The following is a 409,700-nucleotide window of genomic DNA, read 5'->3' on the forward strand; positions in this document are numbered from 1 at the left end:
GTGCCCCAGGAGACAGACTCCCTCCCCACCCCCGCACCCCACCCCAGACAGGTGGGGGAGTCCAGAAGACAGCAGGGACATAAGACAGGTTTCTTCCACAGGGTCATTGACTTGAATGGACTACACTCTGCTTCACGTGGATTCGAAGAAAATGGAAGGGATATTCAGGAAGCATTTGCCTTCTGTCCTAACCTCCAGCCTTCGTTCACAGAGATTCTTCTTGGTTTAATTTCCTTTCTGCTACCAGCCCCCGTTTTATTGCTTGCAGTGTTTTAAGGTAGATTCCGGTGTAAGTAATTTCTGGGATTCTTTTGGTTGCAAGTAACAGAAAGCCAGCTCAAACTGGCTCTGACAATGAGGGCGTTGTTGGCTCAGGTGACAGAAGTCAGGCCCGTCTTCCTCCCCCAGCTCCCTTTCCTCCAGGCCAGCTAGATGCAGCGCACGCTTACATCCTTCCAGCCCTAGGACTGACATCCATTGACCTGCATGGAGTCACGGGCCAACATGGAGCTGGGTGGGTGCAGGGCAAGAGCTGTTGCTCGTCTGAAGGGAGTGGAATGACCAGGACCAGGGGAATGGTGGGTGGAGGCTGGCCGGAGAAAACAGGGTCTCATCACTCTGGGAGGGGAATTAGCCTGGGGAGAATTCTCCTGGGCTGTCTGCTCCCATCAGCCACAAGACAGTAGAGAAAGGAGAGGGGCCTCACCAGAAAATCTTCCATGGCCCTGAGCCCCGCCCCACCCTCTAGAAGGCCCTGCTCCTGACTGCCCTCCTCCTGCCCAACGGGACGCTCACATTTGGTAGCAGCTGAGGCAGGAGACCCACTCAGCCTGGCCTGCCTGATTTGGGCTAATTGCTTTGCAGCCTCACCTCTGGCCTGCACCCTCCAGCTGACAGCTGGGCAGGAGGTGAACAGTTAGGAGGGAAGCCATCAGTAAGAAGTGTGCTCACAGAGCACCTGGGGCGAGTGAAAATAAGCGCATTGAGCCCAATAGCACTGAGAAACGCGGGGCTGATGGCAGGTGCAGAGCAGGACTGGCGAGGGGGTCGCACCTGGGCCTGGAGAACCGCAGCGAGAAAGTCCGCCCCCTACCGGGCGGCTTCCCCCAGCCACCAGCCTGCCGAGGTGCCCAGCGCTGGGTGCTCACCCCTTCAGCTTCAAGGAGGAGGTCAGAGCCTCGGGCCAGGAGACCACCAGTGTCCTCTCAGGCCTTTCTTAGGTGGGAGGCCTTTCAGATGGCAGCAGTGTCTGGGCAGGGCTGAGTACCACAGGTGAGGACCTAGAGCCTGAGCAGTGCCCAGGGCCAGGGGGTGGGCTGGGTGCCAAGGCAGCCCCAGTGCCACTCCTGGGAGTCAGGAGGGCCTGCTTGTCTCGGTACCTTTACCAACCCCACCTCCTTCCCTTCCCCTGGACTCTGAGAGTTCGTCGGGTGCTGTGGGACCTAGTGACTTGCCTGGAGGTTGGTGGTCAGTGCCGCGGGGGTTGTTTAGACTTGGGGTCAGGCCCATCCCTCTCCTAGACCCGTAAGAAGCCATTGTCATGATGGAGAGCCTTTGCTTTTCCCGCCTGCTCTGCAGGGACTAGCAAGAGGGCCAGGACCAGCCAGAACACTCAGCCCCCAGCACCCCAAGCCCACTGCTCTCACCCGGACCAGGGTGTTGTTCTTCCTGCACTACTTGGGGTCGGGGAGCGGCTTTCTATAAATGAGCAGCTCATCAGGAATCACTGAGAAAGCAGATGGGCTGGAATCTGCCCGCTGCCGGTTTCCCGTCACTTCTTACTGCCGGTCCTCACCTCCACAGGCCGAGCGACGAGGGAGGTGTGTAGCCATGGCGACCCACAGCATCCCACTTCTGAACCTGAGGTCCCCCTGCCCCATGCACCGGTGATGGGGCCTCGCGCACACAGGGTGCGGAGCAGGGGTCGGAGGCAAGAATCTGACCACGTGGTGCTGCGGACACTGACCCCGGGTCAGCTGACCCCAGCATGGGTGGCCCCGGAGAAAAAGGCTAGAAGCAGGGAGAATCAAAGTGCATCTCTTCATCAACTTATTTTTAGTTGCGTTATGTAAGTGGTTTCATTTCAACGTCACGTAGGGAGGGGGGGGTCTCAGATTTAATTACAGGATGACAGCCTCTGCTTTTCAAGCAAGCTGTTCTCCTGGCAAGGCAGGCACAAGGATTTGTGAATTTCTGCTAAACAGAAGGAGCCCTTTCTGAGGTGACCGCAGAACTTTGAAGGGTTTTCACCACCATCTCTCTCTCTGACCAGCCCAACCCGGTTTCTGCTGAGCTTGGCCTAAGGGGGTGGCGATGTGTCTCAGATCACAGGGAAATTTCGTGCCTGTCAAGGGAGCTGTTTCTCCACCGCCCCCCTCCTCCTGGCAGCCTCCCCGTCTCTCTAAGAGAAGAATCCACCCAATCAGAACTCCTCTTCCTTTTCTCCTTCCTGGATTAGAGCACTTGTAATCAGTAACCAGAAAGTTCCAGAGCAGGAGAGAGCGGAGGCATGGGCACTGTCTCATCTTCCCCATCCTCTCTGGCCACTGCTGCCTCTTCCTTCCACGCCAGGTGCTCTGGGCGACCGGCCCGGGCAGGGTCACTGGGCAGAACTGTCCGACTTGTGTCCAGAGTACTGTCTTTTTGGTCCTCGGCCCACATTCTTCACACTGTCGGCGTTGTCAGCAAGAAGGCATGGGGGTGCCTGGAGCCAGAAGCTCCGGGGTGGGGGGAGGCCTGTGTCCTGCTGTCAGGAAGGTAACCTCAGCGGCTTCTAGCACACTGTGGCTTTGTCCAGCATGAGGCAGGGCCACGTTGCCTGCCACAGGGCGAAGCCTGGCGTCTACCTGGGGCTGCTGCTGACGGCATGACCACCGACTTGGGGAGCCAGTACCCGGGGCCAGTTGCTGGGACAGCAGCAGTGTGACGGCCATGGGGGCCTGGGTAGATTCCAGGCGGGCAAGGTACCTGAGCAGGGTGTTGGGAGAGCCGAGGTGTAGGTGGCAGAAAAAGCACCGAGAACTGACCCGGCCCACGGCGAGCCCTCGGTGTGTCTTAGAGATTGTCATCGTCAGTGGTTAGACAGGACCTTCCAGAGAGCACCCGAGTGCCCGTGGGAAAGCACGTGAGAAGCTGCCCTTTACAGCGGCTGCTCCAGGAGACCCCCAGCTTCGGTGTGGGCTGCGCGGCGACTTCCAGAGAGCACAGGTGCCAGGAAGACGTTGACAAGCACACCTCAGCCAGGCCAGCCAGGCCACACGTGCAGGGTGAGCCACGGGGACCGTACGTGGCCTTGACGTGCTGAGAAAGGCACTTCGCTGTACTCTTCCTCCCCAAACCTATCACCCCAGGCTTATCATGAGAGGAACATCACCAATCCCAGCAGAGGGACAGTCTGCAGATCCCTGCCCAGCACATCATCTGAGCCAGGGAAGCCTGAGACCATCCTGGCCAAGAGGAGCCCGAGAAGACATGATGACTAAATGTCACCTGGGGTCCGGGACGGGTCCTGAAGCAGTAGAAAGACACGAGGTAAAAACTAAGAAAACCTGAATAAAGTCCAGACTCTAGTTAACAACAGTGATTCCATGTTGGTCCTTTAATTGTAGCAAACACATCACAGCAATGTGAGATGTTGACAATAGGGGAGACTGTTGGGTGTGGGCTATCTTTGCAGTAATTTTGTAAATGTAAACAGTCCTAAAATGTAAAGTTTACTAAAGGGGGGGGCACCCATGACCTTGGCACAAGCCTTCATTTGGCCTGGGGGTCTGAAGGAGGGCACCTGCACCTCACCCCAGAGTCTGGTGCCTGTAGGTTCAGTAGGCAGAGCAGTGGCCCTGTCCCCACAGGGTGCCCCGGGCCCGCTCTGCCACGTGTCTTCTGTGCAGGAGGCTGGCACGGGGGGCGTGGGCCCAGCTGATGGCCGATCTCCTGCCACCCAGATGCGGCTCTTAGCTCCCTCCTCCCCAGGCTTTTACTTAGATGTGCTCTTCCCTCAAAACCTGCTCCCCCTTGAGCTGAACATGGTTCAGAGGCTTTCATCTCTCTGATCAAAATGTTGGCTGCAGATGGCACGGGCTTCACCCTGTGCCTCCAGGGATCAGTGACATTGCCCTCTTTGCCCTCGCAGGACCTCTGAGCCGGGCCCCGCCTGAGAGGCGGGGACGCCTATCTGCCCGGCCATGGGCACCGCCTGGACCAGCAGGGCCCTCTGCCCTCTCCGAGATGAAGGAGTGTGGCTCCCATGCCCTTCCTGGTTTAGCTTCAACCCTCTTAGCAAGGCAGCTTAGAAAGTTCCCAGAGCTTCCCTACTGGCCAGGCCCAGGAGGGGCCAACAGGGGCTTCCACTGAGGGTGGAGGGGCCAGAGGAGGTGCCACCCTGTCACCGGGCTGGGTGGGGAGAGGTTCGCCAGCAGCGGGCCCTCTTACATAATCCGGCGCATCGGCGTGACTCCAGGTGCCTGTGGGAGGCAGCGTGGGGGTGAGCGCAGGGGCGAGGACGAGTCTCAGCTTCACTCGGTGTTTCTCCCCCTCTTATTACATTTCAGCGTCATCCTGCGTCTGCCAGCTCGGTCACCCACTCGCTTGTTCGAATATATTAACTGACAATGCAGATTTAGATAACTTGGGCAGGTGATGAGGCCTTGGGCAGAGCCCCCTGTACCTGGGCCTCCTGTACTGGCCCAGGTGAGGCAGGAGGGCTGGGTCAGAGGAAGGACGCCAAGGCAAGCTGCCTGCTTGGGCCTTGTGTCCAGAGCTGGACGGGGCGGGCTGGGAAGGGCAGCCCAAGCTCAGGGGCCAGGTCTGGGCTGGGTTGGGTGGGGAGGGGGAGCCGAAGGCAGGCAGCCGAGGAGCCCACCCAAACACCCCCCCCACCCCCATCTCGGGCACACTCACCACCTTATGTGCAAACCCAGCTTGCGACAGGGTTCTGTGAGCGGGGAGACCGCAAACTAAGGAAGCCAGCGTCGGCCCTCGTGCAAGCCCCTGGGTCAAAAGAACACGGCATTTTGGGTCAGGAGGCCAGAGGTGAGCGACTCGAAGGGCCCAGGGGCTGAGTGCTGTGTGCCCAGGCCGGCCACTGCAGGCACACCGGCTCGGTGGTCACTCGGCTTCAGGGGAAAGATGAGGAAAGACGCTGGCTTCGCCCTCAATGTAATTACTTCCTTTACCCCTGAAATGCCATTTTTTCTTATCACTCTGCCTCTTAAATGACCTAAATTGCCTTGAAAGTGATCTCAAAGGTATGTTTGGAGCGGAGAGGAGGAAATCTGTTCTTTGGAACGTGAACTTAGAGGACACTCCAGGAAACAAGCCTGGATGTCCCGGCAGAGAGGGCAGACCTGTACCTGCAGCGCCGGCTCCTGGTGCTGCTAGCGAGGCCCAGGCTCTGCCTCGCGTGCGCAGATGGCTTCCCTGCCCAGGCTGCTGCTTCTAATTTCAGCTGCTGGGGGCTCCGCACTCTCTCTCTCTCTCTTTTTAAATTCCATGTTTATTTAAAGCCAGACTAGAAAATGTCTTCAGCCCTGAAATCTGACTTTCTCCTTTTGCTGCAGGTCCTAAAACCCCACCTAGGGTCCCACAGCTCCCGAACGGGGAGCTTTGAGGCCGACTCGCGTGGGTCTGTGGGTCAACTTGACGGTGGGACAGACGCTCCCCACCCCCACCCCCGGTTGTCCAGCACGGTGGCATTTGGACAACTGGAGGATGTTTTCCTATCAGGGCAGTCTCGTGTGGTGTCGACACAGCCAGAACACGGAGAGCTCCGCCCGCGCCCCCCTGACGTCCTCGGTTCCCAAATGCACGAGAAGCAGTGTACGGGTCTCGGGAGAGGCGAGCACATCCGCCTTGGTGCCAGGTGTTCCCAGGAGATGGGGGTCTGGAGCCACCCGCCTATCGTCTCCTTGTCTAGGCCCTACGGCAGCTGGGCCTGCCTGGTCCAGGTGTGTCCCCTGGAGGTGGGGAGGGACCAGATGGGCAGTTCCTGCGCACTGGGCAGCAGCTGCTGGCCTGCAGTGTGGGCTTCTCTCCCACCTCTGTTCTTTCTGGCACTCAGGTCTCCCCGTTTCTCTTGTATTTGGGAACCAAGGGTATTGAGGGGACTCTCCGTGTTCTGACTATGTGGACACCAAACGAGACTGCTCTCATAGGAAGACATCGGCCCACTGTCCACCTGTGGGTTTGTGCAGTGTGGGACAGCCAATGCTGGATGGCCACTGTGGCCATCAGACGCCGATGCTGGACAGCGGGGGCTCTGTCCCACAGGCGAGGTGACCCACGGACCCAGCCCAAGTGGTGGTGGGCGCTCAGGAAACATGAGGTCCCGTCCCTTTGAGTAGCACGTAACCACCCGCACCTGCTTCTGTGGCTCACCCCAGAACGTGCTAGAAGGACTGTGATGACACTGGATAGTGAGAAGGCAAAACTGGCTGAGGGGCCAGGCTGGGCTCCACGGGCCTGGGGGTGCTGGCTGGACCCCTGTGTGGGACCGAGTTTATTTGTCTGACCACGAGCTCCTGCAGCAAGTGGCAGGAAGCCTGAGAGCAGAGGGGCTGGGGTCTTTGGAGAATCTGCGACGCCCCGAGTCCAGTCTGTAGTGAAAGCAAACCCCAGGCCCCAGAACCACCCAGATGCCTGGGCAGGTCCCCCCAGGAGGCCCCACGGTGGTCCAGCGAAGACTGGGCTGAATTGATGCCGGCTGCAGGGACACGGTGGGGCACCCCTTTCTGTCCAGAACCAGGCAGCTGTCTGAACAGTACTCAAACTGCTGCCCGAGCTGTCAAAGCCTCAGGAAGCATGGAGTGGTTTGGAATTTCTTCACTGACAGGTCCGGTCAGAAAGTAGTAGGATTTTGAAAAAAATTATTTTAGTGTCAAGCTTGAGAATATCATTTGCCCCGTTAGGCTCTTTTTTCCCCTCAAAAATTGGAAGAGACAGACATCTTTGTAGAGGTTCATGGAAAACCTTAGCTGTTGACTAGCTGTCCAAACAAAAAGAAGATTCCATCCATGGGGGAAAAACAATTTAAACAGATCCAGGTGACCTTTAACCCCCAGTCCAACCAGACACTGGCTCCACGTGACCTTTGCAGTGTCGCTCTGTTGCTGGCAGAAACGAGGCCCCTGTGGAGATCTGGCAGCTCAGCCCCTGGAATCTGCTGTTAATTCTCACCCAGATTTTGAGATTTTCTCTGCGGCCGCAGGAGCCAATAGAGTCCTTTCTGCAGCCTCAGGTCTTGGGTTTTCAGAACCCCTGGGGCTGGTGGTGTTGGATTCGGTTGTAATTTTCCTTCATTCCTTGGCTCATAGATTTCCCACCAGGAAAACCCCAGAGACCTTGATTCCACCTCAGGAAAAATCAAAGCCAAGCCTCCCCACCAGGCACAGGCTCCCTGCTGGAAAGTGGTGGGCTTGCTGTGCAGCCCTCCCGGAAAGCTGAGGTGGTGGCTTGCAACTGGTTCCGGGCAGGTGGGGTCTCATGGGGTGTCAGCTGCAGGAGCACGGCACTGTGGTGTTTTGCGGGACAGACTCCAGCCTTCAGGCTCCCAGTGCAGCGTCTGGAGCTCGGCCTCCCGAGTTGGGCAGAGAGGACTGAGGTTGCGGCCGTGCTCGTGCTGATGACGAGCTCTGCCCTGAGGGAGATGTGATCCCGGCATCTCAGCTTCTGGTCTTCAGAGGACGTGGGGTGCTGGTGTTGCTGGTAGGCAGGGACTCCACATGGGGAGCCTCCGCTGCCACCTGGTGGACAGCATGGAAAGGTGACGGGACGTGTGGCAGGCGCAGAGAGTGGTGGCCCCAGGCCAGAGGAGGACACCCCGGTGGATGGGCTGCAGGGAGCAGAGCGGTGGAGACAGGGAAGGGGCCACCTGGCCTAGGGTGGCGGTGTCCATGCTTGCCCCTGAAACTGGGCAGTCAGCAGGTGGCTGTCAGGGCACTGGCTTTGGGGACCAGAACTCTCCTAAGATGCATCTTCAGGAGGGGAGTACCACCCTGCCAGGACCCAGCAGGGATGAAAAGATAGTGCATGGGAGAGGCCGCCTGGAACCTCCAGAGGGAACGTGGGGATTGTGCGGACCCCCGGCCACTTACGCTCTATGAGAAAATTGCTCCCTGTGATGTGTATTTTCAAAGGGTCCTATGACATCTTTTTTTTTTCAAAATTGAGATAAAAGTTACATAACAGAAAATTAACCATTTTAAAGTATACAATTCTGTCCACTTTAGTGGCGTTTTGTGCATTCACAATGTTGTGTAGCCACTAACTCTATTTAGTCCTGAAACACTTTCATCACCCGAAGGGAAACCCCGTGCCGTGCCCATTAACAGTTAGGTCTCGTTGCTCCCTCCCCCAGCCACTGGCCTGTCTCTGTGGTCACTTCACATCAGTGGAATCATACGAGGTGTGATCTTTCGTGCCTGGCATTTTTCGCTCAGCGTCTGAGGAGCATCCATGCTGTCTCATGTGCCAATGCTTCATCCTTCCTCAGGGCTGAGTAAACATTCCAGTGTGGGGAGGACCACATTTTGTTCATCCATTCATTGGTGGTGGGTATTTGGTTGTTACCACCTCTAGGTGACTGTGAATAGTGCTGCTATGAACAGTCAAGGACAATTTTGGTTTGAACACCTGTTTTCAGTTTACTCTAGGAGTGAATTGCTGGGTCACATGGTAGTTTCATGTTTAGTTTTTGAGGAGCCACTGAGCTGTCTTCCTAGCGGCTGCACCCTTGAGCACTCCCACCAGCACAAGGGTTCCACTCCCTCCATATCCTCACCAACACTTGTTATTTTCTGTCTTTTTGTTCTGTTTTAATTCTAGCCATCTTAGTTGGGTGCAATCTTATTGTGGTTTTAACTTCCCCAATGCCTAACTGAATGTCTTTTCATGTATATGGCATCCTTTTTATTTAATTAATTAATTTATTATTTATTTTTGGCTGCGTTGGGTCTTTGCTACTGTGCTTGGGTTTTCTCTAGTTGTGGCGAGTGGGGGCTACTCTTTGCTGTGGTGCGCAGGCTTCTCATTGCGGTGGCTTCTCTTGTTCTGGAGCACGGGCTCTAGGCGCGCAGGCTTCAGTAGTTGTGGTTTGTGAGCTCTAGAGCGCAGGCTCAGTAGTTGTAGAGCACGGGCTTAGTTGCTCCGCAGCATGTGGGATCTTCCTGGACAAGGGATCAAACCCGTGTCTCCTGCACTGGCAGGTGGATTCCTAACCACTGCACCACCAGTGAAGTCCAGCACCCTTTTTAAAAGGAACCAGAATTCTGTAGAATTTCAGTACCTTTCCTTGAGAACTCCATCAGGGGAGTGAGCCTGGGATACTCCATGGAGGCCAACCAGCCTGTACCTGGGCCTCCTCTCACAGGCTTCTGACCAAAACTTGGCTTCCCCAGCTGAACGAGGGGCTCCCTGGACCCAGTTCAGCTGCATCTTCCAGCCTAGCAGAGTTCTAGAAGCAGCAAGGACCACCAAAACTACTTCTATGAGTTGAGCAATTCCTGTGTGCCTTTAAGTTGAAGCCCGTGGTCTGATGAGAGTGGTGTGTGGACTGGGGGTTCCCGAGCAGACCGGGCATCTGAGATGTGTGTTAAGAAGGCCCTACAGGGCTTCCCGGGTGGTGCAGTGGTTGAGAGTCCACCTGCCGATGCAGGGTACGCGGGTTTGTGCCCCGGTCCGGGAAGATCCCACATGCTGTGGAGCGGCTGGGCCCGTGAGCCATGGCCGCTGAGCCTGCGCGTCCGGAGCCTGTGCTCCGCAACGGGAGAGGCCACAGCAGTGAGAGGCCCGCGTACCTCAAAAAAAAAAAAAAGAAAAGGGCCCTACGGCCCCCACCCTTGGCCATGCGGAGTGAGTGGAAGTCCTGACCTGCTGCCTTGGGTGGGAGCCCAGACTGTCTGAGATCCTGGCAGGATTGTGCTGCCAGGTGGTGGCCCGGAGCCAGGGAGCCGGGCTCAGCAACCCCCCAAGGCCTCTGACCACCAGCCCACAGGACAGGCGGGGCGGGACGGGCATCCATTAGCCTCATCGCGCTGAGGCACCGGCTGGGAGGGGCTTTCCCAAGGCCACGCGGCTGGCCACGGGGAGTCAGAGCCACCCCACCTAGGGCATGGGCAGCTGCATCTGCTGGCCCTGGTGGGTGAGAGCCTCAGAGACTCCAGCAGAAATGGGCTTTGTTGAAAGATCAGGTAGATTACTGGGTTTCCAGGAAAGCTGGAGAGCCACCTGAGCCAGGCCTGGCCCAAGGACCACCTGGTCCATCAAGCAGGCCCAGCTGGCCCTGCGAACCTGACCCGGGGGCTGCTGCTGTCGCCGCCACCTCTGCCCACTGCACTCCCACAGCTGGCACCTCGGCTCCCCCTGCCTCCCAGCCCCCTCCCATCCTCTGGTGGCCGTCTCCACAAACTCCCCACACTGAGGGGCGCCCGACCTGAGAGGGGGAATCTGACACCCGCTGTGCCAACTACTGACTCATGGCGCCCTCACTCACCTGCCCTGACCCTACACCATACACAGCTCCCAAGATCACACCTGGGGACACACACATCGTACTCATGCAGATGGTTTTAACTCTGGAAACCCCCAGAGGCCCTGTCCTCCCTCAGTAAGCCCCAGTCTTCCTCAGGGTGCTAATCAAGGGAGCCCGAGCCTGAAGGTTTCCTGTGAAGGGCTGCCAGTATCGACAGGCCTAAGAATCAAGTTAATTTCTCAAAACAAGCACAAGAAACGGTTGCAGACTGAGGCACCCGAGGGCCCCAGAGCAGCAGGAACTGACCGTGACTATTTCCTCCACGGGCCACACCAGGTGCCTCTCCACAGCTCACAATGTCGATTCAACTGAGGCCCTCATTTGCTGATGAGGAAACTGGCCCCAGGAAGGAACTGCCCTGGGGAGTGGGGCTGACCAAGACCCCAGGCAGGGAGTCAAGAGGCTGCCTCACCTGCTCCCCTGGGACCACAGAGTGAGCCTGGTGCAGGGCCCCTGCCTGCAGGCCCGCCCGTCACTCACCCCGGCTCCTGGTAGAGCTCAGTTCCCCCCTTTAAACTCAGATGGCTCCACAGTATGTATTTCCTGCCCAGACCTCTTCCTTGGGCTCCAGCTCTGACCACCAACCCAGAATCCCCTCTGTCAGTCCCCCTTTGGGGACCAAGTCCAGGTCCTGTCCCACCACGGCTTCTCCACCTTGGGTGAGTTTCTCTTGCTTTACCTGTCCCCCGCCCCGCCCCCAAGCCCCTCAGCTTTGTGCTCCTAATTCTCCAATCCGCCCCTCCACCCTAGACCCAGGCACTGGTCCCTCCCCTGATCCCCGCATTCTTCTGCCCCATACAAACCAGTCCCTACACTGCAGCCCCGCGAGGCTCTCAGATGTAGCCCTGACCCCATCCCCTGTGGTGCTGCAGTGCCATCCCACAGCACCACAGGGATGAGGATGAGATCCTCGAGCAGCCCCTGCACTCCCACCTCACTGCCTCCTCCCCCCAGGGCCGTGAGAGTGACCTTGGACGCCTGTGTGGTCCTCTGTCCTTGGCCTCCTTACACCAGGCTGCTCACAAGCTCCCCCAGAGAGCAGGCACACAGGAGAGGGGGCAGGGAAGGGGGCCTATGACCTATGTAGGACAGACTCAGCCGCAATGGGGACCCTCACCCCCACCCCTGGCAGGCAGTTAATGTCCTCTGGCCACTTATGGTCACAAGAACAGCTTCATTTATCAGGTGAAATATCGAGACGCAGACTAACTTGCCCAGGATGAAGTGACTTGTCCTCAGACCTGCTTGGACAGGGAAGCTTGGGGTTTGCAGACTCTTAAACGTTTGTTTATATAGATTCCGATTCTCCATCTTTTAATCTACTTTCTCCACTGTTTCCTCTATTTAGAAAAACGTTCTGGTTCCAGATCTTTCAGAGTTCTCACCTGCTACACCACTGCCGAGAGAACCTGTGGACCTGCTGCCACTGATGGGTTTTTCCTCTTGGTTGTCAGTCATTTGGCCCTCTGAATGCATGCTGGTGTCAAGTATTAAAGATGGTGGGAGCAACGGATCAGGGGTCAGCTAATTAGAGCCCAAGGGTCAGATACCTGTTTTTGTAAATAAAGTTTTATTGTAACACAGCCATGCCCATTTGTTTACACAGCATCTCCATGGAGACAGTAGAGTTCAGTAGTCAGAGACCATACCTCCTGACATTTACTATCTGGCTCTTTAAGGAAAAGTTTGGCAACTCCTCCTCTAGATGATGATGTGTTCCAGCAGGTAAGAATCAACCTTTTCCTCCATAAGAAGGCTGACCACCTTAACCCAACCAGGACGGAGCTGCACTTGGGGTGGTTTATGGTTTTGGTAAGTCCATCTGCTTCTCCTTCCAGGGGTTGGTCCTCCAGGACATTAACCAGAAAGCCCGGGGTGAACACCGGCGCCTCCCTTGGTGGGTCTTTGTGTCCTCAGCACTGAAGGATGGTAGACAACTTTCCAGAGGTTCTCACATTAGCTCTTTAACTAGCATCCTCATATGTTCCTAAATTTGTCAAAGTCTTGAAGGAAAGATCGGCCCCCAAGTCTCCATTCTTCTCATGATTAGATGCCCCTCAAATCTCCAGGTCTGTCACTAAACCCAGCATAATCCAACGCTTGGCAAGCACTGCCTACAGATGGTCAGCTCATCTTTTTGTTGTTCTGCCCCCTGTTCATTTCCATTGCTGCTGCAGTTCTCTGATACATTTAAAGAGATGATTTATATATTTTGTCTAGCTTCTCTAGTTCTTAGCGGGAGCACTGATCTGCCACACACTGTCCCATCCTGCTTGGGAAGTCTGTTTCCCGTGTTTAAATTTTTAATTTCAGTTTCCAGTTGTTCACTGCTAGGAAACAGAAATACGTATTGAATTTTGCATATTTGCATTCTGTCATCTTGCTAAATGTACTGATTAGTTCTAGTAGATTTCTTATAGATTCCTTTGGGATTTTGTACATATGTAGTCTTGTCATCCACAAATAGAAACAGTTTTGTTTCTTCCTTCCCAACATGTGTGCGTTTTCTTTTTCTTGGTTATTATGCTGACTAGGACTTCCAATGTGATGTTGAATAGAAGTGGTAAGAGTAGTCATCTTTGCCTTGTTCCCAATCTTATGGGGAAAGCATGCAGCCTTTCACCATGAAGTGTGGTGTTAGCTATAGGGTTTTTGTAAATGGCTTTTAAAAAAATATTTATTTAATTTATTTATTTGGCTGTGCCGGGTCTTAGTTGCGGCACGTGGGATCTTCTTTGCCATGTGTGGGATCTTCTTTGCGGCATGCGGGATCTTTAGTTGCAGCATGTGGGATCTTTTATTTGCGGCATGTGGGATCTAGTTCCCTGACCAGGGATTGAACCTGGGCCCCCTGCATTGGGAGCGTGGAGTCTTAGCCACTGGACCACCAGAGAAGTCCCTGTAAATGACTTTTATAATGTTAAAGAAATTCTCTTTTACTCCTACTTTGCTAAGAGTTTTTAAAATGCTTTTCTGGTATCTGTTGAGATATCATAAGGTTTTTCTTCTTTAGTCTGTTGATATGGTGAAATATATTAATAGTTGAAGGTTGAGCCTACCTTGCATTTCCAGGATAAACCCCATGTGATTTATCCTGTAAAAAACAGGTTATTCCAGGACAAAGACCCCTGTTTATATATTGCTGGATTCAATCTGCTAATATTTTGTTGAGGATTTTGCATCTATGTTCATGAGGGATAGTAGTCTTCAGGTTTCTTGTGATGACCTCATGTGATTTGGTATCAGGGTAATGCTCAGGTTGACCATATCCTTAATGACTTCCTGCTGTCTCTCACTTACTGAAGGAGGGGTGTCTAATTTCTAAGAGACTATTTGTCCTTTAATTGTCAGTTTTTGCTTTCTGTATGTTGAAGTTCTACTGTTAGGCAAATACACATTTAGGATTATTATGCCTTCTTTTATTATTATGTAATTATCTCTGTATGATATTAATATACCACTTCAGATTTCCTTTGATTAGTGTTTCCATGGTATATTTTCCCCATTTCTCTACATTTAACCTATCCCTGTCTTCCTATTTAAAGTGGGTTTCTTGGGGCTTCCCTGGTGGTGCAGTGGTTAAGAATCCGCCTGCCACTGCAGGGGACACAGGTTTGAGCCCTGGTCTGGGAAGATGCCACATGCTGTGGAGCAACTAAGCCCGTGTACCACAACTACTGAGCCTGCATGCCTAGAGCCTGTGCTCCGCAACAAGACAAGCCACCACAACGAGAAGCCCACGCACCGCAATGAGGAGTAGCCCTCGCTCGCCACAACTAGAGAAAGCCCACACACAGCAACAAAGACCCAACGCAGCAAAATAAATAAATAAAATAATTTTAAAAAATAAAGTGGGTTTCTTGTAGACAGCATATAGTGTTTTTTTTAAAATTCCAATTTGACTGTCTCTGCCTTTAGTTGGTGTGTTCAGACCATTTACATTTAATGTAATTATTAAAGTAGTTGAAATTCGGTCTCCCATTTTATTGTTTTCTATTTGTCTCCTCTGGTCCCCTTTTCTGCCACCTTCTGGATTATTTGAGAATCTTTTGAGTATTCCACTTTAACTTACCTACTGACTTTTAGGCTGTATCTCTATTCTTTTAATGGTCACACTAGGGATTTTGATATATACATTCCTATCCTTTCACAGTTTATTTAGTTAGTGTTATACCATTTCAACTAAAATGTGGAGGCCTTACCCCCATGTAAGTTCCTCTACCTTCCCCATTTGTGTTATAGTTGCCACACCTATTACATTTACATATGTTGAAAATCCCACCAGGCAACATTATAATTTTTGCTTTCAACAGTCATACATACTTTTTAAACCTTAAAAGGAAAATTTATCTTTTTAATTTACCCATATATTTACCATTTCTGTTGTTCTTCCTTCATTTTCCATCTGGTGTCATTTCCCTGCAGCCTGAATAATTTCCTTCAGTAGTTCTTTTAGAGCAGGACTACACAGTGAATTCTCTTAGTTTTCCTTCATCTAAGAATGTCTTTAATTTCCCTTCATTCCTGAAGCATATTTTTGCCAGATATTGACTCTGGGTTGACAGTTCTATTCTCTGGTACTTTAAATTTATTTATTTATTTTAGGCTGCATTGGGTCTTTGTTGCTGTGTGTGGACTTTTCTCTAGTTGCGTCGAGTGGGGGCTACTCTTTGTTGCGGTGTGCGGGCTTCTCATTGTGGTGGCTTCTCTTGTTGTGGAGCACGGGCTCCAGGCATGCGGGCTTCAGTAGTTGTGGCATGCAGGCTCAGTAGTTGTGGCACATGGGCTTAGTTGCTCTGCGGCATGTGGAATCTTCCCAGACCAGGGCCTGAACCCATGTCCCCTGTACTGGCAGGCAGATTCTTAACCACTGCGCCACCAGGGAAGTCCTTCAGTACTTTAAAGACACTGTTTCACTATCTTCTAGCCTCTGTGGTTTCTGATGAGAAATCTGTAGTCATTCACATTGTTGTTCCTCTGCATGTAATGTTTCATTTTTATCTATCAGTTTTTAAGATTTTTTCTTTGCCTTTGATTTTTAGCAGTTTAATTATGATATGTCTGGGCATGTTTTTCTTTGAATTTATCCTGTTTGGGGACCCAAGCTTTTTGAATCTCTAAATTGATATCCTTCACCAATGTGGGAAATTTTCATCCATTATTTCTTCAAATGTTTTTTCTGCTGTAATCTCTTTCTCTTCTCCTGGGATTTTAAAAACACATGTTAGTCCTTTTGATATTGTCCCACAAGTTCCTGAGGCTCAGGCTCCCCCTCACTCCACCCCACCCCAATCTTTTCTCTTTCTCGGTTCTACCTATTATTTGAGTAATTTCTGTTGCTCTATCTTCAAGTTCACTGAGTCTTTCCTCGGTCATCTCCTTTCTGCTGTTGAGCATGTTCAGTACTTTTTTAGATTTCTGGCACTTTATTTTTCAGTTCTGAAGTTTCCATTTTGTTCATTGACACAGTTTCTCCTTTTCAGCTGAGAACGTCTACCTTTGCATCTGTTACAGGTATGTTTGACCTTACCTTATATGATGCAGTCACAATAACCACTTTAAGGTTTCTGTCTGATGATTCTACCACCTGGATCATCTCAGAGCTGGCATCTGTTCATCGTCTCTCTCCTTGCATAATTTGGGGTTGTAAATTGGACATTTTGACTGTTGTGTAGACTCTGGGTCTGGAGAATGTTGTTCTGTCTCAGCAGCCCATCAACCTGGTTAGCTCAGACCACAAGCCCCACTTGCCTTCAGTGGCCAGTGGTTCCAGTCTAAGTTCAGTTATCAAAAGCTTTTTGTGCTGCTTTGGGTCTGTCCTGCGCATGTATAACTTGGAGGTGAGCCCAAGACTTCTGCTGGTTTATCTAGAGCACAGGTCCCTTTCTCCAACTCTCTCCTCTCCAGGACCCTTGCACTTTCCAGAACTCAGCTCCTCTGGTAGAGTTCCTCTTGCCAGAAAGACAGAGTTCTATCAGAATTTTTGTTTGGTGTTGCTGTGTGGTCCTGCAACTGAGGCCGCCCACGGCAAAAAGAAAAGAGAAAATAAAATGGGAACTCCTCCCCACATGGGTCACAGCAGCAAGTCTGAACTTGCCTCCACAATCCACCTGCTTTGGTTCACTTTGCAGAGTCCTTAGGGAGCTCCTTTTTTTTTTTCCCTTGAGTTTTCAGTTGTAACAGTGACAGAGATGGGCTGAAGTGGGCTTATGCTACCATAACAGAGCCAGACACTCCATATATTACTTTAAAATGGAAGAAAAATAATCTGGAGATGATGCAGTTAATCCCAAACAATTGATTTGTAGAATTTCTACTTTGTTTGAGGTTTCAGCTTTACCTATTATTCAGAACTTCACTACGTCCAAGTTCCCTTGCTGGCTGTGTGCCACATAAGTCAGAATTAAAGTGTGTTTCTGGGCATAGAGGGAACATACCTCAACATAATAAAGGCCATGTATAACAAACCCACAGCTAACATTACATCAATAGTGAAAAGATGAAAGAATTTCCTCTAAGATCAGAAACAAGACAAAGACACCCACTCTTGCTACTTTTATTCAACATAGTATTGGAAGTCCTAGTCACAACAATCAGAGAAGAAAAAGAAATAAAAGGAATCCAAATTGGAAAGGAAGAAGTAAAACTGTCACTGTTTACAGATGACATGATACTATACACAGAAAATTCTAAAGATGCCACCAGAAAACTACTAGAGTTCATCAATGAATTCGGTAGTTGCAGGATACAAAATTAATATACAGAAATCTTTTGCATTTCTATACACTACCAACAAAATATCAGAAAGAGAAATTAAGGAAATAATCCCATTTACCATCACATCAAAAAGAATAAAATACCTAGGAATAAACCTACCTAAGGAGGCAAGAGACCTGTACTGTGAAAACTATAAGACACCGATGAAAGAAAATGAAGATAACACCAACAGATGGAAAGATATACCATGTTCTTGGATTGGAAGAATCAATATTGTTAAAATGACCATACTATCCAAGGCAAACTATAGATTCAATGCAAAACCTATCAAATTACCAATGGCATTTTTCACAGAACTAGAACAAATAATTTTAAAATTTGTATGGAAACACAAAAGACCCCAAATAGCCAAAACAATCTGGAGAAAGAAGAACAGAGCTGGAGGAATCACACTCCCTAACTTCAGACTATAAAAGCTACAGTAATCAAAACAGTATGGTACTGGCACAAAAACAGATATATAGATCAATGGAACAGGATAGAAAGTCCAGGAATAAACCCACACACCTATGGTCAATTAATCTATGACAAAGGAGGCAAAAATATACAATGGAGAAAAGACAGTCTCTTCAATAAGTTGTGCTGGGAAAACTGGAAAGCTACTTACAAAAGATTGAAATTAGAACATTCTCTAACACCATATACAAAAATAAACTCAAAATGGATTAAAGACCTAAATATAAGACTGAATACTATAAAACTCCTAGAGGAAAACATAGGCAGGACACTCTTTGACATAAATCAAAGCAATAATTTTTTGGAACCGTCTCCTAGAGTAATGGAAATTAAAGCAGAAATAAACAAATGGGACCTAATTAAACTTAAAAGCTTTTGCACAGTAAAGGAAACCATAAACAAAATGAAAAGACAACCTGTGGAATGGGAGAAAATATTTGCAAACGATGTGACTGATAAGGGATTAATTTCTAAAATATACAAACAGCTCATACAGCTCAATATCAAGAAAACTAATACCCCAATCAAAAAATGGGCAGAAGACTTAAACAGACATTTTTCAAAAGAAGACATACAGATGGCCAACAGGCACATGAAAAGATGCTCAGTATTGCTAATTATTTGAGAAATGCAAATCAAAACTACAATGAGGTTTCACCACACACCAGAATGGCCATCATCAAAAAAGTCTACAAATAAATGCTGGAGAGGGGTGGTAAAAAGGAAACCCTCCTACACTGTTGGTGGGAATGTAACTTGGTGCAGCCACTATGAAGAACTTGATGGAGGTTCTTTAAGAAACTGAAAATAGAGTTACCATATGGTCCAGCAATCCCACTCCTGGGCATATATCCGGAAAAGACAAAAACTCTAATTCAAAAAGATACATGCACCTTAATGTACACAGCAGCACTATTTACAATAGCCAAAATATGGAAGCAACCTAAGTGTTCACTGACAGACAGATAAATGGATAAGATGTGGTGTGTGTATATATATATATATACACACACACACACACACACACACACACACACACACACATACACACACAATGGAATATTACTCAGCCATAAAAAAATAATGAAATACTGCCATTTGCAGCAACATGTATGAACCTAGAGATTATCATATTAAGTAAGTCAAAGACAAATATCATATGATATCACTTATATGTGGAATCTAAAAAATAATACAAATGAACTTATTTACCAAAGAGAAACAGATTCACAGACACAGAAAACAAACTTATGGTTACCAAAGAGGAAAGTGGTGGCCGTGGGGAATAAATTAGGAGCTTGGGATTAACATATACACACTACTATATATAAAATAGATAAACACAAGGTCCTACTGTATAGCATGGGAAACTATACTCAATATTTTGTAATAACCTATAATGGAAAAGACTCTGAAAAAGAATATATCTATCTATATTTCTATATATATCTCTATATATATCTGAATCACTTTGCTGGATACCTGAAATGAACACGACATTGTAAATCAACTATACATCAATTAAAAAAAAAAGTGTGTTTGCTTCCCCTCACTTCCCTTCATGCCAGTACACTGAGGGTAGGCAAAGCAACAGATGCACAGGATAAGCCACAGGTCACCTCCTCCACATGAGGCTGTTCAGTCGGTAGTACAGGCACGAGATGTGCCTCAGTGGGTCAGACGAACGGTCTGTGGGAAAATGGGTTTCCTCTGGGATATCACCCTTGATAAGGAAATGCCCACTTCCCCTTGTATAGACGAATGTGTTCTTATGGCTTCTTTAAATCTACAGCTAAACTTAGGTTAAATGCTACTGATTTGGAACTAATGTAAAGAAACTGAGACGGGTATATTTTTATATTATTTATTAAAAAATAAGTGGAGTAAGAAATAAGTGGAGTAAGCAAGACTACAAGGGGGAAACTACAGTACTAAGGCAATACTGTATTTAAGAACGTATTGTTTTTTAAACACACGAGGAGAACAATATATAAAGACACACAGAGACCCTCTCTCGCTCTGCAGACGTCACCGGGGAATGACAGGTTCTGCCTGAGGTATTAGACGGCTGCAATCTGCCTGTTTAGCCAGTGAGCACTTTGGAAATGTCGATCATCGTGAATCGAACACAGCTGTGGGGGTACCTATTATATGAGCACATCAGCACTCAGGAGGCTGGGACAGCACAGCAAACACGTCAGACCCGTCTCTGCCCTTCTCCGTGGCACTGTTTGCTGAAGCAGAACATTCAGAACCTAGCCTTTTATTGCTGACGCAGGGGCAGCACTGTAAACGTAAGCTGGTGAGGGGACTGCAGCATCCCACTAAGAGGATATTCTATTGGTGAAGCCTAAGGTTCCATTGAGGATTTAGCAGCTGCACCCACAGTTCACCTGCAGAGTTTGCAAGCAAAATTCCCAGACCTTCAAATACATCGCTACCAAACAAGGCTTTAACCTATAAACCCATACACTGGCGGCCTTTATGGGACTTAACACGTCCTTTGTTAACACATTTGTCTGGGGGCTTTGGTTACCACTGGGGCCATCATCTTGAGTGTTACCCACTCTCTTGCTGCCCCTCTCAGCTTGGAATCACAGCATGGGAGATCTTCTCCCTCTGCTGCTGCAGAGCCACTGGCCAGTTCCTGCCTGGCAGCAAACCCACCCACGATGATGCCATTATCAAGCTCACATTTCACGACGGAATCCACGGGAACATCTCAAAGACTGACAAGTGCAGCTTGAAGACCGGGTGGGCCAGGCGTGACCTGGCCTGTCAGCCCCACCCCACCCTGCTCAAAAAGAAAAGTAGAAGAAAGGAGAAAGGTAGGAAGGGATGAATGGGAAAGGAAAAAGAAATGAGCTGGATTTTGTTCAAAAACTTGTAAGGACTTGTTCTTCCTGTTTTTAGTATTTTAGGGGTGGGAGTGGAATAGAAACATATAAAATGAAGATATCCATTTCTAGTCAACCCTGCCCTGGAGGTCTCCGCCAGGGAAATTAGGCAAGGAAATGAACTAAAACACATCCAGTTTGGAAAGAAGTAAAACTATCTCTATTTGCATGTGATATGATCTTGCCTATAGAAAATCCTAAGGGTTGCACTAAAAACCTACTAGAACTAATACACAAGTTCAGCATGGTTGAAGGATACAAGATCAACATACAAAAATCAATTTTATTTTTATACACTTGCAGTGAATAATCTGAAATTGAAATTAAGAAAAAAACTCCATTTACAATAGCATCAAAAAGAAGAAAATACTTAACAATAAAGTTAACAAAAGAAGTATAAAACTTACACTCTGAAAACTATAAAACATTGTTGAAAGGAATTAATGAATAAATGAAAAGACACTTGTGTTCATGGATCATAAGACTTAATATTGCTATGATGGCAGCACTCCCCAAATTCATCTATGGATCCAACAAAATCCCCATCAAAATCTCACCTGGCTTCGTTCCAGAAATTAACAAGCTGATCCTAAAATTCATATGGAAATTCAAGAGACCCAGAATAGCAAACACAACCGTGAAAAAGAACAAAGTTAGAGGATTCACACTTCCTGATTTCAAAACTTACTACAAAGCTACAATAAGGATATAAGGATAGACATATAAATGGGGTAGGATTGAGAGTCTGCAAATAAACTCTCACATTTGGTCAACTGATATTTGACAAAGGTGCCAAGGATTCAATGGAGGAAATAACTGTCTTTTCAAATGGTACTAGAATGATTGGAAAAGAATTAATCAGTAAGCTTCCACATTAATGAAAGTTGACCACAGTTATACCCGAATAAACAGAAACCAACTCTAGCCGTGGAGCAACTAAGCCCATGCGCCACAACTACTGAGCCTGCGCTCTAGAGCCTGTGAGCCACAACTGCTGAGCCCGTGTGCCACAACTACTGAAGCCTGTGCACCTAGAGCCCATGCTCCGCAACGAGAGAAGCCACCGTGATGAGAAGCACGGGTGCTGCAATGAAGACTAGCCCCCGCTCGCAGCAACTAGAGAAAGCCCACGCACAGCAACGAAGACTCAACGCAGCCAAAAATAAAGAAATGCAAAATAAATTTATTAAAAAAAAAGAAACCAACTCTAAAAAAAAAAAAGAAACCAACTCTTAAAAAAAAAATCCACGTGCAAAACAATGAATTGGACCACCAACCTAACATCATATAGAAAAATTAACTCGAAATGGATGAAAGACCTAAATGTAAGCGCTAAACTATAAAACTCTTAAAAAAGCCCCATAGAAATAAATCTTCATGACCTTGGATTAGGTAATGGTATCTTAGATATGACACCAAAAGCACAAGCAACAAAAGAAAAAATAAACTGGACTTCATCAAAATTAAAGAACACTTGTGTTTCAAAGGAAATTATTAAAAATGTGAAAGGACCAACCCACAGAATGGGAGAAAATTTTTGCAAATCTTATATCTGATCAGAGTCTAATATCAAGGATATATAAAGAAGACTTGCAACTCAATAATAAAAAGACAACCCAATTAAAATGAGTAAAAGATCTAAACAGACATTTCTCCCAAGAAGATGTACAAATGGCCACTAAGCATAAGAAAAGATGCTCAACATCATTAGTCATTAGGAAAATGCAAATCAAAACCACAATGAGATAACTCCTACTAGGATGGCTATAATGAAAAAGATATGAAATAGCTAGTGCTGGGCAGGCTGTGGACAAAGTGGAGCCCTCACACCTGCTTCTGGGGATGAAAGATGGTGCAGCCATTGAGGAAAACATGCAGCACTTCCTCCAATGGCCAAACGTTAAGAGTCACTGCATGACCCAGAGTGGAACTCACTCTGGGTTTATACCCAAGAGAAATGAAAACTTGTCTACACAAAAACGTGTACAGAAAGAAGCATTATTCATAAAAGTGAATAAGTGGAAAAAACGCAAATGTCCATCAGGTGATGAACAGATAAAATGTGGTCCATCTACACAATGGAACATTATTCAACCATAAAAAGGAATGAAGTACTGACACACACTCCAACATGGGTAAACCTCAAAAACATCACACTAAGTAAAAGAGGCCAGACACTAAAGGTCATTCATTGTGTGACTCCATGTGTATGAATGTCCAGAATGGGCAAATCCATAGAGACAGAAAGCAGACTAGTGGCTGCCAGGGACTGTGGGGAGGGGAGATGAGGGCACTGGCGAGAGGGTACAGGGTTTCCTTAGGGATGATGGGACTGTTCTAAAATTGATTGTGGTGACGGTTGCACAACTCTGAGAACATAATAAAAATGACTGAACTGCACAATCAATGAAGCTTTTACCAAAAAACCCACAAAAACGAAGTGAAGATCACTCTTCGGGTGTCAGAGCGCCGCCAAGCACCTTGCATCCACAGTTCAGCTTCCACGGTCCTCATTCCCTGTGCTCTTACTCTTTTGAGTTCGTTTCAGAACTTCTGCTTCTTAAGCAAGGTTTACTTACTCCATAAGCCAGATCAGAGGCCAGTGTCGCTCATGACCCTTAAATGCCTTCCCTACACTAGCCCGTGCCTGCCTCAGGAAAGAACACACCTTCCTTCCTTCCAAGACCAGTCCTCAGACTCCTCAGGAACAAGATCACAAGTAGCGAGAGCAGCCCTGGAGGACGCCACAGCCCCCAGCCTGAGACCTGGTCCTTGGGGAGGGCGGGGCACCAGGGATGAGATGGGGTTGTGTGCAGGGTCACTCAGGAAAGCTGGGCGGAGAGGGGGCAGATGACTAAGGAAGAAACATCTGGAGTTTCCCATTTTCTCACTGAGACCCCCAGACACAGGGCCGCAAGGATGCTAGGGATCGTTGAAAGGGTGGAGCACATGCCAAGGTGGCAGCTGTCCTGGCCAAGGGGTGCAGGTGTCCACTGGGGAGGCCCCAGGCTGGGTGTCTTGGCTCACGCAGTCAAGGCTCTGACTGGGGCCATGAGGCCAGCTCCACCTGCTGACCTGCTGCCCCCACCCCAGTGGCCGAGCACCTGCAGAGATGGAAGGGGTGGTGGGGTCTCCTGCAGAGTTTGGGGATGTGGCCAGTGACCTGGCTCTGGGCCTCTCCTGGGAAGGCAAAGCTCCCGTGTTGTCATGACAACGCCCCACTTGACATCACCAGGTTCTCCCCATGGGCAGGTGGGGGTCACCAGGAGACCCCATGGGGCAGCAGTGGGTAGGGGGGAGGGCAAACACCTCCCCAGGGCAGGGCACACAATGCAACCAGGACACGGCCCCCACCCTGTCTGGGCACCTCCCATTCTGTCTCCCCTACCCTGTCCCAGTAGTACCCCCACCTAATCCTGGGTGCCCTCTTCCCCCAACTCCCCATCCCCTGCTTCTCTACTTTCCACGCTGCTTGTACCACAAATGTGCCTCCAGCCAAACGGTCCTGGTCCCTGGGTCCTTTTCTCTACTGTCCCGGTCTATCCCTTCTGGATGCCAGGCTTGCCAGCTTCCCAGGAAGTCCTCTCTGTGGTCAGAAGGCCCCCATGGCTCCCTCTTACACCCCTCTCACCCACCAGGCACAGCTGCTACTAGGCCCTCTGCAGGTGGCTCACTGCGGCCTCTCCTTTTCCTCCAAGCCCCCCACCAGGCCCCCACTGATCTTGGGCAGGATGCCAGCTCTGCTCCCAGATTTTGTACTTAACTGTGACTGGTTTGTGATCGTCATGAGTTCTATGCCCCCCAGATTAGGAGGTCAGGTCAGGCTCACACAGCTGGTATTTTAAGACCGGGGCTCAGCGCTGGGCAGGAAGATGTGAGTCTCATCCTGGCTGCATGGGCTCCCCCTGCCCCAACACACACACAGGGGGCCTATGAGCCAGGTGACCTCCAAGGCCGGAGCCCAGGAGTCAGCTCTAGGTCAGCTGGGTTTCAGAGTACGGCCTCCCTAGGTCCAGGGATGAACTTTTACAAAGAAAAAGGCATGTTGGTTGGTACGTGAAATCTCACTTGTTGACGGCGAGAGGATGAGGCTCCCCTCCCCAACTCTTGGGTTGTTCCACACGAGGGTATCCCTTGCCCAGGTCAGGAGGAGGCTGGTCATGACCTTCCCGTCCTGGGAACGGGTGTATCCCAGGGAGCTGGGCCACACACACCCGTGGGCAGGTTCTCCAAGCGCTCACCAGGGCCGGCGGTTGGTGCCCCACAGCCCACCACACAGCTCCCAGTGGTGAAACCGTTTAAGAGACGAGGCAGGGCACTGCCATGGGCAGCTTCCCAGGCCGCCCCAAGCTCTGGGTCCTGGGAGGCAGAGGGAAAGGGGAGGTGTCCACCCAGCTTGTGGGGTCCGGAGAGGCTGCCCCTCCCTCCCCCGGCCTGGGACCCACTGCTGCAGAGGGACGGGTCACTCACAGGCAGGAGAGGCAGGACCTCCTTCCCCTCCTCAATCACAACTGCCCCTAGGACTGGGGTGGGGCCCAGCAGCCAGAGTGGCGCTGGCAAGGTCGGCTTCTGGCAAAATCCCCCGCATCAGCTGGCACAGAGCCCCCTCCTGGCTGAGGTGCGCATGCACCTGGTAAGGGTGCTTTCACACAAAGCAAGACTGTCCGCTGAAAGCCTGGGTTTCTAGCTCCTCTTGAAGAACTCCAGACCTGGCAACTTGGCCACAGCCCACCATACCCTCTGGGTGGAGGGTGTGGAGGCCCCCCTCAGGTGGGACACCCACTTGTCTGTCCTTGCTGTTGCCTGCTCGCTCCCTGGGGCATCTGGCTTCCTACCTAGACATCAGGACTCCAAACCAGACCCCCACACCCCAGAGGCACCAAACTACACGCCCTCCCAGCCACCAGCCACGGGAGTCACACAAAACCCCTTGAAAAATGAGAAACCACCAGCACCCCTTCTAAGGGAGGTGGGGCCAGAGTACCACCCTGCACCTTGCTGCAGGCAGGTGCCCACAGGTGACTGCCTTCCACCCACAGCCGGGCAGGGCTAGAACCTCACTGGCTCCTGAGGCCCCAGCCCGTGTGGCACTGACCAGCCAGGTGCCAAGTGCCCCGGGAGGGTCAGGGGACTGTGTTCCAGGGACCTGAGGGAGGAACCACACCAACCCGCCCTTCCACGGCCCCCAGTCCACAAGGCAGCAGGCTGTGTGGGTGTCAACTTTAATAGGGGGCTGGCCTGTCTGGGGGGCTAAGAGGGTCCCCCTTGTCTTCCTGTTGGGAGTGAAATCTCAGGGAGATTGTCTAATTCCAAAACGAACCGTGAACTAGGGAAGTCACTTCCATCCTTCCCAGTCTCTACTTGGCTGCTAACAGCTCGAAGCTGGCAGCTCGGGTACCCGCAGCCACACCGGCCGGCTATCCTGGAATGTCCGTCAGCAGGACTGGGCCTCTGTACGGCCCCAGGAGTGATGGGGTGGGCAGACCTCCTAGAGTCATCAAAATCCAGCAGGGACGCACCCCTCCTAGTCCACCACCCACAAACGCCGACGTGGAAGCAGAGAGGTTACCACCCCCAAGTCTACATGGAAACTGGGCACGTCCGGGAGCCAGGCCAAGGGAGGGCCCCCTTAACCAAAGCCCTGCCAGCTAATGGGAGCAGCAGGAAGAAGGGAAAGGGAAGGGTGGGGAGGCCAGGTCTGATGTGCCTTCCACAGAAGACAGGGTGGCGGAGACACTGGCCCGTGGAGCCGCGCGACCTGGGACGGGAGGTGTGACCAGCACCAGGAGCGTTGGGCCTGGCCATGGCCCAGGGGAACCACAGCTGCAGAAGCTGCGTCTGGCTGGAGAGTTTGAATGTTGCCATTTAATCCAGAAACGAGAGCAGGACAGCAGCGCCACGGAAACGCTCCGTAGTCATCCCGATCAGGAGCCCTGTGTGTGCTGTGCTGCTCCGTCAGCTCCCGGCCCACCTGGCCCGGCGCCAGCCTCCTGGGAGCCCGGCCAGGGCCGGACACGCACCCAAACTCTGTGGGCCCCAGTCCTCTGGAATCCCCGTGAGTCCCACACAAGTTACGAGGCTGCCACCACTTCCGCCTGTCGGGGCCTGGCCTTGACGGGGACTTTCTCTGTGGAGGAAACATAGAGATGGCTGTCGCGTACAGAAGACCCCAGAGGCGGGAACTTCCCGAAAAGGACAAGAGGCAGCAAGGAGCCAGGTCAGGGCTTTGCGCTCTGGGAAGAACGGGCACAGCTCTGAGAAAGGCGAGTTACACACAGAAGCCGGGAGGGATGACAAACAGCAGGCACTGGGCACAAGCACTCAGGACGTGCACCCGTAACCCACGGACCCCAGAAAGGAGGCCAAGCAGCAGCAAGGGAGCAGAGAGAACTGAGGAGGAATCGCGGAAGACGAGTCCGGGCGGATAGAGAATTTCTGAAGGCGTGTTATGCGATGCCGCGGGGAAGGTCGTCCCAGGGACGTTTAGTGGACGGCTGGTCCTGGGCTGGACCCAGAAGAGCCTGCACAGCTCAACTGGCCCTTTCCCGACTCTAACTTTGGGATTCGCCTCTCTGAACGGGGTCTGGCTCTTACAAGGTTACCGAAACTGCTCAGAAGCCTGGGCTCAACCCCAGGGCGAGGCCCGCACTCCGCCTGAGCTGGTGCCAGCGAGCACGCCCACCAAGCAGTGGGGTTGGGGCCTGACCCTCACCAGGCAGGAAGGGCAGGGCCCAGAGGCCAGGATATTTTGCTTTGCTCTAGAACGCACGGTTCTCCAAAGGACATAACGAGGAGGGTACCTGGGATCTTTTCAGGAAGGGGCTCTGAAGGAACCTCTGGCAGCTCTATCTGTTCCTGCAAGAAACAGAGGATAAAGGCTGTGAGATACAATCACCTTGTCCTTCTCTTGGAGAGAACAGCATCCTGTTCACTTACGCTCTCAGCGGCATTTACATAGGACACAAATCCTCCAGCACGCAAGCCCAGGGTGCATCCTCCCTGGCTTCTGGCATCTCTGCAACTCATATCACCGGGGGCACAGTGACCACAAAAGGTGGCTGCTTCCAACGGCCCAGAGCCTGAGGGGCTCCCAACCCAAAGTTCCATTCTGAGTCTGAGACAAGGGCTTTGAAACAGGCACCCATGCAGGTCAGGGGTCCCAGTGGCGCCTCTGCCTCAGGTGGTGGTACCTGGGTGCACCTGCTGTTCCAGCGAGTGCTGGTCTACCTCTCGGGCCTTGGGAGGAAGTAGTTCAGCAGGCAGGTGCACACAGGGCCCCCAGGCAGCGAGCAGCAGTGCTAAGGACCTGCTTGCCTGGCCTGGTCTATGGCTGGGGGTGGCAGGCTGGTGGGCACGGTGTGAATTCGGCTTGCTTAGGCAGGGGCCCACAGAGATGGAGACGCCCTCCAACAGGGAGCAAACACAGACTCAGGGCCTGAAGTGATGGCTGGCTGGTTAGAGGCCTCTGGGCCAACACATGGAGGCCCTGTGTGTGACAGCGAGTGACCGGCCACAAGAGGGAAAAAGCCCCCATTTGATCTAAAACCCACACACTGCCCACTGGGGAGGAAAGGGCTGAGGGAGCTAGGAGGGTCGGCATTCCGCTCTGTCCTGGCACCTGGTTCACTCTGAGGCCTGCAACACCTGGGTGGACAACCTGCAAAATGTTCTTTCCAGGCCAGTCCTGCCCTGCAGCCAGCCAGGTGGATGGGGAGAAGGGACCTCAGTTTAGCACAAATGCCAGTTGTTTTAGGGAAGAAAACCAGCTGCAGAACCAGGGCTGTGTGCTCAAGTGAAACCTGACAGTCGCTCGCCGAGGCCAGTGAGCAGAGCCCTCCTGGGGGGGTCCCTACACCTGGGCCTGTGTCAGTGCCAGGGGTCCTGTTACCTGAGTGATTGCGTCCAGCTCCTCCAGGATGGCATCTTCGTCCTCCTGAGTGAAGCTTCCTGCCAACAGCTCATCTATTTGCTGCAAAAGGAGGAGCAGAGGTGAGGAGCATGGCTGGGCTGGGGTGGGGGAAAGGTGGGCTCTTGTGGAGGAAGGAGGCAGCCCCAGCTTAAGGCTCCTCTCACTCGAAAGAAGGAAGGCAGCCCCCACGTGGTGCGGGAAGGCCTGGCCCTCGAGGGTGGCGCAGGACATTCAGCGAGTTGGCCACTGTCCTTGCTGGCTGCCAGATGGCGGGCCCCGTGGTGCGGCAACACCTACCCGCTGGTACTCCACAGCCTCCTGCGTCTCGTCCAGTATCCGCTCCACCTCTTCTATGGACATCACCTGATCGGTTACAAGTTTTTGAGCCTTGTCAGTGAAGCACGTAACAGAACCCCCTACACGAAGGCCACCTGCATTGGCAGGGCGCACGGCCTAGCCCCTCTGTTCCTGTTTAAATGAAGCCACGCCAAGCGGGATATAACACATCTTTGGTTATTTCTGTCCCAGGCAGGGCCCGTCCACAGAGGCATGGAGCTGTCAGACAGTCTTTTCAGAAGCCTCAACTGACCTCCTTGGACTCTTGCTGGCCCTCTGGCACCCAAATCAACCCTAGCGGCAGTCAGAAGTATAACAATTTTTCTCTGGCTGGGTGACTTGATTTCTTTTGGGTTCAAAGCGGCACCTTTGCTTGACTGGTCACCATCACATTGGACAGTCAGAAAGGCAGTGTAACCTCAGCTCTCTGCCCAGCCCCACTGCCATCCACTCATCAGGAATGAGACGGGGTGGGGGCCGGGGCACGCCATCTCTGCGCCTCACCTCTCCTTTCACCATCCACCTCTGTGCTGTTTCTTGAAATGAAGGTGTGTTCACCTCCTCCGGGAAGTCCTCCAGATTAGTTCACCCCCCCCCCACTAAAACCAGACTGTTCCTCTAGTCACTTTAGCATCTCTGGACACGGTACAATTTTTTTTTGTACCACTAGACTGTCACCCTCTCCCATCACCCTCTCCCGGTAGTGACTGGCTTTCCCTCATGCCCAAAGGCCTGCGTGCAGGTGTGGCCTCAGGGACTAACCCTCTCCTTGTTCCACTGGCTGCCCTTCCTCTCTTTCCCCAGTCCTGCAAGACTTACCTGGTGCATCTTATTCAGACACTCATTTCCAAACTGCAGCCCCTCGATCACCTTCATTTCAATCTGGGTGAACTCAATACTCTGGACCTGAGGAAGAAACCCATGTGGTCAGGGGCCCACCTTCTCTGCCGCCTCATGCAGACCCATGGAAGGGAGTTAGGATCACACTATCACTGACAAAGACTGCTGGGCCTCAGAGCAAACTGTCTCTGCCTTCCTCCTCCTTCTATCCTTTCCCGCTGCCCTGACCAACACTTGGGCAGAACTGAGAGGGCGTGGGAGGAACCGCAAAGTAGACTGCTTATAACCAGCAGCTCTGTTAGCAAAAGAGCAGAACTAGAGCTCTGGGTCCTGAAACTGGATCATTTCGGGAGCCTCCTGCAGATCCCAACACCTCTTCAGTCACTGGGGCAGACTCCCCGCCCACTCCACCACCCATAAGCGGCCTAGTCCCCCAGCCACCATCCTGCAAGAGCCAACCTGCTGCAGCCCCTTAAGACGGTCAGGCTCCCATCAAAGATTCTCCTCCACCTCCAGGCCTGACCCATTCCATAGCCGCGGGCTAAGAGGTCCAGGAGAGGAAAATGATAGGTTTCAGTCCTCTGAGGGGACTCTGGTGCCTACATGGTCCATGGCCCACACCCCCCGACCCCTACTAGGCCTACCATGGTCTCCAGGCTGGTGATCTGGTTTTCTGTTTTGTCCAGGAGCTGCTCCCGGTATCGCTTCTTCTTGAGCAGCAGCTTGGCCCGTCTGCAGAGGGAACCCAAGCAGTGACCCAGCAGCCATGGCCATCAGCTGCCCTGGCCTGGCACTGACCAGCCTCCTGGCCTACCCCACCTCTGCTCTAGGCCGATGGGGGACAGAACCCATCTCCCGAAGACCGGCCCCCAGCCCCACTCACTCCTTCCTGCCGTCGCGCAGGAGCTGCCGGGCAATCTCCCGCTCCCGCTCCAGCTGCTGGGTGATCCTCTTCTGGTACTGCTTCAGCTTATCCCGCTGCTGCTTCAGTTGCTGCCGGAAAAGCAGGCCTTGTGTTGACACCAAGCCCCCTCAGGGCACGCTGGACACTCACCGGGCTACCCGGTGTCCAGAAGAGCCAGTACAGAGGTTGCTGGGGTCACTGAAGGGCCCCCCACAGGCCAGGCTGCCCCAACTGTCACCAATGGAAGCACATCCTCTGAAACTGAGTTCTCCATGAGGACAAGTTTGTCCCCCAGCGCAAGTGGGGCACTATCTGGAGACATCCCTGGCTGTCACACTGGGGATGCCACTGGCATCTAGGAGGTGGAGGCCAGGGATGCAGCTCAATATCCTACAAATCTCCCCCACCCCAGACAGAGAGCCAGTCCTAATGTCCTCAGCACCGGGGTGGAGGGCATGCTCTCACCGCCGTCATGGCGCGGCATCGCCATCAGCGAGGAGTGTGAGCGCTGGTCAGGGAGTGTGGCCAGCACCTCCAAGGTGAAGAGACGACGCAGAAGTCGCTGGTGACAGTCACCCGAGTGCCACCATCCCAGCCCAGCCATGGCTGGAGACTGGGGCCTTCCCTCCCAGCTTCACTCCTCTATGGACTTCAGCCATTTGCCATCAGCTCCCCTGCTCTTGACACTTATCACCATACGTGAGTGGACAACAGATGGTGCACTGAGGTGAGAGGTTCACGTGACCGTGCCAATCACCTAGGACCCCAGTGTCCCAAAAAGGATGCAAGGCCATTTTCAAGCCTTAGTCTCTCTTTCCCTATTTTAAGCCATTTACATTTCTTCCAGATTTCATCATTTCAGGTAACGCTACAGTGAGCACCTGCAAGCACAAGGCACTTCTCAGATAGAAGATTATGTCTTCAGGGTCGGTTATGGGGAGTGAGTTAACTGGGTCAAAGGTGTGCACCTCTTTAAAACTCAACATGATGAAAAATTAGCCCCCAGTGTAGACGTGGTCAGTCTGTCTCAAGCGGCCGCTCCCCAGTTCCCTCCACAGCTCCATTCTCTTTAGAGGCCGTCTGCCCCAGCGCAACCCATGGCCGGTGGGTCAGGCTCAGCGACAGCCGCACGTCCTGTCCCTGCTGCCGTGAGAGGCGCCCGCCTTCCCACCCCGTGACCAGCCTGCCCGCTGACAAGGTACAACCAGGAAACAGTGAAACGCGGGCACCGCCTCCCGAGACCCGAGGCACAGCTCAGTCGCCGCACTGGGACCGCCTACACCCGCAGCGACCGGATTCGCTCAGACTCGCTGGGAACCGGACCCGGACACGCTCCCCACCGGGAGCCCACCGCTCACCGCCCCAGACGGGCTCTGGGGCTGCGGCCCCGGCGTGGGGCTGGGCGGCCGGAGGGGCCGAAGCCCGTGGCGAGAGCGGAAACGCAGCCGGTAGCCGCCGTGCCTCGGTTTCCCCGCCCGGCCCAGGTGTCCCCGGCTCGCGTCCACCCGCCTGCGGGGCCCGGCGTCTTACCAGGATGGCCTTGTCCTGCTCCGTGACCCGGCTCTGCTGCTTCTTACGGCCGAACAGGTTGCCCATGGCGGCCGGCGCGGCCCGGCCCGCGCCCCGCCGCCCAGCCCGGTCGGCTCCGCACGTTGCGGCCACCGTAGTTCGGACCCAACCCACCCCCGCTACGGCGGCCGCGCGGGGCCAAGCGCCGCAGAACGCGGAACGCGGCTGTCCGCAGACGGAGGCCCCGCCCCGAGAAGCGGCCGGGGTTCTGGGGCCCTGGATCGCGTGGTTCACGTGCATTTCCAGAATGCCTCACCTGCGCGGACTTCAAGACTAAAAGTTCCATCTCCCACTACGGTGGGACCCTCGCAGGGTGACAGCGTGTACCGTCTCCCGGGCGGTCAGAAATCTTGTTCACAAGTCACTGCGCCGCTGGCTCGGACCACAAAATGCTGCGTTTAGTGATGTTACAACCCTGGGCGTCAGAGTGTCCGCTGAACCGCGCCCTGCGCAGCATGCTGCACCCGCTCTGTCCTTCGGGCCGGTGACTCGTCCCCGGAGGAGCCCACCTTCTGGTTTCGTGGGCCCGGGCAGAAGCCCCTACGGGGCATCGGGGATATAGGGCGGGGCGCCACGTACATCTGCAGCCTTGGCTCCCACCCGTGTGTCCTGGCTGGGGTGGGGGTCATAGGATGGCACCCAGCCCTGTTTGGTCTCCCCAACTGATCCCGCAGCCCAGTCTGCATGGGCCCCGCCACCTTTCTAGCAGCCTAGCAGCTCCTGAGCGGTGGGGTCATGATAAGATGAGGCGTCCCATGGCATGAGTCCAGCGCTCACCCCTTTCTGTGAAATGAACTCCTTGATCAGAAGCAGTGCTGCGAGGACACCACGATGGGGCTCTCAGTCCACAACAGTGCCGCTGGCAGAAGCCCCCTGGGTGAGGGGGGAGGCAAATCTGTATCCAGAGTGTCTGTTCCCGTGAGGACACGTCACTGCGCCCTGAGGGAAGAGTCCTGATTAGCTAATCTGCTGTTTGGCAGCTGGCTGGTCCCACAGGTAATAATGCCATCTGGGGGGCTCAGTGCTCTTGACCCACTGGGCCCTCAGCAGCGGTGGCCAGGTGAGCCTCAGTGAGGGGCAGTCCATGTAACTGAGCCCCGTAGAGCCTCCATCCCTGCCCACATGGTCACTTTGTCCATAGGCCCATTGACCGAGCGCTGGGGGCCTTGGAAAAGCCGTTGGCTCATGTCCAGAGATTGTGCACTGCATCCACCTGGCCATGGAGAGCCTCCTGGGCAGAGGGTGCTCTTTTGTGAGCCTTCCCTGGGACACAAATGTGTTGTGTCCACTCTGAGAAGTCCATCCACATCTCTCCCCCAGACTTCCTGTGACCAATCTTCCAGGTGCTGTTTCTTCCAAGTCCCTGCCCGTTCAGTCAAACCTTAGCAGCTGCCTGTGATTCAATACAGATGTAACTTCTTGCCATCCCTCACTGCACACATACAGGCACGACTCCGAGATACTGAGGGTTCTGATCCAGACCACTGCAATAAAGCAAATATTGCAATATTTCACAGGAATTTCTTGCTCTCCCAGTGCATATAAAAGTTATGTTTTATGCTATACTGTAGTCTATTAAATGTGCAATAGCATTATGTCTGAAAAAAAGATGTACATACCTTTATGTACATACATTAATTTTTTTATACCTTAATTTAAAATGCTTTATTACCCCCAGTCCATCAAGAGAGACATTGGAAGAGAGAAATTGTGTTCTATGGCAGGATCCCCAGGGGCACCTGTCTTGAAATACTCAGAGGTCTTTTTGTATAACTGAATCGCTGAGTTGTCCACCTGAAACTAACACGATATTATAAATCAACTATACTCTTTTTTCCATTTTTTTTATTACATTTGGACCTTTAAGAAACATATACCATCAGTCATACCACTATTCAGTAAAAATCTATTTTAGTTTTTAGAATTAGAAAATAAGACTCAAAAGTATGAAAACCACATGGGCATATATAGTAAGTGCTCAACAAATGTTGGCTTTTATTATTATCAGGTGATCATGGGATTGACTTTCACTAATTTGCTCTTGAGTTATAAGCTGCTGTTGACCCAGGGATAGTTTCTAAGAAGACCAAGTTCCTGCCACTCCAAGGAATATAAGGGAAATACAACTTCCCTTTAGTGCAGTCTACCCCAAAGATGGACTGGATAAAGCCCCAAAGAGCTTTATCCAGACTACTATGTGAGATCCTTCAGGTGATTTTAGATGGTGTGCAGACCTTTTAAATAATGTTCTTTAAAATACTATGTATTTAAGGGGCTTCCCTGGTGGCGCAGTGGTTGAGAGTCTGCCTGCCGATGCAGGGGACACGGGTTCGTGCCCCGGTCTAGGAAGATCCCACATGCCACAGAGTGGCTGGGCCCGTGAGCCATGGCCGCGGAGCCTGTGCGTCCAGAGTCTGTGCTCTGTAACGGGAGAGGCCACAACAGTGAGAGGCCCGCGTACAACAACAACAACAACAACAAAAAAAGAAAATACTATGTATTTAAGAATAAACATAACTGGTAAAATATCTATGTTTAAATATATTTTTATGACAAAAGACAACAGTTTTGCATTTATGCTGATATAAAGTTTCCTTTTAAAATAAATTATTAAAGTGTAATAAGTAAGTTGATTCAGAGAAAGCTGTTAAGTAATCATAGTAGAGGTGGTACCCAGAAACAGTAAAAATTGAGGAGGTGGTATGCAAATGATTGCTCCTTGAGAAGTGCTGTGTGATGAAGCGAACCTGCCTGCTCCCCATTCTGCTACATATGAAAATATTAACACTCATTTTATGCAGTTTACATATATCACACAGTTATAAAATTTTCGTACTGGACAAGACCATGAGATCATCACAGAACAACCCTCCTTGTTTTAGTTAGGTGGATTCTGAGGTCTAGAGATGCTGTGCCTTGATTAAGTGCAGTATGTTCTGGAGGAACTGGGATTTCACCCTGTTAGAGAAAACATTCATATTTTCTGGTGGTCTAGACCCCGAGTAGAAAAGGAATTTAAATTAAGGTATAAAAAATGCTTTATTGGGGCTTCCCTGGTGGCGCAGTGGCTGAGAGTCCACCTGCCGATGCAAGGGACACGGGTTCGTGCCCCAGTCCAGGAGGATCCCACATGCCGCGGAGCGGCTGGGCCCGTGAGCCATCGACGCTGGGCCTGCGCGTCCGGAGCCTGTGCTCTGCAGCGGGAGAGGCCACAGCAGTGAGGCCCGCGTACCGCAAAAAAAAAAAAAAAAAAAAAAAGCTTTATTGCTGGGACTTCCCTGGCAGTCCAGTGGTTAGGACTTTACCTTCCAATGCAGGGGGTGTAGGTTCGATTCCTGGTTGGGGAGCTGGGATCCCTCATGCCTTGCGGCCAAAAAACCAAAACATAAAACAGAAGCAATATTGTAACAAATTCAATAAAGACTTTAAAAATGATTCACATCAAAAAAATCTTTAAAAAAATGCTTTACTGCTTAAAAAAATGCTGAAACAGGGAACTCCCTGGTGGTTCAGTAGTTAGGACTCCATGCTTTCACTGCTGAGGACCCGGGTTCAATCCCTGGTTGGGTAACTAAGATCCCATAAGCTGTGCAGTGCAGCCCAAAAAAAAAAAAAAAAGGGGGGCCAAAACAATTACAATACAGGTGTACCTCGTTTTATTTCACTTAACAGATATTGCATTTTTTAACAATTGAAGGTTCATGACAACCTTGTATTGAGCAAGTCTATTGGCACCATTTTTCCAACAGCATTTGCTCACCTCCTGTCTCTGTGTCATGTTTTGCTAATTCTCACAATATTTCGAACTTTTTCATTATTATATTTGTTATGGTGATCAGTGGTCTTTGATGTTACTACTATGACTCGCTGAAGGCTCAGACGATGGTTAACATTTTTCATTTTATTTTTTTTGAAATTTTTTGCCAATTGGGTCTTTTAAAAAAAATATTTATTTAGGCTGCACCGGGTCTTAGTTGTGGCATGCAGGATCTATTTCCCCCACCAGGGATCGAACTCGGGCCCCCTGCACTGGGAGCGGAGTCCTAACCACTGGACCACCAGGGAAGTCCCTTGGGTTTGCTGCTTTTTCAGTGACCTGCCCACCTTAGCTCTGGGCCTTGACCCACCGGGTTCCCAGGAGAAATCAGGGACCCTGTTTTGATGGCAGCACCTCTACCGTCATGCCTGGCCTGCAGACTTTGGAGGGCTTTTCAAGAACCCGAGGTCCTCACCAAGGGCTTTCTTGGGGCCTCTGTCCAGTGTGTGTGCTTCGGGGCCACGAGGGGCTCAAGGAGCGGGTTGCATCTGATAAATTCATGTCAAGTCCTTGTCTGCCCCAGCCCTTGTAGTCTTTCCTCTGTATTATACCAAGAAATTCCTGGCACCTTAGCTGGGCCATGTTAAGTCCAAGTTTCCAGCAACAAAGGAGCTTCTCACAGACGCAAGCAAACAGTGGGGCCCGAGTCTCAGGTGCCCATACTCTGTCCAGCTCCCTGGGGGTAGGCTGCCACGGGCACCTGTGAGGGACGCCCCCGCAAGACTCTCCAGTGTGAGTCAGCAATATCTTGGTATTCTTGGGGCGTGAAGCAGGTAGCTGCTTCGGTGGGGTCTTCACGAGTGGGGGCGGGACGGCTGCCTCAGACAGGGAGCAGGGTTGCTTCTGCTGGGAGGCAAGGCTCAACGGATTATGGGGGTGTCACGATCAGTCCACTCAGCTCTCTCCATCTGACTCTTTCACACTTAAAGCTCTGACCTGGTGAGGCTGAGAATTCAATTTACATTGTAATCCTACAACCCACAGGATAAAACTTGGGGAATGATCTCCAGACACAACAGTCTTGCTACAAGAAACAAGATTTTCTTTTATAGTAGTCCTACACATTTTCTGCTTTTCTGACTCTACCTTGAACAGAGAATTTAAAGCCCCTTGCTTGTCATTTAAAAAAAAGGAAATCTTCCCAGTGTGGTCAGAAATCACCAGCCCACCCCACAGTCCTGATTTCCCCCAGGGTGTTGCTTTGCAGCTGCTTGGGCTCCCAGAACCTGGCTTTCAGGAAACACTTCCTTCCAGGTCATCACACAAAAGTGTGTGGCTGCAGCATGTCTCCACCACCCGCGTCCAATTTGCCACAGACTGTGTTAGTCTCCCTGCTGCCATGACAAATTACCACGGGCTGGGCCACTCAGACAACAGAAACTTATTGTCTCAGAGTCTGCAGGTTGGAAGTCTGAGATCAAGGTGTCGGCAGGGCCGGCTCCCTCTGAGGCTGTGAGGGGGACTCTGTCCCAGCTTCTCTCCCAGCTTCTGGTGGTTTGCCAGCAAGGCCTGGCATGTGGAAGCATCACCTGGCCTCTGCCTCCATCTTCACGTAGCCTCCTATCTGTGTCCAGATTTCCCCTTTTCATAAGGACTCCAGTCATGTTGGATCAGGGCCGACCTGAATGACTTCCTTTTAACTTGATCACCTCTGTAGAGACCGTCTCCCTAAATAAGGGCATATTCTGAGCTATTGGGGGTTAGGACTCCAACACCTGAATTTTGGGGGGACACAGTTCAGTCCATAACACAATAATGAGATCATCGCTGCGTACAACCAGTTTTGGGTTTCCGTCTTCGAAGGTCTCTGTCCTGGACTGACTTCTGGCACTAACTATGCATCATGGAATCCTCTGTAAACAGGCATCTCTCTGGGAATTTCAAGCAGGAAGATGTTTATTACAGAGATCCAGCCCTTCAAAACCAGGGTTTCAGGAATGAAGGTCAGGGGTCCCATCACTGGATCCTGGGGGCGTGGGAGCTTTCGTAGACTCGAAAGGAAAGGCTCGGCACAGTGACCCCCTGCCTCACAACCACACCTGCCAAGGCCCCAGCTGGCCGCCCCTACACCTCTTCCACCACCCACAGCTCAGATGGAACACTTAGTACCAGAGGAAATTAACCTGGAATCCTGATGGGAGGCCTTCCAGGGAAGGTACAACGGGATGGCCCTTACCTGACTCGCAGACTGGGGCAAGCAGGCAGAGTGCAAGTGCGGCCGCGCGGGCCGGTTTGCTCACAGGTGTAGCTGACAGGGCCTTGCGGGCCGGGGTGGCGGGCCAAGGAGCACATGGCAGGACTTGAACCTCCACCAACTGAGGCCGCCTTGGGTGACCAGCGCGGGAGGCCATCCGGGATCTCCTGCCCCTCATCGTTCCTCGGCCTTCATCCTCCATCCACCTTCTCTGCCCACCTCTCAGCCTCCGCTGGTTGCCCACCTTCCCAGGCCTCCAGGTTTCACTCCCAGACAAGGGCTCTGATTGGTTCTCTCCAGGCCAATCAGCTGTGGCCTTGCGGGCGTCATGCCTTCACCTCAGCCAATCCGCAGATGGGTGGGCGGGTGCTCGCGGGCAGAGAGGAGGGAATTTCCTCCAAAATAGGCGCTCTTCGAGGCCACGAAACGCCAGCGATTCTGGGACAAGCCCAACATGAGAATGTTGGTCATGCCGATGCCTGGTCGGGCCAGGACACCCCAGGGAGGACGAGCTGGGGGGCTGGCCGGGGGTGAACGTGCAGCATGTTAAAAACTGTCAGGGTCCTGGTCAGGGGTCCCCAGGGTCAGGGGTCCTGGGGGGTCAGACTAAGGAGGTGGTGGGTGACAGCAACAGAGAACGCGGGGTGAGCCAAGGAATCTTTTGGAAGAAGTCGGAAGAATCCAGGCCAAGTCCCAGACATTGGGTATGAGCCCAGGAAATAGTGCTGAAGACACAGATGAGGTGTTGGCGGGACCAGCTGCATGGACGCTACGTGGGCACAGAGGATGGGGCAGCCCCGGGTGCGGGCCGGTGGGAGTTCCCAGGTGGGCGTCCTGGGAGGGGGGACGTCCTGGGGAAGGGCGGAGCTCAGAGAGGCCGCGGGGAGAGGGGCTGCAGGGGAAGGCCCTGCCTGCTGGTGACCCTCGAGGGACCCATGAGTGGGGACGCTGGGCCGCAGCGGGTCAAGGGTTGAGACACATCTTTTGGGGGCTTGAGAGCAGAAGAAACGCGGGGCCTCGGGGAGGGGTGCAGGGCCGCAGGGGCGTCCACCTTCCTTCCTGGAAGTGTAGCGCAGGACGCTCAGCCGGGCTGCGGGAGGGCAAAGGCTAGCCCCGCAGCGGCCACGCGGTGGCGCTGCAGGACAGCCGGGCGGCCGCGGGACAACACCAGGGCCTGGGATGTGGGCCGGCTCCCCGCAAGGCGGTACGGATACCCGTCCCCCAGCACTCCGCATCCCAGCACTGGGCACCTCAGCACTCCCACACCTAGAACCCCGCACCTCGCACCCCACACCGGGCACCCACCCCCGGACACAGGCCATCTGATACCCCAGCACCTGGCACTCCTCACCTCGGCATCTCGGACACTGTGCCCCGTGGGGAGAGCACCCCACATCCCAGCACCCTGCACCTGTCCCAACACACCAGCCACCTGGCACCCCAGCATCTGGCATCCCACACCCAGCATCGTAGCGCCCTGGCATCCCTGCACTACAGCACCCAGCACCAAGAGGCAGCGACCCCTGCAGGCCTTTCAGGAAGGTGGGTCCAAGAAGAACAGATGGGGTTGGGGGAGGATCTGCCATGGGTCTGCCCTAGCTGGGAGAAGCTGGGAGAAGCCACGTCCTTTGAGGTGTTCTGCAGATACTGAAACCCCCACCAGGTGGAAGAAGTTAACTGTATGCTGCCCACAAGCATGGAGACCCCAGAACGAACGATTGGAACCAGAAGGTTGATGATGTTTACTCCCAATTACCTCACCTCCAACCAATCAGAAGAATGTTCACGTGCTGATCACCCCCTGCCCCCCCCACCCCCGCCCCGTCTTTAAAAACGTTTCCCTGAAAGCCTTCAGGGAGTTTGGGCCTTTTAAGCACTAGCTGTCTGGACTCCTTGCTTAGTGCCTACAATCAGTGCTGCGCTCCTTCACCACAACCTGGTGTCAATAGACTGGCTTTACTGTGTGTGGGCAACAGAGCCAAGTTTAGTTCCATAACACATCTTCTTTGGAGAAATGTCTGTTCAAGTCCTTTGCCCAGTTTTGAATTGAGTTGTTTGTTTTTCAGTTGGTGAGTTGTGAGAGCTCTTTATGCGTTCTGGATATTAAACCCTTATCAGATATATGATTTGCAAATATTTTCTCTGTAGGTTATTTTCTTTCACATTCTTTTTTTTTTCACATTCTTGATGCATGAAATTGTTACACTTATATGAAGTCCAGTTTATCTGGTTTTTGTGTTGTGCTTCTGGTGTAAAATCTAAGAATCCATTGCCAAACCCAAGGTCATGAAAATTTACCCCCATGTTTTTTTCTTAGGAGTTTTATAGTTTTAGCTCCTATATTTACGTCATTGATCCATTGTGAGTTAGTTTTCGAATATGGTGTGAGGTAAGGGCCCACCTTTTGTGTGTGAATATTCAGTTGTCCCAGCACCATTTATTAAAGGACTATTCTTTCCCCAGTGAATGGCTTTGTCACCCTTTTTGAGAACCAGTTGCCTGTAGGGAACTCCACGTGGTTCTGCCTGGGCTTTGGTGATGCTCGTTGCTGGCGGCTGCCACCTTCCCTGTGGAACTAGGGCTGCTGTCTAGTGTGGCCGGGCTCTCTCACAGCACAGCCCCCAGGCCACTGCTCCTGCAGGGCAGGGCATAGTGGGTGCTGGTGACAAGCTCTGGACCGGGCCCCTCCCTCCTCACCCCAGTCCCTCCCCCGCAGTTGGGGGGGGGCCTCTCTGGGAGCTCCCCTGTCTTGTCTCCTGTGTGGAGAGGCACTGGGCAGGCTCTGCTGGACCAGACCCTGTGCCCCCCGGGTGTCTGCCCCACACTCAGGCAGTGGCTTGTCCCCTCAGCTCCTCTTTCATGGCCTCTCCTCCTTCACACAGCAGCAACGTCTGGGTCGGTGTATCGGATGCCTCACCCGGATTTCTGATCCTCAGCCACTTGTCCCAGCTGCACACTTTCAGGCCGTGTGGACGTGGGGCTGCGGCTTCCTGTGCTGGCCCCTGGCTCCCTCCCTGCACATCAGCCCTGGGGACCAGGGGGGCTGGCGGGTGGGTGGGTGTCTCAGGATGTGCCTGCTGGCTGGGGAGAGGGGTGGGGACATGAAGCCCACCTCCCACCATCGGAAAAAGTCCCGGCCCCACCAGGTGGAGGCAAAGGAGACCTTTGCTCCAAGACGCAGATCCAGGGGCTGCAATCAACCTGCCAGAGTGTCTCTTCCACCTGATGCTGCTGAGGAGAAATTGGTGGAAACCAACTAGCTCAGGGGCTGACAACAGCCCAATTCGATCTCTCCCCGAAGCCCCATCCTGACCCTCGAGGCCGGGCCACCTGCTGGGACCACAGGGCTTGGGAGGGGTCTCTGCTCTCCCCACCCAGCCTGGGTCTCCCACATCCTCCCCCACTTGCTTCTGGTCCTATGAGACTCGGCCTCAGAGCCACCTTGTCCGTGCCTGCACCCCATGCTTTTGCCAGAGTCCCTGTCCCCACCCACCAAGCGCCACTGTCCCCCCTGTCCAGCACATGGCAGGGGCTGTGCTGAATTGGCCCCTCCAGACGGGGCGCTGGGGCAGGGCTGCAGGGAGTTAGGGGGGTTCAGACTTCAGCCTGAGTTTAGAGGACACAACTGGGCACATACCAGCTGCCATCCTCTCTCTGGTCCCCCTCTTCCTTCACCTGTTCTGGTCGTACCCCATCTTCACCTGCCCCAGGCTGTGAGGCACTGGCCACTTTTTGGGGCACATGGGCCTCCAACGAGCTTGTGCAACTGAACCTGAGAAACAGAACAAACTTGAGAGGTCAACCCCTCTGACCCCTTCCCAGAGGAGCACCTGCAGAAATTCCAGGAACAAGATAGTGGCCGGCCAGCCTCATGGCACCCCCAGCCCTTGTCTGTAATCACCTTCTCCCAAACTCCCTCTGCCGGCCCCACATCCTGAGACTGGAATCACCACCGCCCGCCTGCACGCGCATGTGTGTCTGCGTGTCGGCCGTGGGGAACACGTCTTTGCCGGGAATTCTTGGCCCCTCCTGTGTGTGGAAGCACAGCGTCAGCACCGGCAGGAGGACCAGGCTGTGGCCACGTCTCAGGTGGTCCTGTGCCGAAAGCTGCTGAGCCAGGAGGGACCTTCCTGGTTCCAAGTGACCCACAGAGCAGAGCCTTGCTGAGCTGGATGACCTCATGAGACGCCACTTCCCTGCCCACTCTCTCCTCGGCTGGATGGCTGTCTCTGCACAGCTGCCCCATACAGTCGTCCCTAGCTCCTGGCCTGCAGGCCGACACTGGTCATTTGGTGCAGCTGGGCTCTCTTTTCTGGCCCTTCACCGCGGCTGTGCGGCCGAGTGGAGGGTGTGGGCCTGGGCCTGGCCTGGCGCCCTCCTGTGGTAGCTCCTTCCACGTGCCCATCTTTCATTTTTATGAGCACTTGATTTGTACTCAAGTGCTGGTGACAGAATAACTGATGCTAATGGGAAAAATATTACTCTCTCCACTGAAGCGTGTCGGGTGCAGCTGAGTAAATGCTGGGTATCCTTCTTGTTTAAAACAAACCATAATTTAATTCAGGAGTTCCAGCTGCTCAGACCCTGGGTTTCTATGGCAACAGCTCCCCTCCCCACCTTGGAGCAGGCGCTGTGCTGGGGAATCCACCCACTTCCCGGCAGCCTCCCTCATGCGCCAGGCCTGGGGGCCTCCCCAGGGATGTGGGGGCAGCTGGCCCTGCACGGATGGCTCTGGAGAGCAGGGGCCATGGCCTGATGCCCTTTTCCCAGTCCTCTCCTGGCACTGAGAACAGGGATTGACGTCTTCCTTCCCATCTCAGAGTCCATCCACCTCCTCTTGGCCAGCCCCCGCCCCTCGGCCTTTGGGGGCTCTGCTTGGTGGGGGACTTGTAGACAGAGAGAGTGGTCAGCAGAATGAAGTCTCCCAAAGGGGCCCACATCCTAATCCTGGGAGCTGGGACCTTGTTAGGTCACGTGACAAAAGGGATTAAGGTTGCCAATCGGTGACTCGTGTGGGGAGAGTCGTGGATTATCCTGTGGGGCCATGTCATCACAGAGTCCTTGAAAGAGTGAGGGGGCAGAGTCTGAGTCAGAGTGATGCCCTATGAGAAAGACTTCACCAGCACCGCCGGCTCTGAAGGAGGAGGAAGGGGCCACAAGCCAAGGGATGAGGGCAGATTCTAGAAGCTGGAAAAGGGGGAAGAGGGATTCTCCTCTGGAAGCTGCGGAAGGAACCTTGCTGACTCCTGGTTTTAGGTCCAGCGTGGGGCTCTCCAGGATCGGGAGGGTAAGTCTGTCCTGGCTAACACGTTTGGAGTGATTTACTACAGCAGTCATGGGGGCTGACATGGGGGCTTCACTGGTCTGGGACCAGGGGCCGGGTGGCCCGCCTCCTTCCCAAGTCCTGGCCCCTTTCTTCCCCCTGTGCCCCCGGCAACTCAGTCCCTTGTCACAGCCTACCTGGTCTCCCCTGGGGCCCGCCCCTTGCCCTTGGTCAGGTCGGCCCCGTCTAGCCCAGTGAACCCCGTTCACTTCCGGTCGCCCCTTCAGCCCCACTGTACATGGCTGGTACCCGATGCCACCTGCCTCCCCGCCCACCACAACCCCTTTGCAGAGCGAAGGTCTTTCTCCGGGCCTTGAGGTCAGGATGCCTGGCTGGGATGCAGGTTCCTGCCACCACCCAATGGGTGTGGCTTTGGGTGAGTTACTTAACGCCTGGGCCCCATTTCCTGTCACGGGGGCAGCAAGAGCCGGTGCCCAAGCCGTCTCCAGTGGGACCCACATCTCAGTGGGACCCCTGAGATGTGAGGTGTGCTTGAGGGGCTGGGACCCCACGGGCCTGTTGACCGCATCTGTGGGAACATCCCCACCCAACCTCAGGAAGTGTCTAGGGATGGCAAGGCCTGCGGAGCCACAGGGTCCCGTCTAGAATCAGGAGCCATTTGGAGCAGGGGGGCCCTGCAGGAGATGACGTTCCAGCCCCCAAAGGGGGGACGACCCTGGACCACCAGGTGGGCCTGAGGAGTCACGCGCTGACAGTGGAAGACCTTTTAGGCTGGGGTCAGAGGGGATGCTGGCTGAGGGTGGAGTTGCGGTCCCCGAGCCATGGGATGGGCGTGGGAAGGCAGATGCCCAGAATAGAGCGGACGCAGCCTCCTGGCCTCTAAGTGCAGGTGGTAAATAAAAGAGACACAAGAAGTGGCAGCAGGAGTCCCTCTGGGAGCCTGGGCTCACAGGTAGAGTGGGGTGACCCCACATTTAAAAGGCACCCCAAGTGCCTTTTCTTGGACCAACTGTCCAAGCCACAGGGCTGGGGCTGTGCCTAAGGGGAACGAGGGCCGAGAACCACCTGCTTGGTGCCTGGAGTCCCCGAGGGCACAGAGGACTTGCCTTAAAAGACAGAGCCTCCAGCCAACCCTCTGCATATTTATCTTTTATTAACAGTTTATCGCTCTTACTCTCGTATTACAATTCCATGTTTCATCAAAGTCTTTCAATTCTCATTTTGGTAAAATAAATAGAGATAAATGAACCCTTAGGTCACACTCTCTCGAGACTCTGTAACTTCATGATTGAATTTTCGCATCAGACCTGTGAAGACAGCCCCTCTGCGGGGCCTCTGCACTTGGCCAGGGGATGGTTTTGTCTCAAAACAAACAGAACCGCATATGAGCTCAAAATCTGGAGTGGAACCGCTCCGTGAATTGGCTGTGGGTAGTCAACTCTGCATCTGTGGGTGGAGCTCAGCTTCTGGAAGGTTCCCAAGTCGCCGTCTGGAGCGCCGGGTGGAGGTGACCGGCTGTGTGCGGGGGAGCTGAGCTTTCTGCGGTATCCCCGACCCCACGCTGCTCGCTTGCCCAGAACATGGCGGACGCTGTCCTGGAACTTTCTCAGGGGAGCAGGCATGGCCTATGGGCTGCAGAAGGGCTGTTCCCCTTGCCCAGCCCTGCGCCCCGCCAAGCCCACCCACATCCACAGCATGGCTCTCCCTCACATTCTCACTATTATTGGCCTCTTATTGGCAGAAGTAGCTAAGCCAGCTCATCCCTCTATTTCTGAATAATCCTGATTCCCAAGGAAAATGGAAAAAATGCTTTTCAAAATATCATTGTGGCTGCGTCTCGTGTTCCAGGTGTGGCTGCTCAGCGCGCCGTCCCAGACGCGTGTGCATGGACATATGTGAAGCTGCTGCCCTCCCGGGAGCTCTCCCGTGTCCCTCGCAAGCATGAGCTGCACCCCTTTGTGTGGGGACAGAGGGCTGGGGTGGCACCGTTCACCCCGATACTCTTGGGGCTTGGTGGCCCCTCCATGTGTGCTCGTGTGATGCGTGTGGGGTGCAGGTGGGGAGGCCACGGTTCCCACACCTGCTGGGGAAGAGCAGCACTTGAGAGAAACAAGCTCTGTGGCCCACGGGACCTGTCTCTCCTTCCAAACCAGGGCCCCTCTTGCTGACAGACCTGCAGCAAGAACAGCTGACACTCAGACGGAAGTCCTGCCTGAGGGGAGGGTGGCTGTGTGGGGAGGGGCACGCTCGGCCTCGCCGTTTGGCCGGATGGGCCCGGGGTGAGGACCCAGTGGGTGGCAGGCCGCCTCCATCTGTCCTTCACTCCATCTCAAGCTCATCCAGTGCGCTCAGACCATCCCCAGGAGGACTTCCGGGGGTGGGGGGGAGGGGGCACGGCGCGCAGCCCCGGGAGGCTGGCTTCCGTCTGGAGCCTTTGTGGACTAATGCATCACTCGGAAAACAAAACAAGTGTTTCCCCCTTAAAAACCTCAGAAGAAAACAGGACGGGAAGGGGACTGGGATGTACAGCTACTGTGTCCTCAGGCCAGGAGCTGTGTTTCATCAGAGCAGCAACCATCACACCGAGGACTCCAGCAGAGCCCCCTTCTCTGGGCTCCTGGGCGTGACAGCGAAGACAGACAGACAGTGCGGGCCCTCTCGAGCCCTCAGCAGCCAGGTCAGGCAGGTGCTCAGGGCAGTGCGGTGGGTCCACTATGTACATGGCGGCCTGTGGGGAGGGGCCGCTATCTGACGCGCTTCTCCACCGAGTACACGGAGATGTAGTAGTCGTTGCTGCCCACGGCCAGGTGAGGCTGCAGGAGGGAGCAGAGAGCAGGCAGTGAGCATCCAGGGGGGTGCCGGCTGGGCCTTGATACCCCAACTCCGCCCACGAGGCAGGCGCGGGAACGAGGGCCCATCGGCTGCGGCTTCTGCAGAGATGCATCATCTCCTCCCTGTCACAGGGAATCCGCACACTCCCCATGCCTCCCACACTTGTTTTTTCAGGATGGCCTCCCAGGGACAGCTCTGGGAGACTGATGTCGTGCGTTTAGGCAGAGAGCCACACGCCGGGCTCCCAGGGAGCCTCACGCTGCACGAAGGCAGGTTGGCAGAATCCTAATTTAAAACACAGCAGCCCCCAACCACACGGCCGACTGTAACGAAGGATGGAGCTGTCAGCCGGGTCACAGGGGTCTGGGCTGCTCCTACCCCAGTGGGCTTTACAGGGGGAGGTTTCTCCAGGACTGGGGTCTGTGTAGGGGCCGAAGGGGTCAGAAAGGGCGGGGCTACTTCACATCTGCTTTGATTGACAGGGAATTTGGTGCTGCTTCTACAGTGAGTGCAGTCTGGGGGCTACGGCCCCTGGAGACCCTGGGCCACACTGTGGTGTGGGGAGGGGCCTGGCTGCAGCACCCCTCCTGCTGCTGCTGCTAGCCTCCCGCCCGCCCTCCTCGCCTCCCGCGGGGACACAGACCCAGTGCGGGTGGAAAGCCAGGCAGCTGATGGCGCCGACTCGCTGGCCCATGAAGCCGTCGTAGTACTTGATGTGGTTGATCAGATCTCCGCTGCCATTGTAGATGGCGGTGAACTGGTTCATGGAGCCACTGCACACGAGAAGGCCTGGCAGTCAGCGTGGGGAGGCGGGCGTGTCCACAAGGAGATGGGGCTCCTCTCTGGTCACCCCCACGAGAGGACTTGGGCCTCAAGGGCCGGGAGGCCAGGCAGGTGAGGAGCAGCAAAGGGGCCGCACACTCAGTCCCTCCACCCAGCTCTCCTCCACAGGTGTGGGGGCGGGCAGTAGTGCCTGCTGTTTACACAGGGCCCTGGGAGTTGGTCAGGCAGGGCGGGGAGAGAGAAGAGGGCCGGCACCTACCACGCGATCAGGTTTGCCTGGGGGTGGATGTCAAGGGCCGTCAGCCCCTTAATGATCTGCAGGACGTTCACGGACTCCGGCATCCGAGGGTCGAAGAAGCGCACGTCCCCGTTGACGCTGCCAAGAGGGTGTTGTGGTGACGCTGGGCGGGCCTACCGGCCCCAGGACGGGCCATGTGTGGTCAGGGGCCGTCCACACGTGCAGCTCAAGGCCATGGTTCCCTGGACCCTCAGAGTGTCCAGGGAGGCCCCTGGATGGCACATGGACCCACCCCACCGACCCTGGCAGCCAGGCCTGCCGCCGAGCCCCTTGGACCCCTCCCCAGAGCCAGAAAGGGCCCAGCTGCCGAGGCACGAAGCAGCGGTGAGCAAAGACACAGGGGAGGCTGTGAGTTATTCATTTCCGGCCAGAGATTAGATTTTGTGCAGCTGGGGATGCGGCGACGGGCGGGAGGTGAGGACAGTTGGCCACCTCTTCCCTGCCCTGGGCCTGGCGGACATCGTTTTGAGAGCTATGTTCTGTTTTCACGTTACAAACAAGGGAAGAGCATCTCTTTGAAGAAATGGTGGCTTTGTGACAGTAAATTCATTTTCTGTCCCTTTAATGGGCAAATAAATATGCGCTGCTCTCAGCACAGGATCTACCGGCAGCAGGAATGGACTTATGGGCAGACAACGGGTCCGCACAGTGATACTGGCACAGGCCAGGCAGATGCCGCTGTTGCGGGGAGGCTTTCGCAGCTGCCCTGCCACCCCGTCCCCTGCCGCTGCAAGTCACCCACAGGCAAAGTTCTCCAGTGGGAGGACCTGCTGTCCCCACCCTTGTGCCGGCTCTGACCTTTCTGGCCTGTCCCAGAGCAGAAGTTAATTACGACCCTGAAATGCCATCATTTCCCAGCTGTTTAAATACCAAGGACATATTTTAGATGGAGGGAAAATAATGTTTTTACAGCAAAATGTCTCATGAATATTCCATGCTCATTACCTGACGCTCATGATGTGGCCCTCAGGGTGCTTCTGGAGGTAGGCCTTCACCACCCAGGCCGTGTGCTCCCGGTATGTCATGACGCGGCTGGAGGGGAGGAAGGTGGGGTCAGGGCCCGGTGACAACTGTGGGTGTCCCTGATGCTCCGAGGCATCAGGATGGGAGGCAGGGTGGACTTCGTTTTGAGCAGAGGGAACAGAGCATTTATTTAAAGCGTCCGGGGTCCGCCGGTGCTGCGAGGTCTGCCCTCACCCTCTTGTGTTCACTGTGACTGAACCCCCCAGGTACGCCCCTCCCTGGGGGCCTCCCAAACACCTTGGGCCACGCTGGGACCTCCGGAGGCAGGGTGGCTGTCATGCCCTCCCGGGGCCTGGGCACCGCCAGCCCCCCTACCAGGACTTCACACTGGCATCTCCCTGTGGGTTTGAGGGTCAAGACCAAGAACCCCAGACTCTAAGGCTGTCGAAATGGAGGGACACAGGGGCTTTCCTGGAGGCCTGGTGAGGGTCTTTGACAGGGAGTACGGGACTGGGATGCGTGTGCTGGGGAGGTGGGGGCAGAGTGTGACATCTGGGAAGGCATCCAGGACTCAGGTCACACCCAGCACACATAAGTCTCGGTGCCTGGGGATGCACAGGAGACCCCACGTCTCTGTCCTCAGACCTTGGGCCGAAGAGGGGGCTCTGGAGACCCCAGCCCCTCCCTCACGGCCGTTCTGTGACCCTCAGGTCTTCTTGGGTTGGTTTGCCAGTTAACTGCCTGCCTAGAGAGGCTTCTTAAAATAACAGTTTGACTGAGATTTGATTCACATACTGTAAGACTCTCCCTTTAAAAGCACATATTCAGTGACTTTCGCACATCCTTACAGCTATGCGCCCATCACACATCTAATTTTAGAACATTTTCATCACCCCAAAAAGAAACCCTGCTCCCCCACCTCCACGATGGCTGCTTTTGGTGGGTAGTGTGGGCTTTCAGTGGGCACCCTCCCATAGAGACCCGCAGGGAACATGCAAGCCAGGGGCTGCCTGGGCCCACTCACCATCCAAGCCTCAGGCCCAAATTCCCGCCACAGTCTGGCTGACGCCTCTGCTGCCTGCCTGAGTCCTGCACTGACTCCCCCGACTGCTCCTGGCCCTGCAACCTCACAGCTGCACTCTCTTCCGGCTGGGGTCACTGATGGTGCTCGCCTGCTCTCAGGCCCAGCTCAGTCCTGTCCCCTCGTCCCCTCCCACGAGGGCTCCTTTAGCTCCTGTGGCTGCACATGGGCCCACCTGCTGCTTCCCATTCAAAGGCCAGGCCTGTTTTCAGGGACAAGGTGGGTGTTCAGTAAACATCACCCGGGAGCCCGCGACGGCTGGGCCTGGGTTCTAGCGTTGCTCTGCCATTTACCATCCGTGTGTGACTGGCGTCTGGACCTCCACGCTCACCGGCTCACACAGGGCACGGCGCTGGGCCCCACCTGGGCCTCAGCCCAGGGCTGAGGGGCAGTGCCCAGAAAAGCCGTGACAATGCATGTGGCCCAGCGCTGCACAGCACCCACGCGTGTCCCTGACGCCATCTTCTTGGCTATTCTTGAGTTCAACCCGGGAGGCGGTAGCCTTCTCTATGTTCAGGTGGGAATGGAGCCCAGGAGGGCAGCGCCTTGCTGGGACCCCCCGACCCCCAAACCTGTGTTCCAAACAGCCCATCCACGGCTGGTGGGAAGCCGTGCTCCTCCACACGCTGGGGGATGTGGCTCTGCGGGGAGTGCCCAGCTGGCTCTGGGGGCTGGCTCTGTCTGGCAGAGGGAGGGGAAGGCGTAGCCCAATTACCATTCGCTGAGCGCCATCCTCCTGTCGTAGACGCGGATGGAGCCGTCGCCGAGCCCAGCCACGATGAGGGAGCGGTGGGAGTCGCAGGACAGGCTCGTCACGCAGCTGTCGGCGCCTGTGGGGATGTCCTAGGGCCGACACAGACCCCGTGAGGCACCCTGGCATCAGGCCCCCCACCCCACCCCCACTAGCTGCTGGATCCCTTTTACAGCCACCGTGGGTGCGTTTGTCACCCTGGCGTGGAGCTGCTGCCTTTCTCTCCACCGGGGAAGCTGTCAAGGCCTGAGGAGCTGGGCCCCAGAGGGAGTCAGGCTCCATCTGCTTTAGTGACAGCCCGGGCACCCGAGGCCCGCAGCCAGGAAGGCAGGGCAGCAAACACCTCTGCGCCCATTAAACTTTCCAAAGTCTCCCTCTCTCTTAAGAAGGAAGACGAAACATATATCGGCAGGAGGAATCGTCGTCGGCTCCCTCTTAAAACTCCTAATTAGTTCAGGGAAGGGTCTAGGGGGAGTCCTGCCGCCCATAAACCATCTCCTCGCCTCTCCTCCTGGCAGCTGTAAACGCTGGAGAAGGGAAGGAGGCGTGATAAATGCGCGGCAGGAAAGAGCAGGAAACAGGAAATGGGCCCCCAGACGGGGAAAAGTGCTTTTCCAATCAGAAAAGTTTTTGCTGCTCTCAGGCACACACAAGGAAGAAATCCAACACGGATGGAAACCAAATCATCGTATCCCTTTAAAAGGTGGGAGGCAGCCTGACTTGGCCCCGCTTCCCCTGCCCCCCTACCCCGAAGACACCACCTGCTCAGAGTACTTGCGGCGGGGTGGGGTGGGGGCGCTCAAGGACCCTCATTCTCAGCCCTCGACCTCGAGGGCAATCGGAGCTGGGAAGGACGGCAGGGTCTGCGCCCACTGGCCCGCCTTGCCCCCAGGGAGGCCCCATGAGGGACGGTGTGCTTACCTGCACCTTCATCTCACGATCCGTGTCCCAGATCCGGACGATACGCACATCTCCCGAGCTCATGAGGAGCCCGGTCTCCTGTTCCCAGTCCACCACCATCCCAGCTCCTGGAGAGACACAGACGGGCACCGGTGTCACCGAGGGAGCCTGTTCTGGGCAACAGCTCAAGCAGTCGGTGCCAACCCATAGGGTGGGTCCCCAACCTCATGCAAGCTTGAGGTCGGGGTGACAATTCAGAGCCTTCTCTATATCTCTGCTGTACCCAGGCATCTACCAGAGAGACAGCAGGATCTTAGGACCGTTTGTCCAAGATGCCCACCTTCCAGGACACCTGGGCATGATCGGCAGGTCTGGAGACTTTAGAATGGGTGTCACAGGCACAGAGATGTGAGTCTCCTGGGTCCCGCAGTCCCCTGGGGGTGAACAGCTTTGCAGCTGCCCCTCACGGAGGCAGGGGGCTGACCACAGACGGTCAGTGGTGAATGAATCGAGGACTGCCCTTCCCTACACTGGACTGGGCGGGGGGGCGAATGCCTTCAGCATCCCTAAGGGCAGCACTGACCTCACAGGAGGGACTATAAGATTTAAGATGTTTAATTATAATATTTCAAACACACAGAAAAAACACAACAGAAACCCCTGTACCCACCACCCAGATCTAAGAGCTGCTAATATCTTATCATTTTTGCTCTTTTTTTTGTTCTTGAAGTGAAATTTAAGACAGTGAAAGCCTCACTTGCCTGTCCTGTCCGCAGACAAATCACCCACAGGCCTTGGGCGCCCTCCTAGGCTGGCCCCCGTGCACTCCCCTGTAGGGGCACGTGTCCAAAACCATGAACCACATCTCCCACATTTCAAAAACGTCGCCAATTTCAAATGGGGGTATATTTTCCAGCAATTTGCGTTTTTCCAGTAAGGTTACATTTTGAGGGTTTATCCAACCCAACGGATGCAGATCTGGTTAATTAGTACCGAACTTCTGGGTAACACGCCTTTGGAGAACGAGCCCATCACTTCCACGATTCCCTGCCTGTAAACCACACCACACTGACGTTTCCACACGCCCTTGCACAAGGAAGTGGCAGCACCGGGAAGGGGACATATCCCTGTGCGTCCCACCTCCCCAGGCGAGGCCGTTTCACTCCCAGAGTGGATGCTGGTCTGCAGTCTCATCAGAAATGGACACAAGGTGTGATTTCCCCAAATCCTGGTCGATGTTGGTGTGTGTAGCCTGTATGTTTTAATATACATTCTGACACTGATGGTTTAACTCATATATTGCAAATATCCTCTCCTATTCTGTCACTGACATTATAACTTTGTTTATGTCTTCTTTTGGTCATACTGAAGTCTGAAGTGAAGTCATCATGCTTTTTTATACATTTGTCTCTGCTTTTTGTGGCAGCAGCTCCTGTGTTTGCCTCTATGGTTTCCCCTTCTCTCTGTGGGTGCCCACTTTTCTCCTGACTTCCTGAGTTGGACAATGTGACCTTCACTTGTTCTTTTCTGATATGCCCCTTTCAGGCTATGGAGTTCCCGCCAAGTGCCCGATCTCTCTCCCGAACTCGACTCTCATCTGTATGTGTCACTTCAGGTTCCTGCTTGGATCTGAGCCCCTCAACCCTCACTCCAGAGACCCCCCATGGCTTCCCATTCTGCCCTGGCCCCTGCAAGGTTCGAGCTCCAAAAGTGACCAGGCTGGTCCTCTTAACTGACAGTGGGCCCTGTGCCTGGAACGCCCCTCTCCTGACGTCCATGCAGCCCCTCCAAATCGTGCTCATTCACCTCCTCGACCATGTGAGGCTACGACTCACCCTGTTTCGTCTTCTACCTGTTCCAGATGTGTCACCTGGCACACCCCTTCCCGTCCTCCCTGTTTTGCTGGCGGCTGCCATGTCTACCCCGCAGAATGTCAGCTCCACACAACAAATGGACGAGCCTTTGTTTCACCTTTTAGAATGCAGTCTCCCCACTGCAACGCCCCTGACCCCAGGCAGGAGAATACACCCTAATGTGCCAGAAAGGCATCTACTGGTGACAAGGCTGCAGGCGAGGCCTCTCACCTATCACCACGATCAGAACTGGTAGGGGAGAGGGCAGGGCATGTGGCCCCCACTTCTGTCCGGGACAGCCCAGTCACACTGTGACCAGTCAGCCCACAAGCAGAGCATGAAACCACGCCACCTGCTTCCCCTCACCATGTGCCCGGCGTTCATGGTGTGAATGAATCGCAGAGGACGCGCCCACCCACGACCTGACTTGGGGTGCCAGGTCACTGCAGAGGCTCACAGACTCCTGTATCCATGGACCACTGATGGGGTGGCCTGTGTTCTCGGGCATCCTTAACTGCACTTGGAGCTCTGTGTCAGCCCCGTGGGGCTTTCAGGAGCCGTGTAATTAAGGAGTGGTCCTCCGATGAGAGCATGTGGCCAGGTGACATCTGGGATGCTCTGGGGTCACGGGAACAAGCTGGGGAGGGTCTGGGGGGACCACAGAAGGACTGGGAGGGGGGTCTCAGCCCCATGCCCATGCAGGAAGCAGAGAGGAGGCCGCGGCCACTCCCAATGGGGTAAGAAGCCTGACCTGGCCTCCAAATGAAGTGGTGGTGGCTTCCTTCTTGCTGAGTCTCCTTCATGATGGATTCAGAGCCAGTGGGGGCCCGCCCTGCATTAGTGCCCACCCAAGTGACCTCATTTCAACTGAATCCTTCTCTCAAATACAGTCACCCTCTGAGTGCTGGGGCCGAGGACTCCACCATGTGAATTTGGGGAGACACAGCTCCCACACAGGGCCCCAGCGTCTCCATCTGCACTGGAGGCTCTGGAAGGTGTGCCCATGTGGCCGTCAGAGGACCTGGGGACGTGCATCACGTGAGCTCTGAGTCCTGTTTTAAATCTAGATTCTCTGATGCGGACCAAATGCTGGTTTAAACCAGTTGTAAAGCATGGTGAAGCCAGCAGAGACAAGAAACATGTTTCCTAAGGTCTTCCCAAGTCCTGTACACGCCGGGGAGGCAGGCGTCCTATGTATACAGACAAATCTGGGCGAGGCCGCTTCCTTAGCTCTACCAGACTGTTTGCGGAAGCTGTGTCACCTAAGACAGTAAGCTCCTATCCGTGGAAGAGTCTCAGATCAACGTGAAAACTGCTGGGATAAAAACAACAGTCTGCTTGCACCCTGACCGACCTCCTGCGCCTGCCGACCCTCACCTCATTCTCCTGTAGGTCTGGGGTCCTGGCCCGTCCTCCTGCCCAGAACAGAACGCAAACACTGGCCTTCTCACTCGAGACCTTTCCCAACCAAGCCTGTGTCTCGACCTCCAGACACAGCGGAGGAGAGATGATCTGACTCATCACGAGTTGGTAAAAGATGATAAAAAGGGTGACGCTCTTCCTTGACGTGTTGAGCACAAGGAACAAAATTGATGGCTATGATTTAAGTAAAACTCATAAGACAGGAACATTGTGACTTTGAACCAGAGTGAAGATTCCAATCACTTCGTTCCTGGGGAGCACGGTCTCAGCAGTGTCTCCTCCTTCCCCATCCCCAGAAAAGTGGCAGCTGTGGGCAGAGCCTGTGCCCCTCCTCCCTCCCCCGGGCCTCCTTGGCCTTTTTTTTCTTTGGCAGCAGGCAGGCTGCTCTGGGCTCCCCCCAGGAGGGCCCCTCCTCCCTGTCGACGCTGCCGCCTCGACATGGAGAGTGCTCGACTGATGGAGGCTCCGCGCGTGCTGCAGCCTCTCCCCCACTGGGCGAACTCCAGCATCCTGAGTGCCTGAGATCACGGTCCATCCATCTCACTGCCTGGGGCCAGGGGTGGTGGGCGGCCCCCAAAAGGATGCAGAGATTCCCGTCTGACTTTATCCTGGATATGAGCTCTGCTCACATGTTCCCATCCAAAAGCTGGCCGTGAAAAAGAGGGAATTTCTTCATTAAAATATAGACGTATGGCACAGGGATGGCTGTAGACTAGGAAGCTGGAACGTGTAAGTCAGGGACCAGACAGAACCCTAGGCCCAGCAGACAGTGAAAAGAAGAAACACGTTGTTTCAGAGGCTTGGGTCCCTGTGATGTCCATGATCAGCCCTCCAGGCTCAGAGGCCAGTCCAGACTGACCTCTAAGGACCCTGTCGTCTGGAATGGACCTCTGAGAACCCAACATGGGGATCTGACCTCTGAGGACATGTCATGTAGACCTGATCCCTAAGGACCCATCAGCCCCAACCTGAAACGCCCTTAGGAGCTATGGTTCTGGAACTCCAAGGAGGAGGGGCCAGCCCCTGCCCAACCAGGCATGTGTGAGAACCTCAGACCTGTGGGATGGCGACCTCCATTCCCTCCCCAGGGATGCAGACGCAATGCCTCCCCACGGGATCAGGCCTCCCTCAGGGCCCATGAACACCTCCTGGACAGCCGGCAGGTTCAGAGACACGGGACAGGGCTGGCAACAGAAAACTGGGCTCCTCGGGAGCAAATGATTTCACCTAAACTTCCATTTCTCACCTGGGAGGTGGACCAGAACACGTGGCAGCTGCTTAGGGTCAGAGGAGACAGGGTGGGGCACACGCCTCCTGGGAGAGGAGGGAGCCGTCGTTCCCCACGGCCAGTGCCCCGTCCTGCGTGGGCCCATGGGGGCTGCCACCCGGCCCCGCGTCCTGCCTCCTGCACTGAGAGGGCTTCCTGCTCACCAGGTCCTGCTAATTTTAGACTCTGGATGTGTTTGTGACCCCGGAGGAGGAGTAAGGCTGGGAGGGGAGGGCAGCCGTGACTCCCCCCGCCAGCCACCCCTGTGCTCTGCCGTCGGTGCCCTGCTTGCTGCCCAGATGATCCAGGCAACGAATACTAACAGCTGCCCCAAGGCCCAAGGTTTACGTCCAGTTCACACACACACCGGTGCTGGACGACCTGTTCCCTGCCCTTCGGGGTGGCTGCTGCCCCCGGGCAGCTGACAACCAGGGGACGGGGCTGCCCTCCTCTGGCCGCCCCAGGTCCTGACCGTGAAAGGTGTCCCCTGGCTCCTCTTCAGGATTTCAGGGCAAGTGACCCTGTCATTCCTCTGAGAACCCAGGAGGCTCTTTCTGAGAGAAATCCTTCCTGTTACAACCACCGCCATCACTGCTGGCGGGAAGCAAAGGAGTGAAGATTGAGTCAGTCTCGGGTTTTCTCTTTTCTCTTTTTCCTTCCTTTTGAACTTTTTACTAAAAGGGTCCTTTGTGAAATACGAAACTGTGAGTTTGTACATCTGTAAGGACATCTTGTTCTCAGCCTCCCGGGACCTGCTTCTCTACCCACTCCAGTTCTGATGGCACGAGGGACCCCGTCAGACCCATAGCCACATATGCCTTCCTGCAGGGAACCCTTGTTTAGGGAGCGACTAAAGAGAGACCAGAACAGAAAGTTCACCAGAAGGCTGGTCATACTCTAAACTCAGATGCTGCAAATTAAAGGTCAAGAACTCTACCTGCTGCCTGGATTCATAAGGCTCCATCTCTTTACAATTTACCTGACTAGTGAGCTTAGGAGAGAAAAGGGCTCGTTTTGAGCAGGCATATGGGTTTGCTAACCCAGTGTTACCATGTGTATCCACAGTCAGTTGCATATAGGTGTTTTAGTAACTATCAAACTTGTATATGGATTTTCAGACGGAAACAGATGCTTTAAGAGACTTTGCATTAAATTCTGAAAAAGATTCTTTTTTGAAAAATTTGGTGGGAACGCAAATCTCAATCTGGAGCGACTTTTCTGTCCTGATGGAGTCGTGAGATGTGCCTCCTCCCTGCGAGCCTGCGGAGCTGCGCCATCCTCACTCCAGCAGGCTTGGATCTGGACTGTTTTCCATTCCCAGGCTGTTGTGAAGGTGGCCTGGAACAGAGAACTGAATTGTCCTTGAGCCAGCCCAAGAGTGACTGAGGCCACCAAGGAGGCCGGGAGGTGCGACCATGAGGCCTCGGCTCCCAGGGAGAGTCCTGTCTATGGCTTTCGTTAAGATTTCTTCCCAGAGCCTCACACAGTCAACCTCATTCATCCCATGAGATCTCAGTGCTCAGCTGGTGATGATTTTTTGTATTGGAGGAGACTGTGCAGATGGAACGAATAAGAAAAACCACAGCCCTGATCCTCTGCTGCCTGAAGAGCACAGCGGGCTAGCGAGCGTCCTCAGGCAAAGCAGAGGAGCCGGCTCCCACCCCTGGCACTCACAGATAAGGGAGAAAGCACTCACCTCCCTGCTTACTGCGGTCAAGAAAGATTGAGACCTTTCGGGCCAGACCTGCGAGGAAACAGGGATTATGGGATGGATGCAAGGGAAAGCAGGCCAGCCAGAGCCAAATCAGCCAAAATCACACAAACCACAAACAGGGGAGCAGCCGAGAAGGAAACAGGAGGGAGGGGCAGACGGTGGCCCAGGCCACGGCTGCAGTGGGAAAAAAGGGCCAAATGTACCTCTGAACGTGAAAACCCAATTATCAGGGGTTTTGGCTAAAAAGACTCTCTTTCTAGACAGGAAATTGGAAGCGCTATGACTTGGGGGAAACATGACCCGACACGGCGTGGGCACTTCCAGTGAGTGGAGGTTAGTGGCCGGATGTGCACACAGTGCAGCCCAACCAGCAGGAGCTGACCCACTGGCCACGCCCGGAGGAGGCAGACACTTCCGTTTAGGTCCTTAGAGTGAGGACAGCTCTTCATTCATGGGGCCCAGCGGTCAGTGAGGAGGCCTCTGGGGGGTGGGAAGTGTGCTTCCATCTGGGTGTCTGTGGGCGCCGTGGCCCAAGGACGGGCGGTCCCACCACCGGTTCTATTTCAGAGCACGGCTCGCTCAGTTCCGGGGATGGCCGTGAACCCAGACTGACTTCAGTTCTCCTGACAGCGGGGTACCCCATGAGGGGAGTGTCCCCAGGATAACTGCACATGCATGCACAGGAGCGTGTTCATGTGTGCACATGCATGCATGCATGCCCATGCCTGTGTGCACATGTACACACGGGAGCCAGGGGCATGCTAAGATGATGCGGAGACCCTGCACATTTCACATGACTTCCGAAAAGCAGGGGTAGGGCTCCCGCAAGAAACAGTCTCTTTAGTCACAAACCACGGAATCAAATCTTTGCTAACAAGCTGCTACGACAGCGACTTGGCGAGCAGATTCTGAGCTGGAGAGCGCGCAGGAGAACCTCACAGGCAGACTTTTCTAACTGTTCAGGGAGTGCCAAGTCCTCCCTCCCACGTGCCCTACACAGCAGCATTCACAAATGAGACCCCCTACGCCCTCTGTAGCTGAAGGACACGGTGGGCCAGGCCTCATGGGGTACACAGCTGTGCAGGATCCCCCGTCACAGGCGCGTGGAGGAGCTGATGACCGCAGCCCCCCCGAGGGTGCCTCTTCCCCCCCCCACAGCTCGTGGCTGCCTGGGACCTGAGACCAGGCGGAGGACCTCATTGCGGAGCACAGGGAGCTTCACGTGCCTGGGGGGGCGGTAATCTGGAGCAGGGAGCGGGGGCTGCTGCTTCTGCCCGACAAGGTCCCGGGGGAACACAGCCAGAACTCTGAAGCTGTGGGGGTCCCCCCAGACACTGACAAGCAACTGCTGTGGAAGCTGCTAGCTCTCCCCACAGGGTCCCAGCCCACAGCTCTGTAACTGTCAAGTCAGAGGCCAAGGCGGGTGAAGAAAAAGAAACAAGGTGCTGATGGGCAAAAGGCAACGAGAAGTTGGCACAGGGGTCAGAATTCCACCAGACCTGCCCCTCGGTTACTGAGCTTGAACTCCTGAAATAGAAATTACAATCGGGGGTCTCTCCAGCCCTGCTGGGGCTGTGATCCCCGTGCTGCAGAGGGAAGCTGTGGAGACTGAAGGATGTGGGGCCCGGAGAGGCTCCCCGGTTCTCAGTGTGCCCCTTCTGGGCCCTGCAGCACACAAGCCCTTCCTGTCTTGATCCTTTAGAGCAGTCAGCCTCCCAGGCTCACCACCCCTTCCACCTTCCATCCCCCTGAAAGAACAAGGAAATAATGTCTTCCTTTTTGCTAAGCCCACAGCTGCCTGGTCAAAAGGCAGGGGACAGACCAAATGAACTCTGGCTTAGCCGCCGAGGAGTGCTGCGTGCCTGCCCAAAGCCCCCCTCACCCCACCTGCCGATAAAGACCTGGAGGTAAGACCCCCACCAGCTTCCTGACCCCTCAGCAACAGTGCCTCTCCTGGAGGGCTTTCTGAAACCCAGGAAAGGGAGAGGGTCCAGCAGGAAGGAGTCTGTAGCAAACATGTCTACAGCAGTGGAACCACTCTCAAGTTAGGGCTGCAGTGCACACCTGGGCCAGGAGCAGCTCACACAGGTGACATCTGGGGGAGACAAGTGCAGGGGAGCCCTGAGACTGTACTGCTGTCACCTCAGCCTCCTTTCCTCCCAGCTAGACTCTTTGCCCCCCTCCCAAACTGCATGCTGTCCACCCTTGCTTTCACCTTCACTAGAGCAAAGGCAAGTGGCATCGCGGGTAAAAAACCACAGACACATCATTTGGGGGTGGCAGGTATTTGGGGGCGGCAGGTAGGTAGGCCGCTGCAAGAGGAATAAACTAGACAACAGTGTATCCACTGGGCTGCCAGTGGGCTCCCCACTTTCTCATCCTCTGGCCCTGCCGGGAGGCTGACCCTGCTCTCGACCAGCCCCTGCCTTCCCTGCACAGGGGTCTGCAGAACGGCGGGAGCCTGGGGTGTGTCCCGTCCTGCTGGACGGCAGCAGGAAGCTAAGGACTGAAAACCACGATTCAACTCGTCCAGCGTGTCCCGCAGTGAAACAAACCTGTGAGCGTGAGCACCTGAGAGCCACGGGGAGGCCGTCAGCCACCTGCTCTGCTGCAGCCAGCAGCACTGAGGCGGGCCTGAGGTGGGGCTGGGGGCTGAGCGGGTGGGAGGCAGGGGTGCTGCAGGGCAGGGATCAGGCTTTTGCTCCAATGTTGGAAAAAGCAAGAGAGAGACAGAGGGACCTGTGACGGCAGCTGTCATCCACGTTAGCCCAGGACTGGGCCCAGAGGGGCCTGGGCAACAAGAAAACGGCTGTGTTGGGTCCTGTGGAGGTGGGTATGCATGACCATTTTGTTCCTGAAGAAAATGTAAAAACATGGCTATTTTAAAAATTAACACATACGGAAGTGTCTGCCGTGGAGCCAGCTGTGCCCCCAGGGGTCGGCGTCTCCCTAGGACAAGTGCTCTGACGGAGGAGACAGAAGCAGCCATGGAGGCACCTATCGGCCACGCGAGGACATGCGAAGACCCCAGGCCAGCAGGGGGCCGACAGCAAGCCGCTCCCGCCTCCATCTGGCAGCGGCTCTGCGACCACACTGGAGGGCGGCTCCGGCTGAGGGTGTCCCTGGAAATCCAGACCCGCGGCCGCATTAATGCTGTGTGAACAGCGAGCGCGGGGCTGAGAGGTGCAGACCTCCTGACAATGGGCTGGACCCAGAGACCGGAAGGCGGTGCTGGTGTCTCTCACCCTGGGCGTGGGGCAGCCATGCACACCGACAGGCAGCACGCACAGCAGTGGCCGGTGGGTGCTGCAGCCGCGCCTCTGTCAGCCCAGGGCAGGCAGGCAGCGCACTGGCCTCCCCCGTAGGACCAGACACAACTGGGGCGCCTGCTGTGTGCTCATCACCGAGAGGCGACTAACTCGGGCACGAGGGGCACAGAATGCAGCCCCAGGCCCTGCCGCGGCCACGCTCTCACAAGCAACACGAGCTTCCAGCCAAGGACGGGGGCTGTGGGCTGGTCAGAGCTCGGCAGGACTTCCACCCGCGAGCAGAGTCTCCCAAGGTGGAGGCTGGCTGGGTCGTTACTTGGGGAGTCTGAGTGGACTGAGCGCCTGCAGGACCCCAGGGAGCACCCACCTCGGGTGGTGGGCAGCATGTCGGAGAGCCCCTGCCAGGCCGTCACCATTTCTGGATTCTTTTCCAAATCAGCAAAGTTCTTCCAGACTCTGATGGCACCGTCATCTTGGGGAGACAAGAGAGGATATTCAAATGCAGGCCTGGCTGCTCTGGGAAGGGGAGGAGGACCCTCCCCCAGAGGCACAGGAGGACAAAGGCTGCCCAGCCCAAGGGACAGATGGGTCTCTCGTCTGGTGAGGAGCCTATCAGAGGCAGAGTGAGGCCTGTTCTGGCCTGACCTTGGGCTTCAGGGCTGTGCCTCCGCCTCAGCATTCCCGATCCCCGTCGAGGGGATCACCTGCCAAGAAGAGGCAGTCTCAAGGGGACGGTGCTCAGGGCCTCTCTCGCCCCACCTCCCCTCACACGAGACTCAGGAAATGGGCGGGTTGTTCCTCCTGCCTCTCCAGGCTCAGAACGGGGCAGAGGCCCCAGTGTTCTCTGGCAGATGGGCAGCCAGGTGGGCCTGAGTGTGTGGGTCCACCACCTGGCTGTCTGTCCGTCTGTCCTTCCTTCCTTCCTCCTGGTGTTGCTTGCCCCCAGGACCCTGCTCTCTGGCCTCACTAGCCCTTCACACGAGGCCCTCAAGGATGACCTTGCCTCAAGCTGCAGAGGGAGGATGAGGTCATCTGGGGACACACTGGGAAACACTTGCCTGATCTCTGCTGAGAAGTGAAGCCTCGTGCTGCACCTCCACTGGGACCCGACTCCTGAAGGGCCCTGGGTTCCTCTGCTGTGTCTCTGCGTCCGGGGAATCACCCTCTCTGCCTCCTCTTTGGCGCTCAGAGAGGCTCGGTGTGATCTGTCCTCAAACCCCCAACTGACCCTACTGGCTGCCCGCACCACTCTGGGTTTTCGTCCTCCCCCTCCCTGCCTGATGTCTGCCAGGGGGCTGGCTTTGGACCGGGGCTGGACTTTATTTTCCTGGGGAGGGCTGCCAGCAGGACCTCTCCCCATGGGTGTGCCTTTAATGATGGAGGCCTCCACTTGGGAGCGGTTAGTCCCCTTTGCCAGAAGAAACAATCGAGGTCACAGGAAGCTTTGTGCCAATTCGTGCTGGGGTCTTGCATCTGTCCCCCACCACCTCTGCATTGGGGTTTAGGTCCCCACCACACAAACCCCACTCACCTGTGGCTGTGAGCAGGAGTGAGCAGTCCTGGCCATTCAGATACTCCATGGCCGTGACCCTCGTGTACCGAGGGTTTCCGTTGTGGAAATAATCCAGCTTCTCCCCTTTCTCCCAGTCCCAAAAACTTCAGGGAATAAGAGAGGAATAAGGCTAGTGATCAGAGAAATACAAAAGCCACAAGGAAATACCACCTTACACCCACCAGGTCGGCCACCAGCAAAAACACAGAAAGGGACAAATGTTGTCAGGGATGTGGAGAAACTGGAATGCTGTGCCCTGCTGGTGGGAACATAAAATGGTGTAGCTGCCATGCGAAACAAGAGTGGTTCTTCAAGATAACTAAACACAGAACTACCGTTTGGCCAGGATTCTACCTCTGGGTATACACTGTGCACCCAGGTTATATCAGTGTCACTCACAACAGCCAAAGGGTGAAAGCAACCCAAATGCTCATCAATGGAGGAAGGATGTAACAAAATGTGGTCCATACACATGGACTATTATTCTGTCTTAAAAGGGAAGGAAGTTCTGACACCTGCTTTGTTAAGTGAAATAATCCAGTCAAAAAAAGGACAAATACTAGATGATTCCACTTATATGAGGTTCCTGGAATAGACAAATTCATAGAGACAGGAAATAGAGTGTGGGGTGCTGGGCCTGGGAAGTGGGGAGGGGGAGTCAGTGTTTCATGGGGACAGAGTTTCAGTTTAGGGTGATGAAAAAGTCCTGGAGATGGACAGTGGTGATGGCTGCACAACAAGGTGAATGTGCTTAATGCCACTGAACTGCACACTTAAAAACGGAGAAGACAGTAAATTTTACGTTATGTATAAAAAAAGGAGAGGAATAAGAAACATGTAAGAATTCTATCCATTTTGGGTTTCCCCGGTGGCGCAGTGGTTGAGAATCTGCCTGCCAATGCAGGGACACGGATTCGATCTCTGGCCCGGGAAGATCCCACATGCCGTGGAGCAACTAAGCTCGTGTGCCACAACTACTGAGCCTGTGCTCAGAGCCTGTGAGCCACAACTACTGAGCCCACGTGCTGCAACTACTGAAGCCCGCGCGCCTAGAGCCCGTGTTCCACAATGAGGGAAGCCACTGCAATGAGAAGCAGCCCGTGCACCACAACGAAGAGTAGCCCCCTCTCGCCGCAACTAGAGAAGGCCCGTGTGCAGCAATGAAGACCCAACACAGCCCCCAAAAAAAAAAAATTATATCCATTTTATCAGCTACAAAAAGAATCGCGTCCATGGCTCTCTCCCATCAAGTGAGCGCTTTCTCAGTGACATAAGGGCAATGGTCACTATGAATTAACACGGCGTCTTGTTACTGACACTTTCCCTTCACACACTTGCTGCCCTTGCACACAAGCGGGTTCCTCACATGTCCTGTCACTGTGGGATCCTGATGAGCCCCTGTGCACTGGTCTCTGTTCACTGCACAGGAATGGCCCCATCTTCGTACCAGAAGCTCCCGTCCCGGCCCACACATAACCGTGCTCAGGCCTCTGGAACACCCGTGGTAACGTGGCCAAGTGCAACCCTGGGAGGGCGCGGGCAACACCAGGAGGAGGGACGTCTCTCTGCAAGTTTTCCAGCCCCCCCTCCCCCCCTGAAACAGCCCAAAGGCCCGGGCTGAGGAGCTTCCACACCAGGAGGGTGCAGGGGCATCCTGCCCACACCCCCCAGGGGCTACCTGTTCTCCAGCTGAAAGGCCAGCCCTGCAAGTGCCCCACGTACCAGATGCTGTCTTTGTCAGCGACGGCCACACACGGCGTAAAGGGGTGAAACTTGACCACGGAGGGGACACCAGGGTTCCTGTTCAGAAATATCTGGTCGTCCAGCCTTGTGATACCTGCCAAGGGAAACACACGACTATGGGTCTCAATTTGCAGCAAATGTCAATGATGTATTTTACCAAGGCCGACACCAGTCCCTAATGTTTGGGGACCTGGAGGGGCCCAGAGGAAAGCAGGGGTTACAGCGCAGGGGTGGGCTCCTGACAGCAGGGCCCTGCCTCTGCTTGTACATGGCTAGCATTCGATATATAATTGCGACAACCCATCAGCAATACTCAGATCAGTGCACACTGGTTAAGGTTTTAGGAAAAGAGCACCAAAGATTTTGGAATAAAGCTCAGTAAGGCTGAGATTCGTAACTGAGACCCAAGGCTGAAGCCTCGGTTTGGCCATCGCTGTCTGCAATCCAGCCAAGGATGTGAACGGGGATTTGTTCACCAGGCCCCAATACAGCCACTTGGGAAAAAACCCTCGTGGCCCTGAAGGAGCTTTAGAAGAACAACGAAAAGAGGATAAAACTGCTAAGAGCATCCGACAGGTTCACACACATTTCTGGAGAATGACACAGGCTTATGCAGAGGAGCCAGGCATGGTGGCCCCTCTTCCCTGCACGTCGTAGAGGGTGAGCAGCCCTCGTGACACTCAGGCCCCGGAGTCACCCCCTCCTCAGTGGCTGGACGCAAGTCTTGGGTGACACAGAGGAGCTGCTCATGCTTTGTGAACCTGGCGCCGGCCGGGCGAGCTACTGTCACCCACAATTTCAGTCCTTTTCCGCCTCCCTTTGCTAAAACAACTAACACAGAAAACCACTCAACAATCAAGACAGGGTTAAACTAACAGGCAAACAGGTCCCAGAGGGTTTAACTGTTGCCCAGAGGTGCCTTCCCCCACAGCCATGGGTTCCCCAGGACAGAGGCGTGATTTGACCCAGGAAAGATGAGGGGATACCCAGGTCCTGAGTCACTGCAGGTGTTCTGCAGACATGCAGAGATCCATGTATGATGGCAAAGTCATGGTGTCATGGGGGGTGGCCGGAGGGGTCATGGATAGAGAAGGCAGCATTAACTTTCCCAGCTCGTATTCCGGGGCCTCGCTGACTTGTCCGGTGACTTTGCTCGGCCCGCAGGTGTGATTTCCGTACTTCTACCGTTCACAGCCTTCCCAGCACACCGCTGGCCTCAGATAAAACTACAACTTCATGAGGAGTCCAGGCTCTGAGTGCGGCAGGTAGCGGAGGAGGCTGTGGACTCACTAGCGGCCCTGTCCTCCCTGCCCACGTCCACCGGCAGTGATGCTCCCGTCAGCAAGCTCACTTGCTAAGGTTTTCAGCGGCTCAGCAGTTCCTCTCGGTGTGTGTCTGACAAGCAGACCTCTTTTTTCCCACAAAGACTGGAAAAGAGAACCCCTGACCCTAATTTACAGAGATACTTTTTTTCTTTTTTGTCTGGAAAACCTAGTTGTTTCTCGAGTGGCTGGCTCTAATTTCACCCCGTTCAGATGTCCGACTGCACGCAGCAGACTAGCTCCCAGGTTGCGCCCGTGGGTACAGAGAAACCAATTTGTTCTGCTGTCCCCGTCCATAGGCCTGGGGTTCTAAAGAACCACCAACTTCCAAGAAAATAGGCCCTTGACCCCAAAATGCGGAGAGCTTCTATCACGCTGGGCGGCTCGCTCTCTCCTGGAGAAAGCTGCAGACTCTCCATTCCACATCCCCAGAGGCTTTACATCCAGCTGCGACAGTGCTTTCATAGAGGCGAGTTACAAACAACCAAGATTGGTTTTAGCAGAAGTGACCGCACATTAATGAAACGTGACCCGAGCATCTCATGGAGAGCACTGTGAACACATGCCGAAGTGCTTCCGAAACAGCACTGCTTCTGGAAGTGCTCAGTGGGCCAAGGAGTGCGATGGGCCTGGGCAGGCGAGCCAGGGACGAGACCCCGACTCCAGGCTGCCTGCAGGCAGGGACGGTCTCATGGGTTCTCACCCTCAACTTTAAAAAGTAACCGGTAATAATCAAGAGAATTTGACAGGACAGGGAGGCAAGGTCACGACAATAATTCAACAGAAGCGTTAAGAGCCTGCTTATCTACTCTGTGCGGTACCTGGGCAGGGTCAGTCCACCGCCCAAAGCTGGCCCAGCAATGAGGGCTCAGGCAGAGCCAAAAGACCAGCCCACGCCCTGTGCACTCACAGCTGTGGGACTGGGTCGGTTCCCGGGCCAGTGGGGGCTGTACTGCTGGGAGAGGGAGAGGAGAGAGGCTCGTCTCTGGGGGATGGTGAGGGCCCCAGTACTCTGTCCCTGTTCTGATCACAGGGTGGAGGCCCTCAGCTGCCCCCTCCCACCCTGCTTCAGTGCCTGGGGGGCTGCTGCAGCCAAGATGAGGAGGACCCGCGGCCCAGCAGCCCTCCCTGTGGCAGCCACTTGTCCACGGTGCTCACTGCCACTTCACCGGGGGGTGGGGCTGGGGGGCATGCAAAGTGGGCGGTTTGGGCATCTGTTGGCAAATTTAGTAAAAGGTTTGGTCAAAATGTGACTGATACACAGCTTTGGGTGATAGAGAGCAATTATTTGGGGGCCTGGTGGGGTCCAGGTAAACACAGCCAGGGCCTGGTGTTTGTCTTCTGTCCCCATGGGGAGGACACAGGCCCACTCCGCCGTGGACCCCAGGGCCTGCGGAGGGCTTGCTCCTTCCTCTCTGCAAACGACAAAAGGCAGAAGACACAATTGCCCAGAAGCTGCCAGTCAAGACAGGAGCTTCCCTGGACGACGATCCCAGAGAGCTTCCAAGTCTCCCTGAGGGCAAAGGCACAGAGTCTCCCGGGACCAGGCTTTGTCAGGCAGGCGGATGGTGCCCCCACCTTGGCACTCCTCCCTCCCTCGAGCATCTCTGCCAGTCTCACTTCTCCTCTGCACAACGGCGGGTGGGCGCCTGCTCAACGACCGCGGTGGCCCCTGGGGACACTGCTTACCCTTCTGGATGAGCTGCTGCGCCTGCTTCCTGACGCGGGTGTTTCGCAGAAACCGCCACTCCCGCTCCTTGCGGATCTGACTCTCCAGGTCATGCTCTTCCGGGATCTTCAACAATAAAAAAACAATTATTTCCAGATAAGAGGATTCGTCCTCCGCAGGTGCTAAAGAATCTGGGTTCTCTGGTCAGCCCAGTGTCCAGTGCCCTACCGCAGGCTAGAGCAGAGCATTACAGTCAGAGGTTGGTCACTGGATCCCCGAAGCAGCTTCCCTCTCTATGCTGGGAGTGCCGCTCACTGCTGCCCGCTGGGCTTAGAGGCTCTGAGACCTGGGACCGGGTGGGGGGAGGGCTGGCCGGCGCGGGGACACGGAGTGGAGACTTAGGAAACCCCTGCCCCCACGACGGCCCAATGGTGGAAGCCAGAAGTCTCGCACTCTGACAGGGCAGCAGGGGGGCTGGTTTCAAAGCAGACAGATTTTGAGGGGAGATTCAGGGATTAGGGCTGGGTGTTTTCCGAAGGAGGGGACACAAAGGGCCCTGCTGTGCCAGACACTAAATTTGCTCCTTCTTGCCCTTAAATGCAAAATCGGAAAAAGATGGGCTGTGCTCAGAGACTTTTGCTTTTATTCTTTGATGCCAAAGGGAACAGAGGCATCTGGTTAGAAGATGAACGAGCTCATGAGAAGTGACAGAGGACAGCAGCCAGGGCACGGCTACCCCGTGACAGCTGCGAGAGGCAGGCTGGGCCTGAGGGTGGGATCTTCTCTGGGAGTTCCTGCCCGCCCCACTCCACCTAATGCAGCAGAGGGTGAAGCTGGCATCGGATTCCGCATAGGTGGAGACTGAGGAAGGAGCTTCGACCCTTCTGCCCTCCCTAATCGGCTTTCAAGAGACGGAGTTTATCTGCACGTGGAGTATGTGGATGCTGCGGAACAGTCCCCTTTCCTGGATAAGGGCCCTTCTCGCTTCATGGCTGGCGTGTGTGCATGGCGTGGGTGCCTGTGGGCTACGGATGGGTGTGCCTAGGAGAGGGCCACACTTAGCAAATAATGAGTTATGATTTAAGTCTACTTTATTCATAACAATCACTTGTCATGCAAAAAAGATGTATCTCCTAAATCACATAGTCAATCTGGCTAACTCTGGTTCCCTGCTTGAAAACTCAGAGTTGTAAAATCCCAAAATACAAAAGGAATCGAGTAAACTAGGAAAAACCCTTCTTCCACTTAGCTGAGTTAACCAGCCTTGTACTCAGCCAGGCAACACCACACAGGCAGAAGGAGCCCATATTCATCCTGGGGAAAGCATCAGGATGAAGGACAGTGAACGTGGTCAGGTGCACGTGCCCGTGTGTAAGTGTGGCTGAGAAATGAGGTGACGTCTACACGGAGAGGAGTTCAGCTCACGTTTTAGGCAGTTATTACATGAAATGGTCATGGAGCACTTTCGTGTCTTCTCCTAGAATGCTCTGTGTTATCTCTGATCACAAATGAACAACCCCAAACCTCACCTTGTCCCTGTGTACAGGTGCTGAGGCCTCTGTGTTCCAGCATTTCACTGCTACACTCCTTATTTTCTCTTAAATATCACAAAACTATACCCAGCAAAACAGCAAAGATATCCTGACACAGAGACAACCAAAGAAAAGTCACCCAGAGCCTCCAGAGCACAGTTAGTGCTGTAGACATAACCCCACAAAGGTACTTGGGATAGACGGCGGGTTTTTACCAGTTGGTTTTGTTTCATGACAATCCAGAGATTATTTGAAAACAAATAACAAATAACCAATAACGTAGAACAATAATAAGAAAACCCCACATGAAAAGACTGAGACTGCACCTGAATAAATCTCTCGTTTCTGCGGGAATATATTAGAGGAAGGGTCTAGACAAGCAGGAAGGGAGTGGGACAGGCAGGCATGAAGTTCTGGACTGTACTCCCCATGGTGGGGGCAGGTGGGAGGAAGGAAGGGGGACGGGAGGCAGCTGCGCATGGGAGTGTGGCCACACGTGCCTTGGGGACACAGACAGGCTGACCTCCACGGCACAGCCGGGCATCACTGCCCTGGGCTGAATCCTAAGCAGCAGAGCGTGGCGCTCCCGGGAGCAGTCCCACGGGCATACAGGCTCTGCTGAGCTCAGAGAAGGACTTGCAGAACTGAACTGAACTAAACCGCAGCCCAGGAACCAGTGCACGCATCGTCTTGGGGATAATTGCCATGAAGTACTAGGACAAGCAGGGGCGGAGAGCAGTGGGACAGTGTGGGAGGCGAGGGTGGAGTGAGACGAGGAGAGGACAAGAGAGCAGAAGAGGCCATGAGAAGCAGCCGGCTTTGGCTGGCCGGGATGGACAAGGATGTACGGAGGGACCAGACAGACGATTTCCCACTCAGCCTTTCTTAATCATCTGCTCATGTGCTCCTCCCCTCCCCCATGGCTCTGCAGGCTGAACAAAAGCTTCTGACTAAACAAAAGCCCAGACCCACACTGTGCTGCGCTTTCCTCTAAGCAGAGCTGGAGGGACGTGGGTGTGGGAAATAGTGTTACATGATTAGGATCACGACACTCCTCGAATTCCTAACACCTCCTGGCTTTTCCTCAAACAGAAACCAATTACGGTGCTGAAGCCTCCTGAAGCCTCCTGAGGAGCTGGCGGCTGACAGCTGGTGAGGGTGTCCCCCTCGCTCCTCGCCTGTCACTGGGGCAGGCTGGGCTTGGGAACAAAGGAAGACCAGAGGGTCTGCAGAAGCCTGAGGGCGGGCATTTCCACGTGGAGCAGGTTCTCATATGATGAATTTGTGAATCACAGGGCTGGGTCTTACCCTCAATGCCTCTGAATTTAAAGAGGTTCAAGTGCACGGGATAAAATTCATGACAGGCACGTGACTATCATGATTGCAGTATGACCCCTGGGGAAGGCTCATGATGTCAATGCTAAATTCTCAGACACCGAGCTCCCTGGGTTCCCACCAGAAACAAAGCCGAGTTCTGTGGCAGGACAGAGTACCTCTGCGCTTGCCTCTCACCTCGTTTAATAACAAACACCCTCCCCAAACAATGACGGGGGTCAGCAGTACCAGGAGGGTGTGCACTGGCTGCGGGCTGACCCGGCTCAACCCGCCACCTCTGGGCACGACATCTAAGGGGTGAAGACCACTGACTGCCAAGGAAAAAGCTCTGAAGTGCAGATCAGAGTTCACTGCAGGTACTGATACACAACTACGGGCATTTTCATCATCAGGCCACACTTCTCGTAAAGCATCAGGGTGACCGAGATACAGTTCACATGCATTAAATTTCACCCTTTTGGGCACAGTATGTAACCACCACCACAGTGAGCATGTTGAACAGTCCCCCACACCTCAAACTGCCACGTGCCCTCTGTAGTCAAGCCCTCCCCCCAGCCCCAGCCCAACACTCTGCCCTCTGTTCTCTGTCCCTGCAGCTTTGTTTCGCCTTTTCCAGTGGTGGCTGTGGGTCTGCATCTGAGTGAAACACGTGAACATGTAAGTAGAGGTCCCCACAAACCGCAGCCCTCGCCTGCGGAGCCTCCCCCCGCGGTCAGCTGACGTGCGCTGCTGGAGGGCACCTGCACTCTGAGTCTGAGTACCCGGTGCTGAGGAAAGGAAAGCAAATTCTTAGGGAAAAGTCAAGTTCATTTCTAAGTTTAAGAGAAACATGTTTTGGATTACCTATGCCACTTCTCCCCACAGGTAGATGACTGAGAACAGGCATCCCTGGAGACTTCAAGGACAGCCACTCAGCACCCCACCAAGTAGCTTCCGAGAATTACAGTCACTGCCGTTTCAGTGAGATGGCAGACCAACCACCTAGAGTCCAAGTCACTTGACCGCACTTGCCTTAAGCAGGAGACTGTATCAACGAAACTGAACTTCCATTACTATTAGACTAAACCCCCTTAACTTTCAAGCAGATGGTATGTACCACAGATCTAAAGGACAACTCGCTACCTACAGCACCAGTGATGAACTGTCTCCTGGGACAAATTCTGGTGTTTGCCTACTCCCTCCTTCCTTAGCCAGAGGAGCCCGAGATGTCCTGTCTGCAGGCGGACAGGTCAGCAGGAGCAGGCCGACCCTGGCGTGGACAACACACTTGGTTGACTGTAACAGGCCTCAATGATCTCTTGGGGTCATTTCTTTATTTTTTATTATTTTTAAAAATTTATTTTTGGCTGTGTTGGGTCTTCGTTTCTGCATGTGGGCTTTCTCTAGTTGCAGCGAGTGGGGGCTACTCTTCGTTGCGGTGCATGGGCTTCTCATGGTGGTGGCTTCTCTTGTTGAGGAGCACGGACTCTAGGCGCACGGGCTTCAGTAGTTGTGGCACGCAGGCTCAGCAGTTGTGGCGCACGGGCTTAGTTGCTCTGCAGCATGTGGGATCTTCCCAGACCAGGGCTCGAACCCTTGTCCCCTGCATTGGCAGGCAAATTCTTAACCACTGCGCCACCAGGAAAGTCCCGGGGTCATTTCTTTAATATATTTTTTTCCTGATTATAAAGGTACTTCGTGCTAAGTGTAGAAAGTATGGCCATCCTGTGGCCAGTTTACGTCCTGCTTTTTTTTCCCTTTTAAAAAAATTTTATCATGAGCATTTTCTTATGTTACTAATTTCAAAGCTTTATTTTTTAATAGCTCCAATAATATCGTATCAAATACTTCATCCTTTTTTAACCATTCCCCTCCTGTTGGACATTTCCGTGGATCCTAGTTTTCGCTACTGAGAGGGTGCTTCTTTTTAGCAACGGGGCTTGATAAATGAGAACTCTATCACCTGCCTCAGGCACTGACAACCGTTATTCTGTGTTGTAACTGACAAAAATCAGTATCACTACAGGGAAACAGGAAGGCCAGAGAAAAGTTGTAATAGAGTCCAAATACTCTGCCTGGAAATTACTTGGTTATGTAGCTTGATATACAAGTGAGAATAAACTGCAGTTTTCAATTTTCCATTACCTATGAGGGAAGAGGAAGGTGATTTTGTAAGAACGTGCTTTAGATCAGCAAGTCTAAAATGAACCCCTGCAGCACTCCCTGCAGAAAGACGGGCACGAAGATTCAGCTCTGACAGCACTGCCCTGTCTCACCCTGGCACCCTGAATGTGTGGCCTGAGTCTGTAGCAAGAGGACACACGTCACGTCATCAAACCTGGAAGGCAGTGTCCTGGAATAAGCCAGATTACCGCAGTCAGCTAGCTTAGTCCAACAGTCCCCAAAGCCAGAAGCGGCCCAAGTGTGGCCTGGGGACCACCTGGATGACCTTGCTAATCAAGACAAAATGGCACATTTTATACTGGCAAGCTCGGAAAAGGCAGGTAAGTGAGGTCTGTTTCTTTTACTGTTTTTTACCTGTTAATACCAGCTACCATGACAGCAATCTGGCGTCCCCTCAACAGCCACCCTCGGTGGGACAGGAGGCCAGTGGGCACAGCAGGGCCCTGTGCAGCCAGCACCTGCCCCGGGCCACGGCTCAGGGCAGGGCCTGCGCAACTGCACCTGGGCTGCTAGGAGTCACAGCATGTGGCCCCCGAGGGTCACAGTGAGCAAACCAGTGAGGATCAGACCTTGAGCTCAGAGCAGAGGGGTTCAGACGCCCAGGCCTGAGGCCGGGGCTCTGGAGTCCTGTGTGCGTTTGCTGAGGAGATGGGGGCAGTGCATGCCAGGGGATTCTGGCTTTAAACCCAGAGAGCTGCTGACACACCACTACCTTCATGACAGGCTGGGCGAAGTACCGCGCGCTCCAGTCGCAGAACCCTGTCTGCATTGTGGCCGAAATGAAACTTTTGTGCCCGGCAGCATCATCCGGGTCGTCAGTGGTCTTCGGGGCATTTGGAAAGGAGGAGGGGAGGAGAAGACAGAAACAGAGTTAGTCACGTCACCCCCGAACTTCTTTGTGAGCTCGAGACAGTCCATCCCTGGAACCAAGGCACAGGGGTCAGGCTTCTGAGGGCAATATCTCCGTGGTCCCCTCACTTCTGCGTCCTGGTGCCCAAGGAACCCCGACTGTCAGACAGGGCTCTGAGTCTGCGCTCAGAGGTCGAGCATCCCCCAGGGCTGGCTGAGGTGGCCTGGGCTGCAGAGTCCCTGACACTTGCCATCGGTGCTGAGTCAGCAGCCCCACGAGGACTTTGTTGCTTGGTCCCAGGGCCGCCACTCCCACCAGGCCAGTCATACACATAGGACCTTGGCCTACCCTCTGGCTCCTGGATAAGAGCACAGTAGAGCTTGGGCCAACTGGGACTTCTAAGCATTAAAACTTAAAACACGTGGCTCTGCTCACTGGGACAATGGTTCAGTTTGTTCCCCGCTGCAGAACCAATGGGGGCCAGGATGGCAGAGCAGGGGTTTGCCTCACTGCACGTGGTCAGGCATGAGAAGTGCCTCACAGAGCAGCCCCCGCTACCCAGGGAGACACGCTGGGTGGAAAATCCCACAGATGGGGTCAGCAATAAGGTCTTACCTCCCGCCTGACAGGGGAACCGCAGCCACCTGCCGCCACCTCGCGGCTCTGCTGGGCCAGGACCCACGGATCATGGTCCAGCCACTCCTGCCTGGCTGCCCCATGTAGGGTCCAGCCGGAAGGCTAAACATGGCACCTGGCGTTGTGGCCGTTTTTGTTCCTCAGCCATCGAGGCGAGGGAAGCAGGCAGCTCCAAAGCCAGGTGGGCGGGGCCGGTGGCAGGTGTGGACACCTGTCCATCCCCAACACCTGCATCTAGTTCCAAAGTCAGGGTGCAGGCTGCTGTGACCTTCCTGTTAAATTGCCGGTCACTGGTGAGCTGAGACGTGTCCTTGGCGCATTCAGAACACCCTCGCTATACCGTTTGTGCTTGGCCGGGACAGCAGCAAGCAGTCTGGACAAGACACGAGGCCCCAGCTTTTGTGTCCACCTGTTATGTGTTCTCACAACCCTGACAAACAAGGACGCCAATTCCTCCCTCTCCTGAACGGCCTCGTTTAACTTAGCGGCTGAGACCACACCCACCTACGGGGCATAGTTGAATGTTGATGGAAAAAGCAAACAACCTGTCAGAACAAGCGCTTCTGTGGAGCAGCTGCCACGTTTAGTGGAGACAAATGCTATTGACTGAGAAGGGAAAAAGCCAATCAGCCCATGTGCTGCTTGTTACATGGAAGCTGCCAAGAGTGAACCCAGAACAAGGGGCTGCAGGAGGAAGAGGGACACCCTGCAGTATCTGCCCAGACGTGGGGGCAGGAGCCCAGAGCCGTCGGTGGCTCACGGCTTTCTGCACCCGGGCCGAGGCCACATGCACCCCGTCGCCCGAGGTGGTGCCTCTCCTCTCAGGAGCGAACGTCCCAGCACCCAAGCCCATTAGAGTTAGTGTTTAAAACCACATCCGTACCTGGTCTGGGCCCTTGTCGAACATCTTCCGTGTCCGGGGGAACTGGTGGGAGTGGGGTGTGTACTGCACGGCCACAGGGCCTGTGGTGCCTGGCCGGCCTGCAGGCAGGTCTCGGCTGACCGGCTGCTTGGCCACGTCGTTGGTCAGGCTGGAGCTGCTTGCACTGGATGTTGGCGGGGAGCCTCTGCCGTCGGGAAAAAAGAAACACTGTGTTTTACCCAGAACACACTCCTTTGAAACCGAACCCTAAGCAACTTCCCCTGGTACTGCCCACTCCCAGATCCTGCGAATGGGCCCAGGGTCACCAGCTCGGACCACCCTCAATCGCATGGCTTGTCAACGTGACTTCCAAACCTGAGCTGCTGATGCTGAATTAATGACCCCTTCTAGCTTCTGCCTGCAGGTTCTAAGAACCATCTTCCCCTGAAAACCAATGCAGCCGGAGGCAAACTCAGTCAGGACTTTGAGTAGGCTCCAGGAGGGTGCAGGGCACGTCTACTCCCCTGAGATCCAGTGCACAGCTCTGTGAACACTGATTAAGTGGAGGGTTCCACCCTGCTGGTCACTCACTGGAAGACACGGACCCTCTCTGATAAAATTCTGAATGGAGTCAGGTTCAGGTCAACTTTTGCTGTCACAATTGTGCAGATAAAGGTAGGAAAGGATTCTAGGAGGGGCTCAGATGAGAAGATGTCGGGGTGTGAGAGAGAGCCTGCAGGCTGGAGAGGGAGGGGGAGGCGGGGGGAGGCCGTGCTGGGAACCTCCCCAGACCCCGGAAGGCAGCTGCCCACACTCACCCCGCCTGGTGGATGTGGATGCCCTTGTTGGTGGGGCTGGCGGGTGCCGACTGAGTGAGGGAAGAGGTGGTGAGGATGCGCTGAGGCCGGGCGTTCACTGTGGCCTGAAGGAACAAAGGGACAAGTGAGGTGGGTGGTCACTGTGACAACCTGAGGCTACAAGACAAGCACAGGTTGGTGGCTGCTTTTGAGTGGCTTCCAAATCACAGAAAAAGGCTTTTGGCTGAGGAAATCTCATAGGAATGGAAGGTTCCAGTTAAAATTTTCCCCGCAAATGTCACCCGCTAGATAAAATGATATTCTGTTGCTTTTCTGGAAAGTATTCACCTGGTTCAGTGAGGCTCCAAGGACGCCCCCCGCCCCGAAACGCTGTCACAAAACTGCACTGGGACTAATGAGGAGTGGGGGGTCTGGAAGTTGGGGAGAAGGCTCTCCAGGCTCCCTCTCATGGCAGGAGCTCCCCTGGAGGGAGCAGCTTCCTGGGCAGAGCTGGCACTTGGGAAGGAGCCCGCCTAGGCTCAGCCTCGGTTGTTCGTTGTCATGTTTCGGCACAGGCTCAAAACAGCACCTTGGGTGCAGCATTTTGTGAATGGAGACAAGACCCAGGTCTGTGCACTTCCTCCCATGATCACGTGCAGGTTTGGTATTTTACCCAGCAGAGGGTCTGTGCCAGCCTGGGCTGGCAGTCAGGAGGGAAGCAGCTTTGTTGTGATTTTTTTAAATGGTGGAGGAGACAATAAGCAAACAGGGGTGTCACTGCGTAGCTCCTGGTGGACCCACTGACGCCAAGTTCTTTCCTGGATCTCTGTTCTGAGTGCTGGACAGCTGGATGGGCCTGCTGGATCTGGACATCCAGGGTGAAAGGACCAGAAAGGGGCTGATGCTGTGGAGGGGGTACCACTCTGGCAGGAAGAGAACAGGAATGGCGGCTGTTGGCCACCACTTGCCCAAGTGTGGCTGGTGCCAGGCTCAGTTCTCGAAGATTGGGTGTCACCCAGCGAGATGGGCGGAGCCTCGACCTTCATGGGGTGACGCTCCAGGGGAACCCTGGACTGGCTACTTACAGAAGACCCTCAAATTCTGGCTTATTCTCTCAGCAGTTAGGAAGGCCATACCTCTATTCAGCTGGCAGGTAGAAAATTACAGAATACAAAACCACCAACATAATACCAATGTGTCCCAGATAATCCTTCACTTTGAAATGCAAACAGCAAGAACTGAATCATAACCAGCCTATAAAAACTTTTTTATTTTTTGAATTATAAAAGTTGTATTGTTTGTGTTTGTTTTGCTTTGCTATTTAAGTTATTTGGCCTCCACACACACGCAACCCCAACAAAGCCTGAGAGCCAAATGATCCCTTAAGAGGTCTAAAAGGAGAAAAGAAATTTAAGCTAAGAAACTATAAACCGAATATGTGTCTCCTCAAAATTTCTAGAAAATCAGTGGGAGAGAGAGACAGAGGAGAGACAGAAAACTTTGGGGTTGAAATGCAGACTTCGGTTGAATCCACGACCTTTCAAAGTTTCCCTGAGCACAGAGGCTCTGCCACTGCCTGAGCTGGAGCCCACGGTGCTGATCTCCCCTGAGACCCCCACCCCGACTGCTCCCCTCCAAGGAGGCTCCAAAGGGGAAGAAGCGCGTGGGCCTGGGGTGACTAACTCTGCTTCCTTGCTCTTCCCTGGGGGTGGAGGTGGCACAGCCCTGGCTTGTTCTGTCTCAGCCTCGAGGGCAAAGAAGACAGCCGTGATTTTTTAATGCAGTTCACGCTGACGGCTGCTGCACACAGCTCTAGTTTTGCATCCGTTCTGGAAATCCTGAGAGGTGGGCATGTCACTGGTTGGGGAGGCCCCATGACTGGTGATCGATCCTAGGGTTTCAGGCTTAGATGAAGCTTCTTTGCCTAACGTTTCCTATTTGTGCAACAAACATTCACTGCAGCAGTGCTGCAGTGGTGAGCATGAGTGGGGGGTGGCCACGCAGACCCGCCTGTCCGTGGGATTGGTGTGGATGGAGGCTGCTCCGGGAGCAGGTGGCGAGCAGGTTGTGGGAGATGCCCTCCAGGAAGGCCCCTTTCTGTGCTGGTTCCAGTCGCCGTTTCACACAGAGAGCACACCGCCAGGAAAGGGTAACGGAGAAACACCGGTGTGCTTGCTGGATGTCAGGCTTGGGCTGTATATGGAGGAGGATGGAGCGTGGGTCTGAGAGACCCCAGGACCTCACCGCGAGCCCCATCCACTGCAAGCACACTTGCCCATTGTTCTCACGGTGTCAACACCCTGTCATTCTCCCTCCATGACGCTGCACTGGAGTCACTGGACCAGCAGACACGCTTTGATGATGGCCTGAGGTGAGTTCCCTTCCCAACAAGTGTTGAGTCCAGAAGAGGAAGGGCAGCAGTGGGAGGTCATAATTAGGGCTACAAGCCAACTTTTTAGAGAGTGGCAAACACCCTGTTAGTAGGATTCTAGGTCAGATGTACCCTCTTAGCCCAGTGCAAACATAGAAACGATTTGCAGGGACACTCACACAGCCCCACCTGTGCTCCCCGCCCCCATGCAGTTAATGGGGGTGGTCGCTGTAACGGGAGCCTGGGGCCGCAATAAGACACCCCCTCTGTCTCCCGCTCCCAGCGCTTTCTTACTCTGCAGATCTTCCACTAGAACACGTCACCTCACAGGGATGCAGGAAAGCGTGATCCAGTGCAGAGAAAACACCCTACAGAGGTGATGAGGACAGCGAGTTTCCCAACTGGATCTCGACACAGTCAGGGTTTAGGATACCAACGGAGGCTTTTGGCTGCTCTCTCTTGGGGGATGGAGTATTTCAGAAAAGTCCCTGTTAACTGTATACCAAAGATCTGGATTCATGTGGGAGGAGGTAATTCCCCAAAGGATCGTCTACAGTTAATTCTGGGCTAAGCATGAGGCAGAGCCTCTGGTTGCTGGAGCACTGAGAATGGACACCTATGAAAGCACATGACTCTATTTATCTAAAGAGTAATTTTTCTGTAAACCACACTTCCTAGATAAATAATATAAACTTTCCTTTTGGACTCTAAGTCCCAGGTAGAATTCACTTAAAGCAACGGTGGTGACTGTGATGAATTAGCTGGCACTTGGGAGAGCCGCTCTCCTGGGTGCCTGGGTGCCCTCAATCCTCGGCCTCGCGGGAGGGGAACTCGCATCAGTGAGGCCAGGACCGGGCAGAGCAGGGAGGCTCCATTTTCACAGACGAGGAGGACGACACCCGCTCGAGTCCGCTGTGCCTTTCTCCAGGACCTCCTTCCTTTTCCTCTGTTTCTTTCCCCAAGACTGTACTTCCTCCCTCCCTTGGTCACAGGCCCTAATATGTTGTAACAAACATATATTTTAGAAAAGTTTAATTTTTGAATCAATCTTATTCTTAGTTGAAAAAGCAGATGATTAGACTATTTCTTAGTTTTGTATTACGAATGAAAAAGTTAACTTAATTCACTGGCCTCTTTTCTATAGACACTGAGAAGACTCCATACTCCCTGAGGATGGAGCAGCACTCAGGTGCCTTTGTGGCGAGTCATGCAGTAGGATGATGAAGAAAGTGGGCGAGGGGCTCACTGGGCGCAAGGGGAGGTCAGAGTGGAATAAACTACCCGATAGTCCCGGGTTGGCCAACAGTAATGCCTAGCACTTCAGCCATGAGGCTGGCAGTGTTCACAGGCAGGAAGTGCAGCGAACACTGTGTACCTAGGAGTCTCTGCTTCCAGAGAGAGTCACACGTGTGACCAGAGGCTGGGGTTAAACCCAGAATGTGCTCCTGAATTATCCTCATTGCTTCTTTAAGGAGGAAGAGGAAGCTGACTGCTACAACAGTTTAAGACTGGGTACACGATGAGGCTGTGTTATTACTACTTGTGATGCTACCAGAAGCTGAAGTAGCAGCCACAGACAATGAGATGATTCAATCATCCAGGAAAAGACAGAACTTCACCAGTGAAGAATAACGTCGGTGGGGGAATTGAACACCACATAAATATGGTGCCAACAGGAGGCCAGGTGCTGCAGGAGGTTGGGCTACGTGGGAGGCCAACCCCAGTGAGGCGGCAGCAAATAGGAGGGCTTGATAACCAGTTTGGAAAAAAATAACAGACCAGGAGGGAAGCTATGAGTAAGCCACGTACCTTCAGGCAAGTGGCAGCCTGAGGACGACCCCTCGTTAGTGTTAGGGTCAGATGAGGATAGAGACACGCCAGGTAAACTGTGACACGTGACAATATTTCCCTGTACTTTTCCTGTAACTTGTCTGCAAGCCTAAAATTTAATCAAAAAGTTATGAAAATCTTTAAAAATGCTATAACGAATGACTTCTTTGTGGCATTCATTATTGTTCCATTCATGAAAGATTAACTGCATGTAAACTGTCCAACTTCCATAAACAGCTGGAAAACAGAAAAAAAAAAAGAAACAGCTTTTTTCGGACATTGGGCACTGGGTACTGCTGAGAGAAGGGGAATCACTGCCCAGCTCCTGGCCTGCAGTCAGTTTCCTGCAGACCCGGCTGTGGTGGGGGAAGGGTATCCAGACAGAGCTCAGCAGTGCAGCTAGCAGAGGGGACCAATCGGAGTGACATGGAAGCCTAGGTGGCTAGAATCTGCAGGGCAGAGAGGATAGGGCTTCCAGGGTCTGCAGGGGAGGCCCCTCAAATCTGCTTGGGGGAGGCGTGAAAACCCATGAGGGTGGGGAAAGAACCACTGAAAGGCCAAATAATTCCCAGAGCTCACAAAAAGAACTGGGAGAGTTTACAGTCCCTAAAGAAGAAAGGACTAAAATCAATGACCTAAGCTTCCATCTTAAGAAACTAGAATCAGAAGAGCAAATTAAACTGAGAGTAAGCAGAAGAAATGAAGCAATATATATAAAAGCAGGTATCAATAAAACACAGAATGAAACACAAGAGAGAAACACAGCTGACTCTTAGACAACGTGAGTTTGAACTGCACGGGTCCACTTATACACATGTTTTTCAATAAACACACACTGCAGTACTACAGAATTCAGGGTTGTGGAGACATGAATGGGAAAGGCTGATTTTTGACTGCGGGGGGTCAGGGTTGGTGTCCCTAACCCCTGTGTTGTTCAGAGGTCAATTGTACTAATGAAACCAAAAGCTGGTTCTTTGAAGAGGTACCTTTAGCCAGAAATAGTCATGAATAAGAGAAGTTGTATGTTACTGGTGCCAGGAATGAAAGAGAGGACATCACTACGGGTCACACAGATGTCCTTACCTAATTTTCTGCTGCCCTGATGTGGGTGTGCAGAAGCAGTGACACATGCCCCACCTGAAGCTACATGCACATGGAATTTAGCCTATATTGTGAATCTCTGGATTCAAAACGCTCGTTCAAAGTTTCTAAACCTAAACCATGCGTAGACCTGAACATGACTGGAGTTCTCTGCTTGAATATTCATGATTGAAAACCAGGGTCCTGAGAGCTTCACAAAGAACGCCCTTCACACGTACCTTGTAGGCAATGCTGTTGAGTACTTTCATAGCCAAATCGGAAACATCTGGATAGGGATCCGCAGCCAGATGTAGCAAGACTCTCCAAATTTGAGTGTAAACACTATTGAATGAAACTCCTAGGAAAGAGAAATGGGAGCTGTTTTAACAACAAGGAGCTGCCGCTGCATGCTGGGGCAGCTTCTGGGGTAGCTCCCTCTTCTGAAGACCTAACCATGCATCAGGGGTGGACACTTAGAAGAGCTAGGGTTACAGGAAGCTCCGGTTTTGTTATCTGATAAGGGGCCCAGAGATTCAGAAATCCCAGGTGGTGAACAGGCTTGATCACACAATTTCACCTCCTGTGGCTGGATCTTTCTAGAAGGAAAAGTTAGAAAAGGGCAGGACTTCCTTTCAGGCCTTGGCTGCCTGGAGAGTACTATCCAGCACTGGATTTAACGCCTAGATTTCTAGGAGCTGTCATGGCCCACCCGAGTGGAGAATGTTGGCTGAGTCCCCGTCCACACCTCCCTCTGCATTCATGGCCTGCTCTGGTCTCGGTGACTCACTGAGTCTTCTGCCCACGCTCCCCAGGACCTCCCCAGGCATCCAGCACCTCCCGAGTGTGCTCTCCACATTAGGGCCTGCCGAGTGCCTGGGTGCCAAGGCAGATGAGACGGAACATAAACACAGATGGGGTAAATCGTGGATCCGAAGGAAAGGTAAGGAACTTTTTTTTTTTTTTTTTTTGCGGTATGCGGGCCTCTCACTGTTGTGGCCTCTCCTGTTGCGGAGCACAGGCTCCGGACACGCAGGCTCAGTGGCCATGGCTCACGGACCCAGCTGCTCCGCGGCATGTGGGATCCTCCTAGACTGGGTCATGAACCCGTGTCCCCTGCATCGGCAGGCGGACTCTCAACCACTGTGCCACCAGGGAAGCCCAGGGAAGGAACATTTATGAGGGATGGGAGGCCACCCCCAGGGAAGGCGGCTCAGTCCTATTTAACCTCACCGTCCTAGCTGCAGGCATCACCCCAGGCTTTACAGAGGAGGACAGCAAGGCCTAGCATCCAAAGGATGAAGAGTTTGAATGCACGTGGCCGAATGAGGAGGCCGCCATATACCACTGCATCCTTTTTATTTGGGGGAAGCTGGACAATTGGTTTGTTGAAAAGCAAGTGCTTGTTCAACGACAGACAGGGAGTAACAGAGGATTTCGAACAAGCTGTGATCTCATGCCATCTGACCAGCCAGCCCCTAGTTAACAAAGTCCCTCTAATTATGAAGAATTTAAGCACAAGAAGGGCCACTGGAGGACAGTGTTTCCTGATGGACACCATTGTTCAAAGGGTTTTATACAACATTCAAATCACAGAAGAGGGATTTGACGAAGGTTTAGAGTAAAGGTCAGCTTCTCTTGTGTGTCCTACGTCGATGCTTACGGACAAGTCCTAGCTCACTGCACCCGACACCCTCTCATTTGTAACAGGAGGCGACAGGGTCCCAGCCCCCTTTCCACAGGGACTGTGGTGCCTACGTTTGCAGGGCCTGCCCGCTGCACGCCTGCCTGTTCACAGGGTGATGGAGCTGGAGGAGGCCAACCCCTCAATCGCATGTGGCGTGGCCGCACTCCCCAGGGGACCACCACACATAAAATACCTCCCAGTGAGCGTTCACAAAACTCCCGTCGCCTTATCCTTCCACCCTAGTTCTGGGAAGAGGAGCTGACAGCTGCTGCGGCCTCTAAATAATTCTGCAGGAGCACAGCTGCCTGCACAGGGCAACCTCCGAGAGGCGGGGCCTGGAATGCACCTCCCGCCACCAAGGGCGAAGAGTGTTCTATGGTCAGAGCAACGCCCCATCAGGTACTCATTTGGCATGCGTGCATCAGCACCAGTTTGAGCACCTACTGTGTGCGAGGAAAGTCACTCTCGAAAGCTCGTGGCCCACAGGAATCAGGAGGGCACATCCAGGGACTTGGGTCTAGTATAAATTTGGACCTTCGTTTGGTGAGTAACGTCAGGCAGACGCACTCTTGCACAGAGGGGACCATGAGCTAGGGAACAGTCCACATGGAAACACACACCTGTCCTCCCTGCTGTCCTCTGCCCTACTCAGTGTAGAAACACAACAAAAACCTCTTGACTCTCAAATGCTATGGCTCATGACAGCTGCCCAGATTTACAAATTCTCAGGGCTGTTTGTCAAGGCAGTCGGAATCTCTTCGGGGAAATTTCCTAGAAGCTGCTTTCCTGTCCTAGCAGATCGGCTGCCATAGGAACCTGCTGCGGTGAAGGGCCACCAGGCCACTGCTATTTCTTGTCTCCCCAGAGGAGGAGGGTGGGAGAAGCCGCTCCACACTCACTCTGCAGACGGTCCCGATTCATGACGCACGGGGGAACGAGGCAAAGCACGTTCATGGACGTGGCTCACTCAGACGGGAGAACTGGCCCCACGGATGGGACGTTCCTACAAAGACCCCACACAGTCACCACAGCCACTGGGCAAAATTCTCTCCCCTCCGTTGTTTCTGAGCTCAGAGTGATCAGGGCAGCAGCCGACCTGTGTGACAAGAGGGCTGTGAAGGGCACAGTAAATCTGCTTGACTACAGATGACGGACCCGTGGTAACAGGTCCGTGGGGAAGTGGGGGGAACAGTGGGGGCCAAGGGGCCTCCTTACTAGGGTGATGGTCCAGGGCAGATATCTGAGCACACAAGGGCCTTAATCAAGGCACCTTTGGTATAAACGTGAGGAAGGGGTGCAGCGTGGCACTGTGCAATGAGGAAGGGGTACTGTTCACTTTACAAAATCTCAGTTTTTATTACTATTGTTGACTCTCTTGCAGAAGATTTCGACTTTGATATCACTCTGCTTGTGATTCAACAGGGAATTTTTAAAAATCTAATTTTTGTAGTGTCCTTGACCACAGTGAATGGTATACGATTTACTTGTGAAAACACAGAACAGGGACCTGGAATTGCTGTCTCCACGTCACTGCTCTCCTGGGGCTGGCCACCACCCCCCAGCCTCTCTGTTCTGTGAACTGTCCTGGTTTTACATCTGCTGTCTCCAAATCGGAACGTTCTGAATCTGTGCAGCACAGAGCTCGGGCCTCTGGAACGACGAGAACGCGGGTGTAGCCCCCGTGGGGATGGGGGGTACTGCTGGGCTGAGCCAGCTCAGACAGGGTGCCGTGTCTGGCACTTGCCGAAGTCCCCATAAGCGCTGAGAGCCTATTTTCATGTCTAGACTAAAAGTAATAAAAGATCATAACTAATGGTTTTAGAATTTATTTTTCAGAGCAATGGCCACAACTTTCTAAATAGCACTGGACTCAGGAAAATTTCCTCAGAGCTTTGTGGTCAACTCTGGGCCCCAGAGTCCCCGGGGGCTGGCAAGGCAGCTTGGAGAAGGAAGGTGGAGCCCCCTGGAGGCAGGAGCTGTCACTTGTGACCTGTTGCCTGGGTCTCAGGGGTCACCAACCCTGACGCTCTATTGCATGATGCGGGCCCGGGCGCCTCCCTGGGAATCAGCTCCCAGGGCCTGGGGCTTCTGCATTTCCCCTCTTGGTGACCCTGACTCTGAGCCCCTCTGGGAGGGTCCTAATCACGTCCTCCCTCGCCTACTGGACAGAGCCCTGGCTGGACTGGGAGGTGTGTTTGTACAACCCTTTCAAGGGGCTCCCCTGTGTCTCACCTGGGGGACAAGGTAAGACAAAAGCACCAGGGCCCCCCCTTCCCCACTCTTTGCACTCCCACCTCTGGACATCAGGAATGGGGTGAGGCTCAGAGAGGGAGGGAGGGAGGGAATGAGGGGCAGGATGGTGACGGGTGGACAGGTGAGGGACAGAAGGGCAGGTGATGGAGGGAGGAGAGGCTGCCTGCTACACACAAGAGCAAGAAATAGCAGCTTTACCAAACCTGTTGATCAAGATGGCAACTTCACGGCCCGATGTGATGCCGCAGGTTTAGTGTGCAACACGAAGGCGTCTGATGGGTCAGGGAGGGCCTCCTGAGACGCCGCAGAATGCCAGCGTGGAGAGGAATGGGCGAGCACTGCTGTGTGGAGAGGCGGGTGCGGGAATGTGGGATAAAGGCAGAGGTGTCCAGGCCTCATTCGGGGGCCAGTGGCCAGCCTGGGGTGGTGGGCACAGTGGGCGGAGCTATGGTGAAGGCCAGGCTGCTCTCAGAAGGAAGGTCTTGAGTGTCAGCCACAGCTTGGACTTTACAGGAAACGAGTTTCTGCAAAGGCATCAGCCAGACAGTGGTCCGTGCAGAGCTGATGTTGGGGGGATCTGCTCTGGACAGGTGGTGGGGTGTGAGAGCCAAGGCCAAGTCCTGGGGTGGGGGGCCCGGAAATGGAAAGAACTGACTGGGGACACACATGGAGGTCAGGCCAAATGGCTGAGTGGGTGAGAAACATGCGGAGGGAGACATCAAAGAAGATTCCAAAAGGTGGTGACAGAGCTGGGTCCCAGTGCAGATTCACAGACATTGGGCAGATATGCTTAGGCACATGGAGAAATGCGTGATCAGGTTTTGCCCCTGTGAGGGGACAGCACCTCGCTCAGCAGGTGAGACCTCGAGTGCTTTAGAGACAGTGGGGATGGAGGGGGAGCCTTGGAGGGGCTAGTTTTCTGGGAGAAGATGGCAATGAATGGATGTCCTAGGTTGCCATGGTTTTGAAAACCTCTTTTGCAATATTCAAAGAGGCTAGAGATTGCTGTTCTTTAGTTGAAATGAAAGAAAAAATTGACTTTAAACAGGCGAATGCTGCAAGTAATGGGATTCGGTGTAGGTTATGAATTTTAAACACTTATGTAAGCACCGCGGTTTCCAGGTGGACGCGCGCACTCAGGTGCACAGCTACTTTGTCTCCTTAACGCTCCTTCCAGCTCCGGCTCATTGTGAAACTTTCCCACTGAAGTTTTCAAAGATATGAACCACATACAGATGAAATTCAGTTTTCTCCAGTAAAAAAAATGTTCAGGAGTCAGGTTTTGTGTGAAGGAAGGAATCAGTGATGTGGCTCTCAAGTCCCTGGAGGACATGGAAGGCGGCAGGGGTGGGAGGTGCGGGCTGTACCCTGCAATCTCATGTGGCGTCAAAGAAACACCGATTTTTCACCCCTTACATCCCCAATCCAGGGCCAAGGACAAAAAGATCCCCCTTTCTGGGTCATATTGCTGGGGGTGGGGCATGGTGACCAGCTCTGGACTCTACAGTCCATTCAGACCTTTATGGGCCCCAGACAGACTCGTCTTGTGGAATGAGAGTCCTGAGTCCTTTCTAGGGCCAACAGAGGGCCAGTCTTGAGGCTCATGGGTACCGCTGGCAAGCACGTTTAGACTGCCCTCCCCCTTCAGATCACAAAAACGGCAAGTCAGAAATATCTAATACTGTCACGTGATGCCAAGAGAGTGTGAGCTCTAAGGTAGAGGGATTATCATGGAAACAAGCAAACAACCAAGAACTGAATGTTAATGAAAAATAGTACCAACGAAATAGGAGGGTAACTAATACTGTAAATGATTGCAGGAGTGGGAACACAGGAGTCCAATGAACACGTGAGCTCAACCTCATCATAATCGAGGGACATACAAATTAAGACCACGAGGAGTCGGTTCGCTCACATCAGACGGGGTAGCCTGACCAGAACAGGAGTGAGCAGGGCCACGGGAGCTTGTCCTCCTTGGAACAGAGCCCTTTGTGGTCAATCTCCCTCCACGTGGAGCTGTCAGACCCCACGTGTGTCAGGCTGCAGTGTGTCTGCTGCGGCCCACACCCGTGCACATTATGGGGGTGCCTGCTGTGTACCAGGCACGGGGTGTGGGGGTCTGTGGCAGGAGACAGGACAAAGTTCCTGCACTCGTGGCTCTGACCCCCTGAGCAAAGATAGAACCGAGCTGAATAAATGAGATCCTGCATCATAAGTCTGCTGGGGAAAAGTTCTCAGGACAAAAGCAAACCGAGAGGGAGAGACTCAGAGCGACTGCAGAAGGCTATTCTGGATTGGGGTGGGAGGAGCCTGGAAGACTTCTTTTAAGGTGACTCTGGAGCAGGACTGTGATTGGACTGAGGAGCAGCCTGTGAGGTGTCTGGAGGCGGAACCCTGAAGCCAAGGGGAGGAGCCAAGGAACCCAGGAGCCCAGCACTGCCAGGTACAAGGGGGAGGGCAGGAGGTGGAGCTGGGGCCAAATCCTGAATTCGCTTTTTAAAAAATGAGAAAAGGGCTTCCCTGGTGGCGCAGTGGTTGAGAGTCTGCCTGCCGATGCAGGGGACGCAGGTTCGTGCCACGGTCCGGGAAGATCCCACATGCCACGGAGCGGCTGGGCCCGTGAGCCATGGCCGCTGAGCCTGCGCTCCGTGACGGGAGAGGCCACAACAGTGAGAGGCCCGCGTACCGCAAAAAAAAAAAAAAAAAAAGAGAAAAAAGAAAATGAGAAAAGAAGGAAAAATCAGAGCAAGGCTACTGTCCGGTAACAGGAGAATGGACAAGTGAATTGCAGCAGATCATGAAAGGGTGTGAACAAGACTCAGGTGACCAGTGTGGACACACAGCCCTCTGGGCAGAGTGAGGACACAGGATGTGTGGCGCCATTCACATGACATTTAAACCCTGGGAAAGGGCGCGAGTCCATGGGGATCCACAGCCAGAGAGTAAGTGTGCAGGGATCCTGAGCAGGGAACCAGGAGGGGCTCTGGGCGCTTTAACTCTATCTGTAACTCCTTAAGTTGGGAACAAAACACACACGGGGAGGTGTGTCACATTAGTCTACGTTTTTATGCATCTACAGCATTTCCTAGTATTATGTAAAGCCTCAGATGAGGCCTGGTAAAGCACCAGGGTGCCAAGAACAAGCGCAGAGGGGCTGTCTGGTTGAGTCCTATGTGTGTTACCGGTGACACAGGGTCGATATGGTTGGTCATGCAGCAAGGACATGCGGTGAATTCCCACCGCTCAGCGAGCCCAGCAGCAGAACCAGGGGCTCACCACTCAAGGCAGAACACGAGACGACGCTGACCCTTCACTCAAATTTCAATTTCCAGGCAGCCAAGTGTGAAACTGCTGGACTGGCTGAAGGCGAAAGCACACAGGGGGCCCTGGATGGGGGTGATGGGGGGTTCCAGCCAGGGAACTTGAGAAGGGAAGGGCTGTCTGCGCCCCTGGAGCAGGGCTCTGACCTTGGACCTCATACACGCATTCTCTGGGGGACCCTGGGCACCACTGGAGGCCACTCTGCCTACTGGATGCTGGGAGCCCCCTTGTGCCCTGGCCGTGACACACCAAATGTCTCCTGGGGGCAGAACTCCCCTGCTCTGCAGCACTGGGAGTTCTGCAGCCTTTCCAAGCGACAAGGCCGGCTCGCCCAGATGGCCTGGATCAGACCAGCAACCAAGGGCGGGGGGTTCCTGCTGCCACAGCAAGACGCTCCTCACCTCCTCCTACCCCGTTCACTTTACTCTCCCACTGAGCGTGTCCCAGCACCGTCCACTTGGGCGGGAACCCATGGGTGCTGAGGGAACAGGTGGAGACGTGGAGGGGTGGGACTCACCGATGAGGGAGTTGAGGGAGGAGTAGGAGCTGACTCGGCGCATCTTGTCGATGGTCTCAAAGGACAGGATGTACTCCTCGTTCTCGGGGCTGCCCAGGGTGCTGCTGGCGCTGCTGCTGGTGCTCAGGTTCCCAGGGGAGAAGGCCACCGAGCCGCCGGCTGGTGGGGCATCGCCACGGGCAGAGCGTCAGTTAGCACACCCACGCCCGCCTCCCCTGGGGCTGGGCTGCTGGGCACGGGGTAGGGGGGTGCTGCGGGGCTCAGGAGCGGCTGTGCCCAGCGGTGCTGCAGGATCATCACTGGCCACCCCGGGGGGTTGACCCACGACTTCTGCTCACGCCCAGGCGAGCAGATGGCAGGAGGGGGCAGGGGCACATCTAATAAAAGGTCCCGGAAGATGACCCACAACCACCCGACTCGAGCACCCAGCCTCTGGGGTCTTACATTCTTCTGTCAGACTCAGATTTTGCAAAGATTTGTTCAAGCTTCTAGCCGTGGTGACGGCGCGGATGTTTCCGTAGGAGCTCACGGAGCGCAGTCTGGGGGTGCAGGGGCTGTCCCGCACGGGGGTCAGACTCCCACCCTCTGGTAGGAGAGAAGGAGAGAGAAGAGTTAATGGTGGGCTCAGGTGGGAGGCGGCCAGACGGCAGGTGACAGTGGCTTTTACCTGGATGATGTGATGCTACAACAGGGCCCTTCTGCTCAGCAGGGTCTCTGACACATGTATGTTGGGGTACAAAGCTGGACAAGGTCCTGACTGGGGTGAGGGGAGCATGGGAGCAGATGACCATGACCCACGCTTGGCGTTTTGTGAGAGTTCAACTACAGAGGCCCACATGGTTCTCCAAGAACCATACCAGGTGCTCTGGGACTTGCTTGCGGCCACTGCCCAGAGTAGCACCAGGATGGCCACCTCCTGGCTCAGCCCCCCGCCTTCCCACTCACCAATCCCACCCTGCCCAGGCCCGCCAGCCGTTTCCCTTCCCCGATGTACTAAACGCAGCAATGGTCTCATGGCTGATCACAAGCCCTCTTTCCTGAAGACACAGCTGTCTGAGGGAGGGGGCAGCTCAAGATGATGAAATATAAATTCGGTAAAAAGGACAAATGTGAGACGAGCAGCTGCCTGACGTGACACTGACATGAGGACTCATCAGGGGAAGAAAGAGAATGTGCCTTCCTATAGTCCCTATGGCAGCACTTTGTACCCTCCAAGATTTCCATGCTTTGATTTCCAAAAAGGGTAAAAAGGAAAGAAAACAGTCAGAGGGTCAGTGTGGCCCCCTTTCCTGCCCTTTCTATTCTGGGAAGATGGGAATTGCAGATATCTGAGTGGCCCTGACTTGACACATGGGCTCAGGACCTAGCAGAACGAGGGGCCTGCTGACAGTCCTGACCAGGGTCCCCTGGGCCAGCGAGCTGCATGGGCTCCACTCAGTGCCGTACCCCTGGTGGCTGTACCTGTGGTGGCTGGAGAGGGCAGTGGGTAGTTCTTCTCCTCTTCCATGAACTGCAGGGCCACGGTGCAGAAATTGCTTTCGTATTGAACGACAAGGTGACTCAGAGCCACCACCAGTTCCTGCCGGGAGGAGAAAGGACAGTGACACTGACTTGGGGCTGGGAGACAACTCAGAGTAGCAGTGAGATGTACATGTTGGCGCTGAGTGCTTGAGCCACTGTGGGGGGCGGTGGGACAGACAGCACTCGGCGCCAAGACAGGGGCTGCGCCCTCAACGCAGCACTCTTGAGCCCCCGGCGTGAGCAGAAACCTCTGAACAAGCCATGTGGTCAAGATCAGGGCCTCCGAGGGATGCCCCGGACACCCGGCAGAGAGACTGCTGACCACTAGGTGTGAGAGGGGGGCCTTGTAGGGATGCAGGCTGAGGACACCCCAGAGCGGGATGGGGAAGAGCCCTCACGGCTTCCCATGGTCAACACCGTGGAGAGCTACCTGAACCCTGGGCATTAAGGCAGGATACCCCGGACAGTGTAGCACGCTCTTCTACTAAATGTGAAATTTTCAAAGATAGATTACTTTCCAGCCCCCAAAAGGGTAACAGGAAAGTTCTACATGACTTCAGGCCAGTTGCCTCAGTGCAAGGAGAAGAATACAATTTACCTCTTTTGGGGCAGTTGGTGCTATGACCTGAGTACCTGGAGATCCTAAAAGTGACGGGAAATAAAACTGGATGTCGGTTTGCACTACTTTTCCCATCACTATTCAAATGGTTTCCACAACTTTATTTTACTTTTTAGAAAAATACTTAGCAGAAGACCAAGGTCTGAGAGCCCCTTCTTGTTCCGTGAATCCCCCAGACCCCCAGGGCCAGGAGAGCTGTGCCGAGGTGCTGATAAGCTGGGCTCGGATGGGGCCCCCGGGTCCTCTCTTCAGCCGCCCCCTTCTCTCCTGAGAGGGTCTCTCCCACCTCAGCCTTACATACTCCTTGGCCTCCCCAGCACATGTGTGGGTTTTACTCCCAAACCTAACTTTTCAGGTCCCATCTCTGAGTTCCAGGCTGGCCCTTCCAACCACTGACCATGTGTGTCCACCAAGTGCTCTCCAAACCCCAGCTCGACCTGCCCAGGACCTGCTGCCCACCCCTTTCTGTTCAGCCCTTGCTGGGGACCCTCGGCTTGTGCCAGGAGCAGAAATCTCTGGTGGCTTCAGTTAGACCCTTGAATCATCCTGACCCATCTCTCTCTCTGGCGATCCGGATGCCCACCCAGTGGGTCCTCTAGTCTAACAGGCGCTGAGTAACAGGCTGTCGAGGGACTGCCCGCCGGCCCCTCCCAGCGAAGATGAAGCCTGAGCCGTCTTCAAAAAGCACAGGTTTTCCCTTCACTCTGAACTGGTGAAAGGGCTCAGCTGGACCTGAAGCAGATTCCCAGGTCTCAGACCGTTTGATCCAGGGACGGCTGTGAGGACAGGAGGCTGAGTGCAAGGCCCACATCAAGCAGCCGTGGGTCAAGCCCCTCCTGCTGGGCGGCAGCCATGGGCTCCAGCCCTCGGAGGTCTGCAGGCATGTCTGGCTGGGGCGCAGGCCGGGCATGAGGCTCGAGTTATTCTCAGACCTTGGAAGCAGATCAGCACGGCGACTCGAGCCCCTCCAGCCAGCAGCCTCACTCCCTTTCCCGGCAGAGTGGTCCCACCACCTCCACACTCCAGCCGCCTGCTCACATTCGGACCAAGCAGGCCTCCCGCTCTGGGCTTTGGCACCTGCTGCCCCCTCGGTCTGGAAAGGCCGATGCCTTGCCCCGGGCTCCCGACTCTCTACCTTCACTCCCGACCTTCCTTCGGAGCAGGTCACCACCTGCCACATCACACCCTGGTCTGCCCCATCTCCAAGTACAAGTTCTGGAGGCCTGGTGACCTAGGGCCTGGCACACTGGCAGCGCTTAATAAGTATCTGCTGAATGAATGAAGCCTCTTCCCTTCAGATACACTATAATTTTTAACAAATGGTTTGATGTTTTAGGTGAGTTGTCGTCAGGATTCAGGGACATTACGCCTGGGCACACACATGGCCCGAGGCGAGTCGGCTAATGCTCCTCTGTGGTCGCCTGGAAGGCTGGACCACACGCGTTCCCAGGTCTTTCCCCAGGGCCATCCCCACTCCACGTTTTCAACAATGAATTACTGGCTAACATTTGTTTTTGGCCCATGGCCATGGAGGATCAAACTCAGCTCCCAGGACGACAGAGCAGCGTTCTGGGGAAGGGAGCACATCTGCTCCGCCTGGATGCCCTCTGGGCTCGCCTGCGGGAGAAGGCGCCCCAGCCCTGGCAGCTCATCCTGACCCGTCGTCTCCACCTGAGACGTCCTGGGCATCAATGGGGAAACACCCTCTGACACCGTTCATCAGTTTTGGCTGGAGTCAGATGTGTGTTAAGGGAGGAGGATGCCGGGTACTGCTCCTCTGTGTCTGCGGTTACTAAATAAATAAATGTAAACTAGAGATAAAGGATTCAAATGTGTCCCGCTTTCCTTGCTAAGGTAGACGGCACCAAGTAAGCTGCAGACAAGGGTCGCGGGGCTGGACTGGTCAGCCCTTGAGAACGGTGGGGTGACAACAGGATCGGGGGCGGTCACAAACCTGCTTCCCTGGCCTGGCCCTTCTTGATGAGGTGTGGGCAGCTTGCTGACTGGATGGACAGTCTGGATCGTGTACTTCCTGGACAAGCTCAAGTTCAAAATAATTTGGGAGGTTGACATGAATTTACTGACTCTTGATTTTATCAAGTAAACTCCTTAAACAGGTCAGCAAGCAAAAACCTTCCATCTCTGTCATTATCGCCTCCCCCAGGAAAGGATGCTTTCATCGTTCAGGAGTCAACAGAGGCAATCTTTTTTTTTTTTTTGCGGTACGCGGGCCTCTCACTGTTGTGGCCTCTCCCGTTCTGGAGCACAGGTTCCGGACGCGCAGGCTCAGCGTCCATGGCTCACGGGCCCAGCAGCTCTGTGGCACGTGGGATCTTCCTGGACCGGGGCACGAACCTGTGTCCCCTGCATCGGCAGGCGGACTCTCAACCACTGCGCCACCAGGGAAGCCCAAGGCAATCTTTTTTATATTGAATACATGTGACTTTACGAAACCCTGCCACAATACCCTGACTCTTCTCATTTTGCCACGAGCTGGAGACACCAGCAGTTGGTTACAGCTGGGACTTCTTAAGCCTTAGCTAAGGTCAGCTCGTGGAGTGCAGTGCCCAGGGCCGAGTCCTGTTTCATACCCTCAGGTGCCCTAACGCTGGGTCTCCTGGGCCAGCAGGCTGGGCCTGTGTTCCTCAGAGCACCATGTGCCACAACTGTCACCACGTGCTCTGGACAAAGACGGGAAAAGCAAGCTGCCAACAGCATTAGGATTCCGTGAAGAGAAGGAAGGCTCAGCCTCTGAGCTGGTGTCACTCACCCTATTAAAGCCTGGGTCCTCTCTCCAACCCAAGGGCCTCAGTCTCCCTGAACCTCCGTGTTGCCCATGTTTCCATGGCAAACATAGCCCCCTTGACTTATTTAACAGACCTGCATTGCTGTCCATCTCCCCATTAGAGAGTAAAAGCCCTGGAGGCAGTGATGGTCCCGAGGCCTGACACAGGACCTGGGACGTGGCAGACGCTCAGATGTGTTGAGAGAAGAACACGGTTACAGAAGGTGCGCTCCTGCCCACTCCCAGACTCTCCCCCACTGCCCTCCCGCCAGCTCCACGCTCCAGCGCACACAGGATGGGCAGCCCCGGGCACACCATGGTCTTTTGTGCTCCTGGACCTCTGCACATGCTCCTGCCTCACTTGCTCTCCCCGTCCCTTACCCATCCCTCACAACCCAGGCACGAGCTCCCCTCCTCCCCCTATGGGCCCAGAGCCCCTGACCTGGGCTGGCCTTTGGGGTGCTGCTCATTTACAAGGGCTTCAGTACAATTCCTGGTTCTGTGCCTGCCTCTCCACCTGGACCCTGTACCTCTCAAAGGCAGGATGCCTGCTGCTCCACGCGCCGAGCCTGGTGTGCAGAGGCAGATGTGAGCTGAGCCCGAGTGCTGGGCGAGCGAAGCAGGCCCCTTCTCAGCACCCCTGTCTGTGGACGTGCTGACCCCAGGCAAGGCCAACATCAAGTGCCCACAGGAATGACCTGGCTACACCCGAGCATCCCAGTGTCTGTGGAAGGGACAGCTAGTGGATTGGGGCTGGGAACGTCAGGGCACCTGGGACATGCTCGAGAGGGCGGTAGTCCCCGTGTTCCTGATGACCTAGCGACCATTCTGATACTGGAGACTCAGATGGACATTCTTTCTATTTTTATTAACATTCTTTTTAAGTTTTTTTGGGAAAGAACTGAAACACAGCTTTCCTTTCTTTAAAAGGAATCTTAACAGACAATTCAGGATACTACTGATGTGCTGCTTTGGTCACTGACATCCACATACAGGCAATTTGACTCGGGCAAAAGAAGACTGACTCAAGGAAGCCAGATTCAGACAGATGCTAATGATGAGAACCCAAAATAAAAAAGTAAGGGCTGTGAAAAGGCACCTCCAGGATCATTCCACATTGTTAACATTTCTCTAGATAACCTGGCCTGTTAGCAACTGGGTTCACGGCCCTCTGAGGGAACTCAAGATGAAATGAGTCCTTCCTGGCTAATGTGAACTTGCTCTGACAACGTCCCTGCCACCAAGTCAGTGGGGTCTGCTCTCCAAACAAATACCCTTCAAAACCACACCCGCCTCTGACAAACCCAACCTCCCTTCCCTGGCACAGGGATCTCAGACATGCCGAGAAGCAGCCCGGCACCTCTAGGTGATGAGAGGTGACTCAAGGTCACACACAGAACGACGCTGCCCTCCTGGTCCTAGAACAGTCTCTGCTCCCAGGGCAGGGCTCCAAGGCCACCCCAAAATGCGGCCAGCAGACATTAGGGTTCCCCCCCACGGCCCTTTTTGGCTGGGGGAGGGGGAGGGTTGACCGTTCTGGGCCAACTTTTGACAGGGGTGTGAGATCTTGGACGGAAACTGTGGTACTTTTACATCGAAACAGACAAGTAAAAGTTTCAACTGCAAAGAACTGCTCCATTCATTCGCTGACAAACATGGGGGCAGGGAGGGCAATACACTAAACAAACCTTTCCGTCTGTCTGTGGGTGGCTACTGCTCTTTTGAATCTCCTGATGTGTGTAAGTGTTGCTCCCAGGCAGGAAGGAGCCTATTATACAAGCTGCCAGAAGACGCAGCCTGTTAAATGCCTTTAAATGAAGCAAACACACAAGTATCTGGTGAAGAAACTGTTTTGGAGAGAATTAAACAAACATTTAAAGCCTGCTCTCAGCAGGATGCACACCGGTGTGGCGGGGACTGAGTGCTCGCTGCTGTGGTCGGGTCAGGGTCATGGCTCAACCTGGGCGCCAGGGAAGCCCGGCCTGGAGGCGCTCGGTGCTGCCTGGGGGAGGGGCCACGCACCTTCCGGACCACGGGGCTGCCGTCGTTGATGAGCTGGGCCAGCATCATGGCCACATTGTGGTCGATGGTGGTGGAGTGGTCCGTCCTCTCTGCGGAGTTGCCCACAAATGTGCCGAGGGCAAAGACTGCTGCGCAGCGCACCTGCAGGTGGGACAGGGGGCAGTCACCCAGCGGCCGGCTGTTTGGCTCTAGCCGGGGCCCCTGGAGCCGACCTGACGCAGCCCGGTCTCGTCCACGGTCCTCTTGGCCCAGCTCCACTCGTGTAGACGAGCAGGAGCAGGGAAACAAGAGGTAAGTGGCGGCCCCGCCTGGGGGCCAGGTGACAGGCTGTGCAGGCATCAGAGACCACACCAGGCACCAGGGAACCCACAGAGGGGGACGCAGGGGTCTGGGGCCGGGGCTGGGCCTCTCTGGCTGTGTGGTCTCCAGGCATACCTTGACCTCAGTTAGCCTGAAGTGGCCATGGGTGTGGACTCACCTCAGGGATGGGGTCGGAGAGAAGGCTGCAGAGCTTCTCGTGAGCGCTGTCCCTCACCCCGCACCACCGGGCCGAGTCAAAGTTCTGCCAGATCCGGCCCAGGCAGATGGCCACCCACTGGCGCAGCAGGGGGTGGGGATCGTTGAGCTGCTCCAGGCAGATGGCGATCAGGTTTCCCTGGAGGCAGGCTTCCTGCGAGAAGGCAGGCAACACACGGCATCACCCTGACCACTGAGGAGGGAGGGGTGCCGGGCTGGACCCCAGCTCCCAGCGTTTCTCAGGGAAATGTTGCTTAATCACATTGCAAGATGGCCTCAATTTTCCTCATTTTTTTTTTTTTTCTGGCTGTGCTGCACGGCATGTGGGATCTTAGTTCCCGGACCAGGGATCGAACCTGTGCTTCCTGCAGTGGAAGCACAGATTTTTAACCACTGGACCGCTGGGGAAGTCCCTCAATTTTCCTCATTTTAAATCCCACCAATATCAATTCACCCTGGCTAAACAAAGGGTCCGGACCCCACTCCTCCCATGGAGCCCCTTGGGTTGGTGTGATCCTGCAACACCCCGTCTTCTGAGGTCACTGTTTCATCAGACATTCAGAACAGTTCTGCTGGCCCCCAAATACTGGAGCTCGGGGCTGTGCCTCTGCAATCCACAGGGAGGCCCTGCAAGGGTGGGGACATGACGTGACACTCACCTGCCCCGTGTTATAGCTGTTAACGATCACAGCCAGAATGAAGGCTGTCATGGTCCTGTGCTCAGCCTGGAAAACAGAAATCACCTGCTAGTTTGCACTTTTTTCATGGTGGAAACTCATCACTCCCAAGCACTAGAGTTATCCTTCCAGAATCTTTATGATTATGCTTGGTGTGTAATTAAAGTAATGGGAGCCAGCTTTATTGTCTTTTGAGTCCACAAAAAGGAAGAGCACTTTTAAGAGGGTCTGACAGTTTTGTGTTGGCCTCTCAGAGGACAGATGGGTCCCTGACGTCTGATGCTGCAGGAGGGGCATGGGCCTCTCTGATTCTGCTCCATCAGAGGCCGCCCTGTCCTGCCCAAGTCTATGGAAGCAAATCACCCTGGTCGTAAAACGACTGACCACAGTCCCTAACTTGGCTTCATTATCCCTTCCTCGTGGTCTTCTAGTGGACGGATCGATTCTCATTTTCTCCTCTCCTCTGTGCCTCTACTGACTCAGAGATCAGTGTTATGTTAACTATTAGTGGTACCTAGTCATTCTTTAGAGAATGAATAAAGTTAGTCATTTCCTGTGTCTCCCTTGGATTCCCAACACTCCTCCTCACGTGTCAGCCCCTCACGTGAGTGACTGTTTTTACTTATTCTTACAGCTGATGCTGATTTAGATACATGACAAGTTTGCAGATGTCTGCTTTCCGATGCTTCCTGCATCCTACTGTCCCCTGGGCTCCATCTCCTCCTGAAGTGCGGTCCTCCTGGCTGCCTGGGTGGGGTCAGCGCATGGGAAGCCATCGGTCCTGAGATGTGCTGGCTTTGCCCTCTCCCTGACTGACACCGGGGCAGGCACAGGGTCCCGGGGTGACGGTTCCCCCTGTGCTGTGAGGGCCTCTCCTCAGTCTTCCACCCGTTACTCTGGTGACTGCTGTCCAGATCTTTGCAACAGTCTTCCTTTTTGTCCTGGTTACTTTCAAGATTTTTCCTCTTGCCTTTGACATTCTCTACTTTCATTACGATAAATCTTTGTGGGGATTTGTTTTTATTTAACCTTCTCAAGACTAATTGTGCTTTATAAACCTGAAAACTCATTTCTTCCTCAAATCTGGAAAATTCTCCGCTAGACCAGTTGGATCGTGTGTCCCCCCCACCGCCTCACCTGCCCCCACCATCTCCCTCTGGCCTGTGTTGGATGCAGCAAGCCCTCTCAGCCCCTCCGTCACGTCTCCGCTTTGCTTCATCTCATGTGATTTCTCTACGGATTCCTTTACCTGTTGTGTCGATTCTGCTGTTTAATTCATCTACGGAGCTTTAAATGACAGTGACTGTCTTTCATTACAGGTTCTTTTTTCCCCCCCAAATCTGCCTATTTATTAAAAGACTCTAGTTGGTCATTTTTTGAGGAGGAGTAAAAAGGACAGAATACATTGTTCTCTTATAATAGTCACAAAAGTACTTATGAGGAAACATAAGAGTTTATTTTTGGATGTAATTAAAACAAATTGTTTATTCACTAATTTTAAACATACTTATTTGTATTGATTGTCAGTCTTTTTCAGAGAATCCTATTAGTTTCAATTCTTGGGGAGCCAACCCTCTTACACGCCAGCTCTGCTTATGTCCCTTGAACATGGGTTAGGAGCAGGCCAGCGCTCCTGTCATGAGTCTCAGTACCCTGGCTTCGTAGGTGTCCCTGCAGAAACGTTCAGCCTTTGCCGCTTCCAGGCAGGCCCTGGAGATTTCATGTTCCTCTCTTAGCTGGAGGCTCCCCCCGCAACGGGGGGTTTCTGTTTCTCACGGGGGCCTTTCCTGACTTTCCGTCCAGACGTGGACAGACAGGACCAGCTCTTCTTGTCCTTGTCTGGTGAGTGGGCGGCTCGCCCCACAGGACCGTGTCCTCCATGCAGACTTGGGGCTGCACGCGCGTGGAGCGCCAGGGTCACTGTGAGGTCTGCCTGTGAGTCCCACCGTGCCCCTCCTCTGACATTGGTTTTTGGCATTTGGGGATTTCCTTTCCTTTCTTTCACATCTATGTCCTCAAATCTTCAATGTGTTTGTAGTTGAAGTGGGGCCCACTTGTGCTGGCTTTGCTCACCACTTTACTGCATTTTATCAGCTTAGATGTCTTATTTGTTTGATTTGTATCTTACCCTGAAGAACAGGGAAGTGATTATTTCCAACATTTGTATAAAGTCTAAACTTTAACTGCCTATGATAATGTTTAAAAACCACACTTCAGTTAAAACACACAAGTTCTACTTACCTTTCATAACAATCCTGTTTTTGACGTTTTCTGTATTTTGAAAAATGTGTTTGTTTTTTTATTATTGTCATTTAGTTCAGAAAACCAACTAGAGGGTGAATTTACACACAAAAGTTCCTTTACACAACCAAAGCCACCTAAGACTGTGTGAACAAGCTGTTAGACTTAATTAAACATTCTGATAAAAATAAGTTATATTAAGTAATTATTTAGGGTGTCTATTTTGTTCTTTTTACTATGCTAGGAGTTAGAGGTAGGGAACATAGAAATTAATTAAAAAACACTTATAGGAAGTTATTCTATATGCTATTTATGGATTACTAATTTTTAAACAACTTAATACAATAAAATATATTTAAAATTTAAACTTTCAATCTCTTCTTTCCACCTTCCCGCCCCCCTCCCCAGCTTTCCTTCCTGATTGAGAAGGTGCAACAGCCTCCTGTCATGTCCAGAACCTGCACTGGGCAAAGGAACTGCCATATTATGGATGTACAAGTACTCATTGATCTAACTTGGCTGACAGGGTGTGAGGCAGAGTGGATTCTACTTCACTACAAAGATGTGCTCAGAAAATGGACTCACTGTAAATCAAAATACAGCCTGTGTGTCAAGTTTCACTGTAACTCTTTACTCAGGGAAGCAGCTACTGAAATAATATGACGGGAAGCAAAGGGCACCGTCTGAGTGAGGCAGAGCCGGGGTGAAAGCGGACCCCCTCCCGCCACCCTGCCGGCCCCTCTGCGTGGAGTAACCTTCCCCAGAGTCCCCGGGAGACGCGTCACCAGAGCTGGTCCTTACTGGCATGTACGGATCTGCCAAGACCGAGAGGAAGTACTTGTGGCCGTTGTCCTTCACCAGGTCAGCTTGGCACGACTGGGGAGAGAGAGACACAGGAGAAACAGTGAGTGCAATTCCGGGAAGGGACTTCTTTTTCTTCTTGGGATGTGTGAACAAACGAATGTGCAATGAATATTTTATGCCTTAATCATTTTCTCCTCTCAAGTCCAATTTTCATCTGAAAAAATAATTCCGACGGCTGTGTGGAGACACATTTTTCCTTGGCTGTGGGAAAAGGGCTGGCATCTCACACACTCTCAGAAGTGCAGCAGCTCCAAGGCGTTCTCGAAACCACCTTCTGGGTACCTGCTGAATGGGGGCGCCCTGGCTGCTGGATGGCTCCTTTGGAGACCGTCTGCATCCTGCAGCCTCCGCACACGTCCTCCCTCCCGTGTCAGCCCGGGGCCCACGTGCCTCTCCTTGCGCCTTTCAAGCTGGGACGTGCCCTGGATCAATACCCAGAAAAACTGCTTTGTGATTTAGGGTAACATGTCCACAGGGAGACATTGAATTCCATCAGCTCCCAGCATGCTCCACTCTAGGGGAAAAAGGCCATTCAAGAAGAGAGAACCGGAATTTTAAGATCTGAGTTTCTGAGAATAAAAGGAGAAAGTTATGCACTGCAATACATCTCTACCTCTGCAGGGCACCGCTGGCTCAGGGGCACGCCCTGTGTGAAGCCCTCTCAGGGGCAGGGCGATTTTGCAGACGGAACCTGCTGTTTACTGCAGCCCGGAGCCCTGACCCCCTCTCTCCCACGCTGGCCCACTTCTCAGGGTGCTTTGATAATGAGGTGTTTCTTCCTCACATCAATAAACTAATAAGGTGGCGACTGGACTCAGCTGTTTAAGTGGTAATTGAGCGAGATGGAGGGGGTGGTCAGGAAGCAGGGGCACCAGGGGCTCGGGTTAGCAGGATAATAATCCCCAAGAGCCAGGGAAGCCAATAAAGCATGCAGCTTTCAAGTCGCTCCCATAAGGGATGCCTCACTTTGAATGAAGGTTTTGACAAATGGACTACAAGGCATCAGCGTGATGCCCTCTGCAGAGACTCGTCCAGAAGGGGCTGGGAGGGAGCACTCATTTGGTGCCTGTAGTGCAGTGCCCGTGTCCAGGGACAAGGCTTAGGCGCCTGCATCTAAGAATGAAGCCAATGTCCTTTGATTTGAAACCAGAGATTCCACAAGTCAAATCCAGGCCCACACATTTACAGCTAAGCTCATAGCACATGTCTCATCATAGAGTAAACGACGTGTCACTAAGTCATATCCTGCTAATTCGGAAGCTGAGGCACCTGTGGGAGTATGTGAAGCTATAACTTTAATACGTCTTCAGTATCGGAAACGGCAATTATCTTGTCCATGTTGAAAGACCTCTGTCTAGACGAGGCTGCCATGCAGGTGGGAACCACAATAATGCTCTCTGGTCCTGTCCATCCTCACTCTCAGGTCTCAGCAGGTGTCCTTTATGAACTGGTTTAGAAGAATCACCCCATCAGCCATCCCAGCCCTGTCCGCGACCGGGGAGCCAGGGACTTGCAGGGCTCTGACTTCTGAGGATGCTGGGACACAGGCCACCAGGCACCTGCTTGCCCTCTTGACTTGGCCAATTGCCTCCTTATAAGGAAGAGAAAACAGTCCTTGAAACTACAAAGGCCCAGAAATGCAGGCCACAGATGCAGTGCACACACAGGCCAGTGGAAAGCTCCCAGAGAGATGCAGGGCTCTGGCAGCCCAGACTCCTCCACACAGCCGCTTTCCAAGGGTCCCCTCTTGTGTCTGCTTTCCCCCAGATCAAGCTACAGATTTGACATATTAAGGCCGGGGTAGAAAGAGGGGGGAGGCGAGGAAGAGCACGACTATGAAATGGTGTTTCCTAAGCAAGCCCCTCCCCCACTACACACCCAACAGCTCTGATGCTTCTGTCTCAGGGATTTCATGGAATTATATTTTTAACATGGGGAAAAGGGAGGGAGGCAAGGAAGAGAAGAAAAGCAGAAGGGGAAGCAAGCACATAGTTCCTTGTGGCAGCAGCTGAAGATGCAGTTTGCAAGCAGATCCCTCTCAGGAGGGGGCAGAGACCAGGACAAGTCCGACCAGAGACCCTGGCTTCTGCAAGGGTAAGTTCACCGGGGGAGGGCAGGTGCTCCCCCTCGGAATATTCTGGCAAAGGATGCTGTGGGGGAGAGCCCACCTTCATTCTCCTTAATGCAGACTATAAAGTCTGTTTCCTGGGGAGCGGGAAGACACAAACTGAGCACAGACCAACAGACCACCAGGCATGATGCATCAAATGAGGCGCAATCGGCAGGACAGTCCTGAGCAGTGTCGCCAGTGGACGCAGCCACTCATGTTCTGATGTGAATATGGAGAAAATCACACAGAGGGAGGGTCCTGTTTCCTGTCCTCGGGTCGCAGAGTTCACTCCTCGGGATGAGGAAAGGATGCCGGAGAGGTAAGCCGGGTTCACACAAGAGACAGCGACACCGGAGTGCACCTTGACCCACTGCTACCAGAACATTAGAATCGTCTGGAGACAGATGTAGGACTATGCTGGTCTGTTTATACATCCAGAGTTTTAACAACGGCACGTGGCCATAAAACTAGTGGCGCCTGAGAAAATAATCCCCGAGCAGGGATTCTGCTCACTGCTCACAAGAGCTCACTGTCCTTCACAAACCCAAAAGCACAGTCACAGGCAGTTAAAGACGCACGTCCCTCTGCACGCTTCAAAGCCTCGGCACAACGGCCTTCCCACTTGCCAAGTGTAGCAAGATAGTTAAATACGTACAGGTTTTCATTTTCCAACAAATGGTTTATTACTTTAAATATTCTCGTCAGATGCTCTTGTGTTGAAGGTAAACTTCAGAATGAATAGACACCGTGAATGCTGAAATAACTGATATCAGTGGGAAAATCACTGGGATACATGAATGCTTTTATGCCGTCCATCTACTTTTCTGTATGTGTTCTAAAATTTGTAAATGCAGGGACTTCCCTGGTGACCCAGAGGTTAGGACTTGGTGCTTTCACTGTCGTGGGCCCGGGTTCAATCCCTGGTCGGGGAACTAAGATACCACAAGCTGCTTGGTGCAGCCAAAACAGAACAAAATTTGTAAATGTATTTCAAGGCTCAAAATCAAAATGCTACAGAAAGGTATAGATTGAGAAGCTTTCGTCCATCCCCTGTCCCTGTAAGGGGTGGCGGAGTCAGTATGATCATATCTTAAATGTAGAAAATGTGACATCTGGATACAAAATGAAAATTAATATTAAATTAGATGGGGGTTTTAAAAAAAATCTCTTCCACTGCTATATGTAATCTCTTTACTAGTTTCTTATTTATTCTCCACACATCCAAACTGTGGTTGCCCTTCTATAAAACTTCCGAGACCTGGTCGTGTGGGCTACGGTCTCTGGCTGAGTAGCCCCTGCCCACCTCTCCCAACCCCAAATGGAATCAGCACTGCAGAGCTAGTGAGTCAGCACAGCCTGACAATTAATCACGCGGCCCTTCAGCCTCTGGATTGCCCTCAGTGACGGACTGATGCACCGGGAAGTCCCCTGCAGCCTGAGTCACCGCACCCATTCATCCTGCGAAAGTGTGATCTGTCACCTCCCTGGCAGCACCCAGTCCAATCTGCCTGTGTGGGGCCGAGTGGCCTGTGTGGGGAGGGCAGGTGAAAGCCTCCTGCATCCTCCTTCAGCTTTTCACTTCACTCTTGGCAAGTACAGGCATTTGAACAACTGCCTCCCTCCATCCCTCCTGCCAGCCAGCCAGACAGACACATACATACCCAGCCGCAACCTGGCCTGTCATCATCATCAATGTGCACGTCTAGCAGGGCCTGGCCTCCTCCCAGGCGGGTGGTCCTGGAGGCTAAACCAGTGTTGGGACAGGCAGACCTGTCTGGACGTGGCAGGGGTGAGGTCTCTGCTTTGCTAGCCCACAGTTTTCCAGGGACCCCAGGAGGGTGGATCTGAACCTCTCTCCAGAGTAAAACCCACTCCCAGCACTTCTGAAAAGCAGCCACCTCATTTAACCAGAATGACGGCTAAGAAGAGGCCATTCTACACAACAGTTCTATTTTACCAAAAAATAAAAACAACACCCGGAATCACTCACACAGCACAGCCTTGCTGACTACAGCTTCTGGGTAAACATGGGTCTCTGCAAACTGTGTTCTCCAACGCTGTGATTTTGTTTTGTGTTCTAAAACCTATAGTTTAGAAATTAAATGGACCATCAATGCAATTAAGTTATTTACATTAAAATGAGGAGGTGGGAAGTGCCCACAGCAAGGCAGACTTTGGGTGGGAGTTTCACAGGAAGCCAGGCCTGGCTGCCACTCAACACTGTGTGACTGACAAGACAGTTCGTGGTGATAGCGAATCAGTCCCTTTGTCCATTTGCAGGTAGTTGCAAGATGGGACAGCTGGACAGTTGGCTCAATAGGGGGCAAACTGAGAGAAGGAATATTAGAAAGTCCCAGAAATGCAAAACAAAACAATTCCAATACTAAGCCTTATAAAATCAGACTCAATGAATAATAAATAAAAGAAATTAAAAGAATGAGATTCATGGGACTTCTCTGGTGGCGCAGTGGTTAAGAATCTGCGTGCCAATGCTAGGGATGCGGGTTCCAGCCCTGGTCTGGGAAGATCCCACATGCCATGGAGCAACTAAACCCGTGTGCCAAAACTATTGAGCCTGCGCCCTAGAGCCTGCGAGCCACAACTACTGAGCTCATGTGCCACAACTACTGAAGCCTGTGCGCCTAGAGCCCGTGCTCCGCAACGAGAGAAGCCACCACCATGAGAAGCCTGAACACCACAAGGAAGAGTAGCCCCTGCTTGCTGAAAAGAGAGAAAGCCCACGCACAGCAACGAAGACCCAATGCAGCCAAAAATAAATAAAAACAAATAAATAAATTTATTAAAAAATGAGATTCAGTTTTTAAACAGATCATGAAGGTGAATAAAGGAACAGTGGTCAACAACAGACATAAAGCAGGTCATGCAAAAAAAAAAAAAAAACAAAAAACTCAGCGCATCGATGGCACCCCAAAGAGAACAGGATGGAAAGGGGAGAAAGAGGAACTTCCCAGCAGTGTCACTTGACAGACACACCTCAGCCAGGTGACCAAGGGACACCTCAACCAGGTGACCAAGAGCCCAGCCACAGTGAGGAGTCATGTTGAGAGTATGGACCCTGATGCCTGATGGGATGTGATGAGAAGGGCACTTTTCCTCTGTGGTCTCCCTCCCCCAAACCCACAAGCCCAGACTAACAACGAGAAAAACATCAGACAAACCAGCAGAGGGACAGTCTGCACATCCCTGCCCAGGCCTCCTCTAAACCGTCGGGGTCATTCAAATCAGGAAAGTCTGAGAGACCGTCCGGTCAAGAGCAGGCAGAGGAGATGTGATGACTGCCATGTGGGGTCCGAGAGAGGTCCTGGAGCAACAGCAGGGCATGAGGTTAAAACTGAGGAAAGCTGAATAGTGTAGACTTTAGTTAATGACAATGTATCAACATCGACTCCTTAGTTGTAAAAAATGTACCATGTTTTGCTGTTGTTGTTGTTGTTTTTGTTTTTGCGGTACGTGGGCCTCTCACTGTTGTGGCCTCTCCCGTTGCGGAGCACAGGCTCCGGACGTGCAGGCTCAGCGGCCATGGCTCACGGCCCAGCCGCTCCGCGGCATGTGGGATCTTCCCGGACCGGGGCACGAACCCGTGTCCCCTGCATCAGCAGGTGGACTCTCAACCACTGCGCCACCAGGGAAGCCCTGTTGTTGTTTTTTTAATGGAACAGCTTCTTTTATTTCTTTTTCACACTGAATTCCAAGTCCTCGGGCTTATCTAAAAATACAGAATTTCAGTGAAAAGTAGACTTTTGGTACTCCTTTTAAACTGTTAGTCATTAGAAAGGAAGTTACAGTGGAATAATCAAAGGTGAATAATCAAAAAATGGGAATTTCATCGATGAATGGACTGCATATGCCCCGCTGTGGTATGGTATATAGAAGGGCTCTGAGTTTTGAATGAAGATGGGAATTCTTACCCAGATCTGATCACCAGTCAGCAGAGTGAACTTGGGAGAGTTGCTCATCCTTCTCTGATCCATGCTTTCCATCTTCTCCTGGAAATTCCAAGGCTTCTTTACAAATAAGGGACATTTTTGTTGTCCCAGAGAATCCATGGTAGGGGATCGTAGATGATCCCTTCCTTCCTTCCTGCTAGTGTTGGAGGGTCCCCTGGGAGGCAGGGGGCAGCTATGGCTCACTATGGAGACAGGGATACTGGCAGTGGCAGCTCTGGCAACTGCTCATTGGCATGGGCCCTATAGGAGGCCGCCACTTTCTTACCAAGCTGTACCATGTTAATGTAAGGTATTGACAACAGGGGAAACTGGGTGTGGGACATACGGGAACTCTATTTACTATTGTCTTACGTTTTCTGTAAATATAAAATTATGATTAAAAAAATATCTTATTAAAATGGAAACTGTTTAGAACAAGGCATTCAGGACACAAACTCCCAGCACAGGAGGTACGTTTGCCCCGGGTTGTCATAGGACCAGCCCCATGGGCTGCCCTGCCTTCCGTGATTGGACCATTAAGAAAGCAGGTTCCAGGGGCTTCCCTGGTGGCGCAGTGGTTAAGAATCCGCTTGCCAGTGCAGGGTACATGGGTTCCAGCCCTGGTCTGGGAAGATCCCACGTGCCGTGGAGCAACTAAGCCTGTGTGCTGCAACTATTGAGCCTGTGCTCTAGAGCCTGCGAGCCACAACTACTGAAGCTCACATGCCTAGAGCCCGTGCTCTGCAACGAGAAGACACCGCGATGAGAAGCCTGTGCACCACAACGAAAGTAACCCCCGCTCGCCGCAACTAGAGAAAGCCCACGTGCAGCAACAAAGACCCAACACAGCCCAAAATAAATAAATAAACTAATTAATTAAAAAAAAAAGAAAGCAGGTTCTGGATGGCAGATCCTCTGGCCCACCTGATCACACTCCAATTTGGGTGATGTGAATCATATTTGGATGGGAGAGGAAGTTAACCCTGCTCACTTTTTCAACTGTGAGCTGGCAGCGGGGTGGGGGGGAAAGGGGGGATACAAGTGCAGGAAGAGAGGCTGTGAACGTCAGAGTCAGTGAGCTGGGATAAAATCACTATGCAGAGAAAACAGCAGAAGTTTTGAGACTGAGAAGGAGAACTAGCACAGATGTGGGGAGGACGGGGGGGGCTACAGAAATTAAACTCCACTAATCTCTGATCTGCTTTTCACTGACACAATGTGTTCCTTCTTGGGACTGGGATAGCTGGCACACACAGTGAAGCTCTTTGTGTCCCCACATCTGGATGTACTTCCTCTATACTGACACACAATGTTTTTCCAAATTCAGTGACACTGTGCCCTTGGAATCCCCTGGTGGCACTATAAATAAAACTTTATCAGCTGTAACTAGGGACGGTCTGCCTGAATTACATATTAGCTGTGTCTATGAAAAAACCTCTATTAACTGGAACCTAGCTTATAGAAATCTCTAACTGTCTCCTCTCTCTTTTTTTTATAAATGTATTTATTTATTTTATTTTTGTCTGCGTTGGGTCTTCGTTGCTGCTCGCGGGCTTTCTCTGGTTGCGGCGAGGGGGAGCTACTCTTCATTGCAGTGCGTGGGCTTCTCACTATGGTGGCTTCCCTCGTTGTGGAGCACGGGCTCTAGGGCGCGGGTTTCAGTAGTTGCGGCATGCAGGCTCAGTAGTTGTGGCTCGTGGGCTCTAGAGTGCAGGCTCAGCATTGGCAGGTGGATTCTTAACAACTGAGCCGCCAGGGAAGTCCCTCCCCTCTCTTAATCTTGTTAATTAGCAGAGAAACAAATGATAACAAACAACTTAAGGTATTTATTAAAAGACAACCACCGCCATCCTCCCAGAGTAGGGTAGATTTTGCCACATTCTCTGGACTCTCTCATCTACGTGTAATGTTGCTTTTGATGGCTGATTCCATCACACAACCTGAAGGACAGTTAATAAAAAATATTCTGCTGCATTTGCTTCTCCCTTTCCTTTCCCCTGTATTTTTCTGCACTTTTTGAAAGCTGCAGATAGCATGACATTTTGCCTGGAAATTTTCTTAAGAAAAAGGACATTATCTTACATAACCACAAAACCATGATCACACTCAAGAAATTTAACATTGATACAATATTATTATCTGATATTCAGTCCTTATTCAAATTTCTCCCAATTGTTCAAATAATGTCCTTTATAGCCTTTGGTTTTTGATCCAGGATCCAGTCAGAACCTGCCCTTAGTTGTCATGCAACATTAGTCTTAATCTGGAACAATTTTCCCCACATTTTTTGGTCTTTCTTGAATTGAATATCTAGATAGGACAATTACAGTTTTTTTGTGGACTATTCTACAATTTGAATTTTTTAACAGCTCTATTCAGGTATAAGTGATATACAAAAACCTGCACATATTTAAACTATATAATTTGACAATATTGGATGTATGTTTACACCTGTGAAGCCATGCCTACAAGCAAGGTAATTAAGCTATCTCCTGAAAAGTTTCCTTATGCCCTTTGGAATCCTTCCTCCTATTCCACTAATCTGCTTTCTGTGGCTATAGTTTGCATTTTCTAGAATTTTGTTTAAATGGAATAATACAACATGTATCCTTTTACACAGCATAATTATTTGGGGATTGGTTTACCCTTTTTTATTGCTGAGTAGTATTCCATTGTATGGGTAAATCACCATTTGCTTATTCATCCACCTGTTGATGGACATTCAGGCTATGTCCAGTTTTTGGCTGTTACAAATAAATCTGCTATAAACATTCATGTAGAAGTTTTTGTCTGGACATATGCTTTCATTTCTCTTGGGTGACTATCTATGAGTAAGATGACTGGATTCGATGGTTGAGTATGTATGTTAATCTTTATAAAAAACTGTGAAGAAACCTCCCAGGGTGGTTGTGCCATTTGCATTCCGAACACAATTTATGAGAGTTTCAGTTCCTCCAAATCCCAGCCCACACTTGATACTATCAGTCTTTTTCATTTCAGACATTCTGATAGGTATGTGGTGGTATCTGACTGCGGTTTTAACTTTGTATTTCTCTGGTGATGAATGATGTTCAGCACCTTTTCATGTGCTTATCTGCCATCATACTTCTTTAATGAAGTGTATGTTCAAAGCTTTTGCCCATTTTTTTGGTTTGCGTGTTTCTTTTCATATAGAATTTTGAGAGTGCTTTACATATTCTCATTTCAAGTTTTTAATCAAATTAATGATTCACAAATATTTTCCCATTTTGAATTAATTTTTGTCATGGTACATGGTGTAGATTGCGGTTCACTTTTGCAGATGGATGTCCAATGGCCCCAGCACCACATGTTGAAAAGACTATCTCTAACTCCACTGAGTTGAACTGTCTTTGTAACTTCAAAAATTAGTCGTCCGTATATGTGTGAGTCTATTTCTTGACTTTCTATTCTGTTCCATTGATATTTTGCACATTTTGATGCCACTTCTACAGTCTTAATTGCTGTAGATTTATGATAAGCCTTGAAATCAGGTAGTAGTTGTCCTTTAAATTTTTTTTTTTAAGTTGTTTTGGCTATTCTAGGTCCTTTGCTTTTCCATATGGATTTTAAGATCAGGACCCATGATAATTGAATATCTCTCCATTTATTAGATTTTCTCTAATTTCTCTTACCAATAGTTTGTAGTTTTCAGTGTATGTCTTGCATATCTTTGCCAGAATTTATCCCTAAGTATTTCATATTTTTGATACCATTGTAAATGTTCTTAACAGTTTGTATAAATTGGTTAATAGTGTATATAAATAAGACTCATTTTGGGGTATTGATCTTATAATTTGCAATGTTACTAAGGTCACTTATTAGTTCTAGTATTTGTTTGTTTGTAGATTCAGTCAGATTTTCTACACAGAGAATTGTGCTGTTTGAAAATAAAGACAGTTATACATCTTTCTCTCCAAACTGGATGTTTTTTTTCTTGCCTCATTGAACTACCTAGAACTTCCAGCAAAACTTGGAAGAGAAGTGATGAGGGCAGATGCCCTGGTTTTGCTCCTGATCTTAGTGTTCAGACTTTTACCACTAGGTGTGATGTTGGCTGTAGCATTTTTTGTAGATGCTATTCTTCATGCTGATGAAGTTCCCTTATTGGTTTTCTGAGAGGTGTTTTTTTTAAAATCAGGAATAGATTTTAGTTTTTGTCAAATGCTTTCTTTCTGTCTATTGAGATAATAATATGGGTTTTCTTCTGCTAATATGATAAATTACATTGGTTTTTCAATCTTTAAAAACTTTACATTCCTGAAATAAGTCCTTCAAGGTCATGATGTACTATCCTTTTTATATATTGTTGAATTTGATTTGCTAAATTTTGGTTTACAATTTTTGCATCTATCTTCACCAAGGACACTGGTCTGTAGTTTTCTTGTCTGGTTTTTGGTATCAGGGCAAAGCAAGTATCATAGGATGATATGGGAAGGTGCTTGTTTGCCATCCGTATATTTCTTCATTAACATTTGGGCAGAATTCACCAGTGAAGCCATCTGGACCTGGAGCTTTCTTTGCAGGAAAGTTTTTAACCACAAATACAATTTTAAAAATTGATACAGTGCTATTCAGATTATATATCTTCTTAAGTGAGCAGCTTGTGTCATTCAAAGAATTAATTTCATCAAAGTTATCAAAAGCTTGGGCATCAAGTTGTCTATAAATTCCCTCACTACCCCTTCAGTGTCTCCAGAACCTTCAGTGATGCCACTTCTCTCATTCCTGATTTGGGGTTTTGTGTCTTCTGTTTCCTTATCAGTCTGAGCAGTTATTGATCTGCTCAAAGAACCAGCCTTTGGTTGAGTGGATTTTCTCTACTGCTTTTCTGTTCTCTTTTGCATTGATCTCCACTGTGATCTTTATTATTTCCTTTCTCCTACCTACTTTGGGTTTAATCTGCTTTTCTTTTACTAACATCTTCAGGTTGAAGCTGAAGTCAGTGATTTGAAACCTTTCTTCTTCTTCTTTTTTAATAGGGGAATTAACATTTATTTATTTATTTGGTTGCACCGGGTCTTAGTTGCGGCAGGCAGGCTCCTTAGTTGTGGCACATGGGCTCCTTAGTTGCAGCATGCTTGCGGGAACTAGTTCCCTGACCGGGGATCGAACCCAGGCCCCCTGCACTGGGAGTGTGGAGTCTTAACCACTATGCCACCAGGGAAGTCCCTGAAACCTTTCTTTATTACCTTTACAGGACTACAAGTAATTATAATCTTCCATATTTATCATTTAAAAAATTATGTTCACGAGAAGTTCTTCCCTTGAAAGATTCTGGAATAATTTTTATGACACAGAATTGTGTATTATTCCCTGTGTCTGCCTAAAAGAGTATGTGAAAAATATCAGAAGAAAGATTAGATCTGTCTAAAGTCATATCTGCACAGGACCAAGAAAGGTAGATATTTGATCTTTATGTAATTAATATGATTAGTGAAGATAACCCATATTTTTCCTGGCTATGTATCACATTGTACCTTGTGTTTTTGCCTAAATGTTGTCTTTCTTCTTTTCTATTGTATGCATTTAGTTCTAGAAGTTTCCCTCTCAGCACTGCTCAGCTGTGTCCCACAGGTTTTGATATGTTGTATATTCATTTTTATTCAGTTTAAGGTACTTTTTACTTCCCTTGAGACCTCCTTTTTGAAAAAAATTATTTTAAAAAGTTTTATTTCATTATTTTACATATTAATATAAATGTTTATATGATTATAAATATTTATAATTATATACAAATTATACTAAAGTATATAAATATCAATTACGTTATAAAATATACATAAATATTCTCCCAGATTTACTGAGGTATAATTAACAAAAATGTATATATTTAAGGTGTAAAATGTCATGGTTAAAGTATGTATTGTGAAATGATTATCACAATAGAGTTAATACATCCATCACCTCACATAGTTACCTTCTTTTTTCTTAGAGTGAGAAGAGCACTTAAAATCTACTCTCTTACCAACTTTCAAGTATACAATACAGTATTGTTAACTAGTCACCATGCTGTACATTAGATCCCCAGAACTTATTTATCTTATAGCTGGAAGTTTGTCCTCTTTGACAAATATCTTCTCATTTCCCCCACTCCCCAGCCCCTGACAAAAACCATTCTACTCTGTTTCTACGAGTTGACTTTTTAAGATTCCACAAATGAATGAGATCATACATTTGTCTTTCTCTTGTCTGGCTTATTTCACTTAGCACAATGTCCTCCAGGTTCAACCATGTTGTCATGAATGGCAGGATCTCCCCCTCCTTTTTATGGCTAAATAATATTCCACTGTGTGTGTGTTTGTGTGTGACATTTTCTTTATTCATTCATCTGATGATGGACACTTAGGTTGTTTCCACATCTTGGCTATTGTGAATAATGCTACAACTAACTTGGGTGTGCAGGTATCTCTTTGAGATACTACCGACTTCATTTCCTTTGGATATATACCCATTAGTGAGATTGCTGGATTGTATGGTAGTTCCATTTTTAAATTTTTGAGAACGTCCATGTTATTTTCCATAGTGGCAGCACCAATTTACATTCATACCAAAAGTGCACAAGCGTTCCACACCCTTATTTTCTCCACACCCTTGCCAGAACTTGTTATCTCTTGTCTTTTTGACAACAGTCATTCTGACAGGTATGAGGTGATACCTCATTGTGGTTTTGATTTTCATTTCCCTGATGATTAGTGATGTTGAGCACTTTTTCATGTGCCCTTTGGCCAGCTGTATGTCTTCTTTGGAAAAATGTCTATTCAGGTCCTTTGACCATTTTTTAATCAGGTTTTTTCTTTTTGAATTGCAAGCGTTCCTTATAGTAGTATATTTTGGATATTAACCCCATATCAGATAGATGTTTGTAAATATTTTCTTCCATTCTGAAGGTTGTTTTTTCATTTTGTTGACTGTTTGTTATGCAGAAGATTTTAGTTTGATGCAGTCCCACTTATTTTATACATACTTATAATTATAAATATGATTTTACATATTTATGCTGCTTATACATTTATTTATATAACATTTATACTTTAATATTGTTTTATTTTATACAATATTATTTATTAAACTTTTATAATTAAAATATTTTAATCATTTATTTAAAAGTATGCAGTTTAGTTTCCAAGTGTTGTTGATTTTCCTATTACCTTTTTTTTTTTTTTTTTTGTGGTACACGGGCCTCTCACTGTTGTGGCCTCTCCTGTTGCGGAGTGCAGGCTCAGTGGCCATGGCTCACGGGCCCAGCCGCTCTGCGGCATGTGGGATCTTCCCGGACCGGGGCACGAACCCGTATCCCCTGCATCGGCAGGCGGACTCTCAACCACTGTGCCACCAGGGAAGCCCTTACCTCTTTTTAAAAAAAAAAATTTTTTTTTTGCCCTATTACCTCTTTTGATTTTGCATTTGATTCCACTGTGGTTGTAGAATATGCTGTGTAAGATTCCAGTTCTTTTAAATGTGTCATGGTTTGTTCTACGACGCAGGATGAGGTCCATCTTGGTGTACGTCCCTGGCATTTGGAAAGAACATGTAGTTTACAGTTGTGTGGAGTTTCGTCCAGCAGGTGGATGGTGTTGTTCAAGTGTCTGAGAGAACCTCCCTGGTTCCCCGTCTACTCGTTGTCATTTACTGAGAAGAGAGTGCTGGATTCTCCAGGTGTAATTATGGATTACCTATTTCCCCTTGCAGTTCCACCAGTTCTCATTTTATGTGTTTTGAAATACTGTTATTAGGTGAATAAACATTTAGACTGTTCTATTCTCACGATGGGTAGACTCCTTTAGTGTCAGGAAACACCTCTGTGTCTCTGGTAATATTCTCTGCCCTGAAACCTACTTTGATATATTAACGGGGGCATTGCTGCCTTCTTTTGCTTAGTGGTAGCATGATATGTTTTTACTTTTAATCTATTTGTGTCTTCACACTGAAAGTGCATTTCTTTTAGGCTCATATAATTTGTTCTTTTTTTCTTTTAAATCCAATCTGACACTCTCTGCTTTTTAATTGGGTATTTAGACTATCTACATTGTGATTATTGATATGGTTATGCTTAAACCTATTACCTTATGTTTGTGGTATTTATCTCATCTATTCTTTGTTCCCTTTCCCTCCTTTTCTTCTTTCTTTTGTGTTGCTTGTATATACTTATGATTTCATGTTATCTCCTTTGTTAGCTAATTGGCTATAGTAAAAAAAATTTTTAGTGATAACTTTAAGGTTTACAGACTACATTTTATCACAGTTCACCTTCAGGTGATATTATATCACTTCAATAAAGTGAAGAGAAACTAACAATAGTATTTCCTCAATTTCTCTCTTCCCAACCTTTTTGTTACTGTTAGCATACATTTTGCTTTTACATATGCTATAGACTCCACAGTACACTGTTATTACTTTTTGTTTAAACAGTCAATTATCTTTTAAAGAGATTTAAATAACAAGGAAAATAAACCCCATACATTTAACAGTGGAGCATTCTTTCCTGGTGCTTTTCACCATATGGTGTACATGCATGTTTCCTCCAGGTATTATTTTCCTTTGCCCAAAGGGTTTTCTCTAACATTGCTTATACTGTGGATCTATGAGTGATGAATTCTTTCAGTTTTATATGTCTTAAACAGTCTTTATTTTGCCTCCATTTTTTAGAGATATTTTCACTGGGTACAGAATTCTACGTTGATGGTTTTTCTTCCAGGACTTTAGAGATGCAGCCCCACTGTCTTCCTCTGGTCACTGTTTCTGACAAGTGATCTGCTGTCATCCTTATCTTTGCTTCTTTGTTCCTTTTCTTATTGTCTGAGTTTTTTAACTTGCTGTTAAAAAACAGCAACTTGCTTATATTCTGAGTTTTTTAACTTGCTGTTTTTTAAGCAATTTGATTATCAGGTGCCCTGGTGTAGTTTTCTTCATGTTTCTTGTGTTTGGGGTTTGTTGAACTTCCTGGATCTGCGGGTTTATAGTTTTCATCAAATCTGAAAATATCTTAGCCATTATTTCTTCAAATATTTTTTCTGCCATCCCCCGTTAGGGGCCCCCAGTACCCATATATTCGGTCACTTGCAGTTGTCCCACAACTCAAAGATGTTCCTTTAGTTTTATAAAAGTTTCTTTTCTCACTGTGCTTCATTTTGGAGTTTTTATTACTATGTCTTTAAGTTCACTAATTTTTCTTCTGCAACATTTAATCGGTTGTTAATCCCATCTAGTATACTTTTCATGTCACGTATCATAGTTTTCATTTCTAGAAGTTTGAGTTGGGTCCTTTTAATATTTTCCATGTCTCAGTGGAGCTTTTTTATATGGAACAGACTTCTAATGACCATTTTAATGTCCTTGTCTGCTAATTCTAACATCTGTGAGAGTTCAGAATAAGTTTCAGTGGACTCATTTTCTTTTTCTCCTCATTATGGATCATATTTTCCTCCTTCTTCACATGTCTGGTAATTTTTGCTTGGTAGCAGTAAGTGTAGAGTAACATGGTGTATGGGTGATTTAAAAAGAGATCCTCTGGGACCAGATCTCTTGGAGATTATCAGGGCACTGAGACGACAGGAAAGGGCTTTCCTAATGTGCTGTTATTAGATTTCCTTGTCCCGAGGCACGCTTTCTCTGTACATCAGTGCCCCCACAGTGCACACTGCCCCTTCAGTCAAATGGCACATGATCCTTCTGAGCCTGTAGCTCTTTCTGGAGTTCCCCTCCTTGCTTCCTCCAAGACTGAGCCTACCTTCTCTAAGCCTGAGGTAATTCCTGTGCCTCAATCAGTTTGAAAACAGGGGCCCCCCGCCCGCAGACAAAAAGAAAATCCAGGCCCTCCCCACCCCGACCCCGTGACCAAGGAGCACTTAGGCTCCAGGCTGGAGTGCCCCGTGTGCAAGGACGACTACGGGTTGGGCGAGTGCGTGCGGCAGCTGCCCTGAAACCACCTCTTCCACGACAGCTGCATAATGCCCTGGCTGGAGAGCTGCCCCATCTGCCAAAAAAGCCTCACAGGTCAGAACACGGCCACCGACCACCACCCCCCACCCCCGGGCCTGGCGGTGGTGAGCTTCTCCTCCTCCTTGTCCTCCTCCTTCAGCTCGCCCGGTAATGAGAACCCAGCCAGCAGCTCCTGAGCATCCTGGCCGGCCCCCAGGGCGAGCACTGGGCCGCGGGCCAGGACTGCGGACTCTGCGGCCCCCTGCACCCCTCACGCCCATGGACTGCGGTGCCACCGGGTCTGCCGCGGTGGAGGCTTGGAGGACCTGCCCCTCCCGGCTGCGGACGGAGCCCGGCCTCCCCAGGGCGGGGCGTCTGACTCCCTTCCCGTTTGTATCCGACCTCACCCTCTACGTGTTCGACGGCGGGAAGGTTTTTATAATTTTAAATTATTACTGCTTTGAAATAAATGGACGTTTGAGCTCAAAAAAAAAATCAGGTAATTCTCTGAATCCTTTAGGAGCCCCTCACATAATGACACATAGTGTGTGCTCAACATATGCTTGTGGGATAAAGAGGGGGCCCAAGACTCATCCCTTAGCTGGGAGTACAGCCTGAGTGGGGCCCACACCTTCTTAACTCTTGGGGAAGTGCCCTGAGGGTGGGAAGCTCCGCAGCCCAGGGACAGCTGAGTGTGTTCGAGTGCTGGGACGCCTCGCCTCGTCTGTGCCTCTGTGCAGGTTCCTTCATCCCAAGGTGGGCGTCCCTGTCACAAACAACATGCCTTCTGATCCTCATGGTGGCCACATCAAGGACTCACTCTGGGAGCTCTGAGCTTTGCGGGAGGCACATACCATATGAGTACGCGGAGGCCAGATGCCAGGAGGGGAGGGGAGGAACAACTCCTCAGAAACACACGGAACTTTAATCTCTTGGAAACTCAGGCCAGGGTGATCATGAAAAGGAAGGATGAAGTAAATGATGCTGTCTCAATCGGAAATACTAAAAAATGTCTCTCAGTGGGATGATTGCCCTTAAATAAACAGGTGCTACAAGCTGGTTAAGGAACTAATTCAGAGGATGGTCCCAGCGCCTGCACTTACAAGAACATTGCAGGCTAGGACATTTCCAGCTGGGCCCAGGAACAGCTCCTCAAGTGTTATTAAATGTGTAATTCCTCCAGCATCGAGCAGACAGTGAACGCAGGCCCTGAGATGGCCTTAGAGCAGGTGTAATGGAGGAGCACTGCAGCATCTGTGCTGTCGACGAGCTCTCCCATATTGGGCTCCAGAGATAAACAGACCCCTGGAGACAAATGTGACCAAGAGGCAGTTTCAAACCAGATTACGATGATTAACTGCAAATTCCATGAGAATTCAGCAGCAAAGTGCAGTTCTGAAGGGTCATCTACCTTCATGTAAAGAAAAAAAATTAAAGCAGAAATAGCCACTCCAAAGACTAAATATAAAGACATTCTCTATTTCCAGGTACTAAAAGCTACTAAAAATCCTGATGAGTACAAGAATCACAGTTGGCTGAAGGTGTTGCTACTGTAGCACTGGTGGCCCCGGGGAGCAGGCCTGGGTGGCCGATTGCCACCCCTCATCTCTTAGGGGAAATCTTTTCTGTCCCTCCCCTTCATTGGGCTTCGCGTCATGGTAGTCTCTCCATTTTATGCATCCAGAACCTTTGCACATGGTCCTTAATGGCCAGGTACCAAGAGCAGTGCCAGTGAATTTCTAAACATGTGATACAGATGACAAAGGTATTGAAGTAGGAGAGAACCAAGGAAGGTTCTGAAATAACTTCCCCAGAAAAGCCCTCTTGTTTATGTAGCTTGGCTTTTCAATTAAATTTGACAAAGGGCAAAGTAGAAATGACCAAAAGGTACAGTTTCCTGAGCCACAAGACCAGGCTTTCCGATCAGCAACAAAAGGCTTTAGTGTAGCAGAGACGGGCTGGGTAGAAATGAGGTTCTACCGCTACTCCCTTCACTCTAAAATTTCCAAAACTGCTTTATACACCGTAGTTCTGATCTCTGTAACCATACTGCAGGCAGTGTTATTACCACAGTTATTACCACTGGAGCAAAGAGGGTCACGTGAGTGGGTTCGGGCAGCAGCGTGCAGGACTGATGCACGAAGGCGGTAGGGACAGGATCAGGTGGCCGGATCTGCCTGACGCATTTGTCACCTCCAGGCCCACCGGTGCTAGGGAGTGGAAGCCCTGTGGGTGTGTGAGCTGAAAAGAGCCCCAGGTAAGCGGGCGGCCTGCAGGGCTATCTCAATGGCGCAGGGGTCCTGGACAGGAAGGAGGGGCTGACACTCTGAGCTGAGGTCCCCCACTCTCTCCTTTTACCCCTTGCAGAGCAGAGAATGGTCTCTCCCTTTGCATGGTGATGCCCTTGCTTCCTGCCCTCCTTCTCTGTGGCTCTGCTGATCCCCCTTTCCTGTGGGTGGAAAGGGCTCCACTCAGCTCACAGCAAATTGTTACAGGTTTGCTATGGGCTCCTGGGCAGCTCCTTAAATGAGCATTTTCTTATCTGCAGATAATCTATAAAACCACACTTATAGCATGGAGTTGATGCAAGAACTAAGAAAATCTTCACACAAGAGCCCCTGCCACGGGGTGTCACCCAGATACACACATGTGTGCACACGCACATGTACACAGCGAGCGGGTCAAAGTCCAATTAGATGTATGGCTGTTTCTCTGCTGATTCTTTTCTCCCAACTAGAGACCATTTAAGTCACCATTCCTTCAAAACAAGCAAGCAAACCCAACCACTGATGCCAACTCGTCTCCCCACTTACAAACCCCTCAAGCAAGCTGAGGGCCGCACCCCGTCCTTCCTCCCCAGAGCCCCCATTTCTGCCTCCCTCCCCACACACTTCTGAAGCCTGACTGCCAAGTGCAGCAGCCTCTTTGAGGGTCTCTGTCCCGCTCCCAGTGCTCTCCCTTGTTCCGGAGCCTCCTTCTTCATGTTCTGTTATCAGACTTCCCACCCTTCCCCTCTCTGACAACCTCCTTCTACCCTCCCTTCTCTGTCCCCCGAAGAGCAGACCCCGAAGCTCAGCCCTCAGCCCGCTGGGCCTTCGTGTCACATTTCCCCTCAAGGACTTGCCTGCCATCGTCATCGGGTAGACGAGGGCCCTAGTCTCCACCTCCCAGGCCACGAGGCCCCATCACCAGTGGTCCCCTGAGCACTCCCCTCACCACGCCTCCCCGCTCGGCGCCCCTTTGTCACTGACACAGCCGGCCCACTCCCCACACAGGTTCAAACTCGAGAACCGTTTGTTCTCCACACCTGCCTGGCCCTCCTGTTAGCTGTGCGTCCCCTACCCTGGCCCTTCCTGTCCAGCAGCCCCCACCTTCTGGCCACCCTCACCCCTCCCTCTGGGCATGAATTCCTGCAGCAGAGGCCTCGGTGGCCCCCTGCCACCTGGGTTAACATTATAATCTCCTTTACACTGAGGCACACAAATGCAGCCCTGCCCACAAGATTTCTCGACTTTTTGAAGAGTCACCCTCATGCCAGGCATGTGTGCGGATTCGGCCTCATAGCAGAGGGTTTTGTCCCCAGTAGACAGTGTCGTGGGCAGGGACGGCTGAGCTCTGCGACACCTATGGCCTTCAGCACAGTTCTGAGTACAGGGCCTTGCCTAGGACTTCGAGCAGTGGCCATGTGACTGCAGACCCACAGGCACGAGGACAGGGGTGGGGAGGTGCCTACTGGGAGCAGAGCTGGAGACGTGGTATGGGCTGGGCTGTCATGGCTGAGAAGTGACCGCTAGTGCCGCGGCCTGAGCCTTACAGGTGACAGCCTGGGCCTCCACGGGACTGTTCCCAGGGTCAGGGTTGGGGAGGGAAAACACTGGCTGGAGACAGGAGACTGATGGGGTGAGGTAGGGCCGAGCGTCAAGAAGGAAGCGGGCAGGGTCATTCGCCGGCTGGAGGGGTGGTTGTGGGTGAGGAGGGGGCAGAGCACAAGAGACAACAGGTGAGCCGAGGGCCAGCGTGACAGACCAGGACTGGGCCCAGGGGAAGCACAGCCTTTCCTGGGAGGGAGGGAGGCCATGGAGGGCGTGAGGCCAGGAGGAGGGAGAATGGACGGTGGGGCCGGGCCCCCCACCCTACTCTCAGCAGCTCTCCTGTGGTGGGGGGGGACAGACATTACTCACACTGTCCACGGCGAGGATCTTGGCCCAGATGAAGACAAGGAGAGGCCGCAGCTCCCTGGCTGAGCTCTGGAGCAGCTTCAGCACGTAGGGGAAAATACCCACAGACAAGGCCTGCGAGAGAGAGCACGTCAGCCCCGCGCCGGAGGGAGCAGAGCGCATGGCATCCTCAGCACTAACGGAGCTGCATGGGGAAGGGTCGTGCCTCCCTCACCTCCAGTCCTTCTCCTGGAAGCGACCCAGGCCTGCCTGCTTGGGCTGCATGAGCTCACGCAGCTAAGAGACATGCCAGGCCTCCACCTGAGTCTACCTGTGGTGAGCTACATACGGCCTCCCTGCTGGCACCTGGGAGTATAAGAGGGCTAGCAAGGACTGCTCGTGCATTCTTCCTAATTTTTAGGTTTTCCCTCTTCTCCTTCATGTTGAACTATCAATTATGACTCTTGGTTGACAATATACAATGAAAAAACTTAAATATACATCAATGGAGATAAAATAATATGCTGAACTCCCATGTGCCCATCACTTGGCTTCAACGCCGTCAACTGAAAGGGCGCGGCATCCTGGCTGGCCCTACCCACCGTCCTTTCCTGAATGTTCTGAAGCACGTCTTAGGTATCACATTGTGTCATCTGTAAACACTTAAGTGTTTATCTCTAAAAAATAAGGTCTCTTTTATGAAAACATGACCACATACCACTACCACACCTAAAAAAATGAACAATTACAATTATTGTTTTTTTTTTGGCTGCGCTGCACCGCATGTGGGATCTTAGTCCCCTAACCAGGGATCGAACCTGCGCCCCCTGCATTGGAAGCAAAGAGTCTTAACCACTGGACTGCCAGGGAAGTCTCAACAATTATTCTTTAATAACATAAAATATTCAGTTCATGTAAAATTTCTAATTGTTTCATGAATATTAATTTTTCAAATTTTAACTTTCAAACTTTCATTTGCAAATAGAGCCCTATAAGGTCCAGACCCTGCACCTGGTGGTGGATCTCCTGAATCCCCTTTTATCTCTAGGTCCCTCCTGATCTCTTTCCCTGGTGATTTATGTGTTGAAAAAATGGATCACTTTTGACTCTATTTTTGTCAGTGTTTTGAATGGCTGTTTCCATTCTCCTGTGAATAGAATGATAGAAAAGCGTTTCAGAGTTGTGCCTAAAACCACAGCGAAAGGACGGCGAGTGAGGCTTCGCAGGCTTCTCCTAGGAGAACACACGCCGCGTGTGGCCGGGGACTCAGCCCAGAGGCTGCCAGCTTCTTGGCCTGGCAGGGGTGAGCCCCTCCTTAGAGTGTCCCTAAAGGACACTTTCTGTCCTGCAAAGGTGAAGCCTAACAGCGGATGGGAAAGGGCCGCCCAACAATGTGACAATGAAGGTGCAAAAAGCGAGGTCCATGGGAGCTTGCGGGCTTAACGGCCACCCCCACAGTCATCCTTGGCCGCATGGCCAAGGTCCCTTGATTTGTCAGACGGTGACGTGGAGTCTCGTGCCCCCCACTGCGGACACAGGAAGCACGCACCAGGCTCACCGCCCAGGGACCCAGGTCCAGAAATCTTCCCAGCAGGTCCAGGGCTCTCAGCCGGTGCACTTGGCTCAGCAGCACCTGGAAGGGAGAAGAGGCGGTGTCACCGCAACACCCCTTGCCCCGCAACACGGAGCCAGGATGAGCATCCCCAGGGGCTGTTCTCCCAGGTCAGCAGGTGCCCCTTTCTCTATGGCTCATGCTTTACACAGGCTGGGAATGCTCCATTTCTTCATGAACAGGTAAACTATGTGTATGCTGTAGGAACTAATAGAACAGACACTTTATAACCTCATTTAAGAAAATATCCACTGATGACACTGGTCTATCCACTTCCAGACACTGTTTTCTATGTACAACGTCCCGTTTGTTCTAAATTCGATAAGATACTATTGTGTTTCTCATCTCCTTTCTGACTAAATGATACACCCTCACTCTCACTCCACATAGCTAGATACGTCTGACCATTATGGCTGCCAACGGCAGCACTGAACTTTTCTGTAAATGTGCATAATTCATTTAAACAATCTCCCCATTGCTAGATACTTAAATTATTATCAAATTTTTGCTATTGTAAACAATGCTGTGATAAAAATTCTACCAGGTAGATCTCTGCACATTTACGTTTTTTTCCCCTTCCCCTAGGATAAACTGGAGAAGTAAAATTACAGGGTCAGAGCATACACACTTATATCACCAGATTGCCCTCCAGCTGAACCAACTTGCCCACCAAGCCTTGGCTGAATACCGGGCACCAGGACATGTTTGCTCTGGTGCTCACGGGCTACTTGGCCTTGGGAAAATAACTTCTCTGAACCTTAATTTCCTAATTCATAACACAAGACCCACCCACAAGAGTTCTATTAAATATCAAATTAAAAGCTACCAGCAAAATATTAGCCTACGTTACACTATTATTTCCCAACATGATAGGTAATAATAAAATGCTCTTTTAATCTGAATTTCTTTGATTACAAGTGAGGTTAAATATTTTTTCATAGGTTAATAGGCTATTTCTCTAGTAAACTGGCCATGCATGTCCTTATTTTCCTACTTAAATGTCTGGCTTTTTCTTTTTGATATGAAAGGATTCTTTGTAAATTAAAAACAGCGACCTCTGCCACGTATTTTTTTCTTTCTTCCTGTGTTATATCAAAGCTTTAAACTTTAATGGAGTCATTTATATTGAGTTTTCCCTCACGATATTTACCCAGAGGTCACATGAACAGAGCACTTACTGTGTGCGGGTGCGGTGCTGGGTGCAACTGGGAACAGCAGGGCCCCTCCCATCACCACCTGGCCCAGACACAGACATTCTGCAGCCACACTGCAATAACCATCGAACAGACAACTGGGGGCCACTCCCTACTCTGGGGGTCTGAAAGCTCTCCCTCCCAGTGGGTGACGTGTGGGGTTCCTCGGTTCCAGGCAGAGGGGCTGGGAAAGTGTGGGCCTTCCCCAAGGAAGGGCAGGTGGCCAGTCTAATGGGGGAGGCTCCAGAACCAGCCAGACCTGCAGACCAAGCTAAGGGCTTCAGCTTTTCCTAAGAAGAGCAGCAGAGGGACCCATCCAATGTGCTTGCTGAGGGCAATAGGCTGGCAGGAAGATGGATGGAGGGGTGGGATGGGTGGACTTGACCGTGGCCATGACCGATGGGGAGAAACAGACTCCAAGACAGCTGGCGGGCATGACCGACAAAGCCTGCTGGAGGAGGGGGAATAGGGGTCAGGGAAAGGAGCCGCTGAAAGAGAAGATTTGGAATGAGGCAAGAGGAAAGAACAGATGGACGGACCAGCCAGCCTGGGGTGGTCTGCAAGGGAGAAGCTGGGTAGAGAGACCAGCGAGGGAGGTGGGAGAGAAGGCGGGGAGGTTTTAACTGTGTACCTGCTCCCGGGAGGTGAGGATCAGTAGTGGGACTCGTGAAGAGGACCCTCTGGCTGCAGGGATGTGGACCGTGGTGTCGGGACTGAACAGGGGTGAGGAAATGGCGCAGCCAGAGCAGTGGTTCAAGGGGCTACCCTCTGAGGGGTGAATACAGGTTGGAGGGAGGAGGGTGGGGAGCAGGGAGGGTCAGCAGGTGGGGGACAGAGGAGGTGGCAGGAGATGCTGGAGGGAGTGGAAAGTGGGGAGGGTCCCGGCAGCACGAGGCTCCTGAGGAGGGGTTCCTGGGTGGAGGGGGGAGGCTGGGGAGCTTCCCCAGGTGGATGTGCGGCCCATGGCTGCAGAGGAGGCGAGAGCGTGTGTTCCCAGCCTGCGGACAGCCCAGGGGTCAGGGAAGCGGAGGTGGCTGGGTTCAGCTGCTGGAATGTCATTTCCCACTGGTTTGGAGCCTGTTTCCACATCGCTATTTCGAGACGGATGATCGAGTGGTTCATTTTATGTTTGGAGAAGTTGAGGTTCTCCAAACAAGAAGCTGGGAGAGGTTATGTGGGGCTGCTCACGGGGCCTATTTGAACGGGCCCTGATCCCTTTCCCATGTTTAACTCATGGGTTATCTCGTGCCACTGCAGCGGAAAGACAGATCTGGAGGGCAAGGTTAGATGGCTGAAAGGCATGGGCTTTGGAGTCAAGCTGACGTGACTATCTCACTTCCTCACAGTGTGGCTTAAATCACAACCTCTGGACACTTCAGTTTCCTCATCAAGAAGAGGAGAGATAACATGTGACTTGGGCTTATTTTCAGAATCAAATGAGATGCAGCCTGTCTGGTACAACGCGGTCTGGTATGAGGGGTGTGATGAATGTTAGTCTCGGTGTCAGCATCCAGCTACAGGATGTCTCCATCTCTCAGAAGTGATTTGATTGACTATTTATTTATTTATTGCCGTGCTGTGTGGCTTGTGAGATCTTAGTTCCACCACCAGGGATTGAACCTGGGCCCTGGCAGTGAAAGCGCCAAGTCCTAACCACTGGACCACCAAGGAATTCCCTATTTTTTAAACATCTTTATTGGGGTATAATTGCTTTACAATGGTGTGTTAGTTTCTGCTTTATAACAAAGTGAATCAGTTATACAGATACATAGGTTCCCATATCTCTTCCCTCTTGCGTCTCCCTCCCTCCCACCCTCCCTATCCCACCCCTCTAGGTGGTCACAAGCCACCAAGCTGATCTCCCTGTGCTATGCGGCTGCTTCCCACTAGCTATCGATTTTACGTTTGGTAGTGTATATATGTCCATGCCACTGTCTCACTTTGTCACAGCTTCCCTTTCCCCCTCCCCATATCCTCAAGTCCATTCTCTAGTAGGTCTGTGTCTTTATTCCCGTCTTACCCCTAGGTTCTTCTTGACCTTTTTTTTTTTTCCCTTAGATTCCATATATATGTGTTAGCATACGGTATTTGTTTTTCCCTATTTGTTTTTAAAGAAAACGGAACTGCCGGAGGTTCAAGTCTCTAGAGATCCAGGGCGAGCAGAACCTTCCATTTACTAGGTTTGTGAAAGCAGGTGTAATTCCTCAAAAATCAAAGACATCAAACACATCTAACACTTGTAAAGATTCTATTTACTGATTCCCTTTGTTATTTAAAACACTGTCAACGTGAATAAAGCTCTGTGTTTTCAAGTAAATAGCAGAGCACTTTGCAGTGGAAGAAATGGCAACTTGGGCCAAGAAACCTAACCACGCGTAGTTCGCATTGTTTGTTTCTCATGTGCACTGACCAGCAGTAAGAGGTCTCCATTACAACGTTATTTACAGATGGCAAAAGTAAAAGGGAAACCATCACCATCACTACTGCAATGCGATCTTTCCTGACTCTGTTGTCCGTGTTGACGAAACACACATTAAAGCATCAACAGACAGCCCACTTGTCTCAGAGACTCAAGACCCTCAGCAATGCAGGGTTTTGTGCTGTGGGTATTGATGTTTCACTGGAAAATAAACAGCATCAATAACAAGTCCTAGGGAAAATGTCAAGTACTGGTTTTTCTAAACGTTACTGCTTCCTGTGATTCCTTCTGTTGATTTACATTTTAAAAATATTGAGGCCCAACATAAATTAAAATTACTTTTTTAAAAAAGGACTGGCTTTTGTTTGTTTGTATTTGTACTTAAAAAAAAAAAAATTCCTGTTTCAGTGTGCCTCAGGCCCCGGGGAAATTACAGAGATAAACGTTGGTGAACTAAATGAGTTACTGGGATTTCTTTCTGTCTGTGGCAACCCAAACTGAAGATTAATAATGGAGATACAAATACCCAAACTAAAACAGAGCTGCTAGGGCAACAACCTTTCATTTGCTTTGTGCACAAAAACGCACCCAGGCTTCTGCGCTGAGACTGCTGGATAGAGCCACTTCTTAAAAACCAGATTCTCAAGCTCCAGTCCTGGCCTGGTGGACCCAGGAATCTGATGATCAGAGATTCCGGAGCCACCGATGAATATAATACGTGCAATAATAACATCCCAGTTATTATCCTGATGCCATCTAATAATAATCCTGTACTTTCAGACCAAAATTTCTATTTGTAAATAAAATGATGGCATGAAAGCAAACAGGGTTTCCTAATGAAATGCCCACACTGACTTGTAGTATCTGTATAAAGGTACTAACATGGAATCCTGTAAAATTTCTCTCTTCCCTCTCTTTTTCCACAACATTGATTCCTCCTTCTCTGCCTGGGGCTTCTTTGCACATGGGCCACTGAGGGAGTACAGACGGTAATGCTGAGTCCAGGCAGGGCCACCAGACCAGGAGACCACAGGGCCAGGCCTTGCAGTGTGGCAGGGCTCAAGAATCTTCCTTCCCGTCCTTTCTGTTGATTTGTATTTTTAAAAGGTGAAAAAGGACATCAGGACTGGTCAGGAAAAGCGTACGTTCACGCTTACATCTACACGAGAGGCTGCAGATCAGCCCAAGGAGACAGTTCATTTTACCCCAATGATCCTCAGTTAATGCCTCTGAGCTTTCGGAGGGAGAAAACGCTCTCTGGCAGTGGAAAAAGTAGCAGGGATTGGAAAAGCTGTGACGTCTCTGTATTAAAATTCTTTTTCCCTTCAGCAACACTTCCTGACTCGCCAAGGCACTGGGGATAATTTATGGATAATGGGGCCCAGGTTCTGGTAAAATAACTGAATTAATGAGAAAGAAGCCAACACCGCAGGCTACCCCAAATGAAGCAAGCTCTCCTTTGCATTGTGTTGGGTTTTCTTGTTAAGTACAGGTTCCTGCACTGATCCAGGTGGGACACAGCCCAGACAGATCCCCCATCAGAATGATGAGGAACCTATGGTTTCGTTCGTCTGAAAGATCGCACAGAAGATGCCCCTTTCTTTTCTTTCAGAGTCATTCCCTCATTTTGGCATCAGGAAGTTGGGTCTTCTCTTTCCCTGAAGGCGTGTGGGTTATAAATGGGACATTAAAGAAAAAGTCAATAGGAGGCCATTTACAACAGGATTGTTTGCCAGGCAGGATTCAGTGCTGGGCATTGTGCCCCTGCTTGGAAAGGACCAATTTTATCTATCACATTATTGAAATAATAGGAAGGTCAGTGGAGGCTGGCCACAGTCTCCTCTCATGAAAATTCGGATGACCCTAGGAGCTGGGGAGCACAGCAACCAACCGGTTACTGCTGTCCCATAGCCCCGTCAGCCTTCCACTCGCTGCATGAGAACTCGTGGGCTCCTGCCAAATGGCGAGTTTTCTTTGTTGTGTTATCGTTGCTTTTCATTTTTTTTTGTTTTGAAAATTTGTTTATTGCTCACCTTGCAAACTCAAGATAGTCAAACTAATCTAGAAACACACATGAGGAATACTAATAATTTCTGCATTCTTTTCACAATGTCAGAAAATAAGCAGTCATAAGACAGAAAAAGCACCAAAATATCTCCAGGGAAGGATCCTGACCAACACCCTGTGCCCACGTAATTATCAAGCCACGAGGACAAGGCTGTGTGGTGGCATTTCCACAACTGCACAAACTGCTCTCACTGCTCTGCTGCCTGGGTCCCGGCACACAGTCCTGAGCCAGATGAGACCGCAGTTCTGTCGTAGGCACCTTCCCAGCCCACCATGCGGTCAGCACAGAGCAGGAGAGCAGACCATGCAGGGAGGGGGCCCGCCACGCTCCAGGTGGGACAGGGATCAGCCATTCACCTATTTTTCAAACTGTCCTTGGCGGCGGGAGCCGCTCAGAGAGCGCGTTGGGCCCAGTGAAGATGAATGGTACTTCTGCGAGACGTGGTCAGCAGCATGGTGAGAAAGTGGGGCCCTCCTGGGGGGAGGCAAGGCCTCGTCCTCAGGCAGGTGAGGCAAAGCAACCTAATCAGCTTTCTGAGGGGAAGGTGATGGTCTTCCCAGCCAGCTCTCAGAATTTAAGACCCCACTTCCTAACTGGACATGCAGCCCCTCCTGCTGCGGGCACGGCCCTTCCCACAACCGTCCACAGTTCTCACCCAAGTCCAACTGCCTCATCCCCACTGCACACAATCTCTTCCAGGGCCTAAAGTGAATTATTAGGCCTTGGTGTCTACACTGACAGTGGTTTTACATCTCATTTGACACTGTCTCAGAGCAAAACAGCTTTGCTTATGTCATGACCTGGTCCCTACACCTGCCCCATAAATATACATTAACTGAAACAAAAGTTCTGTGAAAACTTCCTAAACTTCCTGCCTGTGACGAAGTTTGGTATTTTGCCATCTCATTACCCAAAACTTAGCTGGGTGAGACCCACAGAACTGATCTCCCAAATCACTCGTGGGGCACCAGGTGCCGCGTGAGCACTGACACAGGCCACACGGGTGACTGCGCTTGACGGCACAGCCAGAGAGTGCAACAGCCCACAGCTACCGCGGGGCACAGCCCCCTGGAAGTGAGCAACCCACAGGTGCTGGGAGCGGTGCCATGACCTACGTGTGTAATTTGCTCAGGCTCTCCCATTTTCTCTGCAGTTGATTTGCATCTCATGTCCTTCCAAAGAGAAGGGGCACTGATGCCAGAGCTGTGCTGGAACGGAGCTTGCTGGCAGCAGCAATGGGGGGAGAGGGGAGGGCAGCTGACGACAGCCCAGATCAGTGTTTAATTGGGGGGGGAGAGGCTTCAGTGACTTCACCAGGCGAGCCCAGGAGACAAGGAGGCATTAACTCCAAAGCAGGAGGGCTGTCACACACCAGCACACTCAGCCCCAATAAACTAGTTCCCTCCTGGGCGGCTGCGGGGTTTTCTAGCTCCTTCATCAATCTGGCTCACCTGGAGACACTCACCTGTAAGACAATGGGAAGCTGCTCAGGTGGGTTCCTGTTCTCCACGCCCATCGTGAGCCACACCTGGAAGGCGGTCAGCTGCTCAGCAAAGAAGGGGCTGTGCTGTGGGACGAGCAGAGGGTTAGTCAGGGGCTCTCCTTCTTCACCCGGCTCTGCCTTTACACGCCACCCCCACCATCGATTCAGCCGTGTGTCTTTGTGAGGCCCTGACTCCACTCGGCCACCACCATCCAGGCGAGGGGACACAGGGCTGGGCCATACCAGAGGAGGTGGTGAGACATGGTCAGACCAGGACGTTTCATACGGCAGAGCCAGAGGCTGCAAGGACAGACTGGGTGTGGGTAAGAGAGGGTTGCAGTAAGGTTAATGCCGGGGCTTGGGCCTAAACACCCGGAAGCAGGGTCCCAAGACCTGAGGCAGGAAGACTGAAAGAGGAGCACGTTTGGGAGGAGCACGTGGGGAACTCAGCTTGGACACACTGAGTTTAAGGTGCCTACTGGACACCCGACCGAGACATCTGGGGGATGATGGCCCACGTGAGCCCGCAGTCCAGGAGAGGGGTCTGGGCTGGAGAGACAGATCTAGTTTAAAGTTAAGTGAGAAACAGAGGGGACCCTGGGCTGAGCCCTGGAGCCCCCAAGAGCGAGAGGCCAAGGAGGTGGAGACACAAGGGTAAGGCCAGCAGAGGGGGATCAGGAGTGGGTGGTGGCCAGGTTGCCAGGGAGGAGTTTAGGGGGAGGACATGGTCGGCACCTTCCATGACTGTACAGGGTCAGGCAGGACCAAGGTCCAGAGCAGATGGTGACAAGGAGGGCCCTGGAGACCATTAAGGATGTAACAGGAGGGCCCTGGTAGTGGGCAGAAGCACAACCGGACTGGGTTCAAACAGAAGAAAAGATGATTCAGAGGCTCAAGAATAGACAGTTCTTTGCAGGAATCTGGCTGCAAAGGGGAAGGAGAGACATGGGGAGGTGGGGGCGGGAAAGCGGATGGGGTCACGTGACTAGGAATTTCTTTTTAAAGGTGGGAGAATAAGGGCGTATTTGTAAGAGGGGGAAACTGCTGATGAAGGAGGGAGGTGCTGGGCTAGGGCCTTGGCGAGTGGACGCCTGGCGCACAGGTTGGGGGTAGCACTGCTGGGAGCAGGAGATGCAACACAGCTGGGCCAGGATGCAGGACAAAGGCCAATGTGGCAGGACTTACAGAGGATCCCTCTATCGCTCCTGTCTCTCAGCGAGGTGGGAAAAGGAGGTGCTGTGGATGGAGGGAAGAGGGAGCGGAGAGGCGACGGGAAGGAAGGAGATGCGTCCGGGCAGCCTGCCAGGCAGCGTTTAAGGCACCTGGAGGGTCGTGACCGCAGCAGGTCACAGTGGGCTTCCCCAGCTTGGCAGTGGGGGTGCGGAGGGTGGCTTGTCCTCGCGCAGGCACTGCGGAGGGGATGCCTTTAGTGGAGATGACGAGGACGAGGGAAACTGCAGAAGTAGCGGCTCAGGTAGGAGGGGGCCCAGGCTGTCAGAAGGAGGTCCGGGAACTAAGAGACCAAGCAGTAGGACTGCTGGGTTTTCTGTCTTACATAGGCATTTCCACTTAATACCCAGCTCTGCTGTCCCTGAGCTCCAGACAGAAAGAATTCCAAATCTCTGCCTCCAGCCCACTCCTCTCTGTCGCACTCTGTCTCCCCAGGGGGAAAGCGGGTGTCTGTGTAAGGAAGGGTGGGTGGGAAGGCAGGGATGCGGGCTGCAACCCCAGGTTCCTGCACGTGTGGAAGTGTGCGCATAGAGGACTTCAAACCGTGGGCACGGCTCCAGCAGAGCTGTGAGCCAGACCAGGTGTGTTCCCACCGCACCCTCCACAGAGGGGCCTGGTGGTCAGAGCCATGGTGCGTGCCCTTGTAAAGAAGTCAGTGTTGCATGAGAATTCAGCAGAGGACTTTCACACTTAGGAATGCGTGTTCTTGCAAAGTCAGTGTACGTGAAGTTAATCAAATTTGGAGGGCAACTTGGGGATTGGGATGGAGGCCCCAAAGTGATTTTCCTGTTTTTAAGTGTGAGTTATTCACAAATTGGTTTAAAAACAATAATCTTGTTAAATGCTCCCTCCCCAGCTGTACTGAGTGAGGGGGACCTTCAGGCTGGGAGGGGAAGCCGGGAAACTCAGATAATTCCACCTCCCCCCATTTCCTTCACTTAATTTTGCCTTATGGATGCAAACACGCTGCTCATTGCTGAAGAAGCTGCTCAGTCCCGAATGACAAACATTCCTGATCTTTTCACCTAAAGCTGACAAAGAGAGAAAAGCCTTTGGCCATCGAAGTATGCTGTGAGGTTTGTCATGCTTCTTAAAGCCACGGGGAAGATGACAGATCAGATCAGCACCCCACCATAAGTGTGGTTCAGCGTTTTAAGTAACACTTCACAGAACAGCTCAAGAGTTGCCCCATGAGTGCCTGAGATTATTCACAGAGTTGATGTTTTGGGCCAAATCTTCATGATTACCTCCCGGAAATACCGTGTAGATTCTTGGGGGGGAAGAAGCAGAATCCAGGATGAGTGTTCTGGAGGAGAGCTCACAGATCGTGGGCAGAGGCTCTGAGTCATGTGGCCATGTGGCCTGGGCCTCCTGGGACGATTCTGATGCCAGGTGGTCAACCCTGTGGTTAGCCCATGTGTCAGACGGGCTGGGGGGTCTGAAAACAGGCGCCAAGCGCGAAGGACTAAGAGCAGAAAGGCCAGCTCTGGGCACAAAGAGCCACGCCTGACCCTGGGGCCAATCCACCGTGACTTGTGAGGTCACTGGGGGGAGGGAGGAGAGCTAGTTCATCTCAACACACTCCTACTCTTCTCACCTGCCATCCCCAGTCCAAACACACTTATGTCGGCTGTTTCACAGTAAGTGAAGATTTCTTAAACGGATACCAAAAGCCCTAACCATAAAAGAAAAAACATTGGTAAACTGGATATGGTAAAACAAGAAACTTTTGTTCATCAAGTAAAAACATTAAAAAAGTGAAAATCAAGTCTGCAGAATGAAGATATTCACAATGTGTGACAAAGGATTTGTATTCAGAATATAAATAGAACCACTACAAATCGATAAGAAACATAACGCAAAAGAAGGATCACATGGCTTGAACAGGCAATTTATAAAAGAGGATATTCAAAAAGCCAATAAAAACACGAAACAGGGCTCAACTCTATTAACCATCGGGGAAATACAAGATAAATCTCAATGAAATACCTTTACATAATGAACCAGAATAGCCAAAATGAAAAAACAAAAGGTGGAAAACATCCAGTATTGATGAGGACATGGGACAACTAAAACTCTCATACATCGTGGGAAGGACTGGAAATTGACTCACAGCCACTTTGGAAAACTGTCCGGCAGTTTGTACTGAAACTGAAAATATGCACACCTGGTGACCAGAAATCCCACTCCTCGTGTGCACACCTGACATTAACACACCAGAACACGAGGAATTCGCGGTACCTGGCCACACCCACCCACTCGCCTCAAGCACAAAATTTAAGGGGGCACCAAAAAACATAGTAATTCAGATAAAAAAAACCTTAATGCAATATTTAAGAAAATAAAAATTAATATAAAAATCTATAATGAACAAAATATCAAAATTTCATAGAAAGACAGGTCCAGCATGACTGATTTCTCCGTCTCAGGCTCCAGCGTCTCGGCTGGGCAGTGGCCAGCACAGTTCGTGAGGTCCATGGGATAGACCAGGACCTTTGGGGTTTCCACAATGTGATAGGAGTGAGCTGCAAGTGAATGGAGCAAACTTGGCATTGAGTGGAGGCAGCCAGACACAAGGATTCTATTTACCCAAGTACCAACCCCTCAGGGCAGCACACACCCTGGCGGAGGTGGTGGCCAGAGCAGGAGGGGCATCGGGGGACCGCTGATGTTCTAAATGGGTGCTGGTTACGCGAGTGCGCTCAACTTGTAAATTCACCAAGCTGCACGTTACGATGCCTGCAATCTTCTATGTGTATGTCATGCTTCCAAAAGAATGAAAACTAAATAAAACAGCTAGCGTGTGGCCTCCACCAGCTATCCCTCCCAGTGACAATTTGGTGAGATTATTCCCAGAGGCAGAATCCTGAATCTAGTAGATGAGAAATGAAGCTGAAGACGCTTGAAAGGAGGCCTGGCACTGGAGGGAGGGGTGAGGACAGAACCGTGGGGCTTTATCTGAGAGGTGTGCAGCTCTGACCCCTTGACGGTACAAAGGAAAACCAGGCACACAGCACAAAAAAGCATGAGTTGAACGAGGTTCCCGAACACATGTTTGTGGTGACAGGCCCTGTCCCTGTGGAGGTGGATCGTGTGAGGAGCTGGAGGCCAGGACTGTTCCCCACGGAGACTTGTCCCTGCCTCAGGGTTTAGGGTCTCCCAGGCAATGCCAAACATATAGGCGAGAGCCAAGTGAAGGCCCTGCCGGCGCCCACTTCAGGGTTCAAGACGCAAGGCCGGCTTCGACTCCCTTGTAAGTGCGTTAAAGGAAAGGTGGGTGGAGAGCGGCGAGCTGCTGGAGCAGGCACCGCAAGTGCTGGTGGAGAACCCAGCAGTGGGCACACGGGTGCTCGATGCAGAGTTCTTCCAACTTTGCTGTAGGTTTGAAAATGTTCATAATAAAATGGGAAAAAAATTCAAGCAATGAAGGAGGAAAGATAAGATAGAGAGGGAGGGCCTCATAGCCCAGTTACCCCAGTCTCGGGGGGAATCGAAATCACCTGAGTTAACACACATGCATACAACCCTCCCCCTCCGTCACAGACATACACGCACGTATACACATGTACACGGACACACACCCCACAGAGAACACACACACTCATACCCCATAGATATACGCAGGCACACAAATATATATGCACATACACCCCCCACAGAAATACATATGTGTACACACACACACACACACACGCACCCAGGCCCCTGACTCAGTAAGGTTGAAAGCTTCCCTTTCAATCTTACTGATGTGATGTGCACTGAAAGTTAAAAACCTCTGCAGTGAGACGTGGGTGCCTCTGGCTGCAGTCAGGGCTTTGTGAATACACCAAGGGCCAGGAACCCTTGTGTCCAGCATGTACCACGTACCAGGCTCTGTCCTCCAGTCCTCACATGCTCCTTGAATTGGATACAACTATAGTTCCCGTTTTAAAACAAGGAAACTGAGGCACCGGGGGGCTAAGCTGCCCACTGTGGTCTCTCCAATGGCGCCCAGAGACGACGGTGTGGGGAGAAAAGGCCAGTGACTCCGATCTCCAAGCCCCACCCTCCAACCCGTCCCCTCAGTGGACAGCTTGGAGCCACCTGCTTCCTCCCGGCTCCCCCCACCACTCCCCCAGTCCTGAACACCTGCCCGGTCCCTTGGAGGGTCAGATGGGGGATCTAATTGTGCTCTAACTTGATGGGTGGCTTTTCTCTTTTCTCAATGGTTACTTGAGGGAAGGGACCGGGTCTCACCCACGTGCACCCAGACGTGGTGTCTGACGCACAGTAAACGCTCATCAAATGAACAAATCTTGAATGAAAACAGGAGGGGCTGTATGTGCAGGGGATGCAACAGGGGGTTCTTGGTGAGCTGATGTAACGACCCCCGGCGGGGTGGGGGGGAGAGTCGATTTGCCTGCCTCAGGAGCCACAAGTGAAACGACATTAACTCGAGGATGACCAGACCACCACCTAGGAAAGTACATGGGGACCAGACATCCCCTCGGGGCCAAGCCTCAGCCTTAGAGGCTTCATCTGGCCACTGGGCAGCAGGGCCGCAAGTCTAGAGCATCTGTTCGTGGTAAAAAGGCTGAGAACCTGGGATCAGGGAGTGCACATCAAGAAAAGCAGACCTATGACAGCAACACTGTAGAGAAGACGTTTTTAAGAGCTGACCATTTTATAATCTAACTTTAACCCCTGGTTGGTGCAATCTTTTAAGCTTCTGGATAATGCATCTTCTCCCAGGTGGGTGAGGGCTGTCTCTGACACCCGACCAGGGGCTCTGCAGACCAGGTGGCCAGAGAAGCAGATGCCGTAGTGGACCACGCAGGATGCCCTGGGAGGACTCACCCGAAATGCCGTGCCTTCTTCGATGATGGTCGGCAGCTGGGAGAGACAAATGTCGACAGCCAGGTCCCAGGCCTGCCTGGGGAGAGCAGAGAGGAACCCAAAAAGCATTACTGACGGGCTCACCCAGAGGGACCCAACAGCAGAGCAGCCTGTGGGTGGCTGAGTCGGGGCAGAGCCGCTGGTGAAGGGCACAGGAGGTGAGGAACTCTCAGCTAGCTAAAGCCATTTTGTTTATGACAGTTTTTCTCTTCAAATTGAAAGGAGAAAAAGCTCAGGAAAAATAAAGAGACTTGTCCACTTTCTAATGCAGTTTCTTTCCCCAACTTGAGCCCACCTAGCGCGGCAGCCTGCCCATGCTGATGGCAGCTGGGGTACTGGGTGACCGGACCATGGCAGCATCACACACAAACCTGCCATGAAAAGCCATGGTCAGGCCAAGGCGCTTCACCAGAGATGGGCCAGGTGGGGCTGGGAGAAAGGGTCCGCCTCGGCCCACCCCCTGCCAGGCCCCTGCACCCCTCTGTGGGTGGTCGGCACCTGTGCCCAACACAAACCACTTGGGACAAGACAGGTGGTGCTCTGTATGCTGGGGATGCAGCAGCCTCTTTGATGAGTAGTCCTGGCCACCTTCTCCAACTTCTTGTGGCGCCGGACCCAGCTCTGCACGCTTACAAGATGTGCAAGACAAGGTGGTGCCGACTGGGTCATGGTGTCACCTTCCCAGGGTCAGTTTCACCACCTGTGAGGCAGGCTAAAGATAGTGTCTCCCACACAGGGTCCCATGAAGGCCTCGGAGGGTGGCTGACACGGAGGGACACACACAGAGGCCTACTATTTCCTGGCAACGTTTAACACCGATTCTAAACTGGACACAAACGATCCTCTTACTTTCTCTGTGGTCCCAGATTCAAGTGCGGATTCCCAAGGATATAACGATTTTCTAACTCTGACCCCCCTTTCTTTTAGAAACGTGCTCCTCGTGGAAAGAAAGTGATGGTCAGAACAAGGGGTTTAGTTTCTGGTATTGCAATCTCTTCCCAGCGCAATTTCCTGACACACTCAAGGATTCCATGTTAGGTTTATTTAGACTAATAACTGCCTGTTTGTGTGCAAGAGGCACCTATTCATGGGTCTTAATAAAGGATCAAAACAAGAATGAAAAATGAAAACATGCAGAAAAACAGTAAAAATGTAAGATGAACAAAAGAGTAGAGAACTCGTTTTCATTTTTCAAATATGTGGAATATATTTTTTTTTTCCCAGACTGGCCCCTTCTGCACAAGCACGCCCTTCCCCCACCAATCTAATTAAGAGGCAATCAGGAGATAATCAAAAGTTCCTCAAAGTGCGGGCAATAAATAGCTCCCATATGCTCAGTAAGTGCCCAGACTGCAGGCAAAATGGTTATTCTGCAGCATTGAGGGAGACACTTACTCTCTGTTAAGGCAGAAGTCAAGTCAGTTATTGCAATTAAGCTCTATAAAGATTCCTTGAACTTAATCAAATAAAAAGTTTTAACTTCAAGAGTTAGAAGAAAGTGTGTACCAGTTGGGGGGAGGTGATGTGGGCAGAGGGGGTCCAGGGCAGCTGGTGGTCTTGCTACAGCTGCTACACAGTGGGCACCCCGAAACTGCACCTTCTGTAAAGCTGGCTTCTGTGCCCTCTTTCAGAACCATCTCCTCAAAATCACGAGGCAAGAAGAATTCTAACCCATTAAAGACGTCCCTACTGGGGTGTCCTAGACAGAGTATCAGAGGAACTAGGCTGCCCTAGCGAGACCTACTGGGGCGGCCTCAGTCCTTTCCGAGGAGTGAAACAAAACCTGACGCAGCTGCAGCGGGGCCTGGGCGCAAATCTTGAGTGTGGCCCACTGGGCCTGCCGGCTCCCCAGGGCTGGCCCCCCACCTGGGTCCAATCACTCAGTGGGGTTGAGTCCCCACCAGCCGCACTCGTCTGTGCCAGAAAAGCAGCTCAGAGGAGACTGCTGGCTTGAAAGGAAGCCCCGGAGGAGGGATCCGCCTGTTGTCACCGGGACCAAGGCAGGGCCATGACTGGAGGGGCACAGCTGTCTAATTGAGAGGGGACAAGGGACTCCGTTCAAGGCACCGAGGAGGACAGGAGGAAAGCAGAGGACGTGGGAGAACACCTAAGATCTACTGGACACCGAGTGGCCAAACAGACTGCCAGCCAGCAGTGAGGCTGCGGCAAGCCCCAGGCTGAGGCCGGCAGAGAGCAGCAGGCTGGCACCGGGCTAGCCAGCCTCCCTCTGGGGCCTGTGGTCATTGATTCTCTACAAAAGGAAAGGGTCAGGTTGGGGACCTCAGAGTTCCCATCAAGCCCTAGATCACATGGCAGCCTTTTCAGCAGCACAACGGTACCCTCTGCTGAGCATTTACTCAAGTTGGTTAAAAGTGGCTACATTTTCTAGGGTAAAATCAAAACAAACTTGGAGTCTTAATTTGGGATTCTCACTAAGGGAAAGTGGGAAAGCAAGTCCTGTAAAACCTTGAGCCATGGCACCCAGGCGAGCATGGAACTTGGGAGGTGTCCGCGTTCACACTTCCCACAGCCCCTGTGACCAGCCGCACAGGCTGCGCCCCCAGGGAGGGAGGATCCCGGGCCTCCCCACCCCGAGGCGCAGACCAGCCGGGCTCTGAGCCGTGGGCTGCCGATGAATCACGGCCTGGAGAACGTGCCATCCAGGCAAGAGCTCGGGTTTTCAGGAAACGGGCCTAAGATGGCAGGCACCCAAGGAGTGGGCTGGGAGGACAGCCTTCCAAGAGCGCCCGGCTCCATCTGCACCGATCAGTCAGCCAGCCAGGCTCGCTCGATGGGAAGGAACGCACAGGTTATTACCATGGAGAAATGCAAGGTTTCAGGACCTGCTGAAATTGAAAGTGAAGGCAAACGGCTCCCTGGTGGCTTTGCATCAAAAATTAAACAGAAGCCGGGTGCTGAGCATTTCATCATTGGCACCCCTGCCTGAAGCAAAGTGTGAACGTGTATGACTTTGTGTTTTAACCTCAATTTTTGTTAGGCTTTGTTCCCTTCCTCCCCCTGCTGAAAATTCAACCTCTCCATCACCACCCAAGGAATATAGTAACTAGATGGCAAATTATTTATTCCAAATGCTCTTTCCGACTACCTTGGCTGTGCACTCCCTGGGGATGTACAAACTTTCGTCTATTTACAAGGAGGGAGAAAGAGCTATGGGCATTGTTGTTGAGTGTTTCAGCACCCGAAGGAGCTCTGCTGAAAGCCCACGGCAACGCTTCACTGGCAAGGAGCCCATGCGGCGCCTCAGACCTCAGGGGCAGCTGGCAAACCTGAGTGCAGGCGAGCATGACCTTCCAGGTTTCCGGGCCTCACATTCTCCTGCCTTTGCATCTGAGCCCACTGCCTGTTCCCTCCGCTCTCCCACCTCCCCTAAGGCCAGGACTTTGAGCAGGACACCTGCCACCCAGGACAGAGACCACATCCCCAGCCTCCCTAGACCAGGCACCACACACGGCTGCGGGGAAGAGCAGAGATCCGTGTCCCTCCTGTGAGCCACTCAGCCACACAGGAAAGAGGAACAAATCCCCATTTGTAAAGCCATTGGATCTGGTGTTACCAACTGATATTCCAACCACTACCTCTAACTACCCCCAGAGGAGGAGGGAAAACATATGGCAGTCTTTCCATCTTAACCAAGTCAGTGGCCCTCAATGTGGCTGCATGCCCTATACAGCTGCCTGACCCAGTGTTTACACCAAGTATTTCTGGTCTCTGACTTGGCATGAGACAATTCTGCATGATGTCATAAAGAAATAAACATTGTCACTCACCCTGAGTGGTTTTCTCCTCCCTAGATCTACAACATGGTAGCACGGTCCAATCAGAGGGCCATGTTAAATGTGGCAGCTGGACACAATACCAGGACCCCACATGGTCCGACCCTGAGTCTGTGTCTGCAGTGACACGAGGAGGATTGGGTGTGCAAGGGCGTGACGCCCACCTGGAAACGCACAATGTGTCCAGGCTGGGTCGCCAGTGCTTGATACTCAATAAATACTCAGGCATGATTTCATACCTTTTTAAAACGGCTTTTTATGTTCTTTACAAGGCCTCCCAATGCCCTGTGCATAGTGAGTATGCAACTACTTGTTAAATTAAATTATCCCTGCAACTGTTGTTTCAGTAACAATCCCATTTGGTTTGCTGTACGTTTGCTGTACAGTAACAAATATGGGACGAGTCTAATGCATGTGAATGATTTCCAACTCAGGATTTTAATGAGCTCTTTCTACAACATTTAAAAAATACCAAATGAGATCAAATGCAGGTACTAAACCTCAGGGAATTCTACTAGTTACATTTTTTTTAATGCAAAGAAGCACACAATGATTCTTCTGTCTCCAGCTTTGCATTTTTGACAAGGGAGACTTCAACCTGAATAACTTAATTTTAAAAAATAGCTTTTAGTGTTTCAAAGGCTTAAAACATCTGCACGTAGATTTTTAATTACAAAAGTAGTATCTACCAACTTTTTTTATTTATTTTTTTGCGGTACATGGGCCTCTCACTGTTGTGGTCTCTCCCGTTGCAGAGCACAGGCTCCGGACACACAGGCTCAGCGGCTATGGCTCACGGGCCCAGCCACTCCGCGGCATGTGGGATCTTCCTGAACCAGGGTGCGAACCCGTGTCCCCTGCATCGGCAGGCGGACTCTCAACCACTGCGCCACCAGGGAAGCCCTCTACCAACTTTTAAAAGGGAGCATTCTCATTCCAATCCTCCTATCCTGGTATTAGCACCATTAGCATCTTGTTATAATTTTATCCAGCCCTTTTCCCATGCATAATATAGAGGTAATTATACTGCTGATACAGTCTGGTGTTCTGTTTTTGTCATTTAACATATATTTTGTATAATAATAAATAATCTTCACAAAGTTTTAAGATGGCTTACATTTTTTCAAATATATGTATCTCAATTACATCCCCATTCTGTTAGGTACTGGGATTCTCCCCGGTTTCCCCTTTTATAGGTAATATTCTGACAAACGGCATTCTTTTTCAAAGCCTCTCTGACTGTCTCACCAGTCCCGTTCCTTGGTTCTTCCTCAGCAACCTGCTTAGTCCCTCTCCTGAGCTGGAATGGGTGGATGCAAAGTGGACAGGGCAGCAGGGGCTGGAGTGACGCGGGAGATGTCAGGGTCCAACAATGCCGGCTGGGAACGTGCTGGTCCAGGCTGGGTCAGGGGTCAGGCCGCCTCCCTGTCCAGGGTTGTGATCCCCAGAGCCCTCCCTCACAGCATCCTAATGCTGACCCCCACCTCTGAGTCCGCTTCCCACAGAACCCAACGTGCAACAACCAGGATTCGCCTAAAAGGGAGCGGAGAGGGTATCAGGCCACAGACAGTGACCTTTGCAGGATGGAGGACCATGCAGGCTGAGGGACTAGATTGTACTCAAGTCTTCAGGGTGCATATCAGCTGCAGAGGGGCCCTGGAATGCGCAGGGAGGTTGGAACCAGGGAAGTAGAAAGACCCCAAGGGTGCATGTATGACTGCTAGCAATTCCATGCGCCCCGGGATACCCGGGAGGCTTTCCACATGTTCATCTGGGCCTCTGTGGGTTGCTGTGTTAGCTCACGTTTCTCTGTACAACAAATAAATACAAATGAGGATTTGTTTTATGAGATTCATGGAGAGCTAAACTTGCAGGCAAGAGGGCCATATTCCTAGTTTTAGAGGAGGGCATGGAAAGGTATCAGTAACAGAGACGGGAGGGATTATGAGACACTGCTGTTAGACTTTGGACCTTATATTAAACAGCACTTATACAAATCCCAGAATTCAGAAATGTTCTAAGAGGCCAATACTAGAGAAGGATCTGTGGCATGATGAAGAGAGATAGGTGTGACTGTTCCGCACCAGCCATCTCTGCGTGCTTCCTCCCTGGGTCCCCTTCTCCTGCTGTCATCTTCCCTGTCTGTTCTGTCTGCTCTCTGCTCAGGCTGTGCTCCTTACTCTCTTCTCCGGGACAACACGTTGTTTTTTACTCTTTGCAGCTGAGCACATCTTAGAGGAGGCAGTTTTATATCCAGAGAAACATGCACAAGAAGGAAGACTGCCCCACGGACTTGTTGGTGGGGTGGGCAGATGGAGGGAAGGACTAAAAGCTGGCGCCTCGCGTCCACCCTGTATTTCTTCCTCCTGGGGGGAACTGCTTGGCCAGTGGCCCCAGTCACCCAGGAGGCCATTCACACTGGGCAGCTGGTGTGATGCCCATTTCCTGTGGCTTAACTAGTTTTCCATCCATGACTAGTCGCAGCACTGAACCTGTTCAGCTCTTTTTTCTTTCCTTTTTAATAATAAATGTTTTATAAAAACCTGGTGCAGAAAAAATAGAATTTAAGGCATCACTTTACTTAAAGGATAAGGCTGTTTTAGGATCTCCTTCTTCAGAAATGTGGGTTTTCTTTCTAATTACTTATCCTAAGCATTAGAGAGGCTTTTCAACCCCACCTCCCCAGTTCTAATCTTCATGGAGTGAAGGAAACTGCGTCTGCTGTCCTGCCAGTCTGTTCACACAGGATCTAAACTGCTGCACAGAGACTCTTCGTGCGGTCTACTCCTATTTCTCTGTTTCTCCAGTTTATTCCATAAGCTCTTCCAAAGGGTATGGATGAGGCATGTTTTAACTTGATTTCTGATTATAGTCTGGTGCTTGGCCAGCATAGTGCATCTTGATTTATCTCACAGATAAGAATGTTAACTCTTGATTTTCCTTGAGTGGATGAGAGCAGGTGAGTTTACCACCTCCTTCTTAGTTCTCTGGGTTTACAGAGTCGGGGGAAAGTGGTCATGCACATATTAAAAAAAAAAAAATCACTATTCTTTTTAAGTATTTTGTATTAGGATTTCTCTCTGGATGTGACTAAGACACATTTTCCTTTGTTACCGCCCCATTTTAGTACTTCCTCACATTCTGCTTGTGTCACAAAAGCAAGGAAACAGGAAGAAACCAAACACCTTCAGATATAATGTCTAGATTCAAAACAATTTCCATTATTATTGCTGTTATCATACTGTACTTACTACTAGCAGTAGTGTAAAGAGCAGTAATCCAGTTTTTTTTTTTTAATATTTATTTATCTATTTGGCCATGCCGGGTCTTAGTTTGGAATCTTCGTTGCAGCATGTGGGATCTTTAGTTACGGCATGTGGGCTCTTAGTTGCAGCATGCGGGATCTAGTTCCCTGACCAGGGATTGAACCCAGGCCCCCTGCATTGGAAGCATAGAGTCTTAACCATTGGACCACCAGGGAAGTCCCAGTAATCCAGTTTTGAAGGAAATGTATAATCAACATACAAAGTATCATAAAGATCACACTCGTGCGTGTGTGTGTGTGACAGCATGTGTATATGTGTGCAATAAGCATGCAAATTAAGTGGTCACGAACCCAACAGTTTTAATTCTCTGGAGCAATCTTGGATACACTTCATGAATTCAGCTGGCAGCTTCTTTCCTCAATACAAATCCCTACAGAGTCAGAAACTCACCCGCAGGCCCTCTCCGCCCCGAGCTATGAACTGCAGGGCCTCTGTAGGCACTGGTCCCGCTCAGCCCTGGATGACCCTTAGAGGCACCTGCACTTCTGCAGGGGACTTAGGCAGAGCTGAGGGTCGACCTTGTTAACTCGTGTACACCACTCAGGCCTCCACGTTTGGAGCCCCGTCTTCCTATTTTGTTCAAATAATTCCCTTACACTTGGACTATCACAGAAACGGGAAAACCATGCTCCTTAGAGAATCTGATGCTGGTCTGGGGAGAGACACTTACCACATGGCGTGCATGTACGTGGGGGGCAGGCGTGGGCTGCTGACGGGGGTGCAGTTATATGACCTCATGATCCTTTCCGCCAATAAAAAATTTCGAAACAGACTAGCCACCAATAGGTCCTGTCTGAAGAGCTTTTGGAAGAGATCTGAGGGCAGAGAAAAGATAAAAAGGTGACTTCATTGACTCACGTCCAGCATTTAAAGCCAAATATACAAATTTACTATCCTTCTACCAGAAGTTGCAACAAGCAGGTTGGAACTGACATGCACATTCTCCACTGGCAGCACCTACATGACACACGTAATGTGAACAAACAGCAGAACCCAACCAACTGGTCACAGAAAAACATAAACGTGTCTTATACTATAGTAGTAATTTGGGTTTTAAGAAATATGGATGGTGTGTGACTCTGAAGGCAGATGAGCCCTGAGTCTGCCCCGAAAACACTAAGGACCCGAGCAGATACCACTCTGAACTAGCCCTGCAGCACTGCTCTCGACCTGATGCGCGATTCACTTCATCCTCTCAGAACCTTTGGGGTCCCTGCCTTCTCCCGCCCACATCCTCAGGTTTCTTCACTGAGGGGAACTCAGTCCTCCCATTTGACTTCTCTCACATCCCAGCGCCAGAGTCTCCTGACTCCGGGGCAGCAGCCTTCCCACCAGTCCACAGCTGGGCAGCCTCACCCCGAGGAAGCACGTTCCATGCAATGGTGTCCGTGATGGCCGTGAAGATCCAGTTCAGCTCGCCCAGGGGGGTCCTCCTGTCGTTCAGCCGCCCGGGAATCCTAGGAAACACAAAACAGTCACGGAGACGGAAACAGGTGACAGAGGCAGGAGGAGGTGGGAAGAGAAGGGGTGAGGGGACGACGACGCGTCAGAAGGGGCTTGGGGGGCGACTTGGCCATGCCAGGAGGACCTCCTTGCCTTGCTGTGATCTTTGAGACTCCTGTACGTCTAACCTCACATCTTAAAACTCAGCCTCCACTTCACTTTCTTCCCTTCCCCATCTGCACAGGAGCAGCGGGTGGGCCCCTCTGGCACCCCCGTGACAGCAGGCACAGAGCTCTGCCGACCAGGCAGGCCCCCGGGGCCCTGGAGCCCCCCACAGCCTTGCTCTCAGCCTCCAAGTGGACGGGCCCCACACCCTAATCAAGACACTCCTGTCAGGCAGGACACGGGTCACCTCCCAGAAGCTGAGGGCAACGGGAAGACCTCTGTGGGCCCAGCTCTTCACCACACAATCATTCACCTGTTCAACATCAAAACAGACCTAGTCAGGCCTAGATTCCACCTCTTAAATTCACACGTAGTCCTGGGCGCAGCATCGCTGGACTGAAAATGCCAGCGGTGAGGATGTGAGAGGTGGGCCAGCAGCATCACAGGCCTCCCAGTGGGGCGTGTGAGGGGAGCTGGGCTTGCTTCCCCGCCCCCTGTGGGGAAATTCGAGCACAGGAAGAAAAAACACAACAGACAACTGGGCGACACTCTTTTGAGTGGTGCTCCATTTGTGGCCACTCACATACGACGCCTTTGGGTGTATCAGCTGGCACAATCCTTCTGGAAAGGACAGACACATGAAGGACAGAAAACATCTGTATCCTTTCCTCAGTTAAGTCTGCTCCCAAGAATCAATCTTGAACCAGAAACGAAGAATGTGGAAACAAGGTATGTTTTGCAGTGTTTTATTTATAACAGTGAAAAGTCAGAAACTACCTATGTGACCAATAATAGAGAAATGATTAATTATGGAACAACCACAATGAAATAACTACAAGCTATTAAACTGTTGTTTATGAGTATTTTAATGATATGGGGAAAAGACTGCTTTGTAACATTAAGTAAAGAAGTGGGACAAATATCGTGCCGTCATAATTACACAGAACACATACAAGGAGAGCCGATCAGGAGGAAAGCCCCGCAGTGAGGCAGTGGCGACACTCTCCTCGTCTTCACATCGGCACGCAGTCAGCATTGGATGCCACTCCTCTGCCCACTCACCTGCCTCTCGCCCTGACAGCTGGTGGTGACAGGACAGTGTTCTTGGAAGAAGGAGGGTCTGCTGAGGTCTATTTCCAAACCTGGACCAAGCGCATCATGGGTGTGTGCAGTGCCCCTTAAGTCAGGTGAAGCAACACAGCCCCAGCTGGCTCCTTGGGGTTTGACCCTTGGGAAAGGCCGCTGCGTCCCCAGCAGTGAGGAGCTGCCCTGCTGCCGGCACTGTGGCCGAGCCATCGGAGGGAACAGAGGCCACTCCTTGTCAGGTGGAGGTCAGTGTGCATTTAGGTGTGTTTTTTAAATCCTCATCTTGTGACAATCGCTGGCAGATAAATGCAAAACTAAGACTCCCACTATGATCTCCTGAAAATTCTACTGATGTCTTTCACTAAAGCTCATCATGAAACCACAAACCAAGCCATCTGCCCGACTGATTTCAGACAGACCTGGGAACCATTCAAAGTGATCAATCAACCAATCATTGCAAGACCCATCTGCATTCGGCAGCCTGGGATGACAAAGGTGGAAGTGAGTCCCACTTCCCTCCCTTTTCATGTCATTTAGAATTAAGTCACTTCAAAAAAAAATAAAGAAAGAAGTAAGTCACTTCAGAAACTACTTGTTTCCGTTTTCCTTTCTGTAATTGATCCTAAGGACGTCAAAACCCAACCCGCTCTGGAAGCTGTCTGGGTCAGCGATGCAGGGCCACGAAGAAAGGCACAGCACAGAGTGTCAAGCCCAGGACACATTTCATTACACAAGTTTCTTTCACCTACCCCTCCCCCCAATTTCATTAATAATCAAGGTGGTTCTTTTAAAATTTAAACCCACAGTGTTAATCAAGGACTAACTTTTATGTGAAAAGCACAAAAGGCTATAGTTTAGGAACAGATCATGGAACTGGGAGATGAGAAAAACGAACTCTAGTCCCAGCAGTGCATGTCTGGGTAACTTCTGGTGTCTTGTTTCTCTGCTCTGAGTCACCCAGGTTAACCTCATATGCAAAATGGAGATCAAAATAAAGTGGATAGCACTTCCAAAGGAGATGCAGCAGAGAGCCAGCAGACACTTCCTTGGAAAATGCATGCCACCTCCTCAAACTCCTCATCACCGCTGTCTGCCGTTGGATTTATTCTCACCTCCTCCGACATCTGGGTTCACCCACAGCTTCCAGCACTGCCCACTGTGTGGAGCCTGACTGCAGCAACGGCGACTCTGCTTCTGGATCTTACAAGATGACCCAACCTGCCTTCACCCCTTGCTTGCTGTCTTCACAGCTCAAATTTAACATGTCTAAAACCAAGCTCATCCTCATTACTGCCATCTTCTTCTCCCCTGTAGCATGTGTCCTCACTCCAAGAGTCCCCGTGGATTCTCTTCCATCAGAGCTCGAACCCTCAGAGACAGGGCCCACTCATCTCTTCCCCAAGTGTAGCTCGTGTTTCCTGCTTCTTGCAAGGCACCTCTTCCACTGCCTTTTGGTAACCACTCCCACTGCAAAGGTATCCTCAATGGCCTCCTTGATCCAATTCATACTAGGCCGGGTGACAGCCCCCGGTATACCTTTGTTCAAAAATCTACAGGGTTCTCTGCTTACTGCTGCAGTGGTTTCAAATAGTTCCCTCTATTTCAACAAAATCTCACTTGGAATAAAGGAAAGCAGAGTTCCTATGGCTGGAGGGGTGAGGGCTGGGAGCCACCAGCTTCCCAGTGGCCCACACCTCCCCAGATGGGCCACCGCGAGGCCTCCAAGGAGCAAGGGCGAAAACTCTGCCAATGGACTTAGGTAGAAAGTTTCCACTTGGCTTCAAAGCCATCACCTTGACACAATAAACTTTGAAACTAGTTCCCTCTGTTTGGGTCCATTACCTCGCAGTTGGACAAAAATATCAAACTCAGTCTCCTCTCATTTGCCCACTTGGAACAGCCTCCCACGTGTCTTGGGCTGGTTCTGGCTCAGTCTTCACAAGCGAAGCCCAACTTCCCTGTCCATGAAGATGTCTTGACCACAGCAGCCTTTGCTCAGGTCCTTTTCAACTGCATCTCACTTGGGATTTCTTTGGCAGCCCACCAATTGCTTACTTTTCTTTTTATTTATTCAGTGTTGCTCCATGCATGTTAATTATCTGTGTAACTAGGTAATAAATTCCTTGTAGGCAATGACTTACTTTCCTCGATGTAAATCAGTCTCTTCACAGATTCTGGCGGAGTGCTGAGCACATGCACGAGCTCACAGCCCACACATCTGACTCACGTTACTTCCCTACTTAAGAACATTTGCTCCCACTTGGCCAGCAGCTCCCTGAACCCCGTGTGGTGGAGTGACTGACATGGAGGGGCACCGCCCAGACCCCCCAAGAGGGACTGGCTGCTCAGCAGGAGGAGTATGTTCGGGTACACCGTCCAGCTGGGAGACGAGCCCGTCTCAGCTGTCAGGTTGGCCTCAGCTGATGATCCCCAGGGCAGAGGTGCAGGGCCTCCACAGGCGGCCCATGCTCTGCAGCTCAGCATCATGGCCGCTGCTTCTTCGCCTCCCTCCCGTGCTTCTCCCCAATACGCTTGTGTCCCTTGTCTCTGTGTCTGCCCCCATCAACCAGCCAGCACCGTGGTCTGGGGTAGGTGTCTCACCCTGCCTGTCCTCACCTCCATTCGTTACTTTGTGTCTCCCCAGCTTCCTCTCTCGCCAACACGCCGATGTCTAGCTACACAGAACTTGTCCTCCTCAAACAGCTCACATGCCTCCAGACCTGCGCAGACGCCCTCCTGCCTCCCTGGCCCAGTGGTCCCTCCAGGCTTTCAGGTTCTGCTCTGAGGCCCCCACAGAATTCCGCAGATGACAGCTGGTGCCCAGGCTACATCTCCCACTAGGCTCGGGGCTCTTGGATGGCAGGCCCACGTGCTTCCTCGTGCTAACCCAGTGTTCACACATAGCATCTAATGCATAACAGATACATATTTGATGAGTGAGTGGATGGATTCTAGCTGCATGATCACAGCTCTGTGTAAATAAAATGCTAAATGAAAAACTATGGTTTCCAAGAAAATGACACAAACTCACTAAAAATACTCAAGTGATAAGAAGATAACACAAATCATCCCAAATTTCACCATCTAAGAACCAGTAGAAACATTTTGGTGACCAATTCTCCAGATATCTCTTTATGTACAAAATCAAATAATTTTAAATGCACTGAAATAACCATATGAAAAGACATGCTACATTTTTGTTAAAAACATCCACAGGGCTTCCCTGGTGGTGCAGTGGTTGAGAATCCGCCTGCCAATTCAGGGGACACGGGTTCGAGCCCTGGTCTGGTAAGATCCCACATGCCGCAGAGCAACTGGGCCCGTGAGCCACAACTACAGAGCTTGCGCGTCTGGAGCCTGTGCTCCGCAACGAGAGGCCACGACAGTGAAGAGGCCCGCGCACCGTGATGAAGAGTGGCCCCCGCTCGCCACAACTAGAGAAAGCCCTTGCACAGAAATGAAGACCCAGCACAGCCAAAAATAAATAAATAAATATTTAAAAAAAACCATCCACCAATACACTTAGGAAAAAAGTCTGGGAAGGTCTGCACCAAAGTAGTAACAACGATTATCTTGGCATGGTAGAGATTATGGATGATTTTAATTCTTTTTGCTTATCTGTATTTAATAATATACATGCTGAAAACACACTACTTGCATAATAAAGAAAAATAAAACTTTTTTTTAATAAGAGGGAAGCCAAGCAAATTTACCCGAAAAGGGAAAACATTTGAAAATTTCATGTTTTATGAATTTACATTATCTCATATTCAGTTCAAATAAAGGAGGATGCACTTTTACTTTGTCTGCTTTAAATGGCTTTATGAAAATGATGGTGCAGAGAACTTTGGGCTAATTCATTTACTTAATGCAAATAATTCATTACTTAGAAATGCTCTGTGACTAAGAAAATGGGGAGGTGAACCCAGCAATTAAAAAAAAATTCATTCATTCATTCATTTATTTATATTTTAGCTGTGCCAGGTCTTAGTTGCAGCAAGCGGGATCTTTGTTGTGGCATGTGGGATCTTTTTTTAGTTGCTGCATGCGGACTCTTAGTTGCGGCATGCAAACTCTTAGTTGCGGCATGCCATGTGGGATCTAGTTCCCCAAAGAGGGATCGAACCCCAGGCCCCCTGCATTGGGAGCATGGAGTCTTACCCACTGGACCACCAGGGAAATCCTCAGCAATTTTTTAAAAAAATAATTCTTTTGAATATCCAGGTCTGTATGTACTGGTTAGATATTTGGTTAGACAAAGACAGATAACGAGATCAGGGTTCTCAACCTGTGGGGTAAGGGACAGTGCTCATGATGTCACCAAAAGGAGTCCCTGAATATGTATGCAGGTACATTTTCTCAATCAGTTAATGCTATACTGAAATCAGATGTGTGTGCGCGCAGACACACACAATCTCAATCATTCTAAAAATTCAGCTGAGTAGGAAAAGAAAACTACTTGACATAAATGAAGGTTGGGAACTTCTGCCCTAGATAGTACATTTTGGGACATATTTCTTCATATGCTGACATTCTGCTGAACCGGACCAAGCCACATCTCTGTAAGACTTCTTTCTAATGTCTCTTTATTTAAAATTGTGTACAATTCAACACTAATATTATCTGTATTTCCTATTACACAATGGCTTTTTTCTAGCCATTCACAGATTTCAAGTGATGATCATCCAAGTCCATTTCAGTGTGTATGGAACCTGCAGTTTATAAAGTGTGATATGGTTTGTTTGCAGCCTGAATGGTTTGCAGTTTTACAGAGGAGTCCCCCTTTAACTGGACTGCAGGACTACGTCTGAGTAGTCAGGAGGAAGAAAATGAGAAACACGCAGTGAGAAAGCCTGGTTGGAAATGTAGCCACACTTGTTTAAATGCAGAAAGCCTGTGGATGATGCACTCAGCTCTCAACACTCACCCAGAGACACTCAACTGTGCAGCCACTGGGATGCTATCTTAGTGCTGAGTCAGCCAGGCCCTAAATTACATCTGCAAAGCCTGGGGTGCACGGTTCAATTACTCTCTTAGGGTTTAGAAGACCTCCTGGCAATGGCAGGTGAGGTGACTCAGACCATTCTCCCACTGAGAACAACCAGAAAGGCTGTGTGTGTGTGTGTGTGTGTGTGTGTGTGTGTGTGTGTGTGTGTGTGTGTGTGTGTGTGTGTGTGTGTGTGTGTGTGTGTGTGTGTGTCTTTTTGAAGGCAACGGAAGGCTGGCAAGGTTGTGGGGAATCGTGGGGCCAAAACCTGAGAAAGAAAAGCCCCAGGCTTGAGCCGGCACCTGGGGCTCCATTTGTCCCAGAGGTACCTGGCAACTCTGAGAGGCAGAGAGCCTAAGCTGAGCTTGGTGGACTCACAGGCTGGAGAACAAAAACTGAGGGCCCACCAAGGAGATGGAGCTCAGGTAAAACCCCCAGTCTTGGAGCTGGGTGCAAAGGATGAACTAGAAATAACACAAACCTCACAGCCTCAAATCATCCCAGATTTCTGTACAATTTCCATTTTCAATTTGCAACATTCAGTAAAAAATAACCAAGCATTTATAATAAATATAAATGGAATATAATCGATAATTTTGAATCACTACATTGTACACCTGAAAATAATATAATATTGTAAATCAACTATATCTCAAAAAAACTCCAAACAAAAAAACAAACAAAACACCCCCAGGCATTTCTAGGTTTAAAACCAAGAAAAACAACTGACAAGAGAAAGAGATGGACAGAGGATTCAGATAATGGCAATATCAGACACCAACTTCAAAATAATTTTACTTAATATGTTCGTGGAGTTAATGCACAGGATGAAAAACTCTGGTAGAGAACTGGAAACTATAAAATAAACTCTGGAAATCCGGGAACCTCAAGAACTTAACAATACACTATATTAAATTTAAAAACTCAATAGATGGGCTGAACAGCAGATCAGACAACATTGAAGACAGAAATGGAAGACAGGTCAGAAAAAAAATACTCAAAATTAAGCAAAAGAGACAAGAGATTGGGACATAAGAAAAAAAATACAATAAGAAAGAGTGGATATTGTGAAAAGACCTAACATGCACATACTGGCATCCCCAAAAGAGAAAATGGAATAGAAGCAATATTCAAAAACACAATGGCTCAGGGACTTCCCTGGTAGTCCAGTGGCTGGGCTCCACACTCCCAATGCAGGGGGCCTGGGTTCGATCCCTGGTTGGGGAACAAGATCCTGCATGCATGCCGCAACTAAAAGTCCCCATGACGCAACTAGGAGTCCACATGCCGCAACTAAAGATCCTGCATGCCGCAACGAAGATCCCGCAAGCCTCAACTAAGCCCTGGCACAGCCTAAATAAATAAATAAATATTTAAATAAATAAAAGAAAAGCATTTAAATAATGCAAGAAAAGAGTCACTCTTTAAAAAAAAATACAATGGCTCAGAATTTTCTACAACTGATGAAAGACATCAAGGCACAGTGTCTTAGTGAGCTCAGGCTGTCGTAACAAAATACCATAGACTGGGTGGCTTAACCAACTGAAATTTATTTCCTCACAGTTCTGGAGACTACAAGTCCAAGATCAGGGTGCCAGCATGGTCAGGTTCTGGTGAGGACGCTCTTCCTGGGGGCCATAATTCAGTCTATAGCATTCAGGTTGAAGAAATGCCATAGTCATAAATCAGGACAAACACAAATAATGCCCACATAGGTACATCAAAATAAAACCGCCAAAATCCAAGACAAAGAGAACTTCCTAAAAACAGAGGAAAAAATGCATATAGCTTTCAAGGGAACATGTATTAGTAAGGGTCTCGTCAGGAGACAAAAACCATACCAGTAAATTAAGCAGAGATATTAAGCAGTATATTAAGCATTTAATATTAACTGCTTTAACTAAAATATGGAGATTAACTAACTACTAAGAAGGACAAAAAGAACTCTAAAAAAGACAGGATTGGTATCTGTAGGGAGCAGCTACTACCTCTTCAGCTCAGGGAGTACACCCAAAGAAGGAGGAAATTTGGAAGAGGCCCCACCCAAGGCTACGACTTAGATCTTGCTGGAGAGGGTGTCGCTGCACCCCACTGGATTATAGAGAAAATCATTATCCCTCAGAATACAGGTGCATAAATCTTTAATAAAACATTAGTAAGTCAAATCCAGCAGTATATCAAAGGGTAATACACCATGATCAAATGAGGTTTATCACAGGAATGCAAGGTTTGTTTAAATTAACATTTGAACATCAATAATGTAATGAAACTATTAACAGAACAAAGGAGAATAAATTATTATCTTAATAGATGTAGAAAAAGCATTTGATAAATTTCAACAGCTGTTCATGATAAAAACTCTCAGGAAACTACTATATACAGAAGACAACTTCCTCAACCTGATAAAGGATATCTATGAAAAATTCACAGCTCACATTACCCTTAGTGATATAAGATAAAATGTTTTCCCCTAACTGATCCTTAATTAGGATCACAGCTTGGAGGCTCAGTTTCATCACTTCTATTTAACTTTGTAGTGGAGGCATTAGCCAGTGCAATAAAGTAAGAAAAAGGAATTAAAGACATAAAGATATGAAAGGAAGAAGTAAAATTGTATTTCTTTGCAGATGACACAATTACATACATAGAAGATCTTAAGGCATCTATAAAACAGGTATCAGAACTAATTAGTGAGTTTAGCATAGTTAGAAAAATGAGGCTAGTATACAAAAATCAAATGCACTTCTACATGCTATCATTGAACAATTTAAAAACTGAAATTAATTTAACAAACTATTTGCAAAATATACACAGCTCAAACTACAAAGCATCAAGACAACTAAGTCAGTATGTGATAATGATCATGGTAGATGAACCCACTTAGTGCTACAGAAACACCACGAATAAACATCTAAATTAGATTGAGGACTCCAAGAACTAGAAAAGGGTAGAAGGGAATATACCACAGTTAAAAACACAAGTTTGCAGCTATAAAGTTTGGGTTTGGTTCTTGAACTTTTACTTACTATTGTATGACTCTACTTCTTTTATGCTCCATCCCTTGAAAATGCCAATAAGGACCCACTTTTTTTTTTTTTTTTTTTGTGGTATGCGGGCCTCTCACTGCTGTGGCATCTCCCGTTGTGGAGCACAGACTCCGGACGTGCAGGCTCAGCGGCCATGGCTCACGGGCCCAGGCGCTCCGCGGCATGTGGGATCTTCCTGGACTGGGGCACGAACCCGTGTCCCCTGCATCGGCAGGCAGACTCTCAACCACTGCGCCATCAGGGAAGCCCAGGACCCACTTTTTTGGATTAAGTTAAATGAGATGATGTATGTGAAGCACAATGGCTGATATATAGTAGGTACTCAGGTAGATGCACATACAGCTCTAATAATAAACTGACTCTCAAGGAAGGTCCCTTGTCAGGGAACTAAGATCCCACAAGCTGTGCAGTGAGGCCAAAGAAAAAAAGAAAAGAAAGAACTGTTGGGAGGATACCCAGTGAACTACAACAAGAGTGTTCAGTAATGATGGTGATACAGGTGAAATGCCTCAATGTCCAGCAGATGCCTGCAGCTCTGTCACTTCTCTGCGGTACTTAAAATTCCAGAAACTAAATACAACAGTCAGCAACAAAAGAGGAAGATCTGGTCCAGCATCACTACATGATGGGGGTTAATGTCCTCCTGGGCATGTGACATGCACTGTTGACTGAAAGCTTCTCTCTGGACACCCAATCCTGATCTCACTGACCAGACCTCTGACCAGAACTAGGCAGAGGCCTGAGGATCTCTCCTGCTCTCACACAGTGACCTCGAAGCACCTGTCTCTGACTTCCTCGTTGTAAGATGTATCCCCTCGGAATCCCCTTGAACAGCTCTGACCACTCCCCTCAACAGAGAACTTCACTTTATACTGCATTTGTCACAGTCAGAGATGTTTGATGCCATTTGATGAATTCATGGGATTAAAATTAAAAGTAAACAACAACAACAAACTACAAAGTATTGCTGCAGTAAATTTTTAAAAGACTTAACTGGGGAGACACACCACGCTAATGGATCAGAAGACTCAGTATTGTTAAGACGAGAATTCTCCTCAAATTGGTCTACACATGCAACGCAATCACAGTACAAATCCCAGCAGGCTTGTTAGAAACTGATGAGCTGATTCTAAAATTGACATGGAAATGCAAGGAGCTAGAACAGCCAAAACCATTTTGAAAGGGAACAGATTTCCAGTGAAGCTACAATGATCAAGATAGTGTGGTTCTGGCATAAGGACAGACATAGAGATCTATGTCATAGGACAAAGCAAAAGGACTACACAATTATATTCAAATGATTTCTGTCAAAGGTACCAAAGTAGTTTAATGGGAAAAAGACTTTATTTCCATGATGGTGTGGGAACAAATGTACATCCATACAGAAAAAACTGACCCTTGACTCACTGCACGTCACGTATAAAAGTTAACTTGAAGCAGATCATAAACTTAAACATAAAAGTTAAAACCATAACAGTTTTAGGAGAAAATCTTCACTACCCTGGGGTACACAAAGATTTCTTAGGTGGGACACAAAAGTATAAAGCATAAAAGAAAAAACTATTAGGTCAGATTTTATCCAAATGAAAAACTCCTGGTCTTTAGGAGATTGCTGTGAAAATGAAAACAAAAGTCAGACTGACCAAAAATACTCACAAGATGTAGATCTGACAATGACTTATATCCAAAATATGTAAAGGACTCTTGAAGACAAACAACACAATTAAAAAGTTGGCAAGAGACATGAATATACATTTTATTAAAGAATATAAATTAATGGCCAATAGCACACGAAGAGCCACTTAGCACCATTAGTCACTAGGCAAATGCAAGTTAAAGCCACAGGACACAGCATCACACACCCATTAGACAGCTAAGATTAAAGAGACTAAGAACACCAAGTATCAACGTGGATGCAGAACCTCTGACCACTCACACATGACTGGGGCGAATGCTGAGCTGGGAAGTTTCTGATAAAGTTAAACATACACCTGCCATACCACCCAGCCATTCCATTCTTCAGACACAAAAGAATACAGTATCATCTTCTATTTATCTGAAGCTCTAGAAAAGATAAATCTAATGTATGAGAAAAAGCAGACCAATGGTTGTTTGGGCCTGGGGGCTAGGATGGGGGATTAACTGGGATGAGGTACAAGGGAACTTTTAGGACATATTTTGAGTGTGATGGTGGTCCCATGGGTGTATAAAGCTGCCAAGACTCATCAAACTATATACTTAAAGTGAGGTCATTTTATTGAATGCAAGCTACACTTCAACAATGCCAATTTAAAAATGTAAAAACAGGGGCTTCCCTGGTGGCGCAGTGGTTAAGAATCTGCCTGCCAATGCTGGGGACATGGGTTTGAGCCCTGGTCTGGGAAGATCCCACATGCCGCGGAGCAACTAAGCCTGTGAGCCACAACTACTGAGACTGCGAGCCACAACTACTGAGCCTGCACTCTAGAGCGTGCAAGCCACAACTACCGAGCTTGCGCATCACAACTACTGAAGCCCACGCACCTAGAACCTGTGCTGCACAACAAGAGATGCCACCGCAATGAGAAGCCCGCACACTGCAACAAAGAGTAGCCCCCACTCGCCACAACTAGAGAAAGCCTGCGCGCAGCAGCAAAGACCCAACGCAGCCAAAAATAAATAAATAATTTTTTTAAAAAGTAAAAACAAATGAAGGTGAAATTACAGCGTTTTCAAACAATAAAAATATAACTTTTCACTGGCAAACCTGCACTAAATGAAATAAAGAAAAAAAATGATCTCAGATGGAAGCTCTGAGGTGCAGGAAGGAATGAAAGACAATAGAAGATGTAAATACGTGGGTAAAAGTAAGTATTAACTCTGTAGAATATTAATAATGTTTATGGAAATGATAATATATGGAGAGTTAAAATATATGACAGTAATTGTATACAACTAAGGAAGTGAGTAAACGAAGTTAATTGTTCTAAGGTCCTTGCATCACCTGGAAAGTGGTAAAAGTACTAATTTATATTAGACTTTAGTAAGTCAGGGGTTGCTAAAACTATGGCCCTCGGGCCAAATCCAGCCAGCAGCCTATTTTTTGTATGGCCTGAAAGCTAATAACAAGCCTTATAATTTTAAAGGGCTGTAACAGAAGATAAAGAAGAATAAACAACAGAGACTTTATGTGGCTCACAGAGGCTTAAGTGTTCACTGCCTGGCCTTTAACAGAAAGCACAAGGAGACCATGGCTCTGGGTAGCCACTCGAGTGTAGGAAAAGAACACATAGTTAACAAGCCAAAAGAAGGGGAGGAAGGGTAGTAAAACTGTTAATCAATCCAAAATATGGCAATGCAGGAGAAAAAAAGGAAGGTGTAAAAAAGAAATGGGGGACAAAACAAAAAAGAAACAGGGTGGCAGATTTAAACTCAAATATGTCAATTATTATATCAACTATAAAAAAACTTGATACTTCAATTAAAGTCACCAGTTTTGGGGACGTCCCTGGTGGCTCAGTGGTTAAGAATCCACCTGACAATTCAGGGGACACGGGTTCGAGCCCTGGTCCGGGAAGATCTCACATGCCGTGTAGTAACTAAGCCCATGCGCCACAACTACTGAGCCTGTGCTCTAGAGCCTGTGTGCCACAACTACTGAGCCCAAATGCCACAACTACTGAAGCCTGCGTGCATAGAGCCCGTGCTCTGTAACAAGAAAAGCCACCGCAATGAGAAGCCCGCGCACCGCAACGAAGAGTAGCCCCCGCTAGCTGCAACTAGAGGAAGCCCTTGTGCATCAACAAAGACCCAACACAGCCAAAAATAAATAAATAAATTTATAAAAAATAAAATAAAAAATTTTTAGTCTGGATTTATAAACAGAACAAAAGTCAACTACATCCTGCTAAAAACAGATACACTTTAAATATATAAAGCTATAGAAATATATATAAAGATACCTGCTTAAATATATATAAAATTATTTATATATCATACATAAAATTATGTACACACACATTATGTGTATACATATGAAAAGACACACTCTACAAACACTAACCAAATGATAGCTGTATGGGTACACTACTATCCTACAAAGTGGACTCTATGGCAAAGGCATTACCAGAGATGAAGAGTGACATTTCTTGGTGACAAAAGGTTCAATTCATTCTACCAGGAAGGGGAAATCAGTCATGGCTAATGTGTCCTTCTGCAGTTCTGAAGGACAAAGCATGTGGTCAAAATGGGAATGGGCTTTTAATTTAAAGTAAAATGACAATAAATTTTCAAAATTACTTCTTGAACAATAAGAGAAGAGGAAGTTGAGGTATATGTATCAGCAATCATTTAATTAAAAATGTGGCAGGTTATAGGAAACCATAACATGGCATTAGGCTGAGGGCACAACAGGCATTCAGGATGCTGGAAGAAATTTTCACATACTGAGGTATGGGTAAGTCATTCTGGCTTATACATGATTTGGCCTGAAGTTTATGTTAACTAGAACAGCCTGTCTTATGGCCTGTTTATCATACATTGTACAACTGCTTTAACCACTAAAGAAAAGAATGCAATATCCAGGGAATTCCCTAGGGGTCCAGTGGTTAGGCCTTGGCACTTTCATTGCTGGGGCCCCAGGTTCAAGCCCTGCTCGGGGAACTAAGATTCTGTAAGCTATGTGGCACGGCCAAAAAAAAAAAAAAAAAAAAAAAATGCAGAGTATCCAGAAGAATGTCCACTTGAAAACAGGGATAAATGCCTCCCTTCCTATGACACCCATGCTAGTTCTCCTTCAAAGATAAGTTCCCTTCTCAGATGCCAAGGTCATGCTGATTTGCAGTGTAGCTGTTAATCTGTCTCTTTTGAAACCTTGAAGGGATGTACCTCTGTCATGTTTGGTATATATTCTTTGTTCTGACAGGATATAAAACTGTGCTAAAAACCATGCTTCTCTAGAGCAGCTCCTCAGAGCTACTGAGAGGCTGTCCTGGACTATAGCCCTCAGTTTGGCTCAAATAAAACTCTCTTCTATCCCTTATTATAGATTGCTTATTGATTATTTGCGTCAACAGGGACTACCAATAGGAAAAGATGAGCTACATATTAAGAGCACTGACAACTCGAGGTTGGACCATTAGGGAGCCAGTATGTCCAGGTCCTTAGGGAACATAAGAGGCTTTCAGACTTTTTTGATCACAACTCCTAGTAAGGAATGCGTTTTGCATGGTGACCTGATAATACACAATCATACGTAAATATACACATTCAAACAATAGGGCCAGAGAGCATTCATGTTGCTAGAAAAACAAGGATATTTTCTAACCTTTTCTCTTTTTTTTTAATGCAAGGCTGTGACCCACCAAACTGATTTTACAGTTACTAATAAACTATGACCTGCAGTTTAAAAAAATGTTGACTTAAATGAAGCTCTTGTTAATTTCTCCTGGAAGATATTGGCTATCAAAATAGTTTGATGGTGAACAAAGCACCTGAGAGATGTGAGAGATTAGAAAATTACATAATTCTACCTCTGAATAAGCTGACTGATATTTTTCAAAAGCCACACAGGAAGCTTGTTTCCTAATGATTTTTAAAAAATCTGTACTGAGCCTTTATTTTATTTTATTTATTTTTTAAAATTTTTTTTTACATGGGCCTCTCACTGTTGTGGCCTCTCCTGTTGCAGAGCACAGGCTCCGGATGTACTGAGCCTTTAAATCGAATGGTTTATGTGTGCAGCACTGCTGTTCTTCACATCCCTTTCCTTCTGCCTTTAACAGCTCCCACAGAACAGAAGTCTGCCAATCTTTACTTGTGAAGCAAATGTAAAAAAATGTATCTTAAAATCCTGGGGGCAAAGGAGTGATGATTTCCAAGGCTCAGTGGTGAGCAGGAGTTAAAACAACACTGAAGATAATCTCCCTTTTACTGAATTTATTACAGAATGATAAACTATTGTCCATTCCCGGAGCCAGCCAACAACAGCACCAGTACTGGCACGAGTCCCTCTGGAGACTGAGAACAAAAACCAGAGAGACACGGGGTCAAAGAGAGGGAAGGAGCAGTTTCCCACATGCTTATTCAACATGTTTACCACACAATGAAAATAGGTTCTTTTCTATTAAATAGTACAGAAATAAATCTGAACCTAAGATTATTTTTTAAGCATTCCCTGAAAAAACCTGATTTTCTTTGGCCTTCCTGGTGTCAAGGCTGATCTTCAGACAGACCCTTTACTGAGAGCTACAGGCCCAGGAGCCAAGCAGAAGTCTCCTCCAAGCAGAGTTATCTGAAAAGCTGCTAAAAAGCCTGTAACATTCGGAAAAGGCAGCTTCTAAAATGAGGGGAAGAGGTGAAATCCAGACGAGCAAGGAGCACTTCCCTCCTGAGATGCTCCCCTACCTTCAGGCTGTGCTCTCCAGGCGTCCCCCCTTGAATGTACTGAAGCACCCTCACAGGGAGCTTCTCTGTAAAGAAGGTGGGAGGAGGGGAGGGTGAGGGTGGGGCTGGTGGAGGGCGGAGCTGGCCTGCTCAGCAGCAGACTTGGATGTAATGCCTCCAAGTGTTTCATAGAGACTGATCCTAACTCCACACCTCGTGCAGAGTAGGACTGCCGGCAGCCTTGCTGGAAATTCTGTCTCTTCCTGTCAATTTGTTAAAACACCACAGAAACAATAGTTTCCAAATACAATCAGGTTGTGTTTGCTGTTCTTGATCTTCCGGGATAATTTTCCTCTGAGGTTTTCCTGGCAGGGCTGCATTAAACAGACATGAGTGCTCCTCTTCCTCCCAGGTACCTGGTGCCCCGGAGACCAGACACCTAGACTCATGAAACTCATGCCACCTCCCTTGTAAGACCTTTCCTGATATGTCCCCAACCAAAATGAACCCTTCCTCCCTCTCAACATCCACACATGAACTTGCAGGATGTTAAGGGATCCTTCAGTTTACTCGCAGCATGGAGATAAGGGGGTGGAATCAGAGAGGCCTGCGTGTGAACCCTCCAGGCTCTGCCACTTCTCACTGTGTGACTCTGGGCACGTTACCTAACCTCTCTGCGACTCAGTCACATCATCTGTACCACCCAGCCCCACAGGAACTAGAAAAGTGGAATAAGTTAACACCTAACAAGTTCGCACAAAACCTGGTACATCGTAAGGGCTCAGAATTTATAGCTGCTTCTATTTATTTGCTACAAAACCCCCACAAGTTCTAAAACAAATCAAATCAGAAATTTTGGAAGTGCACAAATAAACTCAACCCCTAAGTTTAATATAACAAACATGATAATTTTATGAGCAACCTAAGTTACATGTAGCACATTTTCACTTTTGTAACTTGTAAAGAGCCTTTGGGAAAATAATCCCAAATTATATATCTGAGAAGAACTCATATCCAAGATATATAAAGACCTCTTACAATTCAATAATCAGAAGACAGGGCTTCCCTGGTGGCGCAGTGGTTGAGAGTCCGCCTGCTGATGCAGGGGACACTGGTTCGTGCCCCGGTCCGGGACGATCCCACATGCCGCGAAGCGGCTAGGCCCGTGAGCCATGGCCGCTGAGCCTGCGCATCCGGAGCCTGTGCTCCGCAACCGGAGAGGCCACAACATTGAGAGGTCTGTGTACCGCAAAAAAAAAAAAAAAAAAAAAGAAAAAAAAGACAAACCCCTCAAATGTCCTAATTGAATATATAAGTGATACTACAAAACCCACTTTATTTTCAAAATGTCATGTTTTCTGCATTGACCCAACAATGAGGCAGGCGGGAGAGAATCGTTTGTTGTTGAGCTACTTAATTTTGCTACACTAAAATTCTACTTTTTTTTTTTTTTCTTTTTTCTGGCTGTGCCATACAGCTTGCAGGATATTAGTTCCTGGGATTTCCCCAAATTCTACTTTTTAGTAGATGTAAAATTTTCTCTCTTCCCATTTTTCCTTTCTTTCCCTTAATAAACCAGTAGTTTTTTTCCACTTGGAAGTAATCTATTTCTTGGTTTTCCTGGCATCCGCAAAACTCATGCTGCCTGGGTCGGAGGGGCCTTACACATCGTCTCCAGTACAGCCACCCTCCTGGTTCACCTCGCCCCTCACAGCCCTTACTCTGCCTGGTGTGCGCTCCCTGCTACTCAATTCGTCTCGGGTTCTGACCACCGGGCGGTTCTTCGGGATACCAAGACCGCTTTCGCTGAAGCTCCCGCCCAGCAGCTCTGACGCTAGCACTTCTTGGTACCAGACAGATACATGTAATTCACCTGAATCTCATGAGTTTTCCATTATCTAAAACAGTTACCTGTCATTCCAGAGCCTTCTCTGCTCCAGGCTAAACATCCCAGTTCCTTAAAGTGCTTCTCACATGGCCGCCTACTCCATGTCCCACCCCATCCCCTCAGGGTCTATCACCTCCCTTCTCTAGATTTTTCTATTTTTGGAGCAGTCATTTCGAAGAGTTGACCCAAATTAAATTCAGTTTACTAAAATACTGACTTTTTCCACAGGGGCTAGTGTTCTATCAAATTTTCCAAATCCCATACTTATACATGTGATTTCTGGGGACCACTGTGAGATCTATATACACAATTCCGATCATCTGCATTTAGCTACTCAGCCTGTCAAGACCTTTTTATATTCTAGTATTGGGTTCACCTCAAAGTTTTCTTAATATGAGCAAATTTTTAGTTTAGCTCTCATTACTTCTAATAAAGTATCGTTACTGTTGAACTGAATTTCTGAAAACTTTCTGCATCATTTTGCTCTACTTTCTATGGTTAATTATTAAACGCATGCTTGTTGTAGCAGAAGAATGGTGCCATCATAAAGATCATGCAATGGTGAGGCAAGTTGTTGGTGCTGTCACATCTAAACTGACTCCTGCTATACCTGGAATAGGAGGAGGAGCATTCTGGCTGTGATCCCAGTGGTAAAAAGCAAAGCTTTACAGCTCTAAGATATGCTACATGGCACACCAAATTGATCTGGGCCATCATTAATGGAAGTAATCTTACAGATCTCGCAAAAGGACCAGCTGACCGCCTTCTTCCAGTAAGATGAGGGACAACCCTTCCTGTGGCTTTCCAGTTGTACCCATTCTCCATCTTGCAAACAGAGCGCATCCATCAGGCTTTGTACTACCACTCCCTTTGGTGGAAAGCTGCAGCTAACAGACTTACAGAGCAAAGCATGGCCGGTGTTCCTTGCCACTGATCCAAATACTGCCTCCTCTGTGAAGCCCAGCCCGTGGGTCCTCCTCCATGGAGTTGGCCCCAGAATCTCCAGCTTGCCGAGGGCTCTCTCCTCTCTGGACAACTATCCACTCACAGGCATTCACTGACTGCCCACTACACGCTGTCCACACAGGAGAGGAGGCCAACCAACCTCTTACCAACCTCTTACTGAGCGTCCAGTCCAATCTCAGCTCCAAGAGGCTTGCAGCCTAGTGAGCTCAGGCCTTCCTTGTTAATGGTTCTACAGATATGAACCTGAGCCCCCGATCAGTTTTTACTGATCAGTTTTTACTGATCAAGACACCCTGATCAGTGTGTCTTGAGGACACACCATCTCATACACTGTTAGTCTTCTCCCATCATCACCCCCTAGCAACTGGTGTGGTACACACCACCGGCACTCCAACACTTGCCAGTGGCTGGCATGGAAGCGTAAACGTCACTGCATACCCGTACAGCAACCCAGCAACTATAGTTGGAAACAATCTGGCTCCATCCCCTATTTAGGTACTAACCAAGCTACTAAGTGCTCAGCTTTACCGTGTGAAGTAGTGATCTGAGTCAGACTTGAGAGGCCACTGTGAACCCTCTAAGTGCATTAATTCTAAATACCAGGCCTACGAATGCCCTTCCAGGGTGGCACTTGGAGCACACCAAACTTGTGCCCAACTCAGTCTGCGAGGGTCCCGGTTGGGATGCTGTCCCCCACCTCGTGTGGCTGGCTCCTTCTGGCCAGGTGGATCGCCCTCCAGGAGATAGGCCTTCCTGGCTGCTCCATCAGAGAAGCACCAGTAACTATGTTATGGCTCCATCTAGCACACTTTGTAATTTCATATTTTTAAATTTATGTTTTCATGTTTCCTTCTCCTGATAAGAATGCAAGGGCACACACCAACTCTTTGCTGAATGAATGAATGAACAGTCCAAGAAAGAGATGCCTGGTTCCTAGGTGCATCTAAGCTTAGAATCTCAGATGCCCCTCTCAAAAGTAGGCATCTCACGTGTGACTCATTGGCTTCTAGTTCAGAAGACGCGCTCAGATCAGTGTGGGTGAGTGCTGTCTCTGGAAAGAAAACCCGGCACAATGACCAGGCGGTTTGGCGGATGGAGCAGGCAGGAGCTGGCTTTGCCACTTACAAGTGACTGAGCAAGACACTCAACCTCCTCTCGTCTTGGTTTCCAGGGTCTGAGATGGAGATGGTGCCAATAGTCACTCCCTGGACTGGTGTGTGGACCAAAGAGCCAATGCACCTCCGACAGCTTGGGCTCACCAAGGCCTGTGCCAACACGGGTGACAGTGCGGCTCTGAGTCCTGTATTGAGGGACAGGTCTAGGGACCACAGCTTAGTGTAACTGCCCCCCACCGCAACATAATGAAGCAGCGCCCACTGCTGGGCTGTAAGGGAGAGGATCGTGTTGCAGAGCTGGACTTGAACAAGCTCTCAGAGACAGGTTAACAAGAAGTAGACTAAGAAAGGAGGGAAGCAGTGCCAGCTTCAATAGGGACAGAAATGGGATGAGGCACTGACTCAGCCTTATCTTCTCCGTCACAGGCCTGCTGCAATAAGCGTCCCCGGAGGCACCAGCAAGACTCAGGAGACAATGTCACCACAAGGAAGGCCAATCTGAGAGTAACTGGTAGGCACGCGCTGGGCCCCCAGTAGCCTTCCCCTCTCACCCCCTGACGCCTGCCTTCGATTAAGAAAAGCCGCCTGCACTGCCATCTGCATCCCCAGATCTCACGGATTCAGCATCCATTAGAGACCCACAGACACATTTTCTTCAGGACACCAGGGGGGCGCTGAGGGCACCAGGCGCCAGGAGATGAAATGAGTGCCGCAGATGTTTAAACGCCCTGAGCGGCCCTGTGCAGCCTTTGCTTGGATGACAAAAGGCCAGGATTTGGTCCCACTGAGAAGGAAACAGACTCTCTCTGCACTGTGAGCAGGTGCCCCACGGAGGCCTCGGGAACCTCTCATGCTCCCCGGGCAGCTCATCCATGGCTTCCTCCCAGACAAGCCTCCTTCACGCTGGCTGCTCAGCAGAGGCCAGAGAGACCGTAAGGGGTGTGGGGACCCACCCTCCTTCCCCTTCCGACCTGATCAGGATCAGAGCGCAGAAAAGCCCGGTCCCGCCCAGTCACTCTCTCTGGTGGTGGCACTCCAAGACCAGGCTGATTGATGCCTGCTTGTGGGGCTGGGGAGGATCTGTGACTCTGTTCCACCTCAGTGTTCCCATATTTCCGCCAATTACTCACATTCTCTCCACTGCACCATCTCTTGGGGTTTTGTTTTCCCCACTTCATTTCCAAATTAGCTTCCAGTGAATCATTACTCTTCTTCTCAGCGACTGGCAGGCGTTAATGAATTACTGATTTTCACCTTCAACCAGCCAATACAATATATTTATGTTGGAAAGAAAGGTACTTTTTGAATCAAGACTGGTATCTTTTGACAGTTTTCCTTTGAAACATAATACATGTGTACAATTACAGCTTGACAGCAGAGTAAGTTCTAATCACAGCTACCGAGCAGCAGCCATCAGCCCTGGACTTCTCTGCCCACGCCAGCCCCATGGGACGCCGCTTCCCCTCCTGCCACGATGCTGGAACAGGTCACTCGGCAAGGCCCGGGCAGTCAGACACTGGGCTGGCTACTTGCCTGCTGGCGCCTCGGTTTCCCCGTCTTTGGAATGTGGACAATAATAGCACCTCCCTTCGAAAGGCTCTAGGGAGGACTAGAGAGTTAATATAAGTAATGCACTTAACACGGTACCTGGCACATAGCAGGTGCCCAATGAACGTCACCTATTATTCTTCCTAATTCTCAACTAAAGAATCATGGGTTACCCTGTATTCTCAAGCCACAATTCATGTATGTTTTTACCTCTTCCTCACTGTATCCACAGGACTCAGATGAGACCAGGATTCTTTTTTTTTTTAATTAATTTACTTTATTTATTTTTGGCTGTGTTGGGTCTTTGTTGCTGCGCATAGGCTTTTTCTAGTTGCGGCGAGTGGGGGCTACTCTTCGTTGTGGTGTGCGGGCTTCTCATTGCGGTGGCTTCTCTTGTTGTGGAGCATGGGCTCTAGGCGCACGGGCTTCAGTAGTTATGGCACGTGGGCTCAGTGGTTGTGGCTCGCGGGCTCCAGAGTGCAGGCTCAGTAGCTGTGGCGCATGGGCTTAGTTGCTCCGTGGCACGTGGGATCTTCCCGGACCAGGGCTTGAACCTGTGTCCCCTGCATTGGCAGGCAGATTCTTAACCACTGCGCAACCAGGGAAGCCCAAGACCAGGATGCTTAAGATGGAGACTGCAGCTAAGTTAAAACGTTCAAGGTTTCAACCGAAAATCAAGCTCCAAATCCAGGCTCAGCTTCAGCCACTGCTCCTGGACTAAACAGGGGCTAAACTGCTATTCAAGGTTCTGAGGAAGCAGGACACAGCAATTCACTTTATTCAAGACAGTGGATTGTTAGTTATTTAAAATATGCTGTTTACACAATAGATGTTAATTATGAATAATTTTTTGGTGCGCTCTGCGCCTCCAGTGATCAGAATATCACCTAACAGCCTCATGGAATAGCTTCCACGTCTTTCTGATTCCCGGGACCTTTCTGAGTATCCTAATATTTCTAGCACGGTTTAAGCGTTTCATTACTTTGTTTCAGGGCTGAAAAATGTCCCTTAATTTCCAAGCATGGATCTTATTGCCAGTCTCTCAAAGGATTCAGAATATTGTCAGAATATAAATATGTACCGCAGTGGCAACATGCCTATTTATCAGGCTGCTGGGTTCGCTTAGATAATTAGAAATCGGGAGATTTCTCAGAGAAGGTTCACTATAATTTACTTCTAGACACAGCAGCTTAATTAGAAAACAAATTCCTTGCCTAGCTTTAAAGATTGCTAAATAATTACAACACACACGCCGCCCATGTATTCTCTTTGATCTTGTGCTGAGACTCTAAACAACACATTTTGCACATCTGACAAAGGTGGCCGAGACTGGGAAGGGGTTAATCCTTGATATCCTGCGGAACCTTATGCTGAGCTGCTGCACAGAGGCAGCTGTTTGAAACAAACCACATTTATCAAAGAATTACCATGCAGCGAATCTGAAGTGTGAAACTTTTCAATCAATTTCTCCAGTGATGGCAAAGAGGAGGGCGATGACAGGATCGGGCTGCATTTCTGACTGTCTACTGGGAGTAAGGGAAGGTGCTGGAAGATGGCTGGAAAGGCAGGTCACGCAGGTGAAGCCTGGCGCCACCCTCAAGTCCCCATGCCTGACGCTCCCGACCCCGAGGCTCCCGGGCGCTCCTTGGATGGGGTCGCCTGCCATGCAGCGTGCAGGGCAGGTTTCCCTCACCAGCTCACGCTGACATTAAGAGCCGGCGCCGGTCCTAACAAGCTGTGGCCCTGGAAACCTGGGTGTGCACAGAGCCACACACAGGGGAAGAAGTGGCAGCTCGGGTCACGTGTCTGCCATCCCGGTCCACACACGACAGGCCTCGGCATGGCCACTCGCCAGGCTGTGCCAGGACCATCCTTCACACATGCAGAGCAGGCACCCGGGAAGGGAAGGGGTGGGCAGAGGACCGGATAGACATTATTCTTATTTTCTGCAGGTCATTAAACTTGAAGGAAACAAAACCCAACAACACAGGCCAGTGCCCTTCCTGTTTTGTTTCATCTCTGTATTGTGACTTGTCACCCCAGTCAGGTGGTAGGGTGATCAGGGACACCTTCACACTTAGGGGTGACGGAGAGGTTCTCAAGTTTAAGATTTTCCATGTGGTGAGCTGAAACCAGAGTCACACTGGATGCAAAATGCCTTAAAACGCTCGTGAGGGCTTCCCTGGTGGCGCAGTGGTTGAGAGTCCGCCTGCTGATGCAGGGGACACGGGTTCGTGCCCCGGTCCGGGAAGATCCCACATGCCGCGGAGCGGCTAGGCCCATGAGCCATGGCCGCTGAGCCTGCGTGTCCGGAGCCTGTGCTCCGCAACGGGAGAGACCACAGCAGTGAGAGGCCCGCGTACCGAAAAAAAAAAAAATGCTCGTGAAACCAGCAACATGTCAGTGGAAGCCCCATCATCGCTGTTGATATGTCTCCAGGAGCTCCCTGACATGGGTTTATCCACACCATCCACACAGCCCACGCCATCCACACACGGATACTTTCCATGCAGGAATACTTTCTTAGGTGCTTCCTTGCTGATAGAGTTTCTTCCTCTCCCCCACCAATCGACAGTGCTTAGGATTTTGTTAGGAATAAAGAACTGCTGAAGAATAAATGAAATGGGACCAAGGGATTGAGCAAAAAAGCCAATTTCTGTTTGGTCCTATAATTGTAAGTAAGCACAAGTTATCCTGCCAATTAACCTGGACCCACAAACGAGCTGCACTGGAAGCCCATGTGAAGGTCTCACTTTGCCCCCTGAAGGCTCAGCTTGCTCAGTCACGCTGCCAAGAGGGTGGGGTGAACCTCCCTGGGAGAAGCATCCACGATTCTCCGCTGAACACTCCCTGCACCTCTTCTGGTGAGTCACAGCCACGTCCCAAAGGCGGGCTGGCTTGTGCAGAGGAGGGGCATCCAGTGGACAAAGGGCACTTGATATGGTGAGAATGGCCATCCAAGGAGAGGACTGCCGACAAGACGGAGGAAAAGGGTAAATCAGCCTGGACAGCCTGGCCCAGAGCAGCAGTTCAGGCACTCAGCATGGCAAGGATTCATAAGTAAGGAATCACCTCACAAGACAGTTCCCGAGTGGACCTGCTTCACCGACGTGCAGGTAAACATCACGACGAGTTATGACCCTGACGGAACCCCAAGCAGCCCCAGCGCAGCGAGTGGAGACCAAACACAGCCCCAGAGAGGTGGATGCCAAGAGATCGCTATATCCAAGAGCTGCATATGTTGACCAGAAATCTCCAGAAAATGATGATAAAATAGGTGAAAGATAATGAGACACTGTCCCCAGGAATGTTCTCTGAATACAGAAACCTCAGCAGCCTGGAAGACTCTACTGAACACAGACGTGCTGCATTTCTCTCTAGCCTTGTAACTGCAAAATCACATCTGCTTCTTGAAATTTTTTCTTCTTACAGACTGTAAGCACAGTTGGGGAAAAAAATCTAAAAATTAAAAAAACAGAATAGCATTTTAAATGGAAAAGTCTCTCAAGTAAGCTACAGAAATTAAGAACTTGTATCTACTCAGAAATAGATCTCACGGTTCTAGTGGCTGGGTATCTTAAGGAGCTGCACATCTGGATTTCTACTAGCGCCATATAACTAAAGTTTGGAGTTTGTCCTGGCATAAAAAATAAACATAATTCAACCCCACACATTCACTCTAACCTTGGCCAGGCTACGAGGGGAGCAAGCCACGTGGCACCTCCAACTGAAAACGATGATGTGTGTGCATCTCAACTGAACTATACTTTTGCTAAGTTGTATTCAGAGAACGATGACTCAGGCCCAAATCAATGTACTTTGAAAAGTTATTCACAATAAAAACTCGAGGTTTCTAAAATGTCTTCTTCTTACTCTCTTTTTGTCACCACCATCACAAACCCACCCAAATGAAGCTCCATCTGGGGGGAAAAGTGTGGTTCATTCTGGATGCTTGTAGCCTGTCCCAACTAATCTGGACAACACGCTTTTCTAAAATGCAAACCCCTCTGGAATGGGAATGATCTCTCTTTTTTTTTTTTTTTAAAGAAGATGTTGGGGGTAGGAGTTTATTAATTTATTTTTGCTGTGTTGGGTCTTCGTTTCTGTGCGAGGGCTTTCTCCAGCCGCGGCAAGCGGGGGCCACTCTTCATCGTGGTGCGCGGGCCTCTCACTATCGCGGCCTCTCTTGCTGCAGAGCACAGGCTTCAGGCGCGCAGGCTCAGTAGTTGTGACTCACGGGCCTAGTTGCTCCGCGGCATGTGGGATCTTCCCAGGCCAGGGCTCGAACCCAAGTCCCCTGCATTAGCAGGCAGATTCTCAACCACTGCGCCACCAGGGAAGCCCCGGGAATGATCTCTTTTTAAATTGCATAGCTAGCTGGACTTTGGGTACACAATCTTCCAGAAGTTGTGTGGCAGCATTCCCCTGATGGTGGACAGGGCCGGTGTATGAAAGACACTTTCCCCCTTCAGTCTTTATCAGAAATCCGAATGGCTTCAGAAATGCAAAGTAGTATTAACCATTATCCCCACTGCAGCTCGGCGGAAAGTGGTAAAACAACAGAAGTATTTGTGGGTTGACGCCCACAGAGTCGACAGTACCACATGCTCCTCAGTCCGACCTGTATGACAGGGACAGATGTCGGGGTGACAGGGGTGTGCCCAGCGAGTGTGACTCCTGAGGGTGAGGCCAGGACCCCAGCCACGTCTGTCCATCTGCAGTCTTTCCACCACATCCCCTTCCTCGCCTCCATTCCCACTCAGGATGCTATTAATGATGTTTTTCTTTTTAAATTAAAACACACAGACTCCCAGTCTTTTAGCATTTCACCAGCGTTGTAGTATCACCTGGCACAGGAGATGGGGAGATGGAGAAAAGAGGACCCTGTGAAACAACCTTCATAGGCCAAAGTGTAGACTCACCAGCTGAGAAAGTCACTTAGCCCTGGGGTCTTGACCCCTGAGGGGTCAACACTGGGTGTTTCCAGGAACACTGGTGGCTGCAAACTCTGAAGTCCTGATTTAGGAAAATTGTGCTTGATGAAAAATACTAAAATCTTATTATATAAGGGTATTTGCTTCTATATTTCAATCCTCATTAGCCAGTTTAAGTAGTAAGAATAAAGGTTTCTCCCCAAGAAACAATGGAGCACATTTCATGGTAGAAAGGCCACTCCCCTCTCAAATTCTGTTCTCCATTTCCTCTGGTCCCCGCTTCCCTGGTTCAGGTGTTTCTGCTATGACTTCCTTTAGTCATTCTGACCTGTATCTCTTACAGGGTATCTTATTTCCCCCACATTCTATATTAATCCTATTTTTGAAGTTGTCGTATAGTTCATTGGTTTGGGGTATGCGGCGCTATGATTTTAGCATGTGTAGGTTTGTGGAACCAGCACCACACTCAGGATAGTGAACATTCCATCACTTTCATAGCCTCTCTCTATAGTCCTGTTCTCTGACCCTGCAGTTCTGTCTCTTCCTGAATGCCACATGAATAGAACCAGATCTGTGTCACCTTTCACTCCATGAAGGACCTCTGGGACCCTTCGTGGCTGTGGACCCAGGGGCCTCCCTTCCCCCTGGAGGTGGTGCTCCTCTGTACAGATGTACCACAGCCTGTTTATCCATTCACCCCCAGGACATTCTGGTTGTTCCTAGGTTTGGATGGTGATGAACAAAGCTACTATAAACATGCTTGTACAGGACTTTGTATGAATCTAAGTCTTCATTCCTCTAGGTTAAACCCCTGGGACTGGGACTGCGGGGACATATGGTAAGGTATGTTTTTTGTTTTGCTTTGTTTTGTTTTTGCGGTACGTGGGCCTCTCACTGCTGTGGCCTCTCCCGTTGCGGAGCACAGGCTCTGGACGCGCAGGCTCAGCGGCCATGGCTCACGGGCCTAGCCGCTCCGCGGCATGTGGGATCTTCCCGGATCGGGGCATGAACCCGTGTCCCCTGCATCGGCAGGCGGACTCTCAACCACTGCGCCACCAGGGAAGCCCGGTAAGGTATGTTTAAAGTGACAAGAAGCCACGCACTTCTCCAGGGTGGCTGCACCGCTCTGCCTTTGCACAGCAACGTGCGGGAGTCCTGCCATCCCAGTTCTCACCGCACTCGGTACCGCCAGCCTTTTTTTGTTTCAGTCATTCTAATACGTGTGCAATGGTGTCTTGCTGCGGTTTTAATTTACATTTCCCTAACAGTTAATGATTTTGAACATCTTCTCATGTGCTTATTGGCCAACCTTAAATCCTCTTTGGTAAAGTGTCTCTCGTCCATTTTAAAATTTGGTTTTTTTTGTTGTTTTTTTTCCCCTTAATTTTGAGTTTTGAGATATCTTCATATATTCTGGATACAAGTCCTTTGTCAGGTATGTGATTTGCAAATATTTTCCCCAAGTTTGTAGCTTATCTTTTCTCTCTCTTAGCAGTGTCTTACAGAGTAAACAGTTTAAATTTTGATGAAGTCCAATTTGCCAATTCTTTTCTTTTGTGGATCAGGCTTAGGGTGTCAAGTTGCTGTGCACACTGTAAGTCTGAGAAAGTGACAGGATAGGAGCTGGCTGTCTAGACACCAAAGTCTGGAAAAGGGAGGGCCTGTGTATGGGAAAGACCACAGAGAGACGTCCAGAGACCTGGCCGCCAGGCGGGCCTGACACCGCCAGGCGGGAAATGTCACCGAGGAAGCTGAACCAAACCAAAGCCAGGTTCCTCTTCAGTAATATCACAGGGTTTAACTAAATAACCTAAAAAAATATATTTTTAAGTTATGTGATTTTTAACAGCTCTTTTTAGTCTGGAGAACTCGGAACACGTGACACTGTTTGTCTGGGCCCACCTGCACCATACGAGCACAGCACAGTCAGGGACGGTCACAACCATGCTGAGTGACCAGGAGGGTACACCACCCAGCATGTGAGACAGGGTCTGGGCTGCGTTCATGCTTCAAGCCGCCCCACCCAGTGGGAGAGGGAGACAACCCAGCCCTGCTCACAAAATATTTAAACAGAACAAGAACCGTCTGAACTGGTCACCAGACGTCACCTCGCTAGGAAAGAATGTAACTTTATTGAAGTTTTAATGGATAACGGTTTATTTGAGAATTACATGTCTATGGAGATCTGTGGTACAGGTAACAGAGGCTCTGTCACTCAGAAATGGAGAGGAGTAAAGACCCACAGACACAGCACAGCAGTGCTGGTGAACGAACTCTGACGGGATGGCTTCCAAACTCTGAAATCTCATCAGGGAATTGAACCAAACAGGCCGGATAACCAGGCAGATCTAGCATTTTCTTATTTTCTAACTTCTCTCCGTGTGATGTCTCTCGATGGTTGCCTTGTTTGTCCAGCACTTGTAAATGGTTTTCTTGGTTTCAGCCCACCTTGGAGGTGAAGCTGGCTTAGAATGGGGAGGAGCAGCTCCCCTGAGTGGCAGGGTGTTGAGCCTTCTGTCTCTAGAAGAGAGCTGTGCGAGCGTGACCAGGACAAGGCAATCGTGGAGCCCAGTTAAAAAAGCACTCAGCGCCTGGCCACCTGGCCCTCTGCTTCCCGACTGCAGTGACCCTTGGTGCACCGGGCTGCCCAGCACAGACAGGACTGGGGACACGAGGCTGCAACACGTTCTCCCCACCACCTGACACCAGATTGCACCAGCACTCGGATTTGGAGAAAACCAGCAGCTGCACATGCCCAGAGCAGCACAGTTTCGAATAGGAGCAAGAGTCACTGGTGTGCCTTACACTACATATGGGGGTTGGGTGGGGGCACACGGAGAGCCAGACCTCCGCCCTCCCTGACCCTTGCGAATGTGACACACTGAAGTCTACGGTCCCTGCTCTGACCGAGCTAGCACAACCAGCTCCCCGAACACAGCTCCGCTGCTGGTCCCAATCCCGACCTCAAGTTCCCGCTGCTTCCCACCCAGCCTGCAGTGCCAATCTATCAGCGCATCCTCTGGCCCTGCCTCAGCCAGCACTGCCTTTCCAGCAATGGCTTCAAAGTCTCCTCAACTGTGGGTCAGTGGTAACCAAGACCCAGATGTGGGCTGGTCAATGGTAACCAAGAATCAGCTGTGGGCTGGGCAGTGGTAACCAAGACCCACTCTGAGCAGAGGGGACCACCAGGTCTTCCCATTTGTCCTGCTGGCACTGATCAATGTTACACTAATTCTTTCTTGTCACAATATCCCATTTTGCTTGCGGACAAAAGCATCTTGAAGCAAACAGATGCAGTGACCAGTCACATGATTTCCTTAAACGTTTATCCAAAATTTAATGGAAGAAATTATACTTGAACCGTTTGCAGGTATCCTAATTGTATTTTGTTGATTCTTTCTTTTAAATTTATTTGTACCTATGTTTTCCATGTCTATATTCTTATAAAAAAAAATTAAACAAGATGGAAAAAAATCAGTCCCTAACACTGCTCCTCCCTGCTTCTTGCTCCAAATTCCACTTTCCTACCCAGAGTGAAGTGTAACTATTTCATTTCATGCCTTGTTGATAGGTACACACACACACACACACACACACACACACACACACACACACACACACACACACACACAGTTATGCACGGTTTCAAACATGTGCTCGGCAGCCCACCATGGGTGTTGGTCTTTAACAACATGTCCAACAGGCCACTCCCTGTCAGTTCAAGGGTAGCCACCACATCCTCTGTATTTGCCCATGAGAATGCACATGACTGAGTGAACTGTGCCCTTACAGTGGGTGTTCAGGCATAATATTTTTGTGTATTTCCCCTGACACACAGGCAAGTTGTTTTCCAGGAGAGAAAACTAGAAGATTTGCTTTTCCTACCTAATGTAATTAAAATCAGGCTTTAGCTGTTTTAGCACAAGATTTTGTATATCAAGACTTTGGAAACAATTTGCATGTTAATTCTAGAAGAAACGGGGTTTGGAACAGAAGCATTAGGAACTACCTAGGTGAATCAGGATGAATGAAATGAACACGCAAACAAATAAAAAATGCAGGTCAAGTTTAGAGCTGTGAGATGGTGTACTGACCCAAAGAGGCTCACGACAGGAGCAGACAAGCCAGCCCTGTGACCTGGGAGGACAAGGAGAGGCCGAGCAACCGCAGCACATCATGAAGGACCCCTCCTGCAGGGACCACTGCATCTGCCCTGAGGTAGAATGTAAAACTGGGGGTGGGGGGATGGAAGGTTGCAGAACGTGAAAGGGAACATTGAAGAACATCGGGAAGATGCTAAGCTGTGATCTGACGTTTGCAGCTGGGGAGCAGAGTGATGATCTCTATGTGCAGAGTGATGGATCTGCATGGCAGTGACCTGTATGTGAAGTGATTGGTCTGTATGTGTAACAATATGTTTTTACTTTGGCTCAGTGTTGGAAGTATTTTTAAATGTTCAAAATGATTCAGCTTTTATTCTTTTCATTTTAATATGGCCCCAAATTTAGCTGTGTTCTATGTAACAATCACAAACATGGCCTTAATCAGAGAACAAAAGAACACACCCACATGAAAGGGAAACAACCTGTGCGGACAGGAAGTACTTCTGAGAACCAAGAGTGAAAAAAGGAGACTCCCCTCACACCAGAAGCCACAATAGTTTAAAAATCTGACTTACTTTTCTATCAAATCCAGTGTGACTCCAGGCACCAGACTAACGCATTTCTGCATGCAAAACCTGCAGAGAAAGAAAAGAAAGTGAATCACAGCAATAGGATATTTAACAAGAGAGTGCAACAGTCCCACAGAAAAAGCAAAGAGAGAAAGGTGAGGATGGGGATTGCCACGGTGAAAAAGTAAACCCTGTTTTTCTTAATTCTGTCAGCTTTTAGGTTTATGAAGAAAATCTCCCTGCAGCCTCTCAAAGGGGCAGGAACACCGAGCTGCAACCACAGGTCTTCAGTGGAAGGAGAGAAACAAGTCTATGGGATGGCGGGGCAGAGCCCCCACTGTGGCAGGGGCTGGGGGCATGTGCGCACAAGATTCCACAGGACAGGAAGGTTCCACCTAGATGATGAACAGGCTCCACTTTTCTATTTTTCCTTCTTAGGCAAGTAAGCTGGGGAGAGTGATGGAAGAATCAGCGAACCACCCCCAGGTACACAAAAGAAATTCGTGAGAGAAGACAAAAGTGAATTCAATTATATCATTTTAATTATCATAAAATCATAGGAGTCAGAGCTGCGAGACTTAATCTTCACTGCAGAGCCATCCTGGAGAGCTAGGGTGGGACTGTCCAGGCTTCACCTAATTTGTACGCACCAACAAGAGGTCTCGGACCATCTCTTTCTTCCTGTCAGGGCTATTGCCACGCAGCAGGACAGAATCAATGGTAGCATGGAGTGAAGAGGCAACTTAGTATCAGTCGCAGGAGAAGTGTAAAACATTTAATTCATCGGCTTTAAAAATTAAGAACAAATAATGCCCTCCATAAAAACAGCATCAGGCACACAGCAAATACACCCACAAAATGCATTTTAGTATCACTAGTGGATGTGAGAAGTGGAGGAAGGTCAGCGAATACCAGTGGGCTCAAGGGAGGGGACGAGTACAAGGAACCGGCCACATTCAGGACACACGGAGTGAGACGTGTACGGTGGGTGGGTGGAGGTGGGGGAGAAAGACAAGGAGACAGAGAGAGACCCAGAGGCTGGAAGACGACAGACAAGGCCGTGAAGACGGCGTCTGGTGGGCCACTGGCTCCCAACACGTAGCCCTCCGGCGGGGGGAGGGTGGGGGTAGGGGAAGAGGGGACTCTGTGCACCCTGCCCCGTCAGGCTCATGGCCTCGGGGAGCAACGCCTCGCTCAGCCAGCAGAGGAAGTTATCTTCCTGGCTGTGGCTGCGCCGGTCGGTGCTCTCTATTCACGGAGCAGAAGAAACATAAATGAGGGCTGTGTTTGCCCTACACAGACAGAGGCCCCTCCCACCGGCACAAACGGCTGGGCTGACCAGCTGCTCCACCGGGCCAGTCAGTTCCTCCAGACAAATCCTTCTGTTTACTCCTCTGGCGGAGAACTCGGCCCGTCCGCTCCCGCGCATCACCGCAACCGCCGAACCAGCCCACATGCAGCTCTGACAGCGGCTCCATGTGAATCAGGATCTCTCCGTGGATAGAAATGGTCTACAGGAAACACATTTTCCAGTCCAATTCTGAGGCCTATGCAAACAGGGCTGCACTGTCATCTTTCTCTCTGTAACGCACTTACTGACTGGACCTCTGCCTTCCCATAATGATAGCCTGTGCCAGACTAATCCTTTCGTCAATAACAACAATAAGCTCTGGACAAAATATAAAAAACAACCACTTGAAAGCACCAAAGAGCAAACAAATACAGGCAGAAAGGGAAGCCATGACCCTTAAAAGAAGAATAACAAGGTCTGCCTTAACCAGCTTTTCCCAGGCGTGCTCCCCAATTCACACAGCGCCGGGGACACCGCTCAACGGAAAGGAGATCAGAACCCCAGGCTGCCAGGAGTTTCAGGGGAAGTCTTAGAAAGGAGGAGTCAAATTCTGCGAGCAAGCTTTCCTAGGACCCTGGGCTGAGCCCGGCACTGCACAGGCATGGGCCCAGACCCCGAGGAGCCCCGGGGACACCAGAGCTGAAGTGCTGAACACAATGGGCAGAGGTTTCCACAGTTGCTCACTAGCAGACATGCATGCAGATGGGGACAGCCAGTGCCACGTTAGGGGGCTATCAACACCTGGGGCTTTCCACTGACACCCTGTGGGGTGGTGCCTCAGTTACAACCATGGTCCAGGATTCAGATTCTCACTCCAGAACTAGGAGCAAAATCAAAGGAGGCCAGTCCTACAGCTAAGAGACCTCAATCAATTAAACCATCTACAAGAAGAGAGCTAAATACTCCTCAGAGGAAGATAACAGAATCCAGACTTTCTCAGTGTCTCATCCACAATGGAAAGTATTCTACCTAAAATCAAGAGAAAAACTGTTAATAAAACCAGATTCATTGCTGGCCACATTTTGGAATTAGACTTTAAAATTATAAAAATAATTATTAACTGGGAAATAAGTATTATGATAAATCTGCTGAAAATACAAAGTTCCATTAAGTAGGAAATTAAAAATAGGGCCATGATGCAACTTTAAAATATCTATGATATGGTTATATGCATTAAGAGCAGCATGGATAAACCAGTGACTGACAAGCCACAAATTGTACATCAGCCAATATTTATTCCTTCGCACCAGGCAAAATCAGAGGCAATAAAAATGGCTTGACAATCCCACAAAATTGGATATTAGTAATTATGACAATAAACACAACAGCTGGCAGTCGGTTAGTGCTTACTCTTGGTGCTAGAGCTCTCATCAACAGGCTCTGGCCACTTTTGAATCTTCTTTGTCCAACTTGCCCTTTCCGAACTTCGAGTGAACAGTTACACAGCACCAGACCACTGCTTACTGCCTGCCTGCTGACCCTCCAGGCCAGGGTTTCTCAGCTGTGCACTAAGGACTCCTGGGGCCAGATCATTCTTTGCTGTAAGGGCAGCATCCTAGCCTCGACCCACAGGATGCCAGCAGCACCACACCCCAGTTGTGACAACCAAACATGTCTCCTGACACTGCCTAATGTCCCTGGGGGGCAGAGTCACCCCACTGAGGCCACAGCCCTAGGCCAGGCCCCAGTGTCTCTCACATTTTCCAGAACAGTCTCTGCTTCCACTCTTGCCTGTGCTTCCTATTCCTCTCCCAGGAATTCTCTACCCAGCAGGCAAAGCAACCCTTTTAAGAGGAAATGCTGTGATAAGTCATTTCATCTTGACCCTCCAGAGGCTTCCTGCCATGAAGGATGAAATGCAGGGTGCTTGCCTAGCCTCCCAAGGCCCTGCCCTGGGCTTCCAGTCACTGCTCTAACTTCACTTCCTCACTCTCATTCTGCTTACCCAGCTCCATTCACCCTGACACACTTCCTGCTCCTTCAACACGCCAGGTACAGCCCCACCTCAGGGCCTTTGCGCTTGCTGTTCCCTCAGCCTGCAACACTCTTGCCCCAGATAACTGGAAGGTTTACTCCTTTTATTTGGACTTCTTCTACCTTCCCTGACCAGCCTAAGGAAAACAACACCTTCATTCTCTACCTGCATACCCTGCTTTTTAAAAATAACATTTCTTGCTACCTTATTATATATTTGTTATTGCTTGTCTTTATCATAGAAGATAAGCTCAATGAGTACAAGGACTTCTCTTATTTTGTTCATCAGTGTGCCCCCAGTACTTAGAAGGGTGCCTTAATATATAGTTTTGATAATCCATAAATGTGTCAACAAGTGAATACGGTATAAGATTAATTTCTAATATTTCACATATATCTTTTTTTTCCTGTTGCTCTTGAAAGTGAGTGGCTTCAAGATTTTTATGCAGAACAAATTAATTAACGTTAAAAAAACTCAACTGTGTAACCTTGTACACTATCATATAACTGTTGGATGCTATTGTTTCTGAGAATGGAAATACATTAATTTTTTTTCTAATTAGAAAACTCCCCACATATTTACCATAAAAAATTAAAAGTACAGAAAATTACAAGTAAAAATTACCCCCAAACCTAAGATAACCATTAACATTTTCACATTTACCTCTTAGAGAAAATTGAATCATGCTGATTTATTTTGTTCTAGGAGTCACAGTCACTGGAACATCCCAAACAATACAGATGTGTGTAATGGAAAATTAAGAGTCTGTCCTGCTGCCCCATTCCACTGCTGACCACTGCTGACTGCTCCTCTGCATCCAGAATGTGCCCAGCACACGTGCACAACCAGTATCTACCCTTGGGTTTTGTTCAGTTTTTTTTCTTACCACAAGAGAATTTGCCATACACACCACAGCTGTGGTTTTTTTTTTTTTAAACATTTGTTTTCCAGCATTTTCCAACATTCAACAAAGTTGAAAGAATTTTAGAGTAAGTTCCTGCATCCCACCACCTAGGTTCCACCATCAGAATTTGACTGCATTTGCTTTATCACATCTCTGCCTCTCCGTCCATTAATCCATCTCATTTTTGGTGCGACAGAGGATATGGTACACTTGCCTTTAAATTCTTCAGCACACATACTGAGATCTCAGTATCTGTTTATTGTTTTTGTCTTTTGATGTAAGATTACATACAATGAAGTACACACATCTTAATTGTTCGTTCACCAGGTTCTGACAATTGCACATGCCCGTGTACCCAAGCTCCTACAGGGACCACTACCAACATCCCAGGGAGTTTTCTCTCACCCTTTCTCGGCCAATTCCTACTTCTTCCCATTGCGCCCAGAGGCAAAAACACTGCTCTGATTTTTCTACTTATTTTCGTTCCTCTGTTCTAGAGTTTCACATACATGGACTCATCAAGTATGTACTTTTGTATAAGGCCTCTTCCAGTCAGCATAATGTTTTGGATGTTTATCCATGTTTTTGTTTGTATCATGAATTTATTCTGTTTTGTTGCTGACTGGTATTCCATTATATGAAAAGACTGTAGTTTATACATTCTGTTCTGTAACTTGTCCTTGTGTATCATGGACAATATAAAAGCTGATGCATAGAACATTACCTTTTTCATGAACATAAGTGTGCTGTCCTCAGGATGCATTCGTAGCAATGGAACTGCCTGACGAATGGGTACACATATTGAATGACCACTCATCTGATGCTCTCCAGAGGGAAGTGCCATTTACTGTCTCATCAAGGCTGAATATACCCACTTTTTAACTTCTGGAAAATACTGGGTTTATCAAAATAAAAGAAAAACAAACCCTCTGTTCTACTGATAGGTGAGAAATGACACATCATTGGAATTTCTTTGATTATTATTGAGGTTAAATGCCAGCTAATAATTTTTCCAGTTCTTTGTATTTTTCTTTTGCTTGTTTCCTGTTTATGCCCTTCTTGTCTTATTGAGTTTAAAAGTGCTTTATACATTAACGGAACCAACAGTGGTTTTGTTATATATTACACAATTTTTCTCAATTTATAATTTTAAGTTTTGTTTTTTGTTTTCTTTGCCATACAAAACTTAAAATTGGTGTTTAATAAAATCTATCACTTCCTTTATAGCTCTTTAAGTCTCCTGACAGTTTTTCCAGTACTTTTGTGAGTTTCCTTTTTTACATTTAAATCCTCGGTATATTTGGAGTTTATTTTTTCAGGTAAGAGGTAAGGATTAAAAAAATTCAAATGGTTAGCCATGTGCCCCATACAGTATTGAGTAATTCATTCTTTTTCCAAATGATAAATTCTTATACAGCAGATTCTGTTTCTGGAATGCTCTACTCTGTTCCATGGCCTCAAATGTCTGCTCTTACTCCACCTGAAACTTCAAAATGCATTTTAATAACAAGTAGGACAAATTTTCTTTCACACATTTTTTCAAAAAATTCTCATGGGACTTCTCAAACATTTATCCTTCTACTTGACCTTTAAAATTACTTTATCAATATGTGACAAATTTATGGTTTAATTTAAGGAGAATTTATATCCTTAATCTTCTGGCTCTCACCATGTAATAATAATGTGGTCAATCCCTCCATTTATTCAAATATCCTTTCGTATCAATCAGTAAAGTTTTATGGAATTTTCTATACATACATCCAATACACTCTTAGCTTGTTTATGTGTTTTTTTTTTTTTTGGCTGTGTTGGGTCTTTGTTGCTGCACGCGGGCTTTTTTCTGGTTGTGGTGAATGGGGGCTACTCTTCGTTGTGGTGCGTGGGCTTCTCATTGTGGTGGCTTCTCTTGTTGTGGAGCACAGGCTCTATGTGCATGGGCTTCAGTAGTTGTGGCACACGGGCTCAGTAGTTGTGGCTCGCAGGCTCTAGAGCGCAGGCTCAGTAGTTGTGGCGCACGCGCTTCCTTGCTCCGCGGCATGTGGGATCTTCCCAGATTAGGGCTCGAACCCATGTCTCCTACACTGGCAGGCAGATTCTTAACCACTTTGCCACCAGGGAAGCCCCTTGTTTACGTTTTGTCATTGTTACTGCTGCTACTATGAATCAGATTTACTTTCCTTCCCAACATTTCCTTACTGGCTATTTTTAATATATAAAAAGGGTAACAATTTAAAGGAAATTATTGTGAAGTATACCATATACTTATGGTATACTACTTATGTATATAAGATACAGATGTGAGTTTAAGGAACAATAAAGTAAATATAAGCACCACACAGATTAAGAAATAGCACATTACAAAATCTAAAAGGCCCCATGTGTCCCTGCCATGGTGTCTGCTCCTGCTCCCTCCCCAGAGGTAGCCTGTACTTTTAGGGTATTGATTTGAGTCACTTAGCATCAGTGCATGATGATAGCTGCTAGTTTAGAAGGTTTCTCTTATGTAAAAGTTTATTCTTCTCTTACTATACGGCAGGATTCTAAATGCTAATATTTCATTTTGAACTCATCTGCAGTGTGTGTCTGTGTATGCATATGTGTGTGCCTCTGTGTTTGTGCGTATGTGTCTGTGTATGTGTATACACACTGCATTCGTCAGGCTTGGTACCTCAGTCATGGTAACTTTATGAAGAGAATGAGAAAGCTTACGTCAATACTTGTTGAAATATGGCTTATGCTTACATACTATTTTATTACCATTTGTTTTATTCCATATTTCAAGGATAATCATCTATATGTTGAATCTTCATTGTTTTATTTTTCTTGTTTCTCATTAGTTTTTACTGCTTTCTGTTTCCTGTACTCCTGACCAATTTTAAGGTCACAAACTTCAGAATTAAATTTGATTTCTTAAACTTTCTCTTTGCTAGTTCTCTTTTCATCTTGATGTACTGTTTTGTCAATCTCAATATTTATTCATTTTTTTTTCAGAGACCATTTTTCTGTAATTTCATTGAGGATACAAAGCATATGCTGTCTCCTTTCTGGAGCCCCTTGTAACCACACCTGAGTTTATGCTGATGAGGTGACTCAGGGTGGGGGCTGGTCACCAGACAGACCAACACTGGATAACAGCAGGGAACTTTCAGCCCCATGCTGACCTCCAGCCTCTGACCTCAGGAGGGAAGGGGGCTGGAGACTGAGCTCTAAAAAGAATCTTGAACAAAGAGATTCGGAGAGCTCCCGAATTGAGCTCCAGGTTGGCACTTTGTGGAGGGGGTGTGCCCTCCACTCTCTCCCACATGCAGGTGACCCTCCCCTCCAGTGAGAAAGAGGGGCTTCCCCAGTAGTCTTGCTCTCAGCACTCCCTGTGCAGGTCTAGTCTGCACCTGGGTCAGAGCTGGGAGACACAGGGCAGGAAAAGACACGCAGAACTGATCCCCACTATGAGTGTTATTCACGGTTTGATTTCAGTCCCCAAGGTGCCGCTCACTTTCTGGAGTCCTCGGGGTAGCTGCGTTCTGAGCAGAGGCTGTACTGAGTGTGGCTGAGTCCTTCTTATGGGCCGACACTGGGGTCTCCACGGATGGAGATGCCACGGAAGCTTCACAGATCAGACTACTTTAACCAAGTCCTTCTGAACATGAAGCGCACTGCCAGAGATGTCAGGCTTTTAAAGGAATTTTGGGAAACAGCTCAAAGTGGCAATACACTGTTAAAATAAGACAAGCAAATTCTGTGACATTTCATTTAATGTAGCAGGTTAAAAAAACAAAGAAACCCACATGAAATAGTGTGCCAATCATCTGGTATTTGTAACTAAATTAAAAAGCATGCCATGTGTATTATTAGGGGAAAAAAAGTAGAAGAAGAGACTTTTGTAATTTACAATCTTTAAATAGCTACCACTTTTAAATGCACAGAACGGCTCACTCTCCTCAGGAGCTTCTAGACCAGTAACCAGGACAAGACACAAATGAGGTTCAGGAGCCAGCTGTCTCAGTTGCCCTCTAATGCTTCAGAGGCAAGCATCTGAATGATGGTCGGAATGAGCCTATCCTGTCTGTCTTGTTCCCAGGGCCAGAGCCTGGAAGACGTCCCAGGGGTCCCTTAAGTACCTGCCCAGTGAAAGCAGAAAGAACTTTCAAGGGAACAGTGCTAACTCTGCAAGGGTGCTGTCATTTTGGTTCAGAAGAGGTTAAAAGGTCAAAACAATTGTCATAAGGAAAATGTCTTTTAGAAAATGCATATTTAAGTATTGGAGGGTAAATATCATAATTTCTGTAATTTACTAAAAATAGCCATAAGAAGAAAATGATAGAGCAAGTAACAAATGTAAGATTTGGGTCATGAGTACCACGGGGTTTGTTTTATTATTCTCTTGACTGTTTTGTTAGAATGGCTGAAAACTGTCCTGCAATGAAAAGTAAACAGAGAGAAAGAGAGGTCAAAGCAGATGTTCCTACGTTGATGAGTCAACGTCAGGAAAACACTCCAGGGAAAGATCTAATTTCTCAAAACCTGAGCAGTTTGTTTCTGTTTTTGAAGAATGTCAAGATGTAAAGAGGGGCTCCCAGCCCCTCCCAGCCCAGCTCATCTCCATGGTCATTAAGAGTCGGTCCTGACAGCAAAGCCCCTGTACTGATCTGCAAAAGCAGAAAACCAACACTCTCTCCTAAAAGTGCAGCTCTCTTCCACAGAGGTGACACTCACGACCCCCAACCACAGGAGAGACGCAGAACACACAACAAGCTTCCATGGAGTTCTTCCAAACTTTCCGGACCCTGTTTCCATGGAATTCACCTGATAAAGAAGTTAGAATCCAGCTTGTCCAGGACAGCCTCCTCAGTCTGATTCAAATCTTAAGGTGTAATTTTACCTGATAAACTGAAAACAAGGACTGTGTTTACACTGCCTACTGACAAAGCTGAGGAGTGAACACATACAAACCTGCCTGGAGGGAGTCAGCAGTCAGGAAGGGGCGGCCAGAGAAAACAAGAATTTCACACGGAACACACAGAACCCCAATTCTCTCACCCAGGGAACCTCCCTGTGAGTCCTGCTGCACAGTTCTGATTTAGTAGGCGTCTTCATGCGCTGGCAGTGCTGAGGAATGGTTGAGAGGTGGTGGTGGAGGCTGCTGTCCCCTGGGAACCGAAGTTCTCTAGTATAAAGGGAAAACAGGGCCAAATGGCTGAAGGGAGTGTTTCCCAGTAAACACACCTGTTTACTCACTCTCACACACAGCAGCTGGGCCCTCATCTGTCCTTGTCTAGGATATAGGATGGCCTCATGGCAGACCCAGAAAGTTAAATTTATGTAAAAATTAAGTGATTCTTTTAAACTAAAGAGCCGAACACCACTTAAATTACAATCTTCCACCGTATTTATTCCTACTATATTTTTCTTGCTGCCTGATGTGCCCTTTCTGTATTAAGAAGCTATGTCCTTGACCCCCAATCTTTCCTCTACATCCAAAAGTTCACTCTGGGGGTCAATTCATGCCTGTGTGCACAAGGATGGAGGAAATACAGGTGAACCGAGGCCACCCCTGCCCCAGTGAATGAGGAGGGAAGGTGCTGCAGCACCAAATTCCATACCACTTACCATTCAAGTGACAACTTCAAAAGAGCTGACCCTATTTAAAAACATAAGCCCATGATACGCTGAGAGCAGCAGTGCTCGTGAGCTACACAGCGATCTGCGTGGATCATTTTAGAATCAGTCAGTCCCTATTACAGGGGACTGAAGCTGATGTCACTGCAGAACTCAGAAGTCCTGGCGCGTCTGGTGGCCCCAAGCCAAGCCCTGATTCTTCTCCAGATACAAGTGAGAGAAGAAATCGGCTGGAAGGAATTTTAAGCAGGATGGGAGACCAAGATGAGCTGTGCAGTGTCACGCTCCTTCCATGATCAAAAGATACAAATAAACCCCTCCAGCGAGTTACAGACACTTTACTGGAATAACGCAGATGTTCATTTCTCTTCTTTCCTATGTAACCAGTAGACTTCTCCCTGCAAGGAGACTCCTGAAAGCCGGAGGTTGGCTTAGAAATTCAGTCAGCAGTTAATTCAGTGTTGTGCACGCCTGGTCAGTTCAGACTCGGTCACCAGGTTCCCATCGCGTGTGAGGCCACACTCCAACCCCGGAGAGAAGGGGAGCTTCTCAGCTGCAGCTCACCTCCCGCCTGCCAATAGCACGGCAAAACCCATGCTTTAAAACAGCCACAAGGGGCTTCCCTGGTGGTGCAGTGGTTGAGAGTCCGCCTGCCGACGCAAGGGACACGGGTTCGTGCCCCGGTCCGGGAAGATCCCACATGCCGCGGAGCGGCTGGGCCCGTGAGCCATGGCCGCTGAGCCTGTGCTCCTTAACGGGAGAGGCCACAACAGTGAGAGGCCCGCGTAACACACACACACACACACAAAAAAAAGCAGCCACAAGAAGGAGTCTCTGTAATAAGCCCCAGGTGTTTTAAACGTGGGAAGTTCTTCCCGTTAAAAAAATTCGCATTCTCTGACTCAGTTTCCAGGTTGAACTCCTAAATGACTCCTGGGAAGAAGAACACAACATGGAAAAGAGGCAATGGGTTTGGCGTTTTAGGGCAGAAGCTGTGAGCCGAGCTATGACTCCACCATCTGCTGGTCCTCCCGGCAGCATCTCCAGGGATTCCAGGAAGATTAAGATAGGGACAATGTCATTTATGAAGTACCTTCTGTGTTCAGACAGCTTCTTTGTTTGCTATTATTATTTCTAATTCAGGGGAGAGAGCTGAGGTTCAGAAGGTTCTGAAACTACCCAGCCAGTTACGTGGCCAAGCATGAGAGCACACCTCTGCAGCCACGTGCCACAACATTCACACGGGGGCTAAGGCCACCGGACCCAAACTCAAAAATGATGTACCACTGTGCTCCTCTAGACAATTCAATGCATCGTCTCAAACTCAAGCAGTGAAAGCAGGAAGAAAAGAGGGAACAAGTAGTAAGATGAAAGCCTATAAAGAGAGACTCCTCCAGCTGTGAGGGGGAGGCCACAGGTGGAGTGGGAGCCACCAGGCAGGGTGAGTGGTCCAGCCATTGGCTCAGGAGAGAACTGACAGAAGTAGCTGCACATCCCTGTCTAACAGGTAAAATAGAGGCAACAGAGAAGTAGCTTAAACAGCAAACAAATGAGAAATGTGCACATCTCAGGTCCAGGTTTGGTCCAACCTGTGCTCATTAACAAAGGCCAACAGCCTTGCAGGAATACTATAGTCAAGTCTCTCCTTCCTGCCTGGACCACGGCTGGCATGCCAGCCGCCCAAGTCTAGTCTCGGGCTGCAGTCTATGCAGTTGTCTTCCTCGGGATTTAAATCTTCCTGCTTTTTAGGTCTCATATTTAAGGTTGGACTGACTTTGTACCCCCCACCCCCATCCTCTCCTGTTCCTTCTAACACCTAAGCTCTCCCTACATGCTTTTCTGCACTCATGTCTCCACTTATACTGAAGGAAAAGAAAACACCCAAATATGTTTCTGAACATTAATAGCACCGATATGATTCTAATTCTTGTAAGACATTTGTCAATTAAGTACCCCGATAAGTACCAGATATTCCAGCTGCTTTATGAACCGTGAGTCTGTGCCCATTAACTTAGAGGCAGGTGGACATGATGATAACATTGCTGGTCTGAGGACCGTGCAGGGAACAAGCAGAGGCACCAGGCCAAAGCAAGTTTCCTCTGCAGACCAGAGCCTGGCAACGCCAGGTCAGGTGCAGGGAAGGAAGCCCAGACATTTCATTGGCTTCTCCGTGCTCTCATGGTATTGAATCTACCAGAAAAACAGTTCCCAGGGGGCGGGGGTGAGGAGGAGCTCTGCTGAGAAACTGAGCCAATTCCTGGTATTCTGGCAGCAAATGAGCGAATTCAGGTTGATTTTCCAATTATCTTTTAAATGTAAATTGTGTTCCTTACAACGTCTGATACACAATCTGTCCTTGGACTCCCAAGCCAGGCAGGAAGCTTGGAAATCACACCACGAGGGTGTTCACTGAGTCATGCTTGCTGACTTTACCTGCTTGTACTCCTGGACTCTGGTTTAGGTGTCAGGTCAGTGACCTTGGGACATTACCCTCCACTGAGATTCTTCCAAACCTGCCCTCACGGCTTCAAGAAGCAGATGAACCCCACTGCTAGGAAAGGGGCAGCCTCAGCCTGCCTCAATTGCTTCCTCTCTAAAAGATACCTACCTTCCAGTCTACAAATGTTTGCCTATTAAAAACAAGAACACTAAAAAAGCAACTAACTTAAAGCCAACAACCTCTTTCCTTAAGTCGTCCATTTTCCCCTCAAAAGAGCAACTGATCCTCTGCCCCTTTACCCCTCACTTCCTTAACATAGTTTATGCCTGTGTTGCCTCCCCTTTCTCAGGGTAGCCCTGTGCCTTCTGGCTGCCACTCCAGTGGCTCTAGAACTGCCCGAGGTGACTGAGGACTTCCTAACTGTCAACTTCAAGGCCTCTCCCAATCCTCAACCCTGAAGGGTCCTCAGAGGGATGTGGGGGTCTGGCTGCCCTCTCCACTCTGCCCCTCCGATCACTCCCTCCGGCCAACTTCCTTCCTACATTAGGACTCGCAGAACCTGGTGCTGTGTTCTTGGCCTTCCTCTCGGCTTACATTCTCTATGAGTAACCTCAACTGCATCCAAACCATGGTGACGGACCCCAGTGAAACAACTCCCCTGGGACGAGCTTTCCTCTCATCTCACGCACCTGTTCAAGCCTCACGTGCTGTGCTCAAAACAAAGTGACAACAACCACAGACCCTCCACCAGACAGCAAAGAACCCGCCCGCCCCACCCGACAGAGTCCAGCTCCCGCCTCTTCCTTCCCTCCAGGCCCTCAGATCTCCTCCACCTGGAAAGCAACCTCTCCATTCCAGTCCCATTTGTTTACCTCCGTCTTTCTTTTTGGTTTTGGTTTTTTTTTTTTTTTTTTTTTTTAGTAGGAGGGGGTTATCAGAAGGCCCTGAAACACCTTTATGAGTCACATCCACAAATCCTGCTGCCCTCCACTGGGGCGGTGGGTGGGGCTGGGGAGAGGCCAGCTGGGAGCACCCAGGTGTCCTGAGCTCGCCCACGCCCACCAGAGGGCCACTGCTATGGCCGCCTCCAGGTCTCGCCCACCTGGGGAAGCTGCCCTGTCGGGTGTGGGTCTGCGTCTCCGTGTGCCCATTTCCAGCAGCACTCGAGTTACTCTATTACTAATCCACGTACACGTCTCCCGAATCAGCCATCACACTCCTGGAGGGGAGAGATCAACCCATCTCACTGGCTCTGGAGATGGGACCCCAGACCCAGCACCATACCCCTGGAACAAGGTCCTACGGAACAGCCCACCTTCAAGCTGCACATCCACGGCTCCACCCTCTTCCCACTTCATGGTCACCTGCCCCCCCTCAGTCCTCAGGGCCCCTGCCACACTGGACGCTCTGCCATCGCCCAGACGTGGCCTGGCGGTGACTGTGCTCAGGTGCCTCTTCCTCCTCACTTGAGCCAGACTTTACTCGTCACAGGAGGTCAGGACCAATGACCCCCCCAGAAATGCTGGCTGCCTCCACGGCGAGCAGAGGAATGTCCTCATCCTCTTCTCCAACCCCAAGAGCAGCATGGATAAAAAGTGTCTCTTTAGCAGACTTTGTCTCACAGATCTTTATAATTTTAGTACTTATAATAAGGCTGACTGAACAGAACAGAACACATGTTCAAAAGAAGTTATTTCACAAGTCCATTCAGTCTCAGGATAAGCAAACAAGCTGTTCTGATGACCATGGTGACAACAGTTAACACTAGAACGAGGTTTAACGCCCAGTCTCAGTGCCTTAACATGGCCTCTGCATCCAGCTTAAACGCTCAGAATAAAGTGTGTAAAATAAAGAAGTAAAAAAAACAAAGAGGAGGCTGACATCTCGTGGCTTAATTTACACTATTTTAGACACTGATGGGGTCACTATGCTACCATCTGCATGGGTTTTACGTGGTCACACTGTTCTGGTATTCAAAACGTGATGTTGTTTAAGAGGGACCATCAATTTCATCATTCCAGCAAAGTAAAAAGAGAATGAAATTGGTTCATGCAATACACCGCCTAGTTCAGCACCAATCAAAGGATTGCTTTTTTATGTCCATAAGGGTCATGAAAGTGTGCTGTCAAGTATGCAGCTGTATACATTAACAGTCTCTGAAGCAATGTGATTTACTGTTACTGATTTTGCATCCTTAGGCACACAAATCAGATTAGAAGTCAAAGTACCGTTAAAATGCCCAGAAGTTTAAGGAGAAGATACAAATAAGCAAATAAATAGTTATCAGGTAATCATTTTATAAAAAGTGATATAATTAGTTGCTCTGCACGTATGATTTCAAACAGGGATTAAAACTAATTTGGAACATAGTGATGATGGTATCAAAGCAGCAGAGGACAAATGACTTTGCTTCCACTGGCCGACGATCATGAGGAGGACCGGGAGGAAGGGAGGGAGGCCGGCTGGCGGGGGCAGAACACTATTTTATAAGCATCATTTCACCCAAAGTTGACTTCCTGTAACTATATTAATAACTCGGTGGCTGTAAGAGTCCCACTGTGAGCTGAACTGCATATAATCTTTATTCTCTTCTGAACACTCCTGTTATGTTAAAAGAACATTCTGTTCACGCTTGCTCCCCTCGAGTCTTCCACACACATTACATACTGATTCGTTCAAACTCTCACCAAAGACTCTTGGACTCACTGAACTGCCTAGTGAGATCCGTCTGAGATAATACATTCCACGTACTCTTGTTAGGTAAACACTGGAGGAGAAAGGAGAATGTGAGCCAACAGCAAATTACTAGAAGATAAATAAACCCAAACGTGAACAATAATAAAAAGGTAAGCTGCCCTTTAAAAAAAAATTCACTTAATACTTTTTCTCAGGGAAATAAGATGATTCTCAAAAGGCCCTATGTGCCTAAAATTTGGTCAAATTGGTCAATATTTAGACAGTAACTCTGTAAACATTATATTTCTTAGCTTTTTACCATTATTGATTACACTGAGCCTTGGGACAACACTGACACCTGATATTTAAAAGAAATAAAAGGAGACATGATTTTAAAATCCTGGTATCTTGCAAAGGGTGGTCTGTCTAGTCCGTTTCATATATGTGACTTTCTAAGATGTTAGGTGTCCAGAAGGCTGCTCACAGTCCCGAGTTAGTGGAACACATCATCATCGTGTATGAGCCTTCTCTTTTGTTTTGCCGTTTTCTTCCCTACATCCCCAGCCTGTCTCAATACCCCATAGGCACTCACATCTATTTAATGTATGCTCTTCCATATTTCAAGTATATGTGCAAACTTGTTTATACTATATTTTTTGCATTTAATTTACAAAACAGTATCATTTTTTCACCCAATATTATGCATTTTAAAACATTTAAATCAACTTTAATGAGGTACAATTTGCATAGAATAAAATGCACCCATTTCAGATTATAATTTGAAGTATTTGACAAATGTGTTATGTCTGTGCAACCAACCACCACAATTCCCACACAGGACATTTCCACCCCCCAGAAGCGCTGTCCATCTCATCCCTGTTTCTGGCTCCAGCAAGCCCAGATCTGCTTTCTCTTGTTGTAGTTCACTCTGAGAACTTCACAAAATGATAAACTATGTACTCTTTTGTGCTTATCTTCTTTTCAAGCAGTGACTCATTCATGTTATATTGATAGCTTGTTCCTTTTTATTGGTAAGCAGTAACAGACTAAGTGTATGTCCCAAAATTTGGTCCATTCACCCATGGATGAACATCTCTCTGGACTGTTTCCAGGTTTTGGACACCATGAACACAGCTATGACCATTCATTGCACATTTTAGTGTGGACACATGTTTTCATTCCTCCTTGGTAAATACATAGAATAGGTGAGTTGTATGCTATGAGTATATTTAAAGTTATTAAAAATGGCTAAACTGTTTTCTAAAGTGGCTGTACTATTTTCATCCCCACAGCAATGTATGAGCGTTCCAGTTACTCCACATTCTGGCCAACACACGAGCACCTTTTGTGGGTCTGTCGGTTCTTCCTCTCTCTTTTTGTCAAGTGTCTATTCCAATCATTTGGCCATTTATTTAAAATTTGGGTTGTCTTCTTATGATCGAGTTTTTACAGTTCTTTATATATTCTAGATACAGTTCTTTATATATTCTCAGATACATGTATTGTAAATCTTTTCAACTAGTTTGTGGCTTGTCTTTTTATTTTCTTAACAGTGTCTATCAAAGAACAGATGTCTTTATTTTGATGAACCTCAATATATCAATTTTTAATGATTTATGCTATTTGTGTTACATGTAAGAAATCATGAACATTTTCTCCTATGTTTTCATCTATAAGTTTTATAGTTTTTTTATATATAGAAGATCAGAAATTAATTTTTCTGCTTTGTGTAAAATAACGGCTGGGGTTTTGATTTTATTTTTGTTTTTCCCGAATGGATAGCCAGTTGTTCCAGCACCATTTGTTGAAAAGACAGTCCCTTCTCCACTGAATTATCTGGTACCTCTGTCCAAAATCAATTGATCATATATGTGGGGGTCTAATTCTGCTCCATACTCCATATTCTGTTCCATTAATCTACATGGCTATCCTTATACCAATACCACAGTCTTGATTACTGTAGCTTTACATTAAATCTTTTTTTTCCCAAAATTTTAATAGCCACTTCAAGTTCCCGTTTCATGAGTTGTTTGTTCACACACATTTCTTTCTTTTTTTTTTTTAACATCTTTATTGGAGTGTAATTGCTTTACATTGTTGTGTTAGTTGCTGCTGTATAACAAAGTGAATCAGCTATATGTATACATTAAATCTTGAAATGAACCACACGCCTGTTTCCCAAAATTGTTTTGGCTAGACTCTTCGCATTTCTATATAAACTTTAAAATCAACATCAATTTCCAAAAAAAAAAAAAAGGTGTAATTTTGACTGGGATATTGCACTGCATCTATAGATCAACCTGGGTAGAATAAAAGTTTTAAAATATTGAGTCTTCTACTCCATAAGCACAGTATAATTCTTCATTTATTTAGGTCTTTCTCTCTGCAATGTTTCATAGTTTTTGTGCACAGATCTTGCATATATTTTGTTACATTCACTCCCAAGTATTCCAGAATTTTGATGCCATAGCTAATAGTATATATTTTTAAAAATTTTCAATTTCCAACTATTAGTTTTTACTTTATAGAAATGTAGCTGATTTGGGGGTATTGATCTTATATCTTGGAGCCTTGCTAAAATGCATTAGTTCCAGTGACTTTTTCGTAGACTTCTCATGATTTTCTACGTAGATAATCATGTTGTCTGTGAAGAGATTTTTACTTATTTGCCAGTCTGCATGCCATTTTATTCTTTTCTAGCTTATTGCACTGACTATGACTTCCAGTACAACGTCGAAAGGAACGGTGAGAGTAAACATCTTTGCCTTGTTTCCAGTCTTCTGGGGAAAGTGTCTTTCATCATTTCAACTACAATGTTAGCTGTAAGTTTTTCTTAGACGCCTTTTATGAGCTTGAGAATGTTCTCTTCTATTTGCAGTTTGCTGAATCAGTTTGTCATAAAACCGTGCTGAATTTTGTCATATTCTTTTTATGCATCTATTAAAATAATCATATAGGTTTTCCCCTTTATTCTGCTAATGTAATGAATTACACTGATTGATTTTCATGTTAAGCCTTGCATTTCTGAGATAAGCCTTACTTGATCATAATACTTTATCTTCTCTCTATATGGTTGGGCTTCATTTGCTAATATTTTGTTAAGAATTTTTATACCTGTTGGAACTTCCCTGGTGGTCCAGTGGTTAAGACTCTGTGCTTCCACTGCAGGTGGAGAAGGTTTGATCCCTGGTCGGGGAGCTAACATCCTGCATGTTGTGCGGCAAGGCCAAAAATTTTTAAAAAATTGTCTTAAACAAATAAAATAAAGAAAAACAAAGAATTTTTATACCGGTGTTCATGAGAGATCTTGACCTGTAGCTTTTTTCCCCCCCTTGCAGAGTCTTTGTCTGACTTTGATTTTTAAGATAAAGTCAGCCTATTAAAATGGGATGGGAAATGTTCCCCTTCCTGTATTTTCTGAAAGAGTTTGTATAAGTGTTGGTATTATTTCTTTCTTAAATGTTGCTAGAATTCATTAGCAAAGATATCTGGGCTTGCAGTTCTCTTTCTGAGGCTTTTAACTAGGGAATTCAGTTTCTTTATGAGATATAAACTATCCATATTTTCTTTTTCTTTTTGTGTCAGGTTTAGTATTCTGTTTTTCACGAAATTCATCCAGTTCACCTAAGACATAGAATTTATTGGCACCAAGTCCTTCATACTTAAAAGGATTCCATTACTATCCTTTTAATGTCTGTTGGATCTGTGGTGATGCTCCCTCATTTCTGAAATAGGGGATTTATATCTTCTTTCTGTTTTTCTTGACCATTCTAGTTAGAGTTTAAAATTTTTATTGAACTTTTCAAAAACTTTCATCTATTTTCATGGGTTTTGTATATTTCTCTGATACATTTTCTATTTCGTTTATTTTTGCTGTTTTCTTATTCCTTTCTTCTACATACTTAGGGTTTGATGTGCTTCTCTTTTTCTGGTCTTATGGAGAAAGCTTAGACCATAAATTTTAGACTTTCCTAATTAAAATCTATAAACACCATTACAATTTTGAGATTATTTTTGGTACGTGTAAACCGAGTTCAGTAATTTTACCTCTTACAAACATGATATTTTACCCATGATCCCTAGTGATAAACCCTGAGTCAGTTATTTCACAAACAGTGCAATGAGAAAGGTTATAGCACACACCTTGACGTGGGCTTTTCTAAGCATTTCTATGTACACTAAGAAAGAAAAAGTGCTTCCAACTAAACAGGCACATTATTTTTCAAAAGATGGTACTGGGTCTCAGATATGTTCAGATGTGAAAATGTACATCCTAGAATCAATGAAATATGAAAGATGATCCATAATGCACAGAGATAATTACAAATATTGTATCTTGTCTTACTGATGACCAGGACTTCTAATACTAAAGTAGTGCCAGAGAGAACCCTTGCTTTACTCCCAATGTCAAAGGGAGGGCATCTCAAGTTTCTCCACTAAGCATATTGCTGAAAAGCCCTGTACAGCCTTTACCAAGTTAAGTAAATGCCCATGACTCCACTTAAATATGCTGGATTAAACATGCACATGGATCTCAACTCCCTCCAAAGAGGAAGAAAAAGAGTAAGACACGGACAAAGAGTACCAGGGAGAAAATACAGCAAATGGGAGAAGCCAATCATCACACAGACAGTCTCAAGTGTCAGCGCTGGGGTCAGGACAGGGTTTGAATCCTGGCTCTACCAGTCACAACCATGCAGCCTCAATCCCCTCCTCCTGAAAGCAGGGCTGAAGGCAGGCCATGCCACACAGGCTTCCTGCAGGGGCTGAATGGGTTAATTCATGTAATGGCACAGCATAATGCTCAACAAGATCGAGCTACTTTTATTACCATAATTTAAAATTTCAACCAATTAAGAGGTGGGCAAGTTGTGGTGACTAAGCAGAGAGAGAATGGAAGCCTTAAACCTCAAAGGGGTAAAGCCAAAAAGAAGTAAGCACCCTCATAATGCAGAATCTCAGAAAGAATGAATACTGAGGTACTGGACTCACTTGAAGGAGGAGCTAAGGATGAGAGTGCTGGTCCAGAATTTATATAAAGAGTGATAGAGCCCTAGGGCTGCTCCTCATTGCTGGGAGAATTCTGGAGAAACTACCCAGAGGTACTCTGGATGTGGAGACACTATGAACAGCTCAGGACTGCCTTCATCTTCAGGACTACCTTTCTTCATATTCCTTTTTGTTTACTGCATTTCCCCCCGGGCTCCTTAAGGTGAACATTTGAGTTTCCTTTTATTTTTTAATCTTCGTTTTCTGCTTTAGCTACATCCCACAGACATGAAAAGTTGTGCTCTCACTGTTACTCAGCTTTGAGTATTTCATAATTTTTTAAAAGTATTTCCTCTTTAAGGAGTTTATTTTTTAAGAGTAAGATTTTTAGTTTTCAGGCATTTTAAAAGCTAACCTTTCATTATTGAGCTCCAACTCTATTGTATGGTGGTCTGAGAATAGAGTTTATATGGTATCAATTCTTTGGGATTATTAAAGCTTCCTTTGGAACCTGGTACACAGGTTTTTTGTTTGTTTGTTTGTTTGTTAGCTGTGAATGGTTCACCTATGCTCAAAAGTAATGTGTATTCTGTGCTTGTTGGGTACATGGTCCTATATGCCTATATTAGACCTAGCTAATTAGTCCTGCTATTAAAATCTAAACTATTTTTCTTACTTTTTATGTACTTGGTCTCAGTACCTATGTTCCTGGTGTATCCGTTTCTACCCAGAGTCCTTTTGGTTCCCATCTTACATATTTCAAGGCCATATTGTTTGATGCATAGAGAGCCATGATCAGTGTATCTTCTTGATCGTCTGCTCTTTTCACCACAATAAAAGTTTTCTTTGTCCTTTCAATATTTTTTAATCTCAGATTTTTCTTTGATGCATATTAAAATTGTCACTCAGCTTTCTTTTGGTTTCCATATTTCTCCTCTTTCATCCTTTGATTTTCAACCTTTCAAATATTTTGTTTTAAACATGTATCCTGTGATACATGCTATATCATGATGATTTTTATCCAACATGAGAATCACTGTCCTTTGAGCGGTGAATTCAACTCACTAACAATTAAATAATCACTTACATTTCAAAATTTATTTCAGCCATCTTATTTCACATTTTCTATTTACCATGCTTTTCTTGTTTCTTTTTCTACCTTCTTTTGGAGAGAAGAAATCCTCTCTCCTCCTGTGTCTTTTGGTGGTTACCTCTAACATAGTGAGGCCTAAACCTAGACTTATTTTTCATGATCAATATCTCAGATATTCAAACTTTAATTCTATCTTTCTGGTCTCTCATTCTTTCCATCTCTACTTCTTTGGTGGGAATTAATCAACCCAGCCTTCCAGCTCTCTAATTTGCCGTTTGGTTATACCCATAACGTTGCCTTTCAATCCACCTCCTAAATTCTTTACTTCGTCAATTGTATTTTTCATGATCCATACCTCCAACTAATCTTTCTTATTTCTTCTTCCTATTTCCAATATTCTCTCTTATCACTTTGGGTATGTTTATCCTCACTCTGAATTATTTTTCTGTAGTGTAGTGCTTCTGATTTTTACAGGTGTAGCTTTTTCTACAAAGGAGAGGTGGTACACCTTCTTTCTTTCCTTCTTTCCCTCCTTCCCTCCTTCCTTCCTTCCTTCCTTCATTCATTCCAAGCCCCAGATACAGCAAGGCAAGCTGCACTGTCCAGGGCAATGATGGAAAGAGTGATGTGCACACCAGAGGGCCCACCCTCGGCCTTCCCTCAGCTGCACCTTCTGGTCCTCACCTGTTCCACTCCCCACCCCAACAGTCTCAACCATCCCCAAGGGCTCCACACCGTTTCTGACTTGTTGAGTGGACTACTGCAGGACCCATCAATCTTACTCCCCTGTGGCAGCCCAAGGACTGGGCTCAGGGGAGGGAGTCAGCAGCCTGTGCCATTCTGTCTGGTTCAGTTCATTTCTTAGCAGCATAAATCAGGTTTCCGCATGTCAACTTTTTTTTAAAGGAGCTCTATTATAATACATTATGATATTTATCTCAATTGCGTGTATGTCAGAGACAGGAACACTGAGAGTACATTGTCTAGTTTGGGGAGAAAAAATAGTTTCCTCAGAGTGGGCACATGACAAATTACATAACCTGAAAGACTGAAAATTACCCTGAAACTGTCCTGGGGTTTATGGAGCAGGACCAGATAACAGTTATGACCACATTGTGAGGGCCTCCAGATAAGAAAACCGTTTAAATAAATCTCAAATTAAGTTTACTACCACCAAGGTTTATGACGCAAAGTGTGACATTACTACAAAGTAAACTGGTAAGACAATTTCATTCACTAATGTGTCTAGATCACCTGCCTTCAAACATAAGATACTTCATTTTAATTCAGTTTTTACAAGAAACTGAAAAAGATCACAAACAGAAAGCACTGATTAAATGCATAGGCAGAAAGTCTGCTCTCTAGCAGAGAAGTTGTATTTTAGAAAACTGTACAGAGAATAAATGGTTAACCCCAGTAACAAACACCAGCAGGAATTTATGTTTCCAAAAGTAATTCTGACTGATTCTTGGTTGAGTCTTCAAGACAAAACACAAAGCAAATGCCAGAAGTGTCACAAAATGCAAAGCAAGCATCTGCAGTGAGACAAGCAGGACACAGCGCGGGGCCCAGCCGGATGGACGATGCAGGGTCTCACAGTGCAGCTGCAGGGCGGGGTGTCTCTGCAGCTGCCTCTCTATCTGGGCAAAGATGAAGACAAGGCTTTCCGTGCTGGCAAATTTTCGGTAATACTATGCCATTAACATTTAAACTCCTTGAGATTACTCAATTTAATTGAAATGAAGGAAACATGTTTCTTGACCTCTATTCAATCCAAAATGATGCTGACATTTTCATTAACAGACAATATAACTGCATGACACACAATGCAATGGGCATCAATCTATTTTGCAGCAAGTCCCACAGCAAATTAAGTACCAATGAGTTATAATTTCAGTAGCACACAAATATATCCATAATAAATTTAAGATGGTATTCTGCCACTCAATCTAGTAAGTAGAAAACAGCCTAAGGAAAAAAACATATTTTGGATTCTTATCCTATATTGATGTATATGGTGAGTAAGGAAATCACTTACAGGGAGAGTAATGTAATTGCTCACTTCAGAATTACTAAAATTATCAGTTTCTGAAAATAAGATTGAGGCAAAAATGAAACAAAAATCAGAGAATGATGTCTTCCAACAACTACTTCATCATCAAATAAGATTTATAAGCATACTTGCCAGCAAATATATGTACACATATTTTGTACATATAAAGTAAGGCTATATTCGGTTTACAAGGTATATAACTTTCTTTAGCAACTGTGCCTTACATGAGTGCAGTTTTGTTAAAACCATCCTCTTAGTTATACAGGAACCTTCCCGAGCAAAGGTTTTTCCTAGGTTATTTATTGTTTGGGTTCACTGACCAACAGGTAAGTTTAGCAGTCATTTGAAGGTAAAAGCCTGGCTCCATTCTCGAAAGCAGGGGATGGCAAACTATGGTTCCCAGGTCACATGTGGCCTATTGCCTGTTTTTGTAAATAAAGTTTTATTGGAACACAGTCATGCTCATTTGTTTACATACTTTCTATGGCTCTTTCATGCTATGACAACAGAGCTGGGACCCTCAGGCTCACAAAGCCTAAAGTATTTACTATCTGGCCCTTCACAGAAAAAGCCCATGGACCCCTATTCTAGAGCTACTCTGAGCTTACCTGAATCATAAAACCTAAAGCCCTATACTTGGTTGAATAACACAGAACATCAGTACAGTGAAATATTATGCAATCACTACAAATAACATTTACTAAGAGTTTCTAATGGTCAAGGATAAATAAGTTTGTTATGCTAAGGTTTAAGTATATGAAATTGTAAATTTAGTCTAATTACATCAATGCAAACATGTACATACACAAAAAAAAGACTGACTTTTTAACCAAAAAGTTAACACTAATTGTGGTAATGGTGGTAAAATCTTGGACAATTTTTTCCTTCTTTTTACTTTTTAGTAAATTTTCTAAAAGAATGTATATCCCATTTTTCACTGGAAAATATTAAACTGACTTTTAAATTAAAAAAAAGAAACTTAACCCTAAAAATATAAGTATTAATACTATCTGGCAAACTGTCTCCTCTCTTCATGTATAAAAAGGCTGGTGCCTTTTTTTTTTTTTTTAAAACTCAGCTGTTACAAAGAAGTACAGAATTCCCTTGACAGTTCTTCCCATGAATATGGTTTACTGCCATTCACAGGCTAAGGACACTCAGTGAAATGTCATGTTCGATCTAATTTCAATCCCTCAGTATGCAGAAAGTGGTTAATTGTAAAAGATCCACCCATCTGGGACTCTGCTTAATCACTCCAGGCAGTGCTTATCTGACGACCATCATCCACAACCGTGATGTACTGACCTCAAAGTCCATTCTCTGGTAACTGTATTAGTTTGATTTTTCACTGTGCTTCCTACTAAATGCTTACTTTAAAAAAATTTAATTATATATTAACTCCCAAAAGGATTTCGGGTAGGTACCAAGACAATGCATCGCATCATGGTGGACTGAAAGCCTACTGCCTGACCCCTGACCAGAGGGCAGGGACCCACCGCTGCCAGTGAAGGGACGCCACATCCTTCTGACCCCTGGTGGAGGATGACAGGGCCGGAGACACGGGGGAGAAACAGATTAAACTCACTGCGCTGGCAGCAGAGTGTGGAGTGGCATGGGCAGGAGGCCCCGTCTGTGCTCTTCCTGCTTCTTCCCTCGCCAGTCCACCCCTCCACTCACAGCCCCTTCAGGTGTAGCACCCAGCCCGGGGTCCCGGAGCACAGCTGGTGTGCACCGTCAGTTCCAGAGTCGGGGTGCACAGGTGCAGTAAGGGCAGGAAATCCACAGGGAGGGGCAGGAAAATGAGTGGGAATGAGGCCTGTTGCACCGCAGATTCTGGGGTGTGTCTGTGGGCCCTCCCACCGAGGGGTCTACGGCCATTTCCACCTTCCTGCTTTAGTTTGGATCCTGATCTCACTGCTGTGATAAAGGCCTCATTTGACCAAGGTCTCCCCATCCTTACATGGATTATTTTCCTTAAACACTATTCTTAAGTCATTTCCCCACATAAACACCTTCCCCCACCAGTCCTAGAAGCCAAGGTCCTTGGCCCAACATCAAGGCGGCCCACCCTTTGATGCCGGCCCACACTCCGACCTCACCTCACCCCTCTGGACGATGTCCTCTCTCTACTGACCCACTCTCGCTACTCAGGGATGGTTTCTTGCACTGGGGGCCACCTGCCTGTGGTGCTCTCTGCTCCCCTTCAAATCCCACCATCTGCCCAGACCCTGACTCAACTTTCCTCTCCTCCGAGAAGCCCTCCCTGATGCCCTTGGCCCTTAGGGATTTCTCTGTTCTCTGGAAACACAAATAGCCCTTGGTGCCACAGATCCATTTAGTCCTTGCTCATACATTGCCTGAAATGTTCAGATTTCTTTGCCTGGCATGAAGCACCCATTTAGATAATGAATTTTCAGGTCACATCTTGTCTCCTCAACGAGACCGTAAATTTTTCAGGACAATATGCTTCTTTGTATCACCTATAGTGCTTACCCATGGGCTTACACAGTTGGTATTTAGTAAATTATTTCTTGGACGATGAATAAAATGAACAATTTCCTGAGTCATCTGAATCAGAGATCTTTCTGAGGTCACATTAAATGGCACCATAAACCTTTTCTAACAGCAATCACAGAGTACAGAGAGTTAAATAGAAAAACTCACTTATAAATGAAAGAACAAAAAGCCCTACAGTCAAGGGCAGCGCAGCCACGAAGAAAGGAGTGATGCTCAGAGGCAGTGTGGGTGTGGCTGCCGTGCAGCCTCAGCCTCACCCCGAGGTTGGGTCCCCACTCCCCTCCCTTCCCATCAGCCCTAGCCTCTCAGATCCTTCGAGCTTTCTCCAGTTCTGAAGAATGTGTCCGCATCACCTTCAGGTATTTCCAGCTCTGCCACGTTCCCCTTCTCTCTCCATGGGGGAGCTTCCATCTCCCCCGTGTCTCCTGCTCTTCTTCTGTTTTCTGTCTCTCTCCTCCTGCTGCCTTCCCCAGCGCCTAGCCCCTCGCTGTAATCTCCCAACGTGCTAAGTCAGACTGCAGCCACCCCTCCCGCTAGGAATCCCGTCCACTGTGTCCTTTGTTTCAAACACCATAGTCCTCTCACCTGTATCTCTATGTGGTTCTTTTCAACATCCCCAGGTCGTAGTCTCACTCTGTTACCAGCCAGCATCTTCCTCCCTTCACCTCCCATCACGTGCACTGTGCTTCATGACAACAGTCCTGCCTCGCACGATGACTAGCTCATCTCTCTCCCCTGGAGTCTGCTTTTGCCACGTGTGCTATGCTTTGTGGGGTGCAGTGGGGAATGACCCCGGTCAGGCCCTGTATGAGTTGGCTGAGTCGGGGGGTGAGCTTGGCAGCTGGGGGACACCTCCTCCACTAGCTCCTTAGGGATCAGGCATGTTAGAAGAGGCCTCTCCCTGGGGGGATCCACAGCCGGGATTTGGGAGGGCTGGGGTGGGAGGTGGATGCCCTCACTCAGGTGCCGTGGGTCAACCTGATGCTGCTACAGAGGTGAAGCTACAAGTCCAAGTTCTCATCCAACCAGCAGCTCAAGGCAACCACAGGACCCCCAACCCAGGCTGTAGTCACCCGAGGGGCCTCCCGAGGGATTGAGTACTGTGTCGTTGCCCCCAGAGTCCTTGCTTGTCTCCCCACTTTCTCCAGGGCTGTGGGGGAGGAAGCAGGACCCTGTGCCTCTGCGCTGTTAGGACACCCCGGCAGGAAACGGAGGAAGGCGCCTCCACAGAGTCCAGTGAACCCACGCGGCTGCACCGTCCCGCCTGTGCCTCACCAAGAGCTACTTACCTCCATGTATATGGGTTCCAGCAAAATATAAAAGGGAAAAGTAGATGTTAAAAGAGAGCAAGACGGTCTAGGGGAGAAAACTGGATTTGGAGACAAGAAGCACACACATTCCATTGTGAGTCCTGCCAGTGATGGAGGGTCTTAAATGCAGGTCCTACTGTCTTGGAATATTCCACACATTTCCTCAGTCATATTCGCAAGAGCTCTCAACTTCTCAAAAGAGTGGCGGTAGGAAAAAAAATCATTATTATTATTATTGTTTACTGCTGGGAATAAACTGAAAGATTCTACTTCAACTCAAGCAAAGAATTCTATAACTAATGAAGGCTTTTCTTTTTTCAAAAGAAAGTCCACTTTCCAGCATGACCCACATTGGTACTATCTGAGGGCACAGCCACAGTTAGCCACGAAATGGAGAGGGTGCTCCTGGAAGCCACACACGCACCTGATCCGGGGGACAGCGCATCCTGAACCCCAAGAGGAAAACCCCAGCATCCACCTGGGTTCCTGAGCTCACACCTGTAACTTGGTCCAAAAGACCCAGGTAGATTCCTTGGGTCCCTGCAGCAAACCCCAAGGGGGTTGCTGGGAGTCGAGGTGGGCGCCACTTACCAGCGCAGGGCGATTTTGATGGGGGTGGTGAGGCATGACGTGAATAGGTCGGCTGGAAGGTCGGGGATCATGGGCAGGAGCTCGTTGGCCTCACAGGCTGCCAGCTGAATGCAGTTCTTCATGGATGGGGGCAAAGGCATCTGGGCCAGTGGGTGGTTTGGGTTAATAGCAGCGACCTGCAGGGGGACAGGAAGGAAGAGAGCAGCTTAACTGTCACGCACAACTGGAGACTGAGCCGGAAATGTGACACGAAGGAAAGGACCCATCAACCGAGGCTTAAAGCTTGGGGGTTCCTGGCCAAGTCCTCTGGAGAGAGGCCCAGCTGCTAGATCCTCTCCTGGGGTCGACCACAAGCTCCAGCCCCAAATCACTTTTTAAGGACTCCTGGGTTATAAACGCCAGGGGGCGGGGCTCCATGAAGACCAGGGGCTGGGGTTTCAGGTGATGATGGCATTGAGGAGGACAGATGGGGCAGGAAGGGATAATTTTAATCACTGACGGCTGCTCGTTTGTTTCCCAACTTGAAAAGAATGTTTATGTGTCTCGGGTTTTGCTCCTTACTAATAATCCCCTATGTCTGCATGATTGTGTCTCTTTCACACTGGCTATTATTTCATTTGCTTTTTACAACATCCCCATGAGGTAAGTCTTCTTTCCAATTTTAAAAACCTTCTACAATGAGGAAACAGAGACCCCAAGAAATGACGTGAACTGCCGGTCACCGGGCGAGTCCTAGTCATGAGTACGGGAAGCTGGTCCTGGCCTGAGGGCCGTTTTCCACTCCCTCATCCCATCCGGACCCTCCTGAATCTATACCACACACCTGTGACACTAACATGAGTGCTCTGCAGGGTCTTTTCCAAACAGCAGTCTCGGGTGAACTTTGTAAGTTAAATACACACAAAGCTGTGTTCACTCATATATACCTAACATTGATTACGACATGTAAAGTGTTGTCATTATTAATGCTGATAAAACCTTCTCAAATGGAAGGCAGTAAAAGCAGTACTTCTATTAATAACCTCTTCAGATTATTAATAGAAGGAATAGTAAATCCAGAATACAAATCAAATTCTAGTATACTTAATACTAAATAAAAACTGCAATTTCTAGAGGAAGGGGTTTTTTATTGTGGCAAAATATACATAATATAAAAGTTACCATCTTACCCATTTTATTTGTACGGTCAGTGGCGTTAGGTACACTCACATTGTACAACCATCAGCAGAGTGGGTTTTTTAAAGCACAGAGAAAAGGGAAGGCAGAATCACTTTTAATCCTTTCCTTGGCTCCAGCTCTACAATCTAAAATAGCACCAGTGAAGCAACCTGCTCCACACAGGAAATTAGTTTCCAGGTCTGCTGTGACAACACGCTAGGAAAGATGTCGGGTCTGGGTGCCGTGTGGGTCTGCGGCTTATCAGACCTGAGTCATGCGGAAAGACGCAGAGGCTGCAGATGTGTCAGAGCCAGGGGAGCCTGCCGGAAGTGGTCTCGACTTGTGTGCTCTGTGGAAGTGCGTTCTCCCCAGCCCAGGAGGGAGGATGACATCGGCAATGGGTCAGGCTCCGGGAGGGGAACAGAGTGCACAGCCTTCAACGGTGAAAGGGGCATTGGAGAGGTGGCCTGGGACTGAAGCCAATGCACATGCTTCTTGCAAGCCTTACCACAACTGCGCACAGACGTGATGATTACAGGAAACAATGTAGGAAGAAACAATCATTTATGTAAAACCAAGATTCAATATTCTTAAATGTTGGTGTGGGTTACTAGTTTTAACTTCTCTGTCTATAATCTGCTTCCACAGTAAATTTACTTTCTGAGAAGCGAAGAGTAGTCCTCTGTAGTCCTCTGGCTACAGCCCCCAAATGCTGCAGCCCTTCCATCTTTGCTGTTGCCTGTCACTGAGCTTCTACAGCCTCAGGCTCTCAGAAGTGAAGCAGTGTGTCACACCAAGGCCACCTTTCTCCCAAGCCGGCCTTAGACACAGGCCCCCAGGGGGAGGCGGGGGTGGGGTGGGTTCCCATGCCCTGGCAGCCACGTGGGGTGCTCGGTGGGTTAAGGGCATTTCTGCTGATGTCAGGACGTCTGTGCCCTGTCCTCTGTGGAGGCAGCGCTCCCGTAGCCCTGACACAGCCGGGTGGTGCTGTCAGGTAGCGATCTGCTCAGTGCCTCTGTGTTAGGTCTGCCTCGGGCTGCACCTTGTGGTCCACGAGCATTTGGCCCAGAGCCTTGCAAAGTACCTGAGGCAGAGGAGGCACAAGGAGACAGGGAGACGATGCAGGAACATCTTCATCCCAAGTAAGTCCACTAGAAACTAAATTTCCCAATTCACAGTGATCATTGATAGAAACCTCTATTTCTTAAGCCCCTTGCAGTATGCTGATGTATAAACTGGCAGAAAGCATTAAATGTGGCTGCAGATAATCTGAAGTGTGGTAACACACAATAATAGTCCCCTCAGACTCATATGGGACCTGTTGTCACCACTGGGCACATGACAGCTCTGCGCTGGGGTTAATTAGAATCAGTAACATTTTTAAAAAATGACATTCAAGACAAACAATTCCACCAACGATTCATTTTTCAAGCTGCTAACCCAGGAATACAAAAAAACAAAACAAAACAAAACCCAACAGATGAGCTACTTCCAATATATTGTTTTGGTTTTGTATTTATCTAAGATATTGACCTTTTAATTGAAATTAGTCTTTGGAAACAGCTTGTATGTAAACCTAACTACCAGTGATTCAGAGGACTTTTCAAAGGCACCCAGGCTGAGAAGAGAACAGGTCCAGCTGGGAGCCACCACTCACCCTGAAGGGCACACCCCAGATGCACTTTTACCCAAAGGGGCTTCTCCTGGAGAACCTAGAGGCTCAAACACCAGGAAAACTTTAATCATTAAAAGCTCACTAGAGGGCTTCCCTGGTGGCGCAGTGGTTGAGAGTCCACCTGCCGATGCAGGGGACACGGGTTCGTGCCCTGGTCCAGGAGGATCCCACATGCTGCGGAGCGGCTGGGCCCGTAAGCCATGGCCGCTGAGCCTGCGCGTCCGGAGTCTGTGCTCCGCAACGGGAGAGGCCGCAACAGTGAGAGGCCCGCATACCGCAAAAAAAAAAAAAAAAAAAAGCTCACTAGAGCCTTCTGGAGGATTTGGGAAGGATCCAGAAAAATCTTCAGATGTGATACACAGCAACCAGATCCAAGAAAGACATCTGCTACCTCTTCCACACGTGTGGATAACGTGGCACTCATGCACTCAGAGCTCATGGGAAGGCTGGCCAAGCAGCTCACACAGGCCCGGAACCACCCGCTCCAGAAGCACGGCTGGAGGTGAGTGGGGGTTGCAGCGGGAGCACCTACACCTCTCATTTTCTAAATGAAACTCTGCCATTGTGCCGCTTCTGTTCTCCATATACATATACAAGACATCTTGATAAAGAGATGAAGGCAATAATAATTTATTTCAGAGGAGTCTTTACCAAGAGACTTTCTGAAAATAACATCTACTTGGTAATAATTCCAGTTCTAGCTTAAAGCAATTTTTATTCTCAATTCAATAACACCTACTTACAGTGGACATTTTTACAAAGTTCAGAGAGAGACTGAGATCTGTAAAGGAATCAGGTATTGCTTACCCAGCTCAAATCAAAGTTGTTAATGGAGCATCTATCATGCGACAGATACTGTACTAAAAATAGCAGATACAAAGTGGCAGTAGTAATTTTTAATATATAATTTATATAATTCTATATATATCAAATATTAAATAGTAATTTAAAAAGAAGTGGTACCTATTGCTGGGAACTATGAAATCTAGGCCAAGAGAGCAGGAGTCGTCTTTGTTGGAGGAAGACTTGTAATCATACCGAGAACCACCCCCCCAATATTTCCCCTATAGGGCGGCTAAAGAACATGATTATCCTGAGAGTTTGCCTAAATGGACCGTCCACTATTTTAAAGCCATTTAGTTGTTAGCAATCATTTTCTAAAATGCTCTAGAATCATTCTATAACTCAGTAAAGATGATTAATTAGAAATTATAACCAAATTTCTCCACTATTACTCTTAGATAACTAAAAAAAAGGAGATACTAAAAAATTCCACAATCCTTTACATCAAGAAGAGAATTTCCATTGGGGGCTACTGTGAATAATGCTGCTGTGAACATCTGTGTACAGGTTTTTGTGTGGACACATCAAGTCTCCTGGGTATAAACATAGGAGTGGAACTGCTGGGTCGTCTGCAGCTCCAAGTTTAACATTTGAGGAACTGCCAGACTGTTTTCCAAGGTGGCTGCACCATTTTACCTTCCCACTAGCACTGTGTGACGGTTCAAATTCCTCTACATCCTGGCCAGGACATGTAATTATCTATCTTTTTTATTCTACCCATCCTAGTGGATGTGAAGTGCACCTCAGTGTAGTTTTGATTTGTTTCCCTAGTGACTGATGATGTCCTTTTCTTACCTTATTGTGCTGGCTAGAACTTCCGGTACTATGTTGAGTAAGAATGGTGAGAATGGACAGCCTTGCCTTGTTCCCGACCTTAGGGGGAAAACGTGGTCTCTTACCATTAAGGATGATGACAGCTGTAGGTTTACAGATGTTCTTTATCAAGCTGAAGAAGCTCCCCTCTAGCCCTCATTTGCTAAGAGGTGGTTTGTTAGGTTTTTTTTAATCATGAAAAGGTGATGGATTTTGTCAAAAGCTTTGTGTCAACTGATATGATCATATGATCGTTCTTCTTTAGTCTGTTGGTATGATGGATTACATCAATTGATTTTTTTGAATATTAAGCCAGACTTGCATACCTGGAATAAATCTCAGTCGTAGAACATAATTCTTTTTATGGATTGCTAGACCTGATTTGCTATTATTTTGTTGAGGACTTTTGCATCTAAGTTTGTGAGAGATAGAAGTCTGCAGCTTTTTTTTTCTTTTGTAATGTGTATCCATTTTGGCATCAGGGTAATAATGACCTCATAAAATGAATTGGGAAGTGTTTCCTCCCTGTTCTATTTTCTGGAAGAGACCGTAAAACTGGTGTTAATTCTTTAAATATTTGGTAGAATTCTCTAGTGAAACTAGCTGAGTCTGGAGATTTCCTTTCAGGAACTTTTAAATTACAAATTTAATTTCTTGACCACTCACATTATCTATTTCATCTTGGGTGGATTTGGTAGTTTGTGGTTTTAGAGGAATTGGTCCATTTCTTTGAAGTTGTCAAATTTATGAATGTAAAGTTGTTCATGTTATTCCCTTATTATTCTTTCAATGGCTGTACGATCCTGAATCTTCTCCTTCTATGTTTGTTAGTCTTGCTAGAGATTTATCCATTTTATTGATTATTCCTGAGAATCAGCTTTTTGTTTCATGGAGTTTTCTCTTTTTCTGTTTTACATTTCAATGATTTCTGTTCTTATCATCATTTTCTTTCTTCTGATTGCTTTGGGGTTATTTTGCTCTCCTTTTCTAGTTTCTTGAGGTAGTGCTATGGTCTGAATGTTTGTGTTCCCCCAAAATTCACATGTTGAAATCCTAACCCTCAAAGGTGATAGTACTAGAAGGTGGGGCCTTTGGGTGGTGATTAATGCATGAGGGTGAAGCCCTCCTGAATGGGATTAGTGTCCTTACAAAAGCAGCCTGAGAGCTCTCTGACCCCTTCTACCATGTGAGGACACAGCGAGAAGGCCTGGCCATAAACTAGGAAAAGGGCCCTCACCTGATCAAGCTGCACTGTGATCTTGGACTGTCCAGCCTCCAGAACTGAGAGGAATAACTTTCTGTTGTTTAGAAGCTACCCAGTCTGTAGTATTTTGTTACAGTAGCCCAAATTGATTAATACAGGGAGGAACTTATAATTTGATACTTTTCCTATTTTCTAGCATAAGGATCTAGTGCTATAAATTTCCCTTTCAATTGCTTTAGCTGCATCTTTTTTTTTTTTTTAATTTTTGGCTGCGTTGGGTCTTTGTTAGTGCACGCGGGCTTTCTCTAGTTGCGGTGAGCAGGAGCTACTCTTTGTTGTGGTGCGCGGGCTTCTCATTGCAGTGGCTTCTCTTGTTGCAGAGCATGGGCTCTAGAGCACAGGCTCAGTAGTTGTGGCACACGGGCTTAGTTGCTCCACGGCATGTGGGATCTTCCCGGACCAGGGATCGAACCCATGTCCCCTGCAATGGCAAGTGAATTCTTAACCACTGCACCACCAGGGAAGTCCTAGCTGCATCTTATCAGTACTGACATGTCGTACATTCATTTTCCTTTTTTTTCTATTTATTTTTTAATTGAAGTGTAGTTGATATACAACATCGTATTCATTTCTGCTATACAGCAAAGTGACTCAGTTATACATATATATAAACATTTTTTTCTTATATTCTTTTTGACTATGGTTTATCATAGGATATTGAATATAGTTCCCTGTGCTATACAGTAGGACCTTGTTGTTTATCCATTCTATATATAATAGCTTACATCTGCTAACCCCAACCTCCTACGCCATCCCTCCCCCTTCCCCCTCCCCCTTAGCAACCACAAGTCTGTTCCGTATGTCCATGAGTCTGTTTCTGTTTCGTAGATAGGTTCATTTGTGTCATATTTTAGATTCCACATATAAGTGACATCATACGGTATTTATCTTTCTCTTTCTGACTTACTTCACTTAGTATGGTAATCTCTAGTTGCATCTATGTTGCTGCAAATGGCATTATTTCCTTCGTTTTTATGGCTGAGTAGTATTCCATTGTATGTATATACCATATCTTCTTTATCCATTCATCTGTCGATGGACATTTAGGTTGCTTCCATGTCTTGGCTATTGTGAATAGTGCTGCTATGAACATAGGGGTACATGTATCTTTTTCAATTATAGTTTTTCTGGATATACGCCCAGGAGTGGAACTGCTGGATCATATGGTAATTCTATTTTTAGTTTTCTGATGTACATTCATTTTCATTCAGTTAATGTATTTTCTTTAATTTCCCTTGAGACTTCTAACCCATCAATTACGTGTTCTTTTTTTTTCTGAGATTTTTCTGTTGTCTTTTTATCGCTGACTTCTAGTTGATTCTACCATGGTCAAAGAGCACACTTGTGTGGTTTCACTTATTTAAAATATGTTGAGGTTTGCTTTATGACCCAGGATATGATATATCTTGATGGATGCTCTATGGACACTTGTGTATTTTGCTGCTGCTGTTGGTTGGAGTGTTCAGTTACTATCAATTAGATCTTTATGATTGACATTCAACAAATATAACTGTTTCATCTTCAAAAAAAGATAGCTTAATTTCCTTTTTCCCAGTCTGTATACCTTCTGTTTTTTTCCCTTGCCATATTGCAAAAGTCTTATTGTATAATGTTGAGGAGGACTAGTGAGAACTAATATCTTTTCCTTGCTTCTGACCCCAGTGTTAAGAAAAACCACTTACCTTCTTGTCCCTCCCCTCAAGTGGGTTGGTAACTTCCCACCTGCCCTTCTCCCCATGCATGGCTCTGTGATCACCCAGTTTAGTGCTGCCATTTTTCTGGTTGCCACCAGAAACACCATGGTCTGTGCTACCACAGATCCTTTGTGAGAGAACATCGGGCCATTACCTCCATAGCCTCTGGCTGATGGAGGAGAGGTCCTCCTGTGATAGCAAGCAGGACCATGCAGATGGGTCCTGCTGGGAACCACAGTACCCTCACGATATCCCAGGGTGTTGGTCATGATCTGGGGTCCAGGACATTAAGCAATTTCTGGCATATTTTAAAATAGACGAAATTAGGAAAAAAAATTAAATTCTAAGACTTAACTTGAGGAAGCTCCCAGTTTTATGATGGCTGCAAAAAGTATACTATATTCATGGATTTGGGTGAATAATTTTTACTTTGTTTCTTTTTACATTTCATACAAATCAACCAAAGATTAAACATATTCAGTGAATCATAGATACATCTAAGGAAGACAACTAAAGGTAGTTTATTCAAATGTACAGTTATTTATGAGACCAAATCCATAAATAATTACTAAGCAACTACTTCATATGAAGCATCCTTGATAGGTTTACATAATAGACTTAAATACAGCTGACAATGCCAATAGAAGAGATACTGCAAGACAATACATAATTAATTGTCAAATTAACTGCATAAAAATTTGCTATATGAGGTCAGCTGAGAAAGATTTCAGGCTCAGGGAAGTAGAATTTTAGTTATACCCTGAAAGTTGACTGTATTAATAATACAATTTGCTTGTCTGTGGATTTCATTTAATCTACAGACAAGAGATGAGAGTTCCTGAATTTTTAATGCAGCAAAATCACTTTTCTTTCACCCAAAGCTTTCAAATTCCAGGACTAGGAATAGTAAAAGGTGCCAACAGAAAAAAACTGGATCTCCTGGTACAAACTGCAGAAGGGATTGTTCACAGGTGCATAGTAGCAAAGACTCTGGAGACTGCTTATGTACCATCCTCTGTTGCACAGGCTGATGACTGGACTAAAAGTAAAAAGTGCTCTGCAAACCACAAAGGGTCGCACAAATAAAAGGCGGTAGTAGGTAGTGTCCATCAGCTAAGGCCGTCAGGTGTTCTGGCCTCCCCTGATGCTGCCTCTCCATCTTGCACGGCCCCCTCCTCTCTCACCAGCTCTCAGTGGCGGTAAGGGTCCTGATCTTCTAGAGGCTGCTTTTCTCATCAGCGTGTTTCTGTGACCCCTTCCACTTTCTGGTTAGCACGTCAGCTCCCAGAGCACTCGGAGGACCAGCCTCCCATTCCACTCTTCATTTCCATCATGGCTTTATTTTCTCCAGCCGGGTGCTCTGGGTGGCTGTGTGCAGCCCAATGAAAGGGATTTCTGCTGTATTTGTTTACAGGTTTACCCCCACTTACTCTCCTATAAACAGTGGAAATGGTAGCATTTCTCCTTAAATTACAAATGTGTGTGTGCTGTGGAGGGAGTGTTTCAACTACATAATAGGTTTCTTATTGATATTTGTTTTGAAAATATTCACTTTTACGAATTGTTACAGCTTGCTATATAGCTTGCTATACATAGAGTATAAGGTACAGAGGGGTGAACTTGGCCTGCCTTTATTAAAGAAAAGGGCATGGACCTGCACAGAGTGTGTGCAGAGAAGCAAGCGGGGAAGGTGGTTCACCGCTGAAGCCGGGGGTGGCGCAGCAGGATGGCGAAGCTCCCCTGAAGACCTACCATCAGGACAGCCCCCTGCTCGCCCTTGTGCCCGAAGCCAGGTGTCCTGCAACCACCACAGCCACCCCTCCCCAGGAAGCACGTGGTGGTATTCTTCTTTAAAGAGAGTTACTGATGTGTCTGGGGAAAACTAGGGTGGCTAGTGTCGTCACCGGCTCCCAGAGGTAGAATGCTCTCCGCACTGTGAGCAAGGGTGCCCCAGGAAGCCACCTGCCTTCCCCGCCATGGGCACACAGCAACAATGGGTAGCTTCCCTTCAAATTAATATCATTTAAAAAGTAAAGAGAAAATAAATAAGATTATCACATAACAGACTTCCTGTTTCCCTACTACCTACAAATGGTAACTATGAAGCTATAGAAGAGAAAGAATGGAGACATGAAAAAAATTATAACGTGAAAGCTAGAGACGGACAAGCCTGAGCTCCGTGTAGAATCAGCACCGTGGACCCCTGTTTTGTAGCGTGAACACCCCGACAGCAAGTCCACGGAGAATGTTCACAAATTCACACACACAAACTCCATTTAGTAAGCAGTCATCCAAGACACACACCTTTCTAAAGATAACCTTAGAATTAACATGTGATATTCAAAAATCACAGACAGACATTGTAACACTACAAATATTAACCTTAACACAGAGCGTCGACTTCTGTTGGGTTGGCCAAAAGCTTCGTTTGGGTTTTTCCATAAGATGTTACGGAAAAACCCAAACAAACTTTTTGGTCAGCCCAATATTTTCGAATTCCACAGACATCCACACAACGTGCTATCTACAACAGTAGCAAAGGAACCACAGGTTTCCAAATATGAATTCTCTAGTTCTATGGGATGCACATTTGACATTTTTTGAAGAAACCTGAAGATTTTGATGTTAGTCATTTTTGTTACAATTAGTTTAAACACTTGGCATAAAATTTAGCCACACTGATGAATACATGAGAATAATGTGTCATAAATATCAAGTCGAATACAGGATTTCAAACGGAAAATAGGGTGGTTAAGTCACTGCGAATCCAGTGATGCTGCAGGACCAAGCCTGTTTCTGTGAAAATGAGTATCCGCTGGACAAGGTCCTGAGCTGCTGGATGCTACTGCTGGAGCCAGCAGGAGTGGGTCACACAAGGAAGTTTACAGATTGTCAGATCAAAACATGATTCGCGGAACTGCCCTGGCGGTCCAGTGGTTAAGACTCCTTGCTTCCACTGCAGGGGGCATGGGTTCAATCCCTGGTCAGGGGACTAAGAACCTGCACGCCACGCGGTGCAGCCAAAAAAAAAAAAACAAAAAAAACAAAACAAAAAACAAAACAAAACATGATTCATTTGGAGGCATCATGAGAAAAGCCTTGCCAAGTACAAACAGGCAGTAAGAGGAGAGAATGGTGCCACCAGAGTGATGGCCTGAACCTCAACAACAGACTCCCTCAAAGCATGTCGACCATCCTTGGGGGAAGAAATTGTCCCACCACCGCTGTGGCTGCCACCGAGAAACTATCTGGGCTCCCATCCTACACCAACGAGGACGATCGTGCTGAGGATCAAGTCTTACTGGGATACAGCTCAGCCCCATCAGTCTCTGTAAAAGAAAGGCAATCCTGTTCCCACCACCAGACACCAACTCACCTCCCTGCCTCCAAAGAAAGAGAGGAAAAGGCCGAGATTTGACCCCTGCTTCATTGCTGTCTTCAGTGAAGAGAAGAATCATAACTGCCCATGGGAAATATCCAATGGAAGTAGAACTAATGGATAAAACTTAATAAAGACTATTTCAAAGAGAATCCACTGAAGATTTAGTCTCCTCTTCTAGTTACAAAGATTTTATAACCAAGATAAAAGCTGTTGCAAAAAAAAAAAAAGAAATCTGAATTCTCTCTTTCTCTCTCAACATATATACCGTGTACTGTGGATATAAATACTCCTTCTCTGGCTTTTATCATGAATTCTTGGTTATGGCTACAACAAGGCCACCTTCTCATCTATCGCAAGAAGTAAGGGTGATATAGTTTAGTGAAAACAGCCTAAAATTCCATACCCAAACTGTCCATAATGCATGTGGACAAAATGAAGACAATAACACATGCAATATAGCTGACACTCACTGTCAGACAGACCAGTACTCATCCCAACTCCACTCCCTTTTGCCACCCCCCGCCCCAACTATGAGGGGCGGGGCACATCGCATATGACCCAGCTTTAGCTAATGAGACATAAGGGTCTCATATCTGCACTTGCTTTCCTAACAAGAGAGACAAATGTGATAGCTCTGCCCTGTCCCCACCTCATCCAGGCTCAACGTGGAAGAATGTACTGTAACCATCAAGATAAAACATCAGAGTGTAGAGATTAAAAACAGCCTGGGTCCCTAATGGTACTGCTGAATAATTAAATCATTTGCCTCAGAGATCTTAGCAAAAATGACAAACTGTTACTTGTTTAGAAAGCAATAGTGAGATTTTTCATTACTTTCAGCTAAAAGCAGTCCAAATGCAAACACTTAAAGCCTGAGAAAAATTACTCCCATACATCAGTTCTTGGGTTGTTATTTGAGGATTTGCCCTAGCAGAACAAAGGAGAAAACTGAGAAAGAGACAGAGGTGGGATCTAGAAAACAGTGGATGCTTCCAGGAGAGTGATAAGGAGAAATCCCAGGATGACAGCTTTGGAGCAGGCCCATTTAGAACAGCTGATTGAAGCAGGCAGTGGAGAGCTGGGAAAGAAGAAACTTTGGGAAGATGTATATTCTGAGATTCAATACTACCCTTGCAAATTTAGGAACTGAGGAAACGTTAAAGATCTAATTCAATAAGAAAAGAGAAAATCTTCAGGAAAATCAAAGAAACAAAAACTGTTATAAAAATGGAAAGCATAGCACCCTATTTAGCCATTCAATGAACAATATTTACATGGTCATAATCAGGGAGTTGAAGTTTAATATTTGTCATATTTTAGAATCAACTCATACACAAAGCATGGGGACTTAATTATGGTCAGAGACTAGAGAATAATCATAAAAGTGCAGATGACAGAGTTGGAAAGGTCCAGAGGTAAAAGAAAGTCCAAGGAAGCTAAGAACCTAAAGCCAGAGGATAGTACTGATTACTGACGAAACTAGAAATAAAAACGTCAGGGTATTATTTCAAATTGCAAAGGTTACAAAGTATAGGGAATCCAAATGTAGTGACACAACTAAATTGCAGTGGGGAAACAGGAGGGGGCAGTTAGTGACTCACCCTCTTCAATTTCTCTTTAGAATTCACAATTTAATACAAACAACAAATATGACTTAAAACATGTAACATGTCTCTTTACTATCAAAGTTCTATATAATTTCTCCAATTCTTTAAATAGAATTTACTAATGGCAACTCTGTTTTTGGTTTATACAGTAGCAGAAAGCCTGATAATCTAAAATTTATGAATCAAGCAGTAGTAGTATAAGCATATTATTTACATTTATAGAGATACTCATAGAGGAACTAGAAATATAAACAGTTAAAATAGGTTCCCTATAGTAGCAGAGTCTTGGCCAAGGAGGTGTGGGCCAGGGCATATTTCATTCATTATAAACCCTTGGTACTATTTAATTTTTAAAATCATGGCATATACTAATTTAGTAAAAATAAAAGTATTTATCTTAGGGCTTCCCTGGTGGCGCAGTGGTTGAGAGTCCGCCTGCTGATGCAGGGGACACGGGTTCGTGCCCCGGTCTGGGAGGATCCCACATGCCGCGGAGTGGCTGGGCCTGTGAGCCATGGCCGCTGAGCCTGCGCATCTGGAGCCTATGCTCCACAACGGAAGAGGTCACAACAGTGAGAGGTCCACGTACCGCACACACACACACACACACACAAAATTTATCTTAAAAAAAAAACATGGAAAGCAGAGAGAACTGAAGACTTTCCTTAGTTTTCAAATTACAAAGCAATATGACACAAGGAAAAATGTAGAGACCATTACTGAGGGACAGACATGCATTTTTCCTGGCTATGATGAAGTTTCAATTGTGTGCAATAATTTATGCCATGCTTTCATGGAGGCATCTTCTACTTCACCTGCAGTATTCCTTTGAGATGGAAGTCCAAGAATATGAAAGCTGATAACCCTCTCTTAAAATTTATGCCACTCATATTTGTGTTAATGTTTATTACTTGGAGGCTTTCTGGTCCAGGTAACTATTTTCTTGCATTATATTTAATCATTTTTACCCTCTTTATTTTTTAAACTCTGGCACAAACCATTTTACCCGCCAGTTTTTTTCAGTTTCATGTTATCATCTACCCAATAAAAGTGTTAAAATGTATCATAAATTTACAAAGAATCTGGCCAACTGCAGACAGGGAAAGAATTTTTTAAAAGAATAAACCTAAGAGGCCACACAGGATTGCTGTTTCTACAGCAGATAAAAATAATAACTAACATGAACATTAAGATATTAGCTGGGAGCCAATTTTATCATTTTAATTTCCGCTGTTGATGCAAGAGACCAGCTGAACAACAGCCAATAATAGTAAGTGTAATGGAAAACCGTAAGACTTATCTGCACTGTAATTAAGAAAAGAATGAAGATAAAAGTCAGAGCTAATTATAAAACATATGGTATAACTTTACATTGCCATCTATTTGCCACTTCAGATAACATATTTTTCATTTATTCTCCTCCATTAGGAATTAGTCAATTAAACATTTCCCTCCTCACCCCAAAAAGATGCATGGAAAACTTTTTTGTCGCATTCAATGAAATGAACAGTTTCTTAGGCTGATTAATCCTTGGCAACATACAGAGAACATTTACAGAACCGACAGAGCAGATACTCCAAGTGCTAGAGCATAAGAGGGAAATGCTTGTCTTCTGCTGAGAAGGGTGGGAGAGGGACTATATTTAACATGTTTTTTTTGTTTTTTGTTTTTTTTTGAAGTACACGGGCCTCTCACTACTGTGGCCTCTCCCGTTGCGGAGCACAGGCTCCGGACGCGCAGGCTCAGTGGCCATGGCTCACGGGCCCAGCCGCTGCGCAGCATGTGGGATCTTTCCGGACCGGGGTACTAACCCCGTGTCCCCTGCATGGGCAGGCGGACTCTCAACCACTGTGCCACCAGCGAAGCCCTATTTAACATGTTTTAATTAACAAAGGCGGATGTATTGGTCTTTCCTTAATCACCCTGAAGCTCATAAGTTGGGGATAAATATCAGGCTGGATTCTTTGGCATTTTTATTTACACATTTTAAATGGAAAACAAAAAAAATATTTTTTCAAGATTTATTACTTGATGCGAGGAAAAGCAATTACCTCTTGGTGCTTTGAGTTTTTAGCACTCATAAGATAACCTATCCCTTGGATAAACTTAGATGAAATGCCTAAAAGCAAGGTAAAAATTTAATGATATAAAACTTGACCTTTCCCTTCTCTTATTCTAGAATGCAAATAATAATAATAACAATAACAACTTGTGGCACTGGGATAAAGGGTAATTTATCAGTCACTCTGGTGCAAAGTTCTGCATAAGGGCTTAATTTATAAACATTTTAATTTATAAAATATTTATAAATTAACTGTATGACATGTTAAGTTCTCCCAAGTAGAATTTCAAATTTTATTGCTGATTATTTCAGCAATATCCTCTGATGAAATGTGAAAAACATAACAATACATTAAAATTGGATAGACCCAAAAAGGCTTGAGGAAACATGTACTCAGTGCCATTTCTGTTCCTGAATTGAGAATTTCCTGCACTGCAACCAGTTGGAATTCATGACCCCCTGGAGGCTGCAGAATATTTTATTCTCACTCTTGTGCAGGCCATAGGATGGAGGCCTCTTAACTGAAAGTGCCTCTTCAGTTTCTCTTTAGAAGTCACTGTTTAATTCAAACATCAAATATTAATTAAAACAACCAAGTAAAACGTTTCTTCACGATCAGAGCACTACACAGGCCCTCCAGTTCTTTAAATGGAAGGCACCAACGGCAGCTGTAGCTGTTTTGTTTTCTGTATTTAGCGTAGTAGGGGTTTTTTCCAACACAAAAGACAAAAAAATGAGGGCAATAACTAAGATGCGGGTGGAACTGAAGACTGTGCCCAGACAGGGGTCCATTTCTCCGAAAATAAATGTGTCTGCTTTATTTTCACATTTATCTCGAAGGCAGAGCCCACTGAAGCACAATTCAACTATTAATTTTATCGCTTAATTAAAATTCGGATTAAAAATGATGCTGGGTAAAACGAGGTGTAAAAATAAGCCCAAGAGCTTGTCCTGAGTCCTTTCCAAGTTCTTTGTCGTGGACCCCACCACCTTGCGCTGAGCACTCTGAGCCTGCCCCACCCAAAGAAACAAAACCACAGCTCCAGGCCAATAGTCCCCCATGGCCACCCCCACCGCCCAGTGTGTTCAGGGCCTCACCTCCAGCTCCTGCTCCCTCTGCAGGGCAAACTGTTTGAAGGACTTGACAATGAGACCAGCGTTGGAGCAGTCGTAGACGAATATGGAGGGGCTGCCCATCCATGTCTGCAGGTCATATATAGACAGGGGGATGTACTGAGTGTAGTTCTGGAAAAGAAAACAGTGCATGTTTGTGACTCACACATGGCGAACTCTGCCTGCTCACCAGCACCTGCACCTCCAAGAGGGTCCCATGCATGGGGCCCGCTGCACAGAGCGTTCCTGAGCTGCCATCTCTACCCACTGTGAACAGCAGCAAACTAACCTCCCCACCATCTGCCCACACGCTGTTTCATCAGGTAGAACCGGGCGGTGGCACAGTTCAATCCCGAGCTCCTCTCCTCCCCTGTTCAGTTCTTGCTGCCCCCTGGGAGCGCACTCACTCCACTGAGGGATTTCTCTCCACGTGTCCCACAACGAGGCCTTCACACCCACCCTTCCTCTCCCACCCTCTTGCAGCCAAACCACAGCTTTCTCTTATGAATCCCAAGGCTACGCATGCTACTTCACACCATTCCTGCTCACCCTTTACTCCGTAACTTCTCTGGGCTTATACAGCAGAACACGCTCCTCGATTATAAAGAAGATGAGCTCAGAAAAGTTGATCGGGTCCTCAAATGTGCATGTTTTTCCCTCTTGCCCCTTTAATTTCAGAGCTACCCATAAGCACTTTATCCTCTAGATGATTTAGATCACATTGAAGGAGTACAAATAGATTTGGCTCCATAATTTTTTTTTTCAAATCACAGAACAATAACATATTAGCATGAATCTGCTAAGTGAAATATTTTTCTGGACACACTGTACTCTTCAGTACTTGAAAACACTCCAGCTATTACTGGTAAACATAGAGAGGAATGGTCCTCATCTCACCAGAGAAATGACTAAAATCCTCACTCAAAGGTAACATTTTTCTTTTTTTTTTTTTTTTTTGCGGTACGCGGGCCTCTCACTGTTGTGGCCTCTCCCATTGCGGAGCACAGGCTCCGGACGCTCAGGCTCAGCAGCCATGGCCCACGGGCCCAGCCGCTCCGCGGCATGTGGGATCTTTGCAGACCGGGGCACGAACCTGTGTCCCCTGCAACAGCAGGCGGACTCTCAACCACTGCACCACCAGGGAAGCCCCAAAGGTAACATTTTTACGCAATTCTTCTGCATAGAACGCCATCACTTATTTATCCTTCCTCAGGCACCAATAGTTTAAGTAGTGACACTCTAGCAGAAATCAATTCTGTGCACTTACAGTAAAGGTGACTGTGTTTCCTCAAAGCTAAGCCACAAACATTGCCTCTGGTATTGCCAAGAGGATTGTTTCTAATGCAAAGGGGAAAAGGAACAGAAGACAGAAAGACCAAACCAGGCCTGGAGAAGACTGTCATCAAGGTGGTGGCGGCAGAGGCCTTCTTGATATGCACACACATCACCAGATGCAAGTCCCATCCCAGACGGGGAGGATGTGCCGACAGCACAGGTGTGGTGGGGCTGCAGACATCTCTACCACGAGGGGACCACCCTCTGCTTACGCTGTGCCATTTCACCTTGCTAAACTGCCATCACCTGGTGTCTTGTTCTTCGTCACTGCACGAGTAAGAGAACACTTGGATATGCTCTAAGTAAACTCTCACAGAAGGATTCTAAAGACAGCAGTTCTTCCCTAATGAATCTATAAAGGCAGTGCCCAATCAAAATACCATCAGGGGTTTCCTTAATGGAATCTGACAAGCTGATTCTAAAGTTAATGCTGAAGAGAAAGGTATAAGAATAGCACAACACAAAAAAAATTGTAAGGAAGGAATAATGAGTGAGGACTCACGCTAGCAGATATTAAATACACTATAAATCTATGGTAATTACAGGATGGTACTGGGGAAGGCGAGACAAACAAATCAACAGGAGGGAAAGCCCAGGAACAGAGCCACATATATAACTGTAATGAAGGTGGCATTTTAACTCAGCGAAGAAAGAATGAACAATTCAACAAGTGATACTTGTAAAATCCAAATAACCATTCAATATTGCCATCTGAGATTCCACACACAATCAGGACAGATTTTAAAAATAAATACAAAAGCAGAATAAAAGATTTAAAAATTTATTTTGGTGTAAGAAAGACCTTCTTAAACATATAGAACCTAGAAACGTTAAAGAAAAATAGAGCAATGTAAAAATTATATAATTCTGATAAAAACACATACCTGTGACAAGCAATTTAAGAATAAAGTAGGTACAACATATGTGACATAGACTTTATATTTAGAATGTGTGTGTGTATATAAGCTTCTGCTGCAGATCAACAAAGACAAGACAACAAAAACAATATACAATAGGCAAAAGCTTCACACAGGCAATTCACGGAAGAAACATGAATGATCAACAACTATGAAAGTTTCACGCTCTCGATTAATCATGGAAATGCAAATTACAATGAGAATCATCCATCTACCTATCTTCATCCAGCAAACTGGAAAGAAGTTTTAAGTATGAATAATACCCCATGCTGACCACAATGTTCAACAGGGTGCTGGCTTATCGTTGGTGCGAGTATAAATTGAGGAAGCTATTTTTGGAAGGCAATTTGGGTGGTTCTTAAAATTTTTACTGTACATACCTTTGACTTCTAGGCGTCCATCCTATAGAAATACTTGCATTTGTACAGAAATGTACATACAAGGATGTATAATACTTTCACTGGTAAAAACCTGTAAGCTGTCTACATGCTACTGTGGAAAAGACTGCCAGTCTAACATCTATTTTTCCCCTCTTCATCCTCAATGCAAGTTTAGCTGAGCACAGTTCCCAGTTTCCTTTGCAGCTAAGTCTGATCTTGCAGCCCAATTCTGGCCAATGGGACATGATCAGAAATGTGTCTAAATTATAAGTGCTGCCCTCTTTCCCTTCCCGGGAGGAGTGAACATGGCAGAAGACATAAGCAGGGGGACAACAGAGCTGTGTGATGGAAGGGGCCTGGGCCCCATGTCATGACGATGCCACAGCAGTCCCAGACGGCCCACAGGGACTATCACAACCAATCTTGGATCCTAATATATCCAATATGAAGAGATCATTAAGCAAAGGGGGCCCATACACCCACGTTATGGAACACCATGCAAGGTTATTTATATGCACTGACATGGAGAGATGTCAGAGGCTTGTCATGATTTTAAAAATGCAAGTCTTAGAATCTCACATATAATATCCTGTTTTGTGTGTAAAGCAACACATGCCCAGCACTTAAGCTGAATGAAATGAGGACTCAGCAGAAACGTGCTGAGTGAAAGGTCCTATAAATGGTGCTGAAAGAAGAACACAGGACTGCTAAGGACTGCATTCTCTGACTGGGGAGGTGACAGGGGTGTGGGGTGGTAAGAAAGTGTCATATCTATTTCTTTTAAAACTTCTGTTCTCTTGGAACCTTTTAGAATAGAAATTACTTGTATTTTTTTAAAAGACAAAATGCACACAACTATTAAAAGGAGGAAGGAAAAGGGTAAGCTCCAGGGTTCACTATAACATACTTTACGTTCAGTCAGTGTTTCATAATGAGCAGGCATTACATGTTATCTGCACAAGTAAAAAGGCTTCAGCACATGCTGCATTGGACAGAGCAGGACACAAGTCAGCGCCTCCCTGGGCCCAGCAGGGAAGAGCGCTCCTCTCCGGCCCTCTGCCCAGCAGCATCCCTCCCCTTGTTCACCTGCAGCCCCCATGCTATGGGGGAGAAAAGGGCCAAAAGGAACCCTTTAATTAGGCAGGGACACCCTTACACTGAGAGGAGAAAGGATTTTAGCACCAGCCTGGGAAATCATCACATTTTTATATGCCAGCCACACTCTGCTGTTTATCTGCTTCCCACAAGGTTCTAGCTCAGTGAGGAGCGGCCGAATATGGCTGGGGCAGTTCTGACCCCATTCCTGCCACCACATCATCCAAGTGACTGCTGGAAAAGGGCGATGCTGTCATCTTTGCTGCCTTCTAGGTACAGCCCCAGAAGGCCCCAAAGGCAGCAAAGCAGCACGCAATAAAATATATTTTAACTGTGTTTTGAGGTCTGGCCTTTTGAACTAAAATGTAATTTTTATATTTCCCCCAAATCAAAAGTTACTTTCTAAATTTCTGAGATACAAAGGTAATTAATGGTGACTCATTAAAATAATAAAGCACTAATCCATCAGGAAACTCGTTAAGGGTTTTCCCTTTCATTCCCTGTGCCACTGGCTGCCACGGAAATGGTTCAAGTGGAGTTGTCAGCCACCCAGTCCCACTGGAGGGCAGAAGCACCTCCATTTTCTAATGCTTGTCCAAGGGGCAGCATACAAGGAGCTTTCGGAATTGGTCTTTAGCCTCATGATTTTTAGTTGTGAGAGGGTCTGGCACCTAATACCGTCCACAGGGATGCTCAGCCACAGAAAATGGCTTGGACCCACACCTCCACACAGATGGGCTGCATGGTGGGTGGCAGCCTCTGAGCAGCAAGGGCCTCTGTGGCTGAAGTGCAGACACCCCCAGCACTGTGGACGTTTGAGGCTGGTCAGTCAGTGTGGGGCTCATCCCGGGCACTGCATCAGGCTTGGCAGCAGCCCTGCCAACAGCACTTCCCCCTCTCTGCCCAGTTGTGACAACCAAAAAGGTCTCTGGACACTGCCAAACGCACCCTGAGGGGGAACCTCCCCTGGTGAGAACCAAAGCCTTTGAGGAGAGATGATTTCATTTAAAGCAGTAGCTGTATATCTGTAGTTTAGTAAGCCCGTGAAACTTGGAAGTCTGTTTTCCTTAGGGATACAAAATCAACTCTATTAAACCATATGGAGGAAAATGGCCTTTGAGAACGAATCCTTATTGGAACACGAGCAGGTGGATCTCATTTCCCATCTCAGAAGGATCCTGGGGAGTTTGTCAAGCTTCGGGCCAGAATCACAGTCCTGCAAACCTGCAAAGGGAGGCCTGCAGGATGACAGCCCTGGTGCTGCAGCGAGTGAACAGAACAGAAACAACACCTGAAGTGCAACTGTTTCCACCCCGTGCAATTATCCCTGTGTCTTCTAGGCTGAACCAACCTACGCAAGCTGGAGAAGTCGAAGTCCCCCACGCACTGAAGGCTCCCAGAAACACTCCACAGCCTTTCAGGCAATGGTTTGGTTTCTCCCCCCACCAAAAACTATGAGCACAGAGAATTCCTAATCAAAGCGTCTTTCCTTTCTCTTGAAAAAACATACTCAAGGCCATGTTTTCATTTCCAACATAGAAATAGGTTTTAAATAATTTATTCATTACACTCTACTTTATCTGTCAGGTTATATTAAACATCAAAAAAAAAAAGCCACATGCTTCATCAGACTGTCATCACAGCTGAGTCAACCACAGAGGCAGCCAAGCACTGAGCCCTGGGACAGGAGCTCGGAGGAAGGGCACTTTGTTCTCCAGGTAAAGCCGGCGACCTCCTAGGAAGCAACTCTCCATCTCCGAGCAGATTCTAAGTTCAGACAGTCCCTGACTCCCGATGGTTCAACTTATAATCTTTGATTTTACATGGTGCAAAGCAACACACATTCAGTAGAAACCATACTTTGAATGTTGTTCTTTCCCAGGCTAGCGATATGCGGTCTGATCCTCTCTCATGATGCTGGGCAGTGGCAGCGAGCACAGCCCCCAGTCAGCCCGAAATCACGAGGGTGAACAATTGATACACTTACAACCATCCTGTACCCAGACAACTGTTCTGTTTTTCACTGTCAGTATAGTATTCAATAAAAATTACATGAGACAGTCAACACTTTATTATAAAATAGTCTCTGTGTTAGATGATTCCACCCAACTGCAGGCTAACGTAAGTGTTCTGAGCATGTCTGAGGTAGGCGAGGCTCAGCTATGATGTTTGGTAGGTTAGGTGTAGCACAGGTGTTTTCAGCTTTTGGTATTTTCAACCATGATGGGTTTATGGGGCATAACCCCACTGTAAGTTTAGGAAGGTCTGTACATCTTCTGCCAAAGAGCTCAGAATGTGAGTCAGAAGTCTTAGCCATAGTAAAATGGCATCCTCCTAAGGGCTTTCCGGTAAAGCCCCCAAGGATGCATGCTTCCTCTGACCTCACAGACAGGAACCACAGGCATATCTGGATGTGTCATCCTGGCTTTCCCTGGACAGTAAGGGCGTCTGCATACAGCTGTCCTCCGAGGAGAGCAGAGGAGCATGGGTAAGCAGAAGATTCATCTTCCTTCTGAAGGAACCGGTATTGGGAGGTGATGGCCCAGAGATGTTAGGTATGGGGCAATGGTACTTGTGAACCAAACACTGCAGGGTTTAAGTCACAAGCAAACTCCTAGTCCCTTAAAATCCTTAAGGCTGAAGGTTTATTGGCTTTGCTGATACTTTCTCTGCCTTTCCTTTACTACAGTTCAATAATTGTTTACCTTATGAGTAATGCTAAATAAATGTTATTTAAATAATAGAATTTATTGGTTTGGAAAAACTGTGCATCACTATCAAATAGATGCCTCTTATTCTGATTTAGTATATAGTTCATTACTGAGTCTGTTGAAAGATGGATCATAAAGGTTTTTAAATGTGCTATTATCAAAAAGATGTATTTGTGATTTTTTAAAAGCAATATTTGTGCCAGACCACATTTAACATTTGTTGTAATTGTTACTCTATCCATATTGAGAATACAGCAGTTGTCCCCCTCTCCAAAAAAAGCTGTTAATTTTATTGTAAACTTGACCTTTCTAGCATTTTTGTGTTTGCTTGCAATAGCTGAAGACCATCAGTAAAAATTCTCTTTCTTCAGGAGAAGTGATAGAAAACTTTGGGCTATCTCTTTATAAGAGCTTTAAAGTTTTTAAAAAATATTGTTTTCTTGATGCTGAGACATAAAACCTTAGACCATACCTTAACTGACTTCTCAGATGTCCTATATTTGAAAACCAGATTTATGGAGGAAGGATTCTCAAATGAGAGTGCATCAGAATGGCCTAGAGGGCTCGTTAAAATGCAGATACCTGGGCCCCTCCCCAGAATAGACTTCCATAAGTCTTGGGTGGGGTCTGATAATCTGCATGTATTATAAATTCCAAGAATACTGCTGCTACTGGTCTGGGACCTGTACTTTGAGAACCCCTGGTGCAAACAGTGCAAATGTTGATGGAAACAGAAAACATTCACTTTCCAGTTTTGGTGTAAACTGTACTTCCCATGCATCATGAAGAACACTTCCCTTTTTCCATCTATGATTTAACACTTTACATATAGTGATCACGAAACACTTTGATGATAAGAGGATACTTACATAAAAATATCCATTTATCCATGAGTCCACATGTAAGAAGGTTTTTAACTGTGAATTCAATTTCTTTGATTGATCTAGGGCTATTCAGAGTTTCTATTTCATTTTGGGTCGCTTTCAGAAAGCTGTATTTTAAAAGGCATTTTCCATCTAATTTAAGTTATTAAATGTATTGGTATAACATTATTAACATTCCCTATCTTTTCAATGTCTACAGGATATGTGGCGATATCCCCTTTCATTCCTAAATGTTGATTGTATCTTCTTTTTTCTTGCTACCTAGCCAAAGACTTGTTAATTTTACAGATGTTTTCCAAAAACCAAATTTTAGCTCTAACTTTCTCTACCACCTGTTCTCTATTTTACTGATTTGTGCTCTTTATTACTTCTTCCTTCTACTTCCCTTGAGTTTACGTTGCTCAACATTTCCTAGTTTCTTAAGGTAGATATTTAGATTTTTATTTTAAGCTTTTCTTCCCTTCTGTATAAGGATTTAATAAAGCTATACATTTTTATACAAGCACTGCTTTAGCTGTATCCTACACATTTTAACAAGTCGTCTTTTCATTATTGTTTAGTTTGAATTATTTTTATTATCCCTTGTGATACCTTTTTTCATACATGTGTCATTTAATTTCCAAATATTTGAGGATTTTCCAGCTAGCCTACAATTTCAGATTCTGTGGCCAGAGAATAGACTCTGAATGATTTCAATCCTTCAAACTTTATTATGACATTTCTGTAACCCAGCACAGGCCTTTCTTGGTGAGTGGTCCACCTGCCCGGGACCATGTGCGTTCTGTGGGCATTGGGTGCAGTGTTCTGTTAACTGAATCGGAGTGATTGATAGTCTTTTTTTTTTTTTGCGGTATGTGGGCCTCTCACTGCTGTGGCCTCTCCCACTGCGGAGCACTGGCTCCAGACGCGCAGGCTCAGCGGCCATGGCCCACGGGCCCAGCCGCTCCGTGGCATGTGGGATCTTCCCGGACCAGGACACAAACCCGTGTCCTCTGCATCGGCAGGTGGACTCTCAACCACTGCGCCACCAGGGAAGCCCTGATAGTCTTTTATAATAGTAACTGATTTTTTTTTTAATTAGAAAAATATAATATACCATGACTGGAGTTTTCCTTGTGAGAAAGTTTTTAATTATCAATTTTATCTTCAATTTTAACACCCGTTTTAACCTATCAATAACTGCCAGATGGTTACTCAAATATCCAACTAGGATTATGGATGTGTTTCTTTCTCTCATTGGCCCTCGTAATCTTGCTTTATGTATCTTTAACTCTCCTATTAGCCGTCTACATATTCAGGGCAGTTATGTCTTCCTGATGACCTGACTTGTCTGTCATTGTGAAACGTCTCTCTTCATCTGTGACAAAACTCCTTGTCTTGAAGTCTATTTTCTAATTAGTAATATGTCCACTCCAGCTCTCTTTCAACTAGTATTTCATGATATACCTTTTTACATTTAACTTTTATGTGTCTTTGTATTTAAAGTGCATCTCTTGCTGACAGCACAAAGTTTGATTTTGCTTTTTATCCAGTCTGATACAAACTCATGAAAAAAACAAAGAATGGGGGACATTTTAGAGGATAACTGGTCTGGACTCTCCAAAAAGTCAGTGCCCACTCTTCAGAGAATGGAAACACAAGTAACAGAATGGGAGGAAATATTTTAAAAACGAATTTCTGATAAAGGACTTGTACCCGAATATTAAAAGAACTCTTAAAACTGAGTAAGAAAACAAATAACCCTATTTAAAAGTGGGCAAAAGATATGGAAACCCCACCAAAGAAAATATATAGATGGCAAATAAGCATATGAAAAGATGCTCAACATCGTATGTCATTAAGGAATTGCAAATTAAAATGCGATACCACTATGCACCTAATTAGAATGGCTAAAATCCAAAACACCACCAACAACAAATGCTGAGGAAGATGTGGAGCAACAAGAACTCCCATTCGTTGCTGGTGGGAATGCAACCGACAGAGCCACTTTGGAACAGAGTTTGGCAATTTCTTAGAAAGCTAAACATACCAGCTGGTCTAGCAATGGCTCTCTTAGGTACTTACCCAAATGAGAAGAAATCATGTCTATACAAAAATCTGCACAAAAGTTTAGAACAGCATTATTCACAATTGCCAAAAACTGGAAGCAACCAAGATGTCCTTCACTAGTGGAATGTTTTTCAGCGGTAAAAAGAAAATGAGCTATCTAGACATGAAGAAACCTTGAATGCATAAGCCTAATTGAAAAAAAGCCAGTTTTAAAACACTATATACTATATGATTCTAACTATATGACACTATGGGAAAGGTAAAACTATACAGTGAAAATATCAGTGGTTGCCAAGGGTTGGGGAAGACAGGCAGAGAGGGAGATATAGGTGGAACACAGGATTTTTAGGGTAGTGAAACTATCCAGTATACTATAATGGTGTATACATGACATTATGTATTTGGCAAAACCCACAGAACTGTACAAAATGAAGAATAAACCCTAGTATAAACTATGGACTCTAGTTAGTAATAATGTATCAATACTGGATCATCAATTGTAACAAATATACCACACCGAGGCAAGATGTAGGCCAGGTAGGGAGTGAGAATACAACTGACCCTTGAACAACACGCGTTTGAACTACACAGCTCTACTTATAAGCAGATTTTTTTCCCACTAAATACATACAGGACTACATGATCCTCAGTGGGTTTGATCTGGGGATTTGGAACTGTGAATAAAATGGGCCAACTAAGTGACTTGAGCATCCACAGATTTTGGTAACTGCAGTGGGTCCCGGAACCATTCCCTTGTGGAGACCAAGGGACGACTGTTATGTGGAAATTCTGTACTTTTTAATTTTCCTAAAAACTAAAACTGCTGTAAAAAAAAATAATGCCTATTTTTTTTAAAAAAGACTGACATGTAACTATGATAACTTACTACAAGAAGACAATAAAATAACCTCACTAAAAAAAATGTCAATAAAGAAAAATAGGCAAAGAGCAATCTCTTTTTCTATATATCCGAGGAGACTGAGAAAGATGACTAACAGTTCAATGCAATGCACGAACCTGGGCTGGATCCTGAATGCAAAACCAAATCAACAAACATAAAATGCTTACTAACACACATTTTTGAGGCAGTGGGAAATTTTGATTATGGACTTCGTATTAAACAATATTATAGAGTTGATGTTAAATTTCTTGAGCAATTTAAGGGTATTATAGTTATGTACTAAAGTGTCCTTGTTTTTAGTGTCATGATATCTGTAACTTTCAAATGGCTAAGGTAAAAAATATTTATCTATACAGAGGTATAAAGCAAATGTGGCAAAGTGTTAACTGATGAATATAGATGAAAAGTATAAAAGTATTCATTCTATTGTTCTTTCAATCCTTCTGGAGGAGGGAAAGTTAAATGTTGATTCTTTGAAAAGACTAATGAAATATACAGAAACCTCTGGTAAGAGTGATCAACAAGAAAAGAGAAAGAAGGTATCCAGTAACAATATCAAAAATGAATGAAGAAACATCACTAACCCAGACTCTGATAAATTAATAAGGAAATATGAGTCACGTTTTGTCAACAAATTTGAAAATTTAGCTGAAATGGACAAATTCCTACAAAAGTAAGTTAGCAAACCTGTCTCAAGAAGAAACAGAACATCTGGATAGCCCTTTAGCAATGAAGGAAACTAAATAGGTAGTCAAAGATCTCTCCACATACAAAATACCAGCCCGACAGCTTGATTTGTAAGCTTCACCCAATATTCAGACAACATGTACTTCAAATCTCACAAAAACAATCCCTGTGTATCTAAGTGGAGCACTCCCTCAACTTATTTTCTGAGGCCACAGTTACACTGATTATCCAAAGACAACAAGAGAAAGAAATATTCCAAGCCAGTCTCACTCATGAACACCGATGTAAAAATACTAAACACAATACCAACAACAGAATTAACCCCTGTATGAAACACATAATTGATAAAGGCACACTAGGTTATCCCACAAAGGAAAGGTATATTTAATATTAGAAAATCATATACCTTTCAATGCATTTCCAGTTTAAAGAAGAAAAATCATACCGTCATCTAACACACACACACATAATGGCTTGGGGAAAAGCAACATCTATTCATGATTTGAAAAAATAAACTAGGAATAGAAGGGCACTTTTTTAATCCGATAAGGGGTTTTCTTATTTTTTATTCTTTTTACAAATATCTATAGCAAACATCATACACTGACGCACAGGAGGCACCCCCTTCGAAATGAGGGGTGAGATAAGGACATGCAGTCACCACTCCACGCTCTGTGAGGCGTTGGAGGCACAGTAAGATATGAACAGTAAACACAAGACGGGAAGGAAAGAAATAAAACTGCCACGATTTGCACACCACGTGGTAGTCTGTTAAGAAAGTTTTAAAATATGTACAAATCATTAGAATCAATGAGAGAATAGCAAAATTAGTAGACATAAAATAAATGTACAAAAATCAACTGCCTTGCCATATACCCTGATAAAAACTTGCAAAATATATTTTTTATAGCAAACGTTTTTAACAACATCAAAAAATATAAAGTATCGGGCTTCCCTGTTGGTGCAGTGGTTAAGAATCTGCCTGCCAATGCAGGGGACACGGGTTCGAGCCCTGGTCTGGGAAGATCCCACATGCCGTGGAGCAACTAAGCCCGTGGGCCACAACTACTGAGCGTGCGCTCTAGAGCCCACGTGCCACAACTACTGAAGCCCGCAAGCCTAGAACCTGTGCTCCGCAACAAGAGAAGCCACCGCAGTGAGAAGCCTGCGCACTGCAATGAAGAGTAGCCCCCGCTTGCCGCAACTAGAGAAAGCCTGCGCACGGCAACGAAGACCCAACACAGCCCCCCCCAAAAATATATATATAAACCTTTATGAAATTATAAAATACTACTGATAAACGCTTAAAAGAGCATAGTTTGGAAACTCAACAATATAAAGATGTTGAGTCTCCCCCCATTAATCCACTGATTGGCAAGTTGATTTAATATTTTCATGGAAGATCAAAGGACCAAAAAGAACAAAGGAGGGAAACTTGCCTTCCCAAATGTCAAGAATCATTGAAAACCTATACTCATTAAAATAGTTTACGGGGGCTTCCCTGGTAGTGCAGTGATTAGGAATCTGCCTGCCAACGCAGGGGACACGGGTTTGAGCCCTTGTCCACTACTGAGACGGCTGGTGGTTCATGACATCATATTTCTTTTTTCTTTTTTTAAGAAGATGTTGGGAGTAGGAGTTTATTAATTAATTAATTTATTTTTGCTGTGTTGGGTCTTCGTTTCTGTGCGAGGGCTTTCTCTAGTTGTGGCAAGCGGGGGCCACACTTCATCGCGGTGCGCGGGCCTCTCACTATCGCGGTCTCTCTTGTTGCAGAGCACAGGCTCCAGACGTGCAGGCTCAGTAGTTGTGGCTCACGGGCCTAGTTGCTCTGCGGCATGTGGGATCCTCCCAGACCAGGGCTCGAACCCGTGTCCCCTGCATTAGCAGGCAGATTCTCAACCACTGTGCCACCAGGGAAGCCCGACATCATATTTCTTTTAATTCTACTTCTTTTATAACTACAGTTTTGAATCTATATAATAATAAAAATGATTAAAATCAAGTTGGTATCTAGGTACATACAACTACTGAGCCCGCATGCCTGGAGCCCGTGCTCCGCAACAAGAGAAGCCACTGCTCACTGCAACTAGAGAAAGCCCTCGTGCAGCAACGAAGACACAACACAGCCAAAAATTTAAAAAAATAATAAATTTATTAAGAAAAAAAAAGTTTACGGGCACAGAGGGAGACCCATGGAACAGAACAGAGAGCTCAGAAACATACACACTCACTAAGGAAACTTGACGAGTCCAAAGCTGGCATTAAATGATAATGGTATCCATTTGAAAAAAAAAAAAAGAAAAAAGAATTTGAACCCCTACCTAACAGTATGTGTAAAAATCAGTTCCAGGTAGATTAAAGACCCAAATTAATAGACAAAAATACACTTTTGAAAGAACACATAGTGGAATACTTCTGTAACCTTGGCATAAGGAAAGTCTTCTTAAAGAAGATACAAAATGCCCACATCCTAAGGGAAGACTGAACAGTGACCACTTCAAAATAAAGAACTCCTGGGCTTCCCTGGTGGCACAGTGGTTGAGAGTCCGCCTGCCGATGCAGGGGACCTGGGTTTGTGCCCTGGTCCGGGGGGATACCGCGTGCCGCAGAGCGGCTGGGCCCATGGGCCATGGCCGCTGGGCCTGTGCGTCCGGAGCCTGTGCTCCGCAACGGGAGAGGCCACAGCAGTGAGAGGCCCGCGTACAGCAAAAAAAAAATAATAAATAAAAAAATAAAGAACTCCTGTCTACTAAGGGACAACACAAGAGAACAGAAGCAAACAGACAAACCAAAAAACCAAGCCATAAACTCAGGGACATTTGCAATTAACAAAAATGGTAAAGTGTTACTGTCTAGAATATAAAGAATTCCTTCAATAAGAAATAAGAAAAAGACACAACCCAAGTGAAAAACAGGAAACAGCACTGCAAGAGGGGAAGCCTATGTGGCTGACCCAGAAACCAGAGGGCACCAGTCTCACAGTTATTGGGGTGACTGGACTGCACCACCACGCAGTGTTCCACCCCCCCCACCCCCCCAGTGTTGGGAAGACATGAGTAATGGAAACACACAGGCAGTTTAGAACTGTACAAAGACGGGACCAACCCAATGTCTGTGTACACAGGAGGCACTGGGAGGGCCACCAGCGGGGCTGAGGGAGGAAGCACAGCCACAGCAGTCGGGGGATGACCCTCAGCACATAACTGAGCAGGAATGACCCCAATCCCGTCAACTAGAAAACACCCAACCCCCGTGTGTCTGGAGAGCCCCCAACGATGGGGAAGCTATAAAAAGCATGGTACCGATCAACTCAGCACTCAGGGGCCAGTCACCTGGGAGGGTGGGGTAGGGGTGAGAGTGAGGAGGGCATGCAGGGACCCTGTAGGCTCATTTTCTGAACTGGCTGGTGGACGGCTGGTGGTTCATGACATCATATTTCTTTTAATTCTACTTCTTTTATAACTACAGTTTTGAATCTATATAATAATAAAAATGATTAAAATCAAGTTGGTATCTAGGTACATACAAGGCAGAGAGGGCACTATCCTGAGGGAGGAGCTGGGTCCAGGCCTCTTCTCCACTCTGTCTCCTCTAGGTCCCTGACTGTCCCGTCTGCCTACCTGTTGGCCACCTGTGGAAGAGTGGACGTCCCCTGAGAGTTCACTATGTGAGTGGTGTGTTGGGTACTTTAATCCTTCACTATGAAGGAGCTTCCACAATAAGGAACAGAGATCTAGGAAGTCTTCTCATTTGTCCATGTCCTGGGGCTAACAAGTGGTGAGGCTGAAGTCAGAACTCAGGTGTGATGAGCTCCTGTCCTGGTTCATGTGTTCCAGTGTGTAAGGAGCTGCCAGGTGGGCTGAATGCTCACACCTACAGGCACCACCTCTCGGAGGATGTGATAAGAGCCTGCAGCACAGGACCCAGGATGGTGGGAAGGGGTGTCGTTTACCCCTCACTTTCATTTACAGTCTTTAAAATATATATATATATATATATTTTTTTTTTTTGGCTGAGCAGGGTCTTAGTTGTGGCACGTAGGATCTTCGTTGCTACGTGTGGGATCTTTCAGTTGTGGCATGTGGGCTCTTAGTCGCAGCACGTGGGATCTAGTTCCCTGACTAGGGATGAACCTGGGCCCCCTGCACTGGGAGCATGGAGTCCCAACCACTGGACCACCAGGGAATTCCCTTTTTTAAAAAAAATTTTTTTTTTAATTTATTTATTTGGCTCTGCCAGGTCTTAGCTGCAGCACAAGGGATCTTCATTGCTGCATGTGGGATCCTTAGTTGCGGCATGCGAACTCTTAGTTGCGGCACCTGGGATAGTTCCCTGACCAGGGATTGAATCTGGGGCCCCTGCATTGGGCGCATGGAGTCTTAGCCACTGGACCACCAGGGAAGTCCCTCATCTACAGTCTTTTGATTAAGGGACTGTAGGAGGCTGGCTACACTGACCTTGGAGAGAGCAGAGCTGAAGCCCTGTCTGCAGACTTGCTTCGTATTAGCTCTTTGGAATACTTATACCATTTTATCTTCTAGGAACATGAGTGATTCTCAAAGGAAGATCCCCAGACCTCATGACTTCCCTAGATAGCCACTTCATTAACATGTTTCGCAAAAGAAACAACTCCCTGTGCCTGACTATTTTTCAACTTTTATCACTGAAATACAAAAGATCCCCAGGACTTCCCTGGCAGTCCAGTGGTTAAGACTCTGCGCTTCTACTGCAGGGGGCACAGGTTCAATCCCTGGTCAGGGAACTAAGATCCCACATGCAAGGCCAAATAAAGAAAGAAAGAAAGAATCCCCAAACTTCCACCAGATAACTGGCCCAAGTCCCTATTCAATCTTCCTGCATTTGGGTTTGTGGAAACGGATTAGCCATCAATGGTTCCACAGAAGCTACAGGGGAATAGGACCTGTGGCCAACCAGCAAAACTTACAGATTTTCTTGTAAAAAGAGAAACAAATTCAGTTCACAGGAACCTTTTATGGCATGCCCACCTTGTTGAAGACCCAAATCTCGCCGTTCACAGTGGGCCTGGGCACCCCATGCCCATTGTAGTGGAAGAGGACCCGCTCCTCCTTGGCATTTCGACGTAAAGACGTGCAAAGCTTCTTCACTTCATCCACAGTTGGATCGAGGCTCTGCTTGTACCGCGCCTGTTGCAGGAGAAAAAATTAAGAAACTTATCATGGATTCATGGGAATACCTAGAATTAAAACTCCATCCTGGGGCTTCCCTGATGGCACAGTGGTTAGGAATCCGCCTGCCAATGCAGGGGACAGAGGTTCGAGCCCTGGTCTGGGAAGATCCCACATGCTGCGGAGCAACTAAGCCCATGTGCCACAACTGCTGAGCCTGTGCTCTAGAGCCCATGAGCCACAACTACTGAGCCCACGTGCCACAACTACTGAAGCCCACATGCCTAGAGCCCGTATTCCACACCAAGAGAAGCCACCGCAATGAGAAGCCCGCACACCGCAACGAAGACTAGCCCTGCTCACTGCAACTAGAGAAAGCCTGTGCACAGCAACGAAGACCCAACGCAGCCAAAAATAAATTAATAAATTAAAAAAACAAAACAAAACAACTCCATCCTTTACTCCAAGTCTGCATTTAATGGACCCTGCACAAGTGACCTCAAATTTCTCTATCTATAAACTGGGATGATGACTACTTCACAGGGTGGTTGTAAACATTCATTTACTCAACAAATATTTATTGAGAACTACTGTGAAGATCTCATGAGATTAATAAGTAATGCCTGCCACATGGTAACACTAGTAAAAGGTAGCATCCCTGTGATATCAAAAGTATTTCTTAGAAGCATTGAATCTGTTTGGAAAAACTGTCTGGAACATGGAAGAGAATTTGCTTAAACACAGGAAGCTATAATATATATGGTAGCAAGGGAGAATAGTTTCAAAAACACAACAAAGTAAGGAAGCAAACTGCCCCTCTCTTGCTTAGTCATATTCGCCCTGCTTACCCCCTCCCACTACTCCTGCCTGGACCCTTGCTGATGAACATAAAGGATTCACTGAATTAGCAGGACCTAAAGTAAACACACAGAAATCAACAGCCTTTATATATATATACATAAACAACAGATGGTTAAAATCATAAGGAACCCCCACTTCTAAAGCAACAAAGAAGATTGAACTTAACAAGAAATATACAAAACCCTGACAAGGAAATTTTGTAAAACTCTCCTGGAAAACAGAAGGAGGCTTGAACAAATGGGAGATGCTCCCTGCCTGGGTAGGATGCACCCACATTCTTAAGACATCAGTTCTCCCCAGGTTAAGAGTTCACACGTTCCCAATAAATATAACAAGCAGCTATTTTGCGGAGCTTGACAAGCTGCTACTGAAGTTCGCGTGGAAAATAAATATGCCAGAACAGCCAGGAAAACACTGAAAGGAGAGCTATGAGGGGTCCTGCCCCCCGACACTCCAACCTCCTCTGGGCCTCTCTAAGTAAAAGGTGAGGGTCGAGGCCCAGAGAGACCAGCAGGCCAGGGAGCTACTACAGAGTCCAGAATTAGGTCCAAACACATTTCCTGGCTTTTTGGAGAACAGTGTTCACACAGTCATAATGTTACGAACACTGATTTTATTTCATTAGAAACTGTGCAAACTTCAAGAGTGTGGTGAGGACGCTGAGGCTGGGTGAGGGGTACACGTGGTCATCAGAAGAGTCTCTCCACTTTATATTCATTTCCTTTTGTTTGCTTTCAAAGAACTTTCAATGGTAAATTCCCAATAAAAAAGAACTGAAAGTGTAAATTTATAACCGTACTAGATGGTCGCGTGGAAATGATGTGTATAAAACCACTAAAGCCAAACCAGGAAGTCAATAAAAACACCCCAAGTTGATAAATCAGTAAAAAGCAGCATACACATATTGTTCTAAAATATGGGCATATCTGCCCAAAAAACACAGCTAAAAGGGTTTACCTCTAGGTAGGGATTATGTTCTGACTTTCAAAACATAATGTGTATGTTTGTTATTTTGATAAAGTTCTCAAACTTTGTTTAAAATGTTAAATTTAAAACAAAAAAACCCCAACCCAGTGCCATGATATCACTTGAAGAAAACAGTGGTGAGAACAAGAAACATGAACGGCGAGGAAACTATGTTTGAAGCATCACGGCTCCCGCTGTGGGCCTGCCACCTGGCGCAGGGCTCAGCACACAGTGATGGGTGCTGCTCAGGAAGCATCCGCTGAAGTTGTTTCAAAAGAAGAGCAGGGAGGTGGAGGGAGCAGAGATGGAAAGCAGACACATAGGCCTGAGGATGACCTGCGGCCTATGTTTAAGAGAGGCGTCCTGAGGCTTCCCTAGGGGCACAGTGGTTGAGAGTCCGCCTGCCGATGCAGGGGACACGGGTTCGTGCCCTGGTCTGGGAAGATCCCACATGCCGTGGAGCGGCTGGGCCCGTGAGCCATGGCCGCTGAGCCTGCGTGTCCAGAGCCTGTGCTCCGCAATGCGAGAGGCCAGAACAGTGAGAGGCTTGCGTACCACAAAAAAAAAAAAAAAAAAGAGAGGCGTCCTGACCTTTCAGAGGAAAATGAAGAGCTACACGGGAGGAAACTACAGGAAAATGTGGCTCACCTCGCAGAGCATTAGTTCCTCCATGTTTGAGATATGACATTTGGTTTCACCTAATTAAATACGTGCTAATAATGCAATTTCTGACAGTAGAAAATCCTGGTGAAATACTGCATCGTGTGTTCTGAGAGTGTTGGGGGCACAAACACAGAAGCTTCAGGATGATGAAACTCAGAACAAAGTTCTTCCAGATTCCCCCAATTTTTTCCAACTGTAAGTAAACTGATACAAGGATAGCAACCCTATTCCACTGCAGGACAATTTTAGGACCCTGCCCTGAGGTGGCAGGTTAGGGTCCAGCAAAGTGGTCTCTCCCTGTGTTTCTTCCATAAGGTCCAGAATGCTATTTGTAAAATAAAACTGTGTCACAAAGGAGACTAGAGAAAGCCAACACATAATGCGATGTTTTCAAATTCATTCTCATTGAGGCAATGTGCATTAATCGGACACTGACAGAGGGGCTGCGCATTACCCATGCTACCAGAGCAGGGCTGGCCCCAAGAGAGACGGGGTCTGTGTGGATGTGGGGGCTGAGGACATGGGGCACTCAGGGGCATGGAGCCTGTGCCCGGCCTGGGGAGGCAGCCGTGGCACCTGCTCCCTCCGGCCAGGTGGGCATCTCAGCCTGTGTTGGCTCACCTAAACCACATGTTCTGGGAGCACCAGTTCAACATCTAGCTCTTGTGCAGGATTCCTTCTTGGTCCCCTTTGGCAGGAATAATCTTTTCTGTCTCTAAACTAACTTATACTCTTTGTCATGTGTTCCTGTGAAGCTGTCTAAGCTCCATGGACACTGTAAACCCCATGAGGGCAGACACGGATTATAGTTTCATGTGTGCCTTTCAGTACCCAGCTCTGTTTTTATATTCTTCCCATGGCCTCACAACACGCTCAGTTATTAGCAAACAGTTGCTGAGTGACTATCAAACTTTTACTGACACTGATTACAATAATCTGTAATGAAACAAACCAAAATGATGAATCCTATCTGACACTGAAGTGACACAAGTGAATTTCAGCACAAAATTAGAAAGTGTATATGTAAAAACTGTTGTGTCTAGGAGGTTGGTACTTAGATGTTCAATAATTCTTCTACTTTGCTATATGGAATTCTGCATATTAAACAGTTAAGAAAAGGATAGAGGAGGGAATTTCCTGGCAGTCCAGTGGTTAGGACTCCGAGCTTCCACTGCCAGGGGCCAGGTTTGATCCCTGGTCGGGGAATTAAGATCCTGTGACCCCCCCACCAAAAAAAAAAGGATGCAGGAAAACATTCCTGACTCATCACCAATAAACTACTTATTTGTGCTCTGGGTTGGACAGAAACAGGGCACTGAGCCTTAACGCTCTACACAACTAAATTTTGGCTAATCCCATAAAACTAGATGAGAGTAGTTGATAAATGAAAATCTAGTTCTGGGGGCAAAGACGGAAACCTTTTACTAAGATGTCATGACTTTGGACATGTGTTCCAGAACCACATCCACATCAGCACAATGAGAAAAGTCAGAGAGTCCCCGGCCCAAAAACACCTGCCGGAGCATAGGACCCAGGTAAACTACTATTTCAGCCCAAATCCCTCAGCCACTGTGACATGACCTGCATAAATCTAGAATTTAGATTTTTCTGTGAATCAGAGCTGCTGGAATGGCCAAACTAGGCAGCAAATCACATCCCACCTTGGTAGACACGTTGACCTCGGCCTTTATGTAAATTAAAATAAATACCTATGCTTTTTTGATACATGTGTTTTTTAAAAGACATCCTGGCTGGGTAGGTAGAAATAACCAGAAGAATTCAGAAGACCATTTTATCACCAGGAGCTTCAATGACAAGGCCCAAGGGCTGAAGGGAAGTGTGAGTGTAAGCATTACCAAGTCTCACTGGGCTGTGCTGGAGTGGAGGGAGATGCTAGGAAATATCGGACGTGTATTTTCCCTACTCCCAGGAAGGCTTCCAGGTGGCTCATAGAGGGAGCAGCAAAACAGCAAAGAGGGAAAGGCTGAATCGCAAAATAATTTTAATGCGTGCCAAAAGGAGTTCTGAATTTGTTACTTATTTTCCCTGTGAGCACAAAAGAAATGAAAGCATTTTTATTTACTACCAAGAGCAGTAACAGGGAATCATACTGGAAAGGAACTCAGTTCAAATGAGATTAATGGCTTTCGAGCTGTCTCCCCTCCGAGGGGGCTCTGGGGGGCCAGCTCTGAGCATGTGGGGCTGCTCAAGGGTTAGGACAACAGTACGTGAGACAGAAACTGCTCCCCTCCCAAACCAAAACATTTCCACAAAGGTGTGAGAAAACCAACTTAAATCAAACGGTTCCATTAGAAGAAATGAGGGAAGGGGCCTCCTTCCCACGCATTCAGAGGGCACCCCGGGAGAGCCGTGTGGGGATGTGCCCTTTCTTCCCCGCCACAGTGATGACCAGGAGCAGTAGGGTGGTGGGGAACTTCTAGAGAGTGCAGGGTCTGTGCCTGGTGAGGTAAGGGCAGGAGGCAATGGTGAGGGGAACCACCCCTCTTGCACCCACCTCTCCTGCTATGCGGGTACGAAAGCACTGACTGATCGTCAATAACTTTCAAATCACAGCCGGTTTTATCAGACAACGTGAAGAAAACAGCAAATAAATCTTCAGTGTATATGTGTTTATTCCCCTGCCCATACTTACTTCCGGAAATTTCCTGCCATCAGTAAGTGTAACAGTGATCACTGTTGGTAAGCAGCACAGCCCGCTTTGCGTGCCCCCTTCGTCACCACTCACAACTCTACTGAGTAAGAGTGGCCGTGGCGCGGGAGCCCGATGCCCCTGCAGCTGCCTTTACGAGCTGGTCCCGCAGGAGCCTCCTGCAGCCTCCCGTGCAGGGTGGAGAGTGGACTGCCTCGGGTCCATGGCCTGGCTCGGCCGAGGCCAAGGGGCACCAGAGTCACACACAGGCACCCTCCCACCCCTCCTCTGGGAGGCCTGTGCCCACCATGCCGCCTGGAGCTGGCGGAGGCCCCCTCCTTTCACACAAAAGCCACGTCACCCAAAGGACCCATTTTCAGAGTTAGAAGGCCTCTCAAGTCAGAAGTTGCAGGGACACGGGAGAAAATACCATGCAGAACTGCCAGAGAGCAGGGCGGCGAGCAGGGAGATGACCAAAGACCACAAGCTGAACCCTAGGGATTGGGGAGCCCCTCATTTTGTGACCTGCCCCACGGAGTGGAGTTCTTGCTCCTGGGGCTAAGGAAACCTGGCATACAGTTGTGAAGAAGTCACTCAAAGACAAAGCGCCCCAAAATATGAACAAGCCGCGCCGCACAGCATCTCCCAGGCTGGCAGGGCTCACTGGGTGCCCATGTGCTGCGAGGCACTTATCCCGCGAGGCGACGGTACTTCCTGCTCTGTCTGGGCCCCACATTTCACTGCTGCTGCCCAGCTTCCCTCAGGCCCGCCCCTCTGCACTGCTATCCAGCTAGGATTTGTGAAATCTCAGCTCCGCTGAAAGATCATTCGCTGTCCCCCAAGGTTAGTCCTAAACAGGAGAGTTGTTCTTCCAAACCACACACAAGGTCAAGGGGCTGACATTACTCGGAGATGTCAATAAAGTTAGGGATTCGCTATTTCTGACCTTGGCTCCATCAAGGTCTTCTCCTGTGGGATGCAAAAAATGATTTAGCCTCATTTTCTTACCTATCACACAGAAAGGACACATTAATGGACCAGCATGAAAGGCACTACAGATATTAATAATAAGCCTCCTGGGGTTTTATGGGAATTAATTAATATTTTTAAGGGCTTTGAAATGAGAAGCACTAAATTAAATGTCACCACACCATGTTAAGGTTTTGTTTCAAAACTAGAATGCCCGGGATAATGGCTTTGTGGCTGGAGGGACTGCTGTGGCACAGGAAGCATCTCACCATTTGGGAGACCTGTGACAAGTGTAGCTGGGTGTACTGAATGACAACGCAAGTCTCTAAAATACTGCCTCTTGTGCTGGGCACTGCTACTATAAGTCCAAATCTCAAGATGTAATAAAAAAACAAGCATGGAAGTTTCGGGGGATGCGAGAGAGGAAGAAAACAGAAGAATGAACAACGGGACGAAGGGTCAAAGGAAGACTGGCCCTGGGCTTAATGAAAGGGAATGGGGCTCCAGGTTTCATTTCCTTCCAGGATGGTCTCCTGCTGACTCTACATGCTAATAAGGCCTAAGCAGTGCTGTTGCAGACTCCGCCTTCCCTGTGGATGTGGCCCCTCCTCGTGCACATTCCAGAGGTTAGAAGGTGTGGTGGCAAGAGGGGCTCTGCTCCATGTGGTCCAGTTGGCAGCGGTGGCCCTTCTCGGTCTGGTGAAGCCACACAGAACGCTGCTGTTGTGCTGCAGGAGAGTAATGGCAGCGCCTGGGGGAGGAGCTGGGGTCTCTGCTTGGTGGGTCTTCTCATGACAGAATCCCGTAACGAGGAAACCTGTGCTGCAGCAGCGGCACTGCCTGTGCTTCTTTGGGGTTTCTAGTAAAGATTACTGCACATTACTCGACTAGGAATGTGAGTATGAATAATGCTATTTCCATCCTTCTACGGCAATGAGCAACACCTCAAGTTCAGATCCAAGAAACAGAAATGCCTGAGAGATTTTCTCAGAACTGTCCAGGAGGAAAAAACATAATGTTAGACTTTGGGCCAATTCTGCCTTTGGTCTGGGGTCTTGCAAGCATTTCACCCCATCCTTCTCCTTCCCAAGTAGGAAGCAAGGGCTTCCAGGGAACTGCTGGGTAGGAGGAGGAAGGTCAGGTCTGCTCAAAGGACACCTGTCTTAGGTGGTGGTCCCATGTAAGAAAGCTCCAGGCCCCTGGAAGTTCAAGAGCTTTACACCACCATCGCTCACAAAACACTTATTGTTGCTACAGCCCTTTGCATCCCCACTATCATTACCTAGGCCAAGCTGCTGCCATCACCACCACCAACACCATCGTTGTCATCATCACCATCACCACTACCGTCATCATTTTCATCACCGCCAAGACGGATACCATCACTACCATCACCATCGTCACCTCACCCCCTCCCTTCCTCTCATCTTCCCTCTGTCCTCCCCTCTCCCCCTCTTTTTCCTCCTCCTTCTCCACCCCTCTCTCCTCCTCTTCCCTCCCCTTTGTCCACCCCTCTCCTCCTCCCTCAGACTGCTCTGACTGCTGTCTCTCACCTCTTCCCTGGTCCATCCTCCTCCATTAATCCTCAGATGTGGCCATGACTCAGCTTCCCTTCTTTTCTCACACTACATGCGCCTCCTGGACGGCACCTCTGAACAAATCCATGGCCGAATTCCTCGTCATGCTCCACACATGCCCACCCTCTGGGCTCCCTACCATAATCACTGGCATCAGCCTATACTGAGTCACCCAGACCACACTCCCCAGGCCTGTCCTTTGTGCTGCTCTCCTTCTCACCTCCCCTTCATCGAGAACTTGTTCAGTGGACCTAACACGTGGCTGTACCACCTCTACCTTTATCAGGGGTCAAACACGCCCCAACTATCCCCAGGCCTCCAGACCATCATCTCCAAGTCTCTCCATTCGGTCACAGACTTCCCTCTCAAATACACAGCAATCAGGCCACCTGCCCTCTAAAAACGAGTCCTCAATGGGGGTGTCTGCTGCTCCCAAGACAGCATCACCATGCCTGAGCACAGCACAGCCACCTCGGCTGCATCACCCTCACAGCCCTCCGCTCAGCCACCGTGTCATTTCCAGGGGTCCTGAGCAAGCTGTGCCCTTTCACAGACCTCAGAGCTACTCTGTTGTTAGGAAGGACACAGGGCGAAGTGTTGTGTAGCACAAACACGCTGTCCAGTCCATTTGCAAGTTCTATTTTCTGTTTAAATGTTTTCACTAGGGACATCCCTGGTGGCACAGTGGTTAAGAATCCGCCTACCAATGCAGGGGACACAGGTTCGAGCCCTGGGCTGGGAAGATCCCACATGCCGCCGAGCAACTAAGCACGTGCACCACAACTACTGAGCCTATGCTCTAGAGCCCGCGAGCCACAACTACTGAGACCCCGTGCCACAACTACTGAAGCTCGCGCACCTAGAGCCTGTGCTCTGCAACAAGAGAAGCCACCACAATGAGAAGCTCGTGCAGCGCAACAAAGAGTAGTCCCCACTCGCCACAACTAGAGAAAGCCCGCACGCAGCAACGAAGACCCAACACAGCCAATAAATAAATTAATTAATTAAAAAAAATGTTTTCACTATTTCATAGTAAGATACTATCTTGTATAATTTTTTCCCAGTGTTATCATTATAAGACTGTTCCCCTTCCCCAAATCTCTTAATTAAAGAACAAACAAAAAACAACTACTGCTTATCTTATAAGCTGAAATGGAACACTTGAGTCCTTGAAGTATAAACAGGAGGCAGGAGCCTCCTATAAACAGGTGTTCAGTCTATAAACCTGCCCAAGAATCTACTTGGCCCAAAAGGAACTCACAGACACTGTGCTGGCTCTCAGCATCACACCTATAGAAACAGTTGCAGTTTTCATCTAAAATAAAACCAGATCCTTCCCAAACTCATCACCGAAATTTGGATCTTGAACAAATCAAAACCATCTCACCAAAGAAGAAGGGAGCCCAGAGCCCTTCTGCAGAGCAGAAGCAGGGCCCACACCCCACCCCGGCTGGCCGGCCTGCAGGCCTCGCCTTGGCTTTCATGCTCTGCATTTGCACCTGTGCAGCCTGAGTCTGGTCACTCAGCACAGGTAGAACTGAGTTTACTTGTTTTTCAGAAAGAAAGGGGGTGACCCTTAGAAGAAGTCTAGAAACACAGAATTTTCTGATCACTTTCCAATTGGTTCCAACCTTTTCATATTATTTTGGAATTTTAGGGCACATTCAGAGATAGAATGCATAAGCCATAATACTGACCTCTTAGGAGGACCTTGGCTCTGAGAGTGGCTGACAGATAAGGGCCATTCCACCTGCCTGGGTCATCACTACAGTAAGAGGCTCACGACATGTGGTCTGCAGAGAGATCTGACCTGACTTAGATTCATGTTTGCTTCAACAATCCAGGGCCCCCCTTTGACCATTAAGTAGTAATTTATTTTCTGTCTTCTAAGAATCCCTCCTCTTGACTCACAGTCTTCAAGGCTCCAGCACAGACTGTTCTAGCGATCTGCTCCACCCACTTCACAGTTCTAGCTGAGCAGCAGACACAAACATTTTCAGGTATCCCACCGCCCATGCCCCCGCCAAGATGTGCCAAGGGCAGTGGTGTCTCAAAGGAGGCTCTGACTGGGTTAAGAAGTGAATGAACCGCCTCACTGCGGCCCACCCTAAAAGCAAGTTCCAGTCCATTTCTGGGGCTGACAGGAATGCCGCTGGCCGTCAATGCTGTATCACACCTCCAGGGAGAGACAGGCTGCAAGCAAACCAAGTTTCAGTAAAGCCCCCCCAGGAAGTTCAGGAGTCCTCCTGGCCACCTCCCCTCTACTCCCTCCGTATCCATGACAGCCCTGTGGTGGCTTCATTCCCCTTGGGTGCAGTCTCCGTTGTGCCTCTGTCCCTCCCCCCTCGACACTAGAGGTGAGCCACACAGGAGTCAGATGTGCCCACTGGTGAGTCCCTCCCCTCTACAAGAACTGGGGTCCCCAAGATGGAGGGCTTGGGTTCAGCCCCAGAACAGTGATTTACAGCCATTCAACATGGGAAAGCTCACGAACCAAACCCAACCTCCATTTCCTCCTTTGTAAAACAACTAAAATACTACTGCCCCTGACTACTGCGCAGGCTGTGGGGACCACGTGAGAAAGTATGTGTCATTAAACTGAAGGGAGGACGAGGATGGAGATTGGCGCCCACACTGCACTTTTGATGTGCCAGCCACCTGACCTTCACAACCATCATGCAAAGTAGGCGTTGTCATTGTCCCTGTCTTTCAGATAGGGAGGGGAGGCACAGAGAGGTACAGTAACTACCACAAGGTCACACAGCGGGTGTGTGGCAGGGCCCATTTCAAAGCCAGGCAGCCTGAGGACATCCATGGAGACCCGGAGACTAATGGTGAGCTTTCTTGTGTTGTTGCAAACTGGGGACAAGCAGGGAGTAGAAAGACAGAAGGACCATCTCTGACCATCCTCATGTGCTGGCATCCCTTCTTGCTTCAATATGACCTCTGGGCTCTGACACCACACTAACAGAAAGCCCTTCCTCTCAAGAGGGGCTGATACCCTGAGCACCTGCCTTGACTGAGCAGCAAAGCTGAGAACTGCTTAGGAGACTTAGAATAGCCTAAGTCACTCACTGCTACTGATTTTTCCAAACAATTCCACATCAACACTGAAAAAACCCACTCCGTCCTGACATTACTGTTGGACTACCTCCAAGCAAGATCAATAACTGCTAGTGACCTGGAACACTCAATATTTATTAACTTGCCTGGCGAGCAGAGAAGGAGAACATTCAAACTGTAATAAGTTGTATGCAGGAGACAGAGGGAGTGGGAGAGGGGAGACTGGACCCCAGTCACTAGGACCAGAACATTCAGTGGACACAGGAATATGGGCATTCCAGACCTGCAATCGTGCTCTGAGCCACTGCCACAGTTGCAGAGAACTTCTGGAAACAGCTCATATATGTTATCTTCAACAGTAACAAAATGAACAAGGGAATAACTAAATACCTGGCAGTGTGAGGAGGAAATAGGTGTTGTTAAATGGTTGCCAAACCAGGCAAGCACAAGCAGTCTGCTGGGGTGTGCCCACCAACGCAAATCAAGCTGGAATTCATTCAAAGAAACAGCCATCAAATTGACTCATGGGAAGATGTCCCTGCCTTATACCTCCTACCACCAGAGTTCACTCTGAGTCAAGCCCCAAATAGGGCTGTGCCAGGGCCCAGGAGCCAACGGGAGGGTCGAACTGTCAGAGTCTATCTCCAACTGGTCTATGGCTACAAACTCAAATCTTTAATTGCCATAGAGGCATTCTTGCTAATGCAATGTACTTACTTTTCAAAGAAATTTCTTACTTCTTATTAGATTTCTTTTAATATTCAAGATGATCCTCTCTGTAGGGGTTAGTCTGATTTCGGCATGGAGCCTCAGAAATCTGGGGGTGATAGGACGGGATGTGCTGCTGGCTCCGAGGCAGCTCCGGAGGACGCTGGTGACCTCTGAGCAGGGCCCCAGCCTCCACACTCAACGTTGAAGGAGTCCACCTTCCAGGTTCGGGCTCATCTGCTCCACGGGATGTTTTCTAGACTACTAGTTTGGGTAATTTCATTGCCCCATGGCAAAATGCCCTGGCTTCTTTCCGCTTACCCAACAGTACAACCTGACTTCCACCCTGTGTGGAAAGAGAGCGGCTGTGCCTGTAGTGCCCAGGTCACGGCACAACAGGAGCTCTCAGGGCCAGCAAAGCGTGTAAGAAATGGTGAACACTAGCATTGAAGGGCTACCATACAAGGTCAAAGTAACTCCTGGTGTTTTCAACACATATCTTCCCAATAAGAACAGTTTTACATGAAATTTGTAACATCACTGCCTCTCTTTCCTTTATGCATTATTCAATAACAATTCTTCTTTCCTTCCTCCCTTAATTTGCAAAAGAGGCAGGAGAGAACTAGAAGAGCTGGTTTAGTATTCAAAGTCCAAAAATAGAAGCTATAGCTTCTAGATGGGGTCTGAATCCACTTTTGAAATAAAGGGCTCATATGGTCTCTGCAGACATGCTAAGAATCTCCCCTCAGTGGTCCTGAGAAATGTTGTTCTCATCAGGGAGCAATTCTGTCCCCTGGGGCACATTTGGTCTGGAGATAGGCTTGGTTGGCACAATGGAGGGTGGGAGGGGTAGTTCTACTGGCATCTGATAGGTAAATGCCAGGGAAGCTGCTAAACATCCTACAACTATCCTCACAGCATGTGGGGACATTATCGCCACAAAGGTAAATTATCTGGATCAAAATGTCAATAGTGCTGGGTTTAAGAAAGCCTGCTTTGCAGGAAAATAATGAAGCTTTGATTCTAATGAAGATACATTGATTCTAATCTAATAAAGTGAAAAAAAGCAAGGTGGAAAAAAATGTGTATAATATACTACCATTTATCCAAGAAAGAGGGCAACAAATGTGTGTATAAATATACATATATTTATATATGCATATACTGTTCAAATGTTTAAATGGTTACCTTCTACTGGAAGAAGTCCACTCATTATTTTGCAATCAGGTAAATAAAAGAAAATAAGTATTCATATTGGCTTTCCTATATGAACTATATCTCAAGATACCCAAATAACAGATGAGAGGAAGTTTCTCTTCATAGAGATATACCAGTTAACAGACAAAGAGGTATAATAGAATTATAGCACAACCTTTTTACAACCTCTAACGGATGGATCCAGGTACTGATCATCAATGGCTGCTAACTTAACAGAGAGAAGACAACCAATCATTATACACATCCTAAAGGAAGTACACATTACCACCTATGGAATGTTGTGCCCCCAAACACCCCCTCCAATTGGAGGAATCTGGTCAAACCTGGGGGGTGAGGGAAGGATCGGCAAAATCCAGACCTCAAGGAATTCTATAAGGCACATGACCTGGTTTCTCCCTTTTTTTTTTTTTTTTGCGGTACGCAGGCCTCTCACTATTGTGGCCTCTCCCGTTGCAGGGCACAGGGTCTGGACGCGCAGGCTCAGTGGCCATGGCTCATGGGCCCAGCCGCTCCGCGGCATGTGGGATCTTCCCGGACCGGGGCACGAACCCGTGTCCCCTGCATCGGCAGGCAGACTCTCAACCACTGCACCACCAGGGAAGCCCTGGTTTCTCCAACCAAAAAATTACAGTAAGAAACAAGAAACAGAGAGATGGATGATTGGAACAGGATGGGGGTGGGGACTGACTTTTAGATTAATTTTATGGATTAATAAGGTAGATCAATCAATCACAATGTAGTCACCTTATTTATGTCCTGATTCAAATAAAAAAACTGTGTGTGTGTGTGTGTGTGTAGTTTTTTAAAGTCATAATTACCTTTGAGATACACTGAAATATTTACAGATGAAATTATATGATGCCTGGGATTTGCTTCAAAATAAGCCAAGGGAGTGGGTGGGAAAGGGGAGTGGGTGGTGGCATAGATCAAAGAGGACTGGGAAAAAGTTGGTAACTACTGAAGACAGATGATTGGGAGATGTGGAAATTTCCCACAACAAAAAGTTTTAAAATTAACAAATGAATAAGCCACAGAAACAAAGAGACAAACAGCATTTTAAAATGTTTCCATGATTAAAATGGAACTGCCCTAGAATTGTTTTGACACATAACTTAATGTCAGAATTGGCTATTTTTGATTAAAATTTGCTTACATGAAGCATTTTGGCCAGACACTTAAAGAAGGTATCCAGATAGGTGAAAAACTTAAATGTGTTTTTAGCACAGGTAAGATATACATACAAATAATCTGAAAGATGAACACATCTGCGGAAAAAAAAGTTTCATAAACGTAACACAGATATTGGTATGTCTCAGAAACTACTCTCGTGTTTTCTACATAATAAGAAAGTATAGTAATGGTGTAAGATATAGTCAGCTTACTCTGAACTAGGAAATCCGTCTCCGATTAAGTGTTGATTTTTTCACCGAGGGTCACATTCCCCAGCTGACCCACGAATGCAGTTTTGTGCAGCCAATGCCTCTAACGGGGTTGACAAAGCACTCCGGACACGTCATCTCCTCTGCCTGCATTAGAAAAGCACTCAAGAGTCCTGCACTGGAGGCTAGACTCAGGGAGGAGTGTGCCCCATCCTGCTCATTAGAGGCCGGCACGGCCTGGGGAACACAGGACAATGGGGGCACAGGGACCGCTGCCCCGGCCAGGCAGTCTGTGGTTTCTGTGAGTAAATAACTGAGTGACCATTGTGCAAGCTGAGGCCTGCTGTGGTGTCTCTAGGAGCAGCACTGCCGTGGGGTTCATCTGCTCACTGGCCTCTGCTGTTTGGGAGCGAGAGGAGTATTGACTGGCCTGGGAAGGTAATCCTACTCACTTTAAAGGGTGAAATAAAGACCACAAAACGTGATAATCAGATAAATATTTATGAAGACTCTAAGTAACATTTTTAGGCAAAGTCTTGTCCAGAATCAGAAATGCCACTTGCTAGTACTTCTCTTGCAATCCCTCAGAACTGCAGTGGCTAGCTGCTGTTTTGCTTAACAGGCCACGACGGGGGCAGCTCCACACCAAGAGGGGCCTCTGTATGCATCAGGAAGCCAACTCACCCGCCAGGGCTCAGGGCTGGGGAGCAGAGACTGGGCTTCAGCATCACTTTCCCAGTCAGGCTGCAGCCCTGAGCTGGCAAAAGACCACATTCTTGCCACTGCCCTAGAGATACATCTAGTCTCAGGAACAGGAACAAAGAAACTAATAAAAAACTAATAAAGGGCTTCCCTGGTGGTGCAGTGGTTGAGAGTCCGCCTGCCAATGCGGGGGACATGGGTTCGTGCCCCGGTCTGGGAGGATCCCACATGCCGCGGAGCGGTGGGGCCCGTGGGCCATGGCCGCTGAGCCTGCGCGTCCAGCACCTGTGCTCCGCAACGGGAGAGGCCACAACAGCGAGAGGCCCGCGTACCGCAAAAACAAACAAAAAAAAACTAATAAAAAAGGATGGGCAGGGAGTCATCTCTTACTCTCTCCAGCAGAGCACACCTTGTACCACCAGAGAGGCTGCTGGGGAGGAAGGAATATTTCTCTACCCTTCTAGGTCCTTCTGGCTGGTCTCAGAATTAAATTGACATGAGACATTAACAGGAGAAACTCAAACAAAAGTTTAATAGCACAATATACATGGGAGAGACCCAGGAAAACTGGGTAACTCACCAAAATAGCTGAAGCTCTCAGCTTAAAGCCCTCACCTCACTTTACCATCTTCAGCTAAAGATAAGAGAGGATGTTGGTGTAGTGGTCAGAACTTAGAAGGGGAGGAAGGCAATTCACATGGAGATGGAAAAGTAAATGTTCGGTAAACAAATGTTTGCTGGGCCCTTGAGACAAGAGACAATGGACACAGAGAGGAATTTTAACAGACAGACTTTGATGGGTTCCTGGTTCACACTCTAGCTATCTATGGGGGTGGCTTCCTTCCTCTAACAGGTCCTCTATCTCCATTCTTTAAGTTCAGGGGAAGGTCTAAGTTTCTTCCTGAGTCTTTTGGGCATCGATTGTTTTCAGTTTAAAATAATCCGCCTGCCAAAGAGACATTTGGGGGTGGCAAATTTTGTTCCCACACAAGGCTGAATGTTTCCGGGCATCAAGCCCGAGCAGGGAGACCTGAGGGCAAGCCAGCTGGAAGGCATCTGGAACAGTGTTCTCACATACAAAGAGAATGGTTGTTCCTCCTTCTTTCTCCCTTTGAACACAATTACATGGATGTGATGTTTGGAGCTCCAACAGCCATCTTGTAATCATGAGAGCAAAGTCAAGAAAACACAGAATCCTCCAGAATCCTGACAATACTAAACCATATACATAACCAGTCCTAGAACCATTTACCTTCAGACTTCACAATAAACTTATATTTGTCGAACCAGAGAAAAAGTACGTATAAAGACTGAGAGGATGAACTCTGGGGACAGAGAGAAGCCCAGCTCATACTAGCTTTGTGATCTTGGCAGATTATTTAACTTCTCCATGCCTCCACTTCATCTGTAAAATGGAAGGGCGGGGGGTGGGGGAAAGAGGGAGCTCACAGTTTTTGTGAAGATTAAATGAGTTAATACATAAAAGTTCTTAGGGCTTCCCTGGTGGCGCAGTGGTTGAGAGTCCGCCTGCCAATGCAGGGGACACGCGTTCGTGCCCCGGTCCGGGAAGATCCCACATGCCGCGGAGCGGCTAGGCCCGTGAGCCATGGCCGCTGAGCCTGCGCGTCCGGAGCCGGTGCTCCGCAACGGGAGAGGCCATAACACTGAGAGGCCCGCGTACCGCCAAAAAAAAAAAAAAAAATTCTTAGAATAGTGCCTGGCACACACCACCTACTATGTGAATGGTTACTAATATTACTTGTAAACAGGAGCATCCGAACTAATCAATTTCCTCCTCCCAGCCCAACACAGGGTCCTCACCCCTGAGTCCTCCTTTTATGCTCTGCCCCCTAAACCCCCCATTCCTAAAGTATTCTGACTACTTTTCTGCAGATGCCTGGTTCTGCAGGCAACCAGTCCTGACTCCCTTCCTGTCATTCCCAGCGCCCCCATCCCTGCCCACTCCGGCACACTCCATGTGAGCTGTCTCCTCCAAATTGGTGCCTCCTCCTGACTCCCTATTCCTTTGCATTTCTCCCAACACTGAACACACTGACTCACACATACTGCACAGCCACTTAATATGAAATATACGTAAGTGAATGAATATATGTCAGTAAAATCCTACAACTTTCCATAAAATTAAAACTTTCAAATATGTAATGGTTACAACCAATAGACTAATGAAGAATGAAAACATAGTAAATCTGACCTAGACTCCCTGTCTGTTCAATTTAACCAGTATTTACTGAGCCCGAAGCTTGAAGCTCTGGGCACTGGGCTGCAGGGCAGTGAAACAAACGCCATAGAATGGGAAGCCTCAGGAAGTGATGTGAAGTCAGCCACAGCCTGTGAGGTGGAGGCCACCAGGCACTCACAGGGCAACAGCTGCAATGGATGCTGGGGGCACCGAAGATGGTGCAAACACACCATTTCTGAGGTTCAGAATTTACTGCTAACCTCACTTTGTTTCACATTTTTAAACTTAAACATTACACTGTGAAGCTATCACTTCATTCCAGTGAATAAATACTCCAGAACAGGAAGCAGTCAGAAATAATCAACATAAACCATGCAGACTCTTTTCATTTCCCTTTTCTAAACCAATGACAATTCTGTGGCTTGCTGTGGCCCTCATTTTACACAATTCTTCACAGGTGCAAAAAAGAACAACATCCAGTGTGAGACACACAGATGAGCATCCACCAAGTGGAGTAAGTGCTGGCACAGGGGGCCGGGGCCGGGGGTGTCTGGCCTGTGGTGGCCCCTCACCTGCGGAAACAGAGCTGTTGCCCCCATGGAAACAGGCCACGAGCTGCCCACGGGGATGCATTTTAGTTATGGAAGACCTGGATAAACAGGTTGCACTCCTTGTTACTGACTTGAAAAAACAAGAGCTGGCCTTCAGCTCTAGTAAGAACTGATAGATTCAATAAGCTACATGATTTTCACCTTCACAGCCTCCACTTTAAAGGCTCCCATTAAAATAAATCACATGCAAGATTTAAAATAAGTTACATTTAAGGGTCCAAATCAGCATGGCTCAGAATCCCCTGGCTAGGCTGGGGAGCTCACCACCTATCCTCGTATACATCTAATTCTTTCTATTCAGCCAAGTGCCTGAGACATGTGGCCTCATTAACAGAGAATCATTCTTTCCAACCTTCCCAGGAGGAAGACTTTCCAGAAGACTGACTCACTGCAGAGAAATCTGAATTATGCAAATGATTCAGGAAGGAAGACCTAGGAGTAGAGTCCCTTTTCTCTTCATTTTGTGAAGCATAAACATGCCACAATTACAAGAGGGGAGAGCCACGTGGGATGAGAAGGAATAAGTCTGTTACCTAAACTGCAAACTGGGAACTGCTCCCAGGGCTGCTGTGGAGAGGATGTGAGTTTGTGCTGTGAGAGCTGCACCTGGGGTCGGGACACAAGCTCTCAGTGACACTACTAAGCCATGGACCCCCCCCTCCCCCGCCCACCCACACACCCAGTTCTTCATCTCAGGGACACAGAATCTCAGAATTAAGCAGTGCTGGATGGCTCAGGTGGCTGGACAGAGTTGGGAGGTTTGACTCCTTCTATGAAAGTGTCCTGCCGACATCCACCCTCTCTGGGCACAGGACGACCCCGCCCTCATCAAAGGCCACCATCACACTGCCAACTGGAACATCCTTCCACATGAAGACAATGTGCTCCTCATAGGGAATCTCTGCTCTGCTCTCCGGGATGACTCTGATTTATCTTATCCTCACTGCTAGAAGGGATTCAGCAGTCAGAGGCAGCTGGGAATTTATGGGGTGTAGCGGCTATCACTGATGAAGTTATGGAAAATTATGGAAATAAAAAATATTTTATGAGAAAAATGGACAAAAGATTTGAAAAGACAATTCACAGCTAAAGACAAGGAAATGGCCCATAAATATTCAAAATTGTTCAACTTCACTTATAATAAAAATGAGAGAACACTGCTCACCTAGCAGACTGCACACATTGGCATACATTAGAAAGCACCACAGAGTACTCTGCAGATCAGGTGCTTTTACATATTGCTGGTGGGAATGTAAAATGGTACACGATCCTTAGGCAGAGGGATCTGACAATAACCCCAAAAACCTTATATATGGATTATTTTTGACCCAGTGATACTATTATTACGAATTTACCTTAAAGATACACCCTTAACTATACAAAACACATCTGAACGAGGTTATTCAATGCAGTATTGTTTGTAATTGCAAAATATTACAATCATAATGGCATCTGCAGGAGACTGAAGAAAACAATGGTACATTCACATAGTAGAGTGCGACAGAGTTCTAAAACACAATGCGAAAGCTTCCTAGAAACTGATATGGGGTGATTTCCAGGATACACTGGGAAGTAGAAAAAAGCCAGGAAAGGAGTATATGTAGTATAACACCTTTTGTATAAAAAAGAAAAGGGAAGAAGAAGATAAACATGTATCTCCTTATTTTAAAAAAGAAACCTAAGAAATATAAACCTGAAACTAATGAAATTCATCACCTACAGCAGGGAGATGGGAATGGCTGTAGGGAGATGGGAATGGCTGTGGGGAGATGACGCTACTCTGAGTATACAACTTCTTATATTATTTTGACTTGTGGGATTATGTTAATATTTCTTGAGTGTGTTGTAGGACTAACCCACTGAGTAAATACATGGAGAATAATGGGAGCCAAGAACAGTGAGCACACCAGAGCCTGTATTCTGGTTTCCAAACACCACTCTCCAGTAAAAAGAACCGGGCTCCTTGGAGACATGGCTAACTCCACGGCTCAAGAGGGGAGGGACAATATGAGCCTGGTACATACATCCTGTGGTGTCAGAAAGCAAGTAAGTGGCCAACACCATCTTAATCAATGATCAAACTTAGCATCACCAATAATGGGACAAATGTACAGCAAGTTTCCTGTCGAGCCTGAGACGGTGACAGCATCATGTCTGCTGTACTCCTGCCACAAATGCTCACCCTGACTCTAATCATAAGAAAATGGGAGGAAAATGCAAATCAAGGATTAGAGGAGCACTGGCCTGCACTTGTCAAGAACAGCCCGGAGGTGGGGGGGGTGGGGGGGGAGTGAGGGGAAGGAAGGGTGAGCGTGAGGTGGGGGTGGAGCTCAGATGGGGGTGGGGATTTAGGACATTCCTGGAACAACTGCCAAAATTTGATTACGAAACAAATTAAATCATAGTATTGAATCAATGTTACATTTCCTAATTTTGATAAATGTACTGTGGTTACGAAGGAGAAAGTCCTTGTTGCTATAAACTGCACACTAACGTATTTATGGGTAAGGGGATATGATGCTTGCAAATGACTCTCGAATGGTTCAGGAAATATATATATATATATATTTTAATACATTTGGGGCATGAATGATAAAGAAGACAGATCAATGTGATAATTCAAAGTACTGTTTATTTCTTAACAGTGCTCCAAAAGAGGGGCGCTCCATGGGGACATGACTATTCTGTCAGTGCCCTATCCCAGCCCCTAGAAGTGCCAGGGACACAGCAGGTGTGCAATAAATTTTTGTTTTGTACATGAATAATGAATATATATGAAAAATAAATGAACAAACAAAGCAAATACCCATTTCCTTCCAGAGAAAACATACATTTCCTACCAGGGTGTCCGGGCTCCCGCCGCAGCAGGTGAGGGTGGGAGCTGCATGTGCACTGGGGCTGGGATGTGCACTGACTGAGGGGAGAAGAGCTCTCCATCAGCGCCCCGGACAAAAAGTGATGACAGCCTAAAGGCAGTGAGAGGCTGTGGGGACTAAACGGAGAGGAGAGAGATTTAGGAGATGGAATCCACAGGACTTGATAATGGACCAGATGTGGACTAAATGATAGAAGCCAAGCGTGACCCCAAGTTTCCAGGCCTGGGCAGCTGAGAGGACAGTAACTGTGCAGAGAGGAAATATAAGAGGAGGGGCAGATGCAGATTAAACAAAGCACACTTATTCTGGACATTTACCAACATCTCACATGAGGCCTAATTCAGAAGCACATGTTAAAGTCACATCCCTCTAGATCACTGCTCCTTGCCTGTGCTAACGACACATGTGGCAAAGTTCACTGGCCTGCCAGAGGTTTACTTGTCCAGAAGGACCCTCTGTGGCCTTACCGCCCTCCATAATTACAGGCAGGAAGGTGACACACCCAGGGGACCAGCTGACAATGCTGAACGAGAGGCATTCTAGTCCACGCTAAGAACACAGAGGTATCCGATTTTTTTTTCTTCCGTAAGTCACAGAGTGGTAATAAAACTGAGCTTTCATCAACTGTAGTCATATTAATTGTGTCTGTACGTGAAAAGCAAGATTTCTTCATATCCCACTTGTGTCAGTGTCCTGTGGCTGCTCTAACAAATCACCACAAAGCTGGTGGCTTAAAACAACAGAAATTTATTCTCTCGCAGCTGTGGAGGCCAGAAACCCCAAATCATCATGTCGACAGAATTGCGCTCCCTCAAAGGCTCTGGGGACGAGTCCTCCCCTTGCCTCTTTCAGTTCCCGGTGGTGGCTGGCGCGCCCAAGCATCCTGAACGTGTGGCCACATCACACCCATCTCTGCCTCCATTTTCACATGACCTCATCCTCTGTGTCTGCCTCAAAGCTCCCCAGCCTGTCTCTTATCAGGATACATGTGACTGCATTTAGGGACCCCCGGAGATCCAGGATAAGCTCTTCCTCTCAAGATCCTTGACTTAATCACATCTTTAGTCACATAAAGTAATATTGACTATTTTGCCGTATAAGGTAATATTCACAGGTTCTGAGGATTAGGATGTGGTATAAGTCTTTTGGGGGACCACAATTCAGCCTACCACATATTTTAAACGAGTAATGGGATTACGTCACATTTAATACAGGAAGATCCCATATCACTGACCAATATTTTAATAAACTGACATGGTAATAGACAAATTCATTCTTCTTCGTTGTTCATATAACAGGAAAGAAGATCATAACTACAATAAAATTTTTCTTTATTATCTAACTACTCAACCAAATATTTCATGAAAATGAGTAAAATAAAGTTTAATCTCATAAAGGTATAACAAACTTCCAGGGTATTGGTATTTATAACTAAAAATGTTAATACATACACATAAAATTGGTTTTCAACACTGGATATTATCAGCTTTCCCTTCTATATGTGCCAGCCACACTCTGACAGCCTGTTTTTAATTGGATGTTGTTGAAATAGACTTAACTACGGTGTTGGATTAACTGTCACCTGTCTGGGGATCACACTGCAGTGTAAAACAACCACATAAAACACATACACTCCAGCCAGCAGCATGAAAAACTGAGCAAAATCTGCACTGAGCAACTTGAAACCTTCAGGCCTAGATAAAAACGCTGACAATGGGACTCCCCCGGTGGCGCAGTGGTTAAGAATCTGCCTGCCAATGCAGGAGACATGGGTTTGATCCCTGGGCTGGTAAGATCCCACGTGCCGCGGAGCAACTAAGCCCGTGCACCACAACTACTGAGCCTGCGCTCTAGTCTGCAAGCCACAGCTACTGAAGCCTGTGCGCCTAGAGCCCCTGCTCCACAACAAAAACAAGCCACCATGATAAGAAGCACGCACACCGCAACGAAGAGTAGCCCCCACTCGCCACAACTAGAGAAAGCCCGCATGCTGCAATGAAGACCCAACACAGCCATAAGTAAATAAATAAATTTATTTAAAAAAACAAAAAAACGGACATTTCCGCAAGCACAGTTATTCTGCTTTTTATTTAGTTTGAGACAACTCTTAAAGGTGTTCTTTTCCTAAGATATCGATCTGAATCAAAAAAATAAAAGGAGTTACTCCACTGCTAGCGTTTAAGAGACCATGTTTTACTGACACTTAACCGACCTTCCACAGAGCTCGTGACACCACTATAAAGACCCTGCTCTCTGAGAGCCGCAATCAGTACACCTGCAATCAGGCCACCTACCCCAACACGCCCACACTCGCATCAACGCATGGCTATTGGCATTGGAAACAAGCTGTTCTCTCCGTTACCTCGTCCTGTTTTGCAATATCTGAGAGGGAAATTATGGCGAAAAACAAATGCCAGCTAGACACGAGAAACACATACTTCTAACCCCATTTGTTGAGTTTAGAGGGGTTCTATCTCACTATACACAGTAATAGCTGTGCTGAGCAAGGCAGAGGATTCACCCATCAAATACTTAGGAGGCCACAACCTTAGGATCTGCACAGAAGCCAACTCAGGAGGACGGGTAGCAGGGGTACTGTTAGGATACCGACCTACAGGAGAGGGGGTGTCACGTGAACCCTGCTGGGTCACAGTACTGCCATGCTTGGTATTCCCTATCATTCACCAAAGGGAGCTCCACCTGGAATTACCGTGGGATTTCACGGGAATCAAACTTGTTTCTCACTGAGAAAAGGGGACCCCGACTGCCATGGCGGGCAGGAAATCACGACTGAGCCTTGGGAAAGAATGGGCATTTAGAGGAGAGGAAGGAAGAAGACTGAGAAATAGAGGCTGAAAGACAAAGCCAGGAACTCAACACAGAAGCTCCTACCCCAGAGAACATCTTGATTTCTCCAGTACGAGAGCTCCAGGGAAGAAAGAAGGCCGAGTTTTGAGACAAGCACTGCAGTAGAAACATTTCATGGAAAGTCTGAAACACAGAGTTGGCGTTTGGGCAAAGACTCGCCTGGAAGTGGAGAGCGGGGCACGCACATCTGTAAGTCCTTCAGTGGATGAAGCCGCACTACAAGGTGAAGAACAGGAGACACAAAACGACCACTACGCTCCCAGGTCCTGAGTCTAACCAAGAACACTTGGAGGTGTTTAACTCTATGACAGGGACCATCTTACCTCCTTCCCTCTCTCCGGAGCTCTGGGAAAACAATGTAGACAGACTGGCACCAGCTTTCTTCCTTACCGTTAACCCCTCAATATGCTGGAAAAGGGGGTTAGTAAAGTAAGGTCAGGTAACTGATGAGATCTGGGTAAACTTGATGCAGAACTGAGTGATTCCAAATGTGATGAGCTTCAAAATAGAAATACTAATTCTGAAGACACTTCAACTCCTCATAAACCAATTATGATTCTCTTTTTCAAACTCTGCCTTTTTCAAAACAGGATTTAAGTAAGTTATTTTCACCATAGCAAAAATTAATCATTTGCAGCTCAAAATTTAGGCTAAGAGACACAAATGAAAGAAATCCTTAAGTTTAAATGCATTCAAGTAGTTCTATAAAGGTATTCTACTATTCCTGAGCCATAATCTGAGGAAAAAGTAAACAAAAACTTATAGCAACATCATTAATTACCACCCCCCATCAATCTTAACTCAGGTAAGAGTAAAGAAAAGAAAGTCATATGTTGAGTGGGCCTTTCCTTACTGATGTGTGGCTCGTGGTGGTGGACCTCAGGGTCAGCTGTGACTCTTCACACGGGAAATATGTCCCTACAGTTTCTTTCCCATCATTAATTCTCAAGACATCAAACTTTCATCCAGAGGAAAGAAAGGAGAAGAGGAATAATCACTGGGGGACACTATGAATAATCAGGAAAAGAAGAGGCCATTTCTCCTGAAGTGAGAGAGAAAAATGCGTGGGAGATGACAGTTACTGCTGGAAAAGCAATAAAAAGAAATTGCCCCACCAGATGGAGCAGTAAAAACCACTGCCTGGGAAGCGAAGAAGCAGAGGGCTGCAGTGACACAGGCAAGTAGAAAATATCTGCGGAAGGCTCCAGTCCATACGGATGAGAAGTCACTGAACAGATGACAGGCTCGATCCACGGTGACTAAATCCACAGTTCTGGAACCCCAGCCCATGGTTCGCTCCACCCTCTTTGTGCATTTTTTTTTTTATGTGTACGTATTTTGAGTTAGAAAACATGAATGGGTGACTGGTCTACTACGTGTCAGGCATCGTACAAAGCACAACTATAAGCAGACATAATTCCTGTTCTTTCGTTTTTTCTTTTTCTTTTGAAATAAGTTTAGACACTCAGAAACACTGAAAAACTAGCACAGAATTCCCATCTAGCCTTATCCCAGCATCCCCTAAGGCTAGCATCTTACATAACGACAGTGCAATTACTGAAAGCAGAAAATTTGCCCTGGCACAATACTATTAGCATGTCTATAGACCTTACTTGAACTTCACCAGCCGGTGAAGGGTGAAGTCACCGTGGCTGCTTCCTGTTTGGGAGTCAACACAGGACCCACATAACACACGGCCCTCAGATCTCCTTTGTCTCCTCTAATCTGTGACAGGTCCCCAGTCTCTGGCCATCATGAACTTCACAGATTTGAAAAACACCAGGCAGTTATTTTGTAGCCTCTTCCTCAGTTTGGGGTTCTCTGATGTGTGTCCCCTTGGTGCATAATCAGGTGGGCCAAAATGTCTTGTTATCAGTGATGAGAACTCTGAACATTTGATTAAGTAAAGCCAAATTTCTATAGTGAAAAGTTGCTATTTTCCCCTTTGTAATTAATAAGTATCTTCTGGGGAGAGACTTCAAGACCTTTCAACTATATCTCAACATTCCTTCCAAGACTAATTCTGGCATCTGTCAGTGATTCCTGCCTGTAAACAAACAAGGCTGCCCTGAATGACCTTGTGCACAGTTTTTCTATTTTGGAGGTGCATCTTCAGGGTCAATCCCTAGAAGTGGAATCTAGGCCACAAGGTGAATACAAGTGTAATTGTATTCAGAGTTGCCAAACTCCCCTCCAGAGTGAGGTGACAATTTGCACTCCCACCAGCAATGAGGAGGGGGCCTGTCTCCCCACTGCCTTGCCAACAGAATGTGTTGTCATCCTTTTTAATTTTCACCAGTTTGATAAGTGAAGAATGACATCTCAGTGTAATTTCACTTTGCATTTCTCCAAGTATGAGCTTCAGTGCTTTTTCGTATTTTAGGGCCAATTTTCATATCTTTTATATGTGTGTGGATTATCCGTTTATCTCTTCTTCCTGCTCTGTATCACATTTTTGATTCCTTGATATTTAGCAGTTGCTTGTACATTATGGACACTAGCCCTGTGCCTGTGGTTTATGTGTTATTTCCCCCCAGTTTGTAATTAGAAAGCCTTTCGCTACACTGAGATAAGAGGAACTCACCCAGGTTTCCTACCAGTGTTTGCATGGTTTCACTTTTTACATTTACATCCCTGGCCCATTTGTAGCTTATTCTTCTATATGGTGTGAAGTATGGATCTAGTTTTATCTTTTTCCAAACAGGTACCCAGTTGCCCCAGCACCATTTATTTAAATGTCCATCTTTGCTGCAGTTGAGATGTCATATTTATGATATACTACGTTTCCATTTGTACCTGGATGATTTTAATTGTACTGTCAATGATTTTAATTCTATGCCCCTGGTCTATCTGTCTCTTGGTGAGCCAGCAGAATGCTGTTTTAATTACAGAAGCTTTTTAGGATGTTCTCATGCCTGACAGGGCCAGTCACCCCTGGTGGATTTTAATTTTCAATGTTTTCCTGGCTATTCTTCATGATTGTTTTCCCATATAAACTTTAACATCAACTTGTATAACTTCATTTTTTTTAAGTGTTGGTATCTTTACTGGGATTTCATGAAATTCATCAATGAACTAGGGAGAATAGAAACCTTTATAAATCCAAGTCACGCCCATCCAGAAGGGGACGCCTCCCAATGCGCTCAAGTCATCTTCCGTGGTTTTCAGGGGAGTGTTAAGTTTACCTCAGAGAGTTTCATACATATCTTCTTTACTTCTACAACTCTGCTGTGGCCCGCCACAGACAATATACAAACAAATGGGTATGGCTAAATTCCAATAAAATTTTATTTGCAAGAAAGGCAATAGGCCTGGGGGCCTTAGTTTGGTGACCCCTGCTTTCGTGAATGTTTTGTTGGTGAGAGGAAAAGTTATGTGAGTGCCAATTTTTTGGTTCTCTTTTATTTACAGGGCCCTAAATTTTCCCCTTTTGCTTCTCCCTCCCTTTTTGCCTTCTCCTGCAGACTCTTAGCCATCCTTTTAAGCCCACAACCTATAATCCATGCTCTACTTTACCTGACCGCTTGTTACAGTGCTCTCAGACTCAGAGGGTTCTTGGCCTTCTGGGTAGTGGTTTCCAATCACCCTCAGGCCCTGCTCTGAGCTCCCTTCTTCTCATTTTCCAGCAGGTGTTCCTGGCCTGCCTTTGCAGAGCCTGTCGGGGGGCAAGAGTAGGGAGGGGATACTAGAGATTATATGTTGAGATTTGAGTTTCTCTTTACTTTCAAGTTTGGGCATATCATGTCTTTATGCTGAGGGCACAGTTTTTATATAGTTTAATTTTCCCCTTCTTATTTTGCTACATTGTTTTGGAGGAAATATTTGGAGACAGCGATGTAAGACACAACCACTGTCATCAGCTATGGGAAGTCTCCATTCCTTGTTTTCTTGAAGCCTAGAGACCAGTGAGCAATACTGATATCAATACTAAAATTAAGATGATGATGATAACAACAATAACAACAACATATATCTTACAGTATAGACATCTTATGGAGTAAAATAACATCACTTGGGAGAACAAAGGGGCGGGCATCTTTCCTAGGGTTTGTTTTGTTATTATTTTTTAAGATGCTAATGATTAAGGATTCAGGGAAGGCTCCCGAACAAAATGACATCAAAGATGAGACCTGAAGCATGAATAGAGTTCAGTGGGCACAGGAAGAGAAAACTTGGCAGCACCAGGCAGGGGGAAGGTCAAGCGCACTAGTTGCTGAAAGTTGGCTGGAGTCGGTGTGGGACGCAAGGGCTGCAGCTGCAGTGAGAGCAGGTACTAGATCAAAGTGACTTTTTAGCCCAGTTGAAGAGTTTTAGACTTTGTACTGGGGTCAATGAAAAGCCATTAAAATGCTTTAAGCAGGCCAAGATCCCTCTGAAATGAAACCCATAATGTTCCCAGAGTGGAGAATAAGTGCCAAGTTCAGGAATTACTGCACAATTTTAGGGTTACACCTTCTTTATTGCACTTCAAAAACACAAAGAAAAGTCATGATAGTTTGAAAAGCACAGAATTACTAAGTATCTCTAAGAGCATGGTGTTAAAGGCAAGTATTAAGATGACAGCTAAGAGGGCCTCCCTGGTGGTGCAGTGGTTAAGAATCTGCCTGCTGGGCTCCCCTGGTGGCGCAGTGGTTGAGAGTCCGCCTGCCGATGCAGGGGACACGGGTTCGTGCCCCGGTCCGGGAAGATCCCACATGCCATGGAGCGGCTGGGCCCGTGAGCCATGGCCACTGAGCCTGCATGTCCGGAGCCTGTGCTCTGCAACGGGAGAGGCCACAACAGGGAGAGGCCCGCATACCGAAAAAAAAAAAAAAAAGAATCTGCCTGCCAATGCAGGGGACACGGGTTCGAGCCCTGGTCTGGAAAGATCCCACATGCCATGGAGCAGCTAAGCCCACGTGCCACTACTGAAGCCCGTGCGTCTAGAGACCATGCTCCACAACAAAAAAAGCCACCGCAATGAGAAGCCCGCGCACTGCAACGAAGAGTAGCCCCCGCTCGCTGCAACTAGAGAAAGCCCTTGCACAGCAACGAAGACCCAACACAGCCTAAAATAAATAAATAAATAAATAAATAAATAAATAAAAAGATGACAGCTAAGAGAGAAAGAGGTATATTTATTGCTAACGGTAAGAAAATGCTTATTTTCTTATCACAATTAGAGCTTCTCACAACTAACTCCTGTCACAATAAACAAGCAAAAGAAGAACACATACGAAACAACATCTTCTTCCCTGACACCCAGGGGCAGCCTCTGACCACGCCAGGCCTGCAGACATCAGACTCCGGCTCTGGTTGTTGGAACCTAAGCCTGTTGTCTTTTTATTGCTTTCGGGTTTCAAGGTCTACCTTAAGCTGATTATTAAAATAAAAACCTTTCTACAGTGTCGGCTGTAATTAAATAACACGAAGTGGTGTTATGTAGAGACCACGAGCCTGTAAACCCAGACATCCGGTCCTGGTTCTGTGCTTCCCAAGGTGAGCCTGCCACCTTCCCGGGCCTCCAATCTTCACAGGACACACGAGGAGACTAAGCCAGAGGCCCTCCGAGGCCCTGGTTCCAGTAGTCACGCAGGTGCCCAAGGACTGACAACGGCCCCCCGCACATGCTACCCTGCATTTAGTTGCACTTACCTAGCTAACTCTCTGCCCCCAAATTCTACTTTACTCAAACTTCCCACTGCTACCTGCCAAGCCCCCACATACTCACTGGCACAGGGTCAGTGAATGGACGTTCCAGCAGGCAGCACCTAACATGGTCATGGCATGGGGACAACCTTTGCTACTCCAACTGCCCTCTTCAGGCTTCAAGTCAAAGATGACTAGGGGCCTTGGTCTCCGGTGATCCTAGGGCGCCGTGATGTCTGTCGCTTGTCCTTATATAACAAGAAGAGCTGTGGGGTTTTTGACACGCTGGCCATTTTCTCTTTCTCTTGATACTGTTTCCCATGGTTTAAATCAAAGCTGGAGGTGATTCCATCTCCGCAGTGACTCACTTCCCTCAGAAATGTTTCAGTTTAATCAAATTGCATTCACCACTCATCTGTGCTTAACCACTTCTTATCTTCTGGAACTTTCTATGCCAACAAAGTAGAAGCAGGCCGTTATGCATTCACATAAATTGTGAAAATGGCTATCCTTGATAACAGAGGCTCAGTTACCTTTTCTATTTCTTTCAGAACTGTTAGGTTGTGCCATTCAGACTCGTGATTTAGTGCAATTCACGTTCTCGAAAACATTTTATCATATGGCTCAATGTTAAGGTTAGGACCTGGAACTGTTATGTCACTGGAAGAAACAAGCAAGGAAATGACATCTGCAACAACACAAAGACCCCAGATGAGAAAATGTCCAGCAACGTGGTGGACCTGGGTTCCTAAGCTCCTCTCTCGCCACAAACGATAGGAAAGGCTTGGAGTGGGGAAGCAGATGGGCAGATGGGGGGACACCTTCTTAAAAACAGGGATGAGCTGGTATGAAAGTGAAGAATACTCTGACCGTACACTGAAGTTGGGAACCCAACTGTGAACAGAGGCAGAAGCAGGATCTCACCTCAATGGCGACTGCCAAGCCTGGCGCTGGAGTGTGGGTGTTTGCAGCCACAAGTGGCCTGAGGACAGGAGACAATGCCCAAGGCCCAGGTCAGCTGGGGAGTCCAAGAGATGTCCCTTCAGAAAGGTGTGCCTGCAGAGGACTACAGACTCAGAGTAAAATTTATCCAAAGTAAAACCACCCCACAAAGCAGCTGCACAGAAAATGATCTGTCTCTAACCCTGGGAACAAGTAGAGAGGGAGAAAAAGCACATTTTCAATGCAGCTCAACTTCCTAATGTTCTTGTTCCTCAAATGTAATCTGAATCTAATCCTGGGAGAGTTATGAGACAGATCAGATTGACAGGCAGTCCATAGAACAGCCAGCCTGAACTTTTCGAAGTTGTCAACATCTGCCATATGATCTAGCAACCCCATTCCTGGGCATATATTTGGAGAAAACTCTAATTCAAAAAGATACGTGTACCCCTATGTTCACAGCAGCACTATGTACAATAGCCAAGACATGGAAGCAACCTAAATGTCCATCGACAGATGAATGGATAAAGAAGATGTGGCACATATACACAATGGAATACTACTCAGCCATAAGAAACAATGAAATAATGCCATTTGCAGCAACATGGATGCAACTAGAGATTATCATACTAAGTGAACTAAATCAGATAAACACAAATATCATATGCTATTGCTTATATGTATAATCTAAAATACTTCACAAATGAACTTATTCACAAAACAGAAACAGACTCACAGACATAGAAAACAAACTTATGGTTACCACAGGGGAAAGGGGGTGAGGGAAGGATAAATTAGGACTTTGGGATTAGCAGATACAAACCACTATATATAAAATAGATAAATAGAATCTAAAAAAGAGTGGATATATGTATATGTATAACAGATTCACTTTGCTATACACCTGAAACTAATACAACATTGTAAATCAACTATACCCCAATACAAATTTTTTAAAAATTCAACATTCTAAACAAACAAAAAGATAAATAACAAGGTGCTACTGTTAGGACAGGGAACTACATTCAATATCCTGTAATAACCCATAAAGGAAAAGAATACAAAAAGGAACATGTATATATATGTATAACTGAATCACTTTGCTGTACACTTGAAACTAACACAACAGTGTAAATCAACTATACTTCAATAAAAGTTTTTTTTAAAAAGGGGGAACCCCCACACACACACACATACACAAAAATGTAGGAAAAGTCTGTAGAACAGAGTGAGAAGGTCCAACACAGTTTTAATAAGATTCATATAGAAGAGGGAATAGGACACAAGCAATATTTGAATAGGTAAATGGCTATGAAATTATCAGAAATTATGAAAGATGCCAATATCTAAATTTTAGATACCCACTGAATCTCCAGTAGAATGACTAGAAAGAAATTTACACTAAACATGTAATAAAGAATCCGCAGAGCCCTAAGCAAAGAGAAGCTCTCAAAGCAGACAGGGAGAGGAGACAGACCACTCTACAGGAGAAGCAGTTAGACTGACTTCCCAAAAGCAATACTAGAAAACAAAAAATGTGGAATCACAGCTTCAATGTACTGAGAGAAAATAAGTGTCAGACAACTCTATACCCAGTACTTTCTAGAATAAGAGTACATAAAAATACATTAGGATGACAGAAACTAAGAAAGTTCATCCCAAAAGAGATAATATAGACAAGGAAATTCTAAAGGATGAGCTTCAGACAAGAGAAAAATGATAATCATGGGAAGTCTGAGATGCAAAGGAATTGGCAAATTTCTGGAATATAAATATAAATAAACACTAAATGTATATAAAAATAATAATACAATTCAGGCTGTCTCCTTTAAAAAGGCCTAGAAAAAAATGGCCAATGCAGTATCAGTGAATATCTCCAGCTCTGAGATTATGGTATTGAAATACAAATTTCTAACCTAAGGAAACCAAAATTTATTGGAAAAATGGGACAGGAAATGTACAAGATGAACATACCATCTTGTCACACCCAAGAGCAAGGAAGCTCTACAGGAGCATGACAGACAAGGACATGTCAAAATGACTTGGCAACCAAGCCAACTAGAAGAGGCCCCTACTAGATAAGGATGGGACAACTTGAGCTTCAATAAAAATCAAAAGTGCAATGAATTAAAAAGCATCAAATATGTTTAAACCTGTAAGTTTATAATGACACTAAAAAAAGTATCGGTGGCTCCTAATAAACCATGCCTTCCTGTATTCATGTCCTCTGAGCTCCCCTCACACACTAACCCTCATCTGTGTGACTTCCTTAACCAATGGGGCATTAGCAAGTGTGTGTGATGCAAACAGAGGCACAGCCAGCAGAGGGGAGCTTGTCCTTTAGAATGCTCCCTCCTCAATGCCCGAGCAAATAAAAAGGTTAGCTACCACTGGAAGGAACACTGGGGTGGGCTTGGAGGGTGGGGGGTGAGAGATGAACTGCCAGCCCATGCCATTCTACCACCTCAGCTGATGCACCAGACGTATAAGTGATGTCCTCTTGGACTTCCAGCCCCAGTCAAGCCTCCAGATGGTGACAGGAACATGAATGACCTCTGGAGAAACCAGCAGAAGAACTGCCAGTGGCCCAGCCCAAACTGCACAACTGTGAGCAAATAAATGCTTATTGTTTTAAGCCACTAGGTTCTAGGGCTCTTGGTCGCAGAAGCCACGGAAAACGGAAAGAAACACCTTTGTAATTCACTATCCAAAGAAAAAAGTTGGGTTGTTCTTAGCATTTATGTGGAGCCAAAGTAGCAGAATTAACAAATTAACAGAAAACTCTAAAGCACAATATTCTACTCCTGACTACACTGGCAGTCTCCTAGCTCTTGGAAAAAAAGGCTAGGACTGTCCTATATTTATTGTTTATTATTTGGAACTGATTGCCCATAGGTGGTAGTCTTCTATAACAGTTGCCTTACCTATGTCTCACCTTTAGCAACGATGACATAGGCTGGCAACCCCAGTATTTGGCCAGTTCAGCAGTAAATCATATAAATTGCAAACCCCATGTTTTTTAAGAGGAAATGGAAAAATAAATAGTAATTCTAAATTCGCTCCCTTGGTAAATTATGTCATTTTTAAGTTTCAAATAACAAAATGAGACCCAGAACCATGAGTACATAGACAGCAACCCAGCAGCCAGGAAAGGAACAAAGCCAGAAGCCGACAAGCAGACCCAGAGATAAACCTTTGAAAATTAAAGAAAAAAGACTAACAGGGCAAAAGCAACAATCTACCCTCCTTCCCCCAAATGGAGAAAGACAAGCTAGTATAAGATATGTTCCTAATTGCCAGGCAGCTTCTCTTCCTGCACCTCCTCCTCCTAGAGTTGTTGGCTTGTCCCTGAAGCCCCAGCCTACAGGACGCAGGGACGAGCGGGGCTCTCTGAAGAGAGGGCCAGAGGGCCCACAGGGTCACGGCCCCTAACCTACAACTACATGTTGTCTAGATGTGGTCTAGAACTCAGAACTGTTGCATTTTAGAAAGATAATAATGGTGAATAAACAAACATAAATATTTCTGTGGACAAACCTACAGACAGTCATATTAATTGGCTTTTTTTCCCTTTAATTCTGTAAATAGCCTCATGTCATTCAGGTCTGATTTTGGTACCAAATATGTAAAACTTCAGCACCAAATATGGAAAAAGTTTCAGAACTTCTGAATTTCTGAAGTTACTTTTTGACAGCTCCTTCTTAAATCTCTGGGAAAACCAAACAAAATATTAATGAGAAAGATTAATACCTTTTACATATAAAAGGTATGAATAAAAATACTAATAGCTAATGTTTAGTGAGTGCCTTTTATATATATTATGTCTTCAGTGTTTGTAGCAGCCCCGCGGTGAACACTGTCTTCATTTTACAGATGTGCAAAATGAGGTAGAAGGAGGAAAAGCACTTGCACAGGGCCTGGCTGCTGGTGAGAGGCAGAGTTGGCCCTGAGCTGTCACCCCACCCACCCTACTGACTCCCAGGAAACCCTAATATTTCAGGGGGCTGCTCCAAGCGCCGCTCCTGACCATCCATCTAAGAAGGTCTAGTATTTATTCATCTCATCTAGGAATATTCTATTAGCCCCTTAGCAATCTCTTTCCGTAAGAATTTTTCTCAGAAATGCTAATAAAGAGATGAAGCTAAAACTCAAGGGAATTTTCCCAAATTTGCAATATATAAAAAACGACTACAGGCAATAAATAATCTTGATCGGCCTAAATCAGAGAAATGTAAAAAGAAAAGGTCCCCTTAGCAGCAAAGACAGTTTTCTCAAATGTGGCACCAGTTTCCACGTTGTGCCAGAGACTGCTGTGAATCGTCCCAAATCTCCCCCATTTCTCACAGCTTGGCTCTTCCCCTTCTACAGCCTTCGGGCTCGGGTCCTAGTTAGAAGCATAACTGGTCACCTAGGTATTTGACCTCCAGGCTCTCTGGGCACCATCACCAGGACAAGTCATCCTCATATTCTCAATGCACCTTTGATCACAACCTGAGATACGTCAGACTTAGAATCAATTCAGAAGGATTAACAAACAATCCAATATGCAAAACCATTCTCTTCTTGGCATGGGGGCAAGACTTTAGGTAATAAGCATCAGCCAGGATGGTGCTTATGCCAGATGCTGCAGGTTTTCTCCAATATCTGCTCCACACTTTTCCTGAATAACAGAACCCCTATTTTTTTTATGTGGGCACAGGGCTACCCAAACAGTTTTCCCAGTCTCCCAGTGAGAGTGGTAAGTGTAACTTTTAAGAAACATCCGAAAGGTATAGAGAGGGGGCCTTCTTCCCTACATATTCCTTCCTGTATGGTGAAATGCGTATGTCATGACTGGAACTCTAGCAGTCATCTTGGACAATGAGGTGACAGAAAGGGTAGAGTCCTAGTTAGGTGCCAAGGACCCTGATATTGTAGAGCCCCTAAGAGCCCTGAATGGCTACTTCTGGATAATCTTCATGTGAGGGAACTTCAATTTTATTTACACTACTGTTATTTTTTCCCCCCTGTAATTCTTAACCAAATTGAATCCTAATACAGAGAGATGTTAAGGTGACAATCATGAAGGGAGTATGCAGGTCACGACTCCTTCCCTTCAGTCTCTGAGTCTGAGCAGATTTTTTAGTCAAGTAAGTATCTGCTTAAAAACCTATTTTGTGACGTCAGTCCTTTTTTCTTCAAAGATAAGTCCATGTATTAAACATCGTATTTTAAAAAGGAGCAATGGATTCAATGTACAATGGAATTAATTACTAGAACGTAGCCAGGGGGATGTAAGGCTACGGCAGCTACTGTGAAATTGAGCCTACAGTTAAGTGTTAGTGACAACAACTGCCTCCTTCACAAGCTCCGTGCTCACTTCGTGCACAAAGTACGGCACGCACATTACACTTCTTCCCCATACTGTTTACAGGGTACCGCCCACTACCTCACACAAAGCTGCTTCTCTTCCCATTCTTTTAAGGACTTTTGAAAATATCCCTTTATAATTTCATCAAGCCCCCTTCTCCACCCGATTCTTAAGCATCTTTTCTAAAGGAATCCTAAGCTATTGGAAATCACTACAAACATCAGCTGGTCATTGCAGTATTTCACTCAGCACTGTTGACACAGGCCAAGTAGATACGTCGTCAGGAGAAGAGAAAAAAAACCAATAATTAGTGAGCGCTCTGATTTACCCAGGAAGCCTCAGCAGAAACACACACACACTCACCCCCGTAAGTGTGATTATCAGGAACGAGGCAGAGGGACAAAGGCCCTCGCCACAGCCTGGGGCTCCGGTGGAGAGCTGGAGCGACACCAGGCAGACAGGAGAGGATGCAGGTCACAGCAGCACTAAAAGGAAGGAATCAAACTGGCAGAGGGTGAGACTAGAGAAAGGACCATGTACTTTGGACTCTGAAAAATGAAGAAAGAACAGGGGAAAGAAACTCAGGAGATGGCAGGGCAGAGTGAAATCCCAGGCCCCACTCCAGGGCCAGGCGGCAGGAGCACAAGGCCTGCCGGGGTGGCAGGGGCTCTGGTCTGCACAGGGGCACGAGCTCGGGCTCCTCGCGGCCCGGCAGGATCTGCGCCTCTGATGGAGAAGACCCTCGTGGCTACAGAGAAGGGTTATGCCTTAAGAGTGACCAGAAACGTGTAAGGAAAAGGGGGAGGGGGGAAAGCCAGCTAATCCAGGTTAAAGGTCAAGATGAGGATTAAGCACATTCAACAACGACTAATGAACACTTCCTATGTGCTGGGCCCTATGCCAGGAGTTAGGACACATCTATTATCAAAGCAGAATGTTCTTGCCTTCCTGGAGCTCACAGTCTGATGCAGAGAACCAGACACCAAACATAATAAATACCAAAACTGTACAGTGAGTCAAAACCACAGAGACAGGGTTTCCCTGGTGGCGCAGTGGTTGGGAGTCCGCCTGCTGATGCAGGGGATGCGGGTTCGTGCCCCGGTCCGGGGGGATCCCACATGCCGCAGAGCGGCTGGGTCCGTGAGCCATGGCCGTTGAGCCTGTGCGTCTGGAGCCTGTGCTCTGCAGCGGGAGGGGCCACAACAGTGAGAGGCCCACGTACCGGAAAAAAAAAAAACAACAAAACAGAGACAGACAGTAGAACGGTGGGTGTCAGGGGCTGGGGAGTTAGTGTTTAATGGGCACAGAGTTTTACAAGACGAAAAGAGTTCTGGAGATGGATGGCAGTGATGGTGGCACCACAATAAGATGTACTTAATATCAATGAACTGTACACTTAAAAATGGTTAAGATGATAAAGTTTATGTTATATATATATTTTACCATAATAAAAAAAACAGGGTGGAAAATTGCCCAGCATGTTAGAGGTGACAGGTGCTACAGAGAAAAAGAGGGAACAAGCAGAACAGGATAGAGAACCAGTCACTGTTAGGCGTTCTTCCAGTGGGACCCTGAAATCCAGTGGTGGCAGCAAAGTTCTGGACGGACTGAAGGTGTCAGAGGTTGGAAACAGTTAAATCTAATGGGCAAAGTTGGCAAGAAACTGAGTCCTACATTAAAGACCTAGAGCTACACTAGGAGGTCGGGTGGGAATGGAGAGGAAGGGGCAGATTACAGAGACACTGGAAAGGAACTGCAGGACCTGGTGGCTAAGTGGACAATGGTCAAAAGAACAGCGATGCTTTAAAGGAGACGTTCCATGTTTTCTAGGCTGAAAGATAACAAGAATGATCCTTGCTCACAATGAGCAACAAATCAAGAAATCTGGGTTCCAGTCCTGAGTTGACTCAACTGGCAGGCACTTGTCCATCCAGGCTGCATGCCCTATCAGGTGAGGGTGACAGCTTTAAAGGGTTATGAGAGCCCTTCTGGATCTAACGCACCCAATTCTAGGATGAATTCCAATCGGACATGATGAATCTGGAGACAGTGAAGTGAAGTGATGTTACAGACTGTCACAGACAAACAACCTGGGAGAGACAAGAGGTCAGGCCTGGAGAGGGGCCCAGAAACCACAGCTGTGGTGACTGGTGAGAAAAACAGATCAATTCTCTAAATTAGTGTCAGATCAATGAGGGGAGGGGAGGGAAGGGGGGAGGGGAGGGGAGGGGGGAGGGGAGGGAGGGGAGGGAGGGGAGGGGAGGGAGGGGAGGGGAGGGATGGGAGGGGGAGGGGAGGGGAGGGAGGAGAGGGGGAGGGGAGGGGGAGGGGAGGGGAGGGGAGGGGAGGGGAGGGGGAGGGGAGGGGAGGGGAGGGGAGGGGGGAGGGGAGGGGAGGGGGAGGGGAGGGGAGGGGGAGGGGAGGGGGGTGGGGGAGGGGAGGGGAGGGGGAGGGGAGGGGAGGGGGAGGGGAGGGGAGGGGTAGGGGAGGAGGGGAGGGGGAGGGGAGGGGAGGGGAGGGGAGGGGAGGGGGGGAGGGGAGGGGAGGGGAGGGGAGGGGAGGGGGGAGGGGAGGGAGGGGGGAGGGGAGGGGAGGGGGGAGGGGAGGGGGGAGGGGAGGGGAGGGGGGAGGGGAGGGGAGGGGAGGGGAGGGGAGGGGAGGGGAGGGGAGGGGAGGGGAGGGGGAGGGGAGGGGAGGGGAGGGGAGGGGAGGGGAGGGGGAGGGGAGGGGAGGGGAGGGGAGGGGAGGGGAGGGGAGGGGGAGGGGAGGGGAGGGGAGAGGAGCAATGGGCCCCAGAGGAGGGAGGCGCCAGTGCAAAGACAGAGGCAGAGCACTCAGTCGCCCAGTTGCCATCGAACAGTTTGGGCCAACCTGGGCTTAGGGAGGAAAAACATCACAGGGGCACTTTAAGAATGAAAGACTATGGACCAGGGATGGTGTTCATTGGTGGGGTGGGGTGGGGCGGGCAGTTCAGCAGAAACCACTCAAGCAAGCACTCACACAGCAGGGCTGCATTACCAGGGGTCCCATAGCCTGCAGAATCCTTGGAAGGACAGAGGGCAGAATGTCACACTGAGCTTCCAGGGACCCAGAGCTGGGCACAGATCCTGCCCGTGTGAGCGCAGCTGATGGGCAGGCCCAGCTGGCAGGGAGTGTGCAGCAGCTCTGGCCTGGAGGGCACGGAGCAGAGTGAGCGGCCCTCAGCACCCTCAGAACTACTAAGCCTCTTCCCTCAGTGATGTTCAACTTGTCCTTACAGAACACTGGCAGCGAACGAAATCTCACATTTAAAATGGTTGTTTTGAACAAATTCAACATGTTCAACACTCCGGCCAGCAAAGAGCAGAGCAGCTGTCCTCACACGGCTCCACAACAGGACCTCCTCTGCTCACAACCCCCAGGTGGCCGATCTGCTGCACAGAACACTGAAACAGAAGGTTCTGGGAAATAAACAGTGAGATGTAAAGGTTGCCAGGAAACCAGACAGAAAAGAAATATAAAACATGAGAGGGAGCACCATATTCTTCATTGTCTCTCTTTCAAAATTAATGAGGGGAAGGACTATAAAATTTATCACAAACCTTTAAAACACCAACAGGGCATCATTACCGTGCGAACAGCAGGCACAGCACTGTTCATTTGTAATGGTGGGGCACATGGCAGAGGCCCGCTGAGGCAGGCGAACTCAGGGAGGGTCACCCTTTTGCCACTGTGTCACTGGGGCTCTGTGCTGCCCACTTGAGCCAGCCCTCCCCGCGGCAGCCTGGAAGGACACACCCTGCAGGCTCCATCTGGAAGGAGCGCCGCCACGGTGAGAAGGAGAACAGCACACGCCCACCTGATCAGCGTCAGGGCACTGAGCCCACTGAGCGCTGCCACCTCTTCTCAGAGATCCTCCTCCTAGAACACGGGGAGACTTAGAGACCGGTCCTCAGAGGTCCTAAGGATGATAAAACGTAACTCTGTACTTTACAAAGGCTAGTCATTGGTAGAAACAGATGGAGTTGAGAAGAACCTTGGAAATTATCAGTGCAACCTTAGCCTGCTGGACAAGGTGAATTATGAACTGCCCCCCCTCCCAGGTCCCTACCCGGAGACAAGATAAACTGCCCTTTCACCACAACATTTGCAGTCTTCTAGACCAACAGCCCCAGGCTAAATGCCCCACTTAAAAACCGGATGGGGGCTTCCCTGGTGGCGCAGTGGTTGAGAGTCCGCCTGCCGACACAGGAGACGCGGGTTCGTGCCCCGGTCCAGGAGGATCCCACATGCTGAGCGGCTGGACCCGTGAGCCATGGCTGCTGAGCCTGTGCGTCCGGAGCCTGTGCTCCACAACAGGAGAGGCCACAACAGTGAGAGGCCCACGTACTCAAACAACAAAACAAAACAAAAAAAACCCAGATGTTTCTGCTGTGCTGTTCCCATGTCACTTGTTGGCATGGAATCTCCCTTGATTCTCAGATTCCAACAACTGAAGGTCATTCTTCCCATCTGAAGGTTTTCAGCAAAATGGGAGATCCTTGAGGATTTTCCCATTAAAATGATCTCACAAAAAGGTTAACTTGTGTCAGAATATTGGGCCTCTGATGGGAATCAAATGAATAAAAAGCTACAATGAACTGGTTTAACATGCCTTATCATAGTCACAACTATACTACTCATTTCACTAAAATCTTTCAAATCAGCTCTGTGATCTCATGGCCTAACTCCAATTATTGGAAAGCAAATCGAGGAGCCCTGTATTTGCCCCACGAAAACTGAAAGAATATTAACGTTTTCTCTAATTTGTCGTCAACAGGTTATGCTGGCCCCCAGAGATGCGGCTAAACAAAGGTGAGGGTGAGTGGGAAGGACATGACTACAGGGAAGACAGGCTCACCATTAGGGCCAACGAGTCAGACACAGAACTCCATGGAACATCTCTAAAATGGGAAAACAAATTACCATTCAATTTCAGCTATTAACTCTGTACACACTGGTGAAATAGCTAAGAGAAATAAACTTTGAAAATGGCACGAGCAGAAAAAATGACATGGCAGAGGGTTTTCAGTGGGAAAGATGACCTGGTCCTTACTGGATGGATACCTCTGCAAGCATCGAAGCTTCTTCAAGTGTGTAACTGAGCTGCAGGCTGGGAGGCCCTCTTCCCGTGGGCGGCCCTGCCCTCACCTCAACCACTTGGCCAGGTCAGGTCCCCTTTTCTCCTGGCTCAGACATTGCCAATTCTGTGGAGTTTCCCTGAGCTACTTCTCTTCCTGCCTCTCAAAGACTAACAACTCTTCTAACTCGGGGCGGCCTCGCCCCCTGCATGTACAGGGGAGGCAACAAGATGTAATGGAAAGATGACAGATGCCTGGGGAGGAGATGAGCAGAATCTCCTCTTGGGGCTGGTATCCTGGGAAAGGTAAGTGGAGATGAAGCTTCTTACCTTCCCAGGTTACTGTGAAAATCCATGCCCTATAAATTATGCCCTAACCACACAGAAGGCACCACAAAGGACATCTTCTTCACACTCTCCTGCGCATACAAAGAAGGGGAGTTGCTGGCAGGCTCTAAAGCCTTCTTTGGGGTATGGGGGGAGCACTCTGGCCTGTCAAGCATTCGATCAGGAACACAGGAGGAATCCCACATGACCTCTGGTCAGGATCGCCATTATCCGTGTTCAGGGAACATATTCCTTGCTTTCAGGCACTTCTGGTTTGCTGTGAACCATCCCTAGTATATTCTGTGACTGTCGTCTGTCTCACCCACTAGACTCCGTGTTCTACAATGGCAGGGACCATATTTGGTTTTGCTCAGACTCTGAGCTTAGTATAATCCTGATAAACATTGTTGTTGAATGCATGAACCAATCAGTGAATCAATGTCTACCCTCCCTATAAGACTTGGAGTTATCACCAGTAGGAAGCTCTTTTTTTCACATCCACAGCCACCAGCAACATGCCTTGCATATGGCACACACTCAGTGATATTTTGTTGTGCTGAACCAAGTAGGAATGGTTTTCATGCTTCTGCTTTCCCAGTTCTCTGACCAGCATGGCAACTGGATTTTGGGTGGCCTCACTCAAACTCACAACAATGATCCTAATGCTTCTAACTTCTCCTGAAGACCCCAGCACTTTGTCCTGGGACCTCTTCCAATCTCCATGTCATCTCTGATGTCTCCACCAGGCTAGACAGAGAGGGAAAAAGAATCTTCTTGAATTCATACCAGGGAGAAGGAAAGAACAATAAAAATGGTCTATTTTCACAGGTCAAATTTGGAGAAAGGTAATTCTTGAGGTAATAAAGAATTCCTAGTATTCCATACCGAAGGAGATAGAAATTCCTAGTATTCTATACCAAAGGAGACAGAAAATGCAGTTCTTCTCTGGAGAGAATCACTACAAATAACTAGCATGCCCTCCTCACTCCACACACCCCAGGTCCCATGAATGGGATGGTGACAACATTACAACACATGCAGAATTCATAGAGACAAACAGACTGGAAAGAAAGATACTGAATGGTTTTGAGGGTTAATAGACAAGCAAGACTTCTTCCATGCTTCCTATGAAGATTTTCCTGGAGTTTTTAATAGTTTATATCACTTTTAAAGGAAAATTTTCTCAAGAAGAAATAAGGGTGGGAATGTAAATTGATACAGCCACTATGGAAAACAGTATGGAGGTTCCTTAAAAAATTAAAAATAGAACTACCATACGATCCAGCAATCCCAATACTGGGCATATACCCTGAGAAAACCATAATTCAAAAAGAGACATGTACCACAATGTTCATTGCAGCTCTATTTACAACAGCCAGGACATGGAAGCAACCTAAGTGTTCATCGACAGATGAATGGATAAAGAAGATGTGGCACATATTTACAATGGAATATTACTCAGCCATAAAAGAAACAAAATTGAGTTATTTGTAGTGAGGTGGATACAGAGTGAAGTAAGTCAGAAAGAGAAAAACAAATACCATATGCTAACACATATATATTGAATCTAAAAAAAAAAAAAGTTCTGAAAAACCTAGGGGCAGGACAGGAATAAAGATGCAGACGTAGAGAATGGACTTGAGGACATGGGGAGGGGGAAGGGTAAGCTGGGACGAAGTAAGGGAGTGTCATGGACATATACACACTACCAAATGTAAAATAGCTAGTGGGAAGCAGCCAGATAGCACAGGGAGATCAGCTCAATGCTTTGTGACCTCCTAGAGGGGTGGGATAGGGAGGGTGGAAGGGAGATGCAAGAGGGAAGAGATGTGGGGATATATGTGTATGTACAGGTGATTCACTTTGTTATAAAGCAAAAACTAACACGCCACTGTAAAGCAATTATACTCCAGTAAAGATGTTAAAAAAAAAAAAGAAGAAATAAGAACAGTAGTTAGGAGGCACCCAATAATTAGACAGTGTCTTCAATTAGCTTCCCTGCCTTACTTGGTTCTCCCTGGGAAACCTGCAAGTCTTTGATGTGGAACAGCCAGCAAACCACTAATTAGGATGGCAGGTTGGAATCCCAGGCCCACGGTCAAACAACAGCAGAAGTGTTTCAGAGATCTCCTTTCAAATATCTTAATTGACAGAGAAAAAAGAGGGAAGAGAAAAGGGAGAAATGTGGGAAAATACTGGATAGAAGGAAGTCTCCATAGTGCAGAAAAACAAAACAAAACTTTTTTTGTTCCTTGTGAGCAGTAACGCAGATTAAAGCTCTATCAATATTCTGGACATAAAATTTATGGAAGCATATTTCTCCTTGTGAGAAAAAGTCCAGGTCCTTCTGAAGGAAATGAACACTATAAATTTATCTCAGGCACTTTACAGTTAACAACCCACATTATTATAAATGTTCCATCTCCTAATCAAGCCAGCTTTGAACAGCCTGATTCCTTTAGAGACGTGGGCTCTTTTCTCCTCCTCATCTCTTCAATAACCAACACTTCCCAAAACCTGCCAAGGTCAAGGATTCCGAATACTGCTAAGTGCTTCTTAGGAGACCAGCTGGGAGGAAGAAGGGGGAGATGGGCAGGGAGGGGAGGAGGAAGAGAGAAAGGTAAGGAGGGGAGAAGGAGGGGAGAGGAGGAGGGCAGGGAAAGATGGAAGTGGGGAGGCGGGGTTAGGGAGGAAGGGTGTGGGGGAAGGAGCAGCAGCTTTGCGGGGAGGGGGTGGAGCCCTACCCCAGCACCTGAAGCAGAAAACCAATACTGGGCATAAAAATGATTTTCTCGGTTTTGCTTCTATTCCTTAAAAAGGGAACAAAAATGAATACTGCTAAATGTATTTGTTCTCAGAATTTAAATGGATTGGTATTTCTTGCTGTTTATCATTAAGAAAGCAGGATGAGGGCTTCCCTGGTGGTGCAGTGGTTGAGAGCCCGCCTGCCAATGCAGGGGACGCAGGTTCGTGCCCCGGTCCGGGAAGATCCCACATGCCGTGGAGCGGCTGGGCCCGTGAGCCATGGCCGCTGAGCCTGCGCGTCTGGAGCCTGTGCTCCGCAACGGGAGAGGCCACAACAATGAGAGGCCCGCGTACCACAAAAAAAAAAAAAAAAGGAAAGCAGGATGAGATGCCTCCAACACCCCTTTCAGGAAGCTGGGAAGCCTAGACCATTCAGATTGAGTGAGCTAGCAGCTGTCCTGCAGGAGGACTGCAGAGAAAGGCGGCCTTCCAACAGGGGCCCTGCCCCAGCAGCAGAGCCACCAGGACCAGGTCAGCAGCTGGCCCTCACCTGCAAAGGTGAAGATGCACAGACACAACCAGCAAGGCCTTTCCCAGGTAGAGCCTAGAAGCAGTCCTGCGTTTTGCACCAAAAGATGCATAGTCCTTCTCAATAGATGTCTGTGACAGCAAAAAACTGTAAAGAGCCAAACTTTCATTCTATCGCTCTTAGGGAATATACAGAGCAGGGGGAACCTAAGAACCCAAACCAGCCAAATGAGCCTCAAAAACAGTGCTGAGCGAAGGAGACACGAGGGCCACAAACAGGGCAAGCTGACCATGATCCAGTTAGGGTCTTGTTCACACCCACACACACACCACTCTTAAAAAAAACAAGTGAACGCAATTGAGCTATTTGTAATGAGGTGGATAGACCTAGAGTCTGTCATACAGAGTGAAGTAAGTCAGAAAGAGAAAGACAAATACCGTATGCTAACACATATATATGGAATTTAAGAAAAAGAAAATGTCATGAAGAACCCTGGGGTAAGACAGGAATAAAGACACAGACCTACTACAGAATGGACTTGAGGATATGGGGAGGGAGAAGGGTAAGCTGTGACAAAGCGAGAGAGAGGCATGGACATATATACACTACCAAACATAAGGTAGATAGCTAGTGGGAAGCAGCCGCATAGCACACGGAGATCAGCTCAGGTGCTTTGTGACCGCCTGGAGGGGTGGGATAGGGAGGGTGGGAGGGAGGGAGAGGCAAGAGGCAAGAGATATGGGAACCTATGTATCTGTATAACTGATTCACTTTGTTATAAAGCAGAAACCAACACACAATTGTAAAGCAATTATACTCCAATAAAGATGTAAAAAAAAAAAAAAAACAAGTGAAGGCACAGGACAGGGCTGCCTCTGAAAGCTGAGGGGGCTGTCAGGGACTCAAAGGGGCTTTAAAGCCACAAGTCACTTTCTCTTTCCTAAGCCCAATAATGGGTAAAAACAATTTATTTGATTAATTTCTAAACTGTGCATGTATTTAGGTGCATGATTCCATAATAAGCATAAATAGCCTAATTCACTCCCCACAGCAAAGGAAAGTATATTATTTGAGAGGAAAATAATGCCCAATATCTAACCTAAGAATTCATTCAAAGACAACCAAATGTCTCCAAGCTCATTTATGTTCATGTTTTCATGTCTTCTGAGTATGTGGAGAAAACTGTAAATAAGATTTCTCTGCAGATTGCCTGGCAAAGAAAAACAGATGATTTTTGTCATTGTGTCAATTTAGTGCTGCTTACAAAATATAATGGAAAACATGAAACTATCCCACGACCTGCAATCCCATTCCTAGCTATTTACTCAAGAGAAATGAAAACATATGCCCACACAAAGGCTTTTACATGAACACTCATAGCAGCTTTGTTCATCACAGCCAAAAACTGGAAATAATCCACAGGTGCATCAGCAGGAGGATGGAGAGAAAGGTTGTGGGATGCTACTCAATAATAAAGGGGGAACGGATCACCGGTAAGTGCAACAATGTGGATGAACTTCAAAATCATTATGTTGAGTAAAAGAAGGCAGACACCAAAGAATACTCAGTGTGTGATCATTTGTACAAAGGTCAAGGAGATACCTTTGGTGATAGATGGTGATAGATGGCTTCTAGAAAGTGGTTTCCCTTGGCCAGGAGAAAATGGCTGGGAAGGGGCACCAGGGAACTTTCCAGGTGATCAAATGTTCTTCATCTTGTTTTGAGTGGTGATTAAAGGGGACTGTACAATTGTCAAAATTCATCAAACTAAATACTTAAGTGCTGTACACATTATTGTATGTAAATGACGTCTAAAACTAGGTTGTAAAAAAGTTCGTAGAATGGCTTATAAAAAAGGGATGTTCTGAATAAAGACACAGACCTACTAGAGAATGGACTTGAGGATATGGGGAGGGGGAAGGGTAAGCTGTGACAAAGCGAGAGAGAGGCATGGACATATATACACTACCAAACATAAGGTAGATAGCTAATGGGAAGCAGCCGCATAGCACAGGGAGATCAGCTTGGTGCTTTGTGACCGCCTGGGTGGGATTAGGAGGGTGGGAGGGAGGGAGAGGCAAGAGGCAAGAGATATGGGAACATATGTATATATATAACTGATTCACTTTGTTGTAAAACAGAAAGTAACACACCATTGTAAAGCAATTATACTCCAATAAAGATGTTAAAAAAAAAAAGGATGTTCTAAATTTTTAGAGATTTAAAGAGACATGAAATATATAAAACTGAAAACAGGACAGACTTTCTGGTGCACCTCCAAGCCTGGTGTTTTGACTGTGAATTACTGAGCCCCGATGTGCAGGGCTGTGAGTCCCTAACAGTGCAGAACACCATCCTGATGCCAGGAGACTCTGGACAACACTCTTTGTCACAGCTGGCGCCCCTGAACGACACAACAGGAGACCTGTACTGGAAGAACCCTAAAAATCAGCGACAATGTAACAACCAACATGGAATAACAAACAGCATTCTTATACTGCATTCTAGAAACCCATTAGAAAATGGAAGGGAAAAAAGATCCCTTTAGCAGGAGCAACAGAAACTCTGAGAAGAATCTTTGTGGAGAAATCCTCAGACCCCATGGAAAGACATAAAAACAAGTGCAGAATAAATGGAAAAGTACACCCTAGTTATGGTTGTAAAATCACCCAGTTCTTCTCAAGCTGATCTATAAATTAAGTACCATCCCAATCAAAATCTCAACATAACAGTGGTGAAGGACGGGCGTTAGGGGCTTTGCCAAGAGCAAGGAGAGTTCTGGGGCCCCCATTCAGCTCTCCCTGAGGAGAGCTCCCACCTCCCCTGAGACACACCTGGAGTCTCTTGCTGGCCCCCTCGTGACATGACTCGGAACCACTCTGCCCTCCCAATCCGTCTAGCTGAAGACTCCAGGAGCAACCCTGACTCAGCGCAAGTCCCTTCCAATCTCCCCCAGATCTCCAAGTCGGCCACCCCCGATCCCTAACTCAGGCTCAAGCCTGACCATCACCATCTCCATTCCTGCTCTGGAGCTCCAGAGCCCAGGGCTGACACAGAAGACGCATGAAGAAGAGAGGTTTAAGCCAAGTGGGTAAGCAGCCGCCTTAGAACCGTGCGAAAGATGAGCAGGTAGCAGAGGAACTGGGGAGAGGCAGACGGGGGTGAGAGGGACGAACACCCTCCCGCAGGCGGTGGGCTGGCAGGGAGGAACGCCAGACCAGAGGGTGGCTGGGGCGGGGCGGAATGTGATCCTGTTTTGACTTGTTTGTTGTAAGCAGGAGGCGAGTAAGCGGCACCGGAACAAGACTGACCTTGAGGTACCTGGGGGAGGGGGGCGGGAGAAGAAGGGGGCGCTGGTGTCACGGCAGTGGGAAGGCTGGGCTGAGGCGGTCTGGGGAGCAAGAGCAAGGGACTCCAGAGCGACAGGACGCTCAAGCGCGTCTCCCTCACTGACTGCGTGTGTGGCAGAGATGGAGGCATTCGCACCTCAGGAAGGGACGTGACGGACTGGCACCCGTGTATGCACAAGGGGATGCCGCCGGTGGCCACGGTGGAGAGGGGCTCCCCACATCATTAAACTTCACGGAGCCCCTCTCCCAGCTCGGCTCCTCAAGGGGTGTGGTTGTATTTATATCAAATAGATGTTCTTTCTTCATAGAGTCTAAGAAGCTACAGACTGAAAGACGTGCCACTGCTTCATGCATCACGAAGGGAAGATGCTGCCGACTCAACGTAGTACGACACTTCCTCATTGCCTGGAAATTACACCTGATACTTCGTGAAAGAGCTACTGCAAACTGAATCGGACAGGTTTATCATTTATCACCCTTGTATGGATACGTAAAGAAAAAATAAGCCACAGCCACTGACTCGGGTATTCCCACACTTTCCTTCACGCTCAGAAGCCCACTCTCTGCACCAACTTGCCCCTCAGAGCCATCGACACACACAATTTCACTCAGTGTCACCCCGTAGACCATGGGCAGGGGGGTGTGACATCTCCATGGCGGTCTCTGGGGGTCTTCCAGGTCACAGACCCCCATTCAGGGGACCTGATTCTGTCCTTTGCATTCGTCATCCAGGACTCCTATTCTCTGCACAAGTGGGCCTTACAGCTAGTTGACCGACTGACCCCTGTCCAGTCACACCCCGGAGTCCACACCCGTGTCAGCATTGGTTATGACACACATCCCGATTCCAGAGATGTTAATGTGAAGAGAATGGGCACCTTAGAATTGACAGCTGATATCTTCATGAAAATAGGTTACAAGGTGGAAGGATATTTTCACCAGAGACCAGGAATCATTAAGAATCAAGTGGAAATTATGGAATAAAAAAATATAATCAAGAATTTGGTAGGTCTGCTAAATAGCAGATTAGACTCCATAAAAAAGAGGATTTGAGAGCTATAAAATAGGTCAGCAGGCAATATCCAGAACTGAACAGAATGTAAGAAACATACGGGACACAGAGAAAAGGCCTAACATACTCTTATTCGAGTTCCAGGAGAGAAGAGACAGAGGTGGCATTTGAAGTGATACTAACAAAAAACATTAAGCCACAGGGTCAAGAAGCACTAAACAGGATAAAGACGCAGTAAACCACCCCAAGAACACTGAAGTGAAATGATGAAAACTAAGAAAGAAGCTTTTAAGTCAGGGCGGGGCGGGTGGGGGTTTACCTTCAAAGGACAAATATTAAGACTCACAGCCAACTTTATAACAGAAAGTACAGAAGCCTGAAGATGAAGGAGAAACACTTTTAAACTTGTTTAAACTGAAAACAAAAACTAAAAACCAAAACAAACAAAAAAACACCCCTTTACACCAAAAGAAAGAAATTGCTATAGAATTCTGTGCCCAGCAAAGTTATCCTTCAAAAATCAGACACAGGTAAAAGTAAAACATTTCCAGATGAAGAGAAACTAAATAAATTTGTTTCCAGCAGACTCGTGCTAAAAGAAACATTAAAGAAAGTTTTTCAGGTTGAAGGAGAATGACCCCTGGCAGAAGGACAGAAATGCAGGAAGGAATAAAGAGTGTCGGAAAGGGTAAATAAATGGATATATCTAAATAAATATTGAGTGTATAAAACAACACTACTGTCTTGTAGGGTTAAACTAAAACACATGACACTGACATCACAGTCAGGGGGAAAGTGAGTAAAGGCGGGAGGTGTGATGTTTTGAGTTTCCTGCACTGTATGAAAAATGGTAGAAGCACTAACTTAAAATACTCGTGTGCAGAGACCTCTAGAGTTACACTAAACCAACACATAAGCTGATATATCAATACATGCTCATACAGTCTTCAGTGTGTCACTAACAGAAGGGGAAGATGGGATGATATTATAAAACCTGATTGCTACAAAAGAAGTCAAAATAGGAGAAAAAAGCAATAAAACCAGGTGAGACAAAAATAAAATAAACAATGAAATGCTAGGCTTAAACCCAGATGTGTTGCTAATTACATTAAATGAAAACGGACTAAACATTCCCATTAAAGGACAAGAAAGCCCTGTAACCCGGTAGGTGAATGCAGCCTCCAGAAAGCCTGTGTGCTCAGGGCCTCCTAGGGCAGCTACACTCCTGGCTGCACCTCAGACGGGCCAGGTGGAGGAGAGGGCAGCTTGACAGAACCAGCCTCAGGTCACCCTAGTAAACTAAGACTAGCCCATCCTTTACTCATTCATTTGAACCCCTACTGAGTGCTTTGGGGATATGAGGGCAAGTCAGCTGCTTCCTCTGGCTTCAAAACAAAAGTCCTGACAGACCAAGACAACGGCCAAAGGAATAAAAGATCAGGTCCCAAGATATTAAAAACCTGGATTCCTTCTTCCCTCAGAGGCAGACATCCCTGCTGTGGCCCTAGGTGCACTCTCAAATGTTCCTTTGCAAAGCTGGGGCCTGCTCTTTCCTGGAGTCCCCTCCTGCCATCAACAGTCTCCAAGGTCCCCCACAAGCCCACCAGCCTGAAGCCCTCCCTTACAAGCCCAATGGAATTCCACAAGGTCCCCGGTCAATCGCTCTGTTTTTTCTCCCTCAGTTTAAAAGGTGACAATTTTCGTATCTGCTGAGTAGAAACATACTCAAATTAAAACAAGGAATAGTAGAGTTTTAAAAATAAAGGCGCTTCTAATCTTCAAGACGACTAAAACACTGAGAGGAACTGTATAATCCCTATCTCCTACTCCTGTGTGTCCTGCAGAAATCAGACCCAATGCTGTCCAAAATGCTTGCCTCTAAAAAGATCATCTGACTTTAATCGTTAATACAGACTATTCTGTCTCATTAAATAGATAAGAATAAACTCTTGTTGGAGCGAGAGCATTTTAAAGTTGAAATGAATTTTAGAGATTTATCCAAGGTCGCAAGTATTCAGTGCAATTAAAACAGGTCTCCTGACTCCCAGGCAAATGCCTGTGTTAACTGTTAGGGAGTTTTCACTAAGTACATTAATTAAAGGCAGCTTTGTAAAACAAGAAATTTCTTTAGGGCAATGAAGGCAGGAACACCCTTTCCCCACACTAAGCTACCCCACCCAGATCGCTCTCCCTCTGAGTTCCACATCTGCAACTCTAGGATGAGTATGGAAAAGTATAGACACCACTAGTTAGATGGTCATCTTCCTGAAAAGAGGACAGTAAACTAATGGTCACTTCCATTACCTGCAACTCTCTTCGTCAATGAATTGGGTGTTCACTTACCTACTTTTTATGTATTAAAAACAGTGACTTTTAACAATGATGAAAATATTAAAATTATAAGTAAAACCACTATTTCCTCTTATTTGAGGCTATACCAAGAACCTATAATTATTAAAGAAGTGTCACCCTCACACTTGCATTCAGCCCCAAAGTGTCCCCTCACACACCTGTGACCCACAGCCAGCTGGAGTCTACACTGCATGTACACACCCCCAAAGCACCGGGACCACTTGGACAGGTACAAGTATCAATTTTAAGATGATTAGCCATCTCTGTTCTTTGGGTTGTAAACCCCTTTAAGACAGGCTGTTATCTTCTGACTACAGGATCCCTCACATTAACAGTTAAGGTGCTATACATAACCAATGTTTATTTTTTTCAAGATGTTTATCTTTTTTTTTCCTTAGAGTATTCAATATAACACTTTTCCTTCCACTAAGACAAACTGATTTCTCACCATTTGTTGTTTTTCTTGGGTTAAATGCCCCTAGTAAGCTTAGCTACTTTAATGCATGGAGCTGGTAAACAAAATCAAAGGGAACAGGTTTGCTGAGCAGAGACCCTTCCACCTGCCCCCCACTGCCTCAGGGTGGTGACTGCAAAGATTGCGATGCCTCAGGCTGCTGCTCTCTGGGCGGTGCTCCCCACTAAACAGCTCTCACTGCAGTTGGTCCTACAGACAGAGGGACCAGCCATCTCTGACAGACTCAAGTCAACCTCTGTGGAAGGGAGAGTAACAAAAGCTGACCCCAAGGCATAAATGGCTGAAGGAAGGCCCCGGGCAATAGCTTCTCTAGCTGCTTACATCACACACACACACAATGCATGGAAACAAGAGAGGACAGAAGTGGCAGAACGTACTGCATGTGGATTTCACAACCCAGGCTGGTAACATGTGGGTCCTTCTGCCTCACAGTCTCATTCCTACACGAAGTGATACTTGGAGAACAGGTATTTTAAATCAGATGTCTATTATTAAAGTCATACATAGTCATGATTTTTAAATGCAAGGTGTACGGGATTTAGGGTAAAAGTCTTCTTCTGCATCTACCCCAAACTCACCATGACAAATGTTTTGTGCATCATTTCAGGGATTATCTGTGTAACTACATGTTGGTGGGACTAGAATTAAGCAACACAGCAAGATGCCACAAGGCAAGTGGAAACAGTGAACAACTAAGGGAGCCACAGGCTCATCTCCCATTATGTTCACTCCAGGGCACTTGAACGAGTGGAAGGATGGGCAGATCAAGCGACCGACCAACCTACCTACTCATACATATACACGAACACATCCATGTACACAGATGTCACACACACCTACACTATTAATCTGACAAGAAGAAACAGCTGAATTTCTGTAAGTTACATATGCATATTCTAAGACTGCTGAATACATTTTATTTTGTGCTTTGCTTTCTAAACTTACCATATTTCAGTATCTTCTCACAATAGAAGTCAAATAGCCTTAGAATTCTGTGTTCCTCCAAAGTTTGAAATCTTTTGGAGGGAGGAGGAGTGGGAGAAGACCCTTGTGACAACATTCTCAATTTCTTCTACATTTATTGATTCATTTTGAGTTTCTATCTTTTCTGAGGTCAATTATGGCCATTTGATTTTCCTAGAAAATTATGCCTTTCATACAGGTTTTCCAATTTATTTGCAATGTTTTGCAAAGCACTCCTTGATGATGCTTTCAATTTCCTCAAATCTTGAGCTATTTCTCCTCAATCATTTATGATCTCTCCTTGAATTTTATTGAAATTTGGCTTTTTAGCCAAATTTTAATCAAAACAAAGCTTATAACTAAAAATCTATCAAGGAACCTGCCCTACATGCAGCCCTTTAAAAGAGAAACTTCCTTGATGACACTGACACAAGTCCTATATAACCCTCCTGGCTGGGCCATGTGCTTTACATCCTGTTCACAGCAACATTATTCATAATAGCCAGAAGGCAGATAAAACCCAAATGTCCATCAACAGATGGATAAACAAAGTGTGGTCTATTCAGCCAATGGAATGTAATTCACCTATAAAAAGGACTGAATTACTGATACATACAACAACATGAAGCACATGGATGAATCTTGAAAACATCATGCTAAGTGGAAGAAGTCAGACACATAAGGCCACACAGTGTATGATCCCATTTATAATTTTACGCTATGCGAACTTTATCTTAATTTTTTTAAATCTCCATTATATATCACACCAACAAGTAACTCCTTGACATTTAAGAGGGGGTGTCCAGAAACCATTGTGAAGCCCCAACTCACGAATATCACTGAGACATACAGTCTCCCCTGTAAAATGAAATCAAGTATAAGAGAAGTGGCCATTCCCCTCCAATCCATTCTCATTTCCCCCTTGATCAGCACTCTCTCATTTGGCTGGAATATAATTTGACAACTCTTCACAGTTACACATGGTGAGCATACGGTGGGCTCCTTGCCATCTCCAAGTTTCACATTCCATTCTTTAAAGCACCACATCTTCTACTTTCTGACTTAGAACCAGCACTTCCTCAGACATCTTTATTTCCATCCTCACACGTCCTCCAGAGCTGTTTACACAGAGCCCTGCATCTTGGGCCTCCAGGTTAACTCAGGAAACCAGCCCTGCACATGAAATCTGTGAATGCCAGACATCTGAGCTGCAGTCTTAGTTTCAAACTGACAGCATTTGGTCCTCATTTGCAATTTGTCACACACACAGAGATAACTGTCTTGTTAAAAGGAACATGAAGATGAGAGACGACGTCCTGGAGAGGCTAGTTAAGGACAGAGTTAAGCCTGTATTTGTCTCTAAAAATACAACCCCTTCAAGTAGGTCAGTTCATAGAGGAGAGCAGGGAACAGAGGTGGTTAGGCAGGAGCGGGGAGCTGGAGAGAGGATGTGCCCCTGGGGGATGCCTTTGTTTGCCATCTTCCACAGAGAGGGCCTCCAACTCTCATGGAAAGTAGGGATCTGCCCATAGCACTGTGGCCCCTCCTGGTGCAGACACTTTCCCCATTAACCCTCCTTTCACACTTACAAATCTTTTTTTTTTTTAATTTGTTTTATTTATTTATTTTTGGCTGTGTTGGGTCTTCGTTGCTGCGCGCAGGCTTTCTCTAGTTGTGGCGAGCGGGGGCTACTCTTCGTTGTGGTGCACAAGCTTCTCTTGTTGCGGAGCACGGGCTCTAGGCACGTGGGCTTCAGTACCTGTGGCTCGCGGGCTCTAGAGTGCAGGCTCAGTAGTTGTGGCGCACGGGCTTAGTTGCTCCACAGCATGTGGGATCTTCCTGGACCAGCGCTCGAACCTGTGTCCCCTGCGTTATTAACCACTGCGCCACCGGGGAAGCCCACACTTAACAAATCCTAAAAGTTAAGTAGCAACTTCTCAAAGTTACATTTCTAGGAAGTAGCAAAGCCAAAATCCAACAAGCCCAGGTTCTCTGCCTGGTTACCAGGCCGTGAACTCACCCCTCCCCAGAAAGAGCCAGAGTTCTTCTAGTCCCAATAGGCTATTCATCCTCCAGATGGGCTGCAAAATGATTTCCTTCTTCTATTTTAATGTGTTTATTGTGTTTTTAAAAGAATGCCCAGGTCAGACCTCTGAGGGTTGGCGGAGGGATGGCCAGGTCTTTATGCTCTCTTAGGAAAAGCAGTCAGAGATGGATTTAGTAGGGGAGTTTGGCTAAGATGCTTCAGAATCTAAACTCCACATCCAGAGGCTGTTTCCAATACCTTGGACTCTGGGGACAGGGCAAGACGGAGGTGTGTGGGCAGGGCTAAAGAGAAGACTTTCAGCTGATGAGCATAAATCAGAATTCTCACTGAACCCGGTACATGGAAAAGCTGTCAGGTGAGCAGTGATTGAAAAGAGGGGTAAAGATGAAGTCTGGGAACACTGTCAAGGCCAGAGCAAAATATAAATAAAATGTTTGTCACAGGTACAAATCTTAACATTCCGGGCAGAAAGCAATTAAGTGAAACTGTGAAAAGATAACAGTTAACCCCAAGAAGACCAGAAGACTTTGTCTACAATGTCATGCAAATTTAATGAGTACAGGATGCAAAGTGCTTCACAGCAGCTACTGAATTATGTAAACTGTGAGCCATTCATCCACAATTCTGCCTTTGGCTATGAGTCCTTATTTGCAGTTTGTCACAAAAACACAAACAAGCCCAACCTTAGGACCAAGGAAAGGAAAGGGCTGGTAAAGGCAAGAAGAGGGAGAGTTGGCTGGTCTAGGGGACAGCAGAATGCGAATGACAGTGTGACAATGGCATTAGGAGGGCTCTCGATCTCCCTCACAGGGCCATTTTCACTGGCTGAACTGCAATGTCAATTTGGGACTTGGACTTGGCCCCAAGCAGCGTCACTACAAGAAACAATCCACCTTGGTCTATTCTACAGATCTCTTTGGAGCACCTCCCAGGTGGGAAACATAGTCCTAGGGCAAACTTGGTTTCTTCCTCGAGTTTCTACATTTGACTCTGAAAATCCCAAGAAAAGGGAGAACCCACTTGCGTAAGGTTCTTTGCTGCATCTCTGTAGAGAATGCATTCCAAAGCACTGAAGGAGGCGGGTAAGGAGAGTTGTCTGTATTAACAATACCTGCTGCTCAGGCGCCACAGCCTGTGAGTCACAAGCACCGTGACCACCCCAGGAAGGAGGCCAGCAGCGGCAAGTCACCCAGCAGTGCAGTGGGCTCCAAAGCCCGACCAAGTAAACTGGACTGAGAGCCCGTTCCCTAACACCCACCAATTCTACGGTCAATCCCAAGTGCCTGGCAGCTTGTCTAGAGGCCATCGGGTTCCCTCTCCTTGGGGTGGGCAGGTTGAGCTGTCAGGCACATTTTTGGGAGGAGGCAAGGAGCCTGACTCCAGAATCCTAACCACAACCCCACCAGGAGACACTGCTGCACAGAAGTGTTAGGGTCTGCAAACAGCAGCTGTGCCTAAACCCAAAGGACGAGCTGGCAAATGCCCAAAACACAAACGAAGCTGTCCACTGGCCCTGGCAACCGGCTTCCTCCTCAAACTCTCTCCTCCCACCGTGAGGTAGAATCGTCACTGCAGTTCATTCACGCATGCTCTGAGAGGATGCAGACGACTCTGTGATCAATACGAAGGAAAGGGTGATTGTCACTTAAATTAAAACGCAACAATTATTTCTGCTCTGATGATGGCCCGGGTGGTGAAGTCTTGCTTTGTTTCAGGAAGAGACCTGTCCCTACACATATTCCACCTGGCAGGAAACTCTGTGAAAACGCATCTGTCTAACGGTAAAACCAACTTTCATCCCTTGACCGCTTGACAGAGACTTGAGAGGCATGATGAACTGAAGGGAAGGCTGAAATTGAGAACCTGCTACATGCAATGCACCAAATGTCCTGCATGTGGTAACTAAGATTGGTCCCGCGAGGATTAACTGAGGCTGTCCAGCACCTCGGCTTCCCCCACAGCCACTGTATGGGCCGCCCGAGGCCTGGCTGGAGGAGGGCGCATCACAGCAAGGTGCCAAAGGGCACTTTCCGTCCCCTTTCGTGGACATGCACACCGGACAAAATGGGCTCAGTCAGGGTCACTTCAGACACCTGCCGGCAGTGGAAGCCTTGCCAAATGTCTTCACCTACCTTAGGAAGTTATCGATATTCCCATTACATTTGTTTTCAAGCCACCCAGGAGAACCGCATTTCAGCCCAAGGAAAGGTGCTGTGGCTTCGTTGGTGGCTTGGAAACTCTTTGGGGAAAGAACAACGGAGAGACAAGACCCTTTGTTTGCCATCTTCCACCAGCCCCAGCCCCTAAATCACACCCTGTACTAAACTGCCAGAACCCCCAATTTGTTAGTAAGTCTTAAAAAGATAAATTCTTCACTGTAGACGCTCAGCTTTATAATCTCCTGCTCCCATCTCCCAATAAAACTTTCAGTTAAGACTTATGTTGAACTGAGTGAGGTTTATTTAACTGCAGGATTTTCAGCTGAAACAACAGTTGGCATTTTTCCTTCAATCTCCCGCAGAAACACAAATTTATGTACCTACAAGGTAATAAGGCAAAGTCTTAAATTTAATCAGAAGAAATATTTCACCCATGGCAAACTGATAAATTATTTAGAAAAGGGCTCAGTCGGCCTGTCAAGGAAACCTGGGCCAGATAGTCTGGCAGCTTCAGAAAAAAACATCATCGTCATGGTTTCTCTAAACTCCTTCTTGACTACAAATCACCTTTATCAAAATGTTTAATCTTTAATAGTTAAAGCTAGAAAAGTAAAGAGGAAAAACCAGAAGGATTTTAACCAGGAAGGATATCAGCTCATCAAGGTATCACTCTTATGATGCTGACAGGTTTTCAGTGGTTGATTTTCTGCACTCCCTGGACGAGATGGAAGTCACAGGATTCCCCAGCCTGCTCCCATCCATGGCAACGTGGAGGCATGCAAAGATTTCTGCAAACACTAATGAAAATGACCTTATTTCCAGTGGCCCAACCTTTGTGAGTCTTGCAGTACAGGACACAGAGAGAGAAAACCAGATCTATGGGTATCTACATCAAAGGTCTAGAAATTTAATAACGTTCCCATTGTTTTATTGCAGATGCAACCAACCTCTCTTTATTACTGCAGAAAACTCGAGAGCCCTGTAGAGTGCAATGAAGTGGTGTGTGTTTTGCTCTGCAATGTTTCAAAGGACCCTGATTTATAGTTAGGAACCAGGCACCCATGCACAAACATCTGAGCTTGGTGACTGCCTCACGTTTTGTGCAAACTCTATGAGGAAGCATGAGGCTGCCACACTCTGAAAACCACACCATCGGATGCCAGGCCTCCCTCCCTCTCCCGTAACCCACGTGAAGGGGTGCAGAACAGAGAAGCGTGCACTTGCACCAGGACACGTGCCATTATTGCCCAGTGAATACTGCACAGCCCCATGACTGATACCAGCGAGCCAGTCAGGCATCCCGCTGCACTGTTACCTTAGGCTTGTCTCTGAAATATATAAGTCCCACTAAGAGTCTGTAGTAGCAACATTTTAAACATTTTTATAGTACTTAAAAATGAATGTAATGGTCTTGGCATTCAAAAAAGAAAATATTAAGGATTCATTGTTGTGTCTGCTTCCTGAATGCAGGCAAAAGATCTCACCCTGTCTGCAGGAACTGCTTCTTTCTAGGCTATAGCTGATACTTTATTCCAATTCTACTTTATAAACCAACCCAGATGGAATCCCTCCCCACACTGGTACGCTGGCACCTTTTCCTAGGCATCCAATAATCTGTAAACATTCTCCCTCATCAGCCCTTTGAACTCTCTCTCCTTCAAAAAATTACATTATAGATCTGTTCTTGAAATCTCACTAACTTTAACAAATTTTCTCAGACTAACAACCGTCTACCCAGAGGACTATACTCCTTTGTACTGCTACTGGCCACCCAAGGTTAGCCCTCCCACTATCCTGGGAAGGTAATTTCTCTGTCCTATATGTGATTCTACACTGTCATTTTTGGATCTGCAATCATTTCTCTCTATATAATGTTACCTGCCTTACACGCTAATGCCTCTTCCTGATAGCATAGAAGAGATCTGCTCATAGACAGAAATTTAGATTAAAAATAATAATAATCCTAGTGTAGAAGATTCCATTTACTGTCAGCTAGCATGAACTTACTAATACCTACCAAGCTAAACTAATAATAAAGCTAGCAGTAAATCAACTCTTAGCACACATACACACGCACAAAAATTACACACCACACCAAATGTAATGAACATATAATGTCTTGATATACTAAATATGCATTCTAAAAGACTGTATCTTCTATATAATAATTCTTTAAAAGGAAGAAAGTAATTAAAACAGCAGAGACCCTTCCTATGAAGAATACAATCAGTAGATCTGGTCACGTTCTTTTTTAAACAAATGTGTCTAGCAAAGAGCAAAAGCATAAAGTCAAACCCAGAGGAGGGTCAGAAGTAGCTAAGTCAGAAAGGCATTCTTTTAAATTTTAGTAGTGCTGGTTCTCAACCTTCCATCTGCCAGTGACATCGTGTCTTCCGGTATTACCTGTGCACGTTGCCCCACGTGGACGATAAGGTCTGTCTACACCTCTCACTCACCCCTAAGTGCCTGTCTAGCCTGGAGTACCTTCAAAGTCCTCAAGGAAACTATTTTCTACTGATAACATGCGGCATCTCAACTATTTTTAAAGGAACACACCATCTAAATATCTTTCTGGTCCTCATCCAAGCCCCAAACACACTGTACTCTCAAGAAAAATGCTACTGAATTTTTATATAAACCACCAAGAGGTAACAAATTCAAGGGAGGAAAAAGCAAAGCCTTTAGACATAGATGAAAATCTCCACTAAGAAACTGCCTTCTAAAGAACAAGAGCCCAAGGACTTCCCTGGCGGTCCAGTGGTTAAGATTCCACGCTTCCACTGTAGGGGGCACAGGTTCAATCCCCAGTCAGAGAACTAAGATCCCACATACCACACAGAAGGAAGGGAGGGAGGGAGGGAGGGAGGAAGGGAGGGAGGAAGGAAGGAAGGAAGGAAGGAAAGAAAGAAGGGAGGGGAGGGGAGGGGAAGGGAGGAGGGAAGGAAGGACAAGAGTCCATTACTACTGACTTGAAAAGTTAGAAATGCAAAGCACAAGGACACAGCAGCGGCACAGAGATATTTTGTGACATTAGTCACCTGGCACCATAAGCAACAGTAAAAAAATTACCAAGGGCACCATCACAGGCAGGAACAAATTTATTCCTGGCCATTCTCTGCTCTTGGAATGTAAATAATCCATGAAGAATTCCTAAATCCAGATCACGTGGATAAATAATCCACGAACGAAAATGCCAGACAGGCAAGTGTTTGCTGGTTCTCCAAGACATTCCCATTAGGCTTACGCCCGAAATGGAGAAGCAAAGACCCATGGGAGGCATGCCGGCAAGGCCACCTGCTCACCACCCCCTCCTTGTCACGTCCTATAGATAATTCCAGAACCAGCATCACACAAAGCTGTATAGAAAGGCACCTCCATAAACACCCCAGATTTCTAATTTTCTATTAGAATTATTAAATCCTCAAACTAGTTAATGAGAAAGACTAAATAAAATATGTCTTCGGGCGGTTTACAAATAACTTGAGATCTAAAGGCAATCTGACAGAGTTGTTATATTCTATACCACTTTTCTTTTTTAAAAATGGTAAGATATAGGCAACAGAAGACACAGTAACTGGTAACTGACTCCCTAAAAAGAACCTTACCTTTTGAATCAAAGGCAAAGCATATAACAGGTGTCACCTTTTGAATGCTGACTGCTTTTTTCCTCAACTATTTGAAAATTGAAGATGGAAGAAATAGCTCTAAGTAGTTGAGGTTGCAGAAAATGACTGAAAATACATTTCCTGTGTAAAATAAAAACCGCGATTTAAGAGTAACATGAAAAACACTTTTTCTTTTCCAAATATTTCAGGGGAAAGCGTAGGCAAAATAAATAACAGACCATCCAATTAATGGCTCATACTAGGGCATGTGCTTCATTATGAATCCATGGAGCACATCAACAGACAGAAAGGGGTTGCAAGCCTGCCACGGGGAGTGTCCAATCACTGGATTATATGAGGCGAGGATCTGGATTCAAAGATTGTTTAAAACCAAGAAACTAAATTTCCCTGTAAGAAAGAAAAAGGAAAGCAAATAAAGAACTTACCCTTGGCTGCCAGTTCTCGTACTGCTTCTGTAAATTCGCACCAATGGTTTCCAGGGCTTTCTGAGGACCCATTGACAGAGGATCTGGGAAAGCAATGAGAAGGAGAAAGTTCTTTATTTGTGCATTTCCTCCTTGCTAAATCTCTCTTTCAGAGTTTCCTCTCACACAAGTCACTTCAAAGTCACCTCTGACTAAAGACAACACAACAGGGCTTGAGGTTTACCTGTGTTTAGCCAGACTTATGGAACCGCTAAGGCACCCGAATAGACTGAAAAGCCACAACTCTTCACCTTTCTAGAGAAAATTGTTTTTATTAACATCACTGGCCCCGTGATTGTTTCCTTTCATCCACGTTTGTTATTTCAGCACCTATGGTTCTCTTGCCCTCCTACTGCTTTATCTTGTGCTCCTATTCAGGCCCAGGCTGTGATTCTGTGGAAAAGAGACCCACCCTGTGGACAAGGGGTCCTGTACACCTATTCATTCTGGGTTTACCTATTCACTTCAGGAGGAGCTTCTAGAGCAAATAACTCTAGACCAGCAAGTCCTGAAATTTATCTGGTCTTGAGTCCTTTTCACACTCTAAAATCGTGGAGTGTCCCAAAGAACTTTTGTTTATGTGGCTGTACCTATCGGCATTTACTATATTCAAAATTCAGATGAGAAAATTTTAAAATATATCTTTATTCATTTAAAAGTAATAGCACTCTGTATGAGTCTCTAGATCCATCCACGTCTCTACAAATGACTCAATTTCGTTCCTTTTTACGGCTGAGTAATATTCCATTGTACATAGGTACCACATCTTCTTTATCCATTCATCTGTCGATGGGCATTTAGGTTGCTTCCATGACCTGGCTGTTGTAAATAGTGCTGCAGTGAACATTGGGGTGCATGTGTCTTTTTGAAAGATGGTTTTCTCAGGATATATGCCCAGTAGTGGGATTGCTGGGTCATATGGTAATTCTATTTTTAGTTTTTTAAGGAACCTCCATACTGTTCTCCATAGTGGCTATATCAATTTACATTCCCACCAACGGTTCAAGAGGATTCCCTTTTCTCCACACCCTCTCCAGCATTTGTTGTTTGTAGATTTTCTGATGATGCCAATTCTAACTGGTGTGAGGTGATACCTCGCTGTAGTTTTGATTTGCATTTCTCTAATAATTAGTGATGCTGAGCAGCTTTTCATGTGCTTCTTGGCCATCTGTATGTCTTCTTTGGAGAAATGTCTATTTAGGTCTTCTGCCCATTTTTGGATTGGGTTGTTTGTTTCTTTAATACTGAGCTGCATGAGCTGTTTATATATTTTGGAGATTAATCCTTTGTCCATTGATTTGTTTGCAAATATTGTCTCCCATTCTGAGGGTTGATTTTTGTCTTGCTTATAGTTTGCTTTGCAAAAAATTTTAAGTTTCACTAGACCCCATTTGTTTATTTTTGTTTTTATTTCCATTACTCTAGGAGGTGGATCAAAAAAGATCTCGCTGTGATTTATGTCAAAGAGTGTTCTTCCTATGTTTTCCTCTAAGAGTTTTATAGTGTCTGGTCTTACATTTAGGTCTCGAGTTTATTTTTTGAGTATATATTTATATATTTATATATTGAGTATATATTTATATATTTATATATTGAGTTTATTTTTGTGTATGGTGTTAGGAAGTGTTCTAATTTCATTCTTTTACATGTAGCTATCCAGTGTTCCCAGCACCACTTATTGAAGAGACTGTCTTTTCTCCATTGTATATCCTTGCCTCCTTTGTCATAGATTAGTTAACCACAGGTGTGTGGGTTTATCTCTAGGCTTTCTATCCTGTTCCATTGATCTTATATTTCTGTTTTTGTGCCAGTACCATATTGTCTTGATTACTGTAGCTTTGTAGTATAGTCTGAAGTCAGGAGTCTGACTCCTGACTCCTCCAGCTCCACTTTTTCCCCTCAAGACTGCTTTGGCTATTTGTGTCTCCATACAAATTTTAAGATTTTTTTGTTCTAGTTCTGTAAAAAATGCCACTGGTAATTTGATAGGGGTTGATTGCATTGAATCTGTAGATTGCTTTGGGTAGTATAGTCATTTTCACAATATTGATTCTTCCAATCCAAGAACATGGTATATCCATCTGTTTGTGTCATCTTTGATTTCTTTCATCAGTGTCTTATAGTTCTCTAAGTACAGGTCTTTTACCTCCTTAGGTAGGTTTATACCTAGGTATTTTATTCTTTTTGTTGCAATGGTGAATGGGATTGTTTCCTTAATTTCTCTTTCGGAATTTTCATCATTAGTGTATAGGAATGCAAGAGATTTCTGTGCATTAATTTTGTATCCTGCAACTTTACCAAATTCACTGATTATCTCTAGTAGTTTTCTGGTGGCATCTTTAGGATTCTCTATGTATAGTATCATGTCATCTGCAAACAGTGACAGTTGTACTTCTTCTTTTCCAATTTGTATTCCTTTTATTTCTTTTTCTTCTCTGATTGCCGTGGCTAGGACTTACAAAACTATGTTGAATAATAGTGGTGAGAGTGGACATCCTTGTCTCGTTCCTGATCTTAGAGGAAATGCTTTCAGTTTTTCACCATTGAGAATGATGTTTGCTGTGGGTTTGTGGTATATGGCCTTTATTATGTTGAGGTAGGTTCCCTCTATGCCCACTTTCTGGAGAGTTTTTATCATAAATGGGTGTTGAATTTTGTCAAAAGCTTTTTCTGCATCTATTGAGATGATCATATGGTTTTTCGTCTTCAAGTTGTTAATATGGTATATCACGTTGATTGATTTGCGTACATTGAAGAATCCTCCATCCCTGGAAGAAATCCCACTTGATCATGGTGAATGATCCTTTTAATGTGTTGTTGGATTATGTTTCCTAGTATTTTGTTGAGGATTTTTGCATCTATATTCATCAGTGATATTGGTCTGTAATTTTCTTTTTTTGTAGTATCTTTGTCTGGTTTTGGTATAAGGGTGATGGTGGCCTTGTAGAATGAGTTTGGGAGTGTTCTTTCCTCTGCAATTTTTGGGAAGAGTTTGAGAAGGATGGGTGTTAGCCCTTCTCTAAATGTTGGATAGAATTCATCTGTGAAGCCACCTGGTCCTGGACTTTTGTTTATTTTAAGTTTTTTTAAATCACAGTTTCAATTTCATTACTTGTGATAGGTCTGTTTATATTTTCTATTTCTTCCTGGTACAGTCTTGGAAGGTTACATCTTTCTAAGAATTTGTCCATTTCTTCCAGGTTGTCCATTTTATTGGTATAGAGTTGCTTGTAGTAGTCTCTTATGATGCTTTGTATTTCTGTGGTGTCCACTGTAACTTCTCCTTTTTTTTTTTTTTTTTTGTGGTATGTGAGCCTCTCACTGTTGTGGCCTCTCCCGTTGTGGAGCACAGGCTCCGGACGCGCAGGCTCAGCGGCCATGGCTCACGGGCCCAGCCGCTCTGCGGCATGTGGGATCTTCCCGGACCGGGGCATGAACCCGTGTCCCCTGCATCGGCAGGCGGACTCTCAACCACTGCGCCACCAGGGAAGCCCCACTTCTCCTTTTTCATTTCTAATTTTATTGATTTGAGTCCTCTCCCTCTTTTTCTTGATGAGTCTGGCTAAAGGGTTATCTATTTTGTTTATCTTCTCAAAGAACCAGCTTTTAGTTTTATTGATCTTTGCTATTGTTTTCTTTGTTTCTATTTCATTTATTTCTGCTCTGATCTTTATGATTTCTTTCCTTCTACTAATTTTGGGTTTTGTTTGTTCTTCTTTCTCTAGTGCCTTTAGGTGTAAGGTTACATTGTTTATTTGAGATTTTTCTTGTTTCTTGAGGTAGGGTCATATTGCTATAAACTCTCTTAGAACTGCTTTTGCCGCACCCCATGGGTTTTGGATCGTTGTGTTTTCATTGTAATTTGTCTCTAGACATTTTTTGATTTCCTCTTTGATTTCTTCAGTGATCTCTTGCTTATTTAGTAACACATTGTTTAGCCTCCATGTGTTTGTGTTTTTTTATGTTTCTTTCCCTGTAATTGCTTTCTAATCTCATAGCACTGTGCTCAGAGAAGATGCTTGATATAATTTCAATTTTCTTAAATTTACTGAGGCTTGATTTGTGACCCAAGATGTGATCTATCCTGGAGAATGTTCCGTGTGCACTTGAGAAGAAAGCGTAATATAGGACATTATAGGATGGAATGTCCTATAAATGTCAATTAAATCTATCTGGTCTATTGTATCATTTAAAGCTTGTGTTTCATTAATTTTCTGTCTGGATGAACTGTCCATTGGTGTAAGTGAGGTGTTAAAAGTCCCCCACTATTATTGTGTTACTGTCGATTTCCTCTTTTATAGCTGTTAGCAGTTGCCTTATGTATTGAGGTGCTCCAATGTTGCGTGCATATATATTTATAATTGTTATATCTCCTTCTTGGATTGATCCCTTGATCATTATGTAGTGTCCTTCCTTGTCTCTTGGAACATTGTTTATTTTAAAGTCTATTTTATCTTATATGAGTATTGCTACTCCAGCTTTCTTTTGATTTCCATTTGCATGGAATATCTTTTTCCATCCCCTTACTTTCAGTCTGTATGTGTCCCTAGGTCTGAAGTGGGTCTCTTGTAGGTAGTATATATATGGGTCTTGTTTTGGTATCCATTCAGTGAGCCTGTGTCTTTTGGTTGAAGCATTTAATCCATTCACGTTTAAGGTAATTATCGATATGTATGTTCCTATTATCATTTTCTTAATTGTTACTGGTTTGTTTTTGTAGGTCCTTTCCTTCTCTTGTGTTTCCCACTTAGAGAAGTTCCTTTAGCATTTGCTGTAGAGCTGGTTTGGTAGTGCTGAATTCTCTTAGCTTTTGCTTGTGTGTAAAACTTTTGATTTCTCTGTCGAATATGAATAAGATCCTTGCTGGGTAGAGTAATCTTGGTTGTAGGTTCTTCCCTTTCATCACTTTAAATATATCGTGCCACTCCCTTCTGGCTTGTAGAGTTTCTGCTGAGATACCAGCTGTTAACCTTATGGGAGTTCCCTTGTATGTTGTCATTTTTCCCTTGTTGCTTTCAATAATTTTTCTTTGTCTTTAATTTTTGTTAATTTGATTACTATGTGTCTCAGCATGTTTCTCCTTGGGTTTATCCTGCCTGGGACTCTCTGCGCTTCCTGGACTTGGGTGGCTATTTCATTTCCCATGTTAGGGAACTTTTCGACTATAATCTCTTCAAATATTTTCTCGGGTCCTTTCTCTCTCTCTTCTCCTTCTGGGACCCCTATAATGTGAATGTTGGTGCATTTAATGTTGTCCCAGAGGTCTCTTAGGCTGTCTTCATTTCTTTGCATTCTTCTTTCTTTATCCTGTTCCACGGCAATGAATTCCACCATTCTGTCTTCCAGGTCACTTATCCGTTCTTCTGCCTCAGTTATTCTGCTATTGATTCCTTCTAGTATATTTTTCATTTCAGCTATTGTATTGTTCATCTCTGTTTGTTCTTTAATTCTTCTAGGTGTTTGTTCTTTAATTCTTCTAGGTCTTTGTTAAACATTTCTTGCATCTTCCCCATCTTTGCCTCCATTCTTTTTCCGAAGTCCTGGATCATCTTCACTATCATTATTCTGAATTCTTTTTCTGGAAGGTTGCCTATCTCCACTTCATTTAGTTGTTTTTCTGGGGTTTTATCTTGTTCCTTCATCTGGTACAAAGTCCTCTGCCTTTTCATTTTGTCTATCTTCCTGTGAATGTGGTTTTCCTTCCACAGGCTGCAGAATTGTAGCTCTTCTTGCTTCTGCTGTCTGCCCTCTGGTGGATGAGGCTATCTAAGAGGCTTGTGCAAGCTTCCTGATGAGAGGGACTGGTGGTGGGTAGAGCTGGCTGTTGCTCTGGTGGGCAGAGCTCAGTAAAACTTTAATCCACTCGTCTGCTGATGGGTGGGGCTGAGTTCCCTCCCTGTTGGTTGTTTGGCCTGAGGTGACCCAGCACTGGAGCCTACCGGGCTCTTTGGTGGGGCTAATGGCGGACTCTGGGAGGGCTCATGCCAAGGAGTACTTCCCAGAACTTCTGCTGCCAGTGTCCCACGGCGAGCCACAGCCACCCCCTGCCTCTGCAGGAGACCCTCCAACACTAGCAGGTAGGTCCGGTTCAGTCTCCTATGGGGTCACTGCTCCTTCCCCTGGGTCCCGATGCACACACTACTTTGTGTGTGCCCTCCAAGAGTGGAGTCTCTGTTTCCCCCAGTCCTGTCAAAGTCCTGCAATCAAATCCCACTAGCCTTCAAAGTCTGATTCTCTAGGAATTTCTCCTCCCGTTGCCGGACCCCAGGTTGGGAAGCCTGACGTGGGGCTCAGAACCTTCACTCCAGTGGGTGGATTTCTGTGGTATAAGTGTTCTCCAGTTTGTGAGTCAACCACCCAGCAGTTATGGGATTTGATTTTATTGTGATTGCACCCCTCCTACCATCTCATTGTGGTTTCCCCTTTGTCTTTGGATGTGGGATATCTTTTTTGGTGAGTTCCAGTGTCTTCCTGTCGATGACTGTTCAGCAGTTAGTTGTGATTCCGGTGCTCTCGCAAGAGGGAGTGAGAGGCCAATAACATCTTAATGTTATTACAACATAGTCTCAACCCCGTGGATCCTTGAAGGGGTCTCAGGAACCCCCAGTGGTCCACAGACCACACTTTAACAGCTGTAGGAAACTTTTCAACAGTGTCTCTAATTTCAATCAGAAAGCATTTTTTTCAAAGGAAGAGGTTAGACTACTGGATAGGTAGAATACTTAAGTCTTTTATCTAATTCTCCTCCAAACTGTGACTAATTCTTCCACTCTATGTTCTGGATTCCAGACCGTTCCACTTTCTCAGACACTAAACTCCATGCTCTAGGATATTCAGCCTCTCCCTTTTAACCAGAGCATTCCCATGGGCTTCTTTAAACTCAAAGTTATACATATATACTTGGCTTAAGGCAGATAGCATCACAAGGCTTTCAACAAAACAGCAGCAGTCCTGCCCCTCTGTAAGGCCAACTGGCCTGAGGCAGGGGAACACAATCAGATTCACAGGTTGCATCAGAACGAAATTATCCGGACCACCCGGTTCCAGAAACTGCCCTGGAGACATTCCAGACCACCCAGTTCCAGGAACTGACCTGGGGATTTTGAAACCAGCCCAGCCTTCCCGCCTTTCCAGGGGCGGGATTAGCGGTCCCCCAGGATACCCGAAAAGACCACCAAATAAGGAATACCCTGCGCCCTCCCAGATTCACCACACCCCTTTCCCTTCTTCCCCTATAAAATCTTGCCCAACCCTCGCCCAGGCGCGACTTCTCTGGCCCCCTTTCTCTCGGACCAGTGAACCTCGCTTGGGAGCGCTCCCTAATAAAGCTCACTTGAAGTTTTCTTCTGTTTCGTGGTGCCGTTTGTTAAGATCCAACCTTACACCCCTCCATCCACATCCCAAGCCTCACTTCTCAGAGGACAGAACTGTCCTCTCTTCAGCCACCATCCCACTCCCCCATTCCCTATTCTCCCAACATAACCACATCACATTTTTATTAAATTAATATTCAGTGTTTTACATTAGTAATGCCTATGGAAATATTATTCAATGCTGAGCCAAGTAGTGTATGAAAATGACATCTTTTGAATTGTTTTTCAGTCTCCTTGTTTTCCATGTATTAATACTAACTCTGCCCCAACTCTCCCTCTCAATATACTATCCCTCTCAAATACTATCTTCCACAAAGTATATCAGCTCATCTCTCCTCTCCTCCTGGCCACCGCTGAACAATCCCGCCCTGGTAGAGAATTCGAGATTCCTCTTTGTAGAAATGGAATGACTCCCAAGAAAGGAGCCTAAAGGGACTGGGGGACAATAACAAAAGGTCTAATGTTAGTGTCATCAGAGTCTCAGAAAGAGAAAAGTAAGTGGAGAGCTCAAAAAGTAGTTTAAGATATAATGCCTGTTAACTTCCCCAATTTGGTCAGCGATGTAAACTAACAGATTCCAGAAGCTCAGTGAACCACAAACAGGATTAACCCAAGGACACCCTGACACATCATAATCCAATTGTTAAAAAACAAAAGACAGGGAATTCCCTGGCAGTCCAGTAGTTAGGACTCTCACTGCCGGGGTCTGGGTTCGATCCCTGGTCAGGGAACTAACATCCCACAAGCCGCATGGCACCACAAAAAAAAAAAAAAAAGAAAGACAAAGAAAAATCCATAGAGAAAAATCAGATCACAAACACAGAATCAGGAATGGGAAAAGCTCTGGATTTCCCAACAGCATTATAAGCTGGACAAAATAGAGCAATGCCTTCAAATCCTCTGTGAAAATAATTTCAACCTGATATTCAAGTCTGAGGGTAAAATACAGGTCTTTTCAGACATGTAAACACAAAACCTGTATCTCATGTTCCTCTTCTTGGGAAACAGGCCACAAAAGAAGGCAACAAAGGATCCAGGAAATGAGAGAGACAGTGAGAAACAGACATAGAGAAACAGAAAAAGAAAAAACACAAGTCACCCATGTACCAGATCCAGAGACCAAGGAGCCCAACAGGAGCTAGAGGAGTGTTTTTTAAAAAAGTAACAGATTATCTGAGCACTGGAAAAAATATTGATAGCATTTGACAGATGTACTGGAATATACGTAAAAAATAAAATAAACTCATAAGTTCACAGAAAATTTAGCAAATTTGTAACTACAGGGGAAAAGGTTATATATACATGTATAGACAAGAAAGGACTCAATCAGAGTAGCCCCTCAGGGAAGGGTGGGAGCAGGACAGAGCTCTTTCTTAATCTACCTTTTAGTACTATTTGAATTTTAAGATATGCATATGTTACCTTGATAAAAATAAAATAACACAAAAATGAATTATAAAATTAAGTAACAGGACTTTGGAGTTGGAAGGGGCCTTTACCATGGACATGTCAAAGTCATCAAGGACTCTTCATAGAGATGCCAGGCCCCACCCTGGAAAGTCTAATTCAATAGCTTCAGAAGAGGCCAGTGACCTGATGAGCAGCTCTGGCTGAGGGAAACCTGGTGAAAATTGGGTTGTAACTAACTTATCTGGAAGAATTATGGTAAACTTGTTTTAATCCATAACTAAAGAAATTAGATGTTAATCTTTAGCTCTCTCTGATATGGCAGGAACAGAGTGTTAAGGTCTCAAAAGAATTATAATGACAGCAATCAACGCTGCTCTAATCTGAATCACAAGACTGGCAAGAGACAGGAATGAATTGGGATCTGAAAAGTTAAAATTAAGGGCCACCTAAGTGCATAGGGAAGGGAAACAGAGCAAAGGGAACCAAAGCAAAGGGAAGCAGAAAACAGCTTCAACAAACTGAAGCCGTCAAATAGCTGGTCATGTCCTGTGAATGATGACCAACAGAGTAAATGTCAGAGCTGGTCTGAACACGTCTAATTCATGCATCCACACTTCCATGCAGTGCCCTTGTGGTCAGCACTCTGGCCATAGGCAACCTATGGCTAAGAGAACAGAAGTGGTTTTCTCTGTAAAAAGATAAAGGCCTGCCCAGGAATCACATTGATCAGTGGCAGCTCTTAGGCACATCCTCTAAAGAACCACGACAGAGGCAAAGGGAGGGAGGGAGTTCCAAAGGCCCAGAGTGCAGGGAGGACGAAAACTACACCTCCTCCTCGGACTTCACCCTCTGGAAAGCCCAGGCCCCCACCTGTCCCTTCCTCCCCGCATTGTTCCCAGCAAGGGCATGTGGAAAGCATGTGGGAGCTGGAGAGAGGCACACCACACTTCTCTGTGCACCTCACCGACGGCCCAACAGACACTGGAGCCTCATCAGTAGTGGTGGCCGACAGCAGCACCCACTCTTCTTCCCCTGGTCTCGGATCAAAATACCACCACCCAAGGGAGGAGCAGGGGCAGCTACCGGCCAACCATCAGGCTGTGATCAACTAAGTGAGGCTGTCACATCTGACCCACTGGGAATCCCTGCGGTCAATTAGTTTTATGGTTTCCTCCCAAGAATATGACAGTGAGTGGGAGAGGGGAGGTGAAGAGAGGGAAAGAATGAGGATGACTAAAATGGTGCATTTAATACTACATTTACTAAAATAAACAACTAAATAACTTAAGTAAACTAAAATTAAATTCCTGGGTGGATACTGCTGACAATGTTATCAATCTGATGTAGGGTGAAGTGGACAGAACATAAATTTAAAATTGTAGTTCTGTCTTAATAAAACACTTCTCTTCTAATGCCTTCACGGGTTTCTACTTAATGAATGAAGTGAATTAGTGAGTGAGTGAGTGGGTGGGTGGGTGGATAGATGGATGGAAAGAAAAGTAGATGGCAATTGGCATTTGTATAAAATTTTAGCTCTTGATAAATCTCCCTGCCTGCAAGCTTTTCAGCATAACCCTCATAACGCTTAGAACTTCACAATGACATGGACTTAGTCCAACCCACCTCATAACAAAGAAGAGAAAGCTGAAGCTTAAAGCGGTCAAATGACTTAGTCCAAGGTCACAAAGGTTCCTGGTGGTGCTGGCATTCAGCCAGCCCAAAAAGTGGAGCCTTTTTTACCTCCCCATCTTCTTCATATTTATACAACCCGACTACCATGTCCTATCCAATTTTCCTTCAAAAGACCCTGTGTCCCATCACTGCAACTACGTTGGTCACTACGTGATGGTCACTACAACCATCAGCTACGACTGTATCGGTCCAACCAGCAGCACCTTGTGTTGACACTACTGAGACTCCCTGCTCCCAGCCAGCTCCTGAAGACGCTGCAGGGAGCAGAGGGCAGAGGCCAGGGAGCGCAGTAGGGCTCACTGCCCTATCTCCTCAACCCACTGACCTGTCTTCTCTCAACAGACCAGCAGAGTGCATCCTTCTAAAATAATACTTCTATGATGTCACTCCCCCAAAAGGCCTATAGTGCCTCCTGAATGCTCCCATTTAGATAACATGCAAAATCAGCGGAGATAACAGGCGCTGTCAATACAGTGGAGCCCCGGGCCTGGGTGACTAGAAGGTGACAAGAGACAAGATGGGCTTCCAGGCCGCTGATAATATTGTTTCTTGATCTGGGTCTGATCAGTTTGGGAAAAGTTATCAACTACATATTTGAATCAGTGCATCTTCCTGAACGTATGCTATCCTTCAGTACAAATTGAAATTTTAGAAACATGTAGAGCTCACTGCTCAAGGAACGTTTGTACTTCTTTGTAGCTTGTATTTAGTGGACATTTCCTAAGTATTTGTTCATCGACTTATTAACTGAGCACTGCCTCCCAGATCAAGTGCAAATTTCTTTATATGTCTTTCAAGGACTCTGCCACTAATCAGTTGTGTAACTAATTTTTGCTTGAGAAAGTACTTAATGGCAAAAAGGCCACTGAAATCAGAAACGGTTTTTAATGGCTCTGTATTCTATTAGCCATAATATCATCTACATACATTTTATAAGTAGTAGCACACAGAGTGACAGGCATTTCATCTCACTGAGCTCAAGGACAGAGCTGGGAGCCCCTCAGCTGTATGCACCGTGGCAGTAACGCTCTGGCTAATGGCCCAACCCCGATCCTCCCAGTACCTGAGGGTCCTAGGAAGGGAGCCAGAATCCTGCAGGAGCCTTCTCTACAATTAAGCCCCATCCTAACCACTCAACCTCCCTCCCCAAATATCCACAAGTAGACCAGGTCCCTGTTGTCTTTTGCTGTGTTGTATACAAACACCAAGAGCTGGATGTGTTCTCAAAAGAGCTGAGGGGGTGGTTGGGACGCCCTGTTTTAAGTATGGGCCTCGCTGTTTACACAAAAGTCACTTTGCACAGTAGAGAGGAAGGGAGGCTCCGAGCGGTTACACAGTCCTCCTTCGGGGGAAACCCAGACACTACTACAAGAGGCTGGTGTCACCGAACAGAGAAAACAGGGTTTAAACCAGGAGCCCCTTAGAGCAAGGGTCCCAGGTGCAGGCATGGGGCGTGCCCCAGCATCCAGCAGCAGGGCCCGGGCGAGCCCAGCAAGCACTCCCAGGGCTCGGTCCCCACTGCCAGGCTCCTTCTCTTCCCGGGGTCCTTCACTCTCACCTCCCGTGCAGCCCCCCCAACCCGTGTGGCCCATTCTAACTCCCCCACATCTGCTGAGCTCGAGGGGTCTGTCTCCCTTGCTCTCGTCTTGTCTCCAGCGAAATCCCAAGGATCACGACCTACATTTCTTCTGTGTATACCTCTACACTTAACACGTAGATCTCTACTTAACAAACATCTGTTGACCAACTCGACTATCTCTCAAGCCCAAGTCTGATGTAAGAATCAGACGACAGTCTGTGAAAGTGTCTGTAAAACCAAGAGCGACACGCAAAGGCCTACCACCACTATTTTTAGCTCATCAACACAGGTCTCTTAATGCCCACTTGTGTGGAGGGAAGAAGAAAATGCTTTTCTCTAAGGAATAAGGGAAACAAAGCAAAGTGCCTCCCAAATATTTCCTTAGGATAACCAAATTCCCAAGCATCCGACAAACCCATAGCCTTCTTACCTGTAATACACGGCTACCATTAGCTAGACATAAAAGACATTAAGGCTAAATTATACTCCCTCCTGTTCAGCACTCAGCTCATCTACACTGTTTTAAAACACAGATTCCTCCAGCAGGTATAGGAGCACCGTTCTTTAGCAGGATTGTTTTTACTTTAATGTGGGGCCATAAAACAAAACAGCTTCCCCCCTGCTTCCCTGAGTGTCACCTCCAAGAAATAAAACAGCATCTTATTATCTACAGGAACAGAGGGGTGGGGCGGGGTGGGGCGGGGAGAGGCGTTTAGCTCCCGGACCACTCCTACGGCCTCATGTCTGCACACACACTCCTGCCGGGCTACTCAGGGCCTGTGCGCCTTTCCTCCTCCCTCAGCCGGAGCTCGGAAGCCGGGCCTTGGCTGTGCAACAGTCCAGCAGGGAGGGCAGGCCATCACTGCAGAGTACTGTGGTACAACCTCTACTCGCTTGTTCTGGCACCACACGAAAACCTAAAGGGCCGCTTCAGGGACTCTTACATCCTCTGAGCCTCTGGAAGTAGGATTCTCCCCAACGTGTATGGAGACTGTGCACACACAGGTACACAAAAAGGGACTGGAAAGTAAGAATCTGTCTATTTCTCAAGCTCCCAGACCCCTTGTCCCTGAGATCAGGGCAGTTTCAACCAGCACAGTCTCACCAGTTTGATGTGTGTCTGCAGCCATAAAGCAATCAACTCGTAATCCCTACCCAGCCCTGTGCACAGAAGCACAGGGTTCTTTCCCCTCTCTTTTGGGGAGAGCACACAGAACGGAGCAGAGGTAGCACAGACACAGGAAGAGCTCAAGCTCCCACCCTGCACCTTGGCCTGCTGGGTGGGGTGGGGAGGCGGGTGCAGGCCCGTGGGGGCTGCTCCTGGCTGAGGGCAGTCCCCATGCTAAGCCCAGTTCACGCTCCAGTTAATCGCCCTCCAGCCAAAAGATGGGCGCCATCATCAGCTCCATTTTGCAGATGAGGAAACTAAGGCCCCAAATGGTTAAGGAACTCACTGAGTGAAACAGCTGGAATGAATAAGCTGGGGTCTTGACGAGTGCAAAACCTTTTGAATTCTGCTGACAGAGCACAAAATGCTAAGACCACATATAAAACATCGATTGGTTGCCTTCTAAACAGAAACAGCTTTTTAGGTTATATGAGGGCACCAACCCCTGCAGGGGGTCTTCCTAGGGACTCCTTCCCCACCCATGACATACTCCAGGTATTCCCATCCTGAAAATGGCAGAACCAACCCGTCATCAAGCCTGGGTCTCCTTGCCTCGCCAGCCAAGCCTTCACTGTACCTCTCCCCTTCGCCTTCCAGGCTCCCAGCATCTCTCACTCAACTGCAGCCACAGCTTGTGACAATGCCAACCTGAAACTCTCATCCAGTGGCACCTGGCCCTCCTCCTACCTCTGCCCACCCAGAGGGGTCTCTGTCACAGGCGGCACCCCTCCCCACTCACTCATGGCCTGGCTCTGCTCCTCTCCCTCTAGTCACTGCACATTCTCAGCAGGTGACATCCCCCAAATCCCTTTCTCCAACCAGAGAGGTCTTTCCAGCTGTCTGCTGGAAGGTGGCTCTACTCTGAGCATTCCAGAAGCACCTTACCTTACACAAAATGTAATCCCATTATCTCCCCAGCCCAGCTGGCCCCCAACTCTCCATCTTGGTTACTGATATATCATCATCCCTTGAGCTAGCCAAGCCTGAAACCTAAAGCACTTGTTGAAAATGCTGAAATCCCTTCTTGAACAATCCTAAAGCCATTGGTGGGAGAGGCAGGTCTGGGCAAGGTTGGCACCTGCTCTAGGATGAGGGTAACTGTGGTGGCCCAGAATGAGCTGTCAAGTCCAATCAGGGGCTCAGAGCCTGTACGGGGGAAGGAAAGAAGGTATGTCCATGGAGTGGTGACCCATATGGGGTATCGGAGCCCAGGCAATGAGGAGCACGGACACCTGTGGGGGAAGAAGCTGGGTATAAAATAAAGGAGTATGATGACAGGGATAAGAAGTTGGTTCACAGAGGAGGATTCATCAAATTAGTAAATATATTAAGGATGAAGGATACCAAGGTTCTCACTGTCAGAGGAAGAGTTATAAATACGGAAAATTCCTATTGGTTTGGAATGGGAGGCACTAATGTAATGCATGTTTTTTATTTGTATAGATAATACTGAAATATAGATATGAATGTGTGTCCACACAGAAACACATACATATATTATGCACATGTGTGCATGTGTGCATTCCCTTGCTCCGTCCAATGAGAGAGGCAATGGGAGAAACAACACAGTACACAGCTCCAATAAGAACACCTAGAACCCAGATCTCGGTTTTCAAATTCTATTTGCCACTAAAAGGAACTGGGCTCCTTGGAGAAATGGCTGATCCCAGGAATGGAGCAGGGAAAGACAAGATGAGATAGAAAGTACAGATGTAACTCTAAGGACGATGGAAGCAAGACAAAAGGCCATATAAGCCAGTGGGAATGGGTTCCCACTAGCTAAATGGGAAACAAGTGGAGTATCAAGATAAATGATGGTAATATTGGACTATAATCCACTGATTATAATATAAAATAGGAATAAAAATATATAAAATATAAAAAAGGAAACCATGACTTCAAATTGAATAAACTGAAAGTCTGATGAGGAAAGAAATATTAACGCAGCCAAAGCACCTCTTCCCTCAAAATACTTATTAACTACAAAAGGGAAGGGGGCGGATTTCACAGCTGAAGTTCAGGTACCACACCAACTTAATCAAGTGATAAAAGAGTTACATAACCAGCAATGGGATAAATCAAAGTCACGTGCCACCTGACAGGACACCACAGAGGAAGGTGGATCTCTTCCATGACACTCTTGCCAAAGAGGCATAAACAAAATTTAATCCCGAGGAAACATCAGCGGTTGTTCTGCTAAACAGAGCACTGGTGATCTTCTGAATGTCAAGGTCATGAAGGTTAAGGAAAGACTGAGGCCTGCTGCAGCCTGAATGAGACTAAATTAAGGGCAATGGGTGATACAGCGAAGGGTCCTTGTGCCATAAAGGACCTTATGGGGACACCTGGCAAACTTGAATGCAGCCTGAGGCTAACCCAGTAGCAGGGCATCCATGTTAATCCCCTGTCTGTGAAGACCGAGTTGTCATTATGAAAGAGAAACTCTTGTTTGTAGGAATCACACACTAAAGGATTCCAAGGTGATGGAGCATCATTTCAGCAGCTTACTTTCAAATGAATCAGGAAAGACACTGCTTAGTGCTCTACTTGCAACTTTTGAAAATATTTTTTCAAAATAAAAATTAAAATACAGGCTGCTAGACACCATTACAAATTTGCTGAATCAAATCTCTAAGAGTTTTTTTTTCTTATCCCATATTGTTAAAATCACCAACATAAGGACCCACTTTTTAATAAAAGCCAAGCGAAATTTTTTCAACTTAAAAAAGGCAATGTGGGGACTTCCCTGGTGGCGCAGTGGATAAGAATCTGCCTGCCAACGCAGGGGACACGGGTTTGATCCCTGGTCCGGGACGATCCCACATGCCGTGGAGCAACTAAGCCTGTATGCCACAACCACTGAGCCTGTGGGCCACAACTACTGAAGCCTGCACACCTGGAGCCCATGCTCCGCAACAAGAGAAGCCACTGCAAGGAGAAGCCCGCGCACCGCAACGAAGAGTGGCCCCCACTCACCACAATTAGAAAAAGCCCGCGCAGCAACAAAGATGCAATGCAGCCATAAATAAACAAACAAATAAATAAATAAAATTAAATCTAAAAAAAGGCAATGTGCCCTTTTGAATTCAAAATCCATCGAAATTATTACAAAGTAGATTGCATACGTGAATTGCAAAATTTTTTAAGAACACAATATTAAAAAATCTATTCGTTTGCTGGATTTCACACCAAGAAGGAAGTAAGGAATTCTTTGCGTTTTCATTAACATTGTCCCATAAATACTGATCAAAGAGACTGGGTGAGATGTGAGGGAGGGTTCTTTGATTTCTATTTGGGGACAGGAGGGTAGGATGCAAAGGACCCCTAGAGAATCTAATAAAAACCAAGGGCCCTCAGCCCGGAAGGTGCAGTGCTATACTCAGACACCACCGCTCACACAATCCCAGCGGGCTCACGCATCCCTAGGAGTACACACCAGGATCCAGGTTGAGAAGCCCTGTGTTAAAAAACCTAACAGAAGAGTAGATAAAGAGGGAGGAAATAGAAAACAATTGATTAAATTCAGCTTTGACAAGGGATAAATGAAGTGGAAACAGTCAGTGGTGGCTAATAAGAAGTCAATTTCAATCGGCACAGTCACCAGGGGATGGCAGAGAGCCAAGAAAGCATCTAAGGAAACTGACCACAGAAAACAGCTACTGACACAGGGCTTTGGGGAACAAGGGGCCTATGCTTCAGGCAGGAGGCTGTGAAACAAAGGCTGTCATCCTAAGACACCCCCAAAGAGTAGCGAGACAGGTAAGTGGGAAAAATAACTTTTTTTTCCAATTCAGATTATAATAAGTTTGTAATTTTTACTATTTAAAGTAGATAAAGGGAATTTCTGCTTTTGCTTAGAATAGAAAAAGCTGGGGGTGGGGAGGTTGCCCTGATCCTACCAACAAGAGAAAGCTGAATAATCAGTGACGGAAACAAAGGAAAATTCATACTGTGATGGCTTCATTGGTAAATTACACTAAAATTTAGAGAAGAAATAATACCCAAATCAATACAAACTCTTCCATAAAAAAGAAAAGATGGGAATACTTCTCAACTCATTAATGAGACCAAGCATTATTTTGGTACCAAAACCAAACAAATATGTTAGAAGATGAGAAAACTATAGACCAATATCCTTCATAAACAGAGATGCAAAATTCCTTAACAGACTATTAGCAGTCAAATCCAGGAACATATGAAAAAGATAATACAAGTGAGGTTTATGCCAGAAATTCAAGGTTGGCTCAACAACCAAAAAATCAATCCATATAATTCACCACATCAACAGACTAAAGGAGAAAAGCCAGGTGATTATCTCAACATGTTGAGAAAGCATTTTATAAGATGCAACATTGATTCTTGACAGAAACTCTCAGCAAACTAAAAATAGAAGTGAACTTCTTACCTTAGAAAAGGCATCAGAAAAAAACTTTGGCTAATGCCCTATTTAGTGGTGGGAGCCTAATGCATTCTCCCTAAGACCAGAAACAAGTGAAGGTTGTGCACACTCACCATTTCTAGTCAGCACTGTGCTAAGATGCTCCGAGGAGGATGACGACAAAGAACAGCCTCGCCTCCTCCTGGAAAGAGCTAGGTGGGACTCCTCACTGTGCACTGTGCATGCAGGCATCAGTCATTCAGGTTTAAGTGTATATAACTTGTACTGGGCTTCCCTGGTGGCGCGGTGGTTGAGAATCTGCCTGCCAATGCAGGGGACACGGGTTCGAGGCCTGGTCTGGGAAGATCCCACATGCCACGGAGCACCTAGGCCCGTGAGACACAACTACTGAGCCTGCGCGTCTGGAGCTTGTCCTCTGCAACAAGAGAGGCCACGACAGTGAGAGGCCTGCGCACTGCGATGAAGAGTGGCCCCCGCTCGCCGCAACTAGAGAAAGCCCACGCACAGAAACGAAGACCCAACACAGCAATCAATCAATCAATCAATAAATAAAGCTTGTACTACATGCCAGATGCAGGACAAATTTAAAGGAGAAAATTATATAATCCAATAGTCATTATCTTATCAATTTTTCTTGAGACACTTTCTCCACTGCAAATCATAAGTGAATGTATCTAAAATAGCCTAAAGGTTATATAACTGCAAAATGAAATAAAATCTTCAGATTTACACAAACCAATCACAGGCCTGCACTGGACCAGGACAGTGGAGGCAAGTCCTGCCAAGCCCAGAACGCCACGCAGTGACCCCTGCAACAGGCTGTAAGAGAGGGACCCACGCTTACCAATCCAGCATTCCAAACGTGCACAAGGAGTAGTCTTCACCACATCTGGAGGGTCCACACCAACATTCAGGCACAAAACTAAGGCAACGCTGACGGTCTTCATCTAGAAACACAACAGAAAAAACAAATAATTCAATATGAAATTCACTGATGAGTTTTCCAGTTGTTAAAATGTTCCCAGACATACGGAGCCCTCTGCTTCTACAGCCGGTCTTCAGTCGCCTGTTACCTGTGCCACCCCAGGGGTATTTCACACGTAAGACAGGGTTTCAGAGTCAAGTAAGCAGATGGGGAAGAGTACATGGCAGGAGAGGCTTTTCTCAGGCTTCCTTATGATATACTTCCAGAAACAGAATTATTTGATCAAAAGATATAAACATGTTAAGACACTCTATACATTCTGCCAAATTACTTCGCAAAAACTCTGCACAAATTTACATTCTGACCAGTTCATCGCTATTCTCATTATTTAAAATTGTTAATAATTTGATGAGAGAGAAATTGTCATACTGATTTAGTTTGCATTCTTTAGTATTAATAAGGCTGAATATTTTTTTCAAATATTTGTATCCTTTGTGGATTTTCTACTCATGTTTATACTACCATTTATTTACTAACATTAGTGATCTTTTCTAATTGGTTTTCATGTACTCTTTACATATTAAAGATGGCATCCACATAATTTATTGTAAATATTTCCCTAGTCTAGTGTTTGCCATTGGATTCCTTCCTGATTCTCGACATACCGAAGCCCTGGACCCATCAGCTGATACATCTTCCTCCACACCTGCTCCTGCTCCAACTCCGACTTCCCAGTGTTAGGAAACGTCAGCCCCACCTATCCAGCTGCTCAAGCCAGAAATCTGGAACTCATCCTTCATTAGTTCACTTGTTCAACAGATATTTACTAAGCACCTACCAGGTGCCAACCGCTATTTTTACAAAATGAAGATACAGTAGTAAATCAAAGAAATAAAATCCCTGGGGCTTCCCTCGTGGTCCAGGGGTTAAGACTCCGTGTTCCCAACGCAGGGGGCACGAGTTCGACCCCTACTCAGGGAACTAAGATCTCGTATGCTGCACAGCACGGCCAAATAAATAAATAAATAAAAGAAAAATCCCTGCAAGGAGGGGCAAGATATCATTTCAAATAGGGTGGCCGCTAGGAAGACCACCTGAGCCTCTGCTCCCTCCACCAGGCTCCCGAGCGCCAGTGCCCACTGTGACTCCCCGTCCATCTCTTTTGTCCTGCTCCTGAATGTCTCTGAGTTTGTCCACTTCACTATCTGCCAGCTCTAAGCCACCATCACGTCCAACCTGTGCTCCACCATTTTCCCAGGACCCCTTCCCCTGCCTCCCCCAGTCCAGGCTTTCAAACACATTGGCACACTGCCCTGTTTTCAATCAGTTCCCAAAACCTTCAAGATTCACTGTGAACTGCTCCACATGCTATTCAAGCCTCATAAGCTCCAGATCCTGCCAAGCTCTTCACTCACATCAAGTCTCACCCTTGGTCTGCCAGCATGACCTCTGGGTCTTCAAACACAGCCCCTCAGGGCTCCTTGCACGGCCTCACCAGCTCGGGGTCTCTCGGGTTCAGACCTCCACTCCTCGGGAAGGCCTTCCCAGACCCTGTCAGGGCAGAGCCACCTGCTCAACACCACCCCAGCATCCATGTCTTCCTCTTGGTGGAGCCAGGCCCATTCACGCTCCTCTGTGCACCTGCAGCTCCTCCAAGGTCAGAGTTGACATGCAGGAGCAGACACCTGGCCCAGGCCTAGCTCAGTGACCATCTGCTGAGTGGGTGAATACAGGGATTTTCCTCTAATGTTTTCACTTGTTTCACATTTCACCCTCCCCTTTTTTTTATTTTTTGGCGGTACGCGGGCCTCTCACTGTTGCGGCCTCTCCCGTTGCGCAGCACAGGCTCCGGATGCGCAGGCTCAGCGGCCATGGCTCACGGGCCCAGCCGCTCTGCGGCACGTGGGATCCTCCCGGACCAGGGCACGAATCTGTGTCCCCTGCATCGGCAGGCAGACTCTCAACCACTGCACCACCAGGGAAGCCCACACTTCACCCTTTTAATCCAGCTGGATATTATTTTGGTATATGGTACCAGGTGAGGATTAATTTTGTCTCAAAAAACTACCCAATGGTGCCAATTCCCCCTGTTAAATAATCTCCCCAAACTCACAGGTTTGTAGTGACTCCTCTAGCATATATTCCCACATAGACCAAATTCTATTTCTGGGTCACATACTTCACTGATTTAACTAATTTATCTTCACAACATTTCACAATGCTTGGGAGAGCCTGGTTTTCTCCTTCACAATTTTTTTTAAACTTTTACTTGGCTACATTTATATTCACCTATTTTTTCCAAATTAATTGTTATTCAATTTCTTAATCCCATGGAGATTTTGATTAAAGTTGTTTAATCAAGCTGCATATTGATAACACTGAGTATTTTAAATTGTCTTCTTTGATCCAATAATTCCACATACGAGAATCTGTCATAGGAGGTACAAAATATAATAAGAGAGAACTTTCTATGTGTAAAGATTTTCTTCACAGCATTTCTTTTTTTTTTTGCGGTACGCAGGCCTCTCACTGTTGTGGCCTCTCCTGTTGCGGAGCACAGGCTCCGGACGCGCAGGCTCAGCAGCCATGGCTCACGGGCCTAGCCGCTCCACAGCATGTGCGATCTTCCCAGACCGGGCACGAACCCGTGTCCCCTGCATTGGCAGGTGGACTCTCAACCACTGCGCCACCAGGGAAGCCCTTCTTCACAGCATTTCTTATCATGAAAAATAAGTGGGAGCAACCTAAATTTTAAGCAAATAAGGGAATATTTAAGCACACCATTATATACTCTTAACAGAATGACACTTAGATTAAATTCTTAAAATGTTAAATGAATAGAAATGGATTCAAAATACAAAAAAATTTCATTAAACATATAAACTAACCTTGGCAAGACATGACATCCTTATGATATTCTATTTTTCCATACAGGAACACAGTGTGTTTCTCTGTTTATTCAAATTTTCTTTTTTCTTTAATATTTATTTAATTATTTGGCTGTGCTGGGTTGGATCTTTAGTTGCGGCATGAGGGATCTTTAGTTGTGGCACGTGGGATTTTCAGTAGCGGCAGGTGGGCTCTTAGCTGCAGCATGTGGGATCTAGTTCCCTGACCAGGGATCAAACCCAGGCCCCCTGCATTGGGAGTGTGGAGTCTTAACCACTGGACCACCAGGGAAGTCCCTCAAATTTTCTTTTAATTTTTCTCAGTAATGTTTAGTTAAACATTACCTCTTAGTTTACTTCTTTATGTTTAGTTAAACATTACTTCTTAGATGTTTAGTTAAACATCTTCGCCAAGTCCTGGTCATTTCTTTTAAGATTATTCCTGGATTGTTCATGACTATTTGGGGGCAATATGCTACTATACATGTATTTTGCCCATAGGAGTTTCTTACTGATAATTGCTGATATACCAGAACAATGTTTCGTGTTTTTTTTTCATCCCCACCTTCCCAGGCTTTATCCACCAGAGAATGTCCTTTTCTTTAATCCAGAAACAGGAGATAAAACCTGCGGCAGAATCTACACTCATTAGCTCTTCTGCAAGAATATAATTTGGGTAACAGTGACTTTTCTTTATAGAGATTCACCAATGGAATCGAAATTGTTTATTTTGCTTTGGAAACTTGTTTCCCCAGCCAAAGCGAGGTCCCTTTGAGGATTTTCTGACTCCCTAATCAGTTAACAATTTTGAATACCATATTCTCTTACCAGCGGAGATCTTTGAAAACTAAGAGACAGAGAGCAGAAGGGATGGGAGAACTCCCACATGGACCTTGGGAAGTGACCTTTATTCCTCCCCTCCACCCCCCCCAACCCAGGCATCCTATTTTTTTTTCCATATTTAATTTTTTTTTACACAGCAGGTTCTTATTAGTTATCTATTTTATACATATTAGTGTATATATGTCAATCCCAATCTCCCATTTCATCCCACCACCACCAACCCCCCATCAGAATAATGTTTAAGTCACTTTACTAAATTCTTAATTAAACGTAACTGCTTTTAGGCGACTCTCTCCAGGTTTTGTTAGTATACAAACATACTGTCTGTGACATGATGAGTCTATCTCATTCTTTCCAATAGATCATTCCTTTTTCTTTTTTAGGTCTTATGGCATTACATAGATCTTCCAAAATCATATTACTAATAATTACAAAATGATGATAGTGGTGATCTTTGCACTTGGTTTTAACAAAATTGTCATAAATGTTTCATCACTGAGAATGATGATGGTTACTGATTTGATATAATCTTTATTACAGCAAGAAAATATTCCTCTGTTCAAACAGAATTTAAAGTTATATGGGGAAGAAAGGAAGTATTTTTGTCTCTTCTCTCCCAACACTTAAAAAAAGGATTTATTGAGACTTCCCTGGTGGTCCAGTGGTAAAGAATCCACCTTCCAGTGCAGGGACGTGGGTTCGATCCCTGGTTGGGGAACTAAGATCCCACATGCCGCGGGGCAAGTAAGCCCGCCCGCCACAACTACTGAGCTTGTGCACCTCAACTAGAGAGCCCGCGTGCCACAAACTACAGAGCCCACGCACCCTGGACCCCGCGTGCCACAACTACAGAGCTCACACGCCCTGGAGCCCGCGCACCACAATTAGAGAGAAGCCCGTGCGGTGCAACGAAGAGCCCATGTACCGCAACTAAGACCCGACAGCCAAAAATATATATATATTCTTAAAAAAAAAGAAACAAAAAGCATTTATTAATAATAATTTCACTCTTTAAAGGAACTGCAACCCTGCCTCCAAAGACATACTGAAGAGAGGAACAATATCTTCCCACAGACATGCCAGAATCTTCTCATTATGAGCCATAAGAAACAAATGGTCCCTTGACCTAATGTCAGGAGAAAGGGCTGAAAAGTAATCAGAGAATAACAAAAGTTTTATTTATTAGTCATTTTCCAATATTTAATTGATCAGTATCAATAATCCCATACAGATGATTGATTATTTTACAGCAAACTCACTCTGAGTATAAGCTGCTTAAAAGTAGAAGTTTCTGGAAACATTTCTGTGGTCTTCCAATGGCCATGGTGAATAACTACTAATACCTGCCCTTTACCATTTTTAAATCAAGGGCATTTTTTCTGTGCTCTATAATGTGGAACTTGGAGGTTTCCATGAGGTGTGGATTAAACCCGGGAGCAAGTTCCAAGTTGCTTCCTAAGGAAAATGTTGCTTTTCTTACAGTCATGGGACAGCCCCTCTGGGTGCAAGGGAAGGCTTCAGGGGAGAAAACATTCCATACGGATCAGGGTCTCTCTTAGACTGCCTGTGCCACCACAGTTTTGTGTTTTGTCCTCAATCTGCAAAGACAGCCTACTCTCGTTTCTCTCACAAAGCCCAGGTGAAGGACACTACACTCAGGGATCTGCTCTAAGGCCCAGCCCACCCACTGCTCCTCAGCCAAGCCCTGCCTGCTGTGGACCCAGGAGAAAGAGGGTAAGCCAGCCTTCCAGGCTGATGAGAGCTCAGGAACACCCCACATTACCCCTTCTTCTTACCTCCAGGCGTTTACGGCCAGGTCTCAAGCCCAGTCGTTTCTGATCATTTCTGAGCAAGAATGGCCTCCACATGCCAGTGCTTACTCCTTAACTGGCACTGTGCTACGCCGTCACCAAAAGGCCATGAACTAGAAAAGGTGGCTGTGTGCCGTCCTTAGGGAGGCATGGAGAGAGTAAAGAATTTGGGCGGAGGCGCCAGGACTGTACCCTGGTCACTGGGATTTCAAAGCTCCATTGCTGGAGCATCTGTTTCTTCTTCTTAATCTCTCTGTTGTCAGGCAGGTGGTGCAGGATGAGATAGGGCATTTACACAGCATTCCTATGCTCTCTGATCATAATCCTATTTCTTCTACCTCAGCTGACACTCTAGACAAATTGCATTCCCTCCACCTCTACAACTGCAGTTAATGAACTTAAAATAACAATTCTCAGTAAAATAAATAATTTCTAATTTCATTATAAAAAGTATGATCTCTGAGGCTCTCCAAGTCCTTAGACAGAAATACGAATGGAAGCACTATTATCGCTCTTTAGTCCTGCAAGGCAGCTAATGGGCCTCACCTCACCAGGCCTCCACCAAGTGTAGTGTTCATTACTAATCAAACATTACTGACAGCAACAGTTTCTCCGTGATTGCTTTGAAGGTGAGCAATAGGAAAGCATGGCCCTCAGAGAGAAAGTATAAAATTAGCTACACTCCATAAATTAAGATATTAAAGGAATTAATTTGATTCATCCTGGCGTATATAATACACACCTAACCCTACATCCTGCCTTTTTATATCTTTTAAGAAAACAAGGGAAAACATCTCAAGAATATATTGACCCATGAACTACAAACATGTATTTGACCTAACACCTAGCTACCAATTTAATTCCACAATTGGGCAAAAGACAATACCAGTAAATATCCTTAAGCCAATCAAATATGTCTTTGCTCCCCTGCAAACTGTCATGGCATTGGCTTGATTTCAAATGTGGTGGATTTTAAATTCTTAGCTATACCCTAAAGTGTCTTTTTGGTATTTTATTTTCATTTCTATGGCAACCTCATTCCAAAAATTCTAGATTCATGTTTTTAATAATACAGTTATAGCATTAAGAAAATATAAGGGCTATCAAATTTACTGTGCCAAAAATTGCATAATAGTACATAAAATAACCATTTTGAATTTTAAAACATTTCTTCTCCAATGTCATATAATTGAAGATGACAGAGTTATATCCCTAGAGGTTAATTTCGAATTTGAAAAGAGTATCATTTTGAGAAGCTCTAAAACATTAAGTGATCACTGAAAACGTATGACCTTGGACATGTCGGTTAATTCCAATCTCTCCTGAACAATTCTCTCACCCTAAAATGATGTAGATGATCTCTCGGGCCCCAAGATTTCTCTGATCCTAAAGTTTTGACTCCAGGACTGGTCTCTCCAGCCATACCGGAAGTATCCCTAAAGGCATGGAGCACCCTGCCTTACGATTCTGAACCCAACCTAGAGGGCTCAACATCACCTTGGCTACAAGGTGGGAGAGGCTGGGGACAGTCGGGCAGTGGGGGCCTGACGCTGTTGTAACAGCCTGGGCAGTTTCCCATACAATCCTCTGGTGCCAGCTGTGTTGTGAAATTCACGATTTTTCCAATTTACAAAAGGATAATATGGTATATATCCCATATCCCATGTAAAATACCAAGAAGGGTCTGGAGTAACATCCTATTCAAAACCATTAAAATTTCCACTGAAATGCACAAATATCAACAATCCATGGAATAAAGACTATCAATAACCTCATACCAGCTCACAACCCAGTTGTGCCCCCAAATGAGTTGCAAAAACATTTCCAGTATTCAGAGCTTTTGGATTTCAGAATTGCAGATAAGGGCCTGTGGACCTGGATCACTGCCTCTACTTGAAAGCCTCTGTATACTGCTTGTCACCTTGCTGATTAAAAATACATTAATGCCTGTCACCGAAGAATTCAAAACAAAATCACAAGGAATTCCTTTATTGGTTTCTTCCTACTTAATTATTTGATAACTATATATTTTTTAAAAGATACAGTGGATCAAACCTGAGTATAAATTCACAGGCTGGCATGCAATGACACCCAAGCTGTTATACAGAATGAAGAAATTATGCAGCTTAAACTAGCCAATCACTGCTTTCTGCTCCCCAAACCGAGAGTCTGACTCACTCCTATTCCTTCCAACATAAACAACTGAGCGTAATGGAAAATAAACAGAAAGCAAGACTAGGATTTGCCATATATGCCACAACATTCACTATTCCCCTGTTTGTCTGAGGGCAAAGCCACCCAATTCCCGGCAGTGCTCATTAAGATTCAGAGCATCAAGCAAGAACTTTGAGCAGAGCCGAAGCTATACAAATGCATAATTTATAAAGAAAGTCAGAAACTAGAACATATAGCAAACAGAGTAGATACACTACAGGAGGGGTGGGGGGAATCGAGTTGTTGAAGAAAAGGAAAAACCAGTTTGCCTCCTAACTCCCATCCCAAAGACTGCTAGAAAGAAGTGAACAATAAACCTAGCAAGAAGCACATCAAATGGAATTTTTGCAACCAAGACCAATAATACAAAACAAGATCCTCATCACCAGCAGCAACTGTGTGAACCTGGGCAATCCCGGTTGTCTATTCCTTTGCTCATTTCAATGGGAATTGGCAATGAGGGAGTGGTTCTTGAATGTCTGAGTTCAGTTTGTTACCTTGAGCCAGAGGCCTAACTTGGGTTTAAGGACTCTTTTTTGAGGCCAAATTCTGTCTATATTCCCCTGTTTTTAAATCTACGTTCACTCCTATAAAATAGCCTAATAAAAAGTGAAGACACAAGAGGTAACTTTTCAACATCGAAAATTAGAAAGTCTCGTCCAGAGCTACTGTCTTAGACGTGTGCAGATCCCTCCCTCCCTCACCCTTCCCACCCCATCCAAACGCTCAGGACATGTGGAGTACGTGTACCTCCAACATCACGACGCTTAGGAAATTTATATTTCTAAAAGCCAAATTAAAGAACTGAATACAAAATAGGTTGATTATAGGGACTTCCTGGTGGTCCAGTAGTTAAGACTCCACGCTCCCAATGCAGGGGACCCGGGTTCGATCCCTAGTCAGGGACCTAGATCCCACATGCCGCAACTAAAGATCCCTCATGCCGCAATGAAGATCCAGCATGCCGCAACTAAATATCCCACATGCCGTAACAAAGATCCCGTGGGGGAAAAAATAGGTTGACTATAGAGATCATAACTGCTTTAAACAAACTAAAGAAATCCCTTCTCAGAGGAATCCTATACGAAATCTTTTTGTGATTCCTTCATGAAACAGATGGTCTTCCCTTGGTGCCACCTTTGCAAACCTGGGCGTCTGTGATATGGGGTTCTACATGCCCCACCTGGTCTGAGGAGCCAGTCTACTTGCACTAATGAGCTGAGTGAGGGACCAAAAATGACTTCCTTGCCTTTTCCTGTAACACCTTATGAAATGAAATTTAAGTGTGTATACACACAGAGATAAAATTAACTATCCAGTCTCCTTACTTAAAAAGTGAAAATAAAAATACTTAATTGTCGGGCTTCCCTCGTGGCACAGTGGTTGAGAGTCTGCCTGCCGATGCAGGGGACAAGGGTTCGTGCCCCCGTCCGGGAAGATCCCACATGCCGCGGAGCGGCTGGGCCCGCGAGCCATGGCCGCTGAGCCTGCGCGTCCGGAGCCTGTGCTCCGCAACGGGAGAGCCACAACAGTGAGAGGCCCGTGTACCGCAAAAAAAAAAAACTTAATTGTCACAGAGGGATAATAAGAAGATGTGCATACTGACAAATTAACTCTAAATAATTCGACTATATAAGGTCTAAATATGGTAAACCATTCTGTTGAAGCCGAAGGGTCTGACTTGAGGGCACAGGTTAAAGAACGCTCTGTGTCATGTGCTGGAACATTACAGCATCTTTAAAGCACATTTGCAGGTTGCACAACTCTGTTGGTAGAGGGTGAACTTTGTAGCACATGCACTATATCTCAATAAAGCTGTTAGAAAAGACATCTTTTCAAAGAATGTTAAACAGCATGGGACATACCCAAACGTAACCTGAGTGAAGAGAGGAGGTACACAACCAGATCCATAATTATTATCCCAAATGTGCAAGTATACATATGCAGAGAACACAGAGTTAAAAAACAAGATGCCACAAGTAGTTTTGACCTCTGGGGAGTGGAAGATGTGGATGATTCCTCTTTTCCTCTTTCTACCTGGCCCTTCTGTGTGTGTATTTTCAAATTTTCTACCGTGAACATAAGTTATTTCTATAAGTGGAGGGAAAGGTTATAAAAATTATTTTATCACAATAGTCAAGGATTTTTTACATGGGTGCATATATGTATATATAATTTTTATTGTATCCTGAAAATAAAGAGAGTGGCTTGTTCGGTTAGCTGAAGTTTAGACACTAGTCTAACTTCCAAGGCAACAAGTGGGTCAGGACTGAGGAAATGCAATGCGGGTGATTCCCAGCATGCCTGCGGAGACAGAACTCTGCTAACCAAACTGAATGTGGCCTCATAATCAACAATATACCTGGTCTTGGCAAAGCAAGTAAGTCAAAGGGCTCTAGTCTATTTCTTCTCCACTCCTTCCCAGGTCAGGACACAAGATAAGGCCCACTGCTAAAATTGCTTTCAACAAGATTCTCCAATTCAATAAATGGATTGATTTCAAGGCTGTTTAGAGATTTCTGTTATTTGATAAAACACTGAACAGCTGCTTTACCACTCCTAATGTAAATTAAAATTAGCAGCAGCAGCATGGGAGTGAGTCATTCATTCAGGACTAATTTTTCTTCCACTCTTTATTATCCAGCATATGTTACCCATGGTACAGATTTCATAAAAACAATCTTAAGGCAAACCAAAGTACACACAGCTCCCAGGTGGCTGAAAAAATACACCCGAGGTGGTTGGAACACCTTGATAACAGGCATTTCACCACTAAGTCTGAGGATGCTACGTGTGGCTGTTATCTTCTGCTACCATCCACCCTCTTGGTTGGGACAACATATTTTATGAAGCTGTTCTCAAAGGTCTCACAGCTCCAAGTGGAGGGTAGTGTGGATTCTGCTAACAAAGGCCTTGAAGAGCATCACAGCCAGGAGCTGGAGTGTGGGCCCCACTAAGTTGTCGAGGCAGAAATGTGGCTAAACAGATGTTTTTCAGGAAGACTAACTCATGACAACGGCTAACATTTACTTGGGAAGGAAGAGGCTGGAGGAAGGGAAATTAGCCCGGAAGCTGTTATAGTGAAACAAGAAGACCTGCACTGGGTGCAGGGAGAGTGGGAAAGAAAGAAACCTCTATTTCAAAGAGAACAGGGGATAGCATGTGCTGCTAAGTGGGTGTCGGAGATGAAAAGCATAAAGGTCCTGTGTGGCTGAAACTCCGTAATAAGCCATCCATTAAAAGCCCCCATGGGGAACTGTGGTAGACACCTGCCATCTGACTCCCCATAACCTTTTTTACACCTTCCATCACCTTGATAACTTCCTATGCTGTGGGTCCCACCTTCCCAAAGTAGAAAATAAGAACAATTGTGTCTTAGACTCTCTTGCAGCTAAGGGGCCAGCCTGTGGCCTGGGCTCCTCCAGTCAGATACACCTGCCCGAGAATCAAGTTCCGAATCCAGCAATGCCAAGCCCCTGCTCCACAGGGAGCTGTGTGGCTGAGGCACCTGACTCTGGAGGGTGGCAGCCGCACAGCTGCTAAGCTCATCCCAATGTCCCAGTGGTTCAGCAGCTACTGAGGCCCCCTTGGGATCTTCAGAAGATCTGGGTCTGGCCCTGGGTCCTCCCAGAGATCTTCAACACATTCCTTTTCTGCTTAACCTCCCAGCATGGATTCCAACGCCTATAACTAAGAATCCTTAAGGCTCTTTAGGGGAGAAAACATTCAGAGGCCAAAATCATCACTGGATTTAACTACGTGGGCATCTTGTACTAATCGCCAACTCAACCGTCGTCAAACCAGGGAACTGAAGACACACAAAGATTTTGCCAAGGTGCTGTTATCCCAACAAGCGGCACTTTTGCCTCCAATCTCACACAGACTAGCTGACCGTATCTAAAGGAGAGAAGAAGGAAACGAAAGGTCTTAGCTGAATCATCACTGAATCATCACTATCAAGAACCTTCCTGAGCCCTGAAAATACTCAGTCTGAAGGCAGCAAAAGTAGCATCTTGACCTCACAGTGATTTAGATCTAAAACTGGTTCTGGCAACTCCTTTTCCTTTGATTATAAGAATGCAGCCCACTAAGTTCTCGGCACAGCACTCCCTTGCCTACCCCCTTGTATCTCTCACAAGCATACTATACTAATAAACTCTTCCCTTACCTGTCACGCTGCCTCTCACTGAATTTGTTCTGTACCAAGACAGAAGAACCTATGCTCTACTGAGCCCCCAAACATGTTCTGTGGTTTCAGGACCATGGCCCGGGGAGTGCACAGCAAAAGCAGCATACCTGCCAGGAGGTGAGCTTCATCTACGGGAATGGGGCCCACAGAGGGTCCCTGGCTCTGGGGAACTGTGGTGATGTTTATGTACTGTGAGATATGATTTGCTTTTTGGTCTTTTTATAAATACATGCACATACTACTATATATTGGAAACAACGATTGGCTGTAAGTGGAGAACACAGGTTTTCGCTGTACGCTTCTCTCAACTCTTCTACTTGGATGAGAGTTTTTCAGAATAAAGGCTTGGAGGCAATCTACACTGAAAAAACTAAAACTGATCACAACAAGAATCCAAGCAAAAATATATTCTATTGCTTGAAACTAGTTGCCAGGTAATAGAAAGCATTTTTGTTTCCATGAAAGGACAGTTCTGGAAACCATTCTCCTCAGCAGACTGCACACAGAGCTGTCCCACTCTAAAACTCAACAGAAAAGGCAGGGGTGCCACAACATCCAAACATCAGACACACTTTCTACCATTCAGCTTAACTGATGGGGTGCCTGACGGTACCCTGAGTACACGCACTAAGCCTGGAAATCAGAGAACTCTCTGGGTTTTCATACATTCATTCATTCATTCACGCCGCGGCAGGTCTTTGTTGCAGCACGCGGGATCTTTGTTGTGGCACGCGGGATCTTTGTTGCGGCATGCGGACTCTTAGTTGCGGCATGCGGACTCTTAGTTGCGGCATGTGGACTTCTTAGTTATGGCATGTGGACTCTCAGCTGCAGCATGCGGGATCTAGTTCCCCGACCAGGGATCGAACTCGGGCCCCCTGCATTGGGAGCTCGGAGCCTTACCCACTGGACAACCTGGGAAGTCCCCAGGAGTGAATTCAAACACATCAGGGATGGCAGCACTTCCTGTGGCCTTCTCTTCATCAGTACATGCAGCAGAAGCTTTATCAGTAAGACTGGACGCTCCCTCAGCTTCTGTCACGTGGGTCAAAGGACCACTCAGGAAGCTCTACCTCACATCCCTGCCCTCCCAGAGACAGAGCTGCACAAGAACCACAAAGGGGCACAGCATGAGACCGCCACCTCCTGCCCTTCCCCAGGCAAAGGTCCCACATGTGGCACCTCCATACCAAACCAGCTCCCTCCCCGCACCATCGCCACCAGCACGACACCTCATCATTCTGTAACTACTGTGAAGTAAATTAAGTCCACTGACTAACAACAACAACCAAACACTTGCTCACTTTAATAAGCTAAGGTAACTGACAACAATGGGAACATTCCACGTTACATGAACAAAATTCAGAAATGCTTTCCATCTACATCATCATCGTGTTGTACAACTGAGCTTCTGCTGCACGTACCAGGACTAGGAAATGTTTCACATTTTGCTTAGCTGACTGTGTAATGAAAGTAGTAAAACTGAACAAACACATGGAAAAGGAAGAGGGGGGGAGGAGGAGGAGGCGGGAGGCTAATTCCTCCTCGAAAGTCTCTCCTCCTGTGGCTTAGTGCCCTCCTGTCCGCTGACCTCTCTTTGTTATCATCCCCTGCCTCCCGCAGCCCCAAACCTGCTCCACCCGTGTCGCCTCCTACGTGAGTGAAAGGTACGGACAATTACCCAGCTCTAAATCTGGACACTTCACCCCAATCTAATGTTCCCAAATTGATGTCCACGCTGTCCATCTCCATACCCTGAGTTCAAGCCTCAACCTGTCTCTCCTCCATGACTCCAATTGCTCCCCTCCAATCCAACCTCCTTTAATATATCTCCATTTTAACACCATGGGTGCCTTCTACACTGACAGACTAACCATGCCATCCCATCACCCGGAGAGCACAGCAGTGCAGGGCCCCACAGGATCGCTCCTTTACATTCATATACATGGCCAACGACTCTCCAAACGTGCAACGCTCTCTCACATTCTTTGCCTTTTTTCTGGTCACCCTGTGCTTCACTGCGCACACGCATGCACATGCGCGCGCGCGCACACACACACACACACACACACACACACGCTGCATGCGGATTTGGGGGAAATGTCCACCTCTACACCTAACTAAACTATTAACATCTATTTTAAAAAAAAAGAAAGAAAGAAAGAAAAGAAAAACTGAGAAAAAAGACAAATATCAAAAACTAGGAAAAAGAACACAAAATACAAACAAGCACTTTCCAGAAGAAAAAACTCAAAAGGCCAACACACATACCAAAAACTGTGCAAGCTCACTATTTCTCAGAGAAATAGAGACAAGATACCATTTCACATCACAGTATTGGAAAAAACTTCCAAGTCTGACAGTACCTATACTAGCAAGGTTGTGGGTGAACAGGAGCTCCGGACACTCCTGGACGCGGGAGCTTGAACACACTATTGCCTGGAGAGGATTCTGGCAACACGATGGAGTGGAAGAGTGTGCGTGTCCTACAGCTCTGTTCCATTCTAGGTAAATACCCTAGAGAAACACTCACACGTGCAAATGTAGGCACGATAAGGACATTCACTGGGTGCTGTCTTGAGAAGTGAGAAAATTAGAAACAACCTAAATGTCCAACAATGGGGACTGGATGCATTACATGTATGTTCATTTATAGAGTTCTCCTCAGGGGATGAATGAAAGTCTTCTACTGAGATATCAATGAGACCATAAATATTTCTACGTTTTTTCAAATGAATGCAAAGATTGGAAAAGAGTTTATAAAAGCTATGAAAGTGAAGGCAGCACAAAGACTCCTCTGACTCTTGGAGACCGAGTATCCCGCCCATGAAATCACCATGGCAATATGGCCAGCAGGGACAGACGGCACATGGGAAAATCTGCATCAAGCACGTTAGGAAAGCTTTCTAGTTTTCCGGGAAGAACCCCATTCATCGTTGCTGAGATGACAATAACTAAAAACAGAAACTGTAGTGCATGCAATTAACCTCTACGACCATAGCAGCAAATTCCAGCAATTACAGGCACTTGACCATGACTACAAGTCATGCACCGAGTGTAGTGGTCCCATCAAAACCACACAAAGCAGCACCTGTAAAACGAGGGCACTCAATACACACTGACTCAGAAAAGAAATGTTGTCAGCAGTTGTGGCTGGACCCTGGCACTTCACCAAAGGGGAGGAACAGCTCCAGACCATGTTGCACTCAAAGTGGTCACGGTGGCTGTGAGCCTGGTCCACCTATGTTAGGTAGATTAGGTGTAGCAAATGTGTTTTGACTTACAATATTTTCAACTTATGATGGGTTTATGGGACTTAACTCCATTGTAAGTCAAGGAAGATCTGTAATGGGTCATTTTCCTTGTTAGAAAAATGAATCTTTAACCTGAGTAGCTCCCTCTAGAAACCTAGAGTTGTGTTTCAATCAGAGAATGGCCCTACTGATTGATAAAAGATATTATTCAGAGGTAGATCTGCAATTCGACACTCCTCCCACCACAAAAGACCTTTAGACCTTTAAAATGAATGAATGGGTGGGTAGATATGTAGGTAGATAAATAGGTAGGTAAACAAATAGATAATAAATGAATAAATGGGTGGGTAGGATGGATGGATGGATGGATGGATGGATGGATGGATGGATGGATGGATCAAAACAGAAGCCTGAAACTTGCCTTAGGTATATAATTTCCCACAGTGTCATCACTAAAACAAAATCATGCAAATATAAGCAGAACAGGACTAGTCCCAAAATCCAAAATTAATCAACTACTTCAACTAAAGAAAGATAGGGGGAGAAAACTGTCACTCACTATGAAATTTGTTACATAATTGCATGTATTTTTAAAAATCATGTGAACATTTTTTAGTGGCTAAGGAAACCACCTCCTTAAAAACTCTGCTGGTAAGAGACACCATAGAAAATAACGGCACCATGACTGACATACCTTGAGCTTCACACAACTACCAGCATTTCACAAACTTAGATAGTAGAGGACAGTCAGATCCAGAGTTACACCAGTTCCCAAAGAGCAAATCCACTGCTTTTCTGATTTAGCCACAGCTTGTTCTGGAGCCAGTTCACACCATGGACCCAGGGCCTGAGACAGACCCTGATCATGAACAACTGAACAGATGGGTTTGTGCGGGCCTACTGTGTGACAACTGCTCTGCTGGATACTTTATGTACATAACTTCATTTTCAAACATAAGTAAATATTATCACTTCTATTTTACACTACAGAACCCATAGTTCGGGAAGAGAAATGCCCGTGTGACCCCAACTGGATTCAAACCTCCTTCTATCTATCTACTTATCTACTTTGCAGCCAGCATTTCCCTGCCCATGTTCTCCAGCCCCAAGCAATGTATTTTCACTGACTCCTAAAACTTGGAAAGGGTTTACATATCATCTGCTCTGTCATCATCACATCCTCACATTTTTTTTAAACTCCAAAAAAATGAAACCTGAGAGGTTACATAACTTTCATCTCAAAACAATTACTTAGTAGTAAGAGTAAGACAAAATCCCAAGCCGTCAGTGACTTCACTCCAAAATGCAGAGTTAAAAGTATTTAGTCTTGGGCTTCCCTGGTGGCGCAGTGGTTGAGAGTCCGCCTGCCGATGCAGGGGACACGGGTTCGTGCCCCGGTCCGGGAAGATCCCACATGCCACGAAGCGGCTGGGCCCATGAGCCATGGCCGCTGAGCCTGCACGTCCGGAGCCTGTGCTCCGCAACGGGAGAGGCCACAACAGTGGGAGGCCCGTGTACCGCAAAAAAAAAAAAAAAAAAGTATTCAGTCTCTCCTTCCTCTTTGCCTGGCTGAAAACTTCACCTTGAGATTTACCCAAACTTGCCCTTAAACCCCCAGCCCCAGGGTCAACTGAGAGTGATGGTGAACTGAGGACCGCACCTCAAGACCTGGATTGTATTAACCCTCCTTTCACCATATTTTACTCAAATCCACAAAAGCCATGTTTCTCTTAGACCCACAGCAAGAGTGGACCTCCACTCCAGGAAGAGACTGTGAAGGGCAGCCGGAGAGGGACAGAGGAGACTGTGGGAACTCTCCATGGCTGCATGCAGGTGTGTCCTGTGCACAGAGTGCACAGCCAGTGTGCAGATTTCACCTCTGGGCCAAGAGAGCCAGTACCATCAGCAGCCCAGCTCTTGACTCTGCTTCCCTTCCCTCAAAAGACTAGCTCATTCCTTCGTTAAATGATATTCTCTAAATTTACAAAGATGGAGGAATTTATTTTACACACTTTTGTAATGCAAATACACTGTATAGGTACTCAATATTTAGTTACAACACTGTTCTCACAAAAGCGACTCTGCCTGTAGAGAATGGACTTGAGGACACGGGGAGGGGGAAGGCTACGCTGGGAAGAAGTGAGAGAGTGGCATTGACATATATACACTACCAAATGTAAAACAGATAGCTAGTGGGAAGCAGCTGCATAGCACAGGGAGATCAGCTCAGAGCTTTGTGACCACCTAGAGGGGTGGGATAAGGAGGGTGGGAGGGAGATGCAAGAGGGAGGGGATATGGGGATATATGAATGCATATAGCTGATTCATTGTGTTATACAGCCGAAACTAACACACCATTGTAAAGCAATGATACTGCAATAAAGATGTTTAAAAAAAAAAGTAAAAGTGAAACAAACAAAAAGGGACTCTGCCATCATTTAGTACCTGCATAGAACAGAAGCTCAGGAAAGTTCAGTTTCTATCCAATACTTAACACAAAATTCTAAAACACTAAGTCTCTTCTTCTTCCAACATTATCTATCTATCTTCCAACACTTCCCTTTTGTGACTATATCATATTTCAGTATTTGGCTGAAATTGGCTTCCTGCTGAATACCTGGTTTCCTTATGGGGGTCTGGAATTTCAGTACCTGCCACTCAGAGGCTGCCTACATGACCAGCCCCAGATAGGAACCTTTAGTGCTGAGTCTTTACCAAATTTCCCTGGTCATTAACATTCCACACGTCTTGTCCTAACTCGTTCCTGGGGGAGTGAGGCATGTTCTGTGTGACACCTCTGGGAGAGGACCCTTGGAAGCTTCTGCCTGGCTTTCCCCAGACTTCGCCCCATGCACCTTTTCCCTTTACTGGTTTTGCTCTGTCTCCTTCCACTGTAATGGTCGTAGCCATGACTACTACAGGCTGAGTGTTGGGAGTCCTAGTGAATCATCGGGCGGGGGGGGGAGCAAGGGGGTGTCTTGGGGACCTTTGACACAGACCATATGTGTACAATCAAACAATAATCAACTTTTCTCCCGATCCTTCCCTCAACCCTTCAAAGGATATGCCAACTCCTACAAATAGCACTGAATGGGTCAGAAATGTATCTTCCTCCCCAGGCTCTCAGATTTAATGCTTATTAGTACCTGATTACAAATTAGACCTTTAACCAACCAGTCTTAAGCTCTCGGAAAAGTAACCATTTATGCCAAGTCCTCCTCATCCTGACATTTCATTGCTGAAACAGTTTTTTGATAGGTTTCTCTTGGCATGAAACAGGATAAATTAGACTTAAATCATTTTCAATTTGCTTAACAAAGTCCACAGGATAAATTGCCTGGATAAAAGTGAAATTATTCCAGTTGACTGAGATATTTTTCACAACAAAAATAAATGGCATAGTGAGTTAGGCAGATTGCAAATCCAACCACCATAACAGTTCCTACTTCTCACTGTGTGTCAAGAAAAATACTCCAAAACATATAAACATGGAAAGGTACAAGGCACAAAGCATCCCATCTGTGATGACCATCAAATGGAAGGACCTAAGAAAACTCAGTGTTCTTTGGCAGCAAAACTATGGAATCATATGCCATAGAAAGTTTAAGGAAAACTGGAATGTATGAGATTAAAACTTCATGAATCTCTGTGGGGCCTCACACCACCTCTAATACATGAGTGCTTGCCGCGACGCGGAGAGATTGGGTTCCACGTCCTGTGGGTGCACAACAAACTACCCACTTAGTGGCGATTCTACAGGTCAGAGATTCACAAAGGGACGAAGGGGACAGCTCATCTCTGCTCCTCAATGTCTGGGGCCTCAGCTGGCAAGACACAAAGGCTGGTGATGACTCACAATGGAACCACCTGGAAGCTTCTCTCACACACCTAGCAGTTGATGGTGGTGTGGGCTGGGATGACAGGAATACCAGTGAGTAGCTTCCCAATGTGGTCTCCCAAGTGGGGCTGGTCTGGGCTTCCATGGTGGCTGGGTTCCAAGCATGGGCATCCCCACGAGAACCAGGCAGAAGCTGTGTTGTCTTTAGCCCCCAAGGCACAGAGCATCATTTCTATCATGGTCACAGATGGCCCAGGCCCCAGAGGAAGGAAAAAGGATGTGGCCTCTCAGTGAAAGGAGTGTCACCACCACACTGCAGTGGCACCGTGTGGGATGGGAGATGGCTGTGTGGTCCTCTTTGGAAAATACAATCCACCAGCCCAGTCTACCCTCTGGCCACAGTTCACATCTGTCCACATGCAAAATGCACTTGGCACCTCCCCAAGGCTCCAAGGCCCACGAGGTTACCACCTCAGCTTGAAGACCAGGATCTCATCATCTAAACCACGTCAGGGGAGCATGAGGCTCGTCACGTGTTCCCTCAGATCTAAAGGCCTATGAACTAGAAACATACACATGGCCCGCACACATGGAGGGGCCGGCACAGGACAGCAGGGGCACACACACCCAGAGCCATGATTAGGGCCCTGGTCTGCTGCCTGGTGCTTGTGCTCTGGGGCTCGTGGTTCCAGCCTCTCAGATGTACTTCATTTCCCATAAAAAGTACCCCCTGTTTGCAGCTGGGGAGTTTTCTCAGCCTGCTTCCTGCCAGTACAAGTTTGGAGGTCCAAAGGCCTTTTTTCATTTTGTTCTGTTTCAGTTTAAGCAGATACGTAATCTCTTACAATCTTTGTGGGCTTTTTGTGTAACAATTTATAATCCACTCCATCAGACAAAGCTACACCCATGAAGAGAGGAGCCCTTTGTCCCCGCCTCCCTTTCCAGGCTGAGGGTCAGCATCCTTCTGATTCTCAGAGGCCAGCCGCTGAGGGAAAGACCACAGCCCAGATCCAAGGCCTCAGCAAAGGCTCCCACAGACCAGCCTAGATCTGCGAACTGCCTGAAGCCGTTCCTTCATTTGAGGACCCTCTGCCTGGAGGAGAGGCTGGAAATGAGAAAGTTTTAGTTTTGAACCCAGCAAGTCCTGTCTCTTTATACTGAAACGCTGTTCTTTAGCTCACCTGCCTCCTCTCCAGTTCTATCACAGGCACCAAGTGGAAGCCAGGTGGCTCTTTGAATATTCTGCCTGGAAATCTCCTGAACTAAATTACTGGGTTCATTAAATACATTCTGTGTGTTCTGCTCTTTATCACAGCAACAGCAACCCCAAATGCGCCACCACCACATAACGAGGAGCTCCTTTCCTCCAGTTCACAATAAAACGTACCTCCTTTCCTTTCAGGGATGTGGCCCAAATCCAGCCAGGCCCACAGGCTTACTTACTGTCCATCCAGGCAGAGGAGGGAGACAGACACCACATGCCCACCCCATCCCCAGCCCTAAAGCTTCTGCAAGGCCCTTAGACTTTTGCCCGCCACCTGGACCCTAAGCCAATGCCAAAGGCTTTAGGATTTTATCATGGCAATACCTGTTTCCAGCTTCCAAAATGTGCTCACATCATCTACTGCTGCTTAACAAACCCCCTTACTCCGTGTGTGAAACCACCACTGTGCTCACAGCCTCCACAGGTCAAGAGCTGGGAAGAGCCCTGCAGGGGGTGAGTGACAGCTGGGGAGGAGGGGGCCTCTGCACGCCTCTCACATGGCCACAGGTGTCCTCACAGCAAGGGGGCGGCTCCAGAAACAAGGACCCCAGCGGATCAGAGGAAAGCCTCGCATGACCCAGCCTCTAGGTCACAGGGCCCATGGTCACAAGTGGCCCCGATTCAAGGGGAGGGAACAGAGACGCCTCCTCCATGGAAGAAACAGGAAAGTCACAGTGACTGTATGGGGAAAAATACAATCTGCCTTCATTTCCTGTTGTCTCTTTGTTCACCTCCAAGTCCTACACTGTAGTAAGAAATCTCATTACAAGCACACCTGTGTACACAGGATTCCATTTTTCATTAATTCCTCAGTGAAGACAGGTTCTAAACAGAGTTTAAGGTTGGTTCATGACACGAGCATTGGGCTCTGCCCCTCTTGCTGGGCGCCTCAGCTTCAGTGTCTCGGCTCAACCACAAACTGCCTCATAAGTTTCTGCTTCGCTGTTTTGGGTGCCTTAGTCCCACACTTGGATCCAACAATATAAGCTATGTCTTCCCCTTCTTGCAAACTCCCTCCAGTGTCAAACCAAACACCATGCCAAACAAAAGTTCCCACGGGATAGATACCCACTGGACAAACCGACTGTTACACACCGCAGACATCTGAACTGTTATCATGCTACCTGAGTGCCTCTCAAGCGCAGCCAGGTGCACGGAAACCCCCAGGCCAAAAACAAGAATCTTTATCCTCTTGTAAGAGCAAATTATGCTGCATTTTGAGAACATGTGATGAACCTGTGACATGACAACCAGGTCCCTTGCTGAACTCTACCTCTCCCAATTCCACCTCAGCAAGAGTCCATTTAAACAAGAGGAAAACATCATCAAAATTAAAATGCACGGGGCTTTTCTCCAAAATGCTTTCTACACTGGAGTTCTTAAATACCAGCACCATCATCAATGATGAAAGAATAAAATATAAAAGGTACACAATCTAAGAAATAAGTCAAATAAAATAAAAACCTGGGTATCCTCCTCCTCATCACAGAGAAGCACCACAAATGGTCCCATAACTAGCTGTAAACCCGAGGTATCACATGCCCTCTGGAAGACCACAAATGTACTAGCCCATAAGAGGACCCATAGCTGTTAAGGCAAACATTTAAAACAAAAAGTTGCAGCCTAACAGTGCCCGCCAGACCTTGAAGAGAGGAAAAAGGGAAATTCAAGAAAAAAATTTTATAGTAGATGTAGCCAAAAAGATAAACATACTTCTTTCTGACATTTTTTTACCATTTGCAAAGTAATGATAGGTCAATCCTCTATTATTAATTCCAATCCCAACTTGAAAGATGTGAGAATGAGGATATGGCAGGGATAAGCAGATTTCCTTAAAATAAAATGTAAATATGAATGATACGGATGTAAACAAAACTGCTGCCCCACAAAAATTGCTTCTGGAGGACCCTGGCTTCCAATGTGCGTTTAATTACAACCCGAGTCCACATTAATAAACCCTTTCAACCTAAGACAGCATGAACTAACATTGAAACTAATCTGCCTTAGTTTTAAATGGCAATACAATGAAAATGATAACAACCATAAATGTTATCAAGACAAACTTATATCAGTCCAAAAAATAAGTAAATATTATATTTTAGTAAACTTCCTGGAAACTCCCCAAAACACTGCAACCCAAAACAGCAGGGCAGCTGGTTGATGGCCAGAAACCTTACAAGAAAAATCCAAATAGCTTGGCAATATTACTGAAAATATCAAAACCAAAACCATATCCCACACACCTTATAAACAGAGGGGATGCACAGACTCATAAAAATGTTTCTAGGACTTCCCTGGTGGCACAGTGGTTAAGAATCCGCCTGCCAATGCAGGGGACACGGGTTCGAGCCCTGGTCAAGGAAGATCCCATGTGCCACAGAGCAACTAAGCCCGTGTGCCACAACTGCTGAGCCTGCGCTCTAGAGCCCAAGAGCCATAACTACTGAGCCCACGTGCCACAACTACTGAAGCCCGTGCACCTAGAGCCTGTGCTCCATAATAAGAGAAGCCACCTCAATGAGAAGCCTGCACACCGCAACGAAGAGTAGCCCCTGCTTGCCGCAACTAGAGAAAGCCCACACGCGGCAACGAAGATCCAACACAGGCAGAAATAATTACATTAATTACTTAAAAAACAAACAAACAAACAAACAAAAAACCTGCTTCTGCCAAGACGGTGCTGCCTACCTCAGCCGGTAACCGAATACCCTGCGCATGATCACGACCATCTAACACACTGCAAATCCTCTCCATGGAGAGTCAGAGATTTTACTGCAAGTTTCCAGGCTTCCATTTGTTGTGCTTTTGCTTGTTTTCTATCTAATAAAACTAGATGTTTAAGAAGTAAGTTGGGGGCTGGTATAAGGCTCGATTTCTTTTTATACAATCAGAAGATCCATCTGAATCCTGCTGTTACGCTGCAGTAGAAACCCCAAAACAACCCACTTAATAAGTCTTAAAAAGTTTTAAAATTCTATCATCCTTCCCCTAATCTGAGCAACTTTTAGGCACAACAACTTCAAAGGCAGAAAACTCAAGCCCAAATTCTACCGTATCTTATTAAAATATATATATATAAACAGAACAAAGAATCATGATATTGACCCTTTTGCCAATTCCAATCAAATAATTTTGAAAAAAAAAAAAGTCAATGTTCTCTCAAAGGTAGAAGATTTAGGGACTTCCCTGGTGGTCCAGCAGTTAAGACTCTGCGTTCCCAACACAGGGGGCCCGGGTTCAATCCCTGGTCAGGGAACTAGATCCTGCATGCCGCAACTAAAGATCCCACATGCTGCAACTAAAGATCCCACATGCTGCAACTAGAGATTCCGCATGCTGCAACTAGAGATTCTGCATGCTGCAACTACAGATACTGCACACCACAACGAAGATCCTGTGTGCCACAACTAAGACCTGGCGCAGCCAAATAAATATTTTTTTTTTAAAAAGTAGAAGATTTAGGTAGTGTTGACTGCCTCTCTATAACACCTGGGTGCCTCTCACACCCAAATAACTAGTCAATCCATCAATTAATCCAAGTGAAAAACAAAGTGAACAGAAAGGATTACCACTGAATTCATGTGTTAGTCACGTATTTTCTCTTTCTCTGACCCTCAGGCGCACACAACAGAGCAGGCATTTACTGAGCTCCTGCTGAAGGTCTCATAACCCCCTAGCTCTAATTTCTGAAATATACATAAACTAAAATAAAAAAGGGATAGTTGTCACCAGAACAGATGTTGCAGGGTTTTATCTCTAAGCACTTCATGGGAAGAAATCCCACTCACCAAATGGCAGTTACCACGAACCAAGTGCAGCCACTGTTGATTAACGTCCACCACACTTGAGAAATAAAGGAAGAGAAGAGCCACCCTGTGATGGATATTTTTAATTAAAATGTTCAGTTTTCAGTAATGGCTAGTTCTCTCAGCTTTTTTTTTTTTTTTTTTTTTTTTTTGTGGCTGCATTGGGTCTTCGTTGCTGCGCATGGGCTTTCTCTAGCTGCAGCGAGTGGGGGCTACTCTTCATTGCGGTGCACAGGCTTCTCATTGCAGTGGCTTCTCCTGTTGGGGAGCACGGGCTCTAGGCGCGCGGGCTTCAGTAGTTGTGGCACGAAGGCTCAGTAGCTGTGGCTCGCGGGCTCTAGAGCACTGGCTCAGCAGTTGTGGCACAGGGGCTTAGTTGCTCTGCAGCATGTGGGGATCTTCCCGGATCCCCTGCATTGGCAGGTGGATTCTTAACCACTGCGCCACCAGGGAAGTCCTCTCTGCTGACTTTTAATGGCTTTATTCTTTTTTTTTTTTTGGTGGTACGCGGGCCTCTCACTGTTGTGGCCTCTCCCATTGCGGACCACAGGCTCCGACGCGCAGGCTCAGCGGCCATGGCTCACGGGCCCAGCCGCTCCACGGCATGTGGGATCTTCCCGGACCAGGACACGAACCCGTGTCCCCTGCATCGGCAGGCGGACTCTCAACCACTGCGCCACCAGGGAAGCCCAAATGGCTTTATTCTTGAGCTGTGCTCGAGCCCTCAGACAAGTTCTTCCACACACAGGCAGGGCACACAGTTCCTGATTTAGGTGGCAGAAAGGAAATACTGCAAGTGTCAGTCCCATGCTGGCGTCACATGCTGAAGGGCATGGTTTTGCCCAAATGCAAGCACTTCACGTAAAGCATTATACGGCAAGAACAGCAGCACAGAAGAGAGTCTGCCTTTGATGGTCGGAAATGTTGGTGTCAGATTGAGAAGCCCAGGTTTACCTCCTACATTGAAAGAACTGAGGGCTTCCCTGGTGGCGCAGTGGTTGAGAGTCCGCCTGCTGAGGCGGGTGACACGGGTTCGTGCCCCAGTCTGGGAGGATCCCACATGCCGCGGAGCGGCTGGGCCCGTGAGCCATGGCCGCTGGGCCTGCGCGTCCGGAGCCTGCGCTCCGCAACGGGAGAGGCCACAGCAGTGAGGGGCCTGCGTACCGGGAAAAAAAAAAAAAAAAAGAAAGAAAGAACTGAAAGATCATTACCATTTCTGTTTCTATAAACCAGCAGCTCTCAACCTTTTTGGTCTCAGGACCTCTTTATACTCTTAAAAATTATGGCAGGTATCAAAGACCTTTTTTGCCAATTGTAACTACCAATCTTTATCATGTGATAAGTTAAAACTGAGGGTTTATTTTTATTAATTCATTTAAAATTAATTACAAGGCTATTATGTATTAATATAAATGACATATTTTATTTTTTAAAAAAAAAAAAACCTCTATCTTCCCAAACAAAAAAACTTTAGTGAAAAGTGTGGCAATGTTTTTATTTTTGCAAATTGCTTTGATGTCTGACTTAATAGATGGCAGCAGGATTCTCTATCTCCTTTTGTATTCAGTCTGTTGCAATATGTTCTTTTGAAGTATCAATATATAAAGAAAATCTGGCCTCACCCGGGTATGAAGCTGCATATCTATATGTAGTCTTTTCAAATAATTGTCAATATTTTTTGATACTACACCAAAACTCAACAAGTGGTAGTTTCTCAAAAGGTTATTTGCCATGTAGACCCTGAAGCCACTTCAAGACCCTTTTCCAACTCTGTTACATTAAATTCCAGCATTCCATTTTGTGCTTTAAGTGGCTCTTTGACCCATACGTGATTTTATGACACCATGCACCGGTCATCTAGAAAGACTGGGTCACCAAGGGATGTGGACCTTCCAAACGTTGACGCATTTCATTCTCCAACATCAAACCACCACACTGAGTACCGTCACAATTGGTCTCATCAGAAAAGGCTTTAGGCATTGGGAAACCGTCAAATTCACAGTGGCAGATACAAGTTTTCCAACATTTAATTTCCAATCAAAAGTTCAAATTTTATCATTGCCAATGCAACAGATACCATCAGTTGTTTCCCTTGAAGTGACAGCTCACTTTTCATTTTTGAGAAAATTCTTACAGTTGTTCTTTCAAGGAAAAACAATGTTGTATGGAAAAAAAAAAAACAGTTCAGCTCGTAACTCGACTGCACAAGTGCTCTTCCTTGAGACAACCATCAGATCTCAATATGCAGAAGTGCTTTAGGCATATTATAAATAAGTGGCCTAAAGGGTCAAGATTTAACAGTCTCTTCCTGCTTCATCTTAATTGAAAGTGGCATTATTTTTTTACTGCGAGTGCGAGACTAGGAAGAACACAATGTCCAGCCCAGGGTGGGGTGGCTGCCTGAGCCACACTCAGACAGCAGCTTCACCAGCCACTCCTGCATCATCAGGGCACATGTCAACAGGGGGGAAAGCCAACAAAGTCTCAGTAACTGACTGCACGGAACCCTGGAAGGGTCATGGAGACCTCCCAGGAGTCTGCAAACACACTCTGAGAATTGTACTACTGAGTATGTAAGAATATGAAAACATACTGCACTGAATTTTCTTTATTTATCACAAGAATTGCAGGAATACTTAAGGTAAATGTTCCTAGAGAGCTGTTTGCCCGAATAAATCTCCTGTTCTGTTAGGACACTAAATAATCATGGAGGAAAATGAAAAGTTACAAAGCTACAGCTTACTAAGAGAGAGCAATTAATGATCTGTCCAATAAAGGTTATTTTTATAAACAACTTGCTCAACTGTGTGATACTGTCCTGTCACCTCTCCCACAATGCACATCCCAAATCTGCCCTCCTCTTGCCATCTCGCCGCCTCCAACCCAGGGCGAACCAGCAGCACCTCCTACCTGTAGACCAGAGCAGCCTGAGTCTCTCCTAGCATCCCTGCCCCTACAATCCATTCTCCAGTCTCTTAAGTAGAAGTCAAATGACACCACTCCCCTGATAAAACCCAGCAATGGATCCCTAACACACGTAAAATAAAGTCAAACTCCTAACCAGGGTCCACATGCCCCAGCATGACAGTTCAGGCCAATCGCTCCTTCTCCTCACCAGCTACAGTGAATCCAGCCTTCTTTCTATTCCTCGCCTGGGCCATACTCGCTCCAGCCTCAGGGCCTTTGAATGGGAAGCAGATGGAGAGATCACAGCTTGGGGGGAGGGGTGGGACAGAGTAAAGCCACACTGGTGAGGGGAAGGCATAGCCATGAACACAAATAGAAGAAAAGAAGAAAAGCTGAGAATAAATGAATAAGCACTGATCACAAGAAGTTAGGGGGAAAGTAGATAAACCCAAAGATACTAAAAGGAAGGAAATAAAGATCAGAAATTGATAAAATAGAAAAAAATATACAGAAGAGAAGACTGATAAAGACACAAATTGGCTTTCTATAAAAGACTAACCTCCAGTGAGGTGTTTCCCAGCCTTCTTTTCACCACTGCCCCCACAAGGAGCCTTTTTAAACTTTTTTTTTCCTGATGGCCCTCCCCATGAAATTCTAATACTGCAGAAATGCTGCATATCTGTGTACTGGATGAACGTCTGTGCTTCATGCATGAAGAATAAGAATTTTTCTGTTGGGACTTCGCTAGTGGTACAGTGGTTAAGAATCTGCCCACCAATGCAGGGGACACGGGTTCGATCCCTGGTCCAGGAAGATCCCACGTGCCGCGGAGCAACTAAACCTGTGAGCCACAACTACTGAACCTGCGCTCTAGAGCCCGCAAGCCACAACTGCTGGAGTCCGTGCACCTAGAGCCTGTGCTCTGCAACAAGAGAAGCCACTGAAATGAGAAGCCCGCGCACCGAAACGAAGAGTAGCCCCCGCTCGCCACAACTAGAGAAAGCCCACGCAGCAACGAAGATCCAATGCAGCCAAAAATAAATAAATAAACAAAAATTTTTTTTAAAAAGAATCTTAAAAAAAAAAAAGAATTTTTCTGTCCCCTCCACCAAGAACCAACTTTTCCCCTTGGGGCAGTCCTGCCCCTGTGGAGAATGGATGTTCCCACGAGACTAATCAAGAAAAAAGAGAAATGGCACAAATAACCACTATGAAGAATAAAAGAGTAAGCTCTACAAACATTGAAAAGATAAGGAGAGGACACTTTGAACAATGTTATACCACTAAATTTTTTAATTTTATTAGATAAAAAGTCAAATTCCTAGAAAAATACAACTCTACAAAACTGACTCATGAAGGCATAGAAAACATGAAAATTCCTATAACCATTTAAAAAACAATCATAATAAAAAACGTCTCACAGAGATAACACTAGATCTGGATGGGTAACTGCAAAGTTCTACATATCTTACTGAAAGCCAGAGAATAAACAAATAGAAAACTCGCATTTTTACGTTAGCATTACCTTGGTATTAAAACCCAACAGACAAAAAGTACAAGGGGAAAGAAAGGTCCCTCTTATTAAGAACACAGGTAAAAAAAACTTAAGCAAACCAAACAGAGCAATGCATAAAAGGCATGAGACATGATACCCAAGTAGGGTTATATCTGAAATGTGAGACAGGTTTCACTATTAAAAACACTGTGTGTGTGTGTGTGTGTGTGTGCACACGCACTTGTGTGTACATGCACACTTCAATTTCACCACATTGACAAATAAAAAGAGAAAAAGCATATGATCATCTCAATAGATGCAGAACAAGTATTTAAATAAAATTTAATAGCCACTCAATATAAAAACAACTTGTGTAACAAGAAAAGGAAAATTCCTTAATCTGATCAAGACAGTCTATAAAAATTGTAGCAAAAATCATCTTTAATAGTGAAAGATTGAAAGTTTCCCCTTTGAGATAAGGAGTAAGCTAAGGATACCCCCACTGCTATTCAACACCAGTCCTAGTCAGTGTAGCACAGTTAAAAACAGAAAAGAAAATGTACATATAAAGATTGGAACAGAAAAAACACATCTGTCATTAGTTGCAGAAGACTATGATTATGTTTACAGATATCCAAATGAATATGTGGATAAATACTCAAATACTCAAATTAATAAGCAAGGCTGCTGGATACTAAATCAGTATATAAAATCAACTGAGGGCTTCCCTGGTGGCGCAGTGGTTAGGTATCCGCCTGCCAGTGCACGGAATACAGGTTTGAGCCCTGGTCCGGGAAGATCCCACATGCCATGGAGCAACTAAGTCCACGTGCCACACAACTACTGAAGCCTGCACACCTAGAGCCTGTGCTCCGCAACAAGAGAAGCCACCACAATGAGAAGCCCACGCATCGCAACGAAGAGGGGGCCCCCGCTTACGGCTACCAGAGAAAAGCCTGCGCGCAGCAACAAAGACCCAACGTAGCCAAAAATAAATAAATAAATAAAAATTATTTTAAAAAATAAAATAAAATAAAATCAACTGCATTCCCATGCACCAGAACAAACATTATAATGCTTCTAAGACACCATCAAAATAGCATTTAAAAATTCAAATATCTGGGAATAAATTCAATGAAAGACATGAAAGACTCCAACATGGAAAATTAGAAAACTTAATATTGAAAGATGTCAATTCTCTGCCCAAATGATGTACGGACCTACAGATTAGATTAAATCACAACCAAAATCTCGACATCTTTTGCCCTCTCCGTGGAATTTGACCCACTGATCCTAAAATGTATAAAGAAATGGAAAGGGACAAGAAGAGCTAAGATACTCTTGAGGAGGATCAAGATGGGACCATTTGCATGTCCAGATTACACGAAGCCATATAGATGAGAGAGTGACACTGGCACAGAGACAAACAGGTCCCCAGAACAGCACCGAAAGACCAGAAACAGACCCAAGCATATTCAGCACTTGATTTATAACAAAGACAGCACCACAGGGGAGTAATGGTGGTCCTTGGAAATAAAAAGTGCTGGTGCATTTTCACATATTCATATGAAACAAAACAAAACTGGACCCCTACCTCACACCATATGCAAAAAGCAATGCTGGGTAGGCAATAGATAGTTTGATTATATAATTTACCCTCAAGTTGGACACTTTATAGAGTGAAAAAGGATGCTATGAATAATTATGCCAGGACAGCAGGTATAAACTAGGACTGCCCTCAGCATGCTGGGACTTATGGTCATCCTAGTTATGGACCTAAATATAAACAGCAAAACTATAAAGCTTTTAGGATACATTATAGGACAAAGTCTTGACCTTAGGGTAGGAAAAGACTTTAACATAAGCACGAACTATACAGAAAATATTTATATGATTTTCCAGTCTTTTTATGGACTCCTTTGATAAACAGAAATACTTAATTATACTATGGTATAAATTCAACTATAGTATAAGTATTTCTGTTTATCAAAGGAGTCCATAAAAAGACTGAAAAATCATATTACAGAATAGGAAAAGAAATGTGCCACACATCAAACCCATTTAAAAAGGACTTAATCTAGAACATGCAAAGAACTCCCACAAATCAATACAAAACAACCAACAGAAAAATTGGCAAAACTCTGAACAGGCACTTCACAGAGAGGCTAGCCCAATGACCTGTGAGTAGATGAAAAGTCAATTTCATTAGTTACAAAAGAAATGAAAATTATCTTTATTTTTTGATTTTATTGAAGTATAGTTGATTTACAATGTTGTGTTTAATTTCCACTGTACAGCAAAGTGACTCAGTTATACATATATATATTCTTTTTCATATTCTTTTCCATTATGGTTTATCACAGGTTACTGAATATAGTTCCCTGTGGTATACAGTAGGACCTTGTTGTTCATCCATCCTATATATAATTTTTTGCGTCTGCTGATCCCAAACTCCCAATCCTTCCTTCTACCACCACCCCCTCTCCCTTGGCAGCCACAAGTCTATTCTCTATATTTATGAATCTGGTTCTGTTTCGTAGATATGTTCATTTGTGTTGTATTTTAGATTTCACATCTAAGTGATATCACATGGTATTTGCCTTTCTCTTTCTGACTTATTTCGTTTAGTATGATAATCTCTAGGCCCATCCACATTGCTGCAAATCAAATTATTTCATTCTTTTTAATGGCTGAGTAATATTCCATTGTATATAAACCACATTTTCTTTATCCATTCATCTGTCGATGCACATTCAGGTTGTTTCCATGCCTTGGCTATTGTAAACAGCACTGCTATGAACATAGGGGTGCATGTATCTTTTCAAATTAGAGTTTTGTCTGGATATATGCCCAGGAATGGGATTGCTGGATCATATGGCAACTCTATTTTTAGTTTTTTGAGGAAGCTCCAAACTGTTTTTCATAGTGGCTACACTAATTTACATTCCCACCAACAGTGTAGGAGGGGGCTTCCCTGGTGGCGCAGTGGTTGAGAATCCGCCTGCCAATGCAGGGGGCACGGGTTCGAGCCCTGGTCCGGGAAGATCCCACATGCCGCAGAGCAACTAAGCCTGTGAGCCACAGCTACGGAGCCTGCGCTCTAGAGCCCGCGAGCCACAACTACTGAGCCCATGTGCCACAACTACTGAGGCCCGTGCACCTAGAGCCTGTGCTCTGCAACAAAAGAAGCCACCGCAATAAGAAGCCCGCACACCGCAACGAAGAATAGCCCCCACTCACCGCAGCTTAGAGAAAGCCCGCGCACAGCAACGAAGACCCAATGCAGCCAAAAAAAAACAAACAGTGTAGGAGGGTTCTCTTTCCTCCACACCCTCTCCAGCATTTGTCATTTGCAGACTTTTTAATGATGGCCATTCTGACTGGTATGAGGTGGCACCTCACTGCTGTTTTGATTCAAACTTCTCTAATAATTAGCGACGATCAGCATCTTTTCATGTGCCTATTGGCCATCTGTATGTCTTCTTTGGAGAAATGTCTACTTAGGTCTTCTGCCCATTTTTCGAGTAGGTTGTTTGTTTTGTTGTTGAATTATAGGAGCTGTTTGTATTTTGGAAATTAAGCCCTTGTCAGTCACATCATTAGCGAATATTTTCTCCCAGTCCATAGGTTGTCTTTTCGTTTCGTTTATGGTTTCCTTCGCTGTGCAAAAGCTTATAAGCTTGATTAGGTCTCATCTGTTTATTTTTGCTTTTATTTCTATTGCCTTGGGAGACTGAGCTAAGAAAACACTGGTATGATTTATGTCAGAGAATATTTTGCCTATGTTCTTTTCTAGGAGTTTTATGATGCCTTGTCTTATATTTAAGTCTTTAAGCCACTTTGAGTTTATGTTTGTGTATGGTGTGAGCGTGCGTTCTAACTTCATTGATTTATATGCAGCTGTCCAACTTTACCAACACCACTTGCTGAAGAGACTGTTTTTTCCCCATTGTATATTCCTGCCTCCTTTGTCAAAGATTAATCATCCACAGGTGTGTGCATTTATTTCTGAGCTCTCTATTCTGTTCCCCATTGATCCATATGTTTGTTTTTGTGCCAGTACCATGCTGTTTTGATTTCTGTAGCTTTGTAGTATTGTCTGAAGTCTGGGAGTGTTATGCCTCCTGCTTTGTTCTTTTTCCTCATGATTGCTTTGGCAATTCTGGGTCTTGTATGGTTCTGTATAAATTTTAGGACTATTTGTTCTAGTTCTGTGGAAAATGTCATAGGTATTGATAGGTATTGCATTACATCTGTAGATTGCTTTGGGTAGTACAGCCATTGTAACAATATTAATTCTTCCAATCCAAGAGCATGGGATCTCTTTCTAAGAAATGAAAACTAAAACCACAATACAATCATACCTACAAGAATGACTACAATGAAAATAAGAGCACTGGTCAGAATGCAGAGCAACCAGAACTCACACACAGCTGGCAGAAGAGTAACAGCCCTTCTGAAAAGCCATTTGGCAGTACCTTCAAAACTGAATTTTTGTATACCCTACTAGCCTGAAATTATACTCCTAGGCATCTACCCCCCCAAAAAAATTCTGTATATGTGCTAACCAAACGACATATATAAAAATGTTTATAACAGCACTGTTCATAATATTAAAAAACTGGAACACCCCCAATATTCCACACCTGTGGAATGATGACTAAATTGTGATCTATCCGTTGAACAGTACCTGTACTACAGCAATGAGTAACTACTGCTATGGGACAACAGGGATTCATCTCAGGTACCCTATGTGCAAGGGGATCCTGACAGGAGGGCTGACAGGGCATCTTTCCGGATGTGATAGTAATTACCTCAAGTGTGCTTTCTGGGTATCCATTTCACTATGTATTTGTTTTATGTCTCTTTTCTGTGTATATAGCACATTTCTAAAACAGATAAAGGTTAAGAAAACATAGATGAAGTGGTACATGACTGGTTCATGTTTTTACTCAACAGACATTTCTGAAGACCAGTTAGAAAACCGTCTGTTCACTAATGGGGGAGGGAGGAGTTTCTCACCATCAAGAATGCTAAAAGCCAGTCTAACTATAATACCAACTATAATACATAGGAAAAAAGTGATAAAGACCACGAGAAACAAAAGAAGTTTAGCAAAGGAAACATTAGGCATTTGAACTAAACCTTAAAGAGCTGGGAGCAACCAGACACTCAGCCCTGGGAGCGACTTTCAGCTGTTCCTGAGCGTGGCTTATGTGAAAGGGGCAGAAGTCACTTGGGGCTGCTCGCTGTGTCCACCCAGGAGCTTGAACCTAGGCTCTTGGAGGCCAGAGGTGAGGAGAGATCTGGCAAAGCACAGACACAGCAGGTGATCAGAGGAACTCTTCAGGGCTATAAAAGAGGACCCCATGGCACTTTGCATGCCCAAACCGTTCGACCATGTTCTCTCTTTAATTCCTTAATTCTTACTTTCTCAAAAAGGGAATGTCACTGTATGGTTTACAGTGTACAATGTACAGTTGGACCATATAGAAAGTGGAATGAAAACAGACATCCCCATCTGGGCAGGTAACTCTCCCCAAGATGTCATCTGGGGTCGTGGCACGCCAGCTTACACAAGAGAGTGTGGCCCAGGTGGTCAGAGGGCATCCAACCAGTTCCACAAGTCTCAATCCAGCAACATCTATGACAACTTGAGCACAAATTTTTGTCTCTCAGGCTCAATTTCAGAGAAAAATAGGCCTGTATAAAACTAGCATCTGTAGGAGAGCTCAGGATGGGTTGAAGTAGAAGTTAACGTATGGCTTCCCACTTGAACCAAACAATTAAATCTGTGCCAGAAACAGAGGATTGATGCCCTCACAGATCTTCGGCATCCTGCCTCTCGGCCCCTTCATCTGCCCGGCTGCCCAGAACCTTGTGACAAACTGCAAAGAGCATTATGATGTGTGCTGGAAATGTTACTTCACAGTCACGACTGAGAACACGGGACTCAGAAGACTTCAAAGCAATATTTACTGCACTACGTTGAAGGACTCTGAGCAGACTGCGTATATGACTAGACTGTAAAAGGAAGCAGATTTAGAATGACTATTTTTCATAAATATCACAATTTTTGAACCTCTAGTTACTAGAGAATTTATTTAGCAGGCTTTCAAATATTTTAAAACCCAAGCCCAAAATAACTAATTTCTAGATGAAGTAAATTTCCAGGTTACTCCTCACAATTACACATTATAAAATGCCTTATTTCTAAACTCTATGCAAAAAGTCCTAAGTAGAATTCACGTTGAGAACACCATTGTCCTTCAACTATATAGTTCCTTAAGGCACACAAACTTGGGTTTTGACAGCACTATGCACAGTGATGTGAATGGCACGCCCTGGAGTTGTGTGGCAGAGCTCACCCTATGGACACAGCAGCCCTAGGTGCTTCATAAGGCTAAGGAAAAAACGGCAAACTAAAGCACTGGAACAATAACAGGATATTATAAAACCAAGGACATTCTTACACAATTTTTTTTAATTCAATTTCCAGTTGACCCCCTTCCCCCGCTTTCTATAACTAGAAGCAAATTCTCACTTTCTTTTAGAAAAGCATAAAGAAGTTGGGGGAAAGGATAAAAAATCCAGATAGCCAGCTCATGCTCCTTTATATTTTATGAATTGATATAAATAATATGTGGCTCCTTTTAAATGTTTGAACTCTGGTAGCATCTTGTCAGTAAGTATCCCACACATCTGAGATCATTCATTTTAATAAAGTTTCATGACTCACCAGCTACCAAAGATTTGATTTAAAGTCCAAAACATAATTCCCATTTTCTCATGATAAAAAAACTTTCTAAATAAATAACAGTAAAAGTAGCATCACAATGATGGCAGCCACATTCCATAAGGCAGAAAAGTGAGGCGATGGATCCTACAGTCAGGCAGTCCTTGGAAAAGGGGAAATTACAAGGAAATGGAGGGGGAAACATTAAGAAAAAATGAAACTGTGGAAAAGGACATTCTCTGTCACCTCACTGGGACGTGATAAAGACAGTAACACACAGAAAAAGAACCACACTCTTACTAGACACTCCACTCCATGCAGAGGTATACTATATGGGGTCTTGTAGTGCTCTACATGGGTAGGAAAACTCCACTGTTCTTTTTCCCATAAGAATTCCACTCATCCTGAAACGCAGTTATTTATGAGTCACCCTATAAAGTTTAAATGCTTATATTTTTACATATTCTTTTTAAGTTCCCAAGAGTTCTGACCTTAAAAGCTCAAAGAAAAATCCAGCGCTCCCCAGCCCTCTTCTGAACCCCCACATGAGTAGTTTTTCTGTAGCGCTCAGCAAAATCCTAACTAACAAAAAATAAAGTTCATTAAAGTGTAATTCAGGATGCTAATTTATTCCCCTTTACAGCTTAGAAAGAACACTGCATTCAGAATGAAAAAAGTTGGAGATATAAAAATGCAGGTGTGCCTGGCTCCATCTCACCTGGCACAACCCACACAGCCTCCAGGCAGCCTGTTCCACAGGTCCAATGGCTACAAAAACCCAACTCTCTGTAGAACAACACTGTGATGGTTAATTCTGTGTGTCTACTTGGCTGCGCCACAGTGCCCAGATACATGGGCAACGATTATTCTGTGAGGGTGCTTCTGGATAAGACTAACGTTTAAATCAGTGGACTCTGAGCAAAGCAGATTTCTCTCCATAATGTGGTGGGCCTCATCCAATCAGTTGAAGGCCTGAATAGAACCAAAGCCTGTTCTCCCCCAGTGAATTCTGCAACAGCCTCCAAGCCTGAAATGCAACTTCATCTCACCCCTGGGTCCCCAGCGTGCTGGCCCATCCTGCAGATTTTGGAGTTATCAGCCTCCACAGTCACATGCGAGCCTATGCACACGTAGCCTGTTGGTTCTATTTCTCTGGAGACCCTGCCTTACCTACCCCCAAGCAAGTCAGGGCCACGTCCTGGTGGTGTTACATGTAAACAAGAATAGCCCTTTCCACTCTTCTCAGAGTCAGGGCCATTGTGCCCAGCCACAAGGGTCCTAGAGGTACAGGGAGACAGGCAGTAGTGAACAACGTCCTTCCAACTGAAAACACATCTTCTCTGGCCTCTCCCTTCAGTAAAATGGAAACTAGGCAAAGGTATAATTCTCTACATGACACAGTCCAAAAAAGAAAAATTAAATGTCCTTGTCTCACCCATGACCATAACAAGCTGAAAAACATGGGCTCATGAATATCATCATGATTATCACCATTATTACGGTGGTTGATATCTCGGTTTTTATTATGCAGTATCTACCTCTCCTCTGAGGAACTCAAGCACTTTCCAGAGAGGACCTAATTATTCCTCCCTTCCCTTCCAGAATTAGGAGGGCAATATTATTATTATGGTTTTATAGACAAAGATTCTGAAGAAAAGAGAAGCTCAGAGGTTCCTGTAAGCACAGCAACAGGCCCAGAAGAAGCACAGGCCCCACCACTTGGCCCTAAAGACCCCTCACTAGGTCCCAAGTGTTGACAGGCCTCAGAAAGAAGCAGTGGACAAGGAAAACCCAAGAGCATGTTTTTATTGATAGATGCTCTTATGTGCAATGAAAGTATTGATATAAGTGAAGCTAAAACTTCTGATATATGTTCTAATAAGAAGGCCACAGGAACTTCCCTGGTGGTCCAGTGGTTAAGACTCTGCGCTTCCACTGTGGGGGGTGCGGGTTCGATCCCTGGCCAGGGAATCCCTGGTAAGATACCACATGCTGCACAGTGCGGCCAAAAATTAAAAAAAAAAAAAAAAAAGGTCACAGATTTAAAACAACCTGTCTGCCCTGCTGTCATCTTCATAATAAGCACGTGTGCCGGATATTCATACTATGTGTGCACTAAGACAACCCCAGGGCCGTGCAGTTTAGAGCAATGGGGATCTTGGATCCACACAGTGTAACTTTTCAAGAAAGGAGACAGAAACTGCACTAGTGGGACTTACCAGCATTGCCTCTTTAGATACTCACATCAATCACGGCAAACAGGTATCAGTACCCCATTTTACGGGAAAACCTTGTTCAGAGTGACTAAAGAATCAATCATCCTAAGGCCACAAAGCCAGGAATCTGTGAGCTGCTCTCTGAATTCAGGTCCACCTGGTATCCCTCTTCCATTACATGAAGCATCCTCCTAGCAACACAGAAATGCTAATATCCTGGGAGATGGCTATCCAATTACTCCTGAGTATTTTCAATAGGAATGAGATGACACAGCTGGTTGTCCCAGTGAGGGACAAATCTGCTGCACCGGGCCACTGGGGTCTGTTCCCAGTCAGCCCTCAGGAGCCACAGGCTGCTCTACTCCCTCTCAAATGCCCAGTGGCAGCCCTTCTGGGGTTGGAAAGGAGCCAGCCAGTCCCTCTCTCACTCTGCATCCCCACTCTTTACAAATCACCCTAAGGGGCCTCTGCTTCCAAGCCTCTTGGGATCTTAGTCACTGTCCTTGGCCATCCTCTGTCTGGTCTATTCTGTGACTGCCTCTCAAAAAAGAACATCCAGCATTAAATAAGATACTCCACATGTGGTCTCAAAGAGGCCCACGAATGGAAATCAGTAAGGCAAAGACTTAGCTTTTCAGCATCCCTAGGTCTTTGCACATGAATTGCTGAACATTTATCTGTATTTATGCAATTAGCGGGAAAACAGGAATTGAAAAAAGTGGAGGTGGGGGTGGGGAGGAAGGGCAGGAGGGAGGAAAGAAGGAAGGCAGGAAGGATACAGACTCAGGCCTTGCTTGCAGTGCATCCTTGTTCTGTTTTACCACATTCTACCAGCATTTCGCCCTTTCAAGATCATGTTCAATCCTGATTCTGTCATCTACATTATTACCTGTCCTTCCCAATTCTGTATCATCAGCAAACATGGTAAACACACCTTCCAATTCTTTATCCAAGGTACTGACAAGACTGTTGAACAGGACAGGGTCAATACGTGAGCATGGAGCCACGCTCCTAAGGGGCCCTCGCTCTAGGCTATCAGAGAGTTACAGGACAATTCTCAGAGTACAGGGCGTGCAGAGAACCCAGGGCTGATGCCCTGCAGCTCACCTCATTCACTATCTTACTCATAAATGGGCAAAGAGCACAAACAATTAGTAAAAGAAGTAATACAACTGACCCATAACGTGTATAAAAATGTTCAGCTGTACAAGCACTTGAAAAGTATAATTAAAACAATGAAATGATCAGGTATCCAATTCAGTGCAAATATATTTTAATGGCAATGCTGAAGGTTGGAAAGAAGCACTCTCAGACCCTGCTAGCAGGCATGTAAAACAGTAAAACCTGTTTTAACCAAGTCCTTTGTTTCCTGTACTTCTGATGCTTTGATGCTTTGACTTGCTGACCCTGGAGTGACTGCCCTCCCAGGGTTAGCCAATTCCTGGAGACAGTAAACAACTCAGCTCTCAAACGCAAACCAACCACCACATCCCCAGAGCCCAAACCCCCAACTACCTCCCACAGGCGCTCTCACAGTCCGGCCACTGTCCACCTGCCCTAACCACTGCAGGGCCAGGTATCTGACAACTCAGGACAGCCCCTATGCCCCAGAGCCTGCTGAAATTACTCAAAATAGCCCATCCCAAGCCTGCTTGCCCTGCCTTGCCCCTTCCTTCCAGCAGAAACCCCAGTAAAGGTGCTTGCCCACAGGCTCTACCCACCCCCACATCCTGACACCCCCCAGTGCTCCCTGACGTTGCATGGCAAGCCCTCTTCTCTTGGGAACTGTGAGTAATAAACTGTCTTTTCAATGGCAATTGTCTCCCGATCTGCTGGCCTTAGTATGAACAGCAATTCTGCAAAATATGTCAATACCCCTTAATATGTTCATATCCAGATATTCATGACATCTAGAAACTTACACTAAGAAAACAGCCAGCAATCTGAACAAAGATTTAAAGATTCTCATCATAACATAATACTGAAAAATCAGAAGTAGCTTACATGTCTTATAGAAAAGTGGCTTTAAAATTATAGGTACAGGGCTTCCCTGGTGGCGCAGTGGTTAAGAATCCGCCTGCCAATGCAGGGAACACGAGTTCGAGCCCTGGTCTGGGAAGATCCCACATGCCGCGGAACAACTAAGCCCGTGCGCCACAACTACTGAGCCTGCGCTCTAGAGCCCACAAGCCACAACTACTGAGCCCGCGCTCTAGACCCCATGCTCCGCAACAAGAGAAGCCACCGCGGTGGGAAGCCCGCATACTGCAACAAAGAGTAGCTCCCGCTCGCTGCAACTAGAGGAAGCCCACGTGCAGCAACGAAGACTCCCACCGCTTTGGGAGAGAGGAAAGGTTTGATCTCCCCCATCCTCTTCCATACACAGTGACCGTGAGCATCCCAGGCTTCGAAGGCTCTGGTGGGATGGGTGACATGTTGGGGTGGCAACTTAAGGGGTCAACAAGGTTTCTGAAGCCCCTCATTTGGGTGAGGCTATTAAGTGCCTATGATTAAGCAAGATTCTGCATATGACTAAGAATCAACCGCAGAATGACTGTGGATGAAGAACAGTTGCGCATCTACAGAGCAAACCCTAAGATACCGTCAGTGTGCATGTGTAGAGGCCTGAACATCCCAGGAGTGGCCTTCACTGGGGTCCAAGCAGCTGGTCTCTGCCATGGGACGCGGACACCAGGGTTGCTGGCCCCAGTTCTCCTGTCCCAGGGAGGTTTCTTGGGGTTGTGCCACTAGGGACACTAGAGGGAGATGACAGGTGACAGGAGGAAGACCGTCCTCTCTTTCCGCCCGCACTCCCAGGACCCGCCTCACCACATACCAGCAGAGGCGCCAGCACCCTGCATCCCTACCTCAGTGGCCTTGTTCCCCAGACCTGGGGGTGTTGGCTGCCTCTGGCCGTAATGCCTCGAGGTTCCCTGTTTGCCCTTTCAGCTCCTCTGAAACAAATTCCCCACCTAAATGTTCTCTGTTGAAACACCCAGGATGTATTGTTTTCTTTACTGGATCCTGACTGATAGGCCTTCACCTCAAAGAGAAAAGAAGCACATAATCATGTTAAAACTATAGAAACCATGTAAAGTACTGAGGTGTGTCCCATTGCCTAGCCACACACTGAGAAGCTGGTCAGTTTGTGCGTCAGAAACCGTGACTTTCCCCAGCCCATCCGCCACCTGGAAGGCAGTCAGGCCTGAGTTCAGGGGACCCCATGCAAATCACTTCACCTCTCACACCTTCAACTCCCTCCTTTGTAAACTCGGATAGAAGCAGCACCTACATCACACAGGACCGCTGACATCCAGGAGGCACCTCCCCTCCCCACTCTCCCACAAAGGAACACTGCTCCAGGCAACACTCCCCAGTTCCTTGACTGAACCTCCTCAGCTGACACGGGTTTGAATCCCTCCACAATCTCAATGGCACACCTTGAATATCTCCTGCTTAAGGTTGGATTTTTTTTTTTTTAAGAAATTTTATTTTATTTATTTATTGTTTTGGCCACGCCAGGCAGCTTGCGGGATCTTAGTTCCCGACCAGGGATCAAACCCAGGCCCCCTGCAGTGGAAGTGCAGAGTCTAAACCACTGGACCACCAGGGAAGTCCCAAGGCAGGTTCTTTTTAAACGGAGTGTTTAGGAAAAAGCAGTTCATAAACATGAAGACCCTCCTGCTCGTTCTGGACACTGCATTCTATCCATACAGCAAAAGATGACACCCATGGTTTGATTCACTTGTTTCCAGCAGCACATCACAGTTAAGTCATATTGTGCCTTCAATTAACTAAGACACCTAAATACGTTTTCAAAGGCATGAAAGGTGTTCATACTGACCATCGTTTCATTTAGTACATGATTTCCAGAATAGGAATGAAAAACATTCTGCATTTTAGCCATTTACTTCTCCCTCCCAGGAGGGCTCTGCTTTCAAGGTTCTTCTGAGGATGGCACTAGAGACAGACTGAACTACAGCACAGTACCAAAGTACAGCCCCCGCAAATGCATGGCCAGGTCTGAACGCTGGCTCTCCCCCTTACCAGCTGTGTGATCCAGGACTAGTCACCTAGCTGCTCCAGCCCTCATTTCCTCATCTGTAACATGGGTATATCCACCTCACTGGGTTACTGTGAGGATTAAATGAGTTAATATATGTAGAGCACTTAAACCGTGCCTGGCATATAGTAAGTTTACAGAAATATTGGTTCTTCTTAACCACAAAGCGAGCTACCAATAATAATGCCGTTTACATCCACATTTGGACAAGCTTCCTCAAACTAACCTTATGGACAAAATTTAAAAATTGAGACTGGGAGCTGCTGCGATTATATGGGAACCCAGCAGGCAGAGACATAGAAGGGACTTTCCAGACAGCATGATACCTTGGCCACGCCTGAGGCTGCATTTTTATCTATTACTTGATAAGAGGTTTAGAATGTACCCTTATCCATTCTTTTTTTTTTTAGAAATTTCATGTAACGTCTGAAATATTTATATTAACATATTTCCATATAAATAACCCAAAGAAAGTTTAGTATTAGTTGTTTTTTTTGTTTGTTTGTTTGTACGGCAGGTTCTTATCAGTCATCAATTTTATACACATCAGTGTATACATGTCAATCCCAATCGCTCAATTCAGCACACCACCATCCCCACCTCACCACGGTTTTCCCCCCTTGCTGTCCATACGTTTGTTCTCTACATCTGTGTCTCAACTTCTGCCCTGCAAACAGGTTCATCTGTACCATTTTTCTAAGTTCCACATACATGCGTTAATATACGATATTTGTTTTTCTCTTTCTGACTTACTTCACTCTGTATGACAATCTCTAGATCCATCCACATCTCAACAAATGACTCAATTTCGTTCCTTTTTATCACTTAGTAATATTCCATTGTATATATGTACCACATCTTCTTTATCCATTTGTCTGTCAATGGGCATTTAGGCTGCTTCCATGACCTGGCTATTGTAAATAGTGCTGCAATGAACATTGGGGTGCATGTGTCTTTTTGAATGATGCTTTCCTCTGGGTATATGCCCAGTAGTGGGATTGCTGGATCATATGGTAATTCTATTTTTAGTTTTTTAAGGAACCTCCATACTGTTCTCCATAGTGGCTATATCAATTTACATTCCCACCAACGGTTCAAGAGGATTCCCTTTTCTCCACACCCTCTCCAGCATTTGTTGTTTGTAGATTTTCTGATGATGCCCATTCTAACTGGTGTGAGGTGATACCTCGCTGTAGTTTTGATTTGCATTTCTCTAATAATTAGTGATGCTGAGCAGCTTTTCATGTGCTTCTTGGCCATCTGTATGTCTTCTTTGGAGAAATGTCTATTTAGGTCTTCTGCCCATTTTTGGATTGGGTTGTTTGTTTCTTTAATACTGAGCTGCATGAGCTGTTTATATATTTTGGAGATTAATCCTTTGTCCATTGATTCGTTTGCAAATATTGTCTCCCATTCTGAGGGTTGATTTTTGTCTTGCTTATAGTTTGCTTTGCAAAAAATTTTAAGTTTCACTAGACCCCATTTGTTTATTTTTGTTTTTATTTCCATTACTCTAGGAGGTGGATCAAAAAAGATCTCGCTGTGATTTATGTCAAAGAGTGTTCTTCCTATGTTTTCCTCTAAGAGTTTTATAGTGTCTGGTCTTACATTTAGGTCTCGAGTTTATTTTTTGAGTATATATTTATATATTTATATATTGAGTATATATTTATATATTTATATATTGAGTTTATTTTTGTGTATGGTGTTAGGAAGTGTTCTAATTTCATTCTTTTACATGTAGCTATCCAGTGTTCCCAGCACCACTTATTGAAGAGACTGTCTTTTCTCCATTGTATATCCTTGCCTCCTTTGTCATAGATTAGTTAACCACAGGTGTGTGGGTTTATCTCTAGGCTTTCTATCCTGTTCCATTGATCTTATATTTCTGTTTTTGTGCCAGTACCATATTGTCTTGATTACTGTAGCTTTGTAGTATAGTCTGAAGTCAGGAGTCTGACTCCTGACTCCTCCAGCTCCACTTTTTCCCCTCAAGACTGCTTTGGCTATTTGTGTCTCCATACAAATTTTAAGATTTTTTTGTTCTAGTTCTGTAAAAAATGCCACTGGTAATTTGATAGGGGTTGATTGCATTGAATCTGTAGATTGCTTTGGGTAGTATAGTCATTTTCACAATATTGATTCTTCCAATCCAAGAACATGGTATATCCATCTGTTTGTGTCATCTTTGATTTCTTTCATCAGTGTCTTATAGTTCTCTGAGTACAGGTCTTTTACCTCCTTAGGTAGGTTTATACCTAGGTATTTTATTCTTTTTGTTGCAATGGTGAATGGGATTGTTTCCTTAATTTCTCTTTCGGAATTTTCATCATTAGTGTATAGGAATGCAAGAGATTTCTGTGCATTAATTTTGTATCCTGCAACTTTACCAAATTCACTGATTATCTCTAGTAGTTTTCTGGTGGCATCTTTAGGATTCTCTATGTATAGTATCATGTCATCTGCAAACAGTGACAGTTGTACTTCTTCTTTTCCAATTTGTATTCCTTTTATTTCTTTTTCTTCTCTGATTGCCGTGGCTAGGACTTACAAAACTATGTTGAATAATAGTGGTGAGAGTGGACATCCTTGTCTCGTTCCTGATCTTAGAGGAAATGCTTTCAGTTTTTCACCATTGAGAATGATGTTTGCTGTGGGTTTGTGGTATATGGCCTTTATTATGTTGAGGTAGGTTCCCTCTATGCCCACTTTCTGGAGAGTTTTTATCATAAATGGGTGTTGAATTTTGTCAAAAGCTTTTTCTGCATCTATTGAGATGATCATAAGGCTGCATTTTTATCTGTTACTTGATAAGAGGTTTAGAATGTACCCTTATCCATTCTTTTTTTTAAAAAATATTTATTTATTTATTTATTTTTGGCTGAGTCAGGTCTTAGTTGTGGCACACGGGATCTTTCTTTGAGGCGCACGGGCTCTTCGTTGCAGCATGCAGGCTTCTCTCTAGTTGTGGCACGCGGGTTCCAGAGTGCGCCGGCTCAGTAGTTGTGGCGTGCAGGCTCCAGAGCGTGTGGGCTCTCTAGTTGTGGCATGTGGGCTCAGTAGTTGTGGCACATGGGCTTAGCTGCCCCACGGCATTTGGGATATTAGTTCCCTGACCAGGGATTGAACCCACATCCCCAGCATTGGAAGGCAGATTCTTAACCACTGGACCACCAAGGAAGTCTCCCCTTAACCATTCTTGAATGGTATAGCTGGAGAGGATTTTAAGTAAGCTGGATAAAAGAATCAGAATCCACAAAAGATCTGGCCAAGCAACCAACTCTAATGAGATAAAACTTAACATTAAATCCTAGGTTCTGCACCCAGAAGAAACCAAGTGTATGGGTACGGGCGGGACAGGTGTGAAATGATGCCTAAGGAATGTTTTGATAGAAAGTACACCATGGGTCAACAGCAGGATGAGACCTCCGAGGCAGGCAGTGGACAGCAAATGTCAACTCCCCAGATGAAGGTGAGGATGGCCACCTCCCTCCCCTCTCACCCATCAGCCAACACCATGAGTGTGGCAACCAGTTCTGATCACTGTACTTACAACTTTACAATCATTTTATAATAATTCTGATTACCACAGAAAACCCAGAAATAACCACCATTCATACAGTTGTGTTTTACTCTTTTTCCCTCTGTACCACACAACACAGGCAGTGTTAGAGCCAATGTTTTTCTCACTTTGTCATGTTGTGAACATTTTCCTATGTCATTAAAGGTAGATCAAAATCTTTTTTTTTCCAACTAGGAAAAGTTATTTTCACCTTTCAACTCATCTTTCCAAGCACTGGTTACAGTAAAATCAACAGTGTAAATATACTGCATATTACAGAAAAATACATTTCATTTAGTGATCAAATGAAGAGCTTTTGGTACAGATTATATTGACATAAAATGTGCTTCAATTGGAAAAACATCTCAAATCTCATCAGTAATAAACTGAAATGATACAGAGATGCGCAGAAGGGAAGGGAAGGCTGAAGAAGCCCCCTCCTCCTCCTCTGAGAGCCTCGGGTGTGCTTCCAGGCTCCCACTGCCATGCACACACTCACACACAGACACGCATGTGTGCAGCTGAAGCACAACTTACATGACACTGTACACATTTTTCTAGTTTGCTTTCTTCACTTTACAACATGCCCATCAGCTTACGTGCCCTATCCCCCATTCTAAAATAAACGAACTTCGCGGCAATCTTACAAGGCTGACATTATGCCTGTTTCATAGACAAAAAACTGAGGCTCAGGCCAGGCAGCTAGTTACGTAGTAAATGCAAGATGTGAAGCTGGCCCTCACCCCGGACCACCATGACTTCATACCATGCCACCTCCCTTACTTAGGGACAGAGCAAGGAGTAGGAAGAAAGGGCACAAAAATACCCACACTTCAGAATATTTGGCAAATATTCCCACTAAGAGCTGGCAAGAATTCCTATGGTAAAACCCATGTAAAAGAATACACAGTAACAAGGCCAAAAACTTCTGGGTCAACAACAACCTCACTTTTTATTTCATTCCGCCCACAGACCAAGCATTAAAGACCATTCATCCACACTCCTAGCTGCACACTGCAGGGTGACTATTTTAACAAGTGGTATTGCACAGCAGCACGGGTTCGCTATTATTCCATGAATAAAACATTTCTTTCATCCAAAAATGTAAGTATGAATACTTTTTCACTGCAAACTCTGACAGGGACACCTTGTCATGAATCTAGGCGTTCTAGCTAAATAAGGTGTCCCCATCTCTGGAAAAAAAAAAGTGAAAGAAAAATGTATTAATGAGAACATTCTGGAACAGAGAGATGACATTTCAGGTAGAAGGGGTAAGCACAGAAGAACCTCTAAGCAAAGGGAGCAGCACATGAAGGCGGAGGCGTGAATTCAGGGGCTGCAATCTCTTTCACATCCTCCCTCCAAGTGTCCTTTCCCAGCTCTCTGACTTCCAGAATCCACACTAATGAAATAATTCTTAACATGGGGGAAGGGAACCGTACAAGATGAAACCTGAATAGCCAACAACAGGAGACTAAAGTGTCGACTAACAAGGAGCCATCAAAAATTAGTGAAAAGAACATTTAGCAATCTGGGAAAACTGCATATGATGAGATAAGTACAAAAAATAAAACATAAAACTGTATCATGATGACATCAGTGTGATCACATAGGCACCTGAAAAATGACAGGAAAGGAAACCAATATTCAAATAGCTCTTAGTATTATTTCATTATTATTACTACTTTCTTCGACTTTTCAAATCTTCTATCATATTGCTTTCTTCTACAAATTTTATTAAAAGGTAAGAAGAATATAACAGTAAACTATAAAATGAAAGTAATTTATGTTCCAAGGCACAAATGTGTACAAAATGCTATGAGATTTAAAAAGGAAGAGGTGGGGACTTCCCTAGTGGTGCAGTGGTTAAGAATCCGTCTGTCAATGCAGGGGACACAGGTTCAAGCCCTGGTCCAGGAAGATCCCACATGCCGCGGAGCAACTAAGCCTGTGCGCCACAACTACTGGGCCTGCGCTCTAGAGCCCATGATCCACAACTACTGAGCCTGCGTTCTAGAGCCCACAAGCCACAACTACTGAGCCCATGTGCCACAACTACTGAAGCCTGCACACCTAGAACCCGTGCTCTGCAACAAGAGAAGCCACTGCAATGAGAAGCGTGCACACCGCAATGAAGAGTAGCCCCCACTCGCCACAACTAGAGAAAGCCCACATGCAGCAGTGAAGACCCAACACAGCCATAAATAAATAAATAAAAAATAAAAGCAAAAAATAAAAACATAATAAATAAATAAAATAAATAAATAAAATAAATTTATAAATAAATAAATAAATAAAATAAATAAAAACAAAATAAATAAATAAAAATAAAAGCAAAAAATAAAAACATAAATAAATAAATAAATAAATAAAAATAAAAGCAAAAATAAAAAAAAATAAAAGCAAAAAGCATCTGCCTGCCGATGCAGGGGACATGGGTTCGAGCCCTGGTGTGGAAAGATCCCACATGCCATGGAGCAACTAAGTCCATGCACCACAACTACTGAGCCTGCACTCTAGAGCCTGTGCACCACAACTACTGAAGCCCGCACGCCTAGAGCCCGTGCTCCACAGCAAGAGAAGCCACCGCAATGAGAAGCCTGTGCACCGCAATGAGAAGCCTGTGCACCACCGCAATGAGAAGCCTGTGGAGCCTGTGCTCCACAGCAAGAGAAGCCACCGCAGTGAGAAGCCTGTGCACCATAGTCTGTGCCCCGCCCGGCACAACTAGAGAAAGCCCCGCATACGACAACAACAACGGAAGACCCAATGCAGCCAAAATAAATAAATAAATAAACAAACAAAAGGAAGAGGTGGAGACAAGGATTCAGGAAGACATTAGCATTTGAAACAGACTTGAAAGATGCTACAGGTCTACCAGGATTGGGAAGCAGGCACACTATCGTGTGTGATCAAATTTTTATATGCTTTGCAGTTTCAAAGGGTGTGTATGTGTGTGTGTATATCAACAGCCAGATAACTCTGAACCCCACGTGCCTTTGTCACACAGGGATATAAATTTGTGGGAATAAGTAGAAAGCCTGGAATAAAAAAAGATTGCAACACAAAAAAGGAATACCATTTTTTAAAGTATGATTATTTATATGCAAGTTAACAAACTGTAAATTTTGAACTCAAACATTTTATTAACCTGATTTTAATTCACTAACTCTGTAAATACAGCCTTTTGTGTTTTTAATTTAACGGAAGTACTATTTCATATGTTTTATTGTCAATGCCTCTGTAGAGCTCTCTCCCTCTCACTCTTCATACATCTGGTGTCTTTGCTCAGCTATATCATTTATTTTCCTGTCCTTACCAAGAACGGTGAAAAGCTATGGGCAATTCACAAAAACCAAAGCTTAACACATCTAAACAAAAACTCTAAGAAACAAAAAGAATGGGAATTATGTAATCCATAATAATAATTACTACAACAGTTATTTTCCTTATTAAAAAATTCTAGCATACCAATGTGATCACCTTATTTCAAACCCTCCCCCACTCCATCCCACCCCCAATCAACTCAATTCTTTAAATTACTCTGGTAAAAATAAAATGCAGATGTTTAGAATTAGATAGATTACCTCTGATCCCCAGTGCCAGCCATCACCCCACCATCAAAACCCACTGAAATCGAGGAACTATTTTATGAGATTGAAGATCTATTTTATAACACCTGTTTGATTAATAAATGGTAGAAAAGGGGCCCAAAAGCACGGGAAATGTTTGATAGGACTGTGGGAAACAAGTGAACAGCGGAGGACTTCCACATCCAGTGACAAGGGCAAGGTCTTCCAGCCCTGCAAGGTAAGAGGCAGGGGCAGTACAGGCAAGGAGGGGGCAACCTGGGCCAAATGTTCTGCTTTCTTTTGATTTGCAACCTCCTCAAAAGCACTGAGGAGCTGTCAAGCTAGCAAGAAACTACAAGGTGAAAATCTGAGGGAGAGCAGGGACCCGGAGGCAGCAGCAGATCAGAAGGGATTTGCAGGTGGGCAGGGGAAGTCACGGCGCCCAGGCAGCCCAGAGCAGGAACCGAGGAGGCGAGGCCCCCACGTAAGCAGGGACCCCAATGGGCTGTGCCAACGGGGCACCACCTCGCCTCTGCCCACAACCACCACCCTGGGGAGCATGGCAGTGGCAAGAGCAGAAGAGGAGTAAGAGGAACAAAACATGGCCCTGAGGACTTAACAGCCACATGGGACCTTCATGCATTTTCAAAACAGCTTTATGAGTAATATGTTATATATCATAAAATTCGCCTGTTTTTTGTACAAATGAGGGGTTTAGAATATTTAGAGTTCTGCCACCATCACCACCATCTCATTTTAGAACATTTCCATCACTCCAAAAAGAAACTGTCGTGCCCATCTGAAGTCATTCTTCACCCCCCACCCCTGACCCCAGCCTAGTCTGGACATTTTTCATTGAATCATACAACATGCGGTCTTCTGCGTCCTTCATGCACTTTGCAAGCTGGGTTCTCAGTTCTAGATGGCCCAGGGAACCTCAGGCCAAGACCACAAAAAGCAGTCCCAGACTAGGACCAACTGCCGGGCAAAAGAAACAACAACCCACCCTGGAGGAAACTAACTTCACCCTGGGCCTGCCCAATGCCCACAGATAACTTCCCGAAGCAAAGTAGTACACAACAAAAAATAACAAAGCACACAAATAAACACAGTAATGGGGCAATGATCAACGTAAGCAGCAAACAGAAGACCCAAAGATCTTCAAATTGTAATACTAGACAGGGAAAAATGCTATGCTTAGAGTCAAATGAACTAAAAGGCAAAATGAAAATAGTTGCAGGGAATGGGAAAAATTTTTAAGTGACCTACTAATATACCAAATAAAGTTTTAAAAAATTAAAAACACAAAAAACAATATTAAAAACTCAGTGGAGGGGCTTCCCTGGTGGCGCAGTGGTCGAGAGTCCGTCTGCCGATGCAGGGGACACGGGTTCGTGCCCCGGTCCGGGAAGATCCCACATGCCGCAGAGCGGCTGGGCCCGTGGGCCATGGCTGCTGAACCTGCGCGTCCGGAGCCTGTGCTCCGCAACGGGAGAGGCCACAACAGTGAGAGGCCCGCGTACCGAAAAAAAAAAAAACTCAGTGGATTGAAAGAATTAAGCAGAATGCAGAATGTGAAAAATTCAGTGAATGACAAATGGCAGCTTAGACATAGCTAAAGAGAGACTGCGTGAACGTGATAAAAAAGAAGAAACTGTCCACAATGCAGCTCAAAAGAACAAAAAGGAAGAAGATATGGAAGAGAAATATGGAAAAGAGAGTGAACATAAATCTAGTTAGAGTTTCACAAATAGTGTGTGGGAAGAACTCCAGCAACTGCCTGGCAGCTTCTAAGACACAATAGAAGCAGGAGGTGGTGGAATGACTTCTTCAGGTGCTAAGAGAGAGTGCCAGTCCAGGATTCCACACCTGGTAAAAGTGTCCTTTAAGAATCAGGACTTAATAAAGACATCTTCAGATTAACAAAGAGAATGTGACATCAGCAGACCCTCATGAGGGGAAATTCTAAAATTTTTCAGTCAAAATAAAAGTGATTCCATGGGACTTCCCTGGTGGCGCAGTAGCTAAGACTCCGCATTTCCAATGCAGGGGGCCTGAGTTCAATCCCTGGTCAGAGAACTATACCCCACATGTGTGCCGCAACTAAGAGTTCACATGCCACAACTAAGGAACCGGTGAGCCACAACTAAGGAGCCTGCCTGCCGCAACTAAGGAGCAGGCGAGCCGCAACTAAGGAGCCCGCCTGCCACAATGAAGACCTGGCACAACCAAATAAATAAATAAATAAATAAATAAATAAAGCAATCCCATATGGAAGTTCTGAGATCCAAAAGGAATGAGAGCAAAAAGTCATAAATGTGCATTGATCTAAAAGAATGTTGGCAGTATAAAGCAAGAATAATTGTGCTAAAAAAAAAAAGAAACAGAAATAACATACACAATACTAACAATTAAGAAATAAAAGGTTAGGTGGATTTTTCCAGTCTTATGTTGTCCAGGAAAAAAAATAAAGGTCCTGATTAACTTTATGCTTTTTTTGAGTATTCCTACTGTCATTGCTAGGGAACTATTACAACAAGAGAAAAATAGTATGTTACTTCAAAAACAGCAAAGGAGAAGAAATTAAATAATAAATATTTTCAATCCATAAAAAGGCATGGGGGGAAAAAAAGAAGAATACAGGCAGGACAAATAGAAAACACAAAATAAGATGGCAGATTTAAGCCCAAATAAATGTAAATAGACTAAATGCTCCAATTAAAAGACAAAAATCATCAGACTAGACTTTTTTTTTTAACTCTAACTACAAGCTGTTTACAAGAGACATACAAAAAACATAGGGTTGAAAAGAAAGGTTGACGTATATAAAAGGATAGAAAAATAAACAGTGCAAATACTAAGCGAGAAAAAACTGGTGTAACTATATTAAGGAAACATACTTTAAAGCAAAAAAGCATTATTAGGGATAAAGAGAATGACTTCATAGCAATTCAGGCTCCCATTTACCAGGAAGATACACAGTTTTAAATTTGTATGACATAATAATATAGCCTCAGAATATAAACAAAGCACAAACATAACTATAAGGAAGATTTGACATATTTACAATCATGGTGAGAGGTTTTAATATACTTCTCTCGGTTATTGATAGAAATCAAAAAAATCAGTAAAGACATAAATCATCTGTACGTGACAAATAAATATCTGATTTAACGCTCACGTATGGCACCCAGCTATTACAGATACACATTATGGTCAAGCACACGGGGAACATTTACCAAAATTGACCCTATACAGGCCCAAAAGGCAAAGCTCAACAAATTTCAAAAGACTGAAATTTGGAGTATATGCACAGAGTTGTGCAAGTCACATGATCCACAACAACAGGGGGTGCCACTCACATAAGACAATCATGTAAATGGCTCCCCTAAGGATGCCCAGTGCATCTGTTACTACTTGCTGAAATCACATACATGTTCTCTGATCAAACCGTAATTAAGCAAGAAATCAAAAAACAATCCTAGGAAAATTCCTCTATTTTTTAAAATTACAAAGCACACTTTTAAATAACTCATAATGAAGTCAAAATGAAATTTAGAAACTTTGAACTGAATAACAAAACTACTACACATCAAAACTTGTTGAATGCAGCCAAGTATTTAATTTACATATTATAGTTTATAATTTTAATATTTCTAAAATGCCTATATTAGAAAAGACAAATGACTGGAAATTAATAAGCTAAGTACCCATCTCAGGAATTTCCCCCTCAAGAATAGGGGAAAAGGCAATAAAATGAATCCAAGGAAAGTAGAAAAAGGAAATAAGATTTTTAAATAAATTAATAAAATATTAATGGTATAGAGTATCAACAAAGCCAAGAGCTGGTTATTTGAAAGACTAAAAAATAGACAATCCTCTGGCCAGAACTGAGAAAAAAGAGTGGACACACAAATACTCAATGTCAGGAATAGAAAGGGTACATTACTACAGTTCTACAGACTTTAAAAAGATCACAGGAGGGGCTTCCCTGGTGGCGCAGCGGTTGAGAGTCCACCTGCCGATGCAGGGGACACGGGTTCGTGTCCCGGTCTGGGAAGATCCCACATGCCGCAGAGCAGCTGGGCCCGTGAGCCATGGCCACTGGGCCTGCGCGTCCGGAGCCTGTGCTCTGCAGCGGGAGAGGACACAACAGAGAGAGGCCCGCATACAGAAAAAAAAAAAAAGATCACAGGAGAACATGATGAACGACTTTATGCTCCTAAATTTGAAACCCAGAAGAAATGGACAAAATTCTCTAAAAATACAAATTACTAAAACTGACTTTAAAAAAAAAATACTGAAAGGTACAAACTTCCAGTTATAAGATAAATAAGTGCTAGGGATGTAATGTACAACATAATGAATATAATTAACACAGCTGTATGTTATACAGGAAAGTTGTTAAGAGAACAAACCTTAATAGTTCTCATCACAAGGAAAAAATTCTTTTCTATTTCTTTAATTTTTTTATCCATATGAGATGATGGATGTTTACTAAACTTACCGTGATAATCATTTCATGATACATGTAAGTCAAATCATCCTGCTGTACAACTTAACCTTATACAATGCTGTATGCCAGTTATATATCAATAAAACTGGAAGGAAAATAAATAAATAAAATTTGGGGGAAAATATACCATTTCAAAAGCCTAAATCATATTTTAAAAACTCTTTTTACAAAGGAAGGTTTAGGATTGCACGGCTTCACTGGCAGGTCCTAGCAAGCATTCATGGAACAGATCATTCAAGTGTTGAGGGATCACTCTCCTTGGCTTGAGTAACCACGAAGCCTGAACCTGTCCCCAGAGCCATGCAGGAAGGTGCCTGAGAGGGACTGACGTCTCACAGCACCAACTCCCTGGAGATGCACCAGGTAAGGAAAATGGGGAAGGCTGGTGCCCAGAGCCACTATCTGATCTGCGGGATGACAGCACCTGAAACAAAAGCTGTCAAGCGGCCCTGTGATTAGAACAATATTAAACCAGTAAGAAGCCAAGGCATGGCTTCTCTGTGTCCACACCCCCCCACACACCCATCTCATCCCCAGCAGCTTTACACACGCAGCACAGGGGCGGAGGCAGGAAGCTGTGCACATGGGCTGCCAGGGCTCCTGATGAAATCGAAGATGCTGTGAGCGCTACATATAAAAATAAATTACTTTCTAGTACACGAGCAAAAAAAAAAATTAGATTTTTAAAAGATGCTATTTAGGAAAGCATCAAGATAATATCAAGCACCTAAAAGAAACTGAATAAAAGACAGGCACCAGGGTATTCCCCGGTGGTCCAGTGGTTAACACTGCGCTTTCATTGCTGAGGGCACAGGTTTGATCCCTGATTGGGGAACTAAGATCCCACAAGCCACAAGGTGAGGCCAAAAAAAGAAACAGGAAAAAAAAAAAAAAAAAAAAGGCAACACCTCTACAGGGGAAGTATACAGCTTTACTTAGGGAAATTCTCAGACCTACCTAAATAAATGAAGACATGCTGTGTTTATGGACTGGAACCCTCAATTTTGTAAAGATGTTAAATCTCCCCAAATTGAAATACAGGCTCAATGCAATCCCAATCACACACCCAACAAACTTTCTTTCTTTGAACCTGCAAGCTAATTCTTAAACTCACATGAAGAGCAGAAGAACAAGAAGAGCCAGATGTTTCTCAAAGAAAACAACTGTGAGGACTCCTCTCAGTCGATTTCCATACAGCTCGTAATTAAGACAGAGGAGTGGTGCAACGGTGACCATGTGGAAAGAGCAGGAAGCCCCCGAGAGACCCACACTGACATGACCTCTGGACAAAAGACAGAGCCCTGCAGCTGAGGGAAGGATGAGCTTTCCAGCAAAATCCACTAAGACAACTAGATACCTACATGGGGAAAAGAAAAAAAGAAAATTGGACCCCTTCCATAGACCACACACACAAAGTGCATAAAAGACCCAAACTGGGAGGGAGCTTTCCAGATAGGACTGGGGATCACCTTCATGCTACCAGGGAAAAGAGTAGGGAAGAAGTTCTTAACGAAGATGGAAAAGAGCACGAAGATGAAAGAGAAACAATAACAAATCTGATGACATTAAAACTGAGATGTCAAAAGACCCCTCACAAAGAAAGCAGAAGGACAAGCTTCAAAGTGGAAAGACACTTACAGTAAATATCCAAAATATATGAAAGCTCCTAAAATCAGTAAGAAAAAGACAACTCAACTAAAACATGGGCAAAAGACCAGAACAGGCTTTAAAAAAAAAAAAAAGAATATATAATTATCCTGTACCTGTGCCCTATGCCTGCTATGTGTACCAGAATACATAAGAATGCTCATTTCAACATCATTCAGGAGTAGGATGTATAAGTAAATTGTGACATATACCTGTAATGAGATACTATACAGAAGTAAAAATGAATTAATTACACACATATGCAACAACCTGGGTGAATCTTACAAATGTAATACTGAGAAAAGCAATGCAAAGAAACATACATGCAGTATATCAATCTTCTGTATTATATATAATCTTCCCAGTGGCAAAATAAGCAGTTTTCTAGATATGCATGCATAGGCAGGAAAACCACTAAAAAAAAGTGAAGAAATAAGTATCATCCAAAAAAGTAAGAAAAATATTTGCCTCTTGGAGGGAGGAAGTAATTGTGATGAGGGTAGGACACATCAAGGGTGCTTCCAGGGTGCTGAAAGGGTCTATTTCCGGACCTGGGTAGGGGGTACATAGGTGTTCTTTTTATTAATATGAGTTAAACTGTAAGTAGATGTTTTATGCATTTTTTTACCTCATAATTTTTTTAAAAAGAAAGTAAATCAAATCAAATAAGACTAGACCCACTTAACCCCACAGTTAAATGAAAAGAGCAATTTGACAATTCCTTCTAGGGCTCTAATGATTATTAACACCAAAGAGGATTTCTGTACAATTAACTAAACCCTTAAGGTAGTAGGTCAAATCTGGTACTCTAAGACTGCATGACAAAGCGCCCAATTTAGATCTGTAACACCAAAACAGGAAAGGATTTTATTCTTAAATCCTCTTCCATGTTTAACAGTTATTTCAGTTTCAAACTCTGACCCACCTGGCTTTATAAAGCCCAAATGAAATGCAAAGGATGTTATCAAAGAAAGGAGGGCTCTAAATCCCGACTTGTAAATTACCTGTCTTGGGATCACTGCAAGTGCAACTCTTCCCAACAGTTAATCTGTACTATCAACTTGATACAATGTAATCTTAAATTTTAATGCCACGTTGAAGTTAGAAAGTAAAGTTCCACTGGCAAAAAATAAGGTTCAGTAAAAGAACAACTACAACACATAACTATTAATTGTAAAGAATCAGCTATCAACTACTCTACTGAATAAAAGGTGATCTAGTCATGCATCATTAATCTCTCCAAAACCTCCTGTCCTCCCTGGCTCTTCCAAATCCTACTTAGGGAGACCTCCCCTTCCAGGAAAGATGGAGTAACGGTATCAGAGTAGTCCTCGCACCGTGCACAACTAGAAAGCTAAACAAAACATATAAAACACTTTTGCAGACATTAAACTACATGCAGTATCGGAACATGATTGCTGAAACAAAGAAAGCAAATGAAGTGAGCCCCATGATCACTGAGCTTTCTGCACAGAGAGACAGGGCCCTGAGCAGAGAAAGCTAGGATCACTGAGCTGAGAAAACAGAGATCAGAGTTCACGGAGGCTACAGCAGCTGGAATTGGTGGGCCCAAGGACCAAAGAGGAAAGCACTATACAGAAAGGGTGTGCCAGAAATCTACATGGGGTCCCTCGTGTCCCTGGCTGAGCATGTAGTTGGCGAGACTCCAGGAGGCCAAGCAAAGAACTACTGAGCGAGGGTGGGAACCATCCAAGTTCCAACAAGTCAGAATGAAGAGACCCCACTGACCACTCAGAATATTCACCCAGAAAGGTGGCCCCACCTTAGACACAGGGCTAGACTAGACTCAGAGCAAAGGCCTCTCTAGAAGGGGTCATCCACTTTTTTCCATAAAGAGCCAGATGGTAAATATCTGGGTTATACAGTCTCTGTCGAACTACTCAACTTTGCCAGTGTAGAACAAAAGCAACACCGACAATACATAAAAGACAATGCTGTGTTCCAAAAGACTTTACTTACAAAACCAAGCAGTGGGTCATAGTTTGCCAACCCCTGATCTAGACCTGCTTTAGCAAAGCTAGAAAACAACCCTTGAAAGAATGAAGCTGATACGAGTACACTAAATTCCTTCCAGAACAAAACTCAACACTGTTTAAACGAAGACAATAACACCAGATTCGCAACAACGTAACAGTCAGTGTGTCTGGCATCCAATCAAAAATTACTAGATATAAGTAAAAGCAGGAAAGTGTGATCCATAAGCAAAAGAAAATCAATCCAGAGAAACAGACCCAGAAATGACAGTGATGATGGAAATAACAGACAAGAGCTTTAAAATGGCATTACAAATTTGTTCAAGGATTTAAAGGGAAACATGAACACAAAGAGAGAAAAATAAACTATAAAGAAGACCCAAGTAGAATTTCTAGAAAATAAAAACATAATATCAAAATGAAAACTACATTGGGCGGTGGGAATTCTCTGGTGGTCCAGTAGTTAGGACTCCATGCTTCCAATGCAAGTTCGATCCCTGGTCAGGGAACTAAGATCCCGCAGGCCATGCGGTGTGGCCAAAAAAAAAAAAAAAAAAGAAAAAAGAAAACAAAAACTACACTGGGTGGGCTTAACAACATATTTGACACTGCAAAAGAATAGACTGAGAGAACTTGAAGACACTGCAATAGAAATGAGAGAACTTGAAGATACTGCAATAGAAATGATCCAAATTAAAACACAGAGGGGGGAAAAAGGTAGGAGTTGGGAGAGAGCCTCATGGAACAATATGAAACATCTAAGATTAATGTAATTGGAGCTCTGGAAGACTGAAAGGGAGCAGAGTGAGAAAAATAGAAAAATTAAAAATATATGGCAGCACATTTTCCAAAAATTTGCTGAAAACCATAATCCTACAGATCCAAGAATCTCAGTAGACCACAAGCAGGCTACTCACAAAGAAAAAGACACCAATGCACATCATAATCAAACTGCTAAATTCCAACGATAAAGAGAAAAATCTTAAAAGTAGTAGGAGGAAAAAAAAGACACATTACATCCTGGGGAACAAAAACAAGACTAGAGCACACTTCTCATCAGGAGCAATGCAGGCCTGACCACAACAGGGCATCTTCAAAGTGCTGAAGAAAAAAAGTCAACCTAGAACTCTACATCCAGTGAAAACATCCTTCAGAAATGATGATAAGGGCTTCCTTGGTGGCACAGTAGTTAAGAATCTGGCTGCCAATGCAGGGGACACGGGTTCGAGCCCTGGTCTGGGAAGATCCCACATGCCATGGAGCAACTAAGCCCGTGCGCCACAACTACTGAGCCTGAACTCTAGAGCCTGTGAGCCACAACTACTGAGCCCGTGTGCCACAACTACTGAAGCCCACGCACCTAGAGCCCGTGCTCTGCAACGAGAGAAGCCACTGCAATGAGAAGCCCATGCACCGCAACAAAGAACAGCCCCCGCTCGCCGCAACTAGAGAAAGCCCGCATGCAGCAACAAAGACCCAATACAGCAAAAAATAAAATAAATAAAATTTTGGGAAAAAAAAAAAATGATGATGAAATAAAGACACTCCCACACAAACGAAAGTTGAGAAAATGTATCGCCAGGGGACCCAAGTAATAACACTCTCCAGACGGGAGAAAAATGATTCCAGATTCAAACTCAGAGCTACACAGAGCAATGAAGGCTGGGAACTGAACTATGTGGTAAATATAAAGGATGTTCTTATTTTTCAAATTTCTTTAAAAGATAATTGACTTTTTAAAAAAACAGTAACAACGTAGTCTGGGGTTTATAGCATGCAGAAGTAAAATGTATGACTCGAACAGCAAAAGGATGGTGGACAGAAGCACCAGGCTGTCAGGTTCTTACCTCACATGTGAAGAGGTGTACTGTTGTTATTTGAGGTACAATGTGATAAGTTAAAGATGTAATACGGCAAACCTTAGAACCACCACCTCAAAAAATAAAACAAAGGTATCACTAATAGGCCCACAGAGGACATATCATAAGGGTAATCATGTTTTTAACTAACATTAAGATAACCATGCAAAAGGATATAATAATTAAATACAGGAAAATATAAATTTTTATAAATATAATTCTACTGATGCCTACCTCTTATCCCTGTCCTTAAGTGTGTAACTTTCCATATATTTTTTACATAGATAAGCACTTATTTTTATATGTATATATAGCTTTTTAAAAACACAAATAGGATCATACCAGTCTGCTCTGTGCCTTAGTTGTTTTTTTTTTAATGTGTGGTTTGTTTTTTAATTTAATAATATATCTTAGAAACTTTCCCATAACAGCACACACAGAATTACTTCTGTATTTAGTAGCTGCATGGAAGTCTAGTATATGATGCACCAAAAGTTAATTAATCAGTTCTCTATTGATGGATATTAGGTTATTTGCAGGCACTCAATAAATACAGACTAAATGAATGAATGAACGAATGCTGTAATGAATATTCTTGTAGAAAACTGCGATAATCTTAAAATGCCAGTTTTCTACATTTCCTTGGATTTATTATTCCTAAATTTAAAACAGGCTCACAATTCTATAAAGACAATTCCATATAGTTATGCCATTTAAAATGAAGAAAAAAATAATCTATAGAATCAACCATAATCTACTTAGCATGAAATTCTTCTCAGAGAAAAGAATACTGTCAGGGACAATCTGGCAACTATTTCTCAAATATATGCATTTAAGTGAAAATATATTTATTTAAGTGAAAACTATCATTAATTTTAATAAGGCAACAAAACAGATCATAAATTAGGATCCACTGTCTCAAAGTTAAACACAGTAACATAAGACATTGATATGGCACTAGTAAATGATCCATAAACAAGCATGTCCTGGTACAGCTTGCAATAAGCAAGTGCAGAGCGAAGGGCTCGTGGTCAACACCCACCCCCGCAGTAGGACCAGGTGAATGTTAGGGATGGGGGCAGCGGTGGTAGCCAAGGGAATGAGTCAATCTCCAAGTCCACTTCAGGCATACTTCTGGCACCTGGGGTCCTGGAGGGCATCTGAGGGGGAGACAGCACGTGGAGCCCAACACAGCTCAGGGGCACCACTCCGTATACTGAGTTGCAGGACCCAGGCAAATCCAGGAAGTTGAGAGCCCACCAGGTGCCCAAAACCAACACTCAGAAGAATATGAAGCAAACCAGAACCCATAGAGGGAACTCAAGCTCTGGAACTCAGTAACAAGCTCTGAGGCTATGTGAGAGCAGGGAGTCACTGAACTTAAGAGTGAATCAGCATCTGGAGACAAAGAACCAAATGTAGGTTACAGGAAATGCGGCCCAGGCACAGTTCCAAAGCCCAGCGGGCAGAGCCAGGCCCCCAACTTCTGGGTCAGCCCCCACACCGCTACTCCCAGAGAGGCCCCGGGAGAGCTGAAGTACCTCCGACTTGGCTCATTTCTCCCGGAACCCAGGAGAGCGCTAGGCCAGTGAGCCCACCCACGGGAAGGCAACAAAGTAGGAGTCAGGGACAGTACCAGCAACAAAGAAGGGCTTTGCAGCAAGCACCTGTTCAGAGAATTTCCCACAGTAGTGCCTGTTAAACCCAGCAGTTTGCCTCACAGACCACATAATACGGAAATAAAGCATTTCATCTTCAGAGCACCTTTACTAGAAAGAAGGGAACAGTAATGACCTCACCTTCCCAGTCTGATTTGGTAGATTCAGAACTGTTTTTACAAGAATACTCATTCTGAATGAAATGAATTTGATGTCAGGAAAAAATGTGTGAGCTATTACTGAAGCCCTAATACTTGCCATGATGGCCTGCAAGAATCAATTCATTTTCTGTAGGGTTCACAAACACTGATTTATGGGAAGCGTGCCATAAAGTCTAGTTTTTGATAAACTATAACATTTACCAGAACCTCACATAAACACACTCAGGCAGAGCATGGATCTTAGGAGAGCTCCCATCTTACTCCGGAGAGGGGCCAGGGTGGGTGCAAAGGGTTTTTAAAAAAGAAAGCTAAGCCTGCCCAGTTTGGAGCTCCTCTTAGGATGGTGGTCACCTGAACTTGTGCCCCTTATCAACTGATGAAAGCTGCAGGCACAGCTCGCTGTCTCGACAGGGGCAAATCTGTTCTTTTTCTTCCAAATAGTCAATCACGTGCAACATCTGCACCACCACACAGGAGGGGACGGGGCTCCTTAGCAGCTGTGCAGTAAGGAGCACATGGGAAGAAAAACACAGCCACACAGGCTGCCCCTCGAAACACTGGGCTCAGCTATGCATCACACAGTCCTCCTGCTTCATAAATATGATCACATTTAATCTTTGCAACACCACCACGAGGTAGGTAGTCTTAGACCCACTTTACAAATCAAAACACTAAGATCTAGACCAAGAACAGACAGAAAAGAAACCAGCTTAGACCAAGGTCATTCTGACACCAAAGTCCATTCTCTTAGATAAAACCTCAGCTGCCTGTTCAATTTTTAGAAAAAGTCCATCATGAGTTTCTGAGTCTTGGGACTTCCCTGGCGGTGCAGTGGTCAAGAATCCGCCTGCCAACACAGGGGACACGGGTTCAAGCCCTGGTCCGGGAAGATCCCACATGCCGCGGAGCAACTAAGCCCGGGCGCCACAACTACTGAGCCTGTGCTCTAGAGCCCGCGAGCCACAACTACTGAGCCCGTGTGCCACAACTACTGAAGCCTGCACACCGCAACGAAGAGTAGCCCCCACTCGCTGCAACTAGAGGAAGCCCCGGCGCAGCAACGAAGACCCAACGCAGCCAATAAATAAACAAATAAATGAATAAAAATTTAAAAAAAAAAAGATTTTCTGAGTCTCCATAAGGAGGGACTTTGAGCCAATGAGAAATCTCGCCCAAAGCTGCTCTGCAAATGGGGTGAGAAACAAGGTGGCAGCCCGGCTCCTCAGTCGTCAGACTGAGGCCTGGACTCCTGGCTCGGCTCCTCAGCAGCCCATGAATTCCATGGGGTTGGATGCCCCCTCTAAGTGGCCTCAGTTCACTCAGGTAACAACAGGTGCCTGCTAGGGGTGTTGTCAGGATTAAGTAGACTAAATCCATGTGAAAAAATGTTCACAAACTGTAAAGCAATAAAGTAGGAACATTATAGCTTCTGCCCACACTGCCTCCCCTCCCTGGGCCTCTTTCCACCACGTTCCATCTCTCCCTCTGATGGTTCCTCTGCCTGGCAAACATTTGTTTGCTATTGCCCCCAATGCCAGCCACTTCTCTCCTCCCAAACCCCTGCTCTGTGACCACTGCCTCACTCTCCCCTCAACCCCTTGATGAAATTTCTGTTCCCAGAAATTCAGCTTCCACAGAATTTTCTATTCAACCAAGACATCACTCACAAAAGTCAACAAGGGCCCTGGCTCCGTCATGCAACAAATATTTATGAAGTCTGTGCTATGTCACAGACACTCCCTGGTACACACATACTCATTAGCTTTTCTCCAGAAGCACACCTATGTCTGACTTCACCTTATGTTACTAACCTCTTGGTTCCAGATTTACAACAACAACAAAAGACAGAAAAAACAAAACAGATTAGACCTGAAGACATCACTACAAATGCATGTTTTGCTTAATACAGATAGAGATGATTACATATAGAAATGTTTACAGATGTGTATATATACAAAGGGGTCAGTATATGCACATATATCTCCTTGCTCTGTCACCTGAGAGGACCTAAAAGTAGTGACACCCCAGTAGCAATGAGCATACCCAGCACCCAGATCTTGGTCTCTAACACCATTCTCCAATAACAGGAACCAGAGGTCCTTGGAGAAACACCTGATTTTAGAACTGAGGCAGGAAATGTACAAGATGATCCCAGAGCATCCTGTGCTCCAGAAAGTAAACAGCCAGAAAGTAAATAGCTGCTTTTAAAAAAAAGTCCACAATAGTGGGGCTTTGTCAAAGTAGCACAGGAGCCAACTGAAAGCGCTCCCACTGGCCAAAGATGGAGCAACAAAGTAAAGTAGTAGTGGATTATAACCCAAAGGACAAAATAAATACCCATGAGTCCATAGTGATATAAGTAAATGATTGAACAGATTAATAAATGCAGAAGAATAGATAAATCTCCCATACAGAAAAATTCCAATTAATATATGCAGATACTCTGACCTTAGGGAGATGGAGCACAACCCTCCTCCCCTTAAGTGTGGGCTGGGCACAGTAAATTCCTTCCAAAGAGAACAAGATGGGGCGAGGGGATATCAAGTGGAGACATCTAACAAACAGGACCTCAGCCAGGTAATCAAAGTCACATCAACAGTGATGAGTTGTGTTGAGACCATGGACCTTTGATGTGATGTGATACGAAGGGCACTTTCCCTCTGTGATATTCCTCCCCAAAACCTATAAGCCCAGTTTTATCATAAGAAAAACATTAAACAAATTTCAACAGAGGGACAGTCTATAAAATCCCTGACCAGTACTGCTCAAAATTATCAAGGTCATCCAAAACTAAGAAAGTCTGAGAGACTGTCACAAGCCAGTGTGATAGTCTAAATGTAATGTGGCATCCTGGATGGGATCCTGGAGCAGGAAAAAGATAATAGGTAAATACTTAGGAAATCCAAATAAAGTATGGATAGACTTTGGTTGATAATAATGTATCAATATTGATTCATTAGTTATGACAAGTGTACAATCCTAATGCAAGATGTTAACAACAGGGGAAACTGGGTACAAAGTATACAGGAACTCTATCTTCTCAATTTTAATAAAATTCTAAAACTATGGACAAAAAAAGAGAGAGAAAGTCCATTTCCCCTCTGCCACAAAAAAACACCACACAGTTTTTCTTTCTCCCAATTATTCACCAAATCCCATGATTCTCTCCTTATGTCTCTCAGAATGTTACTACTCCACTTTACACCCCCACCCCTACTCAAAAACCTTCAAAGATTTTGTTGCTTTCCAAAAAAATGTCATTTCCTCACGCTACCATTCAGGCCTTTAAAAGATGTGGAGCAGACCACCTCCTGCCTCTGGAACCTGAGGCTTCCTCTCACTCTGGGCAAACCCTTCCCTCCCAACTCCAAGCTATCCTCTCAACTCCACTTGCCAAAATCCTGCTCTGTCCTTCAAATGTTTTCTTGCTTCCAGAGCTTCCCTGACACCCACCTACATTTAACACCAGGTATGTGAGCCCCCCTGAGGCCCATGCTTCTGCAGTATCTCACCTGAGCACTAGTCCTCACCACCAAACCTCCCAGGGATCCGTGCCCTCAGAGCAGAAGCTGGTCCTAACTGGACCAACTCTTGCTCACTGAAAAGCTTCAGACGCTTAGGTGTTCTGCCCACCTGTGTCCACCTAGAGAACGCCCAGTTAACCTTGGTAGGATGCTGCTGTCATCATCTCCCCGCACATCCATAACTGAAGGAGAAGGGCCAAGCCTTTCTACTGGGCACCCAAAGGGTCACACTGTGGTTCCACTCCCCGCCCGCCAGCACTGTGTCCCACTGTGTCCTCTCACCTAAACTAGAGGCCGTGTATACCCCACCCTAGAAGGTCTTTTCCTCTCCATTCCAGCCAGTGCAATCCTTCCTGTCTCTGTGCCCAGCTCAGGTCCTCCCTCCCTCCTCCAGAAGCCTTCCTCAGCCAGACCCCTCTCCTGGGCCACACCACTACTTCTCATTGGTATTAACACAGCCTTGAGCCACTAGTTAGATGTTTCAAGATGCTATCTGATTCACTAAGCTGGTCTGCAGGTGTACTGATTTCACAGTGCTCCCCAGGGTTCTGGACCAGATCCACTCCTTTCTCATTCCCACAGAGGAGCTGGTACAGCAGAGGCTCTGGCTCAGGGGTCAGTAAACAGCGAGTGAGCAGGTGCTCCTGAAAAGCCAGCAGATCATGGTCTCCCAGGTTCGACCATTAACGCTCACGCTCTCAGAGAGGCGGATAACTCGGCACAATGGGGGCACAGGTGCCAGGGCCAGATGGCCAGGGTCCAAGTCCAGGCTCTGCGGCTCACTAGCCACGTGACCTCTGAAAAATCATCTAACCTCTCTTGCCTCCGTTTCCTCAATCACAAAGTGGCTGTAACAGTACCTGCTCCCAGGGCTGTTTGGAAATTAAAGGGATTGTCAATGTGGGCAGCCTGGACAAGCCAGACACACGGTAAGTACGACTTAAAACTAAGCTAGTAGTGCTACTATTTTCCCAGAGGCATAAAGATGTTAAGAGTTAGTGCCTGTGACAGTCTTGATGATGATCTAGTTCCTGAGCGTGGTGGGTGTTTTCCGAGTGCTTATTTTATTGTTATGCTTCAGATCTTACAAGGGTAAGGATGTCAAAAATAGATAATTCAAAATAATCCTTTAACGACACATACAGTATACTCCTGGTTGTGGGGAAGGGGGAAAGGGAAGACAGAGAAGTGGAAAATACACCAAAATATTAACAGTGGCATACAGGATTTTATGTAATTTTTATTTTCACTGTTGTGTTTTTCCATATTTTCTAAATATTCTACGATGACGTGTTATTTTTATAATCTGAAGGAAAACAGCAAGTTTTCAAGGAACTCAGTTACTCCAGTAAAAAAATGTTAAAATAGTTTTCAAGTACTAAGACCATTTTCAGCATAAAGTTTTATTTAAAGAACAAAAACTGGGACTTCCTTGGTGGTCCAGTGGTTAAGATTCCACACTCCTGATGCAGGGGGCCCAGGTTCGATCCCTGGTCAAGGAACTAGATCCTGCATGCATGCCGCAACTAAGAGCCCGCATTCCGCAACTAAGAGCCCACATGCCGCAATGAAGATCCCACGTGCCGCAACTAAGACCGGTGCAGCCAAATAAATAAATAAATATTTTTTTAAAAAACTCTTCAGGGAAAATATTCATGCCTGCTGGTCAAGTAAAAACTCACTTTCAGGAGAAGAGCTGTATGTATAAAGGAAAAGACTGAGAAGCAATTCTCTGGAACCAGGCCCTGAAGCCAGACCAGGGTCTGATCTGGGCTCTGCCACCTACCAGGCCAGGCTGGCAACAGATGGGAAGAAACACAGTCTGCCCTTGAGGTCCTGTGGCCAGAGACTCAGGGAGACGACAGTGCCAAGCCAGCACACTCAGGAAGTCCACTACAGCAGACAGGAGGCACCTTGTGTCCCTGCAGTGGTTTCACCTCTGTAGAAACTAGTCCAGACCTAGGCCAGGGCTTAGAGGGAACGCAGAAAGAGGAAAAGCTTGATTTAACATTTTGACTGTGGTTTTATTTTGATACACCTTTAAACTGCTTGTCAGATCAACCTTTAAGGGTAAAAGAAGTCACGCAAGAAAACACCAAACTGAACGGTATTCACTGTGCACAGCTCATCACCAATACCCTCAGGCTTGGGGACAAGGGGTGCGGCGGGGAGGGATGAAGACCAGATGCCAAGGGGACAGGAGGCTGGGAACCACTGAAGCAACACTTTCAACATTTCCCACCTAAACATTCTTTAAGGAAAACTTTCTCCCATTTCCACAGCCAGATACATGCTCTTTCCCTCCCAAATGCTGGTAGTGGCTCATTCCTCTCCCTTCTACATCCAGCCAGAACCAGCAAGACATTCTGTCGCCTCCTGAAGCCAATCAATGGCCAAGTGCAATCAATCCTTGTTCCAGGGAGCGCTTGGGGCCACCCACGTCTGTCACCTCCCTAGCTGGAGCTATGGCCAGCTCTTCCTCGCTCCCACCTCCCCTTACTCAGGACGCTCCCGCCCCACACCCCCTCTCTAACACACATTCACACACACACACACACACACACACACAAACATATACATATGCACCCACACACCTACGCAACACATACACATAAACACACACACACAAACTAACCCGCCCTCCCCGCCTGACTCTATAGCCCGAAGAAGCTTACTAATCCTGATCATTTCACTACCCTGCTTTAAAACCTTCCTTAATTGTCCTTAAGACAAAACCCAAGTTCCTAGGGCCTTACAAAGCTTGTCAGGACCTGCCCTGCTTGCCTCTCCACCATCATGGGTCTCCCGGCACTTCTCTCCGAACAGTCTCTGCTCCATTTATTTGCTCAACAAATATTCACTGAGCACCTACCACCAGCCAGTCATTATGTGAGAAGCTGGGGATGTGGCACGAACAAGACAAAGTCCCTGTCCTAGTCGGGGAAGCAAAACAAATGCATAAGCCAGTGTCACGGGGTGGACGTGCCAGCAGAAGATAAAGCAGGTGGGGCTGGAGCATGGCCCTGAGGAGGAAACAGGGGAGCGCTGTTCAAAGACCGGCTCTCTCCCCTCCCCACCTCTGCACACCTGGCTCCTCTGCCCTCCCTCCCACCCTCTTCCTTCCTTGCCCAGGTCACTTCTAGTCTCTTTCAGGTACTGGCTCAGTGTGCCTGCCTTCCAGGAGGCCTTCTCACCACTCTGCACATAGCCACCACCACCCCAACCCATCTCCCCCAGAAAACTGGTAAACTCCTTAAAAGCAGGAGTTACGCACCAATGAATTGCCAACACATAGAGTGGTGCCTGGCACATAGAGGCCCTCAATAAATATTAGTTGAATTACTGAATTCTTTAAATCAGTTTTTGTGACTTCACCACTCTTTCCCCTCACTATACCCCCACCTTTGACCTGCACACATTTTCATCTCCCCCGTTAGGGACCCCCTACTGCACACAGCTTAGGCAAACAGATGCCACCAAAATGTCCAGAAAGGAGAATTCCTTAAATCACTACCTTATTACTCAAGTGCAGATACATAATTACTGTGTTGGGCTTTTACTTAACTTTGTATAAGGATGCCATTTTCTCTAATAAGATAAAATTCCTCAAGGGCCACGCCCACATCTATACCTCCTGAGATCCCACACAATCCCAGGCTCAGTGCCATGTAGGTAAATGGTACAAAGTGCTCATAAGAACAATTATTTCCCCACAAAACACTGAGAAGCCCTGCAACTTGCTTTTAGATAGCATACACTAATAGTTAGGATCTGTGCATTTCACTGTATGTAAAGTTTGCCTCAAACAATAATGTAAGTATTAACCTCTTAGTTAATAAGTGTGCTTCCTCAAGTGCTATGGGTTAGCAGTTCAGAAACTCCCCTCTGTGTATTCCAGCCAGCAAATGAATCAGTGAGGACAAAGGAGCCAGGTTCTCACTGCTGGGAAGTAAGTGACAAACCTGAAAAGGGGAACAGAGGAGACGGGCCTTGTGGTAATCACCTCTGTGCATCACTGTACAATGCACAGCAGTAAGTAAGCAATAAATACAAACACGGATGTCTCCACCCTACCTCTCTGCCGAGGGGACCCGCAAACAGTGGCACACCAGCAGCAATGGGCACACCTAGTGCCAGGTCTTGCTTCTAAATTCCATTCTCCACCAAAAGGAACTGGGGATCATTGGAGAAAAGGCTGATTCCAGGGTTGAGGCAGGGAAAATACAAGATAAGCCTGGAACATCTTACAGTGCCAAAAAGCCAAGAAATGTTCAAAGCCTGGTATGTCAAAGGGCACTGACAAAAACATGATGAGGCCTTGCTAAGCTAGAAAATAAATAATGACAGGGACGGGCCAAATGAACAACGGCAACAAAGTTGGGACCAAGCAACATGATGCGATGCTCTGGAAAAAGCAAGCGACTTCAGTAGCATCCTCACCCAAAATGCATAACCTGCATCTGAGTACAAGGAAACATCAGGCAAACCCAACTTGAGGACATTCCAGGAAATAACTGCCTGTATTCTTTTAAAATGTCAAGGTCAGTGAGTTCAGAGACAGAAAGGAGGATGGTGGTTACCAGGGGGTGGGGGAGGGGGAGGGAGAGTTAGTGTTTAATGAGGACAGAGTTTCAGTTTGGGCAGACAAAAATGTTCTGGAGATGGACGGTGGTGATGGCTGCAAAACAGTATGAATGTACTTAATAACTGTAGCCTTAAAAATGGTTTAAATGATAAACTTCATATTATGTATATTTTACGACAATAAAAAAATTGTTAAGGTCAAGAAATTCTAAGAAAGCCTGAGAAACTCCTTTAGATTAAAGGAGGCTACAAAGACGAGACTTCTAAGGCAGTTAAGTGAACCTGGATGGGGGGAGGGGCAAAAATGGCACAAAAATGGCTCATAAAGGGGCAAACCACAACATTTTAATGTGAACTGTGGATTAATAATAGTATTATATCAGGAGTTCCCTGGCGGTCCAGTGATTAGGACTTGGCACTTTCACTGCTGTAGCCTCAGGTTCAATCCCTGGTAGGGGAACTAAGATCCCACAAGCTGTGTGGCAAAAAAATATATATATATAGTATTATACCGATGGCAAATGTCCTGACTTTTACAACTGTCCTGTGTTTATGTAAGAGGATGTCCTTGTTCTTAGGAGAGATACACACAGTAAGGCATAAAGGAGCACAGTCTCCAACTTACTCTTCAATAGTTCAGGGGAAAGAATTACATATTCACATTTATAAATAGAGAAAAGTAAATGAGGCAAGATGTAAAAACGGGTAAATCTGGGTAAGGGTATATGGGAATTCATTACACTATTCTTGCAATTTTTCTGTAAGTCTGAAATTACATCAAAACTAAAAAATACAAAATAGTAGTAGTCAAGAACAGAAGACCCACCTGGAAAGCACACCGATGGTCGGTAAAATTAACACGTGTCACTGGCTGTATCTCCTCAGCTGTCTCCCCTTCCGCTGTAAAGGCACAACCCTCTCTGCAGAGTTGGACGTACAGGGCAAGTTTAAGGTTCAAGAACATGATTAAAGCATTAACATATCATGCCATATATTTACTGGAATGGCCTTTTCTATGTATTTAACTAGACTTACAAAAAGGAAACAGGCGCTTCCCTGGTGGCGCAGTGGTTGAGAGTCTGCCTGCTGATGCAGGGGACACGGGTTCGTGCCCCGGTCTGGGAAGATCCCACATGCCGCGGAGCAGCTAGGCCCGTGAGCCATGGCCGCTGAGCCTGTGCGTCCGGAGCCTGTGCTCCGCAATGGGAGAGGCCACAACAGTGAGAGGCCTGCATACCGCAAAAAAAAAAGAAAGAAACAGTATCCACCTTGAGCTCCACAGAGACAAGCATGGTGGATGCCCCAAGCACTTTAATGGCTTCTGAACAAAAAGAGGACCGAGTCAGAAACCTAGAGGACACCCTCTATATGTAAGCCACATGGATATTGTTAGAGCTCTAGCTTTAGAATGCCACAAGAATTCTAATAATTTCTACCTCTAATAATGAGGTAGAAATGTTCTCATCCATTTCAGGACTCTTCCACAGCACGTTGTTCAAAATGGAACATGGCACATTTTTTAAAGCAGGTTAAAAAAAATCTATGTAGATGTCCCTTTGTGGCTCCTGAGCCTCACACGACAAACGCCAAAGGAAAGTTGATTTACTTCAAATGCAAAGTGAGAGAGTGTTATAAACCCCACCCGCTTTTATCCCCACATCCAAACCAGACTCCCTTGATTCTACCTTCTGGATTCTACCTTCTGGACATCAGCAGAGGCCCTGTCCTGTCCTCCACCCCTCCCACCACTGTCTCCTCCAGCCCTGGTGGTTCTCACCTGGATTATCACACTCCCCTCCCCAGCTGGTGATACCACCTCCAGTGTCACCCCTCTTCAAACCCTCCACTCCACCCACAGTCAAAAAGACCTTTCAAAACACAAATCTATGTCTGACATTCCCCTGCTTAAATCCTGAAGCAGCTCCCATCACCAACTACATCAACAGTCATTAGTTGCTGTGAGTTTAAAGCTGGGTCGACCTGACTGATTTATGTTTCATAAATGTTGTTCAATGCAAATGATTCACTTATTTATTATAAACTAAAGGCTTTCGCTGATAACCATGGTCTCCTCCCCTATAAACACACATCGTACTATAATTTGATGACACGGCACACTGTCAATAAGCAATAAACCTCCACTGAGCTCAAGTGAAGACGTCTGGCTACCTCCCCTCGCCCCACTGGATCCATTCTCCTCCCCTCACAGAACAAGGCCGTCCTGGGTGAGTGACAGTGTGTCTTCCTACAGGACATGCAACAGGGGCAACAGGAGGCCCTAACGGTGCCTAAAGGGCTACATAAAAGGCAAATGCCTTCACAATCACAAAGGCTCTCCACGAGCACAAGCTCAGACGATGGAAAGAGTGTAACAGATCCCTTTTAGGTCTGTCACTTGATTTCTGGTCAAGCTTGGTATTTTTGGCCAACCATCTGATACCTCAAGCCTTCTTCCTAGTTTAAGTTTGATGCCCACTTTTTTTTTTTACACTTGTTTCTCTCTCTATTTTTTTAATAGATCTTTACTGGAGTATAATTGCTTCACAATACTGTTTTAGTTTCTGTTGTACATCAAAGTGTACAACAGAATCAGCCACATACATACATATGTCCCCATATCCCCTCCCTCTTGAGCCTCCCTCCCATCCTCCCTATCCCACCCCTCTAGGTCATCACAAAGCACAGAGCTGATCTCCCTGTGCTATGCTGCTGCTTCCCACTAGCTAACTATTTTACATTCGGTAGTGTATACATGTCGATGCTACTCTCACTTCGCCCCAGCTTCCCCCTCCCACCCGTGTTCTCAAGTCCATTCTCTATGTCTACATCTTTATTCCTGCCCTGCAACTAGGTTCATCAGTACCATTTTTTTTTTTTTAGATTCCATATATATGCATTAGAATACGGTATTTGTTTTTCTCTTTCTGACTTACTTCACTCTGTATGACAGACTCTAGGTCCATCCACCTCACTACAAATAACTCAATTTCATTTCTTTTTATGGCTGAGGAATATTCCATTGTATATATGTGCCACATCTTCTTTATCCATTCATCTGTCGATGGACATTTAGGTTGGTTCCATGGCTGTTGGTTCCTGGCTGTTGTAAATAGTGCTGTAATGAACATTGTGGTACATGTCTCTTTTTGAATTATGGTTTTCTCAGGGTATATGCCCAGTAGTAGGATTGCTGGGTCATATGGTAGTTCTATTTTTAGTTTTTTAAGGAACCTCCATACTGTTCTCCATAGAGGTTGTATCAATTTACATTCCCACCAACAATGCAGGAGGATTCCCTTTTCACCACACCCTTTCCAGCATTCACTGTTTCTAGATTTTTTTGATAATAGCCATTCTGACCAGCGTGAGGTGGTAACTCATTGTAGTTTTGATTTGCATTTCTCTAATAATTAGTGATGTTGAGCACCTTTTCATGTGCCTCTTGGCCATCCATATGTCTTCCTTGGTGAAATGTCTATTTAGGTCTTCCACCCATTTTTTAATTGGATTGTTTGTTTTTTTGATATTGAGCTCCATGAGCTGTTTGTATACTTTGGAGATTAATCCTTTGTTGTTTCATTTCCAAATATTTTCTCCCATTCTGAGGGTTGTCTTTCTGTCTTGTTTATGGTTTCCTTTGCTGTGCAAAAGCTTTTAAGTTTAATTAAGTCCCATTTGTTTATTTTTGGAGGTGGGTCAAAAAAGATCTTGCTGTGGTTTACATCAAAGAGTGTTTTTCCTATGTTTTCCTCTAAGAGTTTTATAGTGTCTGGTCTTACATTTAGCTCTTTAATCCATTGGGAGTTTATCTTTGTGTATGGTGTTAGGGAGTGTTCTAATTTCATTCTTTTACATGCAGCTGTCCAGTTTTCCCAGCACCACTTATTGAAGAGGCTGTCTTTTCTCCATTGTATGTTCTTGCCTCCTTTGTCGTAAATTAGGTTACCATATGTGTGTGGGTTTATGTCTGGGCATTCTATCCTGTACCACTGATCTGTATTTCTGTTTTTATGCCAGTACCATACTGTCTTGATTACTGTACCTTTGTGGTATAGTTTGAAGTCAAGGAGCCTGATTCCTCCAACTCCGTTTTTCTTTCTCAAGATTGCTTTGGCTATTTGGGGTCTTTTGTGTTTCCATACGAATTGTAAAATATTTTGTTCTGAAGAATGCCATTGGTAGTTTGATAGGGATTGCACTGAATCTGTAGATTGCTTTGGGTAGTATAGTCATTTTCACAACATTGATTCTTCCAATCCAAGAACATGGTATACTTCTCCATCTGTTTATGTCATCTTTGATTTCTTTTATCAGTGTTTTATAGTTTTCTGAGTACAAGTCTTTCGACTCCTTAGGCAGGTTTATTCCAAGGTATTTTATTCTTTTTGTTACAATGGTAAGTGGGATTGTTTCCTTAATTTCTCTTTCTGATTTTTCATTGTTGGTGTATAGGAATGCCAGAGATTTCTGTGATGTCCACTTTCTTTTAACTACACTAACAGGTCTCAAACATTTGATAACAGGACACCTAACCACTCTTAAAAATTACTGAAGACTCCCGAAGAGCTTTTTATATGTTACATTTATCAATATTTTCCATATTAGAGGTTAAAACCAAATATATATATATATATTTCCTTATTAATTCACTTAAAAATTGTTATATTTTCAATAAAGATTTCTATGAAAAATAACTATATTTTCAAAAAAGTGTTAGACAAGTGACACTGTTTTTCGAAAATCTCCTTAATGTCTGCCTTAATAGAAGACAGCTGAACTCTCACATTCTGCATTCAATCTGTTGTGATATGTTGTTTTGGCTGAAGTGTGTAAGAAAAATATGGACTGAAAAAAGACACATAGTTTGCAAAGAGCAGGAGTAACAGTAGAGCAAAATAATTGGAAATATTCTTCTATGATATTACATCAAAACTCAGTAAGTGGTAGTTTCTTAAAGGTTTGCTGCAATCTATCTGAATAGAATAGAAAATAGAAAATTTAATCTATCCAAAACCAAAGCAATAACTCTTCATACCCTATTATGTTAAAATCCATTGGCCTAACTTTGGATCTTTTACCCATGGATGATTTTATAATATCATGAATTGGTCATTTGGAAATATTGGTTCAGTGAATTATGCAGATGTTCCAAACGTGGACACATTTCATTCTACAATATAAAAAAGATCATATTCATTAATATCACCATCATCTCATCAGAAACATCTTTAAGTACTGGGAAGCCGGGAAGCTCACAGTGGCAGATACAGCTTTTCCAAAACTCTAATTTTCACTTGAAAGCTCAAATTTTATCACTAGCAACAAATACTGTCAGTTGTTTTCCTTGAAGTGAAGCTCACTTGGTTCGTTTTCCAGAAAATGTCCGCCAGAACCCAAGCCTGACCGTGCAGGGCCAGCCTGCCAGCCTCCTCCAGGTGCAGCTTGTGTTTCAGGAAGGGTAGCAACTGGCGCAGCCGGCAACCGCAGGTGCTCTTCCTCAGACAACCATACCTCGTGCAAAGGATAAAAAAGGCGTGTACCAAAGAGCCAAGATTTAAGAAAACTAATCATTTTAATGCTTTATCAAGGGCATTCTGAAGAGAAACTGGGATTTTTTTTTTTACTGAGAGCATGTGGCAATGAAGAAAACAATAACCACCAGCACAGTCAGATGCCACCATCTTGATTCAAGCTCAGGCACCAGCAGTTTCACCCACCCGCAATCAGCGCAACTGTCAACATGGGGAAAACGCCAATAACTAACATCTTCTATTATTATGAAAACAGTGTCACCTCGGGGACCCGAGCGAGAACCGAGCACACGGTGAGAACAGCTAGGCTGCACCATCAGAATCGTTCAGTTGGTGGTTGACCACCACCCGCCTCATCTTCTCCATACATTTTGTTTCAGCCTCCATGGCCTCTCAGCAGGATTTTTCCAGTGGAGACACTGTGATACAGTTTTGCCTGTCTGTTTTTACCTGGGCTGTGTTTCTCAGATTCTGCTTCCTCTGTTGGAGCCCTGTAACTATGTCTCTTCACGCAAGCCTTTTAATCAAGCCCCAGTTTCCTCATCAATCACACATAGATAACGATCTCTACTACTGAGCCTTAAAAGACATAATCTATGTGGAAGCCCTTGGTGAATGATTCATTTTTTTCATCAGTACATTTTTATTGAATCCCTATTGTGTGCCAAGCACTGTCCTCTATGCCAGCAGAAACAAGGTCCTTGTTTTATGATTAAAAAGCTCACTTCTGGGGGTCAGGGTATAAAGAAAAATATCACAGACATAAAGAGTGATCATGAGCAACTGGGGAGCTGCTTAAGATGGGGTGATCAGGAAAGGAAGTGACCTAGGCGCTGGGTGCAAACTACAAGAAGGAGCCAAGTATGCAAAGGTCAGATAGAAGAGCATTCCAGGCCTTTCCATCCAAGAAGCAGAAAAGGCAGGCAGGGCCAGATCATGAAGCTTTGTGAACCAGGGTGGAGTTTGTGTTCTACTCCAAGCGGCCTGGTAAGTAATGGAATCTGATTTACACTTTAACAAGCTCCCTCTGACCAATACGTGAAGAATCGATTGCAGGACAAGAGTAGACACAGGAAGACCAGTCAGGACACGATTCTAGCTATCCAGATGAAAGATGGTAGTTGCCTGGACTGGGCTCACATCAGTGGAGACAAAATGAGGTGGTCCAATATAAGATACAATTTGGAGGCAAAGTTGACAGGTTCTGCTGATGACACAGTACAATGAGGAGAGGAAGAAGAAATAATTACAGATAAATTCTAGATTTACAACTTGAACAACTGAGTGGCTGGTGATGACAGTGTGTTGTGATGGAGAAAACCAAGGCAAAGCAGACAATTAGGTACCTGAGACAAGAGTCATAGCATGTAGACGGCACATAAAACCATGAGACTAGATGAGATCAGCTAGCAAGGGTACACAGAGAAAAGAGAAAGGGCTCCAAGATCAAGTTCTGGAACACTCTACGCTCAGCTGTCAACCAGCAAAGGAGTCTGAGGAGGAGCAGTTAGTGACCTCAGAGGAAGACCTGGAGTTTCAGGAAGACACAGAAGCAAGTGAGGAAAAAGCTGTGTGAATGAGAGAGTGGTCCACCCTGGAATGCTGCTGAGAAGTCAAAAAGATAAGGACAGAGAAGTGACATTTAGATTTAGCAGCAAATGGTGACCTTGTGGAGGGCAGTCTGAGTGGCATGGAAGAGAGCCTAAATGGAGTAGATTGAGAGGATGCAAAGTGAGGAAACAGGAGTAAAGAAGGGTTATAAAGTATTACTATTTCCCCTTGCTCCAAAGACAACCTAAACATTTGACTATCCATATATCAGTTTAATGTATCTACTCGGCTTCCTCCATGGTTTATTCAAATACAGCTACAAAGCAAGGTGACTAAGTCTAAAGATTGGTTTGGGAAATGGCTTCATCATTTTATAGCTACATCTCCTACATACAGGCAGGTATAGTGTCTCTGTCGATGGTTTTCTTTCAGAGCAATAGCTCTCAGGCTTCCCTGATTCCATCCCACATATGTAAGGTAAAGATCCATCTGAGATCAATTATCTCCACATGCCCGCTTTCCGGAAAATGAACTCTGTGATAACTATAAAGTATCACAGTAAAACATAAATGGCGGAGTTATATACAAATCTGTTTTAGCCATAGGTCTACGAATGATTCACTTTGAACTGTAATTCACATGTCTAGTTATTTGAAAATCACAACTCAGAAATGCCAGTGAGGCATATACATATTTACTACACACAGAACTAACCAAACAACAAACTTGATAATTTGATAATAACAGTATTAAACTTACAGTAACTTAGTAATTAAAATGCAACAATAGTGGCATCTGAAAACCAGGAATGGTTCAATACCAAGACTGTGGGAATCCCAACCGAGAGTGGGCATGTGCTGTAGTTCTGTGAGGATGCCAAATGCCAAGAGGCAGAAAACTTGGAGTCATCACTCAACTTTGGTAAAGTTGTCAATTTTAGGAACCCTTAACAACTCCACTAAATAGGACAAAAGTAAGTAACTACTGATACATATACAATAAAAGTGTGTGCACTTGGGACTTCCCTGGTGGCACAGTGGTTAAGAATCTGCCTGCCAATGCAGGGGACACAGGTTCGAGCCCTGGTCAGGGAAGATCCCACATGCCGCGGAGCAACTAAGCCCATGTGCTACAACTACTGAACCTGCGCTCTAGAGCCCGTGAGCCACAACTACTGAAGCCCGCGAGCCTACAGCTCGTGCTCCACAACAAGAGAAGCCACCACAATGAGAAGCCTGCGCACTGCAATGAAGAGTAGCCCCCACTCACCACAACTAGAGAAAGCCTGCGTACAGCAACAAAGACCCAACACAGCCAAAAATAAAGAAAGAAAATAAATAAATTAATTTTTTTAAAAAAAGTATGTGGACTTGCATACGGATCACAGAAAAAAGCAATGACTGAGTCTGCGTTTAGGGCAGTCAATTGCCCACTGGAAGAAGTAGCCTACACAGGTCCTGGTACAGGACAACCGGGTCCACACCTGTTGCCTTACAATGATGCTGCATCATCAGACTGCTGGAGATCACCTCCAGCACAGGGAAACAGTCTGGCATCATGCCCATGTGCTCAAGAGTCCTAGAATCTTGAAGTCACATATGGGTAACCCACCGGCCAGAGCCAACCCCACAAATGGACTGCTTCATGTTTTGTAATATCTGAATTAGTTCCAATATTTTAAAATTGGCAAACTTCACATTTAAAAAAATAAAAAAAGTTTTCTGGCTTCTCAAAGAGAGAGAGAGGGAGACCTGGCCAGGACCAGCTGCCCCTTGAGCTGCAACCTGTGCTCTTCAGCGCCTCACTGATCTCAGCCTCCAGAAAGTCAGGCACGAGTCAAACCTCAGGGGCCATTTATCTATGAACCTGTGCCATTATTCTCCTTCTGTCTGGCCTGTTTCATTCATTTATGCTACCTTCCAACTCTCAGCATCATTTGGATCTGTACCCTTTATCCTAGCATAGTGTGCTGAAAAGGTCCCCTCAGGGTCTAACCAGGGGAAAGAGAATACAAGGATGTCCAGAGGCCAAGCTCTCACAAACTTAACTAAAAATGTTAGCTGCTGATCTTCTTTAAACAACTTGCGAAGGTCGGACACAGCAAACTTTCTCCCCTGGATCTTTCTAAGTCAAAATCTCAGTAATTACTCAGACTCCCAGAACTTTTCTTCCTCTTAATAACCTATGAAGAGCTTATCAGGGAATGTTAATCATTCACCAATTGTTGTAATTAAAAGGTCAAAAATAAATCCATCAATCAGTTTTGAACAGTTTAAGCATGGGTTTAGAGTAGCAAAGGGAACCACATTTCAGAAGAAAAGAAAAAAAAAAGCCCTCCAAATAGAATGGGGAAAAAAAAAAGATTACAGTTACTTTTAAAATAAGTCTCTTCATATATGCATAGGAACCACAAAAGCTTTAAACCATATAATTAGTACTAAAGATGTCTGTAAGACAGACTTTATACAATCTCTTCCAATGACCATCTCTTTTTAGTCCCTAAACTACTTTTGGATGAAACAAATTTTCCTAATAACAACTGAAGCACAAGTTACTAGTGACTGACTAGCTAGAATTACCACAAGGGTAATCCTATATACGTTCAACATCATACACTAAAAACAACAATCTTATATAAACATCTCCATAAACCCAGAGCAAAGCACACTGCATTACACCACCAACTACCCCTCTTAGGCTAAAATGTTCAAATCAATAAAGACAGTCTTGAAGGAGAAAACAAAGCACAAAAAAAAATCCAAAACAAATTATAAGCGTGTATGGGTGAGACGGTCCCACCCTTTTGCTCTGGAGGCCAGGAAATAGATGGTGGTTGATTAAGGACAGGTTTAACAAAATTGACTGTTTTCTTTCCTACTAACTTCTTAAGTCACTATCCACGCTCCAACACCACGAGGACCCCCTACCAGACCCAAGTTCCAACCCATCATACTCTACTATTAGAGAAATTGTCTCCACCTAACAGTATCGCGACACCACATAAAAGTATGAAAGTCTTGATTCAAGACAAACTGTTTAGAAGTCTATGATGAAGTTCACTGTAACTTTAAAATAACTTTGCATTAATTTGTTACTAGCTGAACATTTGCCAGTAATCTTGTTTCCTAGCATACTATATTAGACTTCTGCACTCCACCTAGCTTGGGCAAAAAAAGTAAACTAGCCACTAAGTAGACTAACCACGTTGGGACAAATATTATATCCCAAGTTGTCTTTCCTCTAAGTGTTAACAGTACAAAGTTTAACAGTACAAAGTATATCAAAGAGCATGTAAATAGTTGCAATGCTGTATTTTCTAACTTGCTTAACTTCCATTGTCTGAATTAGAACTTACTTTGAATCTAATTAACACTATCCAGTGAATAACTACTAACCAAAACAGACTTTTCCATTTACAATAAAAATATGGAGTCTGAAATGGTTTGTGCTTTTTGGTTGACTTGCAACATGTGGCTGAGAAAAAATATCGCTGCTCTCCCAAGGACATATTTCTGGCTCTGAACTTGTAAAAGCTATCAAGGTCTAAGAGACGCAGGCTCAATCCACTTACCCGATCCTTCATCCTCCAGCTCTGAGCTAAAGATTTGGAGCCTTCAATTTTCTCACAGTGCCTCTTTTTCATGAAAGCCAAAGGCAGGTTCCAGTCAGTAAGATCAGCCTCATCTTCGTCCCCGAGTCCCAGGAGAGGCGACTGCAGCATCTCGGATTCCATCAGCGGGGGAGGGGGTGGGGGAGTCCTGGGCAGCAAGCGCTCGAGAACCTCCAGCCTTAAAAACTAGTGTGTACCAGAATTGGTGAAATAAAAAACAGAGAAGGGAAAAGTAGAAAAAGAAATGGATGGAGAGTGTGCGGAGATCCTCGCTGAGGCAAGAAGTCTGAGATCCTTCTCTCTAACTCTGCGCGAGAAGTCAGAAGGGGTGGGAAGAGCGGTGGGAAATGAGGGAACCCAAGGAGCTCCTCACAGACACACACGCCCCCAGATCCCAAGTCACCGGCTGCTTCTGAGGCTGTCCGTTCCCGGAGGGGCTGCGAGCGGAGCTGTCAAAGGCGTGCGAGATTCCAGGCCTCACGATGACCCTGCTCTCGGTCTCCAACGCCTCAGCCGATCCGAGGACAGGCAGGCCGCCCGCTCCTGGTGCCGGTTTGCCGACTGGGCTGAGGTCTTCGGCCGAGGGGAAGAGGTTCAGAGCGCCTCGGGTCTCCTACAGCCACTTTCAGCCCTGCGGATCTCGCACTCGCCGGAGCTGCTGCAACCAGAGCCAGGACGGGCCCATCGTGCTTGCCCGCAGCCGGCTCCTCAGCCCCGGGTCCGCGCGGCCTGGCCGGTCCTGGCCTCCGGCCCCGTGGCTCTCTCCTGCCTGAGAACGAGTCCTAAGAAACAGGCGACACGGAGCCGCGGAGAAAACGCGTAATGTGGGCTTACTGGGTTTGGGGAGTTTTGCCCTCTGGTTTGAAGCTACAGTGAAACTCCTCTCATCAGCACATCAAGGAGGACGCCATATTGCCAAGACCCAGAATGCAGCGCGATCTACGGCGTGGCTAATAAGCCAAACTTCCTCAGAGTGTCCTGGCCATGCTTCCCAGGAGACAGCGAGAGGCGTCCCTGCCTCCCCGTTACCATCGTTACCACAATTAAGCTTTCTAGAGTTTATGGCAATTGGTATAATAGATGCGTCATATCAAAGTCAGTCCTATAAATGAAACTGTGTTATTTGGAAAAAAGCTTTTTATTATTACAAATGGACCTACATGCTTCTGAAATTAAAGGATTCAACCCCTTCTTTCTTCCAGATTTTGAAAAAGCAGCAAAAGCTTCAGAAAGAACAATTGATAACATCACAAAAGAAGATAGTATTGGGGGGGGCGTAGTATCCTCCACAGTATCAATCAGATTTTCTTTTTTATTTTCAAGGAACACTAAATGAAAAAATTAATTTCGACAATTATATTTTTTGTTTAATCCATCTTATTTTCTGCACGGTTTATTCTTATTATGATAGAGCTTCATGTGCAAACAACTAAACGCTACAGATTTCTATGCGTGGCACGCCTCCTGCCTTACTTTATTGCTGTATTCCATAAACATTGCGTATTTACAGTTTGTGGATAACTATGTCCCGTGCGGAGGGATTATAAACCCCAAGCAGCATGCGGTGCCTGCCTTCAATAAACATAGTGTCTAGTGATACACAGATGTAACCGTTAGATAAAGCCGGGCAGAAGGCAAAGAGGCTCGTCTTCCCCTCTGCATTTAGGTTTTGAGGTCAGGCCCACCTGTATCTGCATCTCAGCTGTATCACTTTCCATGTCTGTGACCTTGGTCAATCCCGTAACTAGTTCAGCCTCAGTTTCCTCAACTATAAAACTGGGTGAATATAATACCCACCTTGAAGTATAAAATTAACCCGTGTAGGTATCTGGTATATAGTGAGTGCCCAATACAATTCCAGCAATGATGCGTCTGTAGCTGGAACGAGATCTAGCAGCCCTGTGTGCTTTACTAATCTAAAACCTCAGGGTGGGCTCTGGAAGAGACCCTTTTTCTCAGTGTGGTTTCCTAGGGCTTTGACACAATGTGGCAGCCCATATAAGGATCCTGATGGCATTTGTGTTCCTTTCAACAGCTGAGCGAATAGTGCAATCCCAGATCGTTCTCACCTAGCACATCACAGGTATTTAATTAAAATTCTTGGATTAAATCATTACCATTCTAAACATTTATATGGTTATTACATCCTGATGAGCCCAATCCTCCCATTAAAACTCAGGGCAAATTCACCAGAACAGAAATAGAGGCTAAAATCTGCCTTTTCCTTGCTCTCTGTGTTGACAAAATATCCCCCACAGTCACCAGCAGAGGCTTCAGGACTGCAGGGTCCTGAGAAGACCCCACTCTCACCTGAGGGCAGCAGCATAACTCCGGCTCTGCCCCATCACCCTGCAGCACACAACAGTGAAGGCCAGTGTCCCCAGGCACTCTTGCAGGAAGCAGCAGTTACAGAAAAGCAGCAGCATTAAACGCATTCATTCCTTACTAGCCCTGTGACAGGGGAAAACCCACTTAATCTGTGTGAGATTCAGTTTCCTCACCTATGAAGTATGTCACCTGGGGAAATCTACTCACCCTATCTGACATTCTAAGCGAAGGTAGTAACGGAGCCCGTGGAACCCAAAACTGGCAGGTTGTCAGAATTACCTGGGAAACTATTTTAAAATAAAGATTCATCCAGACCTACTGAATCACAGCGAGAGGGAGGACAGGGATTCAGGATCTCTATTTTTTAATCAGGTAACCCTGATGATAACTTAAAATCAGTCAGATGTGGGGATACTGGACAATATTCTCGTTGAGGATATTAGGCCATATTCTCCCCCAATGATTCTGTTCCAGCCCCATGGTGGGCCCTCAATAACTATTCGTACTGAACAAATGAATACTATGAAGGAATTATCCAATCTTCCATCTAATACATCAGAACAAAACACCCAAACTACATAACAAAACACGCCCTCTACTGTTTTACAAATGTGACCCCAGAACCAAGAGGCCTTTGGGGTCCATGTCCCGGACTGAGGGTTAGATGAAAACATTCTGTCCCCAGCTCACCACCAATTCCTGCAGAATTGCCAGAGCCTCTGCCCTCCTCTGTCCTCAGTCTCCACGTCTGAGACAACAGAAACTTAAAGAAGGTGAACCTCTAAAGACACTTCAGGGTCAAAATTCTGTGATTCATGTAAAAACGAGAAATGGGCAGATGAAAGCCCAGCTCCCAACCTGAAGTTTCAAGAATGGGCTTGAATCATTTCACAGCATCATGACTTCTAAAAGAAAACTCTCCCCAGTGTGCCATGAGCGGCTCTATTCAAGTCCTAGATAAGCATTTGGAAGCATGGCTCCAGGTTTCCAGAAGGCAGTGAGCGTCGATGACTAATGACAGGCTGGAAAGTCAAGGGCTAACTTTTCGCACCTGGGTGATCTCATTACCACGGCGTGTGATCGGCCAGCCACTTGGACCTGCCGTTCTGATTCCCAATATCTCCAATTCTTCACAAGAAAGGACATCTCCTGCTTGCCCCAAAGCCTCTAAATAAGATACTTTAATCATGAAAACAAGTTCTACAAATCTCAAAAAATGCGTAAAACCTGATCTGGTTCAAGCTATGGAAGGGGAGAGAGTGTTAATGAAATCCTGCTGGGGGTAAACATCAGGCTGCCGATGTGCAGCTGGGAGAGAGAAGGGGCTTTTAGGCCCAGCTCTGATGTGAAACAACAGAATAACATTTGATCTTCCTGTACGGGGGGGGGGGGGGGACCTTGTCTTACAATATGAAGGTCGAGCAGAAGACCCCTTCCAGCCCAAAATCTCAGGCTATTTGGCAACCAGAAGCCAAAGAAACAGCAAAGTGAGCAGAGAACAATTATAAAAAACCTGAGTGTGTAGGTCAAATACAACAGAAGTCAGGGGTACATGCAGGGGTAAATTTGGGATAACAACTGGGGCAGGGAAAGGATCTGAATAGATGCCTTGGGAACATAGCACGTTGCCCAGGAAGAACCAAGGAGGCTGGGTTTTCACAGCCTTCAAGCTCAGCTGTTGGCTAATCTTCTCTCAAAACACAAGACCATCACAGCCGAGGCGTTCCATTTGCAGGCAGGACAGGCTGCGTTCCATCCTCCAATATTGCAGTTTCTCCGCTAAATCAATCAAGGGCACTGAATGTGTTTTGTCATCAAGAATCAGGAGCAAGCCTGGAGGTCAAGCAACTCAAGAAAACCGGTGCTTCGCTGAGCTATTACTTTCCATGCAGGGAGACCAGCCAGCTCCCACCCTTTCCAGAGAAATCTGTAATTAGCTTAAAAGAAACAAAAATAAAGTACTTTGCCATTGTCTGAGCATCATTACTCTGTTTTTAGCAGAATCCAAGCCACCCCCCACCCCTGCAGGTCAGATGTTTTGTGGACAGCGAAGTGAGAAGAGAGAAAGGGAAGTAACAGCACCCGCAGTTGGAGACGCTGGCTTTGAGAACCCAAACGAGCCCGTCTCCCTCTCTGCCCATTCCACCGTCTAAAAATATGGCGGTGTTTGTGTATGTGCTTTTCACCTCCTATTGCATATCTTTCTATTTTATGTACAAATTTTTACACTGAACAACTAAGGTTTTGGGAAGCACAAACAAACAATAATATTATTCCATTTTAAAAAGGAGTGACCCCTGAGTAGCATGGGGACTATGGTAAAAGATTTCTCTTATTGAATAAACTTCACCTACTATCCACACTTCTCCTTTCAGAATTGAGAATTTTTGCATAGCCTCAGCCTTAAACAGCCAGATGAGAAGGAAACACACAAGGAAGGGGACAGAAGTGGATCCTTCACCCCCGGCCCTTTCCTTCCCACTCTGGGGGCTGTTTTGCATAGGGTGGTGAAGAGCTGTCTGGGCATCCTAGAATTTGGAGCAAGGTGAGGAGTGATGGAGTTGGAAGGAAATGTGTCTCAGGCCCAGTCACCACTGGGCCCAGCTTGCAGCACGAGAGCCCTGACCCATCAGTCTGGAGGCCTGGTGCTCCCTGCTCCGAGCTTCACTGAACCAGACACCACTGTCCACAGCCCTTGTAGAGAAGGGACGAAAGCTAGTATCTTTCCCAGTCACGAGTTCATTAATGTGAGCCCTGTCTTCCTCCCCTAGAACCTGGAGGTAGAATCACTGGGATGTGGTCTAGGCCCAGAGCAGAAAGAGTGCTTAAAAAAAAAAAGAGGAAAAAAGGAAAGCTTTTATGATAGAGACTATACCGAGAAAATTTGTTATCCAATAAAAAATATGCAAATGGAATTTTATAAGCTTTTATTTTAATAATATTGCCTACAATAAGATTCTACCTTTATGAAAATACAAATAGTGTCACCACTGTCTCTTTTTAAATTCCCCATTTGTTATTTTATGTAATATTCACATCTCATCAATGATTCTCAGGTTCTCAGTGAGCACGAGGTCCTGGGGGAGCCAAGGCTAACCCAACCGTTGCCTCTGCCTTTAATGGGGGGCATTAGAGAATGTGCCAGTAACTAAAATATTGTAATCCTGATAGTGTTTGTGGTGAGCCAAGCCCTTTTCATGAGAATTAACTCCTTTAATCCTCCTAATAACCTCCTTTAAGCCTCCTGTATTAGATCTACTTTACCAGTAAGGAACTTGAGACAGAGAGCAATTAAATAGCTTTCTCAAGATCCCCCTGCTGGCCAGGGCTGGGCGAGAGTCCAACCAGCATGTCTAAGGCTAGGACCTGGGAGCCATGAGAACCTCCTTGGGCCCTTGGGAGTCACACCTACCAAAGTTCAAATCCCCACTCTGGCGTTTCTGTGTCCTGGGACCCAAGAGAAAGGTGCTGAACACACCCCAGCCCCAATTTCATGTGTAAAATAGGGAAATTAATAGTTTCTGTTTCGTAGAGATGTTATAAGTGTCAAATCAGCTAGTGCCAGGCACACGGTAAGAATTCAGTAAAGGCTGTTTTTATTAACAAACTGCTATAAGAATAAATTCCATCTAGGAAGATTAAAGAGGCTTCTTGGAAAACACAGCATGCGTGCCTGAGCCTCAAAAGTAGATTTCTTTTTTTCAAATAATTTAAATTGTTTTTTTCCAAATGAAAACCTTACACTTGGGGTGGGAGGGAGACGTCAGAATGGGATGTCTCGTTTTTCACGGGAGATGTCAGTGGATCAGACCGTAAACTGATTTTTAAAAAGTAAAGAAAGAAACACACCATGTAGAAATGCTGAACTGAATGTTAGAAGAAACAGCCCAATGTGTAGACCATCTGCTCCAGGGGTGGGGTGATGTGGGGTAGGGGGCAGGGACCACCACCTTCCCTGCATTGTAATCCCAGAAATAATATTTGACATTTTAAACAGTATCACATAGTATTTTGACAATTTTTCTTAAATTTAAAAAATAAAAGTAATAGATATTTGCTGGAGGAAATTGGAAAATGTCAATGTCAAAAAAAAAAATTACCCATCAGTTCACAGCCCAGAGTAACTACTGTTTCCATTTTATGTATTTCCTTCTTGCCTTTTCTTTTTGGCATATATATATTTAAAATAATATTTGCTTTTTACATTAAAAAATAACATTATTCTGAAACATCATTTTGAAAGTAAAGAAGAAACACTTTTAATTCTATTGCACACACATAACTGCTCTTAATATTTCTTTGTGTAGCCTTCCAGTATATGTTATAAATATTTATTATAAATGGACATACTTATTTGTAAGGTTTTGCAAAAGAGAATCATTCAATTTTGTATAAACATTGTTTAACAAAACCTTTCATTTTGTGCCTTTTTCTCATAGCAGAAGCATTTTCCTGAGTCTACACTTCCTAGCATTCTGCAAATCAACATCATTAACCATTGCCATGTATCCCTGGCACAGACAGTAACTGAAAAATGTGGAGGGGTGACCCATAGAGAAGGACTTTAATTTAAAAAAAATAATTTTTTTTTTTATTGTGGGCTAACCCTTGGGGCTGCTGCCTTAAGTCAGGACTTTCACTTGGTTTAATGAAATTCAACAGGCTAGACCTTTGGTTACAAAGACATATGGCAAACACCCTCCAGTTCATTTCCAAAAACATCCTGAGGGACCTTAAGCCTGCTTGTGGAGCCATTGGAAGGTTCTTAAGTGTTCGATTTAGTACTTATTAAAATAATTATTGTAATAATGATGGCTAACATAGCATACTTCCTATGGACCAGACCCTGTTCTAAGCACTTCACACATATTAACTCAATGCCTACAACACACCTATTGCCCCCATTTTACAGATAAGGAAGCTAAGGCACAGACAGATTAAGGAACTTGCCAAGCTACACAGCTAACAAGTGGTGGAACCAGGATTCAAACTAGCAGTTTCTCAAATTTTGATACACCAGAATCACCCGCGGGCCTTTAAAGACCTGATGCCCAGGCTGCACCATTAGAATGTCAGGGGTGGTAGCTGGCAGCAGCCTGGAGCCCCCAGGTGCTCCCAGTGCTGGGAAGTGGGGGACCCACGGCCTCGAGGTCTGAGTTCTTAACCACTGTGTTAAGCGCACCTAGGGGCTTGTCTCCAGCCTGCCAGTGCCAGCATGGAGGCAGTGACATGGCTTCCTGAAAAGCGTGATTAGGTCCAGTCTTGGGGAAATGTGCTGTTGCGGTGACATGTCCAGGCTGTGCTATCTACGCATAGCTATGGGTGAGGGCTGGTTCAAAGCTGGGAGCAAGCTGGCCAGAGAAGGCTTGTAGTGGGCTGGATTAAGTCTCTCCGGGTAACCGGATGTCCTGGTTTCCTGGGGCAGCCCCAGCTGTACCTTCTGCCTGGACATATTATTAACACTACCCTCTTACATTCCCCAAATGTCCTGGTTTGGATGATAAACTACAATCACGCTACCTTTACCCTCTCTCATGGGACCCTATACTTTCTACTCACAGCATACAGAGTAGTTCTAATCAAACCAGTGTTTATTTTTTATTTCTTTTTAAATTTATTTATTTATTTATTTATTTATGGCTGCATTGGGTCTTCGTTGCTGTGCACGGGCTTCCTCTAGTTGTGGCGAGCAGGGGCTACTCTTCATTGTGGTGTGCAGGCTTCTCACTGCGGTGGCTTCTCTTGTTGTGGAGCACAGGCTCTAGGCCCACGGGCTTCAGTAGTTGTGGCACGTGGGCTCAGTAGTTGTGGCTCGCGGGCTCTAGAGCACAGGCTCAGTAGTTGTGGCACACGGGCTTAGTTGCTCCACGGCATGTGGGACCTTCCCGGACCAGGGTTTAAACCCGTGTCCCCTGCATTGGCAGGCAGATTCTTAATCACTGCGCCACCAGGGAAGTCCAAACCAGTGTTTATTTTGATGTCCCTTTCCCTACCTAGGTAGAAACTCCGTGAAGACAGGGACCACGTCTTCTGATTCTGCCCTGCAGGATCACAGAGCCTGATAGGGTGGCAGACACACCGGCAGTGTTAGTTGAATGACTCAGATGAGAAGGGCTGCCCTGCTCCGATGAACACCAGGCACAGGCACACTGACCACACTTTAGGGCCACAGCAGCTACTCTTACCCAAAAATTGGGTTTGCCTCTTGGTGGGTATCAAGCCAAAACACACAACGCACAAGAGCAGGAGAAGGAAGGATTTATTTCTTGCAACAAATAAGGAGAACACTGGGGATCTTTCCCAAAGCAGTGTCTCCCCGAGCAGCAAAACTGGGGAAGTTTTAAGCTAAGGGTACATGCATATTCATGAAGGGGCTGAAGCAGAGGAGAACTCAGCATAGAATTGGGGCAAAGGTCGACAGAGTCCGAGCTTTAGTTGATGGAAGTCACAAGGGTCAGCAAAAGTCAACATCATCATTCCGTAGGCTCTAGTTAATCTGGTGGTCCAGCACTCGAGCACTCGAGGGGGCTTGGATCCTGCAAAACAGCTCAGGAATGTACTCCAGGCTAATCTTTACCTTTACAATTGATTTATTGTTTCCAGTATGGTTATTTCCCTGGTCTGGTAATAGCTGTTTGTTCTTACCTTCTTTTCTTCCCTTGAAATCATTAACTACTGAGGCCTATTCTTGTGCAAGGGCAAACACTGTGGCCAGGCTCAGATCACAAAATGGTTTAGACCTGAAATGGCTTCTCTTGTGTCAAGAAAGTGATGAATGCCTGGTTCTCTTCCTCCCGGGACTCCCTACCCTATCTGCCTACACTACAGCTGACCCCTTGGAGGCAGGAAGCAGTGGGGAAGGGCAGATGTGGGGAGTATCTGAGAAACCCCCAATGCCACCCCAAGAAGAATGGCTGCCCAAGGAGTCAAAGGACAAAGACTTGGGGCCACGCTGACCTGATTATGAAAAGAAAAGTGACTTTATTTTGAACCCCCAAGTGAGTAAAATGGGGCATAGGAACATCTTGGTCCCTGAATCTTGGCTTTTATCTATCTCTGATTACTTCCTTGTATTAGTCAAGCTAGGCTAAGTTCTGGACCGCCCCACACACACACACGAAATCTCAGCAGAAGGCCATTGTTCACCCACACAACAGGTGAGCTCAATACAGGTGTTTGGGATGATCTCTTTCCATCTTGTGGGTCCCACCACCCCCAGGACTCGGGGTCCTTAGCTAGGTGTCTGCTCCCAGCCAGAGGGAGCAGCTCAGAAGGGAATCCAGGTTTCTATTGGCCAGGCCTGTGGCTTACGTCACTTCCGGCCGCCTTCCACTGGCCAAACTCTGTCATGTGCCACAACTAACTGCAAGGGAGACTGGGAAATGTGGTGTATGTGCCTGGGAGGAAATGCAATAAATTTGGTAAATAAGGAGCTATAGGGACTTTCCTGGAGGTCCAGTGGTTGAGAATCTGCGCTTCCACTGCAGGGGGCGTGGGTTTGATCCCTGGTTATGGAACTAAGATCCCACATGCCGAGCAGTGTGGCCAAAAAAAAAAACAAAGGAGCTATAAGATTTCTTCCTAAAAATTAGACAAAAAAGGCTATATTTGTTTCCCAGGGCTGCTGTAACAAAGTACTACAAACCGGAGGGCTTAAAGCAACAGAAATTTATCATCTCACAGTTCTAGAGGCCAGAAGTCTGAAATCAAGGTGTGAATAGGTGGAGCTCCCTCTGAAGGCTCCAGGAGAAAATCTGTCCCATGCCTGTTAGCCTCTGGTGTAACCCGCAATCCTTGGTGTCTCTCTGCTTGTCCCGCGTAACTCCAGCCTCTGCTTCTATCACTTCATAGCGCCTTCCCCTTGTGTCTCTCTGTCTCTCCTCTTCTTACAAGAACTCCAGTCATATCGGATTAAGGGCCTACCGTAAATCATCTTAAGTGACATCTGCAAAGACCCTATTTCTAAATAAGCTCACACTCATGGGCTCAGGATCTGGATGTATGTCTCTGCGGGACACAATTCAACCCATAAGAAAAACAAAGAGAACGAACTTTTTAAAGGTTCTTGAGGCATTCTCACATTGCTTCCAAAAAGCTCATTCCAATTTGCCTATGGACCAGCAGAGTACCGGTATCATCCTCCCCAAATCAAATAAGAGTATTTTGGTTTTTTTCCTGAGTTTTATTATCTTGATTTCTGCAAATTCGATAAGTGAACAACGGCATCTCATTTGCGTTTTGGTAAGGAAGGACACAGAAAGTGCACAAGGTACTCAGGACTCAGGTTGGTCATCCATTACGACTGAAGGATGGTGGGCAGTCAGGACCAAGGGCTGGGGACAGACAGGAACTGGGCCAGTGTGTGTGGAGTCCTCAGGGCAAACCTGGGAACTGGAGGGTGTTTGCTGAGCTGGGAGTGGCCGTCACAGGACACCACCCAGGCAGGGATGGAGAAACATTTAACTAGCCGAGATCGTAGCTCTCTTCTTACAGAAAGCAAAAAAGGCAGAGAGGACAGAAATTTCCATTTCTCCATCTGAAATTAATGTTTCCAGCAAGGAGCCTGGATGGCTTTCTGCAGACAGCCCAGCTGCTGAGGCTGGAAGAGGCTTGTCTGGTTTGCTTGTCACAGTGGCGGTTCGGACCGATCGTTGCAGGGGATGAATATGGCAGCAGACGCTCGGAGTAAGACATTCACGAGGCCGTCGGTGCCACCACACCTCAGAACGCTCTGTGCTCGGTCCAGAATAACCCCGGCCCCTGTGAATTATTCATACCAGCCACCTTATGACATGTGATCACATTCCAGGCAGAATGTCAGCCAGGGGGAAATTTGTAAATATAATTTGTATTCTCAATTTTTGTCATAGTTTTGGTCGTTATTTTCCCCTCATAACTCTCCATCTTCCTCCCATATTTTCCCTTCTCGGGTTTTTTATCAGAGGGATCTGTCAAGAGTGACTCTAAAAGTCTCTGCCTTTTCTCAGAATGTGCTCTCTCCGGTGGCGGAGCGTGCAGCCTCCAATCTCCGAGTTCATGTTTACAATACATATTTTTATTACCTTTGAGTGAAAGTGATTGCTATGGTTATCTCCTTCTGAAATGTATATTTTCCTTTCAGTTATTTCGAGTATGGTTTGAATTTTTATGTATCTTTCAATCCCTGTTCCCCAAAGAGGTAGGTGGGGCAGCTGAGCCAGGGGGGCCGCGGTTCTCCCTGCAGCACGACCGCCCCCTTCACAGCATCCCCAGAGAGATGGTCTCCCTTCTCTGCTCCCGTGGGCACCACCCACTCCCAAGTAAGCCTGACGAGGGCTTTCCAGGGGCTTCTGAGAGCCCAGCCCTCACCAGAGCATAGGGCTGAGAGAGTGAGCTTGAAATGGGGGAAAAAAATGTGTAACTGTCAAGCTGATTTCCACTGGATGAAAAAGAATTTTATGATGAGAGATGAGAGGAGGGCCCTAGGCCAACTCAGAAACTCATTTCTAGAACCAGAGGCTGCATCATTGACTTAAAATGGTCCAAGGTTGACAACATAATCAAAGTCAGAACTCCCCATCTCGGGTCTACGGGTCTGTAATTCCCATCTTCCTTTAGCCTTTCACCGTAGCCACTATCATCATGCAATTTCCCCCCAAGCACTTGGTTAGATCACAAAGGTAATGAGATCCAGTGAGAAGGCCAAATTTCTTGTGAGCCAATTTACTTTCCAAAAAGACAAGTTGGGCTTTGGAACCCTTCACCTTGACCCTGACACCACCCGGTGCGTGGGCCTGTGGAAGAGAGTGGTAGAGCCGGGCACACAGACCGAGAGTCGACCGGGCTGTGAGGTGCTCCCACCCTGGGTCTCTGCTCCCCAGATGCTGATGGAAACTAAGGAAGGTGGGAAGAGTTTGACTCGGGGATCAGAGGAGGTGATACAGCGCTGGCACGTACGTGCTCCTAGCTCTCTGGAGTGGAGCTGGGCCCAAACAGTTACATGGGGCAGGGTACCAGCTGCAGGAGCTGGGACTGGGGGACTCTGGGGACTCTGGGCATAAGCAGGGCTGCTTGGGGGCCCTGGTGACACATTGTGGCATAGTGTTGAGGGGGTTATTCCCCAAAAAGCAGCTTGGGTGTGTCCAGGAAGCACATGGGCACAGTCATAGGCTCTCCCTCTAGGCTGAGAGCAGAGGCAGGTGATATCAAACCACAGCAGGACAACCAGGAAGGATGACAATCCTCTGGGTGACCACCTGGTTTGTGAGCTCATTTGAGGCTCCTGGGGGTTGTGGGGCCACCTTGCTGTAATTTGGGGCAGGGACTGTGGGTATAGGGGGGACAGAGGGAGGGACTTTGGGCAACCGCTGTTCTGTAAGTTATGACATTGGGTGACATGTGTGAAATGGCTGCATTTATCTCTGCACTGTCACAGCTACTCAGGTAAGTCAGCGCCAACCTGTCCCCACACCACTCAGGCCAGCGTTCCTCAGCCCCAGGACTACTGACATTTTGGGCAAATGATTCTGTTTTGTTTTTGTTTATATTTTAGCATTTTTTAAACATCGTGGTAAATGCAAAGAACACTTTTAACCATTTGTAAGTGTGTAGTTTAGGGGCATTAAGTACATTCACATTGTTATACAACCTCATCACCATCATCTCCAGAACTCTTTTAACTTCCCAAACTGAAACTCTGTCCCCGTTAAACACTGACTCCCCATTCCCGCCTCCTCTCAGCCCCTGGCACATACCCTCCTACTTTCCGTCTCTATGGATTTGACTGCTCTAGGGACATCATATAAGTGGAATCAGACAGTGTTTGTTCTTCTGTGTCTGGCTTATTTCACTGAGCATAGTGTTCTCAAGGTTCATCCACGTTGTAGCAGGTGTCAGATGACTCTCTGTTGTGGGGTGTTCTGTGCACCGTAGGATGTTTAGCAGCATCCCAGCCTCTAACAGCTAGATGCTAGAAGCACTTCCCTCCTCTCAATTGTGACAACCCAAAAATGGCTCTTGAATTTGCCAAATGTACCCCTGGTTGAGAACCACAGCTCTGTGCACAGTCATCTCTGAAGACTTGTGTCTCCCCTTCATGTACCTGAGCTCCACAAAGGGGCAAGTGCACCTCAGGAATGTGTCCCCAGCCCCCCGCTGCAGCCCAGCTCCCAAATCCCATCAGAAGGTTCCAGCCACACACATTCCATGTCAAGATAACTTAATAACATTAGGTCAGATTTTCAAAATTGCCATTTTTAATAATTTTTAAAAAACCCTCTCTTTTCTTAAATCCACATTAAGCATACGGCAAGCCATGTGCTGGCTGCATCGCCTCTTGCAAACTCAATGCTGGCCTCTTGTTTTTTACCTTCCATATGGGGAGACATAAATCCTACTTAGAGACAAACCTCAGGAGATGTGAGAAGCATGTACGAGCCAAAGATAAACAGCCTGTTTTGCCCTTGGACACATAAGCTGGATTTTCTTCAGTAATCCAGGCCCTTCTCAGAAACAGCCAAGAGCAAGGAAACTTTACAGCATTATCCATAGCCACACACACACACACACACACACACACACCCCAAAAAGAGCGAGTCTGGCAGTCAAGGCAGATGACAGCCACAACCTGGGCAGAATTTCAGCACACCACTTCTTCCTCCCAGACCCTGTCAGCACAGCTCGGGCTGATCCACACATTCCGCATTTCCACTCAAGCCCCATATAGCTCTGCTAATACCCATCAGCCCGCAGACAAAATCTTTTACTTCCCAGTAAGCCTGGAACAAAAAAGATGCATTTGCACGGGCTTTGGGAATAAAGGAGAGACACTGGAGGCCTTCAGGATTATCTTGGCAGAGAATGAATTTTGTTTGCATGTGTATGATTCATCAGGCATTGATTAAGAGTCACAGGATTTGGGGATTGTCATCAATCAGAGCACCTTACAGTGGAAACAAATAAACCTACCTTCCAGGGCCAGAGGGGAACCCAAGAGCGGTGGCCATCCAGCTTTTGTTGGAACGTTCTGGAGAGGTGGCAGATTTTTCTCCCATTCTTCACCCCTCTCTGTGTCCCCATCCTCTGTCAAGTGACCTGCAGCTCTTCCCACAGAGGTAGAACGTGCTTCCCTGACCCCGGACTTCAGGCTTGGCCTTGAGACTTGATTTGGCCAGTGAGACGCTAGCGGAGCAGCAAAAGCAGGGGCTGTGAACATGCGGGGGGGGGGGGGGGAGCGGGTAGACTCTCCCCCTTGTTTGCTTCTTTCTCCAGAACAAGAAGCCACCCCAGTGAGGCCACCCACCTGAGGAGGGCGAGAGAGCCAAGATGCCGCATGAGGCAGCCCCCAGCCACCCCCAAATCCAGGAGAGTCAGCGCTGCCATGTGAAGCCATGAGTTGGGCTGGCTTGTTATGCATCGTTATTGGGCCGGTAGCTGACCAATACAGACACTGCAACACCACGCTTCCAGGGGCAGGCCTCTGAGGTCTCGCCATTACTTTTATGAGGAACTCACTGACTGGTTCTGATGAAGAAAGCTCACCTTGACAAGGATGGCATTGCGTTGTCGATATCATTGTCATTGGACAGTGACATTTCTGCTGTGCCATCTTTGCCCCTCTCCACCAGGCAATGGGTGGGCTTGGTCACTGAAACAATCCAGAACAAGGGTAGTCAGTCCTGGATTCAGCTGCCTGTCAGCTAGGTTGTGATAGCTCTCGAGTCTCCCCTGCATCTCCCTCCCTCCTTGGGATGCTGGAGGAGACACCACTTATGGAGAAGATTGGTCTTGGCACTCAGGGTGTCCACACAACTGAGGAACTTCACAGGGTGAGCGATGATAAAACCAGAGGCAGGTCACTTTGGAGAAGGCAGAGCCCCCACTGCAGCCCGGCAGCTCTGGTGACCCTTCCCTCCACCCCGTGCCCTCTGGCTCCCATCACAAGTGCTCTGTCCTGAACAGATGCTTGTACCCCCAGGTTCATGTCAGCATCACTCACAACCACCCAAAAGTAGAAGCAACCCAAGTGTCCATCAATAGATGAATAAACAATGTGTGGTCCATCCATTCAATGGAATAGTATTCAGCCATAAAAGGAAGGAAATTCTGACACAGGCTACAACATGGATGAACCTTGAGGACATTATGCTTAGTGAAATCAGCCACTCACAACAGGACAAATACTGTATGATTCCACTTATATGAGGTCCCTAGAGGAGTCAAATTCACAGAGACAGAAAGGAGGATGGTGGCTTCCAGGGGCTGGGGAGCGGGAATGGGGATCTATTAGGTAATGGGCACAGAGTTCTAATTCGGGATGATGACAAAGTTCTGGTGACGGATGGTGGTGTTGGTTGCACAACATGAACGTGCCACTGACTGTACACTTAAAAATGATTAAAATGGAAAATTTTATGTTATAAATATCTTACCACAATTTAAAAAAATGACCTGTCCTATGTACCAGCTCCTTGAGGCCCAGCTCCTACCGAGCTGTCAGAGAGTAAGGCCGTCTGGGAAGTGGAACCATCATGGGGTGGGCATGGGGAAGGCACTGTTGCCACCGCCACCCCTTCCTCCTTGGTTTCCTTGGTTTCTGCAGGAATCTCTAGCACCCTCATTGCTTTAACTCAAATGAACTGACTGCTAACGGGGACCACTCAGGCATAGGGGCAGGCCAGTAGGAAGATACTGGGGCAGAGAGAGTGTCCTCCTGATGCTCCTCTGATCCCACAGAGGCAGCAGTCCGCCGCCCCCGCCCCCCCGCGGTGGCAAATCTGCATGGGGCATGCTTATCGCACACTCTCAGTGGAAGGGAGGGCTCTTTGTGGCTGGTGTCTGGCTGAAAGTTGGAACTTGAGCAGGTGGGGTCCAAGTTGCTGATCCTCCTCAGAGTTGCTGAGCATGTCAGGGGTCTTCCATCATGACATCATTCCTGTGTTGTCACAACGTTTTCCTCTTGCTTTAAAAGAACATCCTTCACTTGACCCTGCTGCCCAACAACTTTCCTCTAAAGTTCTGCCAGGCTCTGGAAGGCAGATGAGAATGTAGGCTGTAAATCAGGGGCCCTCATGACATTTAGATCCATTAATCCATCAAAAGAAGATTTGCTACCTCTTAGCATCCAGAGGGAAACCAGAAATCCTCTCCCATGATTGCCCGGAAGCTTAGGCACCAAAATACTACTACTCAGCACTTCGTATCGGGACCTTCAGGAATTTGCGGGATGTCAGTGCTCTTCCCTGTGTCTATCACTTGCAGGTGTACCAACCACCCAACCCAAGTTGAAGGAGTTTGCTACCAGGTGCCTTTGCTTGTCCCCAGATTGTTTGTGAGGGAAGAAACTAACCTTGAAATGTCGAGGAGAACATAAGCTACCACCGTAACCTACAGGATCCAAACAACCTTCCAGACTGGGAGTTCTTTGAGAGCCGGAGCCACCTCTGTCCTCCAGCACTTAGCCCTGGGCCTGGCAATGGATAGGTGGGTGGCTGGGTGGTGGGTGGATAGATGGATGGATGGATGGATGGGTGGATGGATGGATGGTGGATGGGTGGGTGGATGGGTGGATGGATGAGTAGATGAATAAATGAATCTCTGGCCAAGGAGCAGAAGTTCTTGCCCAGAATCTACCTCAGTAGCCTTGCAACTTCCCTCATTTGTAAAATGGGGTGAGGGTAGTTCTTTTTCTACCCATCCCATAAGGTTGTTGTGAGGAAAAAGTTAGATGATATAAAATCCTTTGGCCACCTCTATAGAATTATACCAATGAGAGGAAGTATTGTTCAAAAGAAAATGTTTTCTTCAGCCTAATAAACGCTTCTTGGAGAACTCACTGATTCAATTAGTGACTTAGGGAATCCTCTGAGGGTAAACAGCACTTTCTATGTTCAGAGGCAGGATTCAGAACAGTAGAGACTTGGTCGACAAGCCATCTCACCTTAGAGCTGCACATTACATTATATTATTACACCTGTACCTCCTACAAGACTGTGAGCTTGTCGGTACTATGTCTTAGACCTATAATCCTCCCATCAGTAAAAATGAGTAACTAATAGGCACTCAGATACTTACTACAGTGATAACCAAATCATATCATGAAAAAAGACATGACTTTACAAAAACAATACACAAATACTAGGGTGAAATACCTGTGTGAACTGTGTCCTTGTATGACTCTGAATTTAGAGATAGACATTTGAAGTGGCTTTTTACCCATGTAAGCTTTATATGGACATGGGGCTTGTGTGATCGTGAGGGGGAACGGGCAAGTGCAGGGGAGGTATGTGAGACAGTCTACGCAAAAAGCCCAATGCAGGGGCTGACATATAAAAATGCTCCATTCATAGCAGCTTATTATGGTCTCTGTGACTTGGGGGTTACTTGCCACTGTGGTCCCAAACCCTCTGTCTTCTTTCCCTGTCTCGCTGGCCTCCCCTCCCCTTTGGATGGGGCAGGAGGTGGTAAGGGCGGTCCAGGTCACAGGGGGGACAGGAGCATCCAGCCACGCAGGAGGGGCTGAAATCCCTGCACCAATAACCCTGTCTCCTCCTCCTCCCCACTCCAGGTGTCGTCCAGCTGGACCCCAACTGCCAGGGCTGGAGGGTCAAGCGTTCACTTCTCCTGGGTGTACACAAGGGTATAGAACCATCCCTGGACTTATTTGGGTCTCCGGACCAAGGCAAGCTGGACGGGGAAAGAAAGGGGATGAGATTGTCACAGGCTTGTCCTCAGAGCACCCCCAGTGTGCTGGCAGCCACCTGCTGCAGGGCTCACTGGGGGGGGTAGGAACGAGGGAACACAGTGGCAGTTTTTATGCATGATAGCTCTATGAAAAGGGCATAGCATTTACTTTAGCAAATTTGGGACTGGGGATTGATGAACTGACCAAAGTTGGTAAATATCAAGGGTTAAGCAGCAGGCCCCCCATTATCCACACTGCCTCTGAGTTGCAGATATCAGGCTTCCTAAAGGACAGGAGCCAGGGATCAGCAGGGACTCGGTCACATTAGAATTCCTAATATCACAGTCTCACACTTGGGGATGAAATGAAACAGGTCTGTTTTAACCACATAATGTCCCTGGGACCTGGACCCCAAATGATCTCTAATCATTACAGAAATATCTGATTTCTGGGCCGGTTTCGAAGGCCGTTACTGTGGCCATTCATCAG

At 46.8% G+C, this 409,700-nt stretch overlaps 2 protein-coding genes and 1 non-coding gene across 7 annotated transcripts; 1 reads left to right on the plus strand and 2 right to left on the minus strand.

Moving 5' to 3' along the window:
• Nucleotides 1-25,861: 25,861 nt before the first annotated feature.
• CHMP6 (charged multivesicular body protein 6) lies at nucleotides 25,862-32,312 on the minus strand. Of its 2 annotated transcripts, none has more exons than XM_060134570.1 (8): nucleotides 32,175-32,312; nucleotides 30,624-30,733; nucleotides 30,385-30,472; nucleotides 29,720-29,806; nucleotides 28,862-28,927; nucleotides 28,544-28,624; nucleotides 27,456-27,510; nucleotides 25,862-26,782 (listed from the first exon to the last, which is right to left on the minus strand). In XM_060134570.1, exons 1-8 carry the CDS (start codon nucleotides 32,238-32,240, stop codon nucleotides 26,727-26,729), a joined length of 609 nt encoding a protein of 202 aa, XP_059990553.1. In that variant the 5' UTR covers nucleotides 32,241-32,312; the 3' UTR covers nucleotides 25,862-26,726. The 2 variants fall into 2 exon arrangements, with proteins under 2 accessions (XP_059990553.1, XP_059990554.1); XM_060134571.1 differs by lacking the exon at nucleotides 32,175-32,312 and adding an exon at nucleotides 31,110-31,176.
• Nucleotides 32,313-44,642: 12,330 nt separating this feature from the next.
• RPTOR (regulatory associated protein of MTOR complex 1) lies at nucleotides 44,643-392,134 on the minus strand. 4 transcript variants are annotated; one of them, XM_060133267.1, is made up of 35 exons: nucleotides 391,184-392,134; nucleotides 311,849-311,951; nucleotides 293,345-293,427; nucleotides 232,865-233,023; nucleotides 216,882-217,028; nucleotides 201,286-201,461; nucleotides 173,777-173,836; nucleotides 142,913-143,013; nucleotides 142,227-142,371; nucleotides 134,398-134,473; nucleotides 128,314-128,415; nucleotides 121,106-121,189; nucleotides 119,581-119,691; nucleotides 99,341-99,415; nucleotides 96,281-96,346; nucleotides 95,584-95,775; nucleotides 95,106-95,246; nucleotides 89,620-89,737; nucleotides 88,603-88,743; nucleotides 88,159-88,317; nucleotides 80,623-80,741; nucleotides 75,124-75,227; nucleotides 74,327-74,510; nucleotides 72,670-72,780; nucleotides 66,948-67,053; nucleotides 63,916-64,030; nucleotides 62,173-62,297; nucleotides 61,009-61,113; nucleotides 57,355-57,402; nucleotides 51,138-51,244; nucleotides 50,181-50,308; nucleotides 48,367-48,453; nucleotides 47,383-47,499; nucleotides 46,984-47,113; nucleotides 44,643-46,321 (listed from the first exon to the last, which is right to left on the minus strand). In XM_060133267.1, the coding sequence occupies exons 1-35, from the start codon at nucleotides 391,343-391,345 to the stop codon at nucleotides 46,253-46,255; spliced, it is 4,056 nt and encodes a 1,351-aa protein (XP_059989250.1). In that variant the 5' UTR covers nucleotides 391,346-392,134; the 3' UTR covers nucleotides 44,643-46,252. The 4 variants fall into 4 exon arrangements, with proteins under 4 accessions (XP_059989250.1, XP_059989249.1, XP_059989252.1 ...); XM_060133266.1 differs by having other exon boundaries at nucleotides 72,667-72,780; XM_060133269.1 differs by lacking the exon at nucleotides 57,355-57,402.
• Nucleotides 377,376-377,448, plus strand: TRNAR-CCU (transfer RNA arginine (anticodon CCU)). The gene has a single exon. It is a non-coding gene; the product is annotated as a tRNA-Arg (tRNA).
• Nucleotides 392,135-409,700: the final 17,566 nt, after the last annotated feature.

The sequence above is a fragment of the Lagenorhynchus albirostris genome, chromosome 20, assembly GCF_949774975.1.
Source record: "Lagenorhynchus albirostris chromosome 20, mLagAlb1.1, whole genome shotgun sequence".
Lineage (NCBI taxonomy): Eukaryota > Metazoa > Chordata > Mammalia > Artiodactyla > Delphinidae > Lagenorhynchus > Lagenorhynchus albirostris.

Coding starts and splice junctions, on each gene's coding strand:
- CHMP6 (XM_060134570.1), bottom strand. CDS start 32,240: ATGGGCAACCTGTTCGGCCGTAAGAAGCAGCAGAGCCGGGTCACGGAG. Junction 28,928..29,719: donor GTCTGAATAAGATGCACCAG/GTAAGTCTTGCA, acceptor GTAACCGATCAG/GTGATGTCCATAGAAGAGGT. Junction 26,783..27,455: donor CCTTCCTGAAAAGATCCCAG/GTACCCTCCTCG, acceptor TTTCCTCCACAG/AGAAAGTCCCCGTCAAGGCC.
- RPTOR (XM_060133266.1), bottom strand. CDS start 391,345: ATGGAATCCGAGATGCTGCAGTCGCCTCTCCTGGGACTCGGGGACGAA. Junction 233,024..293,344: donor ACGAGAACTGGCAGCCAAGG/GTAAGTTCTTTA, acceptor CTCCTGCAACAG/GCGCGGTACAAGCAGAGCCT. Junction 96,347..99,340: donor TGGCAGATCCGTACATGCCA/GTAAGGACCAGC, acceptor TCTGTTTTCCAG/GCTGAGCACAGGACCATGAC.